The following is a 576,716-nucleotide window of genomic DNA, read 5'->3' as shown; positions in this document are numbered from 1 at the left end:
ACCCCACCCTTCTTTCCCACCTTCCTACCATAAAACAATGAGCAAAAAGAATAAGGGAGAACAGGTCATTTTACACCTCTCAGAGCTATTGTTTTCAGGACAATAAGCCATGACAGACTCAGGGTTGCAGCACTGCAGGGACTGAATTAATTTCAAATTTGGAAAGCCTGGGTTCCTTCCCTTCCCCCCCCCCCCCCGAAAACAGGATAAATTGTTTTTTTTCATTTACTTGGTAATTTATACTCTGTAGATTCTGAATATTCAATGAGCTCTGTATACAAAGGACGAGATATGACTCATGAATCATATGGCTGACAACACTGCGGTAGAGAAAGGAAGTCTGACAATCAACAGAAATGTGATACTGATCATACACAAGTGCGGTCAGAGGCATAAAACAAAAACATTTTTCTGCTATTTTTGTTCATTAATTTACTATAGCTATCATTCCCATATTTCTGTGAACACTTAAATGCAATTACTTCTACTACTAGTTGATGCAACATCTTCTGATGGAAATGTGATTTTCACTTAATAAATGCGTATTTCATATTGCAGTCATGTAATGGCTCACCTTTAAGGGTTCTCAGACGTTTGTCTTCTTCAGATATGCCCATGTGGGCCTCATAAGACATATTTCTATTTTTTCCTGTAAGATTATTAGCCATTAATTATTTTAACCAAGAATTACTCTGAAAAAAATCAAGAACTTCTTATAAGAAAAGCTACGGGATTATTTGTATGGTTAAGCGAAGGTTTTGGCCAAGATTCTGCAAGTGACTTGTAAAGGCTTTAAAACATATGCTTTTTACACCAAAATAGGAGAATGAGTTTATAGATCTGATTTTTTGTAGAATTAGTTTATACTGATCTACTAGCATTCATATACATGAATTCTGATGAGCAAATGGCAGTCTGCAGTATAATCACATCTTAAACCAATAAAACTGTAACCAGCCAATCCAGGAAAACCATTCAGAATTCTAAAGAAAATTATTCATGCAATAAATAATATGCAAAGATTAGTTTTGGAGGCATTATGAATTGGTATGTTTCATTTGATTAAAAGGAGTGCAGGTACAGAATGCTAGCAGGAATATAACAGAAAAAAATCTTAACTTCAGAAAGAAAGAGGTTGGGAGAACAACTTAAACTCAGACTTGATGTAAAGGTAATGAAAGTGTTTACCAGTAACCAGAGTTCCTCCCAATGTGAAATCCACGTATTCATTTCTACCACAGGTGTGCGTAAGCAGACATTGGAGAAATCTTTTCACTTTGACGATAGTGGGGCGCGCTCAGCCTGCCTTCCCTCCAGCTCAGAGCACATGAAGTGGAGCATCCTCATTCAGTTGCCTCTCAGCCACAGAAGCCCAAGTGACCAGTAACATCAGAAGGAAAGAGGGCAGGAGGGGAACGCTTGTGTGAATATCTGAGCTTGAAGAGCTTCAGTTACTAGTAAGTAGGCTCCCCTTTTAACTTTGAGATACAAACATAAATATTTCCGTGTGGAAATTTAAAAAGTGGGGTTAAATGTAGAAGAACCCAGCCTCCAAATACCCATAGTGAGGAGTCTGAGTCCTTCATGCAAACAGCATCAGCCTCGGATGCCTCAGAGATGGTGAATACTTGGTAAAGTTGATGGCTGAAGCTTCAGGTGGCTGCTCAGAGCTAAGGAGTAGGGACAGAGGACATCAAGAGGGGAAAAGTCTGGCACTCACTGCCTGTGGGAGAAACTGCAGGTGGATTTTTAGGAACATCTTACTCAGAAGGAACATCTTGTAAGGGGAAATCATGTGTTAAAACTTGCATTTTTTTACTTCTGAAGATAACTGCAACTAGGAAGGATTCCTCCACAGAGAAATTATAACAAAAAGCAAATCACTGGTGGCATGAAGGGGCAGCTCACGGGGATTTATGAGAACCCAGTTTAACGTCCATTTTTTGTGATTCTCATCCAGGTCAACTGGCACAGACTAGCTTTTGGCATGCAGGTCAAGACTAGGGCTTTCCTAGTGGCCTAGCTTCATCCTTTCTTCACAAAGAGAAGCATATTTTAGTGCAAAATCCATCCCACGCTTTTTTTATCTGCATATCATAGCCCTAGCCGTGTCTGTTATGCATTATGCACAACACTCAGCAATTGTCTGCTCTAACCACAACACCTAACCACAACATGTTGTTCCGAATAAGACCAGCACACATCGGTAACCTTTGCATAGCCTGCCCTGCAAACGCACCCCACCTGCCGTTATTTTGCTTGCTGCAGCTACCACTGTTCCTGTCCCTTGTGCAACAGCTCAAAAACAGCATCTCAGGCCTCTCCTCACATCTCAACACCTTGATGAAACTTCTAGACTTACATGAAATATCTTTTTTTTCTTTTTTTCCAGGGACCAATATTTTTTGCAATAACCAATACTTCATAACTTAGGAGGTTTTGCATCTTGGAGACTAACGTTCCCCGTGGCACCATGTTATGGTCTGTATTTGGGACAAGCAGTATATAATAAAGAATTCTTGGCCACAGTAAGCCACATGTGAGATGCCTGTCTCAGAGTTAGCACCTGCCTTTCAGCACTAACTAGCATTCTGGGCATCCATGAATATTCAGGAGGCATCTGGTACAGATTAGCTTCAGCAAATCCAAGGTGGGTCTGTTTACAGTCAAGATCTTCCACATTCTCCACAGTCCGTATCCCCACATAATCTTCAGCAACACTGAAAATAGCCAGCTCTTTTCCCAATGTGGACTCCCCCATCACAGGGAACAAAAGACAGGATTCCCATTCCCACAGGCTGTGTCTACACAGTTCTTACAACTACCCTAAGAGAAAAAATATCAGTCATTGTCAACTCTCCACTCTTCCAGAGTGGGTAGCTGGCACTCTCTCCCCCTCTGCAGAACCTTGGCTTCTGCAAAGCTGGAGAACCTGAGTTTATTTCAGGCATTGCAGCTTTTAATCTTGGATGAAGTGCCCATGCCCAGCCAAGCTGCACACATGCAGTGTTGGGAGGGACTGTGCACTCAGCCTGCTGACCTCATGGACTGCCAGGGTACAGGGGATGCCAATTTCCCACGTTCTGTGAGAATCCCTATGACCGGGCACATCTCACACCACCTCTGTATGAGGGGTTTGGTGAACCCTTCAATGTGGATTAGCCCCATAAGATTATGCCTTTCAGTCTATCTATATCCATCTCAGCACTGCTGCTGCCTCCAAGCAATCCTGAGCCCCAGGATGGTAGGCAAATGTGTGTTAGCAACTGCACAGCCTCACAAGCAGCACCTGGGTCTGCAGGGCAAGAAAGGCACTACTTTAATGAATGTTCATTCCAACTGTGCTCACAGGGCAGAATTTTTCTCTCCATACACGACCAAAAAAAAGCATTGATTTCCTTCCTTCCTCTGCACCTCCTCAAGAAGACAAAAGCAAGAGTTTCCTCTTTATACAAAAAGACCAAAAAACCCCAGTCCTCCCACTTCCTTTTCCCACCTCCTTCCAAAGTCATGAAAAGCACCAGTTTATCTCTCCTCTCCACCAGCCTACCCAAAGCATACAACTTCTTAACACCTCATAAGCTTAACTCCTCTCCTGCCTCTGAGAAGTTGGCAGGCTGAGGAATGCTCTTTGCAAAGGTCAGTGGTCAGACCTGTGCCATGAAAGGCTCACACAAGAACAAAACCCCGGCTCTCTCGGGCAGATTGACACTATCTCGCTGCTTTGCTGCCTGCCCCATGTCTCCTCCAGACAGAGGCAGCCCACATTCCCTGCCATCCCTCTCTAGGAGGCCAGCTGTGGAGCTGAGATGATGGACGGAGATGCTTGCCATCCAAGCCCTTACTCAAAATAGATGGCAAGCAGGAAACTTTAAATAAAAACATGTTGTAAAATACATGTAGATGTGTATATAAAAATATTTCTCATAAGTAGAAGAGTTTGCCATAATTAACCCCTCGAATTAAATAAAACCAAGTGCTTACATGTTAAGGCTTCATCTAGTGTTGCTATGCACACCACTTCAGCAGAGAAGCACTGGATTCGGCCCTCATGAATAAGGGATGCTCAGGCTGGAAGTTGCTTGGGCTGGTTCTGTCGCTTGATGGGCTGACAGGGTATGTGGCTCCTCCTTGGATGAGGTTATAGCAGGGGTGAAAGTCAGAAGATGCCTGAACAGCTTTTGAAGAACCTGTCATTCCAGTAATAAAGCACTCTGACCCTGCTAGTGGGTGAGATGCTGGTACGTCCCCCATCTCCACCAAGACCCACCACCTCCTTAGCAGCACTTGTCTGTCACAGCTTGGCAGCCTGCTCTGGGCAGCAAGCAGATCAAGAACTTTGTACTGCCGCGTGCAGGCAGCTTGCCCACATCTTCCTCAGTTTCAGTAGAGAAAGTGAAAGAGAACAGGGTGATTCAGGGATTTCCCATGGCGCAGGAAACAGGTTTTTGCAGTGATGCAAGGGTGCGATAACCAATGGTCTTTTGAATCCCCAGTGCGGCTCAGAGCTTTTCATATCCCAGCGCAGTCAGGGAGGAGAGAAGAAGGGAGATCTTCAGTTCTATATTTCTCTCAAAAATGGCACCTGCCTGGAACATGCTGTTTGCAGTATTGGGAGGTACTGTGAAAGCAGAGGCTTCTCTTCCAGGTGGGAACAGACCACATTATAGATCCTGGAGTCCAGCAAGTGCCTGACAGATATCCTCAGCAGCTGGCAGGCTGAACATTTATCTGAAATGCACCCAAGATGCTTCCATGTGCATATGGAATACAATTCACACAGCACGTGGATGAAATTAAACTTTGGGAGAGGACATCAACATGAGACAGCTGGAAACATAGGAGTGCTGTAGCAAGAATCCTAGCTGATCCAAAACTGTGTTGTTTGAATAACATCTTTGATCATGAAATGCTTTGTCTCTGTTGAGTGGTTGAGAACTGAAACAGTTGAACACGCTCCATCCTATATGAATAGCAGCCAAACGAATGGGCAGTGCAGAAGCATGCCCTCTATTTCTCCCGTCTTGAGTAAGAGGACATAGGTACTACATAGCTTGAAGACAGAAATACAGCTGGCAAGGAAGTAACTCTTTTGTGCTAGGTGAGGATTTGAACCAAGTTTTTATTACAACAGCATGTTTTGAAGAAAAGGAAATTTTCAGAAGATTGCGTTTTCAAGAGAGAAAGGAATTCACTGGAGTGACAAAGGATGTTGTCCAGATCTTGCAAAATTGAATAAAAAAAAATCAAGTGAAATTTTGTGATTTCTAAAAATCATGAAAATAAGAACTTTTTTGAAAATACTCTCTTTGAAAAGAGAGAATACTCTCTTTTCAATATTGAATTAGAATGGGAATAGTAATTTTTAATAGGTAAGGCTTCTAAATTTTGAATATTAACACAATCTTTTGCACTTTAATTAAAAAGTTAGTACAATGCCATTTGATTGCATTGTAGGATTCTTTATATAATGAACTATCTGAAATTCATTGTATGAGGGGAACATACTACATTGTTGTTTTAACATTTGGCGAAGCAGAATGAATTGTGTTGATCAACAAAGAGCTCCTTAAAATCTTAGAAAGCTTAGCTCACTAGAGGGACACTGAGAAACTGTGCTTGTGGCCGCCACTGTCTTGGAAGGCCTGCTGGATCCAGTGGTGGAGGTGACGTACTGCTTGGAACAAAGACAAATTAGATCACAACGTACATCACAGGTGGCCATCATCTGCATGGCCAAGTGCCACTTTCATACCCCCAAAACCATTTGTGGTCGGGTCATGTTGTCATGTCTCTCTGCACCCAAGACAATACGTGCCACAACCCTGGCATTTATAATGTCCAGAATTAATCTTTTATTTTCTGTCAAAGACAAAACTAGGAAGATTCTCTTCAGTTGTTACTTCTATCTTGCCCCTCTGCTTCGTATCAGACAGGAGTACTCTTTTCTGTCAGTTCGAGGGATAACCTTTCTTCACCTGAAGACGGAGGGAGGAAAGGAAGGAGGTTGGTTGGTTGCTTGCTTGGTTGGTTGCTTGCTTTCCTCCACACCTGCAAGTTCCTCCAGCCTCTTGCTGAGCTGAAAGCATTTTAAATGCCAGCCGTGAATCAGAAACCCGAGGCTGGTTGGTAGCATCTCTGCCTCCTTATTATACCAAGTAGGTTCAGCTGACCTTCAATGTCCTCCAGGGGTTCATATACCCTGTAACAGGGTATAATGTAACATGGATTTTTTGCCCACTAGGACATCAGATTTAATGAAATCTGCCTGATATACAGACGTCCAACATACCTGCATGTGTACAAACTCCACCCGCCACGTGCACAGAGAGACGGAGCAATGCCCCATCTGACCTCCAACCAGCCAGCCTTCCATGGGGCTGATAAAACGCCCTTGTAAGCTACCTCCTGACCCAAGGGCTTATTATGAGATCAGGGCCATAGTTTAAACCAGGTATCAGCGTTGTAAATCCTGACATAAAAAAGAATAACACTTTCAGCTCAGTGAATGCGGCAAAGCATTCTGAAATGCAGTATTCCTGTTTCTTTCTCTGGTCTCTCATTTTGTCCACTTTGTAGCTGTTATTAGTGTTAACCTTGTGAGCAAAGCAAAGAGGCTGGGAAAAGAAACTCTGCAAAGGGTCAAGAAAATACACAGCATTTTCCTAGAGAACAAAAAGCACTGTCCAATGAACACAGAAGGAGATGAGATGCCACCGGTTAGTTTTAAGCTTTATTTCTGCTCTAAAACCAAAGACCCCTTTATAGCCTAATAGAATTATAGACTCGAGTCTACCATTAATAGCATGCATGGCGCCAGTGTAATAAAAAATGGAAATTCATTGTCCAAGAATGATTTATGAAGTTCAGTAATTCATGTCAGAGTTTCCACAACACTGGGCTTCTCAAAAAATCTCAGGTCCAACTAACTAACAGTGCTCAGTTAGACATTGATCCTTTAATGCATGTGTGCACTTTACTGATTTTATTTTGGCAATGTTACAAGCATGGAAGTGAGAGAGAGAGAACATGTGCAGTAAAATATTCAGCAATATTTCTAATCTGCTTTGTACTTGGTATCTTTAAGATATTCATTTCATCTTTCCACCCTCTGGGACAAATATATACCATTCAACATGTAAACTTCTGGAAAAATGCACATTTTTTAATATTGAGTTCAGCAGAATAGGTAATAAATAGATGTGAAGAAGCAAAGATCAGATTTAAGGATCATTTTAGCAACAGGCTTTATTTCAGATCTATAACCATGAATAAAAATAATACATAGAAAATATTAATTAGCCCATTTTCAACCATTTGTGTCTCTGTAGCACTACAGCAAGTGAGCTTACTCACTTTTTTTTAACCGTGTACATTTAGTTTTAATGGTTCAGCTCTTCTTCAGTTATCAATAGGGAGCCTTGTTACCATGGTGACAGACAGATGGATTAATGCGATGTTTAGCAAGATACAGTAGTGCCAAATTTTGATATATACAGTAAGCACTAATGTACTGCCTACACAAGAGGGCATGCATGCAGAAAATCTCAGGGACAGTCTTCCATATGCACACAGAGTGCCTTGACACAAAATTCCCGTTATCTTCTGACAGAAAGTGGCCATCTATCTCGTACTTTATGCCCTTCAAAAATACCCTGTTGGAGTCATGGACAGTTGCTCTAGAAACTTAAAACGAAGGTCTAATCAGGCCTGTTGGAAAGGGCTGCTGTCAACACCTCACGTGTCAGCTACACGTATTAGGCCATGAAGCTACCTGTCATCTTAGAATGATTATCTATAATCCACCTCTTGAAATGCAGTCTGACACCTTCAGCCGAGACCTTTACATTTGCCTGTTTACTTTATTCATTGCAGGTCTCACTAATACGAAAGAGATGCGAGGTATACAAAAATCATTGGATTTTTACAGAGCCCAGACAGATTGCATGTCGAGTAATTCTTCTTAAAACTTTCACACTTCCTTCTCTTTCAAACCTTAATGACCTGCACCTTCCTTGCCCATCTCACTCCCTTCCCTAGAGCTGCTAATGAGCTTTTCTGTTTTCAAAGTATTAGCTTAATGGTTTATGTCTTGCAAAAATCCTTAGATGGAGATGAAATTAATAGAGGAAGAAAACGTGTGACAATTACGCTATGAATCCCTGTCATTTAGACGGTGAATCCCCCATGCTCATAGAACTAAGACATTATGCTAGTTGCATAATTTTATTTTTGTATTTTATTTTATTTTATTTTATTCTCTGTGCAACATTTGAATCATTCTATCATTGCCAAACATCTTCACTGCAGAAACCTACGATAAGCTGCTAAATTGACTGAAAAGTCAGTATTTTTAAAAGACAATTTGACCTGCCAACTGAAATTCTGGCACAAACTTGGTGCTCTTAGAAATATTCTAGATGTGAAATCAGAAGTACTTTATCCAGATCACACTATTAATTTATTTTATAAGAATAATTTAATTAGAAATGTTTTCCATCCATCTACACAAAGTGATAATTATCATTCATCAGGAGCCTAATATTCAGCTCTCCTTCCAGGCCTTTTTTAATTGTAATATTAAACGGTAGCAATTAAGCTCTGTGAATGACCGCGAAAAGGGCCTTTGGATATAATTGCACTGAAGTCGATTAGGAAAAGTATACAACTCGTATTCATGCCAATTAATTTTACGGTTGGATTTCTCAGCAGGTGATGTACTATTATACGAGTCAAGTTTATACTGGCCACCTCCCCATGATAAATGAAACACTCGTCCAGCTTCTTCCCTCTGCCAGGTGCTCTGCAGCACGTGCCGCTGCTGAGGGCCCCCAAACCGGTGTCACTGGCCGCATGAGGACAGCCAGTGGCATGGGGCGGGCGCAGCAGCCCTCCCACAGGCCCACACAGCAGCCTCTGAACGCGGCATCTGAGGGGCTTCTGCTGCCCAGTGGTGGCCCACGCCAGCAGCACGGCCCTCCCGCCCTGCAGCCACCGTGGCGTGGGGTGTCGCATCAGAGCCAGGTGCAAGCGAACCAGGCTTGAAGTTACCCTTGCCCACAAACTAATTTGTGGGGGAGTCTATCCAGATGTCCAGGTCCTGGTCCAACCTCCTCCCCAAAGCAGGCTCAGCTGTGAGCTCAGAGCAGCTCACTCAGGGCTTTATCCTCATGAAATCTTCCTTGAAAGGAAAGTGCACAGCCTCTCCAGGCAGTCTGGTCTGAGCCGGACTGTCCTTGTGGGGACCCCTTCGAGCTACCAACGAAGCCATCCCCAGAGCCCACAGCAGGAAACACACAGGGTGCACAACTCTACCTATTGGGCTGTCACCAAGAGGCCTCCTCTGTCCTGCCAACCTTAATTTTGCAAGTTTCCAGTTCTGGCCGCGTGGGCCAGGAGCAGGTTTTCTCTGTAGAAAATCCTGCTTCCAGGCTGCCACCAGGCAGACCTGGTCAGCTGGTCAATCTAAATGGTGGTGCAGGTTGCAGCATCCAGGCAGAGTGGCTGAGCTTCAAGTACCAGGCCATGCCCTAATGACACTGTGGAAATAATAATTAATTTTTGCTGTTTCTTTTTTTGAATTTAGTAAGAAATACATTTTTTTCTGGACCGTGTTAAAGGTTTTTCTAATACGGTCCAGCAAAGTAACTATTAAAAGTTTATAGAGTACTATTCTATAATGAAATATATACTGAGACCATTAAAGACATGGTACCCATTGAAATTAAAGAACAGCTCATAAACATATTTGCTAGGTCTCTAAAGACAGCAGTAACACCACGGGAATTGGGAAGGGATCTATGATTTGCATCTCTAGTTAATGTGGGCAGAGCCAAAGAGATATGGGAATATTTTACTTGCCAAAAGAGAATATTGTAAACACTGAGCAGCTAATAAAACATATAATTTAGTAAAGGATAAGAATAGAAAACAAGTAGATATATCCAAGAAGAGCCTCCGTAAGTGTTCTCATCTCTGCAGCCCCATGTAAATGCCATCCAAGGCATATGACAGTCTTGATATGTGTTATCAACAGCTCTGAAATTTGTAGTGCGCCTCTGACCAGCCATAATGTCATCATCCATGAGTGCTAATTTGGGATTTATAACTGAAACTCTGACCATACTGCCAATGGGACTTTTGCCATTTACTGAAATGCGGCCAGGCTCTGGCCATAAACAGCAACGCCGCTGTGGTGTCAGTGCAGCACGCCGGCACATTCAGTCTCGTCCGAAGTTACGCCTGACATCCCCTGCTGAATAACCAAATGTAAAAGTGAAATTAAAAAAGAAGCATTTCATATTCTGCAGAAGTAAGCTGCAGCTTAGAAAGGCAGCTCTGGGCCTGGGGGAGGTGACCGGGAATCTGGAGATCCGGCCTCTCAGCTCCTGCTTTTGCCGGAGAACTACAGCAGAACTTTGTGCAAACTGATTAATTTCCTCATCTTCTCCAAATGGAAAAATGCCCCTCCCATAAATGTGTGAAGCTAGCTCAACCCACAGTTTTAAAGTGTCTTTTGATTCTCTGATGCAAGGCTCTTCTTATAATTGTTCTTACATTTGAGAAACGAGCACTGATTTTGTCAGTATTTCTGTGGTTAAAGTCTATAAATCGTTATTCAGTGACCAGACTTTTGCTGCGATATGAGACAAGAGACCTGAGGACCTACTCTTAACATGGGAATTTCAGCCACCAGATTTTTAAGATATGCACAACAGTAACCAGCTTACTGTAAAAACAGAGGTTTCTGCAGAACCCCAATCATAGCTGCAGAACGCTTTCATTTCTTGTGCATTCGATCAGAAAATTGTTCGGAAATACGTAACCGGTTTCTTCATGCCCCGGCCTGTACACAGCGCTGAGGCTGCACGGTGCTTTCAGGAATATCAAAGCTTCCACAAATACAGGAAATGAGCCCAGCGAGTCAGGCAGAGTAAAGCTCAGCTCTCCCGAGAGCCGGAGAGTAGCTCCACTGCTGCATTTTCTCTCTTTCCAAAACCAGTGTTTGGCTCTTTCCCAAATTCTTTTACATAATCCCGTTCTGTTACTGAACATGTCAGTTTAACCAGTATTCAGATCAACCTCCTCTATGTTTTGAATTGGATTTTCAAACGCCAAGCAGGATTCTGTGCCTGAGCTGCCAATTTTTTTTGCAGTGGTGTTCAAGACTTTTGGATATATAAAATCAGACAGATAATTTAGTGAATGTATCAGATTACTGCATTTATTATGTCCCAGCCAGCTTATAAACTAGCTCCTTCTCCTCTGAAGAGGAGAAATTGCAAGCTTGGTCCTCAAGCGAAACTTGCCTTCAGCGGAGGTGGCCAGGTATCCCTGTGCAGTCCTGCACAGAAGAGGAAGTGGAGCAGGAGAAACACAGGCCAGGACAGCAATATTTTGCAGCATTATGTTAAGAAGTTTGCACACCGTGCTTTTATTTCTTGATAGAGCTGTTTATTGGCAGGAACACCATGCATTCACAAAGATTACAAAAATCTCTTAGGGAATATATTTATGCAAACTTGTTTCTTTTGTATTTTTCTTACATTTGTTAACAGTTTTTCATTAAAACCCAGGGGTCGATGTAGAAATCCCACCCATAAGTTCAGAATCACAGGTGGACACCTACACACACTGTGAAGCTGAAAACTTTGGTTGCCTCTCACGGTCACCAAATTTTTTGTAATGAAACAGGAAGACCACAGAAGGAAGCTCACCATCCACAATTGCTTCTCTGCAAAACTCAGGGCACCCTGGCTGTTGCAAACCTCGACAGAAAGCGAACGTGCGCACAGTGCCTGAACCTCGTCATGCAATCGCTGTTGCTTTGTCCAAATTCAAAGCTACGAGAGCTCAGACCTGTGGTCAAATTAAACGAGTAAAAGTAATGTATTTGTCAACTCTGCTATCACCTATATAACCTACTTATTTGCATATACATGTTCATGCCCTCATTTTATAAAGATTTGGATATTTGATACTAGAATCATTAAAATCTGTCTTTCGAACAAAAATGTGTCGCTTTTAGAAAAACATAACTGAATTTTAGAAAAAGATAACTGGTTAATTCTCAGTAGCCATGTGTAGATGAGTACGCTTGCACGGGTATCGCCACAGTGTCAGAGGAGGAATAATGACAGAAAATGCAAGGCTCTTGGGTGAAGTACACATAAAGGGAGAGAAAGCATTCTATTGTATTCAATTATGTAACAAGAAGAGATTAATATTGTAACCTAAACAGATGCAATTCTGCTGAACATCTCTTCTTTGTTTTTTTAGAGGACAATTTATTTTACAACACTAAGAATTTTAAGTTATTCAGTAAGACAGAGTGGATTTCATGGGGTTTATGCCCTACTTTAAGTCTCTGTGAATGATTAACAGAGACAGATCTTATCTGACGCTCTTAAAAGACAGATTCCTGGCATTGCTCAAACCAGGATTAAATAACACCGTTATACCTTTTCTCTTCTCCTAGCTCTGGAGAAGATTTGAAAGAAAGTGATGTCTTGATTGATGTGAACTCAAAAAACTATCCTGAGAGGAAAATCTAGGATTTTATCATCAAAGACACAAAAAATAGGTTATTATCTCTCACAGTTTGAGGATTCTTCTAGCAGATGCAATGGTGATCTTGACACAATTTACAATCAAAACGGCACGCATGCTACTGTTTCAGTTTTATGCATACCAATACATTTAAATACTTTGTATAATCAGATACACTTCAGCATGAAGATAAAATAAAAAGTAATTTCCTCTTTTGTCACTGTGCATTTTTTCTAAGACCACCTTTTCTAAGCCTTTCCAGGAGGTTTTATTATTATTTGTGGCAAAGTCTAACACTATTCCAAAACACACACGGGATTTTGGGGTGCTTTTTCCAAAGGAGGGAAGAAGACTAGGAGTCATTTAGGTGCTGTCCAGATTAGCAAAATGGAGTTAGTGATGATGGGTCAGCTATAGAGCAGAGATAATGCCTACTTTTTTTGCAGTAACTGCTTCTTAACGATGCAAAATTTTGTTTAACTGACACAGTAAACGGACTATTAGGAAACGGCTTTGGATTGGTTTTCAGAAGTACCGTGAACAGGAAGTTTCCCAAAATACCAAATTTTTGCCTAGCAACCCAAGCCGCTATAATTAGACCCTTAGATACAGACTATAAATGATGATGAAAAGATACAAAGAAGGAAGCTGGGGAATGAACACTTGTTTTGGATTTATTTACATTCTTTGCTTGCTGTTAAAAGTACTGACTGCTATAAATATACTTTACCTGCCTGTACTGCATCCTGGTAAGTCCGTATGCCGTTTGATAAAGGAACACAATCAACAGAGTGATAGATAACTGTACAGCAATTTATGTCCATCAGCAACAGCAACTGAGAATTACTGTGGCACAGACATGAAAGAAAACAGAAACGTATGCTTCTCGTAGCGTTACTTTATGATTCCATTCAGACAGAATTTGGACGTATATGAAGAACTATTTACGTAACTTGGGAGAACGAGAATTTTGAACAAAAATAGAACTTCAGAGCAACACCATTCATCAAGACGTAGCTTAGTAAGATTCACTGGAAGTAAGAATTTCTCCCAGTTTCATTTAGTAAAGCCCCTGACGTTATCTGTCCCACAGACTTAAACAAAACCCCCCTTATGAGCCTGCTACAAAGGACTTGATTTAAAAGAGGCCTTGCCAACTCTTGCCAGTTTTCCCTCTGTGCGGTCTGGGCTCTCGGGAGCACTGCACGGGCCCCCAAGGACAGGCGGCTACGGGGGGGGGCGGCTGCCAGCGGCACACGAAGACCACAGCGGCGGGGGAAAAGCCCGCAGCGCTCAGGGCCGTGCTCCCCCGGGCACGCCCGCCGCCCGGGCGCGGGGCACCGCCGTGCCGGCTGCCGCCGGCGCCGACCCCCCCACGCTACCGCCGGGCCCGCGGCCGAGCCGCAGCTGCCTCGGTCACCGGGAGGCCACTCCCGGGGTAAGCGCGCCCCAGTCTCGCCGCCCCCGCTGGAGGGGGGCAGCGGCCGGCCAAGCCCCTCGGGGTGGCGGGCTGCCCACGCTCGGCCGCGCGGCCGAGGACGAGGACTAGGACGAGGAGGAGGAGGAGGAAGGGCGGCTGCCTCTCCCGGCCCCCCTCCGTTTCCTTCCGGGTTGCGGCCGGCAGCCTCCTCCTTCTCCTCCCGCGCCCCGGGCCATGGGGGCGGCTGCCGGCGGGGACGCCCAGGAGGGGGCAGCGGCTGCGCTGGACCCCGGGCGCGGGCTGCCGCTGCCCCGGGGGGCCGGGAGCCCTGCGGCGTCCCAGGACAAGCTCTTCTTAATCAAAGGTGCAGAAAGCCCCCCCCCTCCTCCTCCCCCCCTTTGCCTGCACGGGTCAGGGACGCGCAGCAGCGGCTGCGGGAGCCCCGGGGCGTCCCCCGGCCGCGCCGCAGGGAGGGCGGAGGCGGCGGCCGGGAGGAAGGCGATTCCGTGCCCGCCTCGCCGTAGCCCGAGGTCCTGCCCCGCTCTCCGGCCTGTCGCCCCGCAGCCACCCGCCCCTGGCGGCGGGACAGCACACGGGGTTACGAGGCAGGGCGCGGGCCGCCTCCCTCCCTCGCCCCGCAGCGCCGCGGGGCGCAAAGGCCGCCCGGGGCGGGGGCCGCAGCGCGACGGCGGCGGGGGTGGGTTGAGGGCGTTCAGGGAGGCCCCGCGGGGCCGGAGCCGTCGGGAAGGAGGCGGCTCGTAGGGGTTGCGGACGGCGCCGCGGAGTGTCCGTACCGAAAGAAGCCGCTCTCCCGGGCCGGACCCCCGCCGGGGGAGCGCGGCCTCCCGCCGGAGCGCACCTGCGGGCGGCGGGCGTCGCTCTGCGGCCGCGCTCGCCTCAGCCGCCCCACGCGCCGCCGGCCGCTCCCCGCGGCTGCTCGCGCTCCCCGCGCCCCCTGGCGGAGCGGAGGCCGGCGGCGCCCCCTCCCCGCGCCGCGCCGGGCGGCCCGGGAGCCCCGGGGGAGGCGGGCGGGCCGCCGTCGGACGGACGACGCCCCCCCCCGCCCCGGCCGGCACTCGGGAGCAGCGGCTGCGTGAGCGGGCTAGCGCAGGGGCAGCGTCCCCTCTCGCCGCAGGCTTTGCCCACCCCTTGCAACGCTTTCCTGGCCCTCCCGAGGAGGCCGTGCATCGAGCTCCTCCTCTTGGAGGAGAAGTTCATTTAAGACCAGTTATTATTTCTGAAACCAGGGAAACGGTGGTCAGTAGACCTTGACATGTAAAATGCAGCGGGCGTGCAAAGCTCGGACGGCGTGGGAGGTCCTCCTGCTCCCAGGCAGAAGAGGTGCTTTATAGGTCCCATTGACGCGAGTGCAGCAAACGACTCCATCACAGTAATAGGATAATTAATTTTTAAAAAGCGAGACCTCACATAAACATGGTTTGCTTCTGACTTCCTATTCAGGCCAGTTCCTTAATTACCTAACTGGTATTAGGAAAGGGAAAACAGGATGGGTATCAGTAGTTGCAAAGGAAGAAGAACTTGTAACCCCCTGAAATTTTTTAATTTTAATATGAATCAGATGGTTTCGTACAGCGCGCTCAGTCTTTGTAACAAGCCTTTTTCTTAAAAGCGGGCAGGTATGGCTACATGTGCCTTTGATGCAAGAACGAGAAGGAATCAAGAGACCTCAAGTGACTTTGGAAACACTCTGAAAGAACTGAAAAGCGAGAAATGCTTTCTATCTTGGGAAAGCTTCCTGCCAGTGTAATTTTCTTTTTTTAAATAGAGCGTTAGAACATAAACCGAAGAAAGCTGAAGAACAAGTGTTGCTTATGGAGTGGTCTTCCAAGGTACTGGTGGATTTTCAGGTGGCCATTTGAAATAACAAGCGATGCAACAAAAATAATTACATCTTCCTTTTGAGGAGGGGTGAGGCATAGCCACAGAACGAGATGATTTTCGTAGCCTGGCTCTGGAGTGAGAGAGAAATTTCGAAGTACTGTGAAAAGGCATCCAGGGATTTGAATGATTTTTTTTTTTGTATGTGTGGCTTGAAAATATATACACTTGTCATTAGTTTTCAAAATGCTCTATTTAAAAATATTCTTTCTGGCTTTCTTGCTGTATTGAGTTAATGTAAATAATGTAGACAACTGTGCCTTTCCCTTCAGCATGTGCTGACAGATCTTAATTTTTCAGGTTTTATTTTCAGAACAGGTTTGGTTTTGTGGTTTGGTGTTTTTTTTTTTTTTTTTCCCTCCCTTTAAGAAACAAAACCTTAATTTTTATTTCTTAAACTTTCCTTGGCAGGTGGAATTTTTCTAGGTACTGTTGCTACAGCAGGAATGATAGCAGGTTTTGGCACCACACTTGCCATGACAAAAAAGAAGAACCCAGACTGGTTCAGTAAGGTTTGTTCCTTTTAAACTGTTTTCCAGTTGTGATACGCAGGAAATAAGAATGTATCAAATGCTTTATAGAAATGTTGATAGGATGGTAAGAGCACTAGGCTTAATTGAAGTCAATAGGGGTAGGATTAATTTAAAAATCAGTTCAGAGTTGGCACTGTTAAATACTTTAGTACTTGAGATTAGTTGAAATACATAAAGCTTACACTGTGTGCTGGAATCGTACTACTGCTATATAATGGAATATAACTGATGGTCTGTTTTGATTCTGTGATGTGAACACACTTCAGTCATGAGCCTGTATCACCTCGGTGATCCAGTTCACCATGCGGTCCCACGGTGCTACAGTGAATCGGGAAGCGAGGTAACTGCAGTGAGGAGGCAGAAAGCCTGTAAGCTGTGGAATATGTGAGTGGAGTCATTTAGTCAAAATTTAAGTTCTCCACTCCCTTCCCACCGTGTCCCTTCCCACCGTGTAAGGGCACTGATGAGAGTGAGTAGCGGCTTGGTACTATGAGATCTGATGGCCAAAAATAATCTGATCTCGTGCAATTAATAACAGGATCCACCTGAGCATTCTGAAGAAAAAAATTGCAAAGCAAAGCTAGCAATTATACCATGTTGGTATATTAATCTGAAATACAGCATATTTAATTGAAGAATGCTTTTTTCCTCACTAATGGCTTGTTGCTGCCAAAAATAGGCCCTTCAAATTGGTCAGTCTCATCTCCACCAAGCCCTTAAAATACAACGTATATTACAGATGTTTTTAGAGAGCTGAGAACTGATCAGCTGTGTTTATTTTTAAAATGTTAATTCAATAACAATGCTTATCAAGAGAAAAAAAATTCTTCCATTGCACTTTCTATCAGAGCCTTTGTATCTGATCACTCACAATCTCCTTTTGTGGTCAAAGAGCATGAGATCCTTCCTTTGCCATCCTGTTTTCCTCTATAGGCTGCTGTGGCCTAACTCATCCATTGCCTTTTCAGCAACAATAAACACATGTTTCTTTTTTGGAATAGACAAAATAGAAAACTCTGTGAGAAGTTATTTCACAAGCTATAGAAATATATTACAATAAGGAAGTTTTCTCTCTTTTTTTTTTTAAACATAATTTTTTTTTTTTTTTAGAACTTCCTTTTTCCTGAGCATTACATTTTTTCCGGCTCACGTGTATTCCTGGCCGAGCTGTCCTATTGTCAGTGTGAAATTTATCAAGAGTGACATTACATTGACATCTGAGAATATATATGCTGGAAATGGCACCAAGTGATAGATACCATTTCGATTTTTGCTGAAAACCTCTAGCTGCTACTACCTGTGCAAATGCCTTACAACAGTTTGCTAGCAAAAATCTGTGATTCCTGGGCCCCTCAACTTAAATACTGCAAAGTGTAGAAAGATGCTTTTTTGTCAAGGTACTTGTAGGTGAGCAATTTCAAAAGGGAAGGCTAGACTTTGAGAATGACTTAACTGTCTATAGAGGCTCTCTGAGGTACCAACAAGGTAAACAGTTTTGCAGTAGCATTCTTACTTATAGTTACTTAAATTTAAAACTTACTTACTTTAAAGTTACTTAAATTTTAGTTACTGCAAGTCATTTTTAATAACACGTCATGTATAATAACAAAAGCGTAACTACGAATAACTACAGATGATTGCGTCCTTCTTAGATGTTCGATGCCTAAATATTATTTTTATCCATGTTAAGGTGAGGCCATAGTTTGATGGGTACTTTAAGTAAACATCAGCCAGCATTGCTGTTGAAAGAAGTAATCCTAACAGCCCTTAGTTTCTGGCAATTCATTCCTGCCCCTGTAAAGGCACCAATGCTACTGGGTTGGTGAGATGATACTGGTTAATTCTATGTTTGTGTTTTTTTTTTTTTATTTCCTGCATTAGTTTTAGTCCAAATCAGTCTTCTGATCCCCTTCACTGCATGACTTCAGTGACTGTGCTGGCACAAGCTTGGGGGAAGATCCGAAGGAATGAGAATCGATGCTCAATGTTGGGAAGAAATGCGAGAGCTATTCTTTCAGCATCTTTGCTGGCTTGTGCCAGGTTTTGTGTCAGTGACATGGCGGCATGCAAGTCAGGTAGAAACAGGAAGCAAACATAATGCAGCCTGGGACAGCTTTAAATAGTTTTATGGGAGAAAAAAATAGCAGTTTAGAGGGGAAGTTGTAGCATCACAGCATCATGGCTTCATGACTGCATTCAGACTTCCAGGAAGCAACAGTATGAGACCTTATTCTTGTAGAGTAGCATCAACATTACTGGCAAGAGATAAAGCTGAAATTGCACCTACTGTACCTCCTCCATGTTAGTGAAGTAAAGTAAATGTAAGCACTTGTAGGACTGGCACCCAAATTGACTCGAAACTGAGATTACATAATCCTGTTTAGTGGTGAACCGCTACAGAGACCTTCAGTTAAGAAATTGTTGTGTGGGGGGGTGTTAAATGCTCAGATGCAGCAGCCTCCTTGTAGTAAGTGTCCAGTTTTACCAGCATTTATCCAGGTGTTTAATTTTGCAGTGGGTTAGGTCATACAAAACAGTGAACACGCTGAACACAATCAACCAAAACGGTTGAACACACCATTTATTTTAGGCACTGCTTCCTTTCAGACACACTCTTACCCACAAGGGGATAGTTACAGGATTGAGGCCTGTGTCTGAAAAAAACAATGTCATTTCTCCTTCTCCCACTTCCTGCTTGTATCTGTCAGGAAAAAAAAAATTAAATATGAAGCATATACTTTGGTAACCAAATCAGCTAATTCTGCCCTCTATTTTCCTGGCCTCGTTTTTAGAAAGACTCACGTATTGTTTAATAGCTTATTTTTTAGATTAAAGAGTTGACTTTTAAAAAAAAAAATAGGAGCAGTAATGAAGAGAAAACATCTGTGCATAGAATAATGGGCTTGTGAATAAAACTCAGTTCTCTTAAAAATGTTTTTCTGTTGGTGACATCTTTTTCTCCCATGCTACTGTTGTCTTTTAAAATTTTTTAGTGTTTCATTAATCAGCTTTCTTAATGCTCTAAACAGCATATCTGATAATCATAAAACAAACTGTCTTGTTTACAGAAATCCTTATCTATGTACTTAATACCCTGAGGAATCAGCCTGTGACTGAACGCTGTTTGGCTGCTGTCAGTAAAACCAGATCAATTGTTTCCATTTACCACTATTTTTCTGGGGCAATCAAGCATTTAAATAGTATTCGGGTGGCGGTGGGGTTTTGCCAGCAATTTTCACAGATAATGACTCCTATTTAAAGATTCTGTGTAGAGGATATTTTTGTCCATTCGTTTCCCATCTTCCAAATAGGAGAAGTTTTCCTGCATGCTGTTGTATATGGTTAGACTATGGAAGCAGGAGAAATGTCAGAAATAATCATCAGCATTTTAAATCTACTCAAAGCAGTCTCTACTGGAAGACTTAGGAAAGTTCACTAGCTGTGGTAAGGAAATAATAGGACCTGGTATAACAGCGTGACCAGAGATCTCTGCTGCTTGTGTCTGTGTGCATGTATGTGTATGCTTACAGAGCATTGTTAAGTTAACAGCTTCCACTTTGGGATGTCCAAATCAGAATAAATAAGGATCAAGATGGATTTTGCTTGTGCCCTTTGCAAGTGTGTATTTGTCCTTGGGTAACTGCCTTCAGCTAAATCCTAAGGAAAAGTGTTAATGCTGAGGACTGTCTGAGGATCATTTTAACATTTCAATAAATACAAAGCCAAGAGGAAAAAAACTACTGGTGCTATTTCACTGACCAAATACCATAGTGATAGACACTACATACGTTTAATTATATCAAAGAAGAAAGAGAACCATTTAAAAAAAATTAAAGTCTTTTTAAAGCAAGAATACAAAAGATTTTTTTTTTTCCCCCCACTTTTTGTGATGAATAGAAAAGTGCAGCTCTTTGGCATGTTTTGGAGGAAAATTTTTTGGATCCTTCTGCAAGTTTTCAGTATTTTAGACTATAAATGAAATAATTCTTTGTTGAATGTATTTGTATGCTTGCAGTCTCATTTATGTTTACCTCTGAGCAATAATTGTTTTTTTTCCCCCGAGATATCCAGTAAGTAAGTAGGACTGTTCAGTTGCATAAAAAGCGTAGATGCCAGTCTTTAACAGTTACCATCTGAATTCTATGTTTCCATGTGAAGAACTGAACAGTGATCCTTTGGGGGGGGAAAAAACAAACCCTCTTGCTGACATTAACCACTACGAGCAAGAGGATTATGTCTGTCTTACTGCTGGTGCGGGCTACACAAACTGAAGCTGTCCTGTACCAGATAGGTACCGTAAGGTGGGTGCTGTGAGATGAGAACGGATGGCCAACGGTGAACGTGCAGTGCGAACTGATTGATGTCAGCCAGCGTGTGGCCTATGCCCGTGCTAGCTGCCATGTGCGTTTATGTGCTGCGACAGAGAAGGTTCCATTGTGGTTGGGACCCCATCACGGCTGAGGCTCTGTTCTTCTTGGCCTGAGGTGGCTTTTCCAAGTGATGGTATTTTGTGTTTTCAGGACACATCTCATGGCAGACTCTTACGCAGCAGTACCTTAACAAGTGGTTAAAAACACCTACTCTTGTTTCTGACAAAAATGAGAAGCATGGAGACTGCAGAGCATTTTCTATGTTGCCACTTGGTGAACTCTGCAGGGGGATGCATTCAGCGTTGTTGTTTGCTCTTTGCAAAATTTTCCTAAATAGTTTCCAGAGATCCTTCAGAGTTGCAGCCCCTGGAAGTTAGTCTCTCGGTCACTGTTATACCCTCTCTGCGTCAAGCTGAAAGCCTCTCGGGTTCCTCCAGTTTACTAATCTGCTGTTTCAGGAGTGCAGATAAAGACCTGTAGTCCAATGGTTGCCCACCACCCTTACCACCCCAAGAAAAAGTACCAAAATCAATGTCGTACAATGATTATGTTCTCATGTCAGTGGCATAACGGCTTGTGACTGGTTTTGGTTCACTTTTGTATTTTGACTGGTGGGATAACCGAGTGTTGGATTCTTGTGCCTGCAAAACAGTTGACTTCAGCATTTCTGGGTAATAAAAATAATCTTCAGGTGGTACTGGCAACCACGAAAGCTGCTCCTGGTGGGAAGGCAGCTCATCCACCCCCTTCCTTGGCTCTTTGGGTCTGCTGGCAGCCGTAACAGTTTCTGTGGCCACACTAGTACAGCTGGCAAGTCAGGAAAAATTCTAGATCACTAAGTTAACTTTTTTAGTTCATGTTTTTTTCCAATCATTTTTCACTTTTTCTTGACCACTTTATTTTTGGTTCTAGGGGATTACTGCCACAGCTGCATTACCAGAGAGTGGTTCGTCACTGGCCTTACGAGCCCTAGGATGGGGCTCCCTCTACGCATGGTGTGGAGTTGGTTTGCTCAGTTTTGCCATCTGGAAGGCCCTGGGTGTGCACAGTGTGAGTAGCAAGCATGATCCCCTCAAATACTGTATTTTTGCTTGGGTAATGCATCTTGGGTTGGCATCTCTATACTACTTCAGCCTAGGAGTTACACCTTCATGCACCATATGCAGAGTGACTAACCAGAGTGTGTGCACACAGAGAAGGCGTTCTTACATCTGCAAAAAACGGGATGTTGTGGGAGGAGACGATTTTGGGGAGGAACAGCTTTGTCCTGCTTATGTTTATTTGTACAGATGTTTCAGATTCTTCACAAAAGAGCCAGTGTTCTAATTTAGAGACTAAAATAGTAGCTGCAAACTTTCTGTATCCTTTGCTTATTGAATTGAAGGCTACCCCCTGAGTTCCTATCTTTAGAGCAATCCGTTTATTTATCTGAGTTCCATTTTTTGCATCAGGACACTGGGGACATAAGAAAAACTGTGAGGAAACCAGCTTGCTTTCTAGTGGATTTCTGGAAGGGGCAAGGAGGCAGAAGATTGAGTTTCATGTGCAATAGATTGGTGGTCCATGACATGTCACGTCAAGGGGAAGCATCTGTATGTCCCAAAGGGCTAAGGCTATCTTTAGTAAATTGCTTATGTTACGGTGTTTCACAGCATTGAGTGCGAACACTAAAGTTCGTGTAAGCATTTTTGTTTGCCCCTAGTAATAAGCCATGACTTAAGAGTCCCCTGCAGCTGTAAGTTTGGCAGAACTCTCTGCATCCTCTTTAGGACTAGGAATGAATAGACTTCCTTTAGCTTCCATGGCAAATTACTTATATATTCAGCAAAGTGTCTCCCAAAACTAGAAGGAAGAAGATACTACTCCATCCCAGTACTGTTCTCGTTAATATCTTTATTCAAGTTCTCACTTCGTGTCTACTCTGCTGATGTATCCTGTAGGTCACGATTTGGGTCCCAACATACAGCACGACACAATCCCTTGTTCCTTAGTTTCCAATTTTGATTCTCAATAGGAACCAGTAAAGGAAGGCAGAACACCAAAAAAGCATAGCATGACATAGGAGGCATCTAGAACACATTTTGTTTAACCTCAAGTCCTCCTTATGAGGCTCTAGTGGAATGGCAGAGAAGGGGAAGGAAGTGTGGGAGTACCAGTTTATACTCTCTGCATGCTGAGCTACAACAGTCCACTCAGTATACCATCAGTTACATCATCAGCCAAAATGATTCATTTCCCACTATGCTGCCCGTTCTTATTTTCATTCCGTCAGAGTACTTCTGGTCCTGCCGAAGGACAGCAGAATCTGACCCTAGTCTGCAATTTACGTTAGCTGTTTCTCGGTAAGCTTAATTTTTACTTCCTTGAGAAGTACTGGCCTAGACCCACAGTAGCCTGGTTTCCCTGTGAGGCTGCTTTCCTTGAGAGACTGCCTGATAGGGAACAACCACATAAACTTGAGATGGCCAAGCCCCAGGACATGTCAGAGTCGGGGGGCTTCTGGCTACCTGACAGCAGTGGCTCTTGTGTCAGCAGCATACAGCACGCTGCAGGGCATTTCAGAGACTCCTTGAGCATTCATAGCCAAAAACCTGCACCTTATTATATTCTGTGTTGCGTTAGTGTTGAAAGAAGGTGGGGGAAACTATCTTAAGAGGCTCTTGCAAATGCCTGTTGGTATTGGTTTCTGTTGTGGAGTGCTTATGTTTCACCGTATTGCATAGTGAGAACTGCAGACACTGAAGGAAGCAGATTTCTGTCAAGAGACTGTGTCTGGACGTGATTTTGAACAGCTCTCTCCCTGCTCTCCACTGACATATTTATTGCATTCCCTATAGACTTCTAAATTCCCACTGCAGAAAGGAAACATGTACTATAGTGCTACTCATTATTGCAGAATCAAAAATTAGCATGTGTAAATTTCCTGTCACACATTTCTTTTTCCTATTGTACTATGTATCTGTTAAAATCAAATATATATACATGTTTAAAATTGCTGGACGTACAAAAGCAGAAGTGTGTTAAAAATGAAAGATTCTGACCAAAGAGAAGAGGTTCATTAGCATTAAAAATATATTTCTAGAATAATTCATCTTTGATTTTTGATTGTTGTTGACACTTTTTGCATATTGCTTTAACGTAACACTTGGGAGCAAACACTGACTGTTGAAAGACAGTATTTTTTGTGCTTAAATATAATTTTCCTGAACAGTTGAGATTAAGTAAGGGTTATAAGGGGGATGGTACATTATTAGTTCTGGACTCTTAAATATATGCTCATTTTAAGAAGGACCTGTTTATTTTATTTATTTTCCTGTTTCAGGGGAACATTGTGATACTTTCGAAAATTCTTAATTGCTATCATGTAAGCAGAGATAATAGATTAACAATCCGTCAGTTAAAATACTGATTTTTAAAAACATATATTGGACGCATATGTTGTGTCTAATAATTATTAGATAGCCACAAAAATAAATTTTATTTGTGAGAAATTTGTGGGATTGACCAAAGTTATCACTGAGTGGAATAAAGGTTCTTTCCACATAAACTGTTCAGACCACAGAAGACACCCTAGATTTTACACTAAGCTCAACATTTTCAAATGAACATTTTAATTTCAGCTAAACACTTTAAAAAGAGGCTCTCACGGATTTACCTGAATGTCCTGAGTCTTCAGCGTGGTTGAGTGCTGCAAGTTCAGCTGCTCTGTAGTACACGCAGGTTCCCAATACCTGTAGAAGTTCAAGTTACAATTTCAGACCTAGCATCAGGAATCAAGATTTGAAAACTATGAACTTAAGGCAGACTTTTGCCTCTGAAAGTGCTATACTATGCGTGCCCTGAGGGGAGATGTAAGTCATTTTGATGCCAGGAATCTCTGTGGACTTACTAACCAAAGCTCTGGCAGCTGGACAAAGAGAAGAAGAGGTTCTGCCCAGCCTCTTCACCTTACTGCCTTGCACGGTAACCAGCTCCCTTTGGGACCTGCTAATTAGTGGTCTGGCCCTGCTGGGCAGCAGCTTAATTTGTTTAAGAACTACTGGTAATGTTGATCACATTACTGACAGCTAATATAGTCTCTTGATATTAAATTGTTTCTCTCAATATTAAATTGTTAAGCATAGTAAAATTCTGATTGCAAGCACTGCAGATGTTTCATTTAGCAAACAAGCAAGCTGCTTCTGTAACACTAACTCCAGCGCTTTCTCAAATCCATTGCCAGCTCTGTCCTCGTGGCTCTCTTGGTGGGATCTTCGCAAATAAAGGGCTGACTTTTTAAACTTGCAGGCCTTGGAGGGGAACAACGCAAGCCTGCGTTGTTGCCCTCGGCTGCCGCGCGCCGACCGGTGGTTTCCGCGGGCCAGAGCGGGCTGCGCCCCGCGGCGGCTCCGCTGCACAGCAGCGACACCTGCCGGCGCCGGCGGGAGCAGCGGCAGGGGCGGCGCGGCCGCGGGAAGCGGCGCCGTTTGCTTCTCGCGCCGACGGGACGGGCGGCTTCCGTCGTCTTGTGGCCCCCCCCTTTGTTTAAAGCGGCATTGCGGTAGTGGCAAATGGTGGTGTCGTTAGTTAGAGGCCAGAAGAGCGGTTTCGCTTGGTACCGGTGCCAAAATGCTACGATTTTTAATGTTCAGGGACGTGTTTCCTATGAGTGTAAATTATCCACAGGACAGTGAGTGATTGATAAAAAATATGTGTTACTCGAAGCTTTTTAAATTATCTCGTCATCACTTACAAAGTCAGAGATGAAACGACAAGAGCAAACTGGCACGATATTTCCTCGGTGAGTTGTAATTGCTGTAATCAATCTGTGTCCGTCGCTCTGAAGCAGCGTTGCCATTGCTCAGCAGTTCGTGTCGCGGAAGGACGCTGAAGCCGCGGCTCAGGATGCCTCGTCCTTACGCCTTCTGCGACAGCCTGTGTTTGCCGTAGCAGCGAGTCGTTGCTAAGATCTGTTCCAGACACTGGGGTGATGCACCAGCTTTGGTGATATCAGAGTTTTATTTAATCTTTGTGGTTTATTGGTTCTTAAAACAGTGCCGTGACAGTGCCTGCTTCCAGCTCTTACGTGGCTTTATTGTTAAAGGCGGTTCCCTGTAGCTTTACAGTCTGCTGCTTTTTATGCCAGCGTGAAAACCCAGGGGTGATAGTAAGTAACTGATCTTTTTATTTTGGTAAGGGATATAAAAGATTTTACGCTGTCTCAGGTTGGGTTGTTAATATCCCCTGACTGCAGTTACCACTGTTGTAATCTGAGGATAGGCTGGTAAGTAATAAACCCTACTAAATTCCAGTCAACTCTTATTCCTAAATGGAGAAGTGATGGATCTGTGAGGACTTGGTTTGATAATGGTTTAAGTTCTATTTTTTCCATAACGTAGAAGAGAAATCTTCATTTTCAGAACCTAGGAGATGGTGGTTATCTAGTTTTATATTGTACCTCTTGCAGAAAATAACCAGCTGTCAGTGACAGTCAGACTTTTTTAACTTGCTTCCCGCAATGTCTTAGGAAAATATTTAAAGTCAGTCCACCTTTGATTATCTCCAGGCAGCTGGGGGCTGAGGACCTGACATCTACAACCATTCCAGGAGATTTTTAAAATTTGGACTGACTCTGGCCTTGCCCCATGGCTTGAATGCCTGTTTGCAGTTGGAGTATGTTGTGTGTGCTCCTAGGATGCATCTTCAGTTTTGTGTCGCCCTAAAGAAACCCAGTTCCTGCCTTTTGAGGCTGTTCAGCAGTACACGAACTCATGCCCAGTAAGCACGGACAACTGGGAGATTTGCTTCCAAAGGGCACTCCTGATCTGCACCCGGGGCTCATCCAGACACACCCGCACCCTTCCTCTCTCAGGCACTTCACAAAATAGAAGGACATGTGCAATGTTCAACACAAGCTTAATAATTGACATCTGGCTTGAAAGAAAATGGCACCACCTTTTTTAACAAGTATATTTGCTATTTAACAACTTCCACATCATGGCATTATCTTACAGGGTTTTGAGCTTGCAACCTCAGAACCCCGTAGCTATCCCTTCCTGGTGCAGTGGGCTGACTTGTTTTCTGATGCAAAACACAGAGGTATTGAAATACATTTTGTAGAAAAGAATGGTTTGGCCAATTTATAATTTAATTTTTTTTTAAAGTTGAAACATCTTATTTCAACATTCTTCATATGAAATGCTCAATGAAGTTTTAAATTTTCAATTGAAGAACGAATGGTATTTTACTCAGTAAAAATTTTTAAAAGTAAAAACTTCAAAATTATCTTAAACCCCCTGTCGTTACAGTTGACCTAAACAAGTATTTTCACAGAGTTTTCCAAAAATGAAACCTTTCTTATTTTATTTACCTATTCTACAGGTGTTATGACCCACACACCTTTTTTGTTGCTTGGAAAAATGTTAGTTTCACAATTTTCTAGAAGTTACAGTTGAGTTGTAAACCCTTGTTTTAAATAAGTAGGTTTTTGTTTTTAATTAAACTTGCAGCTGTAGAATACTTGACAGGTATTAAAACATACCTATGAGTGCCTGATGTTCTTTTTTTTCTTTTTTATTTTTTAAACGATCAGCAATTATGAGCCTTCTTTTAAAAGCAGAACAATACCCTCAGCCCTTGTAGACTGAAGCATGCAACAATTAACAAACGAGATAAATTATGCTTTAAAAGCCCTTTTGCTCTTCATGCCCTCAATAAATTAGGTTTTATTTCCTCAAAAATAAAAGCATTCTTTCTCCCATAGGAAAAGGGCCAGGATGATTCATATGTAGGTTTGTGAGATTCTGATTGTTGCTTCCACATCTGTTCCATGGAAAGCTGGAAAAATAGTGAGAAGAATTGCCTAGTAATCTGTGACTAATATAGTTACAGAATATTAGTTTATCATTTTTATGGTGACTCCTAACGAAATATCCAGTTTTTCATTGATCTTAACCTTTAAAATATTAACAGTCTAAAACAATTGCACAGCTGTGAAGAGACATCTAAAACAATTAAAAGCAATACAGAGAGTATATGCTTGCCATGGTTTTGTTGGTAAGGACATTTCCTAGGCGGGCTGCTTTTCCCTAGAGGAAATCTAACCTCTAAATCACCATTTTAAGCATAAAAATAATAACTTCCCCCTGCTTATTTTGAGAGATATTCGATATAATTTTGTGAGACTATAGTCATAGGTACAGTATAAATACAAAGGAGTATTGGCTTTAAGGATGGATTAATTTAAAAAATAAAATGAGAACATGGAGACATAGTCTTCAAAAATTATTGGTTTTGGCATCTGTAAATAGTACAAAGATCTATAAATCTCAACCAAGTATAGGCACATTGCAGTGGCTGAAATTTTTATGCTATTTCATAAATGAACAAATGTTGCTATAAAAACAGTATATCTCCTAAAATCATTCTAGAGTCATCCTAGAGTCATTCCTAGATTTTTTTGTTGTTTTAAGTTTTTAATTACAGTTGTATTTAATCCTCACCTAAGTAGTATTGATGAAGTTTCTATTTCTTACCATGCTTATGTTTGATGGCATAATAAAAACATTTTTTTTCCTTGCTATTTCATGATCATGTATTTCAATATAAATCAAATCTGCCCAGTTTTTTTAACATTCTTTTATTTCCTCAATACTTACTTAAATTCAAACTCTTAGAAAGAAGATGGAGTACTAGTACAAGTTAGCACTTCCTCCTACTGTTTATACAGGGTTTTTCTGTACTGCTTATATTGCCTGATTAGTTTGGTGTGGAGAAGACTTGCCTCCACACATATGTACTGCTAGTATTTTATCCAAGAAGTAAAGGAAAAAAAAAAGTAACCTATGAACTTCATTGTAAACTTGAAAAGGCAGGATGCTTATTCAAGGAATAAGATCATCATTTTCCTTCTGGAAAGCTGCTACATCTGCTTTATGAATAGGGACAGCTGTAACGAAGTATTTCAAAAATATGGGAAGACTCACTGTAGCTGTCTTGAGGAATTACTCTGCTGTGTCTTGGAAGAGACTTGTAGCTGTTGGCTGCTGCCAACCTGTTAAGAAACTGGAAAGAGTAAGACAATGTTCAGCCTTTGGTCTGAAATTGCCTCTGTGGAGCAGTTCCACGTCGCCGTAAGTGGACAGGTGGATTGATCCACTTCCTGTCTGTGCGTAACTGTGAACTATACACGTACAACTAAAATCTGAATAAGAGCTTATCTGATAGGTGCGAATTATTGGTGCTGCATCTTGGTCCCATGGGATCTTCCTGTGCTTTAAGGGTGGTGGTATGGCCATGCTTGTCTTACCCTTCTGTGGTCCAAGACCCCAGCTGCTCTGCTTGCCTGGAGGCACCCAGCCGACCCTGCCTGGCTCCGGGTGTCACACTGGCTCTGACAGGTTTCCTGCACAGAATTCAGCCCCGGTCATGGTGTTGAGGCTTACGCATCACTGAAGAGTTTTGGTTTTGTGCTGACTCTTTTCCCAGCCATGAATCTCACTTGTGGATGATACATATCATGAATTCCTGGACATACAGAGGAAAAAAATGACTCAGGTTGCCCTTTTCAGGAACTGCCTGCTTGCAGACAATTCATGTTTTTACTTTAATTCAGAAACCCAAATTACAGCACAGAAGAGCTTATAGAGTTGGGATGCTTATCCTGAGATTTTGGGTCCATTAACCAGCTCGCTTTATACATTTAAATATTTAACTATTTTAAATTTTAAATTGCTTTAATATTAATTTTTCAAATTGCCCAGGGTGACTAAGGAGCAATGACTAATACACCATAATAGACTAATCATGTGGATGTCCTTTCCAGGCACCCAGATTTGAAAGTAAGATTCTGCAGAAATAAATGGCATGTTCCTCAGTGATTTCAAAAGCACTTCACTCCATTTTTCTGCATGGCATGAAAGCCTTTTGCAACAAGACGGTATAAGCCTGATGCAGCATCACTGAAATCAATGAGAATAGGCTTGAGAATGAGACACTAACTTAATCTACTTTGAGATATTATATATTACAAAAACTTCAGTCCTTGGCATTTTATTTTAGAAAGATCAACTGAAAATGTATATAAAATTTTAAAGGATACTCCTGTATCTCTGAACCTAAGGAAGTTACTTTTTTTTTTAAGATTATGGTTGACAAAATTGCTGTCTTGGTGTATATAAATCAATAGCTGTCTTTCCCATTGATCATAATTAGCTAATCACTTCCTTTTTTTTTTTTTTTTTTAATTTAGAATAATCTAGCCTTAAACCAGAACAGTTTTGTTTTCTTTAGGCTTTTCTACTGGAATGGCATCTTCTTCCTTTTACGATAGATGTATAGAAAGATACTTCCAGGCTACCAGTTAACAATCCCACTTTTGGGAGCTAAGTGACATTTGCACAGAAATTAAACCAGACGAAGTGGGGCTAGTAAAACACGCCTGTGATGTAGAGCAGCTATCTTCCTATTTGTGAAATACATTCATTTATAAATGAGTCACATGGCTGCTGCGCACTTGGAGAAGTAACACGAGGAAAGCGTTTCATGTGTTTTATCTCTTCATGTGACCCAATCATTGGAAAAGAGACAGCCTGACCCTTGTGACTTGAGAGCTCTCAGTTTACCGGTAATTTGAGACAGAAGATGTGGTAGCTGTGGGAGGCTACTACATATGTATAATGGTTTGGGAACTGTAACGGCTTCGTTCTAAACAGTGACGATCCTCTCCCCCTCTCCCTGTAAAGTTCACTTCAGTTATTTTCATGTTATTTTTCTTTTAAAAAGCACAGTACGTGTTTTACCCAATTACACAGGATTTACAGGGGTAGGTTTCTGGGAAAATATGTCCATGGGTTTGTTTCATTTTAGGCATTGTAAATGGCCCTCTGATTTCAAGAAGAGTATTCCGTACTACATAAGGTCAAGCATGTATGTAAGTCTCCATAGGATGAGGCGTTAATATGAGCTCTGGACTTCTCTAGATGGTTTAACAAAACTCTGCTGCTTTTCTCTATGCAAGTGTGAAACACTGGAATCAGCAAACAGGTTGTGAACAGTGCGCTATGACAGTACAGTGTAAGATGGTTAAATATTAGGATGTATTCTGCCAGGATCGACCCTCTGAGGGCCATTTGCATAGGCCTGTAGTTCTGGATAATCCGAACATTCACAATGCCTTTGCCAGTGAGGTGTAAGGTCTAAGAATGTGAACGAGGGCTCTAATTTCCATGCTTATTTTCGAGGGCAGCGTGCAAGCCAGCACAGGGCGGCCCGCAGTGAGTGCCCCGTTTTACACTGAGAATCGGAGAATCACCTTCAGCCAGCAGGCTTTCTGCTCTGCTCTTCAAGTACTGTAAGGGCTCAGCACTTGCCGTTTTCTACAAATAACTTGCTATTTCTGTATGTGGACCTTGGTAAGTGTTTGCTAACAAGGGCAACAGCAGTCATTTTAAGATTTGGGAAAAGGTGGCAAGAGCGATCCTCTCTGATGCTCTTAAATCCAGGGCAGCCTGTCTCATCTTCATGCCTTGTGAAATGGAAGGTGGCTGAGGAGAACACAGGGCATGTATATACTGTATTCTGCTGCCAGTTGATATTCCAGTTCAGGGCATCTTACCTCATTTTACTTGGAAGCTAATGTAAGCAGTTCTTACTGGTACGAGCACTAAAATAGGAAACTAATAATTCCTAGAATCTGGGTTGGCCTATTATGAATGTCAGACATTAAAGAGAACATTTCTTTGTAAAACTTTCATTCTAGGATTCAAATAGACTCTTTTAGCCCCTCTTCCATTCATTTTAATATGAGCGGCCACGTAAGTGCTCTCAGTAATAGTGCTATCCCAATTTTTGCGTGACATTCTGTCAACGATGTACATTAAAAAGAGATTATTAAATGGAAGATGCTTTTAGGTCCCCATATTTTTGCCACCTGAGGCAGGATCATTAGGTTAAGATAAGAAAATAACAGTGATCTGTAGCTATTACAGATTATTTAATGCAGTAAGGTAGATGATACCCTTTTAGAAAGAAGCCTGACAGTCAGAGGTGGAACAGTTACTGTAATTTATTTGGCAGGAAAAAACAGCGTCAAGCTTTGCAATATCTGTGATAAAAAAAATAAAATTCACTTGAGTGAAATTCACTTCAGAGAGTTGCCTCCAGGAATGGAGCATACCGGAATGTTAAATCAAGAAATGTGTTACAAATCGTTCATGTACCACCAGGTTCAGAAGCAGCAGCTGAGAGAGTGGCCTGTGATACTGAAGGCGGCAGAAAGAGGTAAAATACATTCAGCTTTTAGTGCTGGGTTTACTGCCCTATTAATTGAAGGCATTATCACAGCTGAACCGAGTACCCCAGTGTCAGTGTGGCTGACAATAATAAAGAGGCAGCCATTTCAGTGAATTATTTCAAAACATTCCAGTACTTAGTACATAGCACATTAGCTTTCATAATTAAATGAATGCCTTTTGATTTGAGACCGCTGGCATGTGTATTGTGGAATCTGGAGGAAATAAGGAGAAGATTTCCAGGGAGGGAGAGGGGACAAGAGACCTCCCGAGTGGCATGTCTACTAAAAAGACAAGGCAAGGTAAGACACAGGTTCCTAATCACAGCATTCCCTTCATCAAGAAGTGTGCTTGTCCTCTTGAGAGGTAAAGCAGGTAAAGACAAGGTCCCAATTCTTGCACCTCAAGTGTGCAGTATTAAGAGAACATAAAGCTAGATTCATCATCTTCACAAGAAGCTCACCACACTGCAGGAGGTGACTAGACACTGGTAAGCCCAGTTCATTGAAGGACAGCTAATTTACATGTTTAGCAAACAAATTTTACCTTCACTACAAGGATCCTCTGAAGTTGCAATGTGCCCGATATGATGCTGTCAAGCAAATGCAAGCAAGAACAACCCCAAGGCCAGTGTGAGTTACTTTGGAGGCCAAATTTAGTCCTGCATATATAAATATATTAAATAGGATTTGGCCAGTCAAGGCCCAGGATATTGAGCTGATAATCTCTGACTGAAAGAAGTCACAGCCTAAAATTTGATACTAGAACTGTTCATAAGCAGGCAGACATTGTCACTGGGAGAGAAGGGATAGGAACTTTGGGATGCGGTTTCCATGGTTATTTATGTGTGTATACACTGGTTCCATTACATCAGAGAATAGTTATTTTTGAAAGTCTTCTCCATGCTTTTAGGCAGTGTGGCAAGTGAGCTTTAGAGGAGCTCTGAGTGCAGGGAGGACAGTGGCTAGGATTTGGAAGTACGTTCAGGATAGCAACAAGCACAAATGTGGAAATGGAGGAAGAAACTCAGAAGCTGGTGCTATTAGTGGAACAGAAAGGGGAGATACCTTAGAAGTCCAGCTCGAGGCCCTAATGAAATACTGTACCGCGCTTTCTTACTAGGAGGAGAAGGAGATGGGGAAAATAGAAGTCTGTGACTAGTACTAATTATGTTGCTTAATGTATTATTAGTGAGAACTCAAAAACTGTTGTGGAGAGAAATAATAGGGTGTGGTATTTTTTAAGTTGTATAGAAATGAAAACTTGCAGTAAGAGTTAGTAGCTGTGACTTTTGTATCGTGAAGAAATTGGCCCCGTTTAGACATACTGTGAAGACATTATGTGTTAGGGAGGCCCGTGCCAGTTACTGTAGATATTGTCCCTCTTAAATAGCTGACAACCTAAAGCATAACACTGAGAAGGCAGTGCACAGTGGTGATCAGCTTGGCATTATGATTTATTAAAATAGCTCACTGTCCAGGAATCACAAAGGAAGAAGGTTTGTAGAAAAATATAAAACATAGACGAAGTTGTGAATTGCAATGAAAAACTATTTTTGTGCAGAGGGGGCTTCTGGAAAAGGGCATAGGTGCTGGCAAGAGAGGAAGTGGTAAATGAAACATTGAGTCTGGCATCACTTGCAAAGTGGTTTTACAAATAAGCGTCAAAATCTGAGAAGACAAGGCTGAGGAAATTTCTCAGGGAGTCTTAAAAGCAAAAGAAGGACGTTGAATATTTCAGATTTGGTCCACGTGTTAAGTAAAAATTGCTTTTCCAGGAAATGAGTTGCTTTTACCTGCAGAACATAAATTAGTGTTCTGAGGGGAGAAAAATCTGAATATTCTTAAATCTGCAGCTGCCAGCAATGTTTTAGTGCTTTCTAAATAAATACCTTTTTTCTTTCAGAACAGAGCTGTAGTGTTTTATTTCCCAGACAAGATTGCTTTTTGCATTTGAGGGTTAGGGTTTGGTATGTTAGTAATTATAAGGTAGCTGTTAGAGTGAGGAAGCACTGTAGTTTTCTGAATAGCTCTCTCACCCATCATCCTCTTTTTGGAGGCTTTATATAATTGCTTTTAGTTTTCCTTTGGTTTTGTGTGTCTTCAGTGGAGTAACAGAGGTGTCCTGTAGGGCTTTATGAGTGTGTAATTTAAATTTGACACTAAAAGAAATTGAAAAGACTGAGTTTAGAAACAGCCAAAAAATCCACATTGCACCAGATCATTAGCTGGTATAAAATGTTTTATTTCCAGTTATACCAACTGAGCTACGGCAGTTTACATCAGGTTAGGATCTGACCACTCCTGTGTTACCAAACAGCCAGATAATACTCAGAGTGAGACAAAAGAGTAGAAGAATTGGTTCGCTCCTTAGGAATTAACAAATGTTAAGTAAATTGAATACTTTCTGCACATCAGAGAACTGGAGTAACTTAATTACAGAGGACTGGAAAAAACAGCTAAGCCAAAGCTCCTAAGGCATTTCCTACTGTAAATACTTGTATTTAATTGTCAGCATTTGTTGAATGTAATTTGGGCTGTTCCCCTACATCAGCTCTGATACTGGTGTCTATTATTCTTGGAAATATTAGCTGTCTATGAGAGCTTTTCATTTTTAAATAAGAAGCAAAAATATTAGTTTAGGAACAATTGTGGGTGATTGCCAATATTTTTAAAAAACAAGAACGAATAATTAATCAAAAAAGCTATCTGATCAGAATAAAATATAAAGCAGACAATGAATTAGTTTTTACGTAAGAACACAATCAGGATAAAACAAAAAGGATAATTTGGCTCTGAATTTTCCTCCTACTTTATATAACAAGTATTTTTATTTGATTAGCAGTAGCCATTTTTACACAAAAACTTGATTTCCAAAATGCTTTCATCCATCACAGTTAGTTATTGTCTTAGTAAGAGACCGGTAATTTCTTTGTAGATTGTTTCATTCTTAGTATCAGCTGTAACTTTAATTGCATTGCAGTAACATTTCTCTAAAGAAGTACCAGTTCTTTGTCAGAATTATTCACACGCAGAAGGACTTGAACAGAAAATGGCCCAAAGGTATTTGTAAAAAAACTGATGACCCATAACACACAAAATGTAGGCATATTAGAGAAGATGCCTGTGTGGCTGTTTAGAATATCTAGATTTCCTGGAACTTCTCCATGGGACATACTGCCTGAGACAGCATTTGGTCTTCAAGAGGTCATTGCATCCAGTGCTTGAATACCACATCCTGTCTTCTCTGCATGAATGTCGGAGATTCTGTAGCGCTTCCTAAAAATAGCAGTCCAAAAATTCCCCTGTACATCCTGCTGTTTGTGTAACAGGATTTTCACTGATTTGATTTTTCCATGCCTATCCTTTAAAAATATATTCTATGTAAAAATACATGTAAAAAACTTGGAAGAAAGCAAGCCGCTACATCGAAATATTATCTTCAAACAAAAGTGATTTTTAAAGAAATTAAATTTCTGTTCTGGCCTGCCAGGACTATTTAATCAGACATTGGTGATAAAATCGTTATCATAAATATAGATTTGGCAATTGGTATTAATGTACTGATACACAGAATATAAAACTAGCAAACTTCCTCTTTCACAGCATTTTAATTTAACAACAGTGAAGGAAAAGCTTGGTCCTATATATCATTACGAATCTTGTTTTTCTTCCTGCAAATGTATAAATTTGAACAAGACTTGTTTTGTCACCTGTATCCATATGGTGGAATAAACCTAAACTGTCAGAGCTGAACAGTATGTTTTTTCTTTAATTCTTGTTTTAAAATCCTTGAACAGACCTATTGGGCCTTTAATCCATTACAAGTGTAGAAAAAGGCACTGCAGCCAAAATATGGGCACATTCTATGGAAGTAATTTTCCTCCAAACAAAAACATTGTAACATTTACATGTGTGTGTATATATGGTAGTTCATGTAACAGTAGTGAATCATTCCGGCAAGTGGTCCAAATTAGGCACCCCAGTGTGGTGCTTTAGAAGGAGGGATTGCTGTGGGTCCCTTCATACTTTTTTTCACTTTGTTAATTGAACCAACATAATCAGAGGGAAAGCCTTAATTTTCTGTTATTTTTAAAGTCTTTTTACCTCTTCTTTACCTCACACAGTTTATTTTGTGGAATAAGCCCAGGGTTCATGGTGCTACTTTATTTGCTCCTTATTAACACTTAACTGATTTTATTTTTTAATCTCTTTTATAGATGAAAGAATTCCAAACTAAAATGCAGTCAATATTTCCAGCAATTCCTAAAAATAGTGAGTCCACTGTTGAATGGGAAGACTTACTTAAATCCAAGTGAAAGACTCAGAGCCGTTTGGAGATGTCTCTTTCAGGAAGAACAGGAGCAGAAGGAGCAGAAGCATTCCATCTGAAAAACAGAGACGAAAACTCAGACTGAGCAAGTTACTGACTGAGTTCACTGATCCTGGGGATGCCAGTTAACATCTAGCAGCAAGGGAATTAAAAACAAAATGAAGCAAAACAATTTATATTGTATTTTTCAGCGTGCTTGGTATAGTTGATTTGTGAGGAAATGAACCCTCCAAGATAAGTTGGATCCAACATAAAAAAAGACTCTCTCTTACAAAGACTTAAAGAAGAAACCGATCTTCAGTAGTAAATGTAAGGACAAAACCCCAATAAACTCTTAGCCCATCCTGTGTTGTCTTAAGAGGAACTTTAGAAAATTTCTCTAGGAAACAAAGAACAGTACTTTCAGTGACATTTACATGTCCCATTAGGAATAAAACCATCAAGTCAATTATAACAGATCTGTTACTGAGCATGAAGGTAAAGCATACAGTGCACTCATAAAAATAAAGGAGATATTTAAATTTGCAACAGAGAAAGTATCTAAACCAAACTATTTTTGTATGTCTGAAGGGAAAGTTTAAAACATCCCATATGCAAGTAGTGACCTACTGAGCTCCTCTGTAGAGCATCAGAAGAGATCTCTACAAAGTGCACTGTTTTCTCAGTATTGGCTTTTTTTTATTGGATTCCACAATAGTGAATCTGTTTGCATAAAAGTCTCTACTATATTTGTATAGCAGTTTAAGTTGTAAGTGAAAAAGGTATGAAATAGTGAGACACCCAGTCTGTCCCACACAAATATTTTCAGCTAAGAAAGTGTATGGGCAGGGCTAGGTTTTTTGGATTTCAGTGGTTCCTGTGGCTCTTCTACCAGGAGAAGCAATGTGACATTTTCCACGCTGCAGTAATCTCATGAAGTGTGGGTGTAAACTAGGAAGAATAATGTCTTATTCAAACATTGTATGTGCAGAACTGTAGATCTGTAAAACTGCAGAAATAAAAAAAAATGCTATCAGTGAACAATCCTTTGTTGAATGCTCAATTATGATTTTTTTTTTTATTAATTGCACACAGTCCAATTAGTCAGTTGTCAGATTTAATAAAGTCCTCTTAAAACCTGTCTTTTGTGATTAAGTCTTTATATTCCTAGGAAAGAACATTAAAAAAAGCTTTAAATGTCAGATGAATAATAGAGAAGTATGGTTTTCCTGTGAAACATGACAGCACTAAAATAGTATCTTTAAAGGAATTGAAGGTAATAGTTGACATCTTTTCCATAGCTTGATGCTTGTAATCCAATATTAAATAAATTGTGGTGAATACTGCCATCATATGCACATGAAAAATGGTACTATTTTCATATTTCTGTTAATTTGTGTGCATGGTGATACCTGTATTGCCTACACTTTTACACATATTAGTGCTGAGTTACCAAGTTTAACAAGTTGCCATGTTGTTAAAACTGGTCAAGCACTAAACTGAACTAAATAAATGCAAATTGCATGATGTCCTTAAGGTTGCTTACCTTTCGTTTCTAAGATGGGATTCTGGTCATCTGTCTTTATCTGGATTAAATAACTCACCTAAATCAGTCATCCAAAGTTCCCTGCACGCTCAGTGGAGAAAGACAGGATCGGTCAGAGGGTGACTTGCACTATACTAAAATGGATGGCTGCTCCTGGAATTGTACAAAGCATCTGACCTGACCAGCCTGCTGGCTGCCTCTGAAAAGAGCCGCTCTACCCTTGCTTACCTCCCATCAGCACGGTGACTGCATGAGAACACAGTTCGGGAGAAACTCGGAAGAAAAACGAGTGGTTTTCTAGCACTTTAGAGCTCCGAGAGTAAGACAAGTGCTAGTCCTGGCACAAGAGAGCTGTCCCTTCTGGTAATGGTTAGCCATTGGATCAGTGTAACTGTGTTATAAAAAAAATTCCCTTATGACAGATAGGATGAATTAAATCTGGAGGTGCATAGTTATATGGACATACCAGATGATGCTCTTCAAAAAATCCTAACATAGTGAAATATACAGACAGAAATCTTTAAAATAGAATCACGCTTACAGGGCAAGTTCAGAGTGACCAAGGTTGAGGTATGAGGCTGAACCTAAAACATCTTCCAAAGAGAGAGGAATTCATCAGTCATCTTACACCAAGCTTTACTCTGTGCTTTTGGCTGGAAATGGGTTTTCTGTAGATAAAGGTTTGTGTAGAAGAGTGCAAGCATGATGTAAAAGTAAATCAAGTCTCAATCCACATGAAAAACATGGGAGATCTTGGATTTTTTTTATTGCACTGTGCAGCGCTTTTCACTTGTTGAACATTCTGCTGGTTTTGTGATGGTTCATTTTCTCTCTTTATGAAAATATTTGGCAAAGAGTTACTGGAAACCACAACAAAACCCTGAACAAATAGAGGGGTAAAGTACCTAGTACACCAATAGCAGCTATACACCATAGTGTATGTAGTTATTGAAACTGAGCAAATAAAATTAGGCAAAAAACAACAACAGACAATATACATCAGAAAAATAAATCAACTTTCAAGACTTAAATACTAGAAGTAGGCCCTGGCACAAAAAAATTTGGTGGGTCCAGTGGTTCCCTAATTGCTTTCTCTTTTATTTAAAAAAATGCTTACTGTCTCTGCATCAAGGGAGTGTAAGAATAAAACATGGAAGAGGAAGTTTGTTTTCATTATCAGTTTTCCCTGTGCAAAAAGTTACACTAAAATAAGGGGATGTTTGCAACGCTGCTATTCAAAATGGGTAATGCAGCATAGCCGCACTGAGTTTCAAGTTGTTTCAAGTCACTTCAGCTGACCTCTGTGTTTCATTTACACTGACTTTTCACCAACTTTCTGGTCACGTTTAGTTATAGGAATAATGGAGGCCACGTGTGTTCCTAAAATTAGCCTGTAGGCTAATATTTAATAATACATGAGCTCCCTCCATACTACTATGTTGCTTAGAAGCAAAAAGAGAAACAGGAAACGGGTGATGAGGAGAGATCAGCACGGCAAACGGCTGTGTGAGAAACAGTGATAGGCAGGCTACTCCACCATTCTCGTGCTTACCGAGGGAGCCTCCACAGTACCACCAGCCCCAAGGTCAGTAACACTGTCTTTGCTGTAGAAGGTGGCAAATGAAGACAAACTGGAAATGCTTGTTCAATTTGGTCCACCGTCCACTCTGGCAAAAAAGTCTCAGGGGCTTTTGCTGTGATTTTTGTCACCTACGGCATCTGCTGACTTAAACCAGGCTACTAAGAGCTCATCGTTTTGGAAAACTCGAGTCATCTAATATACACCCAGAGCAGAGTAGCCTTTGATATTTAGGCTGTCATTCAAAAATCTCCAGAGAGTTACGTGTCTGAAACTCAATTAAGGATGAAGAGCTGAATCAACACTGTGTGAGTCTGGGCTGGTGGTTGCCGAATTTCTAGACGTTTCGAACCTGATAGGCCAGAAAACAATCCCATCTGGGCAAATGGTCTATTTTAGCAATCAGAATTAAGCTGACAGAAGTTTTCTGTAATTTGTCTATTTCTTTAATAGCAGGGACATATTGTTAAATTAGTTAATGGGAAGAAAAAATGTTTAACAGTTAATGTGATCCTTTATGTGGTGCGCCATCTGCGTATTGTGTGCTGAATGTCCCTGGATGTGAAAGAGAGAAAATCATGCAGAATTTCAACCTTGTCTTCTTTACTGTCATTATCTTGGGCAAGTATGATAAATAATCATATTTATCTTCTGGAGCATATACAGTTTTAATCAATCTATTAACCAGGAAGACATTTTTCACAGACTTTGGAAGGCACAAAAAAGACATTATCTCCCCATAAGCAATCCATTTCATGGGTGCTGAGCACTAGAAACAGAATGGAGTGAACAAGACAAGTTTTTTTTCCTCTCACATCTAAATAAAGCTATTTGCAGAGACTTCAGTCAAGCGTATTTGGGGACTAACCCTGAAATTCTGGAAGGGAACAAATCGGCTTTTGTAGACTGTTACGTAGAAAGCATGAGAGAAATTTTTAATCCCCCATGTCCAAAAATCATCAGTTTTATTTGGCTGGACACTTGTTTCTATGAAAGAGGGTTTTGCTGTTAATTGGAGCTTCAAAAGAACCAGTTCAGTTATTCATCAGCCTGACAACTGGGGATCCTGCTCTCCTCCCAGTTTGATGTGTTATTCTGATCATCAGCAAAGCAGGGAGGAGATAGCTGACAATTAACAATTTGGGTATGCGCACAATTCTTCCCCTAGGACTGCTAGCCCTCACTCTAGCTAGCCGGCACTCACCTGCCAGTGTAAGGCTTTCCTCTCCCACAGGAGGAGATACAGCAGTTGCTGCCGCTCCAAGGAGTTTAAGCAACGATGAACATCGGCTCTGCAGCACAACCTGAAGCTGGTGGGATCCCCTTCGTGAAGCTGAACGAGTTGCTTGTTGAAAGCAGGGCCAGTACCCGAATATCTGCAAGCGTGTGTGTGTGTGCACGCGCGTGCACATGCATGTGGATGCATATATGCGTATTAGGCAAAACGTAACAGATAAATACGTTTTCTTCTATCTAACTTAATTACCAATGGCTAAGGTACTAAACTGGGGTGACAGTTTTAAAAGCCATGCAACCTGCCAGGCAGTAGGAATTTGAAACCCAGTCTTCTCAATCACAGGAAAGTTCCCCAAACCAAAACTCTATTACATATGTAGGGTCGAGGAACACACAGGAACACCATCTGCCTCAGTATCTCCGCTGAAGCTGTTTCATTTAATGTAAATAATACAATAGTTATTACACCAGAGAGAGAGAAAAAACTTGATATGACAATTTTGTGGTCAAGCTGTTCACTTGGGATAGGAAAGGGTAAAGTTCAAGAATAATTAACAGAAAGGGAGACAGCTTTGACAGTGGAGAGGGATGCCTCCTCTGTGGGATACTCCCTAGGGCAGCCTCCTGGGACATGAAGACCTATTTCAAATTTTATGCTTTCTGCTTTGCTCTTCGAATATATTTTTCCTTACAAAAAAAAAAAATAGAGTAAATAACTCAGAATGGGAACATTTACTTTCATGGTTGGTTGGCTTCTTCCAGTACAGAAACATTTCCTGTATTCTCCCCAAAAAGAAATATTTTCACCTCAAGACTGAACTTATTTTTATCCTGCGCCGCTGGACTTAATTTGCATTCGTCTCTTCTGTAAGGCCTCTGGAGTTCTTGCTAGCAATAGCAGCTGATTAAACTCAATTCCTGATTCCTATCCTTCCCCTTGGCTGTTGGACTATGACTTTGTATTGATAAAATGTACTGGACAAGTTATTGTTCTCTACTCTGCTTGGCTACACAGCTTATTTTTTATTTGGTACGACTTATCTCAAGAGTAGTGTGTAGATGATATGCAGAAAGTCTGGGATTCACTCATATATCTGGCTCTGGCTCATCGCTTTCATACTCCGTTGTTCTACAGAGACATACCAGTTCTTTATTACCTCTCCTTCCTCTTTCATTTAGATCCTTTTTTACTCTAAAAAGAATGAAAAAAAAAAAGTGGCTTTAGATGTGTGGATTTTGGGTGCTCACAGTGAGAGCTTTATTGATGACGGATAGACAGACAATACTGACCAACATTTTTTTGCAACCCTTTAAAGGAGAAGGATTTTCAGATTTGGCACACAGGGTCACCTGTTTTTTTGGGGTTTTTTTGTTTTTTTTTTTTATTTTTTCTTACTACATTATGTAATGCATCTGTATGTTTTGTGTGACCATAGTGTGGCTCTAATATAGAAAGCTATTTTTATGGGTCACAGGTTTATTTTGATGTCATTTATGAGAACACACTATGAAGTACAGAAAATTTACTCCAGTGATCTTGTTGAAAAATAAAAGCTCACATACCAGGGATGACTTACTCGATGCTAAGCACTAATCTAATATTAAAGTACAATGCAGTCAAAACCAGTATTACCTGCAGCCAGTGCTTTTCAAAGAATGTACTGGATTTCTATTCCCAATTCCTACAGACATCTGCAGAAGCATATATTGAAATTCTCAATATTTAAACATTCAAGTGAAAAATAAAGCACACCTTAAAAATATACCACAAACTGTATAATATCAATCTGATTTTTTAGGCCGATTGCTACTGTATACTCACAAATGATAATAATTTTGCTAGCAGACTGACAAGTCACACCAGAAACACTTAGGTTTTGAGTTAAGCTCTTTTCCCTTTTGTTGTTAAGCAGCACTCTTCCTCTCCAAAACTTACTGCTCTGCGCCCTCACTGTCATTAAGAAACACCAAGAATTTTCTCTGCACCAGCTTTTGCTGGAAGATAGAAGAGTGTTGGAGAAGAGTTTTTGAGTCCATGTCAGAATCCTGTGGCCCTTGGCTGGCCTGACCTCAAACCAGCTGTAACAGAGTGGGTTTTGCTAGGGTTTTCTTTTGGTTTTTGAGTTTCTTTAAAGCTGAAACTTTGAAGCTCAAAATCCTCAGAAGGAACAGAAAGAGAAACCTCATGCAAACAAATACCACTGATCTTTACACAGCTTTGATCTCTTATATATCTATAGTGCCTTTCATCATGAAGAAGCCCAATAAGATTTATAAACTCCCTTCAAAGAGAAATATCTTATCCTTTGTACCACAATGTGCACACCACTGAAAACCAGTCTTCAGAGTAGATGATGACCCATAGCATGATGTATATTAACAAGCAGTAGGGCAATAACTGGCAAATACAGAAGAAGACATTATTTGGCAGGATCTATAATACCAGAGAAAACAGTAAAGACCTCAGTTTTTAATGGCACGTTTATCTAAACTGGAAAGAGAGGCATCTTTAACGGACTCATGCAACTACAAGGGCAGCCGGTCAGCATGTTACCTCAGTCCTGGTTACTACCTCAATCCCAGTTAGCCACTACATCTGGTCAGTTTGAGACTGTCTGCATGCCTGGAAGCTGTTGCCTGGTAAAGGATTCCAAGAGGAAAAGACAGAGGATCCCGACAGTGCCTGCACACACGAGCATGCATGCACATACGCACAGCGTGACAACTGAATCCTCAGCTCACACGGATTGTATGTGGGAGAGGACTGCTTGGGCAGGCTGCTCCAGCCCTGTGCCCATCTCAGACCTCGGGTCCCCTCAGCTTTCCACATAGCAAACACCCCAAGGCCCCTCTACCCTTCAAGACCCTGCAAGGCAGACAGTACATGTTAAGACAGATACGGTGGTGAGCAGAGGAAAGAATCTGATCACAGGAGACAGAACAGCCTTTTGCGAACCGTTTCCAACTCCTGGGTGCAACAGCCCCTGATGCTGGGGATGGCTCAGCAGGTGTGTTGTGCTCTCAGTTACACCAACCTATCTTCAGGACAGGGGCTTCTGTATCTCCTCTGAACATGCACTGGTACCCCACAAGACTTCTGCAGAGAAAATTTTATAGGTGCATTTCTGTTCTCTCTCCAGATGTCTCTTGAAAATCCTGGCCTTAGGGAAGCCAGCTGAAACAGCTCTTCTCTCTCCTTTACATTAGCCAGAATCTTTGATTAACTGAGCCTCTGACTGTCTGAAAATTGCAGGCACCCTTGCAGACTTTCAGGTAATTGCAGTCTCTACTGCGTTTCAAAGCTAAGGCTTAGGTTACTAAGCCATTTCCATAATGTCTGATCAATGAAGTGATCAATTAGGAATGGGAAAATGAGCTACGGTACAGCAAGTGGAATGGCTAATGACCTAACAAGGAGAAGTCTTTTAATCTCTGGCTGCCATGACTGCATGCCGACCCGCTCCCCCACAAAGCTAGCAGGGTCCTGGAAAGTTGAAAATTACCATTAAAAAGAGAACAAATAGATACCAGGTAAAAATCAATTAAAACTAGAGGCATTGTAAGGACCTAGAGTGGGCTCGGGAAAAATTCCAAGTGTTTGTTTAACGGATATGTGAGATTGTTTGCCCTAGTAACTGTGTCTCTGTTTGATATGTATGAAGCTTTGAATATTTTATAACAGTGATGGCTGTGTTCACTTAAAGGCAGCTGCTTAAAAAAATTTAAAATTCCAGAAAACACTTTGTCTTTCAACTCAGCATTATGTAATGTTTCAGACTTGATACCCATTTTCTTTGAAGGCTTTTCCTACTGATAACATCAGAAGTGTCACCCAGGAAAGATGTTTCATCTAAAAAACAGTGTTGTTGGGTCTTCTTGGTTTTGTTTTGTTTTCTTTTTTTATTCCACTGACAGATAATGAGTGTTAATGCTTCATCTGAAACAAAAAATGATAGCTGAATTGGAAGAGTGCTAGAGAGGAGGGCACTGGGGAACACATTTGTGAGCCATCACACAAATTCTCAGAGAAGCCCAGGCAGAAATTCAGAACATCACATCTTAATAGAACATAATGTACTCCAGAAAGAGTAGAGATAATGTATCCTAATGTATTCAATATTTGCCTTTGATGTAAGCTTAAGCATTGTTCCATATGTTTTACTCCATCACTAAATTAATTTTGGTTGGAAACCATCACACATTAATTATCAAATATGACTAAGCTCCAGCTCACTTGTTTTCCTAGGTTATTTGATGTCTGTCGTGAGACGGTTACATTGCAGAATTTTGTTTATAATAGCTGTGGCTAACATGTTAACAGTGACTCTGCCAGATTTGCTAGCTATCAATCAGGCACAAACACAGCTCAGCTGTCCACAGAGGAGGCTGTATAGGAAGGGAAAGACTTGAGACTCATCAGACAGTTTGCACATGCACAGGGTCGTCTTTAAAACAAAATAGAAAAAATTAGAATCTATTTTTACAGGGAAAGAATCAACCCATTTGGACCAAACATTTTATATATTGCATGGCAATTACTGCAAGCAAACACTTGCTTGAGTAAAGAAGGCAGAACTTTATTAAAAAAAAATATTCTCAGTGTTACAGACCACTTCCTGACCTAATGCTGTACTTTGTTTTGAACGGCTTTTATGTGAATTTTCAAGAACATTTTAAATAATAGATGTGCCATAATTACAGCCTGTGTTTCTTATGAGAGGGGGTTTTACTATTCAGATCTTGTCATTTTAAGATCAAAAGATTTCTATTTCAGAACTGTCTTCCTTGCTGAGCTCTAGACAGACAGAATACTTCGTGAGTTGCCAGATCCTTAGCTGTTGTAAGCTCTGTTAGCATTAAACTAAAGATATGTTCCTGAAAAAGCCTTTATTACACAAGCAGCTTATTGCAGTATTACCCACGCTTTTTTAATAGAGAAGCCCACATTCCCTCTGAAAAAATCTAGGGACCATCTTGTGTGAGTAATACCAGAGGGGCTTTCATCTGAAGTCAGCTATCAAAAAATTCGACCTAACAGTAGAATTTCAGTTTTTATCTATTCACTTACTTAATCATGGAGGTATGCAGTTTTTTGCAATGTTTCATCATGTCCTGCTGATCATGGGAGATCCCTGAATTACATGGTAAGAATACTTCTTTATAGTCAAAGAAACTAAGGGGAAAAAATTATGCTTCAGATTTTCTAAAGCTTTTCTTTGTTAATTCATCATGACAAAGTAACAGTTCTATCAAAAACTAAAGGTTCATAAATCTAGAACCTGTTGCATGAAAAACAACTCATCCAATCTGCCTCATCAGTCAGATGTGGAGAACTTGCCCCTGCTCACAGGTAGGGGAGGCGGTGCTCAGACAGTGAGGAGGCAGTATTCACAGCTAGTATTTGGCTGTTCAAATTCAAGGCTAAATGACAAAAGCAGACTGAGCACAGTAACGGCAAAAATTACACAAACTGCAGAAGCTTCAGCCCCAATATTTTCAAGGGCAAAATCTCTCAAGAAAGATGATTTTTTCCTATTATGTGTCACTTCAAATGTTATTAAGAAAACAGATTGCTTCCAAGTTTAGGCTCTGACAAAAGATATGGTTTGGGTTAGAATGGAGATGTGTTAGTTCTGCTTATGGCCGGTCTCTAGTGATGCGCCAACCTTGAACCATTTGCTTATTCCTATTAAAACTCCTGCTAGCTTCACTTGAGGCTTTAACAGGACGTTCGTTTAAGGGGCTACTGCTGCAGGAAAAAGTAGCCCGTAAGCCTCCTCTTCCTGCAGCCACATCCTTTGACATCCCCTCAGCTGAGCTAGCAGCAGCCATTGTGCGGCTGAGTGACAGTGCAAAGCAGGAGCAGATTCAAGATGAAGGACAATTTCTCCCAAAAGGATTATTTCCCAGCTGCTCTGGTTCCCTGACCTAGTGCACCACAGTTCCTCAGCTTGTGCTGGCACAGTGCACAAGGTAGGGAAGGGACGGGGACTATTTCTGAGCAGAAATGACATGCCAGACAAACCATGATCTCAGTGAAGACAGATCTGGAGCAGGAAAACCCATTACAGTTCTTCATGGTTACTTTCACACTGAGCTAAATTCTGCAGGCTTTAATCACTTTTTACCAAAACTTCCGCACTCAATGAAACCTCACTGAAAGACAGGCAAAGCTTGGTCCACTGAAACATAAAGCTTTAGAAGAAGGGTGAATGGCAAGGAAGGGGAAAAGACATGACAATGGCAGCTGTACAGTGATTAATTTTTAGAAAATCTTGAAAAATAAATCTGACCAAAATATTTTGTAATGAACACCAGAATCTCATCTTGTAAGACAATGTCTGGAATTAACTTTTACTTTTTTTTTTTATTGTCCTGCTGGCCATCTGTTATCATTATTCCACTTTCCATTTAAAAAGCCTTCTCATCCTTAGCAGATGTTCAGTTTTTCTACATGTATGTTTTGTAATTCCTCTCAACTCTACTAATGGGCTTTGTACTCTCAGAACTACAAGTTTTCTTATATTGCCTCCACATTGTCTGTAACATCCTCTTAAAGTTTGAATAGAAGGCTATTGGCAAGTCCCTACTTTGAGAAAACAGTATTCAAAAATCCTCACAAAATAGCCTTTGCAGTTATCCGTAACGGGCAGTGGCTGTAATCCCTGGAGTCCCTATTCATTTTGAAATACAAAGTTGAAAGCCTTAACAGGCTTTACTAGAACTCCTAGTTGTCGCAAAAGAAATGGGTTATCTGTTCACACGGTAAGGAAAAATTTGAGCATGGGATATATTCTGATACTCCTTGCACTTCAACAGAAATACTTTTTCCGCTGTTTTGTGTTGTGTAATAGAAGTCAATGTGCGTGATTAATGGTAAAACAAGTAAGGGAAGTATCACAGAATGCCATTTTGCATCCTGACAGTCAAATGAGCATAAAGGATGCAGGCCTCCCATATGACAGGTAGAAGTATGAAAGGTCAAACCTTTGTATGGCATATATTGCAGCGCAACTGCTTCCTGACACTTGTAAGCTTTACGCTTTCTAAAACAGGCATGTACCTGTTTCCTTTAATATATCTGTTAGCATTTTCTCTTCCCCACCTCTAAATTCTCTCCTATTTTATAAAATAATTATACGGTTAGGCTTTGTACCAGTGGCTGGTAGAAGAAACAGCAGAGGAAAGAAGAAATGGATGTTTGCAATGGGTGGAGAATCCGGATTAAATGAAGACCCCAGTAAGATGCAACTCTTCAGAAAGGCAGCAGGTAAATGTGAGAGATGATTAGACTAAGGACACCATCTCTTCCTGAAGACCCACCGACATACTAAAAGGAAAGATGTGCAGAGGTTGCTGTTTCACGCAACACTGCCTGGTCAGAGACATTGGTATTTTCGATAGCACAGCTACTGGAGTGGGAGTCAGTCAGTTATTAGGCAGTGCTGAAGATTTCTGAGGAATATTGCCTCCTTGGAAGGAATATTCCAGGAGATAATTCTTAGCTTCCTTATCTTTGCAGGTTTGTCCTTCTGCTTTCTCAAATAGACTTTGTTTTGATTTTCTCAATAGCTAAAATAGCAAAACCTAAACCAAGGCTGGCATGATAAAAACTCCTTCTGCCCCCCTACTTACTGGAGGGTTTCAGCCTCCCCACTTATTTCTGGATCTGTTTTTATCCCTGCTGCCACTCCCAGCAGGGGCATGAAGGAGGTCTGCAACCTGTGCAGAGCTTGGCTGAACACTCTAAGAGAAGTGATGAGGAGAGCAATTTTAGCCATGAATATCCTAATGAAGCTTCCATGCTGACCTTACACACTTCTGATTAAGCAAATATGCAAATATAAAGCAGTTCAGAGCTGGATTAGCATTCAAAGATTTTTAAAAAGCTACTGTGGCTACATGCAGAGTGACCTTTAAGCCTGCTCAAATCTGCTAGAATGCAGATGGGGAAAAAGAAAGACGTTATAAAGACAGACTCCATCTTTCTTTATATCTTGCAGCCACCATAAAATGGGCCACAGGAAGAAATTAATATCCAGATCAAGGTTTTACAGCTGATCTGGTTACGGGGCAAGAGGTTATTCTGCATTATACCTGGGGATGTCTTTTCCAGTACCTTCCAAACCGAAAAAGTTAGCTCAACAGTTGGTTTGATCATAATCCTGCAGGTTTTGTACTTTAAAAGATGAAAAAGGAAAGCTGGTACATAAGGATCCAAATCTGGGTCCCAGCAGTGCTACCAAGACTCAGGGGGGATCAGAAAATCCAGGGGAAGCAGGAGCCGTATCTCAGGGTCACAGGAGGGCTATTCTAGGCAACTCTCAGGAATCTGCTTTTTCTACCGGCTGGTGTTCAGAAAGTGACTGTTTGGAGCAAAACTTTCAATTCCCATTACTTAGAGAAAACTTCCGTAATGAGGAGATAACTCCATTAGCACTGTCAGGTGCTATGGTGTGTATATGACAATTCAATGGCCTGAGCTGTGGTTTTAAGACTTGATGTCAGGATCCACAGATGCCTGAGTCTCGTCCTACTAAGAGGAGGGGCTTGGTACAGAAAACCACAGGAACAGAGAGGTTAAGAAATACTGTGCCAGGATTAAATGTTAGAATCATCTTTCTCTCAGCAAGTTTTCATGGCCATTTACAGTCAACTGTTCTCACTACAAATACACACCTTATTTCAAGGAACATAGCAGTGGAAGAGACCTCCTGGGTTCTCAAGACCCTGTGATTGCAAGGATCATATTATATTATATTCTCCATTTAATAAATCAGGGATTTAGTTGCTGCTGTTCTCACTATATCCACTGAAAGCCTGTTCCAGAACGCGCTTCCCTTATGACTGGGAACTGTCTTCTAATTTCTCGGTTAAATGTATTCATAGCTTCCTTTCACCCATTTGTCCCGAAACCTGACTTTGTCTAATTACTTCCTAAGACCTGTTCTGTATCAATGTATTTATTTTCTTTCACTAAAAATACTGCTTGAAAAGATATTTTAACAATGAAAAATAATGAAGCAGGAGGATACTATAAGCCAGATGAGATCCTCTACTAGTATAAACTGGTCACACTTTAATGCTGATGTGTATTGCCTAGGAATTTAAAAGAAACTGTTCATGTGTTTGGTTTCAGGTTAGACATGAAAACAAATGTCTGTGCTAAAAGGCTATGAATATATCCATAGCAAACACATACGGAACTACACTTTCGGGTAACATTTCTGCCATTTTTTTCTCAGAATGCATTAAAAAGAAAAACTGAACACTGAAAAAAAAAGTTTTGCTATTCTGATTTCCTCTAATATTTTGTTAAAACCACTTCTTCACTCTTGATCACATTCGATTCCTGTGTCTTAATGTAGCATGTCTATTACTGTTTATTTTTGCATCAATCAACTACATATTTCTCAGTTTTGAAGGTATTGTGGAATATATTTGTTTACTCAATGCATACATGAGGTTCCAGAATGTCTTTATGCAGCTGGCAACAAAGCATTATAATACATTCTTTTATTTTCTTGCTTTGGAGATAAAAAATAAGGATCAAAATTTACTCTGGCTCAAAATACTATAAAATGTTCACAATAATTTGTTCATGTTACAGCTAAAAGGCCTAAAAAAATTCTTTTGTTTCTTAGAAGCAATCACTTGAATTTTTTTTAATTTACCAATTCTTTGCACGTGCTAGTCATTTTGGAAAAGTTCAAGTACTTATTTTCCAATACTTTGATAAATCAAACAAAACCAAAAACTTTGGCAAAGATAAAAACAAGAATGTTTAAAACGAATAACATGAAGCTATAAGATGAAGTAGAAATAATTCTGTTTCTAATGATGATAGAGCACATTTTTCCTGTGGTTTAATCCCCACCAAGTTTTATTTAAAAAATAAAAATTCTCCATATTTTATGCCATTTTAAAATGACAGGCTTCATATGGGCTCTGAGGCAGCACAGGCTGATTCAAAACCAGATCTGAGTCCTGCAAGAAAGCTGGCTGCTCTGTGCTTATGACAAAATGTGAAACTGAATTTTGTACCTTGACATGCAATGAGTCTTCATACAGTAAATATCTTGCTTTATTTCTGCCCAATATGAGGAATACATATTGCAGCAGTGGAATAAATATGGCTTGATTGTGATATGAGTCCTTCTGCTTATGAAGTCTGCAAACGGGAATCAAATGCTCCTTAATGAAAACAGCCTACACTTTAAGAAAGAAAAAAAAAAATCAACAGAGCTTTGTGAGACATAATTGGGATCAATAGAAATTACTGTAATTCTGAGATACGTTCTATAGGTTTTTAAACCATCCTTTAGTATTCTGTACTAAAGGCGTAATTATACATTAAATTATAGCAGATGGCACCAGAAACCTGTAGAAGTATCATTTGTTAATATATTCTGTTGGGCTTATCCATCAAGGTAGTGCAAATTGGCATAAATTACCCTTTCTTTTGGCTCTTTGGCATGTTGATTGCATTGCGTTCCATTCTCTCAGGGCTCTACTCTATTCTTACCCTCTAAACTATTACTAAAAAGTCATCTTGTTTAAACTTAATTCAGGGACAGTGAAATCTTTGAATGTCAGAGCTAGAAATCCCAATGGCTGGTACTAATCTTATACACAAGTCCACTCAGTTAATTTTCCTCTTGAACTAGATAGTCACCCTGAAAAGGGTAGGTTGCCAAAAAGGCAGACTGGAGATAGGCTTAAGGGAAAGAATGAACACTAGAAGTGGAATTAGATCCAAGCAGATCCTTCCCATGCAAGTAAAGACAGATGCAGGAAAGTCAACATTTGGATCAGCTTCTTCTGACGGTGCAGGGCTGAGATGAAGGTAAGAAGGGCTATGTGCAGTGTCACAACCATGTAGTGGTTCTTCTCCGTGGCACAGGGTAGCCTTCCTTGTCTGGACAAAACTCAGGCAGCCATGTTATCCAGCTACAGGATCAAATTTAGGCTGAGGTTTTGAAAACAGTTTGGTACACTTTATTCGTCGAACAGCTATGTGCCAATAGCCTCCTGTGTTTGCAGACGAGTAACTAAACTTGCCATTACAAAAGCCCCACAGCAGCAGAGGGAAAGAGCAATGCAGTTGAACTGCAGAAACCTGCATGAGAGGTAATCGTGTCTTGCTTCGTTCTTAGAGCCTTGCAAAGAAGTCAGAGATACCTCTCAGATGTCATATCTTCCAGGGGGAGGGCAGCCAGGGGAACACTGTAGCTGGTATTCAGAGCAAGCAAAACTGTGAATCAGGACAGTAAATTGTGGTGGGTTGACCCTGGCTGGATGCCAGGTGCCCACCAAAGCCGTTCTATTACTCCCCTCCTCAACTGGACAGGGGAGAGAAAATACAACGAAAGACTTGTGGGTCCAGATAAGGACAGGGAGAGATCATTCATCAATTACCATCACAGGCAAAACAGACTCAACGTGGGGAAATTAGTTTAATATATTACCAATCGAATCAGAGTAGGGTAATGACAAATAAAAACTAAATCTTAAAACACCTTTCCTGCACCACTCCCTTCTTCCTGGGCTCAACATCACTCCTGATTTCTGTACCTCCTCCCTGCCAGCGGCGCAGGGGGACAGGGAATGGGGGTTGTGGTCAGTTCATCACACACTGTCTCTGCCACTCCTTCCTCCTCAGGGGGAGGACTCCTCGCATTCTTCCCCTGCTCCAGCATGGGGTCCCTCCCACGGGAGACAGTCCTCCACAAACTTCTCCAATGTGAGTCCTTCCCACAGGCTGCAGTTCTTCATGAACGGCTCCAGCATGGGTCCTTTCCATGGGGTGCAGTCCTTCAGGAACAGACTGCTCCAGCGTGGGTCACCCACACGGTCACAAGTCCTGCCAGCAAACCTGCTCCAGCCTGGGCTGCTCTCTCCATGGGTCCACAGGTCCTGCGAGGAGCCTGCTCCAGCACGGGGGTCACAGCCTCCTTCGGGCATCCACCCCCTCCGGCGTGGGGTTCTCCACAGGCTGCAGGTGGAGATCTGCCCCACCGTTAACCTCCATGGGCTGCAGGGAGACAGCCTGCCTCGCCATGGTCTTCACCATGGACTGCAGGGGAATCTCTGCTCTGGCTCCTGGAGCACCTCCTCCCCCTCCTTCTTCACTGACCTGAGTGTCTGCAGAGTTGGTCCTCTCACAAATTCTCACTCCTCTCTCTGGCTGCAGTTGCCCAGGTTTCGCCCCCCCCCCCTTCCTAAATATGTTATCCCCAAGGCACTACCACCCTCGCTGATGGGCTCAGCCTTGGCCAGCAGTGGGTCCGTCTTGGAGCCGGCTGGTATTGGCTCTGTTGGGCACGGGGGAAGCTTCTAGCAGCTTCTCACAGAAGCCACCCCTGTAGCTCCCCGCTACTAAAACTTTGCCACGCAAACCGAATACATAAATCCACACCATTGTCACCTCCAGTTAGCCTGGGAAAAGTTACTCTGAGGAGTAATGCTGAAGATAATGAAGCTGTAACGTACCGGCTGCCCAGCAGAGGGTAGCATTCGTATATAGAAAAATGGTTGGACCTCTAGTGCTTTCTGCTGCATCCTTTACAAAACCTGGGGATCTCAGCCTTTTCCCTTCTTTTTAGTTCATAGGTAAATGAACTAATCATCCGATCCTGAACACTTAATAAAATATGGAAAAGTATTATATTAAAAATCTTAAGTCTAGACTTAAGATTACATATTTAAATGAAAATTATCAGCTATGAAATAATTGAGATTCCAGAGGCAAAGTTGACTTGAACTCTCTCCATATCTTGCATTCTACATATTTTACAACACAGACAGTATTATAACATTGATTACTGTGATGATTAAATATAGACAGTTTGGGAATGGCTAAATCAATGAATCCGAATCAGGGAGTGGGACCTCAATTCAGAGGGTGTTGAACACACGTGTGTGTACCTTTGTGTATGCAAAATCAATGAGACGTTGAGTGTTTCAGCAGACACACACCTGAGCAGCTTTGCTAAGTACTTCTAGGCCCTTGGCTTTTAAAAAGTGGGGTGGGGAAACAATCTATCCATGCAAAAGCAGCTAAATTTGTATGATCCTTGGAGCCTTATTTTTTCCATTTTTTATCTTTGCAGTTTCATTTTTTCAAGAATCTAATCTATTTGCATTAATATAGGGTACATGCAAGAAATTTGCCCATGTTGAGAGGCTAAGCCACACTGGAGCAACTCTGCTTATCTGTGGTATTCCTTCCTTCTAGCTTCTAGCTGTCCCTTTGTCTGAATTTATGTCTTTACAACGTGATACTGCTTAACTTTACAAACAGGGTGGTGCCATTCACTATAAAGATGCTGGAAGACAGGCAAGTGGCTTGGATGTTCCAGTCACAATAGAGAGATGATTAATCTACAAGGCTGCTACCCTCTCCAAGAAGATGACACCTGTGATTAGGAGATCAAGAAAGAGTTTGGGAAGGGCTGCTGTGTAAACAGAAGTTACAGGGGCTGATGGAAGCAACAGCCATGTTTTAAGATGCTGAATTAACCTCTGGACTTCTAGAGTGCACCCATAACTGTGTGAGACACACCTGCTTTTCACAGATGTAATTCATGGTAATGGATAGAAGCTGACTCAGCAGAGAACAAATCTGTGAATTTTATGTATGGTTTTGTAACACTGACTATCAGATATACTGATCTTGTGGTTTTTGCCATACTGCAAAATCATGATAAAACACACAACCTGTGGAAATAAGAATATAGCATAAAATATATTTCTGCTCAGTGTCTTTTTGATAAAAAAGATATTGACATGAAAAACCCTCAAAAATTCAATTGCCTGTGTAAGCAGTCCTTCAGTGTTCAGAAAAATAAAGGTCTACACACTTCTAGTTTATTTGCAAATCTTTCTCTGAGAAAAAAAAAATCTGTTAATTCTGTTGAAAAACTAGGATTTAATAGTGAGTCAGTGATATTTCATTCATAATCCTGCAACACTAACTGTATTCATGTGATAAAAATACTGCTGATTTCAATGTGAACAGTCTTGTACAAGGGTTTGCAAAGCCAGGGCCTTAGGATGTATAGAAAGGGGAAATTAGAAGTTAACTGAAAGGAAAACAGGTGTTAAAGAAAGATGGGCAACAAAAACATGCAGAAAGAAAAAGAGAATAAACCAAAGTACTAAAAAAGGGAGGGGAAAAAAAGGATGACATGAAGAAGAGAAGACTTTGACTTTACATTTTATGACATTTAGACATTCTTCATAAATAATCTATCTATGTAACTCACAAAACCACATCTATTTCATTGCATTTTTCTGCTGAAAATGATTATGTTTTAAGTGTATAGTATTTGTAATCTAATAATCTAAGTAATTTTAAATCCCCCAGGAATGATAAAGTAAAACACTGCCTATTTGCTTCTTTCATACTCCAATGCTTCCTCCTTTTACTTCTTACTTTTCCTTGCACAAGAACTCCAGTCAAAACACCAGAAAAATTGACATGCTCAAATGTCAGCTGTTTTAAACCTGCAGGTGTACCTGCGCCCCCAAATGCTCATCTGATTTGGTCCAAAAGAATAATAATTGAAATCTTGCCCTGCCTACACCAAAACACCTGTGTGATCCAATATGACCTTCCTTTTTCCTCCTGCTGCAATTCAAAGTTTCTTATACTTTCCCCAGGCCTTGCAGCTGCCCTAATGCTTCCATCCCACACTGACATGTGGCTTCCCTCAAACCTACTTTCAGCCTGTTCTTTATCCTTCTTTTCAGATGCCCTGGGGCTCCCCACCCCAGAGTCCTCTCAACTACATTCCAGTGCACAGGGTACAAATGCCCTCTCTTGCCTTGTGCTCCTCCTGTTCCCAAACCGCTTCACCTCTTCTGTCACCTCCTTCGTCTTATCACGCTTGAAGTATAAACTCTCAGAGGCTTAGTGTGTTTTCTTTCTTACTAACCCGTACAGCATTGAGTAAAGTGATATCTGGATCCTTGGTTAAGCTTCCTAGATATTATTATAATAGTACAAATAGGGAAAATGTAGGAAGTTCTTCTTTCAGAGTCTACAATTAGCTAAGGGTGAATATGTTCATCCTTATAAGTAATACATTCACTCATATAAGTGCTGGAGTCATATAAATGAGGCTAATTCACTTCAGCCAAGTTATACTAAAGCATTTGTAGGACTGCAGCTACACTTCGACTGAGAACTCTACCTTCAACAACTACAACAAGCACCTACATGTTGCTGCAGGGGAAAACTTAAGTTAATATACCTGTTATAGACAATAGAGATGAGAATGCTCCCAGTCCACAAGTCTGAGGCACCCAAGGAAAAAACGTCTGAAAGAAAAATATTCAATTACCACCCTACCCCTGCAAAGGAATACAAAGCTCAGGAATCCTGACAATTCAAAGGAAAAAACAATGTTGGAATAGATATGCGGGGTGAGACTGGCCACACATCCCAACTGCAGAAAACTCCACAGACGTTTGATAAGCTTGCCACATAGAAGGCTTATCCAAATTTTTGCTAGGTAGAGGATGATTTAAACCTCGAAGCACAAACCCCTTTAAGAGGCAGAAATAACAAAGTGAAAAACAAAATTAAGGAACTCCAATATACATGCAGGAAAATCTACTCCAGCAGAAAAGGAGAGAAAAAGGAATTAACTCTTCTGATAAACTTGTTTGTTGTTCTTTGCGGAATACCTTGCAAGAAATACAGGATCTTGTGCTGTCCACGGAGGCTCCATACCCAGTGAAGGACATGGCTTTATTGATATCTTGTTTTTACTTTCACCTCGTAATGGCAGAGATTGTATCAGAAAGTTTTAAAAGCAAAATAGAGGTTAGATCCATTTTCGATACTCTAAATTAAAAGAATAAATGAATCACCCAACTGTAGTTAATGGGCAATTAACATAATTCTGGTCCGGTGTAGCTGAAAGATAATGAAAAAGCTGATTGCAAATGAACCAGCAGTAATGTGGGAGGTCATAATAGTCCCATAACTCTGAATGAGAAACCAATTTCTCCTCTAACACTAGATGCTTTGATTGGTGAAGGGCTTTATCATACTATGAAATTTGCCCATGATAGTATGAGACATAAAAAAAAAGGTTCTGCTGTGTAAAGGGTGGATGGCTTACAGAACAGGTACCCTGAGCAACTGCACGAGCCTGTACTCGCTATCATAAACTAGAGGGTAATTAGGAGTGCAGTGGTGAATAGAGAGGAGAGAAGCATATATCTGAGTAATGAGTTCACAACTGTACTACAGCAGGGCAACAACCCACCAGGGTAAATGCAGCAGGGTTTCAGACTCTGTTCCAGCCTGGAGACTGGGTGTGCTGATGCCCTCTAACTTGGCCCACCTCCTGGAGACGGCATAATCTCTTCTTTGTGCTCAATTTGTTCTTAGTTAAGGAAGGGGTAATGGGGTGGGATGAATTCCACCCACAATGCTTTTCTCTTCTCTCCACTTACCATCTATGTCCTGATCCTATTAAAACTTAAGATCTTGTTCAGCAAACTGTCATCAGATAAAGTAAATTACATTTAATGCTAGTGGTAATGCTCTCAAAATCAAGAGAACAATTGTGTCTAGGGCAAGGACCGCCTCTTTCCCTAGAATTTTAAGTAAATCTATATTTAGACCTTTTGTGGCTTTTGAGGGGAAAAAAAGGTAATCATGTTAGAACACTGTAATGGTAAATGAATCTATGTCCTAGCAGCAGATGGCACATTAATAGGGTGCAGACACACAGAAAAAAAGAACTAAGCCTCCAAACTGTATTTTTTTTCTTGGTATTTTTCATCACTGTTCCTATGCCTTTTCTACCAGGCTGAATAAAATGACGGTAGATTTAACAGAGAGGACTTAATCCTAGCCCTAAACTTCTACCATGACAAATCAGTAGGTTATTGCTACATTATGCAAAATGGGAAAAGTAAATAGATAAAGTGACAGTGCTTAATACTCAGAAATATTTAGCATAACACTTGGGGTGTATAGGTTACAAACGACCTTTTTGGGTAGATTTTTACATCACCTTTTGCACCACTGACCTATTGCTAAACTGAGTGGTAACAGAAGTCACTAAGTCATTTGAGATGACTTAATCTTCTTGGTGTATACGGATGCATGCAACTTTGACATGGGATCACCAATGCACATGGCCCAAGTAGTGAATGCTATAGTAGATACCTGTAGTTCCTTCCCCCGACTAGAATATCCATCTTTGTGGCTTCCATAATGTAGTAGAGTACTGGGTTCGACATGGAAAAAGCATATATACCAAGTAACTTATTACTAGCCCTCCTGCCCAACCATCCAAATAAACATCTCTCAGATACAGTTTAAAGAAATATTTGTTGGAATAACTCTGAACACACCATATTTGTCTACTGATAAAATTAGTAATAGCCTAAGAAAGAGCAGGTAATAACTTTAATCCACTTGGGAAAGTCAGCATGGCTTTTACAATGGAGAGTCTTGTCTTCCAAATTTTAGTGGAGTTCTCTAAAGAGATCAACATGTATGTGGATGGTGTTCATTCAGTTGACATAATCTACTTGGATTTCCAGAGGTCTTCTAAAAAATCCTTCACAAAAGGTTTTAAGAAAGTTGAGCGGTGATGGGATAAAGGGAAAGGTCCCTGCATGGATAAGGAAGTGGTTAAAGGATAGGACACAGAGAGGAAAAGTGAATGGATAGTTTTTGCAACAGAGTGTGTTCCACCCTGGGAGTTCCAGTGGGATCTGAGCTAGCACCTGGGATAGTCAATGTATTCATAATTATTTGGGAAAGTAGATGAGTAGGGAGTTCAGGAAGTTTGATGATGATACAGAGTTATTCAAGACAGCAAGGACAAACAGTGACCAAAAAAAATCCTACAGAGGAACCTTATGAGGCTGAGTGGCTGGGCAATTAAATGGCAAATTAAATTCACTGTAGATAAATGGAAAGCAACGTACATGGGAAAAACAATTCTAACTCCACATATTAATATGATGGAGTTGATCATTACTACTTAGGAGATAGATCTGGGTTTATGATAGATAGTCCTATGAAAACGTCAACCTGATGCTTAATAGCAGTCAAGAAGGCAAGTCAAATGTTAGAAAATATTAGGAAATAAATGGAGAACAAAACAGAGAACATCACTGTGCTGCTATAGAAAACCATCACTCAACTCCACATCGAATACCGTCTGCTGAATACCATCTGGTCCCCTTCTTTCAAAAAGGATACAGGTCAAACAGAAAGTTTCAGAGGAAAGCAACAAAGATGATCAAAGCTGCAGAACAGCCTTCATATTAAGAACAGCTACTCAGCAACTACAACAGGAGATGCTAGCACACTTTGCCCTGGAAAAAGGATGACCTGTAAGAATATGACAGAAGTCTGAGAAATCATGAACACAATGAAGAGGATGGATCTTGACCCTTCCCACATGAGAACTAGGGAACGTCAAATGAAGATAAGAAGAACCCCATTCAAAACAAACACAACTGTTTCTTTGTACAATAGGTGGTAGATCTGTGAAAATCATTGCCTGATGATGCTGTGGATGCATGGACTAAAAAGGGAAACTAGACAAGTAGATCAATCATCTGTTGAGAGTTGCCAAAAATACAGCAACTACATCTAGTCAGGATGAACGTAGCTGGAGTCCGGGAGAGCAGCAAGAGCAAGTATCACGCAGAGACAGGTGCTGGGCTAGAGGGGCCTTTGGTCTTACTAGTAATGGCTCTTAATATGATCTTACATTCTTCTAACAGATTGCCGCATCTGGGATGTTCAAAATGTGGTTGACTGACTAAGATGAGGGAGGAAAGATGAGGGAACGAATAACACGTGTATTATACAATTCAGACAAATGGTAGGTATCTCAAACTTTATGTCAATACAGATTAAGAATAACTAGTAGCTGGCAGAAGACAATGCACACTTTGCAGAAGTAGGCCCTTTAAGAAAATTATATAGCTTCACATATTTATTTCTTCTTAACTCACATGAATCAATCTCTTTATTTTCTTTGATTACTTTAACAGGACATTTCTTATACCAGAGAGAGACACTTTTCCTCCTTCTACTGTCAAATGAATTATGACAGAGATCACCTTATGTAGTGATCTGGGACAATTTGCCAGGTTCTCCCATAATCTTCCAGTGTAGTTGCTACCTTAAAGAAATATTTATACTTTGTTCACTATAATGAAATCTGAATGATTTCAGATAATGAAGCCAACTGGGAAAGAAGAAAAGGATCTACATTTGAAAGAAGATGGGGGGCTATATAAAAGAGACTTAAATACATTGCTATAAAGAGGGCATCACCAGATGGAGCTGTTACTTACACTCTTCTAAATTCTCCTTCTTTTCATGCAAGGACCCTCTGAGTTTAAAGACCTTATATATTGCATAATTTTGTGAAATAATTTCTGTGCTCTGGACTATGGCAAGCAGCAGGGGAGTTTGCTGTCTGTCCTAGTGTCTCTACCAGAGCTGTTACTCTGGGAACTCTTTGGTGCTTTCTTGGGGCTTCTGAATGAAGACATTGCCTGAACCCTTACTACTCTTTATTCAAAGAGACTACTACATGTATAGTGGAAATAAAGTATCCTACACAAGGACTACACCCAGTGCCTGCCACACTGATTTCGCCCTGTAATGGCAAGCTCACCTGCAAGGCTGTAACATCCAGTGCTGCTTTGGCAGCAAGACAAACAGTTACAGCTGATCCACACATAACCTTATCGATTCTATCTCTCCTCCCAGTCTTTCCAGAAGAGTGCTTGAGATGGGAGCCTCTCTCCCATTTTTCTTGCTATAGATCTGCTTATTCTTTCTGTTATCAGCACTCCCAATATGCATTATCTCTGTGCATTATCAGTTACAACAAAGCCAAAAGAAGAAAAGCTCTCACTGTAAAATATTAAACTTAAAACCCCAGTTATCTGATCAAAAGCTTTGGCTCTTTCCCAAGGAAGAGAGCAGCCTTCAGCTTATTGCCCATAGAGGAGCCTATTCTTATTAATCAAGGTGCCTCAGCACATTATTCAATGAATAGCCATGCTTGGTGAAACTGGCCTGGTTGCTGCCCCTGTGGATTGATGCGTGCAAGACTGTATTTAGAGAAGGTATCACAACCTTGGCAAAAATTGTCTCCTTTTTGCTAAATTCTTGTCTGTACCAGACACTGTCACAGGGCTCTAAATTCCACTTTGGAATTCTATTTTTAGAGCTCAAGTGGGATTTATATGGTGCTCTGACCTGACACAAGCTCTCTGCACAAGGCTGAATTTAGCCTTGTATGCAGTCACTGCTGTAATAAACTGAGGAGGGCTTGTTCTACATATGTCTAATAGGCTACTATGTACCTTAAATATAGGATTTCCATGATGCCTAAAATGTCACTAAATGCTTGTAGCACAATAAAAATGGCAAATTAGGTTTGTAAGTCCACCTCATTGCCAGCAGCATCTGTGCTTCTTTAGTGACTGTTGTAGAAAAATACCAAACCCTCATTTTAAGAATAAATGACATAAGATTCCCAGGTTATTTACAGCTAAGAAAAATGTCCCCTTTTCAGCCTGGTATATGATCATGCTGTCACTAGCCCTGGCTCCCTTCACTTGCATAAATTTTGAACTGTTGGCCAACTTAAAAAAGTAGATAGAAGGGCACAGGGTAAGAGGTCTCACGGATGTTAAGCTCCTTCGAGGTTCATTAGGTAGGGGAGAGAGAATACTAATATCCCACTGACAGAAATATGTTTAATCCATATTAGACAGTAAAGAAGGCAAACAGAAGCATATGAATACATAAATATCATAGAAAATTAGATGCTGTTGATTTTGCTGTTCATGGATAACATGTTAATGTGAGGGAACAGATACACAGGAGATCAAGACCTATCTGCTCACAATGTTGTTAGTTTTGTGTGCTTTGATGTTTGTGGTTCCAGCTGCAGGTGCAAACTGGGCAGCCATAAATGGAGGCCCTTAATATAAAAATATAGATTAAAGAATCAGTCCTGAGTGTCTTGCCCAAGTTCAACCAATGATGGGAACAATTACATACATTGCTTCAAACTGTCTGGTCTAGATAAATTTCTGTTCGAAGGCTGAGCTGGGGTAATGAAAAATATTCCCAGGATGGTCTCAATTTCGTAACTACACATTAGATATAAGCAAAAAAACCAAAACACAAAATGAAGCCAAACAACTCACAGTAGTAGAATAAAGCAATAAAGAATGACAAAACCAACGAAGAAATCCACAATGTGTTTGCTTGTGCCTCACAGTAATTCATGCTTTTTGAGATATTAGGTAAACTTTTCTTTGTTGTAATAGAAACAGATTTCCCAGATCTCCTATTTCAGCTCTCAAGCTCCACCTTTTCTCAGCTTTGTCTGAAATTAGCCACATTTTCTATCACTTTAATAAACGTCGAATACAATTTGGAAATTATCTGTTTGCATCAGCACTGGCAATGAACAATAGCTCAAATTTTGAGAGTCAAGGCTTCAATAATAAGGCCTGATTTTCTTAGCAATCAGATGCATACACATGCATACACACACACATGCACGCACGCACACCACATGTCTTTGTGAATACGGCCCAAAACAGCTGCAACCTTCCAGAAATTAATTGGATTCTGGATCATTTGCATTTTTATATAGTTTACCAACAAAAGATGGAGATAGCAAGTTTATTAATGTGAAAAAAGAGAGAGAGACAGAGAGAAACAGAGAGAGGGAGGGAAAGTGAACATTTTGGTTGAGCCACTAATCCAAATTTTAATACATGTAGTGCCTATTCACCTTATAATATTGCAGCAGATCCTCCAAGGTGGCAATTGATATGCAGGTCTAAACTGCAGGCAGCTGTTAAGGACTCCTACTAATGCCTAGGGCCTTTACAGTTCCTCATCTGGGTAGGCATTATGATTTGATAATGGCCATTTTCAGACAACACCCAAGGCAATTCCAGGATTTGCTGCCACAATAGACACACTGAAAATAAAGTCAGTGTAAATAGATTAAGAAATTGACAGAATAACAAGGCAGAAAGAATTAGAATGAATACACAAATGGCAGATGACAATGCATTTGTGCTGTAGGGGTGGGATAAGGAAAGTGGAGCTGGAGGATTTCTCTGCTGCCCGTATGCCTTTCACCTGCTTCCTGCCTGCGTGGATGCCTGTTTCACTGAGAAGTGAAATCTTTACTAGAAGACTTCTTATCTCTCTTGCTGCCCATTGAAAAACTTCTTTTCTGCTCAATTGAAAGTGAAAGCTCCTGATATGTAGATGCCCAAGACAGCTACAGTTTTTCCAGGTAGTCAACTAGTGACCAGTGGGTAAAACTGACATCCCCGTTTCACTTGGGAATAGGAAGAAAATACTGACTTGATATTCAGAGGACAGACTGCCCCTCAATTCCTGTGGATGTTGATGTGAACACTGGGTGACCAGGTGGTAACCTGGACTTTATATTATGTGATTCATTGACAAATTTCTTAGCAATGCTTGTGCTGAGGTGTATGTGAGGTTTAGTGCATGAACTGTTCTGTGGCATCCCTTATTTGATGTCTTTTTCTGGGCTATAAATTTATTCACTTTTATTGTGATTGTGACTTTATCTCTGCCAAAGACATCTCCCAGCTCTGCTCAACCCAGCCTGAACAACCAAATCATACCTGAGTAAACCAGGTACCAGACTAATTCCTGAAATGTTGAGTATGACTTCATGTGCAGAATAACTATGGATAACAAATAGTTTATTGCTTGGTCACTGTATGACAGACCCAGAGCATATGCCGAGATGGGATATTGGGCAGTGACATCCCCAGTAGGTTGTTGGATAAAGAGGGGACTAGAACTGCTATAAGGATGAAAATGAAACTCAACGCTGTGTTAGTGGTCAGCTGGATAAAGATCCAGTGAACTTCAATTCTGTGTTTGTCCAGTAAGTGCTCCCTGGGACTGTCAGACCTGGTGCACAGCTCTTCTGTTTGCTCATGGAACAAAAGCTGGATGGGAGCACACAGGAAACCAGGCAGCAGGACTCCATAGCACTGTCTTACAGCAGCAGATGGCTGGGGACACCATATAGCAGTAAAATGGCCATCTGCTTTGACTATGTCAGAGCTTTGGACAGCAAGATCGGCCACCAAGGAGACACTGGAGTAAAAGGTGCTGCTGGGAGGAAGAAGGAAAGAATGACTTTGCCCCCCTGGGGCTACAGGAGCAGCAAATTGTACCCTCAACTATCCATCCCAGCTCCACCTTTTCCTTCAAGTCCTTTCCTATTTACTTGCTTCACTAAAATCACTGAGAAGCCTTGAGATGGCTCTTGCCTTTGAACAAGGCAAATCCCGAACCCTCAGTGCAGGGTATTCAACTGATACATCTGAGTAATCTGGGAGGAGCCTAGGCTCATTTTGAGTAAAATACTTAGTTTTGCTTGACTTCATGGGAATTAAGCCAGTGCTTGAGTGCTGTGTTGAATCAGGGACAAAATTATATGAGTGGTTTGCATAAATAATAATTAAATCTTTTATGATTTTTATACATGCCTGTTATCTTCTATGGATCTTGTGTATGTAACTTTTCCATCAAACTCTGAAACACAATGCAATGAAACAACTTTGAACTTTGATTTCCTTACCTCTTTCCTTCTTTCCTCCTGCCCCATTTCTTTTGCCCAGTAAGGGGGCTCCATGATTTTCCTTCTACATAAAGTTTGACCGCTACTTCTATATAAACTTTGATCCCAGTCTCTACTTCTATCACTTCTCTGTCCTTTTTTTGGCTTCTTTTCCTCTTCGCTTTCTTCTTTTAGGTGTTATTTTATTCCTCTTTCTTTGGGTGTTCTCAACCACTTTTGTTTTATGCTCTCTCGTTTGCCCTTTTCTCTGATTAAGTTATAACCACTCTTTTTCAGTTTTTATACTGAGCATCTATTGACTGTATTCTTCCCCCTTAATCTTTCTTCAAGATTCAATATTGTCCTTCAAGGCTAGAGAGAGATAAGATGGTAGCTATGGCCAGAGAAAGGAGAAATCAGGCACCAAGAATGAAGAGAAAAGGGCTGAATGTCACAGAGCCTTCAAGCATGAGGAAGAACCAGGTAGAGTAACAACTATGAAAAGAAGAGGAGGGAAGGGAAGGTTTCCGTAAAGAACATGGAAAAAGGATAAAAAATAAGGGTAGTGGGGGAAAAACTACAGTGCTACTACTTTTATTCCCAAGTTCAATGTTCCCTTATTTTTGAAGGACCTGAAGCTGCAAGTAGAGAGCTCCATTTAGCCTTAAATCAATCCTGTTAAAAGGAATACCTTGATTACAGTTAGCTTGCCAGCATTTAGAAATGAGACAGGAACATGGCCAACATTCTTCTGGCTGAATACACAGATACAGCGAGACACATTACGGAATGATAAAGTATCTAAGTGCACCAAGCCCTTATTTATCTAACTTTTGTTAACCTTAGCAGAAAGCCTGCCAAAGTATTCTGGTAGTACTGAAAAGCCAAGCAAGTAATAGTCTTATAACCAGGCAACATGTTGCGTGGCACAAATCACTGTATTTGTACTGCCTAGGGACTTCATAGTTTCCTGCTTTTGAGACAGTCAAGAAATGTGAGAAGTGTAAGCTTGAAATCCTGGCCTCACTGAAGTCAAAGGCAATATATCCACTTAACTTCCATGGGGCTAAGTGCAGCTAGTTTCCAATTAAAAGGGAGCTGAATGAATGCTGTCTGTGTGAATGTATCTAATTTAGATGGTTTAAAAAAGCACCAGAGGAGAAAATGCAGAAAGCTGATGAATATTAGGGCGGGAGTGATAGAGAAACTACAGGCAGAGCAAGATCATGAAAGGACCAGGGCTGAAAGAGCAAAGGAGAAAGCATAACCAGATAGGATTCTAAAAGGAACAGATGAGGATCTAAATTGTCAGGGACTGCAGGTGAGGTGAAAAGGAGGAGACAAGTAATGAGAACTCAGTTAGAGCCATTGTAGGCAAAGCAGAGGTTGCTGCTACCAAGTGGGCTGAACTGAGGGCCATGACAGGAAAGAGTGAGGCTTAGGATGTGTCTTTGGAAAGAGGGAGGTATTCTGTGTTTGTGCTTGGGAACCTGGCACAATATAGCTTTGCATCTGTTCACTTTGTAGCTATAATTTTTTTTTTTTTTTTTTAAAAAGTATGAAACATATGTACTTCTTAAATGTTCAGCATTTATAGCACTTATCTGCTGTGTTTCAAGGGTGCCACACCTGAAGTCTGCCTGAAGACTGCCTTCTCCAGGATGAGAAGGCAACACCAGGGGCAGCTCTGCTCATGTGAAAAGCTGGACTTCACCTGTTAAAAACCTTGCAATGCTTCTCCAAGCAGAAATACAAATATTAGACTGCTGCTTCACTAGGCAATAGAAATTTATTATTTTCTTCTCTGTAGTGAGAAAGCACTAATAAAGCACTGATTTCATTCCCTGAGAGGCAGCAAGAGGGAGAAGCTGTTACATCACCAAAACCAAATCCTGGTAACAAAGAACAGTATTTGATATTAATTTGCTATTGTCTTGTCAAAACTAGTTTAAATTCCCAATGGACAGGTCTTGTGCTACTCCTTCTGGGAGCATACTCCATTATTCCTAATGTCTTTTTCTTGATTTTGTCTTTGCTTTACAATAAGGTAATTTTTCTTTCTCCTTAGCATTTACATCCTATAAATATTTACAACTTGTTACATTTCATCTCAGTTACTCTTTCACTAAGTTGCCTATACTTGACTGTGTTATTTTTTCCATGCTAGTTCATCTTCCTGTTCTCCTTCTCTGGATTTGCTTTAGCTTATCAGCTGCACTCTAGCTAAATCAAACACATAGCTAGGATTCTAGCCAGGCTACAGTAGAACTACACAGAGAGGGCTATTAAGACAGGGATCAGTGATGCGCAGCTTTTGCACATGCAGCCTGAAATTACGCTAGGCTTCATTGCAACTGTGTTATGTTACATATGCATGCTTAATTTTCTGTTCACTATTACCTCTTAACAATATGGAAGACAGCGGTATAAGCCTATTCAGATGGTTTACACTCTTTCTGAGCAGTGCTTGAATGCTAGTAATGATGTTGTTAAAAAAAAAAATCTGAAATCTGAATTGGGCTACTGTGGACTTTACCCAGATATTATGACTTTATTTTATTTTTAAGCTGTTATATTATGAGAGGTCTGAAGTTTTGCCTTTTGCAGCTAACGGTTTAACTTAATGAAAACAGGTGTTTGCTTTGCATAGTTTGAAAAAAGCCCACTCAGATCTTAAGCTACCTGAACAAAAGAAACAGTTTCGCTAATTAGAAAACAATTATAATGCTCCAATGGACACGGCTAATTCAAAGAGGACTTGAAGTTAAAGATTAAAATCAGAATTGTACATAGACTTGGTAAAGAGTTTATACGGTGCTCTCCTGGGACATCATCAGCAGTACACTGTTGCTTGCAGAAGTGAAAGTTCTGGCACTAAATACATACATAAGCTCTTCAGAAATGCAACTTATCAGGAGAAAATACTCCAGAAATAAAGATGTATAAACGATTTCAAATACAGTACTGTTCTCCCTTTAGGTACTCAGGGTAGGATCTAGCTGGAACAATCTGCAGATGGGAAACATCCAATATAGCATAGTATTAGTACTTCATTAGTATTTGTAAATCATTCTGGGGTAAAAGATGAGAAGGAGCTGAGAAGGAATATTTTTTCCTTCACTACCTTTGTGCTGTTCCTCTGCAAAAGAGGGGATGCTCTAGCAGCGTGGATGATTGCCTTGAGAAGATGTGACAGCAGCAAGTGTAAATGCACCTATACTACTGCTAAATCAGTTTCCCTCAACAGCATGCATAACAACATAAGCTACTCACGTTTGCCTGGGACCCATGGTATATAGTCAGATGGCTAGTTTACATGGAGGTCTAATTCACATTCCACTGCATTTCACTGCTGTTATTAAAGTTACGGTTGCTTAGGAAGCAATTAGTCCTTCTTGTTGCAACATAGACACTGCAAATACGCAGAAAGCGAGACACAGTCCTTGATTAGTCAGCCCTTCCTTGATCCTTGTCACAGCTTCTCCTACACTGACTTCCTACCCCAAACATTAGCAGTTGCAGACCAGGAGCAATGCCTTCCAGCTATGTATTCTCTTACTTTCAGATAAAGAAGATAGGATCAGCTTGAGACACTGCAGATGAGAAACTTACAGTGCGATGTCAGCTAATTCTGTAGTGTTTATAAATCATTTTCAGATAATGGATGCCATGGAATTCAGATTATTATTGGCTCTTTAATCTGGTTTGAAATTGATAAAGCTAACACAGTTTCACAAGCCAAGCCATCTTCCCCATAGGTTTAGAAACTGGGTTTGTGCATAAACTAGGCTTAAACCAAGTTTGACCCTATTAGTACTGGCAGCTCAACCCACATTTAAATCAAAACTGCATGGAGTAGTAAGTTTTTATGCCAAAGTAATAAAAACTATAATGACACACACACATACACACATCCCTATCACAGCATATAAACATTGTGTCCTAAGCATACTTTTAATCTATGTCTAACTTTTTTGGTAGTGACGAAGCACCTTTCAGTCATTACTAGAACCATTAATTTAAGTATCAGCATTGTCTGGATGTACTGTTCTCCTACCGTGCCTAGGATGTCCACGCAGGCATTGATTTAAGAGACAATATCACTTGCTTCCAAGTTTATGAGGCAATAAACAGCTCCCGCATATTGATGAATGCGGAGGTGTTTGCTCAGCACATTTGCAGGGGCCGTTTATTACCCAAGTGCTGTGCTTTAAAAGCAAATGAAATTGCAACTATTCTCACTTTCTTCTGTTGGGGGGAAGGGCGAAAAATACTGTTGTTTTTAATTTGTTCCTCCACTTTCCCTCCTCCTGTGATTCATTAAAATGACTGACACAGCCATGGACGTTTCCCTCATCTGTGCAGTTGACGACTACAGTCATTTTTTCTGTGGTGGCTTTGCATGAAACTGCTTTAGAACAGGGTGCAATTGTCAGAATACCAGAGAGACATGACTAAGATTATTCCTTTGTGCTTTATTACCCTATTATCCCCTTCCAAAAGATTAAGTTAGCTCATCAGCACAGCCACTTAGAGTTACTAACACTACAATAATATTCATTGCTCTGCCCATACAATAAAAGAATGAAATAATTTTTAATCTGCAGAATTGGGATCATGCACATGTCAGGGATTAAAAGATGAGTCTTTGGATTGATTGTACACCTGGCAAAACACTTCTTGGAATCTAAACTCCTTTTAAATATATGATACTGGGAAGGAAGAGAGGGCGGAGAAAGAGATGAGATTGACTGCAAAGCTGCATGCCAACTGAGTTGTTATGAGGATGCCAAACAGAGAGAGCAACCCATGAAAAATGTATTAAATTAACAAAAACACAAAACTGATTTATAGCTGTGGTAATTTCTCCTTTGCTCTTTGTTACCCTAAGAAGGATGTGAGGGACAAGATTTTCTTACAAGAAACAAAAAAAAATGTTTCTAGATATTATTAAAATATATACAAACATTTTAAAATTATTTTATTTAACTAGGTTGGGAATTAAAACAGAAAGACAATTGAATGGAAAGTTGGAGTATGAAATCTAGGAAGCAAACAAATATTTTCCAAAATCCTTGAGATGAATGGATCACTGAATCTTCTGGCTTGTACGAAAAGTCTTTAATCTAAATAGAGGCATATCTGTTGTTTTAAGAAACGGATATTTTAAATTTCTAGCAGAGCAGATGATTCCTTTTTTACCCTTACAATATGAGATTAGGGAAAAAATATTAACTTCAAATATTTTATAATGCTCATTAACTTGCTTCATTGTTTGTCTCATTATGTTCTTTTCTAATTTAAGACTCAGATATGCTAACCTGCATTCATTTATATAAACCTTTTCATCTGAGCAGTTCCATTAAAATCAATGGGACACATTCTTAGGACAAGCCAGCCGTTAGCAATGTTATGCCAGTAGGCTGTAAAAGGTTATTCTTTTCCTTCATGTTTGAAAAATCCCTTCAATCCATTTGGAGGTGTAAAAATTATAACATTAAGAACTAATACTTATATTTAAAAGTAGAAAAACTTTCATTGGTCATACTTAACTAGCTCTTATTACTTTACACTTAGAAAAAAACTTTCTACCACACTTGCTTTAATCCGTATACTTGGTCTTTTCCATTATGGTCCTTTCCTCTGTAATACTCTTTCTCCTCCTTCCAGTTGTCCTGATTTTTCATTTTGCCTTGATTTTTGTCCTTCCTTCTCATTTGACAGAGTGAATTTGTTAAGGAGAAGTGAAGGGAGCTTATGGGTATAACAGGTTATGCTGACACCTGTTCAGTCTTTGTAGCCTGTGCTGGGGATGATTCATTGCAAACAGCCAGACTCCAGTTTATTCTGCTTTTACTGTCCTTTGCCTTCCTATTGCTGTGGTTTAAAGGGTAGTCCCTACAAGTGAGATGGAGAATAGTAGCATCTGTTTAATTTACAAGTCAGTTGGCAAGATTTAGTTTACATCATTAGCTTGGTAATGTTAGGTTATCATAGATTATGAATTATGGAAATTAGAAGGAACAAGTCTTCTAACAGGTTTTGACAACCTCACTGACTGCTGTTTGGGGAGTTTATTGGGGCAGGATAGGGGTGGCCATTTAATGTGTCCTAGTTAGATTCTGCTGTAACATACCCGAGCTGGCTGCAAAAAGTGTATTCCAGAAAGTCAAGCAATTGAAATTAATGTTTTTCCATGCTTATCTTTTTAAATAATGGATGTGTGGTCTTCTGAAATTGGAATTACTTTAAAAAAGTCATGGTGATAATGGATGGAGCCTGTGCTTCAGTCTGGGAACTGAAGTGAAAATGAGTGTCATCACAAAATGGTTTAAGTTAGATCTAGTTACCTCAAGTATGAAACAAAATAATGGAAAAGAATGTTTACTATATAGGTTTTTTTAATGTATCTTGTTGTATAACAATTGGGCTACTTCTGAGAACTGATATAGGAAGAACGTTCAGTTGCTCAGTAAACTTTACTACATGATTTCCTCTACTGTTATTAATTTTATTTGAATGCCTCTACGGAAGTTCACTGACTAAGGTCCACACATGACCTCATTCTTTGCAGGTCTGGGTATGATGACAATTTGCTGAAGTGGTAGGAAGGAATGGTGGCATAGAGGAAAATGAGGCATCTCTCTGATTTAATGCACCTAGGGAACAAAAGTAAATGGCAATCTCTAATAGCACAGGGCTACATTGTCTAATATAGAACTTTTAAACTAAAAATATAAAATAATTCTCAATCAATGTAGTAAGAAAGAATCAAGCCTGACAGTACTTACTGGTGATATAGTATAATATATATCAAATACAGAGGATTAAATCAGAGCATGTGATTTTTTTAAATAAAGATTTTTAAAGAGTTGTTTCTTTTATTCCTTATTTAGGTTGTCATTGTGGAAGAAAACCGAGTAATCTTGGTGTCCTACTTTGGGCTTTTCAGCTTCATAATTTTTTCTGTACAGGAAGCTCAAGAACTGCTTTCTTTCCAAAAGGTGTTTTCAAAATGACTACTGCCTCCTATTTTTCTTTCTGGTCGCCCTATTTGATCTTTTTTTTTTTTTTTTCCTTAAAGCAATGGGAGCAAAGTAAAGTTGCCTCTGGGAAGGATAACAGTGGCTTTTGACACCACGTGCTGGAGAGAAACATCAAGAAGAAGCAAATGGAAATGGTGACTAGTCTTTGTTAGGAAGGACTGTTGTCCATGTCCCATGGAGAAAAGTGGGTGACAGCAATAATTTTGGAAAAGTCAGTCTGAGCATGTGGGCCAGTGTCTCTGTCCCACTGAAAAAACTAGGAAATGGCAATAATTTTGAGAGATCACGTTTTTTATGGATGTGATGTGCCAGACTCTGTAGGAGGAAACTTCAGAAGTGTACACCAACAAAGAAGACACTTGTCCTTCCATATTTTCTCTGCTAAGGGTCTCAAATGCAACCAATGCACTGTACTCAGTAAGCTTTAATTGCAAGGGAAGTGTGGAAAGCCTATAATACTGTGTGTGAAGATTATTAGGCGGTCCCCAAAAATCTCATGTTGAGTGACTAATTGCTACCAGCAGGTACATTTCTAAATAATTTTAACACAAATTATTAGATACATTCTTTCATTGTGTGAAAATTTATAAGTAAGCTCTGCCATTTGCATATGCTGTTTGGCCCAAGGGACATGTTAGTGCTGGCAGTGAAAGGAAACCAAGAAACACTTTCGTTAAATGAAGAAAAGAGTGATACAATCAGGTCTGTTCTCTGATGCAGTTTTACCGAGTTACTGAAAACACATGAAACCCTCTATCTCCAAACATAGAACAAACCTAGGTGATATTCACACTCACAATTGCCAAGTTTGTCTTCCCAGTCTGTTCAGTGCCCCAGAAAGTCTTCTCCTTTCTTCTGTTCCCTATTAAAGCCAAACAAGCACCTCGTATCTCTACCTGCAGCTGGAGAACTCCTCATGGCCCACAGCCTAAATTTGAATCGGGCCCTAACATGAAGCCTTTTCCTAGTGAAGGGAACTCTTAATCTTCCCAGCTATTTCATTTGTATTAAAGGGCTTAATCAAGCCTTCTCTTTAGCCAGAATTAGGGGTGTTTAGCACACCTTTAGCTAGAGCTGCCATGGCCTAGAGATCACAGGCTTACTTGACAGCAGCCACTGACACTTTCCAGCACAGCAATATTGTATCCAGCTACAATACCATATATGATTTCATTTCAAAGCCCTTTTGTTCCTGCAGGGGTCCCATCGAGCAAAGCATACACCAAAAGTATAAGTTCATAGAAAACACTGTCTCCCTACATAGATAAGAGATATGTGTTAAAGGGGAAAAATAAAAAGGAATTATATCTGGCCTGCTGCTTATGTGTGATTTTCATATTTATTAGCATAATCAGATTTATCATTATTCTTATGTATCTCTTGAGAAGCACAACAAACAATTATTTAATTTTTTAGTAGTAAAGAAAAGCACATCTCTTAAGCACCAGCTGACAAGGGCGAGAGCCTAGTTTTGAGATAGGGCAGTACTTCAAAACCACACCCTCTGTGCGAGAAGGACATTTTGGATGAGCCAGTATGCATGAAAAGTAGGTATATACTGGAGTACATTGGAGGCCCTGAAAGGAGAGCAGTCCGTTCTGGGGACTAATGGATTAGTACAGGCAAGCTTTGCTTGCTGGATTTATTCACTCCCTCCTCCCCTGAAAAACACCACCACACACTTACCTCGTGAAAACAGCTGCACTTTTGATGTGTTCTTAATACCATTTGTTATTTCCTGGGCAAAACTGAACTGTGGCTCACCCTCCAAAAAAAGCAGACATAGATCTATAAAAACTATCTTGCTATAAAGGACTCTATAAAACAGTATGTTTTAATTGCTTCCTGGTTTCAGCAAACTGTTTTATACTCAAAGTTAACATTAGGTTGACACTTAACTTCTTTGGGCTTTTTATTATTTTAAAACATAAATTATCAGAAGCTATTTATTTTAGCATTTGCTTTCATGAATGGAGGTAGCATTTGTGTGACTGATTAAGCATTTAAAAAAGCAGTACAACCCACCCCAGTTTTTAATTAGTTGCACAAATTATCACCAAGCACCGTAAATTTAATGTTATCTCTTTTACAATAACGAAATAAATACTGAGCAGGTAATAACACATTTGTATGGATCAACTGAGTATCCTGTGGTTACTATTATACTCATTTGGGATACAGGAAGATGGGATTGAAGGAGATGCCCAAGGTGATGCACTCAACTGATGGCTTGGGTTCTGAAACAGGGAGACTGACAATTCAGGAAATGAGGTTGGTTGGCGTTGTGCCGAGATGACCAGAGCTTTTTTTTTGCCTCCTCATACAGAATAGTTTAAGAATCACAAAGGTGATCAGCTGAGCAGTTACTGCCTTTCTTGGAAAAAATACATGAAACAGTCCCTGTTTGCATTGTACATGTCTAACAAGGTTTTGGTGCTCAGCCAGGTAAGTCTTTCCCTTAACAGCCTGTCTTCTCACAGATGTTGAGCCTGTAATGTGGCTACTAAAATGTATTCAAAAGGTTTATTAACTTCAAGACTCTTCTGAAATCTGTGTCACAACAAACCGGTATCATTCTGGAAAGATATATAGTAGCTTCTGTAGTGAGGCTCTGGCACTGTTTATCTCTCAAATGAGATATCAGCTCATGAGGTTAAAAATCAACCAAGTGAATTTTTACATTATAGATTCTCACAAGAACCAGATGAAAACTGATGATGTGCAAGAGAACTGAAAGCATGCATGTTGCTTAACGTACAATCTACAGTCATTAATAGCCTGCTCCCAGGTATCATGTGGTAAAGAAAACCATGGCTGATCTGTAAGCACAAGAGGGTCAGTGGGCAGTTTAAATACACCTAGTTTTTGGAAAAAGCCGTTCCACATTCTTCCCTGTGGAGGACAGGAATGTACAAAGAAAAGCAGCATGTTACTTAAAGGTAAGTCAGCATCCTATGAAAAACAATAGAAATGAGTCTGCACAATCCCAAGACTTAGCCCTTTTCCTGGAGCAGTCAAAACTTTATAAGCCACAGCAGAAGCAACATTGAAAAGCTGCATCAGTAATGATCTTTTCCTATAACAAGCACTCTTCCAGGGTCATGCATTTAAGGGAGCTGACAGATGAAGTCTGATAAATCCAGAAGCAGCAATTTAGGATGTCATTCCCAGCGTTTGTCTGGATTCACCTCTCTGCCATGGATTACCGCAGAACGTAACGCATGCTCCCGCTTCAGCCCATCTCAGCGTTATTGCTGGAGGTTTGTGCTACAGTGGCAAGCTGTGAATTGAGCTGGCTGCGATGCAGACAGGCATGCTGTTCTGCTGCCCCTGCTACAGTGGCTGCAGCCTCTGGCAGAGGAGTAGGCCAGCTACACTCTCCGTGGCTACATCTGCCTGAACTTGCCTGTTGAATTCACTAGGGCGCACTACAATTCAGAGGCTTAACTGCAACCCCTGTAGATAAGAGCTCTCAGCTGCCAAATATTATGCAGGATCCCTGATGGGCTCGGCAGCCTATGTCAAACCCTGTGAGGTCGTAGTTACCATCACGCTGCAATCATGTATCCGAACTGCAGGCTACAATTGCACCTTAAGAGAAGCAGCACTGAGAGAACATAACAGAAATCTCTCCAGCACGCAATGCTGTCTCTTAACAGCAGATGCCTTGAGCCCAATATAAGAACACAGGTACTTTTAAAGCCAGAGGCAGCATCACAAAACTCCTCTTGTAGAAACCTAGCTAATTGCTTTTGGAACTCATATAACCTTCTGATTTCTACATGAGGAGGAGCTCCAAATTATAACATTTTGTTAAAAAGTATCTCTTCTTGTTTCTTTCAACCAGCCATTTGCTAGTTTCAGTAGCAGCACCTATTTCTTGGATTGGAAAAAGTAACAATTCCTTGTCCACTTCCCTGTGTCTCTCACAGGTTCACAGACCTGGACTGTCACCATCTTCAGTCATTGCTTCCCCAGACAGAACCATCCTAGTCTAGTTATTTCTCATCTGGAAGTCATTCCCTACCTTTGCTCACTCTTGTCATTTTTCTCCATCTTTCCTACTCTGCTAGTTAGGTAGGGGTAGCACACTGTCACCTTTGTATCACAGGAGGCAGTGTGGCCCATGATATTGGCACACAGACATGAGGAACAGCCAAAATCATGGTTAACTGCCCAGCACTGGGGATGGCCACCAGCCCAGCGGCTCCATAGGATAATGTGCACATCCATCTGCGATGTGCACCCCCATGCTGCCCACTCACTCGCAATCAGATACCCTAGACTATGGGTTCATGAATGATTTTCTGCTCCTCTCAGGCATCTCTACCTCTTACCTTTTGTAAAGGGATGAAGGATCCTGGCAGAGATGAAGACTCTCAGTAAATACACTGCTTGAGTTAAATTGTAAGTTGGTGCTGGTATCAGATTTATTAATAGTTAGAAAAATTCTAAGATACAACTGCAATTACTCATTCTGCCCTCCTGCTGCTTGACCCATCGGTTAAATTCACTAAATTAACAAGATTATTTCCACCTGATTGAACTATCAAACAGCAAACAAAAAAAAAAAAAAGCAAAGCAAAATAGCAAGCAAACAAAAAATCCAGAAGCATTAAGTTGGGTTCCAAGAAACTAAGAGACTGCATTACAGATTATTAGGTTAAAAAAATAATAATAATTTGGGATAAGTCTTTTAGTAAAGTAGGGATTCTGTTCTCATGTTCTTTCAACAACTGCAAGATGAACAAGTTGACTTCTGAAAAGAAAGCTATCTGACACCAGAAGCTACAGCTTGAAAAAAAAAAATGTATTGTAAAACCAGTGAAGGAATTCTAGGTGATGACACCATGATACCAGCCAAGATCCAAATTACATGGGATTTCACTTGGCTTAGCATTTTCAGTTTGTGCAGTTAAAACTATAAGATTCAGCTGTTTACAAGTAAACTAGTGAAGCAAGGACTGTTGTTCAGCGTCATGTATTAGTTCAGGTAACAGGTACTCTGGATTTTACATTCACCTTCAGTATATTTCATGTTTCTTCTTTTCTAACTCCCCTTCCAAATACGCAGAAAAGACTTTTTGAGACTGGCAACACATATTCTGGAAATTACTGTGCCTTTGTGTTCACAGCCTCAAGAGGAAAACTGTAGCTGTGGGGAATTTGTATCTAGTGAAAAGAAATGGGAATCTTTGCAAACTGTGAATGGATTGCTGGAAAAAAAATGCAAAACCCCGAACAATCTCACTACTGAGCATAAAAAAAACCCCAACACAAAGGAAAGACACTGTAAAGAAATTTTAGCCCTTAAAGAATTTTAGCCAGCTGCAATTACAGCTAATACAGTCAAGCTAAACACTTCTACAAAGCATTATTTTAACAGTGTCCATGGTAATTATTGATCATAAATTAGCCATGTCTTATTACTAAGCTATTTTAGTGGGGATTGCTTGGCCATCACAGGTCAAATCAAGCCCTCACTTACTACTTTTGTAACATTATTAAATTAATAGAGATGCATAATCTAGAAGGCAGGGCATGATTGGCTATGAATATTCAAAATGCATCACATCTTTTCTATATTAGACAGAGTATATTTGCTTTAAAATAAGAACTCATCATTACCCACAAATTTGTATAAGTCTCTCCCCCATCATGTCAGAAACTGGAAAAAGCAGTGCACACGCACTCTGTATGATTTATGTATGGAAAAGAAATAACGTTTGCTTAACTCCCCCCCTTCCCCTGCCCCAATGCTACGGAGAAATATGAAGTAGGCAGTATCAACCTCCAGTTCCCTACAAGCTTCCCCAAACATAAAAAAATTATACTTACAAATGTCTATCAAATAATTACACAATAAATAATATTAACTGTGGTATCAAGTTGTATTAGTGCCTTTAAATATAATTTTTATTCTTGTCCCCAGAAAATATGTTATATTTTTCAATTGGAACTAAGGGCAAACACCTAATGTATAAAATATTTCAGAGTTTGTTAATTACAGAAGGAGAAATGTAATTAGTCATGGTAATTCTTGGGATCAGTTTATAGTCATTCTCAATTAAACTTGCAATCTATAATTTTCCTGGAGGAGATACTGAAATGTCTCAGATCTCAGCAGACTAAATTCTGTATGTAAAAAAGCTCCATGAAAGGCTGTCACAGAGCAAAGCATGGACTCTGTCTAAACTGTTCTTTAAAATAGTAATGTTCAGATTTTGCAGTTTGCAGTAGAATAACCTTCCTGTAGATTATGTGAAAAGGGTGGTCCTGTTCTATTGCAGCCTCTGCCAGTGGTAAACTAGACTTGAAGAGGGAGTGCAAAGGGAATGGATTTTGACCCGGGACCATCTTTATTTCTTGATCTCTATGCTGGCAGGCACTTGCCTCTACATGTAGCTAGCCTTCTGGACTGCTGATAGCTTATGTTGGAAGAATTCACTATTTAAATATTGCTATCAGTTCTAAGAGTAAGAACTCCTTTTTACTGCAGGAAAAGCAACTTTATAATGAATGAAAGAATAAAGTAAAACATGGTGGACTATGGGCCATACTATTCCATGTAAGCATAGAATAGTTAACTCCTTCGCACCTCTGATAAATATGGAGGAGGTGTCTTTTATCCTTTCCCCTGTAAGGTTTGTCCATATAGCAGAATCACAGCTACACTCAGGAACATTTTCTAGAAATGTATTTGACCCAGAACCGTATCTAATTGTTTTGCTCATAGATGGGGGCACTTTTCAATGTCTTACAGATTAAATTACATTTCTGTTACTCCTTTTAGATCAGCATCCTAAAGCATTAACTTGACACATGAAGCAGAAAGGCAACATTGTCTGCCAGACTACATATGAGATATTTAATAATGTGTAGTTATTAAAACATAGATGTTTGATCATACAGTATAATCAAAGGTAACTATAGATGGAGTCTGAATTGGGGTACTATGCTATACACCGTTTATGGATGCCTCTGTAAATATTTTAAGGTAAATATGCCTCGATTTGCTTTCAGAAAGTTTTACAGTAACTTTTTTTTTTGTATGATTGCATCATTGTTAGGCAAAACTCTGATTAAGTGTCCAAAGCACATTACCAAAATGAGTTCTGTTTGCAGAAAACTCTTGTTTTTATGAGACGCAGCTAGAAAGAGAAGCTATAGCAAGAAAAAGCATGGAAATATCTAGATGGAAATTAGTTATCATACTGTCACACATATAACTCCTGGGTTATCTGTAAAATCCCTGAACCCTAGTCAGTATCTGTGTCGGTAATATGCCTGCGTGTAAACAGTCCAAGGGGAAGTTTATCCCAGAGTGCATCTTCCTTAATAGCGTCTCCTTTTTTGATCCCCCATAACCTCTTCCTCCTTTGGCAGTAATTCTTTGCTTTTGCCTCTGATTTTGGGTATATTACTTGGAAGTACAGATTATCCAAGAATATGGACTACTTGAGGGTTTTTTTTCAAGGAACAGAATTTTTAAAGTACCAGTTATCAGAATTGCAGTCTGTGGAAGAAAATATGGATAACTCACTCAATCCCTGTATCAGTGTGCTTGAAGCCTAGGAATCCAATACTCAGCTCTGGGCAGCTATCTGAATCTCTTTGCATGTTTACGTGGCCTATCCCCACATGCTGACAGGTTCACACCTGTAAATCTGATTAGCAGACAATGTTTGACTTGATTAGTCAAGTGCAAAGCTCAATGCAGTCAGACATTTGAAATTCAAGATTTCCTGGAGCTGTGTTAATAGATTTGAGACCTGAGCAGTGTGCAAATGAAGCAACAGGAGCCACACATTCTTACAGACAGGATTTCATTTCTTCATGCTCAGGGGGTACTGAATCAGGAACTGTTTGGAAGTGACATGTCCCTCCCTTGCTAAATGCCTTAGGACAGACAGTGGTTGCCATCAGAGCTTTTCTGGAGCTTCTTCAAATGAAAAGTAGCAAATTTGTGTAATACTAACCAGCAAATTCCAGTCTCCTATTGACTACTGTTTGTGCATTTGATGATCTCTAAAGGTCTAACGGCTGCTTTCATATTATTCCTTCACATGAGAAAGAAGGACTATATTCTCCCTCCAGCCTTTTACAAGGCTTCTCTATTTGCAGTCTCTGAGCTCATCCTCTTGTTTTCTTATTACTCTTCCATTCCTGTGACTCCCATTTCTCCTCAAATTAATGTCAATGCAAAACCTTCTTTCTCTTCTAACACTCTGTCTCAGCAGAGCATTTGTGATACCACACATTATGGATGCTCTGTGAAATCAGTTTCAGAGTAATGATACGCTATGAATGCTTAGAAATGCACTTATGTTTCCAAATGTCTCCTTGCATATGATTAAGGTTAGTGAACCAAAAAGATGAGTAGTTCTGTCACCATAAGGAGACCAAAGAAGGCACCCGTGACTATAGATACAGACCAGTCCTAGTTTGTGTGGGAAAAAGTCATGGAAGGGTTGTCATCTATTATTTATACTTACCCAACATGCACATGGTATTTTAACATCCAGTAACAAGACACGGACCCTTGCCCCTTGATCCTGTAGGACCTGGAACATGAGAGAAATTCACACTGCACTGTAGTAATTGCAGTATTGCAAACCCCTAATACTGACACAGTTTGTAAGCAGCAAAGCAAGATTTATTTTCATGCTGTGCACAGTGCAATATGTAGTCTCAGGAATAAGTTCCAGTCTCTGGTACCACACCTGAATATCTGTATTCAGACTCTCAGAATATTGTCCTAAATTAGGTCAAAACAGCATACAAGAATAACAGGACAATATGACAGGGCAAAGTAATGGTGGAAGGAAAAAAAATCAATAAATACAAAGAAAGGCTGAAAATTGCTTTGAGGTGAGGAGAGTTATTCCCACAGAAAGACTATTTGCATTGATTTAATTTCTGACATGCTTTGTTTTCAAGACTTGTAATGATCTGTACTATTACTGTTTGTTCTGAAGCCTTGTCAGAAGGACTGAGCAAAGCCATGAATAAGCAAGAATGGGAAAGAAAAATTTTACTGTCTCCATGCCATCTGTAAAGGGCAGGAATCACCTACAGGCATTAAAACATGAGCTGGATAAACAGGGTAGGCAGGAGTAGACCAGAGATCAGAGAGCAGCAACTGAGGTGAGAACGGGGGCCTTAGCAGGAAAATCATAGACACAGTGCTTTAATAATCACTGACCTTGCACTAAACAGCACAGGAAAAAAGCCAGTGCTCCAGAGATTTAACACAGAGCAAAATGAAGAGGACCAACATTAAACAGATTTCTCTCTCATGCACACATTATTTTCCCATCCATTTCTCCCTAGCCATATTAGCTCTGTCCCTTCTCCAGTATCCTAAGTCTACTCTTTCCTTCCCCCAGGCAGTTCCCTCTCTCTCCCCGCCCACCCCCCCCGAAACTCAGAAGCCTCTCTGAAACCTGCAGGGTAACATTTATATCTAAACCAACACTTTCTTTAATATGAGAGAACTACTTACAAATGAAAATTCATAATTTTTAAGAAGACATTAAAAAAAAATAAACCCAAACCCTAAAATTACAACACTATATTTAAACTGAGAAAATCCATGGAATAGCTGGCTTTCATTTGGTGCTTATGTGAATGCACAAATGAATATCAAAAGACTTTTCCCTGTACCATTTGCTTTATCGCAAAGCAGCCATTGGGAAACTTAGCAAAGATTTCAGTGAATTTGCATTAAGACCAATGTTAGTTACACTGTCATTTTGCATAGCACAAGGCAATTTCAGAATTTGTTTATTTTCAGAGCAAAGTACTCGTTGCTCATGGACACTTTCAAAATGAAGCCCATGTTTTTACAAAAAGGGTGTCTCAGGGATTGACCTCCCTCTGTCATTCACTTTCACATGTTCTGCCTCCTTTCTCACATCTTTCAAGACACGTGTGAAGGCACTGTGGTTTGTAAGGGTGATGCATCTGGTGCCTCCAGTCACAGAACAGGAAAGAAAGTGGTGTACTGCTGCTGGAGAGCACGAGTAAGTCTGCTTGGTGGATCAAAGGATCAATATGCAGAGGAAGCGCGAGTGCTGTACGGTGCTCCATAAATCCATGTGATGCAGTGGCATACTGAAGACGTGAGTTTTAGGAATTGGAACGTCCTCTCTTCTCAGATCAAAATACTGGTGCACACTCACTGCTGCTTCCACTTCCCACCTCAGCTGACGCAGTCCCCTTTCATGATTCACCTTTCTCCTTCCACAGGTGATGCGGAAACTTCTCTCACCCAGGCCTCCTTCCTCTCTAAGTTATCTGGACCCCTGTGTCCCCTTCAGAAAAATCCTGCCTACACTCCTGATGAAATCAGGCTGCAGGATATACAGTGTGCACACACACACAATCTGTGGGAAGGCATGAGGTAACCTACTGTTACACTGCACTCTCAGTAGGTATAACTTTGGCAGGTCTCTATCCCTGTGGCAACCACTAGCAAATGCTTAAAGGAATCATTAGGACAGTTTTTAACACAGTGGTGCCTTCATATTGAATGCATTCACTGGAAATAAAGAGGAGTGAGCAAAGCACTACTGCTTTGCAAAAGGAGTGCATGGCCTCCAGTTTTGACAATTTCTGCCTCAGGGAAGCAGGCAGTGTGAATGGTATTTAAATGTTACCGGGGAAGGGAGGGTAGGTCACTAGAACAAACAGGTGGGAGTGAATTTCTCTCTCTAACACACCATGGTCACCGAGGCTGGCAGTGTATGTCAACTGCCTAATCTGGAAGGATCACTGCCATTCTGCTGCTCCTGCAGCAGTTTGTGTGAAAGCTTGGGTCATCTGATTCAGGCAAAATCAGCCAACCTACTGTAACCCATTGCAACATGCAGCGTGAGTTTTCCTGGCTCATTTTATTTGAAGCAGCTGAGGCAGAGCTCACACAAACGGCTCCCCAGCAGAGCCGCAGGAAAGGGGCAGCAACAGGCAATTGGTAGGTAGTGATGGCTTAAATCAGAGCTGTATGCAACACGAACATCTGTGGTTTGGTCATTTGTCAGTACAGCCGGTGTTTGTCAACGTGGTCAATGAGGTCATTTGTCAAAGCAAAACTCTGCTGAGTTCCCAGATGCCTCGTTCTTTCATGTGAACTTCCCTAACATAAGTGCAGGAATAAAAATAATGTTCTTGTCAGTACAAGAATAAATTCATTAAAGGTTAGAGCAAAATCCAAAACAATTACAAGGAAGCATTTACCTCTCCACAGACAGCATCTCTCTGTTATTTTTGCCAGCGATTTGGAAAACTAATTAAAATAATGGATTATTGTACTCGATGTTTTAAACTCATCAGTAATGCTAACATGGTATGCATTTGCTCTTTCCTATAAACACTATTTTTAAAAGCCTTCCTAAATTGACGCTTTTAAATAAAAATAATTTTCTTGCTCTTTTTAATTATTTCTAATCCAATAAATAACAAAGCTCAGCTTGCTGATATTTGCATGAGTGCGAGGAAGCACAGGTCATTGGGCCTGGGTAGCTGAGGAGGTTTAATAGCCCAGAGTATCTTTTTCCACTAGTTTGATCAAATTAAATGTAGATAGCAGTGACTAGAAAGCGTTAGCATTACAGAGCGACTCGACTCCTTTTCTCCAGGAGAAATGTCAGACTCTGATCCTATGATATTGATGTACAAATGCAGCTTCATCGACCGATACAGAATCCCATTAACTTAAATGGGGCTTTACGCAGGCATCTGCCCTACTCGCAAGAATCAAGAACTTTATGATTGGAACAACAGGAGTTCGCATCTCATAACCTCCTTCCTCCTCCATGCCCCATTCCCATGTTGTCACACTGCCGACAGTTTCAGGAAATTTAGGAAAAATAAAGACACAAGAATGCACTTTTAATCTATAGGCTGACTCTTCGCTACTGTGACTGAAGTATGCTTAATTGGTAAACACAGAAACGTTTGTGATGAGACTCTGTTTTGTGGAAAAATGCTGGGACTAGATCCCCAGGAAGGCAAAATTTTAATAAAGCTTCTTAGATACCAAATATATAATGTTTTGAAGCGGTTGACCTTCCAAAAGGGTGGAGCACCTTTCAGGTGTCTCCAGGTGAGCTTTCCAAAGCAGAAGCCCACTACCCTAACAGTCAGGCTTGAATACCTTGCCTCAGGGTGTTTTTCACAAACAATACATACCCATACACTCTGCTTATAACATCTGCCTCTTCCACTTGCCTGAGAACTAAAATCCAAATAAGGGAAAGAGATCCTCAGTCGAGCTATAAATTATGAATAGTTCTTCAGTGAATTGAACTTTGAAGCTTAAATAACAGAGCAGTGAAAGTCTGGGAAACTGAAAGATGTGCAGTTTTAATTTAGTGCTACCCCAAAAACTCAGTTAAAACATTTAAACATCTTTTTTAACTTTAACTAGAATCTTCAATGGACCAAAAGTGCCTCTGGGGAATCAGCAAAGCGTTCTGCAAGAAGATTTGGAGGGAGGAGGCCATGGGGGGGAACTATCCGCACTTCAAAGAGTTTCCTTCAATATCACTATTTCAGAAGAAGATTTACAAAATGTTTATTATTTATACATCTAGTTCTTTAAAGAAATGTAATGTATTACTCAGATGAGAAGAAAAAGAGTTTGAAAACTTAATTTTTATGCTGTAAAAAAATTAAAGCCTCTTGGACTGAAGTTTCCTTTGACATTCCTTTCTCTTTTTAAAGAGATTTTTTTCAAACCGAAGACAAAAATAATGTCAAGTTCTCACCTCTCTGTTGAGGTTCAAAGGATTTTTCCCCCTTCATTTTAGTATTATTTCGTATGGTAAGTGTCTTATCAAATGAAGGCTGCGTTTGTTTGAATTTCAGTGAAAAATAAGAAGCCAGAAGCAAGCAATCCGCACTAAGAGTGCTACTTTCTACACTTTTGATATAGCTACTCTAAAAAGTCTGCAAAAAGAACAGAAACAGCAATTGAAAAAATGAAAAAAAACCTCCATATTGACATAACTTTGCTGTTTCGTTATGTCACATCATTTAAAACTAGCTTCAGAAAATAGGAAAATACTTTCTGAAGCCAGGTATCTAGAGGTGTTCAGTGGCCATGGCTGTTACCTGTGGGCAGAAGAATGGCACAAAAATGCTAGGAATTTTTTTTTTTTTTGTTAAGTTTCTGTGTGATAAAAAAATTCAGGAAGTCCTTCAAGCATATGATGAACTTCAAAAATATGCTTAAGTTCTGCTTACAGTTACATGACTTCAGTACAGGCTTGATGCTGTTCTGAGCTGGCTCCTAAGTCTGCAACAACCTATCACAATGTTATTTTTTTGATCTTCATCATTTCCAGGCCCCATTCTGCACCTCCAAATAATTTCTGTTTCTTTGAAAACATAGATTTACTACGGGAGAAGTTTCATCCAAATTAAACAGGCTAACCTTTCAAAAAAACTGATCTGCCAGGTGAGACAGATTTAATAAAAAGTGTTAGTAAGCATCTCTCCTGTGTCCTCTGGGCCTTTGTGGAGCAGGTCCTTTCAGGAGAGGAGCAGCGGAGGAAAAGCATGTACACCTTTGCTCTCAGTCCACCAGTTTTCCATGGTCTCCTGTGCAGCCAGAGGTTCTGCCTGGTGCCCCTAGGTCCTTTGGGAGCATTTCTTTCTGTTAATGGATGCCTGGCTGCACCCAGTTTCACTGCTACACTGGCCCCCCTGGGCTGGCCATGAGAGCATTCTCCCAGCTGACCCTGCTCAGCCCACCAAGGGGCCGTGCTGGTTTGCCCCAATGCGCTTCACCTGCTGCAGGTGCCCAGGCCAGGGCAAGCAGCCAGCCGCCTGCCTTGCATTACAGCCTCGGAGCAGCATGTGAGCACACCAGCAGGCAGCTGTCCTCCAGCAGCTTCCAGGCCAGCACGGGAGATGGGTGTACAGAAGTTTTTGTGCAACCTTTGACTGTGAAGGTGAGTTCCTACAGCCTACTTAAAAGGCAGTGGCAAATCAGAAGCTTTGTAATGGCATGTTGCGTATTTTAGCGTAACTTCAGTAAAATCGGAGGCTATTGATTGATTTTATGGCCATATGAATGTTGTCAGCTAGACTAAAATATATAGCAGGCCAGAACTGAGTTAATGTGCCAATAAGACAAAGAGCCTTTGCCAGCAGGGAACTGTAAAGCTCTGAATTCCCTAAGGCTGTAACTAGGTGAAGCAAAGGTATGGCTGGTTACCTACTGCTATGCTAACATGACTTGTACAATTCATGCAGCTGATGAGAAACTCCTAGAAAAATGGAGATGCCTTGGCAATAGCATGCTTAGTTCTACTGAGAGTACTGCAATGTTCATTTGCCTTTTCTTTGCTTGAAGTAGCATTTATCATTGTTTAGGGAGTACCAATGGCACAGGTTTTAGTAAGCTTCTCTAGCACGCTGTCCTTTTTCTCCTCCTGCTATTCCTGTCCCTGCTGAGAGCTAGTCAACACCCTTTTTTCTGGGTGAAAGTTTGTGTTTTCTCAGTCAGGGACTCAACTTTCACTGCAATTGAGAAGTTTTGCAAAAAGTTACTGCTTTCAAATATATTTTTATTAGGGGGAAAATTCAGAACAAACCAGTTGAATTTACTGTTTTGTTTTGATCATGTTTAATGCCTTTGAAATCTTTAGTTTTGACAAAATGAGGTAGGTTATTATTCTGATTAATTTCCCATCTTTTTGTATTATATTAAATATCAGTTAGTATTGCGTTATAGACAAGTTAGCTATTACCATTCAGCACTGAAGCAATGTATTTTTACTTATCAGTGTTTCAAAATTACAAATTGCCTTGCAACCTGTGTCTTAACAAAACAACCTCCTACCTTTATACAAGGCTTGCTTCAAAATTTGAAAATACTCTCAGGAATATGGGAAATAAAGTTAGAATCATAGAAATCTCACTTTGAGTTATGAAAATCTCAGTTACTGAAATTTCTGTAGTGAAAACTCAGTGTAATTATTTCTGCTTTCTGTTGCTCTGCATTAGTTTGATTCAGTCTTCTCTTACTTCATGATGAATTAATGAAATACAGAAGTTCTCTTAATGTGAAGGATGTGTTATCCAATTCAAAGTTCAAAGAACCCACAACTTCAATGGTGATGCCACTTGCAAGAATGGTTTAAGTTAACACATTTAACTTAACAATAGAAGTAGCATTGTAAGAGCAAGCGCAGCTGCCATGCCATAGACCAGCTTGTGCCCCATAGTCCTTTAAACTTTTGTCAACCCTCCTCCAGGTTAGAGAAAGGAAGAGTTAGGGAGAGGCTCAGAGGACTGCAAACCTTTTAATGCCTTGCAAAGAGCATGGTAAGGCAGGCCAGTCCATACAGAGCCTAGTGGCTGAAAGGGAGCATCTAAGCAGAACTTCGATGTCAGGTGTGAAGACTGATCCGTAATAGCTCGTGATCTCTCAAATTAAGTTGTTGCAGAAGTTCAGATAGAAAGCAGTCAGTCTGCTTTTTCCTCTAGTCTTAGATCTAAGAGTCTTACAGAGACCTTTGTTATTTTAGCCAGTTTTTATCTATTTACTCAGAAAACTTCTATCATTTTATCTGTTGATGTTGCTGTGACTGTTGTTTTCTTTCTAGTAAAAAAAAAAAAATCAAGATGTGCTTGATGTCTTTGTCTGCAGCCACCAGACACCTTGAACCATAGAAATATCAAAGTACTGCAATACTTTGTTACTATACAGTTAAAGGTGGAATGGGTCATTATTTACTTGATTATTTTCAAAATAGCACTGAAATTGCAAAATGTTTCTTCAAAAAATGTGAAGATACAGTAATATCATGCATTTTTAACTTAGAATCAGCATTATCAGCTGTAGATAAGTCAAACTTTAGTAAATACCACTGCCTACAAACTAATTAGAAAACAAAAATCGATGCTTAGGTGATTGCTCTGCTTGCATTCTTCATAATTTACTATAGCAAAAGCACTGTTTGATCTTGAGTATTGCAGAATAAATGTTATCAGTTACTTTATCAGCCAAAGAATTTTGGAAGAGAAGATACTTTTTCAACTTTTCACTCCATGAAAATGAAGGGGTGTGTCTACAATATATCACCATGCCACTGAAAGGGTCTTAAAATATTACATATTACCAGATACTTATAAACATGAGGTGAGGATTGCAATTTTTAATGGTTTAAGGATGATAAAGTGGTTCTTTCAGTGAATGACTACTGCTCATATTTCTTTCATTATGAACTAAAAGAATTTTTTTTAAATTGGAACAAGCTGACCTTGTATGTGCCTAAGTTTGATACAGTGTGTTAATTGCTGGGTTATCAGAGACTGATGACAAAAGCTTTGGTCATAAATACAGCTCTCATATAAACACATCCTAGTGAAAGGGGAAAAAATGAAGTCAAAGATATATATGGGCTTTCATTCCCGTCTCTCCATTTTGAGTGGAGATTACAAAAATTACCTCAGTTCTTTTCTCAGTGGGGAAAAAAAATGAAGTCAGATTTGACTTCTCAGGAAATCACCGATACCATTCAGCTGATGACATTTGATTAGAAAGGTGGGTCAGAGTTGCACGGTAGCCGTGGGTTCAGAAGCTCGGTGCTGGGGTGGTGGCGGAGGCCTGCAGCGGCCCCCCGCAGCCCGGCGCTCCCTAGCCGGCACCGAGGAGCCCCGTGGCTCAGGATGGCGGCTCCTGCCTCAGCCGCTGCAGCGCTTTCCCTCTGTAAATAGACTTGGACAGATTGCAGAAACCTGCTAAATATTGACTCTGTTAAGGCTTCGAATTAAAGTTAATTTAAATAGTACGTGTAAGGAGTTTTATGAATTGATTTCAAATGACAAGTATTGAAAAAGCATTAAACCTAAGTACCATTTTAAACAGTAAATTTAAACTTACGATAATCGAATTATGTGTTTGAGGGCAGCTGAAATGCAGGCGGGGGGGAAATGCACCCTGTGCTGCAGGAAACAGGGGCTCCCTAAAAAGCATCCTTAAAGTAAAACGCTGAGGTGTGCGTGGACGGGCTGCGGGCGGGCGACGGCCCGGCTCCCGGCTCTCCCCCACGGGAACCGGCCCCAGGCCGCTGCCGAGGCGCGCAGAACGTTCTCGAAGGCGGGCTCCAACGTGCGCGGCGGGAGGGCGGGAAGGGGCCGGTCAGTCAGAGCGGCGGGGGCGGGCCGGCCGGCCGCCGGGGCCGGCTCTGGGGCCGCCTCCGTGGGGAGTTGCGGCCCTCGCAGCCGGTCGGGTTGTGTGTGGAGAGAGAGAAACTCGCGGGAGGTGAAGAGGCAGGCGTAGCGGAGAGCTGGGCTGAAAGGAGCTCTTGGGACAGTCCCGTAGAGAGTGAGGTCCTGCATGTCGGACTGGGAGGAGCTACCGGTGTTTCTTTCCGTGCATCCTCGTCATCTCCCACCTCACTGACTACTAAATAATTAAAAATTGAAAGTTGGGAACAACCTTCCCTCCAAATGCCGCCATCCCCACTTTCAGTCCCGAGGCAAAAGAGTGCTGCTGATGGAGAGGAAACATCAAATTCATACAAATTAGGGGATTATCGGCTCCCTTCCGTGCCTGCTCGGTGATGGCACTGCTGCCCGAAACCGCATGTGTGGCCTTCGGGTGCTGCAACACTTTTGTGGTGGATGAGCTGCTGGCTGGCTGTCCCCCTGCTCAAGACAGAAGGGAAATGAGAAGCCTGCCTTCTGTTCTCGTACTAGAAGGTATAGTTTCACAAATAGCAGGTCCAGACATTAAAAACCAAGCAAAGAGAGTGCAGCTGAGACTGCCTATTAGAGGAATTTAATAGTGGTTGTGCAATCTCCTTAGATAATGATTTATCAGTACGTTTTGTGGTGCCCTTTCAGTGCAAGTTTATCATGCGCGCGCCACATCCTCTGCCTGTACCTGGAGCAAGAAGCTGTGCTGCGCGCTTTGCCTGGTCAGGCTGAAGGTCCAATGCATGTCGGCTCTCTCTTATGCTAGGTTTTGGGATGCTCTGGGAGGAAAATCAAATCAACTGGCTCCCAGAGGGTTTGCAGCCGGCAACAAATCAGTGTAATGGGTGAATAACTCTGTGAGTGTACAGTCATAGCAGCTGTCAAAATGTTCTGGGTGGAAAAACAAGCAAACCAAACACCTGAATGCATTAAGCGCTTAACCCGCTCTGCCTGGACGAGGTTAGAAACAGTACCACTAGCAGCAGTGCTGCCACGTTTGCAGGGAGATAATAACTTCTAGGAGGCACAGGCCAGGAATGGCAACCTCCTCAGGTAAGGCCACAGCCAGAAGAACAGGCCTAGCCGCAGCTGAAGATAAAATAAGCTAACGAAATTAGCTTAAAAGTCTCCTGTTTAAAATAAGGTGTTTAATGGATATGATCTGTACATACACCTTATATATTGGTATATCTTAGCAAATGGCCCACTAGTCAATGTTTTGGTTCTGTGAGTTGCCTGTCTTAGGCAAGATATGCATTTTGTGGGAGGTTGGCATATGCTGATAAATATGCGTGAGCCGCTTGAGATATAGAATGAGCTGTGGCTGAGCTGACATTATGGAGGCCGTAATGTTATTTTCACGGGGTACATTGGTCACGCATCTAAGTGCTTTTAAATGGGCAGTTTTATTGATATTTAAAGAAAACTCTCTTTACTCAAAAGACCCTATATAATAGAAAAGCTGAGAAAGCTATAGTTGCTGACTGGAAAGGCTGGTTATTTATGCTTACCATAAGTAACATGCCCACCTTTTGAAGAGGTGTAGAAATGTCAAATGTATAATTTGAAGCCTTTTTCTCTTCTTTACCTCTCTTTGACAGATCTCAACCACCTCCACTCTGTTAAGGCCAGGAGTCCATTGTAGTCGCTTTTCCCTGCAGGATAAGAACCTTCAGGAGATGCTCCTGTCTCAAGAACTGGTGATACAGTCCAGCACAATGAAGAAATCCCTCTGTATACTAAAAGGTATCAATAATAGACAAAACCCAGGCTATTCAGTTATTTAAAAAATCAGAACTCTGTATTTGGTACAAATGTATAGGGGAAAGGAAGAAAGCAACATTAGAGGCTTACGCAGTAAATATTAGGGAAGAAAAAAAAGAACAAAAGAGAAGAACAACTTCTCCTGCACTACTCTTATGAGATATGCCAGTGAAACATGCATGACTATATAAAATGGATGGAAATACAGGGAAATACACTTTTTTAGGTGGGATATTGATTAACAACGTCTTGTTACAAGCCTGTCTTCCCTAACTGCATATAAAATGTATAGTGCTAGTTCTGCTGATGAGGCCTTGTGCTTAAATCTCAATATTTCTCAGTTGCTGTGTTTCATTCTGTACAGAGCTTCATCTTTCATATTAAAAAAAAAAGAATCTTCCATAAGGAGTCCATTGTAAGCTGTATTGGTGGTGATACCACCAGTGGAACATTGTTTCTTTTCAAATTCTCTTAGAGAAAAAGAGATTTAATAATTGACTTTGCAGTTTTGTGTTATAATTTGACAGTAAAACATGTACTAGATTTGTTGGTGTGGTTTTTTTTTTTTTTTTTTTTTTTGTTCTCAGTTGCAGATGTATACGTAGAACTGATAAGCAAATTGCTACATGTAAAGTAGAATTGCATCATGGAGTACTGTAAGCTTTTTCTAGCATGTGTCTAACAGTTTTTCATGTTAGATAATCATATATCTTTCTCCTGGCATGATAATATATAAACTTGCCTTTTAAAAATACTCGATAGTGGAGGAAAAGTCAGAATGTTTGTCCTTCAGGAGTCTCTTTGCAGACCTGGATAAACATTGCAGAGATGCCCGAGTCATTAGGGATTTCCTTTGCTAGCTAGGCAATTCCACCCCATTGCCCTTTCAATGTAAATAACTAGCCTTAATTAATGGAAATGCAATATATACTAAGTAATGACAGACCAAGTAAATTAACAAATGCAGGGTAAGATGATATAGCTCTGTTGAAGGCATCAGATGAGGATCTTGCTCCTTCACCTCATTAGTTTAGGCCAGTTAAAAACAATATGAAGTATAAACTACAGTTTTTTACACTGTACAACAGCATTGAAATGAAATACGTTTTAGACTTTTGTTAGAATAAGTAATTGGAAGCACTAACCAAGTCATTTAGACATGTGAATAGCTGGATTTGGTATGCAATCCAGAACAGCTGTCTGCTGTACCCACAGCTACTGACAATCACAGAAAGGAAGGCCAGACTTTGAAAACCCATTTCTGACAGTGCACAGATAAACAACTGGGTGTGAAATTAACAATGAAGACAATATTAATCCTTCCCCATTCCTGCTGTCTTGGGGGGTTTGAAAGGTAAATGTAATTAAGTAAAAATTGAATTTACCAGTCTGCATGTGGAGGCTCATCTTTTCTTTTGCCTTCCCTTCCCTTGCTCCCCCTACCTCTTAAAATCTCTTTTTACTTCCTTTTTCTTTATACCAACAACCAATGAAATGCCAAATTCCCCTAGCTTGGTTTAATTATTCATTTCTTTGGAATGACCCAAATGTAAAAATAGAGCAATGCAGCAGGGACATAGGATGCTTTTCTTTTAGCTCTGTCTTTGTGTTCTGCCTCCCTTTCTCCAAATGGCCATGTCTTTTCTCCCTTTCCTCCCTCAGTATTATTCTTTCTCCTTTCTTCAGACTCAGTAATCCTTAAATATTTCTGAGGAATGGAGGAAAAGGAATTGGGCATGGGAAGTGTAATATTTCATAATGAGAAAACAGAAGGGGGGAGCCCCCAGAAATTTCACAAATTATCCTGAGGAAAATTAAATTTGCGGGTGGTATGGGGCCATGTTCTAGATCTTCATAATTCCATTCGGCTACAAGAGTGGTATCTGCCTTTTAAGTTTACTGTTGCTTTTGTTTCCGTTTTCTCCTGTCCATCTCCACCTGCAGTTACTTGTTCATGACTTGGAAAATAAGTTTTTTGTAGCAGGGACTGCTTTGTGGTTTTGTGTGTGAGTGTGGTTTCCACATACTTGATATTACCAGGTTAATGGTGATAAAAATAGAAGTCATCATCCCTCTCTGGATTTGAGACTGTGCTCCTATTTAAAACACAGAAAAGACTGACTTCTGTGGTAGCGATAGTGTTATTACAGTGTTTGGGCAATAGGTGTGTATTATTTCTTGGGTACACCAGTACTACTGCTTGCAGAGTAAGGAACCTACACACAGCTTCTTTAAAGGGTGAACTAGCTGTGTGCCACCTCAGTTCAGTTCCCATGTTCCAGTTCAGTTTCAAGTTAGCTTGGGCATCTGTACTATGCATGCTTACAGCCCTTCCTCTTGTACAGGGGGGAACAGAGATGATCATAGTGATTTTTTTCTGTGCTACTAAATAACATTGAACAGCAGCTTCAGAATGAGAGCGAAGCATGATGCCATGGGTTAAACCACTGGTTGAAATGAACCTACCCCCTGCAATGTTTGGACATTTTTTGGATGGAAGTGTTTTTGTCATAAATGACAGCTACACTTGATTCTTTATTACCAATAGGTGTTTGCATATTATTTGTAAAATAAGAGGTGTATGCTGCATTGCACTGTAAAAGTGTTGTATAGGAATCATTAATGTGGAAGACAAGCATATGCTTTTGCTACAATATTTATTTCTCTAAGTAAATCGTTCTTCTGGATGTATCCAGGCCAAAAATATAATGGTCTCACAATAGTGCTGTATGGCACAGAGTTCACTGATTGTGGTGTAAAACAGGAAAAGAAAATGGAAGAGGAAGTGCAGAGGCTTTTAAGCATGTGGACGAATTTTTCTTCTGCATCCTTCCTTTTGGGTAGTTGAAAACGTGGCGTTTCTGACCAGGATGTTTTCATGTGGTGTGGTGTTTTCTGTTTTTTTTTTTTTTTTTTTTTTTAAAGGACAGTGTAGGAAATTCTCTTAACAAGAAACAAAACCATTTCTTCCTGCCAAAGGGGATAGGCATCTTTTAATTCCTGAAGTGATTCTGAACTCTAAAGGTCAGTAAGACTCAGGGACTCCATACATCTCATTGCTGTTCTTTCAATCTATAAGCAATTAGTTGCTTGGGCCTGCCAAAAAAAAAGAGGTAGCTTATTGAGATATATATTTGTCAAATATATATATATTTGTCAAATATTTGTGTTCGATTATTGCCTGAAATACTAATTGGCTGCTTTCTCCTAAATAACTCATGGCAGTTTTAGAATTTGAAATAGCGCACCTTCCTGTTGGTACTAGTCTGAGCTTCACCACTGAGTATCTGTGATCACATCAGCACAAAAATGTAGAATTTTTTTTTAAAATTGAAAACGAAAATACCTCTTGTAGGAACAATACCAACAGCAGCTTAAACTTATTCAGGATTCAGTCAAAACACGCGAAGTTCACAAGTCTCAGGAGCAGGTCTTCTCCAAAGGCTTAAGAGAACATTGTAGGAAAGGTGAAATCATATGTAGACAACAGAGGGAAATGGCGTTCTTAGGCTTTGCCTTTCTTTTGATACATATGCTGTGATACTAACCAGCAATTGAGATCATTTACTCCTACTGTAACAGCATAAAATCATGTTCAGGAAGAATCTGTATTATTAACCTTTCCCTTACACTCTTCCAGTTCCCTGGCTAGTTCTTGGCCAACTGGAAAAGTGGCAGCAATGTTACATACATATGGGCATGATGTGGCTGGCTGGCTAGCTGGGTGTTTTGGTTTTTTTTCCCCCACCACCTTGTTTCACCAGGCTCAGAGCAGTCCTGAGTAGCTCTAAGGCGCTGCCTCTGACAGCTCACAGTGTTTTGCCACCCGGGTAGTTCCCCCCCCCCAGAGGACTCTTGGTCTGAACGCTGAAGAGCGAAGCGAATAGACGTCCTTTCTTGTCCGTGACAAGAAAGGGGTGAGTATCGTTCAGCAGAGGGTTTATTTAACAGCTTGCTTGTATCCACGGGCTAATATCAACCAGTAAATTGTTAGTAAGAAATAAGTTTAGCAGGGGATACTACTTCCACACTGCCCAGTATTAAGCTGTAAAAATCATCCCTGAAATATGCCTCCTTCTGTGATGAAGAGTTACAAGTGGGTTATAATTCACCGTGTATTTCTGAATGCAGCGATATACAAGAGAAAGGAAGACCGCTGCAGCAGGTGATGTGGGAGTGGCGAGATTACTGAATAAGGAAAGCTAGAAGAAGAAATTACTTTTCATGACACTAGGGAGTCGTGTTTCAAACTTGGCTTATAATTGTATGTACTTTACCTGTCTCTGAAATTCTCTTACATATATTAATGTTATAGCAATCTATAGGAACAAGATGGGCAGTATGCCAAAGGGGGTTGTAATTTTCAAGTACCTCCGTATTGTTATTGGAGAAGAGAGGAGGATAGCTACTAACAGTGTAATTATGTGGCAATTCCAGGGAAATTGATTATTATTAGCTTTTTATGATCACACTAACAAAGTCAATGATCCAAGATGAAATAGCAAAAATTAGTGCTTAAGCAATATTCAGCAACAAGGTATCACCAGGTGAGAGTGGATGTATCTGAAACCAGCTAATTCCCGAAACTAAAATGGCCATCTCCCACCAATTATAATGATGGATGTGCTCTATTAGAGCCTGATCCACTTTAATGGGGTACTCCCAGGATGAGAGGCCATGTAAGTATGCAATGACACATACAGTATCAAGAAGTGGGTGGGTGTTTATTCTAAATACCCACATCACTGGGGTATTTGCACCTTTAACCAACAGAAAGAATTACAGGTAGTGAATACAGATCAGTTTCTTCAAGTTGGTTATTGCTTTAACAAAATCTTTTGTCACTTTTTCTAACATCCATCTTCAGTCCCCCAAACACAGCCCAGAGACTGGATACCTGCATAGTCAGAACTATCATTTGCCAGCTATGTCTCCCCCTTTGAGGCTCCATGGTTTTATAAATAATAATTAAAAACACTTCTCTGTGATGCGAGAAGGCTTTTCTAAAAGGAGAGCAAGTTGCTGCAATACAATAGCATAATATTTTTGAAGGTCATAATAATAAAGTAGGGGAAAGAGAATAATCATTATTGCTCTTTCTTGTAATTAGTTTGCTTTCCGATATCCCACACTGCAACTAGAACATTATTCAAGAACACCCATCACAGTGCTTAACAAGATTTAATGTACATTTATTCTTAACATGTGGAACATATAAAGATTTTATACTGAATAAATGAAATTCATTAAGCCAGAGGAAAAGGAGGAATTTACATCAAGTTTTTTTCTGTTTTAACTACATTATCTTGAAATACAAATGCAGATTCTTATCACTGAAAAATCTTTGAAGTTGTGTTTCTTCCTTTTTTTTTTTTTTTCCTGTATATATTTTTTTGTCTGTAGACTGGTAACCATTTTCTTAAATCAATCCATACGTAACCATTTCCACACCTTGATTTATAAAGCAAATTGTGATCGGCTGCTCTCCCGAAATAGAGCATGACTTTATACATACAGAAACTTGTACATTACCCTCAGTTGTTGGTTTTCTGTGTTGGGTTTTTTCTTTTTTCTTTTTTTTTTATTATTTTTTGGAGATATGGCCCAAATGAAAGAAAAAATAATTCTACTATCACTTTGTAGATACCACATCATGAAAAAGAAACTAAAAACTTTTACTAAAAAAAAAAAAAATGAGGGTATGTTTAATGTACAACTTCTATATACATCACGGCCCTTAGGCAATAAAAAAATATTTTAAAAAATGATTAAAGGAATTGTGAAGAACTGTCATTGTGGAAGGTCAAAAAAAAAAACAGATGTAGACAAGACAGTTCTGGTGAGGAAGCAATTGATGTTTATCATCAGGTTTTGTTTAAAAATCTTTTAACTTGACTTTTTCGTTTTGTTTTGCTCCTAGCCTAATGTAACCACTTCTCCTGAGGAGAAACCAGTATCGTTTTATATTTTGACTACTGACTGACACCCTCCTTGATCCCCTACACCTACATCACTAGAATTTTCTATTGCACAGAGCTTTGGGTGATGGTATACAAGTTTTTTTTTATTTTTTCCTTATTTGAAAAAATAAAACACACAGGAACTTGGTATGTTGGTTATTTTTCACCTTTTTGTTTCAAAGTGGTGAGATTTTTTTTTCCATCATACAATGGTTTGCCATAACATTTTTTTTAAAAAGTCACTAGTTCGCTTCCCAAAAAATATGCAATACAAACATGGAAAAGAACATTGAAAAGGATAATCTATGGAAAAAAAAAAAAGTGTGACCTTTGAATGTACTAGACAGCAACTTTGGTTAAAAAAAAAAATAAAATAAAAAGATGTACTTATACACATAGACAGCAAATATTAATTTCATAACTGTTCAAATTAATAATTTCTTTAATTCCCAATTGGTAAATAGTGAATGGGGCAGAGGAGCAAAGATTCTTTTTTTTTTCCTTCTTCCTACGTTGGATAAACAAGAACAGAAAACAGCCAGTTATATGTGACCCTCTAATCTCCACTCACACATGCTTGGCTTCTCACTTATGTCATAACTGCCCAATCTGAAAAAGTACATCACAGATGACAGATGCAACCAGAGAGTTCAGGACAGCAGATATTGAGATATCCAGCAAACGACCCTCGTGCAAAAGGAACTCTGAGCGGTTCTCGTCCACTCTAGCCATGGCCAGCAAGGCCTTGGCTGCCCTGCACATCATGTCTACGCTAGGTGGCTCCAGAGGTGGAGGCTGCATGTGCATGAGGTTATGCTGGCTCTGCTGGTACTGGGCCATAGTGACCCCATCCTCCAGGAAGCTTATCAAGTTTCCGATGCTTCCCTTCTGCACAGCTATTGCCCTTGCTGCTAATGTGTCCCCCTGGGCAAGGTTCGATAAGAGCGCCATGGACATTTCTCGGCAGACCGGGTTTTTGCGGTCCCCAACGTACCTAACTAAAGTAGCATAGAGTTTCTCCTGACGACTGAATGGGGGGGTGGCCAAGATAAGGTCCACATTATTGTCCTGGATACTGAGCTTACACAGGGTCTCCAGCACAAGTCTCTGAGGCGAAAGAACTGAGTTGGGCCCCACGGTTGGAAAAGGATCCTGTGCCTCCGCAGATGGGCACACCATCCAGTGCAGCAAGCCATCCAAAATTGGCAAACAGATGCTTTCTGTGTAAGCAGACAAGTCTAGCTGCCCAGAAATGTTGGCTAATGTGACCAATGTATTATCCCTCAAGACCTCGAGGCAGTCCCACCACCACTCATCCTTGCTGCAGGCCACCCCTTTGTCCTCCTCTTCCTCTTTCTCGTAAGTTTGCGGTGCTCGCTTTCTTTCTGGATGCTCATGGTGAAGAAGGATCAACTTTCCCAGGATCAGCACCAAGCCTGGATGTTTGGACATTTCGGTGTCATTGCCAGGCACAAAAGACAAGCTACGGACGATATTTGACACACAGATGCAGCGTTTGGCCAAGGAGTCTTGCCAGTGAGTTATGGTGCATAGAGGAGTCTCATCCCGGCTCCTTGGCTCATCCTCTAGCAGTTTAATATTCCGGTGGCTTTTGGCTTGATGGATCCCAAAGGGAAATTTACTGCTCTCTGTTTGGGAACCCGAGTTTGAGTCTTCAGGCAATGCTCCTGGCCGAGCTGAGAGGACATCATCAATGGTTGCTGTTATACTTTTTTCTTGTTGTTCCTCAGATTCACCTTTCCCCTCGAGGTCCTTCTTTTTGCTTGGAGAGTTCAAGGGAGGAGGGGCTTTCCTGCGCGGAGGAATCTCCATCTTGCTTTCAAAGTGAGTCTGGATATGCTCAGTTGTGTCACCACCCCCAAGCTGCCAGTGGAGAAGTCCACTATCAAATTCCTGAACGCGTCCAAGTTTGTCAGATCGGTCAACGACAAAGAGATTATTTTTCTTTACAATCTTTATTGGCAGCTTGTCAAATTTACTGGCTTGTTTTGGCCTCTCACTTGGATCAGCAATGGCACCAGGAGTGGAAAAAACAATGCTCTTTTCTTCTCCTTCTACCTTTTCATCTTCCGCCTCCTCCTCATCTTCATCAAAATAGTCAACACATTCATCGTTCTCCTCTTTTCCAGTATCCTCTGCCAAGGACTGGCTATCATCTTTCTTGGCTGCTTTGTGATCAAGTGCTTTGTGGCCTGGATCTCCCACTTCATATTCCATAAGGATTCCAAAAATGTCAATCAGGCATTTTCTAAAATATTCTACTAAAAGCTCAAGAAATCCAGACAACTGAGGGGAGAAGAAAGAACATAAAAAATCAGATAAATATTTTTGTCTGCATGCAATTTTATTAGGAACACTGATGCATACATCTCTGAGTATCTCCCTCCTCCTGCTGTGGACTTGTGGCTAGGTCCTGCATGGCAGAAGTTAATCAAAGGACATTCTTCTAGCATCTGTCCAAACAGCAGATAATGTCAAACTATCACGGCTCCGTGTGCTTAAACTGTAACAGCTATGAGAAGTACAGAACTTTATTCCTATATCTCCTTGAAGCTACACTAGACATCTAGCCTAGCCGTTCTGTCCCCTTGGAAGTGTCTAGTATTCTTCATTTTCTGTACAGAGTACGGAAGTTTCTAACTCACTCAGTTTTTCTGATTTGTAGTTTTATTAGATGCCTAACGTTTACAATTCTTTCTCTCCTCCTTTATCTCTCAGTCTCTAAAACCAACTGTTCTGTAGAAATCTGCAGTTCAGGGTCTAGGTACTGACATGCTAGATTAATATCCCACCTCTATTGGAATAGTTCCAGTTTTGCCTGGCAATATTTAAAACCTGTTATTGGAGCCCGGTACTGTAAGTCACCCTTCAGAAACAGTTTTCATTTAGGTTTAATCCTCTTAATTAACTTGTAATCACTTTCTTATGGAAAGGCAGTAGCTGGACTTGGTATTAATTTACCCTCAGTGACTTTATTATTAAAAATTCTTTGCTGTTATGATGTATTTAGCCTGATTGTCTGGCTTTTAATTTTTTTTTAATAGTGGGCTAATAGGTTTTCAGCAAAATGTATCCTTTTGTCCATCCTGTATTCTCTTATGATTGCCAAACCCTCGAAGAATTAAGAACAAACTGATGCTTATGAACTGCAGGAATTATCAGTCATCATATGGAATCCTGACTGCCATTGGAAATAGAGTCCAAGGCAAAAGTAACAAAAAAATATCTATTTAAAATATGCCTCGCATTCTGTGCAACTTGCACAGGGTGCATTAATGCAATTTCTAATAGAACTCAGAGGAGATTCACTTCACTTAACTTCAAACACCTGCAACAGTTACACACCTAACCTAATTATCTAGATTCCTTTTATAATCAATGGTCTTTTACAGGCCATTTCTAGGGTATGATTCATCTGACCTATTTTAGGTCTCTACTTCAGGATGAAATGAATCATGCTATAGATATCCCTAGTTCTAAAGTTAGGTGGGATGAAATGTACCATTTGTGTCTGTATTTGAAAAAAAAGGTCATTATATTTAAAAAATGATGAGTTACACTATTAGTAACCAAGGAATGAACGGAGCAGAGAAACTGAATATTTAATTTGTACAAATTTTAGATGATGTGCATTATCAGCATGCCATCTATTACTACCACCTAACAGGCCAATGGTTAGAGCAGGGCTGAAAAACGCTGGGAGGTAGCGAGGCGAAAGCACACGCTGTTAAATCCTGTGTTACTTGCATCCTGTGGACAGACAGTGGATTTTAGCCTTTAAATTGTCAATCTGATATTTCTGTGCAAACTTAATTTACTGGTAGAAGAAACCAAACAGAAAATCAGCAATTAAAAAAATCCCACAGCCTAGTATTGAACTACTGAATAAGACAAGTAGTCACCAAAAGACAGCCTCAAATCAATTTAATATAGTTTTGCAAAGCCTTTTACGGAAACACAAGTTAAGCAAGATTACTAACATATTGCTGTTTTCTGGGATTGTCCTTGTACTATTATGAGCGTGAATTTACACATTAGTCTTCTGTCACTGCTAAAATGCTTACATTCCTACATGCTCCTTTCTACAAGAGATAGATACCCTTCTTTCAGGCTTATTATTTCCCCTATTCAACCTAAAGCTATCTCTTGTTGCTCACTGTTAGCAATCATAAAAAAGGCAAGTTTCACAATATGCAAATTTATGTTAATTATAATAAATTTTAAAGGACTTCAACATTTTTGTAGGTATCTTTCTTACTTCAGTTTTCTTTCCTTGGAAAGTTAAGAAGTATACTGCTTTCCCACCTACCTGAGAGAGGTTGAAAGTAGCAACAGTGCTGTCATCATACAGAAGAATATTAATAGTGTCTAGCGCCCAGGTACTTTCAGCCAAAAGACCAGATTTAAGAGACATCATCACTCTCCAGGCCTCAGGAGTTACTGGAGAAAGGAGGAGAAGTAAAACAGTATTAGTGCATCGTTGGAGACTGTTAATGAGTTCTGAAAGATTAAACTGTGACATTCTGAGGATGCAGAATTTAAATGAAATAGTTACTGAAACACTGGTTAAGACCCTGCCTTCACCACTTAGTCCTGTTCAGTTTTTCTGTAACTGCTGCTCAGCCTTAATAATGGAGAATATCTTAACAGGGCCATTCTTCCTGACTTTGCTGAAGCTGAAATAATCGTACGAACTTAAAGAAGTTGACTAAACCAAATAATCGGTAAACAGAGGTAGCATACTCTGTCAGGAGTGTGGGAACTTGAAGCATGAGAACTTGAATGTATGAAACTAACAGGAATTCAAGATAAGAAGATGCGTGGGAAAGAACAGGGGGAGAAACAAACATGACAAATAATATGGAATGAATAAATGTGCCATTCAGGGGAGACAGAGACTATAACTACACAGCAGAACAGCATGAGCTGCCACAGAACAAGAACACAGAAAGCTTTGCTCAGCTAAATGCTGTATTGGTGATTTAACAGACATTCTGAAGGACCTTTCAACACATATCATTTGGAAATCTGAGGCAAGCTTCATTTTTAATGCATTTCTGGAGACCTCAGGTCTCCATATAAAATATTGCTTTCATTTCATGTCAGATTGTCTGGGATGAGTTTTACCTGTCATCCTCACTGATGCATATGTTATTACATTTTTATTGAAGACAATCACATTATAGTTACCAAAGTTAACTATTGGTCAAAATAGTCTTAAAATGTAAAAGAAAATCAAAATCAAAGTCCCTTTCTCCCAACCTATTTCAGTATTTGGCTTTTTTTTTTTTTTTTTTATGCTTACCAATATCTTTTGAGGTAATCTTTCGTCTTGGTTTTAAGACTGGTTGGGATGCTTCTACAGAGCCTGGGGGGAAGGTAATTTCTCGCCTAATCGGTGGTGGTTGGGGTGGAGGTCCTGTGACCTGTGACACTGGAACTGTGGGTATAACCTTTTGCATCTTCATGGAGGGTAGGAAAGGAGACTTGCTTGGAGACATACGGTTTTCCAAAGAGCGCTGGAAGGATGCTGGACTTGGAGCTCTAGAGATGTGGTTTGGCATAGAGGGTGGCGTCTGGTAGGATGACTGAGGAGGTCTAGTGATAGGCTGCATGGAGGCTGAGGATGACATATAAGAAGGCTGACGTTGGTTGACATGAGAAGGCCACTGACTCTCGTGGTTTATCCTCTGGTCAGGTACCATCATATCATCAGTGCGATTCATCCCTGGATACGGTGGGGCCTGTGCAGGGCCTCCTGGACCTTGCCTGTTCTGGTAAGGGTAAGGCATATCATTTCGTGTTGGCCACATGTTCTGCTGAGGACCTTCGCTGGAGGATGATGACTGCATGGGGCCACCAATCATCTGGGGAGGTATTCCATGCTGCTGCATTTGTCCTGGGCCCTGCATCCTCTCCCTGTTATATGGATACGGATACTGTCCCTGCATGGGCCTCCTGTCAGGCCCCGTGTAAGCGTTGCTGTACTGGTTATACATTTCCTGTTGCTGGTTGCCATACTGCATGTTATACATATCCCCTTCATGGCGTTTGGCTGGAGGCCCATACATGCCATCCATGTGTCGCTTATAGTTCTGAAAAAAAATTTTGGAAAGAAGATGCGTCACTTTTACTCCATACACAATACAAATATATTGGCTGAAGGTGCTTAGTTCTAGAGGGATCGTGCTGATTCCAGAGCCAGGCGTGCAGTGCTATGGTTAGACTTGATCCAGTGCTTTCTTTTTAAGCCTCTGTTTTGCTGCACTTATAACAATGCTAAAAGGAAACTTATCCTCGGGCCAAATTTTTTATGCTTGCTCTCATTTTCTCCCTTTCCCTTTCCTTTCCTATCTGTCAGATTAAATTCCACTGGTCATTTCAGACATGCATGAAAAGGCAACAGTCCTCACCAACTAAAATGTTTTAACTTCTTTTTTATGCTTAGTCTACTAAGAAAAATCTTAAAAAAAAATCAAAACCACTCAGTGAATCTTTTCAAGAGACAAGCACTGAATAAACTCTTAAAATAACAAGATATGCTGCAAGCATATACGTCTGAAACACTGGATCTTACGATAGGGCATAGGCTACATGCAGTAGATTTATTAGTAGGAGAAACCATTCTGCTGCATTTGCTACTCTGTGTAATTCCCAGGAACATGGCCCCGTTTGGGCAACCAGCCCTCTTCCCAAATCATCCAATCACATTTAATTTACTGTGAGATTATTACAGCAAATGGTCACATCCAAACGTTCTGTTCTAGTTTATGCAGGTTCCTACCCTGCTGATCAGTAATGAATTAAGCAATGTAACTAACAGCTGCCACCTATGGTTTACTCCCTCTTTGTTTCTCACCCTCTCAAGTGGGGAATGGTGTGTGAGGTAAGCTGTTTTACCTTGGGGGGAGCTGGGCTGTTTTTAAATCATACAAGCTTGTATGTATTTATGTTTAAGATGGCAGAACAAAAAAAGACATGTTGCAGTTTGAGGGGAAGGTGGTAAGGTTTGCAGCTGTCCTTAGTTCCTGTGGGAGTTTGTTCCACAGTTCAAATCACACTGAGTGCTCTGAAGCAAAAAATGTGAATTAAATGGGTGATTTTTGAATATATAATCTATGGCAAATTCAATGTTATGGCTCCCCCAGAAACTGTAGCTCAGTCACATTGCACAATGTATACTAATGTACTAGAGTTAAGATCAGATAAAATTCTGTATGTATTCAATACGGGTCAGTTAAAACACCTCTGGGATTCATAAACTCATCTTCCAACTTTGGTGCACATAAAACCACAACTACCGTATTGCATGAGAGTATTTTTTTTTAAACTTGCCATAGAGCTGTCGGGCTATCTGAGAAATACCTATTTTCAGCCTTATATAAACTACTTGCTGTAGTAAATTCCACCCTTGGGGCCAATTTATACATTAAGAACTGACTTGGCAGTTGCCACACCTAAAAAGGTGGTATTTGTTTTGCCACAGTGACTCAGAGCGCTTAAAGTAGACACTTGGGAATGAAGCACGTGCCTTTTTAAAAGCAGTTCAGCGCTCTTGTATATGTAGTGGCAATACGCTTAATGGTACCCAGTGCTGAGGGGAGTGATGCACCTGAACTTCCCCTCCTGAGTAAAGGTTCGGCAGGAGACTGAGGCTGCACAGTGTGTGTCTCTCTCCGCTGGGGATGCGCAATTCTGAGATCTCGCAGAAGACAAAAAGACACCGACACAGGTCACCTGCTGCATAAATAGCTCTCAAGGTACAAGCATTTGTACAGGAATTGAAAAACCTGGCTCAAAGTGCTTCATTAGCCCCATTCATGCTCCAAGCACCTCCTTCCCAAGTCATTCCCTAGCCTTCAGGTTGTAGATAAAGCTTCGAAAAGGGTCATTTTTCACATTCTTCCTGTACCACTATAGAGTTAGATTTAGGAAATTGAAAATAAGCTAGTGGCAACCTAATCTCTAGCTAAATGAAGAAGTGGAATCCTCTGGGAGTGGGAGGGAGAGGCCAAGGGCGGCCAGGATCCTTGCCCTTCATTCTTCACTGCTTTTTTGCATGAATGCGTTTTGCATTCAAGAGTCATTGTACAAAGCACATAAACAGCACTAAGGACAGGGCCAAATATATTTTTACAAATTCTAGCTGTCTCTTGCTTAAATGAACATGTAGGTAATATATTCCCTGCATACGTTAGCATGGAATATCACAAACCGTTCTGTTATATATCTCTGCAATTTCCTCACTAAATCACCTAGACTGCTAGCATATGCTCATCATAAAAAACAACAAAACCATTTTTTGATTATGCTATTTTAGATTATGCTATTTTATAATGTTATGAACCAAAGAGATAAGCAAGAAATTCTGAAATTGAAATTTATATACATTCTCAGTACAGTGCAACCTAAGATCTCCTGTTTTAGGTTTCCCTCCCCAAATTTCCTAGTAAAACTCTACCCCAAACTGAAAAGGACTATCTGAAATTGGCTGAAAACTACCTTACATTTTAATTTTTATATTATAAGGAAGTGCTTTCTATTTTGGAAGCTAACTTCAACTTTAGTTATTGTATGACTAGAAATGAATTAATAACACGCAGGATGAAACTCTGATCCTGTTGAAGTCAGTGGAGTTTTGCTATTGACTTATAAGATAGGATTTTGCCCACAAGGTATTAATGATACACCTAACAAAAAAATCTTATTAATTAATATCATCTGTATTTTCAAAGTTATTACGCAGTTAGGGAGACTAGAATGTACAAATGTTTAAACTATTTTTAACACTAATAATGTTCTCTCTCATGTATTTGTACCATATTATTACTAGAGACAGCATGTGGGGAATATGCCATCTGATCTCTATTAAAGACAGGTATTTCATATGACCCACCACAGCATTCTAGATAATTGAGACTGCTGCACATTTTACTTCGTTCCAGTTTTCTGTTGGGTTCACATGGCTGTGTGATGTTAAGGCCCTTTAACCTGCCAGCAAAGCAGCTTTCCTATTTGTTTCTAGAATTGAGGCAGCATCACTTTACTAGCCTACGAATTATACTTTCCCAGTCTGCTGGTTATTAACTTGGGACAATCACTTGATACACGTCCAAAGCCACAGAACATCTGTTAAAATGTACACTCTTCCAGTGTAACGAACACATTTTCCTATAGCTGCACATATACTACTTCTCCATATGGGCTGTGATTTTGACCAGAACTACAGTGCTCCTCTGTGCCAAAAGACATATATTGTATAAACAAACTTTTGAATGTATACAGAATTTGGGGGCGACATTTATTAAACAAGTGTTATGAATATAGCTGTTTTCCCCTCTCCTACCTGCTGCTGTGGATACATTCCAGGTTGATGTCCTCCATATGGTGGCTGTCCTGAGGGAGGTCCTTGTCCTGGATACTGCTGCCCGTATGGTTCATGCCTAAAATGAAGCATTCAAATTAACACTTAGAGCTGCTGGAATTTCCAACCCACCAGGAAAAGCAACGTACTCTGATGATCTTGCACCTTGAAGATATTTTCCATTTGGAAACAAAGTGAAGGTGCAGTGTGGTATGGTCCTGAGCCTGATGTAGTAAGCTCTGCTGGAGCTGGTAGTGGAAGGAAGGAGATAAAGCAGATAGAAGAAAGGAGGAGCAGTGAAGATGCAACAGAGAGATTTAGAGGTAGCAGTCAGGAATGGGAACAGGGTACGGTCAGCAAAGAGGTATGAAAGGCAGCTGCAGCCGCTGGGAATCCATCTTAGGTGGAAAAGTATCGGATGTACAGCTCCAAGGTTGCAAGTCAAAATTCTTGTATTTTAACAAGTCAGTCTCCAAGCCAGCTACTTTCTGGATTATATAAGAATATAATCAATAGTTAACTGCCGATTTAAAGTGAAATCATGATTTTAGTCTGATAATAGCTACAGAAAGTGAGTACAAATTTCATTACTATACATAACATTTAAATACATCATGACTGAGTAAAAACAGTACTCATAATTTTGCTATTGTTCATGTAATTTTTAATTAAAGCTACATAATGAAGCATACACATAAGAGGCAGAGTTGTGTTGCACTTGGAAACTTACCTGTGGCCTTTAAGACCTCTGAGGAGCACTACAGTGCAACTGCAATATTTCTGGCACATCTGAATGAAATTTAGGTTGCTGAAGTGAAGTACTTGGAATGTATTAAGATTGATAAATAACACTGTATTGCAGACCAGTATGTCAGTAATTCCTCTCTGTACACTACCAGTGAGAACACATCTACAATTTGAGTATAATTAGGGAAGTAATATATCAGGGAGAGTCAGAGAAACAGAGGGCTGGGGAACGTGAAATCTTAAAAGAACTAATGGGACTTAAATTTTTCCAAAAGCATAGAAAACTCAAGTTTTTTGAGAGCTGACCAGAGTGAAAGCAATAGCTGTTCAGTATCCCCTAAAATTATGACGTGGATGGAGAGAAATTACCTAATGCCAGTTAAAAGAACAATATAACTGATGGGAATTGTCTACAGTTGTCCAAGATAGTACATGCAATAGGATAAAACTGAGCAAATGTACATGTATGTTATACATAAAGGAACACTTTCAAAACATTCCATTTGTTAGCCACAGGATAACCACAAGCCAGGTGAAGTTGTGGAAGCTTCAGAACTGGTGTCATTTAATGCTGCTCTGGAGAACTTGGGCCTATAAAATATGTTCTAAGTTCAGTGTTGGCAGGGAGGTACACAAGGTAGGACGTATATTCCTTTTCTAACATCTCTGACTCTATGGCTACACAAAGTCAACCGATTCACCCAAGCCTCCACCCCCCAAGAAACTGAACCAACGGTAAAAGCCTAAATAAGAACAGACAAAACAGAAGCAACACACCAAGAAGCCACATAATCTGTCTATATGCTCTCACAGAGGCTGCTAGCACTCGTTAGCTGGTTATTGCAGATATTACAAACAGAGAAATCAGTGTTCACCTTTGCTGGCCAGGGTAACGATTAGGAGAGTACATGCTTGGGTCACTGTTTGAAGGCACCATGTTGCTTTGACCAGGTGGTCCCATACTGCCTTCAGGACCCAGCCCATGATCCGACCTAAAAAATGACAAAGGAAACCTCATTCTGTAAAAAGCACTTATTCTCCAAAATTGCCAACAAAATAAAACAAAACACACCCTTTAAAGAAAACATTCTCTTGACTTATCACCTTCCACTGGAAGCCTTACTCTCACTGACTCCCCATCAATGTGACCTGTTGAACAACATGATTACACTTGTGTTACTCTACACATCTACTGCTCCAAACTACTGACTGAAAACTACTCCGCCGTTGTACTTCAAAGACCCACACTGCACCACTTTGGCTACCATCAGGAAACAAAAAGTGAAGCTAAAGTACACAGCCTAATGAAAGTAAAAGTAGGAATACAGCCAGAGCTGCAAAACCTACTGGAACACTTAATATAATCCAAACATGCCCAAACCATTCTGCTTGCTATACCAATGCTTAGACATCAGTGATTTTGCTGGTTTTTTTTTCCCAAAGCCTTTCCCAGGATTAACAAGAGGACCAAATTTATTTTGTGTACTTCACTGAAAGACAAACTTACGAGGGTCCTGACGGACACACTGCAAGACTGGTGCCCCTACAGCTCAAACAACAGACTCCAGACTCTCCAAAGGCAATTCACTAACAGACCACCAACCAGAAATATTTAGGCTGTGCATTTTGTTTTTCATAAAAAGCCCACCAACAACTGTTGAGGTGAAAACATGGCCAGAAGACTAACTCAAGTGCTACTTTAAGCTATCACAGCCCAGCCCAGCAGCCAGCTGAAGGCAGCTGTCAAAGAGACGCACGTGCTGATCTGCTGCAGCTTGAGGGACTTCTAAGGTGTGACAATTCCTCCTTAACTTCTGTGAACAGCTAGACTCAGTCATTACCAGTGGTTTGACTCCCAGTGATTTAGTAAGATGCTGCAGGAAATGTACGCTGCTATGTTCTCTGCAAGGTGCAATGGGAAAATGAGAAGGGGAGAGAGAGGATCATTTTCACTAATGGCTTTGCTTTTTGCTGAAGATTGACTCACCTCCTGTCATAGCCACTTCCATAAGAGAACTGCTGTCTCTGGCTCATGCTCATGTTGGACATTGCTCCAGATGGACTCTGGTTATACATATCTTGTATTCCACTGTTAGGCATTTGTCCAGGGGTCATGAAAGGCTCATTGCTTCCAGGCACTGCAACGGTAAAGGAAATTTAATATATTATTCTGGGTGCTTGAAAATATCTTTCTATTAAATGATGTATTTTAAAATAATGTTCAGATCCCTAACACTGCCAAGGAGAATTAGCTGATGTCTGACAAGCTCTCCAGGGTCTGATGAAAACACATGAAGCAGCACCACTACCAAGATGATTGTTATAATATTAAGGAGCTGCAAGCCGGGAAAGTAATTTCATCCTATGGAACTGAGCTCATCAGGCACCAGGCAGCTTCTTCCCTGTGGTCTTCATAGATGAAGATGAACTCGCTCTTGTTCTTTTCACCCCAAACAATGCTAAATATGAATGCAAACAATAAATCTTACAAAACAGATGAAAGCAAATCTCCTAGTTTGGATTACAAAGCTGTCAGAACCAGGCTTTTCTTTTTCCCATAAAGCCCTCATACACACACATATACCATAATTCAGTTATGGAAAGGATACTGTATCCTAAGGTAGCTTCTTGAGCAGGATGGGCATATTCTACAGGCCCAAGAAAAGGCACGTTGACCACTATTATTAGATATAAATCCCCAAGCAAATAGAGGAAGAGACTCTATCCTTTAGTCCCTCATAGTAGATAATGAACAGAGACATTTCTGTTTCGACAGGATAAATGTGAAATGTACAACAAAGTGCAATAAACCCACTTAATCTCACGTGGATATAAAACCTAAAGTGAATCTAAGGCAGAGGGGGTCTTCCCTTCCTCCAGCTGTGTCATGCTAGTGTCCATAGTCCAGGCAAAAGGATTTAAAGGGAAGGTTTAAAAAAAATCACATCACATTAACTCTCTCTTCTAAAGCATCTCCCCACTTCATCACATATCTTTCTTCCCCTGATTTCTGGACGTCTTCTTCTCATTCCTCCCTTTTGCTCCCTTTCAGTTTCCCCTTTCTTAATTTCATCTCCTCCATCTGCTCTTTTCTTTGCAGCCATTGCGAGCCTTGCTTGTGTTCTTTCCTCCCACTTTCCTATATGCGAGGCATGCAAGACTGATTCGTTTTAAGCACATTTTACAATATCCACAAAACCATCTGTAGGTTAAGTGCCCAAAAGGACAAGAGTCAGGTTTGAGATTACCTTTAATTTTTGCTTTCTAAAAATAAACAAACTTCGACTGTGTTTATCACCTTTTGTCAGGGCCTGTCCAAGTGAGAAAAAAATTAGCTTTCCTATTCTGAAAAATATGTGAACTGTGACAGAGAGCATTAGGAGACTTGCTCAGTTCCACACAGTGAATTCCCAAGTTCAGCCCTACTACAACCAGGCATGTGGCTTCACTGCTTCACATTCTAATACTGAAGTCCAGCATCTGATTTGCAGAGTAGCTACCCACCTTCAAGAAACATACGGCATTGCACAAAATCTAAACCTATGAATTTATGCCATTTCCTGAAATGTATTCCTACAAGTATTCTTAGGATTCTGTTAAGTCTAAAATAAACAGTGTGACTCTGAGAGATGACAATATGACCAGACCACAATGAAACACAATTGCACTGCACCTCTCTCTTTGCTACAAGGAGACCATTTTACCAATGGCAAAATTAGCAAAGTAAAAAAGCTCATTCTGATGACTAGAACATCTTGATTACATGGAAGTAGGGAAGAACACTTAAGCTCCTGCAAAGAAAATACCTTTTCTCATTCCACCGAAAGGATCTTTATTCGGCTCATATGGCATCCTTCCCATCATATCTGGCATGTTTATTCCCTGCTGGTATGGTGCATTTGGCGTCATGGAGTTTCGCTTCGGGAATGCTGAATCACTTACGTCAGAAAAGGGATCATGCACACTAACTGTGCTGTTTCTAGCAGATGAGAAAAAGGAGGCATTAACGTTATCACGTATTCATAAGAACTGTGAAAACAGACTGGACTATAATACACCTAGCCCATGATGCTGTGGCAGTGATCAGGGCAGAATACATCTGAGGAAGATGCCAAAAACTTCCACAGTGGACAATCATTAAAAAAACCCATTTTTCTCCCCAAGCTTATCTGGCTACTTACCTTAAAGATCAGGGTTTTTAAATCTAATTCAACTGTGTGTGTTCCTATTACTCATATAGAAGTCTAAACCCTTTTGAAATTTCACTAAGCTGTTTGCCTCACTACCCCAAGGCAGTGAGCTCCACAGGTTAATTGTATGCTGTGTCAAAATAGTATTACTTTTTATCAGTTTCATATTTATTACCTTTCAAATTTACCAAGCACCCCATTGATCTCCTGCTAGAGGAAAGACTAAACAGCAACACTTGATTTACCTCCCAAATACCATTTACTGTTATGGAGAGGCACTAACCTTTATGGTTGCAGTCAGATTTATTCTAAAGCCCTTAAAAATTCGGCTTGGAAAATGGGAGTTTCCCCGGTAACTATCAGATTTATTCTTAATGCAAAAGAAAAGTTTTTACATAGTGAAAGAAAACTCAATCTGAATTAAAGATTATTAAAAAAGGTTCTTGTTATCCTTTCTGCAGTATTACAGATAGAGAAAAAAAGAACCTAAGTATGTTACGTTTGGAGTGCCTCTGTACATAGTTCAGAGCTCAGCTACATTCCTGCTGAAGTCACCAAGAATGTTTTTTCCTGGACTTCAGTGGGCTAAGGATCGTTAACGAATGGTGAGAAGGCCTCACTTCAGATTAAGCCGGTCTGTGTGACTTACAGGACAAAGAACTGCAAGGGATCTCATGGTCCATCCAGTTGAATCCCCTGCTATCTCAACAAGTGTTACGATATACGCTTTTCATAATTTGAATTTAACTAACACCTTACAACCACACATTCCTCCTTCCTGAGCATGAATGTCTGGACCTGTATACCAGAGGAGGGCAGGGTAAGCAAGGAAAGGAAGGCTGTGGTTCTAAGTTGGTGCTGCTGGGTTCCACCTTCCTCCCCACTCTTCACATATTCACATGTCCCCCTTTGCACTGGTGCTTGTCTGATCCTTCTCTGGTGTTTAGAAAGCTAATGCAGCTCCTACTCCTTCCTCCCTTTCCCTCTCTCCCCTCCAAAAAGGAATCATTTTCTGCTGCTTTTAAGGCTCTGACCAGTTCACCACAGAATCAGATGAGTGCCCAAGCAGTTGGGAAAGACTGGCTTAAACTGTTGTAGAACTACAGCCCAACAAAAAATGAAGCAAAGCCCTTTTCATACCTGCCACCCTGCATAGGTGTCATCTGTCCATGAGGTGTTGATGCTGGTGTTGGGGGCTTCAAATCGCCTGGCACTTCTGTCATGGAATTACTACCAGTAGACTGTGGAGTCTGAGGACCTTGCAAGGAACCAGAATTAGCTGGGAAATTAAAGCAAAAGGAAATATTAAAAGGTAGCAGCCAAATTCCTGTGGAAATAATAATCATCAAGGAGAGAAACTGGTTCTTTCCCCTGTAAGACTGCTTATACCATGCATCTCAGTATTTTGTAACTGCCCCAAAATCCTCTGAGATCAGGATATGCTGTGCAGTAATAGCCATCATCTTTCCTAGAACCATGAGTTTAATCTGCTGCCTGAAGCAACATGAATAGAAATCATCTAGATGAAGGATCATTTAAATCGGAGGTCAGAGATACAAAGTTAATTGTCTATAGTTTACAACAGAGTAAATGAAGGTTGTTCTTTGGCACAGCTTCTTCACATAATCACTATCACAACACATACATTTATAAGGCAAATTTCAGCCAGAAGCTTTTCCTCAGAGATTTAAACTGCTATATTAATATAAATTCATAATTTCATTTACCACTAAAAGGCAGACATTTCCATGGTGAAACATGGCAAATGATTAGTGGCACACTGCAATCCTATGCCATCTTTGAGACAGCATGGCGAAAGATTGTATTTAAGAAATGCAAAAGGCAATCTGGGATAAGAAGAAAGCGATCACTGAAAGTAGAATTTGAACAGGAGACTATAGCTAACACTCCTAATAAAATTGTAAAAATAGCAATGGACATCTTAACAAAATGTAGTTAGGGTCATTCTAGAGCACATATAACAGACCAGTACCTGCGACAGAGTACCTGCACTATTGTCCTCCTTAACCGTGGTAAATAGCTATATTCTTGATACGACAAGCATAGAAAAGCATGTACTGTTCTATTCCGATGAAACTGAGCAGTACTAAGGGCATTAAATGAATACGTCATGTAAGCTAATGATAAAATATATCCAGACCAGTCTTTTTAAGTAGACACTGAAGTTACTATTTTCATATGACTACCGAGGAGAAACACGCCCCAATCCCAAAGATCTGACGCAGTAGTTTTCTGATTTAGAAGGTGGAGTGGGAATTAGTAACAATATCTAAGCCTTGGAGCTGACTGGCCTTGCAGCAGAAATTCTACCCGAGGAGAACTTGTAGGATTCAAATCTTTACATGCAATTGGGAAAAAAAATTACCAACAGAAAAAATTCACAAATCTAATAGACTCAGAAAGACATGGCTTTGGCTTCAGAGGTCCTTCTTTTTTTTGAACTGTCATGTAAGCATTTTGTAGTGCCTGACTACGTTCAACAACCAATTAACAAAACTTTTAAAATTACTGTTAGAGGCAAAATTGGAACAAGCAGTATGGGCTTTTCTTCTGTATGTGAAAGAGAGAGTAGTTTATAATTGACTCAGAATCCTAGAACACTCATCATCTTGACAGGCAGAGCTTGTTTTTAACTGAAGAACACCTTTTTTATATGTGTTTCATTTATATCTGTAACACATGTTCCACTATCTGGAGATCAGTCTCGGTAGCAAGTGCATATGTAGAATCCACATTGTGTAGACCACATTGTTCTTGTCCTCAGCTTTCTGAGGCATGTTTGGATTATGTTCACATAGTAATAAGGTTCAAAAAAAGTTTAAAAAAAGCTCTCTGATTGCATTAATACAGTAACAACAACATTTGCAACAACTAATGCTACAGTTTACTAAAGGCTTTAGTGCTATAATAAAACAAATCCATATGATAATAAAAAAATCATCACGTTCACATAAAAAGAGCCCTTTGTATATAATGACCCCTGAGTGCGCCAGGATCATCCTCCTGCCCTTGAGCTTTAGACACAATGCTAGATTACTTCTAAAAAGCTTGAAAGCACTTCTGAGTTAAGCCGCACATTGTCACATACCATCTTGTTATATTAGAACCATGTCAGTAAACATCTCTTTACTTACTGTAAAACACGATATTGCCTAACCCTGCATATTTCTCTTACGGTGGGCTATTAAGCAGCAATTAAGTTCTTCCCTATCCTACCTGAGCAAGAACTTAATTCATATATAAGTAAGCCTAAAGAAAACAAGTAGAATATTTTTTTCAGTATTTATGGGCTGCATGGATAAAGAATCTTTATTATGAACAACAATGTTTTTTATGTAATCATCTTAGATAAGGAAAGGTTTAAAAGCAAAAAGAAGACATCCAACTGAGAAGCTACAAGCCAAATTTCTATCTGCTGGGTGGTGGTTATAGGGCTGGTTATTCTTCCCCCGCCTCTTTCTAAGTGACTGCTTACGAACAGCTGAAAAAATGGAAGGCAAATGCTGTCTTGAGAAGTGCAAAGTTTCTGGTACTGCTTTGTTAATACGCTTTGCTCTTGACCTCCATTGGGTCAGGGACACTTCTACAGAATAGGGACTGCAAGTGTTTCAATCTCTGGATTAGGTCATCAGCTACCAAAAAGAGCCCAAGTGTGGATATGACCTACAAGCAACTGCGAAGACAATCATTTCTATGTCATACACTCACAGGCCGCTGAATAGTTCATCTATATTTTGCTAATAGCATCAATGTAAATAGCACATTCCTTGAGAAAGAAAAGAAAGATAAGTATGTACTCTTAATGGTTACTGTTGGTAGAGCAGGTACAAATTTTTAAGCAACTTAACTTTTTCTTTTAGGATGTGACTTTCAGTAACTTTGCCAAGCTTCAGCCAATCATCAGGAAGTCATCCTGATGGATATTCCCGTCAAGCTAATTTTGTTTTGGAAATTTTCATCTGTAATTGGCCAACTGTTTTTAAGAATATGCCTTTGAAAATATATGGTCCTCTTCTGTCGTCCCCAAAAGAGAAATATTTCTGTGGGTCTTGGAAGCCAAATACATATTTGGTCACCTTTTTCACACACAGCACCAGTGGGCCCTTCATTGTTTGAAGAAGAGACTTGGTGCTAATGTTGGGGACGTGCCCGTGACAGGGAAATACTCTTACTGTTCCAGTGTTTATTCTCATTTGGCCAAATAAATTTGTCAAAAATACCTGCTAATATGTAGAGATTATTAGCTTGCTATACATTCACTGCCTGGTTTTCTGAAGATCCTGTTTGCACTTATTTCAGGCTGGGGGTGAGCAGGACTCTCACTGCAACTCAGCTCCTGGGTTGATCTGGGCAGTCTTGAATGTGGAGCTGAGCATGAGAACCTATAGCCAGGAAGCCGCCCCACACAAACTCTCAGGGTTACAACTGGAGGTTGGCAAGCAAAGGCAAGGTAATAGGATTTTTGACCATCAACAGAAAAGGAGAATAGAAGGAGACTGACAAGGGGACTGGGAACCTGGAAAGGAGATACAGATGCTGCTGAGATCAGATTAGAATATGAGAAGTCTGAAGTTGCATGGACATGGTACTACGCAACAGGGAACACCAAGAAAGCCCAGAAAATGTACCTAATGAGAGTTAAAGTACAGGGAAAGAACCATGGTTGGCTGGTTAAAGAGACATAAGAGTTCAATACTGGGAAAAGTCCAATACTGGGCATATGACTGAAATTAAATTTTGCACTAGAGGTTCTTAGATGTGTGCTCCTTTTCTCAGAGAGTCTGTTTAGAGATGCTGTTTTCCAGCTGTGCAGATCCATGCAGGGCAACAGATGAGATCATATAAAGAGCTACGCATGGCAAAACTTGTAAAACTAGCACCCAGAATTAGCAGATACTCATGTTGTAGATTTTTTGGTAGCCCAGTTCCTCTTCTGTAGAATGGGAATCATACTGCTTTCCCTCTCAGATGGGTATTGCAAATGCTGATTAATACTTTTTAAAGCCCTCAAATACAGTTGTAGTGAAGATGAGAAAAACCAAAGAGTAAATTTATAACTCTCAAATGTTTGAGTCTGGTTGAAAACTGTGGCACAAGCAAGGGCTGTGTACTGAACAGTGAGGATAACACAAAATACTGAATAGCTCCTCATTCACCGAGCACTGTTTATTCCATGCACTGAATGACACAGACATTTCATGGAAAAAATTTCAATGTGACTGCGTAATTAAGAGTGTATTGAACGGTATATGCACAAGGAAACATAATTAAGATTGCAAAGATTGCATCTCACTTTTGGCATTTCCTAACCTTTGAGCACTTGACTTTGCATCACAGCAATACACTTCAAACAGCTGTTGGATAGAGCATGCGCACACAGGCGCCTGCATGCACACAGGTTAAATGCAAACTCGTTACCTTCTCTCACACATAGATTTTACACACATTGCTATTCGCAATGTTTTCTAATTAAAGAATATGAAAACAAGCCTCTTCTCTGTAAGAAAGTACCATATTCCTTTTTCATGTTTCACCTTAAATTTTACATCTGCTAAGCTGCTCTCTGAAATTTTTACATCTATCCTTGCAGGGCTCTTATTATGGTAGATGTTTAATTTTGATTGTGGACATCCTGAAATAGAAACTGTATCTTTTAAAGCGCTTCATAAGCTTCAGTATTAAACAAAGAACTAAGAAGGAAGACAAACAACAATGTTCTTTTAGAATAGGTAATCTCTGCTTACACGATTCTGCAGCTGACTTGGGGATGTCCAGGAAAAAACCTGTGTATACACAGCTACTGAATTCTTCATCTCACATCCACGTCTAAGCAACACTTGTCTTTCAAGTGTCATAACAGATTTGTAAGAATATGCTTTTAACAATAGAAAATCCATCCAAAATGAAATAAAATGAACATATTTGTCAGTGAGAAGGTGAAGTCCTAAAACTCTTCCACAGTTCACTCAACAGCATGCGTTATTCTTGGCAGCATGGAATTACAGCACCAGCATGGCTTTTTCCTTGCAAAGCCTGCATGGCGTAAGTACTGCTTTCAGGAAAGACCCTTTATTTACCAGAACAGAAATATGCAGTTAAAAAAAAAAAAAGAAATCTTGCTCTTGCCAGCAATTTTTTCCCTTCAGGAAAAAAAAAAAAAAAAGAAGAAAGCAACCTCTTGAAACTCCATTAATATGAGGCCTGACATGCTCTCTAGGATATCCCTACCTTTTGCCAGAAGCTACAAATGTATACTCTAAAGTAAACAATGGAAAGGTTACTGAAGGTTAAGTACATTCACATACTTCAGAGCGAACAGCCAGCCACCACGCTGGGAAGATAATTTACACAGCACGAACCCAGTGCTCCAGTTAGGCCGGGCTGGGGGCCGCTGGCTGTGGCAGGGCCCCCCCGGGCAGGCGCGGGTGCAAGCATGGGGGCACCTCTGCCTGTCCCCCCGTCCACCCCTCCCGACTCCTCGCCCATCCATCTTCCGTGGGATTCCCTGGCTGGCCTCATGACACGCTCCATGACATCACCTGCCTGCTAATAATAGCACTTCAGTCAGCCACCCGCCAGCAGAGACGGATGGGTTTGGTTACAGACGCACTCACTGAATGGCTGTGGCGTGTGGTGTTGTGTCGCGTCCCCCCCGCCATCCCCCTCCCCAAGTCTTGTTTCTCTGCTGCCAAGGAAACGCAGGGAACACGCTCTTGGCGTGCTCTGCTCCCTCTTGCCAACACAGGCGCACAATTTTCCACGTTTGCTGTCATGAAATCTCCGCTGACATCAGGGCCAGCTGCTGAGTGTTACTCAGGAGCATCCTCAGCTGTACCACTGTGGCCATCCTGTTCATTCAGCGTAGGGTAAACGGCTCAGTCTGGAATTTTGAGAGTCAGGCATACAAAACCGCATACTGCAGCTAAGAATTTACAGTGCCAGAGTACAGCAATGGAAAATAACTCCTTCATGCTGATGCTTTTTTGAAATTTGTTCTCCAGCACCCATTAGTGCTTAGCAAAATGGCCCCCAGAATTATTCTCAGTTCAGAACTTGCCACATAATTTATGCATATTTTGGTCAAAACTATCAAACACGCATGACGGGAAGAGCATTTTCTCTTTGCACCCACTTCTGGAACGCACTGGAGTTCCAGAAGGATGCTTACAAAGACCTACGATGCCTCTCTCTCTCTCTCTAAGGCATTTTCTGCACAGCAAAAGAGCAGTCAACAGCTGACGTGGCCCTTGGCACGGACCCAACAATCAGGACATAAGGCCGACAGGGGTCCTCTAATAGCTAGCCTGTCATTAGGCATCTGCTGCTGGTCTTCACTGCTGACAGCGTTATCTGACCCAGACAGATTTAAGCTGTGATAGAAAGGCCTCAGCCCACCACAAGCACGTCTCCAACTTGCACAGCCTCAGAGCAGTGCAAGCCATGCTAAACCACATTCAGGCCCCCACCTCTCCCTGTGAGTTTTACGGAAGACCAGAAGAGGCTCTGACAGTAGTATGAAGCCAGAACATTTACTAAAATAGGCAGGTAATCCTACCCCAACGCCTTGGCTACTGTGCAAACCTCTGCCCAACAAAGCCAACCAGCCTGTCACTTTGCCGCTCTACCCTCGCTCCTTTTTTCAACCTTTTATAATTGCTGACACTATCCTGAATTGCACTGTACATAGCACTAAATTAGTCACTCCTTTACATACCATTTACCCTATTAATGATGTTGTAAAAAACAGAAGCGATGGGAGAATCCCAAATACAGTGCTAGAAGTAAATGGACTAACACATGGACCCAGACCACTGCCTTGCAGTCCCATAAATTTGACTTACACATCGCATCCTTTCCCTGACCGGGTTCTTGTCTGGCAATCCCCTCGCTACGGTGGTTGCGCTGTGTTTCCTAGTGTTCCCTCTAGGAGCGCATTCGGAAGGTCGTCTGTGGGGCAGTCACATAATCACCCCTTGGATGCGGGACACCTGCAACAACTGACCTGCTCTGAACTGTGTGTCTCTCTGCTCCCACCTTGCGTAACATGTACCTGGGAACTACATCTACATAGGAACTGAATTCTTCTCTGGACCAAGAAGGCTGCCAGTCCCTATATATTCTTATAAATATTCCCTATATATTCTTATGAGCAATTGAAATATTTAGTTTGAAAAGTTTTATGAAGCTGAGCTGATGTTTACACTCTCATGACCCTGATTTCATAGCATCAGCTGGTTAGAATTGGACGAAATACAACACCCTCCCCTCTGAGACAAGTCCCCTTGCTTTTTTATCAGAATTAACTTCAGCCCTAATACTGTAACTAGCTCTCTGCAAGTGGATTTGGCTTCAAAGTGGCTCTGCCTACACTGAGCTAACTGCACAACAGAGGCTAATGGTTAAAGCAAGGACCTTTGGAGACTATTGTTTCTTGTTGTATTGGGCTCCTGTCCCCTCTGAATGCCAAAGAGTAACAGATTATCTAAAGTACATCTACAAGTCTACTTCTTTTGTGCAGTTAAAATGTTAATGTTGGTATATGCTAAAGGAAAAGGAGGAGGAAAAAAAGCTGACTATTAAAGAGAACAGGCTTGTACTCTCTGCAGCATCTATACCTCAGCGGGATTTCATGTACTAAAGCTGATACACACTGGGAAAGCCTTTCTCCGTACAGAAGTGCAGTCCATTCAGTGACACGAGCGCTTTTCTCGCCAACAAAACAAACCTTGAGATCTTTGCTTGCTTCCCCCTCTTCTAGTCTCTATGTCCTGCTGTGTTTTTATTTTAGAAAAATAGTTTCAGTTCTCCTCATAGACAGCTTGCTCGAATGTTACGATAAATTTAAACTTGGACTTTGCCATTTTCATCTGTAGAGCCATGATGCAAAAGGACCACGTAAAAGTGGTACATCTGACATTTCTATTCCTTTGTTTCAGGCTTATGTATTTAAATAACGATTCTTCACCGCAAAATTCAGCCAATTGACAGTGATCATCCCTGAACCAACCACTGGGAGCAGTGTTGGAGGGAGAGGGGTAAGGGAGGAGAGAGCAAAGCAAAATACTTTCATTTTTAGTAGTGCTGTTTAGTTTTAGAAAGAGATGAATTTCCTCTTCACCCTCCTTAACAAGTCTAACAGTTTCAGCTCCCTTTACCAGCCTTCTCAGGACGTGACAGGCACGTCCAACATCTTTTATTTTTTGCAGCGATGCACATTCAGGACACTCTGTGCTCATTTCAGACAGATAAACATTGGGACTATGGGCTTCACTTCTAGTACCAAATATTTTTCCCCATCTTCTAAACTTGCCTTGCAAAGTAACCTACTTATCTTCTCTATTAAATAATCAGCATTGGGGTACTTGATAACCCTAGGTGTTAACAAGGTGGAGGAAATATTTCAGTTATTACACAGAGATGCATCTAGGAAGATTTTTACTAAACACTCCCCAAAATCCTTACACGGAATACATCAGGCTGAAAAAGATTTAAGCCTTATTGCCTTTATCTTTTTCTGTACTGACAAAGTGCTATCATAACAAATGATCTTCTAAAAGCTAGAACTGTATTATATGATTATAAAGGTCTTTGCAATTTTCTGATATCCCCAATAGGAATTCTGAAACTGGAGCCACGCAGCCTGCAAACTGCCTGGAGAGCTTGCTGGGTGCCTGACTCACTGCTTCCCATTTTCAGCCAGTGAACTGCACTAACAGAAATTAAGGTATTTAATACTTTCTTAATACTTTAATACTGCCTTCTAATGCAGGAAACTGCTGTAAACATTCCAGGTATTATATTCTCTTGGCAATAAAAGAAGGTGGTCTGCCTAACAGTAATTGCAAAGGTAGGTATTAACAAAATTATTTTGTTGGTCAGAAAAGCCTAATAACGAGCAAATCAAAGGAAATATTTCCTCTTCCATGGGTAGTCCAGAAGTCAATGTCATAGACTAATACTACACCTTTTCTTATGTACTTAAAATGTTACGACTGAAGCATTTTCCTGCCTTGAATGTCACTCATGACTGTCCAGTCTTGGGAGTCTTAAGCTGAATTAGTTTAGAAAGAAAACACCGTGGTTTCAAGCAGCACACTGTACATGCAAAAAGAACAGCCAAAATCAAGCATTTCCAGTTCCAATTTTTCAGACGAGAAGATAAAGACAGTGATGCTAACGACTTATCTGACATACAGGATTAGCAACAAAAGAACAGAGAGTGTGCCTCCAAACTACGAGGTCTGTCAGTGGGGATACACCATGCTCTCAACTCCCTCCATCTGCCACACATTCAACACGAGCTGTATCAGAGCAACCCTCTGAGACCCAGTGATCAGTCCAGCATCTGCCATCCCAACTCCAACTGAAGCTTTACTGACCAATAGTTGTGTTGAAAATGCAGCTGCAGAGTCATAGCAAGGAAAGTGCAAGTACCAGAATCTGACTTTTAGACAAATGGGTGCTCCTTTTAGTACTGGCTGCCTCGTGTCTTACAGCGCAAGCACATCTGTGCAGAATGCTATTCTTTTCACTATGCCAATGTAATTCTGAATATTAAGGGTATGCTGGCGCACACGTTTTTATATGTTAGAGTGAACAATGACAAACTAGACACATGACTGCGGATGGCCCTTCAGAGTTAAATCTGACCCGACTCGGGAGCTAGCTCCAAGTTTGAAAACAAGAAGCCAACAACATATTTATTTTCGTTGTTTGTCCAGCATTAGCAAGACATGCTTCTAAACTGCAACCCTGTGAGTATCTTTTGCATTCGAAAAATGGTTGTGTAAGAGGCTGCAGTTTTTTTGACTTACCAGGAGATGGCGGCTGAATCTTAGGTTGTTTCTTAGTATCTCCAGTGCTGAAGACTTCTGGAGGGGGCTCCTCCCCTCGCTCAATCTTGCACTCGAAGGCAAACAGGTACTGAATGTATTGTTTTTTCAGGGAGCTGGCTGCGCTGCTTGAAGTGCCAACGTTCAAGGTGGTTGCCAGCTCACGCCACTTCTTGTTTTTATTAACCTAGCAAAATAAATGGCAGAATCATTGGTTTGCAGCAAAGTGGTTTGTTTAAGTCAGGAGACAAACCAGAGGAAAAAAAAAAAGGAAAAAAAAAAAAGCACTTAATGTCCTGGTTTGCTTTTTTTATTTTCCTCTTTTAACTAATGCTCATTACTCCCACACGCAGTAATGCATAGACAGCATTTACAGTTATAAAACCATTAAGGAACCTGCTGATAGCTACATAAAAAGCTTTGCTTGTGCAGAGTCTTCTGCATGGTGCATCTTTTAAATGCCTTGCACTCTTCCAGGGCCTATGCTCTTCAGTTAGCAATCCATCTCCAAGCAAATGCACGCTCATTCTCCCTCTCTCTGACACCCACCCACACCCACGCCATTCTAATTAAAAAGCAGCTTCGAAAAACTAATTTAGAAAGCAATAACAGCATTATTCTGCAATTTAAGTGTTTGAGCATTGATATGAAAAATAGATTTTTCTCCAAAATAGCCACCAGCTGTCTAACAGTTCAGCCTGTAATTCCTGGTTCAAGTCCTTTCACTTTAGGGCATCTTGCAGGGACAGATCACCGAGCCTTTGGCTAGATGAGAGGCAAAGTGAAGCGAGGCCCTTTAATTAATTAAGGCAGACTTCAAACACACAGGGCGAGTCCAGCAATACTCTGTATTACAGTGCTGACTGCACAACTCTGCTGCGGGTCTTGTTTACAGTGTAAGGCTGAGAATATTGAAAGACTCTGTTCATGAGTTCCTCAAACACAGCTGATCTGTAATAACACTGAAGTTCGTTTGTCATCCTGGATGATGCCACTGGCTCGCTCGGCTGTACCACTCATAGCAGCCAGTATTTTTGCTGCAATACCTGACGCCCCAGAGTTCATTCAACCACTTGTGCAATTGCTAGGTATGATCCAAGGAGGGGAGGCAGCACTGAAATAAATGGGCTTTAAATGTCTGAGCATCTCAGCTTTTGTTGGGGAAGAATCTCGATTCCTGCATGCCATCATGACTTGCTACTTGCCCCGAGGCCTGAGATTTTAATGACTCCAACTTAACTTGTATAGCTACAAAGGTTATCATCAGCCACACTGTTCCTAAGCCTGCATGCCAGCAAAGGAAACATTTCTTACATTTCTCTCAGTGTGTAGTAACACTGAAACTGCTGCCAGTCAGCCAAGATCTTTTGGGGGTAGCATTAATAGCAAGCAGGCTGGCATGGGTATGCAAAGTGTTTTTATTTCTCTGATACATCCTGCAAGAACCCAGGAGTTAAAGATGAGATTTTCATAAACTGCCCCTCTGTTGAGGCTTCAAATCCAGCTACACAGCCCTTTGTACCTACTGACTTACAGCTAAGTGGTGCATAACGAAGACACTGCATAATGCAAACAGAAAGATTCATGCCTAAATGCCCAGTATATTGGCATTTAAAAGAAGACTGCCAACAGCTGGTCCGTTCATGTTGGGACCCCATCAATTGCAAGTATTCAGACAGAGAATATGCAGCGCTGCTGCACAGCTCCATCCCCTGTCACTCCCCGGACAGAATCATGAGATGCGGAGTGCAGCAGTTGGAGCAACAGCTTTTTAAGAGAGCATCACGCAGATGCATTCAAATAAACCTCGGCATGCAAAGCTCTGCACCTCTCAGTAGCCCCAGACAAATAAGCATGGTGATTATTCATGTGGGCACACCAGCAAAACCAGGAGCCTTTATTTTCAGTCTCAATTTTTACCAGTACTGAAGCACACACATTTGTAACTCAAGCTCTTTCAAAAATCTGTCTAAGTGAACAGCATCTATTCTTTGGCAATGCATAACGTCTGTCACTGCAAATCAACACTGAGTGTCCCAAAAGAAAATAAATTTCCATAATAAGCAAACCTGAATGACTCTCTAGAATACCCCATCTGCCCCCCATCTTGCTTAATTTTTGATGCTAAGAGTCATACTATGGACACAATCCCGCTGTATGAGGCAGAGCAGCTGCATGATACGATTTACCTGTAATAAAGTTTCTGAGCTAAAGTAATCAAATCTTTATGATGCTGGGGGGCACGAGCTGATCACTGAAAGTGTCAGGATAACATCTCTTACCCATATACAGCATTTAACAACTGGCAAGGTGAACTGTATTAGCTTTCTCTGCCTTCCTTTAATAACAGGAATAGCTAAAATCTCTGGACTTGAAGGGCCAATGATCTAATTCAGTAGTCAAATCCTATGTTGTGAGGTGTACTATTCAATATAGACTATAGAGCATTGAAAATGGTACTATGATGTTGGACATTTCTTTCTTGAACTAACCACTTATATTATTAAAACTGTGCTCTCTTTCTGAGGATCTAATTTGTTTGTCATATTTTTGAGTTCGGATTTTGTAATTAGTGTAAAATTGTATCTATTTGAATATTAAGTATTACCTATTTTATATTAAATACTGCATATACAGATTTATCTACATAGCTATGTTTAAGACCTCATCTTGCAAAGCACTCAACATCCACAAACATTCTTAAGTCCACAGAAATCATGGGTCTTAGCACTTCACAGTAGCTTCTAGCACCTAGCCAGAGTGATCCCCTAGATGCAAGGGATGCTTTGTAAAAGCATCAGGCAAGGACAGATGACTTCGAATACCAAATCTGAGGCTGCAAATACTGACCATTTTCTCCTGCTTTCCCTTTATGATGGTGCTAGACAATGAAACATTTAGTTTTGCTCTGTGGTGGTCAGTCTTACAGAACTCACAAGTAACTTCCCAACATCCCTTTGCAAAACTTCCAGTTAACTGGTGAGAACACAAACCAAAGCTTCTCTCTCCCACCTGTGACTTTTTTATTCTCAGCTCTTCCTGCTTTCATTTTCCTTCATCTCAATTAAGTAATTCACCTTTTCCTTGTAATCACTATATTTGTAAGGCAAGCCAAAATAACCTGTAAGCATTTTCCAAACATAGGGAAAGCACAGTCTGTGTCTAAGAAACAAATGTACTGTACAGAGACACTCAAGAGATGAAAGGTTTGGGATGATTGACTGCGTTTCAAGAATATATCTGCCACTTCTCTGGAGAGATGAACTGATCTGTCCTAGAGGCAGTATCCCCATCTTGGAAGGATGAATTTCAAAATCTCCTTTTCCTTTCAGTTCTATCATGTGTTTCTTACTCGTAACTTTGATCCAATGGCCTTGTCCTCTTTTCTTCTCCTAGTGGCATTACTGGATTCCCCTACACAGGTTTAACAATTGCATCTGTCTATAGTAATGATCAATTTTGATTCAAACTGTAGAGTTTTAGGGCAATTATGCAGCCCAAAATGAACTCCAGACAAATATTAAAGCACGAAACTCTCTTTTCTTCAACAACGTTGTCAGGGCTGAAAATGTAACGGTGTAACCAGCAGGAAATACTCCAGAAAAAGATGTGTATCGCCTTTTCAAAAGCTTCACTTTCCCGCACTTCATCTCACCTGGGCTAAACCTCCAATCTCTTTGACGCAGACATAGAGCCTGAACAGGTCCAGGGGCTTCTTGCCCACAGCTGGCAGACTGGCCACGGGCGTGCCCCTCTCCTCCATGAACGTGAGGTACCGATCTACCCACATCTTGCGCTCCGGCTCGTTTCCTAGTTCATAGACTTTTGTGATCTTCTCTCCAGTTGTGGTAGAGGAACTTGATTTCTAAATTGCAAGAAGAAAAAAAAGAGTTGGGGGAAGGGTGGGAGGGGGAGGGAAAAGAAAGTAAGAAACTCACAACATTGAAAAAGAGAAGATGTCAAACAAACTAAAGCTATCACACAACAGTCAGGAATGAAGGCTACTAGTTCAGGCACAAACAGCACATTCTGTCCATATACGGAAAATTCAGCTTTTTAAATAAAGGGCCCAAACTCCCCATTTTCATATTTCTTTCACTGATCTGAACTTTGGATCCCAGAAGGCAAGTTTCTGATGTTGCCTCATGTCGTTTTAAGAAGAGGTACCTCTCACATAGTGCTTCTCATCCACTTATCTCAAAGTGCTTTGTAAGCAATAATTTGGGTAAAATTGAAACCAAGTTTGTCCCACACAAGTTTACATAATCCTAAAAACAAACCAAATCAACCCTCTCCCCTTTGTCCCCCAAAAGGGGCTAGAAAACCTGGAAGTGTTCCTCCAGAACAGGAATCGCACAAAAGTAACCTGAAGCGTGAATCATGGCAAACTAGTACACCGAGGAGTAGTACTCTCTTTAGAGGGTCACGAATTGTTATGCTTTACTACCTCTTCACACCACCACTGGCCAAAAAGCAAGATGAGCAAGAGTGTCTACCGTACAAGGAGACTGGTGGCAATACTCGTTGTGAACTGCCAATTAGCTGCCTGAGCCAATACTGCTTATGAATGGCTACTACTCTCCTCCCTTGAAAGAGGACAGAAGATAGCCATCTCACATGTCCTGCCTTGCAAAGAGAATGTGTATTACGACCTGGGGAAAACAGGTATCAAAGCTGAACCACTGCCAGGAAAAGCGAAAGAGGTGGAAAGAGCAGAATTCCCTCTCACGTGGCAGAAGGGCAGGAGTGAACCTGTTTTCCTGCTGCTATTTGGGCTTTACAGCTAATGAAAGCTCATGTTATCTTGATGCCCTTTTCCTCTCTACGTGGAGATGGCAGAAAGCATTGAGGCTGCTACACAAGCTCTAACTCCTCATCATACCTTTTCCGTGCAATGTAACCCTGTGAGCTGGGCTCTGTGCCATGTGTGGATGGACTACACCCCATCCGAGCTGCCGCTGATCCGGCAGCAGAGAGGGGCTGCTGCCACTGCAGGAAGACCCCCCTGCTTGCAGAAGGTGAAGCGATTTGCTCAGCAGTGGAAGATGGGAGCGGCTCAGAATTAAACACAAGAGAAAAAGATTGACATAAAGCTTTGGGAAAGGAGCTAAATATATGAAGGGAAACATATCCTTTATGTCTGCATAGTAAAATCCTCAACTTGGTTGTTGATTGCAGTAGACACTTCTTTAAACTCATCTCGTCAATCACACTTTCCCTCCTTTGCCTCTTCCTTACTTTGAACAGGAGACAGCTCTATTCTGAAGTAAACAGGAACTTATTTCTAGTTGAACATCTCTAAAGATGACCCTAGCTGTCCCTCGTGGATGCTACAGAACTACCCACTTCGTCCACGTCCCCACACAGCGCTGCTGAGGACTGGCACTAAACACCACGAAAGACGCAGTGGGGTAGCATCCAACTGCCAATGATTTTAAAAGCTTTGCCACCATTCATCTTGCATGTTAGCCTGGAAAATATGACAGGCTCTGTATCTGCCTCCAGCCACTAGCTGAAACTTGGCAATGCTGGAGGAGAGCCAGGAGAAAAGAGACGTGAAGCCAAGGGGGGTGACCCAGCAGTTCCATGAGCCATTGCTGTTCTTTCCAGTGAATGGATATTCATTTTAATTAAATAAATAGCCTCCTGTAAAGTCTCCTGCCTTGCCTCCTGGTACTGAAACTTCTTCGCAGTAGTCCTTCCTACATGCAGATATTATTACCTTTCTTACTTAGAAATGAGGTGCACTCCTGAATTTTACTTGAGCCAGATTCAGTTGTGTTACAACTCCTGCTGAAGTCAGAGTCAAGGCTGAGTTTGTTTTACTAATACTAAGTGGCTGGCAGGAAAGTACTTTGACATAAGTCCTGCAGATCATGCAATGAAAGCACAAACTGATTCTGTAATGGCAACCGGTTCACTCTAAGCATCACTTGCTATGTATCTGAGTGTTTAAACCAGTTTAACTCTTTTCAACAAATGTACTTTGTCAAAGATTTTTTTGGGGGGGTGGGTGAAAGAGGGAAGGAGGCAAGTCATGTTGCTACTAATCTGGTTTTGTGGTGAGAACAGATATATGATCACATAGGCCTGAACAGCTGAATAAACTGGAGCCACCCCACTACCAACTGCAGTACCAACTTCCATATAAAAAAGTTACTCTACTGCTCATCAGCATTAATTTTAATCTGACGCTTATGATGCCATGGAACTCTAATAAAAATGAAGGGGGGAAAATTCAGCTTTTACCCAGCAAATTTTGTATGTGCTTAAATTCTAACATATGAGGCAACAAAATAGTTTCCATTTCACTTTTATGGTAGTTCACGATTAAGAACGTTCAGATTTACCAGTTCTACGTTTTCATTTTTATACGGTAAGACTCTCTTTTTCAAATCAGATTCAGAGCAGAATGGAAACCTGTTAGGAATTTTTCGTTCTGGGTTTTTCTACTATACATCTCAAATGATGCTGCTTTTCAGCAGTGTGGCAGCAGGCTCTAAAATGACAGTATAATCTGAAAACTTTTCACAGCTTACAGAAGGTAAGAAGTGTTTCTTACTGTGTGAGCTTTCAGGTTGTCATGCTTTGTAAAATGGGTGCAATTTTCTTCGAAAATGAAATGTTAACTTTAGAAGAATGCACTGGAGGGAAGAACGCTATTCCTCAAGAGTAAAGATCTTTTTCTCTTCTCTATTTTTATAAATGTAAACATATAAAAATGACAGATGTGTGCAAGCTAGTCTACACACAAACAAACTTCAGTGCCACATGGGCAAGTTCAGCTGGAAGCCTAAATTTGCCTACAGGTAAATGTTAACCCTCCGAAAATAAGGGTTTATTACAAAATGATCCCGTTAGCAGATTGTTAACTAAAATGAGCACATGCCAGGCAATGCTGGAAGAATACAGATCATAAGCGTTTCTTCTGTTAAGTTTGTTGATAATTTTGGTGATAAAAGAATGCTGGTGCAAGCCTGTGGCACGTACCTTTACTGATTTAGTTGTATCCTACTCTGCCCTCAGTCCCCAGCACTCTTCTACATGATATGACTGGCCATGTTTAAATGGATGATTTAAAAAAGGACACATCTAAATATGTGGCTACCAAAGCCAATTCTCATATTAAATTTCTCAAACCCCATACTTTATTTTCAATACGCCTACCACCCATTAAAACTGTATTTTACACAGACTCTTGTATGGCGAGTCTGCAGAATCCTTCAGAGCAACATAAATTTCTGTAGGAGTTCTTTTCACATTAAGGCAGTGGGTAGTTGTTTCTGTACATATCTCTAAGCATCTATATTTATAGAACTATCTACCGTTCACTTCCCCCAATTCAATAAAGAATTTGCTAATGTTACACTTATTATGTAGACCTATTTTACTACAGAACAGAGTGTGCATACACAGGCAGCAACAACTGCCGAAGTCCAGGCTCTGGCAGAGGCTTTTGCAGGACACAATCCTCTGTCAAGATTTCCTCCTGAAGGACCCTGCAGACCCCTCACAGCCAGCACCATGGAGATACAGCACTATTCAAGTGTATTCATTGTCACGCTCATGTGTACCTATGGACAGTGAACAGCATTTTATGGGGTTTTCATAACCTACTGTTTTATTCACGGTGCAGTGCCCCTGCATAGTTCACACCCACACTCTTTTAAAGAATTTAAATTCTCTTTTAAAGAATTTTAAAGCCACCTCGCCACTGTTAGGGATGCACAACTACGTGCAAAATCAGCATAGCAGAAGCGTTCTTTTACCCATGTACCCGAGGAGCCCTCCAAACATAACGTTCAATAATTCCTTCTCCACATTTTCTCATGCCTCACTTCCATATAAAACTGCTGAAAGAGAGGATCTACTTAGTAGGATCACAGGGACACTGTGAAGTGAATCACAGACCATTCACCCTTGCTTTTATCCTCTGCTGGAATGGAGAAGTTGTGGCACATGAAGCAGCTTTGGGATTTAATGAACAAATTCAGGCTGTTTTCAAGTGTAACGAAACGCCTGCAATCAATCGTTCCAGTCTATGTCAGGCTACTGTTCAAGTCGATGAAGTTATCCAATACACTGGCCTTCATAGGTAAAAAGTGATCAGCTAATTTACAGCACTCGTTTTTCTAGTGTTCCAACACACTGTATTTATCCGTATCTGTGTACCAAGAAGCTAACCAAAGCTGAAGATGCAGCAGCATTTGGACAAAAGAGCATTCAGAAGAAACTGAAAGCCCTGACTTCCTCCCTTTATTTTTCCCAACACTATACTTTCTCATATTTCCATGGAAAAAACTCCACATATGTTCACAATGGCTCTAGGATTTGTTACGCAGTTTATGCAATGAGCTCAGGAATGCATTATCATTTGGTAGCCTGGTAGAGGAAGAACTCGATGTGTTCAGACAGCCTGTGCAAGAACTCTCTTGCTTTCCGTCAGAAAACCGCCCAAACAAGCAATACCCCAAACATTACTACAAAGAAAACTAACACCGTTTTTGGTACCACCCTTTCAGAAATGCTGTTAAGAAAAAAATGAGATTTTGTGGGAACAAGTAACACCAGCTGCCTTCTGAGACTCAAAGTCGCTGCCAAATAAACATCAGAACATTAAGGTGGTGCATTTCATGCCATGCTGCCCCTCTGCTCAGGGGCTTCACGAGGTGTCTGCTTTTTGGGTGGGGAGACCTTTTTCACTCCAATTGGCCTTCCTCTGTTTGTCCTGAGACATACTCTTCAACGTATCGCTTTGTGAAAATTAAGTTGTTATCAAAGAATTGTTGCGATTTTAAGTGCACATTAACATCAGAAAAAACCCTTCATATTCCTCACAAAAATACATTGCGGTATCTTTCTACAGAGAAATTACGATCACCATTACTTTTGGTAAGGATAAAAAAAAAGAGGAACAACATACATTTTTATAATTCAAAAAAACAAAGCAAAAATGACCAAGTGGACATTTGCTCCCCATAGGCCATATCTGCTTATAATTCCATTCTCTTTTCTATATATCTATATAGGTTTTCTATGTGTGTATATATATAGATACACATATGATGAAATTTGTTCTTAGCGCCACGCATCTCTCTCAGGTTTTTCTGTACAACCTGTATGAGAATGACTAAGCATAATTAATCTAAAAAATAGTTTTCTAGAAACATACATGCATCAGGTTTTTTCCACCCACAATCTGGGTTACTTCAAAAGAACTGAATGAAGCAAATCAGAAACAGTTTTGGTTTAGACCGTGCCCCAATAGCCAAATGATTGTATTTCCAAATAACACAATTCAAAACTAAAAATGTTTCAAAAACACACATGGCAGCTTTTTCACGGTGCTGAGTCTACAATTCAAACTTTGATGGATCTTGGTTTCAATAGGGGAGAAGATTTCTTGGTTTTTTTTGGTTTTTCCCCTCAATAATCCTAGCAAAGACAAGTGCAGCAACCAGAGTGAAGTCAGTTGTGTGAAGGAGTTTGGGCCCAGGAACAGAAACGGAATTGTCCTTAACAACACAGTCGGCATGCTTGGAAGCTGATGCATTACAGGAAGGATGTTTTCTTCACAACAACTGCTGTATTACCAGACAGCACACTTGCATGATGCACGCAATTTTACTCTTTCTTATTCCAAAGTACTGTTGGGACAAATTTTGCCCTTGGATAAGCATGCTCAGGCCCCACTGAAGCCAGGCAGTGGAACTTACAGTCATGTGTCCGAGAGCAGAATTTGTACCCAGTGTTATAAAGAAAGAAAACTGTTTAGTGGATAAATAATGAAGAAAAGGAATTTACAAAACAAACAAGCAAGCATTAAAATATAATTAATTACAAAAAAATAAACAAAAACCAAAAAAACCAGAGCCACTTACAGGGCTTGATGGAGTCTTTGGCCAGCCTGGGCTGCTAATGCTATCACTTTCATCTCCATGAAATGAGGAGATGCTAGCAGAGCTTGGGGACATTGGGGAAGGGACTGGCAGGTTGCCTGGGGTTGGGGGCTGAGAAATACCCTGAGAGCTGTAGCTATCCTGTGGTAGAGGAATAAAAAAAAAATAATATGACAAAGGCAGGGCAAACTTTATTAAAAACAAAAAAAATACATCCAGTTTAACAGACTGACCAATTTTTATATATAAAATATATATAAACAGAGAGACACATACAGAAAACACACACATATATAAATATATTTATATATATATATAAAAGGTATTAAAACAACATTGTTAATTAGTATAATTTGGAAAGTTTGCTGGATGCTTGGCTAAAGTCACTAAGCCACCATGCTTATTTCAAGCTCACATGGAATGCTAAGCATGGGTTTCCCCTTATGAAAGAAAGAAAAAAAACAAGCTGTTCACCTTATTTTATCAAATAAGGCAGGAAAGCAAAATATTAAAGTATGTTGCTGCTGCTGAGGCGGCCAAAACAGGAAGCTATAACTGAAGGCAGAGAAAAATGGCTGCAAGTATTGAAACCAGGCAAGACCCTTCTTTCCCACCCACCTGGCACAGCTGAATCCCCACGCAACTTTTGGCTTGGGTTGCTTTGCCCCCGCAAGTTAAAATGCCGTAAGAACTAGTAACTTTCAGATCCACACAATGAAGGAAAAAGAAAAAAAAATAAACGAAAAGAAACAAACAAAGAGATTGCACGTGAATGGAAAGGCATGCAGGAAAGAACAGAAGTGGGTAGGCCAAAACCAGAAGATGAAGGACAACACAGCAGACTTCTGCGGGCCGGACCAACACCACGTGCGGAGGTGGTAAATACCTTTGACTTGCTCTCAGGTTGGGGGGGTCCTTCTTCTTTGCCATCTGCTTTGAGAGGAAGGGGTAGTTTGGACTCACCGGGTGTCATCATATCTGCAAGACCCATAGGTGCTAATCGAAAACAGGAGAAACAGTTAAGCATGACTACGTTTGGCTTTGTAGGAAAAAACACGCTTCCTGCTGCAAGACTGTGGCGCCGCGTGAAGCAGAGGTTATCCCACCTCTGTCCTGTTATTCTAGCGTCTGGAAACCTGGAAACCTCTTCAGTTGAAGTGAGGAAATAAAAGAGAACGAACGAGGCGAGAATACGAGCACCATGCAACAACAACAAGCACTTTACAAAGTAAAATTCATTCTTCATGCTGCTGGTGGCCTTCAACTGTGTCCACATTTGACCACTACATTTTAACAGAACAACAGTCTATTTTAATAACTACTGCACCCTCCCTTTAGCAACAGACACACGTAAATGAAAATGATGCACATTTTGCTTGCAATGTCGAACCCGAGAAAAGGGCTGAATTTCCCAGTTACATCTGTATTAAGGTTGGTGCCCAGCAGATAATTCCTGCCCCTACTGACTTCAGTATGAATGGCTCAGCCACTGTGAGCCTTAACTACAGAATTACAAGCTGTAAACTCCACTCTGTTGGGGAACCGGCACTCAACTTCTTCCCCTCCTGCCAAAACGAGGTGGGACTACAACGAATGCACAAATGTCTTTCTCTGATACAATGGCACGCCACTGCTTCCCAGGGGTGTGAGGAGTTTAAGGGTTTTTTTATTTGAAGATGCAAGTGCTAAGTACAGTATTATTGCTGCAGAGCCGCTGGGCTCCTGGATTTCTAGAAAGATGCAAGGAGAAACATTCAGATAAATAGACAGAAAATACTGGGCAGATCAGATGCTAGAAGGTGCCATGACACTGAATCAATGCAAATAACTAGAGAACAACAGCAAGACGCTAGGTGATTCTTTCCCTGCAGAAAACCACGTGCACAGCACTTACAAAAGACTGGATTATCTTCCCTTCCTCTCCCTTTTTTCTCCTCCTCATGCCCTTCTTTCAAAGAAGGATCTGAGGTAGGAAAAACATAGGATAGAATAAGCTACAAGGCAATAAAAAGGAAAAAATACATATCCCAAACTTACAAATTTTAAGAATCGGCAAAGCATCACTGTTAAAAAAAAAAGTAAAAAAACCTGATCATTACCAGACTAGTGTGCCTCTCTGCAAAATGACAATGCTGGCTTGCACTAGGCAGCAGGCACACTGCATAGCAAGCCAAAGAGAGGAGGGGGAAAAGAAGCTTTAAAAATACTTCACAGATTGCCCACTACAAAATGATTATTGCACATATTCATGTATTACTATGTTTTAGAAAATAATTAGTTTTAATTACAGCAGTGAGAGCACGAGCAGGACTCTGGCGAATACGCTGGCAAGCTTTGCAGTGCTAATTTGCTAATATCTTTAGCATCACTGCAGGTTGAGACTATGGGTCTGCCAAAAAAACCTACCCAGCCATGTGCCATGTGAGTTTACAACTGTATGCTCAATATTCAGCTTTGAACTGCCGGTGTTTTTCATGGGCACATTTTCTTGTTTTTTCAAAGCACATTTGTAGCCCAATCAAGCCCTTAAAGTCATCACAACACATAAATCATAATTGAGATTTAAAAAAAAAAAAAAAATTACTTGCAATACTTAAGACTTCAAGAATTGGAACAAAAGCCTTTTTCAAGTGATGCAGCTGCAGAGAAAAATCTATTGGGATCAGCTAAAAATGCTGTTATTTTTATGTATGTGTGTGAAACCTCAACAAAACAGCCAAGCAATATGACACTGGGAAGCCAGCATCCACTAAGCATTTGATTTGTATGCATTTTGCCCTTATACTCTGTTTGAGGAGTTGGGGCAGCTTGTGACCATTATGAAGTGAAGGATGGCAGCCTAACACATTTTAGTTTTGAATCCCACAGTTAAAAAAAACAACTTATTTTTCTTTGAAGAGATTTTTTAAAAATATATGTAAAAAATGGTCAAATGTATGCCACAGTCTGGTTTCAAACTGGGATGCACAACTGTTATACAAAATCCATTCTAACAGTTAACACATTTCGTGCTGTGAAAGCGCTAAAAAAGAAGTCTTAGTTTTAGTTTCAAAGCAACCAAAGATGACCCTTCCCCTCTAAAGCAATTTTAGAGAGGTCAAACAATGCAAAGTCAACAATCGCGCTTCTTCACCAGAATCCTGCACGGCTAAATCCTTTGCTGATACCTCACTGTTATCTAGGTTGGCACGTCATATTTCTGTTACAAAGTATATAATAATTGTGTCCACTCCTGGCAGTCCTGCTTCCATCAGAATACCTTTATAAAATCTCTTTTCCACAGAGGTTTAAGTTAACATCTCTTGTAAAGGGCAAGGGACTCTAGTCTGCAAATTACCTCATGTATTCTGACTGTATTAATCATGTTGAGAAATGTAAAAATACACATTCATTTTGGCTTCTGAATATTTCTTGTTGTCATATGCAAATATAACTATCAGGAGTTGGAGACAATTATGAAAAAAACAATAGTTTCCCAAATTCTGTTTCACTTTTTGTTCTAAATTATTTACTTCACCAACATCCTTCCTTTCTACCTATAAGAGAACTGCAAGGACTTTACTAGCAAATTGCGAGCTTGTCTAGGTTCCCTATAGCTTTTACCTACGATGTTTCCACAGCTACTTTTCTATCCACTGTTGAAATGCTGTTTCATAACTTCTTGCAAACGTACTCTCCAGCGATTTGCAAACAGACATTCCTTCACTTTTTTTAGCAAAGCGGTACAGCAAAAACATTGTTTTGACCCTTTCTGAGCAGTGAAATACTGTTACTGTCACAAAACTGCTAAAATAAGACACGGTCTCTTTCTACACAGGTACTAATAATTCTGTGTGTGAAGTGCAGACCAAAGGATAAAACATTTTAGAGAGGAGGATAACAGGGAGATCTTGACTCAAAAAGTGTTGTAGCGTGCTGTGAATAGGTTTCAAGTACTAGCCTCTGGCTTATTATGTGAATTTAAGAGCTAGAATGATTTCAAAAAGCAAGTATGGGTCACGGTCCTGAATTAACTATTCCACACTGAATTTAATGTACTCAAAGGCAGATATTGACATGAGTAAAACTGCAGCAAAGTATTCTTTTTTGCTAAAGGCTGCTCTATCAGTCCCCGAAGATGATGAAATACTGTAGGAGCAGCAATACACAAACATTGTTTTTCTCTTTATTGCTAGTGCAGTAACAAATCACGCTCTACAAAACAGAATATTACATCCTTTGTAAGACATTCCTTCGTCCCTTCCACCCCTAGCACTCTCCCTCCAAAAAAAAAAAGAAGAAAAAGAAAAAGCAGCGAATTTGTGACTCATGTGGAGCTGGCAAGAGGATCCCCACTGCTTTTATGCCCACAGGAGAAACGGAAGAGGGACAACAGCATTGCCGAATGTGCCGCCACGAATGACCGTCCGCCTCTGGGGAAAAGCACAGCCCAGGGCGGTCAGGCACCTTAGCTGAAAGGGACGACTGGGCCACCAAGGACCTCAGCGCCGCATCTCCTTTCTTCCTACCAAGTCTTGTCCGAGGGATGACAAGCGCATGCGGTTTGGGACGCGGGCATCTCTGTGCCAGGAGCAGGCTTGATTTACAGTCATGCTATGACCATTGGATCACGGTCATCGCTTGTTTGGCGTACAGGTGATGGGATACCTCAGCTGTTACCAACTGCTGACATCCTCCAGAAAGATATTTTAAATGTGCATTATCTAATAGCTCATAAGAAGACATGCGTTAGAGCAAAAAAATAGTGAAATAAATGGAGGTTTCCATCTTTCAGAAAAATGTAACCAAGCTGCAAACCAGAGAAAACCAATTAAGATTTCTAAAAAATGCTTCACATTCATATGATTGCTTTCTCTATCAGAGGTTCATCCAAATAAATACAAAGTCAAATATATATAATATATATGAAAAGGTAAGTGTTGTATCTATTTTTAATGTTATTTTTAGAAGTATCCTTTTAATTCTTTCAGTGCAAATAACTTTTCCTAGAACTTCATGTTTTATGTAAAGTCTTACAATGTTAAAAATTCGTTGGGAAGAGTAATACCCAGAAAATGGAAGGTTTCAGTAGGACAAAGGTAGTGAAATTAGGAAAGGATCCTTGTGGCAGGAAGGAGATCAATGCCTTTTTATCGTTTTGTTCACCTCCAGAGGTAGCAGAGATTATGAGTGCCAGTTTCTGTGCAAGCACAATATGGAAATCGGTGAGATCCAAACTCCATATTACTATTTTTAAAGATAATTTTCACTAGAATTAACAAGGGTCACAGCATGGAATTGTTTTATTTATGTTGGGTTTTGTAAGTTTCCTTTTATTATATGTATTTTTAAAGCCTGAATTTAAAAAAATAGGGGGAAAAAATCTAAAATATATATGGGAAATGTGAACTCATATAACAAAAGGACAGTGGAGATTAGACAGTTTTTCTGAATGCCAGTTTGTTCCATAATTGTGAAGGGATTCTGGCAGTTTTTCTTGAAGCTTTTGTTATGGTTATGGATGGGGTACTCTATCAGAAGGATCTGTCTTCTTTGATCTCGTAATTTCTCTGCTCCTAAACTGCTCGACATTAGCAGAAGCTGGCAATCTGTTGTTTGACCCACAGTCACTGTTGAAGTACCAGGATGCATAACTGCAACACGATTTTCCTTTCAATTGTGACATTAATTAAAAAAACTAAAGGGAAAAAAAAAGGGATCAACTGGTATTAAGGAGTTATAAATACTACTAAAAACGTGTGGCAAAACCAGTGTTATACTTAGCTGTACTAAAGCTCCAAAACCATAGGAAAACAATTCCATCAGCATCAGCAATCTTCCTCTATTTTAGAGTAAAACCTAAAAGTGCATTTGATTAAAATGAATATAACCAAAACCCACCTTCCTCCCTCAAAACAGGCAACACAAAACTCCAACACCCAGACAACCAAGAAACCAACTTCTCCCTATTGCTTACCTTAGTTTTCCATTGGCCTCTAACTGAAACCACAGCTGTTTACGCTCAGTGCACGTGCTGCACTACTGGTGCCCACACTTCACTCCAGCAGCAGCCACTCAGTTGCATTTGGTTTTGGCCCTACACATTGACTGACCCCTGGCTAATCCGACAGACGTGTGACTTTACGCTAGCGGGGGAGCGAGGGGAAAGGCTGAAGAGCCAGATAGCTGAACTGGTCTTTGCATCACAGAAAATGCCGTTTCCAAGCCCGTAAGTAGGTATCACCTGCAAGTTCTCCACCTCATCAAATGCAGGGCCAGAGCTGGCCTTGAAGCGCTCCCCCAGCTCAAGACATTATCATTTTAAGTACTGTATTTACACTTGTCTTAAGCTCAGCCTTTCATTTCTTTGACCAAAGCAGAAGGATGAGTCAGGATAGGGGGAAGCGCAGCATTCCCGCGGCATGGGCCCCCAGCAGTATATTCATACCTGACTTTCTCTTTTTGTTCCCCCTGTACCAAACACTGGCTGTGTGCTCTTGGAGGCTGGCTGCATAAAGCAATCTCGATGCATGCCTGCTCACACACAGAGGAAAAGAGGTGCGCTGAACTCCTCTAGTTCATCTCATACCTACTTTCCATTGGGTAATCTTTGAATTAATGAAACTGGAACAAAAGAAAACCTCACAAGTGCACTGGCAGAAAAAACCCTGATAAATGTTTAAATTATTAAAAATCCAATATTTCAGAATGCATAACACAATAAAAAGAGTATGACTACCCCATACAAAAGACTGCTAGGATAAATGGCCTTGCATTGAACAGATTTCCACTGTATGAAATAACGAATGGCTGAATTATCTGAACAAAAAAACCTCTGTGAATCTTCCTTTAAACTGGTTATTCCTTAGGAATACATAAATCTTCTTAGGCAGGGCACTCTGCCATCTGTTTGCTGTTGGTTATTTTTGCAGCTCTGGGGGCCAAAGGAAAAGGGGGAAAAATTACTTCTGCTAATAGCAAAACAGAATTTATAGCACAGTTTCAATGCTCAGAAGTAATTTTATTTCAGCAAGCCAGACAAAACGCATAACTACACAAACAAAACATAATATTACCTGGGACAGCTCTGTGGGGGAAAGGCGAGCTATCATCTAATGGTTTGTTCAATAGCTTTTCCCTCTTCATCCAGACAGTGAAGTGTGCTGTCTGGACTAACCAATGGCTTCCAAGCCAGCACTCGAAAAAGCCTGTTTTTTGGGTTTTCTTTTCCTTTCCTTTTTAAAAATCTTACTGATTAACAGCTTCCTTTCTGTTTCTTGCACTAACCAAAACCGTAACATAATATTCTTGAAAAATAAGACAATGTTAAGTGTCTCAGGAGCTCCTATGCAGAGGAAAGAAACCCTCTGGACCTACTAGACACTGGAATCTCACAGTGGCCGTTTTCTGCCCAGGAAGCAGGGACATAAAAAATTGACAGGGAGGAAAGACAGGGAAGGAGGCAAAGGATGAAGGAATGAAACAGGCTAAGCGAGGCAAAGAGGAAGATACCGAAACGCAGGCTCTTGGTAAGATACAATTTAAGTAGTAGGGCATCTCCAAAGAAATAAACAAAGGCAGAAACATAACCAACTAAGAAACAACATCAAATTGGCTTAGCACAACCTATCCAGCTTTCAGAAAAACTTCCAAAACCCCGACGTTTCAAAAAGGGCTAATGTAATCAGTAAAGCATGCACAGAAACTCCATCACTGGAATAAGTATTAGGGAGGATCCACTTCAGGGTCATTGAAACTCCATCCAAACCCACCCCAATCAAAGAATTGATCTTTACTGAAGTATTATCTTGATGGAGGATAATTATTAGGAGTTCAAGCTGAATATGGACTATAAAGCACATCTGCACAGAACTACATTCACCTGTCCTCATAGTCACACACAAAGCTGCAAATAATTCTAAATTCACAAGTCATGATATGAAGGATAAATCCAGCAGCTACATTGAATATGCTTTTTTTTTTGCAAAAGGAAGCTATGATTAAATTTCATATACTGATACTTAAATAAGCAAATGAAGAAACCCTATATATGGTTATATGAATTTTGGAAACAGTAAATATGGCCTATGTTTTCAGAAAAGAGTAATTATTTTAAGTGCTCAACTTACAGCATCTTCAAGTCAGAGCAGGTGCACATCTCTTTTTTTAAACCAGTACCACGTTAAATATCTGAAATTGCAATCTTGGGAAGTAAGACACTGAAAAGCAACAGCAGCCTCTTAAAAGATGAGGTTTTTCTCCTTCCTCTCTTGCAGCCACATACACACAAATATACATATACTTGCTAGTCAACACCTATGTCAAACTGGGTCCAAGCGTTGCTGGAACTGTTCAAAACATGGTACTCATCTACATGCTGTGCAAAAGGCCTTAATGAAAAACGTATGAGTTAGTATACAAAAAAAATGCGAATACCTTAGCCTAGTTTCGAATCACTCCACACTACCCACCAGGGGTGAATCAAATGAAGGCGGCTATCCCTCTGCCACCAGCCCAGGGCTGGTACCGTTAAGCAGATTTACGGAGGAAGGCCACTGCTGAAAGGTTACCCCCCATTACCTGTTGAACTGTTCACCATGTTAGGTGCCATGCTGTAAGGAGGAGCCTGCGGGTTCATCAAGCCAGAGCTGTTGTTCATCGGCTGGGTGTAGGGGGAGCTGGATCCCATAATACCGCTCTGATTCATGGCAGGAAAATTGCCTTGCCTACGAGAAGAAAGAGCACACACACGATGTCTCATTACGTACCTCATTGCTGAAGATGCTGTGGTTTGTCACAGAGTACATCTCCTATTGTTTGCAAATAGCTAAGGAGAAGACAAGCAATTAGTTCATTTTACCTACACGGGGAGCTTTGAATTAGTCTTGAATTAGTTACCGTATATCTGAGACAGAATTGGACTAGAACAGAAATTTCAAGAGCTCTATCCAGTGTCTTTATACATCACAACCAATCAGCAGAAAAAACCCAACTCATATTATTTATCCTATGAGTAGACAGCAATGTGATCAGGAGTCAAAATTACAACCTAGCGCTGGCATAAAAAAATTCCAGTGAATCGCAATTTTGACCATATAATAGAAATCCTTACCTGCCATAGCTTAAAAAAACAGTGAAATGACCAGAAGAAAAATGGGTACCATAAAATCTGTTTCAGATTTCTGTATCTGATGTTATCGCATTGAATACAATGTTCATATTCTGCACATTCCATCTATGTCCAACCTTTCAAAAAACCACATACATACTACACTTTGTTGAAACAAGAAACCTCAGCAGAACTATTTTGGTTTTGAAAATTAATCAGATATCTGTATAATGCTTTCATAACTGAGACTTAAGTTTGCCTGAAAAACTGCCCTGAATGAAGCCCTTACCTAATTCTCCACATCTTCAGATGTGAAGATCTTCAGACCAAATATTTTTGAAGGCTAACCCTTATCTACTCTTAAGTTCTAAAAAGTATCTAAGCACACTTTGTACCTGATTTATCAAATTCTATAAATAAACTGAGGCACAAGGAAGAAAAGAATCTAATCCAAGTAAGCAGAATAACCTGATGCAATGCATGATCCAACTTCAAAAATAGCCTTTTATTCTTTTAATCCATAACACAATTATCTACCTTTTCTTGGTATAGTTGAAGACTGCACGTATTATTATACGTATATGGATATAGACTTATACATATAAACACATGCAAAAATATACTTACTTGCATATTCATAGCTTACATAGGAAAACACAAACCTCAGACCTGTGTCTTCAATGTACTCCCTGTAAATTTAGGCTGTTTTCCAAACAAAGGAGACAAGAAGGAAGCAACCACCCCTTCACATAGCTTTGGGACCTGTCAGCTCTCTTACTCACAAAAAAGAAGGCATTTAATTTTATCCCACAGGCCCGGAAAGCTGCATGTCCTGGTAGCAAGCTGGAGTTTTGGTATAAATTCTACTTTTCATTATTACACAGTATTCAAACAAAACAGACAAGCCCCAAACCAACAACCCTGAATAACTTCAATGGCTTCTTGTCTTCTCCAAACTCATGGCAGATTCTTAACGCGATTGGTAGAAACAGATTTCTTTTTTAGGAGGAAGACCATTAAAGCACTATTTGGCCTAATTTTTCTTGACACATTGTGAATTTCTTCAAAGGAAAAGAGAACGTGTTATCTAAATAAAGCATCTTTTTCCAAGTCAGTTTTGTCCTTTGCTCTCTGAAGACAAACTTTTCTTCACTCTTGCAAAGAGGCACAGGCTTTCTTTTGATATGAAGGAGACAACTGCCATACAATGTCATTTCCCTGATGAAGCTTGCAATGAGTAGTGGAGGGAAAAGATTTAAAATGCACAGTGGTGCAATGCTCCAAGGGAAAATTACAAAGGGAAAAGAGAAGAGCAGGACCATTTGGCAACGGCTTTAAAAGATTTCAGTCACACAACCAAGCTTTTCTTATGTAAATACTGTACCTTAAACACCCCCACCCCCCCTTTTTAGCTGAAAATTGCTATATTTCAACAAATGCGGTTAACCGAAATGTTATTTCTATGCTGGAAAAGTGAGATCCTTTCTATTACTGGGTGAAGTTACTAGCGAAGATGAAGAAAGTGTGCAAGTGCATTTTTACACTTTAAAAAAGAAGTAACAGATTTTGAAAGGTTCTTTTACAGAGTAAGGCTGGGATTCTGGAAAAGACAGAAGTCTCTACAGGTCTCTATGTCCACAATGTCCTTTTGCTTTAAAAATACACAGGAGACACGCACCTTGCAGGTAAGCCGAAATTGGTCCTTACCTACTAATATTTCAATACGATTACTTCCTATAGCATGTATATCTTCTAAGCTGTGGGGCCGTTCATTGTCTCAAATCGAGGTACAACCTATTTCATGTTACCCGCTCTGGACATCAATCTCAATTGTAGCTCATGAAAGCATACTGCTGTACAACAGCTTTAAATCAAAAAGTAGGAAACTATTTCCAGTTTAGACGGAGAGTGGAAATTAAATAAAAGGAATATATTAGCTTTGGCCAGGACAGCAAGAAAACAACTGAAGTCTAAAAAAATTGCTTTTCTACCCAGAAAGACCTGAATGGCAGAACCTAATTCCGAAATTTCATCTGGCAAGGCAATACCTTCCCTTTCATCCTCCCGTGTAATGCCGCACTTGGAACGGCCACAGCTCTCCGTCTCTGGAAAAAGCCCAGCAAGTGAAAAGACTCAGCACCGTCCCTGGCAGAACTCTGTCCTTCCCTGCTCCCCTATCAAAGGCACTGGCCGCAGCACGCGTGAGCTAATTCAGCAACGCTGAAAGGCGACATCCTGTAAGAGTAAACGTTATTTTATCCGGAGATTGGGTGCAGTGCGCAGTACAGAGCTCCTCCGCATATTATTCTGCTCTATGATGGCTTGGAATGGAAAGTTTCTTTAGGGAGAAATAATCAGGTATTACTTCAGCCTTTAATTCTCACTCCACAGTGGGCCTCCTTTGAGTAAAGACTGCCGACTGTGACAAATTGTGCTGCATCAGTGCTATAATATGAAGTGGAGTCCATTAAGAACTGAGCTGAGATCACCAAACTCATTTTGATTAACCTCCAGGTCACTAAACACTTATAAATATGTTACACAGCAGCTGCTAAACATATTTATATATGCTTAAGGTCACAGCATCATCTGTTGGTTGTTGGAGTTAAGTCAAAAATCTTACGTTTCCTTCTGTGCTGCTCTTAGTAAAGGCATATCCAACACACTATTTAAGAAGTAGTTATCTCAAAGCATACTACCATGCTTTCTCCTACATCTCCCAATTCCCTCCTCCATTTTTCTGGGAGCCTAAATAAAAATCAAGTCTTTTAAAAACAGTCTGCTGTACACGTAGTGACATCTAATGGCAAAAATTCAACTGACCGGCTATGAATTCTGCAGCAGAACCAACCCAGTTAAGTATAGGATTTTACAGTATTTACCACATGAACACCAATGGCTGGGTTGCTTAGGGATGATGCAAGTGATAATTAGGAATAATAGGAAGAAATTAAGAAAAGAAACACTTATGTTGAGTATAATGAAAAAATGTCTTCATGGTGAGATGCAGTTACCCTCCAAGGGAATGAAGGGAACCCCAGTACTTGATGCTTCTGCACACAGACAACACATTAGTAAACATACTCGTCAGAGAAATCCTGCGTTACCTATGAACTAGATGACCTGTCAGGTATTTTCCAGCTCTAACTCCTCCAATACCAGCATCCCAGATCACATATTTTTCCCCATTCAGAAGAAAAAGCAGCTGGGCCAAAACAAATTTAGGATAATGCTATCAATTTAAACACTGTACTTAAGCCTACACATTTCTTTTTTCTGCTTTACTGCTACAAGTAGATCTCCAAGTATTCAGCAAATGGAAGAGATTAAAAATGGGAAGGGGGGGAATCTGCTTGCTTTCTGTGGTTTATTTACTCTGTTGACAATTTAGTAATTCACAGCGCGTGCATAATGTCAGAGCCAGTTGTTACGCTCGAGGAAAGGGCTGCCACCCAGGGGGACCTAGACAGGCGGGGGGAATGTGCTGACAGGAACCCTGTGGAAGTCAACAGTGCAGGGTCCTGCACCTGGGAAGGACGAGCCCCCTGCCGCGGTGCCGGCTGGGGCTCGGCTGGGGGGAGCAGCTTTGCTGAAGAGCCCCTGGGCATCCTGGCAGACAGGGAGCTGAGCGTGAGCCAGCAGAGTGCCCTGGCAGCAAAGAGGGCCAACACCACCCTGGGCTGTGTGACCAGGAGCAGAACCAGGAGATGGAGGGAACCGATCATCCCCTCCTTACTTGGCACTCGTTGGACTTCATCTAGAGTATCATGTGCGTTTCTGGGTCCCCCAGTAAAGGAAAGCTGATGATAAACTGGAGTGAGTTTAGCAGAGGGCCCCTTAGATGGTCAGGGCTTGAGCACTCACCCTGGAGGGGCTGAAGGATGAGGGCTAGTTCAGCCTGGGGCAGAGACAGCTTTCCAGAGGAACCTAAGAGCAGCCCCCCAGCACCTCAAAGGAAGTCAGCAAGAAGATGAAGCCAGGCTCTTCACAGTGGGGTATGGTGGGAGGATGAGACACAGCAGGCAAGAGTCAAAACATGAGAAGTTCAGACTGGATGTAAGGAAACCCTTTTCCCAGTGAAAACAGTCAGGCACTACATCTGGTGGCCCATAGAGGTTGTGCAATCTCTGCCCTTGGAGGTTTTCAAGACCCAACTGGATAAAGCCCTGAGCTCTCAGGTGAGCCTGCTGAGGAGGAGGTTGGACCAGAGACCTCTTGAGCTTCCTTCCAGTCTGAATGACCCTATGATCCTAGACTGTCAGCTTCATTGTGCTGTCGATAGTCTGGTGTACTATTGGGTCCAAAATACAACTGGCTAAATTCAAAACATTCCCTTTTAAGACGGTCCTGTTCTGCTCTTTTGTTTTTCTTCATTTGCAATCTACCCGAAGCTTAATCTGCACTTAATCTCTTTTCTCTGCAAAACAAGTAGCATCAGATCTAATTGTGTCTTCTGAGCTAATGCAGAAGTCCATGTATTTAAAGACAGGAGCTGACATGCGAGATCTGGTCATCGTTAAAAAGCAGAACAAAGAAATCGTAAGAAAGAAGAGCACTGACAATACAAAGGAGCGCCTGAGTGATCCCAGCTGCCGAGCAGTGTCTCTTACACTGCGATGTCTTCCTTTAATTGGACCTGAAATCACCAGTAGGTTAGCGTGTTGTCTCCGACCGCTATACAGAAGCCACTCTGCAGCCCTTGCATTTAATACTTGCTGGTATGCGATTTAGTACCTCCTCAGTGTTGCCATCGGATGAAGGTTTTTACTGTCGTCTTCCTCAGATTTGAACAAATTTGAACTAACGACAAAACTGAGCTCAGAGGTAGGTGTAGTTAAGCTATGGACAATGATAAAAGTGGATTACACTTCTCAGCAGGACAAGAAATGGATACGACTTTTCATATGGAAACATGTCAAAGCCCAGGTTTTTGCTGTGTGCAGAGGGATCAAGTTCTACAAATTTCTGTGGACTTTCTGGCATGCATCCGAGACCCTGCTCTCCTTTCGATCTAAACCTGGAACACTGGAGCAAAGCCCTTCACGCAGTCAGAAAAAATGACCCAGCTTCCATAATGAGCCCTGTGGCAGCCTGAGCACAGGGGCTAGTCAAGCACGGAAATGTGTAGGGAACAGAAGAAGGTTTTAGAGGTGGAGAGTCTAGAAAGGCTGGAGGTGAGGAGAGTCTGGGACAGAAAAGATGGAAATGGAGGGGAGAGTAGATGGAAATGAAAAACGAACAAGGGCTGGGAGCATCCTCACTAGGTGCCAAAGGTTTTTAGGGCCAGGAGGATGACGGGTGCTCTGGAAAAGGGAGATGAAACAGAGATGCAGGAGGAGGAGCAGGGAGGGACACAGAGAGAGCCGCTACTCCCAGGGTAAACACAGGGAAGGTCCCTCCAGCACAAATGTGGAGTCTCCCAGCCAGGTCTGCCTGAAGGAAGGGAGGGATTCACAGGGGAGCCTCAAAAGCAGGGTGCTACCACAGATGTGCCTTCCTGCAGCTCCTCTGCTTGTGCAGACTGCCGTGAGGCAAGGCCAGGCTCTGAGGCGGCCACCCCGGCCAGGAGCTGGGCGAGCCCCACGCCAGCAGCGTGGCACAGCGCGACGATGCCAAAGGAGCGGTGCTGCAAGGATGGGAGCTGGGATGGGGCACACAGCCCAGGTAGGGAAGCGCTGGCACTCAGTCAGACCTCGCACATCCTGGTGGCCACAAGCTTGCACCGATTATATAGGCACCTCTGCACTGTGCTTCCTGACGCTTCCCATTGCACTCACGTAACGTAGGGATTTCTCCCAGTTATCCTGCCCTAGGCACTGGACCTGAAAAATTATCCTGTTACCTTGACCTGGCCACCTGAGCAATTGACTGGTGAAAAAAAAAAATGGTCCACAAGCTCATGGAAGTTTGCCATTTCTGCTCCAGATCTTTAACCTACATCAGTTTTGCAGCGAATGCACTGCAGCACCTCAGGGGAGTAATTTGTGTAAACATTTTAAAAGGAACATTTTTTTTTTTTAATGCTGACACACTGCTAAGGTGGCTACTTGATTACAAACTGTGAAAATGACTGCGTTAGGCTGCACTCACAAATCACAGTGTACTGACCAAATTGCCCTGTGCTTATCTGTGCCAGGTCTGCAGCATGACAATATTTCCTCTCTCTTTTAAATGTCAAAGTATGATTTGGGGGGTTGTTATTTAAACACACTGACCTGCACAATAACCAGAAGTACTTTATTTAAATCTGTCTTGAGCTGGGACTAGCCTTAAGCGCTTATAATCTGTCATACTTTGACACCAAATGGGTTATTATAATGAGAGTAATTCAGGAGTGAGACCCGTGAATGCTTTCTCCCTGGAGAATTTACACATAAACATGTGTATGCAGATACATATGCTCTTTTGTTATGGATTTTCCTTTTGCTATGTTATGGGCTTCCTTGGAGAAGTGAAACTGTTTCTGTCATTAGGGAGAACTGGAGGAGGGCGAAGAGAGCAAGGGAAAACAAACCCCAACATTGCTTACTTTGCTTGGACTGGAAGTTCATCGATGCGTCGGCGCTGTTAGCAAAGGCCAAGACACACGAAATCTGAATATTGGCTTGAGCAGCTATAAAACGGCATTAAAGCCAGTTCCCACGTAAATAAAACAAACAAATTTAACATCGCTATATCTGAAAGCTAAGTATCCCCCTCTCGCTAGCTGCTACTTTACATGTACTAACCTGGATTTACATTTCCCCCTCTGTTCCGTGGGGAAACTCACCACTCACAACAACACAGTTTTAAAAAAGCACCCACGAAAGCTGGTTATGTGACAGGTGTTAGGTCTGCCACAAGATTTTTTCCATTTTTCAGGTTAGAAGGAAAAAGAAAATTTTATACTTGTGTGTGTGTGCATGCGTGAAAAGGGGAGGCCAAAGCTCTGAAGTGCATTGGCACTGACAAAACACTAGGAAATGTAAATGGAAGAGCATCCAGATTTGTACTGGGGTGCGTGTAAGCATGTGTGCCTGCTGACATCAGGCACGCAGAACCAACACCAAACTACTCCTCCCAACGACCGGGCCTAAATGGCAACGCTAAAATGGGGAATAATTTTCTAGCATCATAATTATGTGATAGTGCACATCACCCTGTAATCCACTGCAGTCTGGCTGAGCGTACTGCCTGTTTCCTTCGTCTGGCTGATCTGAAGATTATTGTGTAAGATACTTTTTGTAAGAATAACAGAAATAGCCTTTCTAAATATATTCTTTTTCTTCTGATTACGCAAATACTTGTGCCTTTAGCATCATCACCGTTACTTAGATTTCACCAAGAAACAACCAAGGAAGGAGAAGAAACTTAAAAATTAGTTGTTCCTACCAGGCTGATTCAATGCTCAGTCCCTCCGAAAAGCAGTCACAAAAACTTATTGTTTGTTTACATGCTATTGTTATCAATTAACCTTTTTTTCCAGTGACAATATCTGCCCGACGGGCTACCTACTTGCTAGTCATTTAAAGCCCAATAAAACACAGGAGCGTCACACCACACCCAACACTGGAAGAGCAATGTAAGAGACAGGTGTAATTCCTGAGTACTGATGCTAAGAACAACACAGCTACACATTTGTACTGCTGAATGCATGCTGAGATCAGAATAAATCTCCCTATCCCATTTTACAGATAACAATAACTGAGGAAGAGATCCAAGACTAATAATGGTCTAAAATATGGCCAGAAGAATAATAAAGTAGTTGAATACAGTGAGGAAAACATAGCGCAAGCCTGCAGAAGAATAAATCCTTAACTTCATTTGATCCTAACGATATAAGGGTGTGTGACTGAAAAACATGAAGGATATTTAGTGAAATACTGTAGGGGTTTTGGGGGGCAGGTTTTGTTGGGGTTTTTTGGGTTTTTTTAGGTTAAAGCTATTTGATTTTGTTTTTATAAAGCTCCTTTTGTGTTAATTAAAGTTTTTTTTTTTGTTTGAATTTCACAGTGACCGCAGCATTTGGTCACCAGTCTTCAAACCCACAGGGATTCCCTGAAATGCCTTAACTGCGCAGCATTCTTACAAGTGCAGCAAGACCTCCGCATTTGTGTAAGAACAAACCAAGCTGTTTGTACTCAGGGCAACCTGTACTGGATAAACACAGTATAACGCCGAGTGACAGAAGACGTGGGACTACTGAAAAGCAGACCAAGTCAAATGGCTTGTAATCCCATCGAAGCTCCGCTCTTAGTGATCCCTGCCTACCTTCCTGACCACGCGGATTTAAACAGCAGCTCTAATGGCAGCTGCTTGCACACTGTCCCCATCAGGCATGATATCGGAGTACTAAAAGGAGACACGCTTCTTAGCCCAAGTGGAGTGTGTGATGGGTAAAAGAGGGCTGCTGTAATCTGTCTGGCAAGCAGGAGCATGCACAAACTGGGTTTATAACGAAAAAAGAAATTTGCCCTGTATGGCATGATGCAGTCAAGCTGAACCAGAATGCCAAGAAGGGTGATTTAGCCTGGTGTGACTCGATATCCAAATGGGAATGACTCATATGACTATCTCACTATGCACCTTCTATTTTTGTGCATGTTTATAAATAGCTTTATGAAAAAGTCGGAAGGCCCTATGAACTCTCTCCCAGAATGATTACTTGAAAGTGGGTAAGAATCTGTTCCCAGCACACGAACAGCCAGGAGGTCACCAAAGCGTGGTGCTAGAAAGCTACAGGACGCTAAGGACACGCTGCGTGTTTCACTGATTCAGCTCCCTCGCGTGTGGCACTGTCTCGGGAGAGGCTCGACCCCTGCGCTCCCTCCTCCTCCACCTGGGGATGTGGACCTCCTGCCGCCTCTCACCACCTTCTCACAATGTTCAGTCACATCCTCGCACTGTTTTTGAGCACCACTGCAGCTCCACGGAGCTCACTGTGCTGGCAACCAGCTGAAAACCTAATAAAAACCCGATCGTTTCATGCCAGCTCTTCAGTGTACCTTTTCATAGTAAAATGTCATCTGGCTGACGGCACACTGAACGCAACTGTGCATGTGCAGCAGCATGGCGAGGAAGTTCTCTAAAGGGATTTCCCAACAGACACATTTTCACTTACCTATCTTTGCCCAATAGCCTGGAGCTGTTATATGTTTATCAATATTATTACTACCACTATTACCATCAGTCTCGGCACTTTGGCACTCCAGACAGTTTCAGAAGAGCAATGTGGTGCATATGTCAGCACGGTTTCAGCTGGCTCTTTTCTTCATCTTTGGCTCAGAAGATGCCTGAAACCTACTGTGACAACTGCAACAGGTATTTAATGTGTTAGTAAAACTGCTGGCCATCATTAAAAAAATCTTATTGCTGTTCTGTTACCATTTAATATGATTCTTACAAGGTTACTTATATGTTCAGTCAGAACCAATACTCCCATCTGAACTCCACCAATAAACTACAGGCCTCTTCCCACTCATATTTCCTCAGGCAGCATTGCAAAAAAAAAAAAAAAAAAATTGTTTAATTTTCTCTCCATTGTAAAACAACCCAAAACCTTAAAACCGCTCTAAAACCTGAAACCCTCCTACCATTTTTTATGTCTCTCCCTTTCTGTCACAAAAATCTTAGGCTGTTCAATCACAGTCTGGTACTTGCACAATGTATGTGCCAAATCACACAGAGCAGTCACAGAATTAGCTTTCTTCATGAGTCCCATTAAACAGATGGCTATTCTCATGTTGGGGTTTTTTTTTGTCGCCCCCCCCCCCCCCCCCCGACCAGTGCTGCGATTTAAACTAGTAGATCTTCTGGCTAACAGGCAAAAAGACAAACAGTGTGAAAATCCAGTTTCCTCATCTGAAACATTTCTTGCCACCCAAGAAAGAGTACTCAATCTAAAGTCCCCCCGTATTCTTTACTTTTATACAATAACAATTAATAAAGTACTGCATTCTTAATGCCCTAAAGATCACCTTTTGAAGCACAGAATTTCTACGCAACATCCGACTCCGAGGCAGAATGTTAACAGACTACACAGAGTCCTACACTGCAATTTTGTTTCAAAATAATTAGTACTTCTACAGAGGGCAACAGCTCTTCTAAATAACCAAACCAAGCCAAAAATAATCCTGACACAATAATAATCGAAATAGAAGTGCCTCTAAGATGGCTGAAAATTCTCATTCATGACTCTGAAAGTCACTCTTCCTTCCCAACATACTCCTGCTTTCACAATTTAAGAATGGTTACTCTCCGAAGGAGGGCAGGAGTAGGACTCTTGAGGTCTGTGGTTAATCTCTAATGGCATGAAAAGCATACAGCAGTCTACTTGATTGATGAGTAACCAAAAAAGAAAAAAACGTCTCCCCAAATCACTGGTTGCCTGCCTGAGCTCTGCAGCATAGTGACATCCAGGGCTCCAAAATGATGGATTTACCTTGTACTAAAACAAAATTCCAGATAAAAATATATTTCTCTCAGTCTCCCACAAGAAATGGCTTTGGTTAGCTCAGCATGTAAAGTTTCTTGCAATCCTTACACGATTTTATCAGCAATTTTGAGCTGATCTACAAAATGCATCTCCATTTAAAAAAAAAAATCACAGCAGTGTGATTTCCAGCTCTCCCTTTACTATAATAAACACATACAAGCTAAGTTGTACTTCACCCCTCCTAACATATTGTAGAAAAAAGCCATGTATGGTTCTGATTTGAAAAGCAACACATGAGGAAAGAAGTGCCCTTTCAAAAAAAGAAAGAATAAAAAAATCAGCTTGATATAAATGACTATTTCTCATGAAGAGGGAAGAAGCATGGGTCCTTTTGAAGAAAAACTTGTCAATACTGGTTAATAGCTCCCTTAGAAATTACAGTTACAGTAAGCATTAATATTTGGACTTTAACCCCTCAAATCACACAGAAACTTGGCGTAGAGAGAAAATATTCCACCCGTTACTGAAACGCCGCCAGCCTCAGGTGGAGCAAGCACAGCAGGTATTTGGCGTTCACAGAAACACTGCACAGTCATTTAGGCCAAGAAGCAATACCGCTTCATCCAGCTGAAATCCATCCACTATCCGTGGAGTTTTTTTATTTTGGAAGCCAAATGTAGTTCCATGGACTGACATGTACTGCCTGGATATTCAAACAGCACTAACGGAAAGCAAAGTGGGGCTCGTTTTACGGTGATCCATCAGGATCCCTCAAGGAAATCCAAAGTCTAGGAGTGTTGGGAGGAGCGGGATAGAGGGGAAATGACCAGAGCCTTGAGACTGGAGAATTGTGAATGGCTTGAATTTGAACAGGAGTAACTCCTTCCCTGTGACTGAATGTTAAATGAAAGACCCAGCAGAAAGAGCCTTTCTGCTAGGGGCTTATTTCAAAGGCAACAGATAAGGTACCACGGCACTGGCTCCAATTATGGCTACCAGTCCTATCTTAGCCTGGTTTACTTTGGGGATTTCACAGTTGGCAGCCTTTCATCTAGAAGTAGCCTGGTTTGAATAAGCAAAGAAACTTGAATGAGTACTTAACCTTCCTGCGCTCCACTGCACTTCCCAGCAGAGAAGAACAGCACCTCCAAGCTTAAGGGGAAAAGGGAAAACAATGGAAAATACATACTCTCTCCAGGGATTAAAGCCGGTAAGTTCTACTGTAGCACTTCAAGTCTTCCTGCTACATAACCGCAGCTTTTAAAATGACAATTAGAATTTTAAACGCAAGTTTCAAGATCAAAAGGGCCAGTCTGGAAAATACTGCATAGAAACTGACAGGGTCTAGGATGTGAAACACCTAAAAGAGTTCTGGGTTTTATTTATAATATTATTCTTTTTAAAAAATTTATTCCCCATTTCCGCCTCGTTCTTTTTCCTTTTGACATTTTAATGCACCATGTCCATTACTATATTTCCTCACCAGTACCTTCTAGTCCATCAGCAGTGCTGCATTACCCTGCTGTTGGAGAAAATAATATGGAAAAAGTGCTTTGCTGGCACCAGCGACATGGAATATGAATTATACATAGATAGCAGGAGAGAAATGCTGATGGAAGGTTAGTCTGCCTGTATGTGCGCAAGCGTGTGTGTGCACGTATATACACACAGACTAAAAGGAGACGTATAGAATGCACGCTTTAAACTCATTTACACTAATTGTAACTGTTTTTCTGTACAACAGAAATTCTCTAATATCAGTGCAGCTTTTATACATCTGTTTTAGGACTGAATGAAAACTTACCTAAATTCTTCTGACCTCACCATGATGAGGCTGTAGTATCTAACCAGCTGCTAAGCAGTTTAGAACCAGAACCACATTCTAGACTGCCTAAAAGTATGTCAAACCAGTGCAACACCACACATTACTATAGAGGCTGAACACCATTTCTCAGGTGGCACGAGGAGCAGTGGATGATACTGTAAATATCCACCTCAATTTAGCAACCCAATGACCAGGATTTAAAATGGCCAGAGGTTGCAAATAGCTAAGCTGGATCCCAATTCCTCAGTTTAATAAACTACTATGTCTAAATTGTCTCCTCTAAAATCAATGACACTGAATTCTAAATTCATTCAATCTATAAAAAAAATTGCTTTAATTTACAAAATTGCAACATACAATCCTGAGAATCATATTAAGGTACAGTACACCAAGGTCAAAGATGCTGCCTTCAAAGACAGGATTGCTCCTCATGTAGGCACATCAAAACTCATTTTATAGCAATTAGTTCAGGTATTGATAACAGCAGTTACACCAGCAAGAGGCTCATTTTAGCATCCAGTTGGATGTGTATTTGACAGCCAGCTAGTACTGAATTACATCTTCTTAAGGCCACACTGCTAACAGTATGTAAGCCAGCTATTTCACAACTATGTTTTACCTTTCCATATACTACAGTCACACTGCTAAGACGACGTGCTCAGAATGACACTCACTGCTAGCACAAGAGATGCTGAAAAGAAGACAACAAGCACCTAGCTCCAAAAACGTCTGTTGACTTCAGGTGGCAACCTAATAATCAATTTTCAAAAGTGTGTACTGGGCACTTACTGTAGGAAACAAAAGCTCACAGACAGTGAACCCGTAGTCCTGAAAAGTTTCAAGTTGGGTGTCTACAAACTGAGGAACTCAAAATTGGCTGGTACTAGAAGATATGGGCTAAATTTGCTGCCTTTCACATCAGCAGGGAAAATGCTATCTCTCTCATTTGCTTAAAATTTTTTGCCTTTACTCAAGGCTTACTGTGTTGCAGATCTGTACACACAGAAGTACTTATCTATCACTATAAATACGTGTATTGTTGTAAGAACTACAGTGTGATAAAAGACTATTTTTTTGGAGCCACCTTGTCCTCAGAGGCCTCCGCTGGGTTCTAACCTCCAGCAGCAGAACCAGCCCTTGCGGTCTTGGCCAATGCCAACCTAAGTTATGAAAAGTCCTTCCTTGGAGTTCAGTGGATATATTAGGTCTTCAACACACAATCCTTGCCAATCAATGGATGTGCTGAGACCAAGACAGATATAAAAAGGAGAACACTGTTTTGCAGTTCCTTCACACTGTCTTCCTGAAAATAAGGGGAATTACTATACAGAGTACTAGAGAGTTTTTTAGCGTTGCCTGCTGTAAACTGTTACCCAGATCATGCTAAAACATCCTAGGTAGTGCGAAACCACAGATACTGCTGGTTCAATGAAGAGGTCTTAAAAACTCCTTTTTTTTCTTTAGCCTGACATGATAGGTATCATTTGGGAAGCACCGGCCTGTGTGCACAAGACAGACTAGCACATCATAAGATTTTAGGTTCCAGGGAAGGTATTATGTAGCTGTAGCAATTAATCTAAGCTTAACATAGAGCTGGCTTCAAGGTGAGGTCAAAGGCTAATTCAAATGGTGTAATCCTAGTATCTTCCACAGTCACCACTTTTATTTATATGATTTTATCTTCTCTGATTAAAAGGGTGGTGGTCTGCACTGAGGATGATACCTAGGTATAACTGGCTGACACTCAGATCTTGATCATCCAGCCCTGGTTAACGAACATTGATTTTCTGCCCCAGTGGAAGTGATTTTATTCTGATGCATGCCATTTACATTCATTTTACACAGCTGCTTAGCGTGGCTTGGCAAGGCAGAGGCAAACCAGCTTTCTATGTCTAAATGAGACTCCTGAGCTGGTAAAGGATAGATCCTGTGGATTAACAGCTGAAGATAAAATGTCTCTCCCCTATTGATACTTGGCTACTGATTCAACAAGTTGACCTTGAAAGGGATCACGACCAACTTTACACAAATAGTGCTGTGTAACCATGACTCTGACACAACCATTTCATTTTCTTCTTAATTCTACAGAGGGGCGTGTTTTACAGTAACAAAAATACACCAGTTTTTGAATCCCACAGCTGAATCTTATAAACTCAAGACATTCAAAGAAAAAGGCTGGACACTATTCATGCACTTTGGCATATAACAGTGGATGCCTTTCCAGTTAGACGAAACACTATGGGGCAAGTGCTCTCCCATTTCACTAATTTTTGCTTTTTGAACAGGAGAACTTGTGTTCTAATTTTTTGTTTTGCTTTGTACTTTTTCATATGCACATATATGAATGAAGTTATTAGGGAAAACAAACAAACAAACAAAAGCAGCTACAGAAAACTGGTAATTAAAACCTGTTAATAACCATGAAGGCAGCAGTAATTTGGGTATTACAGATTTCCTACAGAGGTAACAACTGAAATAACATGATGGCAGGGAAGTCCATGAAACTTGAATCTCAGGTGAAGCTGGACTTGGTTGTGAGGGAGCTACAGGCTGGGAGCCAGTGTAGATACTTTCTCCCAGTGCTGTGATTTATGATATGGTTACAGAAATCACAGTGTAAAGGACTCTGGTAAGAAAACAGTAGCTGCATTTCAGGAAAATGTTTTGCACTGGATAGTTAGTGCTCCTAAAAATTATTCTAGTGACTAACTGAAATTTTTCAAATACATGCATGCTCATTACAACATAATAAAACTTTCTTAAGAAACGCTGTCATCACTCCTGCAGTATACCACCTCTCAGAAAGGGATCATACTTTGGGGGTTGCAGCTTGCTGCCCAGGCAGCAATGACAATACCACCACCAAGTCAAAAAAACCGGGGTTGCAGAGCACCGCTGCGAGACAAGAACACCAACAATGAGGGGAGAAAGACGATGCCTGGGTCAGGGGGAGAAGGGATCTCATTCCTTCTCGGTGATGAGGTTCTTCATTTCCCTCTCAGGCACAAGGAAACGGAGCCATGCCAAAAGCCATGCAGGTCAGTGAGCGAGTGACATGCAGATTTTCATCGTATTGTCACAGTGGCGTTAGTAAAAAGAAAACAAAAAACTAGAATCCCCTCTATGGTGCAAGTATTTGTGTATCTTTCACATGATTTTTATATTCCTTCAGCAACCGGATGTTCATAATGTTCATAAACATTAAAAAAAATTGCCAAGGTCCCACAGCAAGTCCAGTTTACATTGCCACCTACCCGTACTGGTCAGGCTGGTGCATCAAGGAAGCCTGAGCGTTGCCATAGCTGGGGTGCTGTGAAGAAAACATGGGGCGTCCGCCAGCCCCAGACTGGCTGGGATAAGCAGGCGACCTAATGTATGGTGGCCTAAAGCAGAACAAAAGAACAGCCTCTTTGGATTTGCTCTGTATCACAAATACGAATCACTGTCAAGTACCTTCCTTCCGTATGCAAGCATGGAGGACTTGCAGGAACAGCCAAAAGCCATTACGCTTTCTGCCCTACAGTTGACTCGAGGGCAAAGAGGAAAACAGTGTGCTTGCAACCCCCTGGCATCAGAGGGGTGTGGCAGGTTTTGCTCAATTTGCAGTTTATAAATAGCCCTTTTGGCAGTATTTGCAATAGAGGTTCGGTGACTGCACAGCCTGCACAGGTGCTGGATCACTGGAATGGGCAGTCTGTGATGAAAAGGCTCTGAAATGGTGCAGTTTTGTCCAGAAACCAAAAGCAGTTTTACAGAAGTAAGGTGTGAGATAGATTTAACCTAGTTTTCGATCAAACACCACACGCTATGCCCAAAGTGTAATTTGAATCGCAACCAAATACTTTCTGCTTATAGCCTAAACCAGGCAGACAGAAGCAGACTTTTGTACATCCTACTAGACAGGTCTGTTAAAAAAACCAACACAAGCAAGAGACTGCTGGTTCACTTCTGCTGAAGTACGGTCTATTTTAAGGGACTACGGTTCTGTATTACTGAACAAGAACGTGACGTACACTAAATTTACTGTTATTGTTTTAAAAGTTTGCTATTGCTTATCACTAGAAGCCACCTGCCTTCCAAACTCGCAAAACAAGAAAGCAACAGATACAGGGACATATCAGCTGCCTACTTCTAGTTTTACATTGTGTCTTGGAATTAGAGCAACTCTAGTGTCCGGAAACATTGGACTTGAATGATAAATACCTGCACGCGTATATGTGCATCTGTGTACACATATGCGTAAATAAATGCAAGATGCTTAATACACACATACACACATAAACACGCTTACCAGGACAGTGCAACCAGCTTTGTGTAATTCTCAAATGTAATGGAACTTCTCGTAACAGAAAAAGATAATAAATACACCAGGAGTTATTTGAGTCCAGGGAAATGCGGTAATTACTTAATCTGAAAAATTTCCCAGAAAATATTATTTCATTGCAAGTATTCAGGCATCTGAAGAATAACCACAGACAGAAAAGTGACTTTGCCAAAATCCATGTGCAAACAGCAACATGCAGTTGTGCTGCCTGACCGGGAGGCAAGAAGACAGATGATGGCTCCAACCTCTACAATCCTGTTTGCAGGTTCTCTCTTCTGGATGCATAGGTGGCAGTTACCAACTCCAGATAACTACAGATTGTTTTTATGCCTCCTTCTGCCTTTCCCTTCCAGCTGCTCCCCTCAGCCTGCCCTCCTCTCCCTCTCTGCATGCCTGCTTAGGGACTAGAGCATCCTGCAGAAGAGAACTGCCATCAGCGCTGCTGCTCACGACATGGGCTGTAAATGCAAGAATTGGTGGGCAGCTTCATAAGCTTCCTTACTCCCTGGCAGGGGCAAGCTGCCAAGGACACGTTGGCCCTCTCTCTACTGGAGATAAAAACTATGTATCCAGCTAACCAATTTTAAGTTGCAGAAGGCTTGTTTTCGACTCCTAATGTCACTGCAACCCTGTGGGTTTTCCCAAAGCCTACAGTGCCAAGAACCAAACTGGAAGCGGCCATCATCTCCATTGTCACAGCTGCTTTTCCAGAGGATAATTCAAACACACAATAGCATGCTTTCCCCTTATGTTTAAGCAAAAGTATTCTTCCCACGTGCCATCTCCCAGAGATAAGGGCACAGGTAGAACATGTATAAACGCATATGCATACACCTATACAGTGCCATTACTTCAGAAATTACAAGAAAAACATTCCTACTCGTTTAAACTCCTTTCACCTGGACGCGTACCTGGTCTGAGCGGAGTTTGCAGCAGCCTGCATCACTGCAGCAGCCGCCTCCTGTGCCTTACGATTCACAGTTGGCATGGGTGGGCCCATCCCGGGGCCTCCCTGCTGAGACATGCCAGGAGAATTGGGGGTCATACTGCTCATGTTGCCAGGAAATGGTCTGCTCTGCATCCCAGCTGATGGCATCCGTCCCAGGGGCATGGTACCGCAAGGCTGGCTTGGCCCCTGTCCATGCATCTGACTGTTGGCATTTATACCCATGCCGGGTCCTGGGCCACTGTAACTTGTGTTGGGCACGCCGCTGTACGTGGGTGGTCTGGAGTAGTTTCCTGAACAAAATGATAAAAAGAACAGAGAAAAGCATTAAACTTTTGAGCAAATAATTCCATTGAGGAAGCTAGCAGCTACAGAACTTACACATGCGAACTGAAGTGAACCACGCTGGCCTCAAAGTCAGGACAACTTTTTCACCATGAGGACAGACAAGCAGTGGAACAAGCTGTCCAAGGTGGTTGTGCAGACTACGTCCTTGGAGGTTTTCAAGACCCAGTTGGATAAGGCCACAAGTAACCTGCTCTGATCTTATATCTGACCCTGATTTGAATACAAGGTCAGCCAAGAACAACTCCTGAGCACCCCTCCAACCTGAATGATCCTATGAACCTGATTTTCACGTACCCTCAAACATTTTCTGCCTAATATATGCAACGGGATAACAGCAAGTACAGAAAAGCACAGCCTCCAGAGAGTTAACAACATAGCACAGAGTACAAAACCACCTTATGCAGTAAAGAGATATGTGGCATGTAAGAAACCCATTACATAAGCTCAAGGGAGAATCTTATTTTTGTAACTTCATGTTCTCATCCTTCATCTTTCTGCAATTTCAGCAACAGGCTATTCTCACCGGCTTCTTGCTCCTAACCGTTCTGCCCGTTTGTGTCAGAGATGCTTTGGCACGGACCGGTGAGGATGGCTGCTGGGCCTGGAGGAACATTCCCGCTCCCTCCTGCCCTACCCTGCCTTCCTGGGAAGTTCAAAGTTTGGCTATGCCAGCAGAAGGGGCGGTAGCTTACAGCACACCTCCTCTGGGAAAACTAGTTATTACAAGAGTAATAAGCAATAGTACAAAGATGCTAATATAAACAGGTGCCTTATGAAGGACGGCACGAAAACCTGGCTGACCTCAATCTACCTTGTCACTGGAGCAAACTGCTCCGCTTGCAGCAGCTTAACTCATTTGAGCGCCGATTTTCCTATCATGTTGAAAGCTCAAGAAAAAGCGAGTGTACAGCATTTGGTGTTACGGAAACAAACCCAAGCAGCATGAGAAAGAGAAAAAAAAAAGGTAAAGATATGATAGAAAAGTATTTTAGGAAACAGATCACATTACACTGCTTCAGTCATCAGTTTTGACTTGTCTTTATTTCCATCTCATCCAGATTAGTGGAAACACGACCCGTTCCCTCCCTGTGGGATGCCGCAGAGCAGAGTTTCCTGACTACTCTTAGATATTCCCACGCTTGTTCAAAGGCAGCAGCCCTTGGACTCTTCCTCTGAACGTGGAGATCAACCACGTCTCTCCTCAGGCCTCAGCTACCAGGCAGAGGAGTCGGTGGCATGCAACTCCCGTTTATATTTAAAATAAATATATTCATCCATCATTTGAATGCACACATAATTAATTCATACGCTCCTGCTGCTGTGCTTTGGCTAATCCTCCCCTCCTCCCCACCCAGTAACTGAGTCACTCTGCTACAAGTTCTGCTCAGCAAGAACATGCGAGACCTACGCTTCCCAAGCAAATGGAGCAACAATTCTCTTCTGTTTTAGAAACCAAGTTTCTGCCTGGGGGTCTTCGCAGAAGGATCCTCAATATGTGGTTCAACAGAGATGAAACGCTTGAGATTCGGCTTTATGCTGACTTCAGACTGCCCTGTCACTTCTCCTCCTCCTCTAGGCTCGGCCGCTGGCAGCTGACTGTTTTCTGTTCAGTGAGCCATCGCCCCTAGCCAGAGTTCTGGTTGCCGAGACACGCTCAAGCCACACTTCTCATCCAACATATGTGACCGCAAACTGAAGGGTTCACTAGTTTCATACTGCTCTGCTTAGCGTTAAAGGTGTAACACACAACTCGATGTTGCTCTGGTTTTCCAGTTGCTTTGTGCAAGAAAGACGTAATGCAGCAAGATGGTGTGTATGTGCGCCCAAAGATTACGCGCAGCCAGTTAACACATTTTATGTACATGCTATGGGTAACACTGCTTCCCAAAGCGAAGCAAATTCCCTCCCTAGACTAGCAGACCTCATATCCATAATCACTGGGAGCTACTGTCAGTCCAATTTACATAAAGCCAATTTGTTTTGTCAGTTAGGGTCTATAAAGTACGATTCAGCAGCGTGCTTGGAGGAGCAAACACCAATGCTAAATACTATTGCTGTTTTGATGCTATTTTGAATTGGGACAAAAAATCTCTTCTTTCGTGTTTTGGCTTCTCCAGCGTAAGCACAACACAGAAAAAACCAGTGGAATCTTCTCCATAAAAATATGTGGCTCAGTTAAAATAGCCCCTAATCATTCATCTCCAGGGATACATGTCCAAGAGCACAGGGAAGTGGTATCTTTTCAGTCAGGAAAACAAGTTTCAATGTTTTTGCCATGTTTTTTTTTCCCTAAGCATTTCCTCAATACCTCAAGTACTAGCTATTCTTATACCTTTCCCAGACCACAGAAAAAAGGCAAAATAAAAGCCAAACAAAATACAAGAGGAATTGCCAGGAATGAGGAGTGCAATCTTATTTCCATGTTTCTCTAATAGATTAGTAATTTGTTGGCAGTGGCTTTGACAGAAAACAGATGGATGCAGCATTAAACACAATGAATGCAGCAGATGCTAGGCCAGCCCACATCAGCTGGACGTGTCAGGCAGCCAAGTCCAAGAGCCCACACTTTTCAAGTGGGTACAAGCCTGGCAACAGCAGCTGTACAATACTGCTGAACAACTCCTCCCCTCCATATCCGAGGGATTTTTGATTCCAACTCCCCCTCGGCAGAGTAGAATTGTACCCAGAGAGATGACATCTCAAATGCATGAGAAAAAACAAAGCAGTAACTGGGATCAGGAGGAAAAAAAAAGTGTAATGAAGATAAACTATAAAAAAGCCTACTAACAACCTGCCAAAGACAGATGTTCATACTTACTGCTGAAACTCTGGTCCACTTTGTCCAGGTTTGCTGAACAAAGTGCTCTGATGTCTTGCCATTTCTAGGCAAGTTGAAAAGAGGGAAATGTGAGAACTACCTGTTAGTTTTGCTCTCTGCTTTAGAGACACAGGTCAGATTCACAGTATTAAAAACAGTATCTTAAAATAATTTTATAATCGTTTACATGTGCACTTAACCATCAAGTCTTTCTTGTACAGACGATTTAAATGTATTGTGAATTCCTCTGTAACTACTTTACCTAGGGGACTTCAGTAGATACAGTCAATATTTAAGTCACAACTCCCCAGGCTGTTGCATATGTGGGTCTCGATTCTGAGGTCCAGACTCTCAAGATACTTAGGGCATCTCACCCTTAAGATGCTACCACTTTAATTAAAATCTCGGATTAAAATCAGTGGGAGCTAGATAGCAAAGTGCTTTTGTGAAATGAGTCCAACATTAAAGGTTACAAAGCACAAATACTCAATTCATATTACTTTACCACGAACAAAAAGGGGTTTAACTTACTGTCAAGTTCTGGGGTTGTGGTTCAGACATATTCAGTAGTGGCTTCTCTCTTGTTACCCCCAAACAGAACAGTTTTACTGCTGAATTGAGCAGGAAAAGTTAGGGAGATGGGATGCACTGTTTTACTGATCTTGTTTTACTGATCCACAGGAAGTTTTTCTCTGCTCCAGTCTTAAAAGACCCAACCGACTACAGCATCCGACTGCTCTCCAGAGTGCATTTCAGGGACATTTTGCTGTGGCAGCAGTTTGATGCTCGGGTCATAGACCAGAGCTTCATTAGCCCCCGAGCTAGATGTTGTCCAAATACAAACCAAAGAGACTGCTTCTTTCAGTAACAACTTCCATTCTCGCTCTGCTTTTTTTTATTCCTGGAGACAGGAAAATGCTGGGATTTAATACAAAATTAAAACTAATGCTCTGTACTGCATGCTCCTGTGTTGTATCACAGACACAGAGAAGTGTGGAGCCAAAGCCATTTTTTATTTTTGTAGGAAATGGTTTCACAGGATTGGACTAGGTCCCCAGTACAGAATTGCTTCCTGGGAAAACATATTCTACTCTTATTATAGATCCAAGTGTCATGTAAACACATGAAAACCAAATAAATCAACCATATGCATGAAATGGATCATTCTGCTCTCAGGAACTGGGGGCTAATTCCTCCAACCCAAACTTGCTGGTGTAGTCTTATTACTACGGTGAGCAATTCCACTGCAGAGAAAGGACGCTAGCCTTGAGCACCGGTTTTCAGGACAGCACATAGTGCAATCTAGCATTCAAACGAAAAGCTTAATGTCACAGAATGCTTTGACACATCTATAAAAATACAAGCAGTCCTGTCGAACTCAGCCTATGCTTAACAATATTCTGGAGGAAGGTCTATGTGAACAAAACATGGAAAACTAATCAGGTCCTTGAGAATTATTTTAGTTTAATAATTTAAGAACTCAGTTGCAACCCTGCTAATTTTTAATATATTTGTTATTTGGGCAATAAAAGGCAAATGGAGTAACATTATTATATATTCATCATTGCTGGCATATAATTGTGCTTTGTAAGAGGGTATGTTAAGAGATGCAATTACAGATTGCTTTCATTAAAAATGAAAAATGCTATAAAAAACTTAAATCCAGGTAAATACATGACTTTGAAATATCACCATCTTCATCCCCGGATTTTATTAATGGTCACATTAGCCTGGTGAAAACATAGCATTCTTCTGCTCTATTTGTTACCTGTAGAGCTGAAAGTCTGCAGGGCCCTAATTTTATGGTGACCAGTGCACAGGATCACCGGTACTCTCCAAGAGCTGGCAGAAGAACACGCTTTTCATCCATCACACTATTCACCAGACCCTTTTGAAACGGCCTGTTAATGACAATGATGCTCATTTTCTTCCTGCCCCTCAAGTTCACTTTTTAATAGCCGTTTCTTCCTGACCGCGACCCATAAAATCATTACATAGGCACTTTCATCTACAGAGGGAGGAAAAGAACTGCTGAACTCAAGCAAAAAAGAAAGTAGTATTCGGCGTGTTACTTAAATGCATTGATTTAGTACAAAAACCTTTCCATTCAATCAGTGTGGATGGCTAATGTTTTACTGCACTTGACACTCACTATTCCCATGGTTCGGAATCTCAGCAGCAGCAGTACAGCTGGAAGTCAGGATAGCACATCATAAATCCACTGGATTTTTACCAGTTAAGCTAGTTGCTCACTGTGCAGATAAAAATAAGCACTTGGACAGCATTTTATGGCCACAAAACGCTTTCCAAATAAAAGGAAAGCACCAGTCAACTGGAGTTAGGTAATTAATCTTCACACATGGCTATAAGGCATTACTAGCCCCATTTTACAGTTAAGGAAAGCGAAGCAGAGAAATGAATCTACTTGCCTAAGTTGAAAGATGGTGTAAAAGGCAGAGCCAAAATTAGAAACTGGGAAATCTTGGCTTGTAGCCCTGTGCTCAGAACACTACAACAAACGCGACCCAGAGATGAAACAGAAAGGAACATTGCGCAGGGCAGCACGGCTCCCTGCAAACAAACATCAGAACTAGTTCTCAGAAACTCCGGAGACGAAAATAACCACCCTTGCTAGCATGGGCAAGGCACCGAGCCCTTACAGAATTTCCCATCACTGGCTCCAGTCCTTTTTCAGGATTTTAAGTAAGAAAGCAATAGTAGGAAGTGCTGAAATAGAAAAGCTTCTTTATATACCTCTAAATAAAATACTGCCCGTTATATATTCTGTGGCTTGACTTCAAGTTCATTAAACCCCTAAACAGATGCATACTTTATAAAGGTTATCCATTAAAGGCAAAACAATAGACAAGTTCAAGGTTGTATGCATTGAATGTCCAGGGGCAGAAATTGTGTATTCTATTTTTGTTTTAGTCCTCCAACAATTCTGTCAAACAAGCAAAATAAAAGGAACTGTCTCTCTCAGTCTGAAGGGTTAGTTAAGATTCACAAACCGTATGCATTAGAGCTCAATATTATATTCCCACAGTAGCCACTGTATTATTATGCTCATTAGCAGACTTTAACCCTCACAGTCACTACGCAATTTCAGATTGGCCTTGGGATTCCATCTAAGAAAAGAAGTCCTATTTTGGGATCGGTGTTGTGACCCTTATTCCATGCTTGGTCAAACCCGGCCTTGTCGCAGAGATGACACGCTTGGGCTCCTAAACAATGGCCCTGGCAATGCAACAGATTCATCATTTCCTTGCCCAATTTAAGGTCACTATTTTTATACAGAGAAAGGTGCTAATAACAGAAGCAGCTTCTTCCACAAGGTGCAGCTCCACCTCTGAATGATAGTTTTGTTTGTTTAGTTTTTTGGGGGGAGGGTGAGGGTATGTGTGTGTGTGTGGTGGTTTTTTTTTTGTTTGGTTGATTTTTTTTAAAGAAATCACATACCTACCTACCTACATGATATATATATATATATATTGTACAAATATATATATATAAAAATTATCATATGTATTACCAGCAAGCATTTTACCTTGTGGTCCATACTGGCTCATCTGAGGCCCATAAGTACCACTTGAATTACTCTGCTGAAAGCTACCGATTCCAGGATGCACCTGGCCTCCAGGTGAGGGGTGTGGTGACATGGAAGGTCCAGTTTGCTGAGGTCCATACTGTGACATTTGGGGGTTCCTCTGTATGCCTGCCATAAAACCTAAAGGGAAAAAAGCGCCAAAGCAAAAATTAATATTCAGGTAACTGTTCTTTATTTAAATAATCTTTGACATTAAAAAAAAACCCAACCCTTTTTAGTTATTTTCAGACTAAAGACACTCAGAAAACTGCTGTTGTTCATACGAACAGAAACAAACGCATCTCCAATCCAGCAAAGCTGCCTCAACAACGAAAACCTGTATACAAGGCTCAAAAACTTTTACTTGTAAAAGAAAGGCGGGGCAGTCCTGCTAAGTTACAAATGGCTGCTAATTTTAAAATTAAAACAATCTTCAGGAAAAAAAATTAAAGGTGATCATCTGCATTACCTAATAAGTAGTAAGGAATTTGCCTGATGACTTGCAGTGGGAGTATCATAACTTCCAAAATTATATGTTGCTACCAAAATGCGTAACTTCAGCATATAGAAATCCACTGTAAATACTCCTATTGCCCACAAACTCTCAGGATCTAAAATTTCCCTTTATGTGAAGACTAGTCATACCAGCCAGAAAAAAAAGTCCTTTTGGTGTGTATTTGTGCTCTAGGTCCTTCTTCTGGTCTGTCCCCAGCACATTTGTATTGCATTCTCTCCTTTTTCCCTTTCGTAAATGTGGTAATGAATCCCAATTTAATTTAAGGTTCAAAAGCTGAAGCAAGAGACGTAGTGAAATGATATAAAATCTAGAAGCTTCATATAAAAGAACAGAACTAAGCCTATTAAATGGGAGAAGAAGAGGGTTTTGTGGCAGGGTTTTTTAAGCTTTCATGAACTGGGAAAAATCCTGCAGTCTTGCCCATGAAATGTCTATGCAGGGATTCTGGTTTTCTAACATTTTACCCTGACAGGTTTTAGTGCTGCTTTCAGCATTGAAGAGGATGGGCTGAGGAGTCAGCAAGGTCGGATTTCTGGAGGAAATTCGCCTTCTTTTCTCTTCTGCTTGCATATTAAATTTCATCTTCCCGTTTCTCTGAGGCACAAGACGAGCGTAGTGAAGGACAGCGTTTGCTCTGCTGCCACCGGCGGCTCACCCGGTGCGCCGCTGCCCGCCGGGCGGATGTGCATCAGCAAGTCGGCACGTCGGTCCCTCCTGCAACTGGTTCAGGCACCCGCGCTTTGAGGCCGCGGAGACCTGAAGCGTTATTTATTAAAGGTGCCCGTTTCCTCTCCCCTCCGCTAATTCTCGTGGCGTGCCTGTGGGGAGGCGTGAAGTTGCAAGCCAAGAGACACCTCGCCTGGCAGCACTAGTTACGCCTTTCCTTACTTTAGGGAGGGAATAGAAGAAAGGTAAGAGCGAAACCCCCCAGACAGTAAGTGGACAACTGGAAGCTGCTGAAAGGAAGATCAGAAAAAGAAAAAAAAGAGAAATGGAGAGAGAGGGGCAAAGCCAAGTTGCGAAGAGAGACAGAAGCGGGTGACAGGAGGAGGGAGAGGTGGCAGAAGGATGACTCTCCCAAAGGGCCGGGGTGTCCTCCCACTGGTTAGCATCAAACGTCACACAGACCGAACGCTCAATGCCTGGTTAATGAAGAGAGGTAATTTTTTCTGAGCCACATACAGACACATGATCAAACTCTTAATTGAAAACATTGAGGCTCCCATGACCAGGCGGCTCAGGGGTCTCTCTGTGGGGACCACAGCTCCAACAAGCACGTCCTGAACTCGAAAGAGTAAGTTTCTTATCCTAGCGCTGCTGTTACCGACATGGTAGGTGACACTGGGTGAACGACCTGCCCGCCTTTCTGTGGGTCAGCCTCCCTGTTTGTACGCTGGTGACAAAGCACTGTATGAAAGGGGACGGTACCCGCGTTGCAGAAACAAAAGGTGGTGTGTGCTTTACCAGAGATCGGGCTTTGAGTCCAAACACATGTAAACAGTTCTTGAGCCCTCCAACAAACCTTTGCTATATAGCATACTTACCCATCCACTAAAACCCTGTCAGAGAGACAACAAACTCAGTGCCGCAGGTCGTAAGGAGAAAAACCAGGAGCTGAGATGATCTTGCACCCCCCTGTGCCCAGTTCTTTCATGCTACGAACAGCTCAACCTATAACGTGCTAAAACTCGTCACAACTGCAAGGTTTGGCACAATATGCACAGAGTTTTCCTGACCTTTGTGCAAGCCCCAAGACAAGGGATTTGATCACACCTGAACTGCAAAGTCAGAGCCTGGCACCTGCTTTGGAGGAAGCCGGACCACACGCACTGGCATGTGGCATGGCAAATAACCGAGGATGAGATGGCGGCTTGAAAACTGCACTGGTTGGAAAACTCCACACTTCTGCAAAGGAAAGCTCATATGACCTTCTCCACCCAGCTTTATCTTGAAACAGACCCCTCGATTTTTAAAATAGTTCCACTCTGCGCACAAATCTTATTACAAAGCCTATGCCTTCTGCCGACAGTGCTGTAACTAATTTAGAAACCTGATACAATCGTATGTCTGTATGAAATAAATGCTCGCATTCCCGACACACATACACCATATATATCACACTCGTGGGATCCATTTAAATGAAAAATTTTGTACTGGTCACGCTAAGTTTTTTATTATAAAGATAGTAAAGTTACTCCTGTATCTAGTACAGAAGTGAGGGTTTTCTGTTCGCTGTGGGCCTTTTAATCTATACGAGAGAACTTTCCAAACATTGTGCTAGTGATAAAGGTTTTTCAGCCCAGTTATTATTGCAGGCAGTGCTTTTCTTAACACCACAAGGACGGATGACACATTGAAAAGCTGTCGTTTGTACGGGTTGTAGTGATTTCCAGTAGTGATGCAGGGGGACTGCTGGTTGTTGAATCTAATGGAGAACATGGACTAATGTCTAATGGAGAACATGGAGAACATCAGTTTTAGCCAGCTCTGCTGTTGTCAGAAGGGCTCCTGAAGGGACTAGAGTAATAAGTGAAATAAATGTTTCCACTCAAATGACCTCTTCTTCAGGAAACTTCTCCTAATCTGTTTCTGATGCTGTGGAGTGGGTTGCGTGGCTAGGTGTACAGTCATAAATAAAACATGCCGGGACCATTCCCTGGCCTGGAGAGCGGCGTGGCACGCTCGTGTCCATCCAGCTAAACCTTCCCACTCAATCCTGGTAGTCTTATCCGTATGACTCCTGTGTGCAGTCCCTTGTGCTGCCTCATCCATGCCCAGGGCTGTGGCTCCAGGAGTGCTGACAGGCATCGGTGCAACCCACGCCGCGGGGCACACCAGTAATTCAACAGCAGTGGTAACTGCGTGATACTACTCAAACGCATGCTCTGGCCTTAGTTTACAGAGATGTTGATTAACACAAGAACGGAACAGACTCCTTATCAGCTTTTGACGTGAGGCATGAGTTTCATCACCCCAGAGGGTGTGAGATACCTCTCAAATGAAGCTGGCTTTGCTGTCTTCTCTTGAGCATGACAGGCAAAGAATTAAGGAAAAGGAAGCCTGAAATTCAGGAAGAGTATCTGTGCCATATTATCTTCTGTCACTGTCTGTACGGTACGCTGATGCATGGCCTTAGAATAGGGCATGCTCCAACCTCCTTCCAGAGAGCAGAGGAGTCCTTTCAGCTATACGTGCGACGTGGAGAACAAGATAAGATCAGGTCCTTACTGTGGTCTGGATTCCATCACAACAAAGAGGAGTCTATCCTCATCTGCCGCCCTGAGAGCCCAGTGAATGTTCAGAGACCAGTGCATGAGTTTGAAGTGTTCCAAGTATTTGCAGAAAGCTCAGATGTCTTAGAGAGAAAAGGGGCTCCTGGGCAAGACGTTAACATTCTTGCATCATAAGGAGAAAACAACATCAATTTTAGAAATCTGATCAGAAATGAAAGGGAGCAGCTGGCATACATTCATTTTTCCTTATTTACACACGTTTTCCCTAGTGTTCAACTTCATTTTATAACCGATACAAAAAGAAATAAATTTTCTTTCCAGAAAATTAGATGTAAGATAAAGTTTGCTTTTGTAAAGAAGGGAAGTAGGATTACATTAGAGCTGCACTGGAGTAAAGGCGGTGGAGTGATTAAGCAGCCAGACCGCATCTGACACGTCAACCTCTGTGACAACAAGGTGGGGTTTTTTGTCTTTTAAATAAACTGCTAGGAAACAGCTATGAGTTAAGACTTTAAAAATTGCAATGGCAACATGCTCATCAGTGAACAAATCTACTCCCTTCCCTTAATATTAGTGATAAAAGAGGTACAGATGATGCTTTACTTGCCATCACAACAGGAGATTACTTACCGAAAAAACACTTGAGTGGATTTTGGCAAACTAAGCTATTTCAGGAGCAGCTGAATAAAGTGAGCCTGCCAGAAGCATTCTCTTCCTTTTTAGTTATTTTTTACATTACATTAACGTACCTAAAGAATGGTTGTCTTTATTAAAACCCAATTTAAAGTTGTAGAGCCATCTTTGCATTTTTTTAGTTCTAAATGAACCAGTAGCATACTATTGACAATTAGCACACCGTAAGTATAATAAAATACGTTTGCATGTTCAAATAGAACGTGCATACAAGGTTTAAAAATGGTCAGGTAGCAGCATATTTTTTTTGTCCTTTTTAGTAAAATATAGAGAAAAATAGGAAACAGGCAATGCTTATGACAAAAGTGTTTCTGCCTCTTTGATAAAGGAAAAGACAAAAATGAAGCTTCTGTTGCCCTATACAGTACTAACATCTGGTAATATACATCATATAGCTAATACCATTTAAGATGCCTCTGTAAAAACATTTAAAATCTTGTTTTTCCCTTATGCATACGTATACTCAAAACAGATAAACAACAGTAAATTACTAAAGCTTCATGAAATTACACACTAAGGTTGCCTTAATTACATTTGTACACTGACCAATACAAAATAATCTGTTTGTTGAATACTATCTCCTTAGCACTAACCAAGAAAAACATCCACCACGTGCTGGGTGTTGCTGCAAAATCTGAAATGGATTCTTTTGATGTTTTAAAGTCTTGGCTTGAACATGAAAAAACCTTCCCAGGAAAGCAGGAGCCCAAACACGAAGGAAGTGACTGCAAAGTAACAAGTTATTGCGTATCAGCTGATGGACAGCAACTGTCTGCTGGCGCACACTTAACCCACGGTCAATGAGAGGTCTTTTGATTTAGCCAGGAATAGTGCATCGATTTTCATGAATGAATTAAAGCTGAAAACACATGGAAGACTTACTCATTTTAAGCTCAGGAAAACTTTGGAGTTTACAGTGACAGCAGATCATCATTAAATTACACATTTGATAAATAAAAAATGAGGAAAGATACAACCTGCAACGGTACTTTGTTAAAAAGAACTTACGTAAGAAAAAATGCATCAGGCTATTACTCTTTCTAGAGAGGCATGCTTAGTGACAGAGCACGGGACCAAAACAACTGAGGAGCCCTTCTGCGCAAGGACAAGGAAGTTCCCCTTGTTCCAGGGCAGAGGCTAAAGAAGGGGCTAGACAGGCTTATTACTCTGAAAACGATGGAATGAGAAAAGCAGAAACAGATTGGATGGATTCATTAATCATCAAATAATTAGAGAAAAATAACATAAAATTATCTCTTTACAAATCAGCTCAAAAAACCGAAATATGTGAAAAGAGGTATTTTCCACTACCTATAAAGGAAAAACTTGTGTGTGTGTGGAATCACACAAATTTCCAATGCTTGGTATGTCAGCAAGGCACTGGCCAGTACCCTTGAGAAAAAAGAGCAAATGTTTGCACACCCATGACACAGTTCTTGGCAGACTTTCCTTCCCCAGACAGCTGTTTGGGTTGCATTCACTATCTCAGGATTTTCACCAGAGAAAACAACAGAATTAAGACGGATCTAAAGCGGCGACTCCCAAATGTAGTTCGTCCATGGGTAAACAACACAGACAGAAGTGGCAGGGTAAAGCTAAACAAACAAAAACCAATATTCTGTGCAGTGGGTATAATAAAATTTGGCAACCTGTTAGCACGGCAGGATGCTCAGGAAGACGACAGTTGGACTGCGGCTCTCCCCAGCCCCCCCGTCTCAGGTGGCAAGGACCGCTCAAGAAGTCTTTGGACTGAACCACGTCTGGGTTTTTACCCAGCTGAACACGTCCACAGTCAGCACCTCAGAGCACTGCGAGAAAACATCCAACAGAATAAGACTCACACATTAATGAAATCCTTTAGTAACTGAAAGTGAGTTCGTTACTCTCACATAAGCCTGAGATACCAAGACCCTAAATAAGCGACCAGGTCATCTGCACAGACTGCCGACGGTACTGGAACAAACATCTTCAAACGCTGTGGTCAAACCTGAAGATGAGTGGCTTACAGACTGTGAGGGCTAAGAAAATACTGTCGTACCATTGGTTATGGATGGCCAGTGCTACCCGGCCACAGACTACTTACTGTCACTGGCAAAGAATGGCACGGTACCTCCTAAGGTGCTACTTAAAATATACATTAAAAAGGACACAGTGAGAGAGATTTAGATACTGGAAAAAATCTAAGCTGCCAAAAATTTTATACAAGTCTAAACAAAAAAGAGCAATGAAGAAACTGGGGAAGGTTTGACTGATGTACCAGAATACAACCCAAGTAAATCAAGTGAAACCATGTGGGTGGCATAAGAAAACTGGCCTCCAGAGCAAGTAGGCATGAGATTTCTTTACATTCAAGATAACGTACTTCCCTCAGTTCTTATTCTCACTTTCCAGAAGGCAGCCTTACTAAAATATGCCCAGCTGGACCAGTGACAGCACATATGACACCTACGTTTGTCATACATGGAACATCCGATTTAGTAACATACACTCCAGTGTGATGGGTTGGTGAGCATGAGTAGATCAGCTTACAGTGTAAACCTCATTTAGATGATGCAAATACTAATTCTTAATATTCCTGTCCAGTTAACAGGCTGGTAAAAAAAATATATAAATCAGATAAATAAAACACCCTCACAAACAGATGGCAAACAAGATTCTGATCCATATTTAGCACAGCTAAGTTACAGCAGTGCACCAATACAGTATATCTGGGTGGCTCTGGTATGAACCTGAACCAAGCAGCAGCACTGACACGGGTAATACTTAGGCATTGTATACACCAGATCTTTGCTAATATCCTTGGTACTGAGTGAACATTTCTGCTGACAAGCAACTTGGGCGATTGAAGGGTAGCAGCATAAAAAAATGTACTGAGACCACTGACATAGGAGAAATGAAGAGGCTTATTCTTTAGCCTCTAACAAGAAGGCTAATAATGTTCTTGATAATAACTTTTTTACTCATGTAAAAGCTAACAAAAGATTTTAAAATCCTCATTTCTTTCTCTGATCACAATCTGTTTTTTAAAGAAGTCTCAAAGAGTTTTTAGGAGAAAGTTCTTTATTGTTTCCCCATTAACAATGAAAAAAAGTATGTAATTTCTATGTTGAGCTCTTTCTTCAGCCCACATAAAACCTTGTTGTCTTCTCCAAGTCCCTCAGGGTGCCACTATAAACATTCGAAGTTCTCTGGGCCAGAGTAACAGTGACATGGTTTCCCTTTGCTACCTGGACATTCTCGCGTTGGCATCTGCTAATATCTGCAGAACGACCACCACAGTTCTTCACACCAATTCAGAAAGGATGTTTCTTTGCTGATGTGAAATAGCAGTTATGGAAAACATCACCTTAGCAAAATTGGGGCTTCCTGCAAAGATCCCTGTGGTATTTCTTCTTTTCACAAAAGGATCAATGTTCTGTTTAAGCAAAAGCGCTGGATTTTTTTTTAAAGTGTTTTCTTATTATGCTTTAATATCTATCTTACAGTCTCCTCACTGTTTATTTGTCTGACTGCTTCTCTTCACAATGTGAATAGCTTTGGGGAAGATGGAAACTAATGACCTAGCTAAGGTTTTAACCCAGACCCCCTAGTGTTTTACCAGCTGTGCTATTAGGTTAACTGGCTGAATCTCCTCTGCTTCTCTCTCTGATATTACAAAACCCGGTCTATGTATAGCATGCAATAATGTTTAAATTTTTCCCACCCCTAAACCTCCCTCTGCTACTGCCTAGCCTTGAAATTCATATAATCTATCACTGATAAATTAGAATCTGGGGAAGGATCAGACAGATTACCCAGATGGTAGCTGGGGAAGAAATATCCAACCTTTCCGAAGGCAAACCTCGCGTAATGGTCTCTGATGCAAATTTTAAGTGCTATACTGAGGGCAGAGAAGGAAAGACATTTGTGGAGATGTTGGTGCACAGGCAGAACAAAAGAACATTGTTCATCCACCCTCTTACACATAATTTGTTACTATAACATGCCTTATGCAAGATGCTTTTACTATGGTGCTCGGAAAATCAGGGTAACAGTGAATTGCAGTACAAAAGCATCCCACCCTGCCCTCCCAATTGCCCCCGAAGCGAATCCTCACTTTCAGTAGGTAGCTTGGGCTGCTGGAATTAATCTGAGCAACAACACGAAAAACCTAAGCAGTCCGTCTGCTTTATACAATCAACATTTGTCTAAGTTTCCCTAATAACATGCATACTTATGAAAATCATGGAGGAGAGCAAAGAAGGAATAGCATTTTTCAACATGTAATGTGCAAGGCCTGCAGGCTTAATGGTCTAAATTTCAGGTTTGAAAAATTTACCCTCCCTGGAGACTCCTGTTCAAAGGTTCCATGGATCAACTCAGCTCTTCCTTTTCATGAAGTAAATATATTGAATACCATGAGATATATATGGATTTTGTGGACAAGACTAAAATATACATGATTTGTCTTTTCTGTCTTGCATACATGTAAAATAAATCATAATATTTTTTCAAAAATACAAAATCAGTGTGTTGTCCTCAGTCCCAAAATGCCTTCGTCTCTGTCTTATTTTACCATGAGTTACGATTTGACTGATTCTTCCCTTCCTTGATTTGCAGCTGCTCCCTGACGAGTGTTTATTCTGCAGCCTTTGGGGACCCTTTGGGATGGAAAGAACTATCCAGTGTTAGCTATTAATGTATACATTATATAGATTTCAGCTCACTGCCCTATATATCAACTTGAAAAGACATAAAGGGTCTTAGATCAGGAGTTCTTTATTTTTAGCGAAGCTTCATGAAAAGGTTAACTTAGGTACTGAGGGAGCAGAGCGTCCTGGAAACGATGGTGCTGTTGAAGAGGCAGACCACAGGCGGCTCCCAGCTTATAGGCCATGATGAGAAGCTGTCCCAGGGACAGGGACCATACCCAGTAACTTTACATCAAGCCTGGTGACAGGAACATCGACTGTCACTTTGTCAAGTTCTTCATCAGTGACTGCTTGTGGCTTATCTCGCTCCCTGAGCCCAGAGGCAGGGAATCTGATGGCTGCCTAATGAAGTCAGTGGAAACTTTCCTATTGACAAGTCTCTCTGCTGGCAACTATATAAACTCTCTCAGAATAATTCAATTCTGCTCCCTAATCTCAAAAAGAGAATCCCCAATTTAGTTTAAAAAATGAAATAAAGATTCATCCCCAAGTATAACAAGATTTAACATCAGCAAGAAGAAAGCAATGCCCAGCTACTAATATACAAAATTTACTTGGGAGACCCGACTTTGGGTTTTGATCATACAGATATTATTATCTACTTCAAATCCTACTTCTGCAGTTTTGCCCTCTCAGCGTGGCTTATCACATGTAAATCATATCCTTTCCTCCTTCGGTTCTTCTTGCAGATGGGCCAATACTGCTGTATATTTAGTGTAGGCCACAACTAATCAGATCAACCTAAAGCTGACACTGGCTGGTATATGTTTGAAATCCAAGTACAGTCTGAAACCAGCGTCCTGAAATGGCAACTAATTTCTTTAACAATTAACCTGGTTTGGCAGAGTAGCATCATTTCTAATACTTTCAGGCAAGAAAAGCAGGTCTTCCTGCAATGCTTGAGAGACAAACAGACACAAAACTATTCACTCCCACAGCTCAGCCTGAAAACCAGTAACTTTTTATCCCAAAGATCTTGATTATTAATCAAAGTAGACATACTGTAAGCTTTTTTGTTGTGCATTGCTATGTGATGTAGTACAATACAAACAGGTACAAAAATGGGGGTCTTGGGTGCTATTGCAATTAAAACAGCAAAGAAAAATAGTCTGTATAAATTTAAAAAAAACTGCTCATCAGACCAACACTACATTTCAGTGCACTACACTTTCACTTTTACCATCAAATTAAAAACACAGTGGCAAAACCCAATGATGGCCTGATCTCTTTTAAAGACTGTTGATAAATTTAGTGCTCACTAAATTGAGAAACTAACATAACTTTCTGAGTCACCAAAGAAGTTTAGTGCACGGCTCTACTGCATGGCTCTTCCTTTACATACAGATCAGCTCTGTATGTTCCTATGCATCATGTTACATTTCATCACATGACTTGAGATGAAAAAGAGATGTTTTACAGAGCTAGCCTTGCAATGAAATAACTCCTTGTAAAGACGTGTGACGGTTTCAACTAAAACCTGCTTTTCCTCCTTACACGACACACTCTTCCGGCTGTTGGGGACCCAATTCCTCTAACCCCAGTTTTCTAGGCCTGAAGATTTCCTCCCAGCCTGGGACGGTGCTCCTGCATACCAGCTGGAGCTCAGCTCTTCCGCACTGACCCACTTGGAGAACACGATGTGCAGAACAGGCACTCAAACATACCCGTGGCTTTGCACTCACTGCATGTCTCAAGCATCTTTCTTTAAGAGCCTGAAACACTTCAGTCTACATCAAGTAAACTTATTACCAAGTCTGATTTAACCTTAAGTGGTGTCATCGTTAACATGGCAAGCAGAAGAATTTTAATGACAAGAATCATTTTATTCTCGAGCTCCTCAGTGCTCTGAATAGATCCCAAATCCCCAAATGAGAGCAAAAAACGTATTCTCAGGGAAAAAAGTCTTTTTAAGGTCTAAAAGCAAACTACAGTACCTTTTTTGTTGCAATAAGAATTCTTTGATCTATTTTCTTCCTTCTGGTTTCTTTTTTAAGAAGAAAATAGATTTCAGGGAAAAGAATCTCTATCATCAAATGTCTGTATTAAGGCATAAATCTGATCAGGAGTCGTAGGTGCAAAACACCAGATTGGTATTCTGTGTCTTCCACACAAGCAAAAACATTTATATTTTGTTAGAAGAAAATACCTGACAGTGGAATTTATGTGATGACTGCGTACAAACAAGTATGCCCAGAAAACAGTTGAAGGGGAGAAAAATACCTATATGAAATCTAATGGGCAAATCACGAAATTGTAGTTACGGGAATTCAGTTGCTACTTAGTGTTCATAGGGAAGCACAAAGAGAACATCAAAATGCCTGATCACATCCCATCTGTTACTACCTCTAGCTGGATAACATCTTGGCTGCCAAAAAAGCTTTTTAAGTTTACTACATTGCAGCTACTGATAAATATCACGTCTGTGAAGATCTAATACTAAATAAGGACTAGATCTGAGGATAAGGCTCACAAGCAGTTGTGTCAAAAAGATCCAAATTTTGCTTAGTATAACACCTGTACTCCGACAAGCCCGCAGTTTCTTACTCCCTGTCCCCGCCTGTGATATGTTTTTAATAGAGCATACAACTGTACAACAGTCCTCAAAAGCTGGATCATGTCAACAACGGAAAGAAATAAAGCTAGAACGGAAAGAATGACATAAAAAAAGAAAAAAGAAAAAAGAAAAGGTACTGGGTGGAGGTGACGGAGAAGGCGGTGGCTACTATTCACCAATTTTGGAGGTGCTTACTCTGGGCACTTTCCACATAGATCTGACAGGCACAGAATGGTGCCATGAAACTGCCTCCAGCAATAGAATACATTTTCCAGCACATCACAGCAGCTGCAACGGCATCAATTCTGCTTGCAATCCATGTCCAAACAGAAAAGTTCTCAGTGGTCCTATTTCAGCATATCTCAAGGACTAATTAAATCCTCATTACTATCTTCTAATTATTCCAGTGCTCTGGGATTTCACTGAGCAAGTCCCCAATGGTGCATTAGATGAAAAGGGTTAAATAACCTGTGTTGATTTTGAGACTCCAGATCTATTTCAGACCTTTAGCATATCATCAGCATTATCATGAATATTTAACTACGTACCGCTGTGAAAATTATAAGGGGAAAACAATTAAAGATTTTTTAAAAATTAATTCTGACCCATATACATTTGCACTAATAAATAAGGCTTCTTTAAGTATCCCCATTATGAGAGTGCTTGCTAGAGTAATAATGGGAAGTCATTAACTGTTTCCATTAAATTCAATGGTTTTCAGGAGCTCCCAATTCACTATTTTAATATAAGACTGAAACCTGACACGTACAAATCCAACTGGATAAGCATGAAAAATACTACTTAAAAGTAGTTAAGTTTTCTAAGCTTTTTCAAAATTAGGTAAGGAACCATTCATTTCTGCAGGGGCAAAAGTGCCTATTTCAACATTATCGTGACACATATTCTCCTATTGGTGTTTGCATAGGTCAGTATTCATATACGCAGATGGACGTCTCCGTTACGTTACAGAAGTAAGAGTGGGAGCATAAGCTATTGGCCAGGACGGAAAGCTCCTTTTTCACACTGCAGCTTCAGGAAACTGATGTCGGGGGTCAATGCGGATACGCTGGGTTTCTATTTGATCCATACAAGTAACTTCTAACCCACTGAGCAGTTGTGGCTACTAAGCACATCCTCAAAGTGCGGCTTCCAAAACCCAAACAGATGAGATAAGTAGGTACAGCTGAATATAGGAAACTCAAGCGACTGTGTACCTCAATTATGTGCCAAATGGCTGACAGCTGTGGTATCACCGCTGCCCTACCTCTGGGGGCTGATGTAACTGAAGTTTATAAAAAGCTTTGACTTCAATAAACACGAAAAATCAAACCCCTACTTTTGATCATAGTAAAGAAAAATCTGGAGTAGCTGCATCAGAAACAAAAAGCAAAACGTGCGTCCCCTTTCCCCCCAAAAGCACAGCAAGTTTCAATGACTAGCTTAATTAGGCTACGTTTTCACTGCAGTATCTTCAAGTAACGGTAATTGCTGGGATTCAGCAGCAGTTAAAGGCATGTGTAGGTGAGCGGGTATGGCTACTCCTGCTTCTCCAAGAGACTTCTGACCCCAGTCCTGCACAGCCTGCTCCCTCTGTCTCCAGAGCTCTCCGGCTCCGACAGTCCATTAAGGTTTATGGGACTTACCTCAAGTCCCAGTACTTTCAAAGACATGTGAGCCGAGATATAGGGTATGCACATAAAAGTACACGCAATTTCTTATTGCCTAGGTAGACAACACGTGTTGGTAGAACTGAAAAAGTTTCATTGACTGAGCATCCATCAATAGAGGCCAGTTACCGATTCTGGGACAAGAACAGAAGTGGGCTGCCTAGAATAACATGCTCCATTTACGCCGAGCCAGGTCCAAATGTCCTACAGCTTGAGAAGGACATGAAAAATTTTCAAATTATTTTTAAAAAGCAAGCGTTTTTATGTTTATTACAAAAAGTATGAAGTAAGCTATATAAAAAGCAAGTTGAGAGCACAGAAAATTCAGTCCCCCAAGAAATTCCTATTACTGTACATATGTACCTACATTACCACTCCCCCCCTTCTACACACAGAATGCACATGTAAAATATTGCTTCATGCTGCACTGTATGACAGGGGATGTATAGCCTTAGGCAGGCAAACATAAAAATCCCAGCTGGGTGCTGAATAACCATGGAAAGTAGGGTAAAATATAATCAAACACTTTCATAATAAAATAAATAAGTGTAAACTTAATGGTTCAAGGTAGTGGTTTAGCATCCAGAAGTGCTACAGCTCAGACTCCATCTGTCAATCAAGCTTCACAATATCTGGTAAATAACTTTTTTCTAGTATTGAAACAGAGGATTCTGCTCAAGAAATGATTAGCAGTCTTTTGTTCACTCAATTCTGTCTCTAAACAAGGAAGAAATGTTATACAAAGTGCTAAACCAAACAACATTACCTTTTCCTATGGAGGGTCTCTGGGTTTTTTGTTTTCATTTTCCTTTTTGTTTCTTTTCTTTTTGGGGGAGAAAGTGTATCAGTAAGCCAAGAGTTTAAGTTACTGTAACAGATGCCTATGGATCAGGTGTCCTTAGCAGCAACGATTTTCTGCTCGGGTTTTTATCAGTAAATGACAAGCACCTTCCCTTTGAGTCCCCATCACTCCCCCTCTTTCCTTTCTTCAAGTTCAGTGGAAACCAGTTCAAGCAAGCAAAGGAATCAACTAATGTAACAGCCTTTTTAAAAGGTGAAGTTTTCCATTTCAAAGGAGCCTCTAATCAATGACAGGGCGCAAAAGGGAATGCACGCATGTTTATGCGCGCATAGCACAGACTTTAGAGAAGCTTTGGGGAACATGTTCTGCAAAATCAATATGACCTAGCTAGTTACAAATTTCATATCTGCTGCATGAAACAAATGGACTTCTTGTACAAGCTGGGTCACAAGGATCATGCATATTACGCCAGATTTTGCATATGAAGAGTGCAAAAATTGCAACATTCCCAAATACATTTTCTCTAAGAACATACCCACAATTCTCACCCCCACACACAGAGAAAGACCCAGACTAAATCAATCTGTAAGTTTTATTTCTCTCACTGTTATTTACTTGTTTTGACTTCCCAGTTATGGCAGCTGTCTTCTCTATTTTACTTTTGAATACTCCTCTGCCTCCCTCGACCATACGACGTCCCCCAGTTTTGGTCTACAGCAGGAACGGAGAGGTTCGATCCTTCCAGCTCTGTCAGACCTGCCTAACTCGTCCCCCAAAGCCAGGTGAGGAACACACACTGCAGAAATAATTATTGCTGGGCCGTGTAACATTTTGTGCCAAGACCCAGTCATGCCAGCAAGCACACACATCTTTGAGGTGTTTGGGTCTTCAAAGCCTCAGTCTGATCCATTCCCACTGCCTTGTGACACTCTATCCCACAAAACATCATATATTCGTATTGGGTACTGAGGCCATTCTTTTTTCACCAAACATGTACATTATTCTAAAAATTTTTTAAGGGGAAAATAAGTCCCTGCACTAACAACTGCATATAAAGAACACTCTGAAAAGGAAGGAAACAAACGAGTTGAGTGTGGAATTGTGTGTTTCATGTTCTCATTAATCAGCATTCCTGGAGGAGGGGACATCCAACACAGAAAAACAGCAAAAATTAAGACTCTCCCCTCTTCTTTGTGAGTCCTCTTAGTTCTTCCTGGATGCTATCCCAGAAATTTGCCATTCTGTGAGTTCAACTTGTTTCACTGTGAGAAAACTTCTAGTATTTATGGTATCCCCATATGGTGCTACTTGGAATATTTCTGGTAGCAAGACATTTTAGGAGGGGCACTTCATAAATAACTCCATGTTTATCACAGTTATCATGTGTCTGTTTTGCAAGCTTGTCACTGGCACATGTTAACCACTGCATGGACAGGATGCCCAGTTTACAGCAGCTGATCGTCTGGCCACGCAACAAAGCTGTGACAACTATCTTCAATGAGCTAGGGCGGAAGGAGGCGAAAGGAAAAGGGCTTAAAAGTTTATAAATGGTAACATTAAGAAAAAAAAATCCTCTGTTTATTTTTGTAAGCACTTGCTAGGAAGTACCCTTTAGAAGAGCGTTGTTGCCTGCAAGGTTTTCCCTTGCAAGATTTCTAAATCTTTGAACCATTTGACCTAAACAGTTGATTTCCCTTTATATTTAAAGATATTTTTATTTCTAGAACTGGCTAGAGGACTAGCTGTCGTGTCCATGCAAAGACATCAGAGATGAGAATTTTAAGAACAGCAGCAAAACTGCAATGCTCGTAGCTACTGCTATTTCTATACATCTTAATTCCAAGACAGACAACGAAAAGTTGAATTCTCTAGGATATGAATCAGCTATTTACAGCAAACTGCCTTTAGACTCTGGGCATTCACTCTATTTTGAGAAAGCCTTGTTTCCAATTATATTTTGGTAAAACCTGCTATTCAATTGCTCTTTCCCCAGAGAAGGAAACCCCCCGAGCCTTTTACAATGAGGACTGTCATTATTTTCCCTGGGAAAAGAAAAGAAATACCAGGAAATCTCACATCGCTAATGTGTGACTTAAAATGAAGGCTGCATTTGGCACCAACTAAAAAAGCCCCAACACCTAACAAACCTCGGTCCTGTGGCATTGGTGACTGGCTCAAGGCAGGGTGGGAGCTGGATTCTGACTGGCTGCCAGGAGGCTGCGGTGGCATCTGACTGCCTGTAACACACAGAGAAAAAAGGGAAAATAGACTTGCTTTTAACATTGCAATGCACAAAACCAAGCCTGCTGCATTTTTCAACCACTCAACATCAAAGAAAGTACCAGCTGCATAAGGTAAAGACAGAGCTCAACAGGTCTAGCCTTTTTCAGGTTTTTTTTCTACTTTTTTTTTTTTTTTTTTTGAAACCCATGGAGGAAACATGCATAAACATATTTAGCAACAGGCATGGCGAAATGTTCAATTTCGTATTGAGCGAGTTCCCAACCTCACCGACATGATCCAATTTATAGCTGCAAATCTCCTGACACATATTTCTGTTCGAGAGTTTAACAAAATCCAAGTCTGCTGAACAATAGGGCTCATCCTGCCGCGCTTAAACTGGCCTCCAGCCAGGCAGACGTGGACTGCTGCCAACAATATTACCAATGAAAAATTCAGTCAATACAAAAATGACTAACAACAACAGTTTAAAAAGTATTTCAGTGAATCAGTGGTTTTAATATTATTTGAATGTCCATGTAGAATATGGGAATAAAGAATAATACGTAGGTGCACATGGTGAAAGTGAAGCATGTTTGAAAGAGATCAGAGAGGAAAGGGTATCTTATTATTCAAATAAAAGCAAAGGCAAGATATTTGCTTATTAAAATATCCATCCAGAACAGACAGACCCATTTTTATGGCCTCGTTCAAAAGACACCCACGCAGTTTATCCACTGCTGTCTACCCACCTGCAGAAGAACAGCACTCACCGTGCTGTCTGTGAGGCTCAGAACACGAAACGTTCCCTTTCAGTATTACTGGGTGGTAAAGCAGGTGCTTATTGCACTGATGCAAGTCACTCCTCTGGGTCACCATTCAACACCGTGTCAAGCAGGGAGGTCTGTGCTACCACCCTCCCACTGCACAACACCCCAACAACCTCGTGCCTAACAGCCAGCCTGCCTCAGCCCGAGCAGGAGTAAGAACGAGACCTGGACGTCTCCTGGGACGCCTCTCTGCTGCTGGCCTGAGACACACCTGCTCTTGACTGCCCAAGCGGCCTCAAGACCATCTCAAGTTAGGCAGCAAATACACACTTTTAAGCATTTAGACACCGTAGTGACGAGCATGGTATAAATAGCAGCAGACAGATTGATATCCCTCATCCTCAGAAACTGCTCAGATTGTTTTCCGTTTGAAAGAAATGGAAAGAATAAAAACACAGGCAATAGATTTGTGCCTGCTGAGACTCATTTCCTCCTGCTCAGCAGCTGCCCCTCCGCAGTGGCGGGAGCAAGAATCCCGCAGCCGGTCCTAGAGCTGGGAGCCGTGCTGCCGAGGGGGGCAGCAGGGACTGCTCTTTCTTTAGAGCGATGAAGGGCCCCAAGTTGGACGCAAACGCAGAAAAGCAAACGTGTCTAATCTTCCCTGTCCACTTCCCAGCCTCAAAGCAACTGGCTCTCAGCACTGACTCTAAAGAAAGACCAGACTGATAAAGAACAAAAAGAAAATCCATAAAATGTGGAGTGTAACCTCTGCCTAGCTATTCAGACGAGGTGCATTTGCACTAAAAAACATGACAGTCAACATTACTGGGAGCAGCTGTGACAACTGTCTCAGAGATGCAAATGCTGGACTAGAGGCAGAGTTGCTCCTCCAGAAGACCAAACATGCCACTCAGCGCTGGAGGCTTCGCGATCCACGGCCCATTCACGAACTCTAAGGCATATGACAATAATATTCCGGCTTATGTTTTGATGTCACTCAAGAGCGGGCTGCGGAGACGGTAAGTGCCTGCCTTATAATGAACGCTTTCTGCTTGACAGGAAGGATTCTGTGACTCAAGACTGTAAACAAACAGCAATTCCATGTTAACACGGGGCACTGCCACTTCCACTGTGTATGCCCGAGGCACTGCTATCAGACAGAATACTTCAAGTACGTCTGAACCATCTAAGATTTTTACAAATACTTACACAAAAAAAAAAAAAAAGGCAGGGGCAGTCCTGAATGCACCATACAGTTCCCAGTGGGATCCCCCTTTAGGTGGAGGCTCGGCAAACTTTGAGAGACATTAATAGTGTATGGAAAACCTATGCTAGGCAACATATTTTGAATACATTTATACCTGGTCTTTAATTTTTTACATTGATAAGAACTTCAGTTATCTGGCAGGAGCCTCATCCTGCACAGGCAGATGTGCAAGCACGGACTGGGAAAGGCAAAGCCTAGAACAGCGCGTGTATGGCATGTTACACAGAAATCATTTTCATCTGCATCCTCAGGGAATACAGACTCGGGAGCGTTCCAAATTCACTGAAATTATCAGCCTCTGCAAACATTAACACTATTTTATTAGTTCACCTTTTAAAGTTTACTTCTGATTTTTTTCTGTATTAAAAAAACTTTGAAGCAAACTTTTTGTATCACAAAGGAAAACAATTTCATATACAGGACCAACTCTACACACATTCTACCAAGTAACGAACTTGCAAGAGAAGTGGCCATTATGCTAATTATCAGTGGGTGCTACAAATTATCCAGGTGCTGGACATGAAAGTATCGCCCCAAAATGTTTTCAGTCGAACTGCCATTTTATCCTTAGAAGTGATCTGGAAGGTAAAAGGAGGTTAAGCACCCAAATACCTTTGAAGACTTGAACTGAACTCTTAATTTGGGTATCTAACTCCTATTGATTGGGAGCTGATGACAGGACTCTAAAAACCTTTGAAGATCCTGTCTGCCATGCTTTTTAAGTTTCTTTGTCACGAAAAGAAATGACCTTAAAGATTTTCCATTTCTTTCCTTTAAATGATATTAATCCTTCTCTCTTTCAACCAGTATTGTAGTTGGGATTCTTGGAAGACACTTTAAAAAATACGTGAACAGTATTTTATTAGGGAAGGAAAACTTCTACAAAAGAAAAATAACCTCTTTTCTTTTTCAACATAAATTCTACAGCTATTTAAGAGAGGGAAAAAAACTCCACCAATTTTCTTCACTGACAGACTACTGCCTCCTTTGACCCAATGACACATAGATGGAAGTTTAAACAGGGATGACCTTTTCCCATGTTTTGTATACTATTGTTGCCACATTGGTGAGATAATCCACCTGCCAAAACTCAAGCAAAGTGAATACTACAGATGTTTCACAGTATTTTTGTTATGCAAAATCACAGCAAATACAATAATGCATGTTAAAAGGATAGATGCTGCCCCACTAGTTCTTTCACCTAGATTTAAGTAAGGAACAAAATGGTATTCGAATTTATATAGCCATCTTGTAAAATCAGTTGTTAAAACTACTGAAACCAGCAGCCTACCTAGTATGATGTCTGCTATTTAAAAAAAAAAAAAAGTAAAGTCAGTTGAAGAGGTGAGAGAATTTAAAAATGCTTAATAGCACAGTTGTAAGCTAGGTTTCTACTCTTTAAATTATGTTAGAAATGCTTTTAAACATTTTGCATGAGACTGAAAATCTATGCTTGAAACAGAGTCAGGAGAGACTGCACTGCACCTTTGGAAAAGATGGGCTGAGAAAAGTACTAAATGGCAATTGCATTATGACTACAGCCATTAAATCTGCAGTTATAAAGTGTAAAAAGTAAATTCCTTACAGCCAACATAGCAAGAAAGAGCAGACCTTTGATATCCTGCTGAGGAGGGGTCCTTACGATGAATTACAGCCCAAATCAGTAACGTTTTGAAACATGCTGAGGGCCCTCTGCTCCCGTCACTGTAATGGCACTGGAGGATGCTCAGCAGTGGTACCCTGTACCAGTTGGACAATATCTCACAGAATGGTGCCTGAACAATTGAATCCAGAAAGCACTTCAGTGATAGCTGGTCCCCCCTGGGAAATTACTAGTTAAGGAGGGAAGGAGGGCTATCAGCACAGGAATTTTAAGATGCGTGAGGAACTGGGAAACAGGAGGTTGGGGGACTGATCACAGCCTGTGTTGAAAGGGGAACATTAGGCTGGAGGTAAAGCAAAAGTTAAACATCTTGTGGGTTGTCTTTGGGACAATTCTCAATCTAATTTAGGAATTAAGAGCTAGGACTGGATTAGTGACATTGGCTGATTACAAAGTAGGGCATCTTAGTCAATACAGAAGATGATCAAAATACTATCTAAGAAACTGGACCATGTTTTGGGTTGCAGTAACAAAAATGCAAACATTTACACTCACAGACCAGAAATAGGCCTCTTCTAACTGAAGAGCTGTAGGGTTATCAGTTAGAAAAGGGAGAAGAAAAGGAAGGAAAATCTGACCATATTTGTTGACCTACAAATGGTTATAATTTACAAACGGTTATAACTAACCATTTGATGTCACCCTGTATCAAACAAATTTATTATTAGAATGAATTAGGAAAATTGTTTCCAGGAGAGGTAAGGAAACACACAGCCATTGCTGATGTGTCACTGGTGAGCCTTCACACAGACAAAACCAGAAAGCCTAATGCTCACTGGAATGGGAACCAAGAACAGCTACCAGCATGACGTGACAGGAGGCTGAAGGAGCGAGTATGATTTAGCATGGCAAAAACTAAAGCTGTGATTTTGTGACTTCTTTTGCGGCTAAATATCAGGCAGGAAAAAGAGCATGATGTTTAGGATGATAATCAAACCATGACTGGAAATTGAAACAGCTTCCTTTTAGGAATAATGAGGTCCAGGAAACCTAGTGATTAAGATGAAATCTGATAAAATAATGGGATTATATCACACAGTCGATGTGACAGCAAAGGCTCACAGACCGGAAGGGACATTCTGGGCCTCGGATCCCCACATCAGAAATGTAAGATCATAAATAGGCTTCTGTATGGGATTGTTTTAAATGAGCTTTTCAGGAAATTGGAAGTGAGGTGTAAATGACCTCAAAGGAAAGAAATTTTTCTATGAGTAGCATAAAGGGAAACTGGTCATGTGGTTTGTGTTATCTCTTTCACCTTACAAAGCCTATGACCCCTTAAGCATAAAGACTATTTTCTTCCTTAATTTATGCACTGTAGCTAAGCTTCCTGTTGTATCAACACTATTTTTTAAATGATTTATTCATCCGAGTAAAAAGCAAGGGTTGCCTGCATATCCCCCCAAATTAAGACATGCAAAATATTAAAACCTTCCTCATATCTATACAGTAACCTGAGCACAGATGCTTTAAAAGGCCAGCGACATGAGGACGCTTTCAGATACAGCAGCCATGGCCCCGCTGAACCACTCTGGGGAGGATACGCAGAGTCAAGCATGCTTGAACCAAGCCTTCTGGCTCTGCTTAGCACCACGCTGCAGCTAACAACCCCTTGCTAGCAACAGCAACGCTGGTAATCCACTGCTGCCTGCTCACCAAGATGATTTCCACCTCTCCGACCTGGGAGCTCGGAACCAAGCCTGGAGCCCTCCCACCTTGGGATGCTTTCAGTGGCTGGCTGTGTGGCTTGCTGAAGGCAAGATCGCAAGAGGCGGATTTGTTCTGCTGCAGCAGCGCAAAGCGTCTGTAAACACGAAGATTATCGACTTAAGCCAGACTTACGGATGCTCCACATTACAAAAAGTTATCAAGACTGTTGTTGGGCCTGGCCTTGATTTTCCATATTACCTCTTAAATGCATCATGCTCCAAAGACACAAGATTCCCTAACATACAGGAGTTATCACTCACAATCCACATAAAATCAACAAAAGATAAAAAACCATTTATCTTCTCATGAAAGTACATAATTCTCAAGACTACTGATCCTTGAAAGTTATGCTCCATCTTCTTTTTCGTATTTGTGTTACATTTACTGTAGCAAGGACTGCGTTGTGAGCAAGTTCCAGAGATGTCACTGTAACCTAAGTGCTACACTGCTCTCAAATCTCCATTAAAAAATGCAACACTGATCTAAGGTGGCCTGCAGAACCCTAGCTCTGACTTCTCTCTGCACACATGCAATAGCATAAACATCTTAATTTCATGACCAGAAGCTACTTGTTTGACATGATGTAACATTTAATTCAAAACAAAGTTGACACTGACAGGATGAGGTAGCTATTCAGTATTTTGTTTCATCCTCATTACTCAGCGTGTAGTCCCAAGGTATTACTTATGGAACACCATCCAAATGTCACCCTCACTACAGGATAATTCATTATATTATGGACTTCTTTAAAAAAAGAATTAAGTAGCTGAAACGGCAGTCTGCCAAATTAGACATCCAAGTTTTATTCCCAGGTTGTGTAGCCTCTGAGTAAGGTATGAAGACTTTTAACAAATAATCAGGAGTAGAAAGTGAAGTAATTGTTACTACTGCCTAAACTGACAACAGGCTGGGTGGCAAGGGGCAGGAAAGCAAACATATTGCCCCCCAAGGCCAAAGCTCACTTTGCTCAGGAGGCAAAGGGAGAGCAGCAGCCACCACCCAAGAGGGTCTGGTTCATCCACGCCCCATCCAGAAGTCACCTCTGCGTTTGGACCGAAGTGAAGCACCACACCAGTTTCTCCTGAGATTTTGGCAACAAGCCCAAAGCATGCTGCCAATGGAAATCTTCAAATGGCTGCGACTCACCTGAATAACGAATGGATTTCCAGTAGGCCACAGCAAGCACCTGTCTGCCTGGGGACTATTCCTCTCCAACAAATTTCAAAATCCTGCTGCAAACCAGTAAGGCACTAGAGTTCCTCAAAATTAAGTATGCATCATTTATTTATTTATATAAGCAAAGGCATAAGTCGGTCTAAATCTAGAGATCACTGCTTCTCTGTCCTCAATAACACCCACCCCAGATCTGTAATTTCACTTCACAGTTACGAGAAGTTTCTTTTTGGGGGACCAAATTCTTTCTGCTTTCACCTCTGCCTAACTCCGTGTTCATTTAATGCATTATTTCCATTAAGCTCGGGAGAGTTCCCAGCCCAGGGTATTTCTGCTGGAGGCCGATCCAGAATGGCGCAGCCCAGGATAGCAACCAGTTAAATCTTTTCTAATCCCCGCATTCAGAAATGGTGGCTCACAGCGGCTGGCACGCAGGAACTGAATAGAGCAGGCAAGCTCGTATTTCTCTCACCAGGCCAAATTAATAAAAACAAAACGTGATTTCTCCTTCTCGTTTTCCTATTCTTCCTGCTCCCCAATATTTTTCCTCTTTCAAACAATTTTTTTTTCTTTTTTGTTTGAGAAGCTTAATGTTTGGCTGCCTTCTGAAGAAACGGGCACAGTGACAGATGAAAGGCCGTATTCATTGCCTAATTCAGAATAGGGAAAAACCGACTGCTGTGCATTTAAGATTCTAACAACCTTGCAATTTTGTATAGCCGTTTTCCCCAACCCGTTCTTTTGAAGAAATCTGCTTTTATTCCGTTAATAACTAACCACAGTTGCAGCAGCATGGATCCGATTAGCAGTTCTTACGCTACAAAGGAGGGGGGGGGGGAGGGCTGTGAACAGGGTTGCCAATTTGTCCACCTGGGTCCCCAGGAGAAAGATTAGATGAGGCGCTTGCTCCTTTCTTCCCCACTCGCTCGCTGCTCTGCACTAGACAGACCTCTTCAAAGCTCAGCCACTGACTTCTTTTTTTTTTTTCTCTAAAGTCTCATTTAACCGCCCCTCCACATGTTTTGCGCTCTGTGTCACCGCATCCCTCCAAAGCGACGGCGTGAATTGGGATGAGAGGGTTTGGGAGAGGCTGAGGCAGCAGCTTGCCCAGCGCTTTCTCTCACACCTCTACGGGGCCTCTGAATTGCTTTTAGATTTCGTAAATTATATTTCTTAAATTTGTGCAAACGGTTGGAAAAAAGTGTCTATGTTCTTTAGGGAACGATCCAAATGCTATAATCGTACCGTATTTTTTTTACTCTGTCCTTTTAAGCCTTTCATAAAAATGACAGTTTTGCTTGCATTTAGGCTGAAGTAGAAGACTGCAAAGGGTTGCATGGATTTAGTAATTTGTAATTACTTGGGACACGACATTACACGTTTGTTAATGCAAAAAGCATATGATTCGGCTAGAGAAAAAACATTCTCAATTTCTTTATAAAATGTCAATTAATCAGAATATAAAATTGTAACTGATGTAAGCGCTAAATATCTAAAAGCTCCTAACAAAGGAGAGGGTAGTTTTTCTTCCTCATATTTGGCTCATTTCTTCCTTCCGGAAATGAAACCTACCTCACCACACACCTCAAACTTTAAACTTCAGAATTCCATTTAGGGAGTTAATCCAAGTTCCAAAAGGAAGAATTTTTCATTATCAACGCTCATTCTCTAGACTGCGTTTATAACTACAAGGAGAATTTTTCTCTAAGCTGTCCCTCACTGTGTCTACTGTTCTTGAGAGCCTGAGAAGCACAGCAAGTGTAGCAGACATACACTTCCAGTATTTGCCACCTAATAAAAACCTTAACTCCCAATTTTAACATTGGCAAATTCTAACGAAACCATGTATCAACTTTCATTTATAGTATTTGCAGTGAGAAAACATGCAAGATACCAAAGAAAGGGTGAATGTGAACTGAAATTGCTGTTTCTTATCCATATTTCTTTTCCGTTGATCCAGCTACACATAAGAATTGCTGAGAATAAATATTCATCATCAGGGAGCATTAACTCAAAAGACCAGCAGCGATGGAGCTTCACTCCTCCCTGCTCCCCCTGACTCTCGCAAGTTCAGGCAAGCAGGTGGAAATTGGAGCAGCGCTGATATGTGGCAATGAACTATTTTGCTAGTCCTGCCTGCTACTTCTCGTACTAGTCCATTGCCTGTGATTAACGGGCGTTTTAGTAGCAAAATGTATGTGCTCTCATTAATACTATCCTCAAAAGGAACAAACTCTTAGATATTGCATATTACACAGCTCTGGTCTCAACGGTTCTCAGGGATGAGGGAGAAAAGGGCAAGCTGAATGCATAAAGGATAAAAGCACCTTGAGGCAAACCCGCTTCCAAAAACCATTTGGTGGGTCTGATCTTACTGAAGACAAGATCTATCATGCCATATTTCATCTCGCCCGACAACGATAAGCTCCAAAGAGCGGTGCAGAAACGGCTAAATTCTTCATGTATTTTTAATCAACTGAGAACTTTCATCCGGCGAGCTCCCTCTGCAAGGTCACACACACCACGCGTGGCCACGTGCCTCTCGTGCAGTTTGCAAACGCCAACTTCTATGTCAGCTTCTGCTTGGAAGGGGGAGTATTAACGTTAGCAACCCCTGGTTATATCATTTATAAACATGCAGATGTGGATTATTAAAGATTAATGCATTTTGGGATTGGTGTCGGCATTCCGTTTGTCTCACGCCGAAACCAATTCTGTTCTTCATTAGTCAACGACAACCCACATCACCCTGTTGAGGAAAAGAAATCAAAGGTGCAAGCGTGAATTGAGAATAAGTGATGAAACTGATTACTAAGAAACTTAACGGTTGTAATCAATCAACACATCACAATAATTTGAGTCCACTGTTATCTGGAGATGGGGAACAAACAGAAAAGCTCGCTGCCGGAGTGAGTTGTTCTTTTGTTTTTGCTTTCTAAAAACCCACTTTGCAATTTGACTTCCATATCTACCTAGGGAGCGATGCTGTCAAAGGGCTGTTCGAATCTTTCAAGCCGCAGCATGAATTCTGTCCCTAAGGAGCAGAGAGAATATCTTGCTTTTCATTAATTTTTAAAAAAAATTATTATCTGGAGGTAGTGAAAATGTTCTTCTTTTGAGGCTAAATGGCTATTTTCTAGCCGGCCCAGAATTAATTCAAGCCATATTTGCAATTGTTCAGGTTCCTTCTTCTAAGGAGGGACACACCACGTATCTGTCTAGTCAAGTCTGACACTAACTATGAAGCATGGAGGCCGCTTTAAATATCTCTAATGGCAGTGATACACAGTCCACTGAAAAAAATGAAAACTGCACCAGCCTAATCCCATCATGGAAACCGAACCACTTATGACATTTATGCTCTATTTTATCAAAGTATAACAACCATCTGTCAACAACAACAAAAACATACTGATGGAAACATGAGAGACTTCTCCCATTCGCTCATCAATCAACGCTTAGTATTGCAAAGGATGAAGGAGTGAAAGACAACCTTTTAATTTAGGATAATATGCAAATTAATGCCCTATTTGGCAACAAAAAGAAGGAAAGAGAATCTATGTTTGTGTAGCCAAATGATGACAGAATAAACCCCCCCAAACATTCAAAAACAAATATATACTCTATTAAACTTCTTGACAAAAACGTAAGTGGGTTGAGCAAAAAATGTTAGAAAGAAATGCACAGGTTAATGATTAAATGTAAACAGTAATTGTCCAAAGATGGCCTTAAAGTATACCTGTAAAACTAACAACAAACATACCTGTCAAATCTTGGCAGCTGTGGTTAGTGCATTTGAATTTCCTTACGTGAACCAGAGCACACGCACAATTATGCAAAGATTTTAATTGGATTTCAACAGCCGTCATACTCTAGGTGGATTTGTACCAGCACGGGGCTACCAATGACTCATGGAGCTGCAAGAAGCGGCCTGCCGTACGCGTGCTGCCACGGCGTGCGCAGCAGCAGCTGCCCCGCCGCGCTGGCCCTTCGGCAATTGCCAGGATGGTGAAAACAGGCCTGGCAGGAGCCAACGAAGAGGACAAACCAGGCATGGGGCAGAGCACAGCTACGGGGATGCGAGCGCTACCGATCTGGCCATCCGGGGGAAGTTTACATGAAGCCTTTGCAGGGCGCTGGACGATCCTCAGCGCTGTGCTCCCCGGACCCTGCATGATGTTCAGTCCATGGAGCAGAAATGTTCGTCACTGGCTTACACAGCAATTAAAACACCAAAACTGTGTGACTGTGAAATATAAACATTGATAAACCAGATATTAAGCAACTGAAAACACTTAAAACGAAAAACTACCCCTAAAAAATAACCACCCAGGGCATGCTGGTTTTGGTGATTTACTGTTTTTCTATCTGACACTTGACTTAGAGCTGATGAAAAACAGCAGGTTGATGGTGCTGGAATATAAAACCCTCTGTCATCAGGAAAACCTAACAGGAGGAACTCGAACAGCGTGTCTCTGTCTCATTTCACCTCCTGCACCTGCTCTGGGAAGACCACCTCTGCAGAGAAGGACACCTCCCTGATCTCTCCGGCCAGGCTGCGAGTAAGATAGCCGTTCTGATAGAGCCTTTTGTAGCACAGGCTCTCCTCAAGAAACTAGATTGAGACTATTTAGTTATTTCACAAAGCCTTTAGTTTTTTCACAAAGCCTTGAGACAACAGATTATTCATCAGTTGTGACCTGGGCTGAATTCTAATAGGTATCACAGGTTAGATGCTCCATATGCTAGAAGCAATGCCTCGAGCTAGAACGCCTTACAATTTGCTTATTTTTCCTCTTGTCAAAAGACAGAAAAACTCTAAATGTTGTCCAAAAGAAAGGGTTTAAAACTACTGCTATGTGAAACATTCATGTATTTCATTTGTAAGCATTCTAGATTTGCAAAACTGCTGAATAGATGTTTTGTGCACTAGCAGCGATTAAGAACATAGCTACGTCAATGGCATTTTGTGTTTTGTTTTTTTCTGGTCCGGATGCCAATGAACAGCATGCATCTTCCTTGCAACAAGCTGTTGCAAGATTTTTGCCTCCGGAGAAGCCAAGGGACAAATATTGATAGATGTGTTAAAATAATCTTTCTAGACAGGGGGATCATATCCATTTTACAAGGATACAACCTCCTTTCTTGTTTTGCAATTATTTTAGGTTATCTGTAAAACTTTAACAAAAAATATAGTCTTACAAGTTCCCTTTCATAGGGTAGTTTTCTCAAATAAGGTTTGAAAAGAGTCCATGCTGTACAACATACCAGTAGTGGCAGTCAATGGAGTAAGCATGTGGACTAGCTCAATCCCAAGCAAAAGATTTTTCCAAATTCTTGTTTAAAACAAGACCTGTCCGATCAGCTTGTCTTACTGCAGCCACTTCTGGAAACAGTTCAACTCTCAGGCTTCGCCTTTTATAAGGCATGAAAGAAAGCATGACTCCTATTCAGATTTTTGCATTAAAATGTCCTTTTGGACTATGATAGACTACTCCCAATTTTTTTCTTCTCAGCATTTTAGTCACTCTGGTCTAGCCACACATAGACTAACATGCACAGCAAGCCAAGATTTCCTGTTACAGCTCTCTCTGGGCATCCCATTCCCCTCTTGCTCCTTTTTTGCCTGGAGTGCTAGCTGTAATTCTGCTGGGTCCTGGATTTCAAGCTAGCTAGCTGATCAATACAGGAGGGGAAGACCTCTGGGTTTGCAGAGAGTAGAGGTGATCACTGAATGGAACACATCCATTGACTCATATAATTATCAGAATTAAAAATTTTGGGTCTTTTTAATCAGAGGATGCTGCTGACAACTGCTTAGCATAAATTAAGATGACTGGAATGACATTCCTAAGTGAGAGTATCCACACATGTATTTCTTCCTGAAAACTGTAACTCCAGTTGTATCCAAGCTCCTTGGTGAAAGAAGACATGAATACAATTGTAATAAAAACAACAACACAGTTGATGCTTAACAGAGTGAAAATAAGCTTGCTTGTTCAGAAAGTAAATGTAATGTATTAAAAGTGCAAGTCAAGATACTGATCTATGTGAAAAAAAAAAGTTTCATGTATTTCTGAAGATGGCACTTGCTATTCATTATTAGTATAGCGTACCCTTCTCTACTTCACAGATAGAAATTGTTGCAGAGATTTAAAAACAATAGAATCTATTAACTCATACAAAATCTGCTTGTCCATCATGGGTTAAGGGATTCCTGGCCTATCAGCAATCTTCCACAGAACTCTTAATATTAAAAATTTTTGCTGCTTACACCGCAAGGGAGAAAGAGCTGACAAAAGCCTTTGGCCAGTGAGATCAAAATTGGGGGTAGGGGGGGAGAAAGGGGAGTTTAGCTTATTTACATTTTTGCTTTGTTAGTAAACTGGAATGGTTGGAGCAGGAGAGAAAGAAAAAAAAAAAGAGAGAGAAAAGTGGAATTAACAGCCACTAAATCTTCTGGCAACAGCAGTGCATTTTGATGATGTGCTGCGTCAGCTTCCACTAATGGTGTAGGGTTGAATCAGGCACAGTTCAAGACCCAAAGCAGTGCAGGGCATCACATCTCAGTCTTTGGAAGAACACGTACCCTAATTATGAAGATGGCTACAAAATAGAGAGATCAGGATTTCTGGCAAAGCAGAATAACGATCTACTTAACAGGAAATCGGAATGCCATTTTGAATCCCTAAAAATGATAAAAGAGTAGGATTTCAGTCCTGTAATGAATGTGCGTCTGAATGAGAAGCGTTACCATTTTGAGAGAAAACTATCTTTCTGAACAAAACCCGTCAAAGTTGCTTTTTCTGCTCCTAGGGGTTAATCTCCCTGGTCTATTCCAGTAACGCGCATGGAAACAAAGGCTGCATATGTGTGTGCCACTTACCACACAAAATATCCGTCCAGTATTTCAGCGAGCACAGGAAGGAAATGCCCACTGAGCTAGGGACGTGCCAATGTCAGTGCTGCCTGTGCCAGGCCATTCCCGTGAAATTCACGGCGTGCGGCAGAAAGCAATGCGGGGCGGCAGGCTTGCGGTGGGGTGGGGAGGGAGCTTAAACAGGCAGTGGAAGAGAATCAGCCATTTGGGAGGTTTAATAGGGGGCTGTTTGTTTGTCTGCCCTTTTGATGTTAAATTAGTCTTCCAATTTTGTCGCAAGGAAGGAGGCATTGGGAAAAGGATGCTTCTCTTCCAGTAAACCCTGGGAAAGCAACACCTTTATTTTAACGGCCTTCCCACCAAGAACCCCCTGCAACATTTTGGCTTTCCCTAGCCATAGCTATCAGCAACACAACAGCTGCTCATTTTACAATGACTTGCTGGAGAGAGAATGATTGAAAGAGCCAATCTATGTCACATGGAGAAGCTGTGGCACAACATCGCAGGAGGTAATAGGAGAGGAATGAGGTCAGAACAAACAAGGGTAGGGTGAGAACGGAGAGGAAAATAGCAGTGAATAAAATTATTAAAGGCAAGACGCTGTACCACACAATCATGTTTAAAAACGGCCACAACCTGAACGCTGCAAACAGCCACAGAAATGCAAACAAGCTCTGTATTACTTTTTCATAGGTTCTCATGAATATGGCTGATGAAAAAAGCTACCAAAGTCCTAGTAATGAAGCACAATGGTGGGAACACACTTAGGTGAAAGCACAGTCTAATTCATACGGCTTGAAAGCCCCAGCACCCGGCAGCGTCCCACTAGTCGCAGGGTTTTAAATAGCAGCCTTGCTCGTGTCATTTTGTAGCTCGAGAAACACAGCAGCAACAGCAGCCCCAGCAGCAACAGCAGCAATGCTACCGCAGCTGCCCGGCTCCCCTCCGGAGAGCGCTGCATTAGCTCACACCTGGGAGTTCACCTTTAGCAAAAGAGCTGCAGAGACCAGGAGCTCGCCCACGCCAGGGAAACAGCGGCGGGCGATTTTGATTTAGCACCATTCATAAAAATCCTTCCTGAGGAAGAGCTGCTTTTGTGTTACCGCAGCAGACCAGAAAACCACCGTGCAAAATGGTGGCACGGTTTGTAAGAAGAGGCAATACATTTCACTAGGCCACTCACAAAAATGAGCTTTTGGGCTCAGCTGGAGCAATGAAGCAACTCTGACCCTGACCTTTGGGCCCACACCCCTTCTATTTTTACCCCACAGGGATCAATTGGTTTCATAAAAGGTATTACTTTCGCCTACACCCTGTCCTGTTCCCATCCTTATCTATCACGGCTACAATAACGCTATTTTCAACGTCACACCGTTCTTTCCCTATTCAGCAAGCAGGCTGCTAAAATGCCAATCCATTTACTTGCCTGAATCTGACTGTGGGAAAATTTTACCCTTCCAGCTAGGTGGACTATCTGGCTTCACTCAACAACAGGGACGGGCTTCTGCGCCACGTACTGGGACACACGCCGCAAATACAAAGCTACCATACTGCACATACTGCAAATATTCCGCTCCTGCTGCTGTCCCTGCTGTTCCTGCCCCACCTGAGCATGTGCTGCTGGTCCGAACGGCTGGAGAGGGAAGAAATAACTGCAGGGCACGCATGCAGCATCAGGGCTCGACACGCTCAGGCCACATTTAGTATGCAACATTCCTGTGTGCAGAGCTTACTCCCCTTTGCTTATCTAGTTTAACCTCTGTATAAAAACAGGCACATACATTTTACACAGATACCTTTGGATTGAATACCGAAACACACGCTACTCACTGAATTTTAACCTGCATTTGGTTTACAGCACATCTAATGAAAAGGCATCACTGCTTTTGTTTCTTTTAACTGAGCTCCGTGTTGATTTTTTTCGTCGTTTTGTCAGCAACTGATGTTATCCCTGGGGTAATGTCAGCACTCTCCTACTATCAGGAATTCCCCTAGCATTCAAAATGTCAGAAAATAATCAAAAACTTGAGTGTCAGAAAGAGAATAAACTCATCAGAAATACCAAATACTCACTGCTGCCTGACCCCCTGCAAGTAACATGCCAGATGGGTGGGGACAAGGTAAGAACAGGAATGAATGCATGCCTTTTTTCTCTTCTGGGTATCTTAACAGCTTTCCACAAATTTCTCAATGTACATGAATGACTGCATGTCATACTCTATGTGGCACAAGAGAGCAAGTGGCAAGCATGCCACTGGCATTTCAATTACTGCTGGTGGGGCTGGATTCCTAGTAACTTGTTGACCTTTGCAAATATTAAGAAATATCTCATACAATATTCTGTACTCATGTCCAAAATTATATTATCACAGTACAGGGTTGGAAAACCTCTGCCTCATCCTGTGGGTCTGAAACCACCGAACAAGTCCAAGAGCCAAAATCAACAAAAATACACAGTAAAACCAAAAAAGGGACCCTGTAAATAATAAAGAGAAATATGTGACAGATAGATGACACGCGAACCAAATACAAAAATTACGATCAAGCATTCGCTTTGGTCAATGATAAAGACATTTATCAAACACATATGTGGAGTCAAGTTCAGAATTTTAAAGAACTCTGAGGGCTTGGCAGCTGAAGTTTACATGGAATTTACCCCTGCTTTAAGTACGCATTTTTTGCAGAAAAAGGCCCTGAAAATGCAGGAATCTCAGAAAAGGAATGAATTTGGAATACAGGAGTATTCATCTATTTAATAAACCTGTCCATCGGTTTAATTCTTTTTGTTGGAACAAACTTACCTGGAATACTCGCTGGAGAAATGGGACCAGATCTTGACTGGTTGCTTCCAACAGGAGAGCCTACAGGGGAAGGCGATGGGCCCCCGGGGATGCCAGAGAGATGTGGAGAAGCATGAGGGGAGAACGGAGACTGTGCAGGGTTGCTCTGCTCCCCTTGGCTGCTTGTAGAGCCTGACGCGCTAACGGCTGAGCTCAGGGTTGCTTCGGTTCCAGTCGGCAAGTCGTCAATGGATCCAGATAAATCCTGAGGAAAAAGGAAAAAAGAATGTAAGTAATCGTATGAATGAATCCTCAGGCCACAGGACTAGAGAGCTAGCATGGCGATGAGGGCCATTTGTTTACTTATTGCAGCAGATAACTGAGAGGTTGTCTTTAACGTTGGTTCATGTAGTTAAACGATGGCAGAAAACGAGGATAGTATGTACAATTCTCCGCTTAATCTCTAATTCTTTCGAGAAAAAGAACAAGCAAGGGCAACAAATGAATTGGAACCAAATTCACTCAACATTGAATTTAACCTTTTCCATCTGGATTAAGCTTTCAAAATTAATCCCACAAATTCTGCCTGAGCATACTAAAACTAATGAAAATGATACATCAGTTTCACTTTCACACAGTATTTCATTTTAGGGTTTGCTACCACTACAATCACAGCTTATACACTTCAGTCTTTAAACCATCACCAAAACGAGAGAAGAAGGGTGTAAAGTACGCAGCCCTTTGAACACTTGCATGCAGCTCCTTCACCTTGCAGAAGAGACGCAAGAAGAGGCCCTGCCCTCAGCAGCAGCACAGGACCCGCTCGCCACCTAGGAGCAAGGAGGGCTGCTTCTCTGTTTCCATCAAACACCAGCGTACAACTCACAGTTTCTCTTCAATTCCATATGAATACATTGCTAAACAGTTGTTCCATTTCAATTCATAACTGCTGCATTTTCAATGAGACATTTCCTCCGTAGATCAAAGCACATCTGAATTCTAACTATGAATTGCTGGGCATATTCCCTGAAGCTGTTAACACCGGAGTTATACTGGTCTTTGGACCTGTGGGAGTAATTTGGTTTTTTGAATCATTGTAAAATCAGATATGAAAAACCAAGAATGCTGTGACAAAGCAAGTGCACACCCCTTAACTGTCAAGAAAAACGTTAATTCTTAAACATCACAGAAAAATCTCATACAAACTGAAAAGCACAGAGACAGCTGTGCTTCCATGACTATTGGTAAGGCCCAAGTTAAGGAGCACGTTACTATTTCTATCAGCGAATTAAGGTGCAAATAAGAGGCAGGGGGCTACCTCACATATAGAACAGGTCATTAAATGACCTTTGAGGCTTCCAATAACTGGGATGGCAGAGTGTGTTACTTTGGCTGATACTGACTTTGCTTGTCTGGCTCAGGCAAGCGGTTGCACCGTAGAGAAGGGGGCCTGTCGTCTGAGTAGCACAAAAAGAACTGGGCTCTGCCTGAGCAAAGAGCTCAGGAAGCAAAGCCTTACTGCTGCCTAATTTTCATAACAAAAAACGAAGTTATTTTTAGAAGTTACAGAACTTGGACAAAACGCAAACTGGTGTATTTGGAATAAGAGTCCTGCCCAATGCTGACCACCTCTGTTACGAGGGAGGCTCACTGCCCGTCTCCCCTAACAGACAGATACAGTCAGCCTTCCAAGGCATGCAAAACGTAGGATTAACAGTTTAAACACCAACAACATTCATTAGAAGTCACCTAGAATGCTACGTGTTATTCCTCCTCGTGCATAAAGGTACTAAACACAACCCACCCGACTTAGCTCTCTGCAGGACACCTCACAGACCTTATTTCCAACGAATTTCCACAAATATTTCAAGCACAACTATCACCACAGGTTAATTTTGCTTTTTCTGACAAGCACAAAATTGTACGTGTATTTCATTAGGCATATGAAAAGCAAAAATTAAGTCTGAAACGTCAGCCTCTGTGTGCACTCTGCATTCGCTCAAGAGTAGACTTCCAAATCCCTACAAATGGGAATTTAATTGTGCAATGGGCAATAAACTATTTTCATTGTTTCTTTTTCGAAACTATTAACTGTAGAAAATGTAAACAAGAAGTAACACTGCTTGATACTGTATAGAGCAACGCTAGAGATTTTTCACAGTAGAATGTATTTGGCAAACAGGTAAGCAATTACTGCTTTTCCATATGTAATATGGTATTCTTCTAAATGGAATCAAATCGCTGCTGTCGTGATGTGTAACAAATGCTTCAGGAAATGCTGATAAAACAAATGCTGCTGAAAAGCATATAATAAACCCCTGAAAACCAAATGTAGCAGAATAGAAGCCTATTCTAAAGGAATACAAGTTCTGCGTAAAAAACAGATAGGCACCCAACTGATAGAAGATATAGAAAGCACAGGGTTTTACATTGAGAAGAGCAAAGACTTTAAAAGGGTGTGCGGATTACAGCTTTCATTTGTTTCGGCAAGCCACGAAGTACTTGAAAAACAAACACTCCAAAATAACGAAAAGCCATGAAGCAGTTCGCACTGTCTGTGATGAAATTATCTGCTGTTCAGAGACCACGGCAAAACCTGACCGCTCCCCACAGCACCTCCCCAGCTTGCCGAGCGTGCGCGTGGGGAAGAACTCGGGGACAGGAATGAAGTTCACTTTTCCCACCGGGTCGCATCTGACTTCTCCAGCCTCCCGTGCGGGTGGAGTGACCGATGAGTCCCAGGCAGTTTCCTCAAGTGCCTGCCTTCCAGGGATTTCCTCACCAACCTGATGCAACTCCTTCACAAAAGCGGAAAAGAAAGAGGAAAGCTCGCGTGATGCCAGTCTGTTTAAAGAGGGAAGCCACACCACCCTCCCCCAGTAGATGCGGAGGGAGCGGCCGGGTGGGCTCGGCGCAGCCGCCGTGCCTTGCGCTCCCCACGTGCGCGCAGCGTGAGCACCGGGGTTTCCTCCCCGGGCTGGGGAGCTTCGCAATCAACTCATCTGCCGAGGATAGCAGGGTAGCATTCATTCGTTAGACCCATCAAGAAAGCTGACAGCGAGGTTGCTCTCAGGACGGCACAAAAGGCTGTTACCTATCTTGATGCCTGGGCTGTGCTACACAACCTTTACCTCGTGCTACAGCGGACTAAACTGAGAAATACCAGCCGTTCTGCGCAGGGTGGTTTTGCAGATCGTTACTTTGCATATTTTGTTAACGTACACTTCCTGGCCTTACCTAGTCTTCTAAGGCAGAAAGCCTGAGTAGGCGAGCAACTGGGAAACTTCCACCATACAAAGGCTTTAGAAACACCTCTGTTATCCACAAAAGCTAATTGGGAAATTAAAGAGAAAGAGAAGAGAGACTTTATGTGAAGCACCCGGACAGAAAGAGCAGAAGTCGACTTACTGTTCTCCTATTATCAGTATTTTAATGCTTGCTTTTACCTTGGTTTAACAGAACAGTAACGAAGCCATGTGCAATTTCCACATCACAGACATTCATTTATATATACAATACTGCACATGTACACATTATATACGCAAATTACATGGATATACTTGCATTTACTTAGCATATCCATATGTAAAGCTATTAAAAAGCCTACTAATAAGAGAAATTCACAGTGGTTTAAGCATACAGCCTAGTTAACAAAGAAGCTCTGTAACTAATACTCCTCTAGAGGACAATTTAGTCAGCAGGGCACCAACTCTATTCTTCTTTTATAAGTACTATCAGATCTATGATGCCTGTAAAGAACAGAGAGACCTTACTTACTGCATCTCATTCAAACCAAGGCACCTTCAAGCTACAGTGCTTCCATTTATCTTGTTGGAAAGTTGGCAGGTTAGGTAATTGCTGGGATTCTTTTAAGGGGCTCAAGTCCCCATACCCTAAGGCATGCCTTAAATTTTGCCTCTTTTCAGAGGCTTTTTCTGGAAAGCACTCGTTTCTTCCAGTAAAATGTAGCAAGTCTAGAATTACCAGAGATCTCTTGTTTCTTGTAGAGTAATCTTATTATTCTTGTCTATGGTACTGGTATGACTAGATTTACAAATGTGGCACCAAATCTAAGAAAAAATGAAGGACAAAATATTTTTTTCCCCTGTCACAAATCCATATTACAGTTCTGTATTTTCTATGTCACCTTTACATCCTGTATTATTCAGGACATCCCAGCCAGCTTTCAAAGTTTATTTCTAGATAATACCTTGATCACAAACTGAAATGCCCCTGCGCAGGATTTCTCTCTTTTAGCAACGTGTTTTTTCTCTGACTATCTTCACTTCTAGCCTCACCTTCCACCCATGCACAACCTTTATGCTTGTCCCTCTGACAAGTACAAGAGCTAAAATGAACAGGATCACATTGTGCTTGGGATTATAATGTTATGCCTTCCTGGTGGTACGATCTTATCAGACTGACAGGAGAGACACTCTTGAAACAGCACACCAATTTACTATTGCAATGCGGCCAGCAAGGGGTAGAAGGAAGCAAACTGCTTATATAGAGCCAGGAAACCCAAAGTTACTTACAAAGAGAGCACGAGAAAACAAAATAGGAACACCCATATATAATAATAATGTTAACTTACTCAAGGAATACACCTAGATCCAATAAACAGCAAAAAGGAGACTACAGTAACTCGGTAATACCACCACAATTTTACACATGGAGTGTGACAGGATTAGAGCATTCACCATGGAGCAAAAATTTACACTGCAAACACTTCATGCAGTTGCCAGTTTTGCTCAAGAGTGTCTCAGCAGACATAAACCAAGATTTTACTAAAGGGAACCCTTGCTAAATACCTACAGTTGAAAAATGATGAACACTTTCTCTGAAATCAGTAAAAAGGGAAAGTGTGGAGCACCTTGCTAACTGAGCTCCTATGCCGCTAAATTGCACCTGAAGTTCACTGACAGGTTACTGGAGTTTGGGGCTCTCTTGCAGGGACTGTGCAGAGCATACACAACCTGGCATTAATTTAAACCTCCCAACTATTGCCTATCGGTTCCTTTATGCTCAGGGAGTAGAAGAAAAGCAGAGGTATTCTGTAGATATTAAAGACATGCAAAACCTGAAGCTGAAAAGCCCAGACTCTACCCTGCCATCCGTTCTGCTAGCACGAATCCCAGCACTACGCGTAGGGAACTGCAGCAACCAACTGGCAGCAGGATCAAAGTCCTGCTCACTCCATTCAGGCCTTCCTGCAGTATTTTTATTAGGATGGAGGACAGTGCTGCTCAAAAGACAGGATCCTGCATGAAATATCCATCTCCTTAACACGAATCACCACTTTAGAAGTAAAATTATATATACAAGCAAACATATTTTACATGTAAGTATGTAAATACATATTCAAGCAGACATACACTCTGCTATTGTTTTGGAGCCATGGGGGATTATGAACAATATGCTCTGTAATTGAGATTAACTTTGAACAAATGATTTGGCTGACAAACACACATACGCACACAAAGGGAAAACCCACAATAGCTCTGTTTAAATTTCAAGATATTTGTAAGACCTCTTTTCATCACAAAGCAGCCTATAATAGCATGTTTCAAGAAGTCTTCCAAAGGCCCTGCTGGTCACATTGTCAAGGCAGCGAGCGAGCTAACAGCCTCCCATCGCCTGCACAACCACAAAAACACACGGGCACAGCAACGATGGGGACCACGGGCAAAATCCTTTCATTTTCAAAGGCTGCTACCCCCTACACATGGTCTTCCTTCCACGCCAGCTATGTTGCAACCCTCAGCTAAGCACACCAGATGTACCTAATGCACATCCTTAAAAAATTCTTCTTTAACAGAAGACAGCAGGGCTGCTGTTACATTTTTGCCAAAGTGCCTTTTACACCCTTTACTGAAATGAATTCGGGGACAGAAAACAAGGTTCATTCTCTGAATCTTGTTAATTCAAGGTTTGGAGAAGGAAAAGTAGATGAGATCACTTCTGTTTCAAACACCTCCTTGAGGAAAAAGCTCAATTTTTCTGACGGGCACAACTCTACCTCAGAACATGCTATTGTAAGGAGAGGATTTGTTTCATACTAAAAAGTTACTTGCAAGACAAACCCAAACTTTGGCAATAGTTGGGTAGAGGTACTTTTCAGTTAGTCGTGGTACTTGTCAGTCTTACTTTATTCCACTTACTAGATGTTCTACTGTTTTTAACCAAATTTTTAACTTCAACCTCTATGTGGTAAACTATTCATGCGATACTCTAGATGAAGGAAATTCTAAGTATATGATAAAACCACTAGCTTCTTGCGCTAAATTTAGTGACAAAGCACCACTTGCTGGGGAAACACATTCCCTTCATTCTGCAGACCTCACACGCTTCCCAAAATAACTCAGTTACTGAACTGTGTGGCAAGGACTCCAATCAGTATCAAATACTTCCTCGGAGAAGTTATACAGGGAGGTCCCTGAGGATGCAAAATCTTTTCCCCTAAAAGCCCTATAGTCACTCAAGCAATTGAGGAAAAGCGTAAGCAAATAACACAGTGCCAGTGCTCTGCCTGCCGTCTTTTCAACCTATGGGATCCTGGAATTGTATCAGTCTTCAAGAAATTATCTATAAAAAGCTGACTTGGAAAAAGAGATTCAAGTCACAGCTTACTACTTAATCGCTAAGCAAATGATTGTTTTGGACAGTTCTTACTCGTAATTTGGACATGAAATTCATTCCCAGTCTTGACCCCCCCCTCCCCCCCCTTAGAAGTGCACAGAAAACATTGTTTCTAAGTGTTGGTGTCCTAATAAATAAATACTTGCCAAGAGGGGGGAAACAACAAAGGAAGGTTTGCTTTTTTGTTTTTTAAACAGGTTCACTAAAGCTGATAGGAATTTTGCTGCTGACTTTAACCGACTTAGGGTTTTCTCCAAACACTCAGTTAATGGGAATGTTTCATCTGCCAAATGTAAGGGATCTTAAGTGGACTTGCTGCAAAGCCAGAACCAAACAAATAGTCATACCTTTTTTTTCCCCCCTTCTTTTCCTTTTTTAGGTAACTCCGGGTCCTACAGTATGAACAGCAAAGCGTACGTGATGAGCTGGTGCAGAGCGTCACTGGCTCAGCTCTCGGATCAGGGACCTGAGCCGTAAGGACCACGCCGGCTGCGCAGGAGAGGCTCTGGCTGGAGGCACACCTCCCCGTGCACGTGCCCGCAGGCTTGCACCTTCATCAACAGCGAACGCCACCGCGACAGCGCAGCCTGCGAGGGCCAAGGGATGCCACCGGCCTTCCCAGCTGCCTAGGCACGACTGCCACCGGAATGAGGAATATTGCGGGGTCTGCAGCTCCCTGACAGTTAACGGCAAGGGGGCTCCTGAGATCTCCAGCTGCATCAAGAAATCTCCTAATGACATAAAAAAAGTCACTAGTTTACAAACATCGACTCCCGTGTATGAAACGATAAATACTAATGACCCGTGTGCTATGAAAGCAAATTGACAAAGTCTAACAAGGACTGTAAACAGGTAAGACACACAGCTTGTCTGACAACAATACTTTTTTATACTGAAAATAAACAGTAAATCTCCAGAACAGAAAAACAATAACACAGCATCTCTCAAGATATGAACTTCACTGTTCATCTCTGAAGAAGAATGCTTAACACGTAGAATTTCTGGAAATAAAATTTAAAAACAAAAAGCCATGAACCCTTAGGAGCCATTTGTTTCTTCAGTATTGTAGCAAAGAAAAATTCTCAGCCAACTCTTGTAGCTACTGCATCAGATATTTATCATCAATAAATCATCAACATTTAAAACAACCAAATCAATGAAAACCAGAACAAATTGCCCCTATGAAGAAGAAAGAAAAGCTGCATTTGCGTAACAGCAACCTAGTAAAATTGAGTCGTATTCATGCTACTTCCCATCCACAGTTTCCTCAGTGCCAATCTTAACCATCCCCAAACATGAAATCCCTTCTGTTAAACTTAAGTTTTTTTCATATGAAGAACAATGAGGTGAGACACAACGACTTCCTTCTTTTGCGTCCCTTTGGATTACAACCATTTTCTAGATCATGTAAGCCTACAGCTACCTCCTCAGTGAGCAGACAGGCTAAACTGGCAGGATAAAACACAGAGGAAGCTGACTGAAGGAAAACATGCACTGATCCAGAACCTTTCAAGCTCTCTGGAGCTTCTGATTTTGGGGATCACTGTCCTTCTCCCTCTCTGCAGCAAGCTTAGAATTCGAACGGCCACTGGGCGACTCCCCTGCTCGCCAGCCCAGCCTGCTTTCCTAGCCCTGCTTCTGGCTGTGTTGAATCCAGCACCACAAAGCCACAAGGAAAACACCACGTGCCTGCTACTCCCCCTCCCATTACCTACTTGTTCTACTTTCACAGCTGATGTAGAAAGAAATCAGACCCAGTAGGCAAGGAGATGAGTACCAAATCACAAGACAAACATGGATTTGAACAGAAGCATACGAGAAACAAGAAGAAGACACTACCAAAAGAACATATGGGTCAGTATATATGAAAGAGACCTAAAATTTTAGCAGGAGCAGCAGCAATACACATTAGAAATTATTGCTTACTCCCTTTATTCCATTTACTCTGGCTACCATACTTTTGGAAACTTGCAGCACGTGCAGCCAGACATACACCATCTTCTTGAGACTACATATTCAAAAATGTGAGGTTTTGCAGGTGTGGCTCAAGCAAAAAGGAGCAAATACCACAACATGAAATGTGGTAAAATTCACACCATGTCTATCCTGCAGTACGCCCACACGTGATTGCAGTGCAGAGATTCTCAATAGGTCTATGCAGGGTAGCTCACGTAAGAGAAGCTCTTTAAACACGACCGCACAACCTCACACGGCTTAATGTACCTTACTGTTTACTACTACAGACGTACCCTGAGTCACAAAACACCTATTTTGCAATGATAAATTAACATCTTTCCATATGTGCTTCTCAGACTATCCCACGCTGCATTCAGAAGGCATTAGTTGTGCTGTTAAAAAGTTTGGACCTACAATACTATCTGATTTGGAGACTGCAGTTGAGAGAACAGAAAAAGTGTTGGTCCAACAATCAATTGCCCACCGATCACTGAAAGCAGATCTTTTCATCCCACAGTAAATTAGGCAAGTTGATAACAAGTGAGTTGTTCTGACAGCCCAAGGCTGCCTATGTGTGGACCACGATAAAGGGCTTAAACAACCGATGGACCTATACACCTGTATAACCAAGGTTTAAAAGCTCTTGATCTACAGCACTTGCCCTTTTTTTTGGCATATTAATACCCTTTGCAGAGTTACGGTTTGACAAAAAGGATGTCCCAGCAGGTTACCGTGCGAATAATGATCTACAAAACATAGTTTTTCATTAACTTAGGGCTTGTGCGTGCATCATACTGTGTCTCTTTCTTCTCTCTCCCACAACACCCTGTAACCAAATACCACAATTCGATGAGATGGTAAATAAGATACAGACACATCTTAAACTTCAAAAACACAGGTGCTCCAATAACTTTCCATCTCTTCCTCTTGAATCAGAAGCTGAAAGGAGCAGAAAAATGTATACAACAAAAAGAGCGATAAATGTTAGAAAGGCTTCCTTTTTAAGGAACTAAGGTGACTTGCCTCAGAGAACGATATTAATTAATTAATTAATTAAGTCTTATTTAACAAAACTGGAACACACTGGATATGCACTGTTACATTGGGGTATCAGGCAGAAACGAGTGTCATAATGTTTACTGCAGTAAATTCAGCTTAATTTGCCACTCCAGACTCATTTCCTCAGCATCACGCAAGAATCTCTCATCCTCCTCCCTCTTTGTTTCTCTTTTCTTTTTCTGAACCCAACACGACCCCAGCACCGCGTAGTTCGACAACCAGTAAAGCACGAACGAACGGGGCTCTGATTGCTCTGACTCTGCTTTGCTCCACACCCCCTGCCACACACACAAACTGCTCACTCCTTTCTGAGGTTTATGGGCCACAGCAGCAAAACCAAACAATTACGCTTCAAGAGCTGTTCACTCAACCCCTCCCACCTCTTCATTTTCCAGTAACCTGGGAAAAGGTTGGGAAATGAAATCCAAGACGGTAATAAAGCAGAAAATAAACTTTCAGATCATTTCTCACACATGCCAGCTAGAACCAGACTCCCTCATCACCCCAAGTTCTGGAATTCACATCTCCTCACAGTAATTCAGTGCTGGTTGGGCATGCTATTGTGCAACATAATTGAGCGGCAAGGGAACGCGATATTTTGAGATGATACAGCTTTAACAGACTTGTGTAGAACTCAGCTTTGAGAAACCTCTATATAAATTTCAAAAGGCTTTTGAAATCCTAGAAAAGTGTCTTGGCCTCAGAGTTCTTTTGCAATAATGTCTTGATTACCCTAGCAGGAAGGATAACTTGTAGTGCTTCAATTAAGCTTTAAGAAAAAATTCTGAAAGGCCAATACCCTCCCCTGTCTCCTGCTAAGCATGCTGTCCCAGCCATGGCTTACAAACTTTGCTTTTGGGGGGGGAAGAGGTATCTCGAGGCTAAGATAACAACATGGTCGCCCTGATCGTTGAGCGCATTAAGCTAATCTTTATCCAACAGGTCCATAATTTTAGGTGCACTCTTGAAATCCAACAAATGAGGAGAAACGTGGAAGAGTCACTACAGAGGTGTTAAACCACATAGACTATGCAATCTACAGAAAAAGCAGTATACCAGTTACTACTGTTCTTTAATGAATGTATCGTAGAAAGGAAAGACTTCCATGGTGAACTGCAAAAGCCATGCTTCGAAGTTGCAGCTTTTTCTTATCATAGAGAAGACAGGGAGTCCTGAGATCTTTTAGATAAAGCTGTCAATAGGCTGTTCCTCCAAAATTTTCCTTGGCTTAAAGGGAGTAGGTTGGTATTGCACAGAACTACCAATTCAGTGCAATGCTAATAAAAATGCTCTGAAAAAATTCCAGGAAAGCATGGGTAGGATGTTCAGTGTACAGCAATTGTGACTGGCAAAAATGCAGCTGCTGCTCCATGGACCACAGCAGGTGGACACGCGGTAAAGCCTTGCTGAGCAGGGCGCTCCCCTCTGCCCTCTTGTACGATGGTGCTTTACTCAGCCCTTCGCCCGAGGTGCCAACTGTCCTTCCCCAACACCTACCAGGCTACGTCCCTGCTGTGGCTCCCTCCAGCAAGCACCACTGCAGTACCACGGCCCACAGAGACTGTGCATTTGGAAACCACTTGTATGAAGTCTTTGTAAATAGAATAAAAGAGAACTTTTTTCCCTACTGATCTCTATTCTAGCTGCACTGAATTTTGAGTGTGTTCATACATGGTGCGAAAAAACATGTCAGGTAACGTGACAGAAGTGGAAAAAAAGGGCTGCAGCTGGAAGCTTCTTTGAAAGAGGGTCTGCCAGGATCTTGTAAGGCAGTGATCCTTTCCGCTTCTCTTCTGCTGCTGCTGCTGTTCCCCCATGGAAACCCCACGCCACACGCAGCGGCCAGAGGAACTGCAGCGCTTGTCAATGGCTGTATCCTGGTCCTTGCAAGATGAAGCAAAAAGAGATGTCAGCCGTACCTACTGCTGATTCTCCATCCTCCAAATCTGTAACGCAGCTTAGGAGCAGGGGTGAGAGGTCTTCCAGGGAATGCGTGTGATAGAAAGATGGGAAAACAGCTATCTGCATCAATGCATGGTTTGTAAAAGCTATGGCTCAAGAAGAATATCGTTCTTAACCTGATGAAAGTTTTGCTGCGTGGCTTGTAAGGTCATTGAATGACTTCTTCTACGCTGAAGACTACAAATAGGGCCAGCATTTATACACTGGTGTCTTTCTTTAAAAAAACCCCTACCTATCTCACAACTTCTAAGATCTACCTGATGGAAATATCAAACCAAAGCTCATTTCATCCTCCGAGTTATTCATTAGACAGACCACCAAAAAAGAGGAAAACAAGCAAATCAGTAAGTCGGGATCTTCACAAAGTCACAACATACTTCTGAAGGGTGCTTGTCAGAACAAACAAACGTACGAAAGGAACAAACAGCCTTATGAATTAAGTAAGGAAATAAATAAAGGGGAAACATAGGAAAATTTCAACAACCGTGCCAATCTGTTGCGAGCTGTACCCATGCCAGTGAGCGGCCTCGGGGCGCCGTAGGATTCCTTAGCGCAGTGCCAAGCTCCAGCAATATTGTTATGGTTAGAGAGGAATTTCTCACAAGAGCTAACAAAGGCAGAAGGTCATAAATAAACACAGCAGGATCGCCTTGTCAGTTCTCATTATTAGCGCTGCAGGCACTTGCTTTTCTATGGGCTGCTCGCAGGTTCATTTAAGTGTAAGAGCTCCTCCTCAGAATTTCACATGCTCATAAATAAAGACAACATTTCTTAAGGAAAAAAGGCACACCTAAGTTATTTTTTATTATTATTTTTTATGCACACAGGGGCACATGTGCATGAGCTGCTCGTGCTGTCTGCAGCCGCCCTGTCCGTACGCACCCACGCGTGCTTCCTGCACTGACCAAAAGCCTACGCGCAGCTAACCCAGAGCTGCAACATCCTTCTACGCCGGCCTCCGTTAGGTCGTGCAGGCCTCCCTCAGACTGTGGCCATAATGAACGAGGAGAGCCTTCCTACTGTAATAATGGTCACCAGAATTACATCTGGGCAGGAAATGAGGCTGAGCTCCTAAACTGATCCTGACGTGCATTATACAACTAGGAAAGCACAGCTTTGTGATCATTATTGCAATTATTAAATGACATTTAGTGTTAACTTTCTTTTGTTACTGAGTTTTGAAATAGAGGGGGCGGTACCAGTAACTCTAGGGGTATAAACGTGCAAAGAAGGGAAAGAAAAGTTCTTAAGATCTCAAGTGCTGGTCCTTCATCTCCTGTCAGAAGTCAACAAACAGCCAGGTGAAAACACCTCACCTCTCCCATACACATACCTACCTATCTATCTCTATATATTCATACCTATAGAAATGAGTGAAAAGTGAGCTCTGTGTAAAACTAGATGCAGTTTAAATAAATTAACACTATCATGTAGTGCATACTGATTTCAAGTTGCATATGTAGTGCTTTTCAGAATATTAGGGGAAATTTAGAGATCAGCAATGCTATCTCTAGAATATTTTTATTTTCTATTTATTATGCTGTAATAAAGAAATGTAAAGACGTGAAGAAAGCTCAAAGGCTCATGGCCTTGGAAACACCACCATTAAATTAAAAGTAAGTAAAATAACAGGACTTATGTTATACAGGGGATATCAGGGGATGCCCGGCAGCGGGAAGAACGCTGCTCAGTCACCATCCCTTCCAACACGAGAGAGGTGGTAGAGAACATCACTACTCACCTGCCAAAAACCCCCAAAACACTGCTCCCTCCCGTGAACTGTACTGAACACTGATGCACTGGTTTGTGAAACGGTCGTGCCTGCCTGTCTTTCTACTGGGCTAAAATCTGACCAATGTTATCGTTACTATAATCCGTACTATCTCAAATTCTCACCTTTTAAAGAAAACTGGATGACTGACAAGCAAAAGCCCTGGTGCCTTGTATGCTTTCTGCGAGAAGCTCGGGAAAATAATTTGCCTTCCAGTTTGCTTCCTATCCCATCACCTGCTATCAAAGGAAGTCGGGTTGTTAGTCCTGATGTGCTACAGCGGAAAAGCCATGTTCAAAGAACTGTTTCTCTCACCTGCGCAGCCCTTCATTACACACCATTCATCATTATCAACATCAGGAGTTGTTGGAACAGCCCTTGTGAATGAAAAATCTCCCTATTTAACTTTTAGTGACTGCCAGCCCGCTCGCTTTTGCCTCCGTGCTCAGGGAGGGTTTGTACCTCGGGCAGCGGGCTGCTGGCCACGCTGCGCACGCCTTCTCAACGCAGCCCACTCCGACAGGAGGACGGCAGCCTCCCCTTCCACCAGCCGGTACGCACGGAGCCGCTTTCCAAACTGCTGACCCTATGAAGCTGGCTTCTACCAGACACAACACCGGAGGTGCTAGGGAAGCCGCTTGCTTTCTGCACACCAGCAATGGTGTGCTCCTCAGCTCCAGCCTGCTTGAAAGAGCTGCTGGAAGTGGAGGGAGCTGGGTAAATGATAATAGCTTCTAGCTGGTCAGTTCCTCGGTCTCCCTTGATCAATAGGGCATGGGGCAGGCTGTAATCCCCTCTGCAAGCAAGGAAACGGAGATGCTTCTCTATTTCTAGCCTCTTCCCTGTGCCGACTTTCCCCAACTCCCCACCATCTTGCTTTGGGCCTCCAGCTCCTGCACTGGCACCATCTCGGCAGGCGGCTCCTTCCCCAACCCTGCCACACATCTGCATTTCCAACTGCAGGGCAGAGACCGACAGCGCTGCCAGTGGCGGGGAGCACGCTCAGCGTAGCAGGGGCCCGAGGGCCTCATCAACTAACGAGCAGGTTATCTGCTGTCTGCTGCCGGCACGCTCAGGGCTGTGCAGCCTCAACAGACGTTGTCCCCACCACAGGCAGCATGCAAACCCACTGGACACCCTGCAGAAAAGGAATTTTGGTCTGATAAAATACAATCTCTCTCTTACTCACTCAGATTTTCTCTTTTCCTTCTTACCGATAAATCACAATAATTGCAAGAACCCTCCAGAAAATGTATGTGTAAACTAAGGCGGGGCAGGGAGGAAGGCCCATAATAAACTATATTAAAAACATAAATGCATGAAACTTAACATTTTTGTTCCACCTTACCCGCAGAGTAAGATACAAGAGAACCAAACTGGGAAGACAGCTCACTTTGTGAATTGCAGGCCATGAAGAAGGCCATCTGCGATCTAGCACAGTTCTCCTCACATGATCTGTCCCTCTGCAGCTGGAGACAGTAAAATTTCACGTTGTCTTCCGAGATCTCCATGTCTTCTTGACTTGTACATCTCAAGTATGGGTATTCCTGAGAGCAGGATACCCCATTCAAAGTAGTACTTACATATTTTTTCCTCAATTTTTTCTTATTAATATTTTAAAAACATTTACCTATCACACACGTTGCAATTAATTTATCTTCCCTGATCAAAACACATTTACTTCTGTAGAAACACTCTGCCACCGATTTCAAAAGAAGAGCTGGGTTTCAGCCCACTCACTCAAACGTGCATTTGTGCTAATTCTTGCGTCTCGTTAACTATTTCAGAAGGGGAGAATTCCTTACACAAGTCAGAAAGTGACTTAAACCTACTAAGTGCTGTGTGCTATCAACGGCGGTGGACAGAGCTCAGGAGAAGGACGTTTCTAAGGGGTCTCTGCAGTGCTTTGAAGTCGCAGTGAAAAGAACTTCAGGTATCACCGACTCATCTCTTTTCTTCTTCCTTTTTTTAGTACAATCTGTTTTGTTCTTCAGCGTTTGTGGTCATATTTCAGTAGCATGACGCCCATGGCTTTTTGGCATTTTTGAGATCTCAAACTTATTTTACATAGTTGCACACTTGGAATTATATAAAACATTATAAAGATGATTCAGATTTCTACATAAAATCATTAACTGCTTTCTTATATTCAGCAGTATATTTCATTGCCACAGATGCACCACTGTGGAGTTTTTCCTCTAGGAGCAGGAAATGGTTATTTTGTACAGTCTGAAAAAGGTCATTTAACATTTTTTAAGAGTGTGAAAAAAATATGCAAAGAGCAGTTGAGGAAGGGAAAAAAAGAGCTGGAGGTATATTTCTCATAAGAATTATGGAGGTATTTTCTTGTTACAAAATATCATTTGTTATTTTTCAATCAAAGAAAACTGCAAGGAAAGACTAAAAAGGTTGAACCAACTACTCAAAAATTATGAATGTGCCAAAAGATCACAAATAGCACGTTAATGTCAGAGCGTTGGCTCCCGTGGACTTCTCGGGATTTTAATTTTGCTTTTTAAAGGCAGAAAAGAGGAGAGAAACAGAGAAGGCATCATTATACTAAATCCATCCTGTCTAGCCTTAATTTTTTAAGCTGAAAAACCCAAGCTGTGTCCACGATCTGTATCGGTTTGTACCTGACTACTTCAGCCGTCCCTGACACTTGACCTGCTTCCGAAAAGCAAGAAGTCCAATTTAAGTCGACGGTCCTACGGGGAAGTAATGGTTTGACCCTTGGTCCCTCCACCGCAACCGTTCCAATTCTCTAATGATTTCCCTGCAGGGTTCATTTACCAGTTCTGGGTCAAAGACCAGCACATCCACGAAGGCAAGGGGCAGCACAAGCACGGCATGATGGATTTGAAAATAAGTGCATCGTAAAGGAAACCTCCATCAATTAGGGATGGCCTTTGAATTCAAAACAAAAGGAAGCAAAGTGAAAATCATAATGCCTACTCTGTTCACTTTAGCGGCACACAGATACACACGTTAGGAGATGTATTCTAGCCTAGGTGCAGAACCAGCAATCACCTTAGGACAAACAGTCCCTGTTCATCCTCAGAAGAGATGGCCTTTCGCTCACTCTGAGCAACGGGGAAGTCAAAGCGATTCACTATTTGATTCCAAGCAAGCTTTTGGTATATCTTAGTACTTCAATATTATAAGCACCGTGACTCTAACTCTATTAAGACCTGCTTTAACTAAGAAGTAAAAGATTATACAGATCCACTTTCACTTTTTGGAATCCGTGCCTTAATTTACCTTTACAGGGAACAGCAAAATTACCAGTTGCAAGTACTGCTTTTCCATCCACCCATTGGCATGCATATATTAAAGCCTCTGCAAATGTTTTTTTTTTTCCAGTGGTCCTCAACATTGAAATGCACTATGTGCTTTTTTGGAAAGAAAGGTGCAAGGAAGCATATTTACCAGTACAGAAGGAGATGCAGTAAGGGCATAAGATTATGAAGACTGGAGAAAACAAAAGATACCCTGTGCTTGTTCCTAGTGAAAGATGGAGGGAAAAAAAGAACTATGCCCCTTATTACCAGCGAATGTGCACATCAAAAAAATATGAGAATGCCAAAAATAACTCCTAATAAGGTCTCCGCTTTCCTGCATGAAGCGACCAGGCGAGACAATGTTAACGACTCGGCTAATGCTAGTCTTCAGAAGCACTGGCCATGGCTGGTGGTCACTGAGCTCTCATCCAGTGAATTCAGATTAGTTGTATCAACTAGGGAGGGTAGCTATATCCATGCATGCAACTCTTTCAGTGCTATGGTTATAAGACCACCAATATTAAAACATGGAAGAAATCCTACAGTGACAAATTGTCTTCTTTTTATATAATGTTTTTAACACATCTAGGTTTCCCTTCCCTATCTATTTTCAAAGGACAGGGAAAAACTGCTTATCTGATGTTCAAAATATGTTTGTTATCGTGCCTCTTGCCAAAGCATTTCAAAATTAATAGTGCTTGAGATCCTATAAAAATACTCTAGTTTTCCAAGAGTGCCAAGAAGCCTGAAAAGAAGGGACTTCTTCATAGTGTTTCAACATCAGTACCTGAAAATCAGAACTTGTCTTTGAAACTTTTGTCTGCCTGTGTGCAGGAGTATCATTCACTCTCTCTCTAATATTCTGCCCAATACTAATATGTGTGTATTATTTTCCAGCACAAGAGGCATATAAATCTATGAGTCTGGATAGAACAGGGAGAAAGAAAAAAACCCCAAACTTTTCTAATGCGACTTTTTCCAACAATACATGTCTGAGAAAAAAAAAAAGTTTTATGGGTAAGACTGAGAACAGCCAAATTTAAACAGGGAGCAGAGAGAAAAAATGATAATGAAAATATTGCAATAGCCAAACTTTTTAAAGCACCTTTTCTTCACAAATTCAAAATTTAAAAGCTATGTAAAACCCCCAGTTTTGAGCCCATCAAGCTTGCTGACCTTGAATCTCGTGAATTACCTCCCAAAGCCTTTAGTATTCTCACTTCTATTTTGGCAAAAGTGAGGGATGGGCAACAACCCCGGGGATGTGATTGAACCGGGTTCGTCTGTGCGATCAGGCTGGCTGAGAATAAGCTCTTGCTGCCAACCACACTATATATGACAGGAAAACTTTTGTTAATAAAAACCATATTGACGCACTTGTTAATGACTTCAACAACCCAGTAATTGATTTTAAACCAGTTAACTATTCACCAGGGCTTAATCAGCCCACCTCCTTCATCTCCTCTACCCCTGTGTTGTTTCAAAGCAACTGGAAGAGTTTTACACCACCACCCCCCTTCCTACCACAACCCTTTCACCATTACATGAGCTCAGGAAGCCTAGATTTGAGCAGCTCATTTCAAGTGCTCTTAACTGCGTTTTTGAAAGAACAAAGCAGTTTATAACTCTCTCTATACAAACAGATGGTGCTTATCTGAGAGCTTCTCTTATTTTCAGTCCATCAATAAGTGACACCAGTATGCTACAACTGGCTACCACCATGGAGACAAAGTCTGTCCATCCCTCACCTCATAGGGATCAATCACATCACTGTTTCTGTGTTTTGTTTTATTTTGTTTTGAATTAAAAGGGACCAAGGAAAGAAACAAAGCCTCCCAAAGCACTCAAGCCCCAGTACAAAAAATGTTTTAACACAGAAGTTTTTCCATTTCCTCATCATCAACATTATTTGAAAGCTGAATTACTAAAAGGTTGCAATTACAGAAAGACAGTTTTCAGTAATCTGTGAAGTAGTAATTTTTTAATTTCTTTTCCCTTATTTTTCATCAATTACATTTAATTTTCCTGCGAGTCAACACAAGGGAGCTGACAATAAAAGCCTAATGCAGCAAACCTTTCTGGAGGCCCTTAAGCCAAGTGATTTCAGCTTATAATCAGGTTGCGCTACAACCTGTATTCACAACTACCCTTACTATGGCTCCACCTCTACTCAAAAGTGTGGTTTTGCATGACTTCTTCTGGGCTGGCAACATTTTGCTTTTGTAGTCATATGCAAAGAATGGCTCACTACAAATTATTATTGGAAAGAAATGATCTAATTTGTTTATTTTTACTTGAATTAAATTACTCTGTGTACACCTCATTTATCTCACACAGACCACAATTTACTATTGCTGTTTACTTAAACAAATTCTGCATTTCATGAACTCCTTATCAGTGAGCGAAGACGTTTCTCTCGTAGCAGTCCCTCTTCCTCCCTAAATTCAGGTGGGAACAGAAAAGCCGATAGTTGTCTTTAACTTCACACCGAGTCTAAGGCCATACAATGATCATACACATTGCAACAGACTTGCACAACATTTGGGCAGCATCTCAATGGATTGATAGCTTGTCTGTAGAGATGTGAACTTATCAAGGTTCTGCTTAGTGTAGACATCCAGACAAGCAGTTGGCAGCGAGGTTTCTTCTGCACTAATTACATTCTTTTCCAAAAGTTCACCCTGCCTGGGTGTCCAGGTAATTGCAATTAAGGCAGGAATCTGGTAATTAGAAATTCAAGTGCCCTGCCAAGAACAATACACTTCCTCTTAACATGCTGCCCAAAGAACTAATTCACTTGGAAAGGACAGAAGCTGATGTGAAGCGGCAGAGTAGATGTTGATTAAGCAACAACCACAGAAATAAATTCCCTTCCCCCTAAAATCAAATTCATTACAGCTCATTTAGACCCCTAGAAGGTGTTTTATTACCTTTGAAACATTTAAAATAAATGAGAACTCAAAATTTCAGATCTCCAAACAGCAGCATTTTCTGCTCCCCAGCCTCAGAGCCCGTCTGCTTAGAATTGCTGGGACATCTTTTTTGAAGCTGAAAATACAACGCTGGTCATACTCCCCTTCAGTCTCCCACCAAAATGCTAACTTTGTATCATGACTCAGCAACTACTGCTCACAGGCATTATTCGGTAAATATCAAATCACTTAGTAATCTTTGAAATATGTTTAACACAGAACAACAAATAGTTTTAAAAAAGTATAAAGCAAAGCCACTCACAATTTAGCTCTCTCACTGGATAGAAAGATCTCTAAATTCCAAATTTTTAAATGGTACTGTTAGCTGGAAAAAAATGGTTATTTTTTACTCTCCCTATACATTTCTTCTAACTCACAGTTGTTCTTATCAATTCAGAATAACATCTCTATCCCAAATCTTGGGCTTAGCCTCTTACACTTTATACTATTTTTTTCTTTCAGGAAACACAAAAGGCCTTTTTCCACTGGGGATAAGAAAACTCTTACTGTGTGTATATTGTGTACATGTGTGTGTGCATATTTACATAAAGTTACATGAACACAAAGGTTTCTGTCCAAATCAAAGCCCTGGAATCATGTGCCTGGCTCTAGACACAGCAGTGTCTATTCATTTTTATATAGCTGAATAATTTGAAATTCAAAGTTGGAGGGATCTGGGCCAATGCTGTTTACAATTATTTGGAGAAAAATGGGGTGGGGAAGGAATTCCCTCTCTCTTTCTGAATAAAAATCTACACCAGGTCCACGTTGGTGCCAGATGACTCAAGGGAAGTGCTCTCCCCAGTACCACACTCTGTGGTTCCCAAATAGCTTCTTTCGGATGACACCACCGCCTCTTCTAATGAGCTACCCAGGCACTATCAAAGGAGCTTCTGCTGCCTCGTCTTGTGTTTCACCCACTGGAGGCTTCAATAAACTCCCATCACTGGGATTGATCTAGGGATCAAAAACCACCACGAGCATCGCTCACATAATCCACAACGCACTTCACAAACGAAGCCTAGAGCAGCGCCGCAAAATGTATATAGAGCCCTGACGGAAAACTATGAAAAGGAAAGGATGCTTTGAAATTCTCAGGATTTGTTGTTGGTTTGCTTTCATCAAGCATTTTAAGAGCAGTTCTGCCCCTCTTCCACCTCCAATGTTTTTAAGTCTAAAAAATTACTCTGTTCTCTCCTGACCTCTGTTTCCTATTGCCTTAGTGGGTTTCCAAGATTCCTTAGATCATACCCAGACAAAACTACTAAAGGAACAAGCTGAGATCATCAAAACCTTATGACTGAAACACTGCAAACAAAATAAAATGTACAGTTTTCACCGCCCACCCCAGAAGTACATCCAAGTGCACAGCAAGAAAAGCCTACGGTAAGAAATTACCTCTCACGCGCTCTAGCAAAGCCTCAGGAGCTAATAATACAAGAAATAAAACTGCTGTTTTGATTGATAGATCTGTTAACGTTTCTTATCGCTTATTTCCAACAATGTCAGTCAAATATGTTTCATCTTTTATCAGTAACAAAATAAAGTTATTTTTGCCTTGGAATCTAAATTATAGATACTTACATGTAGAGAAACAGCACTAACCCAAGCAACAATTGAGGACTAATATTTTCCAACTGACCTAACAACTCATTAAACGAAAAATAACAAAGATTAACTATTATGGACTAACACTCTGTTCCTTCCTAGAATTCGTTTCAGCTGATCATAAGCAAGATGCTTAGTTCAGGTATACTGGTTTTTGTTTTGAGTTAATCTTCCCATCTGTACCTATCATAGGTACCTCTTAGGGCACAGCAGAATAAGCTGAAATTCTCTGACAGATAGGCATTTGCCTCATGATACCATGTGAATACAACATTAGGAATACAACACATGTATTTACACAAATTTACATACTTATGTAAACACACACACACATATATAAACACACAATACATACAATGATGACAAATCTTAATTGGTAAAGCTGGGTATTGAAAAAATGACTCTCAGCAATACTTTGCTGTTGTATCATAAGTGATTTTCATTTTCCTGGGTAAGTTTAGATTTATTGTTCAAGGAGTATGAACATCTTCTAAACTGCACACTGATTTCACAGTTACAACATGCTGAAAGTCATCGGATGCTTTGTACGTGGCATAATAGTGAAAATAGTGCTTTGCAGGGAATTTGGACTAGAAAAGCCTGAAAAAAGGTTAGTAGCCTTATCCTCATTGTATTTACAGGTACTTACAGGGAAGCAGATGAATAGCTGACTGCAAACACGTGGTTGGATAAGATCATTTCCCTGGGTGCTAGTGCTATCTGCAAACGAGCAGGGCTGGGCCCCATTCCCTTCTTAATTGCGGGGGTCCATCACAACCCAGAGAGCGAGAAAAGACTGTAAAAGGCCACAAACCACAAAAATGGCAGAAGGATTTAGACAAAAAAAAAAGGCACTTGTCACGTCAGAAGTTACCCGATCCCAAGCAGATGCCACATGCGGGTCCATCCTGCTGCTTCCGCATGCCTGCTGGAGGGACCTGCTCCCACCTGGGACTGGGGGTGAGCAGCAGCTCCCCTGCCCCTTTCCATAACCTCTCTCTCCTCCTCTGTGCCCTGCTAGACTAGGACCACAGCTTAAACTACGTTAGACCACGCTATTACAATGTTCTCTCCCATCGGCTCTGCATGGATGTTGAAGACCCCCGCAGTGTGCCAAGCATCGGCCATGCTTCCCAATGCTGGCTGCCGTCAGGGGTATCCCATCTCAGGAAGCAAGGGTCTCTCTCTGGATGGGAAAAAGCACTTTTTTTGCATTAAATATGTTATTACAAACTAAGTCATGTAGAATAAACTTTCTCTTATAACATCTTTAAAAATGGTTAATAAGGGATTTTTAAAAGTTAGATTTTTCTATATAACAGTCCATAAAACAATAACATTAGTGCATTTTACTGCTTCTTCCTTCAAAGATGCACAGCTTTTCTGAGAGCTGCATCCATTCAATTAATGGAAAGAAGCCAAGGTGCAACCAGAAGCACTCACATTTCAAAATCCAAGTGGTCATTTTACAAAAATTGTATTAACCAGCACATAGCAATATAAATCGCTCCATAAAAGCAGCAAACTGCCTTATAAACTGCCCTTTTAAAACTAACTTAAGAAAAAAAAAAATATTAAGTTAACAATGGGCTGCACAGCTGTAAAATAAGTTGCCAGCCCCTGACTAAGATGATGAAAAGCAGCCATAAAGAAATTTTGGTGAACAGCAGAAAGAACAAGGTGACGATTACATTTGGGGGAGCGATCAGGCCCTGCAGACTCTACTTCAGCAGCAGAGTACCGCATCCGTCTCAAGCTGGCATCCAGCTCACGAGGCATCATATTCTAGGCAAATCCATTATCATACAATAATAATGGCTCGAGAGCCAGTATTTTCTGGGAAAAAAAATGTACTGCAATGGACAAGCAGCAGCCTCCCAGCAGTTAGATGGGTTCAGGGACAAGTCAACCACACTGGAGATCATTTCCTCCATTTTATAAAGGTTCGGTCGCAGTACCGAAAATTATTTTCCTAACTGCAAATGGGAAGTCCTTCCCAAAAACCTAACCCACACATGCCCTCACAGAACAGACTCCAAATATTTTTCTAAACCACAGGCAAAGGCTCGTGTAAATGCAAAGAATGCCACAACGGGAAAATTACTAGCCGCCTTCATTGTTTTTCACTAGGTAGTTTTTTTAAAAAAGAAGATAGAGTTTCTAATGACCTTCCCACCCAAAGGGTAAGAGCTTTGTCACTTGTGAGTTATTTGTATACTCTTGCTAATTGTATCGCTACACTCCTCCAACCGTTATGAATATTCATTTTATCTCACTTCTTTCTCTGTGCACTTATTAACTGTGTAACACATATACTCGAGAGATTTTGTGTGTGTATATATATGTATATGTGTGCGTGATATTATTTATGTAAATCTATATCTGACCTATGCACACAAAACAGACTATTCAGCAGTGGCACCACAGCCCTTAAAAATGAGGTTTTAAAGGTCTGAATTGCAACAGAAATTGAAAAGGTTCGAAATCACCAAATATCACCTCAAATAAAAACAGTTCCTTTCACAACGATTTTTTTGGCAAGGATATGAACTCACCAAGCATTTCTTATCATTATTGTCACTATTATTTACTGAACACTAAACCGTGTTTTGTCTTATATATTTAAATTAAGAGAGTAAGCTGCCTAAAAGACCTCGTCTTGTTGTGTTTGCTTCTAGCTGCTGCTACAGTTTTAAAGCACATTTCCCTTTATTTCACTTTTCCACAAGCCATAAAAAAACTCATTTCTAATTCATCCGTTCGTTCAGCTTAACCTCTCTTCTCAGCAATTAAAGCACTCTGCGCATCCCTCATCTATCACACAGCCAGCTAAATAATGCATTGCGTCCTCCGCTCATCTTTTATCATCCCAAATGACAGGTATTAGCATATCTCCCCAGTCAATTACAGTGCAGCGGAATAATCACAGCATAATTGGGCGAAAGCCACTCTAATCACCAACCCTGCAAACTCGCAGAATAAAAACTGAGTGGCAGTTCAGACAGGCCTTGCTCTTGTCCATGACTCCAGCCAACAAGCTTGGCAGGTCTCCATCTCCTTCTGCCTTTTCAAACTTGTTCTTTGGGGCTAAACTTCTCAGCACATACACACCCAGCTCGTTTCGGTTTTCTTAAAGGAAGACGGTGCCCATTGATAAATATTACCCAAAGACTGTTTGCTAACAAATGCAAGCCTGGAATATAGCACGGCTGTTTTCTGCCCTTCAGATCATGCAGCGGGGCTCTGCTTTACAGACTAGCTTTGACAGATGGGTTTGTTGCTCGAGGTAGAAAGTTTTACATTTCATGTTAGAGCAAGCAGAATTTCTTCTCCTTTAAGTATAAAGGATTTACGAGATCTAACACAGTTAGGTACTGCTTTAGATGGTGCTGCTTACTGCAGACATTAGCCTTCTGTTTTTCAACACTAGCGAGATGCCCACAAAGCATAATTTTTATTTGTTGTCTGTTTAATACATCTAGATTAAAATCCTACATATATATTTGAACATAAAACAAAGGTTTCATTTGTTAAACAAAGAAACACAAGTAAATTAACATCAGGTTGCTGTCTCCTGTGCTCAATCTGAGCAAACGAGAGCAGCAACAAAAATCCTGCATGGCCATTACGCCAACTTAAGACTAACAGGCTCTTGGATGCGTGCTCTTACAGCAGCTCTCAGACCGGTGGTGCAGGATTAATCTCAGGTCAGCTACCTGCTCCGAGACCTCCCCGCCCTGGGATTCAGAGCCGTGCTCCGATGGAGGAGCTACCCACGGATGGTGGTGGGACCATCCCAGGCGTATGTGTGCTCCTGGGATCTGCTTACCCTATGGGGTAGACATGCGTCACCTCTATGTAGTCTGGGATCTTCTCAAACAGCAGGAGTTCAGGGCGTGAAAAGTGCCCTGGGAAACCAGGGTATGCATTTAAAAGAAATTTTTTGACAATACTACTTCAGCACACTTGAAATTATCCAATGTATTACAAATATGGGGAATGTCTTCTGAAATCCAACAGCCAAATTGTCTTCTTTGAAATTCTAAGTGAGATTTACTACATTTGTGCTGTCATCATCTCTGGTAGCAGACTCTGGTTGTGCATATTTAGATGACTTCTCTGTCACTTACCAGTGTAGCACCAAATGAATGAGAAGAATGAAACACTACTAAAGAAAAGGGCAATTAGACTTATAACCAGACCATCAGTGTAGTGCACTCCTGCTGTTTGGACAGGATTACGCGGAACCACAAGTTCTACCCACTATAAGGTTAACTAGCACAAAATGAGGAATATTAAGACTTTCTGGAAGCAAAGTTTAGGCAGGTTATGTACCTGTTTCGGTGTAAAGGAAGGGGGTTGCTTTCACCTCCTTGTACTAAATGGTTGAGACCTGACTCATTATTTTAGCTAGAACACATCATAATTTAAAAACAGCTTCTAATGTTTCATCTTCTTCCTAACCTCTTCTCCCCAATAACCTTTTTTTCTAAACCACTTTCAAATTTCTACATCGGTGTAATTCCTTTGTTGTCAACAGAATTACACCAAATACATTTAATCAGTGGTGATCTTCCCATCCTTGCTTCCCAAAATGGAGCTGAACAAGACATGGACTATTTTTTTTTTTTTTTTAAATTATTTTTAAATTCATGTTGTATGATGTCTCATCATATAGCTCTTTGTGCCAGCACTGTTCTGTACAGTGCAACTACACGAACAATTTGGTATTAAACCACTGTTGCGAAGCCAGGGAGGGAAGAACAAAAGCTTGTGTATTTGTAGGACAAAGACAAATGCCTTCCCTACCCCACGTCTTCCATAAGACCTACACTACTGATCTGCACCTTCCTTCCACACGCACGCTGCTGCAGCCACAGCACAAGTGAGAAGGGGAAAGCAAGGCTCGAGGCTGTTTGACACTGGAAATGCCGGTGGAGGATCTGTGTTTCCTTCCCCTCAATGGAGCTGAGTGTTCACAAAGATGTGGCAATTATTCAGCTTTCCGTGCTGCTTCTTTCTTCTGTGCCGCTGAGGGGCTTCCCAGGGCCAAAGCCTGTCTCTTCTGCTCAGTGCTGCAGAGCAAAAGGCAGGCCAACTGTACTCTTCCAACTCCTTTCATCTTAAGTGGTTTCCCATTCTCACTTTTGCTTAAAAAAAAAAAAAAAGTATAGAGTAGCTATACAAATAAATTTTGCACTGGTTTTAAAATCCTGGTGTTGCTCTGTTGCATCACCTCCCAAGCCTGCTTACTTCATACAGATAGATGGCGGACTCCTTCCAGATTCCAACTTATTTACCCCTTATAATGTCAGGCACTGTTCTACTCTCAACAGATTCACTGAAAACGATGTGACTTGGGGAGAAGCCAATCAACAAGGGGAAAAAAAAAGCCATTAAAAATTGGCTTTAAATCTTGGCTTTGAACCGATAGACAGACTTTTTTTAAAAAAAAGCTATTTTTTTAAATTTCTCTCCTGCAATTCTGATTTCACTCCTCCTGTTCTGTATAAAACCCAGCAAACTGAATAAAGGCCGGTCAGCTAGGTCATAACAGGTTATGCTGAAAGAAACACTAAGTTAGATGCTGTTACAGGAACCTTTATAAAGCCCTACAGACACTGCATTCTTTCCGCAGTGTATTTACTGCTCATAAAAAACGTTCAATAGCTATTGAGGTTTCTTCATTTCTGCAACATAAGGGAAGCATAGCGTCACTGAACAAGCCTCACCAGCACTGCCCTTCACATCGCTCTGCGCTAAGAAACGCATCTGCTCTGCTTTTGTTCTTCCTTTTTACCTTTCTGTTCTCCTGAACACCAACATCCAGCTTTACAAAACTAACAACTTCTCTGTGAAGAAGCAGGCTAAGACCAAATCCAATTCTGCAGAAGTATGGAAGTCTCCCTAATTTCCCAATGGATAAATCTGGAAAAGCCAAAAAGCGAAGGATTTGGCAGCCTGTGAGAGAAAGCCTTCCCAGAAACTGGTGAGTTATTTTGAGGTGCAAGCGGCCTTGTTAATTTGCTTCACCTACAGGGACCAAGGGCTTTTACAGCCCAGTTCCAACAGGCCTGGCTGGGGCAGGTTGGGGCTGTTCTACCTGTCTACCTCACCACCTTGCTGCTTTTATAGAAAAATCATGATAAGAGTATATAAACTTGCACCCAGATGCTCAAACTGAAACTGAATCCATGTTTTAAACTACGATCTGCAATTGTCTTGACTACTGCAGTATACTTCCACCTGGTATAAGGTTGGTAGCTTCTGGTAAGTAGCTAGGGGTAGTTAACACCTTCTGCAATAACATCTGTCAAAGGACCTCTTGGTAGGCACTTAATCTAGAGAATGCAGAGATGATCCTTAAAATCACACAACTCAAATTTTACAACGTTATGTTATACCATGACCGATCTCGGCTCATCCAAGGAAGCAAATAAAAACCAGGCTCATCACACAGTATCATCAAAACCTTAGTCTAAGTTTTGCGTATTTTTGAGAAAAGGATAATTCATCTAATAACAACATCCAAAATCATGTGCAAATAAGAAATTTCCATAGGGAATATGAAAGGCTCTGCAAACAGTAGCTGTTAAGACAAGGTCCCTTCAGATGGAAGGAGAACATGCCATACAAACCCCTCCACCCACAGCCGGAACAAAAAACAGCTTAAAAAGAAATTTCCAAATCTACATTATTTGGAACTACTGAATTTTGGAAACAACATTTCCTTTCATCCACAACCACAATTCTGTAAGCAACAAATGGATTAAGTTCCACCAAGATTTCCTAGAGACGCAGTATTTTAATGCCTTCAAGCTGCATGCAAATTTCTATCCAGCAAGGGAATTTCTGTGTTGAGGTTTAGAAAGTGCAAATGTGACATGCTGCAGCTGCCTTGCACATGAGACACATTCTCATACTCTTGGACAATGCCTGTCTGCCAAACTATAAAAACAGAGAGACATAAACTATGCAACATCGTAGTCAGAGAAAAAAGCGGGGGGGGGGGGGGGGGGGGGGGGATGGGGAAAGCGTGAGTGTATCACCAACCTCAGCTCTACAGCAATGACGGAGAGTTCTGTAAATTAGTCTTTGCTTCTCTGAACATTACTCTGCTGGTAGTGGACATTACCATGGTGTTTGAATGCAAAAGAATGGCTTGCAGAAAAGGCATGCAACATAAATCTAAGAACTGATGGGAAGATGTATTCTCTGGAGTAAGTGGCTAGTAGGGAACCATAACCTACTACTCAAACTAGAACTTAAAGACTACTGAAAGCATGCACATTTGCGAAGTTTAGTCACACAGCAATTCTCTCCTGGATGCAAACTTTTCTTGCCCTCACTAAGGACAGTCCCAGAGAAACACAGAAATACAGTCTCTTCCTTTACAGCCTGCACTGGTTTATGTTTAACAAGTTAGGCAGCAGTATCCCTTCATCACTGAACTTTTATCATCATTGTAGTACTATAATTTATTTGAAAGTCAGGTTCGCATTTGTTTTGTAGAACTTGAGGAACGTTAACATACTGACATTTTTATTAAAATACCTTTCTTTTATTCCAATGGATCTTACAGCCCTAACACTTATTTATCTTTTTCAAGAACGCTCTAATAGTGCAATAATTATGACCTATGTTCAATTGACTTGACGACTGATGAGCCTTCTGTAACCCAAGTAAAAATCCCATAAGCTTTGATAAATTGTGTAGATGTAACATCGTAGCAATGCTCAGTCACTACTTTTCCGGAGTGAAACAGAAGCACCAGGACAAAGCTGGGAAGATAAATGTCTTTCCTAGAATGTTGTTTTCCAAATGGGAATTAAACAAATATTCCTTTTCCTTCTTTTTTGGGGCGGTGGGGGCGGAACAGGGAAAATATGCACGATGCTCCAACCCCAAAATCCTCAAATCTGAGAGGCAGGTTAGAAACAACGGGAACCTCTTTTAATTTAAAAGACTTTCTGTGCTAGCTGAATGATACCATTAACAAGAATGATGGCTCATTTTTTCCATGGATCTTTCAGCACAACCACACCTACGACATGGGGATACAAGTGTCTCCAGAGTAACAGCATTTTCCATCCAAGAGAAAATACAGTTGTTTTGAGATCTTATTAGAGAATATAATACTCTGCATTTTAGTTACTGCTTGGAAGATTGTAAGAAAAATACAGTGGTCTCTAAAATGGGATTAGAGTCCTCCCCTTTATCACAAGAATTACTCTAAATATATGGAAAGCAATCAGTTCTACACATGGCTATGCTGATTCCCTTTCTATATGTGCATGAATGAAAGCAGGTACCTGTGGTTGTTTTGTTTCTTAGTATACATACCATATCAAGGAAATTATGCAATCCTTGGTTATCTAGGACTTTCAAAATCCACATTATTAAATAACATACATCATCTTAAAGACAGGTTAGCAAAATTTCCATTGTTTTCTTCTATAAACAATGTTAAAGAAATGAGATGAATCAATAAAGTAACCGAATTCAGAGAATGGTCACAAAGAGTGTTCTCTCTAAATGGAATTATTAAAACCAGCTTATGACTCTCTACCTGAAAAATATTCCAAAACCTGGATAATGCCCGAATAGTATTTTGGAATTAGACACCTGCTCATCACATCAGCTACCTTACAATTTCCTTGCAGACTGGTTCCAGGTATTAACAAGTATTTTTTTTTTTGTCAGGGATGACTACAGAACAAAAATGCTAACATAGATCCCCTTTAAAACAGCTTCTGTTTTAAAATATCACTTTCTTTCTGATTTGCAAGATCGTATGTATGTAAGAATAGAAACCATTTGTAATCCCTTTAATAATAATTCCTTGATGGCAATTTACTCGGGAAACATAAATACAAATCATTATAAAGGAAAGCATTTTGAAACCCAGAAACACTACATTCCAATTTTGAATACACTTCAAATATCAAACTAACTTTCCAAATTCACTTTAAAAAATTGTCTTTCCATTGTTGCACAATGACTCGAAAATGGGAGCTTTTCTCCTTTGCTCAGCTATGGCAGGTGCCAGCTTTGGGAGGGAGGTGAGCACCAGAAGTTTGCGCAGCCCTTCTGAAACTGAAGACCAGCACCCGCGATACTCCTCCTGAATTTACTGTGCTCTTTCTTACAGCTCAGCGGTGACACGTAAGCAACAAGCAGAGCTCTGGGCAATCTACAGTAACAATCTCAGGCTTATTTTATTTTCACTGAAGAGTTTAATATTACCACTATCCATATGGCTGGTATGTACAAAATGGACCCAAGGTATACGAAGTCTTTGATTTTGTTACTGCCAGCTGAGCACGTACAGCTCTACAGATATGCAGCCAGAACTTTATGTACATAAGCCTTTTGCAAGATCTTCTCAAGGCAAACATGAAAATTCAGAGTGCATGCATAAAGAAATCTGAAAATTGACAGAAAACCAACTTAGCTTTTCCACATACATTTCCTAGCACAAACTTTAGCGTACAGTGGGGAGCCGTAACTTTGAAATACTAACAGGTAACATTGCATTCGAACCATATTTCCTGTTATTTGGGGGTGCCTCTTGCTTTTGTTTTGGGTTTGGTTTTTTTTTTTAAAATAATAAAATGACAAGGGGGCAAAACCAATTATAGAAACAAGGCAACCTGCTCTTAAACTGATTAGCCTAGATGTCAAAATGGTTGTGTTCACTTTTACTGAACATCTTTCCAGCAAAGCAAATCCACTGTCTTCCAGACCAAGTGTCATATACAAGTGTACATATGCAAATACGTACACTTCAATCTACCGACTGGTGTTTGATCAATTTACATAGTCGAGTGGCTCACTCAAACTCTCTGCGCTTTGAGGTTACATGTCCCAGAATGTACTGAGCTTGTTGGCATTTGGAAAATTAAATTTAGAAAAACGTATTACTTCACAGTTCTTTCCTCTAAGTTACTAAAATATTTAGGCATAAGATATTCTACATCTAGATAAGGGGATAAATCAAAGATCAAGACAACGAACATTCAGCACCAGCCCTTCTCTGCACCTTTCATCTCCTTATCAAAACATGGAGAAGAGATGAGCCTTGAGGGAAGCAAGCCCTGGAGTGAGACAGTCCGAGTCTGCTGAAGTATGCAAGGAGACCGCGCTACGATGATCGCGTGTATTTGAGTGTAGCAGAAACCATCTTTCACTTCTAAATTAGAACATGCTGAACTCAAATAACTTTGCAGAGCAAAATTGGAAGTGCAAGACTAAAATAAGAAGAGACAATTTTAACCAGGAGAAAGATCTGGAAATCTGTCCAGACCTCATAGTTTGGGTTTTGTTTTTTTTTTTAACCTGAAAGATGTGCCAGTGGAAAAAACAGGAGGCTAACCCTTCTTCTCTATTGAAGCATAGCAATCATCTGGGCCTCACCAAAAGTTCATTTCAGGCTTTGCACACTGTGGCCCCCAGTTCTGGGGAGACTTCAGGCTCCACATAACTCCACATTTGAAAAAGCTCTCTAATTGAGGGCAGCTGACATATTTAAGCTTAAGCAGAAGCATACTGCCCAGCGTGGCACCCTGGCCTCGAGAGAGCTGTGGCACCCAGCCCATAGAGTGCAGGGTGTGCTCGGAGAAGCCAGCGCTCCCGCAAGGGTAAGGTTAATGCTGCAGTTTGTCACATAATAATTTGCATTCTGATGGTGTAAAGGCAGACCACCCCATATCCCGGCCAACACCATGAAGCGACAGGCATCCTGGGTATGTTTTTTTTTCATGCACATCCACATTTGAGATTTGAAATTTATACTTTATCAGATTTAGCAGAAGATGGCCTTTGCCAGAACATGATGGAAGGGTATGTATGGAATGCAATCTCCAAATTACAATGCCTGTCATAGTTTAGAGTATAATTACTTTACATCAGAGTAAAATATCATAAACTAATCTCCAAATCTTAGTGAGCAATGCTCTTTAGTAAAACACATAATCCCAGTAAATACCAACATAGAGAAACTGTGGCAATAGTTGCAGCTGGGGCGGGGGGCGGGACGACCAGGTGACACCATACAAACTCTTGTCCATCATTACCTGTAATTATTTCACAAGGTAAACTACAATTTTAGGAATTCCTGCAGAAAGAATGTATTACATACTTTTGGAACATTTCTCTTCGGGACTGAAGATTTCATTCTGCCTGGTAGTCTGAAGGAAGTACGTGGCAGGGAGCAAAAGGAAACCTTCGCTGGCCTCACTTACTGGGGTTTAGGCTAAATAAAGAGGGTTTAACTCTCAAATGCAGAAAGGACATCGATCTCTTTTTCCCTTTTAACACAGATTTTCTTTGTTTAATTAAAACAATTTATTTCAAATCTGATGGAGATAACGATCATAGCACGTCACTCGCACACAGCTTCTCTCCAGTAACCCCAAAATGTTATGAGCACCATCCAAACAAACGAGGGCACATCCCTTCCTAGGAAGGATGTATTTTAGTGTATATTAAAGTCCTAGCTTGGTCCCACTGAAATCAAACCTGTGGTGCAGAAAAATTATTTTGTCATCAGTTCCGATGGCAACGGGCCCTCGCAAACAGATCTGCCGCCGATGCACGAGCAGGCGGCTGCCCCGCACTGCCCTGCTTGCTCGCCATGGAGCACCAACTTGCTTCTCTGCACAGTCCATCAAACTCAGAGATAATTTTCCGTCCAACTCTCACTTGCCATGAGAAAAAGGTGTCTGAAATGAAGCCTAAGAGCCCACTAGTTACTTCAAATAAGGCTGACTCCCTAGTAAAGCTAATGGAAGAGTCGTGGAATAAGTCATTTACAATCAAGTACTTTTGCACATCTCAAACAGCAACTGGACTTGTGCTATAATGTGCATTTGTGTACACATATGCCTAATGATAACGTAGTTCACACTAGTTTTTTATTCCTATATTTCAACTTTAAAATTGTGACTGCCGTTCTAGCTCAAAAATGAAATGCACCAAGGCCCAGAAGGTGCTGGAGCACCTAAGGTCGGTACCAGTTTTCAGCAGAGAGGGGCACCATGGCCCCACCGAGCTCCTCTGCTGTCCTTCCCAAACACTCCTGCGCTGAACACAATAAACCTAAGAGAAGGGACACTAATTGCATCTGCCATTACAGTTGCCCAGTGGCCCAACAGGCCTGATCAGATGTGGAAGAGCCTTTTCTGGCTGCAGTTTACAGGAATCTTGAATTCTGCCTGCCTGCCACCCAGTCACCAGCACCTCCCAGACAAGTCTGTAAATACTCTTTGTGATCGAGAGGGGCTAAGAGACTGGAAATCAGGATTTTAAAAGGGTATATTACAAGTTACACTGTAAAATTTGGAGAAGGTACAAAATAGCCTAAGGTCTACAGCTACTGTTGGAAGCCACTGCCTGTGAAACTGCAGTTGTTTTGCTGTAAAACATCCGAAGAAAAGAAACTATGGTTAGATTTTTTTTTTTTTAAATACAAATTTAGGATGAGATGGAATTAGAATAAAGAGTATATCTTAATAATTAAGAAAGAATATACTCTCGGTAAGAGAAAATTTGTACACCAGAACATGCCAGTGGGTGATGACGTGCAACTCTGAGCTTCTGCTGACTGTGGAGGGGCCCCACTGGCACCTGGCTGACAGGAGGGAAGGAGGGCGGTTGGAGGTGAGCAGAAAATCCTGAGAAACTCTTTGTCTGTGTTACGGGAAGATTTAGCACGCAGGTATGGTATGAACCAACTTATGAAAAAATTACAAGATCTGCAATTATCCCTGCTTTTAAGCCATGCAAAAATCCTGCCAAAAAAGAGAAAAAAACTAAGTAACTAAATATAGATATATATAAAAACCCACCCCCATACATACATATTTAAATACACAGTTCTGTGTATATACATTTTATATTTTTCTGTGTGTATAAAAATACAGTTTTGAATATTTTAATAGAAGCGAGCACAAATTGATTTAAATTAATCTCTGAACATACTGGAAAGAGAGCACAGTAATTAACTGTGTTATTTATTAATTATTATAACCATACCAACTGTCCTTTCTCTTCATCTCTCCAATAAAAACAATTCACCTCTAATCCACTACAGCTGCAGAAACTTTTATGGAACGTTACATAAGGCAATAAAATAGCTCCAGTTTTAGGTCTGCAGGATCCATTTCTGGCCTTCAATCATTCGTGTCAGATTATAATCTCCAGTGAAGAGTCTGATGTTATTTCAACAATCCAATACCTCACTGGCACATGCGAGCACATGAAAAGGTTTTTTTAAATTACACAGCAATATAGTCTGCATAGGAGATCAGTTACTGAACAAGCTAAATCTGCATGAAGGAGAAAGACTGAAAGAGCAGGGAGGCGGGGGGATGTAGCGAGCAGTATCAGAAAAATGAAAACTGAACTGAAAACGGAGGAAGGATCATAGAAATACACCTTAGTTGAAAAGGTTTCTTGCAGTATCTGCTGGCAGTTTCTTTTAATCTGTGCAACTAGCTCCCTCTGTTATTCTATTGCAGTCAATAACTTGAGTGGGCATAAAATAGAGAATTCCTAATCGTTTAGATCAACACAGGATAGAAACTGCAACTGAAATGTATTTCCATGTGCTAAATTCAGCAATGATTACTGTAATCCAATTGCATATATAGCATAGTTTGACGATTGAGGCGGTAGGCACAGGGAATATGGAGCAAAAAGAAAGGCTTTTAAAAAAAGCTTTAAAAAAAGGCTTAAAAGAAAGTAATATGTTGATTCAGACTACTGCTTACCGAATTTACCTTTCTTTTGCTAGTATATTGTTAAATCCTTTCTTGTGCTTCATAGGAAGACACACATTTTGAAGACGGTTAGTCATAACAAGTTCTTTATTTTGTTTTTGGTCTAAAATGCCTATAATTTGCACACCCTGACACCTGCTGATTTCATGCCCTGCCTTTTCCCGTCAAAGCCCCTTCTCAGCTCTCCACAAAAGGAAATCTCATTTATCAAAATTCTGTTAGCGTAAGGGGAAGGGCTATGCTGAGCTGAGCCATGGCCTTCATTAAACATGCAGAACATAAACTGCTGACACTAAGCACAGTCAACTTGCAGCACGGCAGAAGGGGGGGGGGGGGGGGGGAGGAAAAAAAAGAGCAATGAGACAGAAGGAATGGTGCGATGGCGAGATGGGAATAAAAGCCACAGTTTTGCAAAGCGTTTAAGTCATACTGGAGTCAGTGAGATTTAATCACAGACCTGAAGTTAAGCATGTGCTTAACTTTGCCAAACAGAAATAGATCACTAAATTATGAATGGAACAATCTATTTCTGTTCCCAGGAACACGGACACTTTGTTCTCCAGACCATTCCCTCAGGGAATGAAAAAGGTGAGGGGGGAAAATGATAACAAAATTGGAGAAAACAATCCCTTCTTCAACTCAAAATACTGGTCTGGATAAAGGAACTATACGTTCTGTTTAATATAACAAGACTGAAAAATGTTGGTATCCATCATTTAGGTTCCAGAAGAGAGAAAAGAGCAATTGCCATTATGGTCACTAATTTCAACAGGGTACCAAAGGCGGGTGCTCTGAACAGGAAGAAAGCAAAAATTGTAAATTTGGAAGTGGCAAGCAGGAAAACAGAAATGCATTGAAAATCGACATTAGGGCTGAGGGGGAACAAAGTGGCTTTTAAAATTTTCATTTCGGTTACTGTTCTTGGTATTTTTTTCCCCTTTAATTCTCAAAGATAGCTGTGTAATGCTGCCTACAATAGAAACTTGAATTTAATAGGCACGAAGCAGAAGGTGTGTAGCATTTTCCTCTGATCACAAGGAACAAGCACTTAGCTGTAAGTGAGATCCACAATGAGTCACTGCAGGGAGGAATCAAATGCATCACAGGTACATGTAAGCCTTTTTTATTATTATTGTACCAACTAAAAACACATTATAACTTGCAGCCCTAGAAAAAAAATATCAATTTTAAATCTCCTAGTCTGATAAAAATATATAATATCCCAATCATACATGCCTGCATTTATACAGTTTCAGCAGAGGCTAAGGCAGATGCAAGGGTGGGGGGGAAGTCAACATTTCCTCTGTAAGCTTTTTTTGGTATTTATAAATAAGATAATCATTCCAAGTTGAAACTGTCTCAATACGAAAATGAATGACTTTCCATCAAGTTTCAAACAGCAGCTAAAAGCTATTTTAATATTCATTATCTGAAAAATAATATCATATTAACATTTTCTGATACTTTGACACCTCTTAAAATAGTTCTTCATAGTTAATCTGGAATTAAAAGTACCATAAAATTAATGGCCGGATTCTGCTACTCTGGAATATCATCATATTCCAGAAAGAAAGAATTTAGCTCTGATCAACTAATTCTTAACATAATACTGATTTTTCTTCCATCTTCCAGGGTTCTGTGTACCTGCTTAGGCAGAAGCTTAGGCAGAAGAGAGCAGAAAGTAGACACACACTCGTGGCGATGGGGCATGCACATTGGTCATTCCCCAGAAGTAATTTCTGCAGGTGTTTTTTTTTAAACAAACGTATACATTTAACAGAAATCAATAGCTGCTTTCATAGTGAAAAAGCTCTAATAGTGTTGTTTTTCTTAACATCACCTCTAAAATAGAACAGGATGGCCCAATTCTTCTATCTTTTCTTTGGACTTGTAAACAGTGCAGTATTTTCAGCTTTTTTAGCTTTATTCTGGTCGACAAGACGCTGCAGCCTGCCATATAAAGCTGCACACCACATGGCACCATTCAACAGTATATCTAGGTCAGCTTGCATTTTTAATGTGCTCCATTAGCTTCCCCTTGCTCACCGTATCAAGTTTGAACTTCTCCTTCCCACTTTCAAACCTCTGTATAACTAAGCCAGGCAACACAGAGGATCCTACGAGTATTGAGACTGTCTTCAACATTTTTTCCACCACAGACAACAATTCTAGTCCTAATTAATACCCTTGATTTCATGCCATTTCCAAGCCCAGTATCCCCAAAATTTATCCTTCAAGATCCTTTTCCACCACACTGCCGGTAAAAAGAGTTTACTTAAAAAAACAAAAAGGCTTTTGCTGACATAATTCCTTCCTCAGTACTATTTGGGGCAGCTTAACAACTGTGACCTTGGCAGCTTTCTGCACACACCTCAGCTAAAAAACGAGTTAATAAGCATATAAACAGCCATACCTACATTACTGTAAAGCTTTTGCATGCAATCGTATGTGCTATAACGATATTTAGTTACTTAGATGCGACAAAAGCCAGTTCCACATGATTCACTTCATTGCTTTCTTTCGTAAACAGCCGTTAACGCATTTCTGAAAAGACATTTATTAATTTTTAAATTAGTATGTATTCTAACTGTTCTTCCCACAAGTGTTTGTAAGGTGTACAACCCTCCATCGGAGCACAGCCCTTGCACAAGGGCCGGCGTTGTAAAACCACTCTAGATATAGATTACATTCGCGAGGTGATCGGTACATCCGTTCTGACACAAGGAATAACACTGGGAGGAGGTTTCACAGGAGGCTCGGGGAGATTCAAATACATCTTGATAAAGGGGGGGGAAATCAGCCCGTGGAATGAAAACAGTCAGTCACATTAAATTGAACAGTAAGAATGATGCTTATTTTGCTTCAGATTAAAATGTTAAGGCAAGTTTTACTAAAGAGACTGTAAATCTATCTGCTTTCTATTTCAGGTAGTTGGAAGGATTCTGTAGTAAAATCATAAAACACATAGAATGATTGTTACACTAGAAATATATCACAGTAGTTTACATGCATATAATATTAAACAATTTAAAGCATTGCAACAGTATGAAAATCATGCCAAAACCATCTGTAATCTTGACCTCCCTTATACAAGAAAATATTAAGACCCTGTGTAATTAACTGTTCACCAAGAAAATCACAGAAATGACCTTGAAAAATTTCCCAGTGTCATTCTAATCCAATAAAATTATCCATCAAAATCCCAATTCACTAGAAAACCCTGTCTCACAAGAAGAAATTCTTAAAAAACAATGGAATAATTGAAGCTTCAGAGTTACAAAACGATGTTTTTTGTGAAAGAAATGTGTGTTCAGTAAAAAGCCCAAGATTCTGCGTTATTGTCATTGGTTTTTCCTCTTTGAAATCTGCGACATGTCAACAGCCACTTTTCCAGCAAAGCACAGCTCTGAAGCATGATACACACCTGACCTTGTCTCAGGAAAAAAAAAGGGGAAATTAAAACCTAAATCACATCTGCCTACCCAACAACTTTCTCATGTTCCTCTTTGCAATTCCTATTCTTCAAACCTAGCATGAGTTTTAACAAGACGACTATGCAATCAGGGGAAGCAGCCACATAGCAGAAATCTGAATCTTTTTCTATACATGTATTTCATGCTGTTAAAAAAGAATGCTATAGAAAAAAAGCAAACAAATGAAGAGTAGTTTAAAAAAATATTTGTGGTTTCTTTGTTGTTGTTTTTTAAGTCGCAATATGAATTGGAGCATGCTTCCTGTAGCAAGGTGGGGTTGGTTGCCGGAGGGAGCAGTTCTGGTCCCACCAGTTGTGCAATCAGGTAGAATTTACAGAAGAAAAAGAAATCTGGTCTAACCTGCTCTCCTGATCAAGAAGGAACAGCAAACTATTTGCAAATATTCTGTCCTGCCCTCTTCCCACCCCCAAACAAAGAGACCACCTGCCTCAACATTTATTTAAAATGTGCAGGTATTTACAAGCAAACATTGTGTTCCGATTGTTAGCTGACTTCTTGGTAAATCTGATACTCCTTCAAAGTTCAAACCAGCAGTATAAATCAAAGGGGCCACACAGAACTGTAAAGGACCCACCCTATGGGAGCAAGCATCATCCTGGCTACATGTTAAGAGGCGGCAGCTGAGCGAGGGGGGACCCCGAGCAGCACACCCAGCCAGATGCGGGAAGCCAGCTCAGCCACACCAGACTCAGGCTGCCTAAGCATGCCCACCAGCTAAAAATGTAGAGTAACAGAAGGAAGACTGAGAAAATAAATTCTCTTTTTCTTCTGTGCTAACTCCTATCACTGCATCATACTGACTGGTGTGAAATGGTGGATTCAGTCAAGCCCTCAAGGTGATGCATGTTCCCACCATGAAAGCAGGGCCAAACTTTGCATTTGTTGGGACATTTCTACAGAGTTTGGAAAGGGCAAACTATACTACAGACCATCTCTTCAAAAAAAGCATCATGGGGAAGTATGGACTGCTAGTGCTGCCACCACAAGAACTGGGTGGTTCAAGGTTGCAGCAGTTAATTTCAACAAAGTGGCAACCTAAATCGGCACAGAAATGCAGGAGAAAACTGACTGAAGAGGGATACAGATCGATCTGAAAAGGAAAACCAGTTGCCAAGCCTTCTTACTTACAGACATCACTTCAGCAAAAACTAAACAGTTGCCTTGAATCGCATACACATCTGCTTCTGAAAACCACACACCACTTCGTGCCCCCTGGTACTCTCAGAAAGGCTGTGGGAGCTTTAAACTTGCATCAAAACCCAAAGCGTGGCCCCATCCACACCTTGATAACATAAACTGTGCAGTACTGGAGATGAAGGCTGTTCATCATGTTTATGTATGCCCATAAAGCAGAGACGCCGTAGGAAGAAAGCTAGCAGTTTACATGTTTTTAGCGCTAATCCCAATGGATTGCAGGGCGCTGGGCAAACCACGCGACAGCAATGTTCAAGGATGCCGAGGCGGGCACGATGTTCACCAGCTGTGCTCACACCAGCCTGCCACAGAGCGCTCAGGAGCTTTGTAAAACAGATGTTACCACATACCCATGCAGACTGCCTAAATCTAACCCTGAGGCCATCAGTATTTATTCTGCAAGCATCGTGAGATGCTTCACGCTGAAAAGGAGCATTAAACATGTATTTATTGCTAGTTTGGGTCACTGGCAAGAGAAGAAACAAGGGAATATCCAAGAAAGCCTGACATGCTCTACCCCGCACAGGGACACTGCCACAGGAGACAGTTCCTTCCTAAAGCCTTGCTTTGTCTTTCCTGAGGCTGCAGTCCAGGAGCGTGGGCTACAGGGCACAAGGAGGAAAGAACCAACTGTTACTACGCCATTTATCCAGCGTGTCTTGACATTCTCGCATCTGGGGGTTCTCAGCTAACATACGACTTTTGTTTTCCTGTTCTATGTATCATTTAATCTTTTCTTCTTCATGTAAGATTATTTTGGAATCGTCCAGATCCACCTCCACTGCACAAGGAGGCACTGGGATGTGATCTGAGAAGCCCTCACTTTTTTCCATCCTCCCACAGAGCTTTAAATTCCTCTCTATATGGGAAGTGGGAGTGAGCTGTGAGGAGTGGGCTCCACAACAAGCGGGTGCTGTTTGGAATGGATTTTGATGGGGTACAGTACTCCTCTTCTGCTTTCACCCTCCGTACTCAAGGTGGTTAGATACACCCCGCTTCAGCCCGCAGCACTCAGGATCACAGACGGACCACAGTCGGGACTGTACAATGGATGGAGAGGAACTTACAGCTCTAAATCACCTGGTGTCCCTCTTAATTTCTAGAAAACTAATTGGGAAAAAAACCCAAAACCACAGAGATATTTATTGAGACTAAACTTGCCAGACATTAAGAACTATTGATTACATAGATGAAAGTTCTAAAACATGATCACAATTGCTTGGTTCTGCATCTTCTTGGATTGTCCCGAGTAACACAGCAGTGACAGGCACAGGTCCAGGCAGAAGCATGCTCAAGTTGCTGCTACTTACTTAGTCATAACTACTTCAAAACACTTTGACACATCTGTAACGCGTCCCTAATAATATTAAAAAAGCACCTTGTTCCCCGATATAATGCCAATTTCTAGTCTTAGAAAATACCCAGTGCAGAGGGCACGCAGGAGACTTCAGCAATCCTAAAACGCAGCTTTAAAAATGACTCAAAGAAAGAAGGTTGGAAAATCCTTTCAGTCATCTGAACACCTCAGGTGAAACAACTCCACAAAGAAAACAACAACAACAGAACTGGGGAAATGTGTAATCCTAACTGCTCTGAGTAGCGAAACAGCAGTTACTGGAGGCTAATATGAATACCTATTTTTTCTAAGTTGAAACAAAGCCAAAAACTTATTTACAACCCCCAGATTCCTACCTAAGTCAACAGTGCGCAGACAGATGTAAATGAGGATGCATTTCTCTATATTTTCCCATATACTAAGCACACACATAGACACTCCAAGTGTCAACATATCAAGACAGAGATAATTCAGACACTTGAAAACATCCTCTTCTGAAAAGGATTAATTGGCTTTAAAACAATTTAATTTGGCTTTGAAGATGCAACTTTTATTAGCAACCACCAGATGGCAGAAGCAGAGGCTGCTTAGACTCTTCAACAAAAGAAAGCGATCTTAAGCAAGGCGTGCATTGAAAGAAAACAATTTTTAATGCCTACTTTTTCTTCTCCTTCAGTGACTTCTTTTCTCCTTCCTTCCAAGAACTAAGTACTATTTTGTTGCAATCAAGCTAACACCAATTAAAAAAAAAATTAAGAAAATATCTCTTGAGAACACGTTTTCTCAATTTTCTCAAATGGCATCTCTACTCCATCTCGTAGCTCAAGGCTTCTGTGTTACGGATACTGCTAGAACAACAGTTTCCCTCCAGATTTGCGCAGTCATAACTCACAGTCAGCCACCAAATGTATTCTCTTTGGTGTCCTATGCTTCAAACCAGGAAGCTGCCACGTAGCTACACTGTGTAGCTGAATTTCCCCTTGGGATTTGAACTTCTGGTATCTGGGACCATGATAATAATTGGGCTACAGAAGATGCACCGTGATGTGCCGAGTGTCGCCATAAAGCAGCGTTTGCGCAGTGGAGGAAACCAAAAAGAAAAAAAAAATCTTAATAAACTCAAGTAAAAGTAGTATGTTTGGGAGGAAGAAAAGATATTTTAGTCCTAATCACATTTGATTCTTAAACCATGTATCCTGTATCAGAGAAAGAGCATTAAAAAAATGCATCCCAGCAGCATATACTTGAAAAGACTCAGGAATAGACCCACTCAACAACTTCCAGAGTTACTAAATTATGGAGACAAGGTCATCACTTTATGCTGTATCACAAAACAAAAACACGGCCAGTTCCACAAACAATGCTGAAAGCTCCACCGTGTAGACACAGCCACATCAGAAATGCCACCCTTGCTGCATTTCTTTAATAGAGCTGTGTCTCCATTATGCTGATTTCTCAATCAAAAAGAAAGCTTTTCCCCTGTATTTGTTTTCTGCAAAGGAAACATAAAATTACTCCTCCAGTGAACACATCCATCGGGAGGGAGATCCTCTTTCCTCAACCCCAGCAGCACAGTCCCAGAAACGAACAGGTGAAGCTCGCTCCTATTTCAAGACAGCATGAGATGCAGTTGCGTAGTTAATTCTGCCTCCGTACATTAGCAAACATGCCGCTTGCAAAATATGAAAGGCTTTCTTCCCTGCCCCTTGTTTTTAAATGACACCTGCAAATCACTAATCCAGTTGCCATTTATTTCCATATGTCAAATTACAATCTTAACTTGTGCAAAGCAACATAATAGTAATGATTAAGCCAATTACATCACAACACAGCTTAAAACGACACACAATGGAAGGATTAAAGCTCACTACCAAATAAGAGAGTCCTGTTCTTGGTGGAGCTCCCCCACTGTGGGAACATAAGTGTCTCTTTTCCTGTTGTACAAAGTTGTGAGCCTTCTGACATGTAGCTGCTGGACTGCCATTAACAAACTTATTTATATTAATGCTGCACTAAGCTGGGATCACTGCACCTCGGCATTAGCTGCGGTAGGCGGGCTCTGCGGCCGTCTCTGCAAACAGAGCTTATGGCACTTTACACGTCCGCAGACAGGTTGAGACACGTGGACGAGGTGATCTCACTCTGCTTAGCTGAATGAAGCCTTCTCTACCCTATGTTATTTGGGTCAGGTAGATGCTGACAGTAAAAGCCTCAGGGAAAGGGAGGGAAAGAAGAGGAGAGTAAACCAAGCACAAATATTTAAAAAGTCAAGCATCTCATTCTCTAGATAGGGCCAGACGCCATTTGTAGCCTGTCTGGATGGAGTATGTGCTACCACATTCAACACCATAATTCCAACTGATGCCAATATGCAGCTCCTACAACAATAAAATGTGGGTTAAATCTTTATATAATAACCAACCTTTCAAACTAAGATTTTCAATTCTACCTCAGGGATTAAAATGTTCTAATGGAAATTGAGCATCTAAATCTCTTAGGAGGATTTTAAAAAGTCAGATACAGTTATTTTTATTTGTTCATTGCCTTGGTGTTTAAATCAGCATCATTCAAAATGGTTGAACCTTTTACCTTTTATTTCTGCTCTGTGCACCTTCTTCTTTTTTTTTTCTTTTTCACATCTTTGTATCCCTCCTAATTTTCGCTACCATCTGGGAACACTGGTCCTATCTGCTAAAATGTATCTTCCTATTCCAGCTAAAATAAAGTAAATTGGTACTGTTAGTATTGTACATGTCGTCATTAGGCTTTAATAAGATTAATGGGACCGAAGGAGTTTCTAACTTTGAAATACATTCCTGTGTGTTGACTGCAGACCCGGGCAGACACCTCTCCATCTATTCACTCTTATTCTATGACAGTTTCTTGGCAACTACGGTTTTGAAGAAACTTATTATATGTGTAAGTTTATCCTCAGCAGAATTTGAATGAACCAGGCGTAACTGTTAACTCTGTCCCAGATGCCCTATCAGCTGTTCCTGATTTGCTAGGTGGTCATTCCCCATACATCGCTCCATACTCCACCATGCATACATCACAACCCTTCCAAATACTGAAACAGAAGGATCCCTCAAAAGCTGGATGTTTTGGGTTTTTTTCTTTTCTTTAAGAAGCAAACACGCATACAAGCACACACACAAATGTATGTGTAAATTAAACTGAACACCACGTGTACCATCTTCGAAAAAGCTGTTACAGCACACTAACAGCTTCCCCCTTCTGTAAAATTAGTTGCAAAGAAAGCTGAATAGTTTTGCTTCCTACTATTCAACCGAAGGAAAGGTTTGGACAGCAAAATTCTGTCAAATCTGGGTGTCTTTATACTCATCAGACATCAACTTTTTTTTAAACTGAAAAACTGCTTACATTTTCATGGCCCATTAAGGACTACTGGTCTCACATATGCACAAAATGAAAAAAAAAAAAAAAGCTCATATTAAAAATGTTGGGTTTACTCCAATATATGCCTTATATTCTACCTTTGTTTTGGGAAGACTCTTCTCTTACTAAAAAGGTGAGGTGGAGGGAACATTTTGAAGGACTATTGCTAATGGTCTGCAGTTTGCACCTGTTCTGTGCATATGGAGTAAAGATAAGATTTGGCACTTCAAGGTGCCTCTTCCCTGGCTACTGTGACAGTGTGAAACAATAGCTTTTGTTTTAATTTTCTTTTCTAAAATAAGAATTATTTTGTCCAAATGAATATGCATATCTTGCATCAAAAGCATCCTGTAGCCGATTTTTACACGTGCTTATCATCAGCATCATCAAAGACCAACTATTCAAGGGGCAGACTGCATCAGCCACATCTCCACTTCACCGACAACAACTACAGTGAAGCTGAACAATGTTCTGCCGCGTCGCTCAGCACATTTGCCTGGGAAACAGCCCCATTTGCTGCCAGTATGCATATTTACTATGAGACTAAAATCACGGAGAATTTAATAACAACAGATAACATTGTAAGCTCTTTCAGCAGTCTAGAAATATTCTTTTTTTAAAACAGTATTCTAGTATCCACAGGCAACACAGCCTGTCAACAAGTCTAAAACTAAGTGGTAAGTGTCTAAGGGTAGGTGGAATGGATACAGTCAAAAGAAGAGCATCCTCTCCAGCAAATTATGCTTATGCATACACAGGGGTCCCAAAATGTTTCAAGCTGAGGCATATGCTAGACCCAAAACCGTAAAGATAGCCCCCTCAACAGTCTCCAATAGACCTGGAGGGAAATTCAGGCTGAAAACTGGTATCAAGGGAAGCATTACACTGTGCAAACTCTAACCTTACATCCTTCTCAACTATGTTATCTGGTATTTGCCATACAAACTTATTTTCTGATTTATAAAATGAAAATTATTTTTCATTTAAAAAATTGCGCTAATATGTATTCTCCATGGGCATACCAACCGATTTGTTAATATAAGAGAGACACTAACATTTATTTGACATTGAGACAGACAGTAGAGGAAGCATTTCTTAAGGGAGAGGAGGAAAGAAAGTGCTTGCACAGCATGCCTAAATAGACAGCTAAGATAAATTCTGGGATTAACAAATTTGAGATGATACATTTGCCTTTCTTCTTGATTGATAAAAAGTACATGACATTCCTAGACATACACAGTTTGCTATATAATGTAAAGCTACTATTTTAAGAGAGTAAAAAGACCCTGTTGGTTCTGAAGCTGAATCTTAGAGAAGAGTTGCTTGGCACTCTGGAGCATGATGTTAAGAGTTGGCGACAGTACTGATTCAGTTTTGTAAAGCTCCAGATTAGCAATAGAAAATTCTTAAAACTTTTGGTAATAAAACGGAGTTTCAAAGGATGTCCATCAAGATGACTCCAAGACTGAAAAACACCTTGCAAGTCTAGCCATGAAAAAAATAAGAAGCCTCCTCCACAGTGTTTTAGTTGTGAGAGCGACTGGCTACAATAACCTTCAGTAGTATTTCTGTTTACCCACCTAGTCTGAAAGATTATGGAGATGAGTTCACAAGAGCTGACCCTCCAGGTTTATTAAATATTCAGTGAATAGTCGGTATGCATGCTGGGTATTAAATAAAAAACAGAAAATACTGCAGATTACCATACGTTAAATACTTCAAATAATACTGGAGTAGCTCTGTTTGTTTTTTAATTGTTTACTTAAATCACTTTATCACATATCAATATAAAAATGTACAATATGGACACAATGTAAATTCTGGCATCATGAATATTTAGGTGCTTTTAAAGCTTTTTTTTCTGTGGGTTAATTTTGTTTATGGTATTCTATGTAAACTTGGAGAACTTATTTCATCTTTTCTTGATTTTTTTTTTACCTTGATAGTAATAGCACTGCTATTTTCTCACCTGCAGTAGTATCACAGCATGTGGGCCTTCAGCAGCAGGAAACTCTTCACTGTCATGATTTAGCCTACTGTTCCTACAATCTCCGCCTTCCCTTCCCCATCCACTCTCTTCCTAGATAACTAGACACAGCCTACAAACAATCTATCCTGCTTAGAATCATCTGCTATTAGTGCTCAATCAAAACTGTCGTCGTCACCATAATGTTCACCAGCCAAAGAAACTCGAGCAATAACTAGGATACAGCCCATCCCTTTAGCAGAGCAGGTCTACAGTGGTCTCTCCAAAATGCATACTGAGTGCCATACATTGATCTACAATTGAACACAGGGTGATGCAGCTGTTCAACGTACTACTTTCTACTTGAGATGCACTGTGAAAAAGGACCATGAAGAAAGTGGCTTACTCAACAGACTGCAAAGCAGATAACAGCTACAATTTTTGAGCTGCAAATCTATGGAACAAGAACAAATCCAGCATCTGGGCAAGTCCAATCTTAAAAGTTACTACAAAGCTGATGTTCCATGTTTCCACATGGGCTTCCACAAGTAAAATTTGCCCACAGGTTTTATACCAAATAACAGGATTAAGACAGCCTGTGTGTCGTTCTCAGATGACCACACATAAAGGAAAGTTTCTGAATTGGTGGATGTAAGTCACAGGATCTTCAATTCCCAGGTTTAAAATTGTCGTCTTCTGTAACATCACATCCAACAATTTAAACTGATGGGACCTATATAACAAAACTGCATCAAACTACACACCTTGTGTCCAAATGTAGCATCCTCGGAGGCCAAGACTTCAACCTGAAATTATAAGGAGAAAGATCATTTCAAATTTAGCCACTACCAAGAACCTCTCTCTCCTGAGCACCGCACCACAGTCCAGGCAAAGAGGAGATCTGTAAATGAAGACGCCGGTCTGGGTCAACCCTAGGAAACCTACGTGTGAAAGGACATGCTGAACTAACAGCTGACAACAGAAATCCTCAAGAGGGGAAACTCAGAAGGCATCCCTCACAACACAAACAAGGTTTCTCAACCTAAACGACATCGAGAGGATCTGTCGGTGTCCCAAAATTTACTGTACTACAGCTGGAACGTTGTTCTCCATATGGAGTTTTGACTACACCAAAAAGCTGCCTGAGAACAACCAGAATCATCTGCCATGACAACTCCCTGTAAAAAAAAGGCCGGAAATATCTGAACTCTTCCCCTCCCATTATCTTCTATCCAGGCCGGGTACTCCTGCACCAGCACCAAGCGCTCTAACAGCACTAATGGGAAACTCTGCAGCAGAGGTCTCGCTTGCAGGCTCCTGTTCTGGCTTGCGCACCGGTAATTCTTTGAAAGCTGTAGAATTCAGGGAAGACAAACTCCCCAGGCAAAGGCCGAGACTAGCTGGCTGCAAGATACAGCGCATGTTTGAAAGCTGGAGGAAAGCAAGCTGCTAGGTCATCTAATGGTGCTTCAAATCAAACTCCTTGCTGGTTACCACATACCGCACAGCTCTAAGAGCCGATACACGCCCGTCTGGGATGATAGGGAATGGACGCAGAAAAGCAGGCGCACCAATTTTTCATTAGGCTCCTTAAAAATGCTTCACACTTCAGCACCTTTCACCTGAGAATCTCAGTGCTTTTATGAATTCTAATTAATTAAGCTTCCCAATACACCAGTGAAGCAGGAAACATCATCATCCCGATATACAGGCAGAAAAGTGAGGCAGAAAGAGGTTAAATAATTTCTTAGTAGTCATGTGCCAAGCCAGGGACACACTCTGGAAAAGAATCCCAGAGTTCTACTCCCAGGCTCACAGCTTAACAACTGGGAAACTCTCTAGTTCTCTGATTTACATCCTATTTAAAATGCCTACTGCTGCATTATAATTTATACAACTAGTATAACTATAACTAATGTATCTAATCTCCAGTTTAACTTCAGAAGAGTGAAGGATTTAAAGCAAATCAAGAGGGAAAAAATGAATGTCAAGTTTCAGCCTGAAGCACGTTATAATGCCAGAGTTATAAACCCCTGAACAAGAGGGTTTATAATGGAAAGGCTGATAAACTAACAATGATGGCAGCACTTAAATATATTTATGTCATGATCTAGCAACATATGGTATCTCTTCATCTCTAAATTAAAAAAGGGAGGGGAAAAAAAGGGGGGAAGGAGATAAAGCATTTATAGGAATAAAAGAAGAAAATGAACCTGAAGTTACCCAATTGTGACCTGTCCAGCTGATTAGGAATGGCAGTAAGAGGCTACAAAATAGCACCTCATTCAATAGGAGGTAGAAAAAAAAAATCGAAGTAAATAAAATAAATCTAAAATGATATGTATTAGCTACTTATATTAAGCTTCTAATCCTTTAGGCACTTTATAAATATTAAACAATCAGTCCTGGTGAGACTGATAAATATCCATAATATATTTTACAGATGAAGAAACAGACAGAGGGTTAAGTGACTTGCCCAAGGCCAAAAAGAGAATAATCAGCGGCTGGATTGGAAATAACAGTATGACTGCCTGTCACAATACAGTGCCCTACTCAGATGCTCAAGTGGCTCCTGAAAAAAGTCATTCCAACATCGGAAGCAGTCCGGCTAGGGTTAATGTGGTACCCATCTAAACTGCAAATGCTCACTTTCACTAGGCTTATTGTTTTGGTACAACACCCAGCTACCATAACTAAACAGACCCTGAAACTTGAACAATTCTTGTTCAAAACTCCCTCGGTTTTACTCTACGCAGTATCACGCCGGTCACATACCTTAGATGCTACCTCCAGACCCACTAATGCGTATTACTCTGCTATGTTTCTGTCAGGGAGATTCTATTAGGAAAACTGGAGCCTTCTCTGTGTCAGTGGGTCCCTCTCTGACTCCCCCCTTGAATCCAGCAGGGCTGCTGACTCCTTGCCAGCCCCGCTCCACCCTGCCTCCCTTGCCCTGCTGTCCCTTCCGCCTCCTCTCCTTCCCAAGCGGTCCCAGCTGGGCTAAGGGCCCGCCGAGCCTGCCCAGAGCCGCCTGCCCTCTGCCCTGCGCTCTGCAACGCTCCCAGCTGCAGGAGCACGCACCAAACTCCTGCACTGACCCAGCACAGAGCAGGCAGAGCCGCCTTTGTTTGGGCCCCGCACTCCGCCTCGCCTGCCGAGAGGCCACCTCGCCACGGGGGGACCTTCGCTGCGGAGTACAGTGGTGCTGTCAACAAATGGCTTGTGCTAATTAAGCTCCCCTTCGCTCAGGGCCAAGAGAATGCTCACGATTGCCATAGTTCCAAAACACATAAATTAACACGGCACGACGACCAGCGCGTTTACAAAACTCAATCCTCCGTCTTTTCACCAAGAAACCGAGAAGGGGAACAAACTGCGACATCAAAGAGTAAAGCAGAAGTTTAAGCTGATGTAACATACTCTTAGCCTCTTTTACAGATAGAAGTATTTTCTTTTATGCTTAGAAATGTAAGGCTCGCAAAGACAATAAAATGGTTTGGAGCACAGCTATTGGTGTAGATTATAATTCTAATTAAAAACATGTTATTGAACTGGTCTAATAAAGCCACTTCTGTTTTTCCAAGAGTGATCACGCCACTTCTGTGATAAATACTTGTCCTCACCTGGAGGATGATGCAATAAAACATCCTCTGTATTCTTTGTTACTACTGTGTTTACTAGCATCCTAGTGTGTTAGTCCATTCATTTTGGTTTTCACCTCTTTGTATAAAGGGGACAACGTGAGGCTTTCCTCATGCTGAGTTTCAAAAAAAAAAAAAAAAAAGCCAAAATGCATTACAACCTAGGCTGAGAGGACCCCCCTCTAGTGGGAATGAGAGTGTACTTCAATCAGCACCCACATCACCCAAGCAAAAAAGAAAATTTTGTGTCCTTCAGAATCAGGCAAGCACCATCTTCCTCTTAATCATCTTCAAAATGTATCACTTCCATTCCAATAAACAAAAAATGAACAAGAGATTCATCATTGCTTCAAGATAATCAGACATTAATTAAGAACTTCTCATTATATACTTATTTGTGGCAGTTAAACTTCTCCTATTTTAGCTGCCTGTTCTGACTGTACATATGTAAATATATTATCTTGGGCAAGGGATTGTTTTTCTTTTACAGTGAAAAATTCACTGCATCATTAAAAAAAGCAGACTTGGTTCTTAAACGAAGCACTGTTGATTTCGGCTACACGTGTCTCTCTCAGATACAGTAGCTTTCCGCCAGGCACTGAACCCCCCTCTCCGTCTCCACTTCAGTCCCCTTTCCGCCCCTCACGGTACAGTGTTAGAGTTGAATGGGCCTGTTTGCCCTGTATTCTATTCCTATGTAAAACCAACTTTTAGTCACTGTTCATTGGTGTTTTTTCCAGTTTATCTAAAGAATCAAACAGCCTTTCCAGTTCTCATAAACAAACCCAAACCACACGACAGTCTCCTGCAATTCTGGGCTAGAAGGCTATTGTAAGCGGTGAGGGGTGAATGATGGGGTAGTATTCTGGAAGAGTGTGTGCATTAATCATACACGGGGGATCAATTCTGTTAGACGCAATTCGCTGTTTAAGCAGGAGTATCCCACAGCTGGAGCACGCCGGTCCTGCCTGGGCAATTCACCCCTCCCAGAGCCCGCTCCCTGCCGCCGCCCCGCCGCCGGGGCACGCCGGGGACCAGGGGACTGGTCTGAGCGCAGTCCCCATGGCCGGCCGGGATGGTGCCCAGAAACCCCGCAGGTCCTCCCCAACGTGCGACAAGACAAGCTTCCCACCTCCCTGCACAACCTACGTGGTCTCTAAAACAGGCAGCCGTGGCCAAGACCACTAATTTCATAGTAGAATAGAGTAGCATTTAATAGTTTTTTATTTTACAAGATGGAAGAATTCATAAATGTGCTCACATCAGCCTGGAGAATCCTTGATGAATAACATGTGGAGTACTCGGAAACAAGTTGGGGAGTAGCCTTGAGAAGTAATGAGACTTACTCAGTATTTTTGTTTTGCCTTTCAATAAAGGACTCCTACAGCCCCAATTCTGCAAACAATATTGCACCCCAACCAAGAGACTTACAGTAAATCAGGCACAGAGTTATTTCTACCTCCCTGTCAAAAAGAAAAGGAGTTGAAACATAGATAAAAACCTTGAGGAGCAATGCTGAACAACACCTTTTTGGAACAGAGTTGTACAACCTAGTGGTCAGATGACACAAGGAATTATTATAATTTGGTCTTCTCCAAAGCCATACTCGGCCATGATTTGGTCCTCAGCCCAGTCCAGCTCCTTCTTGTCTCATCAAGGCTTTGTTTGAAATAGGATTAGCTGGAACTGAGCAAAAGCCACGGGAAGTGGAGTACTGTTAACAGGAGAAATTACATCTACGCTTAATACCCAGACTGTTATCCAAACGACAGAATATGAGGTAGCAAGTACGCAAGGACAAAATAACTAACTCACAAAAGACATGGGTCACAGAATCCCTCTCCATCTTTTTGGGGGGAATCTGAAAATAAGCACTAATAATCATTTCTGATGCATGCCGATTCCCATATAATATCCTGTTAACACTAATGCTGAAAAGGATCATCGATCCACATTTAACTACCCAGGCAAAAACTCCCAATACAACACACACTTAATGCTGCTCTCAGACTCGGGTCGGAGCTCCTCAGAGTTTATCTAATGGAGCTGCTATTTGCAGCTGGCAGGTGAGGGGGTTACAGCTACTCTGGTAAGAAACGCAGTAGACTGGAGCAGCTCTGATCAAGACAAAATATTCTGCATGGCCACTTACAGTTTCCATGGGTCACACAGGAGAATTTGCCCAGCTGGCTGCAAATTTTATAGGCTTTCTATTGTCATTTGTTTGACATTATTATTCTAGGAAAATTATAGCACAGGGCTTCTCTGATACCTAGAGGGTTTTTGCCAACTGCCTGCTTACTAAAAAGGCATGCCTCCGGCACTTCTAAAATATGCTCAAAACAAAACAAATGTGTATGTTAATACTTGCATTTTGCAGTACTTTTGTTTCCCCTGTTCTATGAAGATCAATCAGATCAGAAAGGACTCTCTCTCCCATGATAACAAAATCCAAAAAGAATGAGGCAATACAGGTGCTCTCTCCTGAGTTACTGTCAGATCACCTTCTCGCCGTTGGGGTGCACTTCTTGCTCGATTGTGGTAAGACAAACCACATCGCACTGCCCAGTTCATAATCAAACCGTTTGCTCTTGTACCCACCTTTGCGCCCTGACTTACAGAGGACTTCTTGGCAGGTGGGGGGGAGGCTCTGTAGTCCCAACAACTTATAAATGGGACTCATTAGTCCAGGCGCTGAGCAACGCAAATGTAACTCCAACTACTGTTTCCACACACCGATCCTGCTGAGCTGTCCATAGGAAACAGCCTGGATAGCGTGAAACGTGGAGGATGCTGTAGTGCTTGGCGCAGACGTACCCTCATAATCCTTTTCTAGCGCAGAGTCTCAGCTTTTAAGGTTTTCCCATCAGCCCACCCGCCCACACACCACCAGTTCTGAACTCGTCTTTTTTAAATGAAGGTGACGAGAAGTTAATCCAGTCTTTATTTTTCAAAGTCCTTAGGAAGTTTCTTTCAAGGATGAGTGTGGCCGTAGTCATTCATATCTTTACGAAATCCAGCCTAACCAGCTGTAATATCTCCTCACTCTGCCTTCCTTTTAAAGTAATTTAGGATTCAGCAATTGTAGAAGATGGTTGACCTTCTCACTGGAGCAGGGACAAACCTACATGACCCACGCTAGTTTCTGGCAATTCTTCAAGGACTTACTGAGGACATACACAGCTTTTAATGCATGCAGAACTGTAGGAATAAACTTTGGTAACTGCGACAGCCCTTGGTAACCCTTCCTTCCCTTTTTCTCTGCTAACTGCCCCCAGCTTTGTTTATTTTTAATGGCGATCATGCATGTACGTCAGGCTAGGTTTCAGGTCTGTAGCAAGTGAGAACTGGGGATGCTCCCTGGGCAATCCTTGAGCAAATACACCAAAGACACACCTTTGTTATGACCCTGAATCTATGCCCGAAATAAAGGCATGATAGTTGCATAGTATAGATCTCATGAATTAAGGACAGATCAGCTTAGATTTCCTTGCTTTCTATACAAAGTCCACTGAGACTACTTAGTTGGGGCCTTTCGGTTAAGTAAATGCCACCTCCTCACAGTTTGACCTGTGTAAAAACTGGATACAATGTGACCCAGTTCAGGGCAATTATTCATTAAATCTGGCATCCACTTTTTCTTAGACTTCCTTTAATTTATTTTGCTTGTTCTGTGTGGTATCAGTCATTTATCTCTTAGCTCACTGGGTCTAGCAATAATAAAGGTCAGCGTTCTAATTTCTGAAGCCACAACTTTTAGCGCCAAAAATACAAATTAAGTAACAAAATTATCTCCTTGTAAATGACAGAACAACTTCGTGTGCTACTTTGTGTTAGAAAGGTTTGAAAAGGTATTTCAAGAAACTATGCCGCAGCTCCAACTTGCTTATTAATTCTCCTCATTCTCCGTATTAGCATGTACAGACAACACAGTGGCTCAAGGACGCAGCTCGCTGAAGCAGCTCTGTACTTGGTCAGCCAGTGTTCGAGATAAAACACAATGATGCCTCACGTTCTTTAAAGCTGTACAGTGGAACAGATCTGTCCTCCTCACACTTTTAAACTTCTTCCTAAATGCCAGTGTTTTTGGGGAAGACAATTTACAACAACAACAAAAAATATCATCCACATCTTCAACATTGTGCCCCACACAGACATTCTTGGACATGCGACTGACTAACCTGCTGGTTTAGTCTCCCATTGCATGTATTTTGCAAAATCCTGGGAACAAGGCCAATCCCTAAGAAGCAAAAAAATTAGACTCTAGATATTAGCTAACTAAAAGCAATCACCATCATCCCTGTGAGATATAATACTTACAACAGAATTACATATATTAGAAGCAACTTGGGAGAAAAAAAGTTGTGTGCTATGGGGCAATGGGGCAATTCCTGTAACCTCAAAAAGACAGAAAGGGACAAAGATATTTAGGTCTGCGCCAGGAAACAACCATGACAAATCCCAGACAAATTGACATTTGAGATTGTGTACAGACCTGCTCAGCGCACGCTCACTGCAGGGGAACCTATGAGACACGCTCCCGTCCCTTACAATTCTGCGGTAACTTATTCCTCCGTAGGTACCATATAAACAGCTGATCAGCAGCAAATTCATGACAGTAACATGTTCATCTGCTCTTGTCATCAAGAGATGAAACAGGTAAGTTATATATACACACATACACATACATGTGTTTTCCCTGTGTAAACATCTATTCATAGTTCAAAGTCTTTTGTATTTTTCCATCATAGTGTTTTTCATATACACATGCAAAGATGTGTAACATACAATTAGTTCTTCCACACCAGAACGCTGCATGAAACAGAGTAACGACACTGAAAATCAGCTTTTGATATTTATTTGTTTGACAATGTAGAGATCAAAATGATTGTTGTACTTAGACCAAAATCTCAGAGCAGTCGCTATTTAATTTCCCTTAAGAAAAGGGTGGTAGGTATTATAAAACCAAAATTCCAACCTTTCATCCTGATGCATTCTAATATATGGGAAATCCTGAAAAACTGTCATTATACGATGTGACATAAGCAGTAACAATTACTGCCACCGGTAAGCCTTTTGTTTAGGCATTGTGTCTGCATCTTTTCTAATCCATTTGTATTTCTTACTCTCTTGTTCCAACACCATGATTTCATTTTAATTCCCCACTTCCAAAACTGGGAATCCTAAACCCCCGTCTACCGAAGTCCACTGCAAAGGGTCTGTACAGCAGCCGCCTTTGTGCATGATCACGCCGTTGGGCTGTAGAGGGACCCCCCTATGGAAATCACCAAAAGGGGCTAAAACATCGCTGCCCTCTACTCTCAGGGCCCGAGGTTCCCACTGCCACAGCTCAGCAGCCCAAGGGGCCACCTGAACACCCCTTCCTCGCCCTCTTCAGACAAAGTCGGGTTGCTTAGCGAAGATGCAGGATGCCATCCGCCAGCAAGTAGGGGGTGGTACTGAACAGCTGCGGTGCCATAATGCTTTCAAATGTTCCAGAAAGTTCCAGAAAGGCATGCTTTAAAGCCACCCTCAGTAGTGGGGAGGGGTTTTGCTGTTTCAGGCCACAACTGCAGAGTACTCCCCTGCTGCCTTTTCCTACTTCTCTATATAATTCCTGTACATACCACCTGTGAAAGTGAAAACAAATACAGTCCTAGCTAAAACTGCACGTCTCAAACAACTTAACAATCTTGCCTAAGAGAAGTCAAACGATTCGCAGCAAAAATTGAAGATAAGTGACCAAGGACAAAATCTTTTAAGAAACAAAGCTTCAAGTTTCAACTCTACACCATCCTGTCAGCGGCTTTCTTATTTAATTGAGCCCGTATACAATCAACATCAAAGACACTAAGCTATTATGTGCTGAAAATATTGGAAGCATGTTAGGAAGAGGTGGCAAACAGAAAGGATCTGTCAAAGGTAACAGATGTATCAAGGGCACCAAGCACTGTGAAGAAGGCGTTAATTATCTATGCTGAAAAAGAAAAGGTGTTTGAAAAACAGAAACTGTTTTCAAAAGATTCAACATATTCCTATTGTGCTCAGGAGAAAAAGCTTCCTGCACCTTAGACAACATTATTTTGGGTATGTGGGTTAAAAAGATTTTTTTTTTTTTAGGCGAGGAGGCACACAATGTAGGGAGCACTCTGTTTCAGAAACATGGTTTTAACTTCAAAACCTTTACTGTGTCTCACAACTGATTCCAACCGTAAATTGCATTCTTTATTCCTACTTTTAATGGAATGGGTAACTTACACAACCTAGCTGAATCTCAAAAATAACAGGAAAAGAACACCTTTTCGAGCACCTCTTTGTAATTTAGCACAATCTCCACCGTACTTTCAACTCCTGCCCTACAAGGACTGTTTCATTTTTCCTTTTGCTTTATCTGAAAAAAGTGGTACTTTCTGAGAATAAAACACGAAGAAGCAAAAAAGTCACACCAAGGCAAAATTTGTCACCAGAGGACCTACCCTACATACAGCTTATGTTCTTTCTTACTTTTTTCTAGATTGCATACGGTTCTACTTGCTCACAACCTAGTTCTGAGTCAGGAGAAGAAACTGATTCTTTCTTGTACCTACACTCCCCCCCTCCACCTTCCCTCGTAGGACTGGTAAATCAGGACTTTCTAAAGCATGATTCTGAGGAAACCGGTTAACACAAAAATGACCCTTTTCATTTTCCACGGGGAAAAAAAAATCGGAACAGATCAGAAAGGAGATGAGCAACAACTGAAAGCAAGGAAAGCCTCCAACTTTATACAAAGAAAGGCTGAAGCATATTTCTCTGAAGATAATTAAAACATACTAAACGCATGTCTGATATTGCATACTCGGCTAAATTAACGTTGCTGCCATAGGAGTGTGATATGATCAACAACAGAACCATGATGGTCCATGCAACAGTAAATTACGTGGGGAAATGGCCTCGGCAATTGCCAGCAGGGATGCGACGGGCTCTCAGGACCTGGTCCCGACCCTCCCAACTAGACAGAAAGCTCTTCCTGACGTCCCCTTCTCCCCTATCAGTATCATGCCATATATAGAGGGTGGCTACTACTGGCAACATCTGGGCAGTTCACTTGGGCATCATCTGGGCGTCCTCAGATCCAAAGCACAGGTTTGGAAGGGGTGGTTTCCACAGCGAAGTATCAACACACCTGCCAAGCCAAACAGTCACGCAGGAGGAATCCCCTGGGTAACGTTCTGGTTTTCATACTGTAACTTGAAAAGGTAAATCTGTGGAACTCAGACGAACTAAATTATTTTTGCCAATGATCCGGGCTTTTCTCTTGAATTGTTTCAGGCTGCATCCCCATCGCCTCCCCACGAGGTACAAAGATTGATAAACACTCTGACTGGATTAACCGCTTTAAAAATTATTCAGATGTCACAGCTGGCCAGTTTTTGACCCTTCTGGTATCAGGATTTAAGAGTTTACTGGGAAAGAACAAGTGCTCCAGTCAGTGCCATAACTCCTCCACACTCTCCCAGCTCACAACAGCAATACACTTCCCCAGAAGTGAAGGAAAAACTGGCACTCAAATCTAGTCCAGCTTTACACCAAACATTTCAGTGGGGCAGGCGAAAATACAAACATTCCGATGAGTCACTTCAGTCCTAAGTAGGGCGCACAATAATAAAAGCCTCGATAAACTGACAAATTGTTTTTGTTTTTTTTCCATTTTACTCGAGTTCTCTATCTGTTGTAATGGAGAAAAATGAACACAAGCCCTGAAAACATGTCCTCCAAAAACACACGTTCCACGACTCACATGCACAAAGCCCGAATTTGCATACAAGAATCAAACAATTAGATCTCCTGAAATGCTTGAACTACTCACACAAATTGGGACTTTTGCTCACCCAAGCAAGTGCACGATGTACAATTTTGCAGACCGCTTTCACTTTTTTGCTATACCCATAAACAAAAAAAGAAAGAAAAAAAAAAGTCCAAATTCTTCTCAAAGTTACTTCAAGCAAATAGCAGCTCACTTGTAAAAGCCTGATTAATTGCAGAATCTTGGCTTCAGAATTCAATTACATGTTAGAATATTAAAAACTCTAGAGTCCATAAACAATGACTATAAAACTGTTTATAGCATTTTTAGTATTTTATTTGAATATTGCAATATGAACTATAAATGTTCTTCCCCGCCCACTTTTCTTCTTACTTGTTTGCTGCCGTTTCTTCCCGCAAACAAAACAAGAAGGACACTCGGGGCAAGAGGAGAGGAGAAAGGATGGGGCAGGCTATTGACACGCCACCTCCTCACAAACTCGGGTCCTTCATTGTGCTTTATGCCTGTTCTGCGAGTTTTATTCTGGGTCTACAAGGGCGCTTCTGGATAATTACAGGACACAAGCTAGCATTTTTTTCCCAGCCTGTCTCAATTTCAAAGTAAGCCCCCTATTCATGCTTTTATTATTATTCGAAGTAAAACTGCGAAACAAATCAATTGCTAACAGCCTTGTGCAGTTTTCTAAACTTAGCATTTCTGTACGATGGTGTGCATATAAGGTAATATTCAGTGCAGCAGTACATGTTCAGGCACGAGAACCTTGTACGAATCTTCAACTTCAATGACCGTTTTTGTAAAGATTTCTTCTTAACGCGCGTATATATTGCCTGGGTTAGCCTGAAAGAGGATGCAGCAAGTACCTGAGTAAAGATTATTCTTGTAACTTTTCCTGAAGAACTAAACCCCAGCACTCACCCTGTTTTCTAATTACGGTATCTGCACCAATTATAACAGCAAGCTGGCAACCCCGGAGACTGCTTTTTATACTCATTTTAAGCTCATTTTACTCAGAACATAAAGACAGACTTGAACTACAATCTCAAAGGTGAAAGGATGGAGTTTTAATTTCTGAACTGCGCAGCCCTGGCAGGTCTTTTCAACACTTTATGTTTTGTGGAGTCCATTTTGTTTCTGTATTTATTTCCGCTAAGATTCCCCTTCTCCCTTCAAACAAAGAATATATCACCGCATTTCCAAGGAAGCCAGTCGTGGACAGGTTTTGCTGCAGCTCATTTGTTATGCCTCACTCCGAGTTTACAAACAGCTGTCCCATGCATCTCCACTGGATACAATTTTAGTCTAGACAGGGAAATCCAAGCTACTGCTGCCCAAACAACGTAAACACAGGAAGATTTTCAATCAATCATTTCATTAATAGGAACACGTCTAATAATGTAAGGGGAGGGTGTTTTGGAAGAAAGCCTATTTCAGAGCCTGAAACAGTGTAATTGCGTGGTATTGTTCTTGTGCTAGGCAGGGCTATGGAACGACACTCTCACAGACCAGATTTTGGTGCCGCGGTGGATTTCAATAAAATGAGCCTTCTTTCTCCAACACAAGTGGCTTTCAAAGACCACTGACAACTTTGAATTAAATGGTAAACAGACTAAATAAGACTTGCACAGCGCTGGCATTCATCTCCGCTTTGATGCAATCAGGTCAGTGCCCACACAAATATATTTCTAGCATGACCACTATTTCTGGTTTTCTTCAAGTTGTTTTACCTGGGAAACAGCGCTAAACACAGCAGTTACTAACATACTAATTACTTTCTCCCGTTCTTCTCTGTGTCGGCCTGTTGTCTGTCCCCAAACATATAAATGTCTAGAAATAAACTGCTTCTAATGCAGTTATTTCTATGTTGTTACATTTTTAGAGAAAAACACTGTGGCCTCCCTTCTTATGTCTGGAGCATCTACACACTAACTCCTAATAAAATAAAAATTAAGAGCATTGCAAGGTTTTTTTTCACGGGGAGGAAGGGGAAGAAGCTATTCTTTGGTCCTTATTTTATTTTTTTTATTCCCGAGTAACAGCAGTCCCTTCATCAAGAGGCTCAATTTACAGCCATGATCCCAGATCAACTTTTACCAGTGGGTGTCAGTGTAACAGTGTAATGGTATAACGGGGGGAGGACAGGGAGAAAACACATGAAAAAACAAAGATTTTTATTTTTAAATGCCACATTTATATGAAAAAGGAAGAGGCAAAATGTTTCCTTTCAGAGCCTATTTCACTGCTGATCTATTCTGCAAAGATCCTCTAACTTTGCAACGTTTGCGTTAACACGCCCAACGCAATTGATTTCAATTTTTGTTTTCCAGACGCATGTATGTTCTGTGTGCGTACGCGCACAAACATGGACACGCAGTAAATGTTTGGTACACAACTCTCTCTCATCGTTTTGACAAAGTGAGTCTGTCTCTTTAATTCAAATTTCACAGTGAACAGTTAAGAGGCTCTGCGGACCCCAACTTATTAACCTGTGCCAATTTAACTAGTATTACTCAAGAGGTTCAAAAACCTAAAAATAGGTGTTAATCTGTGCAGACTGACAGCAACTAATCAGGACCTGCCCTATCACAACTTCTGTCCCTCCTACTCATTGAAGGGCGGCGGGGGGGGGGGGGGGGGGGAGTACAGCACACATGGGGAGGCAAGAAAAGGAGTTTTAGTTTGCGTTTCTCTTTTCTGAAAGAAAAAAAAAAAAAAAGTCTATTTGCTAGAGCTCGACTGGAAAACTTGTTTCTGTACTAGCAAGCAATGGCTTCCTGAAATCAAGAACTGCTTGAACGTCTACCCAATCATTCTGTCAAAGTGATAAAATCCTGTATTTTCACTTGCCATAAAAATAAACAGGCTTAAAAAACACTGGCCCTAGCTTCAAGCCTAATTAGACGCACAGCGTGCGTTTGAAGTTTTCAACACGCAACTTTTGTCTTTTCAGAGGTTGTTACGTTAATTAATTGACTCGGCTCAGAGTCTCTCCACACCAGCGCAACAAAGGCAGCCGCGCGTAGGCCGCGGCAGGTACGACCTCCTCCCGCCTCGGGGATGGAGAGCCCCCGCCGCTCCGTGCCCGCGTACGCGCCCGCCTGGCATGCGTACGGGCACAGCGGAAGGCAACCCCCGTCGCAGGTCAGGGATTACCGCCCGCTGCGGCTGCAGGGACAGCTGTAGCTCTGCCCCTCACGCCAAACCCTCGGAAAGTGGATTTAAAAAAAGAAAAAAAAAAAAAAACAAAACCCAAAACCCAACTCAGTTGGGCCAGCTCGTAACTACGCTGTCAAATAAAAAGAAGCACTGAACTGGGTTAGGTCTTTCCCTATACAACTCGTCCTGTTCGGGATATGCCGGATTTTGTTAAAGGGAAGAAACGTTTTTCCGAGTAAGCCACGGCGGGCAGATTTGCAGGAAGTACCAAAATAATGTGAAACGACTCTGTGAAGCCATTGTTAAGAGAAGGAAGTAAACAACACTGGGTTAAGGGCGGGGGGGGGGGGGGGGGCGCTTTGCGAGCCTCGTTTGTGCGTGGCTGAACAGAAAAAGGAAAAAAAAAAAAAGGCCCCGCAAGGCCCCGAGCGGGCTTTCCCGCCGGCCGGGGCCGCGCCGCCCGCACCGGGCTGGGGCGGGGAGACAAATGGCGGCGGCGGCCTGCCGGCCCGGCAACTGCCGCCCCGCGCCCCGCTCCCGCAGCTGCGCCCGCGCCCCGCCGCGCGCCAATGGCGGCCCGCGCGCCCCTCCCCCGCCGCCGCGCGCCCAGACCTGTTTTTGTCTGCTTCAGCAGCAGCGCGCCGGCCGCTCGGCTTCCTCCCGCCGCCCTCCTCCTCCTCCTCCTCCTCCTCCCCCCCCCCCCCCCGGCCTGATTTTCCATCCCTTTTCAACCATCATCCCCTCATTTTAATTACGCAGAACGAGTTGCAACTCATCCAGTCTGAAAGTTATATTAAAAAGAGAGGGAGTGTGGGGAAAGAGGACGGGAGAAGAGGGGGAGATGGAAAGGGAGAAGAGGCAGCGGAGGGTGGAGTTACAGCCGGCGAGGGCATGATAAACAACGCTCCTTGCCTTACAGTGAATTTGAATGCAACGTTTTATTTTAAGCTTTCTCCGAGGTCAGCAGAAACGTCCCCCCTCCCTGTTTCTCCCACTCTCCAAGTCCTCTCAGAAAAAGATCAGTATCTGTGGTGCCTAGCCCTTGAACGCACGACCTAAAAAAAGAAAGGAAAACGAAGGGGGGGCGGGGGGACACAGCAAGCCCCGACGGGCAGGCGGGCAGGCAGGCGGGCAGACCCCGGCCGCCCGCCCGCCGCCGCTCAGCCCCGCGCAGGGGCGAGGCCGGCCTACGAGCAGCCGGCTCCTCTCCGCGAGTTTCCAAGTTTCCGTATTTAGGCCGCCCCCAGGTTTCGCCGCCCTTTAAGCCGCTCTGAGGAATTACACGGGGGCCACGAAGAGCCGGGGAGGGAGCGGCGAGGAGGGGGGAGGAGGGCGGCCTTCGGCAAGGAGAAGCCGCCTGCCATTTGCCTCGGCCCCGTCCTCCGCGGGGAGGGTGTTTGCCCTCAGCACGCAATCCTCCTCAGCATTTATGTGGATTTACAAAGGCACATCTGTGCGTGTTGGAGGGCCAGCCTGACGTGTTTGCTGCTCGCAGCAGCTGCGGTTTCTGAGGAAACAAGGCTGATTTTCTAGTCAGGCTGGAAGGGCGCTTCCCCCCCCCCCCCCTCCAAGCGCCTACGTGCGGGGGAGGGGGAGCGGGAACGGCGGGGGGGAGGAGGGAAGAGGAGAAGCCGAGGCGAGGCCGCGCCGCAGCGGAGCCTCCGGAGCCGGCGGGGGAGGGGCGGGCCGGGCCGGGCCGGGCCGGGCCGGGCGGCGCGGAGCCTGCCGGGAAGGGGCTCGGGCTGGCTTTCCCGAGGCGGCTCTCGGTGTCGCAATCCCTCGCCCTGGCGGTTGTTGTTTTTTGGTTTTTCTTTTTAATTCAACCTTTGTGGGCGCGCGGCTGTTGCGCGAGGGCTCAGAACCGTCAAGGGGTGCCTCGCATCGCTTGCCAAAAATCCCCTTTAATCCCGCCAACGGGGGGGGGAGCCCCGCGTAACTTAGTCCTCGCACCTCCCGGTCCCGCGGGGCGGATTTGCACGTTCTCCCCTTCGCGGGCGCCCCCCACTGCGTCCCCACCGCCCTCCGGGGGGCTGCCGCCTCCAACGGTAAACGGTTAATGTAAACCGCTCCAGTTCCTGAAGTCGGCGGCAGATTTCCAACGCGGTAACACCGTGCAGGGGATGAGCGCATCCGAGCGGGGGGCTGTCCTTCCCTCTCGCTCACATTTCCCGAGTCCCTTTTCAAAAACCCGGCCCTGGCAACCAATAAAAATAGATAAATTCCCGTGCCGATGAATGATTAACTCCGGCGCTGACACACAGGCCGGGGCGGCGGGAGGAGGCGGGGGAGGAGAGCGGGAGCGGGGGGGGGGGCGGCCAGCGAGGGGCCCGCGCCGGGAGGCGCCCGCGCGGCAGCGAACCGCCGCCCCCTCCGCCACCGCCGCCCGCCTGAAGGGGCGGTCGGCAGCGCGGGTCGCCTGCACGTTGCAGTTTGCGAGGCCCCTGCTACCTGCATCGTGTAACGACACGGAAATTAATTAACGGCTGCGGAGCAGACCCGGAGCCAACAAGGACGTGCCAGGCGAGATCAGATGTTCCAAGTTAAAAACGAGCGCAGCCCTTCAGCTCCCCAGTCCTACCCGCCCCCAATAAAACCCCCTAATCGCTAAAAATTAAAAGACCGGGGGGGGGAGGCTACTGCTGTCGTGACAAGGACGGGAAGAAGAAAGAGGAGAGCAGGTATTTTACATGGAAAGACTTTTGCTAAGTCCGGCAAATAAAGTACTAATTGGCTGTAATAGGCAAAGGTAGAAGATAAAACACATGTGGGCTCTTTGTTCTGATACTAAAAGTATCAGGTAAAACTTCAATCCCTTGTAGCTGTTCATTTTTAAAATGTCCAAACATTTTCCTGTGCACATACCATAACAAATTAATTTCACTGATGTTTAGCACTTGAGATCACTGTAGACAAGCAAGGAATTGATTCCGAGATATAAAAGCTGTTACAAATTTTTCAAACTTGATTGCCCGCTATTAGGTAGCTATGTTCATATTTAGTCACTGAAATAATTGGCCTCATTTTCAGAAATGATAAGCACTCACATTTTCAATTAATTTCACATCTCTGAAAATTAGGCCATTACGTATCTAAATTTGACCTAGGTTTGAAAATTTTGGTTGCATCTCTGAAACAGAAAAAAAAAATCTTAAAGTGATGATAACAAAATACTGGCATGTTTACTTACGATTAAATATGGAGAGACTAGAAAGGGAATATATATTTATTGGGCGACGGTATCTAGTATTACAGAAGCTACATGACAATTGCATTAAAAATACTCCAAGCTCTATTTGAATCTGATACTTAGATTGGTTCCAGTTACTGCCGTGGAAAAAATGAATATAAACAACTCCCACCCCAACAGAAAACAAAGCCCACATTTACAAGTTGTCAGGACTGACCCAAAACATTTGGCCATATTAATCACACTTAATGCACATTTTCCCACAAAGGAATTAAAGGGAAAAAAAAAAATCAGCTCTGCTTTAAAGGGGAGAAAAGGCAAACTGGGTAAGGACTGCATATGCTCATATACCTCACTGAATGTAATTGAACTGTTATTTCTAACTCTACAAGGGCTGGTTTTTCCCCACAATTTGAAACGAACTTTTCTGTAAGTTTGAGCAAGGCACAGGGGTGGCTCTAAAGGGTAGTATTAGAGGAAAAGAGATTATTGAGAAATGCCAGAAATAATCATGTTTCTTGCCTTCTGCCAGAACTGGAGTCAGTTTTACCAAGCGGAAGCACTCAAAAATGCTGTGTTTGGGCTCAAAACAAGGAAAAACGCTTTACAAAACACGAAACTTTTAGGAAGCAACTGTGGATTCTTTTTAGACATCTTCTAGTTTGTGAACCTGTAGTAGGTACTTAGATCATTATTCCCGCATCCCTCCCCCTCCATTTTACAAGAGCTAAAAAATGCCCCCCTGCAAGCACTGGAATGTAGAGGCTGAACCGTTTTGTTGTTGTTGTTGATTTGGTTTTTTTTAAATATCCAAGGAACAAAAATGCAGTCCCTGTTCCATCCTCATCTCCGCTTCCCCTCCACCCTCCAGTGCAAACCCTGCAGCAAAGCCCCAGGTCCAGACGCCCCGGGAGCAGGCGGCCAGGCTGCCCGGAGGAGGCAGGCTTCTGCCTCCGCCTCACCCCCATCCAGGGCGGCAGCAACGATCGCTCCTTCGGCCCTGTTCACATCCCCCGCCCCCCCCCCCCCCCCCCAAAAAAAGGTGAACCCAGTGCCCTGCTGTAATCGTTAGGTGTTATCTTTAGCTTGATCTAGGCCCTTTATGCAGGGGAAAAAAAATCAACTGCAGTGGCTTTAAAAGTACTAGAGCTCCCTGTTGTTAGCAGGCCTCCTGGGCATAGAGATTGCAGGAGACAATTTACGGTTTTCTTCCAGGAATCCTGTCCCAGCCCTGCTGCAGTCGGGGAACGCGGCGAGCGAGGGCGAGTTGTGCGCGGCGTTCGGGATGGCCAACGTTAAGGTAAAATTTCTAGCCACAATCGTGTAGTTCTCAAATGATTTAACAAAGTTGAAATCCTTAGAGAAACCTAAGGGTTACCTTGACCTGCTAAATTGTTTGAAAAACCCAAATTATCTCATCCTCATCGTATTACCTCATGGTAGTTAACTTGCTAAGAATGCTGCTCTTTGATGACAAGCCCTTAAAGGCACAGCGCAGAATCTCACCCACTGCACTTGCTTTCCACATAACAGCTTTGGGAGGCCCTGTAGGAATGATGATCTGTCACTTTATATGCCTCTGCAGGCTCTCTAAGATATCTCAAGTAATGGTCAGTGGTAAGGCCTGGGGGGGGAACACAACACAACCAACACGCTTCAGGAACTGAAAGACATGGAGGAAGAAAAAAAATCTAGTAAGCCCTGATGTAAGGGGGAAAAGCACAAATGAATGGCCACCATCTTTTCAAAGAGAACACCTGCACTTGATCAGTACTTTAATATGGACAAGTTATAAGTTCAGATACAATGACCTGTAAGCAGCAGATGTGACTTTAAATAAGGCAGAAGATACTTTTTTTTTTTTTCAGTCTTGTATTATGTGGGCAGTAACAACAACTGAAAAATGAAGCAACTATAGCCCACATACAGAAAGCAAATGGTCTGTTTATACTTGAAAAAAACAAACATCTAATATGTAGACTACATTGGCTTACGACCTTTTCAAATGAAAACACTAATGGCTTTGTATGTATGATTTTCTAGAACTGCCAGCAAGACCATTACGAGATATAACGCATAAAAAACAACTGCCATCCCTTTCAGTGCCTGTTAAACAGAAGGTGACCCCAATTCCTTGACAATAAGCTTTCCAAAACTCTAGAAAAGCACAAAAATTCCCTTGCTGGTAACTAAATCTCTATTTCCAAATCTTCCAAAATCCAATAGCAACATTTAACACACACAATCACAAAGCTCTGAAAAATGCTTTTAAGAAGTTCTAAGACAGCCTGTACTGCCTCGTAGGAATTACTCACATCTCTTTCCATGCCATGGAGCTAACACTTGAAAGGAAAAATAAGGTATATATGCACAAATATTTGACATACTGGTCCAATCCTCTTAAAACTTAGGAAAATACAGAACATGTGAAAGAACCCAACCCAGACGAATGCCTGCATGATTAGATGAGTGCTGCCTTCCATTCCCTTCCTTTTACCACTAAGTGAAATTGTCATTAGCAGAGTGTCAGTCCCAATATCATCAACTTAATAAAGCAAGATTGAAACAGAAGACTAAGTCAGTTAATGCAGTCCTCCAAATGCAACCCTTATCAGAAGAAAACTCTTTGAAAGGCATGGTGCTGCTTCTGGTGGAGGAACTAATAACTAACAGTCTGGACAACAATTCTTGAAGAAAAAAAGCCAAGATACTTGTTTCACTGTACAGAACATTGAAAACCTACATCCAATAAAGGTATGGGTAAAGAAGAAACATGAGAACAATACAGAAGTGGGTTATTTACAATGCAGTTTGGGTATCTCAAAACTCTTCAGTAATGAATGATCAAGCAGACAAGCAGCAGATAGGTTAAGGCAGACACAACCTTAGGCACTTTAAGAGACTAACACTGAGATGAATTGCCACTGCTCCTGGATATTTCCCTCCAATTTGAACAAGTGTCATCACCACTGTTCACATGGGGGTGGGAAACACCCCCAAAACACAATTTACTTGCTGATCACAGCATGCAAGGAAAATCCTTATATGGATGGACTACATGCACTCCCTACTACGTAGATGTGGGCAAAAGTGAGAATTCATGGTCATTGGAGGAAGTTGAGTCTTTTTCAGGGACTGGAAAACTGGGATTGTTTTAATGCCGTACAAAATCCAGGCACCCAAATCAATATGAGGAAAGCCAAAGAAGTTTCAGCATAGCAATTCAACAACCTACTGAAGTCCTCATCTTCTACCATGCATCAAGAGATTTACAAACAGCTCTACATGCTCCATAGCACAATGGGACCAATTTCTGAAACAAGAAACCTGTAACAAAGCTAATTTATTCCATCAGAATGAAATATCCTTCATTAGGTTCCCCACAACCTTTCATAAACATGGCTTTTATTTGAAAATGTTCAAGCATAAAATTCTTCAATAATTGTTTTTAACTGTATTTTACAGTTATAGGTAACTGTTCTTGTATAAATATTGTCTATGTGTACATTCTCATTCTGAGTGAAACCATATGCAAGCACAGAAAGCCTAAGAATTTTATTTTCTCAGCAGTATCTGCAGAGGAGGGATGCAAACATGACCTCCTCCACGTGCCCTGCATATGGCTACGAAATCAATGGCATGTGCTCCTCCCCTTCAGTTCCTACCCTGAGAAATTTTTTTCTAAGGGAGAGGGATAACAGGATGGTTTGTGAAAATATAGGAGAATAACACACCCTACAGGCAGAATGGCTACGAGTAAATAACCTTTCCATCTCCTTTACATGCCTCTCCACGTGAGCTCCAAATTGTACTTCCCACAAAATACCATCTACCTAAAGGGTTCCAGAGTCCATGGGAGATGGAAGCTCTGCTCTCCCAAAACCAGCATCAATCAGCCAGGCTCCAACAGGCTGCAAAGCTTGGTAAACATATGAAAAAAACCTCTAGGTAATATGTTGAAAAAAACTTCAGAAAGAAAATCTGTTGGCGTTGCCCGAGCTGTGGTGGAGCATGCCTGGGTCAGCACACGCCTCCCACTTTCCTAACTGACCCTCACAGCATCATTCAACTAGTGACAGTCTCTGTGTTGAGAGCACCGGGCACTAAGAGTTTCTAGTCGCAGACCCAGAAAGCTGAGGGAGTCCCTGTGGTAGAATATTTTTTTCTTTTTCTCTTGATCACAAAACAGGGAAGACATAAAAGGAAGCCTCAAGCCCTTAGAAGAGAACACGAGCAGCTAAGCCGCAGAGGCTCAAATGGAGTTCTGACGTGGCCTCAGGGGAAAACTTAGCTTGTGTCCTAGAAGCTACCCTGTCCTGAAGAGTACTTAATTAAGGGTCCACCACAAGGCCCTGGATCTCTCCTTTCCTTTTGGCCAAGATTATATAGAAATGAAGACAACCATTGGCTTCTCTGCAAAAACAACAGAGAGGGTAGGTGGACACTGGCTGTAACTGATGAGTAATCCAGAAGGTAAGGCTGATACTGACATTTCACTAGAAGACCTGCTCCTCAGCCAGAGAAGAGATTGCACAGATCCTTCAGTGATCTCTGGAGGGTGGGGTGAATAAGCACTGAGAAAAAACTCTACTTGTGAGTTCCAGGCAGAGAGAGAGAGCGCAAGTGCAACCTGAGCAAACTTAACAGAGGCCCACTTCTTGTCGGCTCAAGCAAGTAATCCAGAACCCTGGGCAGAGCAACCTGAAACAGGGTCATGTTTGTTTTGTTCCTCTGCAGATACTGCTGAGGAAATAAAATTTCCTGGCTTTCCATGCTTGCATATGGGTTCACTCACAATTTCAGCCACCCACCAAGCTGAAAAATGTGGTTTATTTGGCTATATACATCCATTTAAGATATATTCCCAATCTTCAGTGATTTGTAATTCAAGACTTGCTGAACCAGAGGTCACACATCTTTGTACTAAATAACATTTGATGGAGTTTTCTTCCACTGATTTGTCCAATCTTTATTTTGAACCCATGTACTTTTCTGGCATCTGCAACATCCTGCAGCAAAGATATCTACAGCTTAACTTGGCTTGTTTTGTTTACTTTCAGCACGCTACCTTGCTTTGGAAGAGACAGAAGTGGGACTGGACTTCACAGGTGTTTCTGAAATAGCACCTCAAGACAGGACTTCTGCACAGGCACATTTGGTCCCAGAATGCAAGAACAGGAACATCAGTCCTACAGCACTCAATATTCTTCCCTTAGAAATTTCCCTTGGGTGCCAGGGGGCGCGCACACACACACGCACATGTGCGCACACACACACGCACACGCGCACACACACACGCAAAAAATTATACTTTTTATGAGCAGAGGACCTGTTTCTGTGCAGGCGTTAGGTGGGGATCAAAGGATTCCAGGTGCAGCACAGTTCCTGCACCCGCTACTTGTTTCCACTACTGAGCTGAGCCAGAGCAACAATCGTGAACACCGGAACTGTCACCCCGATGCTTTGGTGCTGCTATTACAAGCTAACAGAACCCCAAACGCATGCCAAGAAGTTGGGGGGCTGGGGTGGGTGTGTGAAGACGACACTTGGACAGAGTCTATGTCCAGGAGGCCTCTTACTGAAAAGCCAGCCTTTCAGTCTTGGAAAGCACAGTTAAGTCACTTTGGCATTTGAGATAAAACAACCATCTTAACTTTTGCCTTAGGAGAAGGAATGAACAACTACTAGAACTTATTATGTCGACTGATTCGCACTTGCCTTACCAGAGGAAGAATGTTTGTTGGGAATACCTTGGTTAAACATGCACTAATCAACTAAGTGCAAAATACAATTTACTTTGACTGTTTAAATCATGGTATTTCCCAAAATTCGAATTCAGCATTGTTTCTAAGGTAAGGTAAATACCTCTTAAAGTATTACCAGCGTTTTGGAATGACTGCCAGTATTTCATTCCTTTACAAAATACATTTTTCAGAAGAAAAAAAAAAACCCTCAGACAAACTGAAGCCATTAACATCATCTTAAAAGAGAAACAAATGCATAGGTTTATCAGTCCTATCCATTGAGAGATGTTGTACAGGAGAAGTTGTTATGAACAGTTAACAAAGATTATTTTTATTTTAAACTTCACTGCCCCCATGTCACTTATACTTTTATCACGAGTAACTGCAATAACTTTTTAATTTGATAGGTCAAATTAAATAGGAAGAAAAGAAAACTTGCTCTGGCTCTTTCTCGTGTTGCCTGTCTTTAAGGAAGGAGGCTTGCTGAATACGAAGACAACAGGCTTAACCTAATCCTATTTTAAAGGGTTAAAATAACTACTGGACTATGCCACCAGACTGCTTGGGCTAATAATGAAGACAAGCTCTTCAAAACAGGAGTAAAGTACAAGACAACTTACAACAGAAACGGTGTTAATTCAAATCCAACTATGACAGCTCAGAGCTATCAGGCAGATGTCTTCTCACCTCCACAGCATTAGCATCTCTGTGTGTCTCTATATGTACGCATATAAAAATAATTTCTTAATGCATTTCTTTAACAGAAACTACCGTTCAAAGCACTTCGCGAGTTGGAGGGTATTTTAGGCAGGGAAGGATGATGACTACAAAGGTGAGGGAGATTTACATTAAATTTGGCTTTGGATTTCACAAACTACCTTTCAGTGGAAAATCATCTCTGTTCTACAGGGCACGTAATTTACTTGTCTTCACAAAAGGCAGCTGACGCTAGTGTTGCAAATACAAGGCTCTGAGTCTCAATTACAGGAATTAACTCCATTTGGCCTGCCTGGATTTTGTTCCCTAGCCTTGCTGCACCCATGTTTCAATGCAAATTCTGAGCTCGGTCAGAACACAAATGGTAGCAAATGTTAGGTTGTTGGTAAAATAGCTTTATGTATACACACACACATACATGTAGTTCTCCTCAACAGACCTCAGCTATGATGATGTACAATCTTTCATTTTTCAAGAGCTAAAGTTGTGTTGCGTCTCTCAGTACCAACTGCCTAAGTCCGTGTTACCTTACTGAAAAACCTCCTGACATCCCCGTCACAAAGGCAAAAGCTCAAAACCACAAGCGAGCAAAATGAGATCCACGGAGTTGTACAACGGAGATCGCATCGTCTTTAGCAATGAGCTGTGGCCTGCAAAGCCTGTGTGTCCCAGCACACAGTGCTCCACACGGCACCTCCGCAGTACCAAGAGTTGAGACGGCTGCACTAGATCTGCCGCATTTTACAAAACCCAGCAAATAAACACCGTGCTTTCTGTAAAGTTTGTATGTTATGGTCTTCATGTAAACCTGTGTAAAAGCAGATTTTGTTTGCATAATACAGGAAAAAGCATATTTCCAACTAATCAAAAAGACCCCAATCATATAATCCACTCGGCTTTCAGTCATAAAGACAGGAAAACTGATTTTCACAATTATTCACAAAAGCTGTTACGTTTAAAGTAAGTGGTTCTTTTCAAAGTGAGATGCAACACAGTAATGTTATTAAATCACTTAATACCTGTGTTGCTTTTATGCTTTGGTACGTATTAAAGCAATGGAATACAGCTTTGCGAGATGTGATGATACTGAATTTTCCATCTTTCTTCTCCAGTTGTGTGTGTGCGCTCGTGCTCGCTCTTCTCCCCCCTCCCCCCGAGGGTACTTGCACAGTTACAGTGCTTCAGTAAGTAAAGTCTGAAGAAAATGTCTTTTTTTTTTTTTTTTTTTTACTCCTCTGCTTTCACACAAGCATCTAGAAGAGTAAAACGAGGAGGGAAGGTTCTGCTAATGATCCCATTTGCTTCAAGGCATCAACATCTCAATTTTCATTTCACACACACTCCCCAGCTGGTGCATGTAAGTGACCAGTACACAGCACCCAGTGAGACAGCCCATTAATGAGAGGAAGAAAACAAAGAGAGAAGAGGTTAAGGGAAGACTGCAACTCATTCATACTCACTTTTCACCAGCATTTGTTAGAAAATATATTCCCATAAGGAGGGATATATTAAAAGTTATATGCTTAATCACAAACAGAAGACGACAAAATATTTATTTTTCATGCAAAATGACAGGCTATTGGATAGCTCTGTTTGTCTTTGGAATTAATAGTATAACCATGGTATCTGAGCTGTAAATATATGCAATTAATACATGAAAACTTGCTGGCAGTAACTCTCTTCTGAATTTTGTAAGTACTCTTCCCAGAGTCCCAAGGAACAACATTGCCCTAATAGCTTAATGTTCTGACAATCTCTATGCCTGAAAACCTGCCCTATTCTACACTTTTTGTTGTACAGCAATAATTAAATCAATTCTTTAGGGCTAAACGGTACTCGTATTTACTTTGACTTCTACCTGCAGCTGCTACAGACTGACTTCTATGGAACCAGTCACGGTAACGCACGTTGTTTGCTGGGCTGAGGGCTCAGGAGAGCGGCTCCGTTCTAAACTTCCCTTCTGTCTATCCTACGCCAAGGGACCAACGTAAATCAGTGTCTTGCCATGCCTTGGCTTCTAGAGCCTCCATGCTCCAAAAATCACAAGGCGGGGGTGGGGGTGGGGGGGGTGGGGGGAGCCTATTTGTCCTTTATCAGACTGTTTTTTGGAAGACTTAATTCCTTACTCCAGTCACTTAAAAAAAAAAAAACGCAACAGAAAAAAAATTCTCACGGTGGTATCTCCCACACAACAGCCCCCAAATAAGTCAACTCAACAGTTGCACTGCATCAGCAAATAGGGAAGAAAATGAAAAGAGAACAGGGAGACAGGCTTGTAAGACACATACTGCAAGTAGAAAGTCAGCTCCTAAGTGGCATGTTAGCCTTGGGGCCTTCTCCAGGCCCTGGGAAAACAGAGCAATTAACAGATAACCAAGCTGAATGTTTTGTTTGCTTGTTTGGGGTTTGGATTTTTTGTTGGGTTAGGGTATTTTTGTTGTTGTTTATTTTTTAATGCTCAAGAACAGAGATTATTCATAATTTGCAGATTTCCTAAAAAGCCAAAGCAGCCAGATAATCTAACATTGGTATTTGTACTTGTTCAGCAGCAGCAGCAGCAATAATAAAATACTGGAAAAGAAAAGACAGTAGGGAAAGGAATACGATGTTTCCTTTCTTCCCCAGCATTTGGAAAATGGCCTATAGGGAAACACCACTGATTATTTTTCATAGAAAAAAACAACAGAAACCGTGCTTAGTCCCCCACCACTGAGGATTAGCTGCTCAGAGAAAAGATTTTTCATTTTCACACATGCACACGCTTATACACACGGTTGGTTTAGATAAATTTGCACAAGCTGTTTTAACTAAACTGATGGGAAGCTTGGCTGCATCTGAAATACATGGTTATTCTCATGGACAAGAGGGTGGGTACTGCATGCATGTTGTTCAGAATTAGACAGCAATTTAGGACTTCAAATTGATCTGGGAAGAGCAACCATGCTTTTATTCAGCCACTTACTATGAAGCAACCAATACTGTGACCATGGTAATAAACTCGGATGCAAGTGTGTGTGCAGGTGGAAGAAGAAAGAGGACATACTTTGATTCTTTTACCTTTTTAGATTCTAATAAACAGAAACAACTTCAATTTGGGCATGGGTACAGCCATTTAACTGTCTGCTTTGGTTCACATGAAAGCATAATTCACCGTCTCTCTCTTCTTTCCCTCCTCCTCCCCCCCCCCCCATTTGTTCCCTCTTTCCATGCCTCCCTTGTAGTCAGATTTGACAAAATCTGAATATTTTATTATAACATCTTTCAGAAGTTACATAAGAAATACGTCTGAAAAACCTCCATGGCTATGGAACCAGAGCTCAGGGGGAGATCACTCACTGTGGCTCACTCTGTTTCAAGGTCCAATTTTTCATTACTAACTACAGTTATGTCTCTGCAAGAATACATTTAAAAGAAAAAGAGAAAAAAATCCTTTCTAGCTCAGCAAGTGCCTTTTGTATTGTTTGCCAGATTTAAGCCTAGCTCAAAAAATCTCCAACGATGGGTTCAGGATAAAGAGTCCACTCATCCTCCACTGGTAGAAAAAGTCCAGTGGCATCAAATTGTGGGAGAGAAAGGAGTAATATCCTTGGAAAGTCAAGTACAAGTCTGATGAATTCTTTGCGACACTACTAAACTGCATTTCTAAAGAGACTTTTGCAGACTCATACTTACTGTAAGTCACATATGCTCTGTATTAAATGTAACAAAATAAGCTTTAATCTTTGAGATAGTCAGATGTTGTAGTATGTGAAAATGTAATCTTCTGTAAGAATCTTTTTGCTATTATACACATTTTGAACTCACACTAGCCTTCCCCTCTTCACTGTTCGGTATGTACATTTTGCTTAAAAGTATTCTTGTTTGCATATGGTATTCCCAAGGAAGATTAATAGCTGCCTAGAAAATACATAATTCAGCTGTCTTTTGCCATTCTGCAAATACTACCAACCGTAATTCAGTACACAATTCTGAATATCTTAAAACTAGTAGCATTCTCACACTTAAATGTTTTCCAGTAAAAAAAAAAAAAAAAAAAAAAAAAAAGACAAAACAGAGTTTTCTGACACTCCATATAATGGTCTGAAAGTTCATAAGTTCATGCAGTCTCTTATCAATTGTCAGTACATAAGAGGATTTTCAGAATAGTTCCTGTTTCTGCATATACCACTTTATTAGTTAATACTTCACAATTATATAAATGCAAAAAACCTAGGCTCAACATTACATTCTTACGCAAGTTTTCTACAGATGAAGAAACCAAGATACCAAGACCTTAAGTGAAATGTAACGTTACAGGAAAAATTAGTTGCAGCACCTAGAACTCTCTCGATGCTTAAAAGCAGAAAACCTTCATCCTTGACTCCGTAACAACGGCAACCGCTGCCTAACCCCAAAGTAAAGAGTTGAGCCTCTTCCTTCGACACAGGGTCCCTTCCTGGACGCACTGGAGAGCCTATTTGTCAACACACTGCTTGGAAGCAGCACGTGCATCGCTACTGCCGGGTGTACGGTTGTGGGAACCCCTCTCCTGGAGTCTAGCCGCACAGAGTAACTGCGTACAACGCGCAGGAGGAGGAAAGCGAACCATGCCTACCTGTCGTGGTGCGTTTTTGATTACATTTATTCATCAATAAATCAAACCGGGATGTGGAGGCAACCTCCTATCTTCTGTTCTAGTTTACTGTGGAACCTGTCATGACTACAAGTGGCCAGGACTTTGGTTTTACATCTCATCTGAACGACAGAGCCAGCAAAAGGTCTACTGTCCCCTGATACACTGCTGGGGCATTGATTCAGCACGGGTTTAGAGAGAAGAGTGTCACCTACTGAATCACTAATACCGCTTGCTAGAGCCGTTTTTCTTCTATGTGTCACATCTAATCAGCATAGCACAATTCTCACAGCTGCTAGGAAGGCTGATAACGTTTTCTTTCAAGGAACTAAAATTTAATTTTATTCAGGCAAGATACTAGCATTGCTGGAAAGAAAGGCTTTTACTGAGATTTGGAAGAGCATTAACAAAATGTTATAGGGCCATATGGCCTTTAGTATTCTGGCCAAGCTAAAGACCGTTTAGGGGTAGTTTGAGATATGGAGGGAGTTTCACCACAACGGAAAGATCTCTCTTTGTGAGAGCGCAGAGCCAATGAATGCAGAGATGGGTGACACACGCAGTGGCATATCCACACTGCTCACCAGATCACCTCTTTATTTTTTAAAGTAATACCCAGGATTTTTTTTTTTTAGATCGAATTTGCTATTCAAAACAACTTAACATGAATGTTCTTTTAGTATTAGCGATAAATCTGCACAGCCTCCATGCAGTGTGGAACACTGAATCCATGTGGCTAAAAAACTGGTTATGCAAGCAAGGCATATGCTTGAGGGGACGAAGGAAAATTGGCAAGATATAGCTTGCCAAGGCATGCCACACATTAGCTCTACTTTAGAACTGTTAGCAAATTTCAGGATTTGCAGTTCATTCTTCTCTACAGATACACAGAACAGGATGCGTCTTCTTTCAAGAATCATCATGAGATGCTCTCCCCTCCCCTATTTTGATCACATCCTCTCTTTGAAATTAATGGCCACCTTTCTCAGATGATGTTATCTCTGAGCTAAATAACACTACGTCCTTTATTATTTAAAATTAGGTATTATACAGAAGCAAACATTTTTTGTAAAGCAATTACTGCACATTTGTGCGGCATACAGCATTGTTCTTGGAAATGGCTTAAAACATTGTACGAACACATAAAAAAGATTACACACATAGGATACTGCCATGTTATTTTAAAGAATCCCTTTACCGTAAATTGCTTTTTTTTTGGAACCTATGTTCTGAATTGTTTCTAATTGTAATCCTGGGGATTGGAGGAGTGGGGGGTAGAATCAGACAGTACCAGGAATCTTAAGGAATCAATATCACCTACAGTGTATCTTAAGTAAATCTCTTACAATGACCAACTAAACAAAATATGTTCTGTGTTTATAACAGAAAAGAAACGAAAATGTTAGAAAAATGTTAGTTTCTTATTTACAAGTAGCAGAGGAAGTAGATATTAGGCATTGACCCAATCTATTAATGTTTATCACGGCATGGTGAAGTATAAAAACTTTTCTGGAAAAAGACGCTAGAGAAAACACAGAAGGGGAATAAAGGGAGGGAACTGTCTGGAAAATACACAGAAATTACAATAAAGTAAAAGATGAAGCATCAGATTACATCACCGAATATCAATGTTTACCTTCCAGTCTTTCTTACAACAATAAAATTTCCAGAAACTTTTAGAAAAAGTCTAGATTTTCAATACATATTCAAAAAGTTAAAATGAATATAAAATAATGGGTTGTTAAAAATCCTGTTCAATATATCCAGACTATTTTCCTCCTCCCCAAGGTTACAATTAGCTTTCTGCTAACCTCCATCAATGCAGTTAACATAATTACTGAGCAGCGTTATATTTAAGCTTCTGCTTTCACAGTGACCATATGTATTTAGTGTTGCACCTGGAACCCTGCAAGCAAAAGAGGAAAAACAAAACAAGCCCCCTAGTATTTTAAATTAAAACATTGCATTCAACCAAATTCCTGTCTCCCCAAGTTGCTTCTGTGTGGTGGTTTTTGTTGTGTTTTTTTGGTGTTTTTTTTTTTTTTTTTTTGAAGAGGTAAGTTAATTTCATTAATAGTAATGATGTAGATAATCTTTCTCATCCCACTCTCTTCCATTATCGTTCTTTTGAATATAGCCACACCAGTTACTGTGGAGCAGAGATTTTACCCCAAACTTTCTGCAGTTCCACTCACACTGTAACTCTGTAAACTTACCCTGCACTTTGCTTTATGGAGTATAACTTCCTTATGACCCCATTATTTTCTCCCCCAACATTTGTTCACCAGAGACAAAAAATGACTCCATTTAACATTTTTTGGGGACTGCAAAGCTATTACCCTTGCTAAACACTCAGCAAACATGTAATTTACCCGGGAGCATTAGACAAGAGTTCAAGCTCTTGCTTGGCATGCATTTAGTATCCCAAGTCCATGACATTTCAATGCAAAGCAGGCTTCCTGAGAAGTAAACTAATGCTAATCAATAGATCTGACTCAGTGAAAAGCCTTAGACTGATAAAAGAAGGCATCAAACATGAAGACAGATCATTACCTCGTCTAGCAGCTGTCTATCATTTCCAGCGTGGTGCAAAACTGTTTCTTAAAACATCACTTTAACTCAGTTCAAACTGAAACACCATTTCAAAAGCAAGCTCGGTGGGTTTAGTACCACTATTTTACGTAAATTGGTCAGATCCCATTTTACAATTGCCAGAAACCATTGTTATTAGCACTGCTCAAAATACTTCCACAAAGGCTGTTTTAAGTCTCCACAGAGAGGCATTTGGATATCCCCTTTAAAGTCAGGTACTTTAAAGGTTAAAAAAAAAAAAAAAAATCTGTAAAAAGGCAAAGAGTTTCTTGCTATATAAAAGGCTGTAGTCAAAACTGATCAAGTTTTCTCCCTTTGCTCTATGTAACAGGTGTTAACAGAGACAGCAGTTAACCCTTGAGCCCAAATTCATTCCTGATAGAAGTATTTGGTTCAATGAGCTTTCAGGAGCACAGATTAATTTGGCTCCCACTGTGAATACCAGCCTATCAGTGGAATATTTAAGATATTTAAAATTTTTATTAAGAAGCGAAAGGAGCTATATTAACATTTCAGAAGGAAGGGAAAAAAGGTTGCATGAAATCCTACCTCTTTTACAAAAGATTTCTTTATGTGCCAAAGTCATACTGAAAGCTGGAGGAGCACGGTATCAAGTAAGATTCATAGCTAGCTTTGAAAACAGTACCAATAAGTCTAACGATCACGTTGAACACCCAGCTTTCCCACCTTCAAAAGGTCTTTTGATAACCTCATTTGTTGTAACTTAAGCCTCTACGTCAGTTTACAAGCACCTTCATAGAAACAGCCAACCAAAACTGAAGTTTTGCAATGTAAAAATGATGTGTAGTTCTCATGAGTGAAAGTTTCATGTATATTTGCTTCAGATTGCAGTCAGCTTATTTCAATGAACCTTCCCTCTAAAAAAATACACAAATCTCAAGATCTGTCGTGACTGTTTAGAATATGAGCACTGGAGGTCACGGATGTTGAGGTATGTACTTCATGAAATACAGGCTGTGTTTTTACAAATGCTGATACAGTAAGGATATTCTATGTTCTACCAAGGTCAGATATTTTTAACACCCCTACGCACAGAGCCCTGCCTGTTAAAACATTGTATTAGATCACAAAAATAGGATCAAAAGTTAAGATGTCAAAACTGAGGTTGCCGATGTCAACTCAGATGTGGTCTTCTTTCCTTCTCACCTCCCATTTGTTCATGTCCTAGTCCTGCTACCTTTCCCATGTGAAGCTCTTGGTCTTACTCTCACGGCAGACCCAGAGGCTTCACTCTCCTCTCCTCTGAATTTCTGTCTCCACAGCCCCCAGTCTCTGCTCTCCCTGTGGTCCCCATCCCCGGGGACGCAGGCCCTGCGCTCCCCCTGCCCTCAGACAGTGTCACCCCTCCTCTTTCTCGGTGTCCAGCCTTCGCTGCCTTACCCTAGCACCAGCATCACTTCCAACACTTACCTCTGCTCACTCCTGCCCTACCACGATGCAGCTCCAGCCTCCCCATGGCTCCTCATCAGACCTCGGTTTCTTCCTCCTACTTCTGCCCCCTCCTGCAGCCAGTCATCCTCTCTTCTCGCCCCCACAACGCGTTTCTCTCCCTTCCTGCAGCTGCTAACGATCCCTCCGCGCCACATCCTCAGCTCGGGCCTGACGCTCACCTCTCCTTTCAGAGCAGCCCGCTTTCTCCATTGCCAGGCACAGCCCATTGCTGCCAGCACAGGCGAGAGCGCGATGCTGAAAGGCTCTTTGAGGAATTTAGCTACGATCCTGGTCCGAGCAGGCAGTGTTAGGAACTCGGGTCTGCCAGGTGTGGGCAACACGGGCAGATTTATGGACACGGTAAGCGAGCTACCCTGCATGCCAAGCGCAGCAGCAGTTCATTTTTAAGTTCCTACCAAAAACAATGGGGCTGCAAGGTCTGTTTAAAGACAAGGGGTTGTGGTGTGGGTTGTTTTTTTTTTTTCAGCATGTCTAAAACCATTTTTCTTTAAACCAATTTTTTAAAGAAGCTGAGCTGTTTTTCCTGAAATTTTCAACATTTTTAAGCAACTTAAAACAGGCTCTTACAGTAGGAAATGTCAGACACCCTGAATATTAGTGCTATCGCGCCTGCCCATAATAATTTCCAAATTCAATTTAGATTCTGTGGTATATCTTCACCTAAACAGATTTCCATAACCACCAACCAGTAACTCTTCTTTTAATTTAGGAGTGCTGTGTTAGATGAATTTGTTCCCAGACTCAGACTGTGAGGCTAGCATCCCAAGAGACACTCCCACCTCTTCCTGGGGATAAACAAGCCAGCCCTGGGAACATGAAACAAACAGCAAGAAACACTATTTAGCTTTTATAAATTTTAATAAACTAAAACACAGGATTGAAAGCTTGAGATTTTTTTATTTACTATTACCTAGAAGTGAAAATGGGGGGGAGGCGGACAGAGCATTTTTTGCATATACTTTAAATATAAATATATATTTTTGCCATTCAATACACTTCCTATCTACCTATCCTTTTTGGTTTGCTTTGTTTTTTTAAGCAGTGTGGCATTATGCAAAAATCTACCTTTTTTCTTTTTTACCTACAAGAGGAATATATCTATAGTAGGCTACATAATCCTAGCAGATATTTTTCATGGTTGTTCTTCAGTTTGTGAATCGGGCGATTAAAAGTAAGTCATGTCACTGCCATTGCCATTTTGATCACCACATGTGAGAAGTTCTTGTTCTACTTGGAAACTTGTTGTGGAGTCTGTCCTCAGAACTGCACATTGCTTTTTACTCCTTCCCTCATTTTTGTAATATGATAAACATAAATATATATATACACACACACTTCAGCTAAGTTAGCAATTTTTTACATTCCTAAATACTTAAGTTTATAAAGAATATTTGTAATTAGAAGGGCCATCATAGCTTATTTTATCATTGCATTGCTAATACTTAGTTCTAACGTATTGCTGTGTTACACAAATGTACATGTAAGGTACATATTGCTGGATGGGAGAGGACAAAGAGGAACATGAGGGTACATTGAATCAGTATCTCAGAGAAAGTGGAAGACAATAGACAGATTACCAAGAAATTCAATATATATTGTTGAGAATGGGTTAGTATCAGCTTTTGAAATCCAGGAATTGCTCTGCTTTATCACATAAATGAGAAATGAGGGGGCTGCAGATGATAAGCGCTCCTCTGACCTTCACCTTCCTGCATTAGGCAGAAAGGAAAACTGTGTAATACTATTAGTAAGAATGCAACAAATCTGAAGATCCCAAATTACTCCAGAGTATGCTAGGTCTCCAGTGACCCATAGCAGTTGGTTTTTTTTTTTCCTGGAATGAGCTATCTCCTCCCATCTTTTGCAGGCTCAAAAACCCAGAGAAGAGAAAGCTGCCACCTCAACATCAATACTCGAGCTGTGTTTTTCTTTCTTCATTCCCCCAGCTATCACTCCGTATTCACTCCACATGGTGGAGGAGTCTCATCTCTTTGAACTTGTCTCCACTATTTTCAAAAGAGATGGGGGGCAGCGGAAAAAAAGAAGAGAGGGAGGGAAGAAAAGAGAGAAAGAAAGAGACAGAGAGGACACATCAAGGTGAGTTAGATTTCCACATCATTTATCCTACAAGAAAGCACACGCTTTAATCTACCCCGAGCCAGACACAGGCATTGTTAGGGCTGCATTTTGCCTACAAAGCTAAAGAAGCAGCGAGTGTAGTATTATGCTGCTGTGTCAGTCTAGTTCGACCAGTTTCACAACTTCGCTAGAAAAGGAAGTGTGACATTTTCATTTAGAAGAACACGAGTGAAGCTTAAAAACATGGCTAGGCATGTTGGAGTAAATGGGACAGTGTGTTTCTGAACAAGAGAGAACCTTGTTTTAAAATCAACTGAACATTTTAACAACCCATGACAGATTTGCCTGAACTTAAAATCTGAATGCAGAAAAACTTCACTGAAGATAATGGGAAACAAAGGAGAGAGATTTCAGGAGGAAAAGAAAGGTTATATATTGCAACTCCAGTTCTTTGATATCCACAGCTCACAGGTACACTCCCACGGCAGGTACAGATACACCCCGTCACTCAGGAGGAGAGGCCCTGTACCAGTACCTGTCTGGCGTACCAGTGTGGTCCTCCCTCACCAGAGCGTGCTCCGTGCCACGCGACTTTTTAATCCGACTGCACTATCCTAAAGACAGGAGTTTCAAAAGGACTTTCAGGCGGGAGAGGGAAGGGAGGAGAAGAGGAATGCAAAATGTGAATGTTCACGTGGGCTCTGTGTTGTAAAGAACATCAGTTACCAGTAAGTAATATCTGTTTTCAAACCTGTGTTACATTCATGAAGGGCAAACGCAGAGAGGTCCAGGAATAAGCCCCATTCACACTCACAAACCTGGTAGTGGGCCCCGAATCTTTTAGGTAAGGAACTGCTGCAGGACCTTCGTCCCGGAGTGCCCGGGCTGGCACCCTGCAGGAGCTCAGCTCCACGAGGTTTTGGAGAGAGTTGCAGGTGGGTCCTTCGAGGACATCAGGAACGGTGGTATTCCTCAGTGAGGCCAGAGCAGTAGCTTGAGCAGACTCTGATGACAGAAGGGAACTCCACCCCGCCAGTCTTATAAGAGACTTTAATGCATCTAATTATCCAGTTGAAGAGTCTCTGCATGGATATGCTCTTTGTCCTTTCATTATTTGCTACAAATATCCTTAGAGACTGGTCTGCTTCATCACTATAGGAAGAACGAACCCTTTGACGCTAAGGATGCAAAGAGAGGCCTTTGCACTGGAAGCAAGTGGTTTGGCTAAAAACATGCAGGTTGACATCTGGGTTTAAGAGGAATTAAAAAAACACCTTGCAGAGAGGCTCCAAATGGAGCACAGGAGCACCCTGTCCAGCCAGAGCACTGTCTGGGACAGATCAGCGATAAGGGCCTGGATTTCTTCCACCCTCCTGGAAAAGGCGATTGCAAAAGGAACGTCACCTTCACAGTAAGGTGAAAGAAGAAACAGATTCTTGTGGATTGAAGGGCGGGCCAAAGAGAACTGAAAGAGAGTACCTGGGGGCGGGTTCATCCATCACCACACAAACAAGATCATTTTTAAAATGAGCTAGAAATGCCTGTCCCTTTCACATGATCCTGTCATCATGGGCAGGGATAAGAAAATTCTGCTCCTCAGCCCTGTGTGCTCACAGCCAAAATGTGCCCCCTCGTTAAAAATGAAGTATCTGTCACAACAAATCTCAGCCAGACAAAGAGGAAGGGTTTCCAGGGCTGTCCATCCCTGAAGAACAGACTTGCTTGCTGCAACGTGAACCAGTTGTCCATACACTGAGATGTCTCCACACACCAAGGGAGCCAACCATTCCTCACAAATCAGGAAATAGTCTAAACGGAGGATTTTAGGTTTCATGTCCGCTTATGAAGCTACATGGTTTAGAAGGGCTGCATGGAACCATATCAATTGAAAAAAGAAAAAAAAAAAAAGAAGTCAAAAAAGTCAGGACAAGACAAACACCACATGGTCTAAAACCTAGAGCTGCTGCACAAAGACCTTTGAGCCACTGAATCCAGATTCTCTACAATGATCTTTAAAGCCTAGATGGAGCTAACCTGTTGCTTTTTGGCATTTGTCTTTATACCTGCAGCTCTTAAGGCATAAAATGCCGCTACAGAAAGGCTGTAAGAGTCTTTCATCAAGCAGTTGTTTGGATAAAGTGAAGAAGATAGTGAGTTCCCCTGAGGTAGGAACAGCTTTGTTATGGTGCTCACTGTAGCAGACAAGGAGACAATCTGGAATTAGAAATGGTCTTGCCCACCCTAAGACAAAGAAAGCATCTGTGGGATGTTCTCATAGCTGTAGGAAACCAGAAACCTCAAGATCAAAAGACATGAACCAGTCTTTTACCTCAAAAGCCAAGAATCGGAGCAGCCAGGGTCACTATCCTGAACTTGAACTTGTGAATTACGGTGCCTAGTTTTTCTAAATACAGAATAAATTTAAATCTGCTATTCCTCTTCAGTTCCACAAAATACCTGGTTTAGGTATCTCACACACTTTGTAGTGTATGGAAATTATCTGTAGGGCAACCTAGCATCACAAAAGTATTTACTATTTATGTGAAGTAACTCTAATGAAATAATCAAACGGGTAAAAAAAAAGTTTGTATACGTATAGCGTAACTTCTGATAACAGTGTGCTGGACCCATAAGCCTGACATTGCACGTGCTCCTCGAAAAACTCGGTCTCCAGTGATAAAATTGGTGTGCACTTACTACGCAGTATCACTTCAGGGAAAGAGAGAAGATTATATATAAAAATGTATTTATTCACATCACTTCCCAAGGTATAATAAATTTTAACAGTTTGGAAATCAGATGCTATAGATAACATAATAACCAAGGACAGCAAAAAGCATGCCAGAAGTTGACCAGTTCTGAAATACTGGATGTTGTGTTATGAATGGTTTCCAAAACTATTACTGTACAGAGAGCTACTCCTCACCTGCAGAAAAATTAGACTGCTACAGTTCATGTAAGTCATTAGTTATAGATGAAGCATGCCTATAAAAAAAGTTACAGTAAACTACCCACATTAAAATGATCAGAAGATAAACATGACAGGAAAGACAACTAAATAAGAGAAAGGGCAACCTGGCATAAGCAGAAATGGGTAAAAAACTCACAGGAACAACTGCGCTTAAGCTGGAAGTGAGAAAAGGTTCCTAAGTAATGGCACGACCTTCCAGTCAGGGAACCAAATGCAAGAAGGTCCCTGTTGGGAGCAAAATAATGCAATGTGCTATGCGCAGCACCAAGTAACAGATCTTGTATGATCTTCCGTGATTACAGCTTAAAGGTTCCTCATCTATCCCACGGGCAGAGCTATTCCATCATCAAGGAGTGTGCCTATGTGTGCTGCTGACCTTGTCATAATATTTATTTAAGACTAAATGTACAAGCATTAGCAAATTAACTGTGTTTCCTTGGTTTCCTTCTCCTTTTCTCTCTTCTTTTTCTCTTTTTGTTAGGGGTGGGAGGGCAGGTGGAAGGGTAAGAAGGCAGCAGAGAAAAAGGCATGGGGACAGACAAGCTAAGAATATATTTTAAGCAAACCTAAAAACATACAACCTGAATTACAGGTATTATTTCCAGAACAGATTATGGCTGCCTATACTTCTACAGACAATATATATATATATATATATTTTTTTTTTTTTAAAGTAATATAAAAATGATACATACAACTTCACTGTCTGTCCGTCCTTCCTCAAAGGCATGCTGCAGACACAAATGGATCCTCCTAAAAAGTTGTGAATGGTGAAAAGATCTGTGTTTTCAGCCTCAGGCTAAAAATGGAATCTATTTCTACTGTATTAGTTTCCTTTTAAATATCAACAAACAACACAAGTCCTGGGTGACTTCCTTGCAAGACTTGCTGCTTCTGTTCATCCATTTATGCTGTCTGTTATATTTTAGGTTAAACACATTTTGTTAATTATGCAGCAGGATAGGATATGTCTTCCATTCACATGCTTTTAATTAAAAAACAAACAAACATGGCAATAGGTAGGTTTCTCTAGTCATTTAAGCCTTTAAGCTCAGGTCAAAGCCTGCCCACCAAATTATGCAATTATGTTTTATTTCCCTGCACCTAATTCTTTATTGCAAAAGAAAAGCTGATGATAAAGACTTTCTTTCATATACTGCTGAGGAAGGAGCGACTGTAAGGCCAGAAAAGAGTGCCGTGGTGGCACAGAAGTGCACTAAACACAAATACTCGTCTGTAGCGTATCCCAGAGTTTAACTGTAAATATGACCCGTACAAACACGGGAGCATCAAAACACCACTATAAAAACACGTGACAAACGCTACCTTCTGCCTTGATGCAAACTGCAAACACGTGGTTCTTTTCTTATTGAAATCTGTCTTCATCACACTACATCTGGTGGGAATCCTGGGGCAGGCCATGCTCAAACATGACCACCGCCAGGCCACGTGGCCGGCTTACGGCAGGTCACAAAACCACTCAAGAAAAGCTCTGGGATGCAAGTACTGGCGGCAGCACAACTGGGAGGAGTTTTGCAGAAACATCTGCGAGGTCAAAGAATGCGAAGAAGCATTATCCAATATTAGAAAGAAATCATACAGGAGTCCTCACAACACACATGCAATTTATTCTCCCACAACATGGGGAACAAATAAAGTTACCTGACAACTTCATCACCTAACGCCTCATCTCCCATCTCCCCTTCATTAGCGAGATCGCGCTTCACGATTGCCTTTCCACGCCCTCACCACCATTTTCAGCCTCCACTTTTTCTAAACAAGCTTTTGCTGCTGGATCTCAGCTCAAACCCTTCTCCCCAGGCAGCCCTTTGGGCTTCATCAAAGCCCAAAATGTTCCTATCCTCCCTTGTCCACCCCAGCAGCCTTCCTCCTGAACCCTTCTCCTCCCGTGGCTTCACAGTGTCCATCCCTTCCTAGCGCTAACCCCAAGTCTAGTAATTTCTTCCACGTGCTCCTGGGAGTGCCACGTCCAATCTTCTGCCATCTCTCCAAGAGAGGTCTAGGAGTCTTGGACACAGAGTCTCACACCAAAGACTGACGCCTTGGGGAGGGGAATACCACCGAGCCAGGAAGACAACTGAAGTAAGGAAAAAGTAGCCAGTATTTTTAGAGAAACACATAACTGTCAAGCTGCATTTGTATAAATCCTGCACTTTTCATAACAGACTCTCCACAGAACATGGCATTTCACCGAACACTTGAAACTTAATCCTCGGCATTGATATCTAAGTAAAAACCACTGTCAGAGCTGCTGCTCCCTTTCCAGTCTCACCTTAAAGACAGAAGATAATGACAAATAAGGAATAAAGGCATGCCCAATGGGAAAGACCTCAGGCACACGTATGAAAAGATGTACTGGGAGCCACCAAATCACTAAAAGGGAACAGGATAACATGTATTTTTAGGATGCTATTTTCAGATTTTTTAAAACTTCTTTATTATTTACACAGTATCTTTCAACATCTGCAGAGTATATTCAATATTAATTCTATTTACATGCTAGGTTTGACTTTCAGCAGATTTCAGTAAATTCTAAATTATTTAATTCATCTAGAAAAAAATTCTGTTATGACCAGATTTTACCATGCCACTTTCTTGCATCCACTTACATACACCCCAAAAATTACTGTTTTGAACACCTAAGTCCTGATATTGGAATGTTGAACTAAAACAAAAAATACTTTTACTGACTAAATGCAAGAACTTACATCTCAGTATGAACTATGGCACTGCTTCCATAGTGCTATAATAATTAGAGTTAACATAATGAAAACCTAGTAAAGAGACTATAAATTCACCATATGAGCACATATGGATGTGCAAAAGGAAATCAAATGAGTTCTCCAAACTAAAATTAGATTCAAAACAGAACAGCGTCCCACAGAAATAGCACAGGCCTAAAAAGTCTATATAAATTTACTATGCCAAATCCAATTTTATCTAACATTCGGTTTCATCTGTTCATGTTTCCACAGTGTATTTAAGGTATTGAGAGTTTAACTGTTCATGTAAGTCTGGACCGCAGTGTAGCTACTTTAGATAGATTTTTGTGTTTGAAGCAACTCAGGGCTGGGTTCATTGCAGAGCTACAAAACCACAGAGCCCAGTCAAGTGAGTTGTGAATGTGATTTTCCTAACCTAGCTTCTGCTCTGAGATTTTGCATTGCTTGCTCTGTTTATGTTTTCTGTACAATTGAGTCTTCCTTTCTCAGGATTTCAATACAATGATTCACTAAAATACACCTTCTGAAGCATGGTCTCATCACAAAAAAGGAGAAGAAAATCCATTTATTGTTATTGTATATGTATTCATCTAAATATGCTTTTAAAGCAATTCATCTGTGAAGATGAGCCACCTCTCAGTTCAAATATAGTTTCAAATATGATATTGCTTTTCTTGTAGCCTCTGCAACTTTCTGCCACAAAACTTTGGTGTAAAAAGCTTGTGACAGAGCTCTGAGCAGTTTTTGTTTTGTTTTGTTTATGCTGCATCCTCCATGTCAGTTCAAATTGCTGTGTCCTGCATCTTCTAACATGTCATATGCACTGAAGGTCACGTCAACCATCAGTTGGGGAATCAAATCAAGCACTAGCAGTGTGTCCATTTTGCTTCTCAACTGCCCCAAAGGTGTTTGCTGCAACCGATGCCAACCATTAGATGGGTATTCTGTTAAACTCGCAGGCACTTCTTTTGTGGGATAAACCCAATTTCTTCTGAGCTGTTTAATTACCTTGTGACTTCCAGGATTTAGTTTTTTTTTTTGTTTGGTTTTTTTGGTGTTTTTTTTTTTTTTTTTTTTTTTTTTTACGAGAAGTCATCAAATAAATAGAAAAGCTACACATCTATTGATGCAGTTGTAAGAGACACGCGGTAGCTGAGGATGAACGGGGAACCGCTACAGGGGACGAGCCAGTCAATCACTCCCTGCCTGCATCTTTCGTTTTTATTGTTCAGATGCTTGGCGATACCATGTTTCACACGCATCCCAAAATATTCAGGTCCTCTTTAATATAAGAAAGAGCTACTACTTCTAACAGATGATTGAAGAGTCACATCCCTCACCTACAAGGTCTTAACCTACCGGCCCATTTTACAGCTTTTCAGCTCTTAGGCTGCTCTGCCACACGTATGCTCCCCGTCATCTTTCTATTCCTGTTCTCCCTCTGAACTTTTTATCTTCTGCTGCATCTCCCGTTCTCAGCAATCCTCCTCTCAGACCTTCCACGCTCAATGACAGATTTTGTGCACAAAAGGCCGTAAATTTTCAGGGCAGGAATTCTCTCACTACTTCTGTTAGTTAGCAAGCTATGTCGCCTTGATAGGGGAGGGAAATGCAACCTACTACATGGTTTTAAATAACCACTATACTCATAAATTATTTGTAACAGCAATAATATGCCTACACCAAAAAGCAAAAGGAAGAGTCACGTACAGCCGTGGTCTCTCACAGTCGTCGGTGCCATCTGGAGCTCCGAGTGGCTAACTCTGCTCGGCGGTCTGTGTGCGCCGAGTTGCACGATACACAGGAAAATATTTCAGGACTTCACAATTCCTTCCCAAGTAACACATTAATAACAACCTTCCACTCATAGCTAGCACTTCCAACTGCGAACGCGCTGTTGTTGACGAAGGCACAACAGGTCAGCCGGGAGGAGAGTGCCTGGCTTTGTCCCCAGCACAATGCCCTAGGGCCGCTACACGTGCCCCTCGCTCAAGTTGCGCGTCCCCTATCATTATACTTGCCGGCAGGTCCAGTGGGACCGCTCGGGGGCTATGGCAACTCTCTGAGGTCCACAGGCCTCCGGAGAAGGGACAGGCCACCTTCTGATCCGCAGCCGGGATGAATGGATTAGCGGCGAGCCGAGCCAGCTGCCGCAAGCTTTATCAGCGCGCAGCCCTGACAGATGGGAGCCCATTGGAAAAGCCTCCTGCCACAGCCCGCGCGGCCCTCGCGCCAGCCTTCTGCTCACTCCGCGCTCGCTGACATGAAAGCGGATACCAAATACGCAAAAGGGGCAAACGCATTTAAAAACACACGCGCCCGGTTTGGGACACTGCTTAGGTTAAGCAACGCCACGTGAGCCGCCCTGGAAGAGTGAGCTGGTTTACTGCAGTGAAGCTACTTGTGGTAAAATGCTTCATTTCTGTTTGAATTTGCAGTTGGTAGGATTTCTAACAGATGACACTTGTTTCCACCAGAACCGAATCACCTGCTGGTGGTAAAACTGCATACATGAGGACTGTAGACACAAAAGACAGGAGAGACTATAAACTGTAGAGATTAATTCAAACTAATTTGTTTTTTTCTAGGCTATCTATATATATAAAAGTCATAGATATTGAAAGAAATGCATACCCCAACTTGATCCAGTGGAAACTGAAACTTCCATGTTTCGGAAGAGGCAGATACTGTCCGTTTGACTTGTAAGTCATGAAGCACGCGCCTACTCCAGAACTATTCGGTATTTTGTCCGAGACAAAGGGTTGCAACAAGACCAAAAACACTGACAGTTTTTATTGTTGCAATTCATATTAATGAAAATTAAAAATCCTTAAAATCACAAAAATAGAAAATTGTCTTAGAGAGGAAAATACTTAATTACAGCCAGAAAAAAAAACCAAACCACACTATACTGTTGACTATATCACATTGAAGTATGTGCTACACTTACGCACAGCAGTATAAAAAAAAAAAAAAAGGCAATAAAAGCAATACACACTGCTTCTATTTAAGAAAGAAACTCTCTTAACAGATTGCTATATAGCCAGCTAAAAGCCCAGCAGAGTCAATGGCAGCCTTTGCATTCATTGCTAGGGACTTTGTACCAGACACTACATATCAATATACATAGTTTCTCTCATATTACATCTCATGAGTCTACAATTCACTTCTTTCTCTGTAAGCACAAACGTGAACAATATTTAGAAAGAAATGCTACAGTTTGCCAGCCTGGTATGTAAAAGCCTCAATTTTCCCCCTCTTGCTTCTTGAAAGGGGTGTCACATGAAAGTATATTACTACCTAAGTCTAAAGCTGTTTCACTGTGGGAGAAAAAATTTTGCAACTCAAAAAAGCTGCCTATCTTTGAACAAACAAAGAATTTGGAATTTTATTTACACAAGTTACACTTGTGCACCATGGGGAGTATCAACTTTAATTTATATTTTCATAGGTAAACTCCTACTGAACTCAAAATCAACCTTATACCAACCAAGAAATCTTTACATCAGCACTTTTGATTTCTGCCAGTGATCCCAAAAACATAGTCCCAAACCAGTTAATGCAGCTTCAAACTAATTTCACAACTTCCTTAACTTGAAAACATATTTAGTGCATAAAAGTCAAAATACAACATTAAGAAAAAAGAAAGCCAGTAACAAGTACTACAATGAAACTTGTTTGAACTTTCATTGAGTCAAGATGTCTAGAATAGCTTATAAATTATTCATCCAGCTCAAAACTGGCCATTTTATTTACATTTAAACACTGATTTTTGTACTCTAATATAAGTACATGTTGAGGACAGCTTTCTTATGATGCGTTTTCTAAAAATGATTAAATAACTGTCTTCAATATATGGAAAACAAGACTACAAAATCTATTCAGGCAGTGTCCAACTCCATGAGCAAAAGTGGCCAGCACCTACTTCTAAAGACAAATCGCCTTTGTTTCAACAAATTACATCAAAATGTATACAAAACTTACCAAGTATCTCCTGAAAAATAGAAACTATTTCTCATTAAGCATTTCCAGTAAGCATAAAATCAAGATAAAGGAGTAAAGAATTTATTGTAACTCTAAGTCTCAGACCAGAAACAGTGAAATTCTATATGGTATGTTCAAAATCACAAGCAACATTTAAATACATAAAAACGCAGGCATCTAAAACCTAAGTAAAGAGCAGTTGAAAATACTGTATTTATAAAAAGTAAACAGCATTTGAAAATACTGTATATATAAAAAGAAATAGTCTTTCAAAAATTGTTTTTGACAGAAAAATGAGTGTTGTGAGTGTTCATTGCAAAAAAAAAAAAAAAAGAAAAAAAAAAAGACTTAATTACTTAAAAAACCTCTAGACCAGATAAAGACCAGTTAAAGAAGGTAAACAGTGATTAGGATTCCACACTTACACTTGTGGGACTTCATCAGTTAAGCCTGAACCCCATGTTTTATAAACATATTTATGAATTCTATGTGTCATTTATAAATGTAGCTTCTGATATGTGACTGAACTCAACGCCCATGCCTAAGTGATTTCTGAAGACGTGTCATCTGTAGATCTCAGTCATTCACTTTTTAAATTCTACAGCATAGAGAATATTGAAGGAATTTCTGAATACTGCCAAGGAAAGCACTTCAAATGGACAGATTTGGGGGTTTTGTTCTGGATTTGGGAGGGAAGAGGAGGCATTAAGTGCAGGAGATGCATACATCCACATTTCATGCCATGTAATGTTTGTTTGTAGCACACTGACCTACTTAAGTCTGACGGCAGCACTAACAAATATGACCAGCAAATTCAACAGAGGAGGAACACACACCTTTCATGCGGAAACAAGAACAGAGGAAAAACAACAACGAAAAAATATAGTAGCTCTCACCCACTCACACATCAAACATCCAGAGCTGACCAACACAGTTGCACCACTTACAATGCTCAAAGTCCAGATGCACTCTAATTCCTACTTGTTACAGAGGCCTAATTAGTGTTGACAGCCAATACCGGACAGTGAAGGCTGCAGATAGTCTACTTGAAAGACAAATGTACAGAAAGAAAAGCAAAAACACAGAAGAGAGGGGTTTGGGCAAATACTGGAGCAGCTATCCAAACAGAGCAGAGCAGGTGCAGGTAAGACAGCCGGTTTTAAGACTGAGCTCAATCCGTCTATGAAAAGGCCTATAGCATCTAGCTGCCTACAGTGGTCCTTGGTTTCCATCACTCCTCTGCTACAACAGCTAGTTCAACATATCCAAACATGACGTCCTCATGCTTGAGTGTCTAGATGGATCAAAACAGGCTTTTTGTGTCATTTTAATAGAGTAAGCTTGTGGAAGATCACAAGGAGGAAAGGAAGAGAAATGAGAGAGAGTGAAATTTCTTCAGGCAGCTCTAAAGCCGCTCCGTTGTGCGGCAGCTTCATCAGATGTTCCATCACAACCAAAACTCAACAAGTGAGCGGTGGCAGCACACTGATGTTCTCTCTCACTGTAAGTTCACCGTGCCTTGTAACTACAGCTGTATACACGAATCCATACATATAATCACCAAAACAAACCCCAACCCCACAAAAACCCTGGGTGAAGAACAGCTGGTAAAAGGTTGAACGAAAATGCAAATATATAATCAGAAATTCAGCCGCAGTTGAGATTACTGATGGCTAAAGACAATGACTGGACAGAGAGAAAAGAAATGAGGTTGTGTTTAGTTCTTCTGCTTGGCAAATTTTGGAACGTTTCTTCGCACTGGACAGCACTCTGAGCACCGCGTCCAGGTGTCCTGAGGCAGCACAATGTTGCAGCTGATGCGAAGCAGCTTTATGTGCAGTCATTTCCTTTGCAGTGAACACTTTCCCAGCTGATTAAAGCACTGTAACAATCTCAAACCTTGCTAAAACCAGGAAAAGTAAACATACGGATCACTTTACAGAAAAATGAGAATACTGACTCGGGGGGGGGGGGGGGAGAACCTTTTGCCAATGGTACTCTAATGCATCTAAAATATAGCTGCCACTATCATTAATAGCTGATTGACATTAATGCAGTACAGGTGGTACCAGTGCCCAGCCCCGGAAAGCAAAGCACGGGTGTGTGAACCAGTTACTATGTACCAGGAGTCATTTACCCTCCTCTGTTGAGGGCTATGGTGACAGCGCGAGGTACCCACAGTGACCACATGTCCATCGTCAGTAACGACAGATTTGGAAACCCCTTTCCAGCTCCTGCCTTGCGGTGAGGTGGTGTGCCTGGACACAGGAGCGGGGAGGACAGGGATGCTGAAGAGGCCGCTCTGCCCCTGCAGAACCCCCTCGGCTGCCCTGTGCCGTTCACTGCACCTGTGTGACTGTAGCAGCAACAGACTTGTGGTCAAAAAGCCTGTTTTAAGCTTTGTTTATTCCAAACAAGTTATCGATGCAGAGAACAGATGGGGAGAAAAGAGAAACTGTTTAAAGGAATAAAATAAAAATAAAAAAAGGTGTGGGATAAGCCAAAAGTAATGCCAGCAATTACTTAATAAAAATGAAACATTTAAAGTATGATGAGAAGAAAAACTTAGAAAAAGCAAGGTGCACAAAAAAGTATGGTTTTGGTTTGCAGTGCAGATGTTTAGGATTTACAATCAATATGGCTCGCTTTTTCATGCTATAAAATGCATATACAATTATGCCCAAGATGTGTGTAAATGTTTAAATATTAAAACAAAACAGATATTCTGGATGTTTGATGTTTGTTTTTGAAAAGAAAAAAAATAATGTATTTTACAAGGATCCAAGCACTAAAGTGAAATTAACATAAAACAAACAAACCAGTGTAATAAAATAAAAAGCTCAAAACCAAGTTAACCAAGGTCGTTAATGTCAGTTAAATGGCAAAGATCCACGCTAGCCAATGTTTAAATATCAATTAAATGGGAGAAGACTGCCTTGCAATTACACTTCAAAGATTTCTTTCTGCTTCTTCCAGGGTTTATACTGTCTCTAGCAAACATACACGTGTTTCCTTATATTTCTGAAGCTTAAATTTCCTTATATAAATTGTCTCAACTACTCAGAAATTCCAGACTTCTTCCTCCTTTTTGCCATTTATTTTTCTAAATATTTAGGAGAATGCTAGCACTGATGTGCTAGTCCTACCTACCTCTTCCTATGGTAAATCTGTAACTAGTGAAACCATATGCTGAACGTCTCTATTTGAACAGGAGACAAAGCTCTTGTCCACCTCTTCACTCTAAAAATACCCCACAGCTTAAAATCTTGAAACACAAAAGGCACAACACGCATTAGCACAAATTCACAGTGTTTTGCTGACCATAAAAAATGGTCCTTGTATGGATGGAAATGGAAGTCTGAAAAAAAGAAAAACAAAAGATAGAGATATATATATATGATAAGAAGTTTTTTTCGTGCCCTGCCTCTGCGTGGTACTGCCTGGATGGAATTTACAGAGAGCCACAGTCTAAAAATACAGAGGCTGGGAACAGCAAAGCAGCTACATGGATTACACTCAGCTCTCACAATCCTTCGTAGCTTCACAGGAAAGCCAACTGTCGCAGCACCCGTCAACACTATTGTTCCTTCTCCTGTCCTGGAAAAAATAACAATTTGAGGAGAACAGGTAAAACGTACCAACTACAGGAAAGCAAAGTCAAGTGTTGGCCACTGTACAATGCCCACATAAAATATTCACACGGGGAAATATCAGCACTAACAAGTGCTCATAGAATATACACACAGATCAACCAGTGGAAACATCTCTGTTTTTTTAAAAATTATTATTTAGTTTTAATTTTTATTTTTAATACAAATCCTCCTGTTTTTCAGCCTACAGGAGGTGAAGTAGAGGCAGCTGACAGGTATTTTATGTTAACAATATTAGGGGAGGCCCAGCAGCCTCTGTGCTACTGACACAGAGCTATCTATTGAAATAACATAAATTCTGATTTTTCCTAACCCTCAAAAGAGGATGAAAAAGGAGGGTTTGCAGTGTTTGGGATCCCGCTCCCCCCCCCTTCAGCGTCCTAGGTAAGTTTGCCTCATGGGCCCTACACACGTAGGATTGTGTCAGAGCTCTTCACTAGGATTAAGGCACAGCATGGGAGGACTGTCTTTTGATTGAAACAAAACAGCGCCTGCTATACCTTTCTTTAAAGAGGTCAATAGAGAGAAAGGGATTTTACTAGCAGTCCTGGCCTCTTCACCTTTCTATATTCATAAAGAAGTTCAACAGCCAAGTTACTTAAACTGCCAGTGGAAATACTAATCTTGCTTACGACCGTATCAGCAGTCCCCTTTCCTCTTGGTCCTTGGGGCGTGGAGTTTTGGGGGGACTTTGGCTCTTCCAAACATGCTATTCTAAACAGGTAAGTTTTAAAAGAGGCGATTACCTAATTTGATGCTATTGATTCTCTTCCTGGAACGGGAAGGTTCAAATTTGTCCAATATAGAGAGGCAACCCAATTTAGGAAAGATGTCTGTGCACCCCTGCTTGGTTTACTTGCATAGACAACACTACTACCCCGCTGAGCAAGAGAGGCTGTTCCTGCAATCCCTGCTTCAAGGCGAGGAAGATCCTTTGAGCAGCACCGAGCTTGCAAATGTCAAGGCAGAGATGCCCGATACGCTTAGAAGTCACTACGTAATTCTTCGGCTCAAATCGGCTCTTCAGCCCCCCAGACTGAAATCTGTGGCCAGCTAAATGTAAACCATATGCACCAGAAACGTATCTTTCAAGGTATAATTTCTCTCAGTCTACTGGCAAGAAGAATATTTTACATAAAAGCATTTTCTTCTCTCAAGAACTGCATCATGGCCGTTGCAAAGAAGTCAGTCGAGTCAGTCAGTCACTATTTTCGCCTGCCTCACGATAACACTGAGACAAAGGTACCAAGTCTTCACAGGGACACCAACTTGGAAAGCTCATAAGGAAGCGAGCAGAAAAGCACGCCGGTGTTTCAGTGAGCAATCGTAATGCCTGTCTAAAAGGGAGGTACTAATATTGGTAATAAATGAGCTCTCTACAAACAGACACACAAGAATTTTCTTGTGAATCCACCACCAAGCCCAGACAATCAGGCTCCTAATTCTCGTGACCATCAAAGCGATCTGCTCAAGAACCCATCCTCGAGGTAACACATACTAGAAACCATCTGATGGAGGCCTGGCAGCACAATTGGCCAGCGTTTGTGTGAACACCTTGAAGACAAGGATCACATAGCAGGGCAGGGTAGAAACTGGGCAGACCCACCAACAGTGCAGGATTGTCAGAAGACATCAGAAGACGTGTAGACAGAAATGTGCTTTTCCAGAATGGATCTTCCCTGAAAACATACAATAGCCTAGCTTTATTGCTTATGAAAGACACTTCAAGAATGAGCCTAATGATTTCAAGCTTTCCTGAAAAAGACCAATTTTGCTCAATTTTTGGAACAGTATTACCAGCCTTAGAAGAGGTCAAAGGGAGTACGTATCTGTAGTACAGAGACACTAATAGCATTCTTCCAGATCCCACTAACGCTGAGGGAGAAGACAGGCACGCAGTAGAACTCGGAGTCCAAACAGTCCCCATCCCTTTCCAGAAGGAGACGGCAGTGTCTCTTCAAAAAATAGAACTTGCATTTTGTGCAATGCTAACTGTACCCAGACCTTCAGAGATGTGGGAGTATGTAAATCGAACACACAAAAAAAATCTTGATTAGGTGTGTCCCAGCTGTAAATAGGAACATGCAAATGAAAAGCCCTGACAATTACCAGCCTGCTCTCAAGGTGAGAAAGAGGAAGGAGTTACCAGTCACCCAGTGTTCATAGTAACTAGTACGTACGAGCATCAAGTATGCTATGAATACATGAAAGCATCTGTATTGGATATTAAGTAATCCAATGGAACTTTAAAATGCTTGGAAATTAAATCATACAGGTTTTCAATGCAGATATTAAACCAGAACTAGCAAATTCCTCCATCCCGTTCTGCAATTTATACAGAAAGCCTCACTCCTCTCCTTCCACCATCTGTCCAAAATTTAAATAAAATACTCAAGAGCCCAGGACAGTCTGGAGATGTTCTTAGGTTCCAATGAGGCAGGCTTAAGCAGTAAATGAAATCAAATTAAGGAAAAAAACAATTAAATATAAAAACCCAATAGCATTATTTTTTTAAACAGTCATTTACTGTTGTGCCTTTTATACAAATGATTTCCTTCACATGGTCAGTAATATCTTTCAATGGTTGCAACTGTAGTGCTTTTTTGAAAGCAACCTGAAAAACTAGGTTAGCCTAGAAAGTGAATTCCATCTGTCCTGGTTGTCATCAGTAACAGACACCTATTCACTTCCTTTCAAGCATATAATCTAGTACTCAGTCTAAAATAGGATTTTAAAGACTTCTCTTATCAGCTTTTAGCCTTACTTCAGTAAGCAGAAAACACACTACTTGAAGCTGGTGCTATACTGAAATTAGAGAACTGAATATTTTTTTCACAAAAGAGGAACAGGTACAGATAATACAGGAGGTCAATGCAACAAGAGATGCGGAGAGAATCTAAATACTTGGCAGTCACAATAATATGTACCACAAGCACTTGAAAGAACCACACAGGGTGCAACTTGGGGAGGGGAAGAAAGGTGTTGAATGATTATTACAGCCCAGGTTTGATACTTCAGTGGCTACAAGATTCTGCTTATTAAAATAAACAACATTTCTCTGAATAGATTAATTTTAAAAAAATCTGTTTTGCATACGATGGCGTTATTTCAGAAATTTGCTCACTTCACTGGAAACATAGCATATGAAATTTGGGAAAAAGGTTGCTACCTTCATGAACAGTGAAAACTGAGAAAACTGGTCCAAATGCACAATATTTTTTCAATTAGATCAATTTCTTCACAGTTTCCAGAATGGTTCAGTTATTTACTCAAGACTATGAAGATGACAGTGGCTCAGCTTGCACTGAAACCTGTATTATTCCCTACAATATCTACAAATTTCTCGATTCAGTATAAATCTTTAGAAATGGAAATATCTTCAATCTCAGTTAATTCTAGGATTTGACAAGACCATACCACACGTGGAATGCAGAAGAAGTTTTTCTAGTTAAAAATCCAAGGCAATATGAATAGCATGTTATATAGTGTCCCTCAATAGGTGGTGTAAATTCCTTAACATTTCAACACTACTCATACATCCAGACAAATTCTCAAAAAACCTAAGAGTATAGAGAGTACTCTACCATTTTTACACTTTCCAAGATTTTTAGGAGGAGTCAACATTGCTACACCAAGGGTTTCACTTGTCAGTATGCCCGCTTATAAATATCAAGACTGGATGAGCAGGAAATTAAAACACATGCAAGCAAAACAAAGCATCATATCAATTCTTCAATAACCCGCTCTTCAAAGCAAAGATCACTTGAAAGAGCTGGTCATGCCTGTGACAGGAGGAAGCACAGCACAATCCATCTCATGGCTTCGTGAGGGTTCACCACAAGGATGAGGCATGGATGCACCTCAGGAGGTCTGCTGGAGAGCCGGTGACTCTCAGACCCCAGTACCAAGGAGCAGGCTTCCTGCACCCTGGCCCACAGATGGCTGCAGAGGACCAGCCAGGGGGAGAAAAGCCACCAAGATTAGATGGAAGACAGCAAATCACAGTGCCACTACCAAACCTCTCAAATTCCAGCAGCCGTCCTGGAAGAACTTCATTGCCTTCTTCACACCCAAAGCCCAAGCCCTCTACCAAACACCCCGACTCCAGCCTCAGTCCTTCAGCGACCGCACTGACTCTGCCACTTACTGAAGCATAATTTCCTTTAGACAACAACCAATAAGCACTTCGTCAGCTCACCCAAATTATAATTGTACAGTAAGGTCAAACAGTTATTTAAAAAAAGACCAAACAGGTAGGACAAGCGATAGTGCTTGAGCACTACAAGACTGCAGGGCAGCTACCACTAATGCACTTTAACTAATGAATTCATCAAACAACATTACTGGGTTTACTCAAATTTCATGGTAATTACAGTATATGTTATAGAATTGTGAAATTAACAAAATGGCTGTTTTTTTTCCCCCAAAATTTCTCTGTTTTGGAATGCCTCATTTAGTGCTTGATATTTACTTCTTGTTTCTTTCAAAGCACAGAATGTGCAAATTCACTTTCCGCTATTCTACTCATTTAACACGGTCTGAAACCCAACCAGGATTCTTTACCACTGTAGGTTCCCAAGAAAACCTCCAGTATGAGAAAATAAAGTCAAATTCCTAGCTATTATAAACTGACTTCCGCTCATGTGAACTAAGCAACTACTGACAGATGAGTTAATGTGAGCATACCAAACTTTATTTAGGAAAGAGAAATGAGCTATTATAATTGTATTTGATCCCCATTCACTTACCAGATCCACTCTGGAAAATGAAATAAACCATGCCAAAAGACATTAATTCCCCTCTATGTATCAGAAGTACTTTACAGAAACAGCGTAAAGAGAAATAGCTATTGTTCTTATTTTATTTCCAATCCCCTCATGCTCCTTACTGTTATGAGGATCAAATTCAAATACACCAAGCAGCTATTTTGAATGTTTGCAGCCCTAGTGAAACAGAATATGAGCACACTGCAGCTACATCCTAACTTGCCTGCCTGCCATTCCCCCGTCATTTGGATGGGTAATTTCTCCCCTCGGGACCATATGTAGTGCTTAAAGCTGAGTCAGTTTGCCGTATGGCATTATTCTATAAAACAACACGGCTTTGCTGGAATCTGACCTACGAGGGTAAAGGCTTCTACATACTTGGCTCAGGAGCTGCTAGACATGTTAAAGAAACAAATTTCAAACGTTAGTGTAATCCACTTGTTTTACATGGCATTTTTCCTATCAACAAGTACCGGCTTTACACCATTAAGCAGCAGAGTTCAGAACAGTATTCTTGTTATTACCTACATCCAATTGCACACAAGAAATGAAAAAACATAGAATGCACAAAATAATTACATTGCACTGAATTATAGATCTACAGCCGAATTATAAATCCACTGAATATCTACTGAATTATACGGATATATTTTACACTTTTGTTTCATAATTTGCACTTTCCATCTCCGTCCAACTGCGTTGCTTTTCTTTTCAAAGATTTTGTATGAATAATTTGGAGAACACTGGACATCAAAGGCTTCAATAAATAGCTGGTGGATGCATGACTAGCATATTAGAAATGTTTACTAATATTCTCCCCCCTTACTTTTGTTTTACTGCAGCTACCAATTTCAGCTTTTTACTGAGTAGTGGGAAAGTAATTATTTCAGAATGCTGTAGACAGAATCGCTGTGGCTTTAACAGTGTCTTTCTTGAGTGCAACACGACACACGACAGGGACCACACCACATAAGCAGGAGGGTTCCTTTTCATGCTTACTCTTGATTTGTTTTCTGTTGCAAATGCTGCTAATGTTGTTCAAGATCAACAGAAAGAAAAAAATATTAGGAACAATCCAAAAACATTTACAGATGCTGGTAATTCTGCTGATGTGCATTTGCCAATCTGCGTAAGAAATACAATATTCATTTACAATCATGTTAGACATCACAGGCAACAGTGGCTTGCTAAGATGATTATGATAAGAGGCCATGTATCATTACCAAATTCTTTCTGGCCCCTTCTTTTATTAAAGTTTTACTATGTACATGAGAAAAGTAAGAGAGGAGCATTATAACGTACTTGTTAACGTAGACCTCTGCTACGTTTCCACAGTTCAGACAACTGGCGCTCAGAAGGGGTCCAGCCAAAATGGAACATGTGCGTGTAGTGCAACCCACTGGCCTTGACCGTGGGTATTAAAATATTCATATCTCCTTTCAATGTCACTTGCATACAAACAGCTTTTCCTCCTCCTTTGAAACATTAACCTCTGCTCTCCCAGGTGACACCAACTGGTCCCAGAATTAGTACTGCCTTTCCATACAAAACCACCGCCAGGCTGAAAAGGGAAGCAACCTGTCAGGCACTCGCTTCTGCCTCCTCCGAGCTCAGGTATCTATTACTTACAGCCTACCTGCTCCACCAGGAGATGGGCCAAAACGGGGTGGGGGTGTAAGCGTAAAGGTCTGCTTGGAAACAAAAGGAGAGCTGCACTGCACCCCCCAAATTTCATCCCTAGGGCAGCCCCTCCCTCCCTCCCTCTCCCCGCTACCCTCCTGCCACGTGCATTCACCATCAAGGCGCTCTGCCACAGAAACTTCATCCTTTGCACAGAACGTTTTATTTTAAAACGCGAGGCTCCATAATGCCTCCTTTGTGGCACACTGAGGAATATGAATAATAAGCTGAGGATTCATATGGCTTTATTATTACAGGGCTTTATAAGATAAACACCCAGAAGAGTTAAAACAAAACAAGAAACCCCCTATTGTAGTCAATCTAAAGTATTTTGATTAGGAAGTTATCCAGATTAGGTATTTATCTTGCTAACACAGAACAGACAGAACTATATTCATACAGGAGTTTAAAAACCCAGAACAATGCTTACTCATTAACCCACTAAACCAAACCAACCAACACTCCCTCACCCCGCAACCAACCAACAACCAACCAAACCCCCTCCTAAAACCCACGCCCCAGCCAGGCACTATCAGCCCCTAAATGAACAGTAACATTTTGGAAGACGGGTGTCCACTGGGAAATCACATCTGTATTAGGCCAGAAAAATACGGCTGGAAATTATTTACCAGGAAAATTCTGTCCCAAATCTGACTGAAGCTTAACGGGCTATGACACAGCTACCCTGTGGAGGCAAAGGGTGGAAGGAAATGTCCTCTTTAATGCTTTCGCCATCGCTACCCATTGAAAGGGATGCAAGGAGCATCACTTCTGCATTTTGCTTTTTCTCAAGCATAATTGTCACAGTGATGGATGCATCAGAAACATACATAAACCAATTTCACCATCAGGAGCGTAATGCTCTCCCAAAGCCGCGCGGCAGGCCAGTTGCTACGCTGGAAGCAGCACTCGGGTTGGGAGGACCATTAGACAGAGCTCTCTTACTATAAAAGCCTGCAAATAAATGTAGACTAAAATAAACAGCAAGTCAGATGTTTTATCTGGGGATGTTACCTCATTAAAGGCTATATATGCCAACTCCAATTCAATTTGAAGTAACCTTATGAGGGAAGACATCTCCCCCCCTCCTCCCCGAATTAGATCCACTTGATCATTTTAATTATACCACATTGCTCTTTTCAAGAGAGTCATGCGAGCCTTTATAGGCTGCTGTGCTCCCCTTTGAAATTAACAAATTAGGCTTGGTAATTAGAGAGTCAAAATGGTGTGTTACATTGTTTGGGGGTGACAAGGGATTTAAGAGTGTTTCATTTTAAGCCGTTTTCAAGGTTTGAAGGTAAAATACTATCACTAATCATGTATGTTCCCATTTTCCACCCACACTGATTAATATCTACACAGTGCACTGAGATAAACTTCTCTGCATCTTAATTAAGAACATTTCAAGGCAGATTCCTCAAAGTTCTGTTCATTTGAAATGACGCTGTAAATATCCTTTAAATGCTATTTACCACAAAAAAAAAAAAAAAAAAAAGAAAAAACCCCACCCCCCAAAAAACGCACAAAACAAACCACCTTCTAGGGTATAATAGTAAGTACTAATTTATCCCAGAAATTATAAATTACTATTTTATTTCTTTAATAGACCTGTCATCAAATCTTAGGATGTCACTGAAGCCTGATACATCAATTCAAGAACATGGCTGAGTCACCCTTTCTTCTGAGAACGGGCCTATGCATTTTCTTACTGTCAAACAGAAACTTTAATAATTTACATTTCAGTTTGCATTGCTTAAGATAATGCTGCAAGCCCTAAATTGGTTATTAATCACACTGCCTTCACAGAAGGATTGCCGTGATGTATCACTTCAGGGAATGATATCCAGTTTCACTGGACAACACCAACATCAGATCTGAGCAAAGTGTGCCAAAATTTGGGGAAGGTTGGCCTGAGAGGCCGTTAAGAGGACGTTTATATCATTGCTTCTTTCATCTCAGGCTTTCAAGCCTCTTTGCATACAACAGCTCCTCACAGGCAGTTAATTACTTTTGTATGATATACAGGGATAAACATTTGGCAATCTCGGTCACTGATCAGGGCACAAAGAGAACAGAATTAAAGAAACCCTGGCCTCCCACCGTTGTCCTCCCATAGCAAGTAAGGTACAACATGCTTTGATACTATGCTCTTTTTCACTTACTGCAAATCTAGAGCAAAAAATACGATGCTGCTGTTTTATTCCAGTTTTCAATATCTTTGTTTTTCAGCAAAGCCACTGACTTTCTGACAGTGCTCAGAATAAACGCAACGTAGCAGTATTTCTCGGAAAATTTACAAAACCTGAAGCGTAAGGTATTTTAATTCTATTCAATGTTTTAAAGCACAGACTATATAGACTTTCTTCCCCTGAAGTACTCTTCTAAGCTGGCATTGTACAACAGTAGGTGAAAATGTCAGAAAGGAGGAGGGAACTTCATTCCCATATATAGGATCAAAGAATATAAAACATAGGAGACAATAAAAAGAAAGCAAGCAAGAAAAAGAGGTATTAAAAGGGGGTGATGAATGGCATATACATCCTTGTGATAATTCCTTTCCTGCTTTAATGCTCGGTAATGATCATACAATACTATACTTCATTGATCACTGCTTGAAATCTAAGCTTCATTTCCTTCACATACGTTAAACACCTTTGACTTGAATTCACTTCATGTAACTTTTTAGTCCTTTCTTTTTAGTGTAAAGGGAAACTGAATATAAATACTGAATGAAGGAAAAAAAAATATCATTCGACATTATTGTTCTCTAACATCTATAGAGCTAGGAGATGCCTTTGAGGTTCAAACCTGTCTGCGGCAAAGCAGGGCACCACATCAAGGCACTCTATATATTAAGTGTCTGCCTTGGGCTAGTGATTGAAAACCCACTTTGACCACGAGCTGCAAAGCCTGAATGCAGATTTCCCCGTAGCCAAATCATTCACTGTCTGGACAGGAGAGACGGAACCTCCGGCACGGTCCTACACGCAGTTAGGCCTCGGGGTCAGGCCAGCGCCTGGGCCAGTCCCGCCAGCTGCTCCGCGCCCTCCTCCCTCTCACAGGGCTCCCAGCGGGACGAGGTCCCCCACGAGCAGTCCACGTACCTGTGGTATGCACGAGGCGAGTGTGCGCACAGACGTGTATTACAGGCTGCTACCTAACGCTTTTTGACCACGTGCATGTTTTCAGGTGCCAAATGAACAAATAAGGATGCTGGCAGCTCCTTTCACAGATAAACTCCAGCTGGAAGGACATAATTTATGAGCAGTTCCTCACTGCATATACTTCCCTTTTAATCAACTGCTAATGGTCACTGCGGTGCTCCCCTTGGACAGCCCCATCTCCTGCTCGCTGCGGAGCACAATGACTCCGAACACATGAAGGCATATAATGAATCAACACACCACTAACAGCTAATATTCTTTTGACAGTTTAATCATTTATTGTGATGAATTCTCTCCCACAAAAACATTGGGGGGAAAATATATTAATTAAAAAAAAAAAACCAACGTATTTTGCTTATATTGCATTTTCAGCATTCTGATTTACTTGATGAAACAAAGCCCAACTATCTACAATCTTAAAGTTATTATACGTGAAAGAACAGATGGCACTTAAACCTCAGGTCCCTAAAAATCCTTTTCACTAAGTTTCTATTCAGGACAAAAGGCACACTGAGTAAGGATTATAAAAAGGCAAAATAAGGCCTTTAAGACACTACATGAAAAGCACCTATTTAAGCAAACAAAATCACAAATATTAAGGAGTTACGTCCTGTGATTAAGGCACCTGACCAGGATGCTGAATATCTGGATGCAATTCCATCTCTGCCTCTCACTTCCTCTATGACCTTGGGCAAACCAATTAATCTTTCTGTGCCACAGATACTCAGCAGGGACAGTAATAATACAACTTCCTACCTCCCAGGACTGTTGCGAGAAGAAATTTGCTGATGTTTGTGAGGTCAGCTCCCTCCCTCTTAGGTCATATAGATTAACTCTATTTTGTTTATATCAGAGTACTAACAGCAGCAACCCCACACTACCTAATTCCTAACGGCAAGGCAACGATTGGTGCAGATTGTTTTATGCACTGAAGAACCTGAAATTCTGAAGAAATCTGAATTCTCCATGTGACAGTGCGCAGTAATGATGTATTATGGACTTGCAGCTTAAGCCCACCAACCACGGAATAAGAAGTTGAAAGAGTCAGTAATTCCTGAGCCTTTATCGCACATCTGCATGCCTGACTGGAAAAGTATTTGTGTTCAAGGCATCTGAGAGATATCTGTATTTCATGTTCAGAAACCGTTTAAGTGTATAGACAATCACAGATTTTAAAAATACCTGTAAAGTGAAAAAACTTAACCAAAGAACTAGAGGGCTTAACATACAGGCAGAAAATTATAGAACACAAGTAGATTAAGCATACAAAATACTGGTTTTCCTACATTTATAGGAAGACAAGGGAAATGACTGTTACAAAATACTCTGTAAATAGGGAAAGAAAAAAAAAATCTAAGCAGGCCTATAATAACGAAGTTTAACAATACGGACTTTCTGCTCTTCAGAAAGTATCCAATCGTTCATAGGTTTCTATATTCACCAGGAACTGAACACCAGAAACAAGTATCTGCTTTTTTAAAAACAGCCCCACGGTCAACTTCAACTACATGGCAAAAGACAGAAGAAAGCAACTTATACTTACAGGAACACAAGACAAGAGTAACTGTCTCACGAGGAGCTTATAGATCCTGTACTTGATTAAAAAACACACAAATTCTGGCAAATATGGCATCGCTACATGTGAAAGGGAAAGAGGGAAAACATGACAGACAGCTCTTTGACATAACTACCATTAAACAGACTTTCCAGGATTTGAGCATGCTTAAAGTTTGAACGTTACTGTCCCATATAGACCAGCGTATGGCTGGAAAATCCCCTAAAATGCTCTAAAAAGAGCATCAACTGTGTACAGCTTTTACATTCATACCACTGGTTCAGTATACATGGGCGCGGGCACAATGCACTGTGCTATGCTCCATTCCAGACTATCTCCTGCCTTATATACGTGATAAAATGAGGTTTAGAGATTTACTCTTTTTGTTTTGAAGGAAAAAAAAAAAACAAACAACCAAATACTATATTCTGCAGGCTTCAAAGTGCACTATGAAATATATTGTAAGGTATGAGAACAAAATAACTAGACAAGAAAAATAAGTAGTCCTTCTAGTCAAAACAACACTTGATATTTTTATAAATATTTCTTTTATTGCATACTTCAAAGAAAAATACATTTTAATTCCGAACAGACTGGACAGGTGAGTACCAAAGGAATTCTTGAATACAAGAACAGAAAAAGAAGTGAGGGTGCCTTAAGGTCAGCTTTGCATTTCTCCTATTTTCAAGCCAGTTTGGCCCGTTAGCATAATTCAAAACCTCCAAGTTTGTTTAATTTTCATCCATCTGCCAGAGCACTCAAGAGATCCAGAAAGCAGTCATGAGCCAACTTAACAGTGCTACAGAAACTCCCCCGATTCAGGGTCTGAAGGATGTGTAACGGGGCAATTGCCCCACCTCCTTGCTATCCAAAATTTGCCCTAAGCCTGGGCAATTCTCAAATAGCTATACAGAGCACTATAGAGGTATATACACAACTGTATAGATCCGCCTTGCCCAACTCTTCTAGCAAAAAGAAGCTGCACTAAGGGTAATCAACCGCTTGCATTTTTAGGATTACTTTCATCGCCCAGGAACAAAAAGGAGTAAGAGAGTACTACAGCTGTGCTGGATCACTAAACAGGGTTTACTAGTAGTGGCAGAGGTCTGTAACAGTTGTGGTTTCGTTTTAAATTAAGTTTAGAATATTTTAAATCAGTCACATAAGCTGCACTTAGCATGAAATAAATGACAATGTTTTCAGAATTTGGGACCAATTTTAATAAAACTTCTGGGTTCTTCCTAGCTCTCAGTCGCCACAAGATTAGCCACTTGTCAGGAAACATTCACAAATATTTTCTTGCCCATCCATGGCTGAAAACAAGAATAGGAGATGAGGGAAATAAAAGGAATTTAAAGCTGCTGAAAACTAATGTCTACCACATGAGGCACAAAATAAGCATGCCGTTGTATATTTGATGAAAAAATAACTGTTATGAAATATTCATTTGAAAAGTGATTAAGCTTTGCAATTGAAAAGCTAACCCTTCACAACACGAAATAATCATGCAGCTTGGGAATGAACACATCTTGTGTCCTCTGGTGCTCGTTATAATTTATGTAACATCTCTACCCCAATACTTTGGTTGCTTAGCTATTTTCCTCTTTTTTTTTTTTTTTTTTTTTTTTAAATTTGAAATGAAAAGATCACTAGACTTATTTCTTACAACCATTCTTCAAACCCAAAGAACCAGATTTACCATCCCCATACATTTCCAGGCATGGAACAGTAACACTTTCTCCAAACTACCTGCCGGGGAGAGGAGGCGGCTCTCCAGCCCCCAGCGCAGGGGCCCCCAGGACCCAGTGCACAGTCCCACCTCCTGCTCTGCAGCGGGAAGAAGCTTCTTTCTTCAAAGCTATTAACAGATTTACTCACCAGCACAACGCACGACGTCTCTCCTAAGGGTTAAAACGAACGACCTTTCATACAGAACAGGCAACCTATTCCCTAAACTACGAGCGATTAATCCACCGAGCAAAAGAAATGTTTTACAATCCCATTTAACTAAATTTCTTCAGGGATGTTTGACTTTACATATGAAAGCTATACTCTGTACATAGTATACATGCAGACGCATGATTTATTTACAAATCCCAGACACAGAAATCATGAGTTCGAAATTTTCTTTACAATGAATTTCATAATTAGCCCTTTTGTAGTCAAGGCACACACAGAGATCAGGGATTACTCATTAGAGGAAGGAATTAGCAGGATTTTAGGCTTCAATGGCCTGTACAGACCATTAGCTTGCATTTGGCTATTAGGCGGGTAAGCAGAGTGGTCTCTAAAGCGTCAGCAACAGATAACAATAAATTCTCAAAATGAGACTTAGCACCTGCTTTCCTAATCTTGGGGGGAAACAGCCAATTGGTGGTGGGACGGCACCCCTTCCAGCCGCACAGGCCCCTGGCCTCAGGCCGGGAGCGCCCTGACGACTGCCAGCCAGGGACGCCAGAGGTCCCGGGATGAGCGGATAAGCCAGGCAGCCGAGGCCATGGCAACGTCAGGCCCCGGCATCAAACAGCATCCTCCAGATCTGCATGACAGCATGCAGGCTCTCCGACTGCCTCCCTCCGATAGAGCAGTTTTTGACAACGAAACAAAAGGACGGTATGCGGGGCTGGCTTATTCAAGGACTATCAGCCGGCCTCCGTCCATCGCTTCCAAGGTCTGGATTTCAGAGATGAGAGGAACACAGGGACTGCGAACAGCTGACGGTGACACAACCGCAGGCGTGTCCTGTCCGTGCATTTTATTTATTTATTCTGAACACCACCAGCACCCTCCACCTTCTGATAACACAAACCACTTTCTGGTAACACCAGCCTATGCTTTCCTTTTAACAAGCTAATTCATTGCTTCAAAGCAGATGGGAAAAATGAGAAGAGTCTAAAAAAAGGTCTCTCTTTTTTTTCCTTTTATTAAAGCCAATGCACTTGAAGACGAAGGACAGAATAACACCTTTACCAAAAATACAGTCCAAGACCCTCAGGACCACTTTGTTCAGCTACAGCTGGTGCATCAATGCTAGAAACCCAAGGAATTTGTATTTCAACTTTTCTCTCCACTCCTTTGCATTTCCAAGGCACACAGAAACAACTGCATTAAATACCGCTGCTAAGAACGGAAGTGCTGGCAGATAAGCAGCATGAACCCAATCAGTGAAACGTCTCGCAGCACAGTACAGCATTTCATCCTCACCTGGATCAGTAGAGTATTTCAACCGGAATAAAAAGCACCATCCAAAGCACGACCCTAATTCACCACTATTGCAATTCTGTATCAGCATAAGTTCACTGATTTCAAAGTAATTACACAAATGTAAAACAAGGATAACTGTGATAAATCAGTCCCAGCGCAAATTCAGAGGAACTCTTCCATGCACGTGTGCAAATAAAAATATTAAGACAAACCATTACAGGAAGACACACACAATTACATATAATTCTAAATACACATTCTACTAGATCCCTGTGTCCCATGATGAAAGGGAGCTACGCTTTGTTCTGAGACTGTTTAAACATCATTATTATAGTATACACCTGTTTTGGAAAGAAAAAAAAAAAGAGTACAGTTTTTGGTGTTTTTTTTTTTAAATTTAGGGTAGATGAAGATTAAGTAAACAAAATAATGCAGTATATAAAGAAGTTCAACAGATCCAAGCTGTCCACATTAATTTGTTAAAGCAGTAAGTTGATTTCATATCTCACATGAAAGGATTCAGAGGAAATGGGAAAAGGAAAGCTCTTCTGGATACTGATCAAACAACACCTTACGTGATAAAAAAAATATAATTGCATGCAAAAAAAACAATTTTATAAACTTTTCTGGAAGAGAGGGAAAACTTAGAGGGGAACATGTGAGATACAGGGAAATGGAAAGAATCGGTAGGTTTGTTATTCAATTAGTAGGAGAGTGAAATGCCTTCTATTCCATCCTCACCTTTAAAAACAAACTTGAGATTTTTAATTAGTGCTGTTTTTAGGCCTATGGCATCACTCATCTCAGAACAATATTAGTACGAATGAACACTAAGCTGAGTTCTTCCTTTCTCTTTTTACTTCAAAGCCGTGAGCAAAGCGACTGTTGGTGAGAATGAGGGGCTTACTGCACCATTTTGAGAGGAGCAGACAGTTGCACTGTGCAAATCTCCTCACTGCTTTTCACTGCAGTTCAACCCATGACCCAAAACTCCTCTGCTAATTTCAACCTTGGACCTTGCTTGAGCAACGAGTACTAATTTTCTGACTTTTTTTTTTTTTTTGACAGGGACAAAAGGATTCCAGGAGATAGCAAGAAGCTCACTTCCACTTGAGAACTGATCAGACTATTTGAACTCTGTTCTTTAAAAGGTAACATTTTCTCATTATAGAAAAGTCTCTGAACATCCCTTTTCAGATCACAACCAAATCATTAGGGCCTGCCACAAAGCCTATTAAAGTCAATGGAAGTCATTCAAAGACTTCAAAGGACTTTGGATCCAGACCTTATGTAAAACATCCAGATGCAGCCCAGCAGCATCTCGCATTGAAGGGGAAGGCTACGCCTGCCAGAGCCAGCGGTGCAGCAACCGGCACAGGCGGGAGAGCTTGGTGCCCAGCATCCAACACCCATGCCATACCCCCGTCGGAGGGCTGTCCTTTGGGCTAGCTCGGGCACCAAGTACCCGCTAGCAGCTGGAGTGTATTAGGCAGGCTCCTGGGGGGACATTCTTCAGTTTCGTTTCAGCCGAAAGGAATCCAGCTTGCTCCACGCCTGCTGAGTAATGTGAATCAAAGTACGGTAACAGGGCTCAACCAGCAGAGTCGCTTCAAAAGCCCACTCCTAATACGCACGGAAACGTTAATACAGTCCCATCCCAGCATCAAACAGCACGAGCGGCCGCTGAAGGAGCAAGGCCAAGTTTCTGTAAAGTAAGGTCCTAAGAGGAATCGAGCAAACTTCCAGAAAAACTGTGGACTTCAGGGGCCACAGCACAGCAAGTGCCCTTGGGAAGAGTTCAGTTGATAGAGCCTGAACTACAGCTCTTGTTCAGTGGTGACTGCTCAATACCCATCGTCTGTACTCAGGACTGATCCTGAGCTTTCATATGTAATAAAGAAAACATGGAGCACTATGGTCAAAAAAATTCTAAATCTGAAACGAAAGTTAAGCAGGATTACTTTCTATGAGAAGCCAAGTGCAACTTGCAGAAGTTTCCACAGTCTGGTAATCAAAGATCAGTGGCATCACTACGCTTTTTCAGGCTTGCACAGAATTTTCTGTGATTTTTTGGATGGTTGACTAATACATCATGGAAGTTCTCAGCATCTCCTGTTTAACTCTGAGGCGTCTTAATCAGAAATTCAAATTACTGATCATTTCTAATACCCACATTTAAAAAAAAAATTATGTAAAAAGAGTTCAGAAAGAAAACAAAATAATCCAGTGCTGTCTTTCCCCAAACCAGCTCCAAAACAGTTTCAGTCTTCCAAAAATTAGAATTTCAAAATTCCAGCTGAGTTCTTTTCAAAGTATCAACAGGCAAACGCCTGAAAAATCTCAAGACACTTTATACAGACTTAATTTTAGACTGCAAATAAGAGAATCTAAAAAGCTTTTTCCTGCGGTAAGGTATTACATGCATTCCGCTGATCAGCCCTTCTCCAAGCTGAAACCACGTTTGGTAAAGTTTAGGTCATCACAAATTTCCTTGCAGCAGAGTGTTTACTGATGTTCAACATTGGTTTAAGTAAATTAACCCTAGAGTAACTGTTGATTATTTTCATAAAATACGTTATTATGTTCTGTACTCTGAGCAATTGCATCCTGATGTGGGGATACAGCTCCTTTTCTGAGGTATAAAAGCAAAGCTAACATAAAAAAGGACAAATTAGTGTTGTCTTTTCATTTGATAAGTGAATGAAATTAAAATACAATTTCATTATGGCAGCGCTACAGGAAACAAACACACAAAAAAACCACCAGAGCAAAACCAAACTACACACTTAACCTAGTTCTGAAAGGACACATCCAACCAAAAATGACAGTGTTATATCACTATTATTAGCTTTAAAAACAAAGCATTTAGGAGTGACTTCAGTTTTTAGTCCGTTACCCTAAATGATGGCATATGTAAAAAGAGCACATACAGAAGTGTAGTTTGGAAAAGATTAAGGGATTATTTTAGAAGCAAATCACTCCATAAATAAAGCACAAAGGGAACACAGCATCATTCAGGAATGGACATCTGTCACCCAAGCAGATACCTCATCACACATTCGCAGCTTAATTCTGCAAAGTGGAAAAACAAGACTTAAAGCAACACAGAGCCTTACATGCATTACATTTATTTTTAAATTTCTAGTTACCATAAATATCCAGACACCATCAAGAAGTATAAACATTACACACAGAGGAAATGGCGAGGAATAAAATGAACAAAGAACAGTAGAAAAGAGAAAGTCACAGAGTCAGAAAAATCCAGCCCTATCCTGAGCAGTTCCAGCGATGCTTTTCTTCTAGTGGGGGAGGGAATGAAGAGGGAAGAGAAGTCACATTCAATGTCATCTTGACTGCGACCTCTTATTCAAAAACTATTATTTTTCCATCTTGAATAAGAGAACCAAGTGCTCTTCATAATCACATAAATGACCTACCACTCTCTAAGTGCTCTCTCCTAGATCAACAAAGAGCTATCGGAAGCAGAAAGTATTGCACACTACTCCCCCGTCGTCTCATTCCAAGTCGTTGGCACAGTTCAACCTTACCATAAGAGAAACCTTGAAAGGCCAAAAGCTTTAGGAAATACACTTATCAGACTATCCTTGCTCCTCACAGCAATCCTGTCAGAATTTTGCAGAGTTAAAATCATAAAGACACAGTGAAAAAAAGAAAGTTAAGAGAAAGAGAGGAGAAGCATGATGGAAGTTAACTTTTATTTTTCTAGAGGAAGGAAATCAATAGCTTTAAACTGGCATTTAATAAGGGTGGGAGAAAAAATTTCAGTTGTCCTTAGGGGTAGACTGTTCCCTAATGCTGCATTATCAGAAGACCCATGCAATTAACTAGCTTAACATAAAGGTCCTTATTGCAATGAACTCCGCACCAGTACACAAACCGACAAACTCACCCTCCCCTCTCCTGGGGGGATCACAGGAGCCTGTCCCTATAAGGCCAATGGCAAGGCTAAGCATCTTTATCCCAAAAGAGCAGCTATTTTTGGGGTGGTTGTTTGGGGTTGTTTGTTGTTTGTTTTTTTTTTTCCAGGAAGGATGAGGGGAGAAATCCCATTCACTTACTCATCTGCAGTGCTTTCCATATGCTTAAACAGGGAAAGTACCCAGGGAAAAAATGAAAAATATATCACGTGAAAGAAAAAAGGGGGGGGGAAAACCCCCACCTCTTTCAGACTACCGTATTACCAAACACACAAGTATCTCCCAGAAATGCTCTGCTGTTATGTTGAAATCCAACTGCAAATTGAATTAGTTGTATAAAAAAGAAGGATCTGGTGCACTGAGTGACTCAGCAAGTCAGACCTCAGGCTCACTCACAGGGTGGACGTAAGGGGGTAGCCCACATCCCAGTATCCTGCCCATTTTACGTGCTTTGCTTTGTTACTGCAACTGTTCCAAAACACTCCACAACCTCCTGTTCCACCTGTGAAGATCAACGCAATGATCCTGTATGATAGGGGGAGAAAAAAAAAGAAAGAAAAACAACCCCCTACTTTTTCCCCTTGGCCCCTCAAAGGCTTAGTCGGCAGTAATGAAAGCTTACCTTTACCAGCCAGGTCAGCCTGAAATACTGACTGTGCAAGAACTTCCATTCATCCATCCAAATCACCCGAAAAGGTGCAAAACAAACTTTCCAGTAAGTAGATGGATTTGCTGGAAATTCAAATCCTCTCAGAATGGGTGAACCACAGCTGAGAAATAGCGTTTGTTGAAGTGCTCAGTGTTCACAGGGCTGCAATGCACTCCTTGCAATAACTAAGAGTTGGAGAATATACAAGGACTGTGGCAAGCACTGGGATAGCTCAGAACTCCTTCAAAAACTATATCCATAAATTCACCTCTACCACTACCATAAAGCAAAGGGATCAAGTGCACATTATCAGTAGGAGGAACCAACAGGCTGTAATGCTTTCTTCTGTTTCTACCAGGAGAGAGTATAATAAGTCACAAAGGAAAAGCAAACACGAGAAAACCCTAGGAGAATCCTTGGATCTGACCTTCTCTCCATATTCTCCCTCTGTCATCTTTTTTTTTTTTTTTTTTAGCTTCTATAAAATCCTTGCTGTATTGCTGACTGCAGAACACTTACTGAAGAATGCATAATTACATCTCTTTAACCCCTTCCTGTCACAATGTATATACTGTGCTTGGATCTGTTTTTTTTGACATTCCCCTTATCCCCCCAAAAAGAACAAAGAGAATTTGCACAGGCTAGCAAGCCCAAAAAATTACAAAAATACCACTAACGTGGTACCACTGCCAAAGATTCCAACCCATACAAAATTAGACTCTCCACGTTATTTCACTACTAGCTGCTCTCATGTATTCCTCCCCACTATGCTTTGTCTCAGACTGCTCAAGTACACACACAGTAGAGTCAGTAAAATGCAAGAACATCACCAACAAAGGAACATTTCAGGCGCAGTAGCTTCTGTTCACACGCCTTTCCACGTGAACCTTGCAGTGTGCAAGCGCAACAAGCCTCTTCACTTCCAACATATCAACCCCTACTCTCAGAGCGTGAGAACCCACTCGTACGCTGGAGACAACAAGAACTTCCTGCGAATTTCGCTCTTCATCCAACGTCTAAAGCAATAAGCAGTTCTTCAAATTAATAAGTAACTTCCAATTTTTACGGTATTGGTATGCAATCTCAGGATATAATGCTTGCGTTTTGCAAAATTCTGCAACAATGCTTTCTCATATAGGTAATAAGTATTTTTGTAGACCCTAGCTCCTGCTGATAACAGGACAAGAATTTTTTCAAAAATAATTAAAAAGTACTAGCTGCGGTGTTTCAATAGACAGGAGACCTGAACTAATAAGCATACGTGACCACAGTGGCAGTCAGTTGAAAATGACGGGAAAACACAGATCCTGATCTAAAAGACTTAAACAAAAAACCTTCCATAGCCCATAAGCTGATGAGAAGTAGGGTTTTTTTCTCCATTTTGTCTCTATTTCCAGTTAGAGAAATAGCTGGAGGTTAAGGGGGTTGAATACAGATACTACTTATACATGTAACGCTGGTTTCTAAAGGAATTTTTCTTCATTTATGTATGGTTTGCAAATATATTGCTTTCAGCAAGGCTTCCACCTGTGCTTTCCACCACTTTCAGCAGACGGCTGCAAATGTTACCAAGGAGAGTTGCATTTGCTGGTCACTACAGGTACAGCATACGCAGCTGTATACAGCAGCTTCACAGACCCTGTCCAAAGAAAAAGGCTCAAAGCAGATGTTAATACAGAGGAATAGGGTGACAAGTGGGTAGAACGAACATAAGAATTTATCGGCCTAATCCAAACCTCACCGAAATCAGCAAAAAGACTGATTTCAGCAAAGTTTGAACTGGGTCCTCAAGGAATAAGGAGATGGGGAAAAGCAGAGGGAAGTTTTCACCCATTTGGGACTACTGTAGCTGTTGTTCCTTGACTGATTCGGAAATAACCACCTGTACAGAAGAGATGTTACGTGTGTTTAAGTGTGAGTCTGGATTTTGCTTCCATGTGGTATTTCTCTTTTAAATAGGCTCTCTAGTCTTTTCTTCTCATTCCAAATCATTGGTGTTAAAGACTGATATCAGCTACAAAAAAAACAATATACTGCTTGACTCCCATGGCAAAAACTAATACAATATACAGAGCTTTCTCATCCTACGTATTCTATATGTTCTTCTGTGTCATGCATTATTATAATTAAAGCTGAACTGGTTTTAGTTAAATTATTTTATGCAAATTGCCATAGTTTTATGAAGTCAGAGATATGACAACTTAAAGCAATGAAAGGCTTAGCCAAAAGATTTAAAATAAGAAACAGAGAAAGTGAAAATACCAGGAACTCCAGAAAAACCTGAGGAAAGAATAATTTTAAGTTGATCTGAATTCTGCAAATACAGCGCTAAGAAGAACATTGAGTACCTAAATAATTAAAGTTTATCCTCTTTATTGAAACAGTCCATGTTTGAGAATTCGTGCGAGTTTTAATATTTAATTAAGGGATTTAAACACCGTTTTAAGTGAAAACTCTGTGCAACCTTAACTATGGACCCACTAGGTCACCTCCATAATATATTCATGTTGGGAGATCCAGGACCTGGCTCTTACATAAGTCAGTTACTACAAACACACAGTTCAAATATCAGTCACAAGCACGTGAAAAATCAATTTACAAGGAGATGAAAAAATAAATGTTCTAGGAGATAGGATATGCTAATGAAAATAGTGTAGTGTGTTTGCTTTTTGTCCACGTCCAGGTTTTGGTTTCACATGCAGCGACTGCTGAGATATGTTTATTTAGTGATTAAAAAAGAAAAAAGATCAAGCAGCAGCTTTAAAAAGCCCTGTGCGGATAAAGATACGTCTGTTTTATAAGCAATTAGTAATTTCTTACTAACGGAATGTAAACTGTTTTGTCTAATTTTCCCAGAATTTGCAGATTTAAGGGGAATGCAACTCAAAGGATGAAATTCATACCCACAAAACCAGGAGATGAGAGTAAACCTCTAGTCCAGCCTATTTAATATATGCAGTTGTACAATACTGTATCCACACTTGGAGCAAATTTGCCAGAACGACCTTTTTTTTTTGTATTTAAACAGAATTTTAAAAAACATATACATAAAAGAAAAACTTTTTAAGTAGTATGTTATTGCCACATTCACCAACACTACAATGCACTAACACAGCCCACAGCTGCTGCTGACCAAGAGCAGAGATGGGCCTTGTGCTGGTCTCAGGTGGTCAGGGAGCTGAGTTGACTATCCATCTTCCATCTACCCCAGGGCCTCCCTGAGGTAGGAAATGTATTTCACTCAAGTTTTAGAAGCAGTGCTATTTATCGAAGGTGTCTCTGGGAGTCACACGGGTGAACAGTTGTATGCAGGAACAAACGCAGAGCTTTGAGACACCCGGTGCTGAAGACGGATGCATGGCGGGAGAGCAGGAGCCCTGCACAGACAACCTCCCTGCTCAGAGACCTGAGCACAGTCTGCAGCCCAGCTGGATAGGTGACACAAATCTCAAAGTTTCGGTCCACTGTCCGTAAGGTGAAAGTCCATCCCACAAGAGGTACCATTTACATCAACGAAATCAATAAAAAAAAAAAGGACAAAAACTGAGGAACGTTTGCCTTTTCCTGCGATGTCCTTGGAAGCGCTTAGGAGAGCAGGATCTGTGATAGATACAGATGGACAAAGCGAGGTGCCAGTAAGAACTCCATAACAACAAATTCATATTTAAAAAAAAGGGGGGGGGGGAGGTTGGGGGGAATTGCAAATTCTAGGTTTGCTTTTTAGCCTCCAAGTTTTTAAATAGACCATTTGTGTCGACAGCGATGACTGAATCCCTGTATCCACAGCTCTTGACTGCACGTGGATATATGCCTCCTACTAGAGACTAAAATGAAAGCTATATTTTAGAGCGCTAGAAAAGTGAAACAAAGCCTGCAGCTTGTGTTTATAACAATACTTCTACTTGTCTAGATGTATTTCACTGGCTCTGTGTTAAAGAGGAAAGCAACGGGGGTAAATACTGTGTCCCCAGGATTGTTCTGGATTTTTTGGTCCCCGGTCCTTCAGCCATGAGGTGCGTCTCTTTTGAAGGCTGCCAACAAAACGCTACATGTACAGAGTAGGGTGAACAACACTAAGGGCCCAAGAGAACATGGGCACAGGAATTAAAACGCAGGACCAAAATGCCTCCTCGACTCGAACCCTTCACAACCCTATCAAGGCTCCTGTGTGCTGACTTCAGCATCTGCTTCAATTAAATGACAAGAACAGACCCCATCTGCATCGCCTTGTAGAATGCTTCAAAAAAGCAGAATTCTTCAGAAAAATAGTTAAAAAAAAAGAAAGAAAGAGAAAGCCTTGTTGTTTTTAAATATGTTAAATGGAAGCAGCCTGAACTGCTCAAGCCTTCCCTCCAAGTTTTTGAAGGCACAATCGAGGAGAGAAAGGGTTAAGTCCTGAAAAAGAAAAGAGCAACAGAGCAAATCTGACTACATGTTTGAAAGAGCCTATAAAATGTTACAAGCAAAACAGGAAAGCTTGTGTTAATAATGCATAAACCAAAGGAGGGGGAAAAAAGCTACCCATTTAATGGAATAATGCTTTTATGCTTGCAGTTAAAACGAAATAAACCATGACTATTAATCTAGTAAGGCCATGTAAAAACGCAATTTTTAAACATTTTCTAACAGGGGACAGTTCAGTAACCGCTCTGGAGAGCGAGGCCTTGTGCAGGGCCGCGCTCAGCGCTAAATACCAGCCTCCGCTCGGCGGAGGCCATTACCCGCCCCGTCGCCATGGCGACGCTAACAGTGCGCCCGACTTCAAAGACAAAGATGTAATTTCAGACTTCCAGCAGCCAGAGGGAGCGGTGAGAGCCTTCTGCCCGGGCGGCGTCAGCTGATGATCAATTATAAAAATGCCCAGGACGGTTTCGAGGCGGCCTGAACCGCCGCCCGCCCGCCCGGCCCCGGGGAGCCCCCCCCGCCGCCGGGCTGAGGGAAGGCGCAGAGCGCGGGGCCCTGCCCGCCCGCACCGGGAACGGCGCCCAGCGCCCTGCCCTTCCCCTCCGTCAGGTCCGCGGGGTGCGGGGCAGGGTGCCCGCTCCCGCGGCCTCGCTAAACCACCCGGTAGAGCTCCTGCCGCTGCCCTGCCAGGCGCCGCGCCGAGCGGGGGGCGGGCGGCTGAGGCGGCCGAGCCCCTTCGCCCGGCCGGGAGCGGGGAGAACCTCAGCCTGCTAAATCAACACGCTTTTAATTTTATAGTGTCATTCCAACAACAACAAAGTCGGTTTCACTTTTTCATCCTACATGAAAAGCGTAGGGATACTTGCAAGATTGGTGCAGTGGAGAAAACCCTCACAGGGAAGGGGAAAGCTCGCTTTCAAGTTTTGCTGCTATGTGGATTCTGGCAGTAAAGAGTAATAGCAGTGCAGAAAAAGCAGACGTTAACTTAGCTCACACACCGTTGTCTCATCAATATGCTCTTATTAAGCGTGATAAAAATATCCACTTAGAAATCAATCTGTAGAGCGGGCCTTGCAGGCTCGCCGGTACGGTGTGCCGCCCAGGAAGCCGTGAATTCGAGCGCAGATGCATTTTGTTTTTTAAAGCCGCTTCACCGAGTCTTCGGGAGGGAGTGCAGTTCTTCTCCTAGGTGCCATGTTTCCCACAGCATCACAGCCGCGGGCCAGAACCAAGATAAAAGGTATATACTCCCTTTCGGTTTACTAAAGTTGGGCTACCCTGTGAGCCTCTTAAAGAGGAGACAGAAGAGGTGCAGTAAAGACAGATCCTTGAACAACCCAACACCTTGAAGGTTTTTTTTTTTAATGTTAATATCTACAGAGAGAGATATATAATCTAAATGGCATTACATCCATCACTTGGTTATTACCTAGTCTGAAGGAAAACTGACCCTGTTCTGCAGAAATTGAGACACTTTGCTTCCCTCTTGCCAGGTCATGAAAGTACCAGGACCTTTCATATCCTTACCAGAAAGGCACTTTCCCACCTGACAGAGTGCAGCAGCGTTCAGAGAGACCTAAACCCCAAACACGGCGGCACAAAGCATACCAGCGGGCCAGCGAACACGGATGCACCACCCACGCACACGCTTCAGGCTAAGATTACAGGCCAGCCCTTTGGCCAGCCGGGCCGCGGGCGCTGCCAGGCGAGCAGCAGCACACGCCACCACACCGCGCACCGCGTCCCTGGACCACGTTCTCCCGGTCCAAGGCGCAACACGGGCCAGCATCTGCTGTTAGGTTTTGTCACTCTCCCTGATAAGGCTGGGAGGTACGTACTGCTCAAAAGCCCTAGCTGGATCCTGCGTGTGACCCTCAACCAATAACCCCAGGCTGAGCTTGGAGGACCGGTAGCAGCCCGGTCTGCACTTGCTTTATCATGAATATATGAGTTCCGTGGGCTACGAAATTCAGCTTTTGACAAAACTAAGTCCATGTCGTCTAAACTAAGCACACAGGAATCAGAAGTCTGTGGGAAATTCAAGTATACATAGAAGGCTATACAGAATGTCTTAGATTGGTGGAAAAGTAATCATTTTAAAAGTTAAAGACTAAAGGAGGAGATTCGCGTTTTTTGTTGTTCGGTTTTTCTTTTAAATTAACAATTTTTTTTAAAAAAAACCCTTTGCATAGCTGATTACATGTTTTGTTTCCAAGTTACATTTTTAATGGATGGGGGGGGGGGGGGGGGAATGTGTCAGTCTATAGGTCCTTTAATTACTCTTCAAATCTGTAGTTTCATCGCACACTGTAAGTGACAAAAGATAGTTCTTAGCCTGCATGGCTAGCTGACTCTAGCCCTCTGATCACATCTCCATGGAAATGGAGGTCAAGTGATCAAAATTATTATACAGGAGGGAAAGTTTGTTTTTCTGGTGAAAATAAGGTAAAGGATTTACAGGATTGACTTCAATCTGACCCGTACTACTGTGAATATAGGCATTAAAAAGCAGGGACTAGAAATCACTGGTTCTAACCAGCAAAAATTAAAGAGCTAAAATGTTTGTAAGTATATGTGAGTATGCGCATGGGTGCATTTCTCAGCGTTCCATAGGATCTGATATCTGACCTCTGCTTCTTTGCAGAGGAGAAAGACAGCTCCGTAGGTAGCCCGAATGGCCCCTCTCACGCCGAGCTGCAGTCTAAGCACCGGAATAACCCTGTGGCCAGAAGCAGCCAAAGACTTTCAGAGCCAAAAAAATTCCTGTACTTCGTCACACATCAGAATAGGAACAAAAAGGCTGTTACTGTGGTTTCCAATGGGGCAAAATGTCTAAGGAGCCATGCAGGAAGAATCAGCAGTCATTTAAAAGCACCAGTGGTGTGTATATACAGTCTTCCTAAGTCTTCTTTAAATGCACAGGCAAAACAAAGGAAAGGAATGAAGATGGAGAGAAAACGGACTGCGAGAGAATCCAAATGAAGCCACAACTATGAGATGTTACTTATTAAAAAAAAAACCAAACACAGATTCTAAAATTTTACAGCCTTGTTTCAATAAATCCTGAAGAAAATTGCACTGAACAACTTTACTTTTTTCCTACTTTCATGTAGGCATCTAATGATACAATAAACAGGACGGAAAAAATTAGGTTTTTATGAAGCTTTCATTAAGCCCTATTATTAAAATCTTGACATGGTCTGTAAATTAAAAAGGAGAAAGAGATAATCTGGAGTTTTTCTTCCATCTCCACTGCAGCAGTATACAAAAAACTGGTCAGGCTTTCAATTCACTATAAAAGTCTAAAATCAAAAGATAAGTTTGGATTACGTCCCGTGCCATAATGAATTAGTTCACTAGGGCCAATGTCTGTACTTAATCCATACACCATTTTATCTACCTATACAATCTTGCTAAGTTATTTTGATTTTAACAAGTTAGTCTAAGAATCTCAGATCACTTCCAGTTCCTTTATTTCCATACTTTTCAAAAACAAGCACTGGCCATTGTATAGTTTGCAGTTTAAGAAACAAACGTAATGTTTTAGATCTCTTTCATTACCTTATGAGCAAAATGCATTGGCAAAATTCATCATCTATGATACTATAAATGTACATCTGAGTGTACACCTTATGCTATGGCATGAAGCAAGCTTTGTTCTCTTAACTAGGTCCACTATTGTGTATTCAGCAAACCTTACTGAAGCTTACTGATGCATAATGGATTACTACATGCAAACATATAAACTCTCATGTACGCTTATCTCTATATTACTTCCCAAAACGATAACTGCAATAGTATGGTGGAAGATAAACTATTAAGTGAATTTCCACCTTGAAGGGGGGGGGGGAGAAAATAAAAAAAAAAAAACACCACCACACATTCAGTTATAAATTCATGCCACTTAGCTACGATGTGAAATAAATGATCCGGAATGGCATATTTTCCTATACTAATGCAATTATTCAAATGTGCCTCAAAATTCAGGTCCTAATTCTAATTTAACACAGTAAGTCTCATTCTACAGGTTGAGATGATTAAAAGGGTCATGGGCAATTGTTTGCATCGAAGGAAAAAGATCAAAAGCCTGAACACTGGGAACCAAAAGTAGCCTTTTGCTGATGTTATCAGCTTTTCTATCTTGATTTCACCACACTATGATGCTTCACCCCCCAAAATTACATTGCCAACCCAAACAGGACCCTCTTTATAAAGTCCCGTGGGAGCAGAACTGTGTTTGGAATTTTGTGGGAAACGACACAGAATAATCTGCATGACGTTAAAGAAAACTGATGCAGCGAGTTTAAGTGTAGTGCCTTTCAAAGAGAAATGCAGAACCCCCCCTCATTTAGAGTGTGTGCGTGTATATATACTTTCTTTTTAAAGGTAAATTGATAGCGGAAGCCTATTTACATGTAACACACTTCAGAAGCACTTCTCACATACAGCACAATATAGCACAGATTCTATAAAAAGCCACCATGAATTGCTGTCTTCAAGGGAAGGCTTCATAGTGAATCTAAGATGTATGGCTCCAGCAAAGGAAGGAAGGTTTCAGAGGCTTAAGCATTACAAGGCATTAGGTTTCAAGAAAACACATTTGAGAGAAATTTAAAAACCTGTTTCAGACTTCAAAAAAAACAAAGCAAAACATGTGAGTAGTCTCACACACTACAGGACTGACATTATCAGGATTCCAGCGTAGTACTACAAAACAAATGATACATTACAAGCACTTCCCATTTGCACTACGATGGCACCTGAAATCCCCAGCAATTATGGATACACCATAAACAATCAGACAAAGCACTGTGAAACCTGGCCTAATCTTAACACTATTGACCGTGACTGCACAAACATCTGCTTACGCAGAAACAGCAAGCTGACCAGGAGCACTCAGAAGGGAGCTTCACATCAAAGACTGCTAACTTTTTTTTTTTTTTTTTTACATGAAAGTCACAGCAATAGCACCAGAAGCCAACACATTCCCAGCAAACACGAATGGGTGGTGGAAGAAAAAGAAAAGCCATCTACTCCTAGGCTTCAGACGTTGCTGGTCGGAATGAGTTACTGTGTTTAGTCAAGGTTATAAAGCTGAGGTCACACTTCACACTGGCTGGGGAGCACAAGTCAAGGAGTCATTCTGGAAAAAAAAAATTCCTATCGTACAGGAATACTTGTGGTAAAAACAAAAGAAAGAAAACACATTTACAGTGTCTCAGGTACTTCCTGAAATGTTATTCAAGTGAGTAATACTCTTTTGTCTTACTTTCTGCGTCGTAATCCCAATGTTCACACAGGCATGAAGACAGACATGCACCAGTGAATATATTAAGCTTTGGAATTTATAGTATGCTATCAACTCAAAATTTACAAATACCCAAGCAGATAAGACATGCGTGCTTTTGTACACACTATATATACACATACATTGTGTAAAATGTTCAAAAAATAAAAATGATCCCCAAATTCAAAAAAAGTTACTGTTTTAGAGTTAGATTCCCAAACACAGAACCTAAAGGCATTGGCTTGGAAGTTTAGGCAGATTAAAAGGACAGCTAGTGCAGTTACTGCCCCTGCAGCAGATACATCTGAGCCATGCACGCAGAGGCGCCCGCACTACTACAGTTTACGGCCTTGCATATTAAAGTAACCTTGGGGGCTTTCAGCTTGCCTCTCATTTCAAGCTGCAAGCTTTGGTGGTTCAGGGGCTACCACGTGCGTGGTTCAGTTGCCTCAGCTATGGGGGCAGCAGCCTCTGGAGGAAGGAACAACTGGAGGGGGAAAAGAAAAAAAGAAAAAAAAAAAGCTTCAACCACCCAAATTAAATCTAGTTGCTTGAATTGACACCAATACTGTCCTGGTATTTGGAGGTATCAAGTACGTTGATGCAACTCCTCATAGCTTCAACAAAAAATTGCAGGAAAAAAAGCTACTAATACTTTAATATTACACTTAGGACAACACTGGCCTATTTAAATACAAGTTTTTGCAACCTTACCCACTACTGAGATCTATAATCCCTTAGCAGGCTTCCCACGTACATTTCATGTAGAGATGAGACTAAATATTTCTTTTTGCATTTGTAAATTTTCTTAGATCCTAAATTAGTAATTGTGTTATTACAGGGATATTATAAACATTGTAACAGTGAAGCATTTTGAAAATAGAAAAGGTGATGGAATAGCCAACTATCTTTTTTACAGTACTCAGTGAAATTAGTTTTTATACTTCCATAACAACTTAACACTGGTTTTTAAATAAATATGATCAATCTATCACGCAAAACCAAGTAATCTTGTAAAGCACAAAACAAATGAATAACAACAGGACCTTCTCTTCACATCACAAATTTTAATTTTAATAGCAAAAATACTTAAGTCAAGAATCAACAATCTTGGTTTCAATGTTTCAGTTTAACCCTACATGGACAACATATGCTCCGGGCTGCTCTGCACTACTTTAATTATACTTTTCCCCAAAAACGGGACTTAAAATGAATGTACAAGTTGACTCTCCGACAATGAATCAGTTCGATCACCTACGTGAAACCCTTGGCTCCACTGAAGTCAAACGTAAAGCACACATGAACACCGAGTGGGCTAAGATTTTCAATGACACACACAAAGTGTAAGTTCATTCCCCCCCAATAACATCACCGATGCCAGTGGTGCTGCAGTGGCTTGCGCTAGATTTGACCCACTGTGATGACCGACACCAGGACACAAACAGGAGGCCACGTACAGACTCTGTACGCGCACCAGCACCAACAACAGAGCATGTTTGGCACCTCACAAACAAACTGAAATACATATACTTGGTATCTCTATACATACGTGTCATATGAAACTTGTTCTAGCTACCAGTTTATTACGTGGAACGGCAAGAACAAGAAAAAAAACGAAACCAGGAACTGCACTCGATCTAGAATTAAAATGGACTTGGAAAAAATAGCAACTTTTTCCAACTCTGTGCATAATGGCTAAGAAAAGCCTCTGAGAAAGCTTAGTCACTTCTTTGCAACTTGAAGCTTTTTTCCTTTTATTTCAGGCTTAAACAAAGTTCAGTGGGGCATCAAACTGCCTCAGTTTTAAATTACAGTCTGTACTTTAAAATAGAATGCATGCACCACATGTTCCTGAAGCTAGAGGGTGGGAGTGTTATTCACTGAAAATTGAAGGCTTGTTGAGTCAATAATCTTCTTTCACAGAGTAACAATTTTCAGCTAAAATTTCTTGACCCAAACAAAGGAAAACAAGATCATTCAGTTATTTTACAACATTGCAGAAAATAAGAAAGGAAAGTGGGAAAGAGGCACACCAGTCTTATCCTACTTGATGTAAAAACAATGGAAAATTTAATTCACAAGTATTACATACTCACATTTCCTTCTTGTTCATGGTTTAACATACTCCCAGTTACTTTCAGATGGAGACATGAATAGAAGCGAATAACTACAGGACAGAATTGCTATCATGTACTACAGATGCATCTATCAACTGGCAACTGCATTTGCCTCCCAAGAATTACCAAGAATCTATTTACAGGTATTTTTTCCCCTCCTTTTTTCTCGAATCAGCAGCAGTATTCTGGATTTTTAAAATATCGCTTACATTTATATCAAGCTTTCTAATTCACTTAGCTGCAAAGAATCCAACAAGGATAAAAAAAAAAAGAGAGAGAGAGAGAGAGAGAGAGAGAGGGTTGCTGCATTACCTCTCCTTTAGTACTGGTTTGTCCTCACCAGAGGGGCTCCAGTAGTAATTAATATGTACATTATGGTAGTGCCCACAACTCTGATCATGATTAGGGCTGTCATAGAATTAATCCATGAACTCCGAATTCTGAGTGACCTAGTAAAGCACCCATTCCCTCAACTCCAGAATCAACCTTCCCCCTTCAACACTGCATGACCTCCAGTAAACACAAGCTAAAGCCGAGCTAAGTTATAAGACTAAGGCCAGGATTTCCCTAGAGTTTATGCCGATGCAGCTAAGGGCTGCCCGAAGCCCACCTTCCCTGCAGCCTCCAGCCATGCATGCTCACACCTCTGGGCTTGCACTCACTGACTGCATTGAACAACCCAGGGATGTAGACTGGCAGAAAACCTACCTTACAAAAAGAAGTGAACTGTCTTCTGTCTGTTTGGGGCTCCGTGACTGCTGCAGGGCCCGACTGTGAAGACTGGGATCTGCTGTGCCACCATGTCTCCGCTGACAGCATGTCAGTCTTAAACCCTTCCAGCAAGATCATACAGTCTTTTAGGATGTGGCTAAAATTAAAGCTGTCCCTACCGTCCCCTTTCCCATCACAGCTACTGATTCCCATCTCCTCTTCTGAGGTACCACCGATGTCCATGCAATTACAGAGTGATTCAGCCAAAAGCTAGCCCAGAAATAAGGAGTTGTTATTTCTCAGCTGGTTCAGATCCCCAAGTCAAATCCATCGGCCTGTCCCAGGACCGACAGTGGAAGAGATGGGATGGCACAGCCAGCATGCTGTGGGGCACACAGCAGGACTGCAGCCATCCTGGCTTACAACGGCTCAAGCAGCCACAGAACTTTACCTGTAGGTTGCAACAAGAAAAAATTAGCAGAAACCCGTGTTCCAAAAGCACGACAACCTTGGATAGGCCATTGGACCTCGTACCTCAAACAAGCACACCTGACACTGGGCAAAAAAGGACCTTATTAAAACAAAACAAAGTAACAGCAAAAACACCAATGCCTATCTGAAATTACTGTCATACTCATGCCAATAAAAAAAAATTAAATTCATTTATGTTTTCTGCTCTTCATTCTGTGAACACAATCCAACATGAACATTTACAAAATTACTCATTAAAGACAAAATAAAAGATTAGTCTTCACAGACACACACAGCCTACTGCTGACACAAGCTCCTTTACTGCAACAACAAATTTGCAGATATATCATTTGGAAGCTTTTTCCTGTAAGTCTGCTCTAGCTTTCTCACAATAGCCGAAATGTGTATTTTGCTATTATCCCTTAAGTCTCAACAAATATATTCTGTAGTAGCTGCTCTCCAGACAATTTCATTCAGGCTTCTCCCCCTTTATTCCTGCACTCTAATAGGGAACAGTTTCTGTTTATGACTTCCTTTCCTTCACAGAGTACCCAACTCCCATGTTTTCTCAAAAGCTTGAGATTTCCTTCTAATTGTGACCCCGACGAAAGTGCTCGGAGCACTACTCTCTGCAACTTTTCATTTGGGCTCTCAGTGACTCCACATGGTCAGAGACCCACAGGTCAAACCCTCCAGATATCAGAGCAGTTAGGAGAAGGAAAGCAAGCATTGTATAGAATCTGACAGGCCATTAGAAGTAGCTAATAAAGCCATATTTTGTTTGTAGCCATTTGTTACCAACCCACATTACAAATTTGTCCGCTTTGAACTTTATGGGAACATTCATGCCAGGACTTTTATATACAATGTGTGAAGGAAATGGAACAACTACTGAGCTGTTTAGCTGCGCTTACTGTGACACAAACCTGCTGAAAAAACTCCCCCAAAGGATGACACAAGCCAGCATTCAGTGCTGCAGAAAGTGGCCAGCTCCTCTTCAAATCCATCAAAGGGAAACTCTTTTTTCAAAGCCGCATCAGAGAACACCATTCACCATTTAGTATTACATCTCTTTTGTTGTTTTTAGACACTTGTATAAGCTTGCTATGTAGCTGCTGTGATTTTACACAATGCCCTTAAGAAATAAAAAGATAACGGGCAAATTGTATAAATACCAGAATACCATGAAACAAAACATAACCAAATTTTATTAAAAGCGTAACACCACTGCTATCATTTCAAGCTTCGCTGTACAAAGACAACTGACTACCCTCAAGAACAGCATTATCTTGAAAATAAGCTTAAGAAGCCATATTTAGCATCCCAAAATGACACTATAACTAGGAATACTAAACAAGGGATCATGATCATGGGTTTTCCTAAGCAGTTCAAAACTGAATACACAACTCTTGCTCAAGGAGAAAAACAAGAAACAACAACAAAAAACCCCAATGTGTTTATATGGTCAAGCCATCCATACCCCAAATAGAGTTACATTAAAGCATTTACCATGTTCACCATACTTTGAATGTATGGATCGTTCCTAATTTCTAAGACATTTTCCTTGAAAGTAAGATGATGCGGAGTTTGCTCACACTACCAAAAAAAGCGTTGTTGCCACATACGAAGGGTTGCAGTTGGATTTTTTTTTTTTTAAAAACCAAACAAAAAAAACACCAAAAAAAGAAACCCAGACCAAAACCAAAACAAAATACAAAATGATAATACCTCCCATTCCCCTCCAAATCCAAGTGGCAGGGTTTTTGAGTATATGAAGTGCTCTCTGGCTAGGTATCAAAGCTTTTCAGTAATGGAGTGTCTCAGTAACAGCATTTGGGACCAACTCAGAGTTTAAGGTATGTTGCCAAAATGGTTAACATCCACTGTTAATACTACCAGCTTACTCATACCTAGAATAATAATGAGCTACTAAATATACCAAACACTCAGGGACACAGATAATACCCAATACTCTGCTTAGATACCATGATGGTGGAGGTAGGACAGAGCATGGATTAAAAGTAGGACAATTGTTTAAGAAAAACCACAGGCAAATTAGTAGAACATTAGTTGATAAATAACTTTACTTCTCTCTACCCTAATAAACACTGTTCATGAAAAACTGAGCAGTTAAAAAGTTCCTTTTACTATCACTGCTTTTTAAAATAGGTAATTGGTGCCAAAACAGTTCAGTGTCCACAGTAGCTACTATTTTTAAGGTAATCGCTAGCATTAATTTTTGAGACCTTTTCAGAGAAACTAGCCTTTTAAAAAAAGGTTTCCTGAAAAAACTGTCAAATTAATACTAGTTCAAAGCAAATGGGTGTTATGTCTTCTCACACCAGGTTCCATAGCTTCTCCCAAGACATGCATGTGTCAAACGTCACATAAAGAATATGTAGCATATATACTCTCCCAGCTGCTCAAGATATAACTTTAAAATGCTACCGAGATGTTTATTGTCCTATTTTCAGGGGTTGACAATAGTGCCATATGCCAGAGGTAAAATATACAACGATCCACCAGATTTCACACATACATTTGCTGTCTCGATAGGGTAAACTCTTCAGAGGGATCCCTCTGCTAACTGGAAATGAATACATAACCAGTGAACTGCGGGAAATACCCTATATGTTTACGATACGTTAGTCCAAGCCAGAGGTCACATAGTTTACAAAACAGTTTTCATCATTTATAACATATTCCAGTTGGTTTAAAGTCATGCTGTTTTACTACCAACAAACAAGAAAATCCCCAAACCAAGATGGGTACACAGAGGCAAGGCTAAGCAGTACTTTGTCCATTATGGGGAAATAAGACCATCAAAAATGCAAGTAGCTGCAGTGTCTTTACAAAGTATATTAATTTGTGCAGTTTCTTCCACAGCAGAATGCATAGAGCTCAGAAAATTAAGAAATGTTACTCCAAAATAATCTCCTAACCAAAAGATCAACCTAGCCCAAGTATCACTATCATGCCCACTTCTACACTTCAGTAGTAATAGCAGCAGAATTAACATGTCAAACTCATTACCGATGCTTGGGGTTTGGAGCAAATAACTCCTGGCAACAGCATTCTAAACCAGAATCTACTGAAATCCTTCGAAAACAGCACAGAAAAAAAGCCTCTTCCTCACCAGATTGTCCTGTGCAAGCATGGAATTCCTAAAGCTAAAAAACAAAAAACCCCAAACCAATCCATTTCCTCTATGCAAATACACATGTGCACAAGCACAGAACGTGGATGTGCATAAATAGTGGTATTTTGAACCAGAACAAGCCTACGCTAAGTCCACTCACATACAAGCTGTCTGTTCTCACCATATTTTTAAAAACAGTTTGTGATCAACCTCATTTAATACTTCTTCTTTCATTATTTCTCATCCGCTCATCATAGATGCAATGAAATCCTACATAAAGTGCTTTCATTTTAAAATACTGAAACAAACATTAGTTTCTTACTGGTAAGCTTGATGGTCTTTCTTGCTGGATTAGATTCAAGTCTTCATGGTTAGGCTTTCCTGGGGCCATCGGGGGTTGAGATCTGGTTCCATAGCCTTCCTGAGACATGTCCTGCAACAACAGTTTTAACAGAACTATTAACCTGACTCAGTAATTACAATTAAATCCGCATCACAGAAGGGTGAACGTACAACAGGTGAGTGCTGATGGTTTTTTTTGATCAGAAGGTTTTACTAGTTATACCTTCTTGATGGAAGTATCAAGCTCACACGGGTACTGCTATGACCTGTGCTGTTCGTAAAGAAATCCAAGGAGCAGAGCAACATGCTGACAAGCAGCAGGGAATCTTACTACTGGGACATGTGGAAACACACAAAACCAAACCTGCTAAATAAAGGACCCCTTTTTACTGTAAAAGAGTAGCAAGCACAAAGTGATCTAAACATTGACCTACTCTGAGATGGATTCTCAAGCTCTTTGATGAAGTACTGAGCCAGGTGCAAGACTGACTTGAAAGTAAGATTATAATCAAGCCGTATCATCAGACTGCCGTAACAACCCTGGATTTACCATCACTACTACTGGCACAACTTTCAAACACGGGCTATCAGGTCATAGCACACAACGCAGTCACTGCGTCTGCTGGAGGCATGTCGCATCCGATGGGTTAGAAGGAAAGCGTATTTGATCAAGAGTAGCTCCAAAAATTGTACCAGCAACCTGGGGATCTTCCTCCCTGTGCAAGCCCAAGCAGCGTTTGGTAATGGCCTAACACAACGCCCACCACACAGGGGAGGGGGGAGCAACAAAACAACCTCACCCCTGCCATCCCCCATCCCACAACCGGGCTTACTTCACACGTATAGATACTTGCCCATTGCAAAGCCTTAGATTCAGGCTTCATTTTAGCTACTATAGCAGCTTCTACGCTAACGTCTTCAAGGAAAACAACAGAAAGTGCAATACTGACACTTCAGCATGTGTAACTGGCACGGAAAGTTGGAGAACCAGTTCCCGACTGCTAGAAAAGATATTGCACCTTGAAGGTTTTTCTTTGTCGTTTTAAAATAGTTTAATTCTCCTCTCCAGCTCCTGAGTTTACTACCAGTTCAATTTGCTTCAGCCACCCTCACGCCTTCAGTTTTGACACGCACCTGAACGCAGGTGGGCGCCCCTGGTGCGAAGGGGCAGGGGAAGCTGTCCTCTGTCCCACCCCACCCCACCCCACCCAGCCTGAACCTCCCCTGGCTGCTGCGTAGCAGGAGCCGTTCTGACAGCCCCCTGTCCCTGTCACGCACAGGCTCCGGGAGGCAGCCGGCTTGCAGAGCAGGAAAGCTTTCCGTCCCCGTTTTTAGCCCTGCTCCTGACAGAGGGAAATTTGTTAACAACCCCACTGCTTCCACTCAGCCCCTTCCATCGCTTTGGACTCTCCCGAATTATTTGAAGGACGCAGAAAATTCAACGGGGCCAATGAAACAAACCCCAGCAAACCTGATACGATATAAACCCAGCAATAAACGATCCTATCCCTACGTCTGTGCCAAGTAAAATCAAGAAACACTTAAAAGGCCAGCACTTCAATGTGGTTACCAGCAGAGGGTAACAATTAGGCTTAAGGGTGACAAAGGCTGATGGCTGAATGATTATTATCCCCTGTGACCCCCCGCGCTCCCCCCCGCCCAGATTTCCACTTGTCACACAGCTCTCCTGCTGCGCACACCAGCAGGTTCCTGTGGATTAACAGCGAGGTTTAAAATCAACAAATGGCACAAGGCCTCCATTCAGCAGCCTTCACCCCAGTACAAAGGAGTAGAAAGGTGCAGGACAGCTTCACAATAGGCAAACAAATGAGCAAACCTCTGCTTTCCTTTTTATTTAAAAACGCGCACGCACACACACACTCACGCACATGCACGCTAGGGGCTGTCACTGCATAGGCATCTGTAATAAACCCAGCAACCCCAGACTTCCAGTTCAGCGTTTGACTCCCTTCTTCCTAATTCTTAACAAAAATACACCAAATAAGAACCACTTGTTAAAACAACACCAACAAAAAAACACCCAGAAACACCAAGAGTGGTGAAAAAGGATAAATGGAATATTCAATTTAGGAGACGTCATTTTAGAAACACAATTGTTCCTTTTTCCAAACAGACACTACAGGATTTTGCTGGGAAGCAAAACATGTTTTATAGTTTGAAAAATGAAGAGCCATTAATTCCTTACAAAGTACCAAGTATGGTTTTTACCACATGTTTGCAAGATTTCAACCTCGCTTTCTACTGCAATTTGCAGGGGGACCAGAGGGGGAGTGGCAAGAGACAGCACGCTTTCACACGAGAAATACTGCATGTTGAATGGAATTTACTTTTACCTGGGTATTTAAAGACTACCTATGACATGTCTTTCCACACACTGAAGAGCACATAAAAAACCCTGGACATGACATCCTTTGCCTTTTTAAATACACCATTTTCATAGTGTTTTCCTTTCTGACTGTGGAAAAATCAAATCTTTTTGCTCAGTTCTAGATGAGGTCTGGAAACAAATACTGCAGACATCCATGTTCGTTATGATGCAGATACCCGTGCACTCCAAATGAGACTGAGATCACATACTCTTGCTTATATTCTCCATAAAGCCATTCAGATACTTGGATCACTCTAAATTGGAAAGCGGCTCTTGAGAAGTGAAGAATCAGGTTGCTTGCAGTAAGTTGCAGGCATAGGAATCTCCCAGATGAAATATGCATGGGTGTGTGTGTATAATTTTATGTGTTTATACATATGCATTGTCCAATAAAACCAGTCCATTTATATACTAAACATAATGACGATTAAATAATAGCATATTTCACTAAGAGGTTGGCTTCATAACCAAAACAGTGCTTAGTAGCATTTTCACTGGAAAACAGAGGAGAGAAAATCCCTACTGCCTTTCTTCAGTTCTGCATTAGGAAATTTTGTTAAGATACAGCATATTACAGAATAGACCCAACAGATTTTGAGAGGTATTAAATAAGAAATAAGGACAGAAGTATTAGGGTAAATTGTCCGTCACTGAAGAAATGCATGGAATTGGGCAATTCTCACTTTCAGTTTTGAAAAGTCATTTTTCTTTCTAGCATCTAGGAAGGGATTTACTGGGGAGTGAACAGAGGGAACGTAAGGGGAAGAGGAACATGTTACCACATGTTGTGCTACAGTCATGGCTGAAGAGTCCCCCACTGATATCAGGGCTCAATCTTCTCCTGGGATCCCTGATTTTTTTCTTTTGACTCCCAATATTTTATCCATCAATGACATCGACTTTCAAAGCAAAGCTTACAATTTTTTATGAATCACAGAAAATCCTTCCTCCCATAGAAGGAGAGCATGTGTATAAGAGAGAAATCCAGGCTTTTATAAACAGAAGGCTACAAGTTTCCACTCAGAACTTCCCAACTTGGCACAAACCCAATCATATCATAGCTGTTATAGCACAAACTGTCAACAAAGTTGTAAAATAACTAAACGCAGGGCTTCCCCCATCAGATTTTAGAAAAAGCACTGGGACAAATAATCTGCAAGTCATAAGCATACACTCAAAATAGCTGAAAGTTTGGACTGTTTTCACAAAACATTTATACTGTGAACCAGGTAGACCAAAAAAAAAAAAAAAAGACAGCTATGCCTACATTTACACAGCCTAAGACCTATGTATTGGGTAAGCTGTTCAGAAATCAATCCATATACAATTATTATATTTGGGTAATAACAATAACAACAACCAATTGCTTATCATCCACAGAGCCAGGACTAGTTATTTACCTCCTGTTCACGTGCACTTTTAGTTTGCCCTGCAAATTGTGGTATATGCAGCTCAAGTTTGAGTAGGGGAGGAAACAGGATATTTTCTTCCCTCTTATTCTCTGTTACTGTATTTATTCATCTTACAAACTTCTAAAGTGTCTACTTCTGGTGTGGGATTTCACTAACACAGAGGTTTCGAATGACCAGCTGAGCCAGTGTACCAGCCTGCAAGAAAGTCAAAGGCGCCTTGTTCCTGCCTCCCCCGATTCTTGCAGTTGGACACGCACCCCCTTAGTTTGCGTTGGGTCTTTACTAGACCACTTTGAGAAATGGCGCAACTTAAAACTCGCCAGAAAAATCCCCCCTTTCCCCCTAGCTTTATCACGGATTACTGAGCAGAACTGGCCTCGGGAAGGGTTGGGTGGGCGGAATAGAAGGAAGCTTCCCCCCTTTGGCAGCAGCCAGCCACGAGCCCGGCTCCACCAGCCACCAAACTGCAGCCCAAGTCAACTGTACTGCGACCATTTTGGAGCAGGCCACATGTAGACAACCTATTCCCTTTTGATGTGCAATGCTAATTTGTGTCACGCTTTCACCCTCTAGCTGGACCTAGTTTTAAACAAGCAAGTCTGTCCAGATTTACATGTTCTCTGCAAACCTGAATGAATATAGTGCTGATCATGCTTGAAACCATGTAGATGAAATGCACGTTTGTTCTAAGTTCTACCAAAGAAGATAAGATCTAATTATTAAATAGTTTAAATTATTTTTAATGGAAAATGAAAGCATAATGAAAACATTAATGTTTGGGGGAAAACACATTTAAAGAAGGGCTGGGTGAGAACTATTATTCAGTCTTCATCCACTTCTGCTGCAGAAAATTTCAGAGGGATAACATGACCACCCAAGAAGATAAGTACCATGACGGTTAAATAGAAGGAAAATAATTTATGGAAAATAATATACTAGATTTCAATTTGAAAAACTCATTAAAAACTATTTTAGCTCATGTTCTTGATTCAGTTGGTTGATCCTTAGAAGACTTCAAGTGTGAGAGCAGTGAATTCTACAGCAATGTGACAACAGCAAAATTGAAAGCAAATGTTAATTTTTATTTTTTTTTTCCACCCAGACCACTTGAGAATGGAAGTCAGGACCCAGTGCAGCAGCCAAGAGGAGCATACAGCCCTACAATACAAGATGATTTTACTCATCTCTGAAGGGATACAATGGAACAGAAAGAAGGCAAGTGAAATGTTAGGGGCTATAGAAGCACATTCCTTGTTATCACTTAGCCAAGTACCTGTTTGTTCAGTGTAGGTAAATACATACCAACACATTTCCTCTCTTTCCACGTCCTGCAGTAAAAAGCTACAATAAAAAAAAAAATTACTTACCAGAACGGTGACATATCCCTATACAGCCAACTTCTAGCCCAGCCTTAATACCTAACATGTCACCCCCCAAGTTGTACACTCTCTGGCAGCACAAAACTGACAACAAAGGACAGCCAACCTGTTAGAGGAATATTGTAGGTAAGGCTGTAGGAAAAAATGTTATGCCCAGGGGCACAGGCAACACTGAGTCTCACGCAAGCAGCCAACAGAATGCAGCCCTGTGCAGAACGATCCACTAAGGACAAAAGAGCAGATAGGTTTGCTTCAGTCCTGAGCAGATGGTCTGCAGAGGTCCTGCAGGATGCAGACGGACTCCTGCAGAAGATCCTGGATTAAGAAGAAATGCATGTATGTCTTGAATCTTAGGAATCAGAAATGGAAGAAAAACAAACAAACAAAAAACCTAAAGCCTTGAAGAAAAGGAAATTGGTATATTGCAGCTGGAGAGCATTGTGCACTAACCAGCAAGCAAGTCTCATATTGCACAGAGGGAACAGGCGATTGCAGGACAAAATTGTTTGCTATCTCCCAGCACCTATTACGCCAACAAAAAAGAAGAGAGTGCTAACCACCAGAGGCAGATTACCAGTGCAGTCTGGTAATCCCCTTCAACATGCTAGTCTGTGTTTACATGACGAAGTGAATAAACCCTGTTCATAACCAGAATACGTAAATCATTTCAGGCCAACCCCCTACCACCACTGCGGAAACCTAAATGGAGACAAGGAAAGCAGCTGTCCTGAAGTACAGCAAGCAACGGGCTGGCATCTACCTCAACATGCTGATGCTGTTTGTTGACTGTTGCTTCAGTGGGGCCGGCAAGCAGTGACTGCTCTTCTTTCAGGTGGTTATCGTTTCCCCACAGTCAAGCCAGAGCAGGATTGTGCCCTCAGAAACAAGGATGATACTTTGCCTTACCAAGTTAATTTTGATCTTCATTACAGGTACCAGAGGGAGTCAAGAGTGTCAGAGAAGTGCCAAAGCAAAATTGTCCTTTCCTTTTCAAAAAGGAGACAATTCATCCAGAAATCATATCTAACTCCTCAGAGAAAAATCCTACCATGTACCTGGAAAAATTTGGAAAACCTGCCAGTTTGGATACTTCAGGTGTAGATCAGTCACTGTCAGTAAGACATCTCATCATCTTCTTCAGTGTTATTAATACCTTCCCTTCCAAGATATCTGCATTTTCATTCTAAAACTTACTTTTTCCTAGATCTCTTTTTTAAACTAATTTTAAAAAAAAAAAAGCACTCTACAATGGGAACACCATTTTCTCCCTTCAGGATCCCAGTTATCATAGAATGGCAACTAAATTAAGTCTTAAGACACCGGAGGGGGAAGGAAAAAAATATACTTTGCATAGCAGGCAGCAGCTGATGCAAAAGGTAGTTAACTTAGGTAAGAAAATATATTATTAAGGCTCAGTCCATCAAAACTCTCAGGAAGTTATCAGAAACTCAGACTACCTAACTGTGGAAGGTTTTCTCCTGCAGAATATACTGAAAGCATTTTAAATGCAGATAGGGTCAAAAAATGGCTCCTGCATCTTACAGGGAGAACGCTGTTTGTTTGGACAGCGTAGCTTCTAGTCACATAACAGGTAATTGGAGCCAACTAACAAGAAAGAAGGGTCTCTCTTCCTAAACGCTCTAGTCCATTTTCATATGTGTCTCGTCTATATGGCCTCCAGGAGCCATGTTAGCAAGTGATGCAGGAAGAGCTCCAAGATGACATCATTCTCAGAAACCCTTATCTTGCTATTCTCTTTCCACCACTATTGCATTCCATGGATCACAGAGCATATCAATAGTGGATTTAATCAGAAACAACACGTTTCTTCTAGTTTTCTTCTCTCATACTTTTAACATGCCGCATGAAAAAAAATAGGTGAGTTTGATGTTCATATTAAAATGTGACTGTTGCACATTGCACAGCCTGATAAACAGCTGTCAGTTCTCCATTTACAGGCAAAAAAGGCAGTTTCTTTGTTCTACAGACGTAAAGTTCCAGTGTGAATGAAGAGATGAGAGAGAACGTGAAGAGGTAATCTGAGAAATATAACTTGGAAATAAGGGGTAAAACAAGCATTTTATTTCCATTTATTTCCCCATGTTTATAGAGCTTTTCAGACTTTTCCTAAAAAACCCTTCAAAGCTGGGCAGTCCAACCACGCTTTAATTTTCTATACCCACTCCTTCCTCTCCCTGCCCATCCTTTCACTGACAAAGCTATATGAAAGACAGACAGAAAGACAGACAGAAAGACAGACAGAAAGACAGACAGAAAGACAGACAGAAAGACAGACAGAAAGACAGACAGAAAGACAGACAGAAAGAAAAAAAGAAAAAGAACCCTGGCAAGTTTTACGTGTCCTATTCTTTATAGACACTTGGGACAGACTACCACACTAATGTGATGACTTACAGATTTTGTGTCATCCCGCATCCTGCCTGGCCAAACTAGTCCTTCCTAAAACTGGGAGGAACGCATCTCTTCAACAAACCCGAGACATGAAGCTGGGCTAAGAAACAGCTCTGCACCCCGAAGAAAGAGCTAAACCCGACAAAACGCAGGAGAGGGACAGGATTTAAAACCTGCCGTTTCTTTCAGCTCGGCTGCTGCAGAAGCGGGGAGCTGGGGGGCTCCGTGCCCCCGCGGCGGCAGCCTGCCCCAGACTGCCTGCTGCCGCCCAGGACGCAATCCCAAGCATACGGCTCGCTAGCAGAAACCAGGTCAGAGCACTGCCCGCAGCTTACAGCGGAGCTGAAAGCCTGAAGCCAGCTTACAGAATAAAGAGAAAAGCTGCACCAAGAGCAGCTGCTACCTCTAGGCTAATCGAGCTAGGTACCCAAGGATGAGACTTCCTCACTTGAGACCGGGAAAGTGTTTTCTTAGGGGCATGTCTGTAACTGCTTTGAGGTAAAAGCCAGGACTTCATCTAAAAGCTCACGAAAACCTGCAAATCTGTGAGGAGAGGTTGCAAGCAACACCCAAAACATCACTGAGGTCGCATAGAAAAAAAAAAAAAAAAATGCAGAATGGTGAGGTTTGTGTGTTTGTTTCCTTCCAGTCACCACCCCACCCCCAAATATAAAGCTATATTATTTTATAGACGACATTTATTTCACAGTCCAGTGACACCTGTTAACTTATTCTTTAATACTCCACCATGGAGGTCTCTTAAAAGAAATGACTGAAATGAGGTTTACCTACTATTTTATCCACAGCAGAATCACAGGAGAGGGAGTTGAAGTTCAGATGCAAATAAGTCTGTAATAATTTTGGTAAAGAAGGTTTTCTCAGCTGGACTCTACTGTTTTGGTTCACTTAATTTTTCAGGATGCGAGAAGGTTAGCGTGTTACATTTGGGGCTAGCGGACATAGAGAATTAGCTGCATTACCGTCCTCTCTTTCTCTGCAGTCTGTGAAGACACAGAATACCTGCGCAACAATCTTTAAACCCAGCCACAATGTGGAAAAATATCTTAGTCCAAGGAGTGGAAAGAGAACAATAATTTACAGAAGGAGAACAATAATTTACAGAAGGAAGCACTCAGCAGCATAAGCAACTCAATGGACTCCACAATACAACAGTTTAAACCAACAGCAGCAAACAATTTCTTCGATCTTTGAGGTAGGAAAGTCTTCACCACCATCACCACAACCGTGATTTTTTTGAAAGAAAGCATTTCCGACTGGGTTGGTATTGGGAGTGGTAGGAAAAGGGTGGAGGGCAAGTGAAAGAAGTGATGAAAACTTAAAACTCTGAGACCAGACCACCGATTACTCATTAATACAGCAATGAAAAAACTGACTTTTATTAAAAGTTGGTGAAGGGCTGTGAGGTAAGAAAGCAACAAAAAACCTCTCCTTTTTTGTGAGGGTGAAGGAGCATGATCCTTACGAATTCTGTAGGCAGACACCCAAAACCCAAACACATACAGCTAGTTATTTCATTTTCTACCTAAAAACATGCAGGTGGAAGATACCTAAGATGGGTACTTGGCAATCAGGGAGAAGTGTGAGGAAGACATGAAGAGAGAGGCTGTGCTCTTGCAGAGCTTGATTTATTGAGGGACAGCTCACCGAGACCAACAGTTGTTCTCCTCTCTCCCACAACAAAAACACCGAACAGTTTTGTCAACATGTAAAGGTAAACTTGTTTTTTAAGTGGTATCTTATTTACTTTATTTACCTTTTTTTATTTACTTTGATTTGCTATTTTCTTTGTTGTCCATATCTGATTGCAACAACTAAAACACACTGTCAGATTTCAGCTGCATGCTCCAAAATCTATTCCAAATCCTACTACAGTAGGAACAAAATGCAATAAAAGGGAAATACTGGAAAGGATAATGAATACATATAAAATATATGGTGACCTATATTCAGATAATACATTGTCTTAACAACAAAATCCCAATTCAAAATACAGAAAAGGAAACTGAATATATGTACGCTGAATATCTTCAATTATTAAAAGAAAATATGGGCAGCCAAAAAAAAAAAAAGGTCGTAAAATTTATGCCAGGAAATATTAACAAACTTATTTTCCCCACCTCTGAGGAAAATAATGTGTATTAATTTAAAGGCCATAAGAGAATACTGCTGCATTGCAACTGGCCATGAGGTGTAATGTACAAGACCACTAAAATTTCGAATATATACTGCTCATACAGAACAAAAAAAAAAAAAGAAAAAAAGAAAACAAACAAAAACCCTACCACTCAGATTTATTAGTACTTTTTAGACTTCACAGCTTTATCACTTAATTCATAGTATTATACTATTTGCATTTTAATTTTTTTCTTAAAACAAGATTTGTGCATTTATATTCTAAAACATTTGTGTAGACAACTTTGTCTATGAACAGCCATCAGATTAATGGATCATAAAGTAAAAGACTATTACGTGATCAGGTATCCTTTGATAAACTCACTAATCTGTTTAACTTAGTGCAAAATTTCAAAGGTACAGATAAAATTATTTCTGGGATATTAATTTTGCTCTCAGAATAACACTAAAAGAAAATTATCATTGAGTAATAAGGAGAGTGGCAAGGGGAGCAACGATAGTTATGATCACTAATCTCCTAAAACAAAATAGTTTATCAGCCTGCATTCCAATAGTTTTACTATCGAGTTAATTAATAGACTCCTTCGCTAATATCTAAATGCCAAGCAATTAATGGCACTGAACTATAAATGGCTTTGTCTTTGCTCTTGTAGAGTTGTTTTATAAAGCAAATGCAATTCTATCACTTCACTGATTTAATGCAGGCTTTGTGAGGTTAATATTCCCAAGCAATCACAAAATAAAGAACTGCTTTAATTAACCTTCTGTGATTTAAATACTGAGAGAAATCAGAATTTAGAAACCTTAAATACCACCATCATAACAACAACAATAATAATACTTTGTGGATCAAAGCCAAACCACTGATTTGAGAACTCTGAGAAATACATTTGAACACATGTATCTTGCTGTATTTCTAAACTCATTTAAAAAGACTTTTCTTTAAGCATAACATACTAAATCCATGATAGATTTTACATAGTTTTTGTAGTTGAAATGAAAAATGTTTCCTTTCAGGATTATTTGCTGATAAATACTGAAGTTTTTAGTTTGAAAAAATGATTCAGCATCCCCACGTTCTGCACTTGAATGCTTTGCAGAGATTTTTGTTACGGACATGGGACATTGGCCACTTAATCTACAAACTGATTGCATGTAAGTAACCGACGACTAAAAAAATAAAGGAGCAAAATAGGACTTCCCTTTCCCCCCCCAGACTAAATTTTCTCTTTCCAATTTAGCTGAAAGAAGGCTCTTATTGCCAGAGTTTCTTTATGATATTGAATGCTAACTTATTTGAGTACGTGAAAAAACTCATCAGGACTCAGGCCTTTCTGCATTGCTCATCTTACAAGCACAAGAGCTGCGATATGTCTGCTACGTTTAGAATGCTACAAAAACAGGGGATAAAAATTAAAAACCAGCAGGATACAGGTGGTCATGAACATTCCTGCCAAACAGGTTTACAGTGTGCTCTGAACCATCTCCTCTGACTCTCTGGCCAGTTATCATCAAACCCCCAGCAGCAGCAGATGCCTGAAGAGGTGCACTTGCTGCTTTCTCAGGAGAAGAAATCCGACCTTCAAAATTCCTCCTGCATGCTGCAAACGGAAAAGTCTACTTTTGGCAGAAAACCATTAATAGATGAACACAGCAAAAGAACACACAGACTGGGAAAATGTTTAACTACGATGAGGGAACTTTAAACTGAAGGTGCCATACAATTGTTAAGACAACACAGAGGCAAACAAATAATTTCACTGACAGCTCTTTGGGAGATTATAAATCAGAAGCATAAACAAGTTTGCTACATTTTATACATAAACAGTAGTACCACTTCGCAAGATAAAATACTTCTCTTTTCCCAGTAATATCACTTAGCAAATCCAAGTTACTACAAAGACAGGCGTGTGTAAGGGGTAATTATACATGCTAGCTTTAAAGGCTTCAGACCTAACAGACTGGCGTGGATTTTTATTTGGCTAAATTGATCACCATGTCTGTAAACCCTTGCTTTAAAATAACAGGGCTGAGAAAGTCGTCTCAAAATCTGAATGCACTTTTTTGGGTTTGGTCAACATGCCTTCAGCAAAAATAAGCCTGCGCTGCTGTCAGGGCTGCTCCATGCTATGCCCTCAATTTTGTGCTCGTGCTCAGGTGTGAGTTTACAGACAATTATCCTCACTTTTTCTGCCTGACTATTCCTGCTAGCTACTTGGCTCTGAAAGATCATTCTCCAAGTCTGACAAGCTAGCCCCTATTATAATCTTATAAATACAGATATAAATCACTGAGGGGAAAAGAGAAAGGTTTGACACATTTCATGGAATGATATAAGCAATGCTGAGCAAACAGCGCATTCCCCAAATGGACAATAATCAGCTATTCCCACTGCTGGGAGAATATGTAGCACAACAGGAGTCACGGATTCACTGAACTCCTGAGCCGAGTAAGTAACCTCCGCCACAGAGACAAACAGCCATATGCTTAACACTTATTTACTATTATAGCAGTATCACGATCGTGAAATAAGACTTTAGAAAAGCAGAAATCTAACTGGCAAAGACTTCGATCAGTTAAGTGTTCATTGAACCTATGCAGGTTCAAACCTTATTTGCCCTTCCTGAAACATCATGCGCTTAAAGAAAGTCTTGAAAAGGACAAATTAGTTTTATGCACAATATCAGCACGGTCCCTAAGTATTTCAACAGTTTGTTTGTTTTTAAATCCCTTCAGTGTTCAGCAAGGTACGGTGACAAGAGCCTTTCAGAGGTGCTGGTCACCGGTAGCTTGTCTAGAAACCAGAATTTCAGTCGTGGTGTGTGAGTTTGGAAGTCAGTTGCTGAAAGCCTGCTCTCCTTCCCTCCTCCCCCTCAAGTCCAGCCGAGCTTTATGACAGATGCAAGAAGTCAAGGTTGCACTCTGCTTTTTGATATCTATCTGATCTCTCTGAAGTACACTGGCAACAAAAGGTTCAGCGTACCAGAACGGATGCCTTCACAAAAAGTTATACTGCTGTTTTTCCTTGTCTCTAATTTCAGGTTCCCCATAAAGGAGGCTGGAAAAGCTGGCAGAAGTACGTTATCTTTATGAAATTTTTCACCTAGATGTTTTGTTGTCAGCCATTTCTCTGCTCACTACATACAAGCAGCCCTGGTTTCTAAAAGCCAACCAACGAGCGCCCACCGAAGCAAAAGTTCTCAGTGCCATGAATTTGGGGTTGAATAGTTTCAAGGAATCACTTCTCCCTTCTACCTCTCTATCCTGGAAAGAGAACAGTTGCTTTTAAGCTAAAAACAAGCCCAGCATTTCAAGACAGTGTGAATATACAGTGGGCACGAGGCACCTCTGTTGCTGAGACGGCAGAAGCCATGAAGGATTTATGGTACACAACAAGTAGTGGTGTCAGCCACTGCCAATGATGGCAGGCAACAATCTCTTCTAAACATTAAATCTGATTATGACTTCTCATATAACTGTAATAGCCAACTTCCACAAAGAACACTTTCCTATATGCCTGGCAGCAAATGTCAGGGTAACATACAAGCTGCTTTCCCAGATTTCCTGTGGTTCATAACATAACAAATATTAATTACAACCACTCATCTACCAGTAGATGACTACAGACAAGAATTAAAAGGACAGAAGGACAAACAATTTTTATTACAACCTGAAGCTGTGGGCAGCTATATGTTACTTGCAAGGCCCTATATATTCTATAAGTTGTTTAAATTAAATTCTGCAGGAGTTAAGTCTAAACTACAGTACAGTTGACTGCTAGTTCTGTGCCAGTTTCTATTAACTTAAAAGTGAAGATTTTATTAAAAAAGAATAATTGTGTTGAGGTATAAAACTTAAATTTGAACTCATTAAGGATTGTCTGTATTACTTACTGATGAATTTGGTATTTGCATGTAACACAACTATTCCTAACTTACAACAACAGTTTGTACAGTGTTACACCCCAAAACAGCTTGACAATGTTAATTAACATGCTGTTTATTACACTGTTAAAAGAACTTTAGCAGCTCACATTGAATTTAAAAATAATGCTTCATCCTCATTGTACCAAAATCACTTTAGTAATTTGATGCATTTTGCCACAATACAATTTGTTCTGTTTTCATGACAGTCATACAGCTTGGACATGGAAACAGATTAATGAGTTTCACATTTTGTTCACATTTTCAAAGACTGTTTCAAATTGGGTAATGTTTTATCTGTCCTACCTTGTACTGACTCAATGCTAGAAACAGATGTCTGCACAAGAACATTCTCATCATCATCTCAGACTTGCAACTGAGACTAGTTCAAACCACTGTCACCAGTTCAGGAACAAACCTGAAATTTATGGCCTCCACTGACCCCAGTTCGGGGAACTGGAGAGAAGCCGCAGCCCCTTGCGGGAGCGTAAGTGGTCCCCAGCCCTCCGCCCGGAGAGACTAACGGAGGCAGCACCAGAGATGCCCCCGACCTTGTCATGCACGCTGCCTTCCTGCTTTGGATGCCTTTCTACCTGCGACTACTGAAACGGTTCACAAATTCTTACTGGCCTGAACTGCAGTCATCCCCCTGGCCCACTCTCAGAAAAAAACCACTAGTTATTCTACTCTTTAATTTGCCCTATGGCAATCTGGGTTGAAAAAAAAATCTCATCATGATCAGTAGGTATACTGTGGGGGAAAACAAGGTTTTAGCCAGCTTTTAGAACATTTTAATAAAACCTGACAGTGAGGGAATCTTGTTTGCCTGTTTATAAAACATTTTCTCCTTTTAAATAAAAACAGACTGAAGACTGAGCCTGAACTACTTGACTGTTCCTTTAAGGCACTCAAAAGAAATTATGGTAACCACCCAGGAATGGTGTAAAAACACACAGAGAACCTCTTCATGCACACTGTTAACCAGAAGGACCGATGCCCCGGAAAAGCGTGCACGCATGCCCCACCTCAAGGAACTGCCACACTTTTTTCCCATTTTAATCTCAGGCCTGCATGTGAGAAAAGGGATCAGCACAATCCCACTCTATTCTGGAAATTTGCAAGCAGAAAGCTTCCAGGAATACCTAAAACAAAAGACAACTTCAAGATAACAGTAGCAGGTGTAGAATAAAATAACCATTTTTGTTTAACTAAGAGTAAGACCATAATTATTTTGCAGATCCATTTCATCTGTCAAAAACTAACATGGTCCCAACTCCTAAAATAACATATTAAACCTCAAAGGCATGATCCTCTCTCAATACATACGAACACATGCTACATAAAACAAGAAAATACATAAACATGGCTGTTTAAAAGCCAGTTAGAAAGCGTAATAACCCAAAATATACATCACACTATCTTAACAAAATAATGTTTAATGATGACAGTTTAAGTTTGCAATTACATGACATTCTTGAGCAAAATATTGCTTCTACTTATGGCAAAAGATTTAAAACTGCAAAAACAACTGAAGCATTTATTCATTTATATGCCATTTCAAGATGAAAAACCCTGCCAAGGGCAACACTGTAGTAGTGCAGCACATCTTTCTCTTTTCTTTTAAAGAGCAGTAAAGGTAAAAAGAAGTTAAAAAAAAAAAAAAAACACCAAGGCGATATCTAATGATCAATGAATCTGCTACTGCAATAAATTTGCTTAAAACAAAGCTCTTCCTTTAATGGTTTTTACACAGCAGGCTCCTGATATGAAGAGGGGATGACTGATGCTGGCTTACAATATGGCTCTATAGTAAACTATGCCAGTATTACTACCAAATCACCTCTTACAAAACTCCCTTTCTGCCCACCATACAATCAATTTAACAAAGATCTAAACAACTTACAGTTTAAACATTCAAATAAATCCCACTCTCCTCCTTCCCCTCTATGCTTATTAAAGGAATGGAAAGTCACAAGTCACTGGAACAGTCCCAGAAATTATTTTATCTGTTCACTTTTCTTGACAAGATTGCATATTGAATTCCAGTGAGTCAAGGAAAAGGAGCAATGGCTTCACACTTCCACAATACCTGAGAAATGAAGACGAGTACCAATTCCAAGGCAGAATACTAAGAGTTATACCTGACTGCAGAAGCTTGCTCATATTATGTCTAAAAGAGCAAAAATAATACATTATCCATATGAAATTTCGTATCCGTTTTCTCTCCATACATAGAATACCCAGTACATCACATTGCAGGGTTTTGCATAAAAGGAAACCAGTGGCAAGAAAAAGTCCATCATCCATCCAGATCAAACACTACTTTCAGCTTGATAATCTCCAAAACAAGTAGATTGACATAAATCTACATGGAAAGTAAAGAAAATACAGTAGGGAAAAGAAGGCAAATTACTGAGGAGCCCCCTTTCTCCGATCTGGCATCTCTCCTCTCCATCCTGCAGTAAAACCAGTTCAATCACGCATCAGAAAGGCGGCAATCGGAGAGACTGCTTATTTACACTAAAACAGAACATGAAACTTCTTCCCTTACAGCTGCTCCCCTGCTACAAGCAAGTTCAGCTTCCAGTCCATCAGGCACAGAACAGCCTGTAAACTCTTTGGGGCAAAGACCACCTTTTTGTTATGTGCTTGGAGAATGACCAGAATAATAACGTCCTGATCCACAGCTGGGGCTACCATGAACTACTTCAATATTATTAGAGTGATTTTTCTCTTGCTTCATGACCCAACCATGCTCTCCAGGAAAAACACTTGTAGTCTAAAGTTTTCTCATAATTCTGGCTAGCCAGCATGAGGCAAAAACATCTTCAAGGGCCAGCTTCTCTTCTTGAGGCCGACATCCTGCAACAATTGACTTTATACATTCTTCAAAGTTGTGACCACTCAACACTAGGACTTTGCACCAATGTTGAGTGCAAAAAGCAACAAAATCAATATGAAAAGACAAGCAAATGGTTAATACAGAAAACGTGGAGGAAATTCATTTGCAAGCTGCAAAGAAAGAGCAAAACTAAGGAAGCCAGACAGGACGGATATCTGATTGTATGACTGAGACTACCTCAGTTTTCCAATTGGCAGGTTATATAAACAGGATGTAGTGATATTTTTAAGAGTAGAAATAAGAAAGATACACCAACTGGTATAACAGGTATTATATGATTTTGTAGTTTATTTTTAAATTCTATTTAGAATATGTAAAGCCAATATTGAATCACAGCAACACAGAATCACATAGGTTCGAAGAGACCTTCAGAGAGAGGTCATGCAGTCAAACCTCCAGTTCAAAGCAAGTCTAGCACGAACAGGGTGTTTGGGGGCCTTGTCTAGTTGAATTTTGAGCATCTCCAAGGATGAAGATTCCAGTGTCTCCGGACCCCTCACAGCAAATTTTTTTTTTTTTTTTTTTTTTAAACCAGGTTGCAACTTAACTTCCCTTGTCCCAGTCTGCCCCTACTGCCTCCTGTCCTTCCCTTGTGCACTTCTGAGATGCGATGGCTCTGTCCTCTCCCACATCCTCCCATCTGGTAGCTGTAAACAGCAGTAAGATCTCCCTTGGGCTTACTCTTCTTAAGGCTGCCCAATATATCAAATTCGGTGAACTCTGCCCTTAAAACCCCTAAAATGATAGGAATACATACTTCTATTTCTCTTGCTAAAATCTTAATCAAGTAAGCTCTAATTTTTAAATTATTTTCAAAAGATAATCAGTCTCATATAAGCAGAGACATATATGCTTAGATAAGCACAGTTTTTAAAATTTTTGTCTCAGCAGAATTTCATGTACGCTCCCACCTTTTTTGTTACCCTAGTATTAATTTTCATATTGTACACTGGTTACCGCTTAACGGTAACTCTACTGTACATCGTCAGCAGAGAAAGAACACTGTTGCTGAAGTGTCAAAAGTATAGACTTCAACTTCTTGTGTTATAAATTTGTTTTCTAGATTAGCAGTTCCCAAAGAATGGGAAAGAACACAGTGGTGAGGTTTTACAGGGGAACATTAGAGAGCAGGTGTTCACCTGATGACTCTTCTTGAGATAGGAGGGAGAACAGCCATGGAACCAATCTGGAGACGTGGAAAAGCAAAGCAGCAAGCCCCAAGGTGCGAAGGACTACTTATTATTTACATGAAATAGTCCCATCTACACACAAATACTCTAGGAAAAGCCTGTATAATTCAGAACTTGGGACCAGAGTTCAAAACTTAAGAGGCTGACCACTCCTCTACTGAAGAACAGGATAACCAACCAGCCATTCACAAACCATGAAAAATTTGAGGTGTGATTCTCACACTAAGGATTACCAACTGCACAGCTGTGTTGGTGAGGACCTAATGCATCATTTGAATTTGCAGATTCAGGCAAAAATGCCTACTGAGCTTGAGATGCCTGTATCACCTGTGGAGCCTGGATTTAGAGACTCCTTCAATGCACCCTCAAATCCTCAAAGAAGAAATTTGGCTACATCGAGGCTGATATCCTCTACTTGTGAATCTGTCCCTGCCTTTGTCTTCATCTCAGTTCTCTGAAGTCCATAATATACAGAAGGCTTTACTCTCATTTTGCCTTTATTCTCTTCTATGATACCCCTTCACTTCATTGCACAAACCTTCACTTTACTGGCTATGATAGCAAATGATGTAATTGGAACATGTATCAACAGATAAATCAGTATCTTGTTATTTCATAAGTCCTGTATAGTTGGTATGTTTTGTATATTTTTCAAACTAAAATACTCAATCCATTCAACTGACAGTATTTAAAATATGATGAGGTGTCCAAGGTCGCAAAAAAACATTTCAGTTTCACAAACTGTGATATGTAGACATTGGAGCAGCTGTGTTTCCTCTATCGCATAGACTGTATTACTAGGACTTTATCTGCTAAGACTTTACCAAGATGCTTATGAACAGTATTTTCAAGTCATAGAGAAATCAAGCATTTAATGCCAAAGTAAAAAGGGAGAAAATTAAATTTAAAGACACGACTGCAATCTTTAAAGTTGCAGTTACATATAATCCAAAAGATGGAAAGTGGTGACATTTACAAGAACATCATAGATACAATTAAGAATTCTATTTCATAAACCATCCAGCATTTTAATGAAAAAAGTTAATTCTCAATGGAATTTTAAAATGTAGATGAAGAAAAATTAACATGTAATTACACGGTGAAATTATCATAGCTTTATTTTAAAATCAAAGGAGGGGAGCCTCCTGTATCATTGCTACTTACAGCATCTTTTGTTAGTTTATTTTACACACTATTTTTATTTCAAGCTAAGATTTCTACATTGCACCAGCATTATCCCAAAATGTTAATCAACCATGCCTGACAGAATTCCCCAGTGATTTGCAGCAAGTGCTGATGCTTCCACTAATACCCAGTCTTGAGCAACTCACTTTTGTTAGATTTCCCAGGATGGCGAGTATGCTTTAGTTTTCATCCTTCCATTTCCAGATCACCTCTCTGTGATTAACAGAGCTGAGACTGCAGACAGAACTGAGCCTACACATACAGCTGCATCAGCTGTGGACATCCATTTTGTTCAGTCTCTAAAATCTGGGTGTTTCTCAGGCTCTGGGAAGTAGACCCATACGCTATCGCTTCTGATCTTAGTTAAAACCAGAATCACTTTAAATGGATTTTAATGGCTAACTTATAAAGCACGATTCAAGAACTGCAATGGATATTGAATTATGCGGTTTCACTAACTGGATGTGCAAACTGACAACATTCAAATTAATAGCTATAATACCAATTAAAAATATCTCCTAGGACACTCCCTTGACAAAACAGCTCCAAAATGTCTTGAATTCGTCTATCCCCAAATGAAACAACACGAAAACCAAAATGGTAGCGACCATGTTAGATGCAGGAGCTCTAAACAACATTTCTCTTGTGAGGGGAAAAGAAACCAAAACAAATGCAAGGAAAACCTCCAGCCTCCACTGATATCTGATCAAGAAACTGTAACTTCTTTTTAAAAGCAGAATTAATAGTTGCTGGGGTGTATATACTGGCTGTACTCAAAAAAGCTGATATAAAATAAAGCCTGAAAGTGTGTGCAGATGTATTTGTGTGTATATCCCCAAAGACTTTTCAGAATTATGTTGCCTGATTCTGTGTTTATTTAATTTTGGTTTTAACACTCTTCTCTCAAAAAGGGGTCAGGTGGGTTTTGTTCATTTCACACAGATCATTTTTACAGTTCCAGCTCCAGGGTGACTGTCAGTAGTGGAGGACAGTGCTTACCTGCTGAGCCTGGTACCTCTGCTGGGCCTGTGACAGATATTGTGCCTGGGGTGGCAGATGTTGAGGCTGCGGCTGCTGGTTGTAGTATGGCTGCTGGCCCTGCTGGCAGTAGCCACTTACACCTTGCTGACCATACTGAGGCGGTATCTGTTGGAAGAGCCAAGCAAAGCAAACGCATGAGTTGAAGCAGGAGGACATAAAATCAAGCTATGTCACATCTGTATGGCAAACCTGACGAGAAGTGGTATCCTCAGCTATACACCTGACCCAACAGCCCTACTCAGCAGTTACTGCAAGCCCTTAGATCCTCTTGCCTGAGCAGGAGGAATAAGCCTGAGTGCTCTGTATAGTTACTCTCTTCAGGAAGAACTTCTAAGGAAAATGCTACGCTTCTGAACACCACAGTCCCATAATGCTCAGCCTTATAATACAGAAGCAGTTATTTTAAATGTTTGCTCTCCATAGGTGCACTACTGAGGCAGATCGACAGAAGAATCATTCTGATGCACTGACCCGAAAGTAGAATTGTGGGGGGAAAAAGGCACAATTCAAAAAGAAATGCCTTTTTTTTTTTTTTTTTAAAAGCAATAAAGTACTGATTTCTGTGAAATGCTTTGCCCACAACCCTCAGGTTTTTAGCATTTGTGTGTTTTAAGCCTTACACAAAGAAACTTAGGGTTTGGCAGGTTTTTGGTTTTGTCAAGTTCAGTGTCTCTCAGCCTCCTCACCCCTACTAAGATAAACCTTTTAAAAAAAAAAAAACAACCACAACCCCTCCCCCACAAAACCAATGCAACACAAAATAACCTGTTAGAAGTCCTATTAACAGACAAATCAGCACGTGTCATGCACTGAGAACTCCCACAGACTGAGAATTTAAGTTATAACCAAAAGCAAGTCAATTATAACGTCAGAGGAATTTTCTGCATCAGTTTAGGCTGTAAGCCTTGTATCAACAGACACTGACATTTTCTTGAGATATTTGAAAGAGCACACTTTCAACAAGCTCCTGATATTGTGTCTATATTGTCCCTATTTTAGGTACCCATGCTTTTCCCCCAAACATGGGCATTTAGTACCATTTCAGATGAATGACAGATGCAACACAGGACTTCTCTCCTAGAATGGGCCTCCCATTGGCCCTGCACATCCCTGCCCTAAGCAAATGTCTCTGATACCCAAGCACATCAGAAACGCTTTGATCTCTGAATTGTTCCTACTGAATCTCTGATACACCGATAAATCTGTTTACTCAACATGTAAACACATAGCTGTTCTACCTAAAGTTAACTCACTACATTCATTCAACAATACAGTAATGTTTGCTAGGTGATAATAATAATAATATGAAGTCAAATTTAAACATGCACATAGCTTGTTTTTACTATCACAACTTGATCTGCTCCTATTGCTTCTGCCAGAAGCTGGTAGTCCTACTTCTTGCTAACGCCTGAGGTCAGTGCTGTAACCCCGCTTCTGCACTTGTTCTCTTTGCTTGCACTTCCATTTCCTTCGCCATCATTTCACAGGCAGTTAGATGTTTCTGTGACCAAAGTAACCCTTTTTGACAAATACCTTCTCCCTGCTGATGCATAAATGAGGCAGTTATAATGCAAACTAAAAAGGGTGTGTTGGAATATCATCAGGCAAACAGACAGCTGGAGTCTGGGATCTGACAGAAGACCACATGGTGATTTGCCCGTCAGCTGCAAAGGTCACAGAGCCTGGACTGGTTCCTAGGAAATGCTGAGGAGAAACCTACATTGTGATCCATCTGGGTCCCAGTAACACTGGGAAGAAAAGGAAAGATATCCTGACAGCAAAATATGGGCTTCTGGAAAAAAGAAGAGGAGAATCTGAATGCCTGGTTGACAGGATGGTGACAAAGCAAGAGATGAGATTCATCAGGAGTATTTCTGGAATAAAGATACTTGTACAGGAGGGCTGGAGCTCACCTGAACATAGGAGCCAGGTTGCTGGTACCTAAGGATCAAGAAAGTGAAATTTTAAACAGAAGGGAGGGGATTAGAAGAACACATAGTTCAAAAGCATGGCATTGCTACGACAAATGAAGACATGGAGATTCCGGGTCAAATGAAGGTGCCGAGAAGAATCAAAGAATGAAAACAGACACGCAGATGACCGCAGGGTAAATATGGTGGCAAGAAGAAAATCCAACAATGCATTGCCTTCTACACAAGCTGGGGCTTGGTCAGATCAGGAAGAGTGAGTGCTGGGACCACCAGGCATGGCTGGACTATGGCGACACTGGCAGCAGCACACCAAGCGAGATCAGCAAAGGCACAGCGCAAGATTGTATAGAGGGAGATTTCAACTCCTCCCATGTAGGCTGAGCAAGCGGACTACAAAGCAGAGACTGAAGTATCGGGTAACTGCCAAAGGTTGTTCCATGGAGCTGCTGGTTAGGGAGCCTGCACGAGAAGTCACTGCCTCTGGCTCCGTCCTGAGCGGCAGGAATCACCTACTTCTACATCCTACAGCTGCAGAACCACTACACATCAGTGACCATAACAGTTAAATTGAGTATTCCTACAGGAACAATGAAAACCAAGGAATCTACTACTGTTGTGCTTAACTTCAAAATGCATAGCTACATAAAAAGAAGAAAGCTTGTTAAAAGGAAGCTCTAACAGACAGCTACGAGAAATAAAATCTGACTGGCAGCATCAAAGCTGCTTAACAACAACCACATGGAAAGCACAGAACCAAGATTCACCACCTATTAAGAAAGACTTGAGAAGAGCAAAGGGACATCAGCATGGCTCATCGCAGGTTTCTAAAAGCAAAGAGGCATCCTTCAATAAGCCAACACCAAGTCCAAATGAGGAAAACAGAAAAGACTGTAAACTCTGGCACTTCAAATGTAATAAGGCAGGCCAGAAAGAACTGGAGGAACAGCTAGAAAAGGGAGTGAAATGAGTAATGAATCATTTCTTCAAACGGATCAGGAGCAGGAGGTCTGCCAGAAAGTCTGAAGTGCCAAGTGATGATCAAGGTACAAAAGGAGATTCAGAGAAAACAGGGCCATCACAGAGAAGCCTAACTAATTTTTTGCACTAGTGTGCACTGTGGAAAAATCTTGGGAGGTTCCCATGCTGGAGTCCTCCTTTGTGAGGGACTCAATGAATGTGTCCGAATCTGATGGGACTATTCATGGAACAAACTGACAAATGAACAGTAAGAAATGCTCAAGACCATACAGTATCACCCCAGAGGCCTAAACAAATTCAAGAAGAATATAGCTTAATTACTAATGATGGTACACAGCCTCTTAACTTGGAGTTGCCTTGGTAGGTGAGAATTGGAGTATGGCTTTTAAAAAAAAAAAAAAAGCAGAGATTTAAGACTATAAAGGATTGATGACTGTTCTGGATAAATCAGGACAGACAAGAATGAAGATCAGAATTAGGAAGCAAACACAGCTTTTGCAAAGGAAAATCCCTCTCTACAGACTTCTTGGACTTACTAGGAAGGGTCAAGCACAAAGGTTCAGAGAAATGCAACAAGAATGATCAAAGGTATGGAACAGTTTCCATACAAATAAACTGAGCATGGAAAAGACACCAGGAAGCAGGAATATGATAGAAAGCTACAAAACCATCTTGTCCAACACAACAATTAGGAGGCATTAAATGGTAGAACCAAACTTGAAAACAAGAGAGAGACAGGTTCCCTAGTCACAGAGGTAGCAGATGTTTGAAACTCCTTGACAAATGATATTTTGAAAGTTGAAAGTTTACATGGGCTCAAGCAAGGACTGGACAAGTTCACAAAAGAAACATCCTCTGAGGGTTACCAAATATATAGAGCCACATCTGGCTCAGGAAGTCCCTGAACCGAAAATCGCTGGAGGCTTGGAGAGTACTGGGCAAGCAGCACATGCTTGCTTGGTTCTGACTCTTCCCTAAGCATCCAACTGAAGCCCCCACTGGAGGCAGGACACAGGGCTACACGAACCCTTGATCTCACCTGATATAGCCATGTCCGTGTTCTAACCACCTCTCTGCAACACATATTTGTGTCCTGTGAGAAAGCAATGAAAGTTTGGTGTGCGAGGTACTCAGTAACAAATGTAAGCAACCTGAAGAGGCAATAACACCTTGATTACCAGAAGCTGGGAGACTGCTCCAATTTCTGAATTTTTTCCCTAGCAAGCTGCTTCCAGACACTGGTGTAAAAAATAGGGTACTGGGCTCTTCTTCTGACCTTATGTACCAGTTACGTATGTTGGAATTTTCCTCCATATTCTCCCAATCTGAACTTTTTTTTTTTTTTTAAACTCCCAAAATGCAACAATACTCCTAATGCTACATGTACTTTTAGATGCTATAGTCTTCAGTACAGAGACCCATCACTGCTGCCTTAGCAGAACACTCAGTATAATTTCTCTGGCTATTTAAATAAATAACAAACAACAACATGCAAATTAATCCTCCTGCTTTACTGATGGGGATCACAAGATACCGCTTATGGACAAATGTTTATTAAGCAGCATATAAAAAAGCTTAATTAAAATCTCCCCAGAACAAAACAAATCTGAAGCCAATTACTTACAATGCTTGGAGTGAATGACCCAACCATCCTCTTTCTTCATAAGGTAAACCCTCCCTCCCTTTCTCCCTCATACCCACATTCTTTGTGGCCACACAATGCAAGAGATGAGAATTTGGGAAACTTCAGCATGCCTGTGGTAACGCACACATTCTTGGGACGGTTCAAGAGAGAACAGATCCAAGTTTGAATCTATTTCTAGGCAAGCACAGAAACTGTAATAATTACTTTGCCTCCTATCTGACTTGCAAAGTACAAATAGCATTATTCTGGGAGACGTATGACTGACCATCAGTGATTAAACCACTCAACACGAACAAGGAAAGGATGGGAACAAAAGAGGAACAAAATTGGCAGACAGAATGAAGAGGTGGGAGAAATCCAATTAAACCTATAACTTAGCCCATTATCTTTAATTCTTGCTTGAACAAGGCATCTTGTGGCAGACATTCTTTGTCCAGGTAATACCTTGATAGTAATGGAAGTTTTAAGCAATTTTTGCATGCATAATCCATAACTGATGTCAAAGGAGAAGGATCATTAGACAGCATTACAGTCATTATAATAATTTTTTTAAATTAAAATGTAACAGAATTAGTGTGTTAGCATAGGTACGCTAATAATACCAGCAATATGCAGCTACTGCACTTTTAAACCATCCTAATGGCTAGATCCGGTCAATAATGGAAGAAACTTCACCTGTCCCCTATCACACAAAGCTCTGCCAAGTCCCTTTGGGACCCACCCGAACACGCCAGTCACCATGACATGCTCACTACATGGAAAGAGTCCTGGCAACATTAGTCACTGCTTCTCCCTGCAATCTATTTGGTGCCCAAAAAGTAAGGCAGACCCTGGATAATGTCAATAGCAGGCAACAGCACAGTTCAGAACTCTTAAACCACAGTGTCACGATATAAAAATCGGGGGGGGTGGGGGGGGGTGGGGGGAAGGGTGCGTCTGGCCTGATGAGCATTAAGCCCTACTTACAGAGAGAAGAAAAAGGCAGCAGTGGCAGTCAGAAGAAAGGGCGACACTACCTGATTCAATGGCCTACTTTGCTGAGAAACAGTGCAACAGACCTGAACGTTGTCAAGCAAGTACCATCTTCAGAAATTTAACCATCAGTAACATTCCACTTTCCTAGCAACTATAACACTGTAATTACATAGAAATTACAATACAAAACGTATAGTGAGTGGGATTCCCGGGGCGGAGGAGGGAGAACCACCACCTGGTACTTCACACCAGGAGTAGAACAGCACATCCTTTCAGTCAGCAAAATGTTACAGCCAAATTTAATTCTAATTCTTTTAATTTTACAGTGGTCACTTCAGTAACAACTATAAAGAAAGCTGTCACACAGTTCCTATCAAACCATCAGATAAAACTCTTGTGATTTTCTGAAATATCTACTGCTTCTGTCTTAAGACTTCCAAAGCCAGACCTCTGCCAAAACGTAAGCATTTTCCCCCAAATATTCAAACCATGCATTTCTCCATACTTTTGAACAGAACGTTATAAGGGAAAACTGATTCTCTGTCACATACTTAAAAAAATTTGGTTCATATCTAGAACTTTTTAGTTCACATAAGCCCAGGTCTTCATCTGTATGTTTAGCTGGATTACAGAAAGAAAAAAAAAAAAATATGCTTATACAGCATAGGGAAATCCTCTGGTACACATTCCATGGAAGATTCTACCGTACTTAGTGCAGCAGCGTCTCCTGTCTCAAATCACCATGTCCAACCCCAGCGTGCTTGTGCACACACAGTCTTAACGAAGACTACAAGTCCTTCTCACTCAATGACAAAAAAAAATTTAAAAGGAAAGCAAGTAAAAAGCTGGGTGTTAATGTCAAGGCTATTAATCAGAGGTAAAACAGAAATCCTGATGCTAAGGCATTTTATTCATACATTCTATAAATTCTATTACTTCTTATCACTTAGCTTTGACCTTTTGACAATACATTGGTCACAACGTTCACCTATGTTACTGTCTTTCCTAGACTCCTTGCCTTTACACTGAAGTATGAACTTTAAAATCTTATTAAGAGCCTTTGAAATATTAACACTGGGCCTGATACTGGTCCACCCTGTGACCCAGAGCAAGAAAGAGAAAGGATAAAAAGCATGTTTCTGTGTCACGGCACAATAATCCCTGTTCCAGAACTTGCAAGGTAGAGGATTTTGCAGAGTCATTAAATGTATATCTATGTTGAAGACTGCAGTGCAGTACACAGATCTGCAAACTAGCTCAGATATTGGAAGGAGCCTACACCAAAAGCCGTGCTAGGTTAATTTGCCGTGCTCTACAGAAGGGTGAATTAGGTCAGAGGGAGATCCACACTCTTGTAGACAGACTGCTTCTTGTACACAAGCCAGTTCATTTAAAAAGGTAGCTCAAGTATCTTTACAACACGCTGCAGTCTGCAATGCAGTCATACCCTGTACTACCGTTACTATGCAGGACAGAACGGACAGGACTTCAAACACATGCCTGTAGACCCCTTTTCCTCAAAAAGGGCACAGCAGCACGATTACACCAGTTGTCAGAGCAATGTATATGGCATCAAATATGTACCTGTCATGAGGTGCTCTCTCTATACTGCTTTTTACTGTAGCTTAAATCAAAGCAACATGAGCTAACCCATTATTAGTACAGGCAATTCTCCTCTCTTTTTTAAAAGAGAAACTATAAAAAATAGAATGCAAAAAACTACTAAGATTACATGATTAAAAAACTCTCCAGTCAGAAGATATAGATGTTAAGGTTCCAAAAGCAACATTAACTGAGCCATGTTGCACATATATAGCACCTTCTCTTACTGATTTATGTTGTCAAAGGCATTTCATAAAATATAGAGGATGTGAAATGTGGCTCAGTTAATGTGGCTGCTAGAATCTTATCATTTATGTTTTCTGACTTCTTAGCTGTGCAACCTTCACATCTTATTAACATAGTTTTTTGCATAGACTGTAGTATGGAATAGTACTTATGTTTTATGTATTGACATATTTTTGATGTACTAAGATTTTGAATAAGTTTGCTATTCTTCATGATGAGAGCCAAATAAATAAAGACTACTACCACAAAACAGTCAATCATTTATAAGGAAAAGCAATATCTCTCCTTCCAAAAAAGAACACTTTGATTCCCTTGTCAGAAATTGATGAAAACTACCTCTGCCGTAAATGCTAAATCTATGCCAATATCACCAACCACCTCCCACTCCCACCTTCCCCTAAAAACAGCAAACAAACAAAAATAAAAAATTTGCATGTTTTAGATGAGCTAAAATTAGTTTCAAGGGAGAGGTAAACAGCTGAGTCTAGAAACAATAGGAAGAAATTTTTCCTGCACAAGAGCCTGATAGTGTTGATTTGCACACTGCATTACAGTTTGAACTAATGCAACATTTGGTCCTCTCTGCAAATTAAGGGATGAAAATATGATAATCTCTAGGTAAGAGATTTCCATATTGTTATATCCATCCCCTCAGACCAACACTGTAGAGAAGACAGAAAATTTGCAATAGATTTTTTTCAGAAGAATTGTTTTGATATATTTATTAAAAATAGAGAGAAATCATAGTGCCTATATATATACACACACACACTTAAACGATGTGTCAGACAAGATATCTATTCTTATACTCTGCCTTACTTCCTTTTTTTTTTTTTTTTTTTTTTTTTTTTAAGTGATCAAAACAATTATAAGGGAGCATGTAATCTGCTTAAGTATTCGATTTCCATTTTACAAGCCAACATAACAAAAAAGCCCATCAGGACTGCCACACCCAATGCGAGCTTCACCTGATCCCTATGGTGTCTCCAACGGTTGGTGCTTCAATAAAAAGCAGGTAGGAAAACCTCATCCCTCGCTACACTAATAGCATAAAACTCACCTATGAAATGCCAGCTGTTAAAGAAAAATGCAAAAGCCTGCATTTAACCTGATTTTTAATCATATAACAAATAATTTATCACAGGGCACTTCTTGTGCATCTGTGAACGGACTACGCAACAGTCTTTGGTCCCCAAATCCTGTATTTGCCAGTTATTCTCCAGGAAATTGGCAACAGTTTTGACCACTATTTCTCAAATGGTGATTAAAATAAAATATGGTTAAGAAAATACATACATATAAACATTTTTCTTCAGAGAAGTTCTGCAGTGCCATTCAGACCTTCTAGAGCACACAAATGAGAGGTATGGGTTGAGTCTGAATAGCAGGTAATCTAACCGCATGAGTAATCCTCCATTTTTATGCATTTATACACCAAGAGACTCCCAAGGCTTAACTACTGGAGAGTGAAAAAATCCCTCTGTAGCATGGCTTTCACTCTACATTTCTTCTGGCACACAATCTTGGTAGCTGGAAGAAATGCAAACATTATTCTTTAATTGCAGTAGTAAGAAAAGGCAGAATGCACATACACACTGTTTACCACTGCTTCCCCAACATCTTACACCCTTGAGTCTTCCTTCCTTCTTCCAGGCTCTTTCAAGAGAGAAGGGTGCTTTTTAATTCATTCATGTGCTCCTCCAAAGATATCAATCTTGATGAATACCGTCTTTACCATATCTAAGTTTGATGGCTTTCACAGCTAAGTCATCTGAGATCATTTGGAGTCCTTCACTGTACCTCTTAAAAATAGCAAAAGAAGAATATAAAATATCTTCCACAGGGAGTGATGCTGTGTACTCTTCAGTAACCCATGCCCTTCTCCTCTGCCTACCCACACTTGTTCAGTTCCACTAGACTACTGGGCTCCATAGACAACCGCAGTGCACACGCTCTCTCCCCGACAGCTGCTTTTCGTCTCCTTTCTTTATTCCTCTCTCCTCCCTCCCCACTCCCAGAAAGGTCCACTTGAGTACACCTGTGACAACAGATGCATTTGCTTAGGCATTCTAGCACGTCCCTGTGCAGGGAGATGGATGACCCCAAGCTTTTGATGTTACAGAAGTGCAGTTTCAACTCTTCCATCCTCCTTGAGCTCCAGGTGCCTTGAGAAATATGGTGAATGTAAAGGTTAAAAAACCCAGACCCCTTCTGGGAAATCAGCATGCTGGGATGCCTCTCTGAAGAGGGGATGCCTGTACACGAATGCACGCAGCACGGGCATAAGCATGATGAGTTAGAGCTCTGTGTGCAGTCAGAGGGCTACGATCTTATTGGGATCACAGAGATGTGGTGAGATGGCTCCCATGACTGGAATGCTGCAATGGAGGGATATAGGCACTTTCAGAAGGATCGACCAGGAAGATGAGGATGGGGATGGCCTTTATGTGAGAGAGCAGCTAGAATGTGCAGAGCTCTGCCTGGGGCCACAAGGATGATGAAGGGACTGAAGCACCTCACATATGAGGAAAGGCTGAGAGAGATGGGACTGTTCAGTCTGGAGAAGAGAAGGCTTACGGGGATCTTGTCAGTGTATACAGATACCTGAAGGGAGGGTGCAAAGAGGACGGAGCCAAGCTCTTTTCAAGCAGTGCCCAGTGACAGGACAAGAGGCAATGGGCACAATCTGAAACCAGGAGGTTCCCTCTGACCATCAGAAAACACTTTTTCACTGTGAGGGTGACTGAGCACTGGCACAGGTTGCCCAGAGAGATTGTGGAGTTTCCATCCTTGGAGATATACAAAAGCCTCTGGACATGGTCCTGGGCAACTGGCTCTAGGTGGTCCTGCTTGAGCAGGTGGCTTGGTCCAGATGACCTCCAGAGGTCCCTTCCAACCTCAACCATTTTGTGATTTAATAATGTGGAGCCGCTCTAAACGTACATCAATTTAGTGTCTTAGTACAAAGTTAACAGCCAATGGGCACACCCGACTTCTGGTGTTTAACATAGAACCCCTCTAGTTTTGGCCCAGACACCTTCAACGAGATCACCACTTTCGAGTTAGCCGCCACAGCTCTGCCTCCTGGGCCTGACTCTGAAACAGCAGAGCAGTAGCTTGATGTTACACACAGCAAGTCAACTCCAGTTCCTGCCCTTCACTTTTCTACGGGATATCACACTTCTGATCACGAAAAACTTGCCATGCACATGCGGTGGAAGAACAGATTTACAGCTCTTTGTGTTGTCATTACGGATTTCAATCCCCAAATACCGTCCACAGCACAGGAGGTCAACACACAAAAGAAAAAGGCATGACCTCCCACAGCTATCATTTAGGTTCAGCAATTTCTGTGACAAATGTAGTCATTTGTACAGTCCAATTCTACTAGTTTCTTCTACTACAGCAGGATCAAAATCATACTTTTCATCTGGACACTAAAAATTCCTCACAGCAAGGAATCCTGAGGCAAACAGAACAACTGGCTGAACCAACTGGATAAGAAAATTTGATTATGTCTCTACCAGGCCAGCATAATGCTATTGCTGCAAGATAATAAATTAACTGCCTAAGATCAGAATGCCATTCCTGTGGTACAGTCCCTCAACAACAACATTCCTACGGACATAAGCAAACACTCTGGAGTACTTCTGCTTGCTTAAAAAAAAAAAAAAAATTCACCCCCCTTCTTCTTTAGAAGAGTTTGACCAAACAGCATCAGCAATTGAGACAGAGAGAGAGAGAGATGTAAATCTTTCCTGTGCTGTCTCTTCTTTCCCCTTCTCTATTAGGAACAGACAAAAACCAAGTCGGCCTTACCCCTCCTTGTTGTCACAGAGTTTAGATATTTGAATTATTCCATTTCTATTATTTAATTTGACCTATTACTTAGCACTGGAAAACATCAAAAGAACCCTGACAGAAACATCAAAGACATCAATCTTATAAATTCATGGCTCAAACCATATAGCACATCATAATTTCTTAAATAATTACAGTTTTATTATACTCAAAATAAGATGATTATTGTAAATTATTCCTCATATCATTTACCACAAGTCTTAGAAACATCTGCTAAATGTAAGTATCTGAATACAGATAATCCAATCCACATAACATTATCCTCAAAATGGAACAGAAAAACAAGAACCTTTATAGTCATAACATCACTTATTAAAAATGACCTGTTTTGATTAATTGAAAATAGCCCCCTTAAAAACTTACGAAGAATCAACCATCAAGCTCATTCATTTATTTTGCCAAGCTACCAGAATTCTTTTTTAATTAATATTGCAACTAATCTTAACTCAAATATTGTGCTCCATCAGTTAATCTTTATAATACCTACTATTCCTTCAAAGCATCCAAGCATCTCCAGTGTATCTATGCATGCTCCTTCCCTTTCTTGAAAAAACGCTTAAACCCCCCTTCCGCCCAAAGTCTGGTCGTTTTGGGCTATTATCTGAACACCTATTTTGTTTAAGCATTCACAAAACAAATTCTTACACTCGCAATAAAATGCTTCCTTCTCATTTATGGCCAGACTGAAGTAATATCTATCTGTACACAAAATTAACACACAAGTGTATAATTGTAGTTTTAGGTTCAAGTACCCCAATTATGCACTTTAAAACACTTTAAAGGATCCATCAGGAACATTCAGTACCTCCAAACTGTAAAGTCTCGAGGAGTGTCTTTTGACAGAACAGCTGCATTACAGGGAAATCTTTCAGTTAAAAACAAAGAAACCAATCAAGTGCCTTTTTTTTGTTTGTTGGTTTGGTTTTTTTTACTCCAAGACACCCAGACTATAAAGAATGGTGGGAGCTGCCTGGTGCAATGCATTTTGCCAAAAGTACCAGACAAGCGGGAAACTGAATAGTTCGGTTTGCTTTTGTGTAATAAAGGTGTCCCAGGTAGCCTTTGTCTTACAGTGCTAAGCACAAAGGGGGCCCAGACTAAAGCTTGTTCAGAAAGGTGATTAAGGATGTCTGCACCACCCAAGGGAGGACTCTACACCTTCCTCGTTTCACTCCCAAAGTACCTGCAACTCCCTACACGCGCTCTTTGAATATTCAGTCCTCTGCCTTCTCACTTCTCCTTGAAAAACACTGTTAAGAAGCAGCCTTTTCCAAAAAGGGATGCAGGAGGTGACTGTCAACATTTTTTTTCTTACATAAATTTTTCTGCACATGTGGTGGAGAAGGGAAATCTACGTTAACCCACCCGACTTTGCACTAAAATGGATTACAAGTGCTCACACGATGCATTATTCTTTTTCACCCAGACTGGTGATAAACTTGCAGATTCTTGCCGTGCTTAGTTTATTAAAACAATTTAGAGTGGTGGTTTTTTGTTGTTGGTGTCCCTTCCCTTCCCCCCCTCCCCCCAAACTCCAGCAGACATAGAGGACGATGAGGACAAAATTACTTTTGTTGCTTCCTATGACAAATGCATATCAAGTTCTTAATAAATAAGAGGTGGGGAAATCAGGAATGGTAAAAATAGCAAGCGTAACAAGAAGGTAGACACTTCATTGCATTAAAAGGCAACACACAAAGAAAAGGGCTTCAGGCTGACTCAAAGACGGTTAAATAGTGAGGCCGTGTTAGCAAAGATTTTCCTGAATGAAAACAAGAAAACAGACATGGTAACTTACAGTGAGAAAATGCAATGCTCTGTGCAACTCCTACAGGATTTAGCATCAGGTGCCAGGTGCATGTAGTCACTGTTTGTCCACCATCAACAAAGCGATGAGAAGGGCCTATTTAGGGGTCACAGCCCTCAAAGAGAGATCACAAGCACCAGGCAGAGTGAGTCAAAACAGCAGTTGCCGTTGCAGTTCTCCAGAGGGGCCAGAGTGCTAAGTTCTTCCAAAGGTGATGGAAAAAGCACAGGTTCTCAGGAGGGAGCCATTCAAAGCTGTTCTACAGGAAACGCTCCATGCAGAAATGAGCTCCTGAGCTCCTCATCTCCTGAGAGCAGGCACCACAAAAAGTAGGACTGCCTCTTCAGGAAAGACAGCAGGACACAGTGGGGGTTGTTCACCTTTTGTATAATGCTCCAGAGGCTAGAGCACCAAGACAGCTGGTCTACAACTCCAGGCCAATCTATCTGTTGCTCCAGAAGTCCCACTGGCTTCTCTCTTCACCCAACCTGTCAGTCCCCCACATAGCTGGTCTGATCCTCTATCGAGCCGTTCCACCACACTAATATAGCAGAAAGTTAAGGGACAGCCTTCTGCTGGCTTAGTGCACAAGAAACAACTCAACGTGGTAAGATGAACCCAGAGGCGACGCAAGAGAAGTGGCACTGCAGCTACCAGTTGGGTTGGCTTTGGCTGCTGTTGAACTGCAGAGTCTTTGTTTTTGGTTCTCCTGGGCTCTCCTCATCCTGTGAATCCAAATCCACAATTCTCACTTTCCAAAAAAGCACCCCATATGCAAAGTAACAACTTCCAGCTGTCCAGAAGAGAGGACATACAGAGCCCTCTAAGATAAGGTGCCATGAGAAAGCTGCAGTCCAAACTAAAGCTACAAATGGAGCCTCTCTCCTTGACTTTTAGGGAGGACACTGGCTTTTCGGGTCTCAAACTCAAGACACCTAAATTCTGCCATAAAATTTAACCCACCTTAAGCAGGAAAGCAGTCATTGCAGCTCTCACCCAGTATGACACCCAAGGGGAAAGCATAGATGCAAGGAGGGGGACACACGCAATTCTCTCTCCCTTCCTTCCTTGCAGGAAGCAGAAACAAATAATAAATGCATTTCAGGGACATTATTTGCATGAAAGTAAAGCCACTTTGTAAAATGCAAGTGGACAAAGCCCATTTAGATTAGTTCTTGAATAGTACTGGGTCAGTGATCACTTTTCTATGTTGGTAGTTAGATATTTAAGCCTCCCATTTGGTTTGGCAATCTTTCTCCGAGTACCAGTTGTACTTTACCAGCTACAGCATTGTTCAGGCATGAGCTTCTAAGATTAAACTAAGCTTCTGATTTTGCAGTTGCATAACTATTTAAAATATTTCAAACAGGTCGATATTTCTCAGCAGCTGTATATACCCTCCAGAGCACAGAGTTCACATGTCCTGAAGAACAACAGGCAAGTTGCATTTTAATTTTAAAGGCAGATATTTTCACTACTTAGTTGGCTCTGAAAGTATACAAATCTGATTTTTTAGAGAGTATAAAACTAGGGAGAAAAGCTTAGGAAGCAGCACTGTCTGCTTTGGAGGGAATACTTACCCATCTGCCCTTCTGGCCAGAGGTTTAATAGATTTCTATTTTTATAAAGGACATAAGGGGAGGGGGTGGCTCCATCAGTTTCCTACAGAAACCCAGCTGCCAAACTGGATGTGCCAAAGGGGAATTTTAGGGAATTTTAAAGAGATAACCTCTGCTGAGACTGCAATGTCAGCTTTGTAACCTCATGACTGGAACATGTGCAGTGAATGCTGGATTGAAAAAGCTGTGCTATGGGAGTTAGAAGAAAGAAAAGGAGAAAACATGAACAGCACGAACTGGGATCATTACTCTGTGATGAGAAGGGGACTGGAGCTCAAAAACACTGTTAGTTCACTATGAAAAAAAATACATCTACAGAGTAAGCTCACTTTGATTTGCGTATTTATTGATAACCTAATGCGCACTTCCATCCTCTCAGACCTAATATGGTCTCTGCATTTTATGCTGATGCCGTTGTTCCATTTAGCAGTTCAGTTGCAGCGTATTTTAAACAACGCACAGAGCCAGACTGACCTCTGGTTTAAATAGTCAGCACAGAAATTGGGGTGCGGGGGTCGAGCAGGGAAGAGGAAAGGGGGAGGAACAGGTTTGCCAATTAAAACCAAACAACAATAAAAAAAATTAAATAATCTGTGCTTTTTCGGTCTAGTCCTTCAGCTTCTATTCAGCTTTTCTTTCATGTCAAGAGGTAAAAATAAACTAAATCCCCTCAGTTTAAAATTAAGAGTCTTAATTTTACAGAAAATAGATAAAGAACTATGGCATGTGCTACTATTTACGCACCAAGATCACGGTGTTTGAAGAAATTCAGTACGCCAAGATTTGAATGTTGATCTTAGTTTTGAATTACAAAGCAGTAACGATAGCCAAACAACCCACACAAATACAGTAGCCACAAATACATTCAAAGGTCTATAAAAAGTATTACCAGGGAGAACAGCATTAAAAGTCGGATTAAAAAGGTGAAATTGGAGATTTTTGCTCAGATGAGACAAGTAAATTTCTGTACTACATTACAGGAAGGGAAGCCCCTATTGGGTAAGACTCCATTACAAACCACTTCCAATGTCCACCTGTTTTCTTCTTCTCCTCACATATAGCAATGTGCTTCCAAAACCTATCCCCCTTTTACTACATTTAAAATAGATGGGAAAAGATGATGTCATCACATTTCACCTAGAGGAGAAGCAGTAATAAATACCCTTTTGCAGTGAAAGCAGGAATACTTTATGATAAAATATAACAGCTCTTTAAAAAAGAAACATTTCAAGGTAAAATAAATTAATAGTCTATGTTGTTAACAGTGATCTACAAATCTTTATAATCCAATTCTCTCAACAGCTGCGATATGTGGTGAATGTCATTAAATTATCAATCTAAGAAAAGAACCTGCCTTCAAACTTAAAGATACATGTTCTGTTTAGCCTGGAAACTTGAGTGTGTTTAAAAAAACCTCTTTTTTAACATTTTGGGTTGGTGGTTTGTTTTTTGATTTTTTTTTCTTTTTTTAAAGGGAAGCTGTCAACTGGGGACCCTTAAAAACCAGCTAATTTTGTAATCTCACACCATAAGGCATACACTATTAGATGCTATCTTTAACTAAATGCTAGTTTGTTTCACCAGCGTTTGTTCTTCTTCCTAGGAAGCTCTTCATTGAGGACCTGCTCCCTTGAGGAAAGACAAGCTGATTCAGTGCAGTGCATCTCAATGTCTCTCCAGAAGAAAAGACATGTAATCAAATAATTAGCATCCAATATAACTGTTTTGTGCAGAGAAAAAATCCTAGACAAGTGCCTCTTCTACTTTGTTGCCTGTAACTGATCTCGAAATAATCTTATTTCATCTTCAAGTCAAAAAGAAAACAGCTTGTTATATTGTGAGTGGCTCTTCCACTGCCTCATAGTAAGAAAAGCTTTGCAAAGTTGGAAGATTTTTGCTCTATCAAAAAAAAAAAAGGTATTTCTATGATATATTGTAAATCTTTACCTCCCTCAATTGGGAGGTAGGTTTTTATGCCTTTCAAAATTTATTATGTCTGCTTGACTGTGCTTTCCTAAAGATCCCCTTCAGCTTCTGTTCCAACTAGCAAGTGAAAACTCTCTCAAGTGCAATAATATAAAAGGAGTAGGAAAGAAATTCAGCACATGAACAGGGCAGACACACAATGTAGTGCAGTGCTTTGCAGAGCCCTACAAAGCACATTACAGCTGGATTCATGAAATACATAAATGTGAAGTACTTGCTATACAGGTCTTATAATTTATTAAAGTTTATATTATAAATAAACCCATGAAGTCAGTCCCAGTTGAAATGTATACGTCTCCAAAGAAGCCCTACAAACTCAGCAAAACCTTCAACCTTTTCCATACATCTCTCCCACCCACATCCTTATTTATTTGCATTATATGTTATTCAGGTTCCAACTCTACAAACTGCTATGCATTTTTAAATTTTAATCATAAGAGTAGTGCCACTGAGCTTAACAGGACCAATGCTACTAGCGTAACTAGTGATGCATACATGAACGTATGAGCCGAGGGATTTATACTGCAATATCCTTGGGGCAAGGAATATGGATTTCTCTACGTTTCACAAAGCAGCACATAATTTTGCTAGCAAACAGAAAATAAAAATTTCAGTTTTAAAATTTTCATAGATCATGAATGCGAAAGGTAACTCCACCATTACACTATTACCAGCAAACCCAAAGAGGATAGCAGAAAGCCCAGCAAAAGCTCTGTAATGTGTCAGATTAAAAGGATCTCCACAATATTTTTGTCTGATGATGATATAGTCAGGAAAGGTACTATACAAGCTATGATACAAGAAATTCGCGATTAATTGGAAGATGCATCAGGAACCAATTTTTCCTGCTAGTCATTCTCAGGTGTCTCTATTTTTGTGAAAAGCAAAGGAGTTCAAATAAAACAAGAACAGACTATACTATGTCTATTAAAAAAAAACAAATGCAAAACCAAAACCAGCTTCAACTACACTAACTAGTCCTTCTTTACATTCTTCCTGCTGTTAAATTTATTCAGGTAATAAAAAAAAGGGAAAAACTACATACAGAGGCACTATCAAATTCACTATCAGAAAAACAAGCAACAATTAGCCTGGCAATGAATTTTTCTCTGATATTTCAGTATATGTACTGCAATAGACATTCAACACTATTTCTAGGCTTGAACAGTGAATTCATCCTTCATATGCAGAAAGCGCAGCAAATTCTCTGATAACATAAAGAGTGCAGGAGAACCTTGATAATTTTAATTAGTGAGAAACTCAACCAATAACAAGGTACACAAAGCAAGCAAGATACACAGAAACAGAAGTCAAGGCTGTTTCAGAAAAATTACACCTTCCCAATACATTATGATTGCAGGGTTTGGTTTCACTACCAAGTATTAGCAAGCATATTTTGCTGACTTTTATAAGATGAATTGATTATTATCATGACATTTCAACCACATGCAAAAAAGTAAGGCTACACTATAGCAGAAATGTGCTAATCAGTTTGACAGCGGTGATTTTGAGGAAGAGCTTTCCAAGTTTACTAATGGGGTTTTTTCATGACCTGAAAATAGTTTTATTCCCTTATGTCAAATAACTTTTATATTTGAATTATGTATCTGTAATGTGCACCATACCACAAAAAGGGAGACATGAAGCAAAACCATGACTTTACAGACATGGCTTTACCATCACACAGTATTGCTTTATAAATAATGCTGAAGTAAACAGAATCTGCATATAAATAACATTTCTTATATTGACTGTTAAATACATTGACAGAACCAAGCGGCAGCAAAACATTGCTTATCATAAAAATATCTCTGCTTTTATTTTAAATATATAAGCAAAATATTTATTTTTGTAACCATCAAAGCATTCAGGCAGCTGACTTTGATTTTGTCTGTGAGGAACACACATCTACAAATAAAGGAAGAGGAGGGAGGAAAAAAAAAAAGAGGGGAGGGGAAAAAAGACAGAAGTGAGCTTTCACACTATTGACAAGGCTTATAATCCAGAAAAATCTGCTGTGTGAGCCAAGGCACGGCAACATAGTGTTTAGGCACATGGAGGAGAAATGCTTGTAAATTCCACTGGTCCAATGAGCAGAGACACAGTTTTCATAATTTTATCATTGTGCTCCACGGCTGAGCGGCTGTCAGGCCAATGGCAAGGCACAGGTTCCCATTTGAATGACATATGGGTTCACCCAACCAGAAAGATGTTAGAGCATTAAATACCACAAACAGACAGGACAAGAATACAAAAAGCCAAATTAGCGTTTGCGCTCCGGCAGGGACCTGGCTGCTCCCGCCCAGTGCCTCCGCCAGGTCCCCGGCGTTGGGAAAAGCCGTGTCCTCCAGATAGCAGCCTCTCACCTCATAAAGCTGAAAGACACACTGAAAAATTGTACTTCAAAGGGCAGTGGGAAAATAAGAAAACGTGTATTTTTAAAACACCAAGAAATGTAGACTTAGATACGTGGCAAGAGAGAAGTGAGCAGGAACTACCGTTTCCCACAGTAATTCTAAAAAGCACCATGGAAAATACATTTTACCTTTGTGGAAAGCTGTTCTTCAGACAGAAGTGTTAACATGTTATATAAACATGTTATGCAGTGAAATGTAAAACACAGGGGGATTTTCATCACATTTATTGCATTTGTTAGCCAAAACGTAGTAGTCTTGTAATCACCGCTGCCGCTGCAGTAAAACACCTCAGTAATATTAACAAAAAAGTGCTTTCAGCCAGGCTTGTTGAAGGGGAAAGAGATCATATTGAACAACTTGGACCTAAACAAAACAACAAAACCAAATAAAACTCCCAAAGAACTGCAGATGAGCATGCATCAAGAGAGCATGGGGCCGATTTCAACTAGCAATTCATCATCCTTTGAAATCCCCCTTTGTGAACAAACCAAACCCAAGCCACATAAATTACCGAATGCTGCCTAAGACACGAGCTGTCCCCTCCCTGTGCAAGGCGATGGAGCAGCACGTGAGCCACATGATGACACCTGTCCGCAGGAAAGGTTTGGACTTTGGGGAGCTGACGGAGGAATTGCATTAGCAATTTTCAGGTTTGGGTCAATAAATACAAGTCAAGAAGTTCGCCATCATCGTGTATAACGAACGCCACCCTTACATAGCAGCATTTGCAAAAGCAGAGTAAGAGCTGCACCCAGGCAGCCTAACAGACCCTGCCTGTTTACAGGCAACTTCTTGGGTGAGAAGGAGTGGGCACCCTCGCCCCTGCCCCTCACCCTGCACCCAGTCACCTGCAGCCTCCCCACAGCTCCTAACAACTCAGGGGCGTGCTAGAGATGGTGTCTTCCACTGACTTTAAGGGAATTTTTCTTCTCAGTCTTTCCGTGCTCTATTTTCACTCTGCAGATCTCTCTCTAGACATGGTCTCTTTAGATTTATTTTATACCAGGATCCTCTTCTGTTTGTAGTGCACTTTTCCTGCTCTCTCGTTTGTTTTACCCTTTCAGTACTACTGCTATCATCGTGTCTACGCAGAAGACTTGGGAGACTTCACTGGGGTCCGCAACATTCTCCAATAACAAACTGAAGTGACCAGGAGGGAAGATTATCACTAGGCATCCATTCAAAACAGCTGCTTAGGTCGAGGGTCCTGATTCATTATTGCAACTCAGAAGTGATAATCTCTTCCCGATCAAGAAATAACTACCCAACAAGAGCAGCAATCCATAATAATCTTTATTAAGAGTTATTTAATCACACACAATTTATTAAGTGGCTGAATTTGTACTTTATTGACAAAAAGTTGGTTTGCTTTTTCTTGAAAAAAATAAATACTTTTTAGGACAACAAAGAATTGCTATGAAAAACAACAACAAACCCAATTTTTTCCTTAAAAATTCCAGCACAACACCACTATCTGCCACCTCTTACTTCTTTTCAGTATCTCCACACACATCACCTGGTAGATCCCAGTAAACTGTATTACAGGTTAAGCTCTGCCCCAAGGTTTATTCCAGCAGTTATCTTTTAATTTCTGATCTTTTTTTTTTTTTTTTTTTTTGCCTAAGAACTTCATATTCCAACAGGACTTTCAATTGGGCACATACAACTACTGTCCTCCCACCTTCTTTTTTGTAGTTAATTACTAAGAACCTATTTCAGCACTATGTACACCAAAACACCGAAAGCAAGCCCCTCCGATTCAGGAAAAAACCCAAACAAATCCATTTAAATATATCCCTAATTGTTCTTCATATAAGCAAGCAGTATGCCACCTGAAAGGATAAGATGAAGAGCGAATGAATCAGAGACTATGAAATATGTTCCTTAGTTATTTTAACATCTAACAGTAGAAAATTATTCCAAAGCTACCAATACACACACAGAACAGTGCTGGCAAAACACAAGAAAAGTGGATATGAAGCAGAATTGTCAGTGATGTCCTCCTTAAAATACTATCTTAGAGAACGACTCTCATACCCTCTAGGCTAATCCATTCCTATGCTCTGTGGTGGAGGATGATACTCATATTAAAAGATCCATCAAAGCCTGCCCTACCTCAGACAAGGAAAAAGAAGGCAGCACAGCTAATGGAGAGAAACCCTCCAAGCCGTAGGCAGAGCATCTCTCCCCTTGCCATTATCTCGCTCCACCCTACCATGCTAAGGGAAGTTGGCAAATCGAGACAGAACTCCCAATTCAAGAACGCAGAAGCTTTCAAAAAAGCTTGGGAAACAGGGAGAGTAAGCCTAAAGATTAATAGGATCTTCAGAGCTCGGCAAAGCGCAGGACAGAGGTGGGGGTGGGGGGAATAAAAGAAATGTGAATAACACTTTTTTTCTTAGAAGTTAAAATTTTTAATTAGATGGATGCAGATTTCCATGCCTGATGTGGAGATGTGAAAACTCCTGAGAGTTAGTTTGGGGTGGGTTGTTTTTTTGGTGGTTTTTTTTTGTTGATGTTGTTGGGTTTTGTTTTGTTTTTAATAAAGCACAGTACCAAAGTATGGCAAAAATTAAGAGTGTTTTTGGAAGCTTTCAACTCAGAACAAAAGCAATTTTTACACATACACACAGAAAAAAAAAAATCTAAGTCTATCAAAACAGAAAACTGAAAGAGTTGCAAAATTTGAGTATTTAGATTTGACCGTAACTGTCAAGAATATGCAAGTTATAATTTACAACTGAAAGAAAAAAAATCACTGAAAATAAAAACATTAACCTGGAAAAAAAACCCCAGAACTTTTCAACTGCCCCTCCCCCCAAAATACTTTTGAAATCAATTGTCTTTTGAAAATACTTTAACTACGACAAAAATTCATTGCCTACACTCACATTTTCCAACAGCTTACAGGTATTCAAACCAATGCATTGCAGTGATCCATCCTACTTAGGTAACGTGGAAATATTCAAAATTAATAAGCACTTAATATAGATAAAATTAATATGGACTTACAACAGACTTACACAGCACTAAGATAAGCATACTGAGTGAAATTTATACATCTTCTTATAGTTTGTTTAATGTAGTGCCCATAAACCTGTACACACTAAACTGAGTCAGAGTGGAACATTACTTTCTTGGACATTAAGATAATTTTAACACCGAAAAATGCTGTCCCCATCTACAGAGCTCCAAAACACTGATGGACCTTTTCTAATTTTGTTTCTCTGGAACATACGGAACTAGACATCAATAAAATGAACAAATCATTCTCACAACCTTAATGAAAATGGAGTTACAATTTCACTAAATCAACTGGTATCCTCTCTTTCCAAACTTACTCTGCAACCAAAGGCACCAAAGACTTGAATAGCACTGGTGAAAATGTTTCCAGGTCAGAAAGTAACATAGCTTGACGCTTCATGTTCGGGCTGCACAGCTCGGGGGTTTTTCAAAGCCAAGATTTCAGTCGAATCCTGAGCTCCGAGGGGAATGAAGCCTCACAAGCTATTGCTTCTCCCACCCCTGGGCAGCAAAGCCCCTGCATGAATATTGCCTGAGTACCAAACGGGTACTAACGGCTCATCTAACACTCACCAGTGCACACTTGAAAAACAGAAGGATTTATTTTTCAAGTTTTAAGGACAATATCCGACTGCTCACATCCCCTTCTACTCCCTGACCCAATCTGTGTAATGGATGGAAATGGTAAGAGCTCCACCATTGTGAACAGCTGCAAAATGAACAGCTGTCCTCATCCTTCATCCAGCTGAACAAAGACACAAAGGCAGCAGGACTGCACTTACTCCATCTTCAGTGCTTTTTCAGCTGATGACTGAGCAATACTTAACGGAGTGACAGAAAGACAGGACTGGAGAGGGGGTGGACAGAGGGAAGCACATTAACACGGCAATGGTGCCTGTACTTAAAAAATATTTTTTCATTTATCATAAACCACAATATTCAGTTATAAAGCTGTTTCTAGATTAAGGGTATACCTGGAAAAATACCCTGTATTTCTGCTTTCAGAGCCAACAAGATAAACACTGAAGTCCCGTAGGAAGGTAAGTTTCAGGCATTCACCCAGAAGGAAGAAGGTTTCAGGTATTAGGATGTAAAACTGCACTGAAAATACAGGCTAGGCAGAAAGTTAATGATAGTTTGATAGACCTGATTGAAAAAACACATAGATGGCAGACAGTGCCTATTATTGCAAGGCTTGGATGGGATTATTTTAATTAATGTTCTACCTAAACTCTTTTACTTCAATAGCTACTGATTACCATTAAGAACTACCAGCTATATTCACAGATTAAACATTTCTCCTTACCCCAAAGACCCAATTTTAGAAGCTGCTTCTACAACACATTATTTGTTATACTGTTTATGGTACCGCAGAAACCTTTACATCCTTTTAAATTTGCGGTAAGATCCTTTGATGTAGGTCTTTTTAAAAAAAAAAAAAAAGTTGAACAGATACTCACAAAACAAATGCCTCTTTACTGTATGCCCAAAGAAGAGCATGAAGAAATGTCAATACACTACATAACTTTACAGCAAAATTAGGGGACTCCCAGTATTTGATGCAATCTTCAGACTGACTTAAAGCCTGTAGCTTTCTCTTTGTTTCTGAATACACTTAGGAATAGAGAAATAAGAAAGATCTTGTCTTGAAGATGCAATTTTTTTGTAGATTGATGTATTCTCTTTTAAAAGGATATAATTTTACAATCCCTCACAGGTGAGATAGTGGGTTTAATATCTAAATGAAAGTACATATTTGTCTTTATGTCAATCTGCATGAAAGAAAAATCACTCGGAAAGTAACAATAAAATACATACACTGCAAGGATCCATCTACATTCCTATTTTGTGGTTCAGATTTGACGTATTAGTTGCTGTACTCAGAAATGTAGTATTTCTGTATGCACATACATAAATCTTGACAAAAGATCTTATTTCAGTCATGCTGATCCTATTTTTAAATTTATTTAACACTCAGCTATACAATTTGAATACTATTTTATAATTGAAAAGGACATCTCAGCTGAGAAATATTCCTGATAGAAAACACTATCTGGATGGATAAAAGAAAAAATCCTACTGCCTTTCCTTTAAAAATCAATAGAATAAGACAGATATGTACCGAGTTTGGAGAAACTAATAAACAAATTCCAACAAGAAGAAAATTCTTACCAGTTTCCCACACACGCACTTTAAATCTCAATCATATTTTTCCCCTCGGTATTGTGAATGTAAGACAAACTACGCTGTGTACATCTATGAGATGCTTTAGTTAAGAATTTTTACATCTGTTTAAAGATACTCACAAAGTTCAGTAAGCAATTACGTAGGCTTGCAGTTTAAAACAAGAAAAAAAATGTGAAAATTCTAGTAGAGAATCTCTTTGAAAAAAAAAAAAATAATCTGTTCTCCTGGAAGACAGAATCTCTCATTTTATATTGCTTAACTGAGAAACTCCATGAGAACATATTTGTTATAGTATAGCCAAAACAATAGCATTGTACAACTATATGCTACCTCTCCCCTAAGAAACAGCGAAGAACAAAAAATAAATTTAAAACCAATAAAACTCCGTACACCAATTATGATAAAAAAGTGACTATTAGCACAGCTACAATACTTCAGACAAAATTTTTAACAACATTTGCTTTCTCCATCTGTCTTTTTTGAAGACTTACTTTATCAGTGAGTCAGATTTTGGACAACATTTCATGTGGTGCCATTTAAAAAGAAAGAGAAATGAGAAGTAGGAAGAGATTTTATGAAATAAATTCTCTCACAATCCAAGGCAGATCTGGAATATGACAACAAATTCATGTCAAATAACAGTCTGCCTGATGTTTAGATTGTTAAGACTCATTTAGGAAATGTGAAGAAAAAAAGTTAAGCTTTCCAAACAGTCTTAGGAAACTTAGATTCTACTGCATGTAATATGTTGTAAGAAAATTAATAGATACATGAATTTAATGAAATGATTCTGTGTTTGCCCATTACTGTTATACACAGAGGAGCAATCATACGCTGGTAGCAGATCTGTCGTCAGAGTGACTTCTGCAATTTTTGTTTTCCATGTACAAAAGCCACTACACATCTACAAAGGCAGTAGCAAGAGGGCCAACTGCTAGGGTTTTTACTCTTGTTTTTTACCTTCGTGATCAATGTTGTACAGGTTATTCTCTCTACCAGAACTAGGAGAGAAAAAACCAGTTCAAATAGCAGGATGGAGCAGACAGCATTTTGGTGAGTGAATCTCTTGCACAGAGACGAAGTTCACCAGGTAAGAGTGCACTGACAGCACATTTTCTTTACAAAAAAAGATTTACTAGCCTGTCTACTAGAAGTGCCTACCTAAACAATGCTTTTCTAACAGGCTGCCAAAACATGCCAAATTAAAGCCAAAACTTGTTGTGCAGTGACCTCATTACCTCTCACAAATGGGACTGTCAAAGAAAAATCCTATGCTAATGTATTTTATAATAGTTATCAGTCAGTTGTCATCCTTCTGAATACATCTGGTTTGAGAAGTCAGACAAGGCATCTTGACAAAATGCCGTTCTATAAATCCAGAAGAAAATAATGGAAACTTATCAATTTCTTTTAAACATTTATTAGGTCCAGAATGGAACTGCTGGACAGAAGAGCACAAGGCATCGCCACACAGCTTTGGCAGACCCAGTCGCAGCCACTGAGATGCCTTATTCAAGGACATGAGCCTTAACTAGCAAATTACTGCTTATTTTCAAATTGTCCTGACTGTGGCAACGCAGCAAAGCAAGCTGACCGACCTAACTGCCAAGTGCCAGAGTATTCACCCTCCTCTCCATCGTCCTGGCACACACTCCCCACTTCTTTTTTTGCACGGCCCCAGCACCAGCCTGGCCCTGAGCTGAGCCATTTCAGTGCACTAAACCAGCAGAAAATTAAACCTCCTCCCCTCCTTCCCCACAAAAAAAAAAAAAAAAAAAAGGGAAAGTCTCCCGCCTGTTCAGTGAAACACTGCTAAGCTTCACTAAAATTAGCAAGGCACTGTACTAATGCACAGGAAAAAGAGGAGATCCAAACTGAATCAGTGTGCTGCAAGGAACAGAAAACTGTCCAAAATTAAGGAAATGATTTCCCATATCCCCGCCGATTCTGACTCAGATTTGTAACACCAGCAAAGCACCACTTAACAGCAATATGATTGATGCACACTATTTTGCATCACACAGCATAAAAAGCGTAAGAAAATCTCAGAAGCATACAAAAATTACTCCAACATCCAAGACACATTAAATACATATATACACATCTATACTTAACACAGACATCCTCATTGAATTTTGTTAGTAATTAGTCCCTCATCTGAAAACTTCAAGTAATTCATAACTATACATAAAATATATTGGTGAAGCTGACAGATATTATCACCTCAGTAGAGACAGCATATTAAATCTTTTGTTCAAGTCTATGGCAGAGCGATGAAGCCCACCACTTACTCTCAGCACTTTGGAACAAACTCTCCCTATACAGAATCACTTTTTGCCTGTTTATCTTCTCCTACCGATTTACTTCGCTAAATTTTTTTCCCATTTTCCTTTCTTCCAAATATGTTGTAACATGTCTAGCACATTGTAGGTTTTTAAGCACTTGGGTAGTCAATGCACATATATAATCTGGTTTTCAAAGTCATAGCGTGCCTTGAGGGATGTGAAAGGTGTTAGGAAAAATAAATAAGGCAGCAGGAGTTTTTGGTTCAGCCAACCAGCCTGAAGTTACATTTTTCTAAGTACTTGTATGTATTCTTAGCCACTTTTAAGTGTGTGTTAAAAGCACAGAAACAATAAAGAATTTGTAGGTTTTCTGTAAGCCATGAAAATCTCTGCAGCTCCCTGGTGTAAATGCAGAGGGTAACACATGAGGAAGAAAGCCGGTCACCTTCTTACTACTAACTGAATTCGCGTGTTCAGCCTTAAGCTCTTCAGTAACAACTTCAGTGGCTATACCAAAACCAGTATTTAACAAACCCAACAAATTTATAACAAAAGCTTGCTGAAACCACTGACAGAGGAAAGCCAAAAATTATCTGAAAGTTAGACACTATATAAATTACTCTTTAAAACCCTGCTCTTAGGATATTGCCAGCACCCTTCAGACATAAAAGGCTGACATCTTATTTGTGCAATTTGAGCCCTGCACGTCTAGATGGTTACAAAACCAAACAATAACATTTTTAATATTTTTTCCTGAAGTTTTGTATTTCAAGAACAGTTTCCTGATAGATGCAACTGTCTTTTAAATGAAACATCTCCAAAACAACCCAAAACAGTTGCAGAAAACAAGGAGGGATGAAGGAGAAAGACAAGCTTAGATGTTTAAAATATTGCCATTACTAAGGATATCAAGGCAAAAACTGAAAGGATGAATTGAAGGTATGCTCAGTGCTCAAAGCACATTTCTGAAATACAAGATAACAATTTGTCAGAGAACATCTTCTCTTTATCTCCCTCAGAGGGTTGCAAGATTATTAATCTTCAGAGCACAAAACACTGCAAAACTACAATTCCCGATGTACCCTGCAGCCCATTCAATTACCACAAGTACATGAGTCCTTGCTAAGAGGAGGAGGATTAGTTTTAAGAAAACATAAACCTAGGTCTGCTGTGCAGTTCCCAGCTCTTAGTGGCTGGGCATGTATTTTTCCCATGTTCTTTTCCTCTTGCAGAAAAAGACAGAATTAACCAACTGAGAGACGCTGAGTAATATTTTTGATTTCCTGTGAAAAAACAATCTCAAGGAGATACTGCAAATACACAACCGCTTTTGGAAGAGATTTTGGCAATGCCTTCAACACGACCGTATGTGGTACTGGAACAGCAACCTCAGAGCAAAAGGGGATGTTACTGGGTTTCCACTATTCCCCAAAATGCTTCAGCTGACCAACAGAAGAAACAAAACTCAAGCTGAAATAATGAAGTGGCTCAGAAAACAGGATCACACACAGACAAAACCTCTGTGAAATTACAGCTGCACCTGTGGTCCAGCGCTCTGGAGCCATAGAGCAGCTTTTACAGACAGGGAAAATGTCTGATCTACTGCTGTAAAAGAAAGCATGCACACGGCACACACATGCATGCATACGTATGGATGACACCACCTGAGACGTGCATCCTTTCCAGGCCTGAGGTCACAGCTACGACACCAGGGTTAGATATGACACACGTTACCATTATGATTAACAGTGCAACTCCAGCTGAAACATCTCTGGTGCATGGTTTTTCCACGAGGTTAAATGGGGGGGGGGGAAGGGGGTTGGTTGGGGGGAAATGTTTTATCCCCATCACGTGGTTTGGTTGAGCTTCACGACCTCAGCTCTGTCCTACTGCTTGGCCCCTCCACCCCATTCCCCAGGCTCAGGCGAGTCAAGGGGTGCATTAATGGACCGAGCAGAGGGACACCCACACCATGTAAGCACAAGAGGCTCTGGCAGCACCAACCTGCCACCAAGGCCTCCATGGTGTCCAACAGGGCTAGAAAAGAGGCACCTAGTCGCCAATGAAAGCAAAGATCCCTCCAATGTAAGCCACAAGAATGCACAAACCATCATGCAAAAGTAACTAATTACATTTATTGCATCCACTACTTCAGCAGCAGAAGAAAAAAAAACCCACATCATAGAGAAGACCACCATCACTCTCTGGAAAAGTGCAGAGGAAGATAGCTTGGTAAGCACGCAGGGGAACCGCCTGCCACCCCACGGAGAGGACAAGGGGTCTCAGCCGGGAGGCGGCCACCAGCCGTTTGTCCCACCAGAGCCCCAACGGGTCAAAACAAAGACAATAAACTCTACCTCGCAGGAGATACAAACACCTGGAATTTGGTGCCTGTGCCAGTACCCACCCCATTACCGAATTAATCAGCAGGGAAAGGGCAGATGACATGCACCAAATTTACTGCCTGGTACTGTAAGACCATTAATTTATCTTACAGCTATTTTATTGGCACAACCCCTGCTCTCTAATGGCGCTCTTTTCCTGACTATGAGGAATTATTGGGCAGTTTGTGCTAACTGCTTTCCCATCATGTTTCATTTCCAAACACCATCTTCTGTCAGTTTATTCCCATTCAACCCAAAGTGACTGTCAACATGAATACAGATGATCTGTTCATTTTTATAATTGACTAATTTTGAGACTAGTTTCCACCTCCCCTACTCCTTGAACTTAAGACTAACCAAACCCAAGGAAAAAAAAAAAAAACAACCCCCCCAAAAAACCCACTAGTAGATTAAACCTCAGCACTACAGGAAATATATTCTGCACGTCATTGACCCATTTGCATTTTACTTTGAGAAAAGACAAGAATTGTGGAAAATAGAAAAAAAAATAGTAACCAAAAAGAAAAAACAAAACAACCAACCAAACCCAAAACCCACCCCACCCCTACAATGTTTTATCTGTATATAAGCATTTTGCACCATAAATAGGCACATTCTGCTTTTCTATTCCTGCTTATTGTACTAAATTTTAGCATTTAACCAAAAGGAGAGGCCCTTCTTGAGGGGCTGAACCCTCACCTCCTAGCACCCACAAACTTGCACCCGCCCTGGAAAGACTCTCAAAATGAAGCAAAATCCTGTAAAGACTGGGGGGAGGAACGGGAGGGTTAAAAAGAAAATAAGGAATCCCTGGAAATGGTCCTGCACTGCAATTATGTAACTCGATATCAAAGGTGCGAAAGCTAGAATGAAAATATTTGATGTGACAGCTCTTCACCTCAGTTGTAGCATGCCCTATCTAAATAGCAGGAGAGCAGATGGTAATTTTCAAGCACATTTAGACCGGAATACAAACGATACTTAAAAATAAATACATAAATAAACAAATAACAGCACACATGGAATAAATAAAGCAAAGCGTGTGTAGGGGGAGAGAATGTCTTACTAGGCTAAACGATGTAGCTCAGGGTAAAAAAAACCACCACCACATACAAATTTACAGTAACACAAGCCCTTCTTTAGATCTGACATTTACAATTTATTTCTAAGCTAAACCACCAAACTGTGGAGCAATACAACGATGCATGCACTTGTCCCGGCAAAAGCTTTGAAGTTCATTGGTATTAAATCTGCAGCCCGGTAAGCTGTGAAAACTCTGTCCTTTCAAATGAAGCAGCTTTTGAATACTTGTTTTGAAAATTTTAAGTGAATAAGCAGACTGCATAAAATTTGTTCAAACACCCACCACTACCTAGAGATTTATGCAGCATCAGATGCACCCTCCAACTCCAAATTATTTTGACGATAAGAAGCAATAGATCATTTTAATATTAATAAAGACTGGTTTCAAAATGCTGCTTGCTCCACAGATAATTCTGAATTGCTTTCCAACTGTCCAATCAAATAAATCAATATCTGGGGTCACGGCAGAGGGGGATTTGTGAGCTACACATGGTCTGTATTTAATTGTCATAGCAAATCCCAGATTTAAAGCATCACTACGGCTGACAGAGCCAAGAGCAGCCAGCACAGTTACTAAGAGTGCTGCCTACCACTGCCCAGGAATCCATGCTGTCAGGTTGTTTCTGGATATGGAGATATATATACCACCATATATGTATGTGTATATATAATGTATCTATGTATATGCGTGTATATATATTATGCCAAAGACAAAATTTAACAAAACTGGGACCAGATGAAGAGAAAGGACAGAAATACATGGTGAATTGTTCTTAAGGATCTACTAATCACCAGTATGGCTGGTGGAAGGGGATGACCACACCTTTCCCAATTCTCCTCATCTATACTGTAGGCCCAGGCGTTTTTCTGCTGGTCATCTTTGCAGGATTGCCACCTATTCTAAAAGGTGAGTAAATGACAACTTACCACTGACAACTAAATGGAAACTGCTACAAATTTTATGCTTACTTGCTGTGTTTTTATGGAAAAACAAAGTTTGCCCACTTAACTAAATAAAACTTCTAAAGCTGCTTTTACACATACTATTCTAATCAGCTGCATGCAAACACATGCCCACTCCAGTATACTGATCTTCCAGGGTTACAGTAACATCCTATGTCAGTAAATCATGAAAGAAAACATGAAACTAATTGTGCCTAAATAAACCAGTGAGCACTCTTACCTCAATAATTCTGATGTTAATTATTCCAAAGCCCTGATACCTCATCCAGAGCAAAAGCACCTAAAATTAACAATTTGCTCTGCCTGCCTAGCTACGTATCCCATCCATACCCTTGTCAGTTCATGTCACAGCCACCGCAAGGCTCCTCTCTGATGCTGTCACACCAGTTTTGTTACCCCACTGTCCTACCCTCCTGCAGACACCTACTTGACTCTGCGTTGGCCATATCGTCCCTTGCGTCTATCTGTTGGTTTCTGCTTTCCCTGCTCACCCTCATTTTTAAAGGCCTCCCCAGCTCACCTCCAGACGTTCTCCTGTGACACCATGGTCTTAAGCATGACCTCACATGCAATACAGCAAACTCCTGCTACTCTGAAAACAAATCTAGAACCCTGTTGCTGGAAGGGGACAGTTTCTCATGATGGCAACAAAACACATTTTGACCTGACATCAACTGAGACTGAAAAGATTTCAAGACAAGACTGGGGGGGGGGGGGGGGGGGGGGGGATATCAAATAAAGTCGTGAGATAAAAGCAATTAATTGCTGTGTCTACAGCACAAGTGTTTCCACCTGATGTGTAAGAGCACATTTGTTCAAAGTGTGCGAGAACTCCAGCACAATTAAAACTTGGATTTCACTTCCATATTTTGCAAGAACACGATTTCTGCTCAATAAACATTATTTAGATAAAGCACTACTGAATATGCAGCACCAGGTAGGTATTTTATCATTTATTTGCAAGTATCATGCATTTTATAATAAATTAGCATAACAGTTCAGCAGCAGAGTCAAAATTTGTACCCAAGCATCCTAATTACCAGGATTCTTTCTACATTCCAACTCTAATGCGTTCTCTCATTTGCTCATTAGTATGTAGTATACATGCATTACTAAAAGCACACACAAATGAAATTATCATAAATATATAACTACAGTTACATTTTTATTAGGTTTACAGAAATTTGAAAGAAAACTGAACTATTAAAAGCAAAACTTACATATAAAATTGTAAGAAATTGTGTATTAAGTTTAATTTATTCTCCAAAATACCCCAGAAAATTCTAAAGTGAAGAATTATATTTTATACAAAAAACAGTAATAACTGTCTATTCATTGTCTACAAGAACTAGAGGTTATTATCTGAAATAATAACTTGAGTATATTGTAACATGGCTCCCAGGCATTAAAAAATATAAAGCCATTTATTAGCTATTAATAGAGCCAGACTAAATTGATATGATTAAGTCACAATTTAATCTACTGTATAGTTTTATGAATTTGTTTAACTTGCTTCCTTGTGGTCAATTTTGGAAAGTAAACTGTTAATCAAACAGTATTAAGACCCTTACTCCCAAAGCATGCCAAGACAGAGAAGAACAGATACAGAGGAGTGCTTAGTATGCATACACTTGCACACATTCTCACATGGAAGTTTGGTAAGGTAAGCTCTTCTTCATTTGCACATTTTTGATTTCACAACAAGCAGTGAGAATCAAGACGGACGGCTAACCAACATACAAAGCGCAAAAATCATTCTCCAGAAAGTGCCTCATGCAAATGCAGTAAAACCTGCAAGTCTACACCTGACCTCCTTCCTTGGAGAAACTCTCAATGATCTTCAGTGGGACACGTTTGAGAAAGAAGAAAGGAACAGCTCAAGAAAAAAGAAGAGCTTCACAGTTTAAATGGGCTTTACAGAACTGGACCAAGTCAAATTCAGGAGAAAAACCTGTGTGTACCCCATTCACTGAGTCTCCTGTTCAAAAGTCCTCCCTATGAGCTATGGTTGGTCCATCTTGCAGCCACGCTTGCCCACACTGTGGAGACCATGGCAGCCCACAGACCGGCCTGCCACCTCACTGCTGTCTCAAAAGTAAGTTTTTTCTGTATTATCCTGCTGGTGATTCCAAGCAAGACGCAAAATACCATTTCTGTGTCTTTTGAACTCTTACAGTTTACCTAGGGTGTTTTAGAAGAAGAATGCCTTCCATCTGCAGAAGGCATTTTCATACATTCTACATGCATTTTAAATTACTTGCCTGATAGCAAACATCTCGGGTGTAGAGAACCTGTCTCCACAAAAAGCACTCACTTTTACAAAGTTAAGAACCACATTACATTATTTTTAGTAATTAAAGTTCCTAGTTTCTGAAGGCATAACAATGTGCTACAGGTTTAATAAATTGACCACATTGTTGGAACATGAGATTCACTGGAGAAAGAAAAACAAATACTCTGATTGCAATAATGCAGAAGGAAAGTGATTTCACACTCATGTCACTCAATACTTTATAGACCAAGTTAATTTTCAGATCTTTTGGGGTTATTTTGATTGTTTGAAGATATTCTGCAACACTTGAAGGAAGCAGCAAGCCTTACATGGCATCTGCACATGCCCACAGTTCTCCAGCCAACATGTTTTCTTTGTCTGTGTAGCCCATGCTATATACCTGTATGCTGGACTGAAAAATTCTTCTTTGAAATTTCTGTTCCACATATTCAGTTATACACAGATTCAAGTCTCTTGACCTCCTTTTAACCTAAAAGGTTATTCAGTTCTTGGGAGTTCTTACGGTCGACCACACTCCCCAGTTCACTGCAGCCATTCCAATTCTTTATCTGAGCTCCATCTCTGCTAGCTATTTTGAGGGACCAAAAACCAGACTGAGTTTTCCAGTATCACTTTCTTTTACTCAGCCAAATATCATATGCTTTTAAACTACAGGATTGGACAAGGAACTTGCACTCAACTGATTATCTACCATGACCTTCAAAGCTTTCTCTGTCACTGCTTTTCCAGAAGAAAGCGATACCCTGTTAAGTGAGACCTGCATTTTAGTTCCTAGATCACAGCGGATTTATTCAAATCAAAGTATTGTATATTAGTCTGGTCTTATCTTCATTTAAATTGGCAAGGAGGAAAACCTGGTATGAGCAATATATTTTAATCTTGTGGTGCATTAATTATTTTTTGTTGTTATTTTAAAGAAAGGTTTCATCTCACTGATTGGTAACTATTCTGTTTTGTCTTATTATTAGTTCTAGCTTTCGCACTATGCTTGGCAAGTCTTGCTAACCAGAAAAACGTATTTAAATGTCCACACACACTTATTTAAGCAATTATGTACTTAAACAAATATTTATTCAGTTCTTAAATTTAACATGCTTATTACATTAGAAAAATGGTAAACAGAACATTTCTTTCTTACCAGATCATTTTTTTAATTCACAATTAGTGCTCATTTATAGTTGAAGGAATTTGACTCCTTTTAAAACGGGTTTTTGTTAGTTAAAGAAACCACTTTAAAATAAACTTGATCCACATTCAAAAGATCCTTATTAAACAAAACAAGAAATAGCTTCAAGAAGTGAAGCTTCTAGTTCTAAAATTCTGACAGATGCTGGAGACAGAAACAGCAGGAGAGAATTAAGTTTTTCCTCACTTATTCATTTAGTAAAAAACCTTTAAGCCATTTCCAAGCATCATCTATAGAAAAAAAATTCCTCCCAACCCACTTAGCTTAAGACCATTCCCATCTTTGTGTTGCTGTCCCTCTGAAAGTAAAAGACAAATGTTTGTATGTGTACACAATATATCTACCAATCTATAAGCGTCCATGGTCATAGATTTTATGTTGTTGCTTATTTGAGCTCAATTCTTTCTGCATACAACAGGGTTAAATTAAGCTATGGGCCTTACAACTAAAGAACGCTAATTTACTTCTGTGACCAGTTCTTCTTCATCTGCCTTTGAATTCCTCAGTGTCAGATACTATGCTTTTCCAGACAAACTGTCATCTGCATTTATGCACATACAGTTTTTAACAGAAATTCATACGGGTTTCAATACAGCAGCAGAAGGTGTTCCGTCCCTGCTCCCCCCGCCCTCCCCAACGCAAGTAACATTACTAAAGGAGTGGTCATCCGGCTTCTACTTTATTTCAGTGGTATCTAGCAGGTACTAGCTAGTACCCTCATCTCCTGCCTTCTCTGCCAAGACAGTAACTCATAAGCATTTAAGATCATTTGCTTTTGAGTACTCAGTGATTCAGAAATGCATAATACCACTCTTGATATAGAGTACCACTTTCCCTCCCCTTCTACCCATTCAATTCTCTCTAAATAGGTTATAACCGTTTATTTTAACATTCCAATCCTGTGAACCTTCCCACTAGATTTCAAGTAATACAAAGTAGATGAAATTTATAATCGCAAATGAGAAATTTCAGCTCCTCTTGTTTATTACCCCGGCTGCCAGCATTAGAGAGTATAAGCAATTAAATAGTTCGGGGTTTTTTTTTTCCCCCCCTCTCTCCTGTCGTGTCTGGGTACCTTGATCACTTTTGTTCACAAAACCATGATTTAGATTTCAACATGTGCTTACATGTTCCTGTAATCTTACCCTCCACCCCCATTGCCCCAGCTCAGAGCTCTTCCACCTGCCCAAGCCAAAGTGCCCCCCAGCAAATCGCTTCTCCGGCTACTGGAGGGAGCCCAGACAAAGAACATGCTCCCTTCCCCTCACAGTCGACAACCAGCTTCTCCAAAACCCCAACAGCTTTCTACGCTGAGTTATTCACCCTACCAGCAGGTCACTTCCAGGATCTTTGTTTCTGTCCTGCTTATCAGGAAGGAAGGCTTTTTGAGCACGTCAACTAGATAAAGAGGCTTTTAAAAAGCTTCTGCCTCCTGGCAACTAGCACCAAAACCCTACCTTACTAATGTGAATTCTTCCACCGAAGCTGACTGACAGGACAGCCAAATGTGGCTGGGGGCAGGCGAAGGGGAAGAGAAGGGTGCTAGGTTTCTTGCACTAAATGGAAAAGGTGGCTTTTCTTCTGTCTCATGGGAAGTTCTGAGACTTGGGAATGTCCCTTGGTCATCATCATCTGGGAGTCTCAGCAGCCTCAAGAGAGCATGAGCCATACTTTCCTTTCTTTAAGACAGAAAAAGCCTGCCTAGGTGTATTTTCTGGCCAGTGGAGCAATTCAAGCATCACAGCTCCAAAGTGCTCCAATCTCATAGCACTGATTTAGTCCACTTATTTCTGTTACCTTGAAATTTCTGAGATACTCTGTCATTTTGTTCTATACCAGAAAAAAAGAAGCCACTGCTTCAATATGCAGTATGGTTTCAGGAAGTACCATATTCTAAATTAGTGGTACTGTAGGGTGTCCAAAGGTATGACAAGGAGCCAAATCCAGGCGAAGACACTAAACCGCAGTGGCCAGTCCCGTACCATTACCAGCTTCATTCAGGAGAAAGATTATCAACTTTTTTTGAAGATTTGCATTTGCACACTTATTTTCACATGGTAACTCTTTTCTCAGTAGTTAGCAAAACACACCTCCATCCAAATGACTGCTGCGTCAAGTTGTCTTTTTTGTAATACAGGTCCAGCTTTTTCCACAGCCCTACTACCTCGACTGTCTCAAAAGCAGAAGGGAGACCTTTGAGACAGATCAGCTCATAACCACTGCAGTTTTCCACCTAATAACTCCACGAAGGGACAGGTCACCACAGGAAGGGCTGGTAGCCTCTCCCGCCGCTTGTGAAGGCAGCTCTTCCCACCAAATGGGAAGCCTCCTGTGCCTCCAGTTGGCAACTACAGCCGTAAGGGCAAAATTGACATGAATAGCACAACCTTAGGCAAATTGCACTAAAAATCATGTAAACCAACAGGAGAGCTAATGGCTAGTGGTGGCACTCCTGAACACAAACAGGATTTCAAAGGGAGCCCCCCAGCAATACAGCTTCCTCCCCCAGAAGGGAGAGCAAACAGAAGACTGACCAAGCATCTGTAACACCTCTATCCAGCACAATGTTTCAGGCTTCCATTATTCACTTATTTTTCCCATAAGCAAATATAGTGTAACTAACAATATTAATGTAGCAATAAGGGCAAACATGTACACCTCTGCCTAAGCTGACGAATATATTTGCAAGGCTCATTTCACCTGCAGCTAAACAGAGAAAGTTTCCCCAAGACAGGGAATCTTAAGGAAAAAAGACAAGAAAAATCCCTCAAGGCAACTGCACACAAACACACTGTTGTGTGTTGCTTGCTCCAATAAGCACTTATGCTGACTTCACCTGCAGGAAAAATTATGGGACAAGAGTGAATTCACATCCTTTCAAGGGGCCCTATCGCCCAATTCATTCTGCGTTTTTCAGCACAATTGGGATTTTCACAGCATATCACATTCCAGTGTCTGAATTTATAAATTTCCAAAACAAGATGTTAACAGCGTAGATAAAGAACTCCAGCAAGTGCATGAAAACAAGACTACAATTTTTTTTAACCACTGTTCAAATATCAGCTACAATCTCTTGCCAAGTGTATGAGAATAACAAAGAAAAGGCATCTCTTTAAAGAAAATACTGTCTTAGTATTCTTATTGCATCCTTTAGGTGAGCTGTTCACAATATTTGTTTTCAATTGTAATTTGATGTACTCCACACCACATGCATTACTAGATGAACAGTACTACTGAAAGCAACACAGGGAGAGCAAATATTGCATTCCAAAACCAAAGACAGCCTAGCAATAAAAATGCGTGGATTTATGTTAGATTCATCATAAAAATATCTCCAGGCTAATCACAAACTGTTATAGCATCCTCAGTATTTCCCACTGCTATTGTCTTCCTTTAACAGCAGAGAGAAAAAAAAAGAAAAAAGCCGTGATTCAAAATGGAAGTTCAGTAATTATTTACAGCCCAGTATGTAATCGGCAAAATGACTGGCAAAGTTCTTAGCACATCCACTCAGATGTATGTAAGCAAGGCATTCCTTCCCCGCGGTAGGCAGCCCCATGTCAAGCAGCTATGTGCTAGAACTTGTCCTGTGCTACCTGTTCAAAGGGAACTGTGCAAGAATATTTCAAGCTCTGACAGATACCACTTTGTGCAAAAACATCCACAGGAGTATTACAAAAAAGACAGCACTGATGTTTCAGCAACCCTTGTGTCAAGGAAGGTGCTCTCCTGCATTTTTATCGACACGCAGGAAGTGGATGATCATTCCTTGTACAATCAGCGCTAGAACTGCTGACACTGCTTCTCTACTAGTCCCCTGCTCCTTTCCATGCCTTTTACCAAACTATTATTTAAGACTTTGCACCTCCCTTTTTCAGTGATGCTGCTGAAAACGCCAATTCATCTGGTGAAATTTTGCATCTCCGAGACAGTAAAAAGTACCCAACAAAAACGCAATGCAATAAAAAAGCTATTCTTTGCAGCATTTTATTACTACAGGATTAACAAGTGCCAAAGAGTGTTGTCCTTCCTCTTGGCAAGTATTTATAAAAGTCTTGAGGACACTTAAATGTCTTATGTGGAAGGATTTGGGACACAGTCATTCCTGCCTATGGCTGGAAGTGGAATATGTAAGGTTGGGTCCACGTGTAAAAAAACACTTTTCAAGTAAAAACATGTTTTCTCCACTAAGCAGAACACTACACACAGCGTGCATCTTTCTACATTCTTATAAACAACAGCTTTACAACCAGGTTTCAGAACACTAACTAATTTTATCCTCTGGGCTAAAAACTTTTTTTAAACCAGCTTTACAGAAAGCAAGTTTCAGAGTTCCTGCAAGCAAGGCAGTAAAAACACAGCAACTCACATGTACACAGGGTTCTGATATTTAGTCAGATTTTTATTCTGCTATAGAGGATCTCAATGCACGCCAAGAATAGGAACATATTTTTAGGTAGTTATATATGTGAAAGACAAAAACGGGATGACAAAAGAGAGAAAGAAGAAAGAAAAGCCTACACCCAATACACCCAAAGTATATCTGATCTTTTCCTGGATATTCTTCAATTACTTTTTGTGGTTATGCTCCTCTTGTAACCCCTGCGTTATAGGCCTAAAGCAATATTAGAAAACATTATTTTTCTTGTAATGTATAAAATCAAAAAAGAATGGCCAAGTACCCACACAGTCTTGGCATTTACTGAATCTACTCTTCACCATTTGCTTCAAGACTGCAAATTTACTCAGGTCATAAAACTTAATCTTCAATTTGAGAAGGATACATGGGATTTCTCACAGCATCACCTCGGAGGCCTGAAAACCCACCTGCCTTCTCTCCAACATCAGGTACGATTTTTTTCCTTGGTGCACACAAGGTCTAAAGTATCATTTTCTGCAGAACTTACGGTTCATTTTAGAAATAATAGTTTCCTCTCTAGGACAACTTTCCAAACCTAAAAGGGCCATAAATCTATTAAGTACACACTTCCCAAATCTGCAGGGGGATATTTTGGCCTCTGATTTTCTTCACTTTTGCCAACCAGCAATAAAATGAAACCAATGAAAAATACAAAACCAGTCAATTTGCATCCATCCTTTTAAATACCCTCCACTATGGTGGAAGAGTCGAAACACACACCAATTTTCAGTGCTGGCAGCAGGGAAGTTGGGAGGGCCAGAGGCGAGCAGTGGAGTTACTCAGAAGGGGCAGGAGGAGCTCAAAGCAGAGGTCCTTGCTGAGCAGCCCTGCCTGCTTCCTCCGTGCACAGGCTCAATCTCTTCTTGCCACGGACTCTTACATACTTGTTTTCACTGAGCACCACTTGCACAGCACAAAACAGTTCAGACAGAGAGACAATCCTGTGAGAAGAACAAGGCTGTTTTGCTAACCTAGCCTGTAAAACACACATTCGCCAACATGGCCTGTAAAACACACGTACGTACGTAGACTCAAGATAAGTAATGTCACTTCTATAATTAAAATAACATCTTCCCTAAGTGGCTATATAAGACTTGTTTATTTTGATTGGACTCGTGTCTCAAAAGACAAGTTATATTACGGTTTGCCAAGAAGTCTGCAGAAATCTCTTCATCACTGTTCTATGAAACAAACTAATAGCACGTTTAATTTGTCCCTTTGACGTATATACCAAAGCCAAATTCACTCACTTTCCAAGAGGTGTATTTGAATATAAGATTCAAATATGCTTTTAATATTGTCCAGTCAGTAAATTGTTTGTTACCTGTTATGTGTCTTGTTCTTAACACACAAATGCAAAAAGCATTACTAAGAAACAATGTGCAGAAGAGGAGGAAAAGGATGGAGCATATAAAGAAATAGAGACACTTATTTTTGTCCTTGCTCCTCTTCCCCACCCCCCAAAGGCATTATAATATTCAGAGATCAAATACTTATCAGCACGGATGCGAGCATTTAACACATTTGTTCTATTTTAGGCAAAGCAATGAATAAGAAGCAGAAGTACCAGAGAAGCACCCAAAAATGGGGTCACGCAAGGTAGCGGAACAATAAAAGCCTACAAAAATTAAATGAGATGCAGCTTTAAGTTATTCCTTAAGTTCTTAAATCTTTCTTTCATCAGTCTTGAAAAACAACAAAACACCAAAAGCCTAAAGTATTTACATTAGGATCTTTATATGCCCCCAGTTAGTATGGTTATAAGGAGCAATGCAATATATAAACAAACACGGGTTTTAGAAAAAAAATGACATACAGAGAATGTTAATAGCCTTAAATATATTTAAGATTTTTTTTTTTTAGGCTTTTATAACTCATCTACTCCCACAAAAGTCTTAATGTTTTAGGTGACAAAACTTACAGAAAGGAAGCAGGTTGCTGAGCATACTTTGATTATACTGCACGGGACCCATGTCATTTAAGACTGACTACATAAAAAAGGTGTGGAAAATGCTTTTGATTTTTTGCAGTACTTACTATGCTACTGTAAAAACTAAGTTTTCCTTAAGTTTTGCTGAAACTAAATCTAACATCAATCTTAGGTTTGTGTTTTTTTTTTTTTTTTAAAAAAAAAAAAAAGGCAAGCTGCTGGTAGCAACAGGAGTCTAATTTTGAGCTACTGAAACATCAGATATTTCTTGAAAGGTCTATTGTTCCAGGAAGAAAGCTACCTGACTCTGTCCCAGGGTCACCAAAGTGAAGGGTACTGACCTGTCTCATTCTGAAATTCTCTTCAGTTGACTTGGAGGGCTGATTCTGCCTACGCTGCTATCAACTAAAAACAAGTCACGCAACCCCAACAACATGGCCCCCAGGTGAAACTGTAGCTCCCCTGAAGTCACAGCAAAATTCCCACTGATTTCAGGCAGGTTTCGCCTTCTTATCGTCAGCCCTATTTTCAGCTGTGGGAAACACACTCCCTATTTTTTTAAAAAAGCAAACTCTATTCCCTCCCTTGGTTCCTCTGAGTAAGTTCAAATTTACCGACAATTGATAGTATCTTCTGAGAAACTTATACCAAGACTTAAAAAAAAAAAAAAAAAAAAAAAAAAAAAGCTGAGTTGCCACCCGGGGACATTACAAAAAGTGTGGTTACAAAAATCTTAATATGCATGCGCATGATGGGTCTGGATGTCATTTCAGTAGTTTGGCATGCCAACTGTCCTTTGATGAATATTATTAACAGAAAACTACTATGACTATAATATTAGGAGTAACAGTTAATTATTCCTTACCTACACTTTAAAACCCTCCTGGCACAGTCATTATATGGCAGCTGTTGAATAGAGTAATACAGCAGCCTTTTCTTCAAGCAAGATGCTTATTTTACTTCAAATGTAAATAAACTCATGTCTCCTGCTGCCATGTAAAATGAGCTGTTCATAAGTAAATGATTTTGTATCTTCCTAGTGAAGCAGCAAACACCCTCTGTTCTCCACTTCTGATCACCAAAATCTATTTCCTACCTAACTCCAGTGTAGACTGACAGCTGATACTGCTAGCAGACTAAGTTCTCATCAACAAAATAACTGCTGCTTCCTTAACAGCAACCTTTTTCAAACACCGACACACAGGGTTTGCATGTTTTCCTCTCCCATGCCCCCACTTCCAAGCAGAATGACAAATGTGATTACAGCTATTAAATATTCCAACTGAAGTACAATCATTTAGCAGCATCAAAAATATATTTGATTTGGCATAGTATGTTGATGATTCTTACCCACTTTCTATACAAATGTAGACTGCCATTTACTCCAGGATGGATGTAAAAATTAGCGTTTTCTGAACATCAGAACATAGTAATTGAACAGATAAAAATGTAGACCCTGCCTCATTTCCAATATTCTCTCACCAGCTGAAGGATCAGTTCTTTTTCCTTTTCAACCTACATTTTTTCCACACAGTTTCAAAGAAATGATAGAAGCTACTGAAATGTTTCTATTTACCATAATAATGCAATTCCGCTACTTTAGGGATTTTCTTCAGTAAACAATCTCAGATGACCAGCATTAAGATGAAGAGCTAAGCTACCATAAAGACCCCAAACTTATGTCAAATTTGATTCCGTGATTATCTGTAATCTGTGCTCACCTCCCTCTATAGAGTAAATTACACTCAACAGAATAGAAGGGATAATTCTAAAGGAGACAATACAACATAAAGCCTTATCCTGCCATGAACTAAAGTAGTAGCCTTTTTTTCAATTTAGTCAATGAGGCTTAGTATACCCAAAAGAAAGAACCACACTAAACATTTTCCTACAGTCTGCACAAGCACAGTATTTAGCATTTTCCTAAATCTGAAATTTAAAACCCCCATTTCTTTACATGACAAAGAGCAGCAACTTTTCTTTGCAATTATTAACACTTGACCACCAAAAGATCTATTCTTAAAGATGACCTTACAAGGAAGACAAATAGCTGTGACTTCTCATCCTTTTTCCTGATTCACAAAAGGAAGGATTCAAACTTTACACTCTCCAGGAAGTATTTCTTCTACTTATTTTATTGGTTTTTTTTTTTCCCCTGGATGTTCATAGTAGTTCAACAGGATGGTGGATAGATCATTCAAATAAAATTTTACTGAGGAATTATTTTAATTCAAAGTATTTATGTGTTTTTAATAGAAGAGGAAGTTGGGAAAAGATGCATCTTTAAGAGTTTCAACCTTTCTGCTTTCCAGGAATTACTAAGACGACCCATAATCTACTAGTGAGAGCTTCAAGTAAACGCCCAGGAAAAAAAGCAAAACAAAAGAAACAAAACAAACAAAAACCCAAAATAAAACACACACACACACACACACACAGAAAAAATCCCCACCAAAACCAAAAGAAAAATAAGCCCCTCAAAAAAACCCAAGGCAAATAAAACAAAAATCTGGGAAAACGTACTTCTGAAGCACATGCTGATCAAAGCTTCACACTCCCTTTTTATGTGTATGAAATGTGTCTATCAATCTTTAAGAAAAAACAACACATCTCAATGTTTTGTCCTCTGCTGGTTATTTTTGAGATTCAAACATATTGATTCATTCTCTGTTCTTGCAAAATAAATAGGTTAAGAAACGAAAACCCTGTTTATCTTTTGTGTCTGCTCCCTTAACCAATACTAACATCAACTGTGCTAAAAGCTGCTTAGGAGCACAGAAAACTGCAGTCTATTCAATATTCTCTAGCTGGTGAGGGCAATTATACACACAGAAGACAACAAACATATCACTTGACTAGTATTTGCTGTATGCATGCACCACACTTTAAGTTAATGGTTCAGAGCAAAACATGACAGTAAGCCTCACTTTCTTGGCATACTTAATCTTCTAGAAATAAAATTATTTTAGAAAGTAACACACGCAACCAGCCACCCAGTAGTAAACACATTTGTGTTTCCTAGCTTTAAAACTCTACCTGCTAAGCCAAGAGCCAATTGATTTCTTTGGCGTAAATTCAACATTTCCAATCTGAGACATTACCCAATACGAGCACTGTAAACCCCTTCCTAAATGAGGTATTCACACTGGTGCTGCTATAGTTCTGGTTGACTTGCAGTTTCCATTACAATAAATCCTTGCCGCACATTCCCAGAGGTTTTAGAACTTCTCTGCCCCTTTAAAAAAAGTTACTCCAAGTTGAAACCTGCCACATAAGACTTAAGGAAAAAAAAAAAAAAAGGCAAGCAACATATTTTCCTTAATCCTCAAAATAATCTGCACATTAAAAAAAGAAAAATGTTTCTCTGAATACCTACAGTTCCACTCTTAAAACTATGAAGACACTGACAACATTTATTTTTTAATTCTGCAAATCAAGAATATAAAAAAAACACTAAAGGGGCAAGTGATTAGCACCCTTTCATCTTACAGTATTTCTATAGCAAAAAAGGGAGAAAGGATAGACCGAGGCTCAAGCCTTGTAACTGACTTAGTGCCTTGAGCCTGCTTGCAGTAAGACAACCGCATGATCAGTACTGAAATACTCCATTTTAAACAGCTATTAGGAATGGCTATTGTACATATCCATGCAACTATCTTTCATAAAGAATTTACTATGCATCATAGCAACACAATCCTATTTACACAATAAGCTGTTGTTCCAGTCCATCAAGTACACAAGGAATTTTAATGCATCCTAAAAAAAAATCACTTAGGCAATGATTATCTGATTAAAAAGGCACATCACACCATTCAATTCTTTCAAACATATTCATAAATCCATGCCTTCAGACTTTGCTGAAAACTTCCAAAACCTATATGTGGGTATTTCAAGGAGCTGATTTTTAAGCTCAGTGAAATTCAGCACACAAAAAAGTAGTATATGCTACTAACATGAAAAAGCAACCATCAGACAACAGCAGAAAAAAACCCTTATTTTAATAGGTACTCTGAGGTATTTCTAGATTTAGCAAAAATGTTTTTACAAAGTAGCAGAAGGCTTTCCTACAGCACACAGCACTGGAGCACAGAAACACTTTGATGAGGCAATCAAACCAAAGCCACAAACTGATTACGGCATCATCACTTGTTTGATTGAGGTCCAAAAGGGGTGGGGGGAGAAAAAGAAGTTAAATGAAAAGGAAATTATTGTCTTTATAATCAGGTCTTATTACTCACACTGTAGTGAAATATATCGCAAAATGAAGCCTGAAGTTTGCAGGTGCTAAGTATCCCTGCCTATTACGATTTCCAATATTGACATCACCTTGTAATTCCAAGAAATATTTAAGAGATTAGAAACTCAAGGTTAAACCTGAAAGTATGTTTTTCTGCTTTCTCTTTTTACATATGTACTGCAATCTCCCTGAAGTCCTGGGTGAGGAGTGCTAATAATCCTAAGATTACATTCATCCCATGCAAACCAGGAGAGAGAGCATATGGGATGATGAGATAGCAGTATTAAGATTTACATGCAAGACCAGCATTTTAAAACCTTGGGATGCAAACACTGGCCTTGTTGCAACTTGTGTTTCAATCACGTTGAAAACTGACAACACAGGCACAGGTCAACTTGCTCCTAGATTTCCCTTGCCTCCTTCCCTTCCCCTCCCCTCCCACTGAAAGAGGACGGGAAAGAGACAAAAAACCAAAAGTTTCCTAACAACATAAAAATCTTTTTGTAAGTAATTCATTCACCATACATATTTATGCCTACTGACAAAAGAGACAAACTGTCAAGTCTGCAATCCTATAAATTAAGTATACGACTCTTTTAGTAACACTTTCCTTTCTTTTACTTCCCCTTTTATACAGGTGCAGAATAATTTGATTTTTAATCTCCTAATCTATTAAGACAATTTTACCCAAATCAGTCCAAATGCTTTACGTATTTATTTGACTCGCACTGAGTTAACTGGACATGCCCTTAAAATTTGACAAAATGCTGCAGCATTCTTCAAATTGCTTAGCATTTTGTTGCAGCAAGCTATCACCCATCTTCACATGATATATCTGGATCTCTGTTGTCAAGCGTTGGAGAAGACAGAGAAAACATCAGGTTACCATTAGCTTCATCAGTTTCACCTCTTTCCTACATGCCTACATATATATCTCAACCCCTTTATCTTTAGGTATATTAGTGAGTAATGCAAAAAGATTGTCTGCGTTTCAAATTTTGCCCCTTATATAAGGCTCAGTGTTCTGTTCTGGGGCTCCTCATTGGTAACTCACGAGAGATGAGTTCCAAGCTCAAATGCTTAGGAGATCTGGTTTGTCTCTTCACAGCATCCTTTGCAGCCATGTCACAGAACATATCCCATACTTTCCATAACATCCTGCGATTTCCACACACAATGTTAAGAAAATTTGGGGGTTTATTTGCACCTTCCTATTTGGTATCAAGCATGCCTAGACCAAACAGCAGTTATAAGAGAATGTCTGCAGCATTACGTAGATACCACTTTTTCAACAGGTTAGCAGGCTGTGCTTGACACCCATGCTGCAGATATGTAGAATGACTGCACCTGATAATACTTCATCTTTTTCATCCTCTTTAATCTTTCACTGCTTATGCCAGAGGCCTCCCTTCCCGCGAGCTCTCTCCTCCACCTCTGGGCTGCAAGCTGGAACACACTATTCTCTGCTGCAACTTGACATAGACCAGCTACCTACATCTAGGCAATTATCTTCATTTCTACCATTTCCATTAATTTTAGCTGGATCTTTAGGGTGTTGTTTTTCATCTTTATTTCTTCATTTGCAGCATCCTGCAGCAGAGCCTGCAAGTTAAAATCTGTCAAGTCCCATAGTTCTAACCTCAAGCCACAGCACTCGCTGACAAAGAGCCAGACTTAACATTTCAAGGTCGTCTTCAAAATTCAAAAACGTTCACAGTCTAACAAAAAGCCTTCTCATTTCATCCAAGAAAACAGAACTGACAGCCTTGGCTATCTTTGGGCAACAGCAGACTATAACTTAAAATAAGAACAACCTCCCCCATTGATTTTTCCCACCTTTCCTACAGTGTGGCACTTCCACCCTCATAACCCATCTACCCAATGCTCTCTCTGCACAATACTTAAACCTGAGCACTGAATGTGTTTAAGGCCCAGTATTTTTTAACCAATCAAGTTTTTGGAAGTGTCTTGGCACTTTTGATAAATTCAATGTGACACTGTAAAGGACTCCAATTTCCAGAAAGTGCTGAGATTCATCTTCTGAAACTTCTGGAAATATTATTTATTTTATATGTAATATATCTAGAAGTAGGTACGTGCTACACAGCCAATTTTAACAGGCATAGCTAGGCTCTCCTTATTTAATATTCATGTCACAGGAGTAAAAATCCAGCCAGGAATCAAACTGTGGCATCCTGTGCCAAAGACAACTTACCACTCAGCTGGTAAGTTGGCAATTCAATTTACAAACCTGCATTCCTGCATTTTAATCCTTTGTAGAAAGGTGGTAATATATGAGCAATATGAAAAGAACTGGATTCAGATCATTAGAGGTTCACAAACCAAACACACGAAGCTTTGGAGGCTGTCCAAAACAAAATCATGCCTAGGTGGTGATGTCCGTTCAATAAAAATTCAATGTCATAATTATCCTCTCACTTTTTCCCCAAAGAGCATTAGTGCTCAGAACTGGGCTGCTGCTCAGCCAATTATATTAATGCTGTGCGAAGACGGAGAGGGCCGGCAGCCAATCGCTGTGCCAGGTCACTGCCTGCTGACGGGTAATCTACAATTATCAAGCAATTAGCAAATGAAGTGAAAATTCAACACTCATCTCCACATAACACAGAATAACTCATTTTAAAATTAAAAATATGTTTTAATAACTTCATTTTGGCTACAGGCACACAGAGAAAAATAAAGCTCCTTTTCCCAATTTCTCCTCCTTTTACAACTGACAAAACGCTTTGCTGTCTGAAGCTAGTGACCAAACATCGTTTGATGTTTCTGAACTAATGGACCTCTTCCTTGCAAGTTAAGTATCTACTTAACAACAGAAAAGAATAAAAAAAAGAAAGCTGTTGATAAAGGTACTATTCACCCAACTAGTATACTTGAAATTATTATTTAATTAACCACCTGATGAACAGCCTGTCCTGGTGGCTGGGTGAATTAACTAGAATTAACCAGGCACCTATATGCCAGGAGTCCAAAATTTTCTTTTCTTCTCTAGATTTAACAATAAATGACATAATGAGAAGGTGATCTGCAATTACTCAGTTGCACAAAACAAATGTTCTTTCCTATTAATGATCAAGATAATAGGTTGTTGTGCTGACAACAAAGTATAGAGCTCCCATTGCATACACTCACAATTCTAATCCCAATGTTAAAAACATTTAGCAAAACAAATTCTGGATAACCGTGGTTTATCCCCCCCTCTAGAAAACTACTGCATCTTCCTTAGTATATGGTATGAACACTGGAATTGACCTTCTTTAAAAGGGTAGGAAAAAGGCAGAAGAGGTCACTATCAACAGTGAAATCCAAGTAGATAAAAGGAGATTCTTACACTTCTGTGTCCTCTGATATTTAAACAAGCAAACAAACAAAAAGTCCTGACTTTAGAGTTGGTAAAGGGTAAAAAATAGGAAAAGCTACAGGCTCCTACCAAAAGGAAGAGAGGAAAAAAAAATCCACAACAACGAACAGCTGATGTAAACACACAACACTTTTGTATGCACTGGACAACACTACGCTTGCTGCAGTGATGTCAGCTCTAGGATTTCATCTCACATTTAAACGTATCTAAACCAGAGAGAATGTTAAAAAAAATATACAAGGCTAAATGATGTCAACTGGAAAAAAAAACCCCAACTGATGGCATTTGACATATTTCTCTTTCCAAAAAGATACCAGCAAGAAAGTAAACTTTTGCCTGACTGTATGGGGTTTCAGAAAACATTCACACTGTCAACATAATTTATTTGCTTTTACAACAGTCCTTCACCCTCCTCCTGCATGAGGAATACTTATTTCTGAATTTCTTTTTAACTTGCACCCTCTCTACTACCAGAGTGTCAGAAGGGAAGAGGAGAGGAGGGAAACCAAAGCAACACAGAAAAATCCTCCACAAACCTGTTGCTGTGGATACTGCATTCCTCCCATGGCTGCCGGGGCTCGGCCCTGCATTCCCACGGGATAGCGCTGGGGGCCGGGAGGGCCGTAGGACTGCCCGGGGTAGGGGCTGCTCTGCTGCGTCTGAGAGTGAGGGTTATTGCCCATGCCGTACAACTGAGGTCTCTTCATGACCATTGGATCCATCGGACTGCCCTGTGGTTAAACACAAGCAAAGAAATACTTTAAGATATGGAAAGAAAAAGGCCAGAATAGTCATGCTTACCGTCGGCAAACTATACACGTTTTCTTAATGCTTTATACATCAAGTATTGACTTGACATACAAACAGGCAAAGCACCATACTCTGGTTCTCATATTAATTAGGTGAGTTTTTGACTGGTGAGTTTGGGACTTGCACTGCATTTAAAAAAAATAGTAATAATGATTTTGCACTCAAATTTAAGGTCGCCTCTTACCCACAGAAAAAGCAGGAAAACTGCCCAATGAGTTTCAGCTGAAGAAATAATTAAGTATACAATTGTAAACTGATTAGCATCACTGACTTCAATGTTTAAACATAAATAAAACCATGTCTATCAAGAGAGACACAAGTAGTGGACAAGCCGTTTAACCTTGAGAAAACATCTGTTTTCTTACCTTGAAAAAAGGGAAAGTGGAAAGCAAATAAAGTTTCCAAGAAGTGCAGTGCACACAAAACACTGTATTTCAGCATTTTCATATTGCTATCATGTGCATTAATAAGTTTCCAGATCAAAAGGCAAGTCATAACCCACATTTTACATGAAAGTTTCTATGCCTCCTTAACAGACCTTAGAAAATCCAAACTGCAATCACTGATGGAGGGGGAGGGGAGGCAAGAGAGAGAAGTTTTATTTATAGACTTTTTGGCAGCACTTACCAAGCACCGTAACAGTTTCAGGACGGGTGTCAACCATTGTGTGGTATTACTCTCATGTTTTATTACTGAGGACTAACTGAACCAGAAAGAATATCATATTTTGTCAAGCGCAGCACTGTATTGTTAATATGACATCCATTTTTTAATTCCTGAGTGCTGGCTATATTCATGGAAGAAGGGGGGGGGGGGGGGGGGAAGCTTTTAAAAAGCCTGTAACAATCTCGTCTTCATGAAAGAGACATATTCCCCCCCTCCTCCAAGGAAAAAAAAGACCTATCAATTCACCCTGCCAGCCCACCCTCCCGCCAGGAGCAGAATTCCTTCCCATAGCACATTTTGTGCATGTTTTCCTACAGTGTACTGTTTACCAGTTTCATTTTAAAGCCTCCTATGTAACACAGCTTCTACAAGTCCTTTTTGGCTATTATATTCTGATGTAATAGTTATCATGACAATAAATTACATTTCCCCCCTCCCACCCCTGTTTCTTCTCATTATTGCTGTTTGTACTACTAACACACTATGGCTTTTTTTCCCCTATACACACAAAGTATGTGCTCTCCAAAGTACTCACTGCTTAACAAGCTATTATATGTTTTTCTTACTCTTTCCTTCCTGCAAGTAAAAAACTCAAACCTTCTCACTTTTTTCACTGGCTCTCCCCACCCTTACCAATGCCCATTTGCCAGGAATGTTACCCAAGCCAAATACGGTATTCCAAATGTGGACGCACTACACCTGAGGAGGTGCAAACGATAACCTCCTCCTCCTCACACAACACTTCCATTCACTTCAGAAGAGGACTGCCCTTTTTTGCCACCATAGTGAATTGCACATTCACTTCTAATTTTGGGTGAGTATTACTCAGCAATTTTCCCTTTATTATTTGGCTTCTTTGCAGCCAGATTAGAAGTTTCTATTTTTCACCACTAAATGTCCCTGGGTAATTTACTATTTATATTTCATACTTTTCAAAATCAATGGTTCCCCCACCACTTCAGGCCACCTGACCTGTAACAACACTCTCTATTTTAATTTTTTTTTTAGGCCATCATGCACTTGCACCACACTTTTAACTAAAAGCAACAGAAACACCAAGGTTCAGCAGATGAACTAGAGATTCCTTCTTACAGGGTCCCAGGGGACAACTTAAATTTCCTCCTATAGACCAAGGTACTTTATCTATGTTTATTTCTGCGTTTTAATGTTCATTCTGTGCATCACCTGTCATATTCATCTTCTCAAATATAAATCCTTGTTCAAACCAAGTCTTGAGTTTCCTTCACGAGATTCTCATGAAGCACTGTTCATTGCCACCATCTTCTGTTTCAGGGTATTATTTCCAGGTCTCAACTCCAATAATGTTTACTCAAATTCAATTTTAATTAACTTTGAGTGTAATATTTTCTGATCCACATCCATTACTTAAATATAATCATAAACAATGCAGATAGCTACAGAGCTAAAACAGTCTGACACTTTCATTATTAAGACTACTTTCAGGTGCATATAAACTTTGCCAAACTTCGAGCATTTAGGTTGAAATTTTCCAGGCCATATGTATGCCTGAGGCTGAAATTCTCTGGAAAATTCAGCAGAAACAGTTCAGCTATGTCTTAGAATGAGGTCACAGAAAAATACATCGTTTATGTTCTTACATAAAACACTTAAAAATACCTCTTGAATACCACGCTGTGGGGCAGAGAATTTTAATTTGCCAGGGTGACACTGGATGTTCAGGAAAGGCGAGGTGTGCGCCCCTGTCCAGAGAGAGCACCTGAATGTCACCAGACCGTGAGGAGCATGGGAGGAAGCAACGGGAGCATGCAAGCAGCACAGCAAGACTTCATCAGAGGAGTTACAAGGTGTACGGAAGCAGCCTCCAATTTTCCAGACAAAGAAATGAGTTAAAAAAAGCAGCAGAGACACAAGCGAGGCAGGAAGAGTTGAAGGGAAGAGGAGGAAAGAAGGTCAGGAGGTGACATGGATACAGGCCGAAGAGTCTCTCTGTCCTCTGGACTAGTGACCTCCAAGCGGTGGAGATTTTGTGTGTGTCTGCGTGCACGCGCATGTGTGTGCGCACGCGTGTGTGCGTGGGTGTTAGGAGAGCAAGCCTCACTGCCACTTCATCCTTCCTTCCCTTCTTCTCACCAGTCTGCTGTCTCTTTGCTTCTCCTTGTCCTCTCCAAGACAGCTGCTCCTCTTTTCCTCAGGTGACATGCCTCCACTTCAGAAAGGTGGAGGAATAAAGAGCCTGAGACATGGCTGTAACTCCAGTCTGTAGGTGACCCATACAATGCTGAAACTGAGGAGGCTGCGGTCACGGGGTATGGTTAACGAGGGACCTGGGCATACTCAAAATTTACTGTGGACACTGCGATTGAGGCATCAGGATAAAGGACTGGAGATCCTGAATATGAGAGGGCTAGACAGAGAGCAGTAAATATCCCCAGGCAAATCACTGGGACAACTCAGAGAGACCTACCCTAGCTGTCAGCGCTGCCTGTTTCCTCCACCCTCCAAGGTCTCAGGGAAAGAACAAACAGTACAGGAGAGTACTCTCATCGTCTTTAGGCCTGGAGAAGACAGACCCAGTGAGGAAGCACATCTCATACCCTGCACTGGCTGGTCCCTACAGAGGGTGGCAACTCACCACTGCTATTCCCGACTCCCTTCAGATTAGATCCCAATCGTCTGTGCAGTGCAGCTAAAGGTTAAGACACCTACCCATGACTCAGCGGCTGTCAACATATTTCTGCAAGGCAAAACAAAACCAAGTAGCTAACTCTTCTCCAGGTTTAAGAAACAGTACCATTGCAGAGATGGTTGGAATTAAGTTTGCCCTTGCAACATTAAACGTGTCTCCTTCACAGATATAACCGTATCAGTCTTTAAATACACGATCACACTTTTGTCCTCACGGGCAGTGGATGTGCCTGCTCTAGGGATCAGTCGACAGCAGCGCAACGAAGGGGCTGTTGTGTGCTATAGGACCAAATGCTTCACTTATCATACGGGTAGTGAACGAAGCAGAAGATGGTCTTACCATTAAGGTAGCTGCATGCTGCTCAGGCAGAAGTGGGGTCTACCCCTGCATCTGCCACGGTTTTTCACTAAAACAAAAAATTTTCAAAATTTACCAGTTTAATGCATCCCTCATTGTGTGACTTGAAATCATGGGATTTAAATTGCAGGAAATGCTGCATATCTACAACTGCAACTACTTTTGAATTTGACGAGAGATGTGCTTTGAAGGTGTTTTCAGAAGCTGTATGTTCCAGAAAATTTAACCTACATCCATCATCAACAGGCCACTCAAACTTCCTACAGCAATGCCTCAGTTTCCCAACTGTAAAAGTGAAAAGAAAAAAAAAAATCATCATCTCTTCAGCAGAGAGCTGATTTTAGAATTTAATATGACTGTGATCAATACCATAGAAAACTCTCTAACAAAAGAACAAATTTTGTCTTCAGAACAGTGTATGGTGAGAAAGACCTGGAGCCATACACTTAACAGAAAGAAAAACCAGCTGCTCACCCAGTACTACGTGTCCCGTACAGCAGAGGTAAAAATTTAATTATAACTTTTTCCAACTTTAACGCATGCACAGTTTTCAGCTTTAGCACTCTTTTAAACTTAACGTTTCATTTTTATAGGAAGAGTTTCTTTCATCCACAATGTTTTGAAAAGTTATTTAGAAGGAGATGTTAGTTGAGAAATACATATCATAATCTTATCTGAAGGTTCCTTTATCAAGTTCAAATATCATCTTTAACATGGGTTCCAACAGTTTTCAAAGACAAGTTTTGGGTGACAGGATGATTCTGATAAGTATCAACTTCTTCATGTTGTAGGGATCAACAACCAACCCCTCCACACCTGCTCCCTAACACTTATCAAAAATGACAGCATTCCTCTAACTGCATGACATTCTAAAACACAGGGGGCCTGTATGACCACGAATGGCTGATGGCATCTTCCATGCCTTTACTTAATTCTGTCACATGCTGTACTACAAAGTTTTAATTACTTTTTCAGTTTTATTTTAGTTTCACTGCAGTCATCAATATCCATTTATTTCCTTTACCTTCCTTTACAGAAGGGCCCAATTTTTCTCTAGTGCAATTTTACTCCCAATATACACATTACCTTTTCACCAATTTAGCTACTGTTTGCTCATGCTATTTTTACTGCCATATTCTACCAGGCAAGCCTGAATGGATTTGGCCTTTTGCTTCTGAGTCTGCACCTCCTCTTCAACTTGCTGCATTTCATTTAAACTTTGCATAGATCTGCAGTTCCTCAAAATACCTCAGCCTTGTTCTTTGCTTCAGTCCACAATATTATTATAATTTATAACCCCTTTATTATAATGCCTATCTTGTGTCAGTATCGGATTCATTTGCACAGGTACTATCAGACTTTGTAAGAACAAAGCATTTCATTAGAGTCCCTGCCTATTACGTACCTTGTGAGCGCATTAAAACACCCAACAGAAGGTTTGCTAATGATTTCAGGAGGGCCAAGGTTTCATTCCTGGTCTTTAGACTGACAGGCCAACCATTAAGGTAGGACACAGAAAAGCCTACGCTGCCTACAAATAGTAACTGGCAATCCTTTTCTGTTACCTGCTCCTTTTTTCAATGTTTTGTGTAGAAGAATGCATAAACTCAGCATCCCTGCTATAAGCAGAAGTGGAAAAATTAATATTCTACACCCACTTGTAAACCCAGTATCACCACCACTTCTGCTCTCCTCCTAGCCAAAACAATCAAATACATCACCTCACCCTGAAGTACCTGGAGATTCAATTTTACCTTTTCTAAAGTGAGAGAAAAAAAAACACACTACCATTTTCTCTCATCATTTAACCAGTGTTTTCCCAGGTATCTTGTCTCCAGCCGGATCTGAGGCAGGGTGCACACTAGAATAACTTGAGCAGTCTGACCAAGGCGTATCATCTCTTCCTTTTGGGACATTACTGATGTTACATATGCATTATATATACGCTATTAAGTTATCAATGCATGTTTCACTTCTAACACCAAAATCTTTGTTTGAAAGACAGTTATGAATATGAACAACATTGGTCACAGTCCCAAAATGTAACTTAGTCCTTTAAAGATGCCACAAAGAACCCCACCACTGAAGTCTCAAAAGGCAGGGAGGAGTGGGAGACACTTTACAAAGGTTACAGTGGGATTCAGATGTGACGGTAGAGCTCTTATACAAGGCAGACAGAGCAATTCACTGCAAGACAAGAGTATTCACATGAGATATAACTACTCTTCAAGTGAAAGTGTGCTTTTTTGTTTGTTTAAACAAAAAAATTGAAAGAAGCATTGGTTTGGCTGACAACAGCAAATGCTACAATTTAAAGGGACTATAAGCCACAGCGCATCCCAACAACTAATGCTACATCATTTGCGCCTATAACAAAATAACATTAACTCAACACTCTCAAGTAGGCTTGCCCTCCAACTCCTAGAGCTACTGAATACAATAACTCTTTGTTTATTCATTGATCTGCAGCCAAAGCTTCTGTCTCTGCATTAAAAAAAAAAAAGCCTCTTTATTAATACCAAAGCCTTGAAACCTCATAATAAAGACAGCTGACAATCAGCTACCGACATTCCAAGAAAGATGGGCATGGAGCTCTCAGCTCTAGGTCAGGCACCAAGTAACAAATTTATCGCTAGAGATAATCACAAGTATTCACTATAATACAATGACACAGCTGGCATGAGGACAAAACTGGGGAAAAGATAATCCAGTCCTAGATAATGCCATCATTTGTATGAACATGTACAAGGACTCCTCAGCCAATGTTTTTATACAACAAAAGTGTGAGTATCAAAACACAACTCTCATTACGTATGTTTTAAATATCCATTTAAGAAAGATGCAAACAACTATTAAAAAAGTATTTATGTGCAGCATTAAAAACTGACTTACATTAATATTAAAATCCGAGAGGTGACTGGCAAACGTGCTTCCTATTTTTTTTCAATAGGAAGTCTACTCTCTGTGCTTTACTAAAACTTAAAAAAGTTAGTTGCACAAATACAACAAGAAATAAGCCAAAACAAAGAGCCAAGTTCAACATAAGCCTACAATGAAGGAAAATCCAGTGAATGAAGAAACATATACTAGCAGAGATTTAACAATAATAGCAATTTTTCTTGTTTTAAAGGCTCTGCATACTGTCCGATTTCAGCTGCAGGGAGACATTGGAAAGATAATTTCCCACTCAAAATAGAAAGTATGTAATTAAAAAGGGGAAGGGGAGAAAGTCAAAGCTATGCCTGACAAAAAAAATCAACTATTTCTCCACTAGAACATTTACAAATAACTATAGAAGCGGGGGGGTGGGGTGGGGTGTAACTTCTTCCTGTTGCCACTATGAGTGCACACAAAGGTTAAGACAACATCAAAAAGCAATTATAACCATTTATCACACCTGATGGCCAAAATAATCCTATGTCTCTGACAAGTTCACATGGCTATACAGCTCAGAATTGTTGCCCTTCAAATGGCCTTTGTCACTGCCAACTACTGACATACAGGTAATACCCTGATTGCTCTGAAGTGAACTGAAGGTGTGTCATCTGTCCCCATCACGCTCCAACCCTCAGCCTTCTTCTGTAACCCACTTTCCTAATTCCAAACTTCTTCCAGGACAACTCGGCAATTATCCTCCTGTCTTTATTTTTGTTTTCTCCAACTTGGATGCTCTGTACAGAGGAGACACCTTCTCTTAGGCATGCAGACACTCTAGTCTCCTAGCAAAAGTGCTCCCCAGCAAGTCAGCAGTAATTTCTAGTGCAGCAAAATTTAGGCGTTCTTACAGATGTCTTCCAGCAAACCTATCCACACCCATACAATACATCATTGATTCCAGCTGCTTTTCCTACTCGCTGCCAAATCGTGACCATGCTTTAGCTACTTCCATCCACAGCCCAGCATCTGAACTTAAAGCTGTCAGTGTAGGGTAATTTTGCACCAATACAGCAGTTTTGGCAAGGGAGCACGTGAGACACGGGCAGAGTTCTAAGTCTGCCATTTCTGCTACCAAAACAGTAACCCGCAGCAGGAGAGCAAGGCAGATAGCGAGGGAAAACAGTATCTTGAAGTTGTCAGGCCAGGTTCACCAGAGGGTGTCTCACAGCCCTAAGGCCTCCTCAGTAGCCAACGCTATAGTTTAACAAGGAAGAGAAAAATCCATTCATAAACCCAGAAAACTAAGTTAAAAAAAGAAAAGCCCCACCCAGAATACCAGTTACTTCTATTTTGTCTGGCAATGAGGTTCTCAGCTTCCTAGACAAGTAAACACCTCCACTCACTGTGCATGGCTGCCATCTGGAACTCAAAAAAAATTCCCTTACCTACTTTGTACAGCTCTTACACAAACACAGGGTTAGATGGACAGAAAAGGATGTACTAAAAATAGTGTCCGTCAGGCAAGCAGCAGAGAGCAGCCTCGAATGGAAGGAGGGGAGCTCTGCAGGAAGGCTTCCTGCAGAGAAGTACTGGAGTAGGAGGGGAAAATGCAGAAAGTCCTGAAAACCAGTAAGTGACAGGGGGGGAATAAATGAAAGAAATCCCACAGCCACTTCAAATTTTAAAAATTTTAAAGAAAAACCTTCCCAAACCTAATAAATATTCGAGCAGATTTGAATACACTTTCACAGTGACCTGGCTTTATTAGCAAAAATAAAATTAAAGGTTAGATGTCTTTAATTGCTGGAGAGAGCACTATCTGAGAAAGTGACATTATGGACACTGGGGAGAACAGTGTACCCACAGAAAGGTATAACCAATCACAACTAGGTCACAGGCCAGAAGTACATACAGTTAGCTGCAGATTTTTTTCCACTCCAAGCGTTATATATAGTTCTATATTAACACACACACACAAAAAGGTATGCTGGTCATATATTCTCAGCATTTATGGCAAATTATTAATCAAGTCCCACCTGAAACAATTTGTTAAATTGATTTTAATCACTGGGCCTCTCATGTGAAGCTTTGTATAATCAGCATTTCATTTACAAAATTAATTGCCTGATTGATTCTCAAGAGGCAGTAGCTGTCATTATACTGCTGTCATAACTTTTGAGTAGGGGTGTCACAACACTGAATTCTGACAGTATGAAGAGCACTGCTATTTAAAAATTGAGGGCGGGGAGGTATGGGGGAAACAAATACAGTGATTTCACAGAATTGCTCTTTAGCCCGATAGAATGTTAAAACCATTTCCCAGCCGTTTCAGCCAGCCTCCCCGTTTTCCATTCATTGAATAACGCGCTACTCAGCTATTCAGTCTCTTTTCTTACAGGCAGATCCATTTAATTCAATTTTATCATAGTTGTGGTTGCATAAAATGAGTTTGTTGTTGAATATACAAAAGATTTAATCACAGGCCACTCTTAAGGTTATTTGTAGAGCTGAGTTTGACTTTCAAACACATAGAACTTTTTTTCCACATCCACAACCTTCTGGAAAGCTATTTGCAACTAGATTTTTTTGTTTGTTTGTTTTTATACAGAGCAAAGCAAACCATAACTTCACAGAACTTCTCTAGGAGCTCCTTTAGAAAGCTTTTTTCCTCCCCCAGTATTTTAAGCTATGTATAAGCCTCAAAGCCCTGCCAGAACTGGAAGCAAAGGTCTTATACTTGCTGTAGCTACTTCTATACCCCATCGCTACTACATTCTTGGAAGAGACCACTGCTCCAGAGAGGTGGCGCAGGCCAGCGGTTAGGGCACTGAGTCATAAGACAGGGCTTCTATTCCTGGCTCAGCAGCTGACCTGCTATGCAAACATGAGCGCAACACTTCACCTTTCTGCGACTGGGTTTTCACTCTCATAATAACAAGTATTATATGCACTCTCAACAAGGAATAAGACACAAAGACTTTGGGGAGACTGATGTCTGTTATTAACAACAAGAAACAGGACTAGGAGTCAGAAACGGGTAGGCTAAGGGAGAAAAAAAATTCTAGAAGGTTTTGAAAAGGAGAAATCGCATTGTAGGCTGTAACAACGTACTTTCAGAAACCTACCTTCAAAAGGAAAAAGGTGTCTGGATACATCTTTTTAAAAAAAAAAAAAAAACAAACAAAAAAACACCAAAACCAAAACCAACACACCTTCAGTTTCTGCCAGATCACTTGGAACAGTATTAATGCCTTTGAGAAACTGACCTATTTCTACGATAAGTCCAAAAATAAGCCCTGAACTTCTCAAATTCAACCTTATGCACTAGATTTCATCAAGTACTCCTGAATGAAACATATTTAAAATTTCTAGGCCATGCTCTGAGATTACACTATTACAAAAAAAGCAAATGACAACTCTTCAAAAACTGAATTATACCTACTGCTGGCATTTGTAATGGGTCTCACCAGAATGCAATTCCAGAATAAATCAGAGTCCAGATAACACTAGAATCTAGCAGATACTCCAGAAAACACAGTCCCTCTTCCCTTCCCACCCCCCAGCTCTTGCTCTGTTCCTTGACTGCTGTCAAAGGTTATCTTTCACTCCTTTCTGCAAAGTGCCCTGCCACTCTTCCAGGCATACAGCATAAGTTGCTTTGATATGAAGACTCTAATGCAGTTTTCTCCTCTTTTTTGCAGGTCTCTGAGTTCATGATGAATGAAATCCGGGGGGGGGGGGGGGGGGGGGGACACGACGGGAACCACCAAAAAAACCCACTTTCAAAATAGATAGAATACTGGATAAAGAGGCATAAAAGGATAACAGAATGGAAAACTCCACTGGGCAAACAAAAGCAGTTAGTTGTTTTCCTTTTTCATAGCCATAACATGAGATTGCAACTAAGGGAAGTTCAGAAAGTTCTGGTCACACTTAGAAATGGCTGCCAAAGAGCTCTGAGAGTTATATTCCTCTGCTAGACTGGGGAGAAAAGCAGCTCATAAAATGGACAAAAATCAGTCCCCCTGCTCACACCAAGTGATAGCAGGCTGGGACATTAAAAAGAAGTGTAAAGCACTGACTTTCTGTACTTGTTGGTTTCTAGCCTCATAGCACATAGCTTACTCATTCATCTAGTGTCTTCTCTTTTCAACCCTAACATTTTTTATTTTTTTTCATTATGTATTAAATGGTCTTAATTATATAAGAAAACAGGGGAAAGCCCCTAGCTGGAGCCAATGTATGTAAAATTCCTAAAGGATATATTTAGGAACAGGATAATTGGAAGGCAAACTCAGCTCTGTAACAGAAGCCCTGTCACTTCTTCAACTGCCAAGAAACTGCTTCTCTTGTAACATATTTCCTACATTAAAACTGCTTCCTGTAGAGACTGAAAAAACTTGGTTGTAAATAGTGCAAAATTATTAATAGTTACCTGGAAACTAACCGGTTCATCTTTTTTTACCATCATTCCATAATGGTCTCTGTATCATGTTGGATGAACATCATAAAAATCCACTGTCCCAGTTAGAGACATACCAGCAGCGTCAGCTCAGTCCAAGGGTCAACTACATACACATAATGAATCTGGGGCTAGACACCCGTATTGTGCAGCTGGAGCAACACAGTTTTAGTGAGTACCTGCCTGTGATTATTTTGCATTTATAATGACCTTCCTCATCAACACAGTCACTGTCAGGAGCATGGAACTAACTTTCTGGGAAGAAGCAAAACAAACAAAAATTCACCAGCAGCGGGCGATTTAAAGCATTAGAAAACAGCTCTTTTCAGTAGTTAAAATAAAAATTTAACTCAATTTTAACCTTTTTTTTATTTAAATCAATCACCAGAACAAATTACAGTTATGAATGGAACTTTTCATTATTGATTGAAAACATTTAAGAGTTAAGTAATAAATTAGAAGAAACAGTAGACTGAAGGTCAAAGCCCCTGTATTACTTGAGAGAACCATGTGATTGGAAACCATGAATTCACACATATGCCTACATTCACACCAGCTCTTTTGTATAATGTAACTGATTCCCAAGTATCATTTTACAATTCTGATTAGGTCTTACAAAAATCTTGTTTATTAAATTGCTTTCTTTAGGCATGCATAGCTGCTAATTTGTTTCCAACTAAATCATGTATCATCTGAAGAAGATTACATTGCAACAGCAAAACAACACTCCTGGGATGATGCTTCATCTGGATTTTAGAATTAAAAGGACAAATATTACAGGAGTCAGGAATTGGAAATTTCCCTTTAAAGGTGGTGCTGGAGAGAACACCCTGCAACAGGGTAATTCCAAACAGAACTATTAGTGTACTTAACATGTAGCAGCCATACTAAGACACACATAGCAAGTAAAACACTCGAAGTATTAAGGGATCTGTTCAGCTTTAAAGTTTAATTTCTACAAGAAGAAAAAATATTGTGCTTTAGATCAACATATATGTATTTATCAGTCATATTTTGTAAGCAAAATAAATAATGGCAGCAAAAAAATCAAAAGCTCCACTGATTTGAAAGGATTACCAGCTCTAATACCCACAGGTTTTAAACAAACTTAAAAATTTGCAGATTTGGGAATGACTCCCAAAGAACTCTACAGAACAGACCTCCAAAAACATATCCGGGTACTAATACGAAGTTCCCTATGGCTTACTCAGGAAAAAATCCCGTCCTGGGTTTAAATGAGGTCAAATTCTGGTTTAACCATAGTGCCTTCACCTACTTCACTCAAAACAGCCAAAAGCTGCTAAGTCTTCACTGCTCTTTTCGCAGTCACTCCAAAAGGGACAAATACCTCCACAGACACTGGCGGACTATGAAGCACCCTAGAGCATCTCAGCACAAAGAAACACATGCATGTGACACATGCACATGGATGAGTGCAGAAATAGGGAAGCAGAATTAATCATGGATATGAACACCTCTGCAACAAATTATCCTGGATGTTCAGAATTAAGAGCGTGGTTTTAGTATAGCTACTATCCAGAACTTTCAGTTTCTGTACAAAGGCGGCATGTGTTTTCAATATACAATCAAATCTTCTTTTGATATCACACCATTTAAAATTAAATTAAAAATCAACATGTGAGGCATATCTGGTCTGAGAAATATGAAAGCAGGAAAGCTGATCCACTGCTGCAGTATTTCTCATCAAAAAAACATCATTTAACAGGAAACCCGACTATGCCATATTCATAGAATTTCTTCCTCTCTCCCACAGCAGAAACCATTATTTTCAAATTCTGTCTGCCTGAAACTCTTAGCTTCTTTCCACTTCCATGCCCACCTCTTATTTCCCAGTCCTTAAGAGAGCCCACATCAGCCATCGTGTGAGAACACCAACACAGCTTTCCTAAAAGCACTTCAAAGAAACTCCTTTATTTGTTAGAGAGGATATTCAGGATTAATGAGCCCCCTCCGGGCACAACCCAAAATACAGTATTCCCAACTTCCCAAAATTACCAAATGTAGAACAGAATTAAAATTACCAATCAGATTAAATGGGAAGACAGAGAAGAAAATGACTGCCTTGATAAACACTGAAGCAAGTACAGGTATGGGGAATCTTTCCTGTATGTCTGAGTAAGCTATTTCTGAGGGCAACAGCAATTTGAGTATATTTACATCTAATCTTTCTCCCTTCTCCAAGGCTGCAACTTACAGCAGCCTCTTCCTGCAGCTGATGAGGGCTGAAGACAGTTCATTCTGTCAAAATCACTTGGCCTAGTCAGAAGAGGTCATTTAGCAGCAAAGACAGATGTTTCTCAGCTGATATAACTAAAAGGCAAAATAGAGCAAACAAGCCCAAAGACTCATTTTAGCAACAGGGTATCTGCAATTCCAATTTTAGGCATTGTTCAATTTAGAAAGATGTTATTCATCTGACACTCATTTGCAAACTTCAATTTAGGATTAAAGAGCTGCAGATACCATGTGTAAAATTCTGAAACGTACATTCTATTTATTCTTCAAAGAAAAAAGATCTTTTCTTAAAGCCACATTATTCACTTCCTATCTAACCTGGCATTTCAGCTAAACACAGCTCTTCTGCCAAGTACTATGATTTCTTGAATACATTCTTCCCCTTCTCCCTTTACACTCCTACCCCTAGTTTTTTTTGCTCAGCTCTTTCGCACAGAAAAAGAAATTGAATAAAAAAAAGGAAAACTGAAACTGATTGCACACCAGAAATACTGTCAAGGATGAAAAGGAAATGCTACACATTTTTAAACTAAATTGCTCAATGCCCAAGAAGATGCGACACTAGTTACAAAGCTAACACAGAAAAAGAATAATTTCAGGACAAAATACACCTGAACAACAGACTACTAGTTAAAATTAGAAACTAGCATTACACTCAAAACTACACAGACATCAGTAGACTATTTTGACAGAAAGCGTTAAGTTTCAAAAAACAAGAAACAACAACTCAGATACCTGAAATAATCCTGTACGAATCCACATATCCTCTCCCACTAATTCTATGCTAAGTTCAGCTTGCACAAAGCTTTGAGGGGCAAAAAAAGCTGATGTATAAATAATTCCTTTTTGATCAGTCTGTTGCTACTACAGGACAGAGCAACATCTGTCATAAATGGTTTAGGTCTGTCTTATCCTGCCTCAGAGCAGAGGGATGGATCAAATGACCTCTTGATGTCCCTTCCAGCCTTGCTCTTCTATGATTTGGAGGTTATTACATCATCTCTGTTTTATTTTAAGACTTCTCCTGTTTCTGCAATTTGCTTTTCATTTGAAGTCATAATCCTCAATTTCTGGCACAATGAGACAACATGGACATTATAACACTACAAACATACTAGAAATATTGATAAAAGAAAACTAAGAGGACAAAAAAAGGTATGTTTTCAACCAGCCATTTCGTAAGAAGTAAAAAAGCCATGCAAGAAAAACTGTTTCTAAGGAATTTGTGTTGATATTTGCAGAACCTGCTAAAATACTGTAAAAAAGTGTTTACATATTCCTATTTTTGAGGCAGTGCGAAGGTAAGGATGAGACGTGCTGTATTCTAAGCAGCAAAGGAGATGTGGGCAGAAGAGAACCAGACAAGATGGGCAACATCAAAGCACCGCCCATGTAAATACCTCTCTCTAGGTACCCACTTCTGACTGAACCAGGCAAGAGAGAGCACCCCTACCAAACGTTATCTTCTACACAAGATCATCCTCTGACTGCATCACACACCAGAAGAGAACCTGCACCCTCCCCTCCCTCTGCATCCAATTTGAGTTGCTCCTCATACAACTTGTGCCTAGCAAGTCAATTATGGTCCTAATTGTCTTGTGTGAAGATCAATAAATTTCACCAATTCTCCAAACAATTAACATTTTTTTTTGAAGCAATTTTTTTCAACTTCATCAAGGAAGTTTCTTTCTGTGACCCATGGAGATGCACGCAATTAGAGCCATAGCACAACAAAACTCAAGGAATAATAAGAAACAGGAGACAAAAAGTGTCCAACACAGAATTCATTAGACAGCCACAAACTATTCCACCTGTTGCGTTGTACACTGCGTACTTGTAAAACCACAGAGGGGAAAAGAAATAATGCAGATATATCCAAGCAGCTAGGAACGTGAATTTTGATCCCTTTTTATATCCTATTGTTATCCACAACCCAGGAAGCTGTTAATTGGCCTAAGTAATTGGTTTAAATACCCAAGTCCCATTATAAAACATATACTATGAAAATGCTTAGACACTTATCACAACCAAGAAATTCTTAACTAAAGTTCAAAGCTGAAAAGGCACTAGGGACTTGTCTACACTGAAGGAGAAAAAATGCATAATTATACCAATATAGCTAGCTCAGTGTGGAAACTTCCTCCAGTATAAGAGTACCCTTTCCCACTTACACTTATGTGCTTCAGAAGCAGAACAAGATAAACCACGAAAACTCTTATTCTGGTACAAGGGTGTCTCCATAGGGAGTTATATTGGTATAATTATAGCATATAATTATAGCACATAGTTGTACTGTTAAATTTCCTTGTGTAGACAAGCACTAGGTGCCCAGTCCACATACATTTTCTAGCAAAACAAATGGTTATCAAATTCCAATAGAGGCACATAAAATACTTAGCTTTTATTTTTGTTTGATGAACCTTCTTCATTTTAAAGTGATGAATTACTTCAATTAATCTTCCTTGCAAATGCTTTTCTCTCTGTTATCCTATATGGTAATAGATTATTCTTCTGGTGGAGGCATCATAAACTAACACTTTGAGAACGGCTGCGGTATCTCCCACACTGATTTAGGCTCTCATCATATAAAGCAAGTGGTGAGAAATCAGGTACAAGGATGGAATAAGGTGGTGTTTACACATTTGACTGTTAGACTCGCACCTTTTATAGTACATCCCCAGCTACTTTAAACAGTGAAGTGCTTCAATAATTTAGTCTCTGTCCTTCTGACAATTTCATTCTCACCTCATTTGCTCTAGAAGTTAAAACATTTCAGTCAACCTTGAGGAAGCCATGCTTCCTCCTCCTCCCCTTGTACACACCAGAGGGGGGGATGTACATCTAAAAACCATGCCACTAGTTGAACTTCAAACTACAAAAGAGAACCATAAAAGATATACAAACTATAAAACTACAAAAGACACTTCAGAATCTTTTGAAAACAAGCAACTTTTCAGAGGATACTGAGCTCAGAAATGCAAGCTTAAGCCAAATAAATTGTCACTGTTTGTGAGAAAGATCCCTTAAAAAGGGAGCAAACAGAAATACCGGTTATGCCAGCCTCCAAAAAGTGGAAAGCACTGTCACCCTGCCACAAAGATGTCAGTGAAATTATTCATAGCAATAATACTTCAGTTTGGGCATTTTAAACACTCTATTAAGAAAGGTTAAGTGACCCTAGAGATAATTAAGGATTACGGTAACCATTTTGCAGGGCACGTAGGTAAATCCCTTTTGCAAAATGTGCTTTCTCCACCTTAACCATTTTGTAAAAAATGGCATTGCCAAAAAGAGCGCTTTACAGGACAGGCATCCCCATGTTTTATTTTGTGCTTCTGAACAATTTCATCCTTCGGCATTAGATTGGGTTTCATCACGTTGGTTTTGGAATACATCCACAGCACCCCAAACACGCCTTGTTCGCTCCCACAGACACCAGCTCCCTTGGTGGCAGAGACCCCTCAACTGGGCTGCCCCTTTCTTCCTCCTCATGCCTAGCACAGCCCCTCAGCCCTGCCAAAATGCTCATCGGGTTTGCTGCTCTGCATGACGCCCTACGGACAGACCGAGCAGAGCGACCAGCAGGAGGGCTGCCGAGCCGCGGGGAGCACCAGCGCTGGGCGAGGACCACCACCGCAGCTCCTTCCCAGAGGTGCCCACTTCACCACAGGCGAAGTGCCAGCAACAGGCGAAGAGTTTTCAATGGACTGTGAAGCAGCTCTACATGACAAAACTGCCACCCTATTTCCAAATCGAAAGCTTGCATCTCTGTACGGAAATTGCATACCTAAGCGTTAAGGTCAACTGATCTGGAAATTCATCCTGATATTTTCAAATCTGCCAGTATGCCTCATGTCTGCAAACGTGCTTGAAAAGAAACACTGACAGTTCTTACGTGCAAAAATTCAATGCATCAAAAGAAAAGCAACAGCAGGAAAAACCCTGAATAGGCATTATAAAAAAGGACAACAAAAGAGAAATGCATCAAACTTAACAGGAAATGGGTATTAAAACCTTCACTTCTAATGGGTTAGCCAGGTTAGCCCAGAACTCCCAACAGAAGTCTGGAGTCATCTGCCTGTATGATTTGAAAACACTATAAATAGTGGAAGGAATTAATTTCACCTGCCCTTTGACATCAACACCTGAGCTTATCAGCTTAGGCTTTCTTCAGAGCGAGGGGAAAAACATGTAACTTTAGGAGCATGATTCATTAGAGCTGCATTACATGTCTACTTTAGGATGAGATGATTCACACCAAGAAATGATTATTTCTTTACACCAAAGAGAAGAAAAGCCCACACGGAAAGATCAGGTATAAATGCCTACAATGCATATGGTTAGATGAGTCCCACCCTTGAAATTTAGTATTTCAAAGATACTGAAGGCTTATTTGGCAACGGCACTCAGTGCATTTATTCTGTATAATTATCACCTTCGGGGGGGGGGGGGGGGGGGGAATCTTTTACTCTCTGCCTCAGCTTCTTTCCTTTTTTAAAAGGGGAATAACAATGATTCCCTGCTCCAGAGAAACGTTGAGAAATTAAATATCAGTCATTATTTACACAGTAATTTTACACTCAAGGTACAGTCTCAGGATGAGTTTAAGCTGATACAACCCTGTACCACCACCAAAAGGGGCTGTCCTGCCCTGACCCCCACCCTCAGCTGAACTCACCACACTATCCCTTGCCTTACCTCTGTGCTGGAAAGATTGTGCTGCAAGGCAGATCAGCTCAATGATCTGGCTGAAAGCTAAGCATTCACAGGTTTTGTTTGGCAGGATTAGTTTTCAGACAAATCAGCGAGCTGATGCGACTCACCTTATGACAGAAGGGAAGCAGCAGGGAGCTGATAAAAGGGTGGGACTGATCTTTTCAGCAGAAGTGAAGTCTTAGATCAGCTTCAGATGACCATTAGACTCACCCTTTGGTATAAGATCTTCTACCAACATGGAACCCAAACAAAGAGTGTCCAAGGAGCATAACAAAAGGCTACAGAAAAACGCAGAGGTAAACAAATAAGGTTTTCAAGTTTTCTTCAGTTTTCCCCAAAGATATTCTGGCTTGGTACCTACACAAAAGGCACGTGTCCATTTAGTTCAACACATATTTTCCTATACATTTATGTGTTACAACCTTTCTCCTGCTAATTTGCTCTTTGTTTCAGCCCCTGATCCTCAAAAGTCAGGAAGAATAAAAAGCTGCCTTTTGAGGAATACCCACTTGGACCTTCTGATGAATGTCTAAAGAATGAACTTGTTTTTTTTTTAAAAAAAAAAAGTATTCCCTGCTTATTCCCAAGCACTAATCCAAAAAATGACAGACAAAACATGCTACTGAATGCTCAGTATCAGATAAATGTTTGGAAAAAAACTAAGAATAAAAAAAGTCACGTTAATTGTCTCCTTTGGTCTACAATAGGATATATAACCCCACTTCTGGAGAGAAAAACTGCATTTCTACTTATTCCTGGCACCCTGGCTGAGACAACTTGCTCAAGTAAGACAGACAACCATATCCGAGTTCAAGGACTTCAAGAAAGTAAAAATGTCATCAGAAATCGTAATTATTTGAACCTTCTGTTATGCCATGACCAGCTCCAGCCTTTAACAAAAAGCACCTACTTTCTTCCTCCATCTCTTCAAGGAAGACATCAACCCCAAGAAAAAAATTGAACTGAATGTTAGAAAGCAGGAATAGAGAGAAGAATAAACAGGGTAGGTCAGACTCTGCTTTTTCAAACCTAAAAATAAGTAACTATCACAGGAAATCTGAGACTTTTTTTTTTTTTAAGGAACAAGATTGTTGCAAATAAACAGCTAGGTCTTCTTAGAGGCAAAGCAATAGAATTTGGAGACTACCATGCAAGAAGAAATTGGCCTTTGTTCTTCTTTGAATTCCTAAGGTATTTTCCTAGAACAATGGAATCTTAACTAACTTTTTAAACAGGTTTTATTCACCATCTTAACAAGCTACATCCCCCTCAAAGAAAATACGACACAGTGGAACAACAACCAACCATCATTGGCAGCCTGCTTCTCTCTACACCCCCAATCTTCTAAGGAGAATTAAAAGGAAAAGAAATCTATGAAATGAAATATCAGGTACTATAAAATTTCATAGACTACATCTAGCACATCACATTCACTACTTAATAGAGACAATTACACGCAAAGTGTTTCCTCTCCTCAGTTCCTGGCTTTTCTACACTTTCCACACATACAGCAACACCACGCTTCAACTTTCATGCTGACGTCTTTTCAAATATCTTTTGGGGAAATATAGAAAGAGAGATTTTTTTAATTACAGCTGCCATACCAGGTAAAAAGTAAAGGAACTGTCCACATCAACATTTACATTCCAGCTTGGGTTTGTCTCCTTTGTTTGTTTCCCTCTTTTCTCTAAGTCTGCTATTACTTAGAGGATCAGCATCAGAGGAACCTGAAAAAAAACCCAGCACCCACAGATAACTACTTGTATGATTCCTCCTATTACACTGCCAAGTCTTGCCACGATTTCGGGGCTTGCTTGTTTTTTGGTGGCCTTTTTTTTTTTAAATGCAACTTGACCTCCAGTCACTAGAAGAGCCTACACAGGAAGCTGGCTAGCGAAGGCACCTCCCCTGCTCTCCCTCTTTCCCCAAGAACTTCTGTGCACACATTCCTTGGAGGACTGAGAGGAGCAAATGCAAGTCAGAGGGAGGGATGGGTACCAGGGTCACTCAAAAGCTGTTTTCTCCCTGGATATACGGTCACACTACTCACTCCCGCGCAACTGTAAAATGGCAGAAGAAAATAAGGATGGCTTTTCCATCACTCCAATGATTTGTGAAGTGAGAAAGACAGGAATTTGGAGATAACATTTACAGAAGGAAAAAGAAGTATCACAAGACAAAGGAGAAAAAAAAAAAAAAAAAAAAGATGACGACGTTTGGATAAAAGAAAGCAGTATAACTTTGGGAAGGAAAGAAGTGAGACAGAAGCACATAATCCACAAATAAATCTCTCACTCCCTACAGGAGAAAATGCAGAGGAAAAGCCTTGAGCAACCATATCCCACAACAGAACTGACACATAATGGTGTTGGTATCTCCAGAAAAAGTAGAGGAACACATCTACCATTCTGCCAACCACACTCTTGCAAAGTAACAGCTCACTCAGGCCCTCTCCGACCCTCCTCCTAATAACAGAGCATGTTATTATTATTATCTAAATGAGCTGTGAAGAACTAAAAGGAGGAATGGGGGGCTATGCAAAGTTTTCCTGGGGCAGGCAATCCCTCTCCACTGCTTGTTCACAAAGTGTTGCATTTGGCAAGTTCCTTGTGAAGAACCAAATCCCTAAATGCTACCCCAGTATATGAGACAGCCAACCCATATATCTAAACCTAAAACTTACTGAGGGTCTCAATTCATCCAGAAAATGTTCCGATTGTCACCAGCATTCACACATAAAACTCTCGACAGCTTAGGCTGCGGTAGCCCTCAGATCCCTAGCTAATTCTTGGAAAAATCTTTATTTTTAAATGTTGGCAACTACGCCAACACATTGAGCACTTCAAGAAAACTGTTCTAAAACACAAGACAGTTTCCTACAGATGCTGCCCAATCAGCCCCTCCTCTTTAAAGGAAGAGCTCAATTAAGTTGGGAACTTTTCTTCTGAATGATTTTAAATGTTTTTTGGTTTTTTTGTTTGGGTTTTTTTTTTTTTTCATTGTGGTTGGATCTCAGTGAGTGTAATTGCTATTTATATCAAAACATTAAAAGGTCTGGTTATGGGGTTTATTAGAAAAGCAAAATGTGTTTTTAATACTTAAAAAGAACCACAACAAAATACTTGGTAGCACTATTTTCCCCTGTATTTGCATACCACATGCTCAACAACAACAACAAGAGTATTTTACAAAGTTAATATCCCCAAAGTGTCACTGAAGCAGTAGCTCCTACAGTGTGTTAGCAAGAAAAACACTTTTGTGCCAGGCTGGGGGCACTATCATGAGTGATACGTGTTAGCGTCACGATTTAAAAGGAAAAAATACACATTGCAAACCAAAACATAACCTGCAAGACAGACCAATACAATCTCTCTTTATTAGCAAAAAGACGATTTTAAAGGTAAAAAAGTGCCAGTTAAAGAAAACCGCTAGGAATGCGCCGCCTAACATTGTTTCGAAGATGCGAAGGCAGAGGGTCGCACGGGAGAAAACCTTCTTCGCGAGGCGGCCAAGTGACGCGCAGTCAAGAACCACCGTTCGTTCCCCAAACTCGTGGCTCTCCAGCCGCGTCTCCCGCGGCAGCTGGCCCCGGGACGGCGGCAGGCGAGGCACGGCTGCCTGCCCACGCGCCGCCTCCCCGCGCGCCATGTGCATCCCGTTTCCTTGCATTACCTCTGCCCAGGTCAGGGATGAATGGCTGTCAAATTCCCCGAGGAATAAAAAACGTGGGGGGGGAGAAAAACGAAAAAAGAAAAGAAAAACCCAAACGAAAACCACCAAAAACCAAACAACAAAAGCCAACCCTTTCTTCCCCAGGCGGCAAGTTTCCATTGAGGGAGCACATGGCTCATCTACATATGTGAAGGTCAGGGCACTCCAGCCGGGGAGGTGAAGAATGGAGCAGCTCACGTAAGGGGCCGCCCCGCCCGCCCTGGCCGGCTGCCCGCCAGCCGAGGTTGTTGAAAAGCAATAGATAGCTGCTGGCAGCGGCCCGGGGGAAAATATTTTGGTCACGTGACGCCACCGACGCGAACTCGTTTGCTTCATGTGTGAAACTTTTACAGCCGCCGCCAACGCCGCGTTTGTCAGCGGCCCCGGAGCCCGGCCCGCTCGCCGCCCCTCGCCTCGCCTCCCCCGGGATGCCTCGGCCGCCGGTCAGCGGTTCTGCAGGCTGGAAACTCCTCCGTCGAGCAAAACTTCAGTTTGGGACAAATGACGGAAAACAGAACACAACCAGCTAACCGCTATCTACATATTCCTAGCGCTCCCCGTTACTGCGGAATGCAGGGCACCGTGAAGCTGTCTGCCTGCCTCACAGAAATCCACCTTTCTGTTCACAGGAAGGAAGGACTTTCAAATATAAGTAAAACTGCCAAGTAAGATTCTTTTGCTATTGCTGGTACACAACCAAAGCAGCCTCAAACGTACCTACCTCTATTTTTCCAGAAGTATTTCTTTAAATAGCCTCTATCTACGACCATCTGTAAATATCTTAAAACAGCAACAGCTCTCAAGAACACGCTCGTTTTTCTTGACTTGGGAATTTCAAGCAACTAACACTGACAAAAAAAAAAAATTACAAAAGCACAATTATTCCCCATAAATCATGTCTGAAAGTAAGACATCAATACTACCATTTCGTATAAACAGAGACTATCCAAAATATTCACAACATAAATTGCTACACAAAAAAATACAGAACTCCATACATTCCACCCAAATCAAAGGCTGCAAATAAACCAGCATATTCCTTTGATGCTGTCAAAACAAACCTCCTTATCTTTATTTTTAACTTTAAAAGAATAAAATTTAAGAACTACAAATCCTGTCCTTGTGCTTTCAAAAGGAATTTTCAGAGTTGATGTTTCAGTATCCCGCTTACAAACAAGTAAGCCTGACAAGCTAACCAAATAACATGATCAACGTTGGGAACACCTAGTCTTAGATCCCATCCAAACAAACACAGAGAGGAAGGTACAGTGCAGACTGGATACCTTCGCACATAAGAATATTTAGACTGGGTATTTATTCTGCATGACGCTAATTAAAACTGCACATCAAACTCAAATAATTAAAGAGGGCAAATATTATCCTTATTTTAACATAGGGAAACTGAGGCATCAGTGAAACCAGCTACCTTTAGATCATGCAGTCTGCAATCCAGAATTCCTGCACCAATCCTCTACTAATACCATTTTCCTGAAGTCACATAATTTACTTACCATGCCTGAATTCACTGCTTGTGTAAAGAAGGCACTATTCCACTTCAATCAATCTGTGAATTAAGCCATGTCCACACTGGGAGCGGCACGCAGGACTACAATTATGTTTTAAAACAGGATCTCTCCTTTTGGGATTTTCTGAACCAATTTTCTTTCTTTACTCAAACAAACAAAAACCAACCATGCTCGAACTCCAGGTCCTTCGGTGAAAGCCAGCGGTACCAGGGATTGCGCCACAGCAAGACAGCCCTCTCTTCCCTGCATAACACAGATCACTTTGCGCTTTTAAAACGTGACCAAAAGATGCTGTGGAACTGTCTACTTTGTGAAAAACTCAGCAAGTTACCTCTATCGCAACAGCCCTACCTGTAAACCCCTCCAGAGAGGCTACTTAGAAAGGCTGCTGTTTTACCACTGCAGCTACGTTACCACCCCAATGGCAAGCTAAATACAAAGGGGTTTGCCACAACGGCTATTTGTCAAGGAGGCAATTAATTCCCTGAACCTAACTATGTAGCTACAACAACAGAACTTCACAGTGGACCTGGCCACATGGTCTTTAGAGGGCAAATAAATTGATTCAGTAACTTGGCAGAATCAAAACCATTTTGTAACCAACACAGGTAGAAAATGACTAACATCCAGCAGAAACCGCTGATACAGAGGATTTATTTTTTTGAGTAAGTAGATACCTAAACTAAATTCTAAACAAAGCTCTCAAGGAAAAAAAAATCCCGAGTGTAACAGTTTAGAGTAGAAGCTTACAAGACCCTATTAGTAACACAACTAACACTACCCCCTTAAAAAAAACAAAAACAAAAACAAAAACCCAAAAAAACAACAGGGGGAGTCTGTTTAAGTTTTCCCCGTTTTCTTGATTTTTTTTTTTTTACAAACATGCTGAAGAAAAGAAGTAACAAAAAGAAAAAATGTACATCTAATTTCTTAAAAAACAAAAAAAAGGCAGAAAAAAGATTAGCAGAAAATTCCTTCCCCAGCCCCCGCAATGGTCACGAAGAGACTGATGGTGGTGGCAGGGGGAGATCAGTAACAGAGCCCCACAGATGGAAGCGTCAGAGGGCCTATCACTCAGATGGATGTCTTCATAAACAATTATCAGATCACAAACCTAAATTCAGCATCTTTTCAACTCTCAGAAGGCTACAAAGCAGGGGGGAAGATAGGGCATAGCAGTGAACTCTTAAATGCAGAACACCATTTGGCAATTGGGCAAGCTCAGGTGCAAAAGATTAACTAACTAATAGTCATTGAAATTGGAGAAAGGAAACTAATAAATAGATTACATACTTCTACACATGCTCAGTCCTTCTAACATAGTTACTAAACCCACTGTGACTCAAATGCAAGAAGTAATATGCAAGTAGATCAAACACTGACAACTCTGTACTGACAGCAATTCCTTACACACACTGCAGAACCATCACACTCGGTTTTATATCCACAAATTGGCCACTACCCATTCAGAAATTCAGCAGCCTCACAACTCGGTTTGGTACTTTATAAGGAAATTAACATTTCCACTATACCTGGAATATAAACCACAATATATCAACACCCTTTCAAATCATACCTGCTGAAAACTTTTACACGGATTTCACACTGGTTTTAATAAACATAAATGAAACATTTTGATAACAGCATCAGGATAATGATCTTAGGTTACACAATTTTCTCAATAGTTGCAGGTGCCTTCAGATGAAGTAAGCTACCTATACAGGGAATACAAAGTTTGCTAAAAGGTACTTTATATTTGCAGTAAGAACAATTCCCATATGACAAGCAATCTTTAAACGAGACACAATAATTGTGATTTCTGCATCACATTTGTTCACTTTAAAAATGAAGACAATTTATCTGCCAGATAAAACAACCGGACTCGGTGGTAAGGAAGCCTGTGCATGCACCCCCGCACCCCCCAGCACATACTTGTGCTCTGTACATCATATACATCAGAAGGCAAGTTCTGCAACACCAGCTAAGCTCCTGGGCACTCGTTCAACTCAATTTTCCTCAGAGTTTAATTTCTGTGAGAAACCTAGTGACTTTATATAGATGACATTGAGTACATAATCATGATAAAACAGTGCAAGGAATACTTGAATTTTAGATGACGGTGCCTTTAGTTTAAGGTGACTATATTGACACAGCAGACAAATCCCTCGTTTCGCTCAGTCATTTGTCTTCTCAGTTGTCTGAACAGATGCCTGTAAAGCTTAAATTCTCCCAGAACAGAATGTGTTCACAGCAAGACTGGATTTATTCAAAAGCTAAAGGCTATGGCACCGAGACCCTATTTATTTCTAAGAGACCTCCATTTTCAGTTGTGCCAAGGTGTGCCTGCCTGAAGGACGGTGTATGTTACCTGCCTCAGTTTCCCCACCCTGTACAACAGGAAGAATTGTCTCTTACTCCAGTGCAAGGCACACTAGAAAGACGGTGTCAGGATCAAACGTACTTGGAATGTCGTTACTGAGAAAATAAAGTTAGTTAAAAGTAATCCTGTACAAATTAGCCATCTACTATCCCCAAAATGCATCGTTCACAAATTACATAAGATCTTGGGATACACTCATCCCTGAGGATTCCTCGGCTGCAGTGGAACACCACCCCGGATGCGTTTGGCCCTTTGGGAGCTGACATGTTCCTGGTGGATCACTGGATGCCACACTCTCAGAACTGGAAGTACAACAACAGAAATCCTCCGGCCCCCCTGCAACACAAACACTGCAGCACTGTGCCAGCACATCAGCACTTGCGCGTAAAATTGAGCATGAATGGGCACGATGGGGTGACAGAAAAATTCAAAGGCAACCTTATGATCTGAATGGCAAAACATACATCAGATGTACAGAAACCTTTCAGGTTTACTAAAAAATAATATTTAAATTTATTAGCGGGTAAGGCTTCTTTAAAATAAATTGTACTCTAATATGACTGGCTCCACAAGATTTTCATGTATTACACTTATTTGCTTCTCTCAGTGCCAAGCAATACAAAAATAACACTGCTTAGTACCACTTTTCTATTACTAGTTTTCAAAACAAATTTGAAAACCACTAAGGTATACTTTTAATTTAAATTTAATTAAAGTCCTCATTCAATCCTACCAAAACATGTATTTAGCACTATGTAAATAGCCCCAAAATTGAAAGAAAAAAGTTTTTTTCCCAAGTACCTTAATAATCACAATTCTAAAATATATTCTAGCAAGTTAGCCTACCACAAACACATACTACTGAAATTCTGCAGCCTTGAGCATGCATACACAGTGAGTGTGGCAACGCTACTTTACATATCCACAGAGAATCTTCAAAGCCTCCTGATAAATGGCACGTTTTGAAAAAGTACTGAAATGTAACTAGATAGGACACAGGTACAATCTTAACGACATACGGATAAATAAATGACTGCCATTCCCACGTTAACAATGAGAATTTCAAAATACCTATGGTAAAATATTTGAGGTGCAAAAGTAAGAAAGACCTATCAGTAGCTATTGAAACTTGTTTTCACTGCACGAATTTCATCCAGTTTTAGCTACGATACTATTTCAGAATGAAACAGCATCACCTAATAGACCGTGCTTAGTAATTTCAAAAATTTTATGTTACGTATGTAACTGGAAAATTTAGCAACGGATTAAATGCCTTAGGTTTCATCCCCACAGATTCGAATCAGAATGCCCAAAAAGACAGTAATTGACTGCTTAGCTGTAGAATCCTTACATGATGGAGGCAGTAATACAGTAGACAGGTTTGCATCTCTCTTTATTGTATCTCGTACACAGGGTCCTGCTGTTCAACATGTAGGGCATAAGCGCTACTACAGAAACCAATAACTGAATCCAAACCACAAAGTGTCAAATATACAGTCATAATATATATAGAGATGCTACTAACCGAGAATATTGCTATTTGCTACTTCAAAATAGAAGCTATGTGAATACTAAACTGTTTATTCGAAAATGCACAGGGAAAAATACATTTTATTCTCCCATTGAGACATCAAGAATCTATTCACCACACTAACAGCTGTTTAATGGCCTTCAGGCACAGGACACGACTCTGCAGCCCTGGCTAAGCCAGAACTCCCAATACAGGCAATCTATTTGGCATAAAAAGAGCTGCAGAATCAGGCATATTCTGAGCTTCTCCGCTGCAGAACAAACGACTGGTACACAAACTCAGAGCAGCTTGACAGATTTTTCCCTAATACTTCCTATATACCTTATGCTATACAGGTACTCCTGAAAAGACCCAGGTTCTCTCTTTATGCGTAGGTGTATGTAAATCTTACACATGTGCACAAAGGAGAAAGATGTATATAAAGCACACGCACGGGGGCCAGCTAATGTGTTAAGCTACTGCAGTGCAAATCAGAAGCGAAGAATAAAAGGAGCCTCAGGACTCTAAATATCTGTACACTGCCAAGGAATTAATCAATAATCAAAATAACTGAATGACAAGGTACTGCACTAGCATCACACAACTCCTCCACAATCAGATCAATGTATCTGCATGAGCAATATCCATCTGCTTTGAAAACGTGTGTTTCTTCAGAAACAAGAGGCCTCTTTTTCAAGCTTACATCTCGTCTCACAATTGGGTAAGGCGATTAAATGAAATGGAAGCAAAATTTTCTTAAATAATTTAATAGGCCGGACAAACATAGACGTCAGTTCAGAGTGGGATGCCACAGTTATGCGTATTACAAAAATTACCCATGCTGAGACAAGAATTTCCTGAACAAGTATCTCCGATGTTGCAGCCTACTGACAGTCCTTTTCCTCTGTTTGCAGCACAATAGTTTCTTACAGGCTAAGGGGCCAATCATCATCTGCTTTGCAAAGACACATGACAAGTGAGTATATTCTAATGTGTGTATACACATAGAGAGAGCATACACACAGAAGATTATTTAAAAAAAATAGAGATGCCTTCTGTTCGAATGCTGGACTGAATATTCCATTTTTCTCTTTCAAAAAGCAAGCAACTTTTCTACTTAATGACATAACATACCTCGAGATCGACACGTGGGAATTAAAAAACAATGTACAAAAATAATTGTGTTCTTTCAGCTAATGGTAAGTATTTATTTTTTATTTGACACAACCTATTGCATACATTAAAAAATACTGATTTAAAATCTAAGAAAATTCCTTATCTCCATCACTTACTGGTTAGATGGAAAAATCATAATATAAAAGAACACTGATGACCTGCCTTTATGACAATTATTTTGAAGAAAAAAATAATATTAAAAAAAAAAAATAATCAAGGAAATTGTGCCCTTGCCAGACTATTCTTTCTAAGCTGCATCCTAATTCTTACAGTACAGAAAAAAAAAAAAAAAAAGAAATCAGAGAGAGGACGTAAACCCATAAATATAAGGAAGTATTTCTAAGGGTCATACTGAGGACATAATGAATTTACTCTCACTCCTCCAATAAACATAAAATACTTTAAACAATTTCTGCCATGAAGAAATAGCACTCTGAAGTAACATGTACTATGTCTACCTGACGACAATTTTCCTAGCTTTTAAAGCCACAAATTCTGAACTGCCTGTGTTTAAAAGCAAGCAGACAATGCAAATATTTTTAAATTAATTATGAAAGGTTATGCATATGAGGCCTCATTACCTTCTGGCTTCCAGTGACCCTTTTATCAGTGCAAATTAAAAAAGGTAAAAATTAACACTCGCAAAAAAAAAAAAATCTTATTGCCCTGGAAGAAATAGAAAGGAAACGGAATAAGAACTAAAAATGTGTCAGGAGTGGTCTATTGGAAGTAGACAAACACACACACAGCCACCCCATCCAGGGTTTCTATTACTATTTTTTCAGGACTAAAACACCGTTCACAATATTAAGCGCTGTTTTCTCCAGGTTCTGTTCATTACTTTATGGAAAGTTCCAGCTGTTTGAGGACCCCAAAAGCATACACCTGCATTTGTTCCTGTCAGTCCTCGTTGTTAAAAGCTATTAAAAGATTTAACAGTTCTTAATAGAAAGATCTTGTTGAAGGGAAGAGAAACCCATAAAATTCTAATGCACTACTCCATTTAACACAATTCACTTTCCTACTGAGAATCCAAGCCTAATCTCACACTTGTGTAGAAAAATAATGAGATCAACAACTCCCGGTGCTTCTTGAAGTATTCTAACCACAATTCAAAGGCAAAAGCACATTTTCCCCCGAATATCTGGAGTCGTGGCAGAGATGAAACAAATGCAGCCTCTGACAGAACGGCTCCTTTTTCCCTTCTTTGTACAACACACGGCGTTTTCTCACCTACGGCAGCTACAGCCAAACAAGTTTTTTTTAAGAGGCATGCATAGGTTAGGTATCAAGCTAACAGAAACGCAATGGAATTAGTATATAGACTAATTTTTTTTTTTTTTTTACAAAAATCTAATCCCTTGCGTAATATCCATAAGCTGCATCATTACAAAATGTTTTTAGAGGCACGAGCGCAACTTGAAATCCCGAATCCTCCTCCAAACACTGTTACTACAAGATAGTCCCCTACCGCCTCCAATTAGCACAGAATTAAAAAAAAAAAAAAAATCTAAATAAATAAATAAATCGATCGATCGATGCCCAGCAAGACCACGCCGTGGAACAAAACCGAAGGGGGGCGGTGGGAAGGGGGGGAGATGCCCCGGCTTTTCCCCGGGCCGGTGGCCGGCAGGGCCGGTGGCCGGCAGGGCGGGCGGCGATGCGGAGGCCGCGGGCCCGCGCCTCTCGTCCCCCGGCCCCGCCGGCGCGACTGGCGGCGGTTATTTGCGGCGGGGCTCCCTGTGACTGCGCCGCTCAGCACTTCTATTTACATCAGCGGCGCGAGGTGCCCAATGGCGAGCGGGGAGCCAATCAGATGGCAGATTAGATGTCAACTCGGAGGCAGCTGTCTAGAGACGGTTGCAGCCAGTTTACCTCCACAATTCAAATTCCGAACCTGGCGGAGGAGGCCCGGCCGCTCCTCGCCACCGGCCGTCCCGGCGGGGACCGGCCCGCCGGCTCCCCGCACCGCCACCGCTCCGCTCCGCACCGCCGCGCCCGCCCCGGAAAGGCGCTGCGCCACGGCCCGCCGCCCCGCGATTATCGCGCCTATCTATCTATCTATCGATCGATCCATCATCGATCGATCGGCGGAGTTACCGGGCTGGGGCAGGGGGGTGCGGGGCGCGGGTGGCGGCCCGCCCGGTGCCCGCGCCCCTTTACTGACGCCGAGGACTTCTCGTTCTCTCTCTTCTTTTTTTTTTTTTTTTTGTTTTTTTTTGGTTTTTTTTTTTCGGTTTTCCCCCCCGGTTCGGGTTTCCGCGTGTGTTTGGGGAGCGAGAAACGTAGCTACGCGCGCGCGCGCGTGCCGGTGGGCAAGTCCCCGCCAGGTCACGGGGCCGAGGCGCCCCACGCGCCCCGGGCCGCGCCGCCCGGGCTACGGCGCGGGCCCAGGCGCGCACCCGCACCGGCAGACACGCACACACGCGCGCTCTTCCCACAGAAAAAAGGAGCCCGGCCGCGTGCCGCGTGTCTCACTGCGGTAACTCCACCAGTCACCAAACTAATTTGCTAAGAGCGTGCCACGGCGCGACTCCTTCTGTTCAAACAAATAACAGGTTAAAAAGAGAGGGGGAAAAAAGAAAAAAAAAAGAAACAGAGGCCCCGTGGAAGATAATGGAGGTTACCCGCCGGGAGCCCCCCGGGCCCCACACTCCGGTTACAAAATCCGCCCCCCCGCCCCCGTCCCGGGCTCCCCGTCCTCCGGGCCCTGCGCCTCGCCGCCGCTGTCTCAAAGTGGACGGAAAAAAATTATTAATCGGGTTGGAGAGGAACCTCGTTTCGGCAGCGAAAGCCGCGCTCCGGTGCCTCCAGCCCCGCCGGGGCCGCGCATTGTGCGCTGCTCGCCCCTGCTACGGGGGCAGCGAGGAGCAGAACTGGCCCGGAGGAGGGGGGGGGGGGGGGGAAACGAGAGAGAGAAAGAGGGGAAAAAAGAGGGGGCTGGGAGGGAGGAAAAAAGTGAATTATGAAGAAACTCAGACCGTGGCACGAGTGGCACGGAGCCGTCCCCACCGAGCGCGGGGGTTACCTGGGTCCTGCTGATGGCCTGCCCGGTGTTCCCGGGGCTCATCGCCGGGTGATTCCTTTGTTGCGCCGCTGCCCAGGCCGGGTTTGCCGCTCCGTACTGGGCGCCCATGTCCTTGCCCATGCCCATGCCCGCCGCTGCCTGCTGGCTTCCCGGGGCGGCCGCCGCTGCCTGGGGCTGGGGCTGCGGCGGCGGCGGGGCGCTGGGGCTGCTGTAGTCGGGGTAGCTGCTGCCGTAGCTCCGCATCATGGGGCTGGGGGACGTGAGCAGCTGGTTCAAGGTAGGGGTGGCCCCGGACGGGTGCTGGTTCTGCCCGGAGAACCGTGCGAAGCCGCCGGCCGCCGCCGCCGCGCCGGCAGCAGCCTTGCCGAGGCCGGCCCCGCCGCCGGGGCCCATCATCATGCCGCCGGCCGGCTGCCGCGGGGAGCTCAGCACCCCGTAGCCCGCCGCGGAGCCCCCGTAGCCGCCGCCGCCTGCCCCGGCGGCCGCCGCCGCCGCCGCCGCCGCCACGGCTCCCGCGCCGCCGCCGCCCGCGCCGCCGCCGCCGCCGCCGGGGCCGCGGCCGTAGCCCGGGTAGTGGTTGTACTGGCTGTTGGGGTAACCTTCGTGGGAGTTTTGCAGGGGGTCCATGCTGTTGGGGGCCGCCGTGGGGTGCATTATCCCCATCCCGGGGCTTTGTTGTCCGCCATGTTGATCAAAGCAAGGCCCGGCGCGGCTCGCCGTAGCGCTGCTGGCAGGGGCAGGGGCAGCGTTGCCATAATAGCTATTGAACTCCGAGACACCCACCGCGGAGGGGCCGCCGCCGCCTCCCCCGCTCCCGCCGCCGCCGCCGCCGCCGCCGCCGAGGCCGCCGCCGCCGCTCCCAGCGCTCGGGGGCGGCTGCTGGGGCTGCTGCTGTCCGCCCAGGGGTCCCAAGCCGGGGTGGTCGTAGCGGCCGCCGATGGGCTCGCCCATCTTGCCGGGCATCTCCTCCTCGTCGGCGCCTTTATTCAGCATTTGCTGCGGCTGCTGGGGGGGCTCGGCCTGAGCGCCCAAAACACTGTCTTTTCCTCCATGTTGCTGCTGCTCCATGTCTGCACTGGGCTGAGCAGCGCCGCCACCGCCACCGCCGTTGTTGTTGCTGCCGCTGCCGCCGCCGCCGCCGCCGCCGAGGCTGCTGTTGTTATTCTGCACGGGATGGTGCTGAGGCGGCGGCTGCTGCGGCGGCGGCGGCGGGAATTGATTTAGCTGCTGCTGTAGTGCATGGTGGTGGTGGTGCGGGTGGTGGGCATGGTGGTGGTGGGCATGGTGATGCGGGTGGTGGGCATGGTGGTGGTGGGGCGGCGCGGCGGGGTGATCGCCTCCGACGCTCTTCAGCTTGTGGTTGGGGAGCAGCCCCGTCTCCATGGCCGAGCCCGGGTTGGAGGAGGAGGAGGAGGAGGAGGAAGAAGACGAAGAAGATGAAGATAACGCCGAGGAGCTTCCACCTTCCTTCAGAGCCGGCTCCGAGGAGGAGCCGCCGCCGCCGCTGGCGTTGTTGTTGTTGTTACCGGCGGCAGCGGCGGGAGCCGCGTTATTGGCCATGTTCAGCGGCTCGCCGTGGTGGTGGAGGCGATGGCGATCTACATTATTCACGCTGCTGCTGCTGCTGCTGCTGCCGCCGCCGCCGGCCGGGCTCCCCTCTCCGACCCCCAGCGCGGGGCCCGGCCCGGGAGCCCCCGCGGCGGCGGCGGCGGCCCCCCCCGGGCCCCGCTCCGGGCCCCGCTCCGGGCCCAGGCCGCCCGGCAGGCTCGGGGCTTTGCCCTTGCTGTTGTTCGCACCCGCCGGAGCCGCTGCGACTTGCGCGGCCATGATCATCGCAACATTGCGAGTTCGGAGAAATTGGTACTGAGAACAGTAAATACCAACAAAAAAAAAAAAAAAAAAGAGAAAAAATTGAAAAATGAAAAAAATCAACCGCTACCCTCAAAAAACGGGGGCGAGCAGGGGTGGGGGGGAGGGAGAGGGGCAGAAAGAGAAGCGGCCGGGGAAGGGACTTGACTGAGCCAAGAGTATCCCCTGCGGACCGCTCCGCACGCACCAAATTACAGAAATTTCCCTCCCCGAGTCTGTGATTGAGATTAGAAATGGTAAGAACGCCTTACGGTCCGTGCCCGTTCCTGCTGTGTGATTTCATGTTGAAAGTTTTTTGTTCAGGTTTAAATGAAACTTTTTTTTTTTTTTTTTTTTTTCTTTCCTCCTTTCCTCCCTAACCCGGATATGGGTAAACACACGCCTGGCGGAGCCGCGCTGGCCCAGCATGGCATGGGCGAGCGCGGCAGCCAGCGCCGGCAGCCATCGCCCCCTCCGCCCCGATCGCTCCCGCGCACTCGCAAAACGCGGACTGGACTCCGCGCGGCGCCGGCTCCCGCTCCCCGCCGCCTCCCGCTCCCCGCCGCCGGCGGCAGGGCGGCGGGCTGGGGGGGGCGCGGCCCCCGCCCGTGCCCCGGCTCCTACGCGGCTCCCGCCTGTGTGCGCCCCGCGGGATCGGCGGAGGAGGCAGCCGGACGCCGAGCTCGGGCCGGCGGGGTGGGCTGCTCCGAGGCGAAGGGGCGAGGCGGGCCCCGCCGGGCGCCCCGGGCCGCGGGCGGGAGGCGAGGGGGGGCAGCCGCCCAGGCGGTGCCCGCCGCCAGATGCGCTGGAGCAGATGGATCGGCCGAACTTCGGGGAGCGCAGGCTGCCCCCCAGCCCCGTGCGGCGTGCCCCAGAGCCGCCCCGTCGTAGTCCGAGGGCAGGGAAACGGTCGCTGGGTCACGGGGAAAGACGACGACCTCCCCCCCCCCCCCCCCCGCGAAGATTTATATTGTGTGTGCAGACGGTTATAAAATTTAACCTAAAATTCTGCAGCGGTAGCATCTTTGCAGTTGTCCACATTGTCCAGCTGTCTCCAAACTCTAACGGTCATTTGCGCTGATGATGCTTTTATATATAGGGCTGTTTTCAATATGTTCTGCCTACTTATTTGCAGATCAACAGGAGTTGATCAAGGAGAGCGAGACATTTTCGGTCTCGTTATTGTTTCCCCAAACAATATAATTTCCAGTACGCACAAGACACTCGTGAAAACGTAGTAACATGAAAACCAAAATATGCAACCCGAGTAACTCTTGCTCCAAATGGAAAGCTGCTGCTGCTGACCTACATTTTTGAACCATCTTTCAGAACGGTTTGAAGGGGTTTTTATAACTATCTTAATACAGATGATACCCTAGTATAAGAAAAGGTAATAGTCACACACTACGTTCAACTAATGAAAGCATTTCGGAGATCAAATACTTGGCTATGAATACAGCAAACTGGGATATTAGCGAACGTTTTCAATACAGTAAGGGTCTAAACCAGGCTGTTTTAAACGAATATGTTTATGCGCTCTGTTAAAGGTAAGCATGTTTTCCCATTTCAAAATGGATAAATGGGAGGTTCAATAATAACGGTAGGGAAAAACGCAGCATATCAAGAAAGAAGCTTCACGCTATAATGTTGAATTACATGCAAAGATTATTGACAGATGTATGAACAGTGTGATTCCAGTGTCTATTAATTTTAGTTCTGTCTGAAAAGACAGAAATATTCAGATTTCCATTACGGAGTTAGTTTCGAAAAGTCTCAGTGCTTGTCAAGTACGTCTTGCTAATACTTCTGTTACAATTGTATTTTTCTCTTTCTTTTCTTTTCTTTTTTTTTTTTTCTGGGTACTCTTTGCAAGTGCAAAAATGTTATATGGCTAGCTGAAAAACATAGAGCCGGAAAAAAAATGGTGAGTAATTCTAGTGGGGGGAATCAGGTGCATACCCAAGGGTCATTACAGTCTGTAACAACAACAAATTGCAATTCTATGCAAACTGCTAGAAAGGGGTATATCATCTTTGTAGGAGAGAGAATAACAGAACTGTAAGATGAATTCATGCCAAATCATTCATCAGCTTTTGCCAAGAGAATACTACATCTTTGTTAGTGAGCCTTTTTGACATTTTCTCCTGGATTTTCTTCTTTTCTATATTCAAATGCACGCTAATTATACACATTAAACCACATAAGTTGATTTTTTGAAGTCTTTCATATGCAAATATAAATATAGATGTCTACTTGTGTGTATTTATTTACATGTGTACTCTAAAATAAAATATAAAATCAATTACACATTTATACTTTAAGACATCTATATTCAAGCAAAAATATATATATTGAAAATCTGATGAGATGTACTGATAGCGCCGCGGCTGCAGATCGCAGTACTTCCTGACGTGCTCCGCAACTCTTTCTGATCAGGAAAATAACCCGCAAAGTTTAACGCACATTTACTTTGAAATGTTTTCCCCGGGAAAAGAAAAAAAAAAGGATGAGGCTTTAAACTGAAGAGTTTATACTACGAACTCCTTTTCCTCCCATTTGCTTCAGCAACTCAGCTACAAGATTGGAACTAGGAGGCTATAAAATAGAGGCCCTCAGCACAATGAAATCAGTCTGCTATAAAAGGCAACACATGCCAGTTTTTCCTCCCCAATGGCAGATGCCACACCCTAAAGCAGACAGAAGGCACTGCAGTCTGTGCAAGGGAAGCACAACACAAAGCAACAACGATGGTTCAATTTTTTAGATCGCAAACGATGTTGAAATTCCTTTTGCCATCTTTGCTCAGATGATGAGTGGTAGTGTTTGTTAAATTCAAATTCTCCTTTCCAAAAGCTCTCATTGTATGCATGAATTATGAATTTATTATAATATAATGTAAAAAAGCTCTAATTGCCATGCATATTATCTACTGCAAAATGATTGCATTGATATTTGATATTGCAAGTGCGCAGTTACAACTTTAGTTCCATTTTCATTGTTTCAATTTAATTATTTTCTATAAACCAATGTTGTCCAAGCATGGTTTCTTTCTCTTGATTTTTTTCTGATAAATTATAAACCCTGGTGCTCTGGGATCCGTTTCCAGGATAAACAACATCATTTTCTAAACTTACTGTTGGTAATTTGTTTCTTCCATTGGCCACGACATCCGTACAGAGCCCCTAGGCCGTCCGTCTGTAGCTCGACCCCATGGAAGCGAGGCGCCTTTCCCAGGAGTACGGCAGCCATCCTTCCATTTGGTCAGAGCAGTAGCTTTTAAATCGTACAAAGAGTAATGCTAAAGAGAGATACAGAAAACAAACCGGTATTGTAATAGCTCGGAGGTGTTCTTTTAGAGGTATTGGGAGAAGCAGCGTTATCTTTAATTTTTTTGGTGAAAATCCAGTCAGAGGTTCAAGAGCCTGTTGCATCTGACCTGCCTACCCACAAGAGTCTGAAAAATCCCTGTGTACAAAAAAACCCCTTTTGTTGGGTTCTTGTTGCGCTTTACGTTTAAATCCACTGCGCCGTTCGATGAAATGGTTGTCAAATTCACCGTAATTCTCAATTTCCTTCTTTTAGATTGGCTTCAGATTTAATGAGGAAAAAAGAGAGAAGTATGTGGGCTTTTATTAAATTATCACTTCTTTTACTAGTTAAACATCCAATCGAAATCATTCTGAAGTCAGTGAAAATCTTTTAATTGATTTCAGTAAGGCATAAACCAGATCACAGAAAAGTAAGCAGCCAGCTCAGAGCTTTAGCTTCATGCTTTAGCTTGGTATTTGGAGCTATAGTAATGGGAGTTTGCTTTTAAGAGAACCCTTATGTGGTCAACATATAAATATAATATAGTAGTGTTTTCTTTCTTATGTAATATTTACATTTCAGTCGCAAATGTAATATGTAAACTATTGCAGTTGATATCCTGCTGATAAGCCAGAATCTGTTAGGTGTAAAGCCTCTAGGTAAGTGTAATAATTTTATTTTAGCTGTTCATAATGAACTTTGAAACAACACGGTTTATGCCAACAGATTGTGGCCTAAAACATGTAAAGAGTGACGCATTCTACCATTTAATTAAAATCCATTCTTCAGCAGCCACCAGTCCTGGGCAATTTAATCAATTTCTTCTGGCAATGTGTAAACAAAAGGACTTCAAAACATTACCGTTTCCATCTCAAGAATGTCATACACGATTTTATTATGGAAATGCAGCATTAGCAATTTTTTTCCTTGCTGGAGTTAGATCACTTGAATAGAATGTTTAAATACCTCAATTTTACAAATGCGAATCATCCATTGAAGTCAATAAGATCGCTCACTTCCTTAAAGTTAAGCCCTGATTAAGTGCTTCTGTGGACTGAGGCCTGCAGGAAAAACAGCTCTTGAGTCTGTACGTTGGTGAGATAGCAGCCCAACCAATTTTCTAAATCAAAACAAAATCTTCCACTTGGCAGTAATAGTAGGGGTTGTTGATTTCTGGGTTTACCCACCGGTGAAATCTGAGCCTTTAAACTGAATTACACTAATATTTCTGGATCCTATGTCATTGTTTGGGAACATCATTGCATTTTGGAGAAATCTAGGAAAAGGCCAGCCTTCCTATGAATTAATAATTTACGGTCCTGTTCATCTATAAATTAGAAAACTTAAACAACATTCAGTACAACAGTAATCATAGAGTTCTCTGCCAATGATTCTTTCCCATTCTCCTGTCTTTTACAAATCTTTTCTTTGCTGATGTGCAAGAGACACACGGGAAACCAAAAGAAATACTTGCTGTTAGCTACACATTGGTCGGAGGTCCCTTCTATCGTCAGTTGTAGCATGCAGGGTTGACTGATACATTGAAGAAACAGTCAAACTGACAATACACAGCTTTCACACTCATAAAATCAACAAGATCGCTACCTTAGCTGTAAACACGCTGGATCTTCCAGAAAAAAAAAAAAAAGCCCTGTTTTTCTTTCCTAAACTTCTTCCACAGTTTAGTTACACATTTTATATATCACAATGCAAATATTACCTATAGCCTGCAGTATATATCAATTGCTGTTTCTAGGAACAGATTGCTGTGGCCTTCATGTCTTCACCAAGAAAAATAACTTGTCTGGAGGATATTTTTATGTATAGCCAGAAATGCATGGATTTTAATAGGAGATGGCACATTTTTTTCCCTTTGCAAACTGAATTTCTTTTCTATGACTGTAGTGCATATGCAATTCTGAATATTTGCAAGGGTGAAAAAATTATGATTTTACTTGATGCACTCTATTTCTGACCCATTTCTGTAGCATTTGGCCATTCACAATCTCTAATACAGCAGCTCTGAGTCTTTTAGCCGGCGCCCCACCTTTCTCCTTTGCTGTAATAGTTTGTAACTCTCTCCTTCCCCCACCTTATCTTCATTCCCCACCCTTTTACACGTACATGCACGTTCGTTCTCTGGGTAACCCCAAATTCCGGCAGCTCAACTTGCAGCTGCCTTAGCCTCCCGAAGTATCGTCATACTGTATCACTCATGAGTATCACTCATACTGTTGCTTTCTCTCCAAATGAATCCTACCCTCCGAGTTCCAGCAAAGTTCACCCCAGTGCCAATTTCCTTCAGCCCCTTTGCATAGGGGACGCAAAGCGAATGGTCTCGGTGAAGAGAGGGAGGAACTGTAAAGGCTGGAAGAGGATGAGGGAGGAGAGAGGTGCGAGAGGCCAGATGACATTCTCCTGAGCCTTCTCCATCCCAACCTGGTACATGCTGTACTTTCCCAAGGGGGCAACTTCCTAGTTTGAGAGCTGCTGCTTTGATACATTTATCCTTTAAGCACTCCTGTAGACTGAGAAGTCCAGTTACTCCCACTTCACCGTCAAGAAAAGGAGGCACAAGGGAGGAATGCCATGACTGCGTGAACGTTTCTCTCAGCTGCAGCGCCAGCTCCCGCGGCTCCAGGTGACTGCCATAACCACCTGGCCCGGGCCTTGGGGGTGCTGATGCAACGGTCTGTGCAGCTGCATGGTATGCCAGGAACCCAAGGGGGGAGAAAGAAGACTTATTTTTATCCAGATCCTCGCACTGACTCACCCAACGGCCCAACCAGTAGTGCTGGCACAACAGGAAGGGGGAAGAGAAGGGGCAGAGCGCACGAGGCCGTTACCCACTTCTTACTGTTTGACCGAAGAGGAGGTTTGGAGGCAGGGGGAATGGGGCGAATAGGACCTGTTTAGCCAGCACTACTGCCAAAAGAAATGTATGGCCTAAGATTATAAAGAGGTGCTCTCTTCCAAAGCCCAGCTGAGCCAGTGAAAAAAGTTATCGTCCCCATTTTTCGTCACCATCACCCCTGCCAGATACTAATGCTCCTCACATTTGCTGGTACAGTTGCTCGTATGTGTGTTCCCCAACCCTTTTCAGATTAAATGAGCCAGGTTACCCGACTTACTATTTAAACTATCTGCATTAGCTCAGACTCATTTGCCTAAATAAGATTAGGATAAAGTGAGCCCACAGATCTGAGGAGACAGCGGACTCCAGCAGAGGGACAATAAAGAGCTGGTAGGTGGCAGTAACCTCTTCAATAAGCACGACTTCTTATGTACTGAGGGAGTCCATCCATTTAGGCCCTAAATGTTCGTTATGGTGATGTAGAGACAGTTACATGTCAGTGAAGAAAGTTTATCCATTTTGCGGATGCCTGGCCTAGAGTGGTAAAAGCTCCATGGTGTGGGATTTACCATCTTTTCACAGAATCACTAGGGTTGGAAAAGACCTCTGAGATCATTGAGTCCAACCGTTAACCTAACTGCCAGATCCACCTCGAAACCGTGTCCCTAAGCACCACATCCACACGTTTTTTGAACACTTCCAGGGACCGTGATTGCACCACTTCCCTGGGCAGGCTGTTCCAATGCCTAACCATTCTCTCTGTGAAGAAATTTTTCCTAATATCCAAACTAAACCCCCCCCCGGCACAACTTGAGGCCGTTTCCTCTCATCCTGTTGCTTGCTGCCTGGGAGAAGAGACCAACCCCCAGATCACTACAGCCTCCTTTCAGGTAGTTGTAGAGAGCGATAAGGTCTCCCCTGAGCCTCCTCTTCTCCAGGCTAAACAACCCCAGCTCCCTCAGCTGCTCCTCATAAGACTTTTTAAATTTATTTCACTATTACTGCATCATGGGGATGTTAACTTGTGAAGCATATGCTGAACTGTATGTACATCTCCAGAGTCCAACTGTATTGCTACTTCTGGTCCATCCTCTTTGCTCATACAGTGGCTCAACGGAGCCTCTAAGCTGCAAAAGTGAGCTAGCGATTCATGACTAGGCCTGTGAGGTAGGAACGCTCCTTGCACAGGAGGCAGCTGAAATGCCTGTGACATCTAGGTCCACAGGGAGAGGTTAACTTGGATGAAGATTCTCCGCACACCAGTTGGAGAAGGGGCAGCCACGGGTTTGCTCCCAGGGAGCCGGCGCAGGCGAAGGCTGCACTCCCAAGGGGTGCAGTAGCTGTCGGTTACGCACACAGTCCCCACGGACGTGTTGAACTTGCCCCGTCCTCAGCAAACAGGACGTCACCACCAACTGCCGTTCGGGTGCTTCACTTTCACATCCTCTTTGCCACGACACGTCTGATTGTCAAAGCCACAATCAAATCCTCGTTACGAGGGCAAAGTATTTCTCAAGAAAAGCATCCCCCATGGCTGGCGCCCTGCTTCAGCTAAGCTAAGAGCTAAACTAACCCAAGAAAAGGGTTTTTTTAATATCCTGGATGTAAACTACTTCAAGATACACAGCTCTAAAAAATCTCAATGTTACTAGTCTAGAGCCTGATCCTGGAAATGCTTACTAATTCATGTAGTCCTTGCTCCTGTTAAGCCATGAAACTTAGTGACAGACTTGAGCAGCTATCATGTGGTGAGGATTGGTCTGTTTGAAACATCTGTTTCTTCTTGCTTAAATTTAAAAAGAAATGTTATTAAAATTAGAACGACCACTTTATTAATCCAAAATATCATCTAGTTATTTAACAAAGACTTAACAATGTGAGTCATCTGCATTAACAAATCCAGATGCTATAGTCAGAGGCAGCAAAGACTCAGGGACTGACAACAGGCTTGCTGTGTACGCTAATTAATTTTTTGCTATTTGTTTTTCATTCCAAGCAGACCATCCCTAATATTTTATCTCTCTTGGTGGATTTTAGGAAAATTGTAAGTGAACAGAAAAATACCAGGTTCTCTCTCTTTTTAAAAAAGTAATATACAAATACTATTAAGCTTTTTCTAATCTTGATTTTGTCTTTTCAGCGGACTTCATAAAAAAAAGAAATGTGTGCATATCTTTTTGCCATGTTACAGCTGTTTTCTTCTCATCCAGAGGATTGGACAAATGTGGTTTTCATTTAACCACATTTAAATTTAAATTGCCACACCATTCTGTGCTGGGTGTAAACTTACTATGCATATGCCCAAGAAGAAAGGAACCTAATTTGGGAACCGCTATCCATGGTGATTCTCACCAGCTAGAAATCAGGGACTGCACTCGTTCTGGGAAAGGCCACATAATGTAAAATCATCAAAATCGTCTTGTCCTTTTTGCTCTTCACTGAAGGGCTGGTCCCACTGAATGGGAATTTTCAACGTACCTTGTGACAGAAGAATTAAAGTTCAGCAGGAGCAAAGTGAGGCCAGTACTAAACACTCTGCCGATTTGATTTTAATACATATCATTTTTATACAGGGATCTTATTTGCACAGCTCAATGGAGCCGTGTATTTGAAGAGTACTGCTGATTAATTAGGCTGGTGCAGTATGAATGAATTAGGTGATCTCTATTTTATGCCTGTTTTGAAGTTCACTATTATGAACTTCACCCCATTCAGTGCTTCATCCTGTTTAAAAGACTTATTACTAACTTTACTTGGGCAGGGAAGGGAATCATTAAAAGCACTATGCAAGCCTCTTGAGTATGGTGGGTTCTGTTACAGATGTATAAATCCAGCTCATTACTCAGCTAAGGGGAACTGACTTTCTAGGTAGGTTTTGAAAACACAGGAATCGTGAGTTGGCAGGTGTGAAAACTGCATTTTTTATGGACCAGACCTGAACCCAAGTTCCCTGTTCCTGGGGTGATGTCTGTACCAGCTTTAAAAGTAATCTGCCTCTTTTTATAAGTATATTCTGTATTTTGCTCCTATTTTCTAGAAAGACTGCAGAAATAACTGATTTCAATTATTTGGAATATTTATCTCAACGCTTCAGTAAAAAAAAATTCATGTTTCACTTAGAAATACAACAAAGGTGGAGCGTGCTAGGCTTCCCTTTTTGCTTCTTTACTTCCAGTTCAGGAGTTCCTTTATTCAGTCTGATGTTAAATCTACTTGTATTAGAGAATCCTTTTTATCTGAGCAAATCTTATTCCTTAGCAATGAATCTCAGAACATTGTGGGGTGATTGTATAAAGCCATTGCTTTTTCTTTATTGCCCACTAAAGAAACATTTATGATTAAATGGGAAAGGGAACTATCTCATTCTCTTGAGCTGGAGATATTGGACTCAATAATGTCCTTCATACGTGTATGCTCTATTTCAGCTAACCTGTTAGAATTGCAATACAAAATTGTAAATCAATGGCATCAAACACCTGTGAACATGACTAAGATAGCAAGCCATTTCTCGGATAGATTTGGAGAAACAGCTCCCAGCCAAGAACTCTTTTACATGTTCCACAGGGTCTGTCCTAAATTACCCCAATAAAGTCACTTATTATACATTATATTGAGAAAATTGCCAGCTGTCTGATGTCAAGTACTCAGGAACACTATACAGAGGGACACTTGGACTTTGAGGTATGTGACAGACAACTGGATGTTAATAAAAATCGAGTTACAGGCTATTCAGCTGGTTATTTGCAGAGCTAAAAATTCAGACTCTTCTTTAATAATGGAAGTGGATCCTTAGGAATTTGTTCAAATCTGTTCTGTTTAGCTATAACTGCAGAAAATGCATGCTTCTCTATACAAGGTGTTCCTTTATTGATTACTTCAGTGAAGGCAGGAATAGTTAAACCCAGCTACTCATAAACACTTTATGGGATAGAAAGAATGAAAGTAAGGAGGAATTTTGTTTGTTTTTCGTGTCTTTCTGTAATCACAATGGTATCTCTTTTAAGCTTGTCATCTTCTGCTTGGCTGATTCTCTTGTAAGGGCTTTAATAATATGAATTTAATATGAAGCGTACCTTTGTACCTACAAATACACATCAGTCAAAACCCTTACTCTCTGCATTTTGGAATAAACTTATTAAGATTTATATATGTGAAATATCCCCAGAGCTAACAAATGCAGAGTTGTTACTGCCCAGGCACGCTTTTTACCTTAGCAGAGCATGGAGATGAGTGTAGTATAAACACTTGGCTGAAAGAAAATATAAAATAAAACTGTACATTCCCCAACTGATGGTATTTCAACCCCGCGCACAGAGCTGACAGTACCCACTGAGCACGATTCTGTCACAAGGGTGTTCTCCCGCTCGCTGCAGAGGACACCAGAAGGTGGGCAGGGGATATGTCTTACTGCGTCAACCTAATGGTTTATGCTGCTCTGGAAGGGTGATGGCGGGTCTGCTGCTGGAAAAGGGATTACAGTGTTACCTAGAAGAATGCAGCTAGAAGGAGTCGGAGAATGATCAAGGAAAGGATCAGAAAGAGGAGGAACTCCAAGGAGAGGCACCCGCACAGAAGAGGGCATCACAGGGGTCAAAACGTATTATTATGGCTCTGGATTCAGTAATGTGAGGCAAAAGTTGTAAGCTAGTAAGGAAAATGGTGACTTCTTCACTTGGTATCTTTGACTTAAAAATGATTTCTGGAAGATGCTTGCTCATCTGTGAATCATGAGGGTTAATTACATAAAATTGCTTGACCTGTGTTATACCTCAGGTTGTATGACCTAAAGGTATCTTCTGACCTTAAATTTTATGGATCTGCATTAAGTAGCTGTAAGGAAGAAACGGCAGAATAGGATGTTGTTTCACTGATTTGAATTACAACATGTATTTGCATCTTCATTTGCATTTACTGTCTTAAAAGTAACTGTACTGAGTGCAGTTGTGGGATGGAGTTGTCACTGTGGGCTGAAAAGAGGTGAACGTGTGTTCCGAGAGACCAAGATCACGTTTACAGGACTGACACCTACGAGCATAGCTGTAAAGAGATGCCAGCCCTGACAGGCGTAGCTGTGTCAACAGAAGCCTCTGGTAGAGACACAGCTGCACCAGTAAAATGGTATTTTTACCAATAATATTTTATGCCAGTGGTGGGAGATGGTTTTATTCTACTAGCAAAAAATACTGTTTTGCTAGTACAGATGTATCCACGCTAACCTGCTTAGGATTTTAGTATTCACAGCAAAGCACTCCCTTCAATGATTCCTAAACCAATCAAGTTTGTTGATGCTGCCAGAGAAAGGGCATGCAACTGGCCCCGGCAACTGTCAGCTTTGTGGTACCATACATGACAGCATTTAATAAGGGGAGAGTGCAGAGAGAGCTTCCGAAGTCCAGGCTAAATCTGTTGGCCAAATAGTTTTGTCAGGGAGGAGCGTGAAAAGATCAGGCTGAACGAAGTTGGAATAAACAATGAGTAACGAAAAAGTTCTTTTTCTAAAATAGTTTCTGTCATTTGAAGCAAAGGTTTAACAATACTGGCAAAAATGACACTGGAATAAATTGCACTGTGACCCCATGGTTTTGGTAATTACAGCTATACTGGAAAATTCTTTGTGGTGTAAACTAGCTCTCAGAAAAGACCCTAGGGGAAAGGGTGATAACTGTTAGCAGTCCATCCAGGAGCAGGGAAGGAGGAGGGAACATCACTGCTTTGGTCTGTAAGCGTAGGCCAGATGCGCCAGCCCTGATCAGACTGCGTGACCCACTCTCAAGCCTCGCCTGTGCAAAGCGTGGGTGTTACTCTTTATTCAGCAGTGCTCCCGGCCTCCATTTCCAGGGAGTTTCTAGGACGTGGGTGTGCATGGCTTCAGCAGTAGCCTGGCAGATGCACTCTGTACTGAGCTGGTGCTCAAAGTGCAATTCTTGCTTTTCACAGTTCATGTCTAGGCGCTGCATATTTTGGAAGGGCATGACCACTAATCAACCTTTACTCCACCTTAATAAAGTTTTGCAAAATTCTGTGTCCTTACATTTCCCCCCCACCCCCCCACCCCCCCCCCCTGATAAACTTCTTGAAGCCTTCCACTACTCTGACGCAGCTTTTCTCCTTCGCTGCTTCTGCAGCTTTAGCAACGATTCTCCTGGTCAAAATGGCGACTGGCTGCACGCTAGAGCTTTCACTGCCGTCTGCACCACTCACACCTCAGCCCTTCTCCTCACCGAGGAACAGGACTCAAAGGCCGAACCTCCCAAAATTCAGAAACACTTTGGAGGCGATCACGGGAACGATCAGTCGTTGGGCATGCGTTCTCAAGCGAGGGAGCGCGCGTGGGGAGCCACAACGGCTGAAACAGTGAATTCAGATATCGCTTCTATTCATGTGTTGCAAATCTGCTCCACAAAAAATGTCACTTTAACACAAAGATTTTGGGAGCGTGAACAACAGAGATCCCAGACTGGCATAATAACACTTAACAGGTAAAGAAGTATTTCTACGGAATCCTAAGTTTAGTGGGTAAATAAGCATTCATCTTTCAATTAATTCAATCCAGCGAAATACAACTGCCCTGAATCTGGTGCTATTTATAATGAGCCCAGAACACTTTATAAAAACAGTAAATCGACGGAAACACCCGCCGTGCCAGCCACCGGAGCTCACAGGGCACGCGGCCGCGGCGCGGCGCGGCGCCGCTCTGCCGAGCGCCATCTTGTGGCCGCCCGCCTGCCGGGCCTGGTGGCGCCCCGCGCCCCGCGGAGGTCCGGGCCGCGGAGCCTGCCGGGAGCGGCAGCCATGTCGCGCACCGCAGGCTGTGGGAAGGGCGAGGGGGGGCCTCCCCACCGTCTCCTCCCCCGTGTCCCCGTCCGTCATTCATTCCCTCCTTACACATGCCTGTCCTAGCAGACTAGATAACAGCTGAAGCACTTCATGGGCGTTAGATGTTTACCTTCTCTTCATATTTTGAGTGTGTTGTGCCAGATCGCCTGCTGCTGCCAGGCAGCCTGATGCCACTGGAGCTGCGGGGATGCGCAGTGCCTTGTGCCACCTGCTGATCTGGCTCCTGGGGTTGGCTTTTTGGGGCAATGTTTTCCCCCGTACCTGTGCACGCACCTCTTGTTCTACTCAGAAGTGTTTTTTCTAAGAGATACGCCATTTAAGTTCCGCATCATGGGACTTGGCAAACCTATTGTCTGTAGAGAAACGCTTGTAGGAGTAGGAGTTATTATAAACCACAGAGTTACTCTGAAGGCGTATAAGTGGAGAGTACAGCAAAAGACTTAAAATTTTTATTTGGGGTACAAAGACCACAGAAGTGAAGTTTTCAAAGAGTTACAAAAATACCAACGGAAAATCACTAAAGGGATTAAACAAGAGTATTGGTTTTATCATACCTTGAATGCAAGACCCTTACTATAATAAGAGTTCTCAGAATATTGTGCGGCCCTGAGAAAATGCAACCATTTTCTCCCTAGGTGTGGAAGGGCTGTGGTGCATCTTCGCTCGGTTTCCCATGTGGTGGGCGTTGTTCGTTTCTTGATGCAGGTCTCGGGAGCAGGCAAGGAAGAAGTCATGATACCACTGCTCCACAGGGCAGTGCTGTCCCGTATTGCCAGTGTTGTATGAAGTCAGTTGTAAAGTTACGATGACAGTCTTGACAGGTGATGCTTTCATAGCAACCCAGTGTTCTGCAGTCTTTTGAGAAATTAAATATCTTCTTAAATTTTATGTTTGGGGTTTTTTTTAAGTAATTTTCCATGTGTGTTGTGACAAGGTTAGAGATGCTACTGAAGTATACCTCTCAATGACTGAAATGCCAGAAGACCCAGATAGCCATTATTTGTTTTTCAGTCCCATAATTAGGATAATATTGGACTGGGGAAGGGGTCTGACTTCTGATTTTGTAATTCCTTGGGTTTGCAATACTACCTGACACTGGACTGTATCCTAGTGTATTAGCTCTGTGTGTGGACAGGAGTGTCATGCATATGAGAACATGCCAATCTTCACAGTGGCGTGAGGTTCCTGGCCACCTGATGATAGTATCCTCCCTCACAGGACGTGGCAGCCCCTTCAGTGTCCAGACTTCTGAAGCCAGGAGCTATTGCCTATCATGGACGCTTCTTTCAGATCACACTTCTGTCCTTGCTTTGTGCCATTCATAAACTGCCTGTGTGCTGTTCCTTCCCTCCTGTAGGCTGCTGACCCCTGAAGTAACAGATTTGCTGAGGTGTTTTTTCTTTTCTACGTTGGACATCTCAGGTACAGTCTCACTGAAAAGACAAAGTGGGCTTACTGGTTTTGTGTGGTTGTGTGGCTTCTCTGTAGGTACATCTACATGACTTCTGAGTATCTCACCCTCCAATAGAAAAGAAATATTTTGTTTAATGTCTTAGAAAGAAATTTTCTGCGTCTATAGAATAGCTCTGTGCTACTCTGACGGGAGAACAGGGCTTTCTCTCTTGGGTTTTATAAAATGTACTCAAAATGGGGGCTAGAGAGAAAATCAATGATCAGAGACACTATACGCTGATTTACAGATAGATTAGGGATATAAATATTACAACCAATATGGATGTTTATGCATTGTATGTACTATCTGTAGTGTCTTCATCTTATCCATAAGCCTAAATCACATCAGAGATTCCTGAGCATTGAAAAATAGGAAATGTTACATAACTGATAAAGAATAGAAAGATTCTGAGGAATATAACTGCCTTCTTGGGCATGTATCAAACCCATGATTGTAGAGAATGGAAAAACAAGTTCATGGAGTTCAAGCTTTTTCTCCTTTGTAAAAACAAGAGCAACCTGAAAGATGGTGCAAGTTTTATAATTCAAATGGCTCAAGTGCCTTTCTGTAGGAGTTGGAGGAAAGAATGTCTTATCCATACCACTACCACTTACATGTATTTAAAAATAGACAACACAAAGCCTCTGTGTATTCCTGATGTGTCTTGCACAGTGAATACAACTTTGATGGTTTATGCCGTGTCCAAAACAAAAAGAGTTCCTGTACCTTATGCTCTAACAAAAGGTTTTGTCTGAACTGAGTGTACTTGAAAAGGAGAGGGGCAAAAGCACAACTGAAACCGAGCCATATTGTTCCCCCTACTCTGAAAGAGTATCAATTCCTAGCTGAAATCTTGAGACAATCAAAAAGGGATCCTTCAATAAGACTGGAATTTTACAGGTACTGTATGTGAGGAGGAATATTTTCCCCAACATTTTCTTTGCACAGTGTCCTTTTATGTGGCTATCATGTAGATAACAGCAGGGAATTCCACTTAAGTAGATCCTTAATGGATTTAACTAATGGTTTCTTTGTGATGCTCTCAGACAGTTCTCCTGTAATGTGGATCCTCTAAATATTTAAATCCACCATTGAAGCATTTAATAGGAAGAAAGTCTCGTACCACTAGAATAAAGAAAAAGCTTTCAGCTGGAAACAACACCAAAACAAAATCTGATTTGTACAACTGCATCAAGAATCTAAGCCCACTTACTCTCTGAGGCAGCTGATACAACAAGGACCTGGGGTGCCAGGTAAACAACAAGCAGTCATTTGTATATTGAGACAATCTCTGTCCTCTCCTGTTTCTCTATATCCTCCATATTTTTGAGGGCTGTTTGTAGTGATTAATGGTTTGAGTGAACAATAAAGCTGGTAAATTAATATTGCTACTTACTGTCGGTAGAGGGTAACTGCCTATCCCAGGGGCTCGTGGAATCTTGAAAATAATGGATGGGTTAACCTGGGATGCTTCTTGTTTCGAGTCTTTCTTCTGACACTGTCTCAAAGTAATCTTTCTTCCTGGTGTATCCATTATCCTCTTATTTTATTCTTTTTACAAGTGGAGCCTGATGTTTCTCCAGTTCCATAAAATATTTGAGCTGGAAGGAAAAACCTTTTAGAAAACTACTTCATGTATTGTCAAGACCCAATTTTTTCTCTCCTGTCTCTTGCTTGGGAGGAACAGTCACTTCAGAAACTAACACTGCTCTTTAAGCTGTCTGCTTAGCCCTGGATATTACCATGTTTCCCTTGCATGAAGAACAAAATCTACTGTTTTCAATCTAGATTGTTTCGGAAAATGAGAAATAATACAAAAATAAAGGCTCCCTGTAGCTTGCATTCAATGGAACAAAAACATAGAGCTGCAATTGCCCCACAGCTGCTGTTGTGGTATATAAGATACATCCCCTACCTTTTGAATACATAGGACTCCTCAAAAAGAATAAATATCACTCTCAGGGAAATATATCTGTTTATTCTTCTCTGCACAGTTTGGGCAGGGAAGTTTATTTCTGCAGATGATATTAATAAATTTATAGACATTTTCTGCGATCGCTTCACAATCCATGTTGTCTAAATCCATCTGTAACTTGTTCCATATCTAGTCCCTAAACATAGACACTTTTTAAATTTTACTCTCTGATATTTCTGTGATACAATTAATTTCTGCAGTTCAGTCACTTGGTACTACTACATATACAAGCATGTGAAACCATTCTGAATTCCTTTGCACACAACCATGGGATAAATAATACACAATATAAGCAGCAAAGTTTCTCACTTGCTATGGAAACTGGCCATCCAGAAAGGGTACGCGGGACCACCTTATCCAAAATGCACCCTCATTTGGCTGTAATGGGAAGGTTCTCTAATAAAATGAGCATGCATTTAGATTTTCCTTCTTGTTGCACCTCAGTGCTGTTAGGGATAATGCCGAACTATCAGCATGTTCCTCTCATGCTTGTACTTTATGTTGCATGGATACACTCAAAGGCTCAAATCAAAGGCTTTTTCTTGCTATCCTGCCCGCTGCCAGAAATGGAGTGCCTGTTTTTAAACCAAGTGCCTGATTCTTTGTTGCTCTGTATCTCCTGCAGTTATGTAAACCAAAAAGAGTCAATGGAAAATGGCTGTCGGAAGTTAACGTCTATGTAAATCAGTGCAGATGCTGAACTGATAGCATTTTATACCCCCTTGCGGAGCAGAATATGACTACCCCACGTTAAAAATGGGGTGAAATTTATTTCGGGTGAAGGAAAGGAGTAATGAATGAGTACATAGGAACTGCTGTTACTTAGAACCACTCAAACTTTTTTATCCAGGTGCCTGTGTATGTTATTTGCATAGTGGTTAAAAAGCAGAGAATGCAAGTATGAAATTCCCAACAAAGGTCACTTAGGCACCTAACTCCCATTTGTGCCTTTGAAAACCTCCTGTTCTTGCCTATTTTTTTCATGTATTTGCTTTTGAAGGTGTTGTCTATTTTATCCATGAGAGCAAAGAAAGGATGTAGTACTAGTTTGAATTGGTACAGGAGCAAACGTCTCCAATAATAGTGTGTTTTGTTTTGTTTTGTTTTGTTTTGTTTTGTTTTGTTTTTTACAGAGGCCCATCTGTGAATTGCTGCTTTGTGCTGACCCACAATTTATGCAGCTTTTGCCCAAATCTATCAGACGAAGCTCTTTAAATGGCTTAAAAATAGTTTGTAAGTGTTATAGGCATTCAGTCAAATTAGTCACTTAGTCAAATCATCCTTTCAACTGGTGCTTTCCGCAAATGGTTAAAACAGCATTTGAGGAAGGACCAGGTGTATGATCTAATGGCCGAAAGCAGCTCATGCTCAATGACATAATCCTAAGAATAAATGTATTGTAAGTGTATGACCAAACACAAGAGAATATCTGTCATCAAGTAGCTGGAAGTGCCACATGGTTTTTGTATCACTGCGCTTCAGCTGGAGCCACTGAGACTTGTGCAGCACTTTCAGCTCTTTCTGAGAAAAATACCTCCTACTGCTTCAGCACTTTCTGGATCCAGGGCAGATCCTTTTAAGAAACCCATAACTGGCAGAAGTAAAATCTTGCTGGATATCTTTTCTTCTAGATGGAAGAAACTAAAAATTCACAGAATTTTAAATATGCCACTTCTAGTGGCATATATTCAATGGGCTGTGAGACAGTGCTTCTTGCCATGTTGCGGCAGTATAGCTAAACAGACAGAGGAGGACACCGGGAGTCCTGTGTACAGGGATCAAAGTCTGGGTCCATCAGTGGTGTACGTGATACCAGGTTAATCGCTTGGCCTCTTTATGCCCTGTTTCTACTAGTGTATCAGGATAATATACAATATGGCCATTTGGAAGAAAAAAACTTGGAAGAAAGGAACTATACTATTACTATTACAGTTGTTGTTGTGCTCTCAGAACTCACAATCAATAATACATCCCTCATTTAAAGATTATTCCAGATTTCTCCAAGAATTCCTCTTGGACTAGCTGTCATTCTTCATCCCTACTTCTCTGTTCACGGTGAATGTGTACAGCTCTGTCATTACTGTTTTTACAGGTAACTTTTAACTGGACTCATTGTCTTTGTCTTCGTCCTTGTTCTTGCTAATCAGAGCTTGTGCTAGAGTTCCTTGCTTGTTGATATTTTTCTTTTCCTGGAGAATGGTGTGTCTCCATTTACAGTTTAAAAACTAGCACTTAAATGGAGTGTTAAATCACTTCTGGAAACTAGGCCTAAAATAAATGGTTATACTCTATGAAAAGCCGCATCAACTTTTTGACCCTGCTCTTGCCTCTTTTCAGAGGCATGTTAGGAACAGCTGTGTCTACAAATCGAATGTACTCTCTGTCTTTGAACTCTTACACTAGGACCCTTCCTAGTATTTGAGCACTCATTGCAACTCCATGACTTCAAATCCATCCTCTCCCGCTAACCCTGTAACTAACTTCTCAGCTTTCCCCCCGCAGTTTCCTGCCTCTCCCTCAGCCATGACTGTGACCATCTGCAGGTGCTCCCCACCCCTCCTGCCCATCACTCCCCGAGCACTCTGCATTACTCTTTTCACTGGTGAGCCCTCTGACCTGTAACTTCCCCTGTTCAGCTGAATTGCTGTTAGCCAGCTAATTTTCCCAAATAGTTAAAAAAAAAAATAATCAAGGCAATTACACCGCTGTATTAAAACTGGGGAATGAAACATTGGAGAATGATGAACCAGAGCTCAAGTCAGCGTGGATTTTGCCTTTTCCGAGTGGGAGGGGGATTTATGGGCTTCATTTCTCACAAGTACTAGGCAATGACACTTTTTTGAAAAAGGAAACATCCTTAATTTTTCATTATGGGAAAAAAAGGAAGGAAATTAACTTTAATAAAGTGAAAATAAGAATGCAGAATGGAACCTGTTCCATGGCTGCAGTAGCAATGGTGAATATGGCTCATTCAGCAATCAGCTCTTCAGGCAGCAGATGATGACTGGGATTTTTCTTGCTCCTGGATAATTGGCGCTTGTGGAGCAAGAGAGGACTGGGAGGCTTCATCTTGCACCAGCCAGACCAAGATTCTCAACCTAGTTCCAGAGTAAAAGGGAGAGGAAAAAGAAGGGGGAAGGAATTTTTCTGCAGTCTTTCTTCCAGGAAGGGAATAAAAGTGCAAACAGGTGAATCCTCACAGCAGCAGGTAGAGATGGGTCTTTCCTCTTCTGCCCTGATACAGGAGTTGGCTCTGTGCCTGGGATGTTCACCAGGAAACCCTTCTTGTAGCCTCCTGGTCTGGGGGTGGCAGACAGTCTCAGCCTGTCCTGTCATTCAGGAGTGAAGGCGCTGTCTGAGCAAAGCTCTCAGTGGCTTAGACAGGGAGGCAGGGGTAAGAAAAGAGATCTTTCATACCGTCTTTATTTCTCTTGATGCGGAGTTCATATCCTGGTGCACTTCCATGTGTAGGTCCCTTGATGTCAGTGGAATTAGTGCCAGGGAAGGAGCAGCAGCAGGTCCCACAGGCATGGTCGCAGGGCAAGGAAAGAGATCTCCCAGGGGCCTCCTGAATTTGTGAAGGCAGTGGAATGGTAGGTCTGAAAAAGAACACTAAATGTGAAATAGGGGGGTGGGATGTTTCAGCTCATTAGTGATTGTTAAAAATAACCATTACTCTGCGAGTGTGCATTACTCTGAGTATGCTGTGCTTAAAATGAGATTGAGCAAGACACTTCTTCACAACCCAGTTATTATACATGGTCATCTACAGTCATTGCTTTTTAGACTGTGGCTTTCAAAGTGTGTGAAAAACACTTTATACTCCTGCGTGTGTCTAAGTTGATTTCACACAGTCCAGCCCAGTCGCCATATGCAATCATTTAGTGATTATTTTGCGTGCCTTTCTAATGTAGGACTCTCTGAGCAATGGCAGATATTTCATTGATTGCTCTTTTTGTAAAGTATCAGCATTCAGCCAGTAATCAATTTATTACCAAATGTTGCTTGGAATGAGCAGCTTTCTCCCTGACAGTAATCTCATTGGTTGTGAAAAGATATGATCAGGTGACAATGAAACCTTCTCAATAACACTACAGTAAATCACACTCAATAAGAATAAAGAGTCCTGAGTAAAAATAATTCCATTTTCTATTAATGAAGTCCTTGGCAATTGGCAACCAGTGCAACAATGGCAATACTGCAGACACTGCTGGAGAAGTGAGCGATTGTTGTCCGAAACAGAAAAAGTTAGTAGGAAGCTCAGTTTAACTTACAGTTAAAATGGTTTAACTTACATATACTCATTTTTCACTGCTAGCTCTGAGAACCTTTTCTGGGGTGTGTGTGTCCCATGTTAAAGCTTCTCTCTCCATTGCTCTGAAACTGTCAGGTAAAACTTAATCCATGGTATCTGTTCAGGCAGCTATATCTAACTTACCTCCATGACAGCTAATATACTTCGTTATGCACAGAGGTACATATTTTTTTCCCTACATTTATATCTTGCAGTTAGCATTGCGTTTGTTTATTTATACTGTTGTACTGCCATTGCGTCTATTGGACAAAAAGTGGTCTCATGGCAGGAAGATCTGTTTTCAGTGTTTTCAGAAGGGAGATCGTTCCACATTCAGCTATCTCCTTCCTTTACTGACACCTCTCATTCTCGTTGCAGACAGTTGTTTCAGAGAGGTGCCTTGAGAAGTCATGTTAGTGTAGGCTGAAGAGGTTCCTAACTCTCTCTGACCTGTCCCACAAAGGGCTTTGAAAATAGACGAGAATCTTAAAAATCATTAAATACAGTGGCTTAAGAAGATAGACGATTTCGGTAGTGCGAGAACGGCACGTTGCATGATGGAAGCTTTAAAAGTCTCCTTCCTTAATGCATACAATCCTTTGGAAGCCACAAACACGGCCGTACTGTGTCCAAGACACAATGTCATTGTGCCCAAGACTGGATGCTTCTCAGCTGAGTTTGGTCAAGTCAGGCACTGCAGTGCTTTGTTCAATTGGCTTCAGTCTTCACATGTTGATTTGAAATAAATTAATTTGTCCTGAGTGCTGGTGGACTTTAAGATAACCTCCATCATGCTGGTACATTGGCCTCTGCCTGAGTGTGCAGATGACCTGAAACAGTAATTCAAAGTATTGAGACCTTCTGTATTTTTATCAGTTATGGTAATCATGGCCAGTTAAGCATTAATTATGACATTTTAAGTCTCTCAGTCATTAAGTATTACTTCTTCTGGTAAAACCACTGAAGAACAAGGATTGAATTATGAAGATCTGCACTGCCTACTGTGAGTGGCCTATATTGTGTCATGGATAGGCATGAATGGCTATTTAGGATACCAGAGAAGGCTGAGACAGGACCATACTATATTTTCCTCCACGAGCTCCCAGCTAACAAGTAACCTCAAGAAAGAAAAATGTCCTTGATGTATCGGTCTTTAAATCAACCATCATACTCAGCACAGGTACTTGCTCAAAACTCAGCTACCTCTATGAAATAAAATGTGCAATATTATTTTAAAATAAAGAAAAAATATTTTCCTTTGCATTTCTGCAGACTTAAAGTGGCTAAAGAAATTTTTCTGAGATTTAAAAGAAATTGCCTTGGGCCACAAAGTGTGAACGGACAGTTTTAACCCCCAAGGTGATATTTTCAAACAGGATCTTATCAAACAGGGAGCTGTCATGACAATTTTTTTCTCATTCTATCTGTTACCAATGGATGCTAGGTTTTCCTTTCATCTTCTGTATGATACCTCCCACAATTGCATCTGAGTCCACTGTTAAATTCCTGGTTGCTAATTGATACAAGTTATTATTTATTGTTATTATTAAAGAAGGGCAGGACTGCCTTCATCTGTCTGGAGGGTCTGCCGTTATATCTGCTCTGTGCATTGCTACTACAGTGGAATTCAATACGCCTCAGCTTCATGCAGATGCACTGTGTCAGAAAACATCTGCTAGCTGCTGATTTTATGCATATTACAGAGACTTTATGTACTGTTAAATGGACCACTTTTTCATTCCAAACCGTAATTTTCCATGTGGCATCATTTGATCTGTCCTCACTCCAACATTTGGGTTGATCAAGTCATTTCTTCCTACCCAATGTGTGTGTTGTAACTTCCTCTGTGGCTCTGTGTATGTGTGTGTCCTGTCTGTGAATGGAAATTACTACAGTGCTCCTGTCATGATAATACGGTGGTAGGGCAAAACATGTCGTTTTAATCAATACACTTTATTTCCATTAGCTTCTTTCATCACTGAGCTTTAGTCTAGGCAGCTTAGGTCTGATAATGCCAACTGCTACCCAGCTACATAGGAGAATAGCATGATCAAATGCACTTTTCCAGAAGTACCAAGGATACTTACCCGGGTACCAGGTTTAGAGCTTAAAAGTGAGGAAAAGCATGTCCTCCACACAGAACTTCCCTGTGCCTGTACACCGAGCTTCAGAACGGAAGAGGCAGAGGGGCAGCTCATGCGGGTCACTGCCTTTTGGGGACACATCCACCTGAGCCCTGCTGTTACCCTCCTGGGAGTCGAGCTGCAGGGCCACGGCAGCAGAGGGTGCAGGAGGCAGGAGCTGGAAAGGGCTCAAAAGGGGGCAATTCCCTCGGGAGCTGGGGCACGCTTTGCTATAAATCATTTTGCTTCCGTTTTCTTGTACCGTTTCACTTTATATCACCTACCCAACACTGAGAATGATGCATGCTGCAATGCCGTCATTCCCCCATGGTTAAATGTGAAATTACTGTAGAGAGAGTTACCTTGCAGAGGCAGGCTGTTCATGACTGCTCTGCATGGGCTGCGGGATGACGACTCTTTGCCTGTCCATTCCTAGGAGTTCTTGAAACAACAAATCTCCTCTGTACCTGTTGAATCACAACTTGGGATTAGTACAGCTCTAGTTACAGCAGAGAAGACAGTACTTCTGTGGTAACCTTTGGTCGTGGTGACATTTCTAGAGGGTACAAAGAGAAAGACGTAAAGTTTGAATAACACCTACCGATCATTTCTTACATATGTAAGTAGCAGGAGGAGGGGCACGTACTGCTGGGGAAACATTTTTGCCAAATAAAACATCACACAGTCCTTGGCATGCAGAGAACTCCATTGCTACATTAAAAAAAAAAAAAAAAAAGGCATAGATTTTGCATATTTAGTGATTCTGACAAGTTTGAATAAATATGGTTTATTAATAATAATAATTAAAATGCACATTTAGATAGCTCTTTTAATCTTCAAAGCACTTTATAAATACTAGTTTGTTAACTAATCCTTGCAACATCCTTGTGAGGTGGAGAATTATTATCCAAATATTAGAGGTATATAATGGTGCGCAGTGCACCAGTTTCCAGGAACTTTTTAACAATGCACTGAGGTCTGATGGGTGACCTGTATCTCTATATATCTGGAATATCATATGCTGACATAAATGCATCTAAAATTAGCAATTTCTTATATGAAAGCAGAGTGGATATATCACTTCTGTGTGTATAATTTTCTTCCAATCAATTTTCTCAAAAAAATTATAATTATCGTTTAGTTGTGCTTGAGGTAGCAGTCAGGGAACCCAGCAGTGATGGTGGTGGGGATACTGGGGTGCAAGGCACTAAGCTGATTTGTATGTGTGTATGTATGTGTGAGTGAATAAGAAAGGCTGGTTCCTATCCCAGATATTTTGCAGTCCAAGTATATGGTAAGAGACAACAGATGGGTACAACAAAGAGACAGAGACATCACGAGGTTACAGTGAGAGGGTTACAATTACTATAAGAAGCAGTGGCCATAGCACACCAGCTGTTTAATCATTCTCAGATAATTTTTTAGTCATCACAACAGTAAGAGCAAGAGAATGATTTCAAGGAGGATGACAAAGTGATTAGGCAGACTTTTTTAAGGTCGTCTTCACATGTGGAGGTAGAGGCATGGGGAAAATGCCTTCATAAGAAAATGGGATGACAAGCATTTCACCTTTGGTAAAAATGAGGTGAGAGCTAAGGATTCTAATTTACCATACGAAATCATGATGGATGAGACAGGGATAAGCCCTGAAGAGAGACACTGGAGTGAATTTGGGTCTGAAGTGAAATGCAAGGTATAGGCATGCAGTGACAGTGAAGTGAGGTGACAGGAGTGAAGTGCCAAGCCAGAAGATGACAGGTGTGTTTTGATAGAGCTGTTTGGTAGAAGCTGTTGTGGTTCTAAGGCTGTAAGAGCATCTGTTTTTCAAAGTCTTTGATGAAAGCCCTGTGTTTCTTGGCTATTGCACAGGAGGTTGCGAGGACAGTCTTCTAGCACTAACTTTCTGTGGCCTCCATAACATGGACCCCAGTTTTGTGCTTTCCAAGCTGTTTTAGTCCTGTGCACGAGTGGCTCGCACTCTTGCTTGGTGTTCAGCTAAAACACTGACTGTGTTTGCACATGTGCCTTAAGACCCAGTTGAAACACGGAGAGGGAGTGAAAATTTACATACCACATTCATCTCTGATCGATGTGGTCTCCATTCTTCACTGCTCATGGTAAAGCCCTCTCCACCCACCACTCCCGAGGCTACAGATACTTTGCCGTATTGCCATTCCAGCCCTTTCAGACAGCCTGGGCATGGTAGTTGCGCATATCCACACTGCATACCAAGGTGTAATGTAAACATATACAAGATGGTTTGAAAAGGCAAGCAGCCTTGTTGTGGTAGCACTGAGGTCTGTGCAGATTAATCTGTCCTTTGAAAAAGGCAGTAACCCTAATTTGTGTGCTATTTCCAGTGTAAGCATTTGGGTTTTGATCAAGCAATTCATGTACTTGATGGGAGTCTTTCCATTGCCTGCAGTGGGCTTGGGATTGGAACCGTAGTCCGGGTGTCTCACATGCATATACATCCTTAATTAAAATTTTCTAAATTGCTGTTACATAATGAGGATCCCAAACCTCCTGTGAAGTGTTTCCAGTTAAGCCAGTGAAAAAAAAAATGCACTAAATATCTTACCATCACAGTTAACATGAAGTACAGCAGTTCTCTGTACTGAGTATTAAGAGTATTAAGACTGTCGTCTTAATTATTGGTGAATTATTGGTACATTGAGAACACTAAGTGAATGTCCTAACTTTTGCCTGCTTGCAATTTATAAACAAAGCTGCTTTACTTTAATTTTGCCACATTACACACATACGTACATATATACACACTCAGAAAGTTATCATCAGCTTTAAAAATAGGCTTAGAGTGAAAATAATAAATCAGCCTTAAATATAGCAAGTGCTTCTGCTGTATATTCATTCAGTTTGCCAGGCGTATTTTTTAAAATATATTAGATTGCTACACCTTGTTACCAAGAAGAGATGTGTCCTGTGACAACTGTCCATCATTAGCTACAGAATCTTTTTACACTGACCTAGACAAAAAATCTGAAGGACACCTCAACCAACCCCCCTCTGTTGTGCAGTAAAAGGAGTCATTCAAGATTTTAACTAATTTTATTTTTTTCAGCAGGAAATACCAGTCTGGTCTCATAGAAAGTGCTCTGACTTGGATTTATATGACCTGCTTTCTATTCCTGGCTCTGTCTCTGAGTGACCTTATGAAAGTCATTTTTATCTACTATTGTTTTTAAATGGGTAGAAAGATGTTTCCGAGCAGAATAGGCCGAACATAGGCACTTTTTTCCCATTATCCTACCTCAAAAACCTATCCATTAAGAAGTTACACACCTGTACGCATACAAACGCCAGTCAAGTGTTTGCCTCAAATAAGCTGCTCAGCCTCTCTCCCTCCTGCTCTCTCTCTCTTCTTTATAGCGTGAGAGAGTCACAGTGGAGTGCCTAAATAATGTTCTTTAAATATACATAACTTGAAAAGCCTAATTACATATATGCATTTCTGCTCTGGTAGGCTGAGGTGATTTCTGAAAGCAAATACAGCGTGGACCAAAGCGAGCTTCCCAAAATATTTATGGGCTTACTGTACTGCTACACCCAATACCTGATAAGTATTTTTTGGAAAACTGCCTTCCCCTTTAGTGGTATACCTGTCAGACAACAGTTCATACACAGCAACAAAAAGTCATAACTTGGGAGATAATCTTTTATATGCTCCTAACAATATGCTCTGAAATCCTACATTTAAAAGGGTTTAAAAACACACAAGACCCCAAACCATCAAATAAGCAGTAAAAGTAACATGCAGAGCCAGACACAAAACCAGAATTGCAAAGATTTTTTATTATTCTCCTCTGTATTACCATAAATGACATGCTATATTTAATTTTACAGTGCCCCTGGACAAATCATCAAATACTTTAATAACTACACAAACATTAATATTTAAATACAAGAGATCCCCTCAGTTACTGAATAATCATAACTCTGGATTGATAGGGTACTAAATGGAAAAATCTTGTTTAGACAGTTGTAAGAGGGGGGAGGGTGTTTAATGAAACAAGTTTGATGGTCTTGTCATCATAAAACTGATAGATATTTGGCACAATTTATATCTTTGCTGAAAAGAAGTTTGAGAAATGGAACCATTGTGGTGAAGATTAATTTTCCCTTCTTCTGCTGTGAGAGCATAGTCCTTTAGGTCATTAGCAGGAATGGGTGACATAGATTGCACTTTACCCATGCAAGCCCTGTGCTGACTCTTGGAAAACGCACGTGTTAAATAGCTGCGACTTCTGTACTTGTGGGATGGGCTGCCCAACTATCATCACAGCTAGCTAGACTCATTTTATGAGAGTGATGAATGTAGATGGTAGAAGAGACAGCATATGGAGTTCTGACTGTCAGCGTTTGTTAGATCTGCCCACCCGTTCTACCCACTGTCCTCAGTGGGATTTTTTTTTTTAATCCAGATTTTGTATTGTCACTTCAGCCACTCTCCCAATTAAATGTTCTACCTAATAATGGAAGTTCAACTACTAAAACACAATAAGAATAGTGAATTGCAAGATATTTCTGATCCCTCTAGCACCAAAAAAAACCCAAACAAGACTGAAAGACTTCTTAATCAAACTCACTCATATAAACATCTAAACCGAAAGTCTGAAACTTCGCTAGACTTTTAGGTCTCCAGATTTCGGACTATGTTCATGGATGTGTACTATGTGTCGCTAAGCTCACAGAACACTAAGCTAATGATAACATTTGTTCATTACTGGACAAAGGCTAGGCATTTATTTGTATCATATCATATTCTGCTTGGGTGCCACAGCATTTGTAGCTAAATGAAATGCTTACGGATGGGGCAGTGGGCTGCATTCACTTACCAGTTCCTTATATTGCTTGACTTCATGCCTGTTTCCAGGAGAGTCTGTCTCTGCCACTCACCTTAACATTTTCTTTTCCATTTTGGGGTGCCTGCTTAGACTCTGCACTTTTCAGATTTCCCTCTTCTTCTGTGCATTTGAGCTCCACGGAGATAATATAGCTCTGGCTACATTATGTTTCTTAGGCTCTTCTCAACTGGGAAATACCCCTTTGAGGGAAGTTCAAGGGAAAACATGGATGCCTTTACTTCCTAGCTTCAAGGGAACAGAGAGAGGGGAACCGGCAGAGACAGAAGGCCTCTGGACAATAGGACATGGCCTGTGGGCTGGTAGACCCTGGAAGCAATACCATTAGAGTACTCCCCCAGATGCGGACAGCTGGCAAACGTAATGATGAGGGCTGCATCCAGGCCAGTGATGATGAACTAATGAAGTATCTTGCTCCATTTAATAAAGGAAGTATGGAATAATCCAGAGCTGCCTCTAAATCCCCTACCCAGTGCCACTTCTACAGTGGTAGGAAAAGTGAGCAGAAGAAAACGACAATAGGACAAAACTAAAGGACTAAGACTGATGGAAGTTTCTGTGCTAGGAAAAAATGGGTGTTGTCACCACGTCCTAATGGGAAACAAAATACTGTGGAAACTCCAAAGCTACAGACCTGGAATCAGAGCAAAGAAGGTTAAAACAGCATAAGAAGTTAGCATGAACACTGCTGCATAGAGCTGAGCAAATCTTTAAATAAGTAATTTATTCTTTCTGTCTCGGCTTTATATGCTTAATCATAATTTATCATTCAGTTCTTGTGACTTCATTTATTTTTTCCCTTTTCCTTGTAACAAGAAGAAGTTGGAACTGAGTTCTTGATGTTAAGAAAAGGCTTGATTACTGGCTGAGACTGACTCTGGGCTTGGGCTGCCTCCACCTCTGCTGCTGCAGCAGTAATGCATGCTCCCTTGAGAGGACAGATTTAGCCACTGAGCGCAACCTCTTTTTCAGGAGAAGAAAATGTAAAGAGACAGCAATTTCTAGCAATAAAATAAAAAACAAAACAACATAAAACATTTCTTTCCCACTCATTTCTCTCTCCCTCGTTTCAGCTTTTCTTGAAATGGACAACCCGTGCCCATCGATGAGGTTTTGAGCTGTTCATGATTATCTGTAGTGCTTGAGAGAAAAGCTGATTTTGCAGTTACATGTGAACAAGAGAAAATACATTTTCGCCTTTTTACTTCACTCCAAAAATCTACCTGAAACATGCCTAGAAACTAGAAATACATTCTTGTAGATGAATCTGATTTGAAGACATTGAAACACTGGTGAGGAATGAAATTCTACAAAACTGTATTACTTCATGATGAAATTGTGAATGCAATGTACTGGAATGAGTAATTGAACTCCCCAAATTGCAGTGTGATTTCTCCCTTCCCCTGTATGCGCACAGGTGTTTGTATTTTTGTACAGACAGAGCACAACAGAAAGCTACTGTAAAAGGAGGTTTTAGTGAAGTCTTTCAATTTATTGTTAACAAATTTTTTTGAGATGCAGATACATTTTTCCCATTGCCAAGCATCGTCTTTCCAAGAAATCTTCAAAGTCCCACAATTTGAAGGTTAGAGTGGCTTTTCCATATCACTTAACTGTGCTAATTGCTTCCTATTCCTTGACAGAAACAGAGATAAGCAACTATTTTGTGAAATGGTATTTTGATCAGCTGAAGTAATTTCTGGGGCTAGACATAGTCCCAAGGTATACTGGAAGCATGAATGAATCCTGTGTGGACTAGAAATCATAAATGGAAATGCTGGAGGAGTCTTCTGATTCACCAATAACTCATCTCACAACAGAGGCACTATCTTTTTTGAGCCTTCCGTGAAATTAAAGGTACAGATGGCTGTCTATATGCATAACATCAGCGATGCCCAAAGCAAAGACATTACAAATATTTTACAGAGCTGTTATCAGCAAATACGTACTCAGGAGGACACAGAAAGGCAGAAATTCACTTTAGAGTTACGGAAGATGGTCATCGCACTCTACTTACCACTCTGTTGCCTGTTTGTTGCCATAACCTCTCAGAAAGCACAGATTATTTTTCTAGAGCAGGTTTCCTTTACTTTTTTTCTAGAGTAGGCTGGATTTTGCTCAGGATATCACTTTACACTGATGAAGTTAAATATAACTTTGCGAATAAAATGAATTGTCGGAAACCACCTTACACGAACTGCACGTGTGGTCAAAGAGTTTAGAAAAAAAGTCACTGTGGAGATGAAAACTAGTCAGCATATGCAGTAGTTGAAATCTTGTCTCTATAATGATGCTGCACATAAATATCTGGCCTCATGGATTTAGCATCTTAGGGGGGATTCAGGGACACAACATGTATACTGGTTGTGCTTAGCCAGGATACCTTCCCAACTCAATTTGTAAACTGTGGCTCTTTCCTGTGAAAGCCTGTGATATTGCAGAAGACAGTAACCAAAGTTATTATTTTTGCTTCACAGGAGGAACAAACTTCATGAAGATAACTGGTTGCTGAAGTATCAAGAAGTCAGTGCATGCATTTGTTTCACTGTAAGGAGACCAGGGCCTGACACCCTGCAGGCTAAACGAACATCTTTAGATATGCCTGTGGATGCCTGCATCAGGTTGAAGAGCTCCAGCAGTTGCTGTTCTTGCCAGAGTCTCTCTTTAAACTGCTGCAGTCCTTCTGATCTTGTGCTCCTCTTTGTTTCCCTGTCTGGCACTGTCTTTTAACAACACTTAAGTATTTCACTGAGATGTGGTTTACCTTGATTTGTTTTCCTTCAAGCTTTTTTCAGCACTATTCTCTATTACGCTAGATCTATATGTTTGTATGGTAAATATCCCAAGAACTGGCCAACATATAGATTATTCATAATGTCTTAGAGTACAACTCAGTGTTCATCACACTGGGTCCTACTGAATCAGTTAAGCTTACTATTATATACCAAAAACATCAAAGACAAAAAACCCCATGGCACATGCTACAGATTAGGTGCCCATGGTTGAACTACTGCTTATTTTAGGCAACGCTGTTACCAAGGGTCCCTCACTTCCACCAGCACTGTCACTTGAGTAACAGCAACTTGTACAGATTCATCTTCATAAAGGCAGGTAGTAAAAAAACCCCTATGGATACCTCTTAAGTAACTTCAGCAAGGGAAAGAAATGGCATCAAAGGAACCAAGACAATAAACTTTTTCAAACACTTGTTAGCTAATTAGAAAGTCACATTCACCTTCTTCTTCTAGGAATTAACTGCATGATCAGCAAGACTGTGCTTGCAATAGTATTTATCTGGGACAACGCCGAGTTTACCCGTATGCAAAATGATGTTATTAAGCTGTTATACATCATCCTTGGGATTTTCTAAGCTGCCTAAGGAGTTTTGATCCCTTAAAATCAGGGCTTTAACTTCGATTAAAATGAAAGGGAATTGGAGGTCTGAATCTTTATAAAGTGGTCGACTTAGAGGTTATGATACTTGGTGCAAAAGTTAAAAAACCCACCCCAAAACTGGTGGTAGTTGGGAAAGAAACTAATGCATGGGAATATGTAACAGAGCTCCCCCTAATGGTGGTTGCCCTCTCTCCCATTTTTCCAAATGAAGCACATTCTTGCCAATTTTCAAAATCCCGTGTCCGCTGGGAGTGTTTTCTACAATGTGCTAACTGATTTCCAGGGTAGATCAGTTCATACAACCCAGCTATTGTAAATCCTCACAGCATTTCCAACTGGCTACAAGATTCTCTCTTTCTCTCCTAAATTTTAGTGTAACACCACCGTAAAGCTGTTATGGAGATGGTGCTACACTCAGCTGCAGAGCTAGCAATATTTCACTGGTGGGTGAAGAGATTCCTGTAAATATCTTGTAAAGTTATTTCAGACCCTTTGGGATGGAAAGCATTGTAAAAACCGAGAAATTACTATTGCCACAGCAGACTGGGAAGAGGGAGGGAAAGATATGTTTGTCTTCCGTTAATGAAAGGCCTGTTTGGTTTCCCTCATACTGGAGAAACTGCTGAAGAACAGGATGGTGTGTGAAAATGCACCTTCCCCCTCCTGTAAGACTGCCAAGGTCAGCAAGACCTCTAGTGACCTGCTGTGGAAGTGCTGATTACTCCAGTTAATAGATGCTTGGGGGCTGTTTTAAACCTTATTTTTTGACATAAGCCTTATTTTTCTAAAATGCTGGATAAGGAGAGCATCTATAATTTGCTCCTTTACGGGCCAATGTAATCTCTTGCTCTTTTTTTTTTTTTTTTTTTTTTTTTAATTTCCTCCTCCCCTTCTGTGAGCAAGTTTTTCCAAAGCCTTCACAGCACTCAGGAAGGGGAAACACCTTTAGATTTAAATGAAGTGGCTGTGTTACAACATACTATAAAAGTACATAAGGTGAAAAGTCTGAGAGGTATATAGTTGTAAGTGAAACTAGAAAGCACTTCCACTGGCCATGCCCTTAGGATAAGCTGTAGTAGGGTGAGGTTTCATGTTGTAGCTGAGCTGATCTACAGCTTGCTGCTGCCAAGAGGGAAAATCCTGCTCCTTTCCTCCCTCCTCCCGCTCCCAGTTCTGTCCGCTCCCAGTTGCCCCTGCTGCACTCATCTGTCCAGCTCACAAAAGTGGGAGAGAACTAACCCAGAAGAAAAAAATGAAGTGTAGTGACCTGAACCAATTAAGTAAGTAGTCAGTTGACTGGAAGTGCTAGTGCAGCGGAGAGGATGCAACTACATGCCAGAAATAGGGGTGAGGAAAGGGGGGACAGGACTATGTCTTTTAGCATTAGAAAAACTGCCAGACTTACATCAATAGCTGTATCAAAGGTGGTGGTCCGCTTGCCAGGGGCAGGTGCACACTACAACGGTATCCTGACTCCGTATCAGGGTCAGAACCAGGCACTTCCTCTTCCTGTCACTTTGACGCCTGTATTTTCAAGGAAAGCACGCCTGCATGCATGGATTAGAAGAGTGACGTGGTGTGCTTCAGCTAGGTCTCTGGTCTGGACACTTGTGGGAACAGGACTTTGAGGCATGTTGTGTGAAGCACTCGCTTCTCAGCAGGCAGAGCATAAATGTCTCGGCTTTCACCAGGGCTGCAGGCACTTACAAAGGGTGCCAGGCAGAGTGAGTAAAAGAGCTCTATTCCTAAGTGAATTAATTTTAAAAATAATTAACATTCACATGAAAATTTCTCCAGACTTTCATTTCTGCCAACAAAAAAAGTTATCATGGTGAGGTATTACTGCGAGTGACTCTAAATTGATACCTGTAGGTAATGAGATCATCATAGTTTCACATCTCCATGCTCCAGGTGCTGTAATTGTATCCAGTAGTTTGGATCCTTGTCAACTGCCTTCTTTTATTTCTTGCTGGAAGAGGCTTAAAAGCACTGGTAAACTCAGGACTGTAATCTCTATCAGTTGGGAGCTTGTATTTTCAGTATATAACACCACTGTGTGCTTGCAACAGAGTATCCCAAATCTATACCTTCTTTGATAGATGCTGATGTTTTCAAAATCTTCAAGTAAAATCCAAACCTGGTTTGCCTTAAGCAGACTCTGTTGGTGTTGGTTGAGATGTGCCCCTTCATATTAATACAGAATGCTGATTCCTTTACTGTGTAACTGCATTTCAGCATCCCATGTCAGGAAGGCACATATAAGTAAATCCCAGAGCTGCACAGCCTGGAAGGTTCTTTCCAGGAGGAAAGAAAATATATTTATTTAGGAACACGGAAATTATCTCTGGATTTAAGTGCCAGTGGAACTGACATTGGTGCTGCCAGTTTCATCAGGTAGCTCTCGCTCAAATATGACAAGAAGTCAGTCTCTTGTCATCACCTTGGTCACAAGGAATGCCACCAAGCTCTAAGAGAGCTCCATCCCCGTCCTCCAGGTAGTACAACTGTATCCCATAGTTTTGATTCTTGATGATTTTCTCCTTGCATCTCTTGCTGGAATGGGCTGAAAATTAATGTGTTTCACTGGTGGATGTGATTACCCCCATCCTTCTGAAGCGCATGGTGACTTTCATCTGTTTTAATAGCTGCTGTAAACATGCAAGCAAAGCAATGGTATTATATGAATATAGAAAATAATCAAATCATCTGGTTTTGATGAAGGTGTGTAAAACTCTAAAGCACACTTAAAAAACATGAACCAAAAGTTTATTGAAAATATAAAGCAGCTTGTCCTCAGCAAATTTATGATTTACATCAGATTTAAATGCACCATAATACACTTGGGTCAGCTTAAGAGAGTTGGCTTTGAATGTCTGGAATAATACGTAAGGTGCAGAAAAAATGTGCATTTGCAGCAAATCTGCTCTGATGGAACAGCAGCAATAATGAGGCCTCAGATCTTTGAGCTCCTGGTGAGATGAGAAGGATCCCAGGGGCTTAAAGATCAGCAGACAGATGGGCCATTTTCCAAGACAGGTAACATGGATGCCTCTGAAAATCTCCCTGGGAATGCTGATATTTGTTGCAGGGGGCGAATCCTCCTCCAGCTGGATATCTATCATCTCCTATGGCTGCAGAGAAACTGCGTTCATTGCTATGTTCATTTGTAGGGGGCTGTAGCTCTTAGAGCAAGCCTAGCCTGTAAATGTCCCTGGGGTGGGACTTTGTCCCACACCCCAGACCAAATATAAAGGAGACTTTTCTATGGGCATAAGAGTACAAGAATCACCATGCTGACTCAGGGCTCTCTGCTCCAAAGCCTATCGCAGACAGTGGCCGCTACCACATGGCTCAGAGGAAGGTGTCAAAGCTGAAGGAGTTCACTTTCGTAGTTAAGACTGGATTAAAACCAGAAGCAAGTTTTAATTTGCTTTGTAAAGCTGTTATTATCTCTAACTATGATAACTCTGGTTAGTTTAGTCTTACTGCTAAACTTGATAAATTCTTGGCATCAGGGGCTTCCAGGAGCGAAAGGCTTCCACTAGATAATTACCGGTTACATGACACCATTTCCTCATTAGCTTTGAATTTCTCACCTCTGAACTTCATTGCATGTCATTTTGCTCTTGCGTCACGATATAGGGAGAAGAGAAATTCCTGACCTACTTTTTCTATTCTATTCATCACTTTGTATCATGTAATCCTCTCCCCTCTTATTTGTCTAATTACTTAATTAAGAACTCCTCCATCTACTCAGTTTCTCATCAGCTACTTTACTTAAAACCACAGCACTTATTTTTCTGGTGACTAAATTGCATGCTACAGACAGGAACAGGAGAAACTGAGGTGCCCACAGCTCTTTGTGGGGGCAGGGAACTGATTCTGTGATGTAATTTTTTGTCTTGTGTACTCTTCTAATAATGGTATATTGAGCAAAAGTCCTTGCTGATCCCAGGTCTACAAGATGTCCAGGTCCTGTTCTGAGCTGGTACCTCCCATGAAAGCACAAAGTGTGCAATTATATCCTGACATAGGACAGACCAAGAAGGGAAGCACTCTGCCTTCTTGCATGACTTCATACAGAAGCACCAGATGCAACCTAGCCCTGCCAAAATAATGAAGAGACATTGACCATTTAAGACAAAATAAGATCTCTCAAAATGCCTTCTTCGTGTTTTTTTTTTTTTTTTTTTTTGCTAAAACAAAGAAAAGAGCACATTTGGAAGAAAAGTTTTTACTATAAGCCAAAATATCCTTCCTGTCTCCAAAACACTTATCTAATAGGAATGAAGTAATAACACTAAACTTTTGTCTGTTCAAGATAAAAATCACAAATTGTGTGGCTACAACACCGGTTTTCAGATAGTCCATTCAGTGGAGCTTGGCTACTCAGAGCCTTACTGCTTTCTCAGTTACGTGATGCTGAAGCGCAAGCACTGTGCGCTGAAGATTCAGGGCAGTGTAAGAGAGAACAGAATTAGGCCCTCATGAAATCTTAATGCATTGTGAAGCTTTCCAGCTCACATACATACCCCAGTGAGACTGAGAAAAGCCTAGTTCAAAAAATGACTAGCAACGAGAGGATATGGTTCAGTTCTGCTGTGATCTAATGAAAGATGAACCAAGCTTCTTAGAAGCCTCATGGGATTTTTACCTCAGTTGTTATAGACAGGTATGTAGATGGTATACCTCAGCTGAACAAAAGAGGGAGGAAGAGAAAGGTCTGGAATTAATTAAATGCCTTCTCTTGGAATAGCCCCATAAAACTCTTGTCGGATTAAAGTCCCTACAAACAAGGAAAAAAAAAGCCTGCCTACTAAAGCACGAAAAATAAAGTTAAACAAAAGGTGTTCTAAAGATGGCACCTTATAAGTGAGAGAATTTCCATGAGCTTTTGGCTTAGTTGGCTGACAGCCTTTTCTGAATGGCAAATGCTTGAAGGCTCAGTTTTAGGACAGGTTGTTAGTTGCCCAAATTGACTGAGTGCTCCCAGAGGTTGTTTGAGTGTGTGGTTAAGGGCTTGCTGCTCAGACAGGCTATACAGAAACACTCAAAGGACCCTGTGTGCTCTGCCAGATCCTTCTGATTTATTTATATGAATAAGCCACCAGGCCCAGACTATGCTCTTCAGACACTGCTCATTTGTAGGTCATTCTGCACATTACTCTTCCCTTACAACCACCAAACAAATTAATATTAGCATAGATATGCCAGACTGTTGCTTTTGTTAAAAGCGGAGCGCTCGGTGTTGAGAGGGCTTTGGGATGTAACCTTAGAAAATTAGGGTCCAGACCTGAAGGCTTTTTAGGAAGGGACAGTCATAAATCTGGATGATATTACTGACTGGGAAATACAATACTGACTGTGTGAATACAATAAGATTGAATCTCATGTTTAAGCTGGTGGACATGATGGGGAGGGATTACACCATCGTTTCTCCATGTAATGACCACATTGTGAAGGGTGGAACACAGATTAGTTGGGCTTGGGCCAGTGGCTGCTCCAGGAACTGCCTACTGATGTGCAGAAAGGATGGGGCATGTTCGACAATCAGTTTTTAGTGCTTTGAAGTTAACCATTGCTTATAGTCACACTGCATATGTTTCCGTCAGCAGTGGACAGGTAATGAAACACAAGTGTGTCAGGTTTCTCTGTCTCCCATATGCATTATGTTCTCTTCGGTACGAGTGGGAGTGAACCAAAAGTAGTCATGAGATGAACTAATTTCCTCTATAGGCTTGAATTCAACTTCCTAAATAAATCTAATACCCAAGTTGCTTTGCCTTGACTGTTCTTTTAACTTAATTTGGCTAACTCTGGCTAGCTCACAAAGATAGGAACACAGCTTCTTTTTATTGACTGTGACGTGCATCCCTACTGTATTTTTTTTAACTGCAGTTTGGTTGCTTACCAGCTATGAACGGGGCCCTGGATATTTGATCCTGGCTACTATTATTTTTCCAGTGACAAAAAGAGACCAACCACATCTGACTTCCCAAGTACCAATACAAACTGGCAGTCAACTGACTGGACATAGGAAAGCTTTTATGCAGGCAAATCCTGAGTTAGCCCACAATTATTTATTTTTTGGTTGGCAATAGCAGATATTGACTGCCAGCCACACTGGCTCGTAGTTGGCTTTGGGAAGACCTGGCTTCCACAGCTGTTTCCTCTTTTGAGGAACCTCCTCCTGCCTGAGAGAACTGGGTGACTCTGAGTGGAACTGATTGCTCCTTTTTTCTGAGCTGGAAAAGGATGGTTGTTGGTCAGGTAGGTTTTGGAGAGCTCTGAATCAGCAAATCCTCAGCAGCTGAGTGTTCTGTAGCAGGACCAGGAACCAAGAGTTAAACACGGCAAGTAGGAAGACAGATATCTCAGGAGATGAGCCGTCATTTCTTCTCTAAAAGTGGCACGGTATCCAAGGAGGGTAACCTAGGAAGGATTTAGTCTTGCTTCCACATTCACTAAGCAAGGTATAGGTATGAAATATCCCTGATGAGAAGGTAAGCAGCATATTGTGGTGAGAAATGTCACCTGTGGCTGAGTGTGCCAGTGACAAGGAGGAATTCACAGAGAAATGGTTAGAGTGGAGACTGCTGTTGAAGAAGGACTGACCCACCACCATGTGTCTAGCTCTCCACTCTCTGTGATGATGCTCACAGGAGTAGCTGGAAGAGGCTGCTTTAAACCAGGCAGTGAATGCTAGACCACGTGCTTGCTGTTCCAGGATAGCCAGACATCTGCTATCTTACAGGTAGCTCCATGCCACAGGTCACTTCCCAATTGCCAGTGTCCTCCAGCTGCTCTCATTTCACAGGCTCCTCTATCAAATTGCTCCAATAAAGGACAGGGCACTAGAACTGCAGATGCCCTTGGCATTTGGAAGAGGCATCTGCAACATTTCATTTTCTTTTGCTTCCTTCTGCTTCCCTACCCTGTTATCCCTGGATCCTGCATCTACCTCTCTCTTGGTCCTGTCCCTGTACCAGCTGCTTTGGCCAAAATACTCCGATTGTCACTGAAAACCCTCTCCTTATATGCTGAACATCTCTGCATGAGCAGACCTCATTATCATGTGGCAAGAGGTCATTTACATATGCAAATCAGGTTAATGAGAGCAGAACTGTAAAAGGCTTCATTCCAGAGGCATTTGCATATCTAGCTTTGGAAATATTTGAGTGCTCTGCCCCTAGCTGTGCAACCAGGACACAGAAGCCCTGGCAGTACGTCTTCAGTGGTGATTATATCCGCAGACAGCTGCCATCCTGGTTTGCAACAGCTACTATCTGAGGTATTGCCTCGTTTGAACACAGAGGGTAGTTGTGTAATGTGCGCTTCTGCACCAGACTACTAAGAGGCAGTTAAGCCTTGGCCCTTATTGGGACAACACGTGGGCTTCTGACAGGTAGATATATGCAATTTAGCATGAAGAATATAATTTCCTATGGTGCTGTCACTAATGCACGCCCAGTGTATGATGAATGAGGAAAACCATGCAGGTACCAGGCACAGCTCTCTAGGGAGAATATATTCTGTGTGACATAGCACCACACAATATATGGCGTTTATTCTCTAACTAACCGGGCCTCTAGCCCCCCAGAGTACAAGGAGGACTCTCTTTTGGGTATTTGCAAATCCCAATTCCCTCCTCTGCCACAGACAGAACAGGCAGCCCCCTGTCACTCTCTTAGACAGGTTCCGGACAACCATGTTAGGTGCCTTCTGAGTGTCTAATTGTGAAACACATTTGCACAAAGAGTTCCTTAGAAGAAGCATCTTTTGCTGATCCTTTTTTTCAGCTGTTTTGTTTTCAGGAAGAAATAGTGCTCTTCAGAAGAGTGCTTTTTCACTATAAAGCTTTCTCGGGTATTGCCGTCTGCCAGGGACTTCGGTGCCTGGTTCCAGGGAGAAAAGGCAATTACCTCATAATTTCTGAGAAAAGTTACTGATTTTCCCTTTGCTACTGCCCAGTCCTCCTGACTAAGCTAAGCACCTTTCTGGCACATCCCAATGGCTAATTTCATAAAAGACACTCCTTCCTGAAGGAGGTAGCTCTCTGCCGTGACATACGCTATTACAGCCTTCTACACGGCTGCCAGGCAAATGCCAGGTGGGCAGCCTCAGCGTATGGGACACAACCCTTACCACCTGTAAACAGAAGGAGGCTTTCACAAGTACTCCAGAGCAAGTTATTGCTGTCCCTGTGCCCTCAATCAGTAGGTCGAGCTCCGCACGTCTCGCAGTTGGACAAACGCAGAAATTCAATGTGCTTGGTGCATGGTTTTAGTGATGATCCTGTATATATTAGGCTGGAACGAGTCGTGATCCTTGCCAACTCCCAAAGCACAGGATCTAAAGCGAACTGCCCATTCGTGCCCTCATTTTGTCTCTACCTCCACTTATTCTTGGGGAGTCTTGTCCTAATCCCATGTCCACATGCAGATCACAGAGAATAATTTACCATAATTCAAATAACCATGTCCAACAGTTTAATGGTATGTCCAGTCTCATATGCTACTGTCGATGGATTTTCTCTCATTTGGCTTTGCACTTTGAACTCTAATGCATCAGCGTGGGTCAAACTCCACTGCAGTAACACCTTGGAGTCATTCCTGTATTGCAACACTTCGCCTGTAGGTATTCTCAGCAGCTCTAATATGACAGACAAGATGAATTACCTGTGCCTATAGGAGCAACAACTGCACTTACTTACACTTTTGTCTATATTTCCTGGGACTGAGCTGGTTCCTCCTCTCAGCTGATGGCTATCACAGAAGACTGCTTCTGTCCATATACAGTATACAGACACTTTGGCATTTCCCTACTTTACGACACATCAGTGGACGGATACCACCATCTAATAAACCAGCTGCTTTTTGCATGGAGTTGGTCTGCAGACCGAAGAAGAAATTCTTGCACCCTGGAATGAAGCACAAATTTAGCAGTGTGCCTAAAAGGCTGGGTACCCCTTAAGGCCTACGCCATGCACCCTACGCGCTCACATGTCAGAAGTATAGCCATGCCGCTGAACAACCTTTCTTATTGATAGCAGAGCTGGATGCGGTCATGACTTCATCACTGCCGGCTCACAGCTATGAGAATCCCCTCTCCTTTAAGAGCACTCAGGACTGAGCAGTCAGCATCCCTGCTGTGCCCCCAGATTGTCACCTTTGGAAGCTGATCTCTCAGAAAAGCATTCCATCATTTCAGAGCAGAACTGGCCTCCTCTGTTCAACAAACTCTGCCACCACTCTGGGTTTGCTAGGAGAGGAGAAAAGCAAAATACAAATTGCTAAAATAAATACCTGTGGGGCTAATGCAAGTTGATGGTTCTTTCCGTGTTTGAATTCTACTTTTCAACTATGAAAATTCAAATTTAAGTACCTCAAACTTACTGTCTTTGTTGTTTCTGGAGGTGTATCTTTGTTTCGGTGAACATCCCCCTTCCATTATGCTCACGTTTAAAGCTCCTCACACAAAATACAATTTACCCCCTTGTGTAGCGTGAGATCACAAGCCAGAGATTCTGTTTAGTAAACAACGGCTTAGGAGGTGTTCTGTTTTACATAAGCAATAGCCTAAAAGCAGCCAAACCAGAAGGGCAAAGAAAACTTAATCATTTCTAGGAAAAGGGAGCAGCCCTCTCATTATTATTCACTTGTTGGAAATATATATGGATTTTTTTTAAGTATTAATAATAAGCAGTTTTTCACTCGCCTGCTTTTCAGGTTGATAATATATCTTCCATATTTTGCTTAAAACCCAGCCCTTCCCATCTTAAGAGCACTGAACTGATTTTATTGCCAATTCTGAAAAGTGTTAACAGGAGTAAATCACCCCTCACATTACTGCTGTTGTTCCCTTGCCCTGAGCCAAATTCACTGCTAAGCACCTCTGACCACACAGCTCATATAAATGTTCATAATAGAGGAAGCGTCTCACATCTGCTTATTCTCACACAATTAGAAAAAAACACCTTACAAAAAGCTATGTCACTGTAGTTTTTGATATATAAAAATATACATTTGGTTGTAGCTTACTTCTTCATGCCATATGCTCAATATTCAGCAGAAAAATTAAAGCCAGATATGGAGATGCCAAGAAAGTGCATAACATCAAAAAAAAAAAAAAAAAAAAAAAGAAAAGAGGGAAACTAAAGCCATTTGGAGGTGTCAATTTTCATTGTGCACTACATTGTGGGAGAGCTTTTGAACTCTGGTATGGAGGAGCTTTATTAGAAACCAATTCTCCTCAGTGACCTCTGGAGGCCTAGTCCTATACAAGAGCAAGCTAGGTGCCAAAATGAAAGGGGGAAACTCATTATATAGAGGTGTATTTCTGAGGTATGAGCCAAACACAGTGAATTGCAGCAAGTAGGATTGCTACCGATGAGCCTAAAATATTCCTGCAAGAAATGAAAGGTGTTTCTTATTTTTTTCCATCTTCTGTATTATTTTGCCCTATTTTATTTTACACTTCTAACATCTCCCCTTTGTTCTTGCCTCTCCTATGATACACTGTTCCCTTTCTTCCTTAATCTTTTGCTCTTCTGATGTCCCCTATTTCTCCTTCCTAATTCTCATCTCATTATAGTCTTTCTCTGTGTCCCGTTTTCCTCTTTTCCTTAGTTTTATTTCCCTCCTTTCCTTGCTCCCTCTGACTTAGAGTGGCATAAGTTCATATAAAAGCTTAGCAATATAACTATGAACTTCAAAGGAAGAAGTGAAACAGCAAATGACTTTGTATTATATTAGCTGGCATTAGTAAGTGCTGTTGCAGAATTCCAGCTCAACAGAAGTGCCATCACTTACGTATCTGGAGAGCTGGGAGTTTCATTTCATTTTCAGTGCTGCACTTCTCTCGGTCTTTGCTGATGGACTGTCAAAACCAAAGCAACCTGGTTGAAAATGAAATGATTTCAAGAACTGTGAAATACTGCATGACATAACGGCCAACATAAAGCCATCATTCTCTGTGTTTACATTGGTACTGATTCTTAACAGCATGCTGTTAACTCAGCATAAAGCTCTGCTGCTGTAAAACAATTCAGGTACAAGGACAACTCTTTTACAGCCAATCATGCTCCATCCCTATAAAGAATTATTATATCAATCTAAACTGGCATGTAAGTTAATGCTCACCCCTCAGCAGCTTAAATTTACATTGTGACCCACAGACTTATTCATCTCCCAGCACTGAGAATCATAACCCCATGATCACTACATGCGCATCCACACTATCCCAAGAATCAATGGATGCTACAGTGTTATACATATTATCAAATCCAATTGCTTGTCAATTAACCCGGTACGACATCTGCATGGAGGATTTCAATAAGAAGCATCATATGATGCTGTGTGGTCGATAAAGTGAAAATGCGGGCACTGACAAGGCTTACCATTTGGCCTGCTACCACAGCATCCATCTCTCTGAATGGAAGTTATTTATGCTCCCACTGAATTATGGCTTGTATTCAAATATTGGCAAAGCTGCAATGTACAAAAAATGTAACATCTACAGTATGCTGTGGCTGGATACAGCTCTTGGGGACATCTTGAAAGGGTAATTTCTCCTTCAGGAGCATGTCGGTTGGTCCAGGACTTATGGCTGGATCCTTTTCATCTTAGACAAAAAGGTGCTACTGAAAAAGTACCGGACTAGCAGATGTGTTCTTCAGCACATACATGTACAGTGGAAAGGACACCTTTCAAAGCGCTGGCTAAACAGAAGTTTTACTAATTAGAAAGAACCCTGACTTTCATAAAACAAAACGAGGTTCAGCTTTTTTCCCCCTCAGGAAAAGCAAATGAGCTGATGAGGAGGATAAAATGCATCACGTTGACAAATGAGTTGAATCTCGACACTGTAAGAAAACTAGGCTCCTTTATAATTTAAAATAACAAAAATGTCCCCAGTATAATGAGATATCCCACATAAAGTCAGTGCGAGCAGACGGAACAATTGTCCTCCCAGTTAATTTGACAGCAACGGCACTGGCTTCTCCACCTGGAAAGACATCTCCTGCTCTCAAACAGGCTGGTGATCTACAAGTTCTGAGTGAGAGGAAAAGAAATCTCTCCTGTTGAAGGGCTGCAAACAAGTGAGATAAAGTAAGTATAAAGGGTTCCTGCTACATTTAGCTCAAAATTTAGGCTCTGTGTCAAATAACTTGTTACCGACTTAACCATGATAGAAGTATTTCCATTAAGAAATATTCCAGTGGAAAAAACTTTGGTTAAAAGACAGATAAACCTCAGCAGTACCTGTGGAACAAACCGGCGGCATGGTGCTGCTGCACGAGCCAGGCTTGATGCGTATTAGAGGAAAGAGAGGCTGTCTACTGTCTTTCCGTTGCTCAACTCAAAAGAAACTCAGTATAGAAATACGGGTCAAGAGCTCGAATTTGGGAAGTCAGTATCTACACAGGCATTGTAAAAAACACGCTACTGCTGAATCCAGTATTATTTCAGGCTACAGATTGACTGCAGATATCAGTGCCCGCATCCACTGCCACTGCAGGCAGTGGGAGCTCTTCTATTGACTTTAATACCACAGGCTATAAGGTTCCATAAAAAGTTTGTTTTCCTTCTCCATCTCTCTCTTCCACAAATTCATTTTTGGCTCATGATGTTTTAGTCCCACCCTTCTGTGTCCAATATTTCAAACTCTTGACACTTCTCATATGAATGCATGACATAATAAGCCCTATTAAAGCATACAAAGACAACTTTCAAGTCACACCTGAACATTCTCAAAATTTGGGAGCTCCCTAAATTTGTGAATTTGGCTCGGTACAACACGAGAGCAAACCAAAATGTTTGCCTCTAAACTCCCTAGGTCCGCAGGTGTCCAAGTGTGAGGCCTCAGAGGAATCACACATCTTCAGGAAACAGGCAGCATAAAGACCAAAGAGTATTTTTTTCTGTGCTGCTTTAACAGTAAGTGAGAACACAACTAAGATTTTGGCTTTCTAAAAAATTGGCTGATTTAATAGGACAGGGCCTTTCTGAAACAGAAGCTAAATGAAGCCTCTTCACCTCTCCCTTTTGCCCATTTCTTAAATGAAGTTCACAGCATTATATGTCGCCCTCCACTCTTGTTTAAAGCTCAGCTGGTTTTGTACACGGTAAGGATGTATTTTACTGAATAGCGACTTACGTGTTTTGCAATGTGCTTATTCCTGGGGTAGACATAGCCTCTGAGAAACAAGGCTGCCATGGAAAACTGGAAGACTCACAAGGACTGTAGGCTGCATCTTTGGAAAGTGTTGCCATGGTTGCAATGGAGCAAACCTACCCCTTCCTCTGGTTCTGCCATAAAACTTGGAGCCCATGATGAGGTGGATGTTGCAACCAGCCAAACAAGGGGACACAAGGGAGTGGGAAACAAGAATATAACCACGGAGAGGCTCAGGCGGTCAGCGGACGGGTGCCCCAAACTGTGATGTTAGCAATGCAGCCCCTCTCAAACCACATGGCAGTATCTTCTGAAAGGTGAAGCGTATGTGTATGAGCGTGTGTGTGTAGGTGGGGATTGTTAGCCTGCCCGTGGCAAGGTGAGGAGTCAAAACTGTTAAGAGACAGATGAATGTTCTCATGGTAAAAAATAGTAAGGGAAAATTTGCTTAATAGGTATGGAAAGATATAACAGGCTATCTCTCGATGATGGAGAGCTCAGATAAGACAAAGTAAACCTCTGTAAACAATCATCTCTTCCACTTGTAGATTCTGCATGGAAATGTCTGAGAAAAAAAGTGGGCTGAAAAAGTCCTGAAAATCTCTCCCATGGCAAACTGTGAAGAGCTACGGCATGCTACAAACGGCTGGAGAAAGTGGCCTCTCTCCTAGTGCAACACAGCCTTCTCCTGAGATACTAACCTGTAAAAATCATAAATGACTTATTTTTACAGAGAAGTAATCATCCAGACAGAATCATATACTCAGCTACACTCCCTCAAAGCAACACTAGATACACACCTTGATTTTGCAGAGAAAAATACCATGACTCTGTGTGTGTGTCACAGTTTTAAGTGTAAATAGTGTAAGCAGTAAGTAATAATGCTGATTTGTCTCACCTTAAAATATATTGGAGACATCCAAGCAGACAAACAAGGGCTTGTGTAAGCTGCACAAGTCTATTTATCCCTGTCTCATATTAAGTATTGTCAGGCTATAAAGAACCGGGGACACAAGTATCGAGAGAGTTAAAATAAAACAATACGAATGATGGTCATAATCATACATTTATGTTTCTTTTCCTTTTGGTTCCAGAGCTGCTACAGCACACAACAAAAGTTTCTGCTGCAAATAAGAGGACCAGAAAAAGACTTTTTTTTTCTTTCAGATGAAAGCCAAAATTCTTAATTGGCTTGTGGAATGGGAGCTTTACAGAATTTCTACCAGAGAACATCAGCATCACAAAAAAATCACGAGAGCTGACAACACCGTATTACGAAAAGTACATTTACAAAATGAGTAAAAATTGCACACCAGCGTAAATCACAGCTACACCTTGTTCAAAAACAGCCACATGCTCAATGTCAAAAATGGGCAGAACTCCAAGTAAGATGTGTATTTGTCAATTAGTGGCTGAAATTTAATATGTAAGGGAAGAAACATTGCACAGGAGAGAAGATGGCTCAGGGAAGGGAAACATCCACATAAAAAATCTCTCCCGTTTCATTGAAAGCCCAGAAAAGGTGAGGGCGAGTGACAGCGGTGGCTACTGGATGGACAGCTTTTGGCTGGCTCACGTCAAATCCCGCAAGCAAAACGAGCACGGGTCGCCTCAGCTCTGCCCAGCGGAGAGGTGGGCTCGCGCAGGACCCCAGCCTCAGCAGGCCCGGGCGCCTTTCGTGGCATTTAGGAGAACGCTTGCCTGCATTTTCAGAAAGGAGCTCAAGGCTTAAAAGGGCAGGCACTGCCTCACCCCCTGCTCCCCAGTGAAGGTCCCGGGGATAAGATTTGGGCTGCGTAACGGGGGACGGCGGGGGTCCCGCGGCCCTTGGTTCCCAGCACGCCCTCACTGGCAGGCCCCAGCCCGCCCACGGGCGGCCTGCTGAGGCCCCTCACGCAGCACAAAACGGATTCCTCTGTTCTTTCCTAAACCTTCTTGGCAACCAGTCCTGAACCTACAAAGCATTCCTGGTTTAGGGATGCTGAAGACAGGTGAAGCGAGGGGAGCAGGCCTGCCGGGGAGGGAGCGGGCAGCCCCACCAGGGGCTCAGCGCGAGAAGCCGCAGCCCCGGCTAAGCCGTGACTTCCTGAAGTTGCAGCCCGGCCGTGGGAGGAGACGTGCCGGCTTTTCACCGACGGCGGCTCCTTCGCCGCCGAAGCCCACGCCTTCCCCTGCCGCCACCGAGGAAGCCGGGGGTGAGCCCCGCCGCCCCCCGGCCCGCAGCGGCGCAGTCCCGGATCGGGTTTCGGATCCGGGATCCAGGCCGCGTTTTGCGCGCAGCCGGGCCCCCCGGCGGCGGAGCCGCTCTCCCGGCTGCAGGCCGCAGCGCGGCCGCGGGAGGCGGGCGGGCCGCTGGGTGCGGGGGCCCGAGGGTGGCCGGCCGCCCCTCCGCCAGGCGCCCCCCGCCGGCCGCGGGTCTGAGGGGGCAGGGGGCGCCCGGCGGGAGCCGGGGACTGTTTTCTCCGCCCGCGTCCCCTCGGAGGCCGCGGGAACGAGCAGCGTTCCCGGGTTGGAGCCGTCTCCCCGCGCTGTGCCCGGCGGCTGTTCCGCCCCCTCCCTCGGCGGCCCGCGGCCCGCCCTGCTGGCGGCCGGGGGGGAGCGGGCGGCGCAGGCCCCGGGCGCGGGCGGCCGGCGTCGGTCGGGGCCCGCGTGTAGCCCGGCCGCTTGCGGAGGGAGGGACGTGCCGCCGGCCGGCAGCCCGCATTGTTTCCCCGAGAGGTGCCAGGAGGTAGGGGGTGGGGGAATCTGCCTGCAATTGCTCCACATGCATCAATAGTTCTCAGTAAAATCAAACTGACGTCATCCTCGGGTAAAAAGATCGCTCTCTTTTGTTCTCATTCCCTCCCACCACATCTCTCCCCCCCCCCCCCCCTTGAAAATGAAAAGCAAGAACATTTGCAAAAAATAAAAATAATAAGAATTCCTCTCCCCCACATTAATTGCAATGCAAAGGGAGATCTTGCATTAAAGATCCTGCTCGGGCTGTGCTAAATTTTAATGAATGCATCAAGCCTTTTGATCTCTGTGAGTCAGTTGGGTTCAGTTGTGCCGGAAGGTTAGTTGCATATCCTGGCTGATCTGAAATTCGATCAGCAGAGGGGGCAAAGAAAAGCATTTTAATGGGAATCAATAGAGGATCATAGGGTCCTGGAAGGAAATAGGTGTTGATTAAAAATGCTATGTGGTTTGGTTTTTTTCTTTTTTTTTTTTTTTTTTTTTTCATGTACACGACTTGTTTAAAAATAAATAAACACCAAAAGCAGCCCGGCAGAAACGAGAGAGGGCAAGCTGAAAAACAGCTTTCCCAATCACCCGTGTGTTTGTGTTCCAGGGAGGCAGTCAGCAGACCGAGAGTTTGTGCAATGCTTCAAGCTACAGCGCGCAAATTTAAAGCAGTAGGCTCCAAAGGATAAGGCAGATGCTTGCTGCACTGCACTTCCGTGCCCGGGCTGTTTACCACTGCACTATTAAAGGCCAAATACTCGCCCCCCTCCCCACAAGCCAACTTGCTTTTTCTCTCCCCCCCCCTCCCCTTTTCCTGCCTGCTGCTGGGCCACAGGGATTCGTGACACCCGACGCGAAGGGGCAAGCTGTTTTGTGGCACTTGCACGTTTTAATGGCTAAACTTTCTAAGCCCGTTTTCACTGTTTAGGAAATACCGAGCTGGAAGGTTCTGTGTACATTGCCTGACTTTACGTGAAAAAGAGGGAATTACAATTGTGTTGAACATTTTTTTGCTCCGAAGGAGGTGAGTCAACTTCCTACACGAAGACTTGAATCACTTGCCCTGCACGTTGCAATAAAATCTGGCCTCCCTTCCACTCCTGTGCTCGCGTACACAGGCACACACGCAAATGGGGACTGCAGCTGAAGAGCAGGGAGAAGAGCCGCTGCCCGGAAGGCTGAACGTTCCCGGCAGGAGTGTTCGCTGGCTGTCGTCACGGAAAGAGGGCATTGTTGGGGCATGGCATCGCGTTTTTCTCCAAATGGGAAACCTTCCTATCGGTTCAAGTTTCTTGTGGAGTTACCGTTTCTTCTGTCGTCGCCTTCTGGCGTGGCTCTCCCTAGCTGCTGCTAAAGACGTCTCCAGCATAATTCAGAACTGTGGCTGTTAATCGTGTTAACGGCAGCATCTGCAAGTCCCTTGTAGAGCATGAACCATGGAACCAGCTTCATGCAGATACTCTCGTTAACAGGCAGCTTTTCAAATGGAGAGACAGAGTGGGAAGAAAGACAGCACGGATGCTTTGTTTAAGGCCACAGAGGTCTCCTGACTCCTAGGTGAATGTGGGCCGTGTTGTCTCACCGTATGTTGTTTGAACATCCCTATCAATAAGTGAATTGCTGTAGCAATGATGATTTGCATCCTGAATAAGAAATGGGAAACACTTTTTCTGTCTTTATAGTTTTTGCCCAGTGTTTGTTTAACCAAAAATGTTTTGGGGCGCATCTTTAGGTGTTCCAAACAGCAAATACTCATGATAATTTCCTCCCATTTTAATTAAGCATTTATTTACCCCACTGTGAGGTCTGGTCACTGTAAGATCACTATTTCTTTAGAGGAATGATGGTGAACCATAGGTACCAGAGCCAGGTTTGACATTGACAGATACGTGGGTGGAACCAATGAGGTTGTATAATGTCCTTTCTTTCGCACCTGGCAGGAGACACTGAAAAGATCCACCAACACTGTTTTAGTGTCTGATTTTTTTTTTAACTGGATTTTTATCTTAAGTGTTTGGCCATGTATTAGTTAATCTTTATTTTGGTGGTCTTTGGAGAATACTGGTGGAAGGGCAGTGTTAGATAACATGACAAGTTGAGGATGACTATTTCATAATAGTACGAGGATTCTACTTTAGGTAGAATTCATTTATTTTAAAACGATGATGACAACAACAATAAATTGTCTTGTTTCTGCAAGACAAACTGCAATAGAATATGGGATATAGTGAGCTGCCATTGTCACTTATTATCCTGCAAACACATGGAAGACAATGGAAGGTCAAGTATCTAAATTAACTCTTCTAGGTTTGTGCTCATGGAAGGTACCAGATTAATAGCCTAGGAGAAGAAGGGCTTCTTTTATTCTCCGAACAGGTACGATCACAGGATCTTTCCCACACCTTACCTTACTCTTCACTGCCTCAAACCATTTTTGGGATAGACCACAATTACACCCGGAACCTGCATAGACTTGTGTGCTTAAATTTATTTGTAGAGCTAAGTCATTAGTACTAAGAGGCTGTGGAGTCCTGAGAGGCTGCGGAGGCTGAGCTATCTGCTGAGAATGCTAAGAAAGTTGTGAATTATTCAGTTTTTATGTGGATACTTGTGAAATACCACTGGAACGTTTCATATAAGCCAACAAACAGTCAGCAGATTACCTGCTTCCATTCTGGCCTAGATTTGATCTATGAATGAATGGCTCTCAAGCCCTTAAAAATGCCCTGGGCAATCCCATCCTATTATCTCCACCATTGTTTTTCCATCCAGATACCACAGGGATGAGCACAATCAGTGGAGAAAATGAAAATCAAATTGCCTACCAAGAGCTGACCATATGGGGCAGCTGGTTGCTGCTTCCCAGCCCCCTGCCTGATGTCTCTTCCCTCCCTCAGATGATGTGATACTGAGTGCTAGTCACCCTTCCAAATCTGTTTCTGTGCTGCAGACAAGCAAATTTCCTCAGGTTTTGTATTTTCTGAGATCGTATCCTCATTTCCCTCTGGTTTCCTTCGGCTTCTGCAGGCTACAGCTCTTTTTTTGGTGTCTCTCCCCTTGTGCTCCCCCCCCCCCCCCCCCTTTTTCTGCTCCCTTGAATATGAACACTGGGCCTAGAAATAAGGAAAGGAGGCCAAGAGGAAAATGTGTCTCACTGAGACTTGCCAGATATCCAAGTTGCATGTGGAGAGACAGAGTTTCAGCTCATGTGTCTGGCTTGGATGGCAGCGTAGACCATTAAACATCCTTTCGCTGGTCTCGCAGCGGGCAGGCAGCACAGCTCTTCACGCTGACACCTGAGGGGCTGGGAGGGCTGGAGGGGTGGGAGCTACTGCCGTGTTGAGCCAAGGTAGGTCTGGTGGGTTAGTTTTGCTGTCGGTGCCCAGGGATGCATTTTATGTTACATGCTAAGAACGAGGACGCTGGGAGGAGGAGAGGTGTCTGCAATCAAATACTATCACCTACCAGGCAGAGGAGCGCAGTGCAGGTTTCCTCCTGCCAGCTTATCCCCTGGGAGTCTCTGGCCCTTGGTTTCTGCAGGGTTCTGCAACACTGATATGTGGTAAGTTATTATTATTACTGTTTACTTGTTGCTTCACGGCAGTTCACATGGCCCAGTAAAAACTGGATCCCACTGTGCTTGGTACCGTGTAAACTGTGGTACTGTGCCCTGCCACCCAAGGAATTTACAGTCTAAATAGACAAGGCAGGCAAGGGCATGAGACAGAGACATACAGAAAAAAAAAACAAAACAAACCACCAAACAAAAAAACCCATGCGTTGACTTACAGACTGTTCTTTGACAGTTCCAGAAAAGAGTGCCGTTTAAAATGCCTGTGTTGCTAGATAAAAACACCCTCCTCCCCCAGGCAAATTAACAAAAATTAACAGAAAAAATGCCGAGGTGTGTCTGCCACAGTACCTTAACACATGTAGCTGTGCTTCATTGTTCTCAGTCATTGTTTGCAGATCATGGAGCACATAGGTTGTGTAATACCTCTGACTATTCTGGGACACCTAGGTTAGCACATTACTCACAGTGGGGCGAAGCAGGAACTCTGCAGTAGCTTTAGCTGAGAGTCCTTTACTTCTCTTGGTTTGTGTCCTGACTTTCAGTAATCTTTGAGAGCCTGAGGGCATATATACATTCATCTGTCTGACAGTTTTGAAAATGCCAATGTTCTAAAGGTTAATTATTTTTTTTTTACATATTTGTTTGGTCTGTAATTTATTTTGTACAACAGAAATATTTTTACAGCACTTTCCATACAAACAACACCTCATTCTACTGACTTTGTTGATAGGAGGTAGCTAGCAGCATGTGCTTCCCTGCAAAAAAAAGAAGAAGTAAAATCGCTATTACGTTAATAGCATTCTGTGACACAGTCATGGAGTTAGTGCGATGGCTAGGCACCTCTCTGTCCGAAATGTCAAGGCTCCTGGTTTCTCCTGTGCTCCAGTGGGAAAGCCGTGGAGAGACAGAAGAGCAATTCCAGATTCTGTGCTGCGAGTGCTTTCCCACCGGCTGGCTACATCCATGCGTGTAGAGCTTTTGATTAGATCTGCTGTTTTGCCTATGGCAATCTTCACTGCAAACATCCTTTGTCTATACATCATTTGAGCATCTATACATGATAAGATTGCCACCTTTTATTACAGTAAAAACAGGAGCTTTCTTCTCAGTAAGCTTTCCTTCTTCCTCAGCTCTCCAACCACCCCTAGGGGAAGTGAGAAGGACAGGAAAACTTTGAAAACCTTTCACCTCTTTGTTCTCCTTGGAAGAATGTGGAAACAGTTTTTGTAAAGACCAAGGTAGACATTCATAAAAGGGGACTTACCTGGGTGGCATAAAAATGGGAAACTTGGTAAAGTATGTACATGTAAATACACACGCACACACACAGAGATCACTGCATTGATGAAGTCACATTTTTCTGTAAAAGGAAAATGATATCAATGTATTTCTTAACATACTACTTTCAGTCTTTGTTTCCCCTGTTACTTTTAACACCAGGGGCTTGGAGCGTTACAATGGACTTCAGCATTAAAAGCTTCCTTTTTCACTATGAATAGACCTCTTCTGTAACTAGGCGAGTTCCAGTGTATTACCTGAGAACAAATAAAGATGCTAAAGTATGTGAAAAGGAAAAGGCTGTAGGCATGAATAAGCAAATAAATAACTTAATCGCATTTTCCTTCGAATATACAAAATAACTTTGCACTGAAAGATCACGTCACTAAAAACTTTCAGTCTGCTGAAAAAGAAGTATTTTTTGTATGAAAGCAGGTCATGCATCTGCTTGTCTCTGAGTACTTTAAATAGTCAATGTATGCAGTCAGTTAGCTTTTGCTCTACAATTAGACTTTGGACTAGGACTGAAGCATATGTGATACGCATTCCCTTGAAAAATGCCACTGTATGTAGGAACTGTATGTAGGGGCTATGTATTAGGACAGTCACAGAATCAGGGAGTTTAAACATGGAAATTATCTCTTAGGCCAGGTAGTTCAACTTCCTGCAAGCAACGCAATTGTTCACTACAGTTTGCCTTTGAATGCTTTACCCTCTCAAGTTTCAAATGCTTTGACAGGACTTTTCATTCTCCATTTGAAAATTACCTGCTAGACTGAATCACATGGTTTCTGAGAAACTGCCTGATACTTTGTCCAAATTTTATTCTTCCTTAGTTTCATCCCATTACATTTAGCTGTTCCACTGCATGTTATCATCCAAGAAATTCCTCTCCATTCTCTCTATTCATCTTTCATATATTTCTAGACAGTTGTTGCTTTGCCCTTGTCACCTAGATTAATAAATAAATCCCCTACCTTGTCTAATCAGTTTTGTTGCTCTTCTCTGAAGTCCTTTCCAGCATGCTGGCATCCTTCTGTTATGGAGGTGTCTAGAAGTGGATGCAGTATTCAGCAGAAGTCTTCCCAGATGCATAGACAATAATAATTTGCCTCTTCTGACATTATTCCCCTGCATATGCAGTCCAAAATTGCATCGGTCTTTTAAACCGATGTATCTCCTTGAGAACTCTTATCCAATTTATTGTTCACTGTCACCCGTAGATATCTTTCTGCGCAGATGCTTTCCAGGTTTTGCTTTCTCACGGACTATCCATGTTTCTGATTATTTTTCCTCAGTGTATTAGTCTACGTTTTTCCAAGTTGAATCTCATTTTATTGCCTGCCTACATATCTAATCTTGTTAGTTTCCATTTATATTATTGCTGTCCTCTCTGATGTTTGCAAGCCTCCTGGTTTATTGTCATTTGTGAATTTCATTAATGTGCTATTTGCCTCCTTTTCCAGATCATTAATTGAGATATTAAATAAGAACAGACCAAAAACATACCCCTGCAGCAAACCAGTTCAATACATCACCTCCCATCATTACCTGCTGCTTACAGTCCTTCGACCACCTTTTCCGTCCAGGTCACAAGACTCAGCTTCAAGTCAATTTCAATTAGATTTTTGTAAGAGACTCATTTCAGTTTTTAAAATGTTTTATAGGATTTAGCTCCATGACCTTTTCTCCTTTTCCCTCATAGCACAGGTGGGACTGATGCTCCTTCCCTATGTTTCTGTAGATAGCAATGATGACAGTGATACGGGGAGAGAAATGGCTGCTTTTGGCTGATTAACCTGGAATACAAGATGGTCTCTAGTCTTAATTTTTTTTATTATTATTTTTGCACTTTAAAGTTGTCATAATTTTCCTTCCCTTGTATCCTGATGGGTGAAGCTTTGTTGCTTCTCTCAGGCTCATGTTTGCAAACACCACTCTTATTTCTCTTATTTACTTTGGTTATCTGTTAAGCGCTTTGTTTTATGATGATGTGCTCCTCTTTTCTCTGCAGTCGTCAGCTAGCTTTGAACATTAGAGACTGGCTGTGCCTCCATTGTGTAGACAAACTCTGTGAATGCGAATCAGTTAATTTTTATTTTCTGTATTTTTATGATGAAAAATCACACAGTACAGAGTGCTATTGAAACTGCCTCTAACGTCACTTTCTCTTCACCTCTCCTTCAAGCAGCATGACTGAAAGCTCACTGGAGTGGGAAGAGACTCATTGGCTTCAATGGGCTTGGGGTCAGGTCCTTCAGCCCCCACTCTCCCGGTGCAATGGAACACCCAGGGAGAGAGGATGCCTTCGAGATTAGTTTTGAGGTGCTTTCAGTGTCTACTGTATCCTGTAGGATCTCCTGTGGCAGCCGTGTTCCCAGGTGCTGCTCTGTATTTCACTGGAGCAGCTGGCCAAAACAAATGTGTGTTGCCAACAAGTTTTTTGAAGAAGTGGCTTTTTGCTGTTATTTAAGGACTGGTGTCAAAACTGTGCTGTAGTAGGACTGTTGTTAGAGCTACATGGCTTAGTAACGCCATTGTGAATTTAGCACGTAGTGACTGCCTGCAGACAACATGTAACGGTCAGACAGGTTTTGGCAGCAAGGGTTGTGGAGGGGAGGGAAGTGCAAGAGGCAGGAATGAGGAGAAACACTGTGAAAAATGTTTTCCCTCTTGTTTCTTTCCCTGGCTCTACTTTTTGTCTGATAGATGATGGAGAAAGTGATGCTGCAGAGAAAAATGCCACCCATAGGGACAAGTCACCCTAAAGACCTCAGCATCTCCTGAGGTTTCTCCTGAGTCCTTCCACTGTCCTCCCAGGTCTCTCACTGCTGCTGGTTTTCCTTCCTTTTCTGTTCTTAGCCACACTTTCCCCTCACTTTGCTTTCATTGCCATGGCCCTGCAGTGTCCTTATACCTGAAGAAACCCCTCTGTGCAGCTGGCTTTTGGTGAAGGTAGATTGTGATTTCAGAATTATATTTTGAATTAATAGGAGAGTAAACGTGAGTCCACATTTAGGGCCATGACTTGCTAGAAAAAGGAATTCTATTTGGAAAAATATTCTGGGGCTATCTGTGGAGTCAGGCATATCTAAATATCTTTGAGGAGCTAATTTCTTGGCCTGGAAGAGTCAAGATTCAGTTAGTCCTGTCTACTTTGGAGATGTTGAATTTTCTGAAATCAATCTCAGTCTCTTCCGTGAAAAGAAGAGGAGAATCTGTGATCGATCTTTTACCCACTGGTATTAAAAGATCCGTAATGACACTGGACAGTTACAGTTTTGAGGGAAGGAAGCTATGAAGTCTGGTAACATATTTATGCTGATGACTGCTGATTTCTGTTCTTGCCTCTGTGTGTAAGATCCTGGTGTGATCCTAAAGAATGTACTTGTCACAGTTTCCCCATCTGGAAACTGAAATAATCGTACTCTCTCCCCGTCTCTCTAGGACTCTGAGAGACTTAAAGCTAGTCGGGTTTTCTGACATGAAGCTATGGAAATAAATAATGTTGCCATTATTCTTGTTGAATGCCTTTGAACACTGTCTATCTTTCATAATTCTGTCCATGGCACCTGATTTAACAGTTGCTGAGTGTCCATTGCTTCTGTTGAGTTCAGCTGGAGCTGAGGGGCTCAGCACTGATCTGATTCACACCGAGGCAGTGGAAAAAGCATCCAAAATGTATTTTCTGCCATGCTGCTCCATAGGCATACACTACGCAGCCCAGCCTTTTTTTTTTTCATCTTTTTAAAAGCTAATAACTGTAACAGCTATAAACAAAAACGTGAACTATGATCCTTTAAAATGTTCATTATAAAACATTTTGCTTTTTTCATTAAACTGAAAACCTATCTTTTGGGTGAGATGTGGAGTAATGTTAGAGGCCAATGGGAGGACAGGGTGAGGCAGGAAGGGGTGAAAGTGATAGCTTGGTCAGTGAGGGCTAAATATCTAGTAATCTTCAAAGCAAGATATAACTCAGGATTTTTCTTCTGTTTCTCTCCAAACGAAGGCCATTGTGTTTCCATCCTTGGCTGTGTCAGCAGCGATAGCCCTTTTTTCCAGCATTGATTGTTGACTTCCCCTGACACCATATCACAACCCATTAGTGCTGAAAACTGACAAGCCCAGCTGCAACAGCAAAATGGCAAGTTTAAAAGAAAATATACAAGGGACAGGCACAGAATGCTATTAGTATAAAAAAAGTAGCTGTTTTTTGTCTTACCTCTGTAAAGGTCAAGAATGCAAACATTTTTTTTTCTCCTGTTAACAACAACTTGTGTATTTTTTGAACTAACAAAGCTATTCTCTCTTTTTTTTTTTTTAAATTCAGGCTGTAATGTGGGTTTTACAAATCAGCCATGTTGAGGTATAGTAAAATAGAATCCTTCCTTTAGGAAGCTTGCAGGGAATATTTTGCCCATATATGTGTGGAGTATGTTGTTTTTTTTTTTAAGGGAGAGACAGTTCAGAGAAATTAATGGCTCAGCAGTTCCCGGGTTCTGAGGTCCCAACTTCAAGCTTTTGTGTTGAGTGGGATTTCTTTCTTTCTTTTTTTTTGTTTTTCTGTCTTTCTTTCTCTTTTCCTTCAGAGTTATAACGTGGGTGTCAGCACTCTGCAAGGTGCAGTAACAGTAATGGCACATGTTCCTTCTGATTGTACAGGTGATTCCCCAGGGGAAGAAAGTGACAGCCTCCATAGTTCTAATGCTTTGTATTTATAGAGATATAGGGCTTGAGCAAGGGCAGGCAACTTGTCAGAACCTTAGTGCCAAGATCCCTGTTTGATATCACTCTGAGGGCTGCATGCACGTTTTGCTCTGTCAAAGCCCAAGGGACACTGCAACCCAGCAAGCGGAGCCCAACAGCAATCCTGACACCCAAGTGTGTTGCGAACAGTTATGTAGCAGCAACAGCAATGGGAAACTGGTGAAGTACATTAAGGAAAAAAAAAGACTGAAAGTCAAATTAAGTAAAAAAAGATCCAAAATATATTTGGAACCCTGTAGGGCATTAAGGATCCAAAAAACTCAGGTTGACAAAAGTAATGAATTTGGTTTTGAACAGGTGGGATCATTTAGACTTGGTTTTGCAAATTGATAGCCGTGGACACAAAGGACATTCATCTCAAGTTATGTATTCGGACAACTCTGTCATCACAAACATAAATGAGTTCTTTCATACCTATGGACATTTGTATGGCAGTAGCTGGTAGAGCCCCCGTTTTGCTAGGATGTTGCAAAGCAATGATTTCTGCCCCAAAGTGCTTGCAGCTGAAACGTGCTCATTAGAAAGGAAATGAGACTCTCATCCCAAATTTGTGGGTGGGAAGTTGAGTGTTATGGACCAAGTGACCTATCCAAAGCCATACTGTGCACCTCTCTTGGAGAATGATTGCCATGTGCTAAGGTATGAATTTACAAAGCCCAGCCTACTCTGTGGTAGCTTTCTGGGTGATTCTCTAAGCATCTATTAAAAAGCTTTTGTATGACGTAGCTCAAAGTGAAGGACGTGGATAGAGAGTGACCATGTTAGGACATGCAATTAGGGCAGAGGAGCTCCAATTGAGTCAGCCGACATCCTGTTTACTCACGTGGCATCTTTCTCATTTATTCAAGCCCTGGGTCTGTGACTGAGGCTGAATTGAGCTCCATCCTCTTTTATTCATTGCTTCCAAGCTAGTCTGCCTTTGAGGCTTCCTTGTTTTTCCTTTCTCTTCCACTTGCTTGACCAACTCAAGAACTTTCTGAAGTACTCAGACACATTTCTGAAATTTCTTTTTAATGCACTGGGATTCAGGCCTAGTTTGTCTTCACATGGTAGCTACAGTTTTAATTCTGGCTCAGATTCCAGAAGGATTCTTCATACAGTTTTTTTTTATGGGTTGTGTCAGATATGAAATGTAATGCAGAATGTGCTTATACTGTGTATGAAGTTATTATAGTCATGAAAAAACTTTATCATGGCAATCCTACTCCAGTCATTCATGGGCAGTCTTCTCCAAATAGCCAAAATTTCTGGAAACACTCAAGTATCCAAAAATCAGACTTCCTACTTACTTACTCCAGTTTTACACTGGCATGACCCCACTGAAGCCAGGAGAGCAGTGTTGAATCAGGCTTCAAACCTCCTTGGAGTAGTTCCTCTCACAGAGAGAAAGAAAAACCATAACTTCAAATAGTTAAAAAAGGGGAAAACAGATGAAGGCGTAATTACTCTAAGACTAGGGTAGCATTTGTTTGCTTAATGCACCTAGCTAAGCCAGTTGTCTGGGTCTGAATACAGTGCTTGCTGCTAGTTTTTCCTGTATGAAGAGCTGTTTACATCATGGCTTTGGACACATGAACTGATTTCTGAGATTTTCTATTAATACTCAGTCATCACTTGTCAGCTTTACAAAGCAAGCATGGGTTTAGTGGCAGGAAAGCATGGAAGGAAGGCTCCCCATCATCAGAATTAGGCAGTAAGATGTTTCTCTGCCTTCTTCAAGGCTCAGTACTTTCACTGAAGTTGCTCATGTCTCAGTGAGCCAGTCCAGCAACAGCATTTTGTGAGATTTCATCTGTCTGGTTAACCATTAGCTTAAAGTGTGGTAAAGCTACCACAGTTAGCTTTAATAAAAATAAAAGTCAGACAAAGCCAGACAGAATGCAGAATAAATTAATGTTTGCTTGGGAATCAATGCCTACAGAAGAATATATGTCTACGTTGTAGATGATGGTTGATTATGGGTTGGTCTTGACTATAATTGAGGGTGGCACTGAGGCCCAGATCAGTGGTAGCGGCAGGGTTCATGCATTTACAGGAAAACAGGTAAATGCAGGTGAAACTTGACTTGTGTGGTGCTGGCTCCCTCTTCTTCTGGGTGTCTGTATTAAAAGCCTGACATGTGGTGCGGCAGCTGTCCATACTCCTGAGCAGTCTCAGTCAGCCGTACTCCACTTTGACAGGTATCTAAAATCTCGGTTATCTGAGCTGCTCTGTTCTACGCACTCCTTTTGTGTCTTCTGAGATGGCATGGGAGAGGGTAACAGTGCAGACTAAGTGCTCCACGCTGTTTCAGACACTGAGAGGAAACTGGATATTATGGAAGCTGTTGCTGGAAGTGTACTGTTTCTCACTTTAATCAGCCCTCTCAGTGCTAAAATAGACACTAAATGAGGAAACAAAATATCTCTGTCTGTGAAAAGCGTCTGGAACTTTGCTGTACTTAGTTTTCTTTAAGACCATTATGGAGGGCTTCTACTTTAAAGGGCGCTGTGTGTGCTTCAGCAAGAATTTTCAGAATTTTCAGAATTTTCTTAGGCAGCAGACACTTTAGGTGTAAGGTAAAGCAATGTAGTGTGATAATTTATTTAATTCAGTCTCAACTCTCCCTGCCTTTCTTCCCCCAAATCCAGAGTGGGTGTCCCTCATCCACTAAACATGTCCTGGACTTTTTTTTCAGTGCTGTGTGGGCAGATGGTCCGTATGCAACACAGCTTGGGATATCTTCTACCTTTATGGGTGGGACTATGTTTTTGTGGAAAAACAGTCTTTCCATTCTTTTCAGGAATTTCCCTTCTCCAGAAATGACCTGTCTGTCTTAAAGCCAGAAGTAATGGTAGCACAAGGGAGGGAAAGTAGATTCCTGGGAGATCTTGCAAAGCAGTTAACATGCTGAGTTCTTTGATAGATAGGTATCGTCTCTCAAAAAGAGCTGGATTCTGATTCAGGCACTGAATTAAATGAGGAATTTTTTTAAATGAGCTCAGCACTCTGAGCTTTATTGGAAACCTGTCTCTTATTTTGGTGTCTGAGATTTGAGCTCTTTCGAGAATCTGTCTCAGAGCAACCCGAAGAACCCTAGGATGTGGCTTCTTCAGTCCTTTCATGGCTTTCAAGAATTTTGCTATGAAACGTCTCCCTTGGAAATGCCTTCTTTCCTGCTTAGGAGCCAAATTCTTCCTCCTAATATCAGTGACATACAAATGCATAATAGAGGTTATATATGAAAGTATTTTGTCTGTGAAGGAGAAAGGCAGCTCACAGGTGTGATGGGGTGAGCAAACTGAGAATATGCCCTGTGGTCTTTAAAAAGTTAAATAAGTCATGTACTCCCTGCGCAGCACCAGCTGATGTGGGAGAGAGTAAAGTCGTCTCCCACTTCTGTTCCCTCTGAGAAGAGCAGCCCTTCAGGGGTGGTAGCCCTCCCTCACCGAGTGTGCTGAGCTGGCAGGCAGCGACAGAATGGAGACACCTGAAGTGGCTTTAAAACAGTTAGTTTGGGTGCAAGGAGTTGTCTGGCTGTGGCAATGCATAGCTCAATAAAAACAGCTAATCTATTTGCCAACCCAGCTCCCGTGTCTTGATAATACCCTAGAACATACCCATGGCCCTCGGAGATCTAGGTTTTGTTTCCCTTCTCCTGTGAAGAACCAGGATTTGGCCACTTTTGTGCAAGACAGTTACTTTTTTAGTAGTAAGCTGTGAGTTAGTTTTCTTATATCATGTTTGGGCAACTAAATAATTAGCCGGCTTTGGAAAGTGCTGAGTCTACAACGGCTCCCAGTGAAGTGAAGAGAATTACAGACTACTCAGCAATCTGGAAAATGAAACCTTTTGCTTATTAAATATGGAGCTGGGAACAGAATTTATGATGTTCATTTTTTGAAATGTGAAGCTGCGTAAGCTACAGCTTGTATTAGGGCTCTACACGTATAAAGTTACAGAAGGGCTAGTAAATGACTAGTAACTATTTCTATAAATGACTGATCAGTTGCTACAATTTCCAACAAGTTTTGTTTTGTTTTTTTTTTTAAATACTGCTTAAAATTGCTTATAGTACACCCATTCATGTACTTTTAATGTACCTCTGACTTCTGTAACATAAAAATATTGTTCCTTTGTCAATTTTATGTCTGCAGAACATCATGTGTGGCCATAATATATTTGTAGAAGGGCTTCTTTGGTTGAAATGGCTGCTGACTGAAGTCAGCTGGGGCTGATTTTCATCCAGCACAAGAATCTTGGTTTGGGGACCCAAATAATGGGGCACTGTAGTCTTGTGGACAGCTTACCCAGGCAGAGAACGGAAGCAGGTTCTTTGAATAGCCTTCCTTTGTCCACCATCATGAAATCAAAAAGCAAATCTTTTGAAAAACACTAGGCAGTAATTCCCATGGGGCTTTCCTAGACTCATCCATCATGGAGAAAATCCAATTTTCCTTCTTTCTCTATTGTACTCCAAGAAGCCTTGTGACCAGTTAGGTCATTTTAGCTTTAAACGTTAACTTGGCTAAGACATTTTAAATCAGTAGATCGTTTTCAAAATCTAGACTGTAATCTTCCACTCGTACCCTAAGAATAACGACCCATACTTTTTGTTAAATGCTTAATAATTTTTGAGTGAAAAGTATTTTGTTTATGATGTTACTGTTGAATAATAATAATTAGTAGTGCCGTTGTAACAGATTTTAAAAGTCTAGGAGGCATGTGGCTTCCCACCAGAGAGCTGATTCGAGACTGTTTTACTCTGTCGAAGTATCCACTTCTATGGATATTTATACGGTAATAAAGTGTCAGGCCTAGTGTTTCGGTTAGACTATATCCCAGTTACACCGAACTATTAGAATGTTCATTCATTAATGCATTCATTTCCTGACTCCTTCCAGAATGTCCTACAAAGATATTTTGCCAACCTTGTTTACATAAATTCCCCATTGTGCTTTGCATTTTTATTAAATAAAGGTGGTGTTTGAAATAGCTTGTAAATTGACAGGATACAAATTAGTGGGAAAGCAAACGTTAAAGAGTCAGTGGTGTCTCTTGGTGAGCTTTGAAAAACATTCTATTTAGAACCAATGGTGCAGATGTATCATTTATTTTTCTGCTTTCCCCCTTCCTTCATTTGTTAGAACTAGGGAAATTTGCATGAAAATTGGTTGTGTGGTTTTTTTCAACATTTACCTGCTTTGACTGTTTATTTTATATCTGCAGTTTTGATGCTTGTCTTGTGACATCACTGTTCATTGCTGGGGAGATGACGGTGATGTCACAGAAGTTACAGTTTGTAAGACTGAAAGCTTTTCCAGACTAGAGATGACTATAAAACCTTTCTTTCTTTTGGGTCACCAGCTGTTGCTAGTTGATGGCTGTCATTCTTGTGTTGAGAGAGGATGAGAGCCTAAAGCCAGTGTGTAGCAGTTGGCACCTTTGTGTTTATGTATGTGTCACAAAACGGCCACTCTCCTGAAACCTTCATTGCAGATAATCAAGTGTTCCTGATCATGGGGGACCATGTTTCCTTGTCATCCTTACTCAGGATACAGATTTATTTAGGGATGAGGGCTCCACTGATGTTTGCCTTGTGTTTTCTGTATCATATCTGTTCTTTGTCTAAGGGGTCACCTCTGCCTCTACCAATTTAAATCCAAAACGTTTCAGGAAAATGAAACTCCCCTAGTCCAGTTTGGGGAAGGTGGGAAACTATGGCTCTGGGTAAAGGAGTAAGTAGTAATGAGATTAACCATACAGGAAAAAACCAAACATCTTCCTTTGGTGTATAGGTTTATATGAATGAGAAGTGACAGAAACAGGACAGGACAAGAAGAAAAGATCTATCTAAATACAGTGTATTTTCCAAAATGTTCCTGGAGTTGTTGGAAGCTCCTTAAAAGCACCCCTGCCCGATCTTTTCCAGTAGAAGATCGACCACAAGACAGACAGCCTTTGGGAAACAACTTCCCTTAACATATGCAGACAGTGGATCTGATATATCCAGATGTTGCTGGGCAGAAACTGGAAGGACGGTGAGTGCTCCCTTCACCTTTTTTCCTCTATGCTCAAACTCGTTTCCCACACCTTGAAAATCTCCTACTGAAAGTGACCTACCGGTCAAGTCGCAGTCCCTCACCTCCAGCAAAGCAGGAGGTGGCTGGATTGCTCCTTTAGCAGCCTGTGCTGGTAGCACGCCACCGCTCGCCCCGCAGGGCGTCTTACCGAGCGGCTCGGGCTGCTGTGGCCTCTCTCCGACGACTCGGTTTGTCACTTCTGTCAGTCCGTGGCACACACACACACACACATGCACGCACAGCGGCTGCCAGTGGCCTGGGGGCCTGGGATCCTCATTTTTTTTTCTGAGCTCACTTCTCCTGTGCACCAGCTGGCTACATTGCAGTCTTTTACCTGAGGTAGGCTCTGACCTCTTTCCGTGCATCTTAAAACACGCTGCTGTGTAGCTCCAATGGCACGCAGGCATTCACCCTGTTTGCTGGTGCCTCTCTCCCCGCTTTCAAATCACCTCTTCAAAGCCCATTTGGTACCAGTGTCTTGGGTTTCTGCCTCTTTTTGGAAGGTGCTGGTTGTCTTTGATAGAAGGATTTTATTTTTTTTTTTACTATGAAGGAAGTAAAAATGTGCTAGTCCATTTTAGGCACATTTGAATAATTGCTAAAAATAAAATGAAAAAATTAGGGCTCTGCTTTGCAAAGTAGTTTTCAGTCCCCTGAAGAGTAACATGGCTCTTTCTGACTCCACACAGGCAGGCAGGCCTAATTCAGCTATCTGTTGCATGGTATGTTGTGCTGGTTTTGGCTGAGGTAGAGTTAATTTTCTTCATAGTAGCTAGTATGGGGCTATGTTTTGGATTTGTGCTGGAAACAGGGTTGATAATGTTTTCGTTACTGCTGAGCAGTGCTTACACAGAGTCAAGGCCTTTTCTGCTTCTCCCCCCACCCCACCAGCGAGTAGGCTGGGGGGGCACAGGGACCTGGGAGGGGACACAGCCGGGACAGCTGACCCCAACTGACCAAAGGGATATTCCACACCACATGACGTCATGCTCAGCATATAAAGCTGGGGGAAGAAGAAAGAAGGGGGGGACGTTGAGAGTGATGGCGTTTGTCTTCCCAAGTAACTGTTAGGCGTGATGGAGCCCTGCGTGGCTGGGGATGGCTGAATGCCTGCCTGCCCATGGGAAGTAGGGAATGAATTCCTTTTTTTGCTTTGCTTTGCTTTGCTTTGCTTGCATGTGCGGCTTTTGCTTTACCTATTAAACTCAACCCATGAGTTTTCTCACTTTTACTCTTCTGATTCTCTCCCCCATCCCACTGGGCGGGAGTGAGCGAGTGGCTGTGTGGTGCTGAGTTGCTGGCTGGGGTTAAACCGTGACATATGTTTAAGTGGTTTTGTAAAACAGTGCTCCCTAAATGTTGACAGTTTAATGGATTTCATTAGTGCCTGCCTACCAGCTAACGGCTCAAACCTGCCCCCACCAGGGTTCGCTCAAATGAGTTCAGAAATGGCTGTGTGGAGGACCAGCCTCCTCTCTGTCAGAGCTGCTCCAAGAGCTGCATCTGGAGCCCTAAGACAAGAGGAAGCGTCTTCTGCTGTCCCACATCCACAGCACAGTGTGGGCAGTGGCTGCTGGATGCACGCAGTCACACGTCCACTCATCTTTCCTTTCTTCTCAATAGGCAGAAATGGCCCCAGGGCTCCATCACAAACCCAAAGACGTGTGGGCCTTCTCAGGGTCTTCTTCCAGGTTATCATGCAAGTGAACTGCCTCGGTTCACTATCTTGGAGGCTGGGGGAGTGTTTCTGCTATGCCAGAACATGCTTATGCTTCACCCCCTGTGCCTGTGAGACCTGTAGCTGTGTAGAATGTCTAATGACCCTCCAAGTCCAATTTCCATTAAGAAATAATGTTCATGATTTTGTTCCAGTCACTGCCCGATAAGTTGAATAACATATGAAAGATAGCCTCATCAAGGTAAATAATAGCTGAATCAAGTCTTTGTCTACACTCTGTGAGGTCAGAGGAAGCTTGACTTCTTTGTCTGGAGTATGTATTGGAGGAACATTTTGAAGGGGAAAGTGTTTAAAGTAGTAATATGAATAGACAATTATTTTATTCCTTTCATGATCAAAACAAAGAAAAAGATGGTCCTTAGAAGCCATGAGTGTAACTGAGAGCCTGGTTTGGTCATCTCATGGCATGTTAGACTGTTCCCAAACTGAAGTGAAGAAGAGACTCCAAAACCAGTAGAAGTAACTTAATATTTTGCTGGCTTACTGAAAATCTAGAGAATGACAATTAGCTATAGCAATTACAAATTGAAGGTGAGTTCTAGAGTTAAAAATGAATTCCAACATCTATTCTGTGATTTCTAATGATTTCCTCAATTTTTTTTTTTTGAGGGGGACTGAAAATCCCCATATTTAGTCCCTATCCAAAGATGGTTTCTCCCCTACCCTTCCTGAGAAGTACTGTGTATCTGTATCTGGATTAGGCACTAGCTAAGGGAGAATGGTGCAGACTACCCCACACTTCGCCATTATGAGCATCATGACCGCAGCGTGGCTATGCCCCATGGAGTACTAGCAGCTTGCCTCTCCCAGGTTTCTAGGTCCAGTCCAGTTTGATGGTCCTCACACTCCTCAGAAGATTTAGGCCACATTCGTTGTTACATCTCTCTGCTCGCACGTGCCTGCTGTGCTCTGGGGTAGGGGAAGGAAGGCACCTGAGAGAGATGCAGCCTCTACCTATGCAGCGCACTCTTTACCTGGGGGCTTTATCTTTCCTGCAGCCTTCCTGGGCCCGTTGCTGGTGAAGGTGAGGCAGTCAAAGTGGTATTCGTTCATTCCCGAGCCAAGCTGACCACAGAGCTTTTTAGGACCTGTTTTACTACTACCACCACATCTAATGCATTTTTTTTGCTCTTTTTGTTCTCCAGTAGCAACTTTTTCAGGCGTGGTTTTCTACTGAAGCCAGGCAAGAGCAGTGAGACATATAAGCAGGTCTTTCATACTCCAGTAGAGGTCAGATACCTACCTACAGTAAAGGAGCTAATTCATTACAGCATGATAGATTGTAACAGCTTATTTGGAGCCTTATTATATAAATCACTTAAATGTGTATTTACATAACATTCCTATTAATTACCACAAAGACTGTAATGACTGTGAGCTGTTCCAGTTTATCTTGTAAATATGTATTTAAGCAATTCTGTAACAGGTAATATTTAATCAATAGACCATAACAGATCATTAATCATGCCAAACCTTTGTGTAAAAAGTGAATTTGTACTGGTGGAACATAATGGATCCTTTGGATTACACTACTCATATGAAAACTTTACAATGCCACTAATGATACATGTTAAAAGCCTTAGTGTGACCTCCTGTATGGTAGGTCTGTGTATTGACACATGTGAGCATATTTTTCCTGAGGTAAAGAAGCCGAGAAGTTACTCAGCAGTGATTCTTTCGGACACTTGCAAGAAGCCGAAAAGACAAGCTCCAAGGGGCTGTACCTGCCTTATTCTTTCTTGGCTGAAAAGGTACTGGGAAAAAATGTCTATGTGAAGTGCTTATATGCTTACCCGGTATCTGTAGTTGTGTCTGAGCATCACGCAATACTGTTTGACAGCATCAGTCATGGCAATGGGTCTGGAAGGTAGAGAAATGTTACTCTCATCCTTACCTTAGAAGTGGGGGGAAAAAAAAAGAGACAGCATGCAAAAACAGGCTTGACATATGCATACAACAAAGGGGTCAAGATCTATCCCACCCTGCACTGTTGCTGTTAAGCAGATGACCATCCTTAATTTACTTGAGTGTAAGCAGGTAATGCTGCTGTTTTTATGGAAACTGAAGATACTATCTCAGGGGCGACACGTATGTTCAGGAGCCAGTGTTTACGTGGCAGTATTTTGGTGGTCTGCACTGAACTCTTCAAAACACAAGTGCAGAAATGGAGATCATCAGCAGGGGACTTATTTTTTTAAATACTTGATGCACAAGGTAAATAGAAAAGAGAAAGTAAAAACTTAAAGAGCTTTAAAGAGCTCCAATAGAACTCCTAAGAGTTTTGTTTCCCTCACACAGTACAGAAGACAAGCCATGTTGTCAGAAAGCAGAGAACTCCAGAAGGAAATCCTGCTTACTTTACCTGTGCCAGCAGCCTGGCTGATTTTAAACAGGCTGCTTCGGAGAGGGAGGTAAGCAGGATGTTTCTATAGAACTGAATTATCAAGTATTGTAGCTGCGCCACTGAAAATCCACATGATGTACTGCATGCATGCTTGCCAAACTGTCCAGGGAAGCTGGCTGCAAGCTACAGCTGAAGTCATAGCTGAAAGTTAAGAGCCAAATTGTGGTCATGTGAGTTGGTCTGCTGGCATCATGCAGGACTACGGCACGGTTAAGGTAAGCAGGGTGGGTTCCAGGCTAGGAATGTAATTCTATAAACTTTGTCCTATGTCACGAGCGTGCCGTGCAGTTTGTGGCGAACGGCAGTGCCTGCTCAGAGACCAGTCAAGACTGAAATAGGAAGAAAGTCTTAGTCCGGGACCGTAAGGTATTGGCAAAGCCTTATAGGAAGTCTGTACATCACTGGCCTTGGCCAACGCCACTGATCTTCTGCTTTCATAAGCACTAAATTAACTTATTTTTTAAAAAAGCTTTTATTAATGGTTCCTTTGGAGCTTTTGCAATCTGTTGTCTAATGCAAGCTTTGATTAAGTTTAAAAAAAAATCTCTGCACTAACCGTTCTCCTGTGTAATAACTAATCAATATATGCTAATCATTTGCCAAATATATGTCTTACAGAGAAGTGGTTGTGAAGTTAGGTGACTGCCAAAAAAGAAAGAAAAAAAAGAAAAATAAAAAAGCATATTTAATTTCTTAGCCACTAGGTATTTGTATCTGTAAAAGATTAACCGGTTTTGTATTTTTGCCAATTAGTATAGAAATTTTATGAACTGGCATGAATATTCAATTCAAATGATTTTTTTACAGCTAAGTTATAAACCTCTAGAAAACATGGGAGGCTAACTCAACCCTGAATATTGCGGTGAAGCTGAGTGCTGCTGTAATAAAGTAATCTATTAAAAGGTTATCTTTCATATAAGATTGCTTTCCCTAAGCACCTAAGCATATTAACAACATCTGAAATGCACTTGTAATTATACACACCTCAGAAAAGATTTAAAATTGCCTTCTTTGTCCACACTTATAAAAACATCTCAGTCATTCTGTGATCTTATTTTACCTATGCACCTTGAAGCTTGCAAAAGCAAAATGGAAGGAGCAGTCACCCATCAGAGGAATGCTCATAGGTGAACTTTGGCTGTCTCTAGTGGCATTAATTTTGCTCTCTGTGAACTGCACTTGACACCCTTGTAAGGTCTGGAGAATTTTTCCCATCTCTGACTGGCCTACATGACTATTTGCTACTAATTTGCACTTTGAAGATGATGCACTGAGAAAAAAATTAGTTCATTTAGTCTCTGAAGAACAGCTTTCCAGCTAAATCCTGCAACTTTTTGGGAAAGACTGCTCTTTTCCCGTTCGGTCAATGCTGGTGAAATGAGCAGTGTGCTTGCATGAGTGGGAATCGCAGGAGCGGGTACAGCAGCGAAGCGGGAAGCGTGCCGCTTTAACCACAACTTCTTAATGTTTGAACTCTAGCCTTCTTTTGCCTGCTTGCCGACTGTACTAATGAACCTACATGACCTGCCACACTGTTGCTGTCATCTTTCCATATGCTGCAGAAATATATTGTGTATAACACAGTGAGAAACGTCTATAACGTATTTACTTCTGGTGTGGTATTTAGTTTCTGGACCAGGCACCAAGACCAGCAAAACACAATTTCTGAGAATGCAGTCCCATACGGCAGAAGCAGAATGGCTTGAACAATACTAAGATTTTCAGACAAAGATAATAATAATAATATACTTTAAAAGTTGCTGTGCCTCTTTGCCTTGTTGGAGATCTGATTTTGCTGTTCCACTCAGACAAAAACACCTTTGATTTTAAGCCCTCGTAGAAATTCCACTTGAAAATTTTCAGCCAGCTCCATTTGGCAACTAGGTTTAGGAAGGAACATTTTTATCTGTCTCCAGTCTTCTGGGGCTACTGGTTATTTGGTGAAGAGCATTTGAGCTAATGGAGCTCACTTGAATTCCCCTTAGGACTTAGATTCTTTTCCGAGTAAGGACTGCGGGATCAGTTATCAGCTGTTCTGCTGAATAAACTGAATACCCGTGGAGCTTTTTAGCTTTTCCTTTGTGAAACCCATGGCTTTTAGAACGGTCTGTGATGGTGCTGGTGATTTTTATTGTGATAATACTCCTAAATGCCCAGGCACAGCTGAGAGTGGTGCTAATATACACCACATGCTACCTACAGAATTGCAACAGCAGAAGCATGGGGTCCCTGCCCTGAGCACTTCATGGTGTCAGGGTTTTAAAGATGATTTGTAGCAGAGTTCTACTTGCTGGATTTTTTTTCTAAAATGATCTTGTTTCCAAATGTTAATTTTCACAATGGAGCATCAGTTATAAATGTGTATGTTATTAGGGCACTTTATCATATTTAAGAGGACTTCCTAGCATCTCCTTTAGCAATTTTATTAAATGAAAGTATTCATTTCCTGCGTCGGAAGGGAGAAAGCTGTGCAGTGTGGTTCTAGCTGTAGCAAACTGATGAAAAACTTATATAGAACTTAATGGAAAAATCCTGCAGATTTAAAAGCAAAATGCCATCTCCACCACACAACTCTCTGAGATGATTCAAAGCCAGATGAGATGAGACTAGCATAATTTTACATCTCTGTATTTTAGGAGCAATTTCTTAAAAGCTGAATATTGTCTTCACTGTGAAACTTTTATGAGCGTTGAGTCAAAGAGACCCATTATAATACTTTTGGATTTAACACTTCCCAGATCAAGGTTGGACGCAAGTGTGATGGGAGGTGGAGGGAAGCGGGGAATCTGTTGCAATGAATGTGTTCCTCTGTTGTATCACACACATGATCTTGCACGAAGCATTTCCAGGGTAGAAAACGTAGCTCCCGAACTCTCTCTAATCCTGCAGGTTGAGTGAAAGAAACGCCTTTTCGGTGTTAAGGGAGGGCAGTGGATGTGGTGGATTCTCTGTCATTAGAGCTGTTTAGGTCAAGACTAGCTCTACTAAAGCCACACCTGTATGGTAGGTGAGACTGGATAAGATGGTCACGGTGGTCCTTTTTGGCCTTAGGGACATGGTTTAGAGGTGGACCAGGCAGTTAGGTTAACGGTCGGACTTGATGATCTCAGAGGTCCTTTCCCACCTTAATGATTCTATGAGTCTAAAGATACAGGAAAATCCTGCAAAGCATTTGCAGAGGATACTGTCTGCAGGTATGCTTTCATTCCTTAGGGCATTGTATAAATTGTATAAAATCATATGCTGACTTACAAATGGTGAAAGTATTAGGCCCATCTTCTACTGTGCTGATACAATGGAAGAATTAATTAAAAAAAATAATTCTGGTAAGTAAGCTGAAAGAGGACTAGAAAGTGCCTACTCTTTCAGACAGTGCAGGAAAGTCACTAATTGCTCTAAACTAACTTCACTGAAGTGCAGAGCAAGGGAACAGATAACACAAAAATGTATTAGTTGCTTTTGTTGCAATATAAAAGACTGCGGCAAGGGATTAGGTTTTTCTGTTCAGCAAAGGAAGGGACTGAGTTTCTCGCACACTCCACATCTCCTCTTTTGCTATAGTTCAAGAATCTCAAGATACTCACAACAATTTGGCAGTGTCAGCAGCGTAGTTTGACAACACACGGAGTGGCCCAGCACTGCCCCACAGAATAGATTCCTGACACCCTTTCAAGACTGCCGCTCACGAGCACGCTGTACGCTGAGAACATTTTTATGGGAACATTCAGGCAGACAAACACAGGTGGCTGCAATTGCCCTCCCTCCTCCCCTCCCCTCCCCTCCCCCGGTGGGTAATCAGCACTTGTATTAAATCGCATAATTATTGGGGGTAATACTGTATTATCAGGTCAGGCAAGTTTTCTTCATGAAGGTTCACCTGGTAAGTGCCGCATGGTGATAGATGAGTTTTGTGTTACTTCACATTACTTGGCACCGGCGCCAATCAAATCACCGCCTGACTTGTGTACCAGGTAATCAGTCACACCCAGGCTATCTAAAAGCTGTGCTTGCCTGGGCCAGTCTTCTGTGAAAACAGCTGGGAAGCATGCCATATCAACCGCGTTCCCGCGAAACGGCAGATAAAAGCGGCTAGAAAAGTTCAATCTCGCTTTAAGTACGCAATGGTACTTCTGGTGCTTGCAGGGAGAAAAGACTGAAGGGCAGGAGGAGGCTCGGAGACGGAGCGGGCGAGCGTGCAGAGCAGCCGCGGTCACAGCGCAGCGGTTGGCTTTCAGCTGGGGCAGGGGAGGAATGTGGGACGGTTCCCACAGCATCTCCCCGCTTTGGGAACTTCTTCCCTTCCAGCGCCGCGTGCGCCGCGCTGCCTCCGAGGGCACGGTCGGATGTTTGCTTGAGAAACAGCTGCGGTGGTTTAACAAGTTACTGCTTGATGAGCTATTTGTTCCTGCTCCCCTCTGCCGAGGTGCAGTAACTGAATCCGTGGGCTCTCCCAGGCTGTTGCGGTGCGAAGGGAAACAGGCTTTGCTTCAACTGTTTGCAGGTACGGACAGTTGCCACGTCTGAGTCGTGGGGGCAGAGATAAAGAGTTAAGGGGCAGTGACTTTTTAAGCAGAGACAGCTGTCTCCCAAACGAATGTCTCACTGTGCCATAAAAGACACTCAACACCATTAAACATTGGGCTGTCAGCAATAATTACAGAATGTGTTCACACTGTTTAAAAAAGCAAAAACTACAGAGAAGAAGAGAAGTGACATGAAGATTCAAATGTGAAGAAACTAAATAACTACACTTGGAAAAATAAAGTGTTGCTTATGTGACTAGAAAGTGTTGTTCCAAAAAACCACAATTTAGGAGCAAATTTTGCCAGTGAGCCTCTCACGTAGGAAGCAGGAATGATGAAGAGAAAAACTGCTTGGCCCTTTCACTGTTTGCCCCTTTCTTTCTCTTTCTGGGACTTGAAAGGTAGGCAATCTCCACTGTAGTTTTGTAATGCTGATAGTTTAAAGTACATAAAGTAACATATCAGGCATATATAACCTCACCTGTCTACTTCTGTGTACATAAGAGAAATTGCAAGGTACATTTGCACTGTGGAAGCTAAACAGTCTGAAGTCCATCACTGTATCTCGTAGTCAATGAGGGAACACCTTCAGTAGAAGAGTCACACTTTAGGCAACATGTGGCTTTTTACCTATGGTCATCACAACTAATGTCTCCAAGGGCTTCCAGTCAAAAAAAACCAATGAAAAAATGTGGGTTCTTGACTGGTTTATGCTAGGTGTTTGCTTTCGTTGCAAAGTCAGCTTTGAGTTTCTTCATCATTGTCATTTTGCCCTGTCTGTGTGACTCTTTACATCGATGGGAACGTGTGATTGTAAAACCACGGGCACTTGCAGTGGACACAGGAGGGGTGTAGTGCTGCAAATGTATTCTGTTTGAGTGATTAGATTTAAAACTGCTTCTGGCTCTCTGAAGAGAGCATCCTTTTGATGCTCTAGAGCATTCTAGTTCAGATAACAGTTAAAAAAACCCCCAGCATTTCCAAAGATGTGTGTAAAGTGTTATGGAAGGGCTATTCATATCCCTTGGTTTACTGGCTTAAGTAGAAGCACTTTAGAAACACTTTTTGAGCCTTGAATTCTTGCATTTCTGTCAGCCTTTTGTGGAGCCATTTGGGACTGCCTGTGACCGTGCTTCTTGCCCAGCACCCTGGTTTTGGCACCTCTGTCATGGGCGGACATGTTCCAACTGGTTTTCAACACATTCACATGAGCTTCAGGAAGACAACAGGTATTCACTTTGGCCACGCCATGCCAGGTACCAGCACCAGGTACCCACTCTCTCTGTACCAAACACCTGGAGTAGAGCAGCCATGCCTTGGCAGGACTGACAGTGCAAGCTGTTACAAATGCTTCTGGCATTAAACCCTACGTGGGTACCCGCCTATGCCTGCCAGTGCCCTGCAGCCTCCCATCATCTCTTGCAAATAGTGTTTAGACTCTCTCAGAAGGACTCTTGGCTTCCCCTATGCGCAGTTGCTTCTGTTTGGAGCAGGATGTCTTGACTAGGAAATACAACTGAAGGCTTCATGCAAATTGTCTAGAAAGTGGTAAATCAGTTCATTAACCCATTTACAAAATCAATATATCACACAGGGAGCTGAACAAAACCTGGCAGCTCTGCCTATACCCCCTTTGCACCTGAGGGACTGAAAACATAAGAGCCCCTTCACTCTGCCCGTAACAGTATACAGTAGCCATGGGCCTCACCAGGATCTGCAGAGCAAGCCTTGCTCAGTAAATTAGCAGTTGTGAATTTTTGTGCACAGGATGTCCAGCTGCAGGAAGATCTTTCTTTAGTGACACTGGAGCTTCATGTAGGAGTAGGTTGATCTTCCTGAGCACCTAGTGACCAGAGCCCAGGGTTATGTAGGGTCAGTCCTCCTGCTAGTTCCAGCCATGGCAGAGAGGTAAGTCTGTTATTAATTCTCAAGTATTTAATCTGCTTTCTTTTGTATTAACGGTAGGATTAAAAAAATACATCACAGGAGAACCCGTGTTTCACAAACACCGTCATCATTTTCTCATGCAGAATGGCTGGTTGAAACGTGGAGCTGGAAGAGCACAACCCCCTGTTTAGTGCTTGGTAGGCTCCTCTTGGTATTAGGCACTGACGTTAAAGGATATGGCTTTCCTGCTGACTTCAGCGAGAGGTAGGGCTGTTTAAACAGTTTTCCCTGGCGTTGCTTTAGTCATATGCGTTTCCATGTGCAGCAGGGTTAAAAGACTCGGCGTCCTTCCTGACTCTGTGCTTCACCCCGGTGTTTGAAAGCAGAGGTGGGGGGCAGCAAGGGAAAAGGGAAGACATTAGTACATAAGGAGAAGCTGAAACCAAAAGACTAGCCCGTGCTGCGTGTTCCCACTTCCCGGCAACTGTGAGTCACATGCGTGAAACACATTTGCGCACCGGTTGTGCGACTTGTCCCTAGAACGCTTCAAACTTTTTATAGCTGCTCCCACTTGCTGCAGTGTCACCTGCTGGTGAGATCAAAGTACTCAATAGCACGCTCCCCCGCGCCACGCTAAACAAAGTCACCGAAGCCCTTGAAAACTCCTACAGATGTTTCCTCTCTGAAGACAAAAGGATATTTTTCTCCCCTCCCTTCCTCCTTCACGCCAAAGAACAAATCCTATGCCTCGCTGCGTTTGTACCACCTCAGATTAATTGGCACTAATGCAAATGTTCGTGGCTGTGTGGGGGATGTTGCTGAGAGCATAATGGTTGTCGTATTTGCTTGCATGTGGTTACTCCACTTCAGCTGTGTAATTCATTGCTTTATAAAGTGCTTTACAACGCACTACAGCACAGGAAGCTAATCATATGCCGTGGCAGACAATACTGCAGAGATTCAGAGAGTTACTGCAGGTCTCCTAAGGCCCGCGCCCTGAAGTCCCCAGTCCTTTTTCATCAAAAGTCCCCCTCGAGTGAGTGTCTGTTTTGCCACCTGGAACAAACTCTTAGAACCGCCAGAATGTCTGGAGTTTTTCTGCCGGCTCCCCGTGGGATTCCCTTTCATTCCTTTTCGGTCTAATTCCCCTTCCCTTCACTCCCACCCTGAGTTTCTCTCCCTCTTTTTAGGCATCTTATTGGCAGAGTACTCCAGGCATAGCAGTATGAAGGATGCACAAGAGTTTCCATTCTAAGAGGGTTATTTTGAGTTGCTTATGTTTCTGGCTGCAATTTTAAGCATTTGATATCAAGCCCAGAAGCAATTTTTTAATTGGAAAGTGTAAGCTGAGATAGGTACAAGAACAAAGATTTCTTAAAAAATGACACTTCCAACTGTGTAATTTTAACAGTTCTCATGGATGTGGGGATGGATTGGTGTTTGGTTCTGAGGCATCTCTCGGCTCTGCTGGTGCAATTGGTTGTTACTGGCTGGTGGTCACAGGGTGTTTTCTGTGTATGCAGGCTCTGCTCTCTAGGTACCAAACTACACTGGTACCATGCTCTCGCTTCTAACTTAGGGAATCTTTCTCTCTGACCAATAAGGCACTGAGGAAGAAAGGTGAGCTCCTCCACCAGACAGTTACAATAGCAAAGCCGGCGTGGAAGGAAGCAATGAATTTGCCCAATTGGTTGCACAAATTTTTGCCTTGGCCTAGTGTGCTGGCCTAGCAGAAGCTGAACCATGTAGAAGTTCATCGTTTAATTTATTTTCTAAAAATGCATGAAATTCTATTAAAAACCCTACATGACAAGACTATCAAATTGCAGACACTCAAAGGCTAAGGAAATGACAAAATTGAGCTTGCCTACCCAGCCTTAATTCTGTTTCTTCGCTTGTATAGTTACAATAAAGTTTAATTAGATTGTCGCATATTATTTTGGGGAGGTGTTGGAGCTGGGCTCCCGCCTCATTCATTTTGCATGGTAATGCAGCGCAAGGCAGTTTTTCATGAAACACTGAGGGCCAGAGTACCTCACTTACTGCAGGGGCTGTATGATGTGTCATAAATAAGATTGGTGTTTGTAGCAGGCAGGAGCTGTATGGCACACTGTGAATGTAGAATGATAATGAAGAGTTCGCACAGGGACGGGGTAACCACTTACTCCTTCACCTGCCAGCCACCGACTGCTATTCCAGTCCTTCCAGTCCACAGTTGAGGAATACCAAGCTGATACTCCCATACCAGCTACCTCCCTAGCACACATACGTCCCCATGCTCCAATTGCCTGGGAACCATTCAGCAGAAGATGTCAGGATGTTATGTGTCCTAAATCAGAGACCAATCCTGAAGGACACGCTGACCCTCTTAAGTGCCCCTAGTAAATTACTGCTGTGGGAATGACAACTGCTCCACATCTCACTGGGTCCTTCGCTTTAATCATTATAATCTTGCTGTGTGGTTCTTCATAGCTAGAGAAGTTTCTTCATAGATAAACATGCTAAGGACGCGTTCTCTTTTCATTCTCAGGTGGTGGTAAACATGAAACTCAGTTTCATGCAATAGAGTTAATTCATATTCAGGCAGTCATTACTGTTCCCAGCAGATGAAAGGTTTATGGCCATTTATTCGAGGGGTCACCTATCAGTCTTCCCTGTTCGCAGTTAAGGCTGGCAATTGCTCCTCTGATAAAGATTGTGTGTTTCCCCCCAAATGTTTTTCTGTTTATTTCTGATTGGTTTTAAGTGCTGGAGTGAGTTTTCCTTTTAGCTACAAATGCTGCTCTTTGAAATTGGAGCGAATAACAGTAGAACTTAAGCATAATAACAGAAGGCATCTCTGCTCCTGTAATTTCACTTGCCTCCTTCCCATGTTCTTCTGCAACTGTAGCAAAATGCTGAATAGCTTCAGTATTTCATCTTCTGAAAGCTAGAAAATATAGCCAAGGATGCTGAGCCACACTGAAATGAGAAAGGGCTCCCAGAGCACTGAGAAATATTCCAGATCTTTTAGGTTCAGCCAGCCCGTTTTTGTTTGTTGCTTCAACTTATGTAAATTACTAGAGTTCAAGTAGATTTAATATTTATCATCCAAGACAGGAAGGGTCAGCCCTCCTTTCTTCTACATTCCCTCTACTGGCAAAGTGTAGTTTCAGTAAAATGTCAGCATTTGTGATTTAAATACATTTCAGCAAGAAGATTTGCAAATTGTTATTTCTGCTATCCCTCCCCCAAAGTGTCTCTTATTTTTTCTCTCTCAAATAGTAAGATCTAAGGAGTAAAGCAAGATGACTATAGTTGCTACATAACAAGGCTTAAAGTCTGTTTCCTTTTTTAAAGCTCTTAAGGTTCTTGAGAGTCTTTGGACAAATTGCTGAATAAGGCACATCACATTAATAAAGGTGATCCGTGAGTGTCCAGCAGGATCCCTTCATGAGATCCCCTTTCTAAAATGAGATCAATAGATAGCAAAATTATTTACTTGTTCATATTTATTATTTGGAGATGTCACTGTTTGCAGTGAAAGAATGTGTACACCCCGTTGTGCCACACACTGAGCACCATGAACTCTGATGATCTCTTCTTATTTCAACAATAAATAAGAAATTTAGCAACTTGTAAAGCTAGATGCAATGTCAATATAAGAGCCATACTAAACCCATGTCCTTGATTTGCTTCCAAAAGACCAAGTCTTGGACTGGCCTGGGACGTGGTGGATTGTCATACCAGCATTTTCTGGTAGCATCATCAGTTCCTACAAAATACAGGCTTTTGTTAGAGCATTACCCCATCTGGTTACACAGATTACGTTTTTTACAAAGCAGGTTCAGCACCACACCACTGGCCCAATTTGTGAAAAGCAAGTTCTACGCTATTCCACTCACTTTTCTGGCCTCCTCTCTTCAGGATCACCAGGCACTTGACTTTTGCTCTCTGCATCAGGTTTCACAATATGTAGGGGGTTCTGGACATCTAATGCATCTGTCCGCAGCTTTTTAATGGCATCCTTCAGCTGCTCTCACATGGTATTGTTGTGCAGGCTTTGTCCCGCTGTTCATTCCTCATAGTCCTGGCTTCACAGAGGACTGCAGGACCCGTTCCCTGAGCACCTGTCCTGGTTCTTGCTCTCTTGTAGGTTAGTCCCCGACTGACAAGTCCTCCAGGGCTCTGCACTTACACTTGCTCTGGGACAGAGCAGAAGTTCATTAATGCAGTTCTCACCTTGTATTAGCCTCCATTTCTTTCTGCCGTGAGTAATGCTCATATACTCAAGACTCCATTTGTTTATTGCAGAATGGCAGGTGTGTTCATCCTATGGCTTACTTTTTTCTGGTCTTGGTACAGTTTCACTGTTACTGAAAACCGTATGTGGAAAAGACCTAGCTGTTATCATTTCAAATATCACTGTAAAATCTCAGGTATCAGGTACGATACATACCACTGACTTTTTTGTTGTGTTCCCTATATCTCACTCCTTTGAGATATGGCGCATAACTTGTAGCCTGCCTCCTGATGCTGGGCCTTGCATGCAGCTACTGGAGGATGAAAGGACTTCAAGTCAGAACATTTGGCGTGGGGTGGGGGTCACGAAATGAGAGGCTCCGATAGTAAACAGAGAGTGACTGGGGCTGATCTTGCAGGCCAAAAGCCTTGCTAGATGTTTTACCAGGTATGGTCTAGCACTATGGCAGGTGAGTTAGTTAGGTGAGTTAGGTGACTTGATACATGAGAGGACTTGGGCAATGATGTTATGCATTGGGAGAGAAGAAAGCTGAGATGCCTGAGCTGGCCAAATTCATCACATATTATCGTGACTCTTCTGGACAGTTGGTGGGGCAAAGGAAAATTTCACATTTCTTCCTTCCATTCAGCTCCTTAAAACAACACATTAGGGCCTTTTAACAAAAGAAGTATTCAAAAATCAATCAGCTCCCCCACTAACATTGTTTGTTTTTTTTCTTTCTTAAGCTTTCTGTGTTTTCATTTTGCTTGCACATTTCATCTGCTGTCATCCGTTTCACTTTCAGTTTGGAGCCCCTCTCTGGCTCTCCCGCACTAGGCTGAGCACCACGGTGTTTGCATTTCCAGGGCTGCAGAGGAAATGATTACCTTAAAAAACAAACAAAGCAGATGTTTATTTCTGATAGGCGTCATACTGTAAGAAAACTCCAAAGTGTGCAAAGAAATGAATATGAATGTATGTGTGTGTTTGTCCCTCTGTGATCAGTCACAGCTTGTTCAGGGAATGCTGTGCGTGAGGGAGAACTGATTGAGCTCAGTGCCACAGCTGGGCTGGCAAACTAGTGCCTGCAGGGGCAGCGCAAGGGAAAGAATTAAAATCAGTTGCAGACAAACCCTTATACTTCCTTCCTAACCCGCTGCAGCTGGGGAACTGAGCAGTGAGCGGAGTGGGGAGAGGCACACACACAACTGCAGGGCACAGGAGGGAGCAGTGTTTGGGAAGGGGAAGCTTTAGTGAAGGGCTGAGGAAAATGGCAAAGGGTTATAGGTTTATTCCTGAGTGGAGTCAAAGAGTGAGGACACTGCTCTCATGATCAGTGGAGAAGAGCAAAGTCTTCTCTCTCTTCCTAAGAGCTGTTTGGAGAAAGTGAAGGCGATGCAGAGGCAGAGCATGATGGCTAATATGGGGAGGAAGCACTGGTGTAGGAGAGGGGCTGGGAAAGACATGATGCTTTGGGGCACCCGAAGAAGAGGTGTTTTGCAAGCTGGCTGCTCTAATACAGTGAGATAGACAACAGTTGTATGTGGTTCACTCAAAAGCTGGGATGTGCTCTCCCTTTTTTTCTCAGTACAACTGTCCCAAAGCACCGCTTTCTTAAGACTGCACTCTTTTGAGCTGTAAAAAGAGGAATAATAAAACCGGTCATATGATGGCTTTGAATTGCAAGGGATCCATCCAATGGCTAAAGAAAGTGCTGCAAATAAAAGCAATTAATTTGTGAAGAGTATACAGTATATGTTTGCAGAATGGCAGTTCCCCTTTCCTCCACACTTTCTCCTTGAAATCTTGTATGTGACCATTATGAATATCTGTTAAATAAATGGTAACCCTTTGCTTATTACTGGCTAGGGAATATGGTCATTACACCTGAGCAGCCATTAGGTGTGTACTGTTTTTGTGGAAGCAAATGCAAAATGTACCAAACACTTAACAAGTTTCCATGTTGGACTTCAGTGTCCTCCAGGGCTAGGTGGTTTTTCCTCTGAACTATGCGTTCACGGCTGGGGGGAGCGTGGAAGTTTGCACAGCTTGCATAGTGGTTAAAAAACCCTCAACCCCCTCCCCCCCCAATTTAATACACTCATTAGATGGTGTGTGTGAGCACAGATACTAACAGTCCTTTAGGTTAGATGTTAGGCATATCTGACCTGAGAAGTTAGCCAAAGTTCAGGGTACTGCCACTCTTTTGTTAGGAGAAGAGATGGATGAGGCAATCAGGTGGTCTTGATGAAATCTTGTATTATGACAAAGAATGCATGAGGAACTGCTCCCTTGAACCCGTGGGGGATCAGGCAGGAGATAATCTCTTTACACACAGGGTCAGGTCTCTCTGCCCCAGCCCCTGCTCATCCAGATGCTTATTCTTTCCTGTTTTGTCAGAATACTGACGGGGTCTTTTTTCGTCTTTCTCCTCAGCTTTTCTGATCTTGCTGTTTCTGTCACGCACAATCCCTCACAACATAATTGCCTGTGAAACCTCTCTGTCCACATGTGTCTTTGTTTTGGGAGATGGCATGTTTGGGGTGGAGATCATTATTGTTTCAAACATCTGGCTTCATAAAGAACCTTAATGGCTTCCCTGAATTTATTCTGAATGACAGGATGAAGTGTTACGCCCACCATCTTCAACTAGCTTTTACCCAGCTCATAGCAATAAAATGACTGGCAGCCACATAACCTGTCAGGCTGCTTATTAAAGAACATGTCAGGAGAGGACTATTAAACCTCTCCACTTGGAGGAGGACATGTGGTGACTGACCTATACAGCAGCTTGTCTTGCTGTGTCAGAAAAGCAAAGTTCGGGAAACTCCTTGTCTTACAGAAAGGGGTAGACTGCTCAGATGGAGGAGCAGAGAGATATTTCCCTCAAGGCAATGGCAAGGATTGCTCTGAAAGGGCTGTGTTGCTGTGACCTTGACTGCACTCCTCCCTGGCAGCAGGCTGTGGGCGCAGGGCTCAGAGGAAGTGGCCAGCACCATTCCTCCAGATCCGTGGAGGTTTCAGGCAGGATCATAGCTCATGGCAGCTTGACCTCTCCCTGTGCACCATGGGGTCATGTGTAAATCAAATCCCCTTGCCCTGAGAGGTGATGACTTTGTGTGGTGTGAATCAATATATGTCCTGTAAGAGCAGCTTTGAAATACGTATCTCTTTAATGTGTGTGCAGATGGGGAATTATATCATGTAAATGCTAATTTACACGCATTGGAGACACAAGTGAGTAGTTAGTTCATCCCCTGACACCAGAAGAGAGTCCTGGATAGAAAGTACATGAGATATTAAACAGATATAACACTTAACCTTAGCTGGTGATGCATGTGAGAGTGACACCATTACTGCTTTGGTGGTGGTGGGAGAACAAGACACTCAGTGGTGCTTCTGAAGGTTTGCGATACAGTGCTAACAGGACCTGAGTGTCAAGGACCTTGTACCTCAGCTGTGGGAGCCCTTTTACTGGGTGGAAATTAAAGAATAGGAAACGTAGGAAAGCTGCTGTGAGGACAGCTGACTAAACTGAGATAAAAGATGATCAGTTCATGGATGGCCATAGCCCTGCTTCTTATTTATTTCCGTCCTGTAAGGCAGCGATGTGCTCCTCTGCGGAGGCTTAATTTCTGGTTGTTTGTATGGAGGGTCTTAGTGGTTTCTGGCAAGTTGTTCCTTCCAAAGTGAGACTGAGCCAGTGGAAGAGAGCTGCTCAGCAGCATGCTGTAGAAATGCATTATACATGACATTGTACAGCAGGGTTCCCGACAGGAAACAAACAGAAGAAGTGGCGCTCCATTAATAGGAAAAATGGGTAACAATATAGTTTTATAGGCCCTGTCATCCCAGGGTCTTACAGGGTATTGTAGAGAGAGGCATTAGGTAAAATTAGATAATAAGATGCAAGGATTATGGCCATTTTACAAACAAAAGGTGCACTGAAGAGTTAAGGCAGTGTTTTCAAAAGCCTTTCTCTGTGCTCAGTTTAGTATGTTCTTTAATCTTAATGGTTTGTTATTTGGAGAGGACTGGAAAGTGAGGGTGCGTGGGGATGTGTGTGTGTGTAAAAGTAGGATATTGTCCAGACTATCTACCAAGCACATCATCAGCATAGGGCAACATGGGATTTGCCACTGGCATTGTGTGCCCAACACTCTTGTTCTATAAGAGTCAAAATTTGCTCCTCTACAGCTACTGTTGAAGGCATGGGAGACTTGAATCGACCAGTGTTGAAAAATCAGGCTGAAGTCACAATAAATTTTGTCCCCATATGTGGCAACTGTGTCTGAGGAAAAAAAAAAAAGAAGCATAAATGATGCCTTTTTCACTTCAAGGTGAAAAACGAGTACACTGCAATCAAAGAGAATACATCAGTTTTAGCCTCTCCACACTGCTGCCCTAAATTTAAATTGTACCACCTCCCAGATAGATACCACTTTTGATTTTGCCAGATCACTTGATATAAACATTCATCCATCCATGGCTGAACATCTAATATTCTCCCTTGAATATTTTCCTGTGATGTGGAGTTACTTGCTCTGTTGTAATTCAGAGGTGCGCCATTCTTTTATGAATGTGTGAGTGTTTGTGTTTGTTCCTGTGTTAAGCTCTCTGTGCATCAGGTTTATGAGTCTAATGGTCTTCTCAAAAGAATCACCTCATCAGATGGAGCAAATTGAAAAAACACCCTCAGCTTTGGACTATTTTTTATATTGCTGTGAACATTAGTTTTGCTATTTAAATTGATGTTCTATTGTGTTTTATTTTTCCATAGTACAGCAGAGACAAATTCTGCAATTAAACTGGAATAGTTCATTACAGATGACACTAATAATTGAACAGAGACATTGGAAAATATCTCTTCTCCTTTACAGCAAGTGTGCATGATTGTCAGAAGGTTACACTGGATATAAAAAGTCACATTACAGTAAAGAAAGTGCATGAATCCTTAATCTGGATGATGTGAGAATGTTGCTGGCAGGAACAAAGGCCATTTTAGAGTCCCAAAGTCTAATGAGTGGTGAAAAAGAGTAGAAACTAAAAAAGAAGCCTGTAAACCTATGACAGTGCTATAGGTTTGGCTGAGATATTAGGCCAAGACTTATAGGGACATTTAATCTTATGTCTGGGGCCAAAAGAGCTGAGGAATATTTATTGTTAGTGCTCTTATATCTAGACTTCACCTCAGTATTTCTTTCTGATCCCATTCCTGGCAATTAATGTGTAAGAGAGGGACCACATTAATTTTCAATCCAGAAATATGTGATACCTTTGTTCTAATATGCATAACTTCAGTGCAGCTGGAAAGATATGAGGGAGAAGGAGACTACCATAGGGAAGGGGGACAGAGTATTTTTGTAGGCAAGCTTTAAAATACCTTTCCCACAAAGCTAAGAATCACCATTTAGGCCACATTTACATTAAGAAATAAAATGCGGTGTTTCTTCTGCAATTTAAAGTTACCATTTCTCTCTCTGTGCCCCGCTATGAACTCTCAGAAATGACCCACTGTAGATCCCAGTAAGAGGAAGGAAAATTAACCTGTACATTTTGCTTGAAGTTTGAAGCGCCCACATTAAAAACAAAAAAAGGCACGATGGGATTACATCAGCAGAAATGTTGTTATGGGTAACATTTTCACAAGCGCCCAGCTGGGATACTAGAAGCCCAGTAACAGCTCCTCTGCTTTTGAAGGTGTGATGTTTTGCATCAGTCTGTCCTTGAGGTACATGGATGGCTTCCACTGACGTGAGCTGCAGCTGCACAGTGTAAATGAAGGCCTGCGTAATTTATTTTTTACCTGCTATTAACAGCTGCAACCCCAGATTTATGCACAATGACTTTTTTTTTTCCTAAGACACAGAGCTTTTTCATGTATTACTATGCAAATATTTTCACTGGAGATTTCACGGATTTGGAAGCCATTTTTGCCTTGGCCACCATTTGAGGGGGATATGGGCAAGCTACTTCCCTTGAATTTGTGCAGCCCCCTTTAATGGTCATTGCAGTTGTTTGCCTCCCAAAGATGTAATGACATGCAACTTGTGAATACCTGGCAAAGTATTTGGGGAGAAAAGGCTTCATATAAATGTCATTTAAAAAATATTACTATATTGGCCTTCAGAACAACTGAAATATGGGGAATTTGGTATACACTAAAATGAAAAATTAGAGGCAGTAATTCACCACTAGGGCTTCCCGCTGGTGCCAGGCTGTAGTGGAGACAAGGCTCAGGCATCTTACTATTGCGCACTTAAATTTTAAACAGATTTCAAAAGAAAATCTGGTGGTGTAAACGTCTGATCTGTTTTATGTGATACCCTTGTGTACAACTAATTGCGGATTTTGGAATTCCTTTTCCTGACACAGAATTTTGCAATGGCAGATCTCAAAGTGCTCCACAAAGTTCATGGCTCTTGTTCTGCAGATCAGGGAGCATCTTGGCTTTAAATGCAAAGGGTCACCTGGGGATTCAGGGAGTGATGGCTGGGGAGAGAGCTCCTGCCTCCCAAATCCCAGGGGAGCTCTACCCAAGAGACTGTTTTGCTTCTCCGAACAGGAATTTGAAAAACTCCCCAATCAGCATTTGCCTGAGCCCCGCTTCTCGCTCCTTTTCTACTTTCTTGCAAGTGTTAATTTTGCTAACATTGTTCAATGATATCTTAAAAATATCTTTGGCACTGGAGGCATTTTTCACTTCACTGTTTTGTTGTCTTTCTCAAGTACTTGCAATGAGTCCTTCTCTTCCTGAGATAACAACCTTGCTGAGGTCTAATAGTTCAATTCCTAAATATTGTGTCCCTTTTAAAAGACACACCAAAAAGAATACAAAATGCCATGTATAAAACAATATTTTGGAATATAAAGAAGCTTACTTGGATTAGTATTCCATAATAACATGATTATTTCTCTCAAAACCAGTGCTACTTATGTTGTTTCCTGTTTGAAATACCCTGCTTTGCATTTTTTTTAAATTTATGAAATAATTGGTTTTGCACAGCAATCTACAGCAAAAATGTTCAGAGACCCCTGTGCATTTCTGCCTGATCTGCTACATTTCCTCTTTCCAAAAAAAAAGACCTTGGATGTTTTAGATACAGCAGTCAGCATCCTTCAAAAGACAAACTTAAAAATTAGCTCTGATGTGATATCACTAAAATGCTGATGGTTCAATTTTTAGCTATTCGGGGTTGATGATAGCTGAAATAAACCAGTTACACAACTAGAGCTTCTTTCAGGAACACATAAATTTGGGCATACATGTAAGGTCTGAGATTTTAAATATTTTCCTAAATTAGACCTTTAGTTTCCTGGGGGTGTGTATACAAGAGATTTCCCTCAGCAATATGGGTATTTCTCTGAGCACTGCCAGGGCAAAGGGGATGTGAGGCTAAAGTTGAGGGGGGGGTCCTCTCACTTCCAATTTCTTGAGGTTTTGCCTTAAGCATAACTTTGCTTCAGAAGGTTGCATCTTCTTCACTCTGGCTTTCTCTTGTTTGGTTTGGAAGATGTAGCTATGTATTTCCGTAAGTCCTTATTAATGTGGAGAAACATTCTTTTCATGCTCGTAAAAAACAGATGCATCCCAGCTAGGCCCAGAACATATGTGACTGGTTCCATCCTCCTTACAACATATTGCTGTGTGAAATGAGGAACATGAGACAATCATCACTTTGCAGTCTCTCCGGACTGCGATGCCAGATAGAAGGCATCCATCCATTTTTTCCCCTCATCCTTTTTTTAGTCCTTATTCTCCCATACTGATTAAATTTGAATAGCCATTTTGTTGCCAATTCTGCTAGCTATGATCATGCCTTATTATGCTCTTAAATGAAGTTAAATCAAAATAGTAGAATCAGGCCCTTTGCTTGCCTGTTGCTGGCCTGGAGGTTGAAATGCTTCACCATTCCCTTTCTTCTCTTGTTGTTAATAAATAAGACATGTAATTCTTTCATTTAATAATTTTGATCTTGAGGTTTGATGGTGACAACATTCTAAGAATCCAGAAGGAATTAGTCATTTTGCAGTGTCAAAGCTCACTGTGCATAGGAGGGTGCTACTAGCGATGTGAAAAAAAAAATCCCACAACAAACCAGGCAGCAAAATTTTTACGCCTTTTTTTAATGCCTTTTTTTGTTGTTGTTGTTTTAATATAAGGTGGTATATTGACTGTAAGTGATCATATCTCTGGCTGCACAAAAGAATGGACTCCGGTCTTCTCTCGTGAAAAAATCTCTCTGGAAAGATTCACACTTTTTCTGCTAACTTTCACTTTTTCTGTTTCTCTTTGTTCAAAAAGAACCACACTTTAAAAAGCTTTGGACACAGCTGGACATCCATAAAAACCACACCTAACTTGCATCTGTAATTTACCTTTGTAAATCATATTGTCATTTGCACATGTAGTTGCCCAATTTACATATGCAGACATAGGGCTCTGGTTCTGCACCTTTAAAATAAATAGGAGCTTTGCCATTTAATTTGGTGAGTACCAGATAAAATGCTATATGTACAGATTAGAAATCCACTTTCTTGTGTCTTTCATGTCTGGTGATCTTGAAAATACAAGCTCAACTTGGAGGCACTGGGCAGCTGGATGCATTATCCAATATTTGTCCCTGAGTGAACAGTCATTCTCTTACACCAGGAGAAGATGTCTAGGGCTGGCTCACTGACAGTAAAGAGAGAAAGAAATTTTTATCTTTCATCTATTGGTTCAAATCAGGAGTGAGTGAATAAATTTAGTGAGGCATGTAAAATACATTGAAAGTTGAGAGGAATTAGGTTTGCATTATAGGAATAGGATACGACTTTGAAGAATCTGTTCTTTATTTCCCTCCCTTTCTTCCTGATTTATTTACGGACTTCTGGGCAAACTTGTTTGCCATGTGGTGCAAATCGAATTGAAACTGCTGAATTTCCCTGACTGCTCAGGGTACCTACTGTCAGAAAATCTGCAGAACTTTTAGAATTAGCAGACACGCAAAATGTTTATCTCACTTGTTAGCTTGGTAAAAGCCCACTGACTTTCTGAAATCACAGCAGCGAGCTGTAAATGATGTGTGAAATGAAAAGGCTTTGCTCACCCAGCAAACACAGAGAAAACATTGAGGAAGCTGTGCCACTGGCCTGGGCTTGGTGGAAAGGAGGAAAACAGCTGTGATACAAGAAGAATTAAGCCCAGAATATACCGGCAAATACAGAAAATAAATCAAGTTTGATGTCATGTTTTATTTTTCTGTGCGGGGTTGGTTTTTTTCTTTCTGTCTTGCTCTGTTTCTTTTTGTACGGAGAGCTGCATCGAGGATTGTGCAAACCTGAGTGGTTCTGGTTTGTGTGACTTGCATGAAGTCTTAAATTTGCAATCATCATTGATTTGTGCATTATGTTCCGGTATGTTCTATTGCATCAGGTGCTTTGTTTTGTTTCTGTCCACGTCTATGTGTTTTAGTGGGAAGCGGCTTTAGCAGGGAGCCTGTAATAGAAAGCTCACTTGGAAAATGAGTGTCGGTTCAAGGGCAGCATCATCCGTCTTTCCTGCCTTCAACCTTCTGATGTTCAGGGAAGGAAGGGGAAGCACGTGGGGGTTAGAAATGTGAACGAGACTGAAATTAAAGGATGGGCCACTCTTTCGGGTTAGACATAGGCAGACATTTTAAAGAGCGTAGCCTTGCAGAGGAACCAGATGCTGAATCCATTGTGGCTGTCACCACCCTAATGGGAAAAGGAGGAGAAAGAGATAAGGTGAGAACCATAGGATCTCCTTGCCAGTGGGTGCTAGTGGGTGCCAGCAGGGATCGCACATCTCTGGCCCTCCCAAAGTTTACTCTGTTTCCATACCATCTGACATCCCTACCCCCCATACTTGTTGGCTTAACCCACTGAACACATGTGGCCCTGCGCATGCTGGAATAAGTAGACACAGACCATTACGTGTCTGCTCCATTTAAACATCGATGCAGGGGAATATGACTGCATAACTAGAGTGGTAGCTGGGGCACCGTGCGAGGGTGGAAGCACAGCTTCTGGATGGGATCTAGCTTGCACTGCCCAGTTCCAAGTGTGAGGAGAGCAGGCATGTGGTTGTTTGTCCATGTAAATCTACTTTAAATAGTGCCTTGCTAGGCACTTCTAGATTTCAAACGCTTTGTGTAAAGACGCTAAATAGCTATACCTGTCCCAGGGTCCAAGCTATGAATTGGGGCTTTTCGTTATAATGACTTTTATTTACAAAAAACCCAAGATGCTCTGTTGCAATGGTTCCTAACAGTACAGTTTACAATATTTTTTTTGCTGTGTTTTGGCTTGTTACTGTAAAATACTGTGACAGATGGAGCGTCATCTGTCAACAATTCCTATCTGACACAGAGTAGAAATTATTGCTAGGATGAAATTATTGATCCTGTATCTTTACATTCAGGAGCAAGGAGGATCTTATACTAGACTGAATAAAATCAAAACCAGTCTAGTTTAGGATCCAAAAAGGATTTTACTCTAGGAAGACCCTTAGTGACTGAAGGTAGAAAAGATTTTAGTCTTGGCAGACACAGCTACATAGAAGCTAATTTCTTTTAGCTGTCTTATTGCTTTCTATGGTATGTCAACACTAGTGTGGATGTATCCATGAATCTTTTGTGTGTGTTTTTCAGGCACATAAGAACTAGGGAAGATTTAGGATTTTTTTTTTGTGTTCAGTGCGTTCTCTTTGCTGGGAGCCAACATGCTTCTCCATATAAGATCTTGGAGCGAGGGTAGAGCATAACTAGCCAGGCTTGCGGTTTAGGAGAATCATGAGAGGCAAAAGCATCATGAAAAACAATTAACAAAAAAGATTTGGGTTTCCAAGAGCTGGCGAGCACAGATATGGATGTGGCACTAATGTGGCCTAATGTGGCAGTAATTATAGTGCTAATGCCCTCTTATTAGTGCTTAAACCCAGGATGCCTCCTTGTTTTAATGACCAGTGGCTTTTATCACTGATTTGCTACATCATTTGCTAATACTCTTGCTATAAGTAGATATGCTGGAGAAACAAGAAAGGGCTAAGCTGAAATGATAAGAAGAAAGGAAATGTGAGGATGTGGCTCTTACCAGTGATGGTCCTTGTGCCTAAATGTACCTTTTTAGGTTGACTCTAGTACTGGAGAGGAGAGCTTGTCTGAGCACAGGCGAATGCAGCCAGTGTCAGCCAGTAGGTGAAATGTCTTGTTGCTAGTATCCTGAAAGTGTTAGAAAGGTGAGTGGGAAGTCTCAGGCTGTTCTTCACGAATTATTCCTCCATTTGTGTGATATGTAAGCATTTGTACTGGTTATAGCTGAATGTGCCCATTCCTTAAAGCTAACCTGCCTAGTACTTGTAAGTGACCATTCTTATCCCTTCAGCAAATAGTGATGGGTTTTGGCGCTTCTTGTGATTATCCCCAAAGAAAGTACGCCACCTGAACATCTTCAGTCTTGAGCTAAAGCACCTGTAAACCTTGATCTGAAAATCTTGACAGCATGGTTTTCTTAGGGCATTTCTTATTATGGCTTTTTGCTGGGTCAGAAATACAAAGAAATAATTAATTTTTCCCTGCTTCTTATTTAAACTAGAAGGACACAGGCTGTTTACTTTTTACTGAAAAAAAGTCCATCCACATTTGTGGACAGTGATTTGGATTCGTTCTTATTTTTTTCCAAACCTGCCTGTCCATTCCCAATAGTGAAAGGGAAACACTGTTCATTAGGTGATTAAAAAAAGTTTAGAGTGGCTTGGAACTGCACTGAGGTGGATTTTTCTGCCAGAGAGTCTATTAGTAGATGTTTTTATGGGACTCTTCACTCTTCCAGAGTGAATAAGTCGTGCATCCACAGCCTTGCAAAGCAATCATCTGTACATGAAGAAATGTAGGGGAGGCATGTGTGGTGTGTGTTCCAATGGGACTATTCCCTAGCCACCACTTGCTTCAGAAATTGTATTAAAAAGTACAATTGTTGGTCATTAGGGTTAGCCTTGCAAAGCAGGCATGACAGCATTAGCAGGAAATGCTTCCTTGATTTCAATTATAATGCATAAATTATACTCTTCTTCTGTCTTATCCTTGCAACATTCAACAACAGCATTTCCATCTCAGTCTGGGGAATAGGATTTTGCACATGGTATAACTTCCATTGCCTTAAATAAGGTCTCCCCAATTTTATCACTGAGCACTCACAATCTTCATTATTACAGTTCAGCCAGCAGAAATTAGTTGTATTTAGATCCCAGTAGGCCATAGGACGCATGCAGCTTTGAGATTTGGCTTCCATTTAGCCTTGGGAAGCAGTCTTAAAGCTTGATGATTGAATTACAAGAACTACTCACACCCCTCTGCCAACATTACAGTAAAAAGCAGAGCTGTCCTGGGGTGTGAGAAGCAGGGAAAGAGAAAGATGGGACTAATCATTCCTTGTTATAAGACTGAAGCATCTATGGGAAAATCCAGTTCCTCTGATTTGCTTTCATCTGGCAAAATCATTGCATGGAAAAAGAGGTTGAGATAATTACATAGTGGAGGTCAGTTTATTATTTACAGTCATTTATTCATGAAGCACAAGTATGTAGCTTGCTGATCTTGTCCACATATGTGAGACTTTATCTGCCTTTATCTGAAACGTTTATGATATTTCTCTGTCTGGTTTGGGTAGCAAGAGCTGTGAAGCCTTGTTGAGCACGGGCTTCAACCATGCAAATATGCATGTAAGGACCTTTATGGGCTTGCATAATCCTCTCGTGCTGTTGGAAAGTCACTTCTCTTAGTACCTAGACTAGGTACTTCTCCCTTTGCTATGATCCTACCTCCAGTTGTGGTGCAAAACCAGCTCACCAATATTAATAAGCATGAACTGTTTAGCCTATCAACTTACTGCGTAAAATCAGTTATTTCCTTTACCTTTTGTATTGAAACATTTCGCTCTGTGTGTTTGTGTTTGTGTGTGTGTGTATGTGTTTGCATTAGAGGGTTGTGCTGCCTTGCCTATGTTTAGCACATATCTGCTTGGTGAATGTATCTCAGTTGAAATGCTATGTGCATGACAACAGGAGTTTCTTGGTATTGTGTCTATAGAAGGCTAAAATTATAGCTCCAGAAAAGGGATGTGAAGTGTTTGAAATGGCAAGAAAAACTGATCTGATGTTGAAAAATTACAAGATGGTGAGTTTTCTTCCAAAGAAGAAAATCACTTACCACTTACAAATCTGCTATTCACATCTTTTAACTACATCATTAATTGGAATTGTTCCATATTTATGTCTTAATCAGTTCTTTCCTTCTCCTCAGAGGAAACAGCAGTTTTGCAAATTTGGTCCTGAACTTTTTAAAGCCTTCATGTGCATTATAGAAATGGCTAATCCAGAGAAGACTGTTGCCTGCTTTTCTGTTTCCATGTATTCACAATTTCGACATTGGAGGAAATGCACTTGGCACTAGTGAAAGATCAACACTGAAAGCTTTGCACAGCGGAGCACTGACTTCAAATCATTTTAAGCTCTGGCATGAATAAAAAGTTGTTTTCAAGGATAAATACTTGGGAGTTCATATTATGAGTTTACCTTCTTGTTAACTAGGATACTAGAGACAAATATTCCTTGTGATCATGAAGGAAAAGGAGACACTGTATTCCCTTTAAATTTTAGAAAGGCAGAAAGCTTAATTGTGCCATGCCATCCAGCAGGTGCTGACCAGTGACCAGTAAGTCAAGGATTGTCATTACTGAAACATTTTAATGCTAAAATAACCAAAATTGGCTTTTCATCCCCATTCTTCATAGGCAGGCAACTCTGTTTGAATTGGTTTTGTCTGCATATCTCTGTCTTTCTGAATGTCCTTTTGCTACAGAAAAGAAGGAAGTTTATGCTGTGTTCAAGGAGCATGTCAGCTACTGCATAATGTTCTAGACCTTGTGCAAACCGGGGGAAAAAAAATCAATATTTTACATTCATAAAGCACCTTCTGTTTGTCTCAGCTCACTGTGAAAACATGAACTCTGAATTAAGAAGCAGTGCTATCATTATACCCAGCCTGCTGATGGGTAAACTAAGGCAGTAAATGCTGTGAATCGTGAACTCAGCTAGGCACAAAATCCAGGAACAAGAAAAAATCTTCTGCACTTAGAAGACCAGAAATATTTCCCATTGCCCATTCCACTGTATCATTTGAATATATAAGAATGCAGCATTTTCCTTCCCTTAATAATTTCTGATGTGGTAGACAAATGAGTAACGTGTGTCATAAAACAAGTTCAGACCTCTTTTAAAAGAAAAATGTAGCTGAGTAGTAACTCTTCATGTCAGGATTTGAGGACATGAGTGACTGGGTCTGGGAATCCATTTTGTATCCCAAGTCTGCACAAAACCTTCCCCATGTGTGAAAAACAACTAGGGGCTTCTTCTTATCACCACTTTCTTGCAGCTGTTCCATCAAACTCCCACTTGATGGCTACAATTGGTGTGACAAAGAGTGAAGTTATTCTACGTTATGTGCTACTATTTACAAGTGGCTTGGGATATTACTTTGCACTTGAATGTTGTGTGTGTGCCTTCAGCTAATAAGTGTTTGGCTCTGAGAGGTCTTAATGCTTTTCACAACCAGCAACGATAAATAATGGTCACTGATGCACAGAATCCAACTGTTTGCTTGGCTGTTTCCTTTTATTTATGTTGTTATTTTCCATTCTGACTATGAAGAACATCTTTATGATTTCCAATGTGCCTTGTTAATCTGGGCACAGCAGCATTACAGAGCAAACACGCATGTTGGAGAACCCAGGGCAGAGTTATCCCCATACCCACAGCCCACCTCTTGGAAACAGTGAGTAAGTCCAGCAATGCCATAGTTGCATGGTGCCTGGAATTGAGGTGACCTGCTGTTCTGCTCTTTTTTAACTTTTTCTCTTTGAATATTGGTTTAGGTCAAGCCTGTAAACAAAGTATAGTATCTTACAGAAAAAGGCTGTGGCTATCTTGAAAATTATATGGGCAGCCGAAATGTTGCTCTATATCTTTCAGTAATGAGACTGTGCTGTTTATTCACTTTACCCGTCATCCTGAAGCCTCATTCCTAAAACAGCAATACTTCTCTTCCTTATTTCTTAACATTGCAGCATTATTCTAAATTTTATAATCTCTCCCACCATTGGAGTCATATAGAATTCATGTGCTTTTGCCCACAATACACGGAATGGAAGACCTGGAATGAAAATGTAATTAAATCGTATGCAAATAAAAAATGCTGCAGCTGACTTCATAAGAAGGAGACTGTCATATCAAATACCGTATTGTATTTGATTTCAATATTAACCGATAGGATTAGCAGAGATGAAATTTACCTTAGAAAGGTGAGCCTGCCTGGAGTCACTGGTGAAAGGATTTCAGTGGTTTTGCAGCTTTTTGTACCCAAGAGCTTTTTTGTTCCTTACCTTGATGCAAAGAGAGCTGTTTCATGGCAGCTGAAGGTTTCACTGCCCGGCTGGTGCTGTACCTGTATTTCCATCCAGTCTGGTCCAGTGGGTGGTCTGATGTCTGAATATGACTGAGGGGACACATCAGCCTGCTGCCTTTCCCATGGCAATGCCAGGGAGGGGCTGGGGAGTTTACTGCTTCTGCTAAGTGGGCTGTATGAGTGAGTAGCTTGTGGAGACCCTGTGCCCCAAAACCTGGCTGCAGCCCGCGGGAGCTGCTGGCTGCAGTCACCAGGCTGTGTACACTGGTGCAATTTTAGGGCATCCTTTTCTTGCACCAACGATGTACCCTGTGAATAAAGAACGGGGGAGGCATGAAATGCCTCTCGTCTCTCTCTCTGCATTGGTCCTTGTGGAGCAGTTAACCAGCTCTTCTGTTGTCATCTCGCTGGAGTTTCTCTTTCACAAGGCCCTGGGAACACGTGGTATGGCTTACCAGCGCCTTGTACCTCATGTACAGGTCTGCATGCTGTGGCGGTGCGCCTGGTGCTGCCTGGCTTTCCTTTCCCTGTGGGAGCACAGAGCTTGGCCCCATGGCACAGGGACCTCTCAGCCTGTGCCATCTCCCGGTGCTGCTGCGCTCCCAGCTTTTACACCTCGGCTCAAGGCACGCTTTTCTGACCTGCTGTGTTCATAAACACTTGAGTGGCGTTGCCTTCTGTGTAAAGTGCCTTGGGAGCCTGGTATGAAAGGTGCTACAGAAATGTAGGTTTGATTTAATTTGGTTTGATTTACAGTTTGAAAAATGAAAATCTTTCTGCAAAGCTAAGACCCCTGTACAATTATTCCAGCTTGCTTCTGCTGCTTGCAAAGCTACTTGCATTCCCTTTTGGATCACTGGGGATTTCCTTGACACATTTACACTCCTGTTCTCAATAACTTCATACCCAGCCTCATGCTGACACTTTCTCCCTTTCTCTCTTTTTTTATTTATTAAAATTACCTGCTCCACAGGTATTAAACATAACCAAGCCAAGCAGAATAGAGGCCAGTCATAAAAACATAGATGACTCCATTTTTCCCTGTTATGATCTATGACAGGCACTTATTCCTTTAAAAAACCGCTACACCTTCAGAGCCTGGAGATCTGAAGACCCCAATAGCATCAGAGGTTTAAAAAAATATTGCAGAAATTTCCTTTCAAATCCCTGTACTTCCCAAATTTTCTGTCCTTATTTTTGTACTGCGGTGTCACTCTGCTTGACACTGGGATCCTATGCTGGCAGGCACTCTACAAACCCACAAGAGATGCCCCAGAAACCACATACTTAAGCAGGCAAAAATATTGACAAGAAAACAGAAGTACAAGAGAGGTGAAGTGATTTGTTCAAGGCCACAGAGCAGCTCACGGGCAGGGCTCACCATGGAAGACAGGCTTTCTGGTGCTGTATCCACTACAGTTACCTGCCTCTAAATCTCTGAATTCATCTTTTAATCCTTTGGCATTCACGAAGATTAAAAAAAATTACTTTGCTGGACTTGAGGAAACCAAATGGTCCCTGAAGTGGAAAATATCAAAGAATATGACCAGCACTTGTAAAATTAAGTTGGGTTATTTAATGTATTCCTAGCAGCTCATACCTCTGTAAAGAAATACAGTAACCCTGGTTTCCTTGCCAGCAATTCCTAATGTGTGACAGACTTACGGTGAAGGACAGGAGAAAAATGGGAATGATTTTACTTCTTACCACAAAGATTTGCCAGTGCTTGATATCTAGTAATAAATGGTGAAACTACACTCAAACCTTGGCAGGTTGGGCACAACTTTGGAGTTAAAACAAGAAAGCTGTCCTCTAGGTTTAAACAGTGGAGAAGTGTTTTGAGGCAGAATATGACTTCTTGGTGATATAGTAACCAGAATAAAAAGCTCAATAATTAATCTTGCAAAAATGGGGTGCAGTTTTGGCACAGGCAGCTTTTCAACGGAGGCACTGCATTTCCCAGTGCTGTACACTAACCCATTTTCTGTTGGCTGATATAAACTAACGAGGCAGAAAGATACAGCACATGGTGGAACAGAGGACTGAGCTGGGTCATCCTTAGATGACACTGACACTGCTTTGAAAGAGTCGCTTCGGGAGGGATTCCTCTCATCTGGCTTGTACCAGGCATCAAATCCAGGCTCGTGGTCTGAGGCCCCTCTACAGTGGCAGTGGGACTCCATCTATGGAGAGGCCCCTTCAGAGGACGATTCATCCCGTCTGCCACAGGTATCCGTCTTAGGAAGCAAGGAATCCCTCTCTGGAGGGATCTCTCGCTCTCCACTGAGTATAAAGGGAGCCTGGATGACTAGTGTTCTCTTTTAGGGAGTTACAACTAGGGGAGATCAGTCCCACATCTTCATGTCCTCCTTCATGTTGCCATCAGAAATGGTAAAACCTGCCAGGGGCAGGCTGAAGGTCTGTGCTTGTGAGAGTTGCACGCTCCAAGTTTTAGGAGTATGTCCTACATCCCTCTCCCAGGTGTCCCTGGAACGCTGTTGGTTTCATTCCTGTTGCATCCATGGGTTTCTTTACAGGCTCAAGGCACGCTGCTAGGTGGGGGAATATTTTTTTGTGTCGAAACATGATTTCTTGGGGAAACATAAAGAGGACACAGCTGCAACAAATTGGAGAGACAGGTGGGGATGTCTATTTATATTTTTAAAAACTGCAGATGTGTGTATACGTGTACATAGAACTGCTCAGGTAAGCCAGAATGCAAGGATTAATTGAAACCTACACTTTTTAGAATGCAATTTGAGATGTACTTGGTTTGATGTTATATTTATAACCAACACTATAGTGTTTTGTTTTTTTTTTTTTTTCTGCTTAGGCAATTTCAAATGTGGTATTTGGCTTTGTTTGGAATGAAGGCAGGTTTTTTGGAACAGAATAATTTCCTGAAAAAGAAAATTTGGACTCTTGAAGGCTCCAAAACTCAGGTAGATAGTTTTATCCCGCTGATCTATTCTTGGTGTGCTATTTATCTTCCTTCTGTGTACGCTGTGTATGGCAGGGCCCCATGCTCTTGTCGTGCATGTGTCAGGGGAGCCTTGGTTCTGGCTGGGAGCTGCAGATACCATTCCATTAAAATTAATAAACAGGAACAGTGGAGGTTCCTGGAGAGACTATGATAAACATTTGACCAAACTTATTCTGTTTTAAAATGTGTCAGCCTTCAAAAAACAGTGTCTTCACTGTCTCATCCCTCATGCCTTTCTATCATCTCTGTCATGTGCTGAAGTTACCCATTCACCTCTCAGCCCACTTTCCTCCCCTTGTCATACTTACGAGGTGGCTGACACCTTTTCTTGTCCTTCACCGACTGACGGCTCCTAAACCAGGCCTGGCTTTCTGTGCCTCGCCCTGGGGGGAGCTGCCGTGTATTCTCAGAGTACGCATGGGGATACAGGCATCTTCTGCTCTGGAAGTGTCAAGTGGTGTCAAGTGGGTGTAGTGACTCAGAAATAGCTTATCCAAAAAGAAAATATGCATCGTTATTATTTTATTCAAAAAGGAAAATACACTTTTTTTTTTTACACGGTTTATAAAAGTATGTTGTTTGTAAAAGCAATAAAGGTCTGTGTGTATAGTTCCGCTCCCTAACCTTTAATCTTCCCTTGCAGGTTTTTAGAAGTTCTCCTCCACCCCACCTCCGGCTCGCATTCTCTCCCGGCTTCCATGTATTCCCTCACCTGCCGAGGAGCTGCATATGACAGTATATGAGCAATCCTCCTGATAACATCCAGTCTCCCCTGCTGTACTCTAGACTCAAGATCCTGCAGTGATTTAGCATCTTTGTTTCATTAAAAACATATGCAGAAAGCCCCTACCTCACATCTCCTCTCCTGGGGCTAATGGCTCGTAAACAAGGAGAAGCCTCCATGGCAAAGTGAGTTGTGGTAGGTTCATCATTTCAGATGTTCTCCTGCAACAAACCCTAGTCCTTCCCTCTTGCCATCTTCCCTTGGAGTTAGTCCTAGTTTAGTCCCCTACTTTTCTAGGTAGTAGGCATACTGACTCCACCTGTTGGAAATCCCATATACAGGGAAGGGAGTCTCCTTGTGCTGTAGTCACTTTCCCATACATTCACCTGTTGTCTCCTCCTCGTCCTCACCTTTCCACACCAACAGTATCTGCCCCTGAAACCTTCTGACCTGAGAGAGGCCTGAAGGAGGCGAGTTATGACAGGATATCCACACTGGGAAACTGATAAGAGGCTGTATCTGCCACAGTTTTGAACTCAAGACAGCAGTGCCTTTGCTATGGTGGAAGGAGTTTGTAAAACTAACATTAACCACGTTTATGGAGGTCCTCTTCCCCTGGGAAGACCTTGGACTTAAGTTTACTTGGGTTTTCAAACTGCCTGAAACTGTCTCTGGAGAACCCAGCGGTGGGTGAGAGAAGGTCTGATGTGAGGCAGAAAGAGGAGGGGGTCTAAATCATTCACCTCTGAATGAGGTACCAAACAGACCTGAAGCAGCAGCTGAGACTTTGGAGGAACCAGTCAAATGTATTGTTCCTTCTCCTGAGGGAAAAAAAAAAGGTGAAAAAAATCAAGGGTAGCAAAACATTTCCTTTGCTTTGCATATTACAAAAGGCACCAAATGTAGAAAAGAAGAGGAGCAAGTAGGCTGACAAGAGATTTCATTTCATCCCCCTCAGGGTGCCAACTTACCAGTGGTAACCTCGTGGTCTGCTGATGTCATTCGCACAAAGCAGTTACTTCTGAAGAGTCAGGTTTCCTCAGATTTTACCATCTGAGGAAAAAATAGAGGAAAAAATTGTTTGAAAGGGAAAAAAATGTTAAGGTGTCTGTGTTTTACCAAAAGCCTTTGTAGGAGGTTATTAACTTCAAAAGAAAACTAAATTTATCATAACTTCTCTCCCCCCTCCCTGTGTTTCTGAAAAGAGCGCTTGCTGTGATTGTTGGAGCCATTAAGGGCTCCTGGAAGGGCGACCAAGTCCTGAGCTCCCATGTCTGCGTGCTTACTGATTTATAAACCTCTCTGTAGGTAGAAAGAAGAAGGTGAAATTTCCCCTTTGGTGGCAGATGGGCTCCAAAGGCTAAAATACAATTATTATGCAGATTCTCAACATGTACAAAATGGGAAGAAAAATCTACTTCTAAGATCTGTATGAGGGAAACTTTTTTCTTAAGCTCTCAAGGGAGCAGAGACTTCATCACCCCAAACTTTTTCTTTTTGAACAATGATTCCTGGAAAGAAAGAAAAGGTTTAAAAGTAGTTTCCAGAGGTGAGCCATGGATGCCACCTGTTCATTTTGAATGTTAGCCTGGGATCCACACAAACCTGCTGCGCTATCCATGTGCCTATGTGATATTTTGAAGAAAAACTTTTTAAAGTGTCTGTGCTGTGGGACTGGAAGAGGGAAGATTGGTGTTTTCTCTTGCATTGCACTAAAACCTGTAATCTGAAGGAGACAGAAAGGTAGCTGAACTGCTCATGTCATTGCTGGTGCAAGAGAGTTAATCTGGCATGAAGCAGAAGGTGGAAGATTTTATAAAAAACTCCTGCCATGTGGTAGTGGTTTCTGGTGCCCAAACACACATTTCCTATCAGTGTGACGTGCTGGCTTTATCTTCAAGGAAACCTTCTCCTCCTGATGCCCTGATCAGGTCCGCTTGCTGCTCCGATGTATGAACCCGATCCTTACGTTCCCTGGCAATGCCACACTTTGGCAAAGCTCACCTCTTCATGTCCCAGCCCTTCTCTCCTTGCAGCAAGTAGGCTTGTATTTGGCAGCCAGTGACCTTTTTTGGAGGTTTAGGATTACCTAGACAGTGCTGACCAGCTCTGATGGAAACAGTGGTTCGCTGCTGGCAGGTAGGCAGGTTGTCCTGCATTCTCTGTTCAGACAGACTCATCTGGATGCTGTCAGCGAGGCTGGTTTTGGTGCTGTAGAGCCCCACGGTATGAGGTGAAACTTCAGGCGGTTTCAGGGCGAAAGAACACTCAGCTGTGCCCGACCTGGCGAGCGTGGGGTGAGAAAATTCAGGAAGTCTTTCCTAGGGACACGGGTGTTTCAGCTTGGACGCGCGGCTGCCAGCCAGCGCCGTGAGCATTGCCAGCTACTCGGGAAAGGACGTGCAAGGGCAGGAAACCAAACTGGCTGGGGCTGGCGTGAAGCAGGTCCTGCGGCGGCGGGGGGGACGGCAGGGCAGCTGCTGTGGTACTCGCTGCCCGTGGGCACCCTGCAGTGGGCAGGGGAACAGCGGGGGGAGCGTGGAAAACAAAATAAACCCTGTGCACTGGTTTGTGCTTGCCCCCGCTCCAGCATGTGCCCCAAGTAATTCCAGCGGTGTTACTGGATGGGTACCAGTGCAAGTGACAGCCCAGCTGAACTCCGTGTTTTCTGTGCCTCTGAAGTAACAGTGGTGCTTAGGAAATGGGTAGTTAAAAAGCCCACATATCCCTGAAGTAACCTTAGCTGCAAAATAAGTCACTTACTTAATTAGCATACAGTAGATACTTATTGTTAAGTGAGAATGCCATCCCCTCCTGCAGGGATTTGAGTTAAACATGATGATTGATAAATTGTTATATTCACACAGTGTCACTCAGTGATATAATCATGGCTTTTGTAAATATTTAGTCAAGAGAGCAATCCAGCTGTTCCCAGCCAGGTTTCATCCAGTGTCAGCCAATGTTCAGTACTGCTGATTTATTTCATGTGTTGCTTAAGCCTTGAATAAGATCACATTTTTATGAGTCTCGAAATACCTATGGTAATAAATAGTGAGAGTGCCGGAGCTAATGACAACAGCAGAAATAATTATATGGAAAGATATTGCCCAGGGTCCAGAATATGGCCAAGTACTTAACTATTTGTACTTTCTCAGGACAACTACTTAGCAGCTTTTGTCTAGATCTACAGCAAGGCAGCCCTCACCAGATGCCACTGAAAAGGAGAGCCGAGCAGGAACCATTTTTCAAAAGGATGCTAGCATCTCCCAAAGCTTGACTTAGCTGTTGACAGAGGGCTGAGGTTTAAAGCAGTGTTGGACAAGGAATGGAAATTCTGTTTTCCAAAGGATTTCAGTACTTTGAAATTTACCTTGGTTTCAGTTTAGAATGAAAGTCCCAAATTTTGAAATTCTTCCTGACAGAGGAGGGTTCTAGGAAGGATTTACTCTGACTCAACTGTACTGGTTTTGCTATCAAATATGGTACTAGAATGTAAAATATACAAGTATATTTAAAATGAGAAGTCATTTTAAGATGAAACACTGACACTGTTAGCTCTGAAGGTGTCCAAACCCGACATATTCACAGGGTTGGAGCCTCCTTGTGTTTTTTCCCTAACACACATTTCTGCAGAACTGACAATTTTGTGAGGCATTTTGGTTTTAATGAATCTACATTTTCTGATATCTCTTTTCTGACCATGTTCGTGTTCGAAGAAACACCCATGCAACTTTCCCTCACTCATCTGTCTCACTTTTATTTTAGGAACTCTTCAGGAATAGCTTTTGTTCTCATGTCAGTTCTTTGTTGAGGAACTGTCTGTCGTGATGTCCTACCCCCAAGACTTGGAAGTGATTCATAAAAAAAGAAAGTTTAAAAAAGATGACACCCAGTTTGGATTGTATTGCGTACTTGAGATAGCATGCTTCACCCACAGGACAAGATGGTAGATGCTGAATTTAACTTATTCCCAGTAAAAAACCTCTTCAGTGACCCATATAGACACCTCTTACTGACAGCAGAGGAACAAATTATCGTTACTGCCAAACTTTCATTTACAGAAAATTCAGCTTTTTGTTCCCTCTTTGCAATTTATGTTTTTTTCTTTTTCAGAAGCAGGTCATAATTGCAGGGTGTTTCTAATTTTCCAGGGAATGTGGACATTTTGAAAAGAAATACAGTATTAACAGCAGTGGGGTGAGTATCTGCAAGAAGGTAAGCTTAGATCAATACACACACAGCCTTTTGCTAACTTGGATCTTAAAGTGGGGGGGGGGTGACACACTCCAGGAAGGGAAGCAAAGTCTAGGAGGTGCCTGAAAGCAACTGTAGCTCACTGACAGAATGAGGTGAGGTCGTCCTACAGCACTGCAGATGGAGTGAAGCAGAGACTTTTTATTCGTTGAGTGCATGGAAACATCTGAGGCAAAGGAAAAGCTATTTCAAATGGGCATTAGCATGCCTGTTGGCACTCTCAGGCTGATATCAAGGGCGCCTTGAGCTCAGAGCCAAGTGGAGGTACACCCCTTGAGAACCCAAGGTGACAAAGTGCAGGTGGAAATGCTGTTCAAATGTATATTTAATGGACATGGGGATAAGCTGTGTTCCAGTGAAGGTAAAAAAAAAAAGCATACAAAAAACCTCTAACGATATCTCATGGTCGATAGCACTAATGGGAGGTAGAACTTCGAAGCCAATAGAACTGCTCTAAAGCCAACAAATTCAACTGCAGAAATGGGTGGACGACTAGCAACTTTTAAACCCACTGCCCACTGGGTCGTGTGTGTTACCCTTCGTGCCTGAAATGTGGGGCAGGTAGAGCAATTAGAGCCTTCTGCTGCAGGGTCCAGCTCAGGTTGTGTGGATTTGTTTGGTTTTTCCCTCTAGGTCTTCATTCTGATTTTCATGGTGGCTAAAGGGGAATTACCCAAATCAGTACCGAAGCAGAAATTGCTCTTCTGCTGTTTTCTGGCAAGAATCACCATTTTTCAGCAACTGAAAGCTATAGGGAGAACACTTCAAACTTTCATTGTCAGCAAATATATTTAAAATGCTAATGTTAGTTGCCTTAGCCATATTTATTTGGTTCTTATGAAGACCCCTTCATGCAGTCGCAGAAGTTTCTGGGTATTATAAACCACTTCTTGCTTCCGCGTAGAAGCTGAGAATTTGGGGTTTATGGTTCGCTCTTATTCCCATCCAGCCGTGATGCGAAGTCTTCCCACTCACTTGGTTTTTGTGGGCTCATATTCACCAAGGATGGCATTCATCTCACCTAACCATAGTTATTCAGAAATTACACGGTTATCTAAGCAGGTAGTCTGGGCCGCCTCTGTACTCAGCGGTGAGACTCAAGCAGGGTGATTCATTCCATCCTCCCAGGTATCACCCTCTGGAGGTGCCTGAGTCTCCGCAGGGAGACAGATGGCTAAGGTTAGGTGAGGTGAACCTCAACCCCAGTGCTCAGCAATAAGCTCAGCTTGGCATGTGCACAGGACACCTGGGGTTCCCTGGGGAAATCACCCATCCAAACGCTAGTTAGAACTTGCACCTTTTAGCATCCAGAATTAAAGGAGTTTATGTGCTTTCTTTCGGTCCCGTGTACTTGTAAGTTTTGTGTGTAATAGAAAAGACTTTGCCCTATGTTTGACCTACATACTGACACACAAATACAGCCTTAAATTACATATTCAATATTTTTATACATCTGCTGTCTGTGTGAACATGCACGTATTTTCTGCATAATAATATTCAGATATATGGTTCTCTATGATATTTTATTATTAAAGTGCTGGCAATATGCTCAAAGCTTTACTAAATACAGATAAAGGCAACTCCTGTCAGAAAGAGCTTGTAACAAAGATGAACATGAGATTCATAGGGGGTGAGAGACCAGAAGATTCTGGCTTCACTGTTTGTTTTTTAGCCTCATTTCCTTAGCAAATGAGACTTCTGTGTTGCACTGTGGGTGAGGTGAGGTGTGTAGCTGTCTTCTTAGTGACTTTTGGACCAGTTGGCCAGCTTCAGCCAAATACAACCAAAGAGCAGGTTATATCAAGAGAGAAAGCTCTCTGAAAAAAGGCAGCTATTTAGAAGAGAACATGCCCTCACTGAGGAACAGGTACAGTGCGAGCCAGTATTAGGCGCTAGAGGATCTACACAGGAATCCTATGCAGAAATCTGAGTGTGGGAAGAGCATCACCTGTCACTGGTGGTGTGCTAATCCCTAGGGAACTGGGCAAGGAGACCCATAGGAAGCAAGGTATTGCCGATTTTGTTGCGCAAGAAACATATTTTATGCTAGTAGTAGCCTTTATCTTTGAATCTTCCTTAAGAAGGGAAGATTTTAAGAGTTCTCCTCACCATGGGGACAAAGCTCATTAACTGGGGGAAGGAACAGTGGAAGACAGAAACAAGAGATGAAGCTGAGGGTTGGTAGAATGAAAGTGTGAAAACGAAGAGGAATTTAGTATTCTTACAGGCCTCTGCCATTTTCCATGTGCAGAAATATCTGTCAATTCTATTCAATATTACATTTTTTTTTTTCTTAGGTATTGTGTTCCTGGCTAGTCTTAGCTGGTGAGGGCATCTGATTAGCTGTGCATTGTGGATTTCTGCCTCATGCTCTGTGACAGCTCCTAGTAGCTCTGTAGGAAGGAGTAAACCTCCCTCATCTGCTCTGACATTGTTCTCAAGGTACAGCTTTATCAGCTTATGAGAAGAGCTGCTAGATATGACTGTCAGGAAAAACAGAGGAAAGAATTTGTTGGCCAAATAGGTCAGTTCCTGGCCTGGGCGTTCCTATGAATACAGCTTTATCAACATGCTTTATCAACAACAGGCAGACCCAGGGTGCAAATAGTTTCCATCCCTGTCTGCTGATGGTAAGAATTAGGAGTATCTTTATCAGATACAGGGACAGGTAGACTTGGGTTGTTGAATCGGGTGGGATGAAGCAGGTGCTGTGCTTCTACCCCACGCATAGCCTCAGCTGTCCCCCAGGGCTCTGGGTCATCCTGTGCAATGCAGGTTGCTCAGGACTATGTGTGCAAGATACTCTGTGGATCTCTTTCCAGCCCAGCTTGTGGCCTTTTAGGCAAGCTATTTACTCTGTCTTGCTGCTATTTTGGACTTTGATTTTCTCAAGAAACCTTTCCACAGAAAGCTGAGGGAGAAAGAAACACCCTAGGAAATGGCAGCGATGGCGAGTGTTTTCGGTGTGCCTGCCCACCTGCTCTGCAGTAGCCCCTGGAGTGGTGGAAGCTTCCTGATCGGTGGAAGAACTGGTTGGATTACAGACTGTGGAGAGTAGAAATGTCTGCCGCTTTCTTCTACATTTTCTCTTCCTCCCAGTCAGATCTCGGCTGATTACCCAAGATCATATCACCCAAGACACGCTGCACTTGCAATTGGTGAGGTGTCTCACTAGTTTTCATCTTTCTCTAAAACGTGAGGTACTGGCCACTAGATTTGATTTACAATTAAATGGCAAATCCTACAGTATATTCCCAGGACCCCAGGAGTGATAAGTCATTTGAGTTGTATTTTTAATAGATTGTTATAAATCATTTTTATATTGCCGTAATTGAATAAGGTGCTTTAGAGAAACAGAAGATTGTACATTCCCTGCCCCTAGGAGTTTGCTTGCTAAGTACATCTTGAGGTACAAAAGGTACTTTGTGTAATTTTATGCAGTGCGAGCCCTTGCTACTAATGACAGTGCTATAAATGTGGCCCATATCCTGAAACAACTTAATATGTGCTTAACATTGAGGATTTAGCATGCCTCCAGATCAGTATGGTGATTCATGCTAGAGAATACAAAAGACTGCCTTGTCGGCTGCACCACCTGCCCTTCTGCCAGAGATGGCTGCCCTGCTGTCGAGTCAGCAGATGCAAGGCTGCGCTAGCTTCAGCACCTCTGTAGCTCACAGCCCAGCATATTAGCTCAGGACTTAGGAACAGCTATGCTATGTCAGACCAAAGGTCCATCTAGCCCAGTGTCATCAGGTTTCTGACAGTGACCAGAGAAAGAGCAGAAGGAATAGGGCTAACACAAAATGACCCATCCTCTGGCATATTATCCCAGCTTCTGACAAAGAGCATTTCAGGGACTTTGTGAGCCAAAGTTTGTTTAATGGGCTGATGGACCTATCTTCCATGAGTTTAAGCTTAAACTGAAATCGATATAGTTGCAGCGTGGTCATATTCCAGCCTGGTTGATTCCGTTCTGCATTTTCAACTTCCCTTGATGCATCTTCAGATAAAGCATTTGTGCCCTAAAGCTGTGGTGTAGTATTTGCTAGTGCGATTTCCTAGCAGCTGCATTCCACCCCAGAGATTGGTGCATTTTGGCGGTAAGTGATCCTTAGATTTAAATAATCTATAATTCTTTGGAGCACTTTTTGGGCTTGTAAAAGGTGTTATACAAATCAATGAATAATTTTCACTCACCATTGTTTGTAATATATTCTTAGTCCTCAGCTGAAAATAAAATTTCTTTTCCTATTGATTTTCTTCTTTTATGTTTTGCCAAATTGATTTTTCCTTTTTCTAATGGAGCAGAAACTAACATATCTGGATTTCAGTTACTTCACCCTTTCTGCTTCAGCATCATTTAGGATATCAGAAGGAATAAAAACAGCTCTAAGGAATAGTATTCATTCATTAACTTCAAGGGAGCTGACACTGTTTTAATCCATTTTAAGGGAGAGTGTATCTTTTGGGTTTTCAAATTTCATCAGTGGATTTGTAGGTGTTCTCTAAACAGGTATTAAAGAGACAAGTATAAATATGATCTTATGACTTGGGAGGGTGAGGTGGGAGAATTAAGCAGAGTTTAAGGTAGGCCAGATTGTTGGGCAGCAGGGGAAAGGTTTGGAGCTCTCACTGAAAATGTGGACAGGGTTTTGCAGGGTTTTGAAGATGTGCTTCCATTTCTGCACACTGTGGACCGTCTACATTCAGCTGGAACAGCAACAAGCTAAGTGTTCTTATGGTATTTTCAGATCAGCTTTGATCAGGAAGAATCACAGTTGTCTTGAAATACCCCATTTCTGTCAAAGTATGAACCTCAACTGGGGGCTTGGTTTTGTAAGATGCCAAGCACTCCTTTCCATTTAGGAGATTAAGGGGACCCTTGAGCATCAGGTAGCTGAGAAACAACCCGAGAACTTCTGAAATGTTTAGCCTGAAAAGGTTGTGAAAGACTAGAATAGTCCCCCCAAATAAATAGTGTTATCTGAAATAAATACTGTTATCAGCTTCTGAATCAATGTTCATTAAGAAGCTCAACTACGATTGGAGGCTTAATACAGCCAGTGACTACAGGATAGTAGTTCAGGCTAGTAGAGAAAAATGAGATTAGAAAATACTGAGATAAACTAAATGTTTTTTAATTCATCGGGTCTTATGAAATTCAACCCAGGGTAGAGAGAGCCAGAGAACTGGCTGAAACAATCCCAGAAAATTTAGTGTTTATCCCCAGAAGTCATGGAGGACAGGAAAGGTTCTGGAGGACAGAAAAAGGGCAGAGATAGTGTCTATCCATAACAAGGAGAAAAAGCTGAATCCAGGGTTTTGTAGTCAAGTCAGCTACCTGCCAATACATGGAACAAACAATCAAACAATCGATCGTAAGCACCTTGAAGGTAATGAGGATATGAGCAGAACAGCCAGCACGGATTTGTCAGGAGCAATCATCTGAAACCAATCCCTTTTCCTTCTGAGACAAGGCAACAGACAGGAAAGAAGCAGTGGGTGTCACGTGTCCTGATTTTAATAAGGTTTTTGATGCTGTTTTACAAGACATTGTCATAAGCAACCTGGAGAAACCAGGATGAGAAGAAACTATTACCTTAGGTCAGTGCACAGCTGGCTGGCAAGCTGTAGTCAGAAAGCAGTTACTGAGGATTAACTGTGAAACTGGAAGGGAATTTAGAGTGTGGTGCTTTGAGATCTGTGCTGGGCCAGAGTGCGATGCAGTGTTTTTATTAACAGGTGGGATGGTGGAAAGCAGAGGGTTCTTGTTCAGTTTGCAAGCTGGGACAGGCTGCGGGCCTGGTGGAGAATGGGTTCAGAATGCAAAGTAATCTGGAAAAGTCGGAGGAGTGGCCTGGACAGACTGGGGTGCAGATGGCTACAAGGCTCTCCTCTGTTTCGGTAGGAACACTCAACGGCATTAATGCAAGGATAAGAGATGCCTGGCTAAGCAGCTGTCCTGAAGAGAAGGATCTGGGTCTTGGAGTGGATCATCTTAGAAGAGGTTACACGTGCAGTGTCACTCAATAGGGTGACACGCTTGTGATCAACTAGAAACATGACCCATGAGAGGAGATTGAACAAACTGGGGTTGCCTGAACTAAAGAAGAGAGAAGGAACATGCTAAGTCTTGAAAGGTGACTGTAAAGCAGAAAGAAATAATCTGTCCTCTTTGCCTACTGGGACAAGGGGTAATGGGCTTTAACCTCCGTGAGAGACATAGCTTAGATGCCAGCAAGATCCTTCTACTAGTGATAATTGCAAAAAGGGGAAATAGGCTGCTTGGAAGCTTACCAAATGTCCACCCCTGGAGGTTAGACAGGTATCAGTCCAGAATAGCGTGGGTCTAATTCATCTTGCCTTTGGGAGACAGAGACAGACTAGATGACCTCCTGAGGTGCCTTTCAGTTTCAATTTCTTGAACTTAAGAATCTTTTAACTTCATTTTAATTTCTTTTCATTTTAGTCCAGATAAGCCTACCTAGTCTATGAAGAGTTAAGATTTTCTCTGTTCCTTAGTATCTTACAGAATATTGTTAGCATTTAGCATCAATTAAAATGGCAAAGTCTTATGGTTTGCTCTCCACCTTTGCTCAGCCTTACCCATTACTCTTGAACCAGTTAAATAAATATGGTTTAACTGCAGTCTACTGAATAAATGTTCTCTCTTTCTTTCTCTGTATGTATGTCTGTACATATATAATATCTATCTATATATTTGAAATTATGATTCCATTTATCCTAAGTTTCTGGGATTTATTGATTTTTTTAACAGTGTTTAAATTACATCCACTTTTATGGAGACAAATCTGTTGAAGAATTAAACAGCAAAGTTTGCTCCAATCTATAAACATGACAGGGGGATGATTTCCTCTCATTTGCTAAATATACAGCTCCTTAGTCGGAGACATAAATAAGAATGTTGCCTAAGTAGGTCAGATTTGAGCTAGGGCTTTTCAAAAGACATGAAAGCATCCACCGTGAATATACACTTCAAAGCCAGAACCCATTTTTTTGTGCACATTTTGTTCCCGAGAAGTTTTCCATCTGTTCTAATGTCATGGCTTTGCCACAGTGGCTTGTCCTCAGACTCTGTATCTCTGGCAACTCATATGCTTTACTTTTTAATGCGGCAGGTAAAGGAGATAATTGGAAGACCTTCAGAGCCAGGGTGAGGGGGTGGGTGGGAGGGAAGGAGGAATCTTTCACTTCTAAATGGAGACGAAGGACAGACTTCCTCTGCTCCTTGTTGTTAGATAGCTAGTTTGATTGGATGCCAGGAGCTGAAAGGAGGGAGTGTGCATTTTGAAAGGCTTTTCGAGGAGCAAATCTGAAATTAAAAGACAGATAATATTTATAGAGGTTAGTGAAGTTCACTTCACCCCGCTCTCTGTAGCAGTACAGTTCCAAATTCAAGATTCTTGATGGATTTAAACCCTTTTTCATCACCCATAGTCCGACATGATCTGTCTGTCACTTTTTCAAACGATGCCTTTCTGACTTCTCCATGTAGCTCTGAAAGGGGAGGAAGCTTCCTCACTAATATGTCACTCAACCCACCCACCCAGACACCCACAGCTTGTTTGAAGCCAGCATAGGAAAAAAACCCCACCACACCACACACCCTGGATTGTAGCCATGCTGAAGAAAGCGATTCTTTAAATATCAATATCAGGGAGCATTGGTCTTAGGGGTGAAGCCAGAAATAAAACAGCTACTTATTCATATCTCAAGCTACCCCTCAATCTTACAAAGCAAGAGGAGCTGTGCTTTTGCTATTTTACCTGCAAATCAGTGACAGCATTACTGTGTGTTATATTTACACAAGACTTTTTATTTATTTGGATTGTAGAGTGCCCACTGCTCACCCAGGAACTGCTGGATCACTGCTGGGTGCCGTGCAACTCATATGTTGCCCTATTCAGTGTCCAGCTGGTGACACCTCTGTAATGGCCTGAGGAACAGGGGGGACATCCAGGGTCTGGGGGTGGCTCTTTGAGGAGCTGGCTGCTGTGCTGTGGCTGATGCAGCAGTGTGGAAGCTGACACAAAAGGCAGGGAATGGATTGTGAAGGAACCAGACGCCAGCAGGAGTGATGATTGCTGGGGAAACAGGAGGGCTGCAGTCCTAAAGGCCATGTGCATATGCCTAAGTAAGTCCACAGCGATGGATAGAAGGGCTGAGCTCAACTGTGGGGATCTGCAGATCCCAGGACTGCGCCTGGGTGAAGACTTGCATGAGGTATAAACAGCCCCTCTGGTGTCTTAGGCATATTGGCCAGGCTCAGTGCCCAGGGAGCAAAACCTCTTTCTAAATGTCTGAAGAAGGTCTTCTGGGGCTATCTGCATCTTCACACCCTGAGGCTGATAACATCCACCATTACCACCACCCTCATTGCAGACAACCTTGAGACAAATGAGTACATTTAGTACATCACCACTCACATATATAGCAACTCTTCGGGCAGCGCTTGTGTTTGCTGGTCTCTAAGGAAAAGGCAAACTGCCTTTCTTCCCGCATCTCAAAGTGCCTTCATAACACAGTCCTAGCAAATCTGTGAAATACAGTCAAGATTCGGAGCAGGATGGTCTGCCACCTGGTTCACAGCAACACCTGGCAGCGGGATATGTGAAAACATACCGCCATATACAAAGAAATTAATCTTTTACCCATTACACAAAGAAAGAACAGTGTAAGAATTTGCTTCAAAAGACTCAGCAATTAAGAGCAGAATGAATATGAGTCATCTGTCCAGCAAAATGTGTGCCAGATGCAGACACAAAGTACTTCTGCATGTTAATACCATTATGCAATGCTGGTCCTATGACAGGGAACATTTGCTGTCGGTTTGTGAGGTGGTACATGCACATGCATGCATACACATGAACTTCGGTGTAATTTGGGGTTGTTCAGTTTGCTGATCTCCCAGCTATTCATCTTAAGGCATTTTTAATACCTCTCAAAGTCATTTGGAAGCTAATAAATTTTGCCTCTTGGCCCAGAGATTATCAGTATAGACACTCAGCATAAAGCTGCCTAAAAACTAGGATTTCAGTTTGAAGGAAATGCCATTGTTTTGAAACATGATGTGTACTAAAGCAAGCAAACGAAAGAAAGACTGAAGAAATTTCCAGCAGCTCCGCAGGCTCTACTGCTGCTCAGTGGAACGGAGAGGACCATGGGATACAGCCCCGCCAGCGAGCTGCCGCTCGTGGCTCCCCACACCCCTGGCTCCAGGGCAGCTCTGCAGGGAAGGAGACCCTGAGTGCTGAACTGCCATCCCAAGTCCCAAAAACTGGAGTGAGCTCCCCAGAGAGCTGAGGTGTTGGCTGAGTTTGGGAAAGCAGCAACCGTTTGGGAAAAAATGAATTGGTATTTTTCGGTCAGAAAATTTCTGACCAGCTTTGCTTCAAAAGGCTTTGGTATTATTCTATTTGTGGAATAGGAAAGCTGCTAAATCCTCTTTTTCCAGAATCACCCTGAAGTCCTTAGATGTTCTGGTCTCCGGCTGAGCATCAGAGCCTTTGGAGGTAGAGTATGACTGGTGGTATTGCTGACGAGAAATAATGGCCAAAGTACTGTCTGCTCTGGCAGCTCTAGGCTTCCAGATGATTCCCCAGGTCATGTTTGTAGCCAGCCAGAGAGACCTTATCTTGCTTACAAAGAAGCCCAAAGCATAAAGCTGGAGGCATTTATACCCCCACCTCACTCTGCCTTGCAGAAGAGAGGCTTGTGGGGCCTCATGAGGGGGACTCTGAGGTCCTGGAAGACAGAGTCAGGCTGTTTTAGTGAAGGTTAAACATGAGTGCTGTCCAAAGAGCCACTAAATATGTGAGTGTGGAGGTACTAAATATATAAGGTGCCTCAGGCTGCTTGTAACAAGTGTGGTAGCAGTGGCAGACTTTGTGGTGCTGTAATGTGATTTACTCAGCTGTTTCCCATGCTTACTATGACTTCATTTACCCACAATTCTTCATGTTGTTCAGGTTGCCCAGATCGGGAAATTTGTATACTTGGGATTGGGTATGACTCTTGAAACATAGGCCCAGGGTCACGTGGAAAATGTGTGTTGCTGTTCGGATTGTGATCAGTTATGAAAATGCAAGAAGATGAGAAGTTTTCTTTTTGCTGGCTTGCTAAAGCGTGCGCGTCTCACCTTCTTCAGGCTATCGCAATGAAAACACCTGGAAATGAACTGGGGGGCTGAGGATTCAGGGAAGGAAAATGAGCCGCCAGTGCTGAAGGCAGCCAGGCTGAGTAGCAGGAGACAGCAATATGCTACCGCTGCTGGGAGATAGGGAAACAGAGGAGCACAGAGGTCAGTGCTATTAACTCTGTGCCTTGTGTGTGTGAGTGAGAGTAGGGCTATTTCGAAGTGAGCTATTAGATTTTTACCATATTTTGCTGATTTTTTTCATCTTCATTTTTAATAAAGAAGATGATACACTTCCGGTGAGGGCTTGCAAGCTGCCCTAAAAGGGACTGAGTGTTATCACATTGGTGGATCTGGTGCTGATCTCGCCGAATTCAAGGAGTTGGTCCCAGTGACAGACTTGGGGGAACAGGATCAGCCTCTCGGGGGTCCAGATCTGCCTGGCTTCTTCACTTGGCTGCTCAGCTTGCCTGTGAAATGCATGGGCTGTAAGCACACAGAACACCAACGCATAACATAAATTCAAACTCCTAAGATGCCCAGCTCTAAAAACTGCCAGCAGCAAAGCGTGGTGCAATGATAATTAACTTCTACGATGGCAGCTCTGTTATTTCAGTACACATTGGGCACTATGGGAGCTTTGGTGTGATGGACTGAAAGCGCTGCTGCATGGGGCACGGGCTGGCGGCAGGGCCCCTGGGGCTGGCGAGCACAGCAGGGCACTGGAGACGAGCAGCCTTGTGGGGAGGAGATAAATAAAAGGGCGCTTTGGTGATTTCTGTGTTCCTCGTGCATCTCCAAACGTCACAGCTGCTCAGAGAGGCTGTGAAGTAAGAAGTTTGCTTCTCCTGAGTGCTTGCTGTAAACAGTGCGTACAGCAGTGTTGATTATACATCAGCTCGCTGGGCTAACTATAGCACAGTAATTAAAGGGGTGAGAACATTTTGGAGTACTTTCTGCCACTTGTTGTCTGCGTAATCCCCCTGTGTTTGGCAATAAATAGAACTTTTAAGTTTAATTAATACACACTTGGCTGGCTATGCATTTGAAAGCATGCTTCGGTGGCCTGAGATGTTATCCACTTATGCATAGCATTGCCGGTAGAGCTGGTGCAACAGTGGAGCGGGAGCACAGGGCCAGGGCAAGGGGTGCCCGCGAGCCCGGAGCAGGGAGGCACGGCTCCGCATCCCGGGGAATGTAGGTCAGTGGGCAATTCAGAGCATGCTCTGACACAAGCGCACAGGCACTGCAAGAGAAGACAAAGTAAATAAACAGCTTTTCTCCTGAATGTGAGGCAGCTTGGGGTATTTTAAAAGTTTCTTTCTGAATGCTGGGTTTTGTAAGTGAGTTCCTCCCAGGCTGGGGTGTCAGAGGGTCAAATGAGTCTTGAGAGAGAAACAGGGTCTCGTCTCTCTCTTTCCCCCTCAGACTTCTTTTGTGTAGGGCAGTTCAAGCCACTGGTTTTTTTTTTTTTATTTTTTTGTGAGTTTAGCAGAAACATCAACAACAAAAAAAATGGTTTGGATCAGATCAAATATACATTCCTTCCCTCCTCCTCCCCTCCTGGGATGAAACAAACAAACAAATCATGCCGTTTAGCACCATTGTGTCATTTGCCCCAAAATGAGCCATTTCATTTTGTGCGCTTTTTGAAAAGCAGAGGCAAGGAACAGCTAGAGTTTCATAAAACTGCCAGAGGACTTGGACTCCAGTCCCGGCTCCAGCGAGTGCCGACTTATTTATCTGCAATGGCAGGGTATCAGCGGGAGCTATTTCAGGCCCCCCCTTCACTCCAGAGCGCTCCCCAGGTTGGTGTTTGGAGGATTTTTCTGTGGGTGGCAATGGGTCTGTGCAGGTGAAGGAGTGAGCTGAGCCGTAGTGTGTGCATGAAGTGAGCCACAGCAGAGCAGAAGTGAGGGATCAGGGAGGATGGGGAAAAGATTTAATTCGGAGTGGAAAGAGAAGGGGTCAGGAATGAAACAAGTGTCCAATGTTGCATGTTCTGCTTTTTTTCTTTCAGTCTCTGTTGCTGTTTTTCCACTGCTCTCCCGGTTCTTTGCCCCATGCCTTCTCACCTCCTGTTCCCAGCTGTTTTTTAGTTTCTCAGCTTTTCCCTCTGGATCAGGTGCTTTGATCTGGGAAGTCGAGTTGGTGTGCTGTGGTGTAAACTGATTACTTAATGCTTCCTAGTGGTGTGCATACATATGACGGTGTGTCTTGAAGACCCAGTTGTGTGTGATCAGATCTGGTTTTCACAGGATTTTAATTTTTTTTTTTTTATTTTTAAGTCTTCATGTTGAAAAAAATGTTTCTTTTTGGTATTGCTCTTCTAGAGAGGATCCACTGGCCTATTCTGCAAGGTGGAGGGTGTGAGAAATGTCCTTTCTCCTGACTTCAGAGTGGAGTGAAACTGGCACTTGTTGGGGGCATTTGTCCTATTTTCCATCAATTACAGGAAGAGAGGAAGTGTTTCCTTAAGGAAAACATTTCTCTGCATTATCTGTGAAGAAGCCCAGGGTAGCTGGCCCAGCTGCAAGCATCGTCAGTGTGGGTCTTCACATGTGCCCAGAGGAGCTCTATGCTCTCTCTGCTGGGCCTGGCCAGTGGCAGTCAAACTAGCAACAGTGGGTCCAGAAATAAGCAGATTTAATGAAAAAAGCTTCATTGCATGGTGTTTGGGCCCGTGCTGTGTGACTAATTAACTTGCTAACCCTGTGGAAGCACTTCCAAAGATGAACTCCTGTCCTCCGCTCCTGCACTTCCCACATTTGGCTTCCCGCACTGCTCTGGCTTCTGTCCCCTTTCCCGGGGAGGACAGCATGGCGATGGCACGCATGCCCCGCTGTGTGTACAGGAGGGACATGTCGCGTCTTGTGCCTTTCCTGGCCTGTCACCATGACCTTCTGCAGTAGCTGAGAACATCAGCTACCCCTCACTGAAATGAGGCAGCTCTTTGCTGTAAGGAAGCTCTTTGTGCCTTTCTTCAGACTTCCCTGTTATATACAGTAATCATCCGCCAATAACTGTATGTAAGGACAAGGAGATAGGTGCTTGTTTGAGCCGTGCTTCCTTTTCTTCATGGCAAGCAGAGTGTTACCCCCCTGCACATCAATGACCAAAGGCGTAGCTGTGCTTCTCTTTTACACTGTGAGATTTATCAGCTATGTGTGCAAAACATGGCTTCCTTTCTTTCTAAGTCTTTCTGTTTTTTCCATTCTCAGAAGTATCTTGATTTTCATAGCATGGCTTGAAATGCCTGGCTCTGGCTTTTTGTACCTGCTTTGTAACAACCCCACTTGAGAGGTGAAAAAGGAGGCTCTAAAGCCCAATTCCTAGATTACGACCTGCACATTATTTTAATTTAAACCCACCTCCTGTTACAACAGAGAATCAAGGTGTAAGTGTGTAAAGTGCTTTGGGAGCCCTGGGATAAAAGGCCCTATAAAAATATAAATGTAAGCAGATGGCAGTCCCAACCTGCCTGGTAGAAGCAATGCACAAGCTCACAGAAAAGGGTGCAAACTCAACCCCTTCCTGAGGTTATCTCAGGCAACAATAAACGTAATCTTTGCCAGAGCTTGCTTGTTTCTCACGTAGACCTCTCTGTTTCTCACCAAGTTGCCTTGGCCTCAGAGACAAGCTAAAGCATCTGGGTTGCAGCTCCAAGCACGTTCAGACTTTGTGTGCCTCTTTGAAAAGAGGTCTGTGACTGTGGCACGATACCAACAGCAGAGCCATGGCCATGGCTGTATCTCAACCGCTTTGACACTGATGTCTTCAAGCAAGGAAAAGCATAAAACGGCAAGTCCTTGGATATAGTATCACCAGTTTGTAGTTAAGATCAGTATGGGGCATGATGCACAGGAATGGAAAGAAGTGAAAGCTAATGAGTGAGACATGCAGAGATGTCTTTCCTGAGGGAAAGGAAGAGCTGATCTTTTTCTACTCTTGCCTGTTCTTCTAAACACCATTTTTTCCAAAGGATGGATTTTCTCTTTATCTAATTTGGCTTTTTTCCCTGCTGTGAAATGTTTTGGGTCAGATGATATTTTGCTGGGCTTTAGAAAACTGCTAAGAATTAATTAATCTGTAATTAAATTGATGGGGAAAAGACATACAGAACTGTTAATAGAATTACATCCTCAAAACGAACAAAAATAAGACAGTTTCCTTTCATTTCTCTTTTTTACAGTTTGCAGTCTGACAGATTTCTGACCAAGTTCGAGTTTAGACAAAGTGCATGTGGCAAAAGTTGGAAGTGTTGTAATGCTGCCTACTGTGATTTGTATAAACATTTAGGATCCCCTGGAGAGGAATGTAATCCAGGGTTCCTTGCTTACATAGAAACGCTCAGAACAATATAATATTTGAAAGAAAAGAAACATTTTTAATTGGATTTGTGCTGACTATTTTTGAAATACAAAGACGACACTTTATCCAGTAAGCTACAGATTTTGTCTGCAGTCACAGGGAATCGGCAGGCCTCAAGTTAGCTGCAGGACAGACCTCGCTGTTGTTCTGTGAGCCCAACAAAATGCAGAGGTCTGAAGGAAAAATGCTAATGATAAGAAAAGGCTATACAACTGAAGCCTCATGCTTCTCTAAATTTATGTGAGTTAGGCTAAATGGATCATGTGATTTCCTCATGCATTCCTCAAATGACAAAAAAATGAAGGGGAAAATTGTCAAGTTTGTCTTCCTTATGACTAGAGATTTGCTCTGGGATGGGGCAGTTACTGACATGTGCTCCTCATTGCTCACTGAGGGAAGTGCTGCCAAAGGGTGACCTTGGTTTGCTCCTGAAGGCCTGCCACCTCACTCTGAACCCCTTCTGCCTTTGGGGATGACCTTCCCTGCTCTTAGCATCGCCCCCATAGCCAGCAGGAGAGGGGCAGCTTGAGGCACTGCTCACGTTTTCATGCCGGGCTGTCTACCTTTCCTGTTTGTGCTGGAGGCCAAGAGAGAAGAGTGCTGTGGTTTGATTACTTTCAAGCAGAATCAGCAGCAACAAAGAAAAGAAAATTGCACTCCAAAGAGTATATCCAGATTTGCAACATCCCTTGGCTTTTTTAGTAATAGAAGGATGACGTTAGAGGCTTTTAGTAAAGGTATAAAGCCTGGCTTTATTTCCCTTTTCCTACTTATTACATTTTTTCCTTCTTTGCATTGATGATTGGTGAGGTTCATCAGTAATGTCAACAGGCCTAATTTTGTTGGATGCTGCACTCCCCTTAACATCAATAGCAGCTGAAGAATCACCAAACTTAAGGTGAGAATAGGCTCCAGAGAAGATATATTGCCCTGAAGCAACTAAAAATTTTGTGCCTCTGTAGTTGTTTCCATTTATTATTTCCAAGTATTAAAAAAATGTTAAGATGCATTCCTATAAAAGGAAAAGATACAAGCTCGGGTTCCCTGCCTATCCTTTGGCACTTAATGGATAACCCAAAATAAGGAATATTTCATCTTCATGGGGCAATTAAAACTGTGCAAGGTCTGAGAGCCCCTCTGGAGGGGACTGTTGCTTCATTGACTTGAGTGACTACACACCTGATGTAGGTGTCTCATCCAAGTACTTATTCTTAGGAGGGATGAGTCTAGTCCATATTCACAGTGATAAGTGAAACTCAGGACAGGACAATTTGTACATGATAAGATCCAATAATTGCTGTTTAAGGAAGGTGCACATTTGGGTGCTTCCAGTAACTGTTTGGCAGAGCTGTGAGCACGTTAAGTCAGGATTAATGTAGCCAAACGAGTAGGAATGATTTTTTTGGAGGAACTTGAATAAGGAGGGCTCCTAGAGAATGATATTTAAGGTAGGACAAGAAGAAACAGGCTGGAAAAGAGGACTAAGAGTAAGGGCTTGGAAGTAGGGACAAAAAAGTTAAGCTGAATACACCTAAGTAACAGGTAAATGCTTATGCTCCTATCACCTCTTAATTAAGGACCCCCCAAAAAAGTTCTTAAAGAGGAAGACAGTAGCCTCTCTTGTCCATGGATGATGGTCCCCTCCTTTCCAGGAGGTTAACAGTGACAACAAGGAGAAGCTAAGAGGGGGAGAAATGCAAGGGGGGATGATTCTGCAAGACAGCTTTGGGGGGTGACCGTCGTCTCATTTAACATTAGACATCTACAGATGTAGATGTCATGGCTGAGCTAGTTGTCCTGAGCTTCCTTTTTAGCCAAAGGAGAGCAACTGCTGCTTTTAGGGTGCAGTTCAGCTGAGCTATTTTAGATGTCTGCTTAAAAGTGTGATGAATCCTACCTTGCCTGTTTCCTTCTATTGATGAAAAAAGAGTTGAGGGAAGTTAACTCAGAAGGGGAGTCTATGGTTTATCAGATACTATCAAGTGATCTGTAAACTTGCATTCGCCTCCAAACAGCTAACAAAACTGCCAAACATTTGTTCTTTCTGGACAAATCTTACTGTTGCATAATCCAAGTAGGACTTTTAGGTGGTGAAGGAGACTTACAAGGCTGATATATTTAAGAAAAGGCTAAATGAGATATTTTTGGTAAATTGCATTTCCTTATTAGTCATCACTTCCCTTTTCATTCTGAGAAACTGCCCTCTTTAGACGTGTTCATTTTATTTGGCAGAAGTGCAGATAACTCCAGATGTTACTGATTCTTTTCCAGTTCATTGCCTTAGGAAACTGCAGTTGCACCTGAGAGAAAATAGAAGCCAACCTGGAAGAAAAAGAAAAGAAATATATAATAGCCTTGCTAGAAGGAAAGGAAAATCAGATTAATTTATATGCTCTGGATGCTCTCTAATTGTTTCCTTAAAGATGAATTAAAAGCCTTTTTATTCACAAAGAGCTAAGTTCAGGGCCTTGTACATCTCCTATTAGAGTTGAAAACATCACTGGTAGAGAGTTGCATTTTCTAGCTTCTAGCTTAAGGGCCTACTCTTGCAATGGAAAACAGAGCACTAAATGCAGCAATTGGCAGGTAAGTAGAAGTGATAATAAGCTTTGATACTGAGGAGCAAGATCCTTGGCTGATATAAATAGGTATCATCTTCTGACTTCAGCAGAGCTGTGCTTTTTTACCCCAGCTGAAGATGTGGCTCTGTGATTCTTAGCTATGGACTGTTGTAATTTTAAATCTGGAAATATAATGTGTTATCTACCATGGCTTTCATACTTTTGAAGCTTGGTGGAGACTATTCTTGCTATTCTAATCTACTAAGGCTAAAGCCTGAGAAAACACTAAGCATCGAGTTTTTTCGTTCTCTGGGATACGTTTCTTTGCTTGCATTCTCTGTTATGTCAACAGAGGGTGACAAGGTTAATGACATACAGACCTTTTCTCCTCCAGAGTAGCAGTTCATCTCTAGTTTACGCTGCTAGCTACTGAAAGTCATTTCACCTAATAAAAAAAAAAGATCTCATCCAGTTCATGGCAGGCAAGAATACACAAGCCTACGACCACTGAGATGGAGCTTTCCCCATCACTAAGCAGAGTGAGCAGACATGGAGGCTGAATAATTTGCCAAAGTGCTCCTCTGTGACACCTCTGCAAAGCTCGGCAGAGTTTTCTGTCCAGGGCTGGAAGGCACTGAGATTTCCAGGCTATTATCTTTCACCGGAAAAACATTCAGTCAAAGATAACTTGCACCTTCTGGTGAAAGTACTTCCAAATAAATAAGTGAAGGAGCGGCGTTTGTTGGAAGCCAGTCCGGTATCACTTCTGACAGATAACAGTGATTGCGATGAAGAGTAAACACCTCAGTCACAGGGTGATGCGAAGCACGCTGATGCACACTGGAAGCAAAACCACAGAACCGCAGCTGAAGGCTGAATCACTGCTGTATCTAATTAGGCGCATCAGTTAAGATATGCAAGCCTCCAACTGTCTGAGAAGGGCTGAGATTGCTAATACCAATCTGTTACTGTCCTCACTGCTCAGAAGAGGTGATGGTTGATAAGATTAAAGAAATAGCATTTAGTGTTAGAGGGGTCAGTAGTTTTCTCGTTGCTTGTGGGGAGAACGTGGGGCAGGCAGTTAAGTGATGTTACATGATTTTCTGATTTGGCCCTCTGAATAATGTCAAGGTAAAGAAATAAATTGCTCGTATTTAAAATGCTGGTGAGTAACAGCAGCCCCTTGGTTTTCTAATGCGGTGTCATTTGAATTTTATATGTTATTGAATCAGACAAAATATGTATTTATGCATTAGGTTTCTTCAAAATTCGTAGTACGTTTTTTAACAAGATGCAGGAAAAATAAACTGAAATGCCGATCTTTTATTCCTAGGTTGTTTGTGACAGAGAGTCAGCAATGCCCTGTGCTGAACATGATTCATGTAAGGTGCAGGCAGCGGATACTGAGTTTGAAAGGGGCCTAATCAACAATCATCTTAGGAATAAAGAAGTATCTTAACTCAAAGATGTTGATGCACAAATGAACGTAATTCTCTGTGCGCTGAGTTACTGTTTAGGGGACACTTGTACTGCAGCAACCACACTGAAACAGTTCAGTGCCATTCACAAGCAAATTAAGTTGTAAAATCTCACTGTATGTCTATGTGTGTGTCAAAATATCTGTAGCAAAAATATTTATTTATTTTCTACTTTGCTTAAATTTTTCCTCTTCCAGTGTACTCAGCTCATCCCTGGAGTCACTCTATTGAAGTTAACAGTGGGGTATCAAGGAGGTAATTTGCTCTTTTTACTAAGTTTTTAGGATAAAACTTTCTGGGACAAGACCACACACAGCTGACAGGAGAGACATCTGATCCAGGCAGGGGGCTCACGGTGGGTGGAGGAAGGTCTGCTCCTCTGGCCTGCAGGGCAGCACAAATCCAAGCTGGGTAGTGCATGACAGTGCAAGGCAGCAATACAGAAATGCTAAAAAAGGTGCATGTCCTGACCCCTAGGCTTTTAGGGATGACCTGAAGGAGGATGGTGGGAGATGCCTAGGGGTGGTACCCCTTGTAAAAGTGATAAAGAGCACTGGGAGTACAGGATTGGTGCAGGGGAGCTCAGAAGACTGTGGCAGCTCGTCTCATTGATGGCCGATTGAACAAGGAGTCTTTGTGCGCCGCCTCTCTTAGGTATTTTGCACTCTAAGATGAGGGATAAGAGGACACTGAAGAAGGAGGCCAATCAAATTACTCTCACCGTGAAGACAACACTGTAGCTCTGTAATCTAGGCAGTGTTGAGTATTGCACACAGCCTCTTAGTTGTGTAAATGAACACGAAAATGCAGTGTCTTCTTGAGAATTAGGGTGTGGATCCGTGTTATGGATCCTTCATCAGCGGATCCAAAATACCCTCTCTCACCCCTCTCTGCCCTCACATGAGGGGCTGCTGCCTCTGCAGCCATGCCTGTTCCTCTGCTGGTGTGTCCAGGACTGGTGAAAATGAGATGGCTAAGAAAAAAATAAATTATAGCAAAAAGTCTACAGAAAAATAGAATCACAGAATCATAGAATCATAGAATATGCTGAGTTGGAAGGGACCTACAAGGATCATCGAGTCCAACTCCTGTCCCTGCATAGACGGCTTCCCCTCTAAACGCTTCACCATCTTCATGGCTCTCCTCTGGACACTCTCTAGTAGCTTTGTATCATTTTTGTACTGTGGTGCCCAAAACTGCACACAGTACTCAAGATGAGGCCGCACCAGTGCCGAGCAGAGCGGGACAATCGCCTCTCTTGACCGGCTAGCAGTACAGTCCTTGATGCACCCCAGGACATGGTTGGCCCTCCTGGCTGCCAGAAATAGGTGGATAATAGGAAAAAAGCACCTCTTTGGAATGAGATCATTTTATAGCTCTGTGTTAGCTGAGCTGGTGCAAAGGAAAGGGGTAACCAACCCTTCTTGGGGATGGGAAGTGGCAGGGATGAGCAGGGGTGGTGGGGGCAGGGATGAAAACTTCTTAACCAACACTGCTACCAAAGGATTGGAAACATCATAATCCACTCTTAATTAATAGGGATGGGATTCATCTAACGTTGCTAAGAAACAGGTGTGCATATGGACAGTGGTCAGGTCTGGAGAGCGAGAGCCCTATTCCATCCAATAAATCAGCTCCCTGCTGTTGAGCTGCTCTTTCTGTCCTCCATGAGGGAGCCCAGATGCCCAGCCAACCCAAATGCCTAATTCTTAGGTGGCTAAAGTGAGCTCAGATGGGTGCTCCCCTTACCCTTTAAATGGTTCATGTATTGTCCGAGTTTACAAGTAAATCCATTAACTAGCTTGATTATAAACAGATTCTGTAAGCACCTAATGTTAGACCTATTTTAAGGACAGAAAGACTTTTGTCTGTAGGTTACATTGCTAAAGAAATATGATCATCTTCCATTTTGTGTCATTATTTGCCAAATATAGTTTCTTGCCAACACTGAAAAATCATGTTCTGCTAGAGGAAATTCCTTAAAGACTTGCCATCTCTCAACATCGTTTCCCTCCTCTATTGTTTCTAGAAGGAATAAAACTCCAGAGCGCTTTAAGCAAAAACGACCACTGCTTCTCTTTGTCATTTGAACATGGCTTAACCTCTTCTTTAAGGACAGCTTGCCTTCACTCTCCAGTGGGGGATGAGCTGAAGACATGATACTGGAAAGTTGGAAGCCTTTGCCCAAAGAGTCATTTTATCTAATCTGGCACCATAATTGCTACAGTGACTTTGTCATAATTTTATGTTTACTGGATATAATAACCGCATGCAATGAATGTGCTATGTGCTATACTGCTTACAGTAAAACCATGGCAGAATTAAGGTTATTTAGGTACCTATTTGAATATAATTTGAAACTATTTCTTGGGTTTAGAATACTTGGTTTGGAGATAATTAAACAACCATGTAAAAGACACTGTAAAGGATAAATATGTATTTAGTTATATGGCTATTTTGCTAGAGTTTTTGTCTGGCAATTGTTAAACCACTGTAATACTGTAACTCAGCATTATGGTATGTAATATATTGTTATTACCTGGCCATTGATCAGATGAACTCTTGGCTGCTTCTCCAAGCCAGCTGAAGCTGGTCTTGGTTTCTAAGAGAAATCAATGCAGTAAAGTCCTCAACTGACCAGAAGAGCTGTATTTGATTTATCATAATTACAGTAAGGTTGTCTGTTCATAACTAGGGGATTGCATCTACATTTCTTTATATCCTACATCTAGTTTATAAACTAGATTCATTTAATTACAATTTTCTTACCTGGAACAACTACAGATGCCTTTATTGAACCCTTAGTTGGTGCCTAACTCTTTTAATAACCCAACTGCAGAGTTTGTGATTTCCTGCAGGCAGGGAACAGAGGTATGTATTTAAAAGAAGTCTGTATCACTTGTGTGCCACCAGGTGAGACATTTCGGAAGGATTTGGTGTCCAGAAAGCATAGATCACCTGCCTTTTGATGAGCAGACTTGTCAAAATGTTCCAAGGTGAGTGTTTAAATCTCATAGGTTACCTTTGAAAAGAGAAAGCAATCTGTCTGAGTTTATTGACTATTAATTAATTTCTGTGATTCTTTTTTTTTCCTTACATTGTGCAGAATAAAATGGAGAAACTAACCAGTCTCCATGTGCCCTTTTTGTAGTTTGAAACTTCTGGGTTTTGTTCCTTTCCCACCCTAGCATCAGCATAAGCTGCGGTATGCAGGTTTCCCCTCTCTTTCTTTCCCATTAGTCGCTCTATTAAATATGTTAATTGTAGCGTCCCAGATTACTGGGAGCTCCTTAAATCAAAGCCATGAGACTTGGTAGCAAGGCGCTTAGCTATGAGCTTTGCCGATGATAACTGCATCATATGAGTATTCATACAGAACTGATTGAGCCCCTGAGGCCAGATGCTAGAGCTGTTTTGTGCTGCTCTGGCATCATAAAGCAAACTTGAACAGAGTTTACAGGTCTGCTTGAAGCCTATTTCCAAGTGAGGAAATCCTGCCATAGAGACTTTGATGCTGGTCTATCTTTTGCAAAACCCAGCCCGCACTGGAAGGAGAGAAACGAGGCTGAAAGATGTAGCCCCAATTATCTGGCCAGGAGGGTCCATCCCATTCATCGCGCACTGAGCTGAGGGGAGCTTGGACGGTTTCAGTGGCCACTATTATTTTTGAAGTTACAGACTTGGAGAGGCCTATGAGGTGCTTTCATCATATAATAATAAAACAACAACAACAATAATTAAAAATAAAGAAATTATTATTATTATTATTATTACTACTACTACTACTACTACTACTACTACTACTACTACTACTACACAGTCAGAATCAACACCTCATGGTGCTTGGTACTGTACAAACATTGCGTCTGGAGAAACTTTCACTGACAGCTTTAAAATTTCCCTCTCTGTGCATCTCTGATCCTGCTTTCGGCTTTTCCCAAGGTATATTTGCTGAGATGGGTTGGTACATGCTACGTCTTAAAGCAGGTACAAAAGAGCTTTATTTGTACTGTCTGTCATTTCAAGCTGGAAGAATTCAGTATCTATCTCACTGCCTTTGCCATATGCAGTTGGGTTTTCTCCTTCCCCTCTGTAATTCTTCTGGGGACACTGCATAATAAAAGTCTCAATCAAGAAAAATTCAACAGTGGCATGGCAAGAGAGAGCATCGGGATATAAAAGCAGAAAGCAAACAAACAAGCAGACCCTTGTGATGTCAGACTAATAACACATTTGCTGCTGTGCTCTCTGCCTTTCTGGTGTGTGTACTGTTTCTCCTGTACAACATTGTTTTGGGCTTTGTTTCCTTCGGCTGCTCAGCCCGAGAGGGTTCGCTGCTGCTGGGGGGGCTGCTGGGACACCAGCAGGTGTCTGAATAATTGGAATCAAAATTCTTTTAGAAAGAAGCAGTTCATGGAAAAGAAAACCCTGGTTTTAGATTAAAAAAGTAAAAAAAAAAATATCATAATTTTCCAGGGCCATTAGCAGCGTCAAATCTTCCTCTCTCTTACTTAGAGATAAAATTAAGACACACATGAAGGAGCAATTGTTCCAGATTGAAGCAGGCTCAGCATAATGCATGATGTGGAGAGGCACGTCCTGTGAGCCTACGGGAAGTGAAGGCTGTTCGTGGCGTAGGGACCAATACTCGACTCCTGGGTTGGCACCACAAAACAAGGCTGTCATTTGTCGCACCTGGCAGTGCTGCTGTGTGGAAAGCCAGCGCGGGACCGGCCGCCATCCCTGCCCTCATTCCAGGCACAGTTGTAGTGTTTTTTAAACCCCTGTTTCCCACACCATTTTTGAAAGCAAAGATTGACTGCTACAGCAGAAACTGGTTGCTTAGGCACAGATGGATGTGGGTGTCTTTCTCTGCTTGGGCACCCAGTAGCACTGAGTAGTCCAAAAGGACGTTGGTGCTGCCGGCCAACGCAGCAACTGGGGCCAGATGCTGCAGCTGGTGGGGATCCCTCCTCGCAGAGGTGGTGAGCATCTCCGACACCTTCTCCCTTCGGTCCAGGCTGCCTTACTCTGCTGCAGCTGCTGTGCTTGCCTTTGCTGCTGGATGCGCCCAGCCAAGCAGAGGGTGGGGGACTGTTTCCACTTGGCTTAAAACGGATGTGGAGCTGGATGTGAGGTGGTGGATGTGGGGGATGTCTGTGCCGCAGGTTGTCTCACCTGTTCCCTCGAAGGCTTTGGGAAGGGTGAGAGGAGAGGACCAAGCTCACAGTGTGGATGTGGACTGGAACAGCTGATGAGCTGCTGCTTGTAGTGACTTTTGGTGCTGGGCCTGGAGGAAAGACCTAGGCCATTTTAAGGCATCCCTATGACGCTGAGAGAGTTAGGGTTGTTCAGCCTGGAGAAGAGAAGGCTCCGGGGAGACCTTATAGCAGCCTTCCCGTACCTGAGGGGGGCCTACAAGAAGGCTGGAGAGGGACTTTTTACAAGGGCATGTAGTGGTAGAACAAGGGGTAATGGCTTTAAACTGAAAGAGGGTAGATTGAGATTAGATATAAGGAAGAAACTCTTTACTATGAAGGTGGTGAAGCACTGGAATAGGTTGCCCAGAGAAGCTGTGAATGCCCCATCCCTGGAAGTGTTCAAGGCCAGGTTGGATGGGGCTTTGAACAACCTGGTCTAATGGAAGGTGTCCCTGCCCATGGTAGGGGGGGTTGGAACTAGATGATCTTTAAGGTCCTTTCCAAGCCAAACCATTCTATAATTTTATGATTCTATGATAATTAGGTAGCAGGTCAGGCAGGACCATGCAGCTGTCTGGTGGGAGACCCACTGTGCTGGAAATGGGTGCTTGTGCCTCAGCCCTGAGAAAGGGCAGCCTGTCCCCTGCAGCAGCAAGCAAAGTAGAAGTGTGGTGAGAGGGCCCAGACCCAGTCAACCCCAGGGACAAATTCATTCTCTCTTGAATGTGCTTTCTCCTTCAAGGCCATCTCAGAGTTCTGCACAGTGTGTAAAATACCAGGGGTCCCACGCCCATAAAAAGCAAGGTAGCAGAATAAGCAATGGTTACAAAAAAAATCCCCATGGAAGGATAGAAAGAGGGCTGGGTCGTTGCATTTGCAATGGGGTAGGGAGAAAAGGGCTTAGTGGTTGAGCATGTAAGAGCCCCATAGCTTCTCAGATCATTTTGGCATTCAGCATGTTTATGAATAATGAAATAAACTGGTGTGACATGAGGGAATAAGCTGTAAAGTGTCACAAAGCACCAGAAACAAAATCCATCCAAAATGCTGCTTTTCTTCTTGAGGAAAACCTAAAACAACTTTTCTGATTACCTGACAGTCCATTTAATCCCCAGGAAACATTTCTTTGTTACAGTTTCAAGGAGAATTACTTGAAATAATCCTTTGTACAATGTGCTTCGTTCTATTTTAGTTTTAAATCATGTCCCTTTTCTTTTTTGATTTTTTTTTTAAAAGGGGAAAAGAAAAAGACACCTAATCAATGCCTATGGAAGAGCTGAGGGCAAATCTGAGGCTTTCTGGTACAGGGATTGCCTTTGTGAGGAGACCCTTGCTAAGGAGAGCAAGACTGCAGGGGCTGAACAAGCAATAATAATAAAAAAAACCCTGAAGCCCAAATTGTTGTAATTACGCCATGCAGACTTGGCCGTCACTGTGTCCCTGGCATGAGAAATGGTCCTTGGTGGGTCTGTGTCACACGTGGGTGCCTTCAGCAGGGCTTTGTGCTGCCAGTGACCCAGATTCAGGAGGAGACCTGGGGTCTCCAGCACAGAGATCTTCAAGGCTTTTGAGTGACACATGGTCAAGGAGGAGAACTGAGCTTGTCTGTGGCTGCCGCCATCTGCCTGCCCTCCAGCAAAGGTCACTTCCCAGGAAAGAGCCACCTCGCTCCTTGGAAAAATGTAGTGGCGTGGTGAAGGGAGGAAAGTAAAAGGCAAATATCTCATAAATAGCAGATATTTTGTTCTTCACATTCTGGATGCCATGAGCTAGTAATTTTAACAACAGGAAAACAGTGTAATCTGGAGAATATTGGGGTCTGTGAGTCTGGCATTTGAATGCTCTCCTCTCTCACATTCACTTCTGGGATTCATTTTCTCATCTGTAATATTGATATAAATCTTATTCATCTCATAGAAAAGTGTCAAAAATTACTGTATCCCTATTCCCAGACATCTGAGGGCATTTTACATGTACAGCCTGAAGGATGCTTTCAGGTGGGGTCACTTGGTGAAGGCCAAGGGATCTGTTTTGAGGAAGGGAGGGTCTGACCCTTCCTCCAGGGTGGGCTCGGAAGGTGGTGACATTTTTCCCCTCACCAGATCTCCTCCCTGAGTGGTCATGCTGTTGGACATAGAGAGAAAATGTGTACTACTGTCTGTTTTTCCTCACATCATCCATGACTCTGCTCCTAGCTGAGCCATGAAAGTCACTGCCACAAGGTAGTGCAGAAACCAAGTGTTTAGTAGTACCTCAGGAAAAGCCAGGCCAGTTTCCTGGATGAGAGCTTTCAGAATTACATTGAATAGGAAAAAAATATCTCCCCCAAACTGATGAACGCCTTCATTCTCCAAGGAAGGGGATCAGCACCAGCTGAGCTGGATCAGGAGCATGAGCTTAGCCTGAAGTGGTTTTGCAGTGATCTCCTGTGGGGTTTCTCACACCTGGGTCTGCAGCACCAGGTCCCAGGCACATCTAAGAGAAGATACTGGAGTGCATGTGAGAGGTTGGGGAAGGCCGCTGAAAAATATTCACTCCCACTATGGCTCTGCATAGATCACATTGGAGGGAAGAATTAATAACTACTGCCTAGGCCACAGGTTATTCCCTCTTTTTTTCATTCTCATTTTTTTTCACCTTTGCTTTCAGAAAATACATTGCTTTTTTTTCTCCTGGAGAAAGAAGCTCCTTTGATCTATAAATAGCTCCACAAGTCAAAGCGATGGGGCAATCTCTAAAATACATTATGGACACGTCAGTAGTAACTCTGTTGCTAAGGTTGTGTTGAGGTTTGAACTTAAAGCAGGACTAATGTTCCTTCTTTCACACTCCAGTGATTAGATACAGTGACCAGATTTGGCACAGGAAGTCTTCACAGGACGATTGCCTTTGCTGTATATTACTTTAGGGAAACCTTGAACCTGCACCCTTCTTCTGAGATCTGCTTACGCACTGACATGTTTGTTGGGTACTATTTGCTTGCTTTTGGGCATGCAGAGTGGCCGGTATGAGAGATTCCCCTTTCCCAGAATGACAATTTTTTGCTACTGAGGAACCACTTGGCCTCATCAGCTGCTTTCCCCTGCCAGCGCTGCGGGGCATTCCCCATCACCAGCTGTGCCAGCCGGGACCGGGGGCCCAGCGGAGGAGAGAGGGAGGGTGGCAGCAGGTTGGGGCAGGGCAGGGGGACAGCAGGGGCTGCAGGGTGGAGTCGGGGACTCCGGGGAACTCTCTGGAGCAGAGCCAGAGCATCCAAAGAAAGAGAGCAGGAGAAGGAGAAAGTGGGAAGCTTTGTGGGGGGCTGGTGCCTTCCCTCTGGGTGCAGGGAGATGGAGGCGACAAGGGACAGGATGATGTCGGGGATGCAGGACTCGGCAAAAATCCAGAGTGATCTCGTGAGCCGCAAACTTTCTGAAATGCCTTCTTTAAAAAAAAAAAAAGGCTCCTGGGAGAGGGAACAGCAGTAAGTACAATGTTATTCTTTAAACAAATATCTTTAGAAATAAAATCCTATTTGGTTCAAACAGAGCAGGAAAAGAACAACTGAAAAGGCAGTTAACGTGGAATGCACTAAATGCTCGTGTGAAGTTGCCAGCACATTATCCTTGTATCTTTAACCAGGGAGGACTTCACTTGCAGAAATGGCTCTTGACAAAGTTAAGTGGCCCTATATATTGTTTGGGAAATTGCCCTTATTTTGTGCGCTTCTTGTTCCAGTAATGGAACCCATGAGCAGAGGATAATTGCAGCAGTCTCATCTGTCAAATAATATTAGAAGTCAACAGCTATAATCTCAGCCACTTGCTTTACACAGCTTTTCTCTGTATTTTCTGTTCAAATTGTCAGTTGTTACATGTAAGTGTCCCCATTCCCTGCGGCTGATAAAAGTAAAAAGATTTAAGTAAATCAGGAGGAGTGCAGAGACAGGGCTTGGGCAATGGCTCTCAGTGCTAGCACAGTAAATCATATGACAACAGCACACTGGATATGAAAAATTGCAGTCTGAGCATAGTGTTACTTGTTACTATTATTGGCAGAGCAGTGCAGCACTGAATGGTTTGGCTTTGCAGGGATTCGGGGAAGCTACTGATTGGTTTTAGCTTGTGTGGGTTTGTGCTTTATGAGCTTGGGCTCTAGTTTTGGGAGATGAATGGGTCCCTGAAAAATCAAAACTGAACTCAGCTGACACCATCTTCTCATCTGCGGGTCAAATCAAAACCATTAGAAAAAACATTTTTTGGGGTGGTCACTCATCAGCTCACTGCATTCACTGCAACTCAGGGCACAGTTTCCCCAAAGCTCCCTTCACCTCATCATCCTTATTCTCCTTTTCTTTCCCCAACACTAGGAAAAGAAATATAAGTACAGTTATGGTGATATAGACTCCCCACACCACCACCTCCTGGCGAGGCTTTACCTTTGCTCCTGCCTTGTAGGAAGGAGGAGAAACGCATCTCCTTCTGTGTCTCTGCTGTTCACAATCACTGTTGTGTTTTTGTGAGCATTTTACAGCTCTGTTAGGAGCTGGACTGAGACTGCCAATGTATTTTTTATGGCCATTGAATAATTATCAATTGGTCGAAGCTGGATTGTGAATAGCCGAAGCCAAACTCATCCTCCTGGCTGGAGGAAAGGGGCTCTGTTTGTCATTACCAGGCCTCTGTGCAGCAGACAGGGCGATTGCTTCCACAAATAGCCTGAGCTGTGTTTGGCAGCCTCTCCTGTGCGCCGAAGGCAACTCCTCCTGGTTTTACTTAGTGGCATAGGTTACATGAAGTGCTACTGAAATACTGTGAGAAATATTTTCAAAGGCAGATTTGAGGGCCATTGTGATATAGATGTTAAACTCCAGCTCTCCACACAGAAACATCTTCCACCCTTGGACTGCCCTGTGCGAGTTTACTCCGTGTGGAACTATCAGCTTCCAAAACAGCCAGAGCCATTGTACTCTGAATTCACACCCTCCCATGGTTCACAATAGCTTCCCTGTGTTGACAAGCCCTTAGTGGTCAGAGCTCTCTCTTAGGTTGCTTTCTTATTGATTGCATCCTGGGGCTATCAGAAATCCTTGATGTAAAGCCATATGATAAGTCCCATGTAAAGCTCCGGATACAAAGCTAAGGTGTATCGTTGCCTGTGCTGTATGACTGAGTCGTTGTTGCTCAGGTGCTCTGATAGTGTCAGCTACCTCCTGCTGAGTTTTATCCCTCAGAGCTCGTGAAAGGGTGATCCCATCAACCGCCTCAGATCTTTCTCCGCTACTTATTTCAGTATGGCTGTAGCAAGCTTTTTGGCTTTCTTCAATGCAATATTTGTATGTACGTGGCAATACAGGTCATGATTAATGGGCTCCGCAGTCTCCTTTTTTTAATGTCAGAATAATAAAATATCTGGCTCGTCAGATTGTTTGCCCTGATTGTTCAGCTAAATGCATTTAGCACCAGAGGTAGAGCTAGCATATACGTATATGAGTACCATTCTGGCAATTATTGTCAGAAGTGACAGCTGATTGCAGGTATTGGAATGATGCAACTTGTTCAAACTTAATGTTATCTATTATGAACTCTACTTCATGATGATAATAGCTGGAAGGCATTGATTTTGTTTTCTGTTACTTATCTCAAGCCCATACATTTTGCTTGCATTATTGACTTTTCTGATCATTTCATGCATCATCTCTTCAGAAGATGTGTAAATCAATGTTGACTGTGCAATGTATGTTGTTTATTAAGCTACTGTGTAGGTTTACACCTTGAAGAGAATCATCAAATGCGGTCCATATCACATGTCTTGAATAATTGTTGAGCAGGCCTGGCAAGAGAGGGCAGCCTTGGAGCATGCTGGCGCTGGTGTGGAAGAGTTCAGTTAATTATTTATCTGGGCCACAGTATTTGCATGCCTATATGAATTTTTTATGAAGTTAATTAGCTTTTCAAGATGTTGAATTGGTTCAGCGCTGCAATGATTGCAGCCCGACACACTGGGCGAGTGGCTCAGAGAGAGACGCTTGAGTCACAGGCAGGAAAACAAGCGGTGGGGAATGCAAATGGACGGGGACGCTTTTGAACACTTTCAACAGGTGGTCCTTAACACCGCGAAACCTATTGTGTTTGCGGTCAGCAATTTGAACACGTAACACAGGAAGGGGCTCAGGTTGCACCTATGTCTCAGGCAACAGATTTAGACGTTTAGGCTGAAATAAAACTCCACCCACATAAAACCCAAGAGAGTGGAATGAAGAGGGACTGGGGAAATTAAAACCCATCCCGGGAGATGGCCCAGGCTGCACAGCTGCTGCACAGGCTATTCACTCAGAGCTGCTCATTCAGACCATGGATGGAAAAAAACAGTCATCGCCTCTCTGCACCAGCTGGGGCCACTGCAAAGTCCTAAAAACAGGCTGTGTGTGTCAGGACTCCGGGCTGGGAATTCAGCTCTACAGCTGCACTGGGAAGTTAATCCCAGTCAAACGTTGGGAGGCAAACCTAGGGCCAGGAACCAGCAAGGACTGAGACTGCAGAGGCTGGTGCTATTGTGTGGCATCTGATGGCTATTTCTTTTACTGTTCAGAGCAGGGCAGGGTGGGCTGGTGGGAACTAAAACCTGTCCTGGGCTTGTTAGGGCGGCAGGTCTTTTGCTGCTTCTGTTGGGGCCAGAGGCTGCATCAGGGTAGAGTATAATCCTTATGCTGTAGGCCGTTTTGTCTACCACCATATTGCAGGAATGTGGGCACCTAAAGCAGCCTGTTCCTCCAGGCACCTTGCAAATGGGGCCTGGCTGATAAGGAGTTTCCTATGGAGTACCTCCTCCAAGAGGTAAGCTCCTTCCCAAAGACTTTGATCTGCTCACTGTTCTCCACTCTTCCCATTCCCAAGTGTTTGGTAGTAAACGTACAAGATTTAGAAATGTTTGCATTCTTTTTCTAGAGGTCTCTGCATTGAAACATTGCAGTGTCATCGACAGCAATGAAATGCACACTGTGACAAAAATAATAATAATATAATGCAAGACTGATAGCATTGTAAACGAACAGTTACTATATAAAAGCTGTATCCATGTCTGATCTTTTCACACATATGGTGATTTATTCAGAGAACAAATATTTTAGCATTTGGAAAGAGCCCCAGCTTTGAATAATATCTCAAATCCAACTAAAGAGAAAAGAATGTCAAATAGGCCATATAAATCTCATTGAACTAATGTTTTCATAATCTATATTGAAAAAATCTGAGAATAGAAGGTTTTTTTTTTAAAAAAGTGGCTGAGGGTTACTTATTGAGCTCATTTGGAGAAATGAAATTTTCACAGGTCTAGAAATGACAAAATATAATTGATATCCATGAAGATTAAATGAGATTTGGAGCCAAATATTGTTCATATTTAAAAGTTAAATAATAATTTGGCCTCCATATCATTAACAATAAGTTTCATCGCCATCTGGTTTTATTGTTGGCTACATAGGTCATTCTCTATTGAACAAAATGGGGAAGAAAGAGCCTCATTGGAAACTGGGGGAATAGACCAGAAGGAGACGGGCAGATGAATGAGAGCGATTGTGTTGTTTTGGATGTGTTTGTGAGCATAATTTCTCCCTGAAATCCTCATGGAAGTGATTTTGGGCCAAGAACTCTATCGGGGTATCGTGGTCCATCTAAGCTGCACAACCCCCTCTACTTGCTTGCATTCAGTACTTCATCTGTGCTTCTGAAAATACATTTGTGTTCTTTGTATACTCAGTTTTGAGCATCGTTGTTCCTCATTTTTCCCTTTGAATGAACTCCTTGGAAATCTTAATGAAAACTGAACAAAAGCCCCCACCAGGCGCCTCATGGAGTAGTTCTGTTCCTGCCAACTGATGAGGGCCTCCATGCAGTATCTGCTTCTAACACATAGTTTCTTGCCTCTCACACTTCCATATCTAGAGATGGAGCTTTATTTAGCCACAAGGATTCTTAGATAGAGAAAAATCTTTGATGGAAAGTTTTCCTTGCTGGTTGTCTATTCTTTCTCATGCTGCAGACTTAGGTGTGTGCTGGACTGTGGTCCGATGCTGGAATCGCTGCTTAACAAAACATCCTGCTCAAAATACTTGCTGGACTGGGTATTATTTAAACCAGTATGTGAATATACGTATATGCATACACAGAGTAATTGGGGAGTTCTTGGGAGGTGCTGGACACCCAAGACCCTTGGTCTCATGTAACCTTCTTTTTCCTGCAGAGCTTCCAGGGGATCAGTGGGTGGTGATGGTAATGTTTGATCCTTTGACTGTGAGTTCTGTCTGTAGGTGCTCAGGATCCTTGCTGAAGGACTTGGGAAAAATCATGCAAAAGATCTTTAATTTTACTCTTAAAGGGAAAAAGGGTGACAGAAATGACTACTAGTCAGCTGAATGAGGGAGCTCCTCAACCATGCTAATTGTGTTCATTTGAAGCTCTTTTGGTGAAATTCTGACCAGGAGTCAGTGAGAGTTGCCGCTGAAATCAGTACAAGCAGGATTTAACCTCTCATGGCATTCTCATTTCCCAGTCTCATAGGTTGTGTGTCATATCTGCCAGGTCCGTGTGGATGTCTCAGATATCCAAAGCTTCAAGCAGCATATAAATCCTAGTGAGGGTCTGTGTCTCTTTTCTGTCCTGCAACAATGTAAAAATCTCCAAGCAAAAGAAATCACTGATTATAGTTGATTACTACAGACAAAAGACAATGTCCTTAATATCCTTAAAGTAAGTAGGACATGAGTCAAACTACTTATTTTTCTGTAAGTTCATATATTCGTATTCTCTCAGTTAAATAGATATATTTTAAGAAATGGTATCCTGGTTACAAAACCCTACCTCCCAAAAGGTAGAAGACCTCTATTTCTTCCTTGAATGCAATACCAAATGGGATGGAGGGCACTAAGCTTACTGGTTCTCATACCTGGCTGATATTTTTGCCAAACACACACAACTTAAAGCAGTGGGGCTTTCATTCTTCATTAGTCCTACTGTGAATGTTTTAATATTCCTCTCACCAAATGTACTGTAGGCAGCAGGGTATTGCTTCTGGTTTTAAGGCACACTGACAGGCAGGTGTATTGGGGATTAAGGCTGAGAGGTCACTACTCTCCTTGAGGTCTGCAGTGTGAAGTGTCCTGAGATGCTCTGGGTACCTGAGACCTCCACAGAGAGCAGCCACTGCACCACCTATAGGAGTTCTCTGCCCTTCTGGACTCCCAGCTGGAGCCCTCATGCTGCCAGGCACCCCAAGTGGCACCAAGTGCCTATCCTTGATTAACTCGGTCAAGCCCATAGCATGCCTGTAGCACCATCCATATAAACACTGAATGTACGTGTCTTAACCTTGAGGTCTCAGATAAAAAGGCAACTAAAGAAAGACATTTAGGTCTCTGTGTGGTTGCAGACACCATGTTCCTCCCCCTGCCCACACTCACACTCATGGTCTGTGACCTGGGTTTCCTGTTATTTTAATTCCTCCCCTCTTTTCCAAGCAGTTAGTGAGCACAGTCCTCAGGTGGCGTGAACTGGATTAGCTCCAATATTTTAAGCCATCATTTAATTTGCAAATGAATATTTAATTGGCTACTGAATGCTCAGAGGGACATGGGAAGCTTTGTATAGATGGTATGTAGGGCTAACTCCATGAAGGCAGAGGCTAGGATGGCACACTGGGACCCGCCTGACCTGTGAGCTGAGCTATCAGGTTATTTGCCAGTATTCATTCATTTATATTTATTTGCATTTTAGAACCTTGTTATTGCTAAGGGAAGTTGAAGAAACTTTGCATTTTACTAGCTTGGATGAAGTCTGCTCTGAAAACTACAAAAATACTGAGCTACCCATACCCATGTCAGAATTGGGCTGAGTAGTTGTGAATCATCATGTTTCCATTTCCACGTGGGAGCAAATCTTCTGGTCTGGGAGGCAAAGTCGTATTATACACAGATCATTGCAAAGTAATAGAGATTTTAACATTGCTCCCTATCAGGATGCGTGCTCACTACTTATCAGAAAACAGCAGGTATTTGATATTTGACAGGTCAGAAAAATGTGTGACAATCCACAAGGAAAATCATTTCCCTTGATTACGTCTTTTCTGACTGCTGAGTCTGTGAGGTTATTCTGTTTATCTACATCCAGGTACAGATTTGGGGAATTCTGTATTTTCCTACACATTTTTTTCTGTCATGTGATCTATATTGATACTGCATAGTGTTTCTCTGGCTCATTCGTTTGTTAGATGACCTGTCATGAATAGGTAATACTTTTATACTTACAAGCAGCGAAACATTTTGACCTTCTATACATCTTTAGTGACATACATGCATACGTGACTGACGTCGTGGGGATGCGAAGGGCATCGGGTGAGCACACACATCAGAGCAATCTCACTTGCTCCAGAGGAGAAGACCTCCTGGACTCTTCCTGCCCTGGGAGGAGGAGACAGACCAGGCAGGCAGGACTGAGAACGGGAGGGAAACAAACCAGGCAAAGAAGCAACACAAGGAAGAAGGGATTTTGTTTCCTAGTGTTTACTTTCTCACTGGTACTAAACCTATTTTGACTTCCTGTCAAAACATCTTCTGATCTGCAGCTAGATCTTTTGGGGGGTAAAGATGCTGACATTTCTACTGGGTAATCACATTCATTTGAAGTGGAAGCAGGCAGGACACTGGCGTCGTTGTTTTACCAGGCAGTGCATGTGGGTGGGGGTGGGGGGAATTATGTTCCACTCTACTTGCCATCTGCCAAGCACAGCTTTCTGCAATGCAACTCCACACAGGGATGTTTATTGCACAGGATGCAATACATACGAAATCTTCTGGTGCAGGTGTGCCATTGTTTCGGATTCTTTTTAACACATTTAGTCCCCAGTCCCATATGTACTTCAGCATGTGCACAGGTCTACTCATATAAATTGGGTTACTACAGAAGAAAGTGTTTATTTCCAACTCTAAATATATATATTTTTTTGGAGGATCAGGGTTTCTCAAACTATTACTTTTATCAAAAATTAAAATCTACAGAGATTGTGTTAGGTAAATGACTAACTGATTTTTTTATTCAAGCATTTAGGTTTGTATATTTTAATGGTTATTTATTATTACAAGATATCTATTCAAAGTTATTACCACTTAAAAATGTGATGAGAGAGATCCAGCTGCAAGATATTTAAACTATTTCTCTGCTAATAGCTGAAGGATGAGTGCAAGCATTATATATACTTCTCAGCACTCTGAGAGACAGCGTTCCTGTTATCTAATTTTCTGTTGCTGGAGAAGCTCCTTTGCTCACTCATTAACATGTCTCCACAGGCGATACCAGTCGTGGTTCAACGTCACTCGGCAGTGCCCTCAGAGCCGCGTGTTGCTCTGCTGACACCACTCTCCCTCCACGTGCAGCCCAGCCAGTGCTGTGTAATAGCATGGCTTATTTCACAGGACACGGGGCTTACTGCATCTAGCCCTGACCATCAGCATCAGAGGTGTTCTTGTAATGTGAATGGCCCAGTGTGCCTACACACGCGGCTGGGGACATGGCGGCGGTTGCCTCCTGCTATAAATCGCTAGCCAATTACAGCTGACATGGGTGCTGTGGGAAACCCAGGGATCACAATCTCTTCTCTCTGTAATGAAGCTCAGATTTTACTCTGGGATTTGCTGTATATCACTAAGTAGTCATGTCAAATTGTGCATATTATAGGAAGTGGTCACTGGCATGTAGAAAGGCCCATCAGAATATGTTTATGGAACTATCAAAGTATTTTTTTCTTTAATCTTCCAAAGGAGAATTTTAATTTTTTATCAGTATCCTGATAGCCCTTTCCCCTGAGACCATCCTGATGAAGGCACACTTGCCACCTACTGTGTAGTCCATCCCAGTGTCTTCCAGTGCATCCAACAAGCTCGATAACCACATGTGTGCTTCTGCTGAAGTTACCAGCAATGGTATCCCTAACAATGAAAACACAAGTTATCACTGATGGGTTTATTTATTTAAATAGCTCACACTTCCATTATGAGCATTTTCTATGGACTTACACATCACAACACTGGCAATGCTACATTCACAGTTTGAAGTCCTGAGAGATTTTTGTTCTCAAAGATGTCCCAGATTTGGATTCACAAAGTAGATAATAGTCTTTTCACCTGCCTCAGGTTTGCAGGTTGTTGTTTTTAACTTGAGAGGATACATCCCTAAAAGCAAAATTGCTTCCCAAGGAAGTGAAAAATCTTGTTTCTACATTCAGTCTTGCAGGAGATTTTGGTCATCTACACATTTCCTAGTAAATTATTCTGATCAGCAGGAAGGGTTGTCCAGAGAATTTACCCCTTGTTAGGAGCTATTGGCCAGGAAAATGACCTTCCTTTCCTGCAATCTATAAATTACCTTTTAATGTCATTTGCAATAACCATTAAAGAACAGAAGCAGTTACAGGAGAGATGTATAGGAAGGAAGGTAGCTCGGAAGGCGAGCCATCAGTAGACATTGGCCACAGTGCATTCTAAATCCTTTTTGTGTCAGTGGGAAATGAAATCTTTCTGCATAGGAAATAAAAGGAAATGTAAGTTATGATTAAAAAATTAAAAATCTGTTTAATTAGCTTTACTCATCTTTAGCGATCACCGGAAATGGAAAGGTGGTGAGAGCAGGGGAGATGAAAACTGCTAATTCTTCAAATGCAAGTGAGGAGCTGTGATAAAACCCAACTTTGTGGTAAGCATTTAAAGGGCCCTTTAATTAGCTTTTCTGGAGAGTTCACTGATGATATGCTGGAATAATGATCCCATATGTTCGAAAATGTCTAGTCATTAGCCAGCATGGTGGCTGAACATACTAATGCATTTGCCTTTTAGACATTTCAAGAGCGGCTGGTGCTGGTGCTGCTGCTGCTGGGGAGGTCAGTCCTTTGTTTCACTAAATCACATGGAGGCTTTCAGAACTGAATCATTTTCTTAGTCACACTGTGAACATCAGTTCCCAGCAAAGAGAAGAGCATGATTGTGTTTGGAGTGGAAAGGGCAGAAGGTTCAAGAGGGATGGAGTTTGTTTTGTTCTTTTTTGTTTTCTGTCCTGGCCCTGGTCCACCAAAACGTGCAAGGATCTGGAGCAAATTGGCAGAACAAGTTTGAGACTGGCAGCCAACTGTCAATAAATTATTGATAGCATGAAAAACATTTTTATTAACACTCAGTCATTAAAGCACCTTAGATTTTCAGACAGCTGCTCAAGTGTATTCTAAAATAAATGTCCTTGCCCCATCTTTTTGTAACAGTGATAAACCAGTATCCTGTCTAACCGAGATGGAGACTGGGACCCTGAGACTATGACTTGCTGAGGACAAGAAAACTCTTGGCTGACACCTCAGCAGTGAAGTTACTGGCTTTCACTCATTAAGTCCATGTGCTAGAAGACTTGAATAATCATCTCTAAAGTTTTTGGTGCAAATTTAACTGCGCCAGCTCAAGTCAAAGGAAAGACTTCTCGTTGACTTCATTAGGATTCTATTAAGCTCAAGTTAAAAATAAGAAGCAGAGGCAGAGCTAAGCTAAGAAAAATTAACAGGAGAGGCATTTCTGCAGGTGGGATTTCAGAGAGGTAGATTTGAAGGCAGAGAAACAGAGCAAGGCTGTTCCAGTTGGTATGACTAGGAAAAAGACCTTGTGTCAGTAGTGATGAGACTACATGAAAATACAGATAAAAAGTGAGTTTTGAACCAATAGAAGACATGGAGGGAGGAAAAGCACAAGCAATTCCCACATTTTCAAAACAACCAAGAGATCTGCAGCAGACCTGATTTTCAGCAGGCAAGAAAAAAATTGAAAAGAAGATATATTAAAAAGACTCTCAAGTTTAATATCGCAGAAATAAGCATCTCAAATCAGATTTAAGCTATGTCCACTGGGGTGGTTTGTTTTGGTTTTTTTTTTTTTCCCTTCTCACAATTTCCCTTTTAAAGTCTAGAGGACAGAGGAAAATACGGAATCAATAAACATACAATGGTGTCTTTTTATTGGTGTCTGTTACAGTGTTTGATGGCATTACAGGAAAAAAGAAAAGGTGTTTCTTAGGGTAAAGTCTAACACATTCTTCTTTTTAATCATATTTCCAAGCTAAGGTAGTGTGATTAGCTATTCTGTTTGTCCCATGGCTCCGTGGAACAAAGAGTCTGGGCTCCAAGGGACATTTTCCTCCACTTGTGGTAGAAGAACTCACATTAAGTTCATTTTTTATGACTTCCATAGTCACGTGTGGATTGTGACAGTGTGGGAGCTGGAGTTAATTTTAACTGAATTGTGGCCTAGAAAATATAGTTTCTTAATAAGCCTGAAGTATACATCAGATCAGAATTTTCATTTCCAAAATTTGGAATGAGTTACTCATCTGTGAAGCTGACAACAGCTTCCATGTTTAAGTGCTAAATGACTTTTATTGAGCCAACTTTTAGAAGGTGCTAATATCTAGATCCACATGTCTTCTATGTTTGCAATGGCGGATACTCAAAAAGAAGCATAATTTGGCTCAAAGTGAGTTGATATAACAAAAAAGTTCGCATTCTTCTTATGTCGCTGCTGCCTGAAACAGATATAGAAGCAATTTATTCAGAATAAATTATTGCCAACCTTAGCTAAAATAACTTGCTCTGTGAAGCTTCCTCATGTACGTAACCAAAGGGAGCTGTCTGGTTACATCTGTTTTTGCACATCTTTCAGATATATCACATACAAAATCCAGCATTTGGGGATATTGTGTCATCAGTGACACTCTCTAGGGAACTCTGGGTTCATAAACCAATGAACAGATTACATCCATGCATATATGTAGTTTTTTCATCTGTGGCAGATGCAATATTGATAATATTCTTCATTGTAATATTTAATGACAATCTTCATTTAATAATTGATGGCAGTATAATTTAATGCAAAAAGTTACTTATACACGGGACGTTGGAAAATGTTCTTCATTTTGCTTAACTGTTTAAGGACACCTTGAGAAGGAAGAAACAAATGAAATTGCTTGTGAAAAAAATGAAGAACATGGACCGGTCAGTTGAATTGTAATGTGGCATTACACGTATTTGGACATGTCAGTTAGGGGTAGATGCAAGAAATCCAGCGTATCTGAATTGAAGTTCCTTTGTTTTTAGCTCATTTATCAGCCCACCGGTTTTCTTTGAGGCACAAATGCACTAATCTGCTTGTCTCTCCACCTTCTCAGAAGCATGTCCTCTCTTAAATAACTCTCCAAGACTGTTGTTGCTCCTCTAGTGCCTCCCGACTAGGCACCCCCACTGCCAGACCTCCAGTAATGACCTATGTTGTCTTGCCTTACCTGCTCTGCTCCTCCTCTGACAGCTATGGAGGATGATGCACCCAGGTTTGCTTGTGCAGGAAGAGAAGATATGTGAGACTGGGGATCTCCAAGCTCTCCAAAGAGGCTAATAACAAGCTTTATGTCACTCTTTTTTTTTCTTTTCTTTTTCCTGGAGGTGGCTTGGGTAGAAAATTGTCTGAGCTATGCTGAAGGGCCAGGGATAGAAAGAGCTATGTTTTTTCGCTTTTCAGCTAGCCAGCTGCGGCTTTGCTCACATTTCTGTCTAGTTTTTCAAAAACACAAGCTGGTGTGTTTTCCTTTCTGTTGCCCACGTCCTTGTGCAATGCTTACACCAATGTCAAGCCGGCAGACTGCCTCCAAGATGGGGCACCTTGCAGAGCGTGGGCTGCAAGGATGTGTGGGTGTTTTGAGAAATGTTTGTGTCTTCTTTCTTTCTGATAGTCTATTGCATACCTCTGACAGAGATAGAAGAATTTGTATCAGTCATCAAGTCTTTACTCTTTTGGAAACATCAGGCTTTTCAGATGTGGCCTTCTGCTGAGCCCACATGTGTTAGAGTTGGGGAATGCAACTGAGGCATTCCTAGTGCATGCTGATGCAAATACCTGGTGAATGGGGTCTGGGGATTTTCAAGGCTTCTTTGCAAGACAGACCACAGTGGAGTAGTTTCCAGCAGGCAAGGTGCAGACTTTCAAAGTCTTAGGTCGCAGAGTCCAAAAATGACACCTTGTGTTTCTGTACTGTGCTTTGCTAAATGAAAGATGATCTCAGTTCATCCTCAGCAGATGTACGCTGTGCCAGTGCTGGCTTTTGTAAAGAGACTGTTACTCAATGAATTTTATACGTTTCATCAGAGCAGAACTGTGGGAAACATCACATGAAAGTAATACAGCATATAAAAGATATTAAAAACGTGAAAAATATACCTGTGGGAATTGTCTCATAATTTTATTATCCAAACCTCAAGAATTTGCCAAACTGGGCTGGAAATCTCAGAGGACTGGCTAACTCACAAAATTTCCACTGCTTTACTAAAGAGAAAATAGGGCAAGTCCACATTTTAATTCTGAGCACTTTGTTGCTTCTGTTTCTAGTCTGTAGCTGAGCAAAGGAAGTGCAGAGGTATATGAAAATGAAACCGAAGAAGAAAAGGATCTGCTTTTCTAACCATCTTGGCACTTGGCCGGGTCTTTTAGGTGATGTAAATTGGGAAAGCTGCGTAGCAAGCTAAGGAGCTGCTTTAGCTTACACCACATGAGAATCTGGCATGTAGCATTGGACAGGTTTTTTGAATTTAGATTTTCAGGAGAGACAATGTAAGGCTTTTATTTAAGTACTCAGGTGCAAATATTACCTGAGCTCTTCTTAGTTGTCTGAAAATATCTAGCTCTTTACAAGCATGCTCAGAAAATTAATGCACAAACTTGCCGGAGACCCTCCCATTTCAACATTATAGCATCACTTTTGCATAGTCATGCCTATCACAGTTGTTCGATGACGGCCCCCATAGCCCCCTTTTTAAGCTAAATTCAGCTATAACTGACTAATTAAGCAACTTTGAGATGTATTTCAGAACCTATTGACTAAAAAGTTACATTCTTTCAAAGCTGAAAGTGTTGCCTTAGGGGAATTAAGTCAGCCCTTTAAATTTTTAGTAGCATAGCTTTCTGCTCAATAGATTTTGAAATACATCTCAAACTCACTTAATTAGTTATAGTGTATTTTAGCCCTGGAAAGTGGTTGGTTTTCTCCAGCCGTAGACACTAACTAGTAAGGCTTGCTGCAGGCATGCCACTTGCACACCAGGCTGAGGCAGGTGCGGCGAGGCAGATGACGGTGAGGTGCAAGAAGCTGGCTGTCACTAATGGGGAGAGGGTGTAGGAGAGTGAGCTGCTGGTTGAGGCGCCTTGTGCAAGGGTTTACATGTGTGTTAGGTGTCTAAGGTCCCCTCTCTAGCTCTCTTGGATGTCTTGACTAGCTCGCCATCAGCAACAATGGAAGCCAAGGCAACACTGATGAGATCCTGTTGCTGCAGTGGGTTTCTAAGGTAGTTTTAGGCTTTGTGGGATATTCTGCTTGAGAAATGTGCAGGACCTCTGCAGGTCCTGTATCATCTATGACAGCCCTGTACAGATGTTTCAAATATAGGACAGCTCACATAGCCAGACACCTATGTTTAGGCCACTTAATTTTTTGTCTGGTGTGCCTGTACCCACCTAAATTTAGGTTTGTTTTTTTGTTTTTTTTTTTTTTTTTTTTAAATCTGGAGCTGAATCTTATGTGGCAAGCCTGCACTGTGGCATGCCTAGGCACACTGAGCTCCTTGAGCCATCCCAGGCTCAGGAAAGCACTCTGCCTGCACCTGGTCTGCATGGCAGGGCAGCAGAGAGTCCTACTGCTTCTGGGCTCGTAAATCTTCCCTCCTTCCAAGCAGAAGCAAAGGTGCTCTGCTAGACTCCTGGGCGCTTCTCTCTGTGCTCACTGGCCTGAACCCACAGTGGCGTTCTCCTTTGTCTTTGTGGAGGAGAAGCATTTGGACTAGTATTAATGAGCTGCATGCTTAATTACCTGTAGATGCTACTTGAAACTTACTGGTTTTACATTAGAAAGGTGAATTCATATAATTCAGCAGCATCCTCTGCCACAAAAAATTCTTAGAACAAATGTCCATAGATATCATATTGCCCTTCAAAAGCAAATATCACTCTCTATGCTTTTATCAACACGGATAATTTGTTAATACTCATATTAGACAGTTCTCTCACTGAAGACTATTATTAGTCAATAACGTGCTCTTTTTCTAATATCGTAAATACAAACTTAACCTGTCTACTAGATTTATGGGTACTATTTTTTTCTGAGTCTTGTCTACTGTCTTTTTTTCTTCAGACCTGTTTTTTCTTTTCTAAAACCATGCAGAGACATATTTTGAGAAAGACTATGACTACCACCTGTTTTACCTGCAGGTTGGAAATCTTTTCTATAGGTTCTACGCTGCCAGACTGAAACAGTACAAAAATACACACAGACTCGGATGATTACTTCTGAGTATTGACATTAAAGTTTTTTGAGCAGAATTTTAAATTCACCTTCTGAACCTAGGGCTAAAGCAGGGACATAATTGATCAGAGAACCTGCCAGAAATTATTGTCTTTTCTGTCATTGTTTCTGTTCTTTATTTTCCCCTAAAATTCTTTATTACATTTTTGAGTGCTTTGGAAGAAAATCTGCGTTTGAGATTGTCCAGGTCCTGTGCATCTACTGTGATAGAAGGAATAACTCAAGTAAACAAAAATTATTCTAAACTTCCCTTCAAATTCAAGCAAAGCCTGCTATACATAATTCCAGATAATTTCAATGCTCAGCAGTTTTTGAGCTCTTTAGAATCTGTGCAAAGTCATAGTGAGAGAGGAAGGCAACTACACCCTCTTCCATTAATAAGGAAAATGACCTTAAAGAAAGATAAATTTCACAAAGTTATTATTTCAGTTACCCAAAACTAAACAAATACCAGTCTAATAATTATAACTGGAACAAAGTCAACATTAACAAAAATTATATAATACTGTGTGAACCTTAGCCAATACTGAAAGCCATAATTGGTCATGAGGATGAAGTCAGAAAAAACCCCCATTCCTTCTTTTATGAAGACTTGATAGAGGAGTAGATAGGAAGTTGTTGATGAGTAAGACAGTGACTGTTCAAGACCCAATGGCACTGAGTGGACTGGTGTGCTTCTGCTAGGACATATTTAAATCTGAGCATGCTTGCAGTGTCCAAAGGCATAGGCAGCCTCAGATTGCCACGACTGCTAACTGGGATACCTACATGTGCTACAGCATCATTCTCAACAAATCTGACCCCTGAGAAGAGCTGCCTGAATTACTTACCAGGACTGGTTTTGTTCGATGAACCTAATTATTTTTTTCTGCTTACAGCTTATCCACAAATAGCTTTGAGATTTGTTTAGATTTGTTAATATTTTTGTGGGCATAAATAAACTGTTAATGAAATAATTAACTGCTATGATGAGTTGATGGTATATATTTATGGCATAGGAATAGTCTCTGAATTCTGGTGATACTGTCCCTGCTCCGTAACTGGGCAGTCTGCAGTTTATATGCAGTGATCTCTGCCCTGTTCAGGGCATTCAGAAATATTTATTATTGCTTGGGAACGAAGTAATCATTTACAGTGCTAATAATGTTATAAATGCTTGTTCTAACCAATATTTATGAAGTTTTTCTTTCCATTACTGATCCCACAGCTCTTGGAGTTGTACCACACTGCGGGGACACCAGTGAAACAAATCTCTGGGCTTTATTTGGAAAAAAAGGCTTAAATTTTTAAAACCTGCTTTTGCTTTCTCTACTTACGAGAAGATACTAGTCATCAAAGAAACCCTACAAAGATAGGGTTGGGTGTTCTCTATAGCTCTAGGAAGAAGTAGTATTTATGGGTGGAAACCTTTACTGTTTTAAAACATCTGTAATGTGCATAGGCCTAGTAGGTCCTTGTCATCTTTGGCCAGAGGCTGGCAGTCACAGAGTATTATGAAGGACTGAATGAACTATTCCAACTTAAAACATAGTGAACATTGACCTTTTGCTATTTTTTTTCCCCCAGAAAGACTGTTTTCAGCAAGTAAGGAGTCTTTTTTTTTGTTTTCAGAAAACAAGGATTGGTGATATTTCATTTTACCAAATTTTCCCCCCTTTTCTTTCAGGTTTGCTTAGGAAAAAATATTTCCATACATTTTTAATTCCTTTCATAACTTTCCCTGAACAAACAACAATACCCTTTTCTTACTTATGCTAGTAAGTAGAACTCAGTTGTAATGAGGAAAAACAATATATGTGTTGCAGCAGAGCAAAATTTTAATCTTTTAAAATGATCTAGAAAGTCCAGTAAAATCAAAAGGACTTCCTTTTATTAATGAATGCTTTCAAATGAGCAGATCAGTTATCATGTGCAAATAGTTCTGTTGGGCTGTTTTGACTTAGGATTTCTTCTGCCTGGTCTATGCGGTGTATTAACATACTTCTTTATCTTTTGATTGCTGAAATAATGTTCCAGAACACAAGCTGGATTTTGTAAACAAGACTGGGAGTGTTTTTTTAATTTTATCAAGTACTGTTCTGGGCACAAAAATGTGTTCAGACTGGCTAGATCTTGCCTTACTTCCTTGGAAGCAGTACGGCAGGAAGCCAGGCTATCATTGCAATCTTTACCCTCTACTTCTTTCTTTCCAGGAACGGTAGTGAGCGGAATTACAACTATCCCACCACAAACAAACCGCTTGCCCTGAGTCAAACCATATGTACCCAATATCTGGCTTCAACACAACACAAGGGTATCTCTTGCCATTGTTCTAGCTTGTTGAGATATCGGTGGATTTTTTTGGATTGGTCGTAATAACTAAACCACCACGGCAAAAAACAAATGTGGGAAACCTTATATCACCTTGTTGTGAGATCTCCAGTCTGCTCTTTCTAGTTCACCAAATTCTCCTGCACCCTGCCCCTTTTGTGTTCATCAAGCAGCCCACCCACTTAACCAGCACTCCTGGGAGCAGCAGCACCAGGTTGTTTTCAGCCTCCAGCAGATGGAAAATCACTGCCTTCAGTCTGCGGCACTGGCCATGCCCTGCTAAAGGGGCAGCTGCAGCATGCCGGTGCCCAGGCATGGCTCCGGCAGGGCAGCCCCTGGAAGGGATGTCTCTGCTGCAGGTGGCCCTGGGGAGGCTGGCCACCGTGGACTACCTCTCGTGGTGGCAGGGGAGCCACCAGTGCTGGAGCGGGGCTGGCCCCAGCCCTGAGACTCTGCCAGAGCACCAGCTGCTCCTCTGGTCTCAGGGCTTTTTCCCCACCACATCTCCAGATCTAGATCATAAACAGCATGAGTATTCAACTACTTATGCTCTTAACGACATTGTTTTTAACCCACCGCAAGTCCTATATGAATAAACCAAATTAGTTGTCTTTTACCTTTATGGATCTGAATGATGTGTCAAGTTTTCCTTTTGTTTTTCTTCTCCAGACAAAGGGAAAAGTGCATACAAATTTTACGGGTCGGTACTAAATGGCTAAAGTAGACATAATTGGGAGCTGGGAACCTCTTTGAACTAATTATAGGACACAGTGTTTCACTTCCACCTAACTTGTTCAAATCCAGCCTGGATCAGTGGTAACAAAGAGCCTGGGGTGGTGACCAGCCAATGTTATGGAGTGTAAAATTAGTGGGCTGTTCCTTTCCCCTATTCTTCCTGATGGACAGATGTTCATACAAACACCCTCACCATCCTCACTACTACCCGCTGGCACCCTCGGCCAAGGCACTGCCAGCCATGAGGGACGGTGACTCCCCTGATCTCCCCTTGCCTTCCCGGGCTGATCTTTCCCCTGTAGCCTGGTGGCTGAGTCCCAGGTTAGGAGAGGCTTTTCTCCCGTGGGCCGCAGCCCCAGAAGTGACTTTGCAGAGAGTCAAAACGTGCCACATTGGGATGTTAAATGCACTGAATAAAGTCCCCAGTCAGCATGATGCCCTAAGGGTATGCCCGATTTTAAATAAAGCTGTCGAGCAGACATCAAATTAAGCTTGCTCTTTAGTACTGTGCTGTTTTCTGTCTGGAAGGAGCAGTTTTAAGTAGTAGACATCTCAGTTACGCGGGGAAGGAGATTTTTTTTTGTTCTTGTGGT

General features: G+C 41.5%; 2 protein-coding genes and 1 long non-coding RNA gene across 13 annotated transcripts; 2 read left to right on the top strand and 1 right to left on the bottom strand.

Moving 5' to 3' along the window:
• Window positions 1-14,161: 14,161 nt before the first annotated feature.
• Window positions 14,162-37,493, top strand: TMEM242 (transmembrane protein 242). 2 transcript variants are annotated; one of them, XM_087777201.1, is made up of 5 exons: window positions 14,162-14,333; window positions 16,280-16,380; window positions 21,684-21,821; window positions 31,976-32,030; window positions 36,261-37,493. In XM_087777201.1, the coding sequence occupies exons 1-5, from the start codon at window positions 14,204-14,206 to the stop codon at window positions 36,278-36,280; spliced, it is 444 nt and encodes a 147-aa protein (XP_087633327.1). In that variant the 5' UTR covers window positions 14,162-14,203; the 3' UTR covers window positions 36,281-37,493. The 2 variants fall into 2 exon arrangements, with proteins under 2 accessions (XP_087633327.1, XP_087633326.1); XM_087777200.1 differs by lacking the exon at window positions 31,976-32,030.
• Window positions 37,494-95,558: 58,065 nt separating this feature from the next.
• On the bottom strand, window positions 95,559-430,020 carry ARID1B (AT-rich interaction domain 1B). 10 transcript variants are annotated; one of them, XM_087773694.1, is made up of 22 exons: window positions 428,156-430,020; window positions 396,549-396,743; window positions 347,530-347,676; window positions 327,565-327,675; window positions 244,568-244,609; window positions 197,407-197,650; window positions 181,070-181,159; window positions 164,727-164,906; window positions 157,979-158,306; window positions 139,976-140,121; window positions 132,303-132,412; window positions 131,399-131,557; window positions 125,173-125,382; window positions 121,500-121,704; window positions 111,805-111,943; window positions 110,281-110,453; window positions 108,462-108,612; window positions 107,350-107,466; window positions 105,710-105,806; window positions 101,669-102,458; window positions 100,673-100,803; window positions 95,559-98,649 (listed from the first exon to the last, which is right to left on the bottom strand). In XM_087773694.1, the coding sequence occupies exons 1-22, from the start codon at window positions 429,986-429,988 to the stop codon at window positions 96,937-96,939; spliced, it is 7,311 nt and encodes a 2,436-aa protein (XP_087629820.1). In that variant the 5' UTR covers window positions 429,989-430,020; the 3' UTR covers window positions 95,559-96,936. The 10 variants fall into 10 exon arrangements, with proteins under 10 accessions (XP_087629820.1, XP_087629823.1, XP_087629826.1 ...); XM_087773697.1 differs by lacking the exon at window positions 107,350-107,466; XM_087773700.1 differs by lacking the exon at window positions 131,399-131,557.
• On the top strand, window positions 336,298-342,048 carry LOC148053319 (uncharacterized). The gene is made up of 4 exons (XR_015708025.1): window positions 336,298-336,389; window positions 336,734-336,908; window positions 338,348-338,485; window positions 340,372-342,048. It is a non-coding gene; the product is annotated as an uncharacterized LOC148053319 (long non-coding RNA).
• Window positions 430,021-576,716: the final 146,696 nt, after the last annotated feature.

The sequence above is a fragment of the Nipponia nippon genome, unplaced genomic scaffold, assembly GCF_047370975.1.
Source record: "Nipponia nippon isolate SJK-2023a ecotype South Korea unplaced genomic scaffold, ASM4737097v1 scaffold_4, whole genome shotgun sequence".
Taxonomy (NCBI): Eukaryota; Metazoa; Chordata; class Aves; order Pelecaniformes; family Threskiornithidae; genus Nipponia; species Nipponia nippon.
Note: the sequence above shows the minus strand (reverse complement) of the source record. Positions and strands in the feature narration are given on the sequence as shown.

Bases quoted from the DNA above. Each gene is read 5' to 3' on its own strand.
- ARID1B (XM_087773694.1), bottom strand. From the start codon at position 429,988: ATGATCATGGCCGCGCAAGTCGCAGCGGCTCCGGCGGGTGCGAACAAC. The intron at 158,307-164,726 runs GTAAAATGCTTG...CATTTTGTTCAG, and splicing joins GAGCCAGTATGGACCACAAG to GAAACTACTCCAGACCACCC. The intron at 121,705-125,172 runs GTGAGATGAAGT...TTATTTTGCTAG, and splicing joins AGATTGGAGGTTTAGCCCAG to GTTAATAAAAACAAGAAGTG.
- TMEM242 (XM_087777200.1), top strand. From the start codon at position 14,204: ATGGGGGCGGCTGCCGGCGGGGACGCCCAGGAGGGGGCAGCGGCTGCG. The intron at 16,381-21,683 runs GTTTGTTCCTTT...TTTTGGTTCTAG, and splicing joins ACCCAGACTGGTTCAGTAAG to GGGATTACTGCCACAGCTGC. The intron at 21,822-36,260 runs GTGAGTAGCAAG...TCTCTTTTATAG, and splicing joins AGGCCCTGGGTGTGCACAGT to ATGAAAGAATTCCAAACTAA.